Source organism: Rhea pennata, chromosome 11 (assembly GCF_028389875.1).
Source record: "Rhea pennata isolate bPtePen1 chromosome 11, bPtePen1.pri, whole genome shotgun sequence".
In the NCBI taxonomy this organism is placed as follows: Eukaryota; Metazoa; Chordata; class Aves; order Rheiformes; family Rheidae; genus Rhea; species Rhea pennata.
In genome coordinates, this window is record NC_084673.1 from 5322797 (window position 1) to 5895332 (window position 572536).

At 45.2% G+C, this 572536-nt stretch overlaps 8 protein-coding genes, 1 long non-coding RNA gene, 2 other non-coding genes and 1 pseudogene across 27 annotated transcripts; 5 read left to right on the forward strand and 7 right to left on the reverse strand.

The window, feature by feature from the left end:
- Positions 1-86358: 86358 nt before the first annotated feature.
- GPC4 (glypican 4) lies at positions 86359-159408 on the reverse strand. The gene is made up of 9 exons (XM_062584581.1): positions 159223-159408; positions 129636-129794; positions 112410-112801; positions 99167-99332; positions 92562-92692; positions 92207-92353; positions 91529-91665; positions 89373-89548; positions 86359-88969 (listed from the first exon to the last, which is right to left on the reverse strand). The coding sequence occupies exons 1-9, from the start codon at positions 159389-159391 to the stop codon at positions 88761-88763; spliced, it is 1686 nt and encodes a 561-aa protein (XP_062440565.1). The 5' UTR covers positions 159392-159408; the 3' UTR covers positions 86359-88760.
- Positions 159409-173240: 13832 nt separating this feature from the next.
- On the reverse strand, positions 173241-290869 carry GPC3 (glypican 3). Its single transcript, XM_062584711.1, has 8 exons — positions 290704-290869; positions 284399-284560; positions 237594-238288; positions 227658-227791; positions 226003-226128; positions 215923-216043; positions 197139-197304; positions 173241-173535 (listed from the first exon to the last, which is right to left on the reverse strand). The coding sequence occupies exons 1-8, from the start codon at positions 290867-290869 to the stop codon at positions 173360-173362; spliced, it is 1746 nt and encodes a 581-aa protein (XP_062440695.1). The 3' UTR covers positions 173241-173359.
- A 38198-nt stretch (positions 290870-329067) lies between these two features.
- Positions 329068-330760, forward strand: LOC134145489 (coiled-coil domain-containing protein 160-like; annotated as a pseudogene).
- PHF6 (PHD finger protein 6) lies at positions 330630-366096 on the forward strand. 7 transcript variants are annotated; one of them, XM_062584837.1, is made up of 12 exons: positions 330630-330722; positions 331972-331997; positions 345486-345665; positions 345859-345960; positions 348891-349024; positions 349299-349342; positions 358856-359022; positions 359194-359337; positions 360334-360438; positions 360885-361018; positions 361643-361772; positions 362066-364856. In XM_062584837.1, exons 3-11 carry the CDS (start codon positions 345528-345530, stop codon positions 361770-361772), a joined length of 1098 nt encoding a protein of 365 aa, XP_062440821.1. In that variant the 5' UTR covers positions 330630-330722; positions 331972-331997; positions 345486-345527; the 3' UTR covers positions 362066-364856. The 7 variants fall into 7 exon arrangements, 5 of the variants coding, with proteins under 5 accessions (XP_062440821.1, XP_062440823.1, XP_062440822.1 ...); XR_009959596.1 differs by lacking the exons at positions 330630-330722; positions 331972-331997 and adding exons at positions 340322-340458; positions 364975-366096 and having other exon boundaries at positions 362066-362152; XR_009959597.1 differs by lacking the exons at positions 330630-330722; positions 331972-331997 and adding exons at positions 340322-340458; positions 364980-366096 and having other exon boundaries at positions 362066-362152.
- Positions 366097-377879: 11783 nt separating this feature from the next.
- On the forward strand, positions 377880-398540 carry HPRT1 (hypoxanthine phosphoribosyltransferase 1). 2 transcript variants are annotated; one of them, XM_062584441.1, is made up of 9 exons: positions 377880-377951; positions 379996-380102; positions 381601-381784; positions 387383-387448; positions 388544-388561; positions 390891-390973; positions 393639-393685; positions 395955-396031; positions 396690-398540. In XM_062584441.1, exons 1-9 carry the CDS (start codon positions 377925-377927, stop codon positions 396735-396737), a joined length of 657 nt encoding a protein of 218 aa, XP_062440425.1. In that variant the 5' UTR covers positions 377880-377924; the 3' UTR covers positions 396738-398540. The 2 variants fall into 2 exon arrangements, with proteins under 2 accessions (XP_062440425.1, XP_062440424.1); XM_062584440.1 differs by lacking the exon at positions 377880-377951 and adding an exon at positions 378938-379012.
- Positions 398541-435062: 36522 nt separating this feature from the next.
- On the reverse strand, positions 435063-437568 carry LOC134145534 (uncharacterized). Its single transcript, XR_009959624.1, has 3 exons — positions 437430-437568; positions 436804-436940; positions 435063-435185 (listed from the first exon to the last, which is right to left on the reverse strand). It is a non-coding gene; the product is annotated as an uncharacterized LOC134145534 (long non-coding RNA).
- Positions 437569-445294: 7726 nt separating this feature from the next.
- PABIR2 (PABIR family member 2) lies at positions 445295-455692 on the reverse strand. Its single transcript, XM_062584630.1, has 10 exons — positions 455459-455692; positions 455092-455170; positions 453718-453774; positions 453421-453464; positions 453284-453338; positions 452955-453056; positions 451553-451641; positions 450936-451000; positions 448561-448657; positions 445295-447284 (listed from the first exon to the last, which is right to left on the reverse strand). Exons 1-10 carry the CDS (start codon positions 455572-455574, stop codon positions 447134-447136), a joined length of 855 nt encoding a protein of 284 aa, XP_062440614.1. The 5' UTR covers positions 455575-455692; the 3' UTR covers positions 445295-447133.
- Positions 447370-447508, reverse strand: LOC134145541 (small nucleolar RNA U109). Its single transcript, XR_009959628.1, has one exon. It is a non-coding gene; the product is annotated as a small nucleolar RNA U109 (small nucleolar RNA).
- On the reverse strand, positions 447612-447741 carry LOC134145542 (small nucleolar RNA U109). The gene has a single exon (XR_009959629.1). It is a non-coding gene; the product is annotated as a small nucleolar RNA U109 (small nucleolar RNA).
- A 3790-nt stretch (positions 455693-459482) lies between the features above and the next one.
- On the forward strand, positions 459483-477205 carry LOC134145325 (P2R1A-PPP2R2A-interacting phosphatase regulator 1). 3 transcript variants are annotated; one of them, XM_062584718.1, is made up of 10 exons: positions 459483-459729; positions 463010-463088; positions 468516-468572; positions 470632-470675; positions 470754-470808; positions 471243-471335; positions 471882-471970; positions 472644-472708; positions 473751-473847; positions 475079-477205. In XM_062584718.1, exons 1-10 carry the CDS (start codon positions 459614-459616, stop codon positions 475236-475238), a joined length of 855 nt encoding a protein of 284 aa, XP_062440702.1. In that variant the 5' UTR covers positions 459483-459613; the 3' UTR covers positions 475239-477205. The 3 variants fall into 3 exon arrangements, with proteins under 3 accessions (XP_062440702.1, XP_062440700.1, XP_062440701.1); XM_062584716.1 differs by having other exon boundaries at positions 459531-459729; positions 472647-472708; XM_062584717.1 differs by having other exon boundaries at positions 459531-459729; positions 473751-473882; positions 475079-475167.
- A 6560-nt stretch (positions 477206-483765) lies between these two features.
- Positions 483766-499162, reverse strand: MOSPD1 (motile sperm domain containing 1). 3 transcript variants are annotated; one of them, XM_062584886.1, is made up of 6 exons: positions 499067-499162; positions 493579-493835; positions 493323-493398; positions 489779-490002; positions 487706-487867; positions 483766-485082 (listed from the first exon to the last, which is right to left on the reverse strand). In XM_062584886.1, the coding sequence occupies exons 2-6, from the start codon at positions 493730-493732 to the stop codon at positions 485051-485053; spliced, it is 648 nt and encodes a 215-aa protein (XP_062440870.1). In that variant the 5' UTR covers positions 493733-493835; positions 499067-499162; the 3' UTR covers positions 483766-485050. The 3 variants fall into 3 exon arrangements, with proteins under 3 accessions (XP_062440870.1, XP_062440868.1, XP_062440869.1); XM_062584884.1 differs by having other exon boundaries at positions 489776-490002; XM_062584885.1 differs by lacking the exon at positions 499067-499162 and adding an exon at positions 497857-497993 and having other exon boundaries at positions 489776-490002.
- A 20731-nt stretch (positions 499163-519893) lies between these two features.
- LOC134145229 (integrator complex subunit 6-like) lies at positions 519894-563749 on the forward strand. Of its 6 annotated transcripts, none has more exons than XR_009959565.1 (19): positions 519902-520106; positions 520189-520266; positions 540298-540447; positions 541123-541212; positions 541556-541739; positions 542588-542716; positions 544694-544857; positions 545953-546105; positions 547705-547837; positions 553872-553966; positions 554721-554831; positions 556559-556774; positions 557251-557374; positions 557931-558073; positions 558446-558677; positions 559428-559820; positions 561788-561881; positions 562298-562673; positions 563035-563749. XR_009959565.1 is itself a non-coding variant. In XM_062584546.1 (18 exons), exons 1-18 carry the CDS (start codon positions 519996-519998, stop codon positions 562395-562397), a joined length of 2700 nt encoding a protein of 899 aa, XP_062440530.1. In that variant the 5' UTR covers positions 519902-519995; the 3' UTR covers positions 562398-563749. The 6 variants fall into 6 exon arrangements, 4 of the variants coding, with proteins under 4 accessions (XP_062440533.1, XP_062440534.1, XP_062440530.1 ...); XR_009959566.1 differs by having other exon boundaries at positions 562298-562597; XM_062584546.1 differs by having other exon boundaries at positions 562298-563749.
- The last annotated feature ends 8787 nt before the right edge of the window (positions 563750-572536 follow it).

Genomic DNA, 572536 nt, shown 5'->3' on the forward strand with positions numbered 1-572536 from the left:
AGCTCCGCCCCCACCACCAAGTCCACACCCTACTACCAAGCCCCGCCCCCCGCCACCAAGCTCCGCCCCTCAACCCCAAGCTCCGCCCCATCTAGCCCCGCCCCCATCTAGCCCCGCCCCCCCCCACCCGGACCCGGCGCGCCCGGGGTGTCCCGCGCCGGCCCGCGCGCGCCCCGGGGGCGGCTGCTCGGCGCAGCCCCGCGCAGGCTCCCGGCTCCGGGCTGCGGCCCCAGGCATGTCACGACGTGCCGGGGGCCCGGCTCTGGGCGCCTGGGCGGCCGGCGCCGCGCTGTGCTGTGCTTAGGCCGCGGTCCCGTCCCAGCGCCCGCCACGCGCCGCGCTCCGGGCTGCACGGAGCGTGGGGAACAGCAGGCTGGAGCACCCGCTGAGCCTTCTCGGCATCTCTCCCTGTCCTCCCGGGGCAGAGGAGCGCCACGGTTGTCTTTCAGGAGCCGTGCATGGCCTTCGCCCTTTCTCCCACGCCTGCCCACGCTCTCTTCTTTTCGGGAACTGGGTGCCAGGCCAGCACAGCTGCTCCCCCAGGATGCCCGGAAGCCAGCGGCAGCATTGCCATCCACCCCTGCCTTACACAGCTTCTCTGCCTTGGGCCCCGCCGTGCGTGGAGGACGCCGCTTGTCAGCACCCAGGTTTTGCCAGTGCGAAGTGCAGGGAAGAGCTGGTCGGCTGATTTTCTTTGATGCCCCAAGTGGTTTCCACTGATGCAGGTAGCAAATATAAGCGCTATCTCCGTCAGCGTGTTATGAAACCCCCTGGATAGCTCGAGTGTTCTGTACAGCAAAGAGTAACAACAAGGACCCTGTGGATTTTTCTCTCATTAAAGTCCTTTGCATATTTATACGCAAATGATGCTCAGCCCTCCAGCTCCCAGCACGTTCGCAGCAGGGCCTGGGTGATGGGCAAGCACCAGTTCTCGAAGCAGGCGCGCGGGTGGTGACTGAACGAGCACCGGTCACTGCACCGCGCGCGCCTGGAAAGTGCTCCTTCCCTCCGCCGAGCCAGCCGCTCCCAGCAGCGCTCAACACCACCAGCCTTTTTCTGCCCTTCCCCTCCGTTGACAGTGGAGGGACCGGCCCTCTCCACCGCTCTCCTGTTGCTTGCGATGCCCCTGTTTCTCTGGCCCAGCAACCAGCCAAGAGCTGGATTTTCTAATATGCACAGCAACCAGGAAAAAAAAGCAATGTGAAAACACTCTCTCAGACCTTTATTCATCATTAAGAAGAAGAAAACAAACAAACAAAAAAAAAAGGCCTGCCTCCTCCTCTCTCGCTGCTATGCAATTCGCTCCAAGTTATTTTGCCAGGTACATGTGGCATTCGGAGGGGATGTCTTTATGTTTTTTTTTTTCCTTGAGCAGCCTATCCTCTCATCCTGATTTTTTTTCCATTTGTCTCCAATATTTTGAAAACATTTATACTCACAATAATAGGCAATTTTATCACAAAGAATCTAGGCATGAGAAGTACTGAGTTAATTTGCTTCTGTTTATATCTGTCTCTCCAAAATGAATGGATTGCCCCATTTAATGAAAATGCTGTGTTCCGAAATTCAAGCTTTAAAATTATAAAGATGTTTCTGTGCTTTATATCCATCACTCTCTCACAGTCGTTGATATAAAAAAATGCATTCGCCTCCAGCTTTATTTATTTTACATTATGAAATAACAAAGATGTGTGCTGAGTTAAAACAGATCCTGAATGCTAATACGTAAGAATTAAAAGGAGGGAATAACGACAGCCTAATGTCTACACTAAATTAATATATACTATAAAAGATATGATGCATATGGGGCTGGTGTTCCCAGCAGAGCCATTATTTTGGAATGGGCTAAACAAACAATGATCATCCGTTCGCTGATGAATGATGGGCTCCCGTCTGCCGCCTTCTCGCCCAGCGTACGTAAATGATGCTCCCTAGCTTTGATCCAGGGACACGCAACACTTGCTGAGGCGCTATAGAAATGAAAGTCCCTGGCTGCAGCTGCCGCCTGCCAGCTGCTGAGGACCGATGTGATGAGTCTGGGGCAGCTTTAGCGTGGGGTCGGGTCTACCCTGACGAAGGGGCAGCGGGGAGGCAGCTGCCCATCTGGGCTCACGCACCCGGCGGGGGCAGGCTGGGAGCAGCAGGCCAGAGGATTTGCAAGGATCATTGCAAAAAAAGAAAAAAATAATAATCGCCTAGCAGGTACAGGAGATCCATTTTGGGGGGACATTTTCTGAAAGGTGGTGGTTTGTATGCCAAGGCACTGGGTATTTGCTCAGCAATAGATGGATACAAAGCCTTACATGGACCTTTGCAACTACAGGAAACTATCCTTAGCTCTCCACGTGGGGCAGATGAGCCCACCTCTGTCTCTTCCCTGAAAGCCTTCCTTCCAAAGCGTCTGAATTTCACCTCTGCGTCTGGCTAGCAGATGGGGACAGTTCGACCCAAACAAAAAGAAAATAAACGTCAGCTTCGAGGTGAGCAGGCTGCCGATGCGCAAACCAGGGCTCTTCCATCAGCCACTGACACCTCTGGCTTACAGGAGGGCTCAGGGTTTCATGCCACTAAATGCCCCTTTTCTCAGCCCATGTCCTGGTCTGGATGGTGCCGCTGGGCTGCAGCGGCCGACGGCTGCACAGGTTTGGGCTCTGGCGGGGGCTCGTCTCGCTGCGCAGGCGTTCGCAACCACTCTTCCCACCGCGGGTCCTCGGGGCGGCCGAGGACGTGCTCCAGCCTTCCCTCCGCTGCCCCGAGGGACCTCGCCGAGGGCCCCTTCGGCAAGACTTGTGCAGGCTTCGCGTTCTCGCAGTTTCGCTATCGTCTTCTCCATCGAAGCTGGCTGAATGCTGATAACAGAGTCCAAAGTTATCAGTGGGGGACAAACGGATGGTGCAAACCGCTCCCACCACCCCCGCTCCCCAAGGAAAAGAAAAATAGCGGAAGAGCCCAAGGAGCAACGAGAGGGCCTGCAAGCAGGGCTCTGGCATCGCACAGAAGGATGAGCAAGCTCGAGCAAGGAAACTCCAGAGAAATGTAGCCTGGGTGAGCAGGAGCCCAGGCTTCCCAGGCCCCCCCCCCCCACCCCAAACAAGACCCTTCCCTAGAAAAAGAGTATGCAGATGAGCAAAGGCCTGGAGCAGCAGAGTGAGGAGCAAAAGTAATTAGAAAATGAGGCTTGATTATTCACGGCCTTGACATATCAGAGAGCAGCTAATCAAAGGAATAACACCAGTTTGCATATGCTTTGTAACATGGGCATCGAACCCGTAAGGCCCGGCTTGTCGTCACTGCAGCATCGCCACTCCTCCCTCCTGAAACTGGGAGCACGTGACGTGAGTGCGACCTCTCGCTCCGGATCGGGCGGTGGGTCCAGCAGTCTCTGGGGTATCCCAAAACATCTCTTTTTTCCAGCTATTCAACCGACACAGTGATTACTGTGCCTATAGATCTTGCCTCACTGAGTACAAAGATCGGTCAAAGCCCTTTGGGCATGTGGGAGAATGAGCAGCCTCTAAAGACTTGAGCCAAAGACCTGCAAACTCAAAGGACACCCCTGAGACTGCAAGGTAATCTCTTACGATTGGATTTCGCAGCTGCCTGCCCATTAAATAAACTTTACAGGAATCACATGCTGGGAAGATGGGCTTGGCAGGAAGCATTTGCACAATATTTGCGGGGTGCGGGAACCTTTCAGCAGCGCCTGCTTCCCAGCACATGGCGTCAGCACCCATCCATCGCCAGGCTGTTCATCGCAATGAACCTTGGCTTCTCATGGGCGGCTGGAGCCAGACAAAAGGCAGGATAGCTTTTAGTTATGTAGTATGAGCAATATCTCTATTCCACACACAGATGTCTGTCCAACGAAAGGCTTTGTACGACGTCCTGATGAGGGCCTGGCATCAAGGTATGTACCAAGCTTCTGGGCACCAGTCACCGAGTAAATAAATGACACAGTCTCGTCACCACCAATTCTTATTCCAGCATGAAATTGGCTGAGAAACAGCTGAAACATCAAATTCCCTTTTGGTGAGGACAACCTGGAACAAGCCTAGGGAACAGGATCCATGGGGAGGAAGGGAATCTTTCGAGCATGCCTCTGAGTCAGCAGGACAAGCGGGACAGTCTCACTGCTCCTGTCGCTGTTGTCTGAATAATTACAGTGATGGGTATATTAATACCATCTGGCGTTAGAGCCAACGAGCAATGGGGCATTGTAAGAGATTATTGGTGAGGGGCAGCAGGACCTCTTTGGAGGTGCTTATGGGTAGCCAAACAGGGATTAGGTAGTGTGTGAGCCAGCAAAACATAGGGTGCAGACCGTATGGTTCAAGCGATGTTTCTGTGCCCAGCGCGAAGGAGACCAGCCGGCCGGTACGCAGAAGCAGGCGCTGGGCCTCTGGCCCTCCCAAATCCCCACTTCAGCCCTTGGTCCTCAGCGCGCTGCTGCGTTGCCGGCGCCGGGCTGCAGGGGACGAACGGGGCGCTGCGCTCACCGGCCTCGACGATCCCGTCGTCCCTTGTATAACGCACACCTGGGGAACCTGACCTACTTTTAAACAAAACTGCAGCATTCGCTAAGCTACAGTAGATAAGTGCCTGCCTCATATAGCATAAAATGCTCGTCAGAAGTAGCTTCACATTGGAGAGAAAAGATGAAAAGCTCTCATAAAAATGTGTTGCATCTTTCTAAGACTAAGGAGGAAATAATTTCACGTGGCCTTGAAAGGAACAGTGGGAATACAACACAAGACTCTACTGCAGTCTATTTCCATAGATACTCCTGTGTCCTGTGGGAAGCAAATAAAGCGGGTTTTGGTCCAAAGGCATTCCAGAACTTGCATGAAGTCTGCCTTCCACAGCGAAACTACACCAGTTTAATTATTCTGGTTTCTAAAGTGGTTTAGTGAACTGGTACCACCCTTTGGTGTGGACACCCTTCAATCGAGAGTTCTTAATATGGATTTAACTTAATTTGGTATCGTTCTGCAGACATACTGCACCTGCAATGCCATATAAATATTTGCTTATTGAAGCAGGTGCTGAATTTGGACAACGCAGTCTCGTGGGATTAATCCACGTGAAAGGGAATCGCATGCACAAGTGAGGATTGCAGCAAGAGTTCACGTTATTGCTCAACCTGAGTAAGAAGAAGCGAATGCGAAGCAAGAAGAACCCCAGGCCTCACTGAATAAACCAAAGGGAGCTCGGAGGTCGGCTCGTGCCCGAGCCTCGCGGGCAGCCACACAGACGGATCTTCGCGGAGTGATCTCGTAGCCCGGTGAAACAAAGAAATGCTTTTGTTTCACAGTGAGATTTTGCAAAAGCTGATTTACCAGGGACAGCAGATAAATAATTCACGGTTCCTGAAGATGCGAAGATAAATTTTCTTTCCTTTCATTATTTCCGATGCAATCCTGCAAGTTGCAAAAATGTCTACACCAAGCATCCACCTACAAAATAAAAACAAGGAACAAAACATGACTTTCACATTCCAGTTACGTGTAAAAGCATTCCTAGAAAAGAGAAGGCTCACCTTTCTGTATAAAATCCTCCACCGCAGTCACAGGGAAACAGAATATTCATGCCATGTTACGCTGAAATTTCTGGAATAAAAAACCAGAATCAACAGTTAACATTTAGGCGTGACCCCAGCAGAATGCAGCAGACAAAGGCCGGCTGGGCTGTGTGTAAATAAGGCAAAGAATATTGAGCACAGCAATTTCTCGTTCGGAGAACACTTAAGGTTTGTGGTGTTACAACACTGTGCAATAGCTAGAGGAAAAGCAGGGAGGGATAATTTTGTGTCTTCTGATTCTGAATTCCAGCAGCTTATTGGGTCAGATAGCTGGGGGCAGCGTTTTACCGGGGCTGATCCGCTGGCCGCAGCCCCGCGTTTGCGTTCCCGAAAAGCCGGCTGTTCTCCGCGCCCGCCGCACTGGCTGCCAGTCCTGCGCGCCCGGGAGCTGCCGCTCCTCGGGATTGAAAGAGCAGCAGCTATTTCAATCCGCTACCGGAGCACAGCTGAAGAAATTCCCCTCGCCATCCCTTCCTTCTGCCAGCAGCCGACAGGAGCCGCCGGGCGGGCTGCGTCCGTCCGCCCCGGGGCGGGTTTGGGGGAGATGCTGGAGGACGGGGCCAGCCCCTGGGGAGGGATGGGGCCACCGCGGCGCCCGTCTGGCTCATGCCACCGGACGCAGCAGCCTCTTCTTTCCCGCTCCCGTTTGACTCCAACAGGAGCTCCTGCTCCTCAAGGCTGAGCGAAATGGGGTCTGTTCCGCTGTGTTTTTCTTTTCTGGGGGGACCTGCTGGCCGGCGTTCAGCAGGGAGGCTAACCCGGCGTTATTTCCGTTTGGCCAGGGATTAGCGAGCAAGCCTGTTCCTGCCTGCTTTAGATTTACACCAACTCGTGAACACCCTGAGGTTTGTCCCCGTGCTGTTCCCTCCAACCACGCTTTTGGCTATTGGGCAGCGAGGGCACTCAGTCAAAGTCTGCGGCAGGATTTAACCCCGAAGCTTTCTCAGGGAAACTCCGTGTTCTTCCAGGAAGACATGCCCGGCTCTCGAGTGGGCTGGCGAGTCGAGCGTTCGCCACGTGGCTTGTAGAACCTATTCCAGCGAGGCTTAAGTAAGAAGAGCCAACAACTGACCTCTTCTTTATCTTAAACCTCACTGCTAACTGATCGAATCACAAAATGAGAGGGCAGAAGAGAGGGATAAACCTTCTGTTCCTGCTCGGTCGTGGATGGCTGAGTCCACTGATGTTGAGTATACACAATGCCTGTGTGTAATACAGAAAAAAACAAAAATTATCTGTGTGAGGAGATAGTAAAGACAGCCATTATTTTATTGGATAGGACTCTAATCCATTCCTTTTCCTGGCTTATTAAAGATAAGCAACCAATGAAGTGTGATTCTACACAGTGAGGTGTATGAAAGCATTTCTCAGCATCAAAATTCAATGGATGTCCTGCAAGGAAATGCATTCTCCAGCTTCACAGAACTTTTACTGACCTGTCTAGGTCCCAGGCTGTATTATTATATAGTAGCGGTAAATTTTTGCAGTTGTTTTTATCTGAAAATACCCAGGAACAAATTGCTCTGTTTCTATAAACTCTTCCAACCAACCTGATTGATTCCTACTCGTATTTCTGGAGGGCTGGTCCTGGGCAGCTTTCTCTCAGACTTGAGGGGCCAGTATGAGACAGAGCTCTGAAAGTTCACTGCAGTCCAGCCCAGCCCACATGGAAAACTGGGACACTGAGCCCTGGCGTTGCGGAGTCCACTGAGGGAACCACAGGGTTAGCACAGGAGACACAGGGATCGCCTGTTCCAGCCATGGGCTGGAGCTTGCCATCATCTCCCAGCTGTTCTGGAGTACCACAAGGCCAGCAAAACAGGTTCCTGCTGACGTTGTCCAATGAGGACTGGCTCCTGATAACGCTGGCCAGCAAGAACAGGTTCATGTTAATGTTGGCCAACAAGGACAAGTTGCTGTTAAAGTTGGCCAACAAGGACAGGTTCCTGTACTCACCCTGCTGCTGGGGACTCTCACTGAAATGCACTCCCCCAAAAGATTTGTGCCTTTGCATGTTTTTGGGAGCAACCCACCACCACCCTCCATTAAGTAAATGTACTACCAAAGCACTCACTGGGTCATAACCTCTGTCCTGTCTTCACTTGCTGTCCCCGTCGAAGAAAATTTCCCATAGCTTCTGCCCACTAGCTGTTGGATGGACTCCATGGGTTTGCGTGAGCTGAGAATTGCTACGACGCTCTCAGACTGAATTTCTGAGAGCTGATGATTTGACCCTGGATAAATTAATCTGCCAAAGACCTGGGACTGTAAGTGGGAGACTGTAGCACTATGCAGAACACTGTAACAAAGAGAAGAAAAATAACTTAACAAAAATATTACTTTCTTTCATGCAAAGAATCAAACTTTAAATGATCCCATCTGTCACTTTCATCTGCATCCTGTTCCATTGGCTGGATTTTGCTCATTAAGATAAATTTCAAGCTAGCAGATCATTTTTACCTTCAGGGCTCTGATGAAATGTGGTGTTTGGGACTTCCTCCTCCCACCCCCTCTGTTTTTGATGGCCGCGACAGAGGAATAACTATTTCTCTTATGCTGCTTTGCAATTGTATGGAATGGCTTTGACCTTCCAAAAGGGAAAACACTACATTCAGATTCCTCCTCCTTCCCCCGTGGGACCAGGAGCTTGCCAAGCCTCTCTAATAAAACTTTCCCGTTCGATCTTGCCTCGTAAAACCTCTTCTCTTTATTACTCCCTCTCCTCAGAGCTTCCCCAGCAGACATCTAGCTCTTTAAAGGTTTGTGCTGGAGAGCCTCTATGTTGTGCAAATAGTTCAAATGTCTTTGTGTCTTCCTTGAAAAGACATAAAAGAGATTTGTTGGATTCCTTACCTCATAACCAAACACGACTACGCACTGTGCACTTTGCATGTTACGGCTCCCCGTGCTTTCAGCCTGAATGAGTTATTTTACTGTAAGTGTAATTAACCACTGGAACGGTTTCTTGAGGGATGTGATAAATCATCTGCCACTTAAAGTCTTTAAATCAAGACTGGGGATTTTCAGTGGGGTCCTGCTCCGTGTCTGGAGCAAGTAGATGCTCTTGCAGTGCATTTAAGTAACTGCATACGGCAGCGTGGTCGCAGGCAGGCAGGGTGCAGAGGAATAACAGCATGGGCGGGATGGCCTTGGTCAGGCAGGATGGGAGATTAGTTGGCCTTAATGGGCTGTTTTGGCCTTTAAATCTTTGAATAGAGGAAGGGAAAGAGAAAAACAAAACAGAACAAAAGGCCCCATTATGGCCAGGGTGTTTCTCCCTTCTGAAAGCAGGGCCAGAGAGACTGCAGGCAGCTGGAGTCCGAGGTGAACGCTGCAGGCGCCCAAAGCAGGGACCATACCCAGAAGCCACCATACCCGTCCCCCTTCGCTGATGGCTCTCAGAAAACAGGGGGCACGGGGACATGCACAAGGCCCTACTGATTTTTACTTTTTTCTTTGTTTTGGAGGTCATTTTAGGTATTCAAGATTTCTATCTTTAATGTTTTTTTCTTTTGGGATGAAGGAATCACTTAGTATTTCTAAATTAAGCTAATTAAAATTTTAGTCTGGCAGACATTATCTTATTGTGTAATTAGAAGGACTTATATTGCAATGGTTTGGTTGGGACCATCCTTTTTACTTTAATTGGAGTTTCATTAATTGAACAGAGCTTAGACAGGTGCTCATAAGGTAATAAGCTAACTAGCTGTTCTTAAGAAAATACTCCATTTTCCCTAGCAACTGTGCCTTTTCTGACCTGAGAGGCATAATATTATAACCATTTTACTCTAGTGAAGCTTAGGCAATTACACCTGTGATCAGCGTGGGCATCTCGGGACTGAGCTGCACCTCGCAGGTACCGGCACGGACCACATCCACCTAGGAGAGACCAAGGGAGCAAACACAATGGATTTTTCTCTAGAAAATGAGAAATTCAGATTCTACCCACCAATTGGCTGAACACATCTTCTTAACCATGAGTATTGCATAATTAATTACTCCCAGAGCTTCATTAAGTCCTGAAGAATTTCTGGACAAGACTAATACTTTTCTGCCCTACGTTTTAGAGATTATCGTTAATTAATTTAACTTGCCTGCGTGCCTAAAACTCAGCTAAACCCTGTATTGTGCCATCTGCTGTCATTCCAGCCGTGTAGGACTTTCAGACTCCCATATAAATAGAAACAGATTAGGACTATCTACTCAGAAATAAAATCATTAAGAAATAAGATGCTTTGCCACTTCTCCCCCACTGCAGGGTAGGGAGCAGGCGAGAAGCCTGCAGGGAGCTGGCTCAGCCCTTCGTATGGGTTATCGTCCCGCGGGAGCTCACATCCCTCCCGGGCTATCGACCCCGTGCTTCCCAAAGGCACTAAATCCGCAGAAAGCGTAAATAAAACATTAAACCACAATTTATCTACTCCCGTGGCTAAGGTGCCTGAACCGGTGAACGTAAATCGCTCAGAGCATTTATGATCTACTGACAGATTTCCCTCCTAAAGCAGGAGCTTGGCGCCCAGAAACGACATGTAAATCCTCCGAACCGCTCCTGCCGGCCGGCGGCACGGCCCGGGCGAAGGGCTGCTCTTGCAGCGCTTCCTCCGGCTCCTTTCCAGCGCCGCACGTCGCTGCCGCCCGGGCACGGCCGCCAAACCCGCCTGGGAACCTGCGCAACGCCTCGCACCGATAGCCACGCACTGACGGCTCCTGCTGCTACCGAAAACCAGCCAGGGAATAATTATGCAAATAACGAGTCAGACCTTCCAGTTGGCCCAGTTGCACTGGATGGAGTAGCTTTCTTTTTTCTCTTCTTTTTTTTTTTTGTCAGTAAACAATTTCGAGAAAAAAAATGCAGCCTTTTGTCAAAAACAAACAGTTCCCTTGAATAAACATTTGCCATTTTTCATAAGAAAAAAAACAGAAAAATAGAAACCAATTCAAGCATAAAAATTCTTGCTTTTCTACAAAACACACAAAGAAACTGTCACCGGAGTTTGTGAAAGTGCTATTTGTTCATACCTTAGGTAGCGGCTGCTTCTGAAAACATGAAAATTTTTAATAGGAAACTGCAACTAAGGTTGAGAGCAATTTCCAGTGAGCTGTGTTGTCCGCTCCCCTTGGCCTGCGGCTTGTCACATGATTTAGCAATTGCCAAAAGCCAGGGAAGACCCCAGGAGCAGGTTTGTGACGGACCTGAGCTCGGGCACTTATCCGCTCTTTCCAGCCTTGGTTGGGAAGTGGCACAAACCCACTGCGCAGCTCCAAACAGATGGCACTTAGGGAGACTCCATTTCCTAACGGATAATTCAATAGTCGATAGATATACTTTTGCTACTAGTTTTTACAAGGTAATCCATGGCTATGCGCAGGGTGAGTCTCGGCAGTCCTCCTCCCGGTTAGCCTGTGCCCCAGTTCCCGCGCAGCCACCTTCTCCCCAGCACAGCCATCTCCCAGGTGGCAACCCGAGGAGTGCCTTGGCAGACACTCACGCAGACAGCAAGCTAAATACAGTTTGCATTACATTTGCTCCAAGAAAGGCTGGGTGGAGAGCGGTGGCTTGCACCTAGGGAAGGTGTTGGCGCCAGTACATCACTCAGATATCAGAAGTTTGTTTGTGCTTTCTAGCAGAGGCTCTTTGCTTGCAATGGGTGTACCATCACGCTCGTGGCAGGCAACAGCCTCTGCTGATACCAGAGCCTGCACCTTCCTACCAGTGTGGCTTGTGTAGGTGTAGCTCTGCATTTCTCCATAAGTGACAGATCAATCTCTGTGCTTTCCAGACAGTCAAGAAAAAAAGGTAAATTTGCTACAAAGGAAAGGGTTCACAACCCATCATTCCAAGCTATCATCAACCCAGGCTCAGCCCTTTAATGGGTTCTCATCTCACAGGAGCAATGCCATCACGAACACTAAATGAGCTTGACCACAGCTTTGTCCAGCCAAAGCCTGAAAACCTCCCAAGCTGTGGATTCCACAGTCCCTGCAGGCAACCAGGGCTGCACCTCTCCCACAGAGAAGAATGGTTTCCCGACACCCACTTTAATCCTCCCACCCCACTCTTACCCCTTGTTGTCTCATCTGCCATTACCAAAAAGAGTTTGGCTCCGTCACATCTGCATCTTCCCTTCCAGGCGCCTCTTCACCAGGTGAAACCAGTCCAGCTCCATCAGTGTCCCAAGGCCCTGGACATCTTGGCAGCCCTCCTCTGGACCCTCCCCAGTCTCTTCAGTTGATGGGATCCAACAGCTCCAGTACGACAGGACCACATGTTTTCCTGTACTCAACAAGGAGCCTCAAAGTCCCTTGGAGCCAGTCAAGCAAGGATGGTCTCAGGCCACCACAACGGGTGGCCTAGGGAACCTCCCATGCTCACATTGGAAATCCTGCTCCCACACATCTTCCCTGACAGTGGTGCTGAGACATCTGCATTAAGTAGCAGGAAAAAAAAGGGAGAGAGAGAGAGAGAGAGAGAGAGAGAGAGAGAGAGAGAGACCATTCAGCTATGATTTGTCCCATTCACTGCCTTGTCCAAAATCTCCCCCATGCACAGGCATTAAAGCAGCCACGGTGCCTGTGGCTCAGCAGTGCTCCATAGTTGGTGGCATCCAGCTATGCTCTAAAACATTTGCATCCTCTGGTTGGAGCAAGGTCCTCTCTCTCCCCTTGCTGCTTAGTTTATGCAGCAAAACAGCCCTCCCAAATATTCTCACAGCACACTACACTTGCTACTTGCTGCTGGATCTCAAATTTCATTGTGATTTGTAATCAGTGCATCAGCCATCAGAAGCAGGTTATTAAAATATCTGTCGTGATGAACAATGTAAAATAAATGCAGACAAATTGTATTACTTTAGGTCATCTAGTTTAAAGTGCAGCAGCCTCAGTATTTTTTGCCACTTAAGTGCCATGCAGCATGAAACAGCACAAATAAATACAGACGTAGAGAACATTAGATACACTTTGTAAGAGCAAATTATGCACATTCACATTTCATTCTAGTTAGATCAAAATTAGATGGTTTTCCTCCATTATATCAGTGGATACACTAAAAGCCAGTGATTTATGAAAGAAACTGGTGTGAATGCCATTATAATTGATTAACCTAAGAGACTGGTGGCCTACTTATAGGTATACAAATATGATTATAATTGTGTAGTAAGTAATTGAATGTTCTGCAGGACTTCTTCATAATGTAACTGTAATGCATAAAAACAAGAGAGAGACAAAAGGTTTCGACCCCGTGCAGTGTGTTGGGATCCTAGGAGAGGCGCCGAGTGCTTTCAGCTCCCGTTGAGGTGAAGAGGCGTTGAGACCTTGCAGATCCAATCCCCTCCTGAGCAGCAGCGTTTCCCACAAGTTGGCTGTTGCTTGGACCAAAGGCTCCAGTGCACTTTATGGCTGGGATAACACTTTCCTTCCAGTGAAGTTTCGTAACAACCTGGTGCTGTGCATCCAGCCAGATCACGTGCCAGCATCACCCCATCTCCTGCTGCCTCCTGGCTCTCTGAGGGTTAGTATCTGTGCCACAGATTTCTCCCTATCTTTTGCTGCCAGTCACTTCCTCCTGCTTAATCTGTCCAAACTCCTCTTTGTGGACATCGGCTGCAGAGCTAACCTCTGGCAGTTACACGCACTAACTCTCAGCAGAACAAAATTGCAAATTCGCAATTTGAATGAATAAATATACCGAAGCCCAGTGATGAATTATTTAAATCCTATACAAATTCTGATGCTGCACACAGAGTTACAGACTCGAGTGCACTCCTGCAGTCACGAATCCCTCTGCCTCTAGCTCCATCATGGAAAAGCATCCAGTTAAATGCACTGGGATAAATGCTCTCTGTTACAGTTCTACGGACTGGAAACCCTGGAGAGGCTCTGGGAGCCAGGGTTTGCCGGGATGGGATTGAGGCAATTAGCACACTGTGTCTGATGAGAGCTGTAAGAGTGCAAAGGAACAAGTAGAATAAGAGCACTCTGAAATGGCTCCAGCAGCTTGACAGGAGCTTGCTACAAGCTGCAGCAAGGTCAGGACTGCACCCATGGGTGGAAGGCACCAGGTCCGTCATGCACTGCTCACGCTGGAGGAGCTGGCAGGGAGGAGGCTGCTGCAGACGGTGATGCCCCTAAGACTGGAAGCACTTGGCTTCCATGGATAACACTCCACTCATCTCCTGGATCGACCCAAGGCTTCCCACTGATGGCCAGGGGCTCCAGACAGGCCCACTGGCTTCCTGTCATCATGCACTGACAATGTCCCCTTTCCACCCACCCTCTGCAGGAGGGCAGCACACCTGGTTGACTGCACAGCCCCAACCATCTCTAACATGTCCTGGTGAAGAGCTTGCATCTCCCTCACCAAGAAATTTCCTCTAAGCTGAGCACACGAGTGACTAGGTGAAGATGGCTGCGATGACTTCCACATCTGTCCCTTCAGATGTTGACAGTTGCCATGGGATGACTGATTGGTTCTGTTTTTTTGGTGTGTTTTGCATTATTTTCCATATTAAGTAAGTTGTCTGAAAAAGGAATACATTGGCCACAGTAATATGCTGACTCTGAAAGAGGTAGTTTTTCTTTTTTTTTTTTTTTTTTTTTTTTTAAGTGAATAGTTCAGGGTATTTTCATATTCATCATAAAAATACCAACATCGCTTATATAAAATGCTCTGTTATTGTGCCCGAGGCCAGCAAAGAACATGGAAGTAAAACGAAAGCCACAAGTTAAACCTGTACTTTGCAGCAATCAGACTCTTCCTTTTGTTTTTTAAGCTTTTAAAATTTTAAATTCAGCAAAATGAATTAGAAAAGGATAAACAGAGCTGCCAGGTTGCTGTATTTTGAAGCAGAGAGACGACTCTTAGCTTAGACAACTGCTTTGACTACCAAATATAATATGCATTGAAATGACAAAGGCTAACAGTGCAAAAGACCACACGCTACCTTCAGTCCCCGTGCAGTCGTATCTGACTCCGCCAGCAGGAACCGGAGCTGTGCCCAGCAGTCGTATCTGGTTTTGAGCATCACTCGCCTACCGAAAAAACCTGAGAGAACTGCTAGGGACAAATCGTGTCTGTTAGCCGAGCTAGTGAAGTGATATCTGCAATTTTGCTTAAACAAGAGGAGCATAAATAAACCAGCTGCTGGGCTTCCCGCTCGCGGGCGCCCGGCGCTCTGCGCAGCTGGGGTGGCAGCGGGGCGCTGGCACCGCCTTGCTCTCGGGTGGCTTTCGCTTGGTTACTGGAGGTCACCAGCCTTGTGAGCTGTTGGGCGGATGGCATCATGTCCCAGACAGGTTCAAGACCCAGCGCCTCCATCCATGCACAAATTACTGTCGGGGTTGGTGGTTCACACAGGTCCCGTAGGAGATTCCTTGCTCCAGTCCCATGCGCACCTCTTCCTACATCTCTTTTTCCTCACTCCTATCAGCAAAAGCTGGATCAGATTTTAAGGCTCAAACTTAGTTTCTAGATGCCATCGCCATTTTGGAGCTCCCTTCCCTTTGGTTGCAGCTCTAAAAATGCAATTACAGGCACAAGCCTGCTCAGATGAGCTGTGGGGCTGAACACATCTCTACGAGCAGCATCTGGGCTTCCCTCACTCCCTCCACATGCAACAGTCACCCATCCTTCCTACACACTGCTTGGAGTGAAGACAGGCCTGCAGTAAAATAAGCCCAATTCCAAGCCTGTTGCAGAAATAAAAAATGACTTGCTTCTCATTGGATGCAAGGCTTACTAATTACCCACCAGCATTTGGGTGGCAAGTTTGCCACATGAATTATTGTGTGTTCACAAAAGTGCTCCACTGGTAGGGTTATTAGCAGGAAAACAGGAATTCAGTTGGAAAGCATTAATAAGCTTTGAAGACAATAGCTATTAGGGTGATTGATCCACTATTCGCGTGTACGCAACTCTTGCGAGACAAAGGAACAGAGGGTGTTGCGAAGGAAGGGTATTCAGCAAGCTCGGAAGGAAGGCAGGGTTGTTGCAGAGGTCAGGAATAAAAATGGGTACTGTCAGATTCAAAAGCATTTAAAAAAAACCAAACACTTCTTTTCCAAAGCTGGCTCAAAATTAGATCATTTTAGCTGTCTGGAGCATTTGCTACTTAGACAGTTGGTTGCTTCCTTTTATTTCGTATGGGCAGTGGGAGCAGAAGAGGCTCCTGCACGCCCAAGGGCAAGTTTGCTGTCTGATTCTCCAGGACTGGTGGACACTGCAACATGGAGATCACAGATGTCCCAAGGAATAGACCCAAACCACACCGGGCACCCCCGCTTCCACCAGAGAGGGGTAGTAAAGTCACCAGAGGGTTTGGACAGTTGAAAGAAGGATCAAGAGCTTACTTACGCATGGGTAAGACAGGGGAACATGCGGCCCACCAGGTCTCCTGTTCCCCCCTGCGAAGGGCTGGTCGTGGCCATGCTCCCCCTCTCCAGGCCTGCTGCTGGGGCTGGCTACAGCCTGTGATCCACCCCAAACCGTCAAGATCGCAGTGCTGCAGCCCTTGCCAAGCTGCACTGTCAGGTAGCGTTTTCCCTACTGAAAGGGAACAAAAAACAAACTCTTGCGGGTTTATTATTCCAACTAGTTATATGAACCAATAGTATTTCATCCACACCATTTTAGGAAAATAACTGGAGAATGTTTGCAAAACCCAAGCAACTATTTTTCTCTTGCCAGCATGGCAGATGCAAACATAAAGAGTAACGTGTCCATACATCTCCAATCTCAATTTCTTATGAAACAAAATAAAAGCAATCTGGTTGTGAACTGATCCAAAGCAAATACAATATTTCAGAACGCTCCACATTTTGTTGGTGGGACTGATTTATATAAGGCAATCTAAAGACCAGTGTGCGAATGTGGAGGGGGGGAGTATTGCCCCTGCACAGTTTCTTACCTTGTGGACATTTATTTTCTTCCTGCGTGCTGGTGAGGAGTCCTTGGCCTACGCAGCAGCAGCCTTTGAAGGATGAGCACTTGACGGGTTTCTATGGCACTTCTGAAAAAGGTTGTTTTTACAAGCCAGAGGTTCCCTTTGTCATATTATAACACTTTGCCATTTACTGCGCGATCCGTGAGATAATCACGAAGCGAACACCCCGTGCAGTAGCCTGGCATTCATCACCGCACCGTCTCCGAGCAAAGAGCTCGTTTGTGCTTGAGGTTTCCACCACATCTCTTCTGAGAAAGTGTTGCTACGGCTAATGTCTCCGTTCTGTTATTAGACTTCATGGCCAGTTCCCAAGATTTAGTGACTTTTTGGTAGGCAGAAGAACACCTCGGGTTCGTGACGCTGCACTCTCACTTAGAGATAATTGCTAAAGTAAATCAGAAACAAGGGAGGACCTAATAAATCGACTGCTTTAAGAGTGAAATAAAAAATAAAAATAAAAAGAAGAAAGAAGTATCCAAAGGATAATTGTCATCTTCAGTAAAGATGCCATTGAAGGATTTCTGAAACATATCCTTCCCGAGGCTGGGTTTGCTATGCTAAACCTGGCTTCATCATTTCCCAAGCCCCAGCTCCCCAAGGCCACACAGACCTTCTGGACGAAATCCTGCCAGTGCTTTTGCCTGGGCTGCAACTGGAGGGGTGCTCAGCGCCTCCCCCAGGCTCATGGCCGAGATCCCAGGAGCGACGTCCCGGGAGAGCTCACGTGAGCAGCTGGCTGTGTGGCAGACTACGGTCCCTGTGCAAGCAGAAGCAACAGCTCTGTGGCCTCCTGTGCTCTCTGCCACACTCCTGCGCTGGCAGGCAGGAGGCCACCTTCCTGCCTGACTTGGCTGAGGAGCTTTCTGACCTCCCATGACAAAGTCTCTAAATCTGTTAGGGATTTTTCAGCAGAAGAGATGCCCCCGTTGCACCTCTGTGCCTGCACCCGCCGATGACCCACCCGGGTGCAGCCCTGTGCCGCACGCTGAGCAGCTCCTCAAGCTCAAAGCGAACATGGGTGACGTGCTGACCCTGGAACTGTCCCCCGACATAGGAAAGCAGCTCTGCTCCTCATTCCCTGCAGCTAGAAGTCAGAGATGTACCAACGTCCTCGGTCCTATGCTATGGAGCTTGGATACACCGTTTTCCACCAAAATGGAATCAGGTATCACACTTGGAGGGTGATTTGGAGCTGACTTGAATTTGCAGAGGCACACAGCTGCTGGTGGAATTTCTTTTATCAGTGCAAAAAAGCCCCTTCTCCTTCCTGACAAAGGAAGAGGCCTGTTCTGCTCCAGGTGAAAGTGGGAATGTTTCCATAATTACACATCAACCCACATTGAAGAAGCCTGTTCCAATGCTATTTTAGCTCTGCGGCCCATCTGCCCCACGTTACCTGGGGAAACCCAAGCTGCATTTTGCTCCAAGGCCACCCATGCAGAATCGGGACATTATACCCAGCCTCTCTCAACGTTTTGGCTCACAGACAAGTACAAGATACCAGCAGGCTGAGGCTGCTCTAATTTACACCAGGAACGAAGGAGGTCAACAACAAAAACAAACACATACTTGTACTTTTTTTCTCTGCCGTTTTCATCTCATTCCCGACAGTTGCAACTGGCTGCATCTGCCCAACAGCAGCATGAGGGGCCCTTCAGCAAGGGCTGCAACCCAGGACCTGGAGGATTCATACATGGATTTTGTGAGCAAGGCAAAACAACCACTTTGTGAATTAATGGAAAAATCTTATGGCAATGGCAATAAACAGAGATACTGATTAATACCCACTTATAGTTTAATTTATTAATGACATAAATCTCTAGCCAAAGCTCTTCTTCCCCCACATCTGGATACTGCAAACCTTCAAGCAAGGCTGGATATTTCCCTCAGCTCTGTAAAGAGTCTGGATGCTCCCTGGGCCACGAGCTATAATGTAAACTGATTTACTGCACCTCTGCTCGTGGGTGGGCCAAGATTCCCGCAGTGCTTAAGGCCTTTTCTGCAATGAAATATGCTTCACATGGAGGTCAAGTAAATGGCACTGTTCCATACCTAAGCATTTTTCAATTAGCACTAAGGACCATCTCAAGTCTCGAAGTTCAGATATTGAAAGTCAGATGTTGTTTGAGGTTGAGCATGGGTTCAGCTGGGGCCTAGATTTCCATTTATTTTCTGAAGCTGACTTTTCTGCCATCTTTATTCATCATAATTAATGCTCCCTTAATTTAGATTCTCCCTGGACTTGTGCTGGGATTTACCGTGTTCCTTCGTCCTTTGCTAAGGAGCTTGGATGTGCCATTTCCCACGAAAACACAGCCAGGCATCGTGCTTGGGGGGTGATTTGGAGCTAAATTCGCAGAGGTACATGGCTGCTGGTGGAATTTCTTTTATCAGTGCAAAAACGCCCTTTCTCTTTCCTGACAAAGAAAGAGGCCTGTTCTGCTCCAGATGAAAAATGGGAATGTTTCCATAATTACACGTTGACCCGTGTTGAACAAGCCTGTTCCAAAGATAGTTAAGCTCTGCGTGGCCGGACTATCAGATTTGTTCTGTCTAGAGGAAGTCACATCGCAAATAAGGAACTTCAGTGGTACATTGTAGTGTTTTAAAAGCATACTATTTGGCAAGTAGCCCCCCCCCCATGTTCTCCTCCTTATTCATTCAGTTTATAGAGCCGTTAACGAATGCACCCTGAGCTAGAAGCGTAGCCTTTGAAATGATTAGACAACCTCACTGCTCTTCCACTTCATGAAGTTTTATTTTGAGTCTCTTCCTCCTCTTGCCCTCTGGAAACTTAATGTGCTGCTATATTTTCAGTGTCTCTCTGCCAGACCTTGAGGGTCACCAGGAGATGAGCTCCTTGCTGGCACGGCTGCTTCCCCGGCCCCAGAAAGGTGGGGGGACGTTTTCTTTGGTGTCATCCTTGAAGGACAACTGCTCCCTGCGTATAATGAAGGCTGTGCTGGTCTCCTCGTGCCTCAAGGACGCACCACCTCAGGGCTGCTCCTTGCAGGAGCGTTCCTCACTCGGTCCCTGCTCTCCGAAGTGCTCCCCAGGGCACTTTCCCATTTTCTTTCCCCAGTGACATCAGCGGTTCAGCTCACAGGCTCTCCCTGCAAGGTTGCTTCTTTTATCGCACGTGGTCTCTTCTTGACGCAAGTATGACAAATGCCAGAACTCTTCAGCCATTTTCCTCTAGGAGAATTAAAGTTTTAATGATTAACATTTATAAATTACAGCAGAAATGCTCTAAATAATAAATAGTTTCTGGCCAGGTCTAGCCCTCTGAGCTATTATTCTCTAGCATGATATGCTGAGCCCCCATCTGCATTTATTTTCCATACAGTATTCAAGTCCTCTTATGTCATTGAGATAAGCAGTCAGGAGATATGTGTTTTCCAAAATGATGTCCTCATTCATCATTTCTTCCTCACTGCTCAGCCTGATTACATTTAATTCGAGAAGAAAGAAGCCTCGCCTGGGCCCACTGAGCATATAAGGTTAAAAAAGCAATGCAAATGAAGCAACGGCTTCCTGGAGGAACGGCTACAGAACACAAAATAACAGCATCCCTTATCAGCACCAGGGCTGTGTACTCTGCTCCTCATTTCCAGAGGAAACTCAGAGCACGAGTGACCCATTCATCAAGATCAGCAGGTACAACTCTGCTTTAAACACACATGCACCACAGCAGCCACCCGTTCGATTAGTAGAGCATTAATTTCATCTGATATTAATGCAAAGCTTAATTACAAATAGAGATAGAGGAGTGAAAGCTTATTGCAGCCTGAGCCCTTTCCAGTGATGCTTGGGTTAGAGAGAAACATCATTTGTTTTTAACTTTTCCCTGTTGCAGACAGAGAATATTTGACCGCTCCAGGACACTGCAGGGGGAAATAACGCCAAAGCGGGGCTTTGCACAACCTGCCACCGAGCAGCAGCTTTGCAAACCCAAGGAAGGATTCCCCCCAACTTTGCTCGCTCGCTCCCACCGTGGCTGCATGGGAGCCGGCGTCCATCCACGCGGCTCTGCTGGGCCAGCAGCGACGAATGCCAACGGGCTCGCGCTGTCCCGCTCCCCAGAAAAACGAGAATTGCCTCCCCTTGCCGGGCTGGCACCCTGCAGGTTTGCAGAAGGGTTTTTCCGCTCAGCAAGGCGATTTGCAGATTTGCTATAATCAGGCTTCAAAGAAACTTGAAGGGAGCCAGGGAAAGGCAACACATCCTGAGCCAGCCAAATGGGCAAATAAACACAGGCAAAAAAGCCAGAGCCTCTGACCAAATGAACTGAGAGAAAAACATTGGATTAAGGAAAAAAAAAAAAAAAAAGAAAAAGAAAAAGCCCATGCATCACAGGCTTTACACTAAAAGTGGGTTTTCTTTGTTTTGAAGAAAATAACTGCATTTCCCAGAAAACACCCATTTTAGGATTAAAAAAAAAAAAAAAAAGCAAGAGGTATCAACAGGACAAGAGGGGACCAGACAGCTCTTGACTATAGACCACAAGTGCTGTCCTGGGGAAGGGCAGCCCAGGTGGCCGGGGTGCCCATCTCCAGGCGGCTTGCGTGGCCCCGATGACGCCTGGTGGCAGCTTGCCCCCACCCGAGCGCACCGCAGGTGACGCTCCAGCCCGTCCTGGAGTGCAGGCTGCCCATCCGGCCCCCCTCATGGAAACACTGAGCCCCTCAGCTACCTCTTTCCCCACTCCTTACCCAAAATGTCTCAGTTTTAATTTTTTTTCTTTTCTGAGAGACTGATGTTTTCTATAGAAAACGAATTGTTTTTGGTAGCCCTGCTGAAAAAAGCCCCTCCTGCTGTGCACATTTTGATCAGCACTGATTTGGGGAGTCCAATATAACCCAGCTTACATTCAGTACGAGTGTTCAGAGGTGGTTCTTAGCACTGGTACTGCTTTGCCACGTGTATATCCAAGAACACCTAGCTGAGATGTCCTGGGTTTGCTAAAGCTGCCACCCAATGCTACGGCACAGGCAGCAAACAGGGCATCAGCTGCACTGCCCTGCTTTCGTGACACCATGCTAACGAACATGTATGAAATCCACGCTCAGAGGGACTGAGACGCCTCATTCCCAGGGAGGCAGCTTAGAAGAACAATTCAGCCCAGTTTGTTTCCTCTCACTCTGCATGGTTCAGTCTCAGGCTAAGTTCTTTACAGGTTTAGGGTTTGGCTCAACAGCTATTGCACTCCATGGAAGTCCTTCCGTTGACTTCACTGGGTGCTGCATCCTGGCCCATAGTTTGCATTTAAAAGTACACCCCACTGCCCTCTGCGGACCTAAAGCAATCAGCTCCCTAAAAAGGTTTCTGTGACTAGACAGACACCATCTAGGTCCAGGTGCAAGAGGCAAACGTGAAAAAGGTTGGGAAAGATGAATTCTCCTCCACCTGGAGCAGGTGGGCATGCTATTTGGGTTGATTGCACAGCTGTAAAAGCTCAAAATGTAATAAAAATAAACTAAGTGCTATAGCAGGAAGGCACCTGTTATTCAATCCTGTATAATAGAAGTAGTAATGGGCTGGATGGAAAACCATGATTGTGCATCAGAAGTTTTTTATAGCAGAGAGCAAGAAACCACAGTGAGAAACAAGCAGATCACCCAAGGGGTCTATTTGCAGCCAGCAGCAGCGTCACTGGGTCTGCAGCTAACGCACGGCCCAGGTGTTTCTGGCATGGAGATAGCAGGCATGTACTTTCTAGGCCCCTGGAAAAGCAAACCAAAGTGGAAGAAAAGCTGCCCATGACCTGTTACTTCCAGGGCCCACCCGGACTAAGCAAGCCCTGGGTCATCCTGCCCTCCCAAAGCAGCCAGCAACACCCACGCGCCCTGGCCGGGAAGGGGGGTGCGGGGGGGAAGGCACTGATGACTTCCCTGGTACAACGGTCCAGGACAGGAAGGGAGAAAAGTTGTATTATCCATTTGAAACTACAAAAGCAGACGAAAGTGTAATTATAGTCACCCAAACTGGAGTTCTGCCAGGACATCAGGGCTAACAGTCTCGCTCTTGCAAGAAGTGCCATGGGATTTTTCTAATGATTGCAAGTGGTCAGGACCTCAGTTTTACATCTCATTTGGAAGATAATGAAGAAGTCTCCCATTTATTTTTGGCCCTAAGGGAGATAAGGACAAATTGATTATGTCAAAGGGTGAAAGGACTTAGAAATGTGGATTCTTTTGCTAGAGATGTGACTGGGAGCTGTGACAGCCGGGAGGTTTGGGGTGGGGAGAAGAGAAAACAAGAAACAAGAAGGAAATGGCTGTGATTTCGTGAGATGCCTATTAGTGTTTCAGCTTTTTCTGAGTCTGCTGCGACTCCAGTGACATTGCTGAAAGGAAGGTGAACCTTTTTTTCATATGAGTTATTCCTGCTGTAAAATATATTTGGAGGGAATGAGTTTATAAAGCTATCTCTGAGATAATTGGCAAGGATACTCCACTCTCCCGTGAAGGTTATGGGTGGGTTACAGGAGGGTCTTCACTTTAAACTTGGAGCAGTGAGAAATTAATAGATCTTGCGGTGTCAGTCCCAAGGCAGATGATCATGATAAACTGGAAACAGGCAGAGAAGCCCCCGCTAAGTTACGGAGGGGAGAACAGAGACGCGTTTGACCCCTAGGAGTTACACAAATCCAAATTGAACGCCTCTGCTGACACAAGAGTGGACTTTGCCATTAAAATGTCAGTGCAATTGGAGGGACAACAGATATTACCTACTCTTCAAGGAGAAGCAAGTGCGGCATCTCTGGAGACCCTGCTTTTTGCTGCCTGGGCTGGAACAGGGAGCCCCGCTCTGGGAAGTGGCACCAAAGCCAGCACTGGCAAACGTTGATAGCCACTGCGCATGCCAGAGATGGTTACGCTCTTCATAGCGATGATTATTTCTGTATCTAAACCCTTCGCAAGGTCTATATGGTTCCTCTTGTCTGCCAGGAGCATAGGAAAAAGTTCTCACAACCTGGAAAACTCTAGAAAAGCATTTGGACAAAAGAAAGAATTGGCAAGGGCTGTACTGGAAGGTCATTAAGTGCATATTGGCTGTTGTACAGATGGAGCTGCTGGAGTGGATAAAGAAATGGCTGAAGATATTGATGAGAAAGAGTAGTTAAATGAAAGCAGTTCAGGTTGCAAAGTATAGACTGCCGTTGAGATCAATATTGGAATCAGTTTAATTAATTCATATGATCGACAGCCTGAAAGGATGAAGGCACAGACCAGCAATGCAATTTGTTCATGGTACCAAGCAATCGCAGAGCAGCTGTCAGCACGTGAGGTGATGCTTTCTGGCCCGGCCTGGGAGAAGTAAGGTGTATGCAAAAAAGCACATGCAATTCAGATGGGAAATGATGACAGGACAGCACTAAAGACAGGGTTCGTCTCAAGGGTCTTGCACAACAAAACAGAGAGGCTATCAGGGAGCAGGACTCAGCCCTCCAGTGCCATGCTTGATCATGGGGCACCAGAGAGGCTCATCCTTAAAGGCACCTGCTTGGAGGTGGGAAAGGACACTGGTTTCAGCAGGAAAATCCCGCAGCATCGGTGGCTTTGACTTCCCTGCATAGGGAAGAGCAGAAAGGACACAGCAAAGGTGAGGAGAGCTCACAGGTTTGGCTGCGTTTCCGCAGAGTGGAGACGAGGCAGAGAGGAGTAGCTGCCCTGGGGACCGGTGTGGACAGCCGGGAGAGTGCCCGGTGAGGACCCGGGTTCCTGGCAGAGGGAAGGACAACATGCAGCTCCGCGAGCAGAATGAGGCTTTTCGCGTCCCCTTTGGATCCAAGAACATCCTATGCTTCAGCCTCGCCGGGAGCTGCAGCGTGCCAGAGGCAGTCCGCTCCGAGCCGCACAGCCAGGACGCCCGGCTCGGGGCGAGAAGGCCCTCAGCAAACCCTCCTCCCCTCGCTAGCGATGCCGAGAGCGGGAGCACCGCCGCGGCTCCCGCTCCCGGAGCGGAGGGAAGGCAGAGAGCGAGACAAGGGCGCAGGTGTCCATCCTTGGGGAGGCAGGCGGGGCATCCCCCCGTTTTGTGAGCTGCAAACCCCATCAGAGGCTCCGGAGTCTCGCAGAGCGGAGCGAAGGAGCAGACAGATGCAGAGATTATTACTATCCTGGCAGAGAACTTATTCTTGTATCCAGAAGGAGAGTTACGGCCTCACAGCTGTCTCCAGGATAGAGTGAAAGCATTTTTTCATGGTACATTGCAATGGCAATTAATTTTCTTGATAAGCTTAAACTAACCTTTATTTTAAAGAAGAGCATAACTTGTTGTAAGAAGCTTCTTCAGACCTGGCATTTACCAAGGACAATGGCATGATCGTTTGGAAAACAGTCAAAGGTACCTTTAAATTTTTTTTCCTTGTGCCTTTCTAAGGCGTTGCAGAGCCTACAGCCCCTCTTGCTCAGGAGGGCTCAGTGCTTCTCCGTCCCTGGCACTTTCTAAATGCTCAGGGCTTCTCAAAGCCCAGTCTTTAGGACCAAACCTAGGAATGGCCTCTCCGAGACAGGAGACATTTTCTCCTGGAGATTCTGTCATCAGGCTGGAGCCTTTTCCTGCTTAAGAAGCCTGTGGAAGAGGCCAGGTTCTTCTCTACTAAACTGATCTAGTTGCAATGCCTTTTCGAAGGGCTCCAGCCTTTCAGCAGAAGATGATGAAACATTAAATTCTGAGAGCTGTCCCCATGACCCCAGTGTTTTCTTCCAGTTTTATAGAAGACTATTTTTTCCCCTAGATTAACATTGCTAAAGTGCTTTGAAAAGGAAGAACACCATATAAGTGCTCAATACCATTCTATTATACTAAATAATCCCTTTATCTTAATGGAAACAATATTTGGACCATTTTAAATAATGCATTCTACCTTCTTAATCAAGAAAACCTTTATCATAGTACACGTGTAATTACTGCCAAGAACACAACAATATCTCATTCTAAATTACAGGAGAGGAGGCAGCGACGAGCCAAAAGGTACAGTCATGGAAAAACTATCAGCTTGGTATTGTTGGTGCTTTTCTCGTGACGCATTTTGGTCCGTGAGCATACAAGCACAACTAGCTCCAAAATAAAAGACAACATCCATGCTATGGCACTGAGGTGGAGCCCTGTGAGACCAACACCACGCGAGTAGCAATTAAGATGCTACAGGGAAGCTCTTCCCAGAACTACCTTGCTGAAAAGGACCTTAGCCAGGAGCTTAGCTTATCTTTATCATTATTCTGATAAAAAGACAGAAATGCAACATTTTATTTTCAGCACAATGAGTACAGGGAGTGCTAGAGAGGAGAGAACCAGCCCAACAAGGCTCGGGTGGAGAAAATACCGAAGGAAAATAAGGAGACAACAAGGCAAATTCCATCAAGAAGGTAATTTGTTGAGTTTTTGCAGCTCCAGATGCCAGCTGCACTTGGTCCAAATTCTGCTGTCACTAAAAGGATTTTCCCCCCAAATTTGCCATAGCTGAAAGCAGACAGATAAAGTTTGAGAGCCATGACCTCAGCTACTGCAAGGCAGCACACCTCCAGGGGGTGGGCAGGGAGTCAGACAGGGCACCCAGCTGCAATCACCAGTGCTGAAAGCACTGCTCATTTTAAAGTTTTCCTACCCCTGTGTCTTTGACATGTAGCACACAGCAGCATGATAAAATACCTCCAGTCCCAGCTAATTGTTTTGTGGAATGACCTGTCAGAATATAATTAGATCACTCCATGCATTGCTCTTACAGGGTGGCTTTGTGATCCTTGAATGTCACGCTGTCAAGGAGATAACCTAACCTTTGGAATAACAGTATGTTAAAACCAGGGATTATGTCTTCCTGGTGATGCTGTTTACATGGCTGTAGTGCAGAGGCACTGCAAGGCGACAGCAAACCAAGGCTCCAAGATGCAATAATGACAATAAAAATAAACAAACAGGCAGTGAAATTGGATCTGATAATAGACCCTCTGCAGAAGTCAGCAGTACTGCAGAGAGCTTCACGAGCCCTCGCAGAGCACAGCACCTCGCCCTGACCCATCTCCTTTCGTGTCTGGTCTCCTGAACTGGTTTCAGCTGCTCCAGCCTATTATCTGGGGACTTCAGATCTCAAAAGGAAAAAAAAAAAAAAAAAAAGAAAAAAAGAAAAAAAAAAGAAAAAGAAAAAGAAAAACTATACTGCTGTGTTTTAAATAAATACAGAAAGTCTAGATAAGGCTGTTTACCAGAGGGAATTAGGTTACAATATCACATTAGGCAGAGACCCCCATGGGAAAAGGAAGTAGTTTTTATTTATAACTCCTGCAAATATGGAAGGGGGGCTCGGATGAGCTGATAAGAGAAAACAAATTGCACGCAAACAGACGTTATAACAGAGAAAAACACCCAGCAGTCAAATCAGCTGATGAAACTACCAGAGAGGCATCAAACATACCCCAAGATGGAAAGCAGGACCAGCTCACAGCTGGCCATCGCACACCGAACACCGTTCCAGCGCTTCTGCCTCGCTTCCCCGACAGAGCTCAGCCTGCCCAGTATGAGACACCAGCTGGGACCAGAAAACTGGCAGAAGGCAGCATCACATTTGTCTCACTTGGTCTCCTTAGGACCTTCCAGGCCACACTGAACCGTCTGTGGTTGAATCATGCATCTCCGAGAAAAAAGATCTTGGTTGTTAAGATCTGCAGTGGTGGAGAACCTGCAGCCACTGCAATGGGTCTTTGCCCTGGCTGCTAACAATTTGCCACCTATTTCCCATCCTGTTGCCTCGCTTGGAGAAGGAAAAGCTCCGCACAACGGGGCTGCCTTTCCCCCAGCTGGCTAGACCACGATTCGAGCATTCCTTAACCTTCTGTGTGATAAATGAAATGCAGCAGTTCTCACCTATAGGGCAGTTTCTCAATGCTTTGATCATTCCTGTGCCTCTCATCTGACACTTTCGTATTTTTCTTCACGCTTTCTGAAACGTGGACACCAGAAATGAGCACAGCATCCAGCAGCTGTGCTCCAATGCCAAAGCCGGAGGTAATACAAGCTCCCTACTCCTACTCCCTACTATACTTAGCCATACTCCTAAGAATCTTACTGGTCTTTTAGCTGCTGCCACAAGTGGGAAATCACATGCGTTTATTTTTCCACTATGCTTTTACTGAGTTATTGCCTCCTAAGATAGTCTCCTCCTCCACAAGCCTGACCTACATTCTTTGTTTCTAAACACATGACCTTGCATTTGCATGTGTTGAAATGCATATTTGTTTGCTTGCACTTGGCTTAGTTAGCTTTCCAGGTTGTATATCAGACCCTACCTGTTCCCTCTTTACCATATTTCCAGTCCTCAAGTCACAAGGAAACCTTATCAATACTTTCAAAATATTTTCTTCCGTACCACTGACAAAAATATAACAGAGAGCATAGAAACAAAAACTGATCCTTACAAACAAGAAATAAGTCTTCATTTGCATAGACATTTTTGACATAAGTTGGCAGCTTTTTAAACCCTTTAGTGTGTGCCCTAATGATTAAATATCATTCTTGATTGACAATAAAACCTTGCAGAATCATAAACACTTACAGCTACATACCTTGGCTGAATACTATTGCTTTTATTAACCTCACATGTAATCTAATGTGGAAACAACATCATGTTAATGTGACAAGATCCAGTTTACCTAGCCCTATGTTGACGGACACAAATTATCTCACCTTCCTTCAGCTCTTCCTCACTAGAATTTGCCCTTCCATTGCTTTGCCCAGGTCACCACCCAGCCATTTCATTTACCTTCTCCAAACACCAAGCAGACAAGGGCTTTTCTCCAGGCTCTTCAAATTGTCCCTCATTTCTGAGATTAATGATTTCTGTCCAGCCTAATGAGTCAGGTCACACCTTGAGCAAATTGGTTAACTACATGCAGGTTTCTGTGTTGTAAAATTTAGCTGCTTTTAGGTCCTGGGTGCTGTCAGAGTGGAAGTAGTGATAGTTATTTGCTAGGAAAATTCATTTAGTAGTATCTGGATTAATATCAGATATAAAATTGTTGAAATGATTCTGATAATTGAGAGTGAATTTGTGACAAAGCTGTATTTCCCCTCCGACCACATGATCTCCCAGAATTTTCCCAAAACGAGGATGGCAGGTTATTATCACGCATCCTCAAGCCTTCCCTTTTTATGAAGATAAGCATCATTTTTAACCAGGAAGGTGATTGCCCACCAGCTCAAAGACTTTGCTGAATTCTCAAGCAGTTGGAGTTTCTACTTTAGGAAAATGTCCTTGGCCAAGCGCTAGAGATAGATATGGCTTAATGCAAGACTTCATGGAGGGAGTGTCCTCGCCCTGTGATAACAGTCAGAACAGCCCCATCTCTATACAAAGCCCAGGCATCTCTCAACCTTACCCAGATACTGAAGAGGGCTTCCAGCCAGTTCACATCAAGTTATGCTGTCCTCACATTTCTTATATATTACATTTCTTATAAAAGTATAATGCCACAGGGTCAGAGGTTTCTTTTCCTCGTTATGACACTTGTTGCTATGTACAAAACTGCCCTGGAACAGCTTCCTCCCCACACATTTGCCCATAAGGTTCATCATGTCCATCAGGCTGGCACCAGCATCACCCCAGCTGCATCTTCACCGGCACACAGTGATGTTGTCTGTCACACCGACCCTCGGCCACTCCTGCGTGGGAAGAAAGACATAGGTGGCTTCCAGCCAAAATTCAGCTGAAATGATCAACAGCTGGTGTTTCTCTTGCTCTTCATATATGTAACCACAAGCCTACGGGTTTCTGCCGTGTTTTTTCAACTAGGAGGTTTCTGATATTTATAGCATTGATAATGCAGATCATTTGTACATGAAAAAAAAAAAGACAGGAAGTCAATTAGCATCAGCGCATGTCTCCAACTGTTAACATGCTCATACAAACACAAATGACCTTCCCTCTCAACACTCCGGAGCACTCAGGAGGCGAACAGGCCCTGACCTCATCATGATCCTCCAAAGGGCCTTGGAAAACAGAAGGAAATACAAATGGGAACTTCTGGAAGAAAACAGCTATTGTTTTGCTTTGCACGCAGCAAGGACTGCGAAGGCCTCGCTGAGCACTAGGTGGAACTAACAAAGAGCTGTCGGAATAACAGCGGAGTAAAAACATCATAACAGAGCCCTAAGGAGGTGTTGCCAGTGCGCGTGTCTAGTGCAGCGGTCCTCCCACCCTTTTTCTGCTCCATTCGCGGTATGTACAGCAGGCAGGATACAACGCTCTGGCTAGCTCTCCTAAACCCTCTGCAAACCGATGGCTGGAAACCAACGTCCTGCTCTGGGCCTCGTGCTCTAGCCCAGGGAAGGCCAAATTTCCTGCTCTGGAAACACAAGGCAAAGCTCTCATATGACAGGAGGCCACAAAACACATCTCTCATCCCTTGTCAAAGGAAGGACTGAGAAGGTGGTAGGATCTCTACCACAAAGGCAGTGGGAGATGCTAGAGCTGGTTAAATGTCCCTTGCCAGCGCACCGCACATCTTACAGGTAACACATGCGTGGTTATCTCTGCTCTCATACCATGGCAGTGCTTGGTGCCCAGCAGGCTTTTTGAAATAGAAAATATTTCAGTCTGGGGGAGCAGCAGATCCTCTTTTTGCAAAGAAGTCTGAGCCTTCTCTGCAGTGAAGTTCGGGGTGCTGCAAAAAAGCAAACAAACAACCAAGGAGATGCGCGGTAGGGTGTGACACTAGCTCTTTTTCAATGCCATCTAAGAGCAAGAGCATTCCCGCTGGAACTACTCAGGGACAAAGGAGCCAGTCCCTAAGGGAGGGAGAAGCACAACATAGCCCGGAGCAAGCCACGTCCCATACCGTGACATCCACCTGATCCCTCTCATTAGCTGAGGCACTATGAGAAAGCACATGCTAGCATCCAGCTGAAATCCCTGTCTATCTGGCAGCCAGGTATTGCTCAGCAGCGTCTGGCCCTCCGCAGGGCTCAGGCAGCTGCTGTCATCCTGCGGGCTGCAGGGATCCCCCCAAGGGACAAACACATCCCACGGAGACTGAGTCACAACCGGAGGCACTTTCACGTCTGCTGAATCCAGCCTCGGCTCTGGCTCTCCAAAGCTAAAACGAGGATTTGCTGAGATCCTGGGCTCACTTGACTCCCCCCTCATTGCAGATAGTGGGGCAGAGCGAATGCGTTCGGTGGGAGTCAGAGCAGAAAGGGGACAGACTCAACGCAGGAATAAATCCGTGCAGCGGTGAGCAGCACCCAGGGAGTTGCTCAGGGAAGAATGAGCTCCCACCCTTGGCTGAGTGAAGCTTCACCTGGTGCTTCTTCAGCCCCAACTAGTGCAGGCGTCCCTGCCAAGGGCCAGGGTCTGTGCCCAGCCTGCTCCCCTCCCACTTTGCCCATGCCCCTCGGAGAAGCAGCTCCCAGCAGCAGCAGTGCTGGGGGAAAATCCTCCAAAACCACCATTCACTGTGTCTCGAGCTGTCTGTCCCCAAACTGAAAGGCTGCTTATAAAAATAACAGCTTGCTGCCAAGCTCTGAAGGATGCTGTGGTCCAGGACCAAGGCGGTCTGGGTGGGAGCCTCGCGGCTCCCTTCCCACGCTGAATTCCTCCGGGAACGCCGGCCGCTGGGGAGACGGCTGAGCATTGCAGCGCGGGCAGCCTGAGGCGCTCGTTCAAACCGAGCGTCTCACCAGCCCGCGCACTTGGTGATTCACCAGCCTAAACACACACTAGGCAATTCTGCATACGTCTGCTGTTCTTGTCAGTCTGTCTCTCTGTGTACAGACAGAGAGAGAGAGAGAGAGCAGAGTTCTCTGACAGCGGGCAGATTAATAATACATTTATTTTCCCCATGCATCGCGAGGAAGAGGAAGAGCCGTAATTCAAGAGCCTCCCTGAGAGTTTTGCAAATTCCTCATGATAGGAGACAAGAGCTGGAAAGCAGCTTTTCTGCTTCTGTGCTTTAAAGCTGGTGCCACTCTGTATTTTAATGTAACATTTACAAGGTGCACAAAGAACCATGTGTACCGTAAATATAAAGGATAGATATTAAACCATTCTCATTTTTCACAAGCTCTCTGGATTAGGAGATAGTCACTCTGGGATGGTCTCCGTGGCATTGACTGCTCCTCAATATCTTTAAAGAAGCCCTTTCTGGGCACCCATACGGGGTCCAAACTGCACCTCCCCCTAGTTTTCCATGGGGAACCAAGCAGGGCACTGCAGGGACGTCAGCAGGACCAGGAGCTGGTAGGACTCCTGGGCTGCTCTCTCCTCCTGCCCTAGTTCTCATTTTTTTCAGCTGACCGGAGACTAAACGCGCAGCTCCTCTGGGGCCTGTTTCAAAGCCAATGCCCTTTCATCAGGTATTCAATATTCAAGGAGAAACGCCGGGCCCAGGTAGCCAAGGCAGAAATCCTGTTCGACTGCCTCCGCTGCAAAGCGTCCAGGCTCCTGCCTTGCACGCGCGGTGCCCTCTGCCTCCGCGCGAGGGGCTCCCGGCCTCCCCGCCGCCTCCCCACGCTCCCTCCCCAGGCGGGTTCCCATTCCCAGCCTCTCCTTCCCTAAAGTTTCCCCAAAGCCTGGGTGAAAAGGAAGAGAGCACGCGCGCACGTGCTGCATTTCTTGTCCACTTAAACGTTTGCGTTTCAGCGTAGGGAAGGAAATTGTCATTTAAAAAGCCAAGGCTCTTTCGCGCAGTCTTTCTCCTCCAAGCTCGTTTGCACATTCACCTCGTTTCAAACAAAGGGAAGCAGGAGATGAGATTTTCTGATATCAGCGTTGCTTTACATATCTGACGGGTAAGTACAAAACAGGGTGATAATGAAGGCATGCTGGCGTGTATTAATCAGAAAGGCACACAGAAAGGCTCAGGCTAAGACTAGTAATTTATATGTCTCCCTTTCTTCATAGTTTTTTTGAAACCTTAAGAGGAGGAAAATGTAGAGAAATAAGAATAAAAATTACCGTTACTTGTCTGCATTTCAGAGAGCTGATCTGAGCAGGTCTCCCTGAGTGCACCAGCCCTACGAGGTCACGGTTTCCTTAGAGCTGAGCAAACTAGAGCAAAAACCCCAAATAAGCTATGCGGAGCAGGATTAGCTGGGCAGAGCTGAGCTTCTGGCTTGGCCGAAAGGCCCGTAAGCTAACCCAGCCAAGAAACCATCCTTCAAACGCACAATTTGCCCAAGAGATTCAGGGTAGAGCGCAGTAAGGAGAACACTATCTTTTCTTCTCTAATAATCAGCTGCTGATTTGAGGCCACAGATGCCGTCAGTATAGGTACAAAAATCACTCTTAACTTGCTTTCTTAAAAATAGTAACTCCAATGACAGCGCAAAAACATGCTATTTTACAAACAGGCAATATAATTCATGCCAATAACCTGCCAAAGACAACTCCTGCAGCGTATGCAGCTTTGTGGGGTAACCTGAGCCCTTGTGGGGTCATATGGGAACCAGGTGTCATTAGAGTGGGGGAAAAACAGTTTGAGAGGAGCTGAATTTAGCAACCCACAGTTTTCAATCTGCTTACATTATTGGTAACTCTTATGATCATGACATAGCATTATGTGACCTCATATATGCGTATGTTAGATAGAGGTAGGTCATCATTGCAGTCAGTAGAGCTGCTGTTCCACCAGCGTTTCAATTACAAAATGCCTTTGCAGAGATTAATAACATAGCTTATGCTTTAAGCCAAGAAGCAATTTTTCCCCCTTCAAAATTTCATTAAAGTCTGCTGATAGAGCAAAAACCACAGTGACTTTTGCGTAGTTTCAGATGTTACTTCCACACTCTCTCACTATAGAAAAACTACGCTCCAGGCAATTAGTTCTTAGCTGGGACTAGTCATCCCTGACCTCTAATATTTCAAAGGAAAACACATATTCTCCATAGCCCAAATACCACTGCGAGAAATCTGCACAGTAACATTCATTCCCCTCCTATACCAGTGGCTATAGTCTCTACAGCAAGACTATTTTGCTCTCAGCAGGTTGACCATGCCTCTTTTTGGATGCAGCCAGTTCCCAGTGAAATAACACATTATGCCTTGATTCTGCGCTCAGTGATTGAAACCAGGCCACAGAGTCACTTCCCGATCTTTCTCCACGCTGCAACTGCTTCCCAAAGCCGGGGGCTGCCGCGACCCGTGCCGCGGGGCTGAGCGCACTGAGCAAGGGCCAAACCAGGAGCATCTACCACCTTTCCAGCACCAGGACAACCCCTCGCTCTCCAAGGGCTCTTGCCGTTGTGAGATGCCCGATGCCAAACCTCAGCTGGGCTGCTGAGGGAGTTGTCTTTACCCAAAGTGAAACTGAAGCGTTTTAACACTGCAGGTTTTTCCATCTGTAAGCATTCAATTCTCAATTTCGGCGTATTTTGTCTCACTTTGCCTTAATGGTCAAGAGAAAGATTCCCTAAGACCTCTAACTTGTTAACATAATCGTAGAAGGACATCTTTGAGCATGGGTGGCAAAGGCACCGAGGGGATTCTCTCCCGTCCCAGGTGCCTTTGCATTTGAGCCCTTAGCGCTGCTGGCAAAGGTCTCGTTCTGAAGTGCAATCCCATAAGCCAGGTCCAGAGCCACCTGTAGATGAGAAATTCACATTATTGGGTGAAAAGGTGGCTGAATGCAAAAAAAAAATAATAATATAATAATAAAATAAAGTTGTTTCAGTTACTAACAAAAACCTGCAGAACGCAGCATGGAGATGGTCACCGCTCTTGCTGCTGGTGGGAAGCAGTGCTGGCCCCCGGGTGGGCTCTGCTCCCCGGCTGGCACAAGCTATCCCAGCTTTATCACAGCCAAAAATATGGCTGCTCCCCTGTTATTAAATCACAACCTGAGTGTACTTTCCAAAGTACAGTAGCTTGGCTAATTAAACTATTAAATTATGCTAAAAAATAAACATTGGGAAGTTTCGGGCAAGACAAAGCCATGAATACTAAGAACTCCCCAACTTAGCATGATTGATTACGTACACAAACTCGGTCTGTATTGAAGAAGCGTTATGAAAAAACGTTGCTTCCATTAGGTTTCCAGTGAACAATTGTGGAGCACTGGGGGGGGGATTAATTAATTGCACCCTGAAACATTTTAGTGATTGAATCCATGACCCCAGCACTTGTAAGGTCAACAAATGATAGATTAGTGCTGCACAGAGTATCACAAATGGCATTTGTGCTAGGAAGCTCATTATATGAGATGTCAGGTCATGTAAATCACAGGAAACAAATACAAACATCCATCAGAAAAATGCAGATCCTCATTACAGGCAGCAGAGAGGAGTTGAATTATTATGCAAAATTTATTTTGACTATTAAAATACAAAGAGGTGACACAAAACTGTCCTTTAAACAAACATAAACTACAAGCACGCCGACAGGAGGTTTTTGTTCAGAAATGTTTCATCTCTTTGGTATACCATGGCTGCAAACATTACTTGAAAAACAAAGGTTGGGAGGGGAAGAAAAAAAAATAACAGTGATCCAGTATTTGGGTCTTCAGATCTTTTTCTTTTATTCAAGATAGAACTATTCTTCTCACATCTGAATAATCGATGCAGGATAAGAAGTAAAGTGTAATTACCACGTGTGAGTCATTTGTTACGGCTCCTGTATGCTCGGCGAGAACAGAAGTTAGTACTGCTTCTTGACAAGCAATTTTTTTTAATGAGATGCATCAAGCAGTTTGGTAGAAATATAAGGGTGCTCGGGAAGGGTAAACCTGGAGCCTGGAGATACTGGAGCAGGAGGGCTGTTACCAGCCTCCAAACGTTTGGACACAAATCCACCCGCCTGTTCCCGGCACCAGGAATGCCGCCAAGGGGTGATGGCTCCCGTTAGCTCCTCGCGCATTGAAATCCTCAGGTGTCCTCCCTATTTCTTCTTCATTTGCTCTCCGAAGCCCAGTTCACACCTGTTAACAGAAGAGATGAGCGTGGCTTCGGTTTTTCCGCCAGGGATGCAATTTTTTTGTTAGAGTCCAGATACAGCAGCTAAACGCTTGAACTGTAACTAATACTGATAACTTTGAAACACCAAAAATTACAACAGAAGCATAATTTCCCCATGCTACATGCCAATAGAAGTATCTCATTCCCTTTCTAAAAGCACAGAGCTACAACGTTTAAAGGACACTATTTAGAGAAATAGGAAGAGGACCAGAGGCTCAGAAAAGAGTCTTGGGAGTCCTTCCTCTGAACTTCTTTGTTGGTCTCACAAAAGATATAAACAGTGATGGTAGGCCATATTTTTGGATGAATACAGACACTTTGGTGATGAAGCCCCTCGCAGGTATGTCTGAATCCCCTAGCCCGCCCTGGAAAATCCCAGCACATCCTCCTGAAGGAAGCAGCCTCAGTTTATTCCAGCAGCCACAAGATAATGTCTAATGAGTCACATCTCCTCGTGGTCTTGTTCCATCTTTCACTCTTGCAAATCGCTCTAATCTCATTTTACGAACACCACATAAAAAGGCAGGCACAGAAGATTACAAATAATAGGTCGAACCGTGATTTGTGAATAGTGAATGCAATATCCCTTCCATTACCTGGAAGTGGTTTGTATGATTGAAAGGAGGAACTGGACCTTACAATGGAAGAGAATAAAGCAGATTTATTGAATCTTTTACCATTTGAAAAAATGTTTACAGTGTTACTAATGTAAGGCTGATTGATACCAATTGTATGTTTCTTCCCTTGCTGCCGCATGGTGGGATAAATTAGCACGTGCTGAACTTTCCCTGGGTAACCAGCCGCGAGTGCCCAACCACTGCCGCTCTGGGTACATTCATCGCCGCCAATATAAATTGCCTGGTCCCTTTGCAACCAGATAAATGGAGCACAATTCCAGTAAAATAAACACAATTCCAGCACTGAAAGAAATTGCATCTGCTGGTGATCCCTTTTCTACCAACGCGCAAAAGCGGGTTGTGACAAGGCGCTAAATACAGTTGTTGGAGATGCAGCGAGCGGCTCTCGAGTTCGCCCAGAGAGAGAGAGAAGAGAAATACTGCGGGCTCCGGCTGCAGCTCCTCCGGGCCGCGGCTCGGGGAGCGTTGCGAACACGGCGTTCGCGGGGAACGCGCCGCGCGCTTGGCCATAAACTGCTCCCGTATCTTTTTGAGCGGGGGAGGCTTATGAGGAACGGCTCACGCAGCGGCTGCCCTAAAATCCTGATTTTAAGCCGCCCTCGGGGGCTCCCCGCGGCAGGCGCTTGGCCCGCCAAGCCGGGGGGCTCTCTGCCTTCAACGACCGCCAGCCGCAGGCTCCCGCGGCTTTGCAGCCTTCCCAGCCGCGGCTGATGGAGGGTGCTTAGCCTCACGGTATAATCCTTACTGGTGTACGGGGTTCCCTTTCTTCTCTGTTAAATGCCGTTTGCTGAATAATTCCAAGCTGCCAGTAGGTTTGCAGAGAAGAAAACCGGAATGAATCTCTCCTTGCTTTTATTTACTCCTATCCGAGTACTGTGCTTCTGCATCCATTTTGGAGATTTACTGCGGTATTAAGTTTGCTTCCCTCATCCTCATTTTATAGATTTCTGCTGCAATCACTCTGAAAGCCAGAGAGCTGACAGGAAAATTAGGAAATTAGATAGCGTGCTCCCATTCCCTCCCGTGTCCTGGCGAAGAGGGGCAAGGAGCCGGAAAGCGAAGGTACGGCGAGCACGGCGTTTTAACTGCTAACGGCGGCCTGCGGCGCGCCCAGGTCACCACGGCCGCCTTTTCGGGATCGTTGGAAATAATCGCCCCAGAAAGGCAACACGCCGCGGCAGGCGAGGGGCGGCCGCCGGATCCGGGGCTGGCGATGCCGTTAATTTACTCCGGGACCACCAGCTCACCTGGGAAACAACCTGCTGCGGCTCCAAGTCATTCACGCGAGCGTACGGCCCAAATTTAAACCTTCCTGATTAAAACAGCCCTAACGAGAATTTGGGAGGAGCTGGCGACCCACTGCCGGCAGCACCCTCGCGCGAGCAGGATCCGTCCGGGCACGGCTTTCCGCTCTGCTCGTTTTACCCCAAGGATGGATGATTTTCCACCTGCCTATAAAATCCGACTCATGCATTTTGTGTGATAAGTGTTAGCCTTGATTTGGGTTAAGAACAGGTACTTCCACTTAAACAGCGAGAACATCCAGTCCATTCAGCATGCTCTTTATGGATACATCTGTGCAATGAAACCGCCAAACAAAACACTGAAATGTTAAAATTGCCCATGGAGTGATATTTTGAAATTGCGTCCTACAGAAACTGATACGCCATTTCCATTTAACCTGGTAAGCTTGAAAGAAATGCGACTATAAATTTCCTTTTTAGCTTCAACCTTTATGCAACATAAAATACAGCTTTATATTAATATATGACATCATATACTAATAAAAACAAACCAGCTTCTCACTGCACATATTCTTTTACATCTGTATATTTTTATGCTTTAAAATGCAGGTTTAAAACCTCATTTAAATGATAATATAAATTATTCTTATTGCATCACTTGTACTATGATTTGGCACCTGATGTTCTAACAGGCAACTGGAGGTTTTATAGTGCTGTAAATATGTTGGATATAAAATATGAAGATTAAAATAAAGGGAAAATGCAATATAAATAGAACAACAAAAACAAAGTAAAGAAAAATCAAAGTGCCTGCTCGGCGCCGAGCGGCAGCCCAGCTGCCCAGGGAGCCGGCCAGCTGGGCAGCAGGCCGGGCAGCCAGGCAGATGTCTGGCTGCTGCGGACGGCTTTGATGGCTTTGACATGTTCCCACAGAGCATCCTGATTCCATCAAATCAGCATTTTCCAACAGAAAGTGGTTCAGAAAACTATTCTGCTGGAAAATTGTTGACCCGCTCTATTGGCAGCTGATCATTGAGCAATACAGCTGAGCACCACACTTCAAAAAAACCCCAAAACAAACAAAAAACATGTCTCATTCCTGACCTGGAAGATGGGCATCTTCTACCTCTTGCATTCAATCATCACTATCCGCCTCAGCCATCCCTATCCACCTTCACACTACCCAGCATAGCCCAGACCTCCACCCTGATCCCACTCAGGTCTTTTCCAAGCAAGAGTTTAAATGTATTCACCTTCCACAGACCAGTCTGTAGGTCTAATGACCTTTGTCATCTTCTCTGTATTGTCCTCTTGTTCTCTCTGATGATTTGGGCTGAACAGTGGAGCAGCGATGCCTCTCTATCTCAGAGAGGCATCCATCTCTTCCTTCCTACCTGTGCAGCTGAGGCTGGTGCCAGCATTAGAAAAGGAGCAGACCCAAAGATGCCAACACATCTTTCCTACTTAATGGGAAGGGTTAATTTAGAGCCCCTTGTTCTGCATGTATAGGTAGGTCTGTTTTGACAAGGGCATTAATTTGCAGTTATCGCCACTGAGTTTCACCTACCTGCTTGCATCAGCCCATCACTTATTTCCAGGAGATCCTCCTGCAGACCTCTGCAGCTGGTTGCAGATCTGTCTGACAAATCCGTCACCTGTGAGCTTTGCCATCTCACCTCTTCCTCCAGATCATTTCTGAATATGCTGGACAGATTGCGGCACAGATACCTGTAGGATTTCTAGCACAGTTTCCATCCATTGTAAGAACACATTGTTTGTTCCCAGGCTTTGTTTCCTACCTCTTAGCAGTCCATAAGATGATTAATCTTGGCAGAGCTTTGTCCCTTTAAGTCTCTTTGGTGAGTCTCTTTTTCAGAGGCTTTTTGTACATTTAAAGGTCCTGATATCCATCATCCTTTAGTTCTAATATCCATCATCCACTGTCATTTAAACCTGCTGCGTTGCTTTCCGGTGCATTAGCAAACCTGGTGAGCGTCATCTGGGCCATCTCTGCCCATTTGGCATAGTGCTGGTAAGCAGCAGCGAGGCGATTGCCTTGATAACGACAGTCGCTATTAGGGAGCAACTCTTAGGTAATTATGTCTCGAATGAGGGCCTGTGGGCTGCTCGGGAGTAAGTTAAGAGTTGCTTTTCCTCACCCAGGCTCACTAATTGTTTCAAAAAAATGTCACTTAACGGTGTTTCAAAACCTGCTCTGTGCATCACGGCCTGACATGATCAACTCGTTACGTGGAAAACCAGCGTCTCCCATTACTGCTGGGCTTGCTGCCTTCCTCGCGCCGACTCGGAAAGTTTTGAGGTTGTGCAGCAAAACATGGTATCGGTATTTCAGCCTACACCGCCTCATAGTGTTTTTAAGTTATTCAGAGAAGTCTTAGCACGACGAAGCCAGGCAGAGTATTTCGGAGCTGCCATCTGGACGTCTCAGGCTTGGCAAGCGGGAAGCCGCCAGCGCGCCGGGGAGGGCGGCAGGACCGCGGGGCGGCGAGCGGGCCGCGCTCGTCTCCTCCCGCCGCGTCCGCCGCTGCGGCGTTAGCCCTGAGCTCCGCGGGGGCACGCTCTGAACCCCCCCGGATCGCTCTTCAATAAAGCCGGAGCTTTCTCCCCGAGGTGCTCCGTTGCGTCCAGAATTACGGCTGGTGGGAGCGACGGGGAAGGGGCTGCCGGCACCGGCAGGCGGGCGCTGGAAGACTGTACAAATCCTTCCTAGTAAATCAGATTTAATACTTTTATGTTATTACAAGCTCCATTGAAAACAGTGCAAAAACTCTTAGTAAATCTGTCCCCTAGGTGCCTTATGTCTGTATTTATTCAGTCTTTTGAAATTCATTCATTTACCCAGTTCCGTTTTTGCTTCTGGGTGTTAGTTTTTATCCAAGATGATTTAATTTCATATTCGGGATTGGGTTTAAAGCTTGCGCCATGATATCTAAATAAGTTCATTAAATGCTGTAAGTTTCTCTGGTTACAAGTATAAATTCATCAGCATGGAAATAATGACATCTTAAACCTATTAAGTTTAAAATATCTCTGTGCTCAACCCCGGAGCTCAGACATGCCAGCCAATGATAATCAAATGCCACCCGAACGCTCAAAAATTCCAGGGACGAGAAAACGAGCTGGTTTGAGTATGCCTGTGAGGCAAATCAGGCTGTCAAAATCCTATCATTCTTGGGAGAAAATTTACATAGCTCGTATTAAACACACCGGAGGGGCCGGGAAGCTGGAGTGATTAGCTGCCGCGGGGAGGGCGCTCCGGGAGGGAGGGATGGCCCGGAGGGAGCGGAGCCGGGCTGCGGCGCTCGCGGGCCGAGCCGGGCGGCCGGCGAGCCGGGGCGCCGCGGGCGGGCAGGGATTCGCACGCTCACCCGTGGGTTGCAATAAATCAGCCCAGAAGCAGCTGCCCCTCTCCTGTCCCCCGCCCCGGAGCACCACGGCATTGCAGGGGTTTGTCTACTGTTGTTATTATTTTTGAAAAAGCAATCGCTTTTGTTTAACATCGGTTTACAGCAGTCTCTGACCCCGCTAATGTACAGGGCGCGAGGGACCTTAATCCTCCTCTTATTGACATGACGTATCGTAATGGCTTCTTTGGTTACCTATCAAGTTACTGTGTACATAGAAAGCTTTAATCTGTAGATTATTTACTCTGTAGACTGTAACAGCTTCACATAATAGCCGCAGCGGCTTCAAGCCCTTACGGCCTGTTGTGTTGCAGGGAGTTTGTGTTGATTTTCCCCCCTCCAATCTGACACAAAGCATCCAAGAAAGCGGCCAGCTGCCCGCGGGGCTGCCCGCAGCGTGCCCCTCCCCCCCCACCACCACCAAAAGCGGGCAGAAAGCTCAAAATTACTGGAGACAGAGCGTAAGGTCCCAATATCCCTCCACTTTTCAGCAACGTTGTTAGCAACACATGAACGAACCTGCTTGCCCAACCTTCTTATTTACCTGTTAGCGTGAACGACGACAGGTGAAGCTCTTGGTGCACCGTGAGGACGAGTTGTAACAAAAAGGGAAAACTGTAGATTTGAAACGGTGTAAGCCAAGTTTGTGGGGGTTTCTGGGCATTGCACGCCCAGAAGATTTCATGCAAGTGCTGGTTGCACATAGACTAAAGACTAATTTAGACATATCATTATAGTAGCAATTACAATGATGCCAGATAATCGGATACTGCCTGTTCTCTGTGCAAGCGGGAAAAGGGAAGGGAACTATGTGGATGCAATTTCCGAAAGACATTTTTAATTCTCTTTGTCTTTAAGATGTTCAGAATTTGAAGGACATTTCCCACCAGGTGAAAACAACTTTAATTTTGAGCCTAACTGCTCCAAATTGATTTGATTTCATTTAAAGCCCAGCTAATTAATTAAAACCACTTGACAATGCCCCTTTAATGTTTAACCAAGGAGCACACTGTACTCCAGCTGAGCAGCTAAATGTTTACTTCTTATTAGCAGGCTTCCCAAAGCCTGGAGTAAAGGATTTCCATTCAAGTTCACACCTCATCTTTTAAGTACACCTAAGCAACTCAGCTCATTAGAATGCCAGTACAACTTTTGTCCATGAGAGCATCCTGAAAGATGCATTTTGGCAGGTACCGGCAATGCCTGCGTGCACAGACATGTAATCACACATCCCTTTCCATGTTTAAGTGGCGATTTTCCAGCTGAAGACCTCAGAAAGCCATCCTGCTCCATTTCTGGTGAGCACAAACACTTTTTGAGATGAATTGCAAATAGAAAACAAATCACACTGTTAAAATGCAGGTTAAAGGCAAATTACAATTTTGCAATATGTAAAACTGCCCCCAATAATCAATACGCTCGAGAAACTTGCAAGTAGCTGGGGCTGTGGGAGGTGTTGGGAGAGGGTGAGAAGCTCTTTCGTGGGAAGGGGGGGCGTTTCACCATACGCTTCTCCCCGTTTCCCCCATCTTTGCCCTAGCGTCGTGCAGGTTCCACTCCGGCATCCCCTGGCTGCAATCGCAGCCTCCCTCGGTGCAGAGCCCCCAGGGCCGGACAGAGACGGGAGCCCCGGGGAGGAGATGTCCTATTCTGGGGCTCCCTGGGGGAAACGCTGCAGGGACGAGGCGCAAGCACCGCTCCGCCAGACAAGGGTGGGCACGGACTGCGAGCGCCCTTGGGTGTATTTTTCTGCAGTAACAGATTCCTCTCGACTTGCAGCTGGTTAGTCACAGAGCAGAAATAACACCGAATCTGGTCCTCGGGCACCATCAGATTGGGCCTCCATTCGTAACTCAATCTATGGCCCTAGACATTAATTTGCTTGTGCTGAAAGAGTAATTTTTGAAAACAAAAACAGCATCTTGCCATGCATTGTCTTTTTTCTGTTTGCTGGGTTTAATTGCACTTCCAAAAAAAAAAAAAAAGAAAAAGAAAAAGAAAGAAAGAAAGAAAGAGGGGGAAAAAAAAGCCCTGTGCAACATCCTGATGGAGGATTCTGGAAGAAAATATTGGCTGAGCTCATGGAATCATTAATGTGAACTCAGGAGTCCTAATTGCCCCAAATGAGTTACACGCTAAAATAGGCTGGCCCAGTTATTAACAGGCAGCATCCCCAGAAGAGCTTGGCGTCGCAGCCCGGAGAGCAGGCAGCACGTGAGATGCCGTTCTCAGCCCTTTCCTTTTCCCCTTTGCCTTTCCCCATTGCTTTTCCAAACAACTCCGTTAGGATTTATGCTGTGATGTGGGATTATTCCCTATACTTTTATTTCTTGTTCAAACGTATAGAAATTAATTTTCTGGTCATAATTTCAGTACCTCTGGGACATTAGCAGGATGGAAGTAAAAATAGAACATCATTACAGTGTCAGGTAATGCGGATGAGTGTGACTAATAACCTGAGTGTCATTGATTTAATAATCTAATAACGTCTCTGCACACTCAGCGCCCAGGCTCGCCGATTGCGGATAAAGATTTAAACCCGGCTGCAGCTGCAGATTAGCATCGGCACCTCAGCTTTGGGGATCGGAGCTGATGATAAGCAACCCGTGGCTGGTAGCCAGAAATTAAAGCGAGGGAAGGAGCCGGCTGGCATCTGCAGCTTGCGCCGCGGAGGCGGATGGGAAACCGGTGCCGGCGTGGCAGGGCGCAGCTCTCCAGCCCAGCAGTTGCTCAAGCTTCAGCAGAAATGTTCACCACGCAGCGAGGGTCCGGGAGCACACAAACTGCTGCCGGCCCGCCGGCTGGAACGCAAGGGAAAAGTGCACTGAGGTCAGAAAGTGTTTGGGCCTTGGCCCAGCTGCAGAAAATTCCCCTCTTCAGCCTTCTCTCGTTAAACCAGACCACTGGAGCGCCTGCGGCGAGGTGCGTTTCGGGAGGGACGGGGCTCTGCCTCGCCGCGCGCAGCAACGCCTGCTAGTGGGACGTGACACCGGGTTTATTATAATTTGGTCCAAACTGGGACTACTGATCTTCTCAAACTGCGTGTGAAGACCCCATGCCCCGGCTAGGCGTCTCCAGGCTCGGCCAGCCCGAGTGCCGCGCGTTAATGTATCAGCAGTGCAGCAGCATTTGCCCCTACCTGGGACGGCTCTCGCGCCGCGGCTGGCGGTGCCGGCAAACGCCGTGTGTGTCCACGGGCAAAGCGTTTGACCGCAGAGGCTTCAAAACCCAACCAGGGGAGCTGCTGCAAAGAATTCATCTCTTTTTCTTGTGAAACAATGCTCTGAAGTCAACCTTCTCCACCACTGCTTCGTCTCAAACGTATTTAGTTGTTTCCAGTTAACTTCCCCCAGATAACAGGAATATTCCCCGGGGAGTTGCCATAGAAACCCCTGATAGAGACAGGATGAGATTAGGGCAGCAGAGCCCAAAGACACTGTTAAGATTAAGAGCAATTTAGCTGCACCTCTATAAGCATCACTCCACTGGAAGAGGATCAAAAAAAAGGACTTAAAATAGAAAGTGCCCTGCACAGTTAGTAACGGAGCCACTGCCGATGGTGCCCCAATTGTGCCCTTTTGGCATGCTGGGATTTTCCCTCATACCAACCTTCAGAAAGGGTCTCTGAAGGCTTCCCAGCCCACAGAGCCCAGCTCTGCCTGAGCTGGGTGCCTCCTGCGGGCTCTCCTGGCGGCTTGCTTACTCCCGTCCTTGGCTTCATCTCTGAATCTTAATACTAAGTGCAATTCCCTGCTGCAAAACGCACATGGATCTTTCCCCAGTGCCTGGCTACATGGATAATCCTTCAAGCAAAGCAGTGTCCTTCTGTATAACGGGCTGAGAAGGGTAGGATTAAACGCAAGAGAGGAATCAAACAAGAAGTCAAGGAGCTACCTACCATTAGCAGCTACTTGAGCGTCTGGCAGTCTCGTTTCAGGCAATTTACCATCACTTTTGTCCAACGCACTCATTCAACAAAATGCTATTATGAAAACAGATGTTGTTAGAAGCACTTATGAATATAGAAAATATTCTTTTCTTGCTATTTGACAGTGTGACTCAGTCCTGTTTCTCTATTAACTCCTGTTAAATTTTCCTAGATTTTGAGCAGAAAGACTCAACAATAAGAAATAGGTTTCATGGTCTTCTGCAAAGCCAGCTTCTTGAACAGTTACTGTGCTTCTTCCTATTTGATGCTCAGACACACAAAAAATGAGGGTCATTAGAAATGGGTGATCTTTAAGGGTGAGATAAAAGGGGATTCATCAGCAGTGTCAATTTTTCTTTTGCATGTGGGTGGCTCCTTTGGTAGGAGACCATGACCGCACAGGCAGACGCTGGACAGGAGGGAAGAGGCCACCATGCATCCCCTCCTTGCCCAAGGCAGACTTGTCCATAGCTATGTTGCTCCTGGCCAAGGTTTGCTTGGCCTATTCTTGATGATCCCCAAGGACAGGGATGCTGTGGCCTTTCCAGCCAATCTTCCTGTCAAATAGTAAGAAAATAATCTTTTCTATATTAATAAGTGTTTCTAGCTCCCAAGCCAAGAAAAAGCCAAGTGGTTTAAACCAAAACAAGCACCCCAAAAAAATTTGGGGGAAAAAATAGGTGGTAACTTTATAGAAAGGGTGCATACTATAGCCAAAAATATCTGTCTCTCGTTGTAACTGTGAACTGGGAGGTTGGTAGGGCTGGGTTCAACTCCAACAAGACGCCTGCAAGAACATTTATCTTAACTGCATTTATGTCATTGTGGGGTTATTCGATTTATCTTGAGAGAACTGGTCCCTGATTTTTGTGTGTGCTTCTGAAAGCTGTGAAGGATGCCCAGAGCATCTACAAAATTGTGAAAAATGTTGTTAATGCCATAACAAAGTAAGGAATTAAGTCTCAAAAAGGAACTGACAAACTCTGCGTGTAACTACTTATCATGTAAACTCAGAGACAGAGTAGAAGATACTCACTTCTGTGGTTTATGAGTACCAAAAAGGCACTTCATGAAAGGAAGAATAACATAATTAAAATTAATGTAAAATACCATAGGAAGCATAACTTCTAACTTCTATTTTTCCATTACTGGGATTTCTTCAGCTAGTTAGAATAAAATAATCTCCAAGCATATTGCTTTCCACCGTGCCGACAGACACCGAAATTAATGCGCCTAGAAACTAACATTTTCCTGAACAACAAAATTATAATTGATCACTAACCAGCTTCATCATCTGAGCAAACACTTAGCTGAATCATTCAGCTGCTCCAGGTTCATTACTTGGCGTGCTAACGTCCTACGCAATAAACACAGCAAATGAAATATGGAATTACGCTAACCACAAAATCGTTACTAATTGGCAATACTCAGGATAATAAGATTGAGGAAAGAAATACCACTTTGAATAGTTTCCTACAAAGTTACCGCCAGATCACTGAGTCCCCCCTGCCACGAACGCGAGCGAGCTCTGCAGCGCCTGGGCAAGCTCGTTTCCTCCTAGGAGCAGTCGGCTCGAGGAGGCTGCCGGGAGTACCACGGGCTGCTCGTCCGACTCGTCTCCTGAGATCCTCCTCGAGTTTTACGGTTCCACGTTACATTCCTCCGTTCACGCTTTGGGGACTTCCTTTCACAATTTTAACTTGAAAAATAGTAATTAATGAAACGAACAAGTTTTATTAATCCAAGAGCATTTAAATCTAAACATGAGATTTCAGCTGTGGCATAACCACATCTCCAAATTTTGACGTAGCCTGTTTGAGACTGGGGCTTCCTGCTCTCTCTTACATCTTTCCTCATGAACAGGAGTTGATTTTTTTTCCTGTGTTAGACATGCTCGAATGCTAATGAAGGTAAAGCCCAATGGAAATACATGCAGAAGGACAAAAATATTCTTCCACATACCAGTTATAAAAACACAGCTTATATAGAACAATGTTCCAATGAATTCAAATTACAGGTACGGTTAATCTTGGTGTAAAGTGTCTTAATGTTAACAATATAAAAAGACAAATTAGCCGCACATGTATGTCAGACAGAATATTTGAGTCTAGCTCTGTAGGGCACTATATAATTCTCTCATTCTCACTGAAATGTAAAAACCCTCATGCTGGAGCTCAGCTGTCCTTCTTGCTCACCATATTCCTCACACAGGAAAAGAAAATGTTACAGCTGAAACTTGTCTCAGCAGCGTACGAGGTTGGGGTGAGCGGTCAAAGGGTGCTGGTCCCGCAGGACCCCGTAAGTCCTGCGGAGCAGCCTTTGGGTGAGGCACCCACCAGGCGCACGGGGCTCGGGGCTTGATCTCCTGTGTAGACCACCCCGGTGAACATCTAACCCCCAGAGTCAGGGTTCAGGTTTTGCATGCACCTGACTTTCTGACTGAGCAGCAGTCAGCCCTAAACACAGGCATGGGATTTGATATTCCACTGATTTCAACTATAGTGCGGTTCAAGTTTTCTGGGGGGGACACCAGAATCCCAAGATGTTTATCCTCATAAACCCTCTGGATTTAGTAGTGACAACTTCTGCTGGGCAAATTATACAAGTCAATTTTATAGCGAAGGCAAGTCAAATATGCTATAATTAATTCAAATTAATACACCCACAGGCTCCTGAAGCCTATCATTAGTAAGGTGTCATTCAAGGAATGCCTGCAGAAACATCCAAATACAAGTCACTTCTCAAGATTCCTAAAACTAAATATTTTACAGGAAACCAGAAGTGATCTGCACAAAAGCAGCCTGGATTATAGACCAGATGTTATCTTCCTGCAGACCTTTGTTATTAACAATGGTCAGCAAAGCAAGACACTCTCCTGTAAATCTGATTCTCTAATATTATGTTTAACTGTTCAATATTAAGCCATTATGGAAAATTATTGGAGTGTATCCCATGCTATATACAGTCTATGATAGAAAAAAATACCTCCAAAACTCTGAGTAGCCACAATGCCATTCTGGAAATTAGAAAGGGTTTTGCTTTGCAGTTACAACGATCACATGCTGCTCGCTAAATTTTTTTTCCTTTAGAAAATCACAGTGTCCAGCATGGACATTTAATTGGTCAGGTGTTAGTGAGAGAAAATACCAAAATATGAGCTCTGAGGCCAAAAAATCTTATTCTGAGACAACAAAATTATTATCTAGACAGAGAAAAAAAAATCAATTTTGATTTTAAATGAGAATATGGGTTCATCACTTCAGCATTTTGTCGCATACCCTGGACAAGGCTGCCGGAAATAGAGGCAAGGGAGTGATTTCAGAGCATTAGGTTGTGGAACTGTCTTGTAGACCATCACTTCAGCACAATCAAGCTTTTCTGACCTGTCAAATGTTAAATAGTTAATTGTATGGAGAGGGACAGTAGCCAGAGAAACGCTGCTAAGTGCAAAGGACGTTATTGTTGGTGCACTGACAGCCTAAATACGGTGTGCACTGCCCTGATGTTATCTTGGACAACCTGCAGTAGTTCTTGTCTTCAGAACGGAGTGGATGCTTGGCATTGAGAAATTTCTGGAAGAAAACTGCTTTAGGTTGGATGCTTATGGCGTAAATTCACCTCTAAGAGAACAAAAATGGCCACATTTGCTAGTATTCATCCAAAAATCTTTTGGCCCCGTTTGGTCACGAAATCCTGCCAGAAGTCCAGAGAGGTAGTAAAACAGAGATAAAATTGGATGCTGAACTTCTCAATATCCCAGGGTTAAATAACACCCAGTGGCTTGCGAGAAGCAAGAAAACTTTGCTTCCAGAAAGTTGCAGCAGCTACACAAGAGTGTTACCAGCCTTACCAGTCCGCCAAAATGGACAGAGGACATGTGGGCAGAGATTCAGATGAGAAAAAGAAAAAATGCTGGTGCATTTAGATCAGCTCTGCCCAGCACCAGCCCTATCTCAGCCATCCCCGATCCGCCCCATCACTGGAGTGGAATCAGCAAAAGCAGCAGGATGCGCCAGCTAAACAGTGCTCAAGTCTCTAGTACTGGTAGCAGAAGTGTGTGACAGAGGAAAAAGGCTGAGTGAAAAGGAGCAGATTTTCTACAGGCTCTGTTTAGACACAAACAGTGCTCCTCTAAGTGATGCTAAATGACACCACCCTCCCTTCACCCCGCGCTCCCAGTTGCCTACTTACATTAGCATTTGCCAGCTGTCAAGCTCTTGCTCAGTTCCAGTGAAATCTCCTGGATTTTCTCCATTTTCAGTGATTATGTTGAACTTCTGGGATCAGCTCCTGCTAACACCAGAATTGCCAAATCACCTTCTCCTTTTTTTATTTATTTTTTTTCCTCCTTATTAATTTGAACCAGTTCAAAACCCAGCGCAGTCATGATACTCTTTAGCAAGACACACAGATGACTGCCAGCCTCCCCTGGGCTGTCTCATGAAGATGAATCAAGGTTCCTTATAACAGAAACAGCTCCCAAAGACAGTACACAAGAGAGCCCACATCACTTGTGGAAGAGATCCTAAAGACTTAATATCTTCGAGCGCTGTCTAAAACAAAGATAAAAACAAGTCATCTCCTTTCACCATGTTGGCTCAGACCAAAAGTGTCTCTAGCCCACTACCCTGTTTCTGACACTATATAGCTGTGAACATCTACGGAAGAGAATAAGAATAGGGCAAACACACAACGATCATTCCCTGGGGTGCTTTCACTCCCTCCGGTGATCTGGGCTTAGAGTCTTTCTGAGCAAGAGGGGAGTCCCTTCATGCATAATAGACCTCGCTGCATTGCTCTTCCATGAATCTGCCTGTTTTTTGCAGCATTTAAGCTTTTGGCAACCACAGACTCCTGTGGCAATGAGTGCTGCAGTTGAACAACATGTTGCGAGAAGCTATAGCTGTGTTGTTCTTTCTGAACCTGCTGCCGGACAAGGTTCTAAGCTTGGTTTTCCACCCTGGATGTTCACGCTCTCTTCTGCAAAAGCCTCATGTGGTCCACATGCGCCTCTTGTTTTCTAGCCCTCAGGTCTCCGGGTTGCAAAGAAACTCCTCTCTCTTGCTCTCATCTGTACCTACCAGCTCCAGCACCACTCCCTGGTCGACAAAAATAGTCATGAGAGAGCAGAATGTGAGCTGGGCCCCAACACAACTAGTAATAAATTTGAATGAGTAAAAATTAGACTTGGTTGGTGTTTCACTTTCTCATGGACCCAAAACCTCAGCAACTGCATTTAAATAAGCCTTTAAACATCTGGCTAACCTGAATATCTCTGAGCCACTCTGGGCTTTAAACCAGAAATTTTTGCCAAAAACCAGGTGTATATATGTAATATCTCTCTATTCCACTCATGGTTTTTTATAACGTTTTCTCCTAAAGCCCAGTATAGAAATTGCAGACTTGGTGAGTCTATACAAATTCTTAAATTCAGAGAAGTATTGAGCTGAACTGTGATTTGAAGTGAAGGTTTCCTTGCTATTCCTCCTGCCATCTGAACAACACGCAGGGGTACACCAGTAGAGCCAGCCACAAATAGTTATGAGACTTCAGAAGTATCAAAATCGAATCCTAATGAACTGGGGATTGAGAAAGAGCAAAACTCAGGCCAGCTTGGATCTCAGAAGTCTGAGTGCTCACCTGGAGCTTTAAAAAACAAGGCTCAGACAACCTAGTCTCCAGGAGGCAGAATAGGGTCTTGAACCTCTTTCCCTTTCATCAGTGGGGAATGCCATAACCTTTGTGTTTTGCTGGAGCTAGCATTTTCTGCAGAAAGTTTGGGGCTGCATAAACTAATGATTCCTAATGAGCTTTTTTTTGTTGTTGTTGTTAAGAGTTCCTAACTAGCTCTCTGTACCATGCAACACCCAGATGCAGGATCACAGCCTTTGCCAGATGACACATTTCTGTGTTATGATACTTAGCAGCTTTGCCTCCAGCCTAGCACAGACTGGGCTACAAACATTAATTTACTGTAAGTTGCTGATAGTGTCACTGATAGTTTATCATTTCTGGGCTAGTATGTCTTTAGCCATCCGGATTTAAACTGGTAACAGCTTGGATTTCATTTTTAATTGTAGTTTGAGAGTAGCTGTGTGGTTATTTGAATAGGCAAAAACATTGGCACACCAATCAGGCCATAAGCCGTCACTCGGCCAGATCAAACAGAGGAACAGCTCAAATGCCACGCATGTTAATGTCACAAGCATCATTCCTAATAATCATGCACTCAACGAAACATAATTTTTTGCAAGTCGTGTTCAAAAAACAGATTGCATTTCTGATAAACCCTGCCAACAAGGTATTTAACAGGGCTGTGCTGGCTATAATGTCCCCCTTTTGTATCCTTTTGGAGACAAGAATAGATACATCACCATCATGACATTAGCAAACGTGGAGGCTGCAGACACTTCATGAAATAAATTGGGAATGGCAGGCTAAGTACTTGAACTGACGATGCAGGAACCACCGGGCCTGTCGTTCGGCTGACACTATTGCTGGGGGAATAGGCAATGAACCTGGCTGTCTTCAGCTGTAACGACTGCAGCTTTGTCACCTGCACGAGCTGGGAGCACAGCTGCAACATCACCGCCACGCAGCCCAGGTGAGGCAAAACTAAGAGGCTACAATTGTGCCTTGGCGGGTAATCTTATAGACCCACTGCCATCCTGCTGCTCAACCCACTGCGTACTTTGCCTGTTACTTTAAACACTTCTTTTTTTTCTATAACTGCTTCAGACACACTGTCGTGCCATTAGAGCACCTTTATGAAGAAGGTGGCCCACCAGCCTTAAAGCTTTTGACCTGATCTTGCACTTGATGAAAGGACAGTGGGAGGGGAAAAACTAAAACAACAAAAAAAAAATAGAAGGTAAAACTCACTGTTGAGACTTAATTTAAGCAAGGAACTGAATGAATAGGAAGTCTATTAATGTATTTGTCAGGAGGCAGCGTATGAGTAGCATTTCCAATATTTCATCTAAGCTGTTAAACATGGTGAAGTAGGAGGAAGCATGACCTTGACACTGGGCAGAAAGATACTCTAGATCTAGAGCACAGTCTCCCATGAGTGACTGCCATGTGGTCTAACTGCTCTTATGACAAGCTAGTGCAATGCACACAGTTTCTGCTGCTAAAGGTGCTGGTACTGCAGTTAACCAAGGAGCAATAGCTCGGTGGGAATCCTTGGCGGGCCATGGCCAAGCCCCATGGGAGGGCAGGAGGCACCTAGAAAAGTACAGACCAGCCAGCCAAACTGTCACCTGCAAAGAGCCCAGGAAAAACAAATAACACTCACTGCTTGTTAATTTAGACAATAATAAGGTGGGAAATGATCAACAGATTTCACAAGCAAATCACAGCAAACCAATCTAGCTTCCTCCTCTGACAGGATAATTAGCATGGAGGCAAAGGGGAGCAGTAGATGTGCTATATCTTGGTTCAGGAAAGCTCTTAACATCATCCCATTTAACTTTCATTTAAGCAAATTAAGGAAATAGAAGCTAAATGAAAACATACAACAAATCTACGCTTTCAAAACTATTATCGGCATGTGACCATCAGACACAGCCCTGTCCTATGGCCAGTCTTTCTGCTGGCAGGATGCATATCTCACTTACAAAACTGCAAACACACAGCTGTGCAGCAGCATGAGCACTCTGGGCAACAACGTCACTGTTCCAGATGACCTCATCAAATGGGAGAAACGGCCCAAAATCAGCATAGTGAAATTCAGTAAGACCTTCTGTTGAACGTAACAGCCCAATAACTAGACCAGAGGTTGGCTGGGGCTTCAAGACTCTCTAGAGCCTTCCCCTTTCTTGTTCAAGGAGAGATACAACCACTTGCCTTGTGAAATCTTCTGCTGAGTCTGCCTTTTGGGCTTTTCCTTACACTTAAAATTGAGAGAACATTTCCGGCAACATCTGTGTTGTGTCAGCCTCACTTCAGACCAACTGCAGCATGCCTAGGTCCTGTCTCGGTGCTGCTGATAGGGACCTAGGAGCTTCTTTTCCTCTCCAAGTTCAAACCACAGATGCTCAAGTGACTTTCGCAAGTGAGATCGAGTCCTAAATAATTTAAGTTCTCTAAATTTTAACCCTACTCCAAAGCTTTTCCATTTTCAGTGTGTATGTTCTTCCTCTTTAGCATGATCTTGCCCTTAAAATGCTACGAACTGCATTTCAATAGATTAAATTATTTAAAGAAAAGAAAATAGAAGCTTAATCAGAGTACCTAGATGTTCAGCCATCCGGCTGAGTATGCTAGATTGGGGAGAGCTGAGGGCTACACACAGACCTGATTGTCCATTAAAGAGACACACATTTCACAACACTTCAATCAAGGTTCTCCAGAGAATTAAGCATCGTGCCCACATGTAATATGTCAGTTATTTGCCAGCAGGGGAAACACTGCAAGAAGTGAGCGAGTTTTACTCTGTTCAGTGACATTACTAATGACTCATGCAGGATTATGGGTAACAAACCTTTGAAATGAGAGGTTGAGCTGTACACTACATTATACATCTGAATTTCATGGTATATTAGTGACAGTGATTGGTAATACAATATGATGGGAAATTGCTAACATCAGAGAGAAGTTAATACGATGCTCTGCAATTTCTCAAAAGGTTCCATACTTTTTCGAGCGCCACCCATAATCTGCTCATTACTGTTTGGCAAAGAGCAATTCTTCTAGGGGAAGTGAGGGGCACCAGCACTCTGACAGCTGGTCATAAATTTGAATAGAAGATATGCAATCTGAAATGTTCATGTTTCCATGGATCGTTACCCAATTGTATCTCCTCTAAGAAGCAGGTAATTTTTTAATATCCAGCGACAGTTTGTTTCTGCCGATATTTTCTCTTTCTAGATAAATCTGATGCCAGCTAGTGTCTTGTAGCATTTCTTCTCATTCTTGTTCTATTAAAATGGTTGATACAGTCTATACACACATTAACTAAACACTGCTTAATGGAGTGTAACTAAGAAGAATGAATATATTTACAAAAAAAAGTATTTCTAGGCCATTAAAATAAGTGTAAAATGTCTCACATAATGCATTTAATTTACAAATGTGATTGCAGATCTGCTTTTACAGAGTCTAGCAAACCCCATGGCCACATGTACCCCCTCTGTCGCTCCTGTTCCAAACATCTAGCATAAGCAAATGCTTCAACTCTTTACTCGATATTAACCTGGGATATTTTGGGCTGCTTTGCAAGGCTAGCAAAAATCCTTCTGGCTTTCTCCATCTCTAGATGATTTGGTGTTTTCTGAGGGATAAGCCCATGAATAGAGGAGCATCATGGAGCAATGACTCACATTTCCATGTAGGAGAACACTGCTTTCCCAAAGGACTTGAAATGGTGAGTCAAAGAGGGAAGACCAGTCTCCATACCTTGTCTGTACAAAGCACAGTAAGATGTTGAGGTCAGTGGGTCTGAGGCTGAAGCAAAGCTGACAGCGCGCAGTCACCCACTCTTCCACACATCTGCTCCTCTTCTACCACTGGTCTGTTACGTGTGTTTACACCACTAAGTCCTCAGCTGAGCAAATGTCTCCCACAGCTGTTTGTGTAAAACATCCAATACAGAAAAGACTTCACTTCTGCTAGAGATTCCTGATGCTACCTTGAGACGGATAAAAGATGGAAGAATTACACATCCTGCCACTGATCCAATCCAGCGTTCCTGCCAAAGCAATGGGTTTAAGGACTGTATTATTTGCTTTAATCCTGCTTTTGCTAGAGAAGCTCCTGGAGGGAATCCCAAAACACTTTGTGTAGCAAATCCATTGAAAGACTTAGCCGAGATCCCATCGGTGGGTAGGACTGGAACTGGATGGTAGTTATGACATGTGAATGGAAGACACTATCTCCCTCCAGCATTAAATTCAAGCCCTGACCTTTTCCAACATAATGACTAACTCAACCTTTACATAATAATGTGTGTGATATTTGGAGAGTATAACATATGTGTCATTTTAATTAATTGAGCAGAAATAGATTTAGAGAAGAAAAATGAATTAACCAATCAGCAATCACCTTTCTATCTATTTGATGTCAGAATAATTAGTTTATTCTCCTAATCTCTTGACTCCTCTAAAAATCATAACCTTGCTGACCTCCATGAGAATAGGAGCTTATTTGAATAGAGCCATAATTGTGCTCTGTGTGCATTATCATCCAGTTTCATTTTTATTAAGGTAATCTTATTCCTTCTTATTATGTCTCTCTCTGAAGGGCTGACCCAAAGCCCAGAAAAGACTGTAGGAATTTGCTCAATAACATCAGTATATTTTGGATCAAGACCGCAGTCAGCAGAATCTTTCCTCCTAGAAGATGGGTTTGTTCTGTCATCTGGGGGATCAGCAATATTTTTCCTGCTGTTCAGCCTGTCTGTGAACAGCAATATTCAGACATGTGTCCTGACATTAGCAGTTGCAGATTGTTACCAACTAGTAAATGCTTAAACAAGATCACAATTTGTTCCAGAATGATAAAATGACCCTACGAAGTGAATTACACTCTGAAAAATAAATGTAAAATACTGTGTAGATGCGCAAATGATTATTTCATTATCTGGCCAATGTATGAACGACAGATACAAATTGTTCCAATCATAGAGTGATGAAAGAGTAATGAACAATGGGTTCTTGAATGAGCACAGGAAGAAAATAATGAATTGCAGTTTAAATGAAATCAGGAGTCAATGGACTGGATCACAGACTGTCCTTCAGACACAGGAATTCTGCATTAGTTAAACACTGTCATTTGGAGAGACGTCCTTTAAAAGCAAGGAACCTAAGTGGGTCAGACAGAGAGACAAATATGACAAGCCCAGTCACTGGCTTGTTTTTAGCATGCTGGATTGGAGCACTGTTATTCCTGCTGGTTTGCTATTCCACACAGCGATCTACTGCAGATTCACAGCTTCCACTCTGCCAAGTCAACAGACTATTTGTATTTATATCTTTCCCCTATTTTAATCTTCTTCTTCCTCTATTACTCAATTACTTTTTAGGTGACATCTGAGAACATCTCTTGCTCATCACTTCGGTGTAGAATGGAGACCAAGACACCAAAATCTTCTGGTAAGGATGGGGTGAGCGGTACAGAAATGATATATGGGGCAAAAGCTCACTTGCTTATTTTTGTTGAAAATATTTCTGCAGTATCTGAATTCTTCTTGTTCTATTTTATTTCACGTTGATAAACCAAGACTTAAAATTTCTAACACTATTTCCAAAGGAATGTGTCACTTTTCTTGTATCATATCTATCTATCACCATGCATAGCATCAGGTTAGATCCGTACCGAGGCGCACACTTCACTTGTGAGCAGAGGGCATCTCACCATTTTAGCTTTCTGCGAAGAATTTCTTTAAGTTCTAATAAGACATTTTCCTTTAAAAATAGCCAATGGAAACTAGCTTGTTTCACAGGCCACACTCAAAGACTGGCCATAAACTAGCTCACTCCTTTGCAGGTCTGATCCTGCCCTGTCCCAGGCCCCGCAGTGCCTGCCCTCCTGCTCCTCCATGCCCGGGTAAAGCGTAGAAGTGAGAGCCAGTGCTTGGAGAGTTACCTGCCACAGGGAAGCACAAGGTGTGCGAGGCTGGACCTCCCAGCGGGCAAGGTCATCCTGCAGGACCAGGTGCTCAATAACCTTCAGACGTTCAAAAACAAGATGGTTCCAAATACAGCAATCCTGAGCCTGGTCAAAAGCCAGGGGCTGGGGACAGCAAAGCGAAAAACAGGGGAAAATGGATTTTTCCTTGCCTTGCAGATAGCAATAATTGCTTGTTGGAGAAAAAAACTAAGAGAGAAAAGTGGCATCTTTGCTGCATAAGTCACTGAAAGACCGCCTGCTCCCGCCTAATTTGATGACATTTTCTGCTAAGGGTATCTTTCCTTCAAGCTCAGGGTAAATTTTATGTATCTGCCACATGCGTGCAAGACACCTTCCTTCGAACCCGATACATCCTGAGAGCTAGCCTGTCAGAGGAGATGCAGGCAGCAGCCAGCCATACTGCTTACAGCATTTTGAGACCCTAGGTTAAAAAACAGATCGTAACTGTAAAACTACTGCATAAGAGAGTAAGAGAGGCTGGGAAAAAAAAAAAAAAAAAGAAAGAAAAAAGAACTCTCCCTCTTCCTCTGGTTGGATTTGCTTTCCAGTAGCCCCTGATGCTAAAAGCATGAGCCATTTAGTGAACTTCCCTGCAACACTGTGATAGTGCACGGGGATGCCGAAACACAGGCTGAGCCAGCCTATCCCACCGTGGTCAGCCTATGGAGTTATAGGTCACCATTAATGCATAGGCAGCAGAGGTAAAATCCCTGCCTGGGGATAGCGCTGATCTCCAGGAAAAAAAACTTTTCTCATTTACTCAAAACAGGCAAAATTCTCCACATATGAAAGATGAGTTAAAAAAAAAAAAATAAGGCAATAAGAACTGCAAACGACAGGATATTTCAGTTTCTCCCCCAAAGGCCGGAACAGGAATAAAACAACATACCACTTCTGTCGAGTAGGTGGAAGCGTCTGAAGATAGGATCTCCTCTCGCGTTCTGCTTGCCTTGAGAGAGGTGGGTTAAGGCAGAGCCGCCTCCACCGTCTCAGAGCCCAGGCACCTTTCCCATGACTTACAGCCCGGCCCGTGACGAGGGGCTCGGAACATCCTCGCTTAGCTCAGTAATTACCCCCATGACGAGCCCTTCACTGAAAGCTCCCTGGCACTAGACTCCAAATCAAACTGGTCCAATGCATTAAGTTTTCACTGGGTTACCATCATACCTCCTAGCTTCTTTCAGGTCTCAGATTATCTGTGGCGTAGGACTGCATGATGAATCCAAAACAACTCGGAGTCAGTTCATTTGGTTAAATGAAATGGAAGTTCAAACCTCTGGCACTGAAGAGTCACCCATCTACCACCTCAGATCTGAAACCGACTTAAAAATACTTCCAAGCGGATGGAGAATGGGGAATTCTGACTGCTCCTTTCCAACAGTCAGATTCCTGGGATGTGGAAATACATGGCACGGTGCCTAGGATATTGGAGAGGACTAGGACTGACACTGAGATCTGGCAGGTGCCCCCCATTCCCACCACCTTGGGCTCTAGTCCCTTCCGTTCAGCTTGATAATAATCAATACCACTTTGCTCTCTAAGATGCCTGGGCTTCAAAAGACTTCAGTCAGCCCAAATGCTTCTTCAGGGTGAAAAAGAGCGAGCAACAGTGACAGCACAGGTTGTAGATGGAAAAAAAATGCATTAGATAATTTGGGGTAGCCAGCCTAAAGATGTGATTTTGCACAGGGTCGAAGACAGCCTAGCAGCGAGATACCTGGGCACATGGTGCTATCGTTCAGAGCCTGAGACAAGGCAAGGCTCCAGCTCCCTCGCACGCAGCTTATCTGCTGCCTCCTTTATCGGCGTCTGCAGGGAGCTTCTGCACTGCAGTGCAGAGGAGACGGATTTGCCTCGCCGGCATTCCCGAACAGCAATGATCTTATCCCGCGACGCACACCGCGGCGCTGCAGGGCCTCTGCACAAACAAGCAAAGCGCAGATCGCGGAAAAGACACGCTCCAGGCTGAAACCGGGGCGCTCCAGCCCGAGCTCTCCCAGTCGGGCGGCTGAGTCCCGTCTCCCCAGCAGAGTAACTGCGTCGCCAGAGGATGTCAGCACAAACTAGTTAGCATCCATAACAGCAGCAGCGCAGGCTTAACACGAGCTAGCAGCTAGCATCCAGCTCATCCTCTACTCACATCAGGGCCTACGGTATTTTGGTTTCATCACTTCTGTTATCTCAGTACTTAAAATGACACCAGTCAGCAAGGCCACCCCCCTGCCATGCTGGACCCTCTACTGATGCCACATGCAGACTTGTCGGAGACGGGAGACGGGCCAGAGCATCCCCGTGAGCTTATTTCCACCAAGGCACTGCAGCTCACACCGCAGGCGCGGCAGCCACCAGATGTTCAAATGCAACATCTGCACCCGGTGCTGAGCAGGAGCCATCCCGGGAAGCCTGGGGAGGTTTGCACCCCCTGCCCTGCAGCTCGCTTCTCCTGCTGCTCGCACCCAGGAGGCTGAAAGGAAGCTGTTAAAGGCTGCTGCTTGCAGCCAGCAGCTCGATCTCTGTCACCAGCCCACCTGGCCGACCAAATTCCCCCGTGTGTGGAGCCTTCCAGCTTGCGAACCGCTTTGGCAGGCAGGACCCCACTTTTCAGAGCTGCTCCTCCTCGCCCCCGGCACTGCTGGTTCAGAGGCAGCTACAAGCCTTGCTCCGCCAGCGGTAAGCGCCGGCTGCAGCGCCGGGCTGCTGAGAGCAGCAAGGCAGCACGGGCTGCGAGCCGACACGGGGAGGGAGGGGGGTGCGCCAGGAGCCAGCCTCTCCTTTAAGGAGCAATGCACAGCAGGAAAATACTTGGTAAACAGCGCTCTGCACACCGCCCAGAGAAAGGCAGAAAAGCCAGTGCCCTCGGCGGAGAGCAGAGCGCTGCTTCTGCCAAGCGGTCCGGGCAGCGGTCACGATGGGGGAGGCTTGCAGGCGGCGTGAACGTGCCTGGTGCTTTATTCACCTTCCGTGCGCGAGCATGCGTCGCTGCAGGGCGCCCTGTGCGCGCGCGCGTTTGCTCGGGTGGTTTTACTCCGTCCTCGTCTCTGCGTGCGTAGCTGCACAAGTAACGAATGCGCCTATTAAAATCCAGCCAGAACGTCTGTCCCTGTAGCCGACAGAGAGGAGTCCACGCACTGGTGATATGCTGCATTTCTTTTTATTTACTCTGCATGCGCCACACGCTTCGTTCATTGTTTTTCAACTCTGAGGCAGATGCGCTGGATTGATTTTTAATATAACTCTCCTAATTATACGTGTCTGGTAACGGTGTCAGTGCAAACACCCGAAGCAGGCTTGGCGGCGCTGACTTTACCACATTCGGTCACGGCGTCCCGTGTGCTTTGAATGGTTCCAGAGCGCGATACTCCATTCTGGATTAATATTTTATAAACAGAAGCTTCAGTTACCCAATCATGCATCAAAGGACGTATGCAGTGGTAGTAAGCAGGCAGAGCTTCATCGAAGTCATCGCCTGCAATTGCTTTGTTTTTAGTGCTACATTTGTTTAATTAATTCAAACTCGGCTTGTTATGCAAAACTTGCACAAGATTTCAAGTCTAATCAAAAGAAAAGAAAGATGCTCATTGCTCACAGGGCTCAGTGAGGAATCCGTTATCGTTTGGACGGCTGTTAATGCGGAAGCTAGCAAAGTTCAGAACAGCCTCTCAACGCGAAGCATTTCCCGACTCCTGAACCTTTGCCTTTCCTTCCTTATCATTACATTAACACTTTTCGTTATGGAATATTTATGATACACATCACATGCTTAATGGATTTCCTCCTTTATTTGCAGCTAACCTGCATTAATAAAATACTCACAGTATTCAATTTGAAATCCATCAAGGGCCTGTGGTTCACGGGTTTGATATCGTCACCATTTTTAATGAGAAAGGAAATCTGTAAATCGAACCAGCAAAAGTGAAAACAAAGGCAGTATGGGAGCAGCACAAGCAGTGCAGCAGCATCCCTCACGCTAAAAGCACCAGAAGTGCACCTCTGCTACCTGAGCCAATTCTGAAGCTATGAATTGCAAACTAACTCTCTGCCCCAAAGCATGAGGCATAGGTCCCCAAAATAGATGCCGTCACACTGTCATGCACTCCTTTCCCTCCTTGCCTAGCCTGCAACACGAGGATACGTGAGCAGGCTACCAGGTAAAGTGAATTAAGGTTGGCCTTGGCATGCCAGTGGTATCACAAACCACTCATATTTATACACCCTTGTCGAGCAAGAAATCAGCTGAAGACCAGGCATGCATTCTGGTATATTTGTTTAGATCTCATTTGCTAGGCATGAGCTGCTTGGCCTTGTGCTATCGGCACAATTAGACGCAGATGAATACCCCCCATTCCTCAATCCTGTCATGTCTTATTGCAACAGTAAACTTTCCCTGAGTGGGCACATGGTGTAAGTGATTGTATTGCCAGAGGCAATATAGAACATCTGCAACAAGGAAATACATCATCCGATATGAGTGACTGGATATTGCTTGCCAATTGATGCGATTTCCCAGAATTCTCTGGTATTTTGGTGATAGAAGCCGTTCTTCCCTATCAATATTTTCCCATCACTATTTTCTACACAAATGTTTGCCAAACTTAAGTCTGAGGATTAAGAGAAGCGACAAATCTTGCTCCTAATGAGACCAGCACAACTCCCTTACGAATCAATCAAATTGCATGAAGTAACAGCACAACATTTTATGCCATTTATCTGCTAGATGTGCATAGGAAATGAATACAAACATCCAAAGATAAGCTGATGCTTCACAGGTTCAAAAAAGAAAACAAAAGAAAACCTGTGGGTGGTACTTTCACGAAAGGGCTTTAGAAGTATTGTCTAGACTCCAGAAGTGTTTAAGACCAAACCTCCTTGGGTATATGCTAGAGCAGACCCACCAACGTCAACAGAACACCTCAGTTTTTTCCAGCTGAGGATCTGACCATGATCATTTAAGCTCTGTTAATGGTAAGTATCATCGAGGTGGCATCTGGAAAGGAATATCGGGGCCAATCTGTAGGTGCACTCACATCATCAGCTGCCTGAACATACTCCCAGCACAAGTAATGGCAAGTTTGAACTGCCCTGATTTCTTCTGCTCTTGGGCTCCATTTCAAGAGACCTCAGAACACGCCTAACTTCCCGGTTCAACTCTCTCTTTGAAAATAATGGCACTAATCACACATTTAAAACAGGGTGTGTTTCCCTCTATTGGTAAATGACATTCTTAATACTTCCAGATTGAAAGGAAGGTCTTGTGATGTTTCTATTCACCATCATGCAAAGGGCAGAAGTTATGGACTTAAGCCATTTCCCCTTCTGTGCTCAGCGGCAAGGAGTAGAGCTGGAGATTTCAACCAGACAAGCCATTTTACTACTTCACTGACAAGTTTAAACAGTTAGAAACATATTGTGCCATACTTGTAATAGAGCTTTTTTTGCTCACACGTATCTAATTTCTACTGAGACGTTGACTGAGAAAAAAGCGTTTGATACTTGAGTTTGTAACTGGTGGCAGAGTCACCAGATGGGAAGCAGAAAAGATTTAAACAAGGGCTAATTTGCTATTTGCCAAGCAGTTGATTTCTAACTAAACAAACACTTCTAACAAATCAGAGCAAACCTGGTGACGCAGGAGCAGCATCGGGGCGCTGGGGGGATGGCACGTGTCTCCCCAGATGCGTCCAGCAGAGAAATGCGAAGTGCAGGGAGGTCGCAGGCTGGAGGCAGCTCACCTCAACCCTTCAAAATCCTGGCTGCACAGCTAGTTGGAAACGGAGCTCCAAAAGCACATCGCAGACGATGTTTGTTCTGCAGCATTTCAGACCGCCTGTCTATGCCGAACCATGGTTTCGCCACGGTGCTTCCGTGGTGTCTAGGCAGGGGTAACACCGTTGGATGCCCATCGCTGCTTTGCAGGCTCGCATGCAGACAGTGAACCGGGCCCAGCCCCGGACTGAATCCAGATGAGAAGGCTGAGATATAAACTACAAATAATCCCTGACGTCTAAATTAGTGCATGAAAAAAGAAGCAATCAGCAACAAACGGGTTAGTCTGCGATACAACGTTTCTGCTCCAAAATGGGAAAGGCTGCCGTGAAGGTGGGCACATCGCAAGGGAAACCCCGCTAGGGGAGCAGGAGGGCTGGAGACCACCACCTACAACAAGCCCCGCAGCTCCGGCAATGAAACGCGCGTCACCTTTGGACGAAGAGCAGCTGCACCAGAAGGTATCTCAGCAGGACGAGCTCAGGCCAGCGCTCCCCGAGCAGCAGAGCGCACGCCCCGACGGAGGAGGCCACGAGCCCCGCGCACGCGACCTGGCCTCGGCGCTCGGCCCGAAAAGTCCCCAGCGTGGCTGGAAGAGGCATGAATACGCACGGGAAACATTTGCCTTCTGGAGAAAACCCTGCCTGAAACCGTGCAGCTTTCTACCAACCTTTGAGGAGAGCCCAGGGCACACCTCCCACATCTGGATGCATCTGGCACATTCTGCTGAGCTTTCCGGTTGCATTATTTAATATCTCCAGCAACATAGCATCTTGAAGTGAGGTTATTTTTTTTCTACCCTTCCAAAGATTAAACAACGGTTGTGGTGGAAATGAATGAGCTCAACGCTGAAAACATGATCACTTGGCATAACCTTTAAGGAAAAAAAGACATTATAAGATATAGCAGCCTGGGTACAGTTTTAAAGGCCTGTCCTCCTTTTTTTTGGTTGCTTGTAGTAATTATTTCATGCAGGAAAAGTGCCCTTGCAGAGGGTGTAATGTACAGAAGCAAAACACGATGCAGCATTGAGGACAGGACAGAGGGAATATCGATGCCACCAACAGTGGCTAAGCCCAGCCAGCAAGCGTGGGGCCAGTGGTCGCCTCTCGCCAGCGGCTCCCGGGAGTAAGCATGTGGCACACGTGCCCGGGGATGACGAAGCGCAGTCCACCTACACCCCGAGGTGGCAGCATGCCTGAGAGCAAGCGCCTTCCCCGAAGGGGCAGGAAGAGGAGCAACAAGACCTGCGCAGGCACCTCCGGTGACCAAGGCACGGACCACCCCAAAACCCTCCCAGAGGCGAGACCACAACTCGCCCTGCACCTGCCAGTTTAAGTGCCAGTCGATAAAACTCTACATGCAAAGAGCAATTGCAGCACTGAATTGTGGCTGATCTTTGCTCCAGTTCAGCATGCCCACACCATTGGATTTTAGCAGTTGCCGCAGACAGACCCGCTAGCATTTTTATATGACTTTGTGATAGTTATCTCCACTTTCTACTATTTGCCTTATGCTTAAAAAAAAAACATCATCTCAGGAGCCCTTCAAACATTAAAATTTATGCCATGAGCACTGCTTTCTTCAAATATTTTAAAATATTCTAAACGTAAGGACCTTGGCACAGTGCCCAGGATCCTGTCTTTTTGGATAAAAGTTGCAGATAACTGACACTTCCAATTACCATTTTTCCCTGAAGAGGTCATCTCCAATTCGGCTCCACAACAGAGCAGGGTGGGTACCTGAGGTCCCTGGATTTCACAAAAGGTTAGAAAATCTGCGCTGTTGCTAATTAAAGACAACACAGTGTGTGTCTGACCCAGTTCTGCCTTGCTTGCAGGAGCTTTACCTGGGCATCTTCAAACCACTTAAAAATTAAAATGGTTAATAATGCATCACACCCAAACGTTACCCTGGGGCTGGCCGCACAGGGAGCCTCAGCTTTGCTTGCAGACAGCATATTCCTCCTCGTTACTGCGGGGAGTAAACGTTAGCTAATTCCCTGCCTTTATTTCAACCCTACACGTGCTCACTTCATTGGATTGATGCCCCAAACACCTTTTAGCTGATTTTTAAAGTGCAAAATAGCACGCTGGCCAACCAGAGCTGAAATCTGGAGGCAGAAGCATTGGCTGAACTGTTGATCTAGTCCCCAACACTCCCGATGGCCACACTCAGCTTCCCCCCGGCGGAAAGAAAAACCTCTGGGGATTGCTTGGAAGTCCCTGTCCTTGCTAACTTTTCTCTAGGTTTAATTTCCAGGGGCAAACAGCAGGGCATCGCAGAGCTCAAAAACTAGAGCTTAGAAATCCTGTCTTTGCTTCTGCACCTTGTGTTGACACGAGATGAAATATTCATTCAGGAGAGTTTCATTTTGCTATATTTTTTACTCGGCTGCCACTTAGTGGCAATTTTAAGTAATAGCTTGGGGAGTTTACTGGCAGCCCACGACCATCCAAATCAAGCCCCTCTGGTGACTCTTCTCACTGGTGCATTGCTGAAGTACCCTGATTTCCAGTACATCCCATTTATTTCTTCATGCTTATTTCTTCAATACAACATGAAGCCAAGAGAAAGCACCAAAAACATCAAAGCTGTTATGAACTTCCATCTCCACCGTGCTTTTAGTTTCATGGACAGGCCGGCAAGAAGCAACCTCAGGGGCAGCGGTAGGAGCACTAACGTTTCCAGCAGAGCCCCTTGGCCAGGGGAGATGCCAGAGCACAAGTTGGTCTCTGCTGCTTGTTTCACCCTAGGAGAAGCATCTGTCTCCTGGGGAGCAAAAAAGTGCGTGTATATATATGTATATATCCACATATATATACATATATATGTATGTATGTATACATACACGTGTGTGTGTATGTACATACTGCTTGCTAAAAATTCAAATTTCAGGAAACTGAGGCATGCCATTTTTGGTAGCCAGACGCTGTATCGCGTGGGATACTTCCCAGCAAGGGAAGAGCATATCTAAGCTTCCATTTGCCTGCAATGCTGCAACTGCTGCTGAAGCAAAACAGCTTGGCTCTCAAGTTTTTTGCCAAAATGCCACCATTTTGCATGGAAACACGGTGAAATAAAACATTCTGTCGTGACTTTGCAGGGGGCAATAACAGCAATGCAGTAATTATCACAACAGGACAGACTTTAAAAAAAAAAAAATCAAGTGAGATTTTTCCAGGGAGGAAGATTTCAGCCCTTCCATGGGAGTCCTGTGCTCAGGAAGCCTTGCATCCCTACGATGCAGCAAATTTCATTTCCATAAGTTTCATTCCTATCTCCATAATTGCATAGAGATGTCAAAAAAGAACGTTTCTTTCTTGGTATTTGACGTGGAGGTGGAAGAGAAGGAGCTGAAATTACATTTCACCAGAAGCTACAGATTTCAAATACTTTAAGTTTCTCTTCCTCTCTCTGCTTCTTTTAAATCTGCATTGATTAGCATCAAGACAAATTTCTCAGTGCGACGTAGAGGTGAGAGCCCCTGAAAACGCCCTCGCCCTGCGCCTCTCGCGCTCCCAGCGCCAACCTCGAGGGGCCGCGGAGGTGGGAGCGGGTAACCCCTCGCCAGCACCCCTGAGCGATGGGTTCGCCTTTCCTGTGAGATAATATTTTAGGGGAAGTGCGATAACTCCATTAAAAAAAAAAAAAAAAAAAAAAAAAACAGCATTAAAATCTGGCAGGCCTTGCCCGGGGCAAGTAATTTTTTTGGCAGCTGGATAAAATATCATTAGTTTCTCCACTGTCATCAATCATCAAAGTGAAGGCTGGGCGAGTAACCTCCCCAGACAGTCCTTGAGGCTGCATTAGCCCCTGGGTTTCTAAAGAAGCGCCGAGGGGCCGAGCCCGGAGGCCTCCCGTAGATGGAAACGCGCGGAAGGCAGACAGCTAAAACCTCTGCCCGGCTCTGGCTTTTCCCCCCCGAAGCGTTAGAAGCTGACACCGGCATAGAAATGTAGATTTGATGTTGTCACCCCGTCCCGGCCGGGCTGTTTGTGCCCAGGTACCCCAAGCGCGCGCGGGCAGGCAGCGCCTGGGCGGATTGTATTGCGGCATTAAGGGGAGAGAATGACAAATCCGAAGGCTTTGTCCGAAGGTCACACACTTGAGGCTTCTTTCACGTTTGTGTGAGTTAATTTACTTTTTTTTTTTAAAAAAAAAAAATCTTCACAACAAAGAAAAATGAACAGAAATCTGTCCCCGAGACCGCCGTGGCCGTGAACTTCCAAAGCTATTGTGATTTCTATAGAAGAGCGGGAGACACTGCCCTCGAAAACGCCATTGATATTGTAACAGATCATTGCCTAAATAGACCATAACAGCCCCCATTTCAATGGTTACCGAGAAACCCCTTAACCCCCTCGCTCCCGCGCGCCGGCACAATCTCCGCGTGACACATCAAAGCAGACGCACCAGATAGCAGGAATTTCACACCCTCTTTCTGCCCCTGTCAGCCCTTCTGAGCTCCCCCGTCCCTTTCCTTTTCCACACCGGATCAGAGCTACCCGCAAGCGCAAATCCTTTTAAACGCGGGCAGAAAACCTGCGGTTTGGCCATTGTCTCGGGCGCTCCGCAAACCACCCAGGAGGAGGCTAAACCTTCCTGCGAGCGTCTCCGGCCCCGCGGCGGTTAAACTGCCAACACTTTAGAGAAAGCATATATTTATTTTTTGCATATATACACACATATCTGTCTTTAGTTATCAGCAGCCCAAGCCCCTCAGACCTTTCCAACTCTGGAAGGACTCCTAGGGAAAAAAAAATAAAACAAACAAACAAACCAAAAAAAAAAAAGGCCAAAACCTTCTTTCCAAACAGAGCTTTTCTCCTCCAGGTCCAGGGGGAGCTGCTGGCTGGACCACAACTCGTATCCAAGATCTGGGCCCAGAGGTGCCACTGGAAATAAAGTCTCCCCCAAACCCAGAGCACATACTACATACATACACACGCTGTCCCTAAACACTTGGCCGCGTGCCACTGCACCGTGCCTCCATAGGAGCCCCTGAAATATCGGGCTAAACCTTCCGAAATCCTGATACGTTGCACATCCCTATCACCTTGATTTACAGAACCTGGGGAGGCAAGGAATGAAGGCAGGTTTGTTTGAAAAAAGAAAGACTATTTCTATAGTGCTCCACGTTAATTGCATTTCAATCCCTTAATTCTTTACTAATTGAATCTAGGACGACGTTTGCTATTATTCAGCCTAGGACAAATGCCAGCCTAACCAGCGCTGGTTACGCTGCGCCTCCTCCCTTTCCTTTTCAAGTGCTGATGCAAAACCCAGATCCTTCCCACCATCTCACAGAGATTTCCTTAGCCAGCTCCTTTAGGACTCCCAGGCACAAGTTAATTAGGCTTTGCTAGTTTTAAGATATTTTTTCCCTGGTGAATACCATTGACGTAGTTCTCCACCCAGCACCACGCTCCAAAAACACCTCTCTGAGTTTCTGACATGCTTTCATTCCTTGACATACACGCACATATACGCGTTACCCATATCTGTGTGTGAATCAATAGGAATATAAACCAAGTGCGCAAAAAACCCACTAATTTGCCTTAAGAAAGCCACCAGAAGTACCCCAGCTTTGCAGGCAGCGAGCGGCCCCAAGTCCTTGCTCGGCAGTTTGCTGCATCACTTGCTTTTCTGCCACTTCGGGGAGGAGAGGGGTATATCTTCATTTTCATCCCATTATTTGTGAACCTTAATTACTATTGCTTTTCTGGAGGATTTGGAGGCAGCTACACACAGCTCTGCCCTCTGCAAACAAAAAGAGGCAACTGACTCTCACGGTTGCTGCAAAACAACTTCCCTAACTCGCTGTCCCATCTCACGGAGGCCTCTGGGAGACCCCAGTACAGTGAGAAATAAAGCTGCACTTCGCAGGGCTTCAGTGGCAATTTCCTCCCCATATGTTTCTCAAGACACTCTCTTAATTTAGTTTGCCTATAATGAATTCTGCCATTATTCCAAACATCCATTCTCATGACCTAGTCTTATAGCATATCACCACCAAGTATCTTTTTTTGGCTATACAATCTCCCTCGGGAACGGAAAATTGCCTCCGTCTGCAGCACAGCTATGCTGGGGAGCAGCCTGGAAAACAGATCCAAGATTATTCCTTTCTGTGTCAGTCATTTAAGCCTCTTTGTGTTGGAGTTGACATTTGTCTCAATAGGCCCCGCTGGCTGGGTTTCATTCAGCGCAGAGGGCTGGGGGAGCGCTCGCCCCTCGTTTTGCTTTCGGGGCTGGGCCACCGCGAACGGGGAGGCGGGAGAGGTTCGCCCCCTCCGCTCGCGGGCGTCCAGCTGCTCGGATCCCGCTAAAAGCTGGGAGAGGCCAAAAGCAGCCACCCGGCGCGGGGAGGCGCGTTCCCATGCGGGGACACCTACGAAGAGGGATGGGGAACAACAGCGTGTTGTTTGGTGGCATCAGGCTTTAGCTTTTCTGCAACTGTATGAGCAGAAGAGCAGTATTACGTGCACGACTCTCAGACGACTTCAGATGGAAAATGGTCTCACCCAAAAGCTCCTACAATGCAAGATTAGAGAAGAAACCAAAGAATTTAAAACACTCTGCTGAAAACTAACTTGCTTCAAAACTTTCACAGCCAGTCCCAGATCGCAAAACAACAGCAATGCCCAAAAAGCTTTGCAGCATGGAAACACGCCTGTTCCCCTTGGCACGTCCAGAGTCCACACGCACCCCTTAAGCATGTTGATCTGCAATCCCTTACCATGCCCAGCGTTTCCGTTCCGGCTTATGCAGGTCTTTGGGGCAACCTGGGCTTTCCACTCAATGCTGCTTCGGGACCTGCTGTGCACGGCAAACCCTCGGGGCTCTCTGTTGTGCTCTTCCTTCATTCCCGGCACTTCTGTCTCATCTTTTTAGAGTCTCAGCTCTCTGGGGTAAGAAATACCTTTGACGGTGCTTGTAAAGCACCCTGAATTCTGGTGCTCCTTCCACGATTGTGGTGTTCAAACACTATCGTATTAGTAAGCAAAGCACAGCACAAGCAATCCCAACTGGTCAGCGCATAGTATAATAACGATGGGCTTTGAAATGTTTGTAGTAGAAATAGCAATTCCTCTTCTCGAGGCCCAGTTTGGACCGATGCATGAAAGAAAATGTTTCCCAGCCAATGTTAGCTGGCAGAGCTGTCTCGTAATCAGCCAGGACAGATGGGAGCGCACAATGCCTTGAACTCAATCAAGAAAACATCCTAGGAATGCCTGTTAATGAGAACCTTCGGAGGGGTAAAACGGTCATTCAAATCAGAGCGGGATGATTGATTCCAACTGAAGAGAAAAGCACAAATCACAAATCAAACTGATTCCTGTCCAGGGGAGGAAAAAAAAAAAAAAAGGTTTCATCCAAAGCAAGTCTTGACAGCAGATGAATTCAAAATTTTCGGCTTCTGAGATAAAGGCATGCAATGGAAATCTGGACGCATTGGCATTGTGAAGAGCTGTAGCATGAAGTCCTATCTGTAATACACTGCAAAACCGAATGAAGGGTGATGCTCAGACTAGCCTGGGCCTGCAGGCATTGCTTTCCTCCCAGGAAGCAGCATTTTCTTTTTACCTGGTTTACCTGTAAATCACGTTTACAGCCACACTGCACCGTGGTGGCAACAAGCAATCGCTCTGTCTTTGGAAGGGTTTGCTCAGCAGCTCAGGTTCACGCGTGAGGTCACCTTCCCTTCTTGAGATTTCCCTCTATGCAGAATTATAATCTCATGTGTCAGTAACCATTTTGGTTTATAAAGTAGGCATGCAATACATTTAAAAGAAAAATTGCACCTGTCAAATGCCCTACTCTATGAAATAAACCTGTGCAATTTCACTTTTCACCTAGTAAATACCCAACCGTTTTCCAGAATGGCCCCTTCCCAGTATTCAAATCTGTTTCCATTAATATTAGAAGTTAGGAAGGTTTGGGAGAAAAGGAAGGAATTGATTAAAAGCAGATGGTATTCATTATCTTGCTAATCACAATCCTGCAGGGTTTTTACAAAGAAAAAAGAGAAAGAAACTGCAACATCAAGAAAAGGTCATACTAGGACTTTTCAAATAAAACATTAGAAAAATAACACTTCCAAGGATTTACTTCCCTCTCATGAGAAAATCAACTTGTTTCATATCACAGCTCAACCATGCTGGGAAAATGCCTTCTTGATACAGACATCATTCTCACGTTTTGCGCTGGGACCGCGAACCTTTGTAGAAAGCCTGAGAAAGAAATCGCGCAGCGGGCCGCTGCCGTCCGCACGCAGAGGGTACCGCCGTGCCCCTGGCCATTTTTTCTAGAGGGAAGTCACAAATAAGCAAATAAAGCAAACCAAAAAAATAATAATATAAATAAAGCAAATCAGCAGTTTATTAGCCAGAGCCAACGTTGTGGGAAAGTGCAAGGACGGATTACGTTCAAGCTGACTGGCTGGAGTTCACTCAGAACAATTTCCCCGGGAGGATTTTCACTGTTGGTGTCTGATCTTGCTCCTACTAAAAATCAGTGAAAATGTTTTTAGCCCTCCATAGCACAAGGACAGAGATAGATGCTCATAAAAAATGCCTTGGTGCTTTCTCACGTTACAGTGTACAGTCTCCCAGATTCAAAAAGCTCCTATTCAGCTTTGCTTCGAGGCAGCATAGCGGGACGTCGTTCAAGAGGAGGTGGCTTACAGAAGAAAATCCCGGTGGTGTTTTCCAACCGCAGGAGCTCAAGGCTTTTGCTTGTTCACTACCTCCCCCCATCCCAGGCTCTCCTCTGCCTCCACGACACGTGCCAGTCCTTCCCAAGAGCTGTCCAGAAAGGCCCTCGCATGCTACAGCGGATCCACGGGTGCTGGCACTCGCCGCCCTGCCGCCCTCCCCGGCCACCGATGTCCCCAGGGAGCGATGCTGCAGGGAAGGATCAGCAGCCAGGGCCACACCAGTGAGAATGGTTGAAGACATGATGCAAAAACCAGTGAGAATATGCTCAGCTGCTTGGAACGAGAGACACCAGGAAACCACCAGCAGTTGTCCCTGACAATAGACTTTATTCTTTTTCTATGATTTGATCAGTAGGAAGCGGTTTTAAGACACAGAGCCAAAATTTTCCACAAGTAGACATAGTGCTACGCAAGCTGAAAAAGCTATGCGCTAGTGAGATTTTGTGGTCTTTGGGCTCAGATTCCTAAGCAGCTATTTATATGATAATTTATTTTTTTAAACCACAGACTGCCCTGAATGGCAGAAGATTCATTGTTAACAGGATTTTGGTGCCACCTCACAAGGTGCTTAGCAGCTCAGAGGACAGGCAGTCCCCAGGATGCCTTAATGCGACTCCTGCTCCCATCTGGCAGACCTGACCCTTTAGCTTGGCATGGGTATGTAGAGCACATCCACATTGATATTTAAGTTTGACCTAAGGTTTTCCTTCAGCTATCTCCAGATTCTCATTCTGCCATTTTTTGTCTTCGAGGTCAGCCCTTTTACTAGACTACAGCCTGCCAATTCTCTACAGAATAAGTTTGCAAAGATGACTTCTTAAGTACTTCATTTTCAAGATGGGGTGAGAAAGTGTGACGTGAAAGCAGAGAAAGACAGATTTAAGTCTTATTTGCAGGCACAAATAATGGAAGAGCAAGCAGACTTCAGAACAGTGAAACTGAAGAAACATAGTTTTCTGTAGCTTTTGCAGGCAAGTCTTTTTCCACACTGAAACTCATAGTACAACCTTCTCCCTTAAGGGTCTAACTTGTCCCCTTCCATCCCATTTGCACACAGAGCCATGTACAGATGGGGGAGTGAGAATGGGGACTGCAGGGACCTGCCAATGCCACCACGAAGGGCTGCGGCCGTGGAGCACCAGACAGGACTTCGGCCCCAGTCGACAGTAGGAAGCAGCTGCCCAGCTTCTGAGCACTGAGTCACCACTACGACCACATGCTCATCCAGTACCACTTTTAGCACCCATCTTTTCAGGGCAAAGCTATGGTGACTGTTGTCACAGGATGGAAATAAAACTAGAGCAAAGCTTGAAGGGAAGAGTCCTGAGTGAGCACTCACGTGCATCAGTTTAACCACCCAGAACCAAAGCTAAAATGCCACCAGCATTCACCTGACTCTGGGACAATATCTCCTCCTCGAGCTCACTAGGATTCACCTGACCCTGAGACAACATCTGTAGGAGCTCAACAACATTAAGAGCTCTCATCCCATGCAAGAGCCTCCCCTCTGCAGCACGGAGAGGTGAACATCAGCCCATGCCCACCCCAGAGCAGTGCGGGTGAGGGCCACCATTAACCACAGTGTGGGTTTGTTCCTTACCTTCACTACGATTCCAAGTCTCTGCAGTATTTGCAAGAGGAAAAACAGAAAGCATAATTATTGGTCAGCACTTATTAAATTAAATAAAAAGGTCTTAGATAAAAGTAAAGAAGACTGTGTACTAAAGCTGACACTACAGAAAGAGAAACGATGATCCAGGGTCAGCTGGGGCTCTATCGAGTTACATAAAGAGGCCTCACCCTGCACGCCAGCAACCAAGCGGCGGTTTCATGGCAGGCGTCATGGGGCAGCCCGGGGGGAGCTCAGCTGGACACCTGGGCAGAAGAGAACACCACACCTAAGAGGAACAAAACCCTCCAGGAAATATGATTCTCCTCCATTAGTTTTTGTTTCAAATGATTTTGTTTTCCTTCCATTTAACTTCCTTGACCTGCAAGCAACACTGCTGGGTCAGTCTTCTGCTTGTCCAAAGACACTAGCCAAAAGCTCCTCCTTCCCAATACGTATTTAAAAAAACAAAAAACAAGACATTTTTCATTTTAACTTCACAGTCAGCATCATGCGCAGCTATCATGGAGAAGCACAAGGAAATACATCATTCCTCCTACCTTTGCCACAAGCAAACAGCACTGCAGCACATCCTAGGTGAACACCATGGGCTGCCAAGGCCGACACACAGTGTGCCACGTCCCCGTGGCAGAGCCGAATACCCGGAGAGAGCGAGACGAAAAGTAAAAGATGCTGGTAATGCACTGGTGATGCTGGTGGCACGGCCAGGCCATCGGGCAGCGTGGGCTCCCACCTCGCTGCCCCGTCAGCGGGAGACGAGTGCCTGAGCTCAGCAGCTCCTCCACACCGCCGACGGCGAACGTTTCCACAGGAGACCACTGTTAGCTTTCCCCCCTCGCTGAAATCATTGGGCTGGATTCTTACTAGAGCTTTAAAAAAATAATCTTTTGGGCAGGGACCAAACATGGCAAAACTTCAGCCAAAAAGGCCAACTTTTCAAAGGCAAGCCTGCAAGGGATAGGTGTGGAGGGAGGAGGGATGTTTATCCAGTGCCTGAAGCTAGGCCATCAAAACTTAACCAGAGGTGGCTTCCTCAGCTGGAAAGACAAGACTTGCCAAAATAAATGATAAACATATTCCTTGCAGTATCTTTTTTTTTTTTCTTTTTTAACCTTACAACTTGTTGGGGCTTTTTTGCTAGCTGACTTCCTTGGGAGTTTCGCCATGGGACCCCATCAGCATTACTCCATACAGGCCCACCACAAGTGGCCCAAGACAACCATGTCACCCATGCCCAGGGATGGTGCCCCTGAGCACCCGGTGTGCAGCAGCTCCCCAGGCAGGAGGTGAGCGGCTTCACAGAGAAGGGCTCCAGCTTGGTACACGATATATTTTCCCCAGGAAAAAATGCCTTTCTGCTTTTTCCCCTCTTCACTGACCTGATGGGAAACTGTTCACAAACCTAGAAATATCCTCTGCGGAAAAGACTGAAAGAATTCAGAAAGAGTTAAACGGCTGCATTCTTTAGAAGTTACTCAAGTGGAAGTTGACGGAAGGTAAGATCTTCTCTATAGTGTTTTTTAATGCCTTTAAGAATTCAGTGGCAGAGATCTAATTTTCTGTTAAGTTCCCCAAGAAGTCACCAACAAAATCCATTGAGATAAAACTCACTGTTAGCTCTGCATGTTTGGGTTTTTTTTCCTTTTTTCTTTCTTCCCAGATATTCAAACCTTCACCCAGATACTGAACTGTGGAAGTTTAGCTGTAATTTCAAGATAGAGCTCACACACTGAAAGACAGATCATGTCTCGAGCATTTTCTGAAGCATATTTTTAGGTATTAATTCTATTATGAAAGTACTCGATCAGCTCCCAGGTTCAGGCGGAGATGGCTCCGTACTAAAGCAGAGCGGATCACGCAGACGCACGTGGAAACCGCCCCGCATCCTCGGCAGATACCCAGCAAGCGGCCAAATTCCTGCCCTCACACGGGGCCTGTGGCCAGCTCGCCCTCCGAGACGTTATCCGGCTGGCATCGCTATCCCACCCGCAGCCGCCTCGGGTGCCTCCCGCAGCTAATCCCGTGGCAGCAAGGCGGGCTGAGTCCAGGCCTGGCTGTTTTGCAAGCAGGACTTGGGCAGGTAGCTTTAGAGCTATTACCTTATTTTGAAGAGCACCTTCAGAAATGGATAGTCTGTTGTCAGGCTACTTTTTGTCTGCATTAATTCCAGTACCAGAAGAGCACAGACCTGGTTCAGCTCACATACAGCTAATAAAAAAAAATACATATATCAGAAAATGATGCTATGCATAAGCAGATCTAGAAGAAAGGCTGGGAGAGTTTGGGGAGGAGGGTGAAGATGTTGTTTAGCAGTGAACGGACACCATCCCTTCCCCACAAAAGCGTTCTTCGTAAGAGAGACGATGATGCATCTTTTACGAATTGAGAATCTCTCACAGTTTTATGCCCTTTCAGAACAGCTCGTCTCCCTTACCACGGGAGCGGATGCATGGAAAGCAGGATGCATGCAAGCAGATGATGCAAAACAGGAACCTGCCACATCACTAACCAGCCCAACCCACTGGGTCGCTATTCCAGAACGGAGGTGCCGGGGGCACAATAAGAATCCTGCAACTTTCCAGGACTCTGTATTTAAATTCCTTTTAATTCCTATAACTACCTATGCTTGTAAACATGCCCTGCGATCTTCCCACACGGACTGAGCACCAGCCTAAGGTAGTTTAGAGCCGGGAGAGGAAAAGTGCAGCGCTGAGTCTGGACGGATTCAGTCCGGAGCAGCCTCGCTGGAGGCTTTGCTCGCCTCTGCGCGCTCGCCTCCGAGCGGCTCAGCCCGCGGCCTCGGGAGCTGCTCCGCTCCCAGAGCCCAGCGCGGCTGCAGGAGGCGCTCCGGCTTCTCCAGGCTTCTGCGGAGCGCGAGCGATTTAATTTGTAAACAGAGGTACCCCGCTGTTGTTTACCCAACAGATGAACACCGCTCGGAGTGCCTGGTGCAATCATAATATTTGGACCCTAGCACTCCAGGATCATGCATATGGATAACTGGCTCCCTTTAACAACACTGAAGACTTCTGACATAGTCTTTTATCCTCCTTCTACATTCGCTTATGCTTGCTGCACTCTGTAGCATTATGTCCATACACAAGCTCCCTAATTCATCCCATCAAGAAGGGCATCACAGATGATACTATTTTATTTTCATTGCCTTAAAGATATTTGCTGCAGTGCTTGAGGCCTGTTCTTTGCGCAGAGATTATAATTGGTTCGTGATCACATGAATCTAATGAGATTTCTATCCTGAGTGTGCAGTAAAACTGCACATTTCCTGTCCACATCACAGACCTAGATACAGATGTTCTGGTTCTCTGAACACATCAAATTACCCAGGTCCACAGGAATACTAAGGAGTGAATTGCATTTTAAGTTAGCTTTGAAATCCCATTTAAACAAACAGTCAAGCAGCAGGGGGGAAAGGTAAATTTATATGCTTTATGACAGCAGATTTTTTGGTTCCTAAGACAATGGATATATTCTCTTAAATTACAAGGGGAAAAAGCCATAAAATTACAATGCAGCTCAGCAGTAAAATAAGAACCACCATGTTTCTGGAGGTTTGCTTAGCAAGCTGAGCATCAGATTGGGCACATCCAACTAGCTCCCTCGGTAAATAGGAAAATTGCCATATTCCATCAGAAATGGCGAAACGTTGCAACGGTGGTGCTCTTGGCTTAGTGCAGAAAGGGCAGAAAGCAGGGGGGTGAACTTTGCAATAGCTCTTTTAGGTCATAGCTCTCTTAATTCATTGCTGCAGATAAGATTTTACATCTGTTTCTCCAAGAGCACAATAGAGACAGAGAAGTTAAGCGTCTTGCCAAAGATCATACAAAATATGTTTCATGTAAAACAAGGCATTAAACCAAGAATCCCTGATTGACAGCACTGGAACAGCCCAAGCAACACACTCAGGCCAAGTCCTTCTTCCGGGAAGTTCAGCTAAGCACAAACGCTTCATTTTCCAAGAGCAGCTCTGCTCAAAGCCTTCCATCTCACTGGGAGGGAAGTCAGCCAGCTCCCTCTCCATGGAAACCTGGGCAACCAAACTGGCCTGGGCAGATCTCCCCAGGACCAAACACTTACTCACAAGTAGAGAGAAGGGTTTTTTGCAAGTCTTCTGCACAGCACTGCATTATGTCCTATTACTAATTCTTAGGGCTTTCCATGGCATTTTGGAAATACGTAGCCTACCGGAGACTGCTCTCCAGGGGTGCAGTGGAGCACTTCCACAGAGATAGCCTCCTCTACCTGATCCAAGCACATGCAGAAGACAGAAAACACACACGTGTGTCCCCTCGTCGACGAGGGGTCCCTGCACGTGGCCAGCATGGTTGTGCAGAAGGCTTGCACTGTTACACCAAACCTGAGCAGGCCTGTTGAGCCCCAAATGCTGGCTCAGCCTGCACAGCTGCCTGTGCAGGCACAGGTCCAGCCTAGAAGTCTGGGTGAAAACCAGCGCTGTGCACAAGCACCAGCAGACAGACCTTGACCATTTGCCCCATGCTTCCTTGCCGGGAGACGAAGGTGCGATGGGAGGTCGGTCTTGTAGCTGAGCAGCCTGGGAAGTCTGAAGACAAAGATAGGTTAAGATGTTAATACAATACATAATACTTCTGTTGATCATTAGATCTATTGGCAACAGTGTGCTATTGCTCTGTACAGACACCTTGAGGCAAAAAAAAGGAGTGTTAAATGAAAAGCAAAGCAGTGCTCAGCACCATATGAGTGCTCCAGCGCCAGGACTCTGCGCCCCAGGAAGAACAAGCAGACGTTTCTCAGGGACCACACCACTCACCGACCACCACTGAAGGAAGCAGAGAATCATTTTTTAACGAGTTGCTCAGGATTTTGTTTTTAAGAGAAACCACAAACGATGCTAGAAGCAATAGCACGTTCGTTGCAGCAAAGCCTTTGGGTTTGCACAAACACTGCGGGGAAGGAGGTGCTCGCCCCGCTCTCGCGGTGGTGTCCACTGCAGGGCTGGGACATCTTGGAGCATAAATACACAAGCGGGACTGGGCACCCTGGTGCTGCCAGACCAGGAAAGGACTGCGCATTCCCACATTGCTCAGCATCCTGGGACGCACTTCATGCTTGTGGGTGTACCGCTTGCACTGCACCTTTCCCTCCCAGATTTTACCATCTTGGTTTGCTCTCAGCAAATGGGCATGGGGACAGAGGAACACGGAAGCTGCCAACAAGATACTTTCAACTCTTACAAGAGGTAAGGGAATCCGAGAAGCAAGTGACAGTTTAAGAAGATGCAGAGGTTCCCAATTCCTCTATTTTTAGGGTATGTTTTAGTGCCAACTGCTGTATCCAAGGAACTAGGTAACAACCACTTGGATGCATCCTCATCCCACACCTTCCCTAGTTATGCTCAGTGCCTGGTTACTGATCCCAGCCCAGCATGCACTGCTATATCTGCACTAAAAGAGAGAGGATGGATTAGTGCGATGCCCTGATCAGAGGCTCAAACAGAAACAGCCTGAACTGGGAAGGCGGAGACGCTGCTAACTCCCAAGGTATTCGGATTCCTCGAAACTTAGCGCACCAGGGACCTGTCCTCTCTTGTATCTGTCCAACTTCTCTGTGCAGGTTGGAAGCAGCAGCAAGGAGCCCCCTTGCCGTGGGCTCAGCCAGGGCCCTGGGCCAGACCAGAACTGCTGCAGTTCAGCACGACGCACAACGTTGTGCCAGCTGTGCCCGGCCGCTGCAGCGCTCCCCCGCACCAGGGCACGGCGCCCGCTTGCGCCACGCTCGTCCTCCCCAGCGAATAAAAACTCCAAAGAAAAAAAAAGAAAAATAATAACCAGGATTGGTTCACTCAATCAACGCGGCCGAAGCGCCAAGAGCGCCTGCCCGTGGCTGAGCTGCCGATGCCACCTAGCGCGGAGAGACAGCAACGGCGCAGCGCCCGCGGGCCCGCGCCAGCTGTGCCCCCGCGCCAGCTGTGCGCCCCCTGCGCCAGCTGTGCCCCCCCCGCGCCAGCTGCGCGCCCCCCACAGCAGCCATGGCACCGCGACAACAAGAAACATTTTTTTCCAGGCGAGAACGAGGGGCTGAGGTTTCTGCAGACAAAAGAACCAAAGGTTTCATTTTACTGAAAGTTTCTGACGCAGGCTGAAGCCTTTTGCATTTTCCTTCTTTTCTTTTTTTTTCGGTGCCTACTTTATCCAAAAACATATCTGTGCTGATTATAATTTTCTTCTTGTGCAACTTTCTGTAATTTTAACAGTGATTTAAATCAATTGCTTTGAAATGGAAATTGTTTGGCTTCTTAATGTGTTTTTAGCAAAAAAAATACAGCTTTTACTAAGAATGTGTGACCTCCACAAGCCAAATATTTCAAACAGCTATTGAAAACAGATATTTTGCTTAAAAATAACAAAAAGTTATGAACTTTTTGTTTTGCCAAAATCTGGGTCCACTTCTAGTTCTACAAAATGTTAGGCACTCTCAAGTGTTTTCCTAAGTTGTTCTTCAACCTGCTTTAAAGAAGACTCAGCTTTGCTTTTTTTTAAAAAAAAAAAAAAAAAAAAAAGAGGCATGCAGCTCTCAGATTTTGTCAAACCTTTGACACAAAACCATCACGCAGACTCTGCACTGATCCTCCTAACAAATTTTTCACATTAAAAGCACTTGATGCATTTAAATTGCCCTTTTATTTAATTTAAAGGGCACAAAAAGTCAGTGGAGAAAAATCGTTCTACCTAGGCTTGATTTGCATGAGCAGAATGATTGAGTAAAGCTAAGCAGGTATTTTCTTTTGGCTGTTGGTGTGCTCAAAGGGTTAAATCAAGCTGGGACATGCCAGGACCAGGGTAAAGCCCCTCCGCGAGCGAAGCCCCTCGGCAGAGCAGGTTCAATCCAACTGTTGCCGGAGCCGGAGGGAGCCGTTCCGCAGACTTGGAGCTAAATCAGGGCTTAAGTAGCAACTGGGAGGATAAAAGCTTGTGGGATCAGGCCTTAAACCAACAGCTCCCTACTCAGTACAGCCTCGGAGAATGTTTTAAATAACCACTATCGTTATAAGCCTGCATGTTAAAATAAATGAAAATCAATAATGTTAATAGCCATTAATTCATGCTAATAGAACCACCGCTCCACCAGCACAGTTAATAAGCCCAGCTAGACCACCACCACCATCTATGTATTAAAAAGATCCAAAACATTGAAATATCAACCACATTCCTTTGAAATTAATAGTATTTCCTTTGGATTACGCATTGATCTCGGCAGAGCTGTGCTTGACATCTGGAGCAGTTAAACAGCAACCTGACCAGCCACAGTCTGCCACTAATTTTGAAAGGAGAAAACCAATTTAGACTTATACACCCTCATTAAAAACACTCCACTGTCTCGTTGCCGGGCCCAGGAGAGGAGAGCCGTGAAACTCCTGCCTGGAACAAACCTTCTCCTGCCCTGGGGCTGGCCACACGCGTCCGCGCTGGCTCTCGCTGCTGCAGTGGAGTGGGCTGGAGGGGACATTTCCCCCCAGTAAAGCATGCTGCTTTACTGCTAACCCTAACCCTCTCACTCCTTTTTTAAAAGGGAGCAGTCCGCATTTTCCTGGTATCTTCCCATTCGGAGGGCTGCAGGTCGTTCAAAGCAGAGGAGATGCTGCCTACACACGGGGTCAGTGGCGAAGCCGCCGGGGCTGCGGGTGGAAGCCAGGACTGATGCTGAGGAAAGCCGCAAAAAATCACCAATTTCCAGTAAAAGCTCCCTCCACGGCAGCCACACACGTGTCCAGGTAGCCCTGGAGCACCAACATGTGGCTCCAAGCAGGGTTGTGCAGGCAGCTGCTCTGAAGCCAGCACACAGACAAAAGATTAACCCCTGAGTATCAATTTTATATACGTTATCCCTTTCGCTAGAAAGCCAAATGTCAGAATTGTTTAGCATGAAACGCACAGGGAATATAACACACCTAATTTATTTGGTTAATTATTTTCAGACAACGAGACTCCGGAAGCCCCCATCAAAGACAACGCTTTCTTTGTAACGCTCGCTCCGCTGGCCCCGGGCGAGCGGGCAGCCCTCGGTCGGCCACAGAAGCACCGTTCACCAGTTGTCCCATCACGGGCAAGCCCTGCTCAGAACTGAGCATCTCGTCATTATTTTTGTGGGGACAAGTTACTTAATACTCACGTTTTGTATTTTTGAAGGTTGCACAAACATCCAAAGAACTTCATGGAGAATAAACAGTGGTTATGTATGTTAAAACTTTTCCAAACTTGGACTTTTTTCTTTTTCAGAGGGAATGGCAGAAGTAACCAGCCAAATCTCACGCTTGCCCCAAGACAGGGAGGTGCTAGAGCTCCTCGGAGGAAACCCGAGGCCAATGTCTAGTCTCACTCGCTGATGCGTTTTACCTGAAACATCCTCAAGAAAGCAGCATGAATTATGCCGGAGTGGAAATTTCAGCGCAAATGACCGCAGATGTCGAGGGCTGTCTGAACGGGAGCAGGTTCTGCTTTCACTGCACGTCCCGGGGCACACGGCTCCTCCTGGCAAGTGCGGCAGGGCAACAGCTCTGCCCACATCCGAAGGGGTCTCTGAGGACCAGACGCACTGAAACCACTCCTGGAGCACAGCAGCACAGGCATGGATTGATTTAGGACCGGCCCCACCAGCTCTAATACCCCACATCGCATGGATCTGTAGGAAGACAGAGTTTAAAAAAATACGGAGGCTCTCCCCTTGGTTACGCCAAAATAGCTTTTCTACCCCAACCCAGTTGATACGTATGTGACCTTGCCTGGATGGGAGACCCCTGGAAAAGCCGGAGGGCAGATGCACTTCCTGCAGGCCTAAGAGTCCCCCGATCTGCTTGCACAAGACAGCTAGTGCGTGTGCGGTGTTGGCACGGGGGAAATGGCTGCGCATGTACAACAATTAGCTTTATAAACGTAACATCTCAGCTATTGTTTTAGTTGCCGGTCCCTGGGGAGCCTCAGCATTACTGTATTATTGATGATGTTAAATGGGGTTTTCAGCAAAGCTGTTTTCGAGGCCCGCGAATGCCAAAACAGCATTTCAACCCATTAAACTTAACAGACGGAACAGTTTCTTCTAAAAATAATCAGCTCTTCCCACCAGAAAAAATAAAAGCCTGGCCAATTCCTAATGTGCCAAGTTTCAGGCAGGCCTGAATTTTATGACTGGGTTTATACAGCTCTGAAAAAAAAAAAAAAAAAAAAAAAAAAAAAAAAAAAAAGGAAAGAAAAGAAAGGAAAGGAAAAAAAGGAGGTTTATGGTGGAAACACTGACAGACCGGAGCTGTAGGTGAAGATCAGCCACATCGCACAACAGGGCTGTGGGCAACTGCCAGCAAACCCATGGCACCTTGTTAATCCCGAATTTTCCTGTTGGGAGGAAAAGATGAGATGTCTTAACTCTTGCTAACATCCTCACTATTATGCTGATGCAAATCCCCTCACCAGGCAGCCACCAGCCCCGCCAAGCGCCAGCCATTGTGGCGCTGACAATAGCCCGTCAAGCCGTTTAGGGGAGAAACAAATACCCTCCACCTCCTCCAAGATTTTAAGTCTCATTAGTACAAACCAGGCCCTCGATTAATGAGGGTTTTAGCATATCGATTTGCATCAGATTACTTAAATTAATGACAGGCGTAGCAGGAGACAAGGCGACGGGAGGCTCTGGAGAGATGAACAGGGAACCGCGTTGTCACGACGCATTAGACGGCCACGGGCAGCCCCGACCTAGCCCCGTGGAGGAAGTCATTCCTGCTCAGCTCTTACACAGCCACCGGAGAGACGGAGAGGTTTCCAGGCAGTGATTCAGAGTCCAGATTTAGGTGCTGCTCTGCCATCTGGAACTCGAAGAAACCCCCTTTCTGTGGGCCGTGAATTTACACCAGTTGCTGCTCTTCCTGCCCACACGTGTTTACGACGTTGGCAGCTCTGCAGGAAGAGGGCGAGTTTAATCCTCTCCAGGCGCCAGCACGTCACCTTCTCTGGCTGGGGGGTTTCCTCCTCCTGCGTGCCATCAGGTGTGCTCTCCCTCCTAGAGAAAGCTGGGGGACAAATCCCAATAATCGCAATGCAAGAACAGTACAGCTGGCCCATGGGTTCACCTATCAGCTTGCTTATCTTCAGCTGGAGAGGTGAGATTGCCACCAAGACATCACCCAAGATCTCTCCAGCTTCTCCCTCAGCAGTGCCTGAGGGTACACAGCAGCTCAGCGGGGGCTGGTGGCCTGCATCACCAGGTGTGAAACCACAGCAGGGAGCACCTTTCTCAAGGTTTTTCTGATGGCCCATGGTGCTGCATTCGTTCATCCTGCAGCCAATGCCAGCATACCCAGGAATAAACAGGAACAGAGAGCTCTTGCTCTCCATGCAGAGCAGGAATGGGTGTGCAGCTCTTGGTGCTTCAGCAAACCCTTACACACACAGTTTTGCTAAATCTGGGGCATGCAGCCCATGCAAGGTATTGAAGGTCTCAAGCCTATTTGCTCCCCCTTCTCAAACAAAGGTTGGCCCATTCCAAGCTTCACAGAGAAGCTGGCTGTGTAAATGGATAACAAGATTAGGTGGATTGGCCAATGTAAACTTTAAGAACTGCTTTGGAAAGAAAACCTGCTTTTTAACAGTTGCAGCAATCTCTGATTGGGGGAGTTAAAAGAGGATGGCTTCTAGAAGAGGCTAGGGAGGTACATGGTAGGAGAGACAACCCTGCTCTGCTCCTGCTGAGGTTCAGGGCACACATAAGCCCTGTGAGGACCCACCAAGAGGATCCAGCACAAAGAGCCAGGAGAGATGATGGAAAAACCCAGCCAAGGTAGCAAGGAAACAGAGAAGCAAAGACACTGAGAGGCTGCCAAAGGGAGCCCAAAGGGGCACAGGCTAGCAAGACAAAGTGGGTTCAGGGAGCAAAAGCAGCCCCACAACTCCCCACCAGCACCCAGCCCAGCCACACCTAGAAGGGAAGCCTGGAGGTGGAAAACAGAAGGCTACCAGCATCCTCTAAATGGGATCATGCCCATGGACGGAGTCATCATCCTGTAACTAGTAAACCTGCTAGGCTGGAGTTTGATCCCTGCCACCCAGTGCACAGCCAGCCCCTTCCTGCCGCAGGTGCAAGTTGCCGGGAGACACAAAGCTCCTGGTGTTTCCAAAGCCTCTTCCCCATGGCCTCCAACCCTGGCTTGCCTGGCACTGCCACCACCACTCCTCGCCAGCCTGCCTTCCCCGAGGGACTGCTGAAAATAGGCTTTCCTCCCTTCAGAGGAGAGGGACAAGGCAAAGAGGCCCTTGTCCACCACGCCTTCCCCTTCCTCCCAAGGCGGGCAGCCTCTCTTTGCTTCCTAGTTATAAAAGGACTCTCAATCCAAGTAATCCATTAGATGCAAGTTACAGCAATTTAAGCCCACCTGACCCAGAATTTAAGCAAGCCCACAAGGAACTGCATCTTCCCAATTTACGCTGCTATGCACTCTTAATCAAGCCACAGCAAAGAAATGAAAACCATCACTGGGACTGGTTTATATTCAGACAGTCCTAAAAAGGCTGGTATTGCACAATCTCTTACCAATGTGTATCTTACAGATTACCTTTCTCCACCAAAACACAGCAACTTGAAAGATACCACAGAGAAATGCAGAGCAACACCACAAAGCATTTTGGGACAGGAAGACCCCAATGTTAAGCCCAAGCAAACCAGGCAGGAATGACAGCCCAGCAGAGAGCTAACATGGAAACGTGGAGCACACAAGATGACTCCTGGAGCTCTCTGAAAAATGCAGGGTGGCCACACCACCAAGCCCTGAGGACTACAGGCCCTGTGTCTTCTCAGTCTTCAGTGATTGTCTGCAACCTTGAGGAAGATAAGGAGTGTGTATGTGTGGGTCTGAGTTTTATTTTTTTTTTTTTTTTTTAATATTAGTATTCTTAGTATCCAAAGGAAGAGAAGAACCAGCAGGAAAAGCTTTCTCATCCCTTCATTCCTGTAGACACTGCAATACACAGCTAAAGAGCTAATGCAGGCAGGTGGCCATCAGCCACCATATCTGACAGACAGACTTCAGGTAGCCCTCGCAACAACACTCTGCAGCCATCCTAAGTTCGCAGGCTCCTTTATATGGAAAAATAAAACCACCAACACTTAAAAAAAAAATGGTACAAGTTATTTTCTTCTGACAATCTGAGGTATACTTACCCACATAAAGGTTTTCTCAACAACCATGCCCACCAGCTTCCAAACGAGCAGTTTACACAACAAGAACCTACATAAGCTGCAAGTGGAGAATAGGCTTCACTAAGGCAACAGCCTGCTGTTCCCATCCTGCAGGAAGGGACAGAACCTCAGCGATCCCCGATCCTCAAGGTCCCCGAGATCCTCGAGGGCTGCCTGGGTTGGCAGGACCTAGATGCCTGTCACTCCTGGCCATGGAGATGTGTCAAAAGTACAGGCTGCCCCTCCAGCAACAGGAAACAGATTTTGCCAGTGCTTGAAAGAGAAGAGCACCAGCAGTGCCCATAGTATCAAGTTCACTAATGTGATTTCCCAGTGTTGTCAAGAGTGTCGGCAGCACCCAACACGTGACCGCATGGATGGCAGGGGCTGTATGGAGAAGGCAGGAAGGAAGAGAGCCTCTTTGGTGGAGGAAGAAGAGGATGACAAACAAGGCCATGAGTTATATAGAGGGACATACTATAAACAAAAGCATCCAAATATCTGGAAGGGATTTTTATGTACCTTGCTCTGGAAGGTCTAATACCAGCCACTATCATGAGAAAGGAGGTAAGAGCAAGTCAGCAAGTCTTACCTGGAACAGCACATTAAATCCAGTTAAAACAATAAAGAATAAGGACAGGAAGTTCAGCATGATAAGGTTTAAGAAATAACCAAAGCACTGAGAGGTTGCACCATTCAGAATTACTATTCCAAGCCATCTGCAAGGACAAACACCAGCTTAGCTCAGACTTCACTTGAAGCTCATCCATGCTCCTCACAGCTCGGGAAGATTCAAAGACGGTAACGGCGAACGCGGGCAGCTGCAGGCCGGAGCACAGCAGGAAGCGGCGGCAGAGCTGGGGCACCCCGGGCGAGGAGAGAGGACCCATCTTGCTGCTTTGCTATTTGTCCCTGCTTAGGACCACACCATCCACGGCAGTACAAAACCACAGACTGCTTGATTACAACAGTCTCATTATTTGCTCCTTTTCTCCCTTCATTACTACCAGAAGGGTAAATACAGAGGCTGGTCTGCTGAAGAAACCAACAGCAATTTGTATGTACCTGTCAACGGAAAGCTATGTGCTTTTGACCCAGAACAACAAGAGATTCATAGCTCTGTTAAAGCAGATCCTTTCAAGAACTGTATTTTTTATTCCAAGTCTTTGGGAAAACAGAGCAGCTCACATGCCGCCAAGAACACCATCTCTCTGGTTCATTTTACATTTGAAGCTCAATATTACTTCCATTAATCACTAATTCTATGGATGGATTTTTTAAAAAAAAAAAAAAAAAAAAAAAAAAAAAAAAAAAAAAAAACAAGGACATAATGGCAATGGTTATATGGAAAAACAAAAAAACCTGAAGAACAGAGAACATGCATTCCCGCTAGCAAGCAGCCAGCAACATGCCTCAGTCTGCATCCTTACAGTTTAGTTTACAAACTCATGTCAGAAAGCTGGGTTCACACACAAACGCAAAACTAAAGCAGGAACACGACTTTTGATCATCCTACACTGACGTTTACTCTCGTTTTCTGTAGCCCCAGGTGAGAACTCCGTCCTTTGTAGAGTGGAGGGTTATTATGTTATTAACCAAGTCAACTAGACAAGTCTAAAACCCACGTCTGGTCTTTGCATTGTTCACTTTCCCCAAACTAACGAATAATAACTAGTAAGCAATTAGTTGTAAAACGATAAATTCAGAAATGTTTTTCTTTAAGTACATGTTGGGCAGAACGCTCCAAAGCAGGAGAATTTACAAGTAACTTTCTTACATACGAACACTTATGCCAAAAACTGAGCTCTTGGAAAAGTCAGCCGCTCTGAACACAAGGGCTTTTGTTCCATCATTCTCTGAGCTCTGAAGAAGTTTAATTTTTTTTTTCTTCATTTAACTTTGCCGGCCTGCCAGCTGGGTATAAGCCAGAAGGGTTATCCAGTCAGACCTCACTGTGATATATTTACAATGGTAGAGCATCTAAGGTTTGTTTATTCCAGGATTAAAATTCAAATGGCTAGAACCATTTAAATAATTAAAGGGCAATCAGAAAAGGCCAAGAAACCAAACAAATCAGTAAAAGTCATGGAAACCATCAGCAATATTTAATTCAGAAATTCTCTTTGTTAGGGAACTTAGCTGAAAGAAAACAGCTGGATGTGGTTCAACCCTCTAAATTAAAAACAATCTAACAAGGTCTATAGGGATAACTCTTTCAGCTACATATTGGAGACCAGATTCACTTCTACCAAGTAAATGTAATAGCACTCAAAGCTAGAAAGGAAATTCCTCAGAACTGAGGTAGTTTCTAAGTATCAGCACATTTTCCAATTCCTCACAAGGCAACTTAGCTATTTACAATCCATTTTTTCCCACACATAAATTTATAACTTTTTCAATTTTATGCTTCCATGATTTATTTTCTAAAGAAAAATAATCTAGCCAGAATATCCCTACTCTACTAACATCATGTTTTAATAAATAACTGGCTACTTCTGGTAAAATTAAGCCTCCAGGATTGTTGATACCAGCCAAGAGCACTCCATCTTCATAGCTTTGCAGAAATTTGGTGTGAAAATAAAGTTGAATAAAGCATTGACCCTGAGCTAGCAAGTAAATTAATGCTTCAATATAAAAATAGAAAATTACCCCTACAATACAAGGCTGGAATAGGACAAACCTTCTCTCTGTGGACTGCTCTCCTAGCTGGATTCCAGCGTCCAGCCAGGCCTAAAGGCTACCTAAAGCAGGAGGAGATGTGCAGAATAATTTTGAGTCTTTCTGAAGACTTTTTCTTCTAAGCTTTTTTTTTTAAAAGTTATTTCATACCTTTTCTTAAAAATATACACTACCTTTATTCATGAGTTGTCATTCATCACAACACTGTTTCAACTGCAAAAGCACCAGTAAAGAGAGAAGGGCATCCTGGATAGCACCGAAAAGCTACGGCGGCTTGATGCCCCGGCCCCAGGAGCTCCCAGGGGACCAAATACACCCAAAAGGGGCATCTTCAGCCCTGTCGGCTCGTGCCTGCCCTTACTCCGATCCGCCTGCAGCAGCGCAGTGGGACCTGTCCGGCTGCACCTTCCCTTTTCGCCTCCCGACCAGAGAGGAAACAAAACCCTCGTAAAAACAAAATCAACACCCTCCACCCCTCGCCCAGGTATTACTAAGGGGAAAAAATAGTAATAATAATCCAGCGTTCATCTAACAAATTTGCAGACAAGACACGTGTTGGCATTTGGATCTGTGACACAACAAGTTGCTTCCAACCGAACAAGTTTAATGCCTTATTCCCCCTGGGGACGCACGCTGGGGATGGACCTACAGGAGTTACAGCTAATTGCAAGGATCCAGGGGAACAAATGACAACTCTTCTTAGCTTCTGTGAAACTGGAATTCTCTGTAGTCTCTTCCAATTTAACCAAACATCCTGTGAAAAAAGTAAAACCTGCTCCTGGTATTAACGCTTTATGCAAATAGGGCATATGGCATATAGACCAATTACGCCTTCACATTTTGTTTTACCGCATAATAAAGACAAATTACCTCCACTTCTTTCCAGATAAGGCAACTAACATAATGTGGATAAATGGGAAGTTAACTATGTGAAACACGTTTTCTGCTTGTTGGGCAATTATTTTTCCCCATAAGATAACATGATAAATAAAACTTGCTTCTGTACAGATATTTCTCATTTCAGAAACACATACTTGTTACATGCCACAAAAGGACCCTGGGGAGTTTTTTTTTTGTTGTTGTTTTTGTAAGAAATATGGTAAAATAAAAAATAAAAAAGGAAAAAAGAAAAGTGATAGACACACAAATGCAGAGCTAACTACAGGCTTGTATATACATTTCTGTTATCCACCTCTAACATGGATTCTTGGTGAATGGGACAGACTGGTAGCCCCCATTCCTGTTATTCCCAGAATAGCAAGGGAAAAAAAAATCAATACCTTAAAACCAGTGGCAACATAGTAAAAACTGTACACTGTTGTCCATTAACTTAAAAAGCAAAGTCACTAGATGGTATAAAAGTGAAAGCAGGTGCCTTCTAACTTTGATAATAAAAGTCTTTTTCTTTCCCCTAAGCTGCACAATTATCTCCATTGTCTTTGCATGGCCAGGAACAAGATGCTAAAGAACAAGGCTGCTCGTGATAAACCGCTACTGGTAGCGCCAGAAGTGTTCACATTTTTATCACTCTTGTTGGAGTTTCCAGTAACTTCAGTCGCGTTGAATTCAAACTCTGGGGAACACTGCTGAAGTTCACAGCCACTTCCACTCTCTTCTCCACTGCTTTCTTCACCTACAGAAAACAAACACATTTTGTATTCCTTTACGGTCTGCAGCAGAACATTTCACTTAGCAGAGGCGGCAGAAAAAAACCCGAAAGAGCACAGATGCCTTCCTGACGTTCTCGACATAAGGAGCTTGCTGATGTTTTGCAGCCCTCAGCATTTCATCATTCTTGAGATTTAAGCATGAGACTCCAGTCAACGAGACTTACGCACATGGCTATCTTAAACCCCTCTGAATATAGCGCTGTTGGGAATGACCCTGCACACACAGCCTGTCAGAGATGCCATTTACCCCCCTCTTTACTAACACGCTTACAAATATCTGAAGCTTAACCAGATACCCATGTAAGCATGAAATCCAATTAAAAGGGGTGGGTGGGTGGAAGCAAAGACAAATGGCAGCAAACATACTTATGTCAATGAAGTCAACATCATTCCCGCTGTAAGCGTTCTTCAGTTTATTGGTCATCACCCGGAGAGCCATGATTTGCCGGCGAATCACCATGTCTGGCTTGGTAATATCAACTTCCACCTCTGGGTTATTCACTTGACTTGCTAAGCCATTTCCAGTCACTGCAAAGTCATACCTAAAAAGAAAAAAAATCCTGCTGTTAACAGAGCAGCAGCTCAGCAAGGTGAGCCCCTGTAGCCCAAGCTCCTCCCTGCCACCAGTTAGGTGGCACTTCTGGGAAAATCATCTTTGGGGTCACAGTAACACCAGAGAAACCTATGGTAACTGTTAGAGGCCAGGGAGTCATTCTGGCTGTGCATAATGAACCTTAAACTCAAGCCGAGATATTACATACGCACTTCTCACCGTGCAGACACGTGATGCGATTCCCCTAACAACCCCAGCAGGAAAGACATTTGTGACTTTGGAAATGAGATAACATGGCCAAACTGATCTAAGTACAGAACATCCAACCTGCTCAGCCTGAGGAAGTGTGCACACACACCCTCATCTGCAAGACCACACAGGCGAACACAGCCCACTCTACTGGTTTAAAGAAAGACTGGGGAACAAAAACTAACAGGATTTGTGTCTCCTAAAACAGGTACTTGGACTTAAGAGTCTTATACAGCAGAGATGTGACTTTTTTTTTTAATTTCTGCTAAATCCAATTAACCAAATTGCAAGAAATATCACCATTTCATAGGAGAAAACATTATTTTTGCCTAGTTATGATGCCAGCAATGAGAAGTCTTTAGCATAATCTACTAATCCCGGAAATCAGGCACTAAGATGTAAGCACATGTCTGAACAGCACGTTCAAACTCTGTCGTAAATCTGGGAGGGATTTTTTTATTATTAGTTATCAATATTACAAATTGTGAAGAGATTTCAAAGGGAAAGCCAACTGTGGAAGGTCTTTTAACTTCTTGGAGCAACAGAAAAGAATAACAGTGAAGCAAAACATCTTGCACAGTCCACACAGGAGCAGTAAATGAGGTACTGAGTGCCCCAGGTCCTCTTCTTTTCTCCCTACTTAGGGTTGCAAAGGCTCCAGATTGTTTAGCGTCCACCTCACCTTTTTTCTGAAGATGACCTGCCCAAGATCCCTCACCCAGGTGGGAAACCTGCCACGAAAAGCTTTGTACAAGCTATTGCTAAACAAGACCTTGGGACAGTAGAGCCATTACTCGCGACAGAGACCTAAACCATCGCCTTGGCAGGGGCAAAGTAGTTTCAGGCACCAACGAAACAGTATAAAATTTTTACAAAAAAGGCTCAATCTCTGCACCTCAAAAATATCAAGAGCAAAAACTGTTACTACTTACAAAATCTGCTGTAAAACTTTAGATTTTCTTTCTTAATGGAACCTCTTGTTTTTTGCTTATTTTATCGGTAAGCAAACAGAAACAAAAAACAATCTTTTATTTCCAAAATAAAAGCTAAATGGTTACATAAACCATACGACAGAAATCCTTTGGCTGATTCATGTGTTGGCAATTTCTTACTTAAAAAAAGTTTTATAGCTCTTTCTCCATAAAAGGCACACATGAAAACCATCGGCCTCCTCCTGCCACTGCCCTCAGCAGCGGAGGAGCAGACCTTTCACGAGCCTCTTCATCTTTCTCACACTTGCTCAACAAGACCCAGCAACAGCTCCTGAGAAGCATCACGTGAGAAACACAAGTGGGGAGCACCAAGGCAACACACGGCTGGACAACACAAGCACTCTGGCTCTGTTTGCCAGAAACACCTCCTGCTCCTGCGACAAGCTACAGGATTTTGTACAAAGCAACTCCCAAGACCTGTGGGCAACAGGTAGGTGGGTTTTGGTCAGCGGAGAGGTGTGATAATGGAAGGGTTATGTCACATATGGACAACTGGACTCAATTCCCTTCTTTAAAACAAACCATCGTGCAGAGCTTGGACAACCATTTAACTTTACAAGCTCTCCCAGCCGCAAGAAGAAGTTCCTGCAGCAGCCTGCCCCGAGGGAAGTGGGTTACCCCCGCAGCACGGGGCGGCGAGGCCGGGGAGAGCGGGCCAGCCGCCGCGAAAGGCCCGGCACAGGGGTGGAGAGGGAGGGAGTTCACACCGCTCAGCAGCATCTCCAAACCTGCTCTTGGCGCTCCCGTTCCAGCACTCGTTCTCATTGACGGTGCCTACGGACATCTTTTCATCATTGCAAATGTTGCCAGGGAGAGATGACCAAAATTTTTTGGCTTGCTTCAGCTTTTCTTTCACATCAGTAACCTATTTAAACAAAAAAGAAAAAAAAAGAAAGAATAGAAAACAGGACACAATCCAGAATACCGAGCACTCATTAAAAGTGAAGCTGGAAACGTACTTTTATCACAACAGACACGTCTAGGCCAGATCTTTACGTTGCATGTAGAGTTGCATAGTCTTGATGGTTGATTTACTTTTTTAATACAAAATCAAACGCTACTCTTCAAACACATATTACTCATAACTGGAGCCTTTAAAACAGGCACTTTCTGACATACGAGCATTGAGGTAATTCATGTTTAGAGCCATGGGCAGATTACACCCTTCAGAGAGTTTAAGACAGCCAAGGAATATTAAAAAAAAAAATCCTATAAGTAACAAATGGAAAAAACACACTGTGCTATACAGATCTGGGGGCGCAGACATTCCCACGCCCTCCCAAATTCACGCAAAACCTTCACCAGGACAACCCGTCGGCACTAGCCACGGGCACGACGGAGCACCTCATGCTGGCTACGGGCAGCGCCTGGGCCGCTTCGGCAGGAACGGGGCAGCACGCACTCACCAGTCTATCTAAACTCGTGCCAGCAGCTGTCGTTGGCCGCTCTTCTGGGTTGTAGGGTCTAAAGCGAGCACTGAAACCGCTTTCAGAGACGGAGCGAGCGGTTCGGCCCTGCGCAAGAGTTTTTGGCTGGCCGCATCCCTGGAAAACCTACGCAAGTGAAGGAAATGGTTTTTACAAAATGGGACTTCACAAGAGCCCTTCTCATCAGAGTCCAGCTCAAACCAGTAATCCAAAACCCCCATCACCCACAAAATACTACAAGGGCATTATATATACTTGAAAGGACATTTAAGAAAAACTATTATTGACTAAAACAGGGAAAGGAAAAGCCAGACTCTTGCCTTGCCCCATTTACCTTTTGAGACACTTGCATGCTGTTCTCCTGCATGTTCATGATTGCATCTGAAATCTTCACATCAATGGGGTCCATGACTGATTCAATGTTAAAAGGACCCTCCAGCCTCTCTGCTACCAGCAACATAGAGTCTAACACAAAGAGAGAGAGAGAGAAACACAGGGTTTTAATGGAGAAACTTCAAGTCTAACACACACCAAGTGTGCAGAAGAGCAGAGGCCCTCAGCACACTTGGTGGAAAACGTACTACAAAGAGGAATGACTCCCCCATCAGTCAAAGCGGAAAGTCAGTGTTGGCTTTTGCAACTCCACATGATCCAACTTGAACAAGTGAGTGCTTTGCTGTGAATCAAGAAACGTTTTACAAGCAGGCCTCATGTGCGAGATTGCCAGCTGCTATCGGGATGAGAGATGCCGCAATTAGGAAGAAGCCCAGTGTGGTGCCTGGAGAAGGACCTAGTGGAGGTGCTACACAAACACAGAGAAGTTAACCTCCAGAATATCACTTCTGACCAGCACACATCTCCAGGAAACATTTTTTCCATTCCTGGTGCCTACAGCTTACTGGGCTGTAGGTCTTACAGCACTGCATGTCCACCAGCACCAAACCATTGGCTCACATACATCAAAAGCTGCATTGAGCGTGGGAGAGTTATCGCAATTTTCCAAAAGGCAGTCTGTAATCAGCTAGTTCCCATTAGAATAAGCATTACCTAAAACTCTCCTTTCTACTTACTTACTAAAGATTTGCCTTGAGTCATTTGTTTTTAAAGATTGCTTTCAAAGCTGAGACAGAGAAAACCATTAGCTTCCTTGTGCTGCTCCAGAATGCAAGAAACCAAGGAAAAAAGACAAAGAGTACCACCACCACCACCAGGATCCTTCTCTGATGCAAAGCTAAGGACCTTGCTGAGCCTGGAGAAATCAAAGGATTCTGCATTCTGACACTACATGGACTATTTGCAACATGGAAACTGCCTGACACTAGGGTTAATGCTGGGCACTAATGATGCATTGGCCACATCTCTATGAAAGGGGAGATGGAAAAGTCCCTCAGTCAACACGGGGTCAGTCCTCCTGCTGCTAACACAAACATACTGATGTGCCAGCTACCAAATTTCCACTGCTTCCTCTAGGAAACTATTATTGGCATTAAAGTTTTGGCCCTGTGTTGCGTTTAAGTTTTCGCTTTGATTCTCCCCAAAAGGTACACCCAGGCATGCCCCTTGTGCTAAAGTCATCTCTTTTCATCCATCGCAACCTGTATTTAATGTTGATTTTCACTACAGCCCCTCAGTTCCTCAGGCATTTTGTTTTCTGTCCTCCCCTCCTGCGCCACTTTGGGCAGCTAAAGTCACAAATTTATAGTGTTCCAGTTGTGTTTGATTCTTAAATTTTTCCTGGCCTGCGTGATGCAGAAGGCCAGGCTGTAAGATCTCCTGAGGAGTTCCTCCCACTTCCAAGGATACGCCTGCCCCCTTCCATTAGGGAGAAATGGGCGTTCCTCGCTCAGTCCATTAATTTCTCTTGAAAGGTGCTTCTCATGACATTCATTCTCCTCCTAAGTGCAGGAGGTACTTTCAAAAAGCAAAACCTGTGGGTTTACATCACCAGTTAAAGCCCTATAAAGATATGCCATATATTAAACAATATTAATATTATTATTAATAGCTTTGCCTGAATGCCCAAGTCGTTTTAAATCGCACTAAAAAAAAAAAAAAAAAAAGATAAAATTGCAATTATGTTGCTTGTATACAAAAAAGAAAAAAAGAAATCACGTGAATTGCTGGAGTATTCCCAGCACGCAAACCCACTTCTTGAAGGCAAGTCAATACTTTCAAGATTTTCCGAGAGTCACGAGCTGATTAGCTGAGCAACGCATCTTAAAAGCGACCTCCGTGGGGACAGCGGGGCCGGCAGCGTCTGCCCGGGGCATCAGCGCCGTCCAGGGCGGACGTCGCCCTCGCTCAGCCCAGCCCACGTTTAAGGATGAAAATGTGCAAGGAGGTACTGCGGACGCGCACGCACAGCGTTAGCGCGCGGGGCACGGCTGGAATTCAGCCGTCAGCGACCACAAACAGGTCTGAGCTAAATGCATTAAAAAAAAGGGAGGGGAAGAAAAAAAAAAAAAGGTAATAACAAATGAAACAAAGAGTCTTAGACTGTATTGTGGTGGGCTCCAATAAAGTGATGCTTCAAATCTCTGAGTAATGACCGCTAGCATGAATCTACCATTGTGCCAGAGGGGAGAAAAATGCTTTTGATGTGCTACCAAATGGAGACTTTTTGTAAACAAGTGGAGCACAACTTAAATGTGTTCATCATTGTCAAAGCTTTGGGGGGGGGGGGGTTCACGTGTGTAAAGGACGCCGTTTGGAGGAAGCCGCGCATCCCCAATAAAAATATTATGAATCGATAGATAATAAAACACAAAATGTATATCTGTTAAAAGAAAAATAAAAGGGGGGGGGGGGAGGAAAATCATTCCATTTTGTAACTATTTAATTCCGCGAGTGGCCAGGAAAGGCCGCAGATCAATAAAGTGTTTGTGAAAGACTGAAAGGAAACATAAACCCCAATTCTTCTGGCTGTTTGGCGTCTTTGTAAACTTTGAGCCGGGCAGGCCATACACAAGACCATGGGAATGTAGAGCGAATTGGGTCCTTTGTTGCTCGTGGTGCCATGGCGTTACATGTATCACAGCTAAGGAATGCAGCCGCGGCTTTGACTGCTGATATAGAAAATGCATTCGGCCTCCAGCAGAGCTGCCAAAGCTGGCTATAAAAGATAAGGAAAGTAATAATTGGCCTTGGAGAATATATTCAACTGTAGCTCTTCAGGAGCCGTGATAGATACCGACAAGAAGCACTAAATGAAATAAGCTTTCATGAAAAGGAAAAAAAAAAAGGGGGGGGTGGAGGAAATTGGGAGGAAACCTCTACCTCGTGCATGGTTTTGATTTGGGGGATATCCTACAAATTTTTACCTCCCACCAGGCGCTGGCTGGTGTCCCCACCAGCAGTCATAGCTAGCAGCACATTCCCTCTAGCAGCAACGTTTGGCGCTAAATAAGGCTGGCGAGGGCTCAAGGTAACGTTGGTGCTGCCGTGCTGTAAGAGGGGAGGCAAGCTGCATTAAAATCACAAATTAAGCAGGTGCAACTTGTCTCCCCAAAAGATTTTTCCTCTGCTCTCCCCTTCCCCAGCCCTGGTTCAAATACATTAACGTTTACAAGCCGCTGCAAGAGAGGTCGATCTCCTTCGCAAAAACGCCTGGCGAAGTGAAATAACGCACCCGCAGCACGGCAAAGACTCTTCTCCTCCCTGTGCTGGGGCGAGGGAAGTGGGTCTGGGGAGGGAGGAAATAAATAAATAAATAAAAACACCGCTCCACGTCTAGCCCCATCCCTTAAAGACCCTTTTCCTCCTGCACACATTTGTCCTTGCGGCTGGCATTGAGACAGACCTTGGCGACAAAGCACCTCGCTCCTGCTCAGGAAAACGGCTCTTCTGCATTGTGCCACCAATAATCAGAAACCCACATCTTCAGCCTCACTGTCTGACTCCAAGAACAAAAGGCAGTTTTCAGCCTTAACCCCAAGATCTGATTTAAAAGAGGAGGGAAGGAGGGGGAAGACCTTGACCATTCATTAACAACCTTCTTTTTTTTAAAAAAAAGGGGGGGGGGGATTCTTTGCACACAATGTAGTACTCCAGATATGTATATGGAGCCTGAATTCTACATCTTTGAGCAGAGTAAACCTCTGTCGGAAAAAAAAAAAATCATGAAAAGGCACTGGAGATTAACACTGTGCATTCAGGAAGCCCCCCCACCCCACCCACCGCAAGAGCTCATTTGAAACAAAGTATAGCCCTGTCTAATTGGTGTACAATTGCGGCAAGAATAGATGGCGAAATAATTTAAAGGTAGTTAAATGGGAGAAAAGATTGCAATTCAGTCATTATTTCATATGCTGCAACTTTAAATGACACTTTGCAGAAGTAGGCAAGCATAAAGTCTTTGCTTTAAAAAGAAAAAAAAAAAGCCTAAAAACTCAAGGTCCCAGTTTAGAAAAGCAACAAGCAACTTGTGTATAAGCTTATGGAAGTCTCACTAACTTTATGGAAGCTACTCATATAAAATTTGTCAGTCTGGGCAAAACCAGGCAATGAATACGGAGATAAAGGTTATTGAAAAGAAAGGAGGGGCAAAGATAAAAAACTTTTGCCATTTCACAGTGAGAAATTATTTTATAAATTCTGATGTTTTAAAACAGAAACATGTTTATATACATGTTTGCATATATGCTCACATGCACCTGAGTTAATTTATACTTGAACTATTTATTGCAAGTTGCCCACTTAACTAAGTTATTTCACTATTCTCAAAATCTATTTTTGACACATAATAAATCATCATTGTAAGTCAGTACTGAAACCTGCAATGCAAACTTGCATTAAGCATGAGAGCATGCAGGCGGCTTTAAGAAACTTAAAAAAAACTTTCATTTTTTGTTTTTAAAAAATACATAAACGGAGGTCATTTGTTGCACACGCCTCCTCTGCAAACACCAGGTCTAGTTAATTTACTTTGCCTCAAGTGGCAAATTAAGATTAAAACCAGAATTCGCAACATAACTAGCACCCATTCTGTTATTAAACTAAAGACTACATCTTGAATCCGTGGCAAGAATCAGCCCAGAGTGTGAGAAACCAGCAAGCACAGGCAGTAAATGCAACAAAGTATAAGACTATACTGAAGTAAAGAGCAAGCAAGAAGCCTCTGCGCAAGGAAGCACTGCTAGAAGAAAGCTTTGCTTCCACCCTGGAATCACATTTATTTATTTTGCGTTGTTTAATAATCTTAACTATTGTACGCGGTCCCTGATCAGCCTCGCTGGGCACGCTGGCTTCCCCAAGTTTCGCTTTTAGTTGCATACCACCTACAGCAATTAGCTGCTTGTGCTTTTGTCTGTTTTCTGGCATTATGCCCTTCCCTTTCATGGGATTCCTCTTTTCTACTTGGACTAGATGTTTGCAAGTCTCCTGGCTTTGAGCTATTTCAGCAACAATTGTAGCTGAAATACTTAATATTCTCATGAGAAAGACGGCTGGGAGGAATGAGGGGGGGGGATGTCAGTCTCCCAAAGAATGACTTGGAAACCCAATTTAGTGACACATTTAACTCCCTATATGAAATGCACAGGCAAAAAAAGCCTTCTGAAAATAATATCATGCACACATCCAGTTGGCACAGGCAGTTAAGTGAAAAGCCAGAGGACAAAGCATGGGAAAACAAGTTCTAGGATTTAAATCTAGTCTGAAATGCCAAACATCAGCAATTTCCTTTTTTTTTTTTTTAATCTGTTTAATGAATGAGAAATCTTTAATTTCCTAATAGCCTAATTTTTTCCAAGAGTAGTGCTGGAAGAGTACCACAGCCTTGTCAGGAGCTGCAGAAATTTTACACGTGCACTCATCACACAGTAACTGCAGTGAAGAGACTGTTTCCAAAGAATGATCTTCCACAGATTAATCAAGGCTTCTTTAGAAACAGTCTGCACAAATAAAAACATTCAGCTTTATCTATTGCTTGCACCCCCAAAACCTGAGGCATCACAAACCCTGCAGAGTCTTGGCCCAACATAGAATTTAACATTTTAGCCTAAATTTCATACACCAAATAATACAAATTCATACGCATAGAAGAGAATGGGGAAGCAGGAGGAAGACAATAGCAAGACAATGGCAAAAACATTAACACAGCTTCATGCAAGGCCTATCAACATTTCAAAAGGATGGTGGCTGAGCTCCAAATGAGCTCTTCAAAACTGGACTTCGGAAAGCCAGCGGTATGGTGACTACAACATATAAGGAGTAGCATAGAAAAAATAGTTTGCACATACATTAGGAAAAAAAAACAGTCAGAGGTTCTCAAGGTTGGACACATTTGAGGCTGCATGATGGGAGCCCTTGAAAGCAGAGGCAAAAGGCCAGAGACAAAGTTAGAGTCAGAGGAGAGGCTGCAGCAGCAGATCCAAGTGCAGTATCAGCCAACAGTGCACGGCTTAAGAGGTAGCAAGTCCCCCTCACCAGCCTGGGGCTCTTTGTTTGCCTGCTTCTAATAGGTATTTGGCCTTTATCTAATTCAGCCTTCACGTTCTTGAATACCGTGCTGAATTCAGGCTTCCTGCCTATAAATGCAAACCGGCACAAGCACAGTCGTGACGGGCTGCAGCAAGACAGATGAGGTCTGTCAAAGCTGGACTGGCTCCAACAAGTAGAGACACTGCAAGTTCGCAAGCGCATGGCAGCTTCGTCTTCCTAGAGCTTGCTGCAACAGAGGTCATTGGCACAATGAAAATCTCATTTATTTAGAAAATAACATGAACTGCAAAAGCTTTGCCATTTATGGAGATGTAGAAGTGAAAGATGCATACTAAAGCTACCTAAAAAACCTACTGCAGCTCAGCACGTAGCCACTCGCAAATGTCATTCCAATAAGCAACATTCAGTATCAATATGTACTTAACGTGCATGATTTTAACTCATGTTGCTTTATCCACATCACACTCGCATGCATAGTTTTAACCTGTATTGCCTTACCCATAAAGATATTCCATTCCGCGTCCAAATCCCCTTGATTGGCCAAGCAGCCTCTCATGACATTAAAACAGTAATTGTAACATGGCTTCACTGATACTAGACCTCGGCAGTGCGGGCAGTACATCATTTTCAGCAGTGCTCGCGTACCCTGTGGTGTTGGGTTCACCTTTAAAAGAGAAAAAGGGGAAAAGAGAAGAAAATTAGCAAAAATCCCCATGTGTTTACAGTGGGACAGGTGGGAACAGAGCTGTGCAAAGGAGATGCAATCGAGAGAGCCAGTGCTTTCTGGTCAGGGCTCTGCTGTTCGTGGTCCCAGGGAGCAGATGAGGCGGTTCGGTCCTCCTTCTTGGGGTACCTGCTGCCCAAGGGGTCCAGGCCGGCCATCTCTCTGCAGAACATAACCTACACTGCAATAGTACACGTGGAAAAGCTGCTTGATGTCGCGGGAGCACCCTTTGGGCTGCAAGGAGAGGCACCCGAAGGCAGACACGCGGATTGCCAGGTGCCCCTTGCACTGCATGAGGCGGGGGTCAGGGGAAGGAAGCAAAAGGCAAATCACTCCAAAAGGGCAGAGCACAAGGCCACATTATCATCTCAGTCCTCCTGCAAACACTGAAGACAACGCCAGGATTTTTTCTTTCTTCCTTTCTTTTTTTTCTTTCTTTTAAGAAAGCGTCAGAAATCTGATGCTGCCAATATCCCCTTAACAAACCCGCGAGGAACAGCCCGGGGAGGCAGCTGCCCTCCTCCTCCTCGGAGCTGCTCCAACTCGGCTCTTCCCTGACAATCGCTCAGCAGGGCTCTCTCGCAGAGAGACCCGCTCCTTTATCTTACATTCAAATCCTGGAACACACCATTTACATGACAGATAGCCAGGTTCATTTATACTCAGTACCCATCACGCTACATAACATGATTCCTTTCCCCCCGGAGGTAGCTACAATCGAAGGAAGTGGCAGCTACAGCCTTTCAGGACAAAGCCCTGAAGACAAGCTGGGATGAACCTCGAAGCCAACGTGCCTGCAATTTTGCACTCTTGCCCATGCAAGTGGAGCTATCTACAGCAGACGAGTTACCCTCTGAACCCTCGACGAGGCTATTTTCAAAAGTGACTCACGGTCACTCACATTTGATTCACTCTCTGGCCAAGCTTCAAAACACTCAGTGAAGCAATTTCCACACAGTCACTCTGAAAAGCATTAACGCCAGTGCAGTGTATTAATGCCGATCACATGGTAGGTCCAACTTAAGCACTAAATAGAGCATCTCTCTCAAGAGCAAATTTAAGTGTTAACTAACTATATACAAAAGTGGAAAATTAAGATGGAATCAGAGATACACTGATGAAATAGGAACTGTCTCTAGTGTTTTAAGCAGTGTACTGCAGACTTCTCATAACGCTTTTGCAGGAAACGGTCTCAGTAGGTTATGATCCAAGATGGTTCTGAAGGAAGGAAACGCGTATCACACCAGAGGAGAGGAGTCATTTGATAAAAGCAGAGTATCTCATCTGTTGAAGGTCTGGGAATGGACTTCACGGCAGACAGGATGAAAAACTAAATGGAGAGGAATTTCTGGGTGTAAGCCCTGGCACCACCCTTAAGGCCTGAAGCCAAGGGCCCTGCTTTTGCAAAGTCCATCGCACCAGCAGAAAATGAGCACGAACAACTGTTCATCATCTCTTTTGCTGAAGAAAAAGTAGGAGGCAGCAGATTCAAAACCAACACACCACACACACAACTAGTTTTTACACAGCTCAGTATTAGAGCAGTGCAGCTCCTTGCCACGGGAGATCAATGCTAAATGTTTTCACGGACTCCACAGAGAAGCAGACAAGGTTCATGGAAGCAGAGCTCTTACTAAGAACCACAGCCTGCCCAGGATTACACAAATTCACCCAAGAAAGATTCACCCTGGACTATCACATTCAGAGGTATCACCTCTATCTCAGCCAGCTTCTGAACAGTCATTTTCGCAGTGGGGAGATTGTCCTGGGGAAGTCTCTCCACTGCTTGTCCTGTTCTTACATTCCACGTATCACTTCTGGCCCATATCACCTGGGCTGGACAGATCTTAGTCCTGGCCCAGTAGGGATGTCCTTGCACCTTGTATCACGCCAAGCTTCTCAGAGATGCTCCAGCCCCGAGCACTCATCCAGCACGGCTGTCGCTGTGGTGCGGTGCAGGGGTTGGAGGGAGCACAGACAAGCTCCTTCTCTACAGACAAGCGCACCGAAGGCCTGCAGATGCCACCAAGCAAGCACACAAGCACTGCTCCGGGAAAATTGACTTCCACCTCCCACCTCGCTAGAGGAGACAAGCGGGCTTAACCAACCAGAAGCAGCAGATATTTTACATCCTCTTTGCTTATGAAAAGAGAAGACAAAGAAGAGAAGATTAAAAGCTGTTCTTTCCAACAACTCAAAAAAGACCACGATTTCCTTTTGATGGGCAAGGAAACCAGGTAGAAAGACAAAAGGACAGTTTTCTGTGGTTGATAGAGTTTGGAGCTCGATTTTACCTGCGAGGAATGCTGATTACAACTCCAGGGTACAGCTACAACAGCTCAGACACCCAGAGCTGGTTGATCCCGTTGCCATCAACAAAAGCCACTTTAGTTTTTAGGAAGTAAACAAGACTCCTTCGCACACACCCCAAATGGAGGGTCTGTGATAGCTCTTTAGAAAGAAGCTAAGACCCCATGAAATAGCACTGTGCAACTGGGGCAGACGGAGCAAAAGCCATCAGAAACTGCTGCATGCCTGGCCAAGACGAACCCCTCTGCCATTCTGCTGCACTGAGAAAGGAAGGCAAAGGAAAAACTTCTCCTCTGACCTGCCGGGCTGAGCCAAGTCTCGCAGAGATGTAAGAAAATTGAGAATTCATGGCACCAGGGCAGGAGCACACGTGCTCTCCAGAGCCCTCATCTGTATACATTTGCAAACAAAAAGCCTTCACTGCCTTAGCAGTACGAAACTCCTGCTTACAAGAGGAGCCATTTACAAAACTATGAGGCAAATCAAACAGAGCCTTTACCGAACCAAACAAACAAACATTATTTTCTGCTCAGCCTTCGCATAGAAAAGCAAGCGAGACTGAGCCCATTTGGCTGAGCAAGAGAGGGAGTGCTCAGCGCGGAGAACTGTTTGTTGCGATGGGGGAACCTGGTTTGGATGCTTCAGAGCATACATATTTGGAAGGCGCAGCACGAGCAGGCGCCCCAGCAGAAAGCTCACTATTGGAAGAGCACTGCTTTAGAGCAGAACCAGTTCAAACACTGAGAAGAGCTCAAGCAATAGAAAACAGCTCAATCAGATGATTTATAGTAGGAAAACTCAAAACAGACAAGTATAAAGGTATCATCTGCCATCCAGATGGTCCAGACCCTGCATAATAAAAATGCTGGGAAGGGGGAAAGAAGGAACTAAACAACATTGTGCAACCAGAGAAGGATCCCCCGATTTAGTCATCTCTCTGACAAAAATCCCTTCCCATGCAACTTGGTGGTAGGCGTCAAGACCTCCATGCTCTTGCTGAGGCTTGTCAGCAGATCGCGCTCGTCCTCCCATGGCAGCCCTACCACGTCCCCTCCTAGGAGCGTTCAGTCTCGGAGTGAGAGAGCGCATGGCCGGGGAAGAGCTGTCGCCATGCCTGGTGCTCCCAGGGCGATGGAGCAGAGTGCCTTCCTCTCCAGGGAAGCCCAGAGCAACAGGGCTGCTCGAGCCAAGAGGCAACAAGTTTGATACCCGCCACGCCATTCAACAGAAGACACCAGTAACCGGCCATGAGGAAAAACTAGGAAAAAGTTCATAGCACCAACCACAGTCCAGGGGAATTTTAAATAGGATGGGAGGCAGCAGGCTTCACTGCCCGTAACGTGGAACGCTGCGGTCCTATGAAAGGGATTGCGTGACATAGTGTTGAGAAAAATCCCAAGCACAGCAGTGACCCAGGAGGCGCCTTCCCATCTTAGGTTCCCAGTTCACCCCGCAAGTGCTGAGTGGCTGCAATATCACAGCATCTGCCCCACGCCCCGCTTTGATATTTCATCGGATTGATCTTTATGAATTCTAGCAGATGTACTGAAAACCGAAGCCGCTTTCGACGTTCCTCTGCAGACAAGCCCAACCACTGAAGACATTGACTGGTCCCTTGGAATAACTGCGGCATGCATTCTTTGAACAAAGGTCCAGGATGATTTTAAAAGCAATTGCAGTTTTGCTTCCTCGCCTGTGTAGGTTGGCAGTTTTGAGCCCTACACAGGGCAGGAGAGGACCACGTTGAACAGGGCCACTGACCTGCTGAAAATAGACCCTGGCTCCTGCAAACCTCAGCCTGCAGTGATGGTCTGACTGAGCCACAACTAGCGAGGAACACATGGAGCAGGCAGCAAGGTGTTACTTTGTGAGATGCAGTTGCAGGGGGAGAGGAAGACACATAAGAAATTCATCAGTTCAAACCTGGCATTTTATGGTTTCTGAAAGCAAGAGGAAAGCATGAGTAGAGATCACCTGTAAATGTTTCAGGGAAGATGATGAGCAATTACCCCTTGTTACAACAGTGATAAATGCTTAACTGCTGCATGTCCCTGCAATGAGAACCTTAACCCCTGGCAACAGGCCAGTACCCAGTCCAGACCAACTCTGGATCTGTCAGTGGGCTGTGCCATATGTTGCACTGGCAATTCTTCACAAGCTTTTAATGCTCACTCTGCAATGCCAGGTGCAAGCTCTTAAAACACCATTGCATGTAACAGTAAACCCAGATATGCTTTGTTCTGGGGTTGTGTTTATCTTGGAAAGCAACTCAAGTTCATTCAAACCCTACTCTAGAATGACCCTCAAAACCAAATAATCTCCTTTCTAATAAAGTGGAGTCCCAAAGAAAGCTTTATTTGCTGAAGAGGATTTACTCTAGTAGATTTGAGCCCAGGTAGTACATTGTAGTGCATACACTCTATAAAAGCTTGTAATAGAAGTAAATGCACTCCAACCCCCCTCCTTTTATCTTGAGAAATTTATTTCCTTTCCGTGGTGTTCCATGCCACTGCAGCAATCCATCACCCCATGGTTTCATCACGTAAATTACAATTTGTCCGCATCTATATTCTTTGTCAAATGTGAAGATTAAAAACTGCTACCAGATGTGTTTTGGCACCGATCTTCACATTCATATCAAACTTGCTTCTTAAAAATACAGATTTTCACACAATCCACAAAATTAAGTGAGAAGCAAACAGTTCTTTGCTTAACTCAGGTGTTTCACTCCACACTAGTGGAGGAATCCCCCAACACCTACATTTACTAGTGAAGATTTAATTATGTTCTTGTTTATTACTGCAAGAGCTCATCATTTTTACATACATTTCTGAAGGGAAATGCTTTACCCTACATCCTTAATCTCCTTCCTACTCATTACCAGTTTTAGAGGGCTGCATCCTTTTCTAGCAGAAACTTCGCCATTAAAGAACTCACCTATCAAGTGAAATGCCCTGTTAACAGCCCAGCATGAAGCCACCAAAACTCAAGAAAATTGATATGTGCAGTAAGATATGGGTCAGAGAACCATCCAGTTTATTCTTCCTCCTCCTCCTTCATAAACAACTAATTGCTGAGGAAGGATGACAAAAGCCCGGTCATGCACGGTCCCATACGGAGCTCCAGCCAGGTTGGCACTCCCACCAGCTACCAGACAGCCAAAGCAACATGTTATTCTCTCACTCTACCCTAAAGATATCATTAAGACGGCTAATAACAACATTTAAAATCACATCAGTTTTAATAACTATTTATAATAATGCTGATAACTCAAGCTTTCTTATTTTCCATGCCTGCACAACAGCTGTGTTGCCATGCCAGCAGCACAGACATCAGAAAACATAAAATCCATCAATTTGAAAATAAACGTAGTGAAATTGCTTTTGATTTATGTTTTGTTTTCTTTCTAAAAAATGAATTAGGGCAATACTGGACAAAGAAGACTGAAAGAACTTTTCAGTGACAAAGAAAGAGGATTTAACGACCTAAAAAATAACTCCAAAACTGACTGAAGTAAGGATTTTGGGATTCTTCAGGTGAGAAGCCAGTGCAAGGGGAGGGAATGGCCTCCATTTTTTGGAGGAGCACAGCCTTACTTGTGTAATTTTTTCCTTCACTCAGTCTTTCGCAAGAACATCTTCTTGGCACCCAGAGGTCCTGAAGTTCAGCTCACTGTGAAACAGAAGATCACCCAGGCGGCTTTTGGTTTGCCTTCTCCACCCCAAATATTCCAATGAAAGTGTTCTGGAATTAAGTATGCATTTCAACATTTAACCAGTTCAGCTGGCCCTGTGTTAGCACATGAATAATTTAGAAGGCATCTGATTCAACCACAGATTTGGGCCTCCGAGGTCTTGCACAACAGAGCACATCCAGGAGCGGTATTTCGGCACGGCATAGCTTTGTGCCTCTTCAGTATTCGTTGCCCGTGGTGATGTTTTCTGAAGCTTTATCTTTCTGGTTATTGTCACCTCCATGCGAGGAAAAGTTCAAGGGTGCATTTACGCTCGATTCCCTACTTATAGTTTTCTATTTTTTTATTCATGCAGATGTCAAACTGCCAGAGAGACAAAGCAGAACTCCTGAGAATCAAAACACTATTCACTTGACCTGCCCGGTTTAATATTAATCTGTCAAAAGGAGAGTCGTGCGCTGTCTTGGGAGATACTGCAAATAATTTGTAACCTTTAGCTGTTGCTCTTCATCGACCGCATGATTATACCATCTTGCATGCTGTCCTGCCTCCTGCGTTATCTGTTCCACTTCTCTCACGCACTCTGAAGCCAACCTGAAGTATTTCTGAGGGCAAGTCACGTGGCGCGGGCAAGTGCACAGGACTATCTGATACAGTGCCTCCTTCGGTTCCTGGCAAGCCTTGCTGGCACCCAGGAGCCCACGCGAGAGCGGATCGGATCTCAGAGCGCCGAGCAGATGCTCCTTGTAGCAACTGTTTATGCAGCAGCTAGAAAAGGGAGGCTGCCCTGAAGAGGCAAAGTTGTTCCAAGTAAGGCTTTTACCACCGCCCAGGAAAAGCCAACGAGAGCCACATCAATGTAAAATGACTATTTTCCATTTTCTTTAGTAATAAGGAAACAATCTTTCCTGAAGACACCTCCTCTAATACTCCAGGGCAGGCAATTCCTCCCCTCCTGTCCTCAGGAGCAACGTATCTTCCAAATAAAGTTTGCTCTCTGAAGCCCTATCCATCAATACCTCTCCCCCAACCCGCAGACATAGCAGACAACTATGAACATTTTGTTTGCTTTCATGAGCAAAACAACGAGAGCTTTTACCTTGGCAGTTAAACCAAAAAATTGCCTTAGTTATCCCTAATATTGTTTTCAAATATAACAGCAGAAGCTCAGTTCCAAGCAAGGCAAGGCAAAGGGAAAAAAAAAGAAAAAGAAAGAAAGTCAGTGGACTGACACCCTCCTGCACGATACCATCAGCTCCAAAGCTACAGCCACATCCATGCGCACTCTCAGCCCATTAAATCCGCGATGACTGCTTCTCTAGCATACTTCGAAGGTTAGGCCTACTGCAGTCCCTCAGATGGCTGGTGCTGAGGCAGATGCAGCCACATTCTTGGCAGGTCTTCTCAGGGTCATCTTTGATGTGAAGAACTGCTTAGTATTGTTTTCTGCATTGACATTTGCCCTTGGCACGTGGAATACAGTGTCCTTGTGCATGGCAGCCCTCACGTTTCTTCCACGGCTTGCTACTCACTGCCTGGACAGCGCTGCTTCTTCATACAGCCCTTTGTGACACTAAAAGAGCTTCTTAGTTCTTCTGGCAGGTTTTCAGTTGCCCATGAAGAAGCATCACCTGTCACATCTCCTCTCAATGCACTCAAGCAACAATCCCATTTCTATTTGTCAATTCACTGGAAGGTTTTGCTCTTGTCCAAAAGGTGTCCTGCATTGTTGGATACAGGAACATCAAGTTTCTTCTGAAAAAGAATTAAGGACACTCTCCCCTTCAGTCAAATCAAGCACCAAACCGGGCTGCACAAAAAAAAGAGGTGTATGATCTTTGCCCACTAACTTCTCTTTTAGATCCAGATCCTCAGATGGTAATCACAAGGGACATAGTATTTAATAAAATAAGAGTTCAGTTCCTAAATATTTTTGATGATTCTGGCCTTAATTCTTATTTATTCATTACATTACTATTTTCACCACCATTTCACCTAAGGTCCATGTTCAACATCCCTGATAGAAGGGGAAAGTGCTATATTTCAGGAGATGTGTCTGGAGCTAAGGGAGTTCACACAGGCCGAAGGAGTAGATGGGTTGGTTTATGCACATACAGTGCTTCACCTCACATTCACTGGATGCTTCATTAGAGAGGATGCAGTTGATTGCAAAGGGGGTTTAAAATCACCTGACTATAGCTCCAGCTTTCAGACATCTGTAGGAAGGCAGATTTCCTGCCCTTTCACAATCACCTTCCATAAGCAGTTTCAAGAAAATTCCCTCCAACACCATTGCTGCTATCATCACACTTCATTAGGGAAAAAATACTAATACCAAAGATGCTCAGTCTCCTCCATCCACTGTAAAACATCTCCAGCAGCTTCCTCTCAGTTTCAAGTGTGACTCCAGAACAGCAGATGACAGAAGGTGGGGTATATTCCCGACATGAAGCGATGCATCTGTTCTATACGGTTCATACGTGCTTTCAAATCAAACACCGTTTCTTATGCGTGACTTGGAAGCTGCTACCTTTCTCTGACAAAACAAACAGCATTTCCTAAGGATGAACAGAAAGCCCCTTTCCAGCAGCCCTGCCACCTTGCAGCCAACTTCCATCTTGTGGGGCTTTCAGCACACAAATGCTTGCAGGGGGGAGTGATTTGAGAGCTTCAGGTTCACAGCAGTTCCTCAAAAGATCAGAAACAAGGACTGGAGGAAAAAGTGGCCGAAATAATAAATAAATAATACAAACTTATTGACATAAGTCACCTAGGGGCTGCTGTAAAAAATCTACAGTGTCACTGTAGCTGTGCAGCAACATCACATCAGCACCTTCCCACCTGAAGCTCTGCAAAGAGATGGGTGACACAAACACGCCAATCTGAGTGTCACATGGCTGCACATTGGATTCTTCAATGTGTTTGTTTCCGACTGTCTAGCTCTACAACTAGACCACCTCTCTCACCTCTTGGGTCAAGCATGTTCCTTCTGACACCACTTAACGCTGTCAGTGGGCACTGACCACAGCCCGCAGCCCATGCTGCAATTTTCTTAAACAAAGCATGCTATAAGCAGAGAAACTACATAAATTAGCTTGTGTTGACATCTGCTCCCCAAAACATGTCCTGCCCAAGAAGCACAGCTCCATCCACCATGTCCTTTATACCCTGACCACCCACCTCTCATCTCTTCCATGAGCCCCTCAGGTGCCAGCAGTTCTTTTTACAGCCATGGACAACTTGGTGAGCAGGAATACTCGACCGGCACAGGGTGAGCAAGGTGTACCTCATGCCCCCATGCTCAGAGATTGGCCCAAAGGATGTCCAAAGGATGTAGGTAGCTGCAGAGGTCCTGCTGAAGGGATAGCCCCAGCACGAATCTCCATCTCATCTTGTCCACTGATCTGCGCACAGGAAGCCCTCTGGGCACTTTGCCCTCAAAGGTGTCTATCCTGGACAGGGATGTGGGTCTAACCACATGTAACACATTAAAGGAACATTTCTGCAGCTTGAGAATTGCAGAACTGCAGGTTCTCACCCCTTTTTAGTCATTTGGGGCTCTGAGTTTATTTTCTCCTTTCTCTCCAAGAAAAGAACACTCATGGCTAGGGCAGGAAATGTCAACCCTGGCAGCAATTTAACCCTGCTGATTTTAGTGCTTGTCAAGGGCTAAGTAATAAGCGTGTGATTACAGGATGGCCAGATTTCCGTCCCCAAAGGGGGGGGGGGGGGGGAAGAAAGGAGCAGGAAGGTCAGAGGGAAAGTACCAGTCTTCAAGAGATGATAAAGAAAAGCACTAGAGGCCTACAACTTTTAGCAGCCAAAAATCAGATGCAGTTAGCATTTCAAGCAGGCAAGAAAATGAAAACTTGGGCTTTTCCTCAGATTTGCTCTTCAGCCCAGATCTGGAGAACTCTTCTTTTGGGTCCAAATGAAGGAATTCTAAGGGGGTGAAAACTGAGCAGAAAATACAAATGTATTTTATAGATATAATCTCAAAACAGTCTACGCTTTCTCTCAAAACCCAACAGCTTTCTCATAGTTGTACATTTGGGCAACAGCACACAGCTTTTGATTCATTCAACGACAAGTTAAAGTTATTTTCCAGCTCTGAAATTAAGTATACTTGCAGCTTTTCAATATTATCTCTTCCTTTTCCCCCCTTCACTCTCAAACTCATGCAAGGACAATACCTTTCTAAATGCATGTCTCCTCTCTAGCAAAGGTGTGAAAATATATAGTATCATTAAAAAGCCATCAAGGCCATTCTACTATAAAGTGTTCTTTTCTCTCACGATAGCATCATGTGAAAGAAAAAACAGCTGCATTTTGCAGCAGTTTGTATTTCTCCCCCAGAGAATTTTCAGTTAAGCACATGTAACTCGCTTGCTACAAAAAGCATTAAAAGTAAAACTAATTTGCATTACTTTGGACATTTTTTAATAAAGAAGAATAGAAGATTTATCCCTCACATAAAAAGTTAATCCATGCTATAAGCAGACATCCCAACACAACTCATCAGTAAAAATAATAAGGAAGTATAAGTCAATAGAGCCATTATATAGAGCTCAGCAAAGCTGGACTAATCACATGTAACATGGGTAGCCCCAAAACACAACTGCAAAGCAGCAGGCATAAAAACATCATCTTTCAGACTCACGTACAGATTTTTCCATTGTGTCTTGCAGAAACATGATGTTAAATTTCCACTGAATAAGATTAAAATACTATAGAAGAGATTATTCCTTCCACTATTGCAACTAAAACTACAACTTCACTCAACATTTGAAAGGTATTCAGCAGCACAGACTCTTGCTACCGCTTCGAAGAGCGAACCGTTACACAGCCTACAATGGAACTTCTGAAACTAAAGTGGAAAGTCTGGTAACTGTAATTCTCCATGGAGCATGAACTACCTGTGCAGCTGAATGCCTCTCTGGATAACCTCCTAAACTCAAGCAATTAATTCTAGAATTCAAGGTGACTCTTCACTTGAGGATCTTCAAAAGGAAGAAAGAAATCATGATGCCACCTCAAGTTCACAACTTTGATTCGTAACAGATGTGGGGACTGTAGCCCTTGTGGGGCTGTGTCAAGCCTGCAGAGGTTTTGATGAATTCTGAACAGATGGAACATAAACAGGATCTCTCGCTTGCACGTGTTTACAGACTATCAAGTGATTGCACATTCCCCCCAAAATTATACCTGTATGAACAGACCTCCATCCTGAATACTTTATCTTCACTATCCAGCAGAGAAATTCCCATTCCCTTTTTTCCTTCCTTTCTGAGAATATCTGCAACAACTTCAGGCAGCTGGAAACAAAAGCCACCCAATTTGAAGCCTCAGCCAAGAGGTCAGCGAGACAAGGACCTTTCCATCTGCTTAGTCGGCTACCTTATGGCTGACCTTACATGGATAGAGACACTTAGTCTCATCCAGTAGCCAACTGTCCCTCAAACATCTCCTTCCCTCCACAGGACAGTGTCCATGAGACTAGAGGCTTTTACAGCCTCATAAGAGGAACCCTACATGTCCCACAAGGACCTCTATCACACTCATCCTCAACAAGACGGAGGCAGGCAGCACATGGACACATATCATCCTAATGTCATCACTCCTAGAGGGACATAGTCAAGGTGTCCAAGTATCTAAAACTTTTGGCCACTGACTTACAAATCGCTCCTGGAGCCTGGAAACATCAGTAAGGAAAGTGCTGCCTTAGTAATACTCTTTGCCCTATCATATATATGCAGGTTTATCACAGCTTGCTTTTGTCATTTCTGCTCAAGAAAAATTAACATGGAAGTAATTTTTACGGCTGCAGTATTTTAGTATTACCTCTGTAAGTCAAAGCAATTTGAATGCTTCTCACTTAATGACGCTACTTGTACTGCCTCCACGAGAGTATTCTGCTTCTAAGAGTGCCTGAACAGCTTTTGCTCTTTATTCTTTGCTTGCCTACCTTTCTTTTTCTTTCTTTCTTTTTTTTTTTTTTTTTTTTTTCCTGTCACTTCAGGCGGGTGATTCAAACTCTGCTACCTGCTTTTTCAGCCTGGTTTTTATTACTTGGTAACCAGGTAGATGGAAAGAAAAGCTCTCTGCTTGATTAAATCATTAAACTAAATTTGCTAGTCCACAGGAAATGAACTGAGCTTGTTAAAAGGAAATGAACTGAGTTTGTTAAAAGGAAATCACTAATATTCGTTATCTCACACAATCACTTTAAGGAAATTATCCAATACACCTGTCCCATACACAGTACAACTCAGATTAAATTACAGACAAATCTCACGGCAAAAAGAAAAAAAGTCACCCTGCTCCATTCACTCCAAAGTAGCTTATAAGTAGAGGGAGGTGCACATTTAAATGACCAATACATTTCACACACATTTGACTCCCCAAAAGTGGCGTTAGTGTGGACATGAGGTCTAACTTACGCTCTTTGTGGGGCACCAGCTACAACAGGCTCCTGCCCTGAGCACGTGGCTCATACTCCGTGTTATCATGAAAGTATTGTTTGCTCATGTCAACAGCCTCTCCCTGTGCCTGGGAGTCCAGAACAAATTATCAGCAGTTCCATAATAGATGCCCATAATGCCCATGACTCGCTCTAATTTGAGGGCAATATTGAGAAGATACAGCCATTACACAAGCAAACATCATAATTCCTACTGCAGAAGCCAATTAATTTCCTGCTTGTTGGTATTTCATAGACAAGGGGACAGCCTCAACTTGGAAAACACCTCTGCTGCAATACTGGACGATGACAGCCAACGGCCACTTGCATTCCCTAGAACGTGACCCTACCATGCAATCACACGGCCGGGCTCTTCTCACAGAAGAGATGGGATTTGGTCCCGTCTGCGTTCAAGTATCAGCAATGCATCTAGGTACCTACTGTAAGAGTTCAATGCATCTAAAGTGTCCTAGATCTGTAGAACAACAGGGAACAAGGTTACACCCCATCCATGGGCTATGAGAAATGGGAATAAGCATGAGATTGAGCTCACCGCAGACACTTTGCTAACGACATCCCTTGCAGCAGCGAGGCCTTGTGCAAAAGTGCGGGCAGCCACAAACGCTCGCGTCACTTGTAGCTTGAGCTTCCGTGGCACGTCTCCGAAGGGCTTCAGTTGCTCCGTGTACTTGCTCACACACTCGAGGTACTCATCTGTGAAGTGGTACTGTGGGTTCACTAACCGGAACATGCGCTCCAGGAGGCGCGCCCAGAACTCATTGAGCATCTCTTCCAGGTTGACATTGCCACCCACATAGTACTTCTTCAGCTCCACGAAGAGGTCCTTGAACAGCTCCGAGTTCTGCATGTACAAACGGCCGTACGTCCGCACAAACATGTCATTCAGTGACTTCTCAGCATTTTCAAGAAGTTCTTTGAAGAACTCTAGGAAAGAGCAACAGAAGCCATGGTAAAGGACCTCAGGTTAGGTTGATCATTCTCATATATTTACAACCACTGCTATTACTTAACTTGAAGATTCAGTGCAATGAGACCATCACCAAATGAAATAGAAAGCTAAAAGTCATCCTAAAATGGTAGCTAAGAGCGACAGTTCTCAAAGAATTTTCTGCATTTCAAAGTTCTTGTTCACTTTTCATAACCAAAAGCCCCCACAACTTCCCAGATGTTAAGATATGGATGGGTGAATTTTCTTTTGATACATAACTGAATACCACAACAAAAGTCAGCAAACTGAATAAAAAAAAGCAGTTTCTTATATTAACATTCATCCATCTTAGAAGAAGTTGTTTTGGAGCACAAGACTATTGGAAAGCAAAACCAAAAAAAATGTTAAATCAGTTGTTTTGAACAAATGGTTCTCTTTTCAGTACTGTCAATTCAATTTCTGAAATATAGCAAATTTTAATGCATTGTAAAAACAAAATATCTACATGTGGGTTCCTTCTCCCATCTCTCAAGTTTGTCAGATCTCTAGGGCAGAGCCTGTCTGTAATTACGTAATTGTTTGTGATTACAGGCGGGGCCTTTAGATGTCTCTAGCAGTACAAAGAAAGTCCAATTAAGCTAGAATTTGCTCAAAATTCAGAGACCAAACACTTGACCCTTAGAAGGCCGACATGCGATTTTTCAGACGACGGAAGACAGAAGGGAGGCCCTCTGGCTTCATCGCTTCCAAAAGCGAATCCCCGCTTCAGTTCAACGTCCAACAATACCAGACAGCCCGGTGCCAGAGAACAGCGTGCTGAAACACCATCGCCCAATCTTGGCAGTGCCATGCACGTCTCCAACGCCGATAACGCGCTGACCCGATGACACCTGGCACATCAGATGCATCCGTCAGGTCAGCTTAAAGAACATCCACCACCGATTCAACGACACCAAAGCCCCAACGCACAGGGAAAAGGCTTGGCGCAGGGAAAAGCCCGGGACTGCATGCCCTGCCGCAGGCAATTTGTACGCGGGGAATAAGCTGACCTACCCCACTGCAAAGGCATTGTGGCCAAACAAAAGAAAGGCTGCTCCCAACTAGGTGGCAACGGTTCAAAGAAGGGGAAAAACCCAGCATTTAGTTAGATGTGATCTAGGACTGGCGTACTAAAAAGTCTTTGCCTCGAAGACTTGGCGCAGACAGGTTAAAAAACAAACAAGAACGAGGGAAGGGTCGTTCTTGAGGCTTCCGAAAACCTGCTCTAACAGCAGCAACGGCGAAAGGCTGCAACGAGAGCTACTCGGCGTGGGATGGCGTGCCTCCTCGGAGGCTGCGGCGCGCTTGCATGCCGGCACTGCCGTGCCCGGCCGCCCCTTACAACGCCAGTCTGGAAAAGATGAGGAGTCGTATTATTTTATGCATGCCACTAGCGACTGAGGATTCTGACCTCTGCTTTTCTGTGACTCATATTCAATAAATATTTTTCAATAAAACATGCCTCTGTGTTTTCTTAATCCTCAAAGGAGTCATGTTTAGAGCCAGAAGTTGTTAGAAGGAGGGAGGGGGGAAAGATATTTTGGCCCAGTGTGAATTTAAACCTTGTTAAAACGTATTAAAGTATGCTGAAGTTCAGATTTTTAGTCTTCAAAGTGCTCCAGTACAAACAAAGACTAACAGAGAAAACATTTTCTGGAAAAACTGAAACATTCTTCGAGTTCCTGACGAACAAAGTCATGGGGTTTGGTGGTTGACATAGCTGTATATAATGTAGCCTCTTAGGAGCCCAAGAGAAATGATCCAGGGAAGAAGAGATTGATTTCAAACACCCGCCACGTCCTCTGTCCAATATCAGCAGGAACCTCTACTTTCGTTCCCATGACTGGCATTTCCTCTGCAGGAAGATTTTTTTTAGTTGAGTTTATACTATAGAGATTAGCTTGGTGTATATTAATTTCTAATTCACTTAATCATTTTGAAAGCTCACTTCCTTCCTTTGCTCAGGCCTTCTAATATCACCAAATAAGTTGTTTATTTAAACACTTTTGTACCAGGCACAAGAGCTAGCAGATGCATCAGCAAACTCTTCAGAAAGGATTAGATTCCAAAATGACAGTGACGTAAAAAAAACATTAAATATTTCCAACCATCAGTCTGAAGAGGCTCAGAGCATTGTTCAAAGCCAGAAAAGTTATCTCAATCCATATTGCCCTAACAAATTTATTATCCCGCTCAAACTCATTTTGCTGGTCTCACTCCAAATTGAAATGTGAATAAATGACATCCAGGCTTTAGAGCAGCTTGTCTCCTTGCAATTTTTAATACGGGCTAGAACACGCAGCAACAAGGTGAAAAAAACCTGAACTTAATTAGCAGCACGTATCTGTGCACTCGCAATCTTCCGGCCCAAAAGCAAGGAAGAAGAAAGGCAAATAAAACCTTCCCGTCGAAAGCAGCCCCTGTGGCAAGGCCAGCAGGGCAGCAGCGAGGGGAGCGCCGCGGCCGGGCACCTTCCCCAGCGCCGTTTCTCGGCGCGGACCGCCGGCGGTGGACAGCAGACGGCACGTGCACGTGCCGTGTTGGCACTCTGATTTGGTCAGCCGCGATTAAATGAAAGATATCTGTTTTACTGTAGCTGTTGGCACCTCACTTTGCCATCCCTCTCCCCGCAAAGGAACCAGTTTGGGGCAGAGTAGGGAAAATCAAGCTTTTTTCTGTGTCAGGCAGAGCCTTCTGATGCAAAGAGAAGGAAACAAAATATTCCTTTTTGTAACGTAAATGCTGGTCTGACTAGTAACGTACCACATGCAATTAGATATTAACTCTCCCCTCCGCAGAAACGAGCTGATTAGCAAACTGCAGCATAGCCTGGAATTAACCTTGCCACTGCAAGAAGAAAAATGGCAGGTTCCTCTCTTAAGTCCTGATTGTTTGCAAGGTAAAATAAATGACCACCTTTCATTTGTATTAGCAGTTGACTTCTTCTCAAACAAAGCAAACACACAAAGGACTTGGTTGCTTATTTTACAGGACTGTAAAAGCAGGTTTTACAGCTGTGTTGCAAGCAATCTGTACTCATTAAATTATCACTTTGACAGACTTCCTGTGAAAAGCTGTCAAACGCAAACATTTTTCACAGACGACAAATCATACTTTGCTGGTGCTCTCCAGAACTCTGCTATTCAGAGATGCTATTCCGGCTCTTTTGCCTACCAGTTATCTTGTTTAAATTGGCAAAAATGAGGGACACACAAAATCAGCATGGGTTTCAAAAAACAAACCACAGGAGCAGTGCATGCAACATGGCTTAGAGGAGCCATCCCGCGTCCCATCTCCCAGTCTCCTAGCTAAGAGCAGAGCATGGAGAGTTGTCTGCCTTGCAAGGAGAACATCACTGCTTCTCTAAATTTCATCTTCACCGATGGCACGCCACCCCTCTGCATGCCCCGAGGACGGCTCGGCGCAGCGTGGGTCTGCAGCTACACCAGGAGAAGCGGCTGAGGAGACGCTACCGAAGATGGGCAGCGGCACTGGGCTGATGTGAACCACAGTCAGCATGGGGCCAGCCTGAAACGGGAGGCAGCTGCTTCAGCCAAGGCTCAAGCTGTGCTCGCTTAAGGGTCGGTACCCACGCAGCTTGCACCAACAGGTAACCCTCACGGAAACAGAGGCTGCTTCACTTAAACAGAGAAGTCCTCTGCAACCAGCGTTCCTGCAAATGCACCAAGTACGAGCCACCTCTACCGATCACAGTATGTCTAATATCAGCGCTGCTCGTGGCGTTACTGAACGCTGGGATTCGTAAGGAGGTGCATAATGAGCCGCCAGCTCCCTACGAATCTCAGCGCCGCCTTTCCAACAGCTTCAATACTCCTTGCAAACTTATTTCTGCTTGCACAATTTATGACTTAAGGCATCTCAGCTAATGCAATGCTAATGCAATGTCATTTTTTAAGTCACAAGAACGCACAGGAAAAGAGCAGGGCTCAGGCCCTCAATCATGCCGTCCCTTTTCGGAGGGGAGAAGGGACCGGCACTGCTGTCCACACAGCGCAGGCGGGTGACACTGCTGGGGAAGAGGCAGAAAAGCTCTCCTAGTGCCAAGATGTGCCTTTAAAATTTTTCTGTATTGCAGATAAATTCTGTGGATTTTATAGTCTCTGATGCTTAAAGGAATGTGATATTTCTAACACAATTAACTTTTAGAGGTACAGAAAGAAGTAATCCATAGTCAGGCAGTTTACAGCTCTGGCCTCAGATTATTTTTTTTCACGTGTTTAAATTCAGTGAAACGTTTCAATGTCCAGCACTTGGGGAAAGCATAGAGACATCGTGAAACAGTAAAGGAGATCAGACCTGATGTATCCGATATTTCTACAGTAAGAGTCCTGGAGGAAAAGAAATCTCTGTGTTTAAACAAACCCTTCCATAAAAGGGCACAGCGGGAAAACTTAACCACAGATATTCGACAACTTCCCTTCTTCAGGTAATAGGCACTACTGCAGCAGATACACTGACCTGACTGCAACTTGAGGGCAGGCCTGACCTGCCAGTAAGCAAGCGCAGAAGAACACCTCACCTTCTGAAGCTGCTTCCACATTAAATCAGTTTCCACAGCCAGAACAACTCAAAACAACCTTTCTTCCAAATTAGAGCTGCATTAGCTACTTGGAAAAACACAATTACTCCACCTACGGCAATGCACAGGGCAAATTCCACCTACACACAATAAATCCAGTTCTTTGGATTTTTGTATCCAATTTGTTTATCTTGGATTCATAGGTCTCAACTGAAAACATCATTTCCTCAAAATAAGAAGCAATATTCTCCTGTATTTGGGCTACAATTGCAGATGTATTATAGTGGGATTTGCACAGCAGAGGGCTTTTGAGGAGGCAAGCCGGCTGCTGTAGAGGACAGTCTTGCCTAAATCAAAGGCAGTTCCTGCAAATTAGGTGAGTACATCAAAAGAGCACGTTCAACTTCCCCCAAAGTCAGGTTTGACAGTTCCCTACAGGTTTGGTGACAAAGGAAGAAACAAGCCTGCATGGATTCAGCCGCATCCCATCACCAACCGCCACAAACTTCGGAGCCGAAGCAGTTGGACCAGCCTAGACTGCCTTTCGGATGAGCCACAACCTCTCCTGCAAGAAATGGGTCTCAGCTGAGAAGGAGAGAATACTGCACCCACACAAGACACTGCTAAGTTTAATGTAGCTAATAGTGAAGAAAAGGTAATTTAAGGGCACCTACCCTCTCTCCGCAATGAAACCTGTATTTGCCACCTGTGCTCACACTTGCCTTCCAGCCTGGCACATGACTCGCTTCCCCTTGTGTTGTAGTACCACCAAAGGGAGAGCCCCATCACGCTTTGAGAGCCTTCAGAGAGCTACCAGCAAGCAAAGGAAATACCAACAAGAAAACCCTTCCCTGGAGCCATCTGCCCATTTCTAGCTTCCACAGTTGCTCATGAATGCCTTTCCCCTCCAGCAGGCTCTCTAAGGCTGCCTGTTGCAGCCAACACACAGGTGGCAAACTTGGCTAAGGTGGCTTACCAGCGCCACGTCAACAACCCTGGGGAGATACAGCACTTGCCAAGCGGGCCCAAGGGAAGCAGGCCACCAAGGCAGGTTATGCCTGAAAGTCCCACCCATAGCCTCTTACCCTAGAAGTGCAAAGCTTTGCCTTGAGTTCCCTGTTCTTCAGGGATGAAAGGAACATTTCACCAAAAGCCTCTTCTCCTTACATCCAGAAGCATGACGCTATGTGGCACCCAGCAACATACTGCTGGGAACACCTTCTCTTCCAGCAATTGCAAAGATCTAGACCATAAGTAAATCAGGGCTCAGTGTGAGAAAGCCCCACATTTTATAGCATGGAGGAAACCCTAACTGCAGTATCAAAGAGTCCTGGTAAGGACTTCAAAGAGGTTGTTACAACAGTATCTTCTCTACAAATGCACATTTGCTGGCTGTGTACCGGTACATTTGTGTCATTCCAAACAAAGTAAAGCTACACTGCACATTTACATTCCCAAAAAGATACGTTAAATTTTACATGCACCAAGTCTGCTTATTTTAGAGCTGTATTTTCAACTGGCCTTAGGAGTACTCTGCTTAAGGCTTCCAAATTAAGTATGTGAACAGATACTCAGTAGACATACAATTAATCAACACACCTTAAAAAACAGAATCAAGGGAATTCAGAGGGAATATGCTGAATTTTTATGGGCACAATTTTGCCACCCAGCTTTTCAGGTACACTCTTAATATGTTGTCCAAGGTACAATGAATTAAGCACTGTCTTACTAAAACCTTTAATTTGCTTGTCTGTGTAGACAATTATACTTTCTAGTGTATACAGAAGAATACTGCCACAAAGAGATTAATTATGTTTACTCATAAAATAGTTTACTTGTAAAATACGCACAATGGCAAGATGGAGCCTCAAAAAAAAATAAATAAAAAATAAAAAAAAATTCCTGCCTGAACTCTGTCCCCACCAAAGGCCGTTCCTCAAGTCGGGTTGCACCAAGGAGGGATGGGAGCCAGCACACTGGCCCAGGCCCCTCAGAGATACATCTGCGGGTGCAAACTCCACCCTGCAGCTGGGTCTGCCGTACGAAGCAGAACTCAATCCAGATAGATAAAAGGAATTTGGAGGCAAAGATGAATGTTTCACAGTTCTTTTCACCTCTACAGTCAAGCCATCCATAGCTATGCCACCTACTCCAAAGGAAAAAAAAAATATTTAAATGTGCCTCATTACTTTTAATATGCCTTCACTTCCTTTATTGCATATACCACATTTGTAATTTCCACCAGGGAAACACAAACCATAGCTTAACAACCTTTTTCCAGAAGTGTTGAGAAACTGATGAATACATAGTGTTAACACATTTATTGAATATGAACTCAGGAAGGGCAGGGCAATTCCAAAAGCTGTTTCTCTGTCCTGTTTTAAAACATGTGTTTGCACTTACTGACATGGGAAGAACCGTTCCACATAGTTTGAAGAAATACAAGCTTAAATCATGCCAGTGTCACAGCAACAGCCCTCATGACATGCAAACCTCAGAGAGCCAGAAGACACAACAAAATCTCCCAACTTTGCTTAGTTATTGAAAGGTTTCAGGACAATAACAACTGGGCTACAACCTCCTGGGGGGAAGGAAGAAGGAAAAAAATAATCACAAGATTCCTAATTCCTAGAACATCTTGTTTTTGGTGGGCTCAAGAACATCATCTTCCTCCATACTCTCACACTGGCAGAAACCCAGAAGAGCAGAGAAGAAGCTAGCACCTAGCATGGTATGACTGTCAGCAAACAGGGACCAACCTCATTAAAGGCATAGGGAGCAAAGAAGGGGAGTGTAGGGGCAAGTGCCAAGACTGTAGTCTCTGAGTCAAGAAGGAAATAACGGCGCAAACTGCTACTCGTAACAGCGGTCTAAGAATTAGAAAAGCAGGGATAGCAAAAATGCTCTCAATACTAGGGCATCACGTGTCTTACCTACATACACGGCATCTTACCCTACATTCTCCTCTTGTTCCATGCTACTCTGCTACATCCCACCCATCAGGACAAACCCAGATTGTACAGCCTCCTTGTCCCTGTTTCTAGGGACCTCCTCCCAAATCTTGGGGCTGAGGAAGGCTCAGGGCAGGAGGAGAGCCCTTTCCACCCAAGCCCTCCTGCTGAGCAGAGCAACGACTCCAGGGTTTCTCCAGCCCACCACTACCCTCTATGTTTGCACAACCACCTCTCCACAGCCCCTCCATGGTTCCCAGATATCTGGCTCCTCCTTGCAGCTCCCTGTACTAGCTCCTGACCCTCTCCAAGACCTCATTCCTTTTTCTCGACACTGCATCAACACTGTACCTCGTTCTCATGTTTCCCGTTCTAGGTCAGCTATAGCAGGCTTCTTCCACTGCTCCCATTCCTCCCACGCTGCCTTCTCTTTGAGCAGCACCACATCCTTCAGTCCAAGCTTTTTCTCCTCCTCACTATCTCAGCTCAACAGCCATCTCTCCCCCATGCAGCTCCCTAGTTTCCCCCCTCCCAATGACTTTGACTTCTGCACTAATCAAACCCTTAAAAGTTTGCATGTGCCTTTACTGCAGCATGACTCTTGACCCACCTCTTCCCTGCCCCATTTGATTGATCTTCACTCCACTGCCCTCCAACTTCATAGCTAAATTTCATCACATCCATTCTCCAGTCTCACTTGGCTTTTCAGATGCATCAATTATTTCTCAACTGATTTTAGCTTGTAGCCCCAGGTCCATGCAGCACAGAAACACCAGCTTCCCACTCCAAAACAGCAAACTTCAGCTGCAAAATTTTCAAGCAAGTTCCTTCAAGTTGCCTCCTGCATGCCCCATTTCTGGAACTCTCAGAAAGATATTTCACATATATATTTCCTTCCAAGCCTGCTTTCTCACTGTAAAAAAAACTTGAGGAAGGCTTGTGTTGCTGAACAGTGTTGACTGCTTTCTCGTTCCCATTACCTCAAGTCACCTCATCTCGCTTACTGAGTGTGCTTTCAGCTAAGGCCACCTCTTCTACTTGTTTGTACAGTATGCAAATAGCTGGACGTTAAGACATTTCAGTACATTTCACACTAATGAAATAACAATGCAAACCACATCTGCCTCAGTGGAACATCATAATCTCAAACCCACCTCAAGAGCCCTAAATGCCATCACCTTAACATTCAGGGGAGCAGTTCCCAAGAATGCATAAGCAATTAAAAGGCATACATATGCTAGATGGTTTCTTTTTGCAAAAAGGAGGAAGAGAGAGTTAATTTTAAACAGACAAACAATAGCTCATTGACTAGCTGATAGCAATTAGTAACTAGAAAACACTAGACACGTTTCCTGTAGCTGAGGATAAAGTGTGCCACCCACATCTCTTAAAAAAAAAAAAAAAAAAGAAAAGAAAAAAGGTTTACCTGTCATCTCAGCAGCAGAACTGCTTGGATGTGAGAGGGCAGAAGACCATTCGATCCCATCAAGCCCAAACAGAAAGCGGCTTTGCCCATTGCTGAACTCCTCTCTCGGTTGCAAAGCCTCGGCTTTGTTTCCCACCTATGTGGCAGGAGACTCTCTGCCTTTGGGATCTCATCCCTTTGAGACGGCTTGGCCTCAGGATCTTTCTGAGCCGCCCAAAACAAGGGACAGGTACAGAAAAGACACTGACGCTTCTCAATGAACACGACTGAAAATCAGCGGTTTCTTCTGTTCCTTTTTTAAAGGCCTCCAGATGCAGAGGAGCCAGTTAAAAGGACACAAAACATAAACAAACTTTCACAGCTGCAGACAGCAGAGACAGCAGACAATTTACTTCATTATTGTTGCAGCAGGAAGACACAACTGAAAGAGCACAAGTGGGATTTTCAAGAGGAAGTAAGTGGTGGTTGTTCCCTCTTGCTTCTCCTAAAGTATTCCATTCCTACCCTGGACAAGCACAGGTCCAAAACCAACTCTAAAGGACAATCTCGGCAGAAGGCAGCTGCTTCTCCTATGTATATAAGGGATCTTCCCTGATCAGTATGATGTTAGGTGCCATCCCCTTCTGGAGAGGCAAGGTAGAGCCTCTGTCTTCATCTAAAAGTGGGTAGCAGCAGATAGACAAAACCATAGTATTATGTGTACGCTAATGACACATTCCTTATTAGTGCAATTGCCAAAATAGGAGCTGCAATGGGACAGCTCTCTCCAAACAAATGGAAAAACTGCCTTAAAAACACAAAAGACACCCTGCTCTTGCATAGCAAGCATTCAGGCTCCACCACATCCCTAGTTTCTCTCTGCAACACTCTCTAGACCCCAGCACGCTTCCACACCACAGGCTCAGCCTTGGCCTCCGCCATGCTGGCTGGGTTGTTAAACTACCCCTGCCTCCTTCACCACCCCAACGCTGCACAGGCACTGCCACCCAGCTCCCGTCACCCCCGCTCCCAGCAGCCACCTTCTGCTAAGTGCACCAGGCAGGCTGCAGAGCTGGGACTAGCCCCCCAGGTCCTACCACATCATCCTTGGTGCACCAGGCATGACAGGGCCCTGGCACGCGAGCACAGACTTGCAGAATTAGGTCCTGGGTCTCTGCTGTTGCAGGCAGTTTCCAATAAAAGAGTTAATGCAATATTAAGGTCCCAAAAGGGCAGTTATTTTGGTAAGGGAGAGCGCCCTGATGATCTGCCAAATTCTAACTATAGGAACCATGGTCTGGACACCTGTGGGGCTCATCTTTCACTATTTTCCTCCACACTGTCTGAAGCAGTGGAAAAGACCACCAAGACAGAGGACGGCAAGGGAAGGCCACTGCAGAGGGAAAGTTTCCCCTCATCCCTCATGCTCCAGGACAGGACAACAGCATTCCTTCGGCACACAGCCCGCACATCTTGTTGTGATAAACATTCCTGGTTATTAATACTTCCCAGCATGTGTCCTGCTGCCCCGACGCATCTAATTACAGTAAGAGAAGCCTGCATTTGCACACCTATTCTGCGCTCATGTAGCCCGTTCCTCACGCACACAGTACAGCCCCTCTGCACGCTACAACGCAACGGGCTGTACACAGGTTATCTGTTATGTTCAAGGAGGTTCCCAGGCCAGGAGGAATTACACTGGGCTCTTTTTGGCTCACCCTACACTCCTGTTCTCTGTTTCGGGAAGCGACTGTTGCAGGCTAGCAGGGCTGGCACGCAGCCGACGTTCCCTCCTTACCACGTGAGGGCCAGGTAGAAACACCTGCTAATTCAACATGCTCTATGAATCCTCCAGGTGACTTACTAAGTCAAGACATTGAGGATGAATTCAGTAAAACTACTAGAGGTCCCTCCAAGTCTCCCTGCTATCTCACACTGGCTGCTAAGTTGACGGCTATCTGAACAACATAAGGAAATCTAAATGAGGAAATGAGAATACAGGATTTTTGCCCGGTTTCAGCAGAGTTTGGAAGGTATCTGGCCAATGCTCCACCTGATTAGTTGTTGCCTTTGCCACAATCCAATTAGCAGAAGTACACAAGCATTTGTCTCCCACTGTACACCCAATAGGGGACTCGTGCTAGAAGATCAAGGCCACCATGGGATGCTTAGAAGACACATGGCATGACCATACATTCTACCTGTGGCTACTCTGCCCAACACAGATCTCAACCTAGTGCCAGAAACTACTTTTGGGGAGCTGTGGCCATCTCCCAACTGTTCATACTCTCACGAAACCTAAGAGCAACAACCTTTAACAAGCCTTTAAGAAATAACTACCAATCAGTCCTCCTAGCTACGAAGCTAAATCCCAGGGCCATGGCAAGCTTGCTGCATTAGAGGAGACCCCTCTCCCAGACGCTCGAGCCATCCCCGCTCGATCCTCGCACGGCAGAGGGTGGGTGCACCTGACAGCTCTCCGCCGAGCCCCACGCTTTCCGCTCGCGGTTCACAATTACAGCGTCTCAGTGACCAATGGCCAGATCCTTCTCCTTGGATTTGATTTCTTTCCGCTCCACTGTCCCAAAGGGGTTTCATTTTACACTTTCATATTTGTTTTATCTTACATGCTAATGGAAAAGTCAGGCGGAGTGGGAAGGAGAGGGTCAGAAACGAGATTTGCAACATTTAACAGCTTCCCAGCTATTATGTTGGCTTGAGGTTGTGCAAACCCTTTTGTCACTTGGTCGTTGCGTGCACAAAACCTCCTGCCAGCCCACCACGGGGACTGAGCACTTCATACTCACCTCGCCGTACATCTTGCTCACAGACAACACGGCGAGATCAGCGGCCCAGAGGCTTGCTAGTCTTCTCCAAATCCGGAGCGCACAGGGGAAAGGGCCAAGACTCGGTTCAAGCGCGATAATAAAAGTGCTTGTTAAACGCAGCAGAAAGGAAACAACTAGCTGTTCCCGGGATTCGGCCCACCGCTGTGGTTCAGCCTGGTCTGCTGCACCTTGGGCATGGGTCAGCACCGGCCAATTCAGTCTCTGCTCGGAGCAGCTTACACCAGGCTATAGGGACACCTCGTGCCCTTATTGTATTTATTGCTTACATTTTGGGCAATGCCCCATCATTTAGCTGTCACTCCACTCGGAGAGAGTTTGGGAACTGCCTTCCTTGAATTATGCTGTTCAATAAACTTACAAAATCATTTCTTCCTAAGACAGGTCTGGCACAACAGTTATGACTTTTGAGAGATTCAGGAGATTTCTTTAACAAAAAACAGTATCTTATCTCAGAAGCAATATAATAACAGAGGCACTGAAAGAAGTTATCTGCTATTTCCTGCCTCTATTCCAATTCCTCAAAAGAGCAGAGAAATTTCTGTTTTGGCATTAACATCCTCTTCCCCAAACTATTCATTTTCTAGCACGTATGAGAGCATGGAAAGCTTCAGCTGAAAGAGGAAAATAAATGAAAGTGCAGGTCTAAAACCAGCACTGAACATTTATGCACTCTTAATGTCACCATTAATCCTGTTAATGCCAGTAATCCTAGGGAAAGGGGGGAATAACTGGGAGAGATGAGACAAGGCAAAGGGGATTTTGAACCGCTTCCCTCCTGCCCTTTTTCTTTTTAAGCCCTGCCTGTTGTGGTCACTTCTGTGGCACGAGATGTGGCCACGGCCCCATGGCTTCGTGGCTTCCCTCCCAGGCAGCCCAGGACAGCCACCACATCTGGGCAGATCCTGTACAGCTGATCCAGATCGGCTGTAACCCTCTAGGCAAGGAGGGGCATATATGGCTGGAGAATCTCACCCACTGGTTTCTGAATGAAGTCTGTAAGCATGCACCTGAGCCCAGCTGTTTCTGAAAAATAAAAATTTTTCATCTTAAAAATGCTGAGCAATGGAGATTCCAACAACAGAAGTTATTTTTTCTTTAAAAAGTATTATCCTTACTGTTGAAAATATATACCTTACTGCTAAAGTGGGATGGAGCAAGTGATTTTAATTACAACAGAAGAGACCCACAGGAGCACATATAGCTGTCCTGTAAGCAAATATTTAGACAGGAGATATGAGACTAAAAGCTTCTGTCTTCTCCCAGCATCTGCAAACTGAACATGAGCAAAGGGATCCAACATTACAAAATTACGTCTTAGGAGCTGAAATTCCTTCTGATCATCCATTTGGAGATGGATAATCAGCAGCTTGTTCTGTGCTCCCGATTAAGAGGAGATAATCCACTTCTGAAGCATACAGCTTTGGTATCAGTTCAGAGCAATTCTAGCAATCGTTCCGACAGCACGTAGCATTCGAGCAACAGCTGATGCAAACACGCCTAAAGCCACGAGGCATTATAGCCCCCATCCAAAGGACATGCCGTGGCTTCTACTGTCATTTTACAGTGGCAACTGCTGCAAAGGTCAAGCACATAACAGAGACTTGCTTTGGTTTGCCTCTCTGCTCAGGCCTGAATATCAAGGCTAACAGATTAGCAGCAAGAAAACTGGCAACAAGTATTTCCAAAGGGCTGGAGGACATGGTTTGCTTCTTGCAGTAAGAGCTGCTTTCTGTGCTGTCATTCCCAAAGCACAAAGATAGTTACTCTGCAAGAAGAGTGTTTGTTCCACTTGCTGGGAGATCAGTTTAGTTAAGCGAATTCAGGCATCTATAGTCACTCATCTTGCCTACTCAGTCCATCTACACAGCTTGTAGCCTAGACAATTTCTTGTTAAACAGAGGAAGACGCTGTTAAACAGAAGAAGATGCATAGTTCATTTTCTGTCAGCTTTATTTTCATTTAAACAGACTTAGCTACTAGCAACTAGTAATGAGGCGGCCTTAAAGAGCTCCAAATGTTAGAATGAGGGCAAGGGCCCGTGTAAAGGAAGAGCTCTGGAGGGAAAGCATGCTTTTCAAGTCTCATCCCTAGTGGTCAGAACAAATATGTGGGCCTTGACCGTCTCCCTCCCGAGGCTGTCAAGGCACTTTCAACCACGTTCATGGTCCAGCCAACTTTCTTTTTCCGGTTGCTTCAACTTATTTAGACTGAAATAATGTTTTGAGTGCACAAAGATGCAAAAGTTATACCTCAAATATAATCACTAGAGGGTATCAAACTGGGAGGACATCTCAAATTGGTGTCTCAAGTTGGTCTCACCTGCACTCCGTTCCACCCAAGAGTAGTATTAATGACTTGGATGAAGGAATAGAAGGGACATTTTTAAGGCCTGCAGAGCACAGGGGAGACCAGCACATACCAGGGGCAGAAATCTGGGGTGAGAGGGGAAGAAAGGAAAGGAAAGAAAAAGACAAGCAGAAAGAATTATATCTGACAAAGAGAAATTAAACATGCAAGACAGAACATTAGCGGCCAGACAACCAAGCATCAGGACTGCGGAACAGAAACACACCACAAACTGGCCATCAGTCAATAGCAGGCTCTTAAAAACAAACAAAACTAGTAGTCTAGGACACAGCACTCTGAGCTGTTTGCCAGAAGTTTTGAAGCGTCTAGAGCGAAAAGGCTGACAACGAGGAATGGGAGGGACCTCGGGAGGCAGCCCAGTCCGCTCCAACAGCTCACGGCAGAGCCTGCTCGTACCGAAATCCCTTCGATGAGCACAGGAAGGTTTACAAACCTCACAGAGGAGACTCCTCAGCCAGCCTCAGCCACTAACTACAGCGTTCGTTGCCACAGAAAATTGGGTGTCTTTGGAGGTGACCGGACCAGACAAAAAGAGGCTGGCATGGTTAAAAGTCTTCCACCAAGTAAGCGATGGAGGATAGTAATGAGTGAATTGGGCTTCTACTCAGATGAGATTAAAAAAATCCCTAAATCAGCTTTGTCTGCAGCAACAAAGATTTAGATCTGATATTAGGAAATGCTCAACGATGGAGCCATTAGCCTTTGGGACAAGCAGAGGAGGTTGCTAATTCTCCTCCTTTAGCTTTATAAAGGGCAGAGAAACATCCTTCAGGGAGAGGCTGGGCACAGCAAATTAATTTCCAGGAATAGGCTCACACAATCCCTTTCCAGATTTACCATTCATTCAAGGACTCCCAAACCTTAAGATCAGAAAAGCTGAAGTGTTGAGACTGACGCAGGGCACGCTGAGAGGGGCTGATGGAAGGACGCGCACAGCAGAAATGAAAGAGCTGTTAAAAGGCTCCCTATCAAAGGTTATCCATGATAAATGCTTGTGCTTTGAGAGGTATCCAACTTCGCTTAATATCCCCCTGCCGTCATGCAGCCCTGCAGCCATCTCTCATGGCAATAATAAGCAGACACACCTAAAAATACGTCAGGGATGGTAATATGGTAAACCGTGTCTGCTCTTTGTTTTCAGTGCAATATTTTTAAAAGCCTTGTCATTCATTTAAGGTGAAGCAGATGCTGTTCCTCTGGTCTCTTTGAAAGGGCTTATCTGTGGGCTGGGTTTCATTAAGTGTCTTGCACAGCATTTATTAAGCTTGCAAGTCTAGACACTTTGGTTCTCTCTCTATCACCCCTTTGGTGTACTAGCAGGTAGGGACAACAGAGGTTAAGAAGGAAATATTTAGCTGGTAGATTTAGATGTTATCAAGATGATTGGGTAATTTCACTTTGACTCACTGTAATCTCATACTTAGGGACTTTTTCCACTCACCCAAGCGCTGATCTCTTCTGAAAGAAAGGGGCTGCTACCTGTTGCAGCAGTATAGAGCAGCTGCCTGGGAGATTCAAGGCACAAGCTTTTGGGCTTTGGTAGAATACCATGTTTGGTCATTGCTCCAACAAGAGAGAAAGGAAAGTCCAGAGGACTGTGAATTGAAATCAACCTCTACTACCAAACAGTGACGATGACATACAAGCAGAACAAAAGTCTCAACGATCAGGGTCCATCTACCTCATCAGGTATTTTGATAGCAGCTAGGTGCCACCTCACCCTTCAAGCCAACAAAAACAACGCAGGCAAAAACCTGACATGCTGTTCCTCCCTCCCCGTTACAGGGCTATCGGACACACAGCGACTGTGGGATGCACATGAGCAGGGACAGAAGTGATGGAGAGCAACCAGCAGTGATACATGGGAATGCTTGAGGAGCCTGCAGAGCTCCGCTAGAGCTGCCTGGACTGAGAATTAATCTGTCAAAATGAGAGCTCTCAGGAAAGGAAGGCACATGGCTGCAAGATGGACAGCGATGGCACCGGTGTGTGTCATCTACCTCTAGAAGGTGTTTCTTTCATCCGAGAGGGTAAGGTGGGACCATGGCCTTTCCTTCACCTCCCATGAGCTGGGTCTGCTCTACAGGGATCAGCCTGGTGGGACACCACTGCAGATTTCATGAGGTGCTGATCAGTCACTAGTTAGCATCACTCAAGTGATAGGAACTATGTTGAGACTTCTGTTAATTTTGCTTCTGACCCTGCACCACACTTGAGCCCTGGTCCTTCACACACAAGAGCTCTGTATTTATTTACTGCTCTACTTAGCTCTACAGGCTAAGTGAGATGGATACAAATCCAGTTAGTTCATAACACACTGGGAAAGATCAGCATTTTTGTGGATCAGGGCTGCAAGATGTGCACGTTACAATTACACACGCTGCAGGGATACACAAACAAAACCAACTGCAACCTACATTAACAGCAAAATGGATTTTCATAAGATTAACCAGAAAGAAAAAATCTGTCTCTGTGGGAAACAGCCATAATCAGCAAATATTTCTCTCACACTAGATTGCAAAACTAGCCGCGTTCTACCCTTACCACCACAAGCCACGAGTCATGAACCTCCCCAGCAAAGGGGGGAAGGCAGAGCAAAACAACTGTGTACAAAGCAGCAACATGGCAGTTATTTACATTTTATCTACAGGAGAGCAAGTTCAAGGTCTCTGCACTTACCATCAAACTTTTTGTATCGGGAACTAAACATTGTTTGTAAGTGATTACTAAGCTCTACGACGGCATTTCTGAAGTCGTGTTTACTCTGTTGACTGTATTTCTCTTCCATTTCTTGAGAACAGCATGTGTAGCCTTGCGAGCAGACTTTCAAGTGGTCACCTGAAAAGCAAAGAAGAAAATATCTCAAGTCAAAAGAATCCTCTTTACAACAGCAGAGAGGTCAGATTGCGAGCTGCAGGGATTCAAGGACACAGCAGCACCATCTCGACCCACTCAGATTTTCTCTTACTGTGGGCACTGGATTAGCCTCTTGCATATCCAGACTTAATTCTGTAGAGGATCACTATAGTACACCTAAAAATGCCATTACTTGATTTATCTGCAAGAACATTAAAACGTGTCCTCCTATTTATTCAGTTAATAAATTGAATAAATAGATATTAATCTTGCACAGTATAATCTGAAGAGCCAGTAGTCACCTGTATATATTACAGAATCTTCCACAAAGATTTTGGTAAGTACTTTAGTTGCTTTCAATTTGTTAACACATTATACAACATCAGTCAAAACAGGGGGGTTTTGCACAGATAAATCCTTCTTCTCCACCCTCTATTCCAATCACCACAAGAAAAGTATTCTTGCAGAATCACAGTTATCACTGGTATTAAAGTTTTACGCAGTTGCTCATGAAAGGCTTTACATTTCTCAGCTCCTTATTCTGCATTTTTTTTTTATCATTATCCTGGGTGGAACAGGGTGTTTGCTTTGAAGAATTCAGACAGACTTTTTTTTCTTCACCCTGAAAGATAACTGTCTCATAGAAGTCATATGGCTAACGTGTGCTTGCTCAGAGGAATCAAAGTGCTTCAGTATGTACTTCATTTTAAAATTTCAGAGATTCTTGTGTTTGTTGAGAAGCAATTCAGTCATAAAGTGCAATCAGGATCTGCCTGGCAATACAGCTTGTAAAGCATGGTGCAACCCTTCAGCAGCTCATGTGCCTTCGGAGGGAAAACCGGCCAGCAACATTTTAAAATCACAGGCATAGAATATTTTTAATACCTAGAATATTATTATTTCTAGCAGGGAAGCAGTTTAAGAGGTCTGCTGAACTTCAGGGACAAACCAGGCCAGATGTTCTCCCAAGTGACCAGCAAGTTCAGTGCTTTGAACATCAGCTGCTGCCCAAACTCTGTTCTCAATTACACTCCAGGCAAGCTGCTCCAGATTTTCCAGAGAATCCAGGCACAGAATCTAGCCCTATATAATTTGCTTTTAAACATCCTGTTGCTGCAAAAGGATGAAGTTGTCTTATTTTAGTGTCTTCAGTGAAATGCTCCTCTCGGGTTTTGTGGGCGTAGTGATCCTCAACTCATTTATCTGACAGATCACATAATGCAGCGACATCAGATGCAGATGGACTGATGCTAACGTGGGTCCAAACTCAGGTAAGTTGTGCAAACCTTTGTCAACACTGAAGACACGATCAAAACAACCAGTTATGATGGGAAACTCAAACTTCCATGTCAGATGGCATTTTAAATGACACAGCCTACATGTAAGTCGCCACGTTCTCTCCCATTTCACAAATCCCATTGACAAACCTTAATCTTCAGCAGGAGGAAACAGATGGAGAAGAGAAGGCTCCTTCCTACCTACATACACCCTGGAAGTCAGCAATAACCTCCAAATACCACGAAGGTTCATAAAGACTCACCATGAGAACTGCAAAGGACTGAGCAGCCCACTACGCAGAAAATAACCTCTTCAGGACAGGCTGTGACTCATACCTTGAAGAGCCATCCCACCTGCTAAAGCATCAAACGTGCTTAGAGAAACAGAAGTAAACTCTGCACTGTGCAAATCAAAACCTGCCTAACTAACAGGTGACTAACAGGAGCAGTTCTCTGCTCCACTGGCCCTGTGCAAGTATCTGATTCCCCCGACTATAATCTGCCCCAGCTATCAAACCTGCGTGTCACTTTGCATGACTTTCTAGCCTAAACATCTTAGTATCTCTTTCAGATGCTTAATGACCTTTAAATATATATGTATCATATATATTTAAAAAAACCCCTATATATATATATACACACACACATATATATCATCCTTGAGAACCTCTGCTCTAAATCAATTTTCCTTTTGTGCTACAGGGTTTGTTTTCTTTGGCATTATAGAGAGACCTCGACCAACAGATAATTCTGCCACGACTAATTCATTGCACAAGACCGTCTGCCACTCTTGAATTATGGAAAGCTCCGAGTCTGTTACAGGAAGCAACACTGCTTCGAGACAGCTTTCAGCAAAGGAAGAAAGCCTCGCTTTCTCTTTAGCTATTTTCCTCCTAAGGGAAGAGGCAGTCACAACGCTGAGCTAAGCCAGAAGTCGGGCGCACGGCCAAGCAGCCCTCCTGCTCCTCCTTCCCCGCCGCGCGACAGCCCCGACCCCCAGGCGCAGCAGTGCTTAGTCCGATCGGTCACGGAAAGCTGGGGAAAGAGGCGCACACAGGATCTCTGGATCCTGCGCCCCGAACGCCCCGCGTGGTTTACACGCGCGCTTTGCAAACACGGCATAGCATCGCCCGCAGCGCAGTGCTTCACGATTTCACAGCGGGGCCAAGCTAAGCGCACAAACATCAGCTCGAGCAAATATTGCACCGCTCCCTCCCACTCCAGCTAATAACTCAGCGACAGCACGGAAAATAATTAGGAGGCCAGCACAGTCACAGTATTACAGAGCAATGGAGATACAACCCGGAGCAGCAGGCCTGGGCATTCCTAAATAAACCTACCTTACTAGCAAGCAAAGAGCAAATAATGCTAGTGCTTAGCAGAAAGTTCCCAGGAGAAGCTGCTTGACTTCACTTTGAATCTCCTTCCTCTGATGCTAATGCAGGACTAAGGCTCTTTGACACAATGGAAAACAAATAAACAGCAGCAAAGTGATAATTGCAGCTGGAGCAACAGCTAGTTTTGAGGTGTCAAAACCATTTAATTTCAAAACACTTGAAGTAGTTCTTTCTAAATGTCTTTATTTTTTGGGGGGGAGGAATATGTTGGAAATATTTTATTTGAAATGCACTTCATGATTTCAGTACTCATTTTTATTACACATTTCTTCCTTTGATAGTTATAATTTACATATCTTTAATTCTTTTGTGTTGAAGGGGTCTACCCTACTTGGCAAATTCAGACCTACTGATAATGGGATTTCTTTTCCTTGTCGTATTTTGCAGACACTTCTGAAAATGTGCCTCCAGATACCTTGAGATCTCTAAAAGAGTGGCTTCTAACAAGTGCTCCAGTTTACTTATCGAAAAAGGAAAATTAGCAGTGGGTCAGGAGCTGATGTTACAAAGCAAAGAATGTTTTTCTTTGACCCCTTTAGTCTCAGACTTGCACGGTGCTTCACCTGTACACACGTGCAAAGCCACACAAGGCAAACCCTATTGACAGGATCTGCACAAGCTTGATTTATTATTTGGTCAATCATTAAGAAATTGTGCTCCAAAATGCAACTCAGACGTTCAGAAACGAATGACCAAGCAATCTAATTATGGAAGATATTCCTCAGTCATGTCAGCACTATGTGGTCTTGGCTCCTGATCAAGAATGAGCTCTGTCTGGAGCCTACAAGCTCCTGCTACCGAGTGCTAACCCCGGGCAGGATGCACTGTATTACCCCGTGTTAAGGAACGGACACTTTAGGACCATGGGCTGTTTTTTGAGCCATTTTCTGCTGCTGCAGAGAAAGTACCAACAGAGAACACTTAAATCATAGATCAAATCATAGAATGGTAAGGTTGGAAGGGACCTCTGGAGATCATCTAGTCCAACCCTCAGCATAACCCTGTACAGGGATTCAACCCACAACATCAGCATTAGCAGCATCACGCTCTAACCAACTGAGCTAAACCTGCCCCCAAAGACACTCTCTTTGCCCCGCTGGGAGGGCTGTCCTCAGCACGCCTCTGAGAAAACCTCCCTGCCTGAGCAAAGCAGCAGGCACTGGTACAATGGGCAAGAATCTTGTTTCTAGCTTTTATTTCAAATTAGCTGCTAGAGCTCCCTGGTTTCTTTATTTTTTCAGCATCCATCCACAGGGCCCAGTCCAACACACAGATCTGCAGGGAGAGGAATAACATTGTCCCGTGGCATCGCTAGCCCAGGTTACAGATTCATCGCACACTCCTGCAGCAAATAGCTACGGTCTTGTTAACTAGGCAAGTCTCCATGGGTGGACACTAAAGGACAGCGTTGCCAGCCACAAGGTTCAGAACACAACCATACTTAAACTGTGGCACATAGTGTAACGGAAATGATGAACGTGGAAAGCAAATCCCAGTGGTCCACATGAGCACAGACTGGTCATTGACACAGAAAAAGCTAAGCTAGAGATAAGACCAAAGATTGCAATCTTAGTTTTTTCCTACTGGCAGTGAATTCTTGCAAGAAAAAGGAGCACACCAGTACTTAGGCCCACTTAAACAGGTATCTAATATCTACGTGTCTTATATAAGGAACAATCATCGTGCATGCTCGTTGTCAAGAACATGTTCAGCAATAATTATTTCCCAAGTTAAAACTCATCAAACAATGCCCATACAAGGCAACTCTTCATCCACTGTTAAAGACTGCAGCTTTTGTAATTTATCACCATACGAGCACAGCAAAAAATAACTCTGCCACAGCTTCCTTTCAAGTCACGCTTTTTATTGAATTGTTTGGCGGGGTCTGCAATCATCGCTTCGGGAACTGCACGGCAAAAAGAACTTAAGTAGCAGACAACTACTTGAAGTAGCAGACAACTACTTGAAGTATCTACTGCTTATGCACACCATAGCTGCAACTTGTCATGGACTTGCAGCAGATCTTTCCCATGTGCTGTCACAGCAATACTTCCTATTTTATATTCCCTTTAAGTATATAGAAAGAAAATGACAGAACAAAATTACAAAGGAAGCTTATTCCTTGGCTAGTTAACAGTACCCCTGTTTGAAACAGGCGTGGGGATTTAAACATGGGAACGCGATAGTACACGATGTTACCATTTGTATATTTAATGAAGCGTGCTCAAAAAGGTAACCTTGCAAACTTATGATTTAAACCATTACAGAAGTCCCACATTTAGCAGACTCCGGGCACACACAGTTCAGTTTCTTCCAAATCAAGTACCTGTTTTGCAATGTGTTGGAAAACATGTTTCATCGAATGAGTAAGAGTGCAGAGCAAATTCTGAGGCTTCATTATCTTAAAAAGCAATTCCCTTCACCAAACAACTTCCAAGACCTTTTCAAAATGTTGTTCCTGGACTTTTAGTCTCGCATGCCACCCCAGACTGCTTCTTATTGACTTGACCAAGTTCATACTTTAAGTATATCAGGCTGCAAGACCAGCTAAGCTCTCAAGAAGAGGTTAACTGGGGGATAGCCGGGTTGCTACTTCTTTGCAACACTTTACAGGGTCTAGTCCTTCACTGCAACTCAGAGAACAGCCCAAAAGCAGTTTACAGTCTGAAATGCTACTGTTGGGCTTTTTTTCCCCAATGTGAGAAAGCAGACCATAGCAAGTAGGGCTGTTCAAGTGCTTGGAGGCAAATATAGTTCCAGGACTGGCACACAGTGCCCATCATTTCAGACTCAAACGCGCTTTCCTCTAACCCACATCAGCTTGTGTCATCTTTATGAGAGTTTTATGACTTCCTCCAAATCAACTAGAAAAGGAACCCCAGCCTGTAATGCAGGACTCTAATCCAATTTCACACTAGACTTACGTTCTAATTATCACAGAATATTAGGCTTCCACCCATCATATATAATTGACGTGCTACTGAGGCTTTACCAAACCCCCAACAAAGACGGCACGAAACACTGGCGTCTGCCCTGAGCGCCACTCCGCGGCTCCTGCCCCACTTCAGCAAGGGACCAGGAGCATAAAGAAAAGCGTGAGCTTGTGATTGAGAGAGACACCACTATCAAACTGTCCACCCAGCCTGGCCACCTCTAATTGCACCCAAAATACCGCAGAGCTTCCAGTTTTCTTGGCTACAAAATGAGCCGAGGAAGCACGGGCAGCAGTTCCAGCCTGAACCACAGCTTCTAAAGTGGTCCACGTATTTCCACGTACAAGTACTTCTTTGCACGGCTTCCTCCCTCCATTTTTCATAAATGGGACAAAACGGCACAGCGCACTGCCAAAATGGATCGTTTTCCATCTTACAGACCACGGCCGCACAACCGGACGCAACTTCCCTCTTTTACTCCCCCGTTTCCCCCAAACGCTCACGACGCTCATCAGGATTCGGAGCCGGGCAGGCGGCATTGAGCCTTCTCCCAGCAGCAGAGGGCACGGCCCCGACGCGACCATCGCGGGCCCTCATCCGCATCTCACCGGCTTCCCGCCTGCAGCCCCCTCTTTCCTCCTGTCCCAGCAGGTTTAACGCTGAACACATTCCCCCACATGGCAGGCGCTGAGTCCTTCCCAACAGGGCTACAAAAGTACTGCAACTTGGCAGCGCGTGGCAGCGTGCAGGGTATTTAACATCCCACTCAATTAGCGACCCTTCTATATAAATGGTTTATTTGCCTTATTAATATTAAAGCCACTTGCTTCCCCCGTGCTTCCACTCTAGGTTATTAATCAACGTGCGTTTCAGTTTTTTGTTGATTACTCTAATGGCACAGAAAAATTCCCCAGACTCGCAGAGAAGGTTTCTAATATTGAAATGATTTTTTGCAAACCTGTCAAGCAGTCAAAACACACTCTTTGATACCCCAACCAAAGCCCTTTCACCTATGCTTAACAACAGTGAACTATTTTCCGTCAAGCTTTACTGCATCTGTTAACTCAGCTGCTAATCCATCTTGCAGGCCTGGGAAACTACAGAGTGCACAATACCTCAGTGACATACCTCCCTTCAATACAACAAAAAATCCTAATTATTTCCATAGCGCGTACCTACAGTTACTTAAAATATCGTACACAACCAAAGTCTGTCTGGCTTTTATTTTTCCATTTTACTTTGTTGACAGCTTCAGGTTCATGAATTTACTGCCAAGAGGGCCAGGGACCGAAGAGAACAAGAGAGATTTATATCCATGTGTGTACATTAAGCCAAAAGTACATTTGAAGCCTTAATGTTTTTCTGGAAAGAGCAGCTTAGGACACAAAGAAGGCCTTGCCTTCTACTCATTCAAGTCCTACAAAAACCACAAAGCCTGTCTTCAAGCCTGACGTCACAGACCCACCAAGAGACACATCCAGAAATGACCAAGTCCGGGCAAACGCTACCACTGAGGTCTGCGCGAGTGGTTTGGGGACAGCCCTGGAGGTGGGGAAGACCATCTGAACCTCATTACATGTTCCCAGCTCAGCTCTCCAGTCCAAAACAACAGACAAAAGCCTGTTGCAGCTTCACCCCCAGAGAAGCATCACCAGCTAATCAAGGCACCTTTCCACTGTGGTCTACCCCAGCCTTGCAACCTCACCCACCAGCTACAAACTGGAAAGGACCTGGTCTGAAAGCTGGAAGGAAAGCCTGCAACTCAGTGACACTCTGTGGCTTGGAGCAAGAGAGGGTTCAGGTGCAACATCCAAACCACAGTACTAGGCACCATGGGAAGTGACCGAGAACCACACAAACCAGAGGAGCCACGCTCCCCCTGTTAACCCCCGGGGCCTGCAGGAATCACTTTCTGTGTAGGAAAATCCTCCTTTGCCCTCCTCAGGGCTGGCAACGATCGTCTCTCCCACCCTGGCCTATCAGACACCTTGCAAGCTGACTTCCAAGCGGAGCTCCGAGTGCATTTCCCGCTCGCCATCTCGCTCTCCAGGGAGAGAGGGGTAGCAATTCACATTAAAGAAAGGGAGGGATGCCAAACTGAAGGCTCTGTCGGGGATTGCATGTCCTGCCTCTCCCAACGCTGTGGGATAAAAAGCAACCGCCAAACGCCCTTTCCACCAAAAAGCCAGGAAGATCCCAGAACCAAGTGACAACCTCCTCTGCCTTCCCAGCAGCAGGACTTCACCCCCCCCAACCAAGCAAAAACTCCTGGAGAGTCCTCATGCCATGGGAGGCTGTCCTCCAACCCCGTGGAGGAGGAGGAGGAGGAGGAAGAGCACAAGGAAGGAAGGGTACAGTAAATCTGGCAGAGGCACCTTATTTGGCAGGTCCTCGCATCTCAAAGCAGAGCTCCCCGGCGCTAGGAACGCGCATGGAGCCCCCGGCACAACCCCGGCCAGGATGCCCACGTTTCGCACTGCTTCCAGCAGGCATCGAGGCGCAGAGGATAAAAAAAGATCTCGTGGGATTTGGCGGGATTTTGAAAGTTCATTCAAAGTTAAGACTTGTTTACCTGAGGAGACAAACCACTAATGTTTCACGTCCACAGGACAACCAACAACTACTTCTCCAACGAGGTGGCCCAAATACTGCGAGGTTTTACACTCTGGGAAAAATACACTCTGATAGAGCGCTCTTTCATTTCAACAAACCGGATCTTGGCCCAATTACCAAGCGTAAACCAGCCAGATGACGATAATACATTTGCACAAACATCAAAAGAGAGTGAAACCACACAAAGACCTGAACATACAAATAAGGCGAGGAAAAAGGAACACTATGTAATTAAACTTATTATCTGTGCAAGCCCAGATAGCAAAATAGCTCCCTGGCTAAAGGATTCTCCCTGGCGCTGGCTGGCTGAGGAACCTTCAATGAAAACCAAGCTCCCCCCCGTACTACAAAACAAAAATAAGAGAACTCTGCTACGCATCGAGTGAGAACTTGGAAACATGAGTTTTCCTAATCGCCTCCGAACTCTTCAGGCATGCAAGAGCTTTTGCAATGCGTCTCTGCACACCTGCCCCACGTCAGCTGTGGTGCACAGCGGACAATGTATGCTGAAAATTATCTTTGGGTTTTTTTCTACTTCTGCTGTGAGCAGAAGGCCTACACCGAGCACTCGAGACATAGAGCCCCAGGGTGACCGAGGGAGGCAGAGGGCCCCATGCTGTCCTCCGCCAGCCACCAAAACAGTTCGAAAGCCAAACACTTTGAGTCAATAATTCTGAGAACATGGAGAGACAAAAATAAAATTGTCAAGATAGAAATCCATTAAAAAGTACTTACAGTCAGTGATTGTACTTCATAATGCAAAGGAAACAGCATTTGTCTAGGAGATTTTATAAAAGTAACCCCAAAAAACACTGGGTATAATCTCATGTAATTAAAGAAAAAAAATCCACTGGGAACAGCAAATACACAGAATTACTAAAGCCTCGGGCAGAAGGAATAGCAAAGAGAGCAGATCTGGCTGAGACACAGCTACTTTTTGTGGGGCTTCTCATTTTTTTCTTCAAATTCCCCATTAAAAAAAAAATAAAGCCAAAAAACAGATTTGTTTTTTCCATAAAGCTTTGAGATATTTGCCAAAAAACAGCTTTAACCAAAATGGATTTTGCTACAAACATGGTCATTTGAACTAGAATATTTTTCACTCTTAACAGTATTCGCCTGTTACTCTTTCAGCCACTTTCCTTCTGCGCTTCCCCAGAACCACCTACATGCTCCCCCTGGGACAGTCATCTGCTCAGAAAGGCACTACACGTGCCTAGGCAAGAAAAACAGGAATACACCACTGGCAACGGCTTTTCCTTTTTTTTCTTTTTTGTTTTCCTTTAAAAAAAAAAAAAAAAGAAAACACAGCTGATGCCAGTGTCAATGCATAAAAACGGGTTTCAGAATTGCACAGCAGTTTCTTGTGAAACGTACCCAACCTCTCCTATCCGTGCCAGAGGACTAATCCCGATGCAACCCTGTCTAACAGGGTCTAGGTGACCCTGCTGAGCAGGAAGGTTGGACTAGATGATCTCAAGATGTCCCTTCCAACCGTACTGATTCTATGATTCAGTGATTCTCTACTGGCAATCACAAATTTGGCAACAGAGGACCCCTGATAGCTTCAGCCATGCTTCGTGGTCATGCAGAGGGCTGCCTGGTGATCATGCTTCACTAAATAAATAAATAAATGAATGAAAACCTTCGTATACCCAGTGATCATGACATTATGGAGGCAGTCTTTCTGATAAAAATCGCCCTCGTTAAGAGCCACACAACCATAGAAATCTGATGCCTGTGAGATAAACCCCTCCAAATACGCTCTTCTGCCTACCTTTCGGACGTGGCCAGCTACCTATGGGCCTCACAGCAGTGAAGTTTCTCCATCTGCAAAACCAAAGTAGGCACATGCCATCTCACGAAACGGAGCTAACATCTCCATGTGTTAAAACGCACCAAAAGAATAAAATAACAGCATTTAAACTGGCAGCTGTGACCCAAGCAAAAATTAAAAAGAAAAAAAAAACAAGCCCAAAGATATTTTTAATTCCTTAAATAAGAAACAAAGCTCATGAAATTCAGCCACGATTTCCTGTTTTCAAGTTAAAATAAAATTAAAGAAACTGCAGAGCGCGAAGAATTATATTGCAGGATAAGATACAAATACGCAAATATCTAGAAAGTAGCAGGGTGACATTTCTCATCCATAGCAACGTACTTCTTCCCCCGCCTTCGGCAGGGGGTCGTCTCCACCAGCGAGGAAGAGGAAGGGCTTGCTGCACGCCCGGCTCTGCTGGCAGCTTAGCTGCGAGCAGCCTGGGAGCACGGGGCCCTCTTTTCATCCCAGGTGACACAGGGAGGGGGAGACCTCGTCTTGCTCCCCCGGTTTTGCAAACAAAACCCATGCAAGCCCCTTGCTCCACGTGACTTCCCTTGCAACGCCGGGGCTCGCCTCCCCACCCTGCAAAGCCAGCACAGCCGGCGGCTCCCGCCGTGCAGCCGGGCCGAGCGGACTTTGGACAGGTACGCCTTTCCGCTATCTGCTTCCTCCTCCCGACGTGCCTTCCTACCTCAGCACTTGGGGGGCACCTGCGCCGCAGCCCCGGATTCAATCCTTTCCCTGCTCAGGGAGAAGCAAAAAGGAAGCAAAACTCTGTGATGGGGGGTGGGGGGGAATTCCACCCCCTCAATTTGCAGGAGTATCGTTTGCTTGCTCCCTTGCAGCTGTTTTCGAGCAGGAGTTGCAACTTCTTATTGAATGTAGACACAAAAAGATGCAAAAGCTTTAAGGCTTCAAGTGTAGCAAAGTCCAGCTGTACCCTAACAGTCAACTGGTGCCAGGAAATCACGCGCCCTCCCTTGCCTCGGCACCCTCCCGTCATCCACAAAGACGCTTCAAGAAGACAGAAAATTGCTTCTGGGAAGAAGAAGCAGTTAAAATCCAGGGGCCAAGAAAGGATGAATTCACTCAGGCATGTTGCCCATCTACACCTGCAAATAGCCACAAGTGAGTATCATCTTATAATGCAGTGTATCAAAGGCAGCTGACAGACCTGACAGCCAGCATGAATTACCCTCCCTGACCACTGAGCGAAATAACGAGGGGTTTCTGTAATGAATCCACGTCTGGAGCCAGACTGACAAGTGTCAAGGAGAGCCAAGGCAATCAGAGACCATCTAACCACAACCCCTGTAATAGCCTCCCCCCAGCACAGCAAAGATTAAAAACCGGCCGCTAATTGGGCTGTCAGTGTGGAACGAGGACTTCTGGCGGGAAGGCAGCGCTGAAGCCTGTCCCCCGTCGCCAGCCAAGGAGAGGACGGTCCTTGTGCACCCAGCATCCCGCAAACACCTCCAAGGGCTGGACCACAGCTCAGCCTAGGGAAACGTTTCCCTGCCCCATCAGGGCACCGCTGCACTTTCTGAGAGGTGGGCAGCTGGGCCAAGTATTGGCTAATGCCAGCATTTAATTGAGAACAACTGGGTGCAATTTTCTTTCCAGTCCTGATTTAAAAGAGATCAGTTTTCACCCTGCATTAAAACCTAATCCTTCAGAGCCATGTCCTGTGCCCCATCTCCCCCTTGCCTGGACTTTATCAGCCAGGAGGACAATCCTGCTGGCCTCCTCCATCTCTTAATGCACCAAAGCAGGTGTCCCTGTGTCCTTCCATCTGGCCCACACTGAACTTTGCTCTCTTCCAGGCAGGAGCAAGCCTTCCAAGGAGCACAGAAATAAAAAACAACTGACACTCTTGATCTGATAGCCCATCTCCCTCAGGTCACACTTGCTGCACATTTAGCTCTAACCAGGGTTTCATGACATTTCAGCTCTGTTCCTCTGTTCCTGAAATCTCCCCTTATTCAAGCCAAGAGAAACCTGCAACATTTCCGCAAGAAACCAGCCTGAGCTTCAAGAGAAGGCAAGGTTCCTACAACACTTCTGACAGTATCGCCACAGTTTCTCAAAACAAAACCACAGGCATGCAAAGTCCTTCTATAAAAGGCCTCCTATCAGTATTAACTAAGCCTACATGATGAACGCTTGCCAGCAAATGGGATGACATTTCACTGCACAAAGTGACAGTTTTGCAATGCCAGCAAAAACAGAACATAGACATGGCAAGAATCATTATTTTACAGTAAGTTTCCCACCAAATGCAGAAATATTTGCTTCAACAGGCTTGAAGCCTTTAAGGAAGAAAAACTCAAAAATAACCTTCCCCTCCCCCCCAATACACTATTTCCCATTTTTCATATGGAGAGTAAATCAGCCAAACCTGCACAGTCCTGCACGAAGAGAACATAAATACTGGATTTTACTTCTTGCAAAATGGGACCATTTCCCTCATGGCCACATCCTACCATTCCTAGCAGAATCAGGGCAAACAATTAGCCTTAATCCTTGTTAGTTCTGTATGTTTCCTTTAAATCCTGTTACCACATTCCTTCATGCAATCAAGTGCCTGTTAAAGCCCAGTACGGTTAAGCCTGCCTCCTACAAGAAGGGTTGTGACCCCACGGTGCCTCCAGGCTCCTGACCTTTAGTTCCTGCTCGAGCTGCACCAGTCCGAGGGGCTGCAACGCTCACAGACTAATCTATCCGCGCTGATTATTTCTTAATCAGAAAGTCAGACGGGAACTAAGAGTGCAAGCCTGATGCAGATGAAAAGAGAAAGGAAGGGGGGGGATTAAGATTCACTTGAAGGAAATGTTACTCATTGCTGCTTTAGGAGACAATTATGAAAACTTTGTCCAAAAGACAGTGTTTGAAGTCTAGCTGCTTCCATATTTATAATGTTTGAGTTACTCCAGAAAACCTCCTCCAAAGGAAATTGAGTTGAACTAATGGCATTAATTTATTTTGGAAGTTTATCCAAGCCTTTGCTTAAAGGCAAACAACGTGCCTAGACGCGAGAGAACATTAGACCTGGGCCGCTGGAGCGGCGGGGGGCTTCACCCACCTTCCATAGCATTGCCTGACGAGATGCCATCGGCACGACCTCGAGCCTACTGCTCATTCCCAAACAGGAAAGGCAAGAACGGTGAGAGATTACTGCTTTTCCTGGAGAGACATTCTTGAAATGCAAATATTACACAAATGATTCAGCTTAGAAATTTCAAGCACAATCAACGCATTTAAACATAACTGACTTCTTAATGGCCAACAGTTAACAGGCTGAAACTAATTCCTCTGTCTGGGAGTATGCCAGTGTTTCACCTAAATCTGAAGTACTACAGCAACTCCATTGACTCATTACTGGAAGGCAAGGAGCATCTTCCAGTCCATAACATCCTTAAAACCAAGCGTAAGAAGAACTTATGAAAACTCTCTTCAGGTCTCCACTCATCCTTAGAACTAGTAAGTGCATTATTATTCTTAAACTCACTTCCAGTAAAGGCATGGAAAAGAGTTAACAGTAACAAGTCTTAGCAGTTACAAGAAACATTCAATACTCTTTAACCCACCCAAGGAAAATGCTCCATGGAACAGAAGTTTTACGGAGGGCAATTCTTGCAAGGACAGCACCTGCATGTCAAGGCTGCGAACTACTCTTTGCAGTCTGCCATACTCCTTTCAGTTTAAAGTTTAAGGCATCAAACCATCCCCCCACCTCCAAATAATCTTTTCTTATTACAAAATTATCTGAAAACACATGGTTAACATATTGCCAGGTTTGAGAGACACCCCAAAAGAGTGATGATGCTAACTTTTGGTACTTTGAATAAACAAATTTGAACTAATCAGCCTGGGAAGATCTGTTTTCTATTTGTGGGTTTGGGTTTGCTGCTTTATGTTTCTTTTTTCATCTTTGCTGTTTGTTTGCTTTCAATTATCCAGCCCCTCCTTATTCTAACCTCTAAAGCTCAACATGCCATGCTCACAGGGAGGCAAGAGGCACTACGCGGCACTCGAGCCGTTTGCAAATTTAATGTCGAGGACGAGCAGCGTCTAATGCGAGGAAAACGCCATTCAGGCCAGCCAGCCGTTTCACTTGGATAAACGCTCCGATCCTTCTTCAAAAGCAGTTGTATCGCTCTTAAACGTACGTGTTCGTACCTACCCTGAGCACGGCGGCCAGGAGGGCACCGCTCGCTCTCCGCAGAGCCGCGGGAGGCTGAAGGCTTGGCATCCTCACCGCTCCGGAGCGGGAAGCGTTTGCCTGTTTCACAGGTCATCAGGAGGCAGCCAGCAAAGTTTACCAGATGTGGTTTTTATCACTTTGAGTGGAACTACTATTTTCTTTATGGGCACCCTCTTTTTTTAAAAAAAAAAAAAAAATCAGATCACTGTGATTACAAAAGCTTAGCTTACATGCTCAAAAGCTCCTATAAAACCTCTAGTTCAAGGTTTATTTGACCTAGGTGTTTTTCAACTTGGAGAAATGACTTGCAGACACAAGTAATTTGTCCTGTAGCTTTGACTGACCACTTGTTCAGCAAGCTCAAACTGCGTCTGCCTTCTGAGCAAAATTCCATAAACCCACTGACCAAAAGATGTTCTTTTAAGAAGTTCTTTAAAGGAAAAGAGAGAGAGAGAGAGAGCACGAGAGAGAGAGAAGGGGGGGGGGGCTTGCAGCAAAAAGGAAGTTTCAATTACTTTGTGAAATCAAGCAGAAAAATTAAGATCCAAGCAAACTTTATTAGCTCTGACAAGCAAATGCTGATGCCTTTGTTTCCCATATGCACAAAACTTTTACTAGGTTGTGTGTGTTTGGGTCTGGAGTTTTTTCTTTTTAAGCCAAAGAAATATGTATCCATTTTTACAACGTGCTTTGTTACAACCGGGATTTGTAAAGACATTCAAACTAAAGAACCGACACAGAACTATTACAAAGCAGTTGATTTTTTCTGTGCCGTTTGTTGCAAGCATCCACAAACATTTCCATGTGTCAACACTACTTCACAACCATCTTTTCTACGAAAAAAAGCATTAATAACCCCTTCCACTGCCTACAGAGCTTCACATGCAGTTACAGTGCAAGTGATAACTTCAGAATTTAGAGCAAGTTAAAAGACTCCAGAGAAAGATGCACACAAAAGGCCAGATCTTCAAACTTATTTTGCATCCACACTTTTCAAGACAGTTCAGCTGCTGTGAAGCATTCAATATCCAGTTTGTGGACTGCAGATCTCTGGCAGTCTGGGGTGCTCTCAGGCAGAGGGTCTGTGCAAGCGCACACATAGGCAGCAGCCTTAGTTTGCCATGCAAGGGGCTGTCCCTCCTCTGGATTTTGGTTTTTTTTTTTCCCCAGGGTCCACAAGCTTAAAAAAAAAAAGTTAAGAACAGCTAAACTAGATGAAACTGAATTATCCACCACAACGTTCAGCCCTATGCAGGTCGTGTTGAACAAACTGTCTCCTCTACCAGGATCCTCTGCCAGCTGACAGCTGCAAGCCTGTGGAGCAGTTGTTCCCCTTGCCCCCAGAGAACCAAAAGGTCCTTTCTGCTTAAAAACAAAATTCAGGTCCTAGACTAGAGATAAATGAGACTTCAGTTATAAGTGGAAAGTTTTCGTTTTCATAGCAATAGAGACACACTTTTGGTAGCCAAGGAACTGCAGAGCTTTCCATCCGATCTGTACTTGCAGTTCCCCAGTTGTTTCCCTCAGTTTAACTTAGTGCAACACGAGCTTCTAGCCTGGACACAGGTAAAGCCCCTTCCAGGGAAAGCAAGTCCTAGAGCTCATCCAAGTTTCAGGTCCCGTATTTTGGCCAGGAACTTCCCATTGCAGCACATGGAGAAGGGCTTTCCAGAACACGCATCCATGCACGTGGGTGCAAACTGCCCTGAGACCAACACCAGCAACCAAAGCAGGAGGCAGTGAAGCCGTGGAGGCAGCCCACGGTGGTGCACGAGCCTCGCTGCACTTCCCGGGTCCTCGCCGGTGTGGACAGGGCTGCAGGACCACCGCAAGGAGCCCCTCTGCAAGCCTAGCCCGTAAGGGCCAGCTGCCGGCTCCTCCACGCATGGCCAGAGCGGCACTGAAACGGAGCAGAAACTGCAGCCACCGACCCAGAGAGGCTTCCCCAGGTTATCACAGGCTCAGCTAAATTTGAGGTGAGCTGCAGGAATCCAAGTGTTCACGCACCGCCACGAAAGCGGCAAGCCGGCAGCATGCCTCCTTCTCAGCCCTGCCCACCGGGCGCGCGGGGGCTTTCCTTGCTCTACTGGCAGCACCGCCAGGATCTCGCTGCGTGGCGAGTGCCATCACTCTTGACGTTTCTCCCCGCCTCACGTCTTCCCTCCTCTTGTGACTTTGGAGCCAGCTTCCCAAATGCAGCCAGACCAGAAAGAGGCACCAATTAAGGGGGCTTCAGAAATAATTAGCTGACATAAATCTGATGAAAACCTGGTTTGGGGAAACCAGCCCAAAGGAGGGACTCTGGGAGGGATGGTAAGCAGAGCTTGGTCTTTACACCTCCTCTTCCACTGCCACCGCAGGGCCGAGGCAGGCACATGTCCTTCCTGAGGTCAGATTTAGTGGTGGCAGTGGAGACCCCACACAGTGCCTCCTGTGGGACCTGAAAACCACAGAGTCCGTCCCGATGACGCACCCAGCTGGAGACCGCGTGGTTGGCCTGAGGAGGATGACTTGGACACTCGCTGCGTCACTTCTGCTTGGGCAGAAACTGCACCAAGACCAGTAACACCAGCAACATCCAAGTCAGCTTGACGTTACCCAAGGACGCGGCCTTTCCACGCGCTGGTGACACCCTCACACTAAACCAATCCAGCGGCGCAGGCACACGGCAACTTCCGACCTTGCTCCGTTCACCCTCGGTAACCTCAGGAGGCCACAGACGGCCATGAACAACGTCCCTTCCCAGTCAGCACATGAGGACGGGATATAAAAGCCAGAGACCTTTCTGCTCCCGGGCCCTTGGGAAGGGAAGCCCCCGACCAAAGCAGCCAGGGCCTCCCCGTCTCCACTACCTCAACGTCTGCCCCGAGCCACCAACGCGGCCGCCGGCAGCCTGCAGAAGAGAGGGCGTGAGGGGAGTCAACGAGCAGCTCGCACGTCCAATATTTGGGGGGCAGGAGGGGATAAATTAAAAAAAAAAACGCTGCTGCCTCCAGCAGGACCCCACAATTCGACCTGCCTTTCCGATTTTAAAAGGTTAAAAACTCAGTGCGGCCACTGCAGCAAAACCCAGGAAAGACGGCGCTGGAACGAGGAGGTGGGTCAGGCTGAAATCTAAACAGGTCCACCCACACATCCATCCCACGGCCGCTGTTTATAAGCAAAGAAAGGCAACTTTATACACAAAGATTGCGCATCGGGGGTTCCTGGCTGCTTCCTGGAAGAAAAGCTGCTTTTCAGCTGACCTTTCTGAAAACTGTTAGTGTAAATATGACAAACCTCCAAAAAGGCGCCGGGCTGTGCCCGAAGTGTCACCCGGGGAAGGGCAATTCAGCGGTGCAACGGGAGAGGGAGGAGCCGAGCACCCCAACGCCCAAGCCGCGACGCTCCCGAGAGCCCCAAAATGCCCCAAAACAGGGCCGGTGTGCGCAGCCAAGAGCCGGGTAAGCGTGACCCCCCAGGCGCAGCACCTCCAGCCAAACACGCGGTTACGCCCTGGGGACACCCATCTTTCTGTGTGTGGTTTTTTTTTTTTTTTTGGTTTTGTTTTGTTTTTTTGGCGGAGGGGGAGGTAGATGCTTATTTGGAGAGGCAGCCCTGGGACGCGCGGGCAGCTCTGCCTGCCCCCGCGGACAGGGCACCTCGGAGGCGGCGCCGCTTCCATTTCATTCCTCAGGGAACGTTTTATCTTGCTGAAAAAAATAATAATAATAATAATAAACTGCCTCAGAGCTAAGACCATAGCTGAACTTGTAAATAATTTTTTTTAACCAGGAAAAAAAAGAAAAAAAAAAAAAAAAGGAAGAAACAAGCTCCTTTAAGCCCCTGCCTGCTACTCCCACCAAGCATTGCCTCTTTCACCGCCCGGGCATCCGCTACGCAAGCAATGCGGCTTCCACACAAGCCGCTCACTGTGCTCAGCCAGCACAATGTAACCTATGTCGGAAAAGCCAACCTTCGCCTGGGACAGACCTGTAATACATTCCCCCGGTCCGAGCCCAGAGGGCTGCCAGCGTTTGTGGAAAAGGCAAAGCGGAGCAGTTTAACCTACTGCGGAAGAGGCGAGAACGGATCACGATGAGGTTATCACAGAATTAGGAATTCCTCCGGCTCGTCCCGCTTCCCCCCACCGCGGCGAGGCTGCTCTGCTCGGCTCTGGAAGCCGGCGCCGTGTCTCTGGAGGGTCTCCTGAGCGCTCCTCCTCTCCTTGGTGTAGCTAGGTCTCCAAACCTTCTCAATTTGCAAGGCAGCTTCTGCACCACCAAGTTTGCCTGAGCAAAGTCCTTCCAGAGTAGACCACAGAGCTCCAGGCAAAAGGCACCGGCCGCGCGGGGCCGACCATCCCCGAGGAGGCCACCGCAGCACGTGGTGGCTTTCGTCTTCCCTCCACCCAGCGCTGCCTCGGTGGACACAGGTCTCATCGCAAAGCCACAGTTTTGTGGAAAAAATCCAAAACAAGGCCAGCGGAAAGCACCCTGTCCTAACAGGAGACAGCTGCACCACAGCTTTCACTGGACCCAATGGTCCAAATGGACCAAATTTTGTCTTTCTAAGCTTGCTCCTGACAAGTGAGTTGGGCTGCGGAGGGGGCTGAAGTTCAAGCAGGGCTTCGTCACCCCTCTCCCAGGCAGCCCTGACTCCGCTCGCCAGCCACGGACTCGGAGCCAACCCCTGCGCTGGTCTCATGCTATTTTCAAACAATGAATTTTTTCCAAAACAACAGTGTTTTGCAATCATTTTCCTTTTCTTTGAAAAGGAAAATCTCTTCATTCCTCCTTCGGTCAAGAAGTGCAACCGCAGAAATAACCACTAGCTCCAAATATACCGACCCGCCGTTAAAACGGGAAGGCAGACCGGACCCGCTCGGGACGCTCCTGCGCCGGGCTGGCACGAGGCAGCTCTCGCTGCAGCACAAGTTGCCGACTGAAGATCTCCAAAATTCTCCGAGGTTAAATTTTAACTTGAAACTCTAACTAAAACAGCTTGACCTGGCTCCCTTTATTGCAGCATTTTGTTTAATCTAACTTTCAAGTGTGGTTCTTGCATTACACCTTGCTTTCCCAAAACGAAATGGCTCAGTGGATCAAAATACTGGAATTAAAAAGCCAGGGTGTTGAAGATGACCTGTTCTTCATAGCAAGGTACATATTTCCAGGTCCTAACAAAGGCAGAGTACAGAGTCCTACCTCAAAATGTAACTGAGGCCATTAAAACGATTTGCTCCGAAAGAAATTAATACTAACCAAATCCCAAGAAAGCAGATTTCACGGCACAATCCTCCTATGTTAACTACCCGGGAGTCTTTCAAACTGCCAGTCCAAAGGCACCATACAGGAAAATTTACATTTTGTGGTCGTTCACTCACACATCTGGTGCAAAGGCCTGTGCTTGAAAATAAAAACTCATTGAAAACATTTCTGGAAGAGAGTCACCGTTACAAAAAAAGAAAAAAAAGAGAGAAAAAAGCGGAAACAGAGCAATTTAATCACAGAAAATCCACACACAGCTCCACCGCACGCTCCTGGATTCATCGGGCAGCACACAAAGAGTTAAAACTTGCTGGGGGCTCATAGAGCAGGAGTATGAAGGGCCTATTTTAAAAGGAGCATCTGAAATAAGGAATTTTGCCAGTTTTTACCCCTGATAAATCCACATTCCAGTCTGTCAGCTATCTTGTTATCCCTAGAGCTGCTGAAGTGTCTTTGGCTGCAACTATGCATGACTCCGGCTTTGAGTAATGGAAATAAAGTATGTGCACTGAAACTCCAGCGTTCCTTTCTCAAACCCAGAAGAAAAATGCAGAGCGGGGAGAGATCCTAGAGCAGCTCAGGGATTTTATATATTAAGTGGGAAAACTGCACTCGCCCTGCTTCAGCTGTCTGCCCAAGCAAACCTGCATGGGAAAGGATACCCAGAAGTTTTAAACAAGATGCCAAGTTTCAGCCTAATACATCAGCTTATACTGTCTGCAGTAACAAACAAATAAATACCCTTCCAGATCCACAGGTCCAGTTTAGCTGGCAATTCGTAACCAGCAAACATTTGGAAGCAGTATTGTAAAATTAAACAAAGCTATCATTTACAGGAAACCCTGCCTCGAGTACAAATTATAGAGTTGTTAAGTTTATCTGGCAATGCCTTGCCCCTGAGTGCTATATAATTATTCCTAAATCTTTCAGGAAAGAATGCAAATATTTTGAAGCCATAATTCATTGACAAGGCGGAAGTGCCGTTTAACCTTTTGCGCGTATTTTGGTACCTAGAAATTAACCCTCGCTCGCCAGGGCGATTTTGCCGTTTCCTGCAGAGTTTGCGTGCCGTTTGCATCCCCGGGGCTGCGGCAGCGCTTCGGGCCGCTGGCCCCAGCCGTTCCCGGGCACGCTGCGCTTGAAAAGCGGATGGAGCACTGGTTTGGAGCAGCGCCGGGCCAGGAATATTCCCAGGAACGGCTGCGAGGCTGCCGGCACCAAAAAGGCTGGCTGCTCTCACACCAGCTACCATGCTAAAAAGAAAAAGAGAGGAGTCAGGAAAAAAAAAAAAAAAAAAAGAAATATCACTCAAGTTAACGTATTTTCCTTCAAGTGACATTATTTATTTAAGATGCACGCTGGGCTCTGCCCTCTGGCACTGCTGTTCCCGCGCACGCTGGCTCCAGGCAGCGGGCACCGCACCGGCCGCACCGACGCTAACTCCACTGTTCAAAACGGTTCCGGCACGGAAAGCGGTCTCATTACGAGCGCTAATGACACCTAACCACAATTATTATGTAAACAGCACTGAATTATTAGCAGACACTATCAAAGCGATTTTTTCCCCTACGGAAAAGCAAAGCGTATGGGCCGGCAGCCCTCTCGGCTTCACGTCAGAACAGAGCCAAAAAATAGATAAATAAATAAAATCAGGAGGCAGCTTGATCGCTTTGCTGCGGCCCAAACGGAACCGGTGGCGCAGCGCTGCCCCGCTGCCCGTGCACCGGGCTTCGGCGTTGCTGCCCGCACCGCCTCCGGCTCTGTCTAACAGCACCCGCCGGAGCTAGGGAAGTCTGCTTGCTCTTTAATCTTCCACAAAGCAAAGTTACCTTTTTTTAAAAAAAAAAAAAAAAAAGAAAAAGAAAAAAAAAGCTTTCTAATAAAAAGAATACTTCTAGTCAATTGGCTATAAAGACATTCCAACAAGATCCTTGTGTTTTTCGGGGAAGCAAAAACTGCATGTCAGCCCAGTAAAATCCTGGCTCGGCCTTTATATTCCAAGAACGCTGAATCAAAACAGCCCCAGCTCTTTAAAAAGGCAGCCCGTAAAAGACGGCATAAAGAAGCGAAAAAAAGTTTGTATTAAAACCCATGTAATCTTTTTTAAAACACCATTATCAGAACCTGTAGCACCAGCCAGCAGTGATTTATCACCGCCTGTCGCCGGCAGCACAGATCTTTTTATACCAAATTGTCAGTGCTACCAAGCTAACGCTCCAACTCCTAATTTCTTAGAGCTGCCCTTTTTTGCCAGGAAATCCCCCGAACCCCGAGGGATCGGCATCGCTGCCCTTCCCGAGCTGCCGCGAACCACGACCGATGCTGTACGAAGCAGCAGGTTGCCCTGTGGGGTTTGTTTCTGACGCCTTTTTTTTTTTTTCAAATTCATATTGGTGATGTCCACCATGCCAGTCTTCTTCTCCCTGGCCAAGCGCCGTGCACGGCCCAGCACCGCTCACAGTGGGTACGGTCGTCCCAAAGAGCCTGCCTGCTCCAACATGAACGCTCCTGATGCCTACACATGCTCCAGCCTAAAACGAGGCCCCAGGTCCGGTGGGACGAGGGGGCCGTGGTGGGGACACCACTTGGCCAGCGGAGCTGTGCGGCCAACAGCAGGCTCCTGCATCGCTCTCAGTATTGAAACAGCATCTCTGGCTGCTGCTGCTCCTGCGCCCTGGAGTGACCATCTCCCCTTCTGCCCCCCGGAGCAACCACCTCCCCCTCCACCATCTCCCCTGGAGGCATCAGCCTTCCCGCTGCCGCCAGAGCAAGCGACCATCTCCTCTGCCACCCCTGGAGCAACCATCTCCTCTGGAGGAACCATCTCCCCCTCCACCTTGGAGCACGCAGCCATCTCGCCCAGCACCCCTTCAGGACAGCCCAGCTCCAGCATCCCCGAGCCGCAGGCTGCAGAGCGGTGTCACCACTGCAGCGTGGATGGAGCTTCCCCAAAAACAGGCACTGGGGAGGCGGGGGGGTTCCCATGGAGCCACGACGTGGACCCCCCACCTGAGTTACCAGCAACTTCTAGAAGAGCCCGACAAACCACAAGAGGTTAAATCTACTGCACATGACTTTAACTAACCTACCCGTGACCTCCGGGGAGGAACGGCTATTGGATATTGTGGTTCTGTAGAAACTCAATTACCAAAGCCAATTTCCTATGAGCATTAAGGGAAAAAAAAAAAAAGAAAGAAAGAAAAAGAAAGAAAGAAAAAAAACAAACCCAGCAATGCTGCGGACAACGCGCAGAGGCCCCGTGTTTTGGCCTCCCGAAAGCTGCGGCCAAACCGGTGCGAGAACAGTTCCTACCGCCACAAAAATGTTGAAACATATTTTAAACATTTCATCGTTGTTTGCTCCCATCTGAATTTGCTTAAAAATAACCCGAACGATTCTCCTCCTCTAGGTGGGAACCGTGACGAGAAGCGCGGCTCCCGAGGGCGCCCGCGGAGGAAGCGAGCCGTCCCCGCCACCCCCTCGCGCCCCGTTATTTAAGCACCGTCTCCACTATTCTCTTTTAATTAAAAGACGCTCGGCAATTAGAAGAACGACGACGCAAGACCAAGCGGCTGCCTCTGGGGTGCACGAGTCGCAGCAAACGGTGAAAACCGCCTCCGCCGGGCCGCGGCGGGGAGACCCGGCAGAGCACGCAGGAGGGAGCAGGAGGGGCGAAACCCAAGAGTTTTCCTGAGCCATCGCATTGCTAGGCGAGGGGGAGAAGGAAGTTATCTTCATAATCTCGAAAGAAAGAGAAAGCACAAAGAATGCGAGGAATGCGAGGAGGTTATTACCCCGGAGAGCAGCTCTAGCAACGCTGCCGCCTTCCCGCGGGAGCCGGGAGGAGGGGTGCTCCTAACCTCTTCGACAGCGAGGATTTTCTCGTCTCCCCCTTCCAAAAAAAATAAATAAAAGCAGAGCAAAAGCAGGGAATCGGTCCTGGAGAGCGCAGGACTTTTGACGCCGGCTGCCGGAGAACCGGGCCGTAAGCGCCTCGGACCCCTCCGAACCTCCTGCCCGTCCCATCCTTCCAGGGCAAGCCCGACCCACACCTCCACGAAGGACAAGGCTCGGCCGGGACCCGCTCCCACCGCCACCGCTCGCATGCGGCGGCAACATTTTGGTCTGAACTTCTCCTCTTCATCACGCAGAAAAAGGATAAATAAAGAAGCAGGCCCCAAGCGGAGGCAGGGACGGGGCCCGGCTGCTCCCGCGGCGCTCGCCTCGCTCCGGGGCGGTTTCAGCAGGACCAAAAAGTCTGTTGACATACGAAAGCCACAGAAAATCTCCCTGAAATTACAAAAACAGTACTAAAAACATTGTGTAGCCCAGGCCTCCTGCACAGTGTACACACTCCTATTCAGTCTTTTAAAAAACAGCTACATGTCTAAGGAAACATCTGATAATTAAGGCAATTTTAACAATAGATAATAATTTGACTATGAATTGTATGGAATGTAATGACTGCTTATTCTGGCAGAAAAAACAGTACTTTCTATGAAGTGTCTGCCAAGGAAAATGATACTCCCACTCAGCCTGGACCACTGCGAGCAGTTGCTGCAAACCACATGCTTAAAGCTGCAGCCTGCGAGGACATAAAGCGCCGCTGTAGTCGAACAAAACGCTGCACTGAAGACTTAGACAGCAGCAGCCCACACGAGCACCAGCCGGGGCAGTGAGTCACTCGGAGGCCGCGCGGGGCCCCCGGCGCGGCGAGCGCTCCGCGGGGCGCCCGCCGGCGGCCCGGGGACAGCGGGCTCGTCGCGCCGTGCCAGCTCCCCCCGTCGCTGTTCCCAGTTGCTAAATGACATTAGAAGCAGCTAAAAATACTTCAAGCGATTTTCTCATTTACTTTTCCATGCGAGGACTCGCGCTTGCCGCAAGGACGTTCTCCGGCGGTCGCCTCCCCACCCGCGGGCAGCCAATCGCTCTATTAATACACCCTGGGCAAGAGTTGGGGAACCCACCCTAGATTTAAGGGCTATCACCTTCAGCGGACTGCAAAAGTCCTCGCAACCAGAGCGTGAGGTACACGCTGCGGCCAGCGGCCAGGCGGTTCTGCTCCTCCAAAAGGGCGAGAAATAACTCGGAGGCGAAGGGGACGAGGCACTATCTTGTGCTTCTCGCACTAGAACGAGCCCAGGAGCCGTTCCCCTGTGAGCAGACTTCAACAAGACCAGCAGTGCCAGATGACACAATTCTGGGCAAGATCCAGAAATCGTTTCTCTGTTGGAAGAGGCCGCATGGAAAAGAAGCACATGAACCACTGAAAACACATTTGTTGAAGTTTATATATATAAAAAAAGCAATGCTAAAAGAGCAACTTTCCCCATCAACCAAGAGGGTTGCACCAGTAGCAGCACCCAGGTGATAACTATTATCCAGAGGGCAGGAGCAAGCAGCAGATATTTGGACTCCCCTGCAGAAGTTACTCAGGGCAAAATCCCACAAGTCCAAAATCACAGGCCAAGCGATTTCCTCTCTCGCAATGAACAAGCCGCTTTCAATCATTCCCAATGAATAAATGCAGCTGTTTCATTAATTTGGCTTAAATAGAAAGACAAAGACTACACACAGCATCTTTAATAAAGTTTGAACATGGACTATTACTGGCTTTTAGCTCCCTGCAAGGGCAGAGTTGCTCTGCGCTTTCCAGCGCTGTGTTTTCCATTTGAGTCTGCCTCCAAGCCATCGTGAAATCCACATAAGAAGAAAACAGAACAGCAGTGCTATAGCTGGAATGCACTGCATTTCTGCAGGAAATTCACAGGTTAACTGATAGGCCTTTCACCGATGTGCAAGAATATTTTTTCTTTTTTTTAAATCAGCAAAGAAGCATTTATTTCCTACAATCAGCAAGAAAGAGGAAGAAATTTTCATCTATTTCACACCTGAGGGCAAGAAGGCGCCTCAGTTCTAAGAAGTATTGGATTTTTTTTTGTTTTCAATCACAGACCTCTACTGGGGTTTCACGAATGCCACCAGCTCACTTTACACTTTATTCTGCAGCCACACCAGACTAACTGGTTTAAACAACCACTGCAGATAGTCACTCCCAGGGAGCTTGCTCTGTCACCACCATAGGCGAGAAAAGACATGGGGATGCAATAAAGAGTATCACTTTCTGGGTAGCATTTAAACTAAGTGAGCAGCAACAGGCTATAGAATAAGATCTTCATGAAATATGTCCTTCACTCAGGAAACTTCAAAAATAAACTCAAAAAAACCCCATGTGCACTTCTATAAAAAGGGATTGAGACTTCCACCAAGCTCCTTCCAAGGTGTACACAGTTAACAAGCCATCCCTGCCAGGGCTTGGGGAACGATCTGTATCAGAAGCAGAGAAACCTCCTTTCCTGATCCACAGCCACAGCACGGAGATGGGACGGGGACTCCCACAGCTCCCTCGAAGGGATGCACAGTGCAAGACCTGCTGCCACATCCCCACCTGTAGGTCTACTCCTTCCCATGTCAGCAACAGCAGCCAGCTCCTGCAGAGCAAATCCAAACCTAAATCCTCCCAGCTCTCCCACCAAGCATATGTCCCTGCAGCCTTCCCTCATCTCGTGCTGCACACCCAACACGACACAGCCACCTTCATTCCTACTTCCACAAGGAATTCCTGAGGTTGCAGCCTCTGCTATTACAATGCAGTGAAGAGACGGTGCTTTGGAGGAGAAAGGACAGTTTAGGGGGCTGGTCTTGTTTTATAAGAGATATGCATGGGAAACACCTGTGCTTTGGGTGAATCTCCTCCCTGAGTTCCCGCACCCAGTTCTCCTGCCCTCAAAGGATGCTCCTGTGGTTTGCCTTGCCAGCAACGCCACGTGAGTGAATTACAGGCTGGCGTGCTCCCCAGGCCACCTATTCATTTTTCTATACGATCTCAAGAGTCAGAGAACCAGTTCCAAAAAGTGACCCCCATCATGAGACAGACAGCTCTGCACAAGTATTGACCTCTCAAGCCATAGCAGCAAGATTGTATCTCGCCACCACGATTAGCTGGGAGACACACACATCACAGGGGAAGAGGTGCACAAGCCATTAAAGACCATTCAGATACAATGCAGTGCAGCAGAGCCCTAACTTTGGAAACGCTTCCACGCAGAGTTCCAGCAGTAATATCTTTTTACACCACTAACACCTAGCTAACATAAAAAGAAACAATTTCTATATATTCCACACTACAAAGAACACTTCATACAACTCTTATCAAGCAAACAATGAGTTGATCAGCTGTGCAATTTTTCCTTAAAGTGGTATTTGTCAGCTTGCTAGAAGGAAAATGACTACTTATATCAGCTAGATACAACCTCTCATTTATGGCTATTCTAACTGGCTTTGAAACCTGGTCTAAACCAATTCTAGATCAAACTCCTGGGTAATTATGGATAAGTAGTAGCCATTCAGCATTAAAAGGATAATGATGATACTGATAAAAGGATTGCTGGAATGTACGTTTTGTTTCAAAAAAAAATTGCACACACCTACTTCTTATGAAGAACATAAATATGGCAGAAAAGCCCACATGAGAAGCTACTACATCATGGAACAACTCCTGTGCACATGTGGTAAGGATGTTTCCCATGCTGTCATGCAGCTCAGCATGGGGGCATGTCCATCCACACTGCCTGGGTGCTTTGCTTTGACAATTCAAGGCCAACAGTTTTGCAATATCAGTACTCCGTCCTCTGACAGTAAAGAAATGCCTAGAGGAAGAGTAATTAGCCACAACTTTTAGGTTACCTTTTTGGAAAGGCGTTAGGAAGTTTCGACGCAAGCACTGTGATCTAAAGCAATTTTTGAAGAAAAGGGGAAGATAAAGCAAAAAGGTCTGTGAAGCCTGTACAAGAACTGAAAGAAAAACTAGATGGACTTTGGACTTGAGTTCATGACAATAACAGCCGTGTTTGTGTACGTTAACTCATCAGCATTACAGCCCCAGGTTTCTGCCTGCTGTACGCTCTCTGACCTGTTCTTCGCCAACAGGTTTTAGAGAGCGGAGCAGTGCTACTAAGCAGTTTCCACAACCACGACTGTGTGAAACAAGCCAAAGCACCCACCTCTTCCCCCCGCAACACGCTTACCTGGTTCTCACTGATCAGCCAAGATCATTTTCAAATCACTTTTTTGCGAACGAAAGCACAGCACTATCACCTCAAACGCAAACTGAAATCCAGCGTTTGTCTACTAAAAACCTTTTGCCTTTGCCTCAGACTTGGCCTCAGCCTCTCACGCTATCAAAGGCCAAATTTCCCACCAAGTTAGTGGGATAACCCTTTGCCATCTCCCTGTAAGCAACGATCACTGGGCCCTCAGTTAGGTTCTCAATCTATATGGGGTCCTGGCAAAAGCGATAATAGATGAAGCCTGGTATGCTCAGAAAGTTCAAAATCAGAGCAGGATCAGCTGTTAACAGCCCTGTGGCATGCAATAGCTGAGCAGCGAGAAGGGAGACCGTGAGCCTTTAAGCAAGAAACATCGCAAAACTACAGCTATTCCCAGGAACTACAAAAACGCAGCGGGGGAAGCACTCTACTTACGGTTTAATTTTAAATGCAATCGCAGTTGAGGGTCACTACATTCAAAGTTTTACACAACATAACTTCTGAGATCCTCTCTGAAATAGCCTTCAGAGTAGGATGACATTTGAAACGTAACTTTGCAAGACCTGTTGCTTCCCAAGCGAGGCCAGACACAGAAACTTCCCTTATCCTTGGAACAGCAGCATAACCTAACTGATATTTTCACCGAGCATGTCATTCCAGAAAGCCTCTCTTTCATTAAATAATCTTACCTTGCTCATCACATTTCTCTGACCCCTTATTTCAAAAGCACAGGGTCAAACTGACAACAGCTTTAGAGCCTCAAATATAAGTCCTGTCAGCATGATCTATTCCCGACATCCGCCAAAGCACACCAAGACATCTTAAATAACAATATATAAAATAAAGACTAGGTCAGACCTTCCAGTTACCAGGTGTACAAGGAAGCCTGCACATATCCTGATACTACACTGATGAAGGCTGGACTCAAATCAAATACAAGCATATTTATTAGAGACCATTTTAGGAAGCAGGGAGGGTGAAGGGGAAAGAGTATTTTAACTGCAAGCAGTCAGACGTTTCTCATTAAAATATTTCTTGGGAGAAGTAAATGGATCCTCAATTTTATTCAAACAGATGTAGGCTAAACGCATATCATTAGTCTGACAATCTAAAAGTGCAACCGACTGAAATCATTTTAGTTTTGCCAGTGAAAGGGATAATGTATGCATATCTGGAGGGCACACCAATGCTAAAGATTACCCCCGCTCCTGTATTAGCAGTCTAAAGGTATTTACTTGGGGTCTGTCTGTGTTGTGACAGTGTCCTAGACTGAAATGAATGCCTCTAACACTCCACATTTTTGAGCCATTCAGTCATGCATTTTTGTTATTGTTGAAAGTAGTGCGAAATTGCAGTGCATGAGCTGGAGTCCTTGGTGGTCTCCGAGGATTCCAGCTAAAAAGGCACTTCCTTTGTTCCGCGGAGAATGCGGTCCAGTAGGTCATTCAGAAGGGGAAATAAAAGCAGCAGCCCTGGGAGGGAGATGAAGGATGAAACAAAAAGAATAAAATGTTTTGGGTGTGAGCACATTAGCTACCATTTCCTACCGCTGCCGACTGCGAGCACTCCTGTCCCCGGGATGCGCAAGTATCTCGGGACGAACGCGAAGAAGGCGGCAAAAGCACTAACAATTCAATTCCCTGCCACTTCGCCCGCGGGCGGCCCCGCGGAGCGGAGGCGGCCGCAGGGCGGGCAGCGCCCGGCAGCGGCAGCGGCGCCGGGGAGCGGCGCGGGGCCGCGCTGCGGGGCGGCGGCGGCCGCGCTGCCCCCGCGGAGCCGCGCACAAAGGCGGCGAGCCGCGACTCACCGCTGATCTCGTGGCTGGGCGCCTCGCTCTGGCTGAAGCCCTTGGCCGCGTAGAGCCTCCTCACTTCGGAGCAACTTTTGGCGCGGGGCTCGGCGGCGAGCAGCAGCGGCAGGCTGAGGGCGGCTAACGTGCAGGCGAGGGGCGGCAGGCAGCCGCGCCGCCGCGGCATGGTGCGGGCGGCCGGGCGGGGGCCGCGGCCGGGGCCGGGCCGGGCCGGGGCCGGGCGAGCGCGCCCCGAGGCCGGAGCCGGCGCTGCGCCGCGCCGCGCCGTGCAGGAGCTGCGCCCGGTGCCGTGCGCCCCGCTCCGCTCCGCTCCGCTGCGGCTCCGCTCCGCTGGCCCGGCGTGCGGCGGCGCTCTGCAAACTTGGCCCGGCAGGAAGCACATGGGGTGGTGGAGGAGGAGGAGGAGGAGGAGGAGGGAGGCGGGGAGGGCGGCAGCCAAGCAGGATCGCGCAGGGCCGGGACAAGCCTCTGCAGCCCCCGGGAAAATCAGGAGCCGGGATCCGCCCGCCCGGCGAGGCGGAGCGGAGCCCGCGGCTGCCGCCCCCCGGCGAGGCCGCCCCCTCGGCGGGGCGCGCCGCGCTCGGCGCCCGCCGCCGCGGGGAGCCCGGCCCGGGGCCGCGCTCTGGCCCGCTGCAAGCTCCGTGCGGCCGCGCTGCTCCGGAGCCCCGTCTGGGCCGGGGACTGGCTTGTCCCCAGCCTCCCAGCAGGGCTGCTCGCCCCCAGGAGCCGGCGTCGGCACGTCCGTGGGCCTCGGGGAGCTCCCGCCCGGGGTCCACGCTCGTGTCCATCGCTGGCTCCAAAATGCCCCAAAACAGAAAGCGAAATTTCTTGCTATGGACCAGAAACAGCAGGGTTAGCTATTCTTTTTTAAGTCGAGCTGTGAGTGTTTCAGCTCTGCGCCAGGTTTGATAGATTCAGTAAGCTGATACATTTTGACATCTCTGTGACAGGTCTGAACTATGTGCATGAAAGACTTGTAAAAACTGCTTTTCTCACTGATCCTTCTATTTCCAAGCGTTTGGGAGGACAGGGGCCTTGTGAGCACGGACTCTGAAGTGCTCTGAAGGCTCGTCCTCCCTCATGCTCCAGCCCTGCAAGCAGACGCAGGCGTCGACGCAAACAAGGGAGCGCATCTGGCGGCCCGTGTGCCAGCAGGCTGGGTGCAGGGGCAGCCCCTGGACAGGCACCAGCAGTTTACGTCCATGCCATGACTGCTGGCTTCTGTTTCCCGGAAAACATGAAAATAGTGTGTACTACTGTGAGACAGGGGCTATCATAATTTCATTGTGCTCTAACATCACGTAAAGGGCGGTATGATCTGCTTAAGCACAGCCTAAAATGTTCTCTGCTTGGGTCTGCTCTCCCTGCTCTGGGGGCAGAGCTGGCTGCGGAGCAGGCGCTGCCCCAGCAAGGCTCAATCGCTCATCCCTGCACCCTGAGCGTCTCCAAAACCCAGCCCTAAAACGCCTCCCTCCCCGCACCACTTTCCTCTCTGCAGCAGCATTTCACAGCCAGGAGCCTACAGGGCAGTGGCTGTGCATGAACTCAAGGAAAGGCCACAGCAAGACCTCCAAAAACCCCCGGGAGTCAAAACAAATTGTCCCAGCCCCAGGCGTGCAAGTGCAGGAAGGACTGGAAATAAAGCGGCCTTCAGGGGTTGGCCTAGCTTTTGGTGGGCTGTGAGTGAAAAGCAGGGAGAGGGGACCACAGCACGAGCAGGAGCTTGGATTTTCTATTATTTGTGCCAAAAAGGTGGAGTGGCCTTTGCACCTGAAAAGGTTGGTGAGCACCAGACTCTGTGTCCTCTGCATGCTGGCTCTTGCTTGCTTGCTGCACAGCGTCTGGCATGATGAAGTCTTGGTCTCAGCTGAAATGTGGCAGTGCCACCTCAGTGCTAATAATACACAGGCCGGTCTGTCCGTCCGTCTGGCTGCAGCGCCCGGTCTGGTCTGTCTTTGCTCAGTACTGTGGCTGGGAACGGCCCCATTGCAGGGTAATGACCTGATGATAGCATCATTTAAAAAAGAAATGTGTGGCGGTTTGCATGTAAATATGCTCGTTTATTTTACTTATTTCTCTCTTTGCAACATGAGGAAAAGATACAGACTGAAACAACAGCAAAGGAAGTGGCCAGCTTCACCCCCCTCTCTTGCTTTTAAGCTTTTGTTAGTGAAATGCAATGCCTGTGAAAGGTTGTGGGACAGAGGAAAAGGCCCTCTATTCATTCCCCTGGCTAGAGCCACTCAGACGGCGAAAGCATGGTCACACTGCCCTGCCGGTGACTTCTGGTGGGAACAAGATGCTCCTTCAGCTCTGAGCTTTTCAGGAGCGAAGCCTGCAGCTCCCCGGAGCGACGCGTGGCCCTTGGGGCAGCACAGGCTACTGTAATCAAGGAATTACACCGAAAACAGCGCAAAGCCGCGTCGCCGCAGCCGGCCTTTGGCAGGACAGCAGTGGGGAGGCTGCGGCTGCGGCGGGGGCCGTCTCCTCTCCTCGGCAGCGGTGAGGCACGCGGCGCCTCCGTGTCCCCCGGCTGGCGCTGAGCCATCCCCAAAGGCAAAGCAGGACTGTGCCTTATCGCCGCTTAAAATCCTCCAGGGGCGAATCCACGAGGTGGGCTGAGGGAATCCCACGGCGGGAGCAGGGACCGACTTCGCCTTCGGCCAAGACCCTGGTTTGGGCGCGCAGGCGCGGGGACGCTCGCCCCGGCTCTCGCTTGCCTAACGAGACGAACCAGGCCCTAAGTTCTCATGAAGTTATAAAGTGTCCTAAGAGAGAATAATCCTTTAGGATCTGGCCCTGCAATGTATGACTGAGTTCTGGTTTTCAAAGCACTACCTCACCCTCCCAGCCTTTATTTGAAGAGACAATGTGAATTTTAAAGAGAACTCAGCAGGGAGCACTGCATTTTTTATTCCAAAGCAAGAGAGAAAACGAGAGTGAGAAAGTCTGTGGGGTTAGAGACAGCTTGCCATTTGTTGTTTCTCATAATCCCATACCTCGGCAGGATTTAAGAAACCTCCTGAAAAACACGGAGGGTTTTGTCGAACGCTTGATCAAGTAGTTAAATCAAAGGCTGCAGCAAAACAATGGGACTGCCTGAAATTTTTCATGAAAAACCTCTTTTATTTTGTTAAGGAATGGAAAAGTAGCCTCTCTCAAAAAGGAAGTTTTTCACTGAAATTTTCCACCTCCCCAGTGTGTTCTCACTTCTGGCGAGACCTCCCCAACCCCCTCTCCCCAGCCTTCTCAAATGATTCCCCTTCCCCGCTTCACTGTGTTTCCCAGGAGAAAGGAAAGAGGGAGAAAAGCAGAAGGGAAAGTTGCATTTCAGTTTTAAATGCTGAGGTTTTTTTTTTTTTTTCAGGGTGAAAAATCCTGACTTGCACCTCTTTCTCCTCTCCCAAAACTCTCTCCCCAACCCCATCCATTATTATTTTTGCAACCAGACTAGGTGTTTCTTTTCCAGCCTAGAAAATATTTTGTGGCCTGCCACAATGGAAGCCGAGGGGCCTGAGCAGCTGCTCTCGGTGATAGCCTCCATGGCACAGGCGCCCCGATGCTCCCTGGGGCCAGGGCTACCAGCCCCTAGGAGAGACAGACACTCAGAGGTGCTGAGCCCATGCTGTCTGCAGGGTTTTTTGGGGTAGTTTTGGTTCTGCCTGCCCCAAAAGCTGGCTGTGAGTCTCCTCTGTTCCCTGGCAGGGCTGAACCTCTCCGCTGCCAACGGTCCAGGCACACCGAGGCTTGGGGAAAGTCTGGCTCCAGCGTGAGAGCTGCTGGCTGAGCCCCCAGCGCCGCCAGGAACCGAAGGCAAGGTGACATCATCCGCATTGCATCTGCAAGGAGCCTCTTCCAGCGTGTGCCACAGGCCTTCACACCTTGGCATTTTGAATTTCCATCATATCATTTAGTGGAAAAACGGCAGCCCTGCCAGCTTTGCAGAGAGAAAGAAGCATAGGGAAGGAGAAACTAGAGAAGACCTGGGTGCTCCTCAGCTTCTGCTTGCCTTCCTCCAGTTTGTCATGTCTTCTCTCAAACCTTGCGTTGAAGGTCCAACTCGCTTCTCCTGGCCAGGAGCCACTGATGGGTGCTACACAGAGACTTCAGCCGCTCCACAAATTGGTGTCAGGTTAGTTAAAAGCACTTTGACTTTGCTCCAGTGGAATTAGTACAAACCCTTCATGGAGGTGCAGTTAAATCAGGGTAAATCTTATCAGTATCATCTAAGTTCACATCAGGAATACACCAACGGAAGGTAAAAACCAATGCGAATGATTCCCATGCATGCAGGATTTACGGGGTTGGTTTTAAGCTCAGGTCGGTTGGAGGGACACAGTATACTGGCGTTGACAACCCTTGGCAGCCGAGGAGGACCCCATTCCCACCTAAAGGCACTAGTTAGGTCTAAATCCCCACGTGGGTCCTATCAGGACTTAAGCCGCCTGTTCAGCACAGTTCAGATCTGGGCCAGCAGCCCGCTCCAGTCGCTTGTCCGGGAATTTAACGGGGGTTGTGCTCAGATAAAGATTTCAGATGGAGCCCTGCAGGAAAACCTGGCCAAACGCAGTCCCGGGACTGGCTATCGTTAAGGGGCGATTAAATCTTATGCTCTGGCAGGCAACCCCAGGCCCCAAGGAGGTTAGGAAGTGTTGAAAGGGAGCCGGACAGGCACGTCTGCCCAGCCACAGCTCATCAGCCGCAGACAGCTTGCTCTGAACCTGAACCCGAACCTAAACCCACCACGGAGGAGCCGGGCCGGAACGCGACGGGCTCCGGCGGAAAGAGTCTCCTTTGGTAAAACCCCCGATAGCACCGATGCAGAGGCTGCTCGATCCAGGGCACAAGACTGGGGCTGGGGGGGTGGGGGGGGACGACAAGCCTGGGGACGCAGGGAACTGCGGCGCGAAGGGCTGCAGGCACCCGATGCCCCGGCTGCACGGCCCCGGCTCCTCGCAAAGCGGCGGCGCGGCGCGGGGAATAACCCCACGCGCTGCCTGGAGGGCACGTCGCTAGGATCCGCACGCAGTTAGGATCTGCGCGTCCTAGGGCGGGCCGATCCGGGGTAACCCCGGGCCCCCTCGTCCCCCGCCGCGGGTTAACGTCTCCAAATGAAAAAAACACGCGAGCTGCGGCTTGCGGGCAGCACGCCGGGGCTCGCCAGGCACGCGGGCAGGGATGCTGCTCCGAGCGCCAGCGATGATGGGGTTTGGGGGGTTTTTTGGTGTTTTATCCTTTCCAGATGAAGGGAAAAGACCACGTTCTTTGCTCAGCGCGGCGCTCCCGATCTGCAGGGCTGAAACCCGAGAGCAGCGTGTCACCAGGCCGTCCGGGGGGCCGCGGCGGGGGCTGCCGCCCTTTGCGCTCGGCGGTGCTGGCGAGGCCGGTCCGCTCGCTCGGCTGCTGAAAAAAAAAGGGCCCTGTGCTCAGTGGCTAAAGCGGTGTCATCAGGTGTCACCGGCTAAAGGCCCTATCCTCATTTCTGCTGCCAGCAGAACAGCCCCAGGCAGCCGGCTTTGATGTGCTTGGTTGTTTGCCTCTTTTTGCAGATGATATTTTTTTCACCCGGTGCTTTGGTTGTGGCATAGATCGGGGAGCAAAGGGAGGGAAAAAAATGAAAGTCTCACTGCAATAGTTGATTGGGAGGGAGGAAAAAAAGAAAAAAGAAACAACCCCAAAACGGCCATTTGTTACGCTGCGGATCGACGTTTCCTGCTGTAAATCACGGGCTGCCAGCCGGAGGGAGAGCCAGCGTGCGCGCAGGGGCTGCGCGCGAGCTGGAGGGCAGCGGGTGAGAAAGCAAGGGGGGAAAAAACCACCAGCAGCCGTCAGGCTTAACAGCCGGGCCAAAGTTCCCGATGGAAAAATTTCACCCTGACTCGCAGGCATGGAGCTCCCGATTAATCGCCTGGAAGCGATGCCCGCGGGCGCAGATGCAAGGCAAGGGCGTTTCTGACCCCTCTCCCCCGCTGAGTCTGACTGATGCTGTGTGAAATAGGCAGTAAAACCTCCCCCACGGACCGGCCAGTCCTTGGGGGAATGCACCTATCTGGCCATCAGCGGGCAGAGGCATGCGAGGCCCTTGAATGACTTGCTTAGAAACTGGATTAGTAGATCAAAATCAGGATAACCAGGCGCTGGTGTAAACGAGTTGTCAGAGGTGGTTTCTGGCAGCCCATCACGCAGTAGCATCAATCAGTCTCCTAAATAATAATAATAACAATAAAGCACATCCTGGGGAAAAAAAAAAAAAAAAAAAAAAGATCAGGCTTTAAACGCTGGGGGACGAGCAGGGCGCCGCTGCGGTGACTGCCGCCCCGCCAGCACGGGCACGCGCCTCCCTCGTGCCCGCTCCACGCTCGCCCGAAGGCAGGAAGCCCGGCGACGCGGCCACGGCATGCGCCGAAACGGAAGGCTCCTGTTTCTATGCCCCTTTCTTTCTCTTTTTTTTTTTTTTCTTTTTTGCGGTTGCACATTTGCTGTCTGCAAAGCAGTTCCTGTGAACGCGACACAGCTGATATAATACCAAATAAAGCAGCATGCAAATCCCGTAGCCATGCTCACAGCCCGCAGACGTGTCGTGTTGGAGAGGTGCAAGACCCGTGTCTGTATTTACTCTTCTGCCAGCAGACAGCAACTGCCGCACGGTCTGCCTGCGAGCTGCGGCGCAGCGCTGCCCGGTGCTGCTCCCCTCGTTTCCCGTCCCGTCCTTCTGCCCCCGCACCGCTCGCGTGGGAGCCAGCTGGTTTTTCCCCGCTTGGCCCAATCCTAGAAATATTCCCGCGCTGACGACCTGCATCACGCTGCGGGCGTTTCTGCCAAGGGAGAGGCCGTGCAGGGCATCGGTGATCTCCCCCGGCACGCGGGACCGCTCGCCCTCTCCGGCCCTCGCCCAGGAGGCGACGGAGGTGAGGCTTGCGGCGTCCTTGCGGTGCTGATAGGAAAAATTCTGCCCAGGTGCAACCTGAGCCAAAGGAAACAAACAAACAAACAAAAAAGGAGAGATTGAAAAGGGAAGATTTCTGTTTTTCTAGAATTTTTTTCTGCTTTTCTAGGGTCCACCTTGCACAAGCACAGTGCAATTTCCAGAAAGGCCCAGGTAATCCTGCCCACCCTCAGCACCGCTCCGCGCACCACGCTGCCCGGCCTCCCGCTGCCAAGGCGGCACCGGAGCAAAACGCACCTTCAGCAATGATCTTTGGGGGCGTCTGCACCCTGACACCTCGCTGCAAGCCCTGCCTCTCAGCCCGGTGCCGCGAGGACCCCAGAGACGAGGGACCGGCACCACCGTGTACCCAGGCCCTCAGCAGCTAAACGCGCGGGCTCGGAGCTGCGCGCCCGCTGGTCCGGCTTATTAGCTCACCTGAAACAACACAGCCAACACCAGCCTCCGAGACCGGCGTGAGATGAGCACGGGGCAAGAAGGGAAGCAGACGCATGAAACCTTGCGTCCAAGGACCGGCTCTGGGGCTGCCCTGCGGGCGAAATAACCGTGACAACGTTTCGAGCGACGAGAGAGACGAAACGCAGGAGCCTTCCCCCGAGCGGCGGGGCACAGAGAGAGGACTGCGTTTACCAGGGCCCCGCGCGGCTGCTCCGGCACGGCTTCCCCCACGCACGGAGAAGCCAGCGTCAGCCGGCCCGACCCCTCGGCAATTACCCAGGCCGATTAGCGCCTTTGCGCCTCCATCAGAGAGCGTCTGCCTGGTCCGTGCTGGCCCTCGGGGCAAGGAACCTCTGCTGGGAACACCTTCGTGGGAACCTCTGCTGGGAACACCTTCGTGGGAACCTCTGCTGGGAACACCTTCAAGGGCTTCGCGGGCCACGTGGTTTCGGCGCGCAGCCTGGTCTTTCCCTGCGATACAGCAGGGCGGGCGCAATGAGAAACCAGGTTGCAGGTGATGCCACCAGGTTGCACCAATCGCGGCCTCAATTTAACAGCCTCGTGCTGCGCTAGCCGCCCGGTGGTTATTTGCCTGTTTGCTAACACGGTGGATGGTCGTATAACGTGACACTGAAGCGGTGCAGCCAGCTGCAGAGCCGGGAGCAATTTTCCTTCATTTTTCCTCTTTTTTTTTTTTTTTTTTTCGGTGATTGGCCCGCAGAGAGCTGAACCCGCAGGGCGGCTCTGCCCCCGCTCCCGCCGCCGCAGCCCTCGGGGGCCGTCCGTGTCCGCCGAGCCGCCTGAGAGCATCGGCACTGGCCCCGCAGCCCTGGGCGGTCTCCTCCCGCCGCCTTTGCCCACTGCCGGGGCGCGCCGCGGCCGCCCGCTCGCTAACGGAGCACCGAAGGCTGTGGGAACGGGCGCTTTGCAGCCCGGAAAGCACCGACGCGTACTCCAGATCCTAGCACGTGCGCCGCAAAACAACACCAAGATGTTTATTTTCACAAGGATACAATGTTTGACAAAATAAACCATATTTGATTAATTCCGACTGCTTCTCTGTTTTCTGAACGCAGTAAATTCACTGATCGTATAAACATGCCAGGACGGCTTCATCTGCCTGTATCAAAATTTCAGTTACCTCATCGCCAGGGAATGTCCTTCAGTAACATTTTGACAAGCTTATTTAGGTTTCTTTTTGTTTGTTTGTTTTTTTGCTCTTACTTCTTAGTCGGGTCTCCCCTGGACAAGGAGCAAGCTGCAGTCCGCTCCCTGCTCCGCTCAAACCCCACCGCCCCTCTTTGCGCAGAGCCTCGCACCCTCCCTCTATTCCTTATCCTTTCGGGGAAGTCTCCCAAGGGCAGAGAGAGGTTATGTCTCCCTGAGCGGCACCGCAGCCGCCCCTCCGGGCCTCGGCACATGCCCTGGGATTGCGGGCTAAAACGACAAATAAAGCGCAAGTAGGATTTTTAATTCTGGTGACACCAGGCAGAGTCACCCACAGCAAAGGAGCTCTCGCTGCTGGTGCTAAAAAGCACTGGGTTTCTGGGAACCGATACCCGATTCTGGGGCTGATGGCTCATAACCTGGTAAAACTTTAGCAGTGTTTGTCAATCATTAAGCTGAGGCCAGGAAAACCGCTGTCAATGAAGCAAAGTGTTTGGGAACCAAACCTGATGTTCCTGATATGATTTTGCTTTAGAACTTGTCCTTAGACCATGCAACCATCCATGCCACAGCAGGTCCCACCATGGAGGGGACAGCTGGTAACAACCCCTCGGATAACCCAATCCCCTAGGTGCGTCAGGGCCTACCGCCCGGGTCCATCACCGCTGCAAGGGGCAGACGGCACGAACCTGGCACTGGGACATGGTGGAATGGAAACACCGAGAGAGGAGCACATCTGAACCAAGGTGGCTGTGGCCACCGGGCAGGAGTAGCCTTTTTTTCCAGGTTCCCTCAGTCTATGTGAGCAACAAGAAGAGCTGGACATTCTCACTGCTGAGATGAAATCTGATATAACTGAGGTTACCGAGACCTGGCGGGATGATTCACACGAAGGAAATGTTGACATTTCCAGTTATGAAGGACCTCAGGAAGAACTGCGTTTGCAAATAAGACATGAGGCTGATTGATAGTAATCAACATTAGAGGCCCAGCTCTTGCTTTGACACCGACTGGTAGCGGGGGGCTCAAGACCGTGGTTGCAGAGGGATCTCTCCTCTAGTCAGACAGCCTAGAGAGGCTCAGGGTGTGCAGCTGAATCAAACTGGAGGAGAGAAGCGAATGACACCTTCAACAACTGCCTGTAAGGCAGAAAGGCCAGCCGCATTGTGCAGGACTTGGCATGGCAGACGTGTAGCCACCAGGGTACGAGCGAGAGGTTACGACTGTCTAACACAGAGGAAATTGCACCCAACGCACGCTTAAGCTCGTTACTAATTTAGGACTGACTGGCAGCCAGTGACCCGAAGCGGTTCCTGGGAGAGCTGATGCTACCGCGACCTGCACCTGGGATCGCCCCGCCGTGTCCCCGGGGCGACCGCTCGCGCTGGCCTCCTCCCCCTGCCGAGGAAGTTCCCCAACCTCGATGGCAATGAATGAGCAATTCTGAAAAACTCTCCTGAAAAACAAAACCGAGACGCTCTAGATTTCACTTCTCAAAAAAGGCAGAGCCACAAGCACCAGCTGTTTCCAGCAGCTGCTGAGTGCGTTAGATTGTAACATTCCAGGGACTGAACGATTAGTCAATTGATTAATGAACTGGGATTTCTCATCCAACAAAAATATTTTGCTTTTGAATTATAATTTGATGCATGATTAGTGCATAAATACATTACACATGCATAGCACATGCCTGAATCTCCTAACCACCCTTGGGCGCGAGGAAAAGGTGCCGGGTTCACCACCTTTTCGAGGTGGAAAAGCTGCCCGGAGCCGTGCTGCCGGTGCCCGCGGCGCGGCGCGGCGCTGTGCGACCCTGCACATCGGCAGAGGCTACGGGATCGGACCCTCGAGGCTGCAGCCCGTCCCCAAGGCCGCTGCTGCTTTGGCCAAGTGCCCAAAACACCGAGGCCAGCAGAAACCCGGACAGGCATTTCCCCTGGCCGCGCGCCCGCCCCCGCGCTGTCCCGGCCCCGCGAGCCCGGCCGAGCCGGGCGGCCGCAGCACGTGGGTCCCCGCGATGTGGGTCTCTGCGCCAGGGCGCTGAGCGAGCTCCTGCACCGGGAGCTCCGGCACCCGCTGCCGCTCTCAGGGATCATCCAGTGCACATGCCCAGCACTGGAGGAGACACCAACTCTGCTCCAACTCTGAAATGTCCACAGAGCCTCCAAAAACAGCCACTTTCTGTTTAGAAAACCCAGGTGCTTCCTTCTCGAATGGGATTTTGCAGAAGCTGCTGGTAAGCGTAGCTCTTGGGAGCTGGCAAAGACATGATCTTATTTTGGGGAAAGAAAAGTTAAAACAATCCTGGTTGTGTGTTAGTGGTTAAACATACAAGCTCTGGAGCAAGGAGCAGAGCTCTAGGCACACGCGGTGGTGACGGTCCCAGCTCCTGGCAGAGGTCTCTCATCCCTCTGCAGTACAAGTCACAGAACGCAGGGGTGGTGCAGAGAAATGGACAGGGAACAATTATTCCGTATTTCATCCAACACGAGAACGAAACGATGTCCAACTGCCTGACTGAACCCCTGCTCTACTTCACCCTGGTCCTAGAGCCGCCAAAGGAAATCTTGCACAAAGCTAACAAACAATTGCAAAATGCAATCAAAATGCACACGCACCAATCCACTGCATGGTATAATTCAACAGCTCTTCTCAAGTCATAGTGTGTTATTTTAGAAACTTGGCAGATAGGGGAGTCAAGGACTGGTTTTTGTGACCTCCTACCATAGCAAAGTCTCAAACGATGTAGCTTTGCTAACCAGCAAGTCCAGGCAAGAGGAGACCAGGCTCAGCACGCTGCGGAGGGGTTTGCTGTTGACAAGCATTAACATCACATGGAGGCAGAGTGGGGAGACCAGGCAGGCTTTATAAAATGTACAGCAAGGTGCCGGCTGCTTTGTCTTCCTGAGAGAGAAACCACAGCGGATGCTCACTGCTGAAAAGCTGCTGCCACGCACCACACTGTCCTTGCTGCTTACCTAAAGGAAAACCAGTCTCCCGAATATTTGTGACAAGGTAGTAACAGCCAGAACATCTGTCACGCTGGTACCAGAGTTAGGTGATGGCACAGGCTCACTCTCCGAACAGACCAAGTGCCCCGCTTCCACCTCTAGAAGGACGAAAGGAAACGATCAGACCAGAGGAACTGACTGGAATTCAAGTGACTCTAATGAAATATTCCCTTTGGTGGAGCCGAGGCTCAGGGGCAGAGGCAGCCGCAGCACCAGGAGCAGAAACGATGGGCTAATCCATGCCAACAGCAAGAGGCAAAAAGCAAGAGGGTCAAGAAACACCTCTGCCAGCAACAGCTATCCCATCACTCCAGCCAGAAGAGGACCCCGCCAACTCGAGGACTCCCTAGCGAGCTGCGATCCTGGGAGATGGAGTTGACTGTAATTTGACTCACTAACACATGAAATAGCCCTCTTGACAGAAGGTCAAAACAAAGCAAATGTTGCTCAGTGCTGAAGGACAGAATGGAAAAAGCGGATTAAATGGAAAGGATAATAAGCTGTCACGTCTTGTGCAGGACCATGTGCCGGCAGAGCGTGTCTCGCTTGCACGGATATGGAAAATTGGCTGCTCAGATCAGCAAATTTTGTGCTGCCATCAAGTGAATATTGGGGTGGCACCAGCACTGCTCAAACCTCCTGAGATGTTCACCCCAAAACAGACTGAGCATGAGAGGTCTAACCCCCAAAGGAAATCTCTCCTACTGCTAATCAGTAGGTAACACCAGAACTTAGCCTGGATCAGCTCCTTTCCATCCCCAGCAGTTAACTGGGAGTTAACTTCCCTGTATGCAGACAAGCCGGATGAATAGCCTGTTCTCTTCTCTCTTCAGCATGGCTTGTGAATCATTTCACTGCAGACAGTCACATCGCTTCAAATCAGCAGCAGCGAGATCAGACCCATCACTTCAAAGCAAGAACTGGGCAAGTTTCTACTCTCCAAACTGTCTGGTTGTGTGGTTCAGATTTAGGTATTTTCTCCCAATTACAAAGTAGTTTTTTAAAGGTTCTTAGTCACAAAAACATTTAAAGCATGCACGTGCATACGCATGAGTGTGTGTGTGCAAGCATACACACACACACACACTGCAGCTTAAGATACTGCAGATACAATCACTCAAGTAAAGGCAGCATCTTGAACTGAAATATGTAACCCTTTTGGCCAGGAAACAAAGCAAACACTCCATGGCACCAGCCCACGTATTTAATCAGACTCTACCCCAAGCCCTTCTGCTGTGCCCCAGCGCCCAGGCATGGGTGGCCTTGCCCAGGGTGCCCACTCCAGAACGGCGCAGACCACAGGTGACTTCCAGGGCATCCTTCACAGAGCAACAGACCTTTATTAGTTTAAGCAAAGTAACATGCAAAAAACACTTGAACAAGAGTCTCATCTGCCTATGTAACAGGATGCTGTGCAAGCCACCAGGTCTCCAGCACTGCTGCTGCAGAAGCTGGAGGGGAACCTGGCTGTCCACGACTGATGGGCTTTGCAGGACCCAGCTGGGTAGCAAAGGGTGATACTGCCTGCAAACTACGCTGTTGCAGGTGTGCATCGCTGCAGTGGGAGCGCAGCTGGCTCCAGGTGACCACTGCTGCCAGTACAGCTCTTCAGAGTCATGTCGATCTTGCCTTGGAGATGATGCAGGTCCCAAAACAGTCTGCTCCAGCAGCAGCAGTAATGTCGACTGGTGCATCCTTTATCCTGCTGCAGTCATTTTGGCTCCTAGGCTGAGCCTAGAGTGAGGAGAGATGTCCAAGCTCCAACAGCAGTGAGCTCGAGAGACATCTCATCCTCTGCCCTGGCTCTAGTGCTGGGTCTTCCCATCTCCTGCCTACCCAGGCACTGGAGCACGCTGGTGTTGGCCATGAGCTCAGGATGGCAGGAGGGTGAACCCAGTGCCCGCAGGATCTAGGAGGTGGTTAGTGTTTGCTGCTGCGGGGCCACACCAGCACCCACGAGTACCTGACACCTGGCAAGACCCACCAATGGCACGTCCTCTTCCGCAGCATCTCGTCTCACGCCATACATTCAACCTTATCTCTCCTATCTTCACGCACCTTCCACATTATATGCCTGGCCAGATTCTTAGGGGTGAGTCTCAAATTTGGAGTAAGTACAAAAAACACTTGAACTACAGACAGAATCTGAATTAAGTCAACTAGAAACAGGGGCCTGATATTTGCTGAGAACATTTAATAAATTGTAGGTGTTCTTTACCCCATGCACGTTCAAACAGCTCAAGATGAAATATGTACTTCAACTTAATAGTGATGGAGACCTCAGTCTTCAAAAATCTGCTAGGAAGACAAGTTAATATCAACCTTCTTATATTAAACAGGATTATCTTTAAAAAGCACTGTTACGTATTTACTGGTTTACCATGAATAAATGCTTTTTTTTTTTTTTTTTTTTTTTTTGTGAAGATACCATATTATTTTATAAAAACAACCCAAGTCATTTGCCTTGTCTTTGGAAATGTGCATATATTTCAAGAGCGGTTCAGGACATTTTCCTCATTAAAAAAAAAAAAGGCATGAAAAGATGCTGATCAATGAGCACATTTGCTGCTGGTCACAGCCCATGGCTCAGCATCTGCAGCATGGCCAGGACAACGGCAGTAGCAGGGCTTGGGCACAGGGCCGGGCTGCCGGAGTCGCTGCTGGGAACCATGGCACTGTCTTTGCTTTGCTGATTCAGAAGCTGCTGGTTTGTGGAGGCGTCGTCGATATCCAGGTCATACGCCAGTTCTGAAAGCAGAAGGAGAAAAATGGCTAGAAAAACACCATAGAAAAAGAACACCATAGAAAACAAAGATGCTCCCATGTACGAGACCCATCTCTGAGGAAACCACCAGCACAGACCCACATGAGGTCCAGACCCCTGGCACAGAGGTGGATTTCACCCCCACGAAACCTACATAGCAGGCATTAGGACTGGAAGAGGCCTACTTGGTTCCTGGGTGCAGGTCCCTGTAGCTGATAGCAGTCATGGCATAGATGAATAAGCCAAAAGAGCCTAGAAAACACTTTGTCAACCTTCTGCCCAGCCCTGGTCTCAGAGCACCTCCCAGTATTCACCAACAAGCCCTGTGCTTGGAAAGACCAAAAAATCACAACTATAAGGTGCCTTAAGAGAAAACAGAGAGAGATAAGGGGAAGCAAGCGACTTACTGAAGAGCTACTACCAACAAAAACCAGCTAAGCTAACATGTCTGTTCCCCACACACGATAAGGACATGTGCAGGAGTGAAGAAATGCCTGGATCCCCCTGAATCCAGAGCCAGCACAAGGCTCTTGCTCACCAAATATCTTCTGCTCTGAGGAACTGAAGATCTCTGTATTACTGCAGCACTACATAAATAAGTGCAAACTATGTTCATTATTGCACTTTCAACACTCTCATCCCATTCCCCGTCCAAATCATCAAAGTGCTGGAGAGCAAGGAATGTGAAAGGACTGTGCACCCCTGGAGTACTGCTGTTGCAATACAGGGAGTTACAGACAAAGCACACAGGAGCTCCAATCCAAGAAAATGTCCAGTATAAAAGTTGTGATCTACCAGAGTTAACACTTCAGTAGACCATGATATTAACAGGGGAAAATCCTGCAACAACCCAATCAGTGGCTGCAAAGAACCTGCTGACCAGTAAGTCAGAGACACCCTGGCCTCCCCAGGACAGGGAGAAATATCAGCCAAGCCCAGATGGACAATGTGGAAGGGCAAAACCAGCAAATCTCAGGACTGAGCAAAGGATGTTTTAAGGTGCTACTGACTGCTCTGTCATTAGATGGATCCACCTGGGATGTTTCTACCAGTAGAACATCTGGACCTAGGTAGTGCATTTATGCTTGATTCAAGGCAAAGGGGGACTTACTCCCCTTCTCATGTTGCTGCTGTCTCCTCCTAGGGTCCAGGGTCCTGGAGGGGAACCTGTTAAGCCAGTCCTCTCATCACCAGAGCCTGGCCTTTGGGAGTCAAAGGAGCTGGTTTCTAGCAGAAAAGACCCTGGCTCTAGCCTTTCACAAGCCCTTGTGCATCTCCAGCATACTCATGAGCTTGGATCATCCTACCCCACCCTTGAGAAAGAATCCAAGAGACTGAATAAACACTCTAGTTAAAAAATGCCACATCAATCCAGTGAACATCACTGCCAAGGCAAACACTCAGGCAGTATTTCTTCATCAAAATACCCACAAAACAAAAGCATAAAGATGTTAGCACGACAAGTGAGTCAGCCCAGGCCATCAGAGAGTCACAGATGACTGAAAGGGAGCACACATCCATATACACAAACGGCCAGTTGCAAGCCAAATCCACCTGGGAAGCACTCTCCAACTTATCCTGACCCCCATAGGTGCTTCCAATTCCTCCCTCCACAGCTCTCCCTTTTCCTCTTAATACAGTAATTAATATAACATACACATACTAACTGGTATTTGGTACAAATATGCCATTGCCCTCCAGAGCTGCTCACATCACTAGTTAGAGCAGTCACCATCCTTGAAGGGATTCAGAGCCAAAAGCTATTCTCACCCCACAGAGGAAGGGGTCTCGTTTCTCGAGGACCTGTCCCAGTGAGGCAGGGGAAGAGGACAGCGGTTTTGGAGCTATCAGCCTGCACCATCTTATTTTCCCAAGATCATTTCTGCAGAACGAGCGAGTGATTTAATAAAACTACAGAAGATTATTTCAGTCTTTTTATAAACTGATCACAAGACTCCAGATCTGGTACAACATCCTATCCGGATAACAAAATCCCCAGGAAAGGACATACTCTGCCTGCCATTCTGGGTTTTGCGAGGTGTGTCCATATACTCCAAAGACTCCTAAAACATGAAAGCCTCATGCTCACTCGCCAACCCACACCAGCTCCTCCCAGGACAGAAGCAGCAAGGTGGCAAAGCTTCTGGGGAATATTTTGCTGTTAGAACATGTCACTTTGAAAAAAAAAACAAAAAATATTCACAGGCATCAAGCAAGTACAATTGCATTCAGTTTAGAAAAGATGTGAAACGAGAGCGCTTCCAACAAAGTCCTTACGAGCACAAAGGGCTTTGATGCTTCCACTCAATATTTCATTCTGAAACTTCACGATTTATGAGATCAGGGCTTCCACACAGTTTGAAATGCAACATTTGAATTATGCAGGAAATGTTCACCCAAAGTGTACCAAAATGATAATTTCAAACTTTTTTTTTTAACATGGGAAATTTTCAAATTCTTAGATTTCACTTGAATCTGAGAAAAGGCAAATTCTGAAATCATGGAATTTCACCCAAGTGGAAACTCTGTTTTTCCCATTCTCTTTGATCAAACTTCAAAGAAGGAAAGAGAAACCCTGTTGCTATCAGAGATTTGCGAGACATTTTCCTAGCTTTGTTTAACAGCTTTAGGCTTGGGTTTGAGAGTGGCATTTGTTTTAAATGCTCTTTGCATTATTTCCTTCTCTGCATTTATTTGTGTCCAGTTATAGTTTGAGGCTGATGGATTTAGCCATATGTCTTTATTTTGCATTAATAATGGGTCTGTATCTGTAGAAAATCCATTCCACTTAACTTCTTTTAACCTTTTGTATGTGTGTTTACATATATAAATATAAAATATATATATATAAATATGTTTAAGCTCCCTAATCAGTACAGATGCTCACCACCACATCACGGCAGAGTGAAATATTTCAAGCCCCCAGACCTGCTGGGGAGAGAAGAAGCTGCCACGTCCACTGTCCCACTCACCCTTGCAGCTCAGCTTTCCAGCCATCTTTTGCTTTAAAGGCCTCAACTGCCCCAGCCCTGATTACACACTCAGATTTGGAACAGTTTTCTGCTACGAAGTGGCCCTTTGGCCTGCAAAGGCATTTCAGGGGAAAACTCGAAAAATCTGTTTCTGTTTATAATCGGTTAAGAGTCCAGAGGGCATTACCAACAATCTGCACTAATTACGTAGTCAATCTTCACTCGTTTTGGCCCTCTGTGTCCTCTGGGCCGTGGATTAGATAATCCCCTTAAAATAATAGTCAATCATGAGCTGCGCTGGCTCTGTGCGTGCAAGCAGGGTGTGCTGTGCCGTTTCCTAGAATCCTTTCGCAGCTGGTGAGAAGTCTCCAGCTGAACCCAGACCGTCCCCTCGAAGCGTCTTGTGTAACACAAGTCCCGGGAACACAGCGCCGCTGCACTTTCTGTTCCTCGAAAATGGGCCTTCTTGCTTCAGCTTGCACGACACTCGCAGACCGCTGCAAACTCTTAAAAGGCGCTTTCTGCCGTGGTGACATTCTCCCCTGGGTTCCTACTAGAATTAGATGTGCCGTCTCTGTGCAAGCTTATCATGCACAAATCATTAAAATGCTCTTCTTCCAGAATTGCACTGGGTCTGGACACATCTACAAAAGACAGCTAAGGCAGGAGGAGATCGTTTTCGAGTTGGCATAATAACTTCCATTGCAGCTGGCACAGAAAAAAGCCAGGAGGATAAGTACTGGCATGCCGGGAGCGTTACAGCAGGCACGCACATTCCTGCACAAAACACACTGGCGCCTAGTGAAACACCCCTTTTTACCCCTAAAAGGGCAACAGCGTCTGAAGCAACTAACTGGTAGCAAATGCCTCTGTGGCAAATGGCATCCAAGAGGACAGTGCGTGGCTACAGCAGGCTAGCTCGGGTGCATGGGCAGACCTGCTAGCGCAGCCGGGAACGGAGAGCTGCTGCCGGGCACCCGGAGCCAGGGAATGTCACCTCGCAGCCAGGCATCTGGGCCGCCTGGTTGCCATGCTTGCCCCAACAGATGGCTTCAGCAATCGACCTAATATAGTAACATGCCCATAATTGATGCCCACGCTCAAAAACTGCTTCCCGAAGTTACTCGATAGCTCCGCTGGTGCCCCGCACAGTGGTGATGGTTGCAAAGGGGATCCCTCACCAGGCAAATCTGTCCTGCCTACAGCAGCGTGGTCACGAAAGAGGCTGCCGAGTGGGCCGAAGCACTTGCGGGGACACAGTGGTGGCTCTCGTTTGCAGACGATGGACACTCTGTGGTGCAAAGGGACTAGCGAATGGATCACGATCATATGTTTTCAATAAGCACAAAACACATTGAGTAGAGATAGCAGAGACAAGCAGGACAGTTTTTTCAAGCTCCTTCGGCTCCCATGGTCAGTTGTGAACATCTGCCTTGTCCATGTCCTTCAGGACTGGTCTAGGAGAGCACATGCTGCTATTATAGATGAGAATTATAATCTCTAGGGCACGTTGCTTTATTTTTTTAAACAGTGAGCCTAACCAGTCTGTGAAACAAACTGCAGAGGGATGTAGCAGACTCTGGACTTCTCCAAAGCGAGAATGGATTCCTCAAAGGGAGAGATTTGGAGAAGCCCAAGTTATTGAGCTCATTATAAGGTGAGATGCAAGACCCTGAGATATTGCAGATCAGACTGCCTGACCCCGGCTTCCCGTCTCCCTGTTTCTATGGCACCAAGCAATTCAATAGCACAAATGTTGTCACCTGAAATCTAGAAAAATGCTACAGTTTCATTACACACTATTCCTGTTTGAACATCCAAAGCTTTGCTCAGGTCAACCTCCAATTACATGGCTTTCTAATGCAAAGAGCTCTTAATACTAACATAAGTCTGTGTCTGAAAAGCAAATGTCTGAACACACCCGCAGCATCACACAGCACACACAGTCACAACTGTGCAGAGAGCCAGGATTCTCAGCCCCCTGCGTCTCCAAAACACGTTGGACTCTTCCAAACATCTAACCAAGTATGGTTTTATTTTACCAGGGAGGCTTTGCCCTGCGGGTTTATTACTGCTAGCACTCTGGAGCACCAACAGGTTCACCAGTTGTCTCCTTGCGTAAAGAGCTGTAACACCCCAGCAGTAGGTGTGGATGCGACGGCGCGTAATTAAAGTGTGATTAAAGCCAGGGCTGGCTGCAGTGCTTGGGTTGGCACAGTGGCTGAGATAACCTAGCTGGATGCACAGCATGTGCGTGGTCTTGTGCCTATGCTCTTCTACCTCCTCCACAGCAATTTAGGAGGTGTGGCTCTTGGCAATTTAGTTTTGGAAAAAAATGAAAAATCTGGCTCAACATTATGCCTCTTTCATTGGCAACATGGCCAAGGGAGCCTGACTTGGCTCAGCAACAAGCAGTAAAACCAACTTCCTGGGAAGAAACCCAAGAGATTTGGTTTTGGAATCACTGATTTCCAAACTTGGACCTACCCTGGCTCGACACATCCAGGAGCAAGTACGCTGCAGCCCGCTGCTTGCCAGCACGTGCCCTTACAAGCAACCTGAGGAACGCAGACACCACTGCAAAACCAGCACTGATTCGGATCAAGTTCCCCCAGGACAGCAGGTAGATTTTAGAACGGCACCAACCAGGGTAATTTTTGTGGTTCCAGCTCATGGGGGAAGGAAGCTTTGGAGCTGAGTCAGGGAGAGCAAAAGTCATCTGGCGTAGAGAGGCGTGGGAGCTCCCACTGTGCCTTGACCAAGGAGAGCGATCCTTGTCTGCTAAGGGTAAGCAGAGCCATCAGTGACAAGCTCTGCAAGGAGCCCCGGGTGTATGGCACAGGTAAGCAGTTCCAGGTCTCCACCACTGTGACTGTCACAGGAGCCTTGGCCAGGGATGTCCTCAAGCCTTTGATGGAGGAAAGGGACAAAACACCCCCAAAAGCCCAACACCTCCCATGGCATAAGCAGAGGAGCTGGGCCATAGCCCCATTCCAGGTGATTACATCTCCACCCCACCTTGCCCGGATGCTGGGGGAGAAGGGCTATTGTTTGTGACCAATGATTACTTTTAAAAAAACTGCTCAAATCCTCTTTACTCCTCATTGTTCTCTAGACTTACACCAGAGAGAATCTGGCATCTGCAGTTGCATTAATCATTTTTCCCTCTACAACAAGTGAAAAGGTTTCTGAACTCTGCTTGCAGAGCAGAGCCACAAAAACACATTTAGTAAAAGGTGTTTGTGTAATCTATGAAAAATTAACAAGTCTCATTTTAGCGTTATTAACTGGAAGCGCCCGAGTCCTTGTATTTTGATGACAGAGCAGCATGCCCTGATCTGATATGCAGCTGTATGGTCCAGAAAAAGAGCTGTTACCTAAACAAACTAGGAGAGAAGAATTGAAAAAAGGTGAGCTAAAAATGGAAAGCCAAAAGCATCTGCAAAAACAGGAGTCAAGAAGGATGACAAGAAAGGAAAGGCTGGAAACAGAAGAGAATGAATAGAAGGGAAATGATTTCTGAAGCAGGAATATAGCTCAAGCAATTTCCTTCCAGATCCCCCACTGCCAGGAGCTGGACTTCACTTCAGAAGAAGGAGCCAGCATGCCTGCATTGGCCCTCTGATCTCTATGCAGACCTTCATGGTCTGAGCCCATGGAGTAGTCCATCCTGATCTCTCTGTATCACCTCAGGGGAGCGTTGATTTTGGAAGGTAACAGTCCAATAAGAGCAGAACAAAATAAGATGCTTTAAATTTCCTATAATGACACCAAAACCAGCATGATCACACCAAGTTAAAGTTTTCTCCTTCATTTTTGTTCCCCTAAGAATCTACTGGCACAGAAATGAATGGTCTAACCAGACTGAAGGTAGAGAGCCCTTTCCTCTTCTACCATGGGATTCATGTGGTCCTCAAACAGGCAATCAGAGCCTTTCCATCCTTTTCGCTTTCCTACAGTGCATTTGGAAAGTACAACACATTGATTTTTCAACTGCTACTGTTATAAGTTGCAAAGGCTTTTTGCTGCAGCATGGCCAGGACAGGCAGCGCTTGCTGTCTACCTGCTGGCATTAGCCTCTCCAAGCTCTGAATGTCACATTTAGGACATTCATTCCCTAGGAAGACCTGCCAAGACACAATCCTTCAAGGAATGTGAATGGCCCCTGGATTCCAGATGCCATCCACTAAAAGCAGCCCTCAAGGCAGAAGGATATTTCTCAACACTTGATCAGAAAACTCACGGCGGTGTTACGGACCCGGGAACATCTGACAATTTTCTTTGTGACTCATTACGAGCGGAAACCAGACTTGAGCCAGGCCCAGGCCATGGAGATTTGGGTTCTGGGCATTAGCACTCCAGGTAGGCAGCCAGCAGCATGCCTCTTCAATCAGGAAGGAGCCGGGATTTTGTGTACGTTCAATCAAAACATCCCTGGACATCCATCATTCCCTTACGTTCGTAAAGAAAAGGAAAATCAAAGTCAGCTGGCATTTTGCAGCTAAGCTGTTTGAACACACGTGTAAACAAAGCGTCCAAGCAACGCTCCTAACCCGGGGGATCTGCCAAACTGACAGCGACTCCACGAGCCTGGAATTCACGACGCCAGGGAAGATACTCGGAGTAAGATTTCAGGTCACAACCCAAATTCTCGGGTCCCACAGGTACAGTCAGCAGGCAGTGATACACAAACATCAGCTCAGCTGTTCGGCCTGCCTCTGCTCCCAAGACATTCCAGGTTTTGTGCTCTTGAACTGCCGAGCGGACGGAAGGACGCTGCCTTCTGTCCGCGCCCGGGGAGCCCGGTGGGCCCGGGGATGGCTGCAGGGCACTGACTGGAGCGGGAGCGGTGCCGAACCACAAAGCTACAGCGCTGTCCAGCTTTTTAATTGCATTAAGCTGCTTAAAAAAACACAATAAAAAACTGGCCCTATATTAAAGAAACACTAAATTGACATCAGGCTATAAAAATGGGTAATGCAGGAGGCACTGGGAAACATCACCATACCCGACTTTCCAATTTTATGCAGAAAAGAATTGAGCAACTTTTCATGGGCTCCAGGTCCTGTCCCCCTCCCAGGCGTGCCAGAAGAGGAACACGCACCGAGCTTCAAAGCCAGCACCTTGCTTTGCGCTGCCTTTTGCCAGGCTGCCGTGAAAGACAGACCCAAATTAAAGCCAGCTGCGTGCTGGATGTGGGCGACATCTGACGCAAAACCAGTGCTCATTCTTGCTCTCTGCCTCCTGAAAGGATGGAGCTCTGACCCAGGTCCCGAAGCACGACAGAGCCGAAAGCCAGAGCCAAGCGGCAGCGGCAGCTCTGCTCGGAAACCCGGAGCCATCCCACCCGCGCGCCAGGACGCCGCAGTGGAATACGATGCTCGCGCCAGATCCAGCTCGTTACACGCTCTTTCCAGGGAGCAGAGAGGGCTCCACCTGATGCCGGCAGTCAGGGCCACCGCAGAGCTCAAAGACACCAACCCGGATGTCCTCAAGCACCTCCTCAAGGAGAAAGGAGCTTCAGCGCCCAAGTGAGGCCGTGGTGGGTCTGGCAGGATGAGGCGCGCGGCTCCAGCGGCAGCGCTCGGCGAGCACAGCGGATGCATCACCCTGCACAGTGTGAGGTGCACGCTCGGCTCGGCGGTGACACTGGGAGGAGACAACACCGGTGGAGCCTGAGGTCTGCGTCGAGGAACACCTCCTCCTCCGTGCTATTTTTAGCCCTCGTGGCTCAGGCTCGGGAATGTCACAATCGCAGTGGAAAATCAAAATAAAAAGTCTACGTAATCCAGTTTGCAAATCCCTTTTAAAATACAAAATCCTTTATAAAACGGATTACGGAGATTAAAGTTTCCTTGAAATCAAGAAGCACGTTTCAGCTTTCCTCCTCTCCCATCCTCCCAAAAGAGGAGGAGGAGCCGGGCTCGTGCGACGCCGAGCCCCCCGCCGTCCCGCTCGCCGCACGTGGGGGCCGTGGGAACCACGGCGGCTCCCCATGGCCTTGGGAAAGAGCGCAGGTTTAACCTCCACGTCGCTCCCCCATGATCCCAATGGTCCGCAGGCTCACGAGGAGCCCGTCACAAGGGCCACCTCATCCCGACTCCCTCTCAGACCCCAGCGGACTGGGCAGAATGGGCTGTTTCTACCCAATTCTGCCCAAATCACTATTTCGGGGCGTTACCTGCTGCATTTCCAGGAGCATTCAAGGGTGGAACATCTGGATTTTTTGGCAACCTCTCCACATCAGGGAGCGGAGGAGATGGAGATGCCTGCCAGACTCCTGCACACTTTTTCTCTTTCCCAGGCAGAAATGGGCTTCGAGGCAACGTGCCGGTGCTGTTTCACGTTTGGGAGCTGGAGGAGCCACCACGGGACTTTCACCCCGCTAGCGTTCCCAGCCCTGCGGGTGCCCAGGAGAAAAATGTCCTATTAAATCAGGGTGGTCTCATAAAAATTGAGTTGTGCCACAGGGCTATGCCAGTGACAACAACATTGCCGACTGGAGAAAGCCCAAAAGAGTTTGTGCCAGCATTTATTTGGGTATTTGGTAATACCAAAACACTTAGTGCCAACGCTATTATAATTTTGATCCATTAAAATTGGCATTTCCTTTAATATTCTGATCCAACCGTCCGTAGTCAATGGCTGCAGTTTCCCAGTTGCCTTCTGGGAATTTCTATTTCATGAGAGGTTTTGTATTTTCATTCTCCCTTGGAACCAAAAAAGGTTGTAATATTAGCATTCCCCACAGAAGATAGATCCAGTTCCCGACTTGTTCAAGGACTTCTGCAGCTGTAGACGCCTGTTTTGAGCCTGCTTTAGGTCACTTTGAGCGATGCTCATAGAATAAGGATCAAAACACTTCCAGCTTGATCAAAAGGACATTTTATGAACATTGCAGCCAGAGTTAAGTGCTACCGGGAATACTTACACTCACCCTTACATCAGCGCAGCTCAGTTCTAATAAAATTAACACCCTTTTAAATAATGCACTCCATTTGTATTTGTTTCATGTTTTTGCCCCTTATGGGTTTGAAAACATATCCTCCAGACCTTCCCGTCACACCAGGAACGTCTAGCTGCGTTACTACCTGGAAATCACCTTCTTCACCAGAGGAGTAAGGGGGGCCGCCGCTGCGTGCTGTCACCCCACCGCCTCTAACCTGAACTTATCCACCAAAGATTCCCCCCACCCCGCAAAAGAAGCTAAAACAGACTCCTCCTTTCCCCAGCAGAAATTATTATCCCAAAGCAAACAATTAAAAACTGAAGTACAAGCACCAGCAGGGCTCCTCTGAAAAACAGACACAACAGAGGAAATGAGGCAGTGAAAAAATAGTCTCTCTTCTGCTCTCCTACTTACACGTTAGAGGGAAAAAATGGACTTAGCAGCCCAGGACGGAGAACGCCTTACTGGCGCAGTACAGCCATTTAACTGTTCTTTAGAGATATTCATCTCAAAAGTCAGAACAGAAAGAGCATTTTCCTCCCTTTTATTTATTTTATTTTTTTTTTGGGGGGGGGGGTGCCAACTCACCTTAGCTGAAAACCACATTGAGATTGTAATTATGGGAAGGCCTCATCTGGTAGATTTGTAAACTCAGCCATCAGCTTGAATTACTGAAATTAGCAAGGCTAATTTAATGTCACTGTTCAAAATAGCTCAGATTTGGAATTTCTTAATGGCCTTAGGAGAAGGAGCCTTTATGCATACTGCAATCTAGGCTTCATTCTTAGACTAAATTCCTTCTCATAGATTTTGTGAATGCCCTGTTTTGTAGCCAACACAAACTCTGTCCAGTAAAATAATGTAAGGACTCAGAATGAAAAGAGATTAGCTGTTCCCTGCTCCTGTTATTTTAAAGCAGAAATAACTTTGGCTTCTACTGATTCATAGACAAAGCTTGAAATGCAAAGCATGCTCAACTCCAGATTCAGCATGAAAAGGACCTTAAAATATTCCCGAGTGCAAGTAATGGACTTATTAGAGGGATGAAAAGAGGCACTTTTCACAGAATCCCAAGCTCTTTAGTCCTGTCGTATCAATAATCTTGCTTAAGAATTTCATTCTATTTACGTTTCCTTCCCCTCAAAATATCCTGCCTGACTTACACAGAATAAAACATTTACACTTGCAAAACATTAATTTACTCGTGTTGATGCTGGGCGGTGAGCAGCCCGCGGCACGTCGGCACGGGGCGCGACGGCGCGATCCTGCGCAACGTTGAGTTTTGCACCTGACAGCTGATGAACGAGGAAGTGATTTTCAAGACGGGTTAAAAGCCCCGTCGTTAAATAACGACGGTGGATCATGCGGGAACGTGACGTACCTGCGATCTGGGCTCTCCTTCCTGCTTAGCTCCCACAGGAACGACGGAGACGAGGAGAAAAAGCGTACAGGTATCGGGAAAAAGCACATCTGGCCGTTCTTAAGCTACGGGAATATACACAATTTTACCCAGTTTCAATTTTGCAGGACAATTCAAAGCTGCTAAACAGCCAGCAGCAGTTTTGCAAGGGTTTTCACCCAGGTCTCCCAGCTCCCGAACCCTCCCTCCGGCTCGGCTTCCCGCGGGAACCCACCGGAGCCGGCGCTGGGGCCGCGGCGGCAGGTTGCCCCAGGTCTCCTCTTCCCGAAATGCTTTTAATTCCTCGGACCCGTCCCAGCGAGCCCCCTGCAAAGGGCGGGTGCCTGCGGCTTTGCTCCGGACCCTTGCAGCCGCCGGGGCCGCGGGCACAGGGCCCCGGCCGGGGCAAAGCCGCGGGCGCCGCGCGGGGCTGCGGCGGCCTCGCGGGGAAGAGCCCGCGGCGCTGAGCTCCTCGGCGTGCAACAGGCGACACGTGTCCTAGGAGCCGCTGGCCCGTCCCGCGCAGTGGTCCTGGCTGCCCTGCATCCTCGTACATAACATGAGCTGGTTAATTATTTTTAGAGAGACATCTGGGCTCTTCGGCGTACACAAATGTTTGGGGTTTGTCATCATTCTCAGACTGCTACCCGCACACCGGGTTCATTCAACATGTCGAAATACCTCGTCGCTATGTGCTTATTTTTGGACTTTGCTCTTTTGCTGGTACACAGAACTATTTTTCTTTTCGCCACATCTCCTAATGAGTTCTGGCAGTGGGAAGTTGTTTGTAAATCACACAAGCATTTGTTTTACTGGAAACATCTGCTTTAACACATTTGTCTTGAAAAAACATTTTTTTTTCAACAAAGGTATTAAGCTGCAATGTAAATTGGGCACATCTGTTTATGAGTCACTGCAACAGCACTGCCTCCGATGCATCAGATCACACAGATCTCCAGGGGTCTGATCCAGCAGAAATCGGAAACTTGCAGCTTGCTCTGCTCCCTTTTCCAGCATGACTTTTCATGGAATATCACTGACTGAGTTAATAAATTAAGGCCACTAAGTAAGAAAGACTTATTTAGCATCTGCTAACAGCATTAAGTGTCCAGCTCAACTCAGCCGGGTCCTTACACCTACACCCAACTTTACCCATGCAAGGAGTGATTTTGGTGGAAAGATTCGTGGTTAGAATTGGAAAATCCGGTCCGTCGGGGAGAGCCCACGCAGGCAGGCGGAGCAGGCGCGTGCTGCGGGAAGGGTGAAGCCGCTGCGGGTGCCGAGGCCACAGCGCGGTGCTGGGCACACCCGCAGCATCCTTCAGTCTTTGCGAAGGCAGGAATGAAGCTACAAGGGCCAGGAACGGAAATCAAAGCCGACAGCACGTCAGCTGCTCTCTGACAACAGGCACCGAGGCACACAGTGGCGAGTCCGCCCTTCGCGGGAAGGCGAACGCGTTTCTGGTATAAATGCGTTCTTTCACATTCTCTGCACTTGCCTTAACGTACGATTTATGCGGACAAGGGAAGAGGAAGAAATATTGCAGGCTGTGCGCTGCTATGACTTTGGGGAGCACACAATTTTTTTCATTTACTTTTTACTGGAATTAGCTACGCCAAACCAGAACAGGATGAGCAAACGTATCCAAGCTGCAGAGCAGCCGGTGGAGAGTTATCAGGGAGGCGAAGGATATTACTCAGACTCTGGTAATAACCGCTAGCTCCCACCTGCCAACTGCAGTCTGCGTAACACATACACAAAAAAAAGAGCCCCAAAACAAGCTGCAGCAGATGTCTGCCTTCCCATGCAGGAAGCATCTCCAGCATCCACGAGACCCAGGCAACTCCAAAATAGCTTCAAGTCCAACTATTTTACAGAGACTCAAGACACTAAATACGCTTGGATTAAAACAGGAAGGGAGAGAAAAAAAGAAGAAGAAGAAAAGGGATGTGTATCGCATTGCAGTTGCAAGTCACACTTTCGAGATCCTGCCGGGACTCCCTCGCTGGCCCTGGGACCATGCCACGTGCCCTTCCAGCCTGGCCACCTGCCGAACGGCCGCGGCTCAGAGCAAACGAGCTCCCGGAGCAGCACGGAGAAGCTGCCGCTGCAGTACAGACACCTCGGCCAGCGGCACGCCACCCAGCGAGGGAGCGGCTGGCTGTGGGACCACCACCATCCCTGGGGAGCAGCCCCCTCGCCGGGTCCCACCACGGCAAGGCAACGGCAGAGCATTGCCACGGTCGGGCGACAAATTGGCCTGGGTGCTGCAGGGACTGGAAAGCAAGCAGCAACAGACTGCAAGATATTTTTTGAGCGCCCTAAATACCATTGAAGACATTTTCTGAAACAATAGAAGCTGGTCAAAACGCCAAATTTCCATTCCCACAGCAAACGCGGAATGTGCTACTACTCCAAGCTAGAACAAAAGTAAAATATATCCAAATTTTCTATTGTTAATAAAAAAAAGAAAAAAGAAACAAAGAAAAACAAAAATAAGTTGACTTTGGGAGGTCAAAATATACCATTCCAACAAAGTCCAATCAACTCATTTGGATTTCATCTTTTCTGTGGTATAATTAAAAATGTAATCTCAAGTACACTTTTCGACAGAAAGCCGCTTTGGAAGGAAAGCTCTCAATGATGCATTCCAATATGGGCAAACAGGCTGTGTCTGCATTTCCCTACCGCAGGAGGAGAGAAAGATGTTTCAATTTATTTTCTAAGAAAGAAAGAAAGAAAGAAAGCAAGAAACTGTGCAAAAGTCAGCACACACTCATTGCATCTCCTTTCTAGCAGAGAGGCATTTTCCAACACAAAATCTTCCCATCAGAAACTTTCCAGTGGGCCGTAAAAGCAACCTAGGGGAGGTTACATTTCAGGGTCAAAGCCTTTTTGCCCCAGGTGATGCACCATCCACCCCCAAGAGCTGGCAAGGTCAACAAACTTGGCTGTTATGATTCAGAAGCATTTGGCTCCACGCAATTTGCTGATAAGGAATCAAACCCATCTATGCTCTCCTTAGAGCAGTGGTTAGGGAGAAGGATGGCGAAGGCAGGGTTTCGCCGGCTTGCAGACACCGCGTGGGAAGAACATCTTTCCTCCAGTTCACAGCTCATTTATCTCACCCTTGCGAGGGGTCGAGAATCTGGGAGAGATTCATATGGGAATTACTGGAGCCAGCATTCGGGCACACCTGGTTCAGTTCATGTTACTACTGGTGTTAGCTTCAGCGAGGACGACAGATGTTCATGCAGCAGGTCACAGCTAATTCAGAACAGTCGAAGAGAGCTTCTTCCTGATGAATGATGAATTCCCCCGTTTCTGAAGCACACTGAAAGCAAACAGGCCAGTGTTGACTCAGTAACCGATCATGTCCACGTAATACACGAACTGACGAGTGATTTGCAGGCCAGGCCTGAGCACACACTATTTTACTCGCAATTATAGCAAAGTGAGGGGTGGGGAGAAGACAAAAAGAAGCATGGATTAAAAATGCCAAGTCCTGAGAGATTTCTCTGGAGGAGTATCCCTCTCCCTCATGCTGGTATCTTTTTGACATGGCCTAAAAAGACAGGCTGATCTCTGGACAGGTCTGGATTTCCTTCGGTTGGAGACCATCGATCACTAGTGCCCAGGCTCCAGGATCAGACACGTGGTAATTCAGCATGGATCTTCACGAGTTTTATTTTGGGAACCTCGTCTCAGGGAACAGCTTTACTTGCAGCCTGGAAACCTGCTTCCTAAAATCTGTGATTGTGTTGTTCAGAAAAAAAACAAGCCTGGTGGGCTTCCCAAAGTGGTCTAACCGCAGCAGCGTATGGCTGCAGCCTCGTCCTCAAGCACAGCCCTGCTCCAAGACCGCTCCAGACAGGTTTGGACTCTTCTGCTGATGCTAGCTTTCAGCTCTTCCAGACATTTAACTCTCAGCTTCATTTAATCCAGCCTGATTAGCTTACTTAGACAGCGTACTTAGACATTTATGGAAAGATGTAAAAGCTAATTTTCAAGAGCGCGATGCTCCCTGTCTGCAGCAAGTGAGGACATGTTGGATCTCAGGTAAGGAGACCTACTAACACATAGGCTCTTGCTCGACCACATCTAAGAAAGCACCAGCTCCGCAGAGCCTTCACTTGCTGCCATAATGCAATGCCGTAACCCACACTAAGTCATTGCCACGATAGCTCAGGTAACAACACACACGTTTGTTAAAATTCAAACAGGTGAACCAAGAAGCAAAGGTCAGGAGTTTTAAGGCAGTCTGAAGAACTTCAGGATTTCCCATTTTCTTCCCTTTAGAGTTCAAGAGTGCTCTGAAAATTGCACCCCCAAATCTTCCATAAAGTGGCGACATCCATGGTCCACCTGAAGCAACCTCTGCCCACTTGGATGGCATTTATCTCAGGCCAAAGCAATTGATGGCAATGCAGTAGCCACCGTTGAGAGCCCAAGGCCTTCTGCTAGACCCTTTAAACAAGACAGTGACATCCGGTCCTATGTTAATTGTATTTGCAGCTTTTCACACAGTTGTGTTTCCTCAGGTCGCTTTCTGGGCATACACAGGTTGAGCTCTTCCTGAGCCAAGCTGTGTTTAATAGTCCTTATAGATCTTAGCTCCACAAATTTGTCTGCTGGTGTTTTTGACTCCATATAACTTTTGGGTCTCCCTGCTGTGCGAAGTTCCTCCCGTTCAATCCTTCTCACTACCTGTGCCGCCAAATCCCCACCACGATGGCTGTGTGCTTCAGCAGATCCCGCTCTCGTAACCTCGTGTTTAGCCGGCGTCTGAGCGCCGCGGTGTCGCGGGACTGCAGCAGGAGCTCAGCGCAGGACCCCGCCATAGCACCGTCTCATGTCTGCGCCCCTACAGTAGTGCTCAGGTGGTCAAAAAAGTGATTTCTGGCCACTGAAGTACAACCCGAGGTGACATTTATTGCATCGCTGTAACCACTCTTATCGGTTTACCTGCAGTAAGGCTTTAGGCAAAGCTGAGCCGCTCACGAAAGGGACACCCTTTCCTGCACGAAGAGTCAACCAACACGCTGTACCGTTACCAGGCTCACGCACAAAGCGCGCTTCGTGCGGCAAACTGCGCAGATGCGATGCCCTGACTACCTGCGTAAGGCTATCTTGTCAGCCCATTAGCAAGTACCACCTGGCCTGCTTCTGAAAGACGCCTTTATTGTTGTCCCTTCAAAAGAAATCCATTTAAACTGTTTTGTCTTTCCCGGAAGAAAAAAAAAAGCACAAAAAGAAAAGCAAGTTTCTCTCGGAGGCAGGAAGCCTGTCTCCCAGCCTTAGAAGAACTCACACATTTTCAGCTAGAGAAAAACAGATTCATCATCCTTTAAAGATAAATATGACTATCACTATTGCAACTCGGCAGATTTTTGCATACTTGAAATTGTTTTGATGTGTTCAGTCATGTAAAATGCTGCTCTCAGTAACGATTTACAGATGCATCAGCTCCCAAATTACACTGCTGAAAAGTGTCTCCTTAGACACTGGCATCATACAAGCCAGCACCGCAACTCGCAGCCTGTGTTCAAGCCCAAACAGGGGTAAATGGTTTGCCAGCACAGTGCCATTACAAACACTAAGACATACGGGCGTGATAAGCACTCAGAGAGCGCCTCATTCACAAAACTTTTGTAAATTTGTACAGTGTAAAAGCAGAAGCAGCAGATCATCTCATCTGACCTTCCAGTGTGTCTCAACCTGCCAGACTTCTCCCACTCACCATATACTGAGCTCTACAACCAGCCTAGCCTCTTTCGATTTGAGATTCCAAAATAATGACTTAAACCATCTTCAGCTCACATTGTAACTGTGGTGCAGGTGATTTATAGCTATGTGACTACCTAGGATTTAAATGGCTTCGATTGATCCAGCTTTCAAAAACTGGTATATAATTCACCGCTTTGTGTCAAAATGGACCAAAGCAGTGGAAGCCAGTTCCTAAAAATATAAGACACAAACTGCTCAGATGGATTTAGATCTACAGCCTGAACAACAACATCAAAAAAGTTTAAAAACAAGCAAACAAAAGAAACTGCACACGCAGAAAAATAAGAGCATGGGATTAATATATCCGGTGGCTATGCTTGCTGATTTCAGGTGCTTTTGCATAAATGTGGCTTTTCTCAAAGTGCAAATTTATTCTAACAGACAAACTCTCTAGTTCTTCAGTTGGGGATTTATTGTTTCCTTGGAGGAACTCACAGCATAAAATCTACAAGAACCTTTTAAAAGATACACATAAAATATATTGCGAGGCCCAGAAGGGTCACAGCACTAAAAACAGCCAACTGAAGGCTGCTATACGCAGACCCATCTCTTAAAGCCACCAATAATTTTCCCAGTCTGTCAGTAAACAAATTCATTTTTGCTGACTTCAAAAGTGAATTAATGAGCTTGCCACTCAGTTACAGCTTCAGCCAACTGTTACATGCGACTCCCTGTCTTCTAGCTGTACTTTGCATAGCGACAAAGAATTCTTGACTTCCAAACAAAGCTTCGTTAAAAGAAGAAATTTCAACAAACACAAGCCCTCAAAATAGAAAAGCAATAATCAAGCTATTGCACTGTTTTAGTTGGTATGATTCCAGTTCTGCCATCAGAGTGATCTAGCTGACATTTGGCCTCGTCATTTTTTGCTTCGGGACAGGATGAGTGTCTTGTAAAACAGCTTGTTTCTGCTATTCTTACTTCGGTCAAGTATTCAACAGCATCCTCTTTGGAAAAAAAAAAACAACAGAAACAATTAAAGTTGCTGCTACAAAAATTGCGGTTAAAAGTCCCAAAGCATTTAGCAGAATAGAAAAAAATAAATATAGAAGCCCACAGAGGATGGATACCACTTAAAACAGCTCAGCTCACCTGGCACAAGGACAGAGCATCTTTGCTGAAGGCTGAGCAGAGCCAGGCATGACGAACAGGTCCCGCCTGATACTTTCCGGTGCAGCAGTAAGTCTGCAGGTCACACTGGGAAAGCGCAGTGGCCATAGGTCGTGTGCTGCCAGCAAGCATCCAGGTGGACAGAGACATCTTCCACCCACCCAAGGAGCATTTTAAGGCAAATTAGGTATTTGAAAATCTCTTTCTCACCATACAAATAAGCATCCAGGTGGACTGGCTCTCAGGACTCAACCGAGCAGAGTGGCATCAGCAGACACCAGTAGCTCAGATAGGGGCACAGGGAGAAATTCACGGAGAAGCAGTCACTGTTTTAACTGATCTGATGAAATGACTTTGTAAATGTTTCAAATAACGTTGGTCTGTCTTCCAACACAAGCACGGACTCTGCTGAACTCTGACAGCGGTCTAAGTGCCCACAGGTTTGCAGCCCAGCGCAAGCGAAATCAGGGACGTGTTGCCTCAGCACATCCTCTAGGTTGTTTCTCCTACGAGCAGCTACAACAGCATGCAACGGAGGTGAAGGGCAATCTTCCACTCCTGCACAAGTACCCCCTTCTAAGGAAAAATCTCCCTTGGGAATAGGCTGCAGAAACCATGTGGACTGTAACCAAACCACCTCTGCCTGGCCTCCAGCGCTGCCACCACAACCACCACCTCCGTGGGAGCCCTGCGTGGTGCCCATTTCCCCCCTCAACAGCCTTTCGCATGCAGAGAAAAAGAAATTCAGACACAGCCGTGACAGCACCCAGGATGAAGGAGCTTGGGTTTACGGCACCTCCAGAGACAAACCTGGGAGAAAAATGGCTAATGAGAGGAAGGTCCCCAAAGGCAAATCCGCTGAATTCCAGGAATAACATCTCGACACTGAGACCTTTGAGGCACAGTCCACCACTGAGTGGGAGGACCACGACTTCCCCCTGGAAAGCTCTCTGTCACAGACGTGATGCACTCTCTGATTTTACCCGTTTTCCTTTGGAAGCAACAAACAAACTTGCAATATTTACGGAGCTGCCAATCGAACGGCCCTCCTACCCGCGAAGCGGCCGCCTCAGCAAGCACGCAGGGCGGCGTTCGAGCCCACCATTTGACAAGAGCTTTGGAAACCACCCTGCCAAGAGGGCAAGCCAGTGGCAAAGCAAGTCCGAAGCTATTAAAGAGTTACAGATCTCAGCAAAGGAAGGGACACGCAGTGCTGATCTCGCCTTGCACCCAGAGCCATGTACAGCAGCAGGAGCTCTCCGTGCACGGGAAAACTCGGCCAAGCCAGCAGAGGAGCTACTGCTGGCCCCCACCTACAAACTCTCTCTCCCCTTACAAATAATCAAGGGAGATCAGAAAGGCACAACTAACTGCAGGTTATGCATGAGAACAGCCAGGCAGCGGGGCTGCTTTATACACACGCAAACTGCATAGCCATCTTCATATATCTTTATTGCATACATCTATCCTTATATATCTCATGGGATGAGGCCAACTTCCCTTCCCAGGACAAACTATTTCTACTTAATTCTGCCAAATCCATCTGTTCCCAAGACAACTGTTGTTACTGCCTAACGCAGATATTCTGGAAGGGTAAATCTTCCCCCTCATCCCTAGACACCGCGCGCTGGATCGCTCAGAACGTTCCCAGGTGATGCTCTGGCCCCTAAAAGGGGTTTATTCCTCCCAGCAAACCCTCCGACGGTCTGAGGTGGCCAGATGCCTGCCAGTTCTCCCCCCGCACCTCGAAAAGCCGTCTCCTCTGCCCCAGCACCTAATGCCGCTCGGGTCAGCAGCACTTCCCACACCTCGGGTTATTTTCAGGCTCCCTGGCCGAAGGCTCAGTTATTAGTAGCATCTTGAGTGATGCATCTGTTTGCTTCGGGAACAAGACACACAAGGATTGATTTCAGCCGCGTGCGAGTACACGTTTGTAGCGTAGATTCTGGCATGACATTTGCACTGACTCACAATTTGGGGGAAAATACCGTAATTCTATTCACAGACATGATTTGCCGCTGGGGTGGCATAAATACATGTGTGCGTACGTACATGTCTCTATTTTTAGAGCGACACGGACGTGGTGCAGATTCCACGGCTATCCCGTTTAAAAACAGGAAGTGCTCTTCACCGATCTGGAAAGTTTTCAATCCTGCTCTTATTGTAAACATTATCTGCCTTCAAAATCCTTAATGTGTTGCAGATGTGACAAACAATAAAGGATCTATCGTAAAAAAAGCCTGCCATCTCAGTGCTTCCCACTGGGGCAACGTAATAATGAATTTATTAGCAAATAGTGCTCACCAACATATGTTTATAGTCACTCACAAACTTTTGACTTGACAGTTTACAAGTATGTTTAAATCATTAAAGTCTAAGTTGACTGTCCAGTTATTACAGGGCCATTATAAATAGGAAACAAAGGTTATACTTTATACAACAGGCGATAAATCAAAACTAGTCAGCAACAAAAACTGACTTTATTTTTAAACTGTGCTCATTTTTAGTCTCCAGTTTTTCAAGATCTTCCAAGGGGACATCGTGGTGAGGCCAGTCCTGAGCAGCACATGTTTCCCATTAACCAGGAGGGCCAGCGGTACCCATGCAGGAGAAGTTCGGACTGCCAGGAGAGCCATCGTCCCAACGACTGGTGCGTTGGGTGGGATGGGACTGAGCCTCCTCATACAAAGACCTCGGAGGAGGCAAATATCTGACAACATTGTCACCCCGCTTCTGGCCGAACTCAGCACCTGTATCCTGTCACCCACCTCTCCTCCTGTCCAAGGCACTGCTCATCTGCCATCGGATCCACATCCTCCTACACTTCAGTTTGCTACAGACTTGGTCACAATACTGAATGCTTATGGATCTTGTTAAAAGTCTTTAATTTACATATTGATCCCACCACATGCGATTTTAGGGTATGCCCAAGAACCTGATGCATGTGGCCCAGATGCAGCCCACGACCTCACAGGGTCATGTGAATTTTTTCTGTGTTACTCTTGGATAGCGCAAGGACACATGTTACAGAGCAGCCTGCCAAGTGTGTCCATAAGACAGATTCAGTCCTTCTCTGCTCCTATCGTGGGGCCAAGGAAGCTCTCCCAAGATGAACAAAGTCCCTATGAAAAGGAAAACGATGTGCCCGAGCGATGCACCCTGACGGCAGCCCCGAGGCTCAGCAGAGGCGCTCGGATCTGCTTGAGGTGGGCTCCCGTGTTCGAGTGCTACGCCACGACGCACGACCCATCAGCTGTCCTGCCGCTCTCCTGTTCTGCCTTGACAGTGCAGAGCATCCCGTACCCGACAAACGGGCACCGTCAGTAACGCAGAGCCGGCTGCCCCAGCCCCTCGCGTCTCTGCTACGGGGAAACCACCTTGGGAAGGAGGGAGATAAGGCCACGCTAACCGCAGAAGTTCATTTCACAAAGTATTTCCAGATTTCAACGCCTGGCATCGTGTCACAGCAGAACACTAACCTAAAATTTAGCATTTGCGAAACAGCAGGGAAACGTGGAGTGGTTTCTGGTCCCTTTTATTTTCCGTTATGTATATACGATATGATACGATGGAAAAAATTTAATTGAAAAATGCCCTCTCAAAGTTAAAAGAAATATCATTCTGAAAAAGTTGAAAGTATTTCCACACCATCAGCAATTTTTCCTGGGCTTGTTTCCAAAACAAGACTTGAACAGAGGGTCATGATTTATATCCAGTACCAACCAATTATGATTCTGTCACTGTCTGACCAACTTTGCCTTTATGCTCTAAAGCAAAACACAAAACAGAGTATCATGGCATGCAGAATGAAGAAGCAGAGCAGAGCTGGCCACCACGACGGCACAGCTTGCCTCCTCCAAGTTGAGCTGGACAAACCTACAGCTCTCAGAAAGCTGAAAGATTTATCCTGCCAGGAACACAAAGCCACAAACCACTTCAGTCTTTTTGCTATTTAAAGTTAATATTTTACCATTCTGTAGCAAAGGTGGCAGCAAATACCCTCCAGCAGAGTAGTACATGGAGAATAACTCCTCTTTTCTTATAATGTGTTCATCCACTGCAATGACAAGAGAGCTCTAAATTGCTAGACAGGCAGGTTATCTGGGAGATCAATATAGTGATTAAATTAGCCGAGAGAGATAGGAAAAGGCAGAAAGGGTTATACACACGGCTTCAGAGATCAGTGATGACATTATGGGAAAAGGTATAAGAGGAAATTAGAAACATGTTAAAATAGCGGAAAGGCGTGACACAAAGATCATGGAAAATGAAACACGTATCTCTGCCCGCAACTCAGGACAACGTGGATCACCTGCATTTCCTTAGGTACACTGTGATACTTAATTCTTGGATGAAAGAAAGTATATTTTATCCTTCTCTGAATTATATTTCTCTTTCAGAGCTGGACCAGAGGACTTAAAAAGCCTTTTCTTTCCCTTAACTGATATTTGAATATATGTATGTTATATATTTTACATAATGTGTCAATAATCTTTGATATGAAACCAGCATTTAATATTTCAGGTCTCACTTCATTAAGGATATTTTAATTATCTCAGACCAATGGAAGGGAATTTACAAACATCTGTGCTTCGTTTCAGAGCCCAAATTTGCCTCTTAAACTTCAAAGCCGTAAAGCTGATTTTATCCAGGTTCAGTTGTCTGGTCTTTCGAAGAGTAACACGCAGCCCTGGAACTGGAGTTAATGGGTCAAGCTGGGAGCCGCCGTAGGCTGCCGCAGCGACGCTCGCGCCCAGCGGACAACGCGCAGCGCCCACGCGCGTGCCCTGACCAACCCACCCGGTCTCGCTTCCTCCTCGCTCACGGGCAACGGCGGGTTTGTCACTTACAAGGCGGCCTCGAAGCAGTAGGAACGCCCGACGGCCGTTTGCAAAACAAGGAAATGCATCGTGCTTTAGGCTCCTAAGTACCGAAATCGCTTTTGGAAAATGAAGCTGAGATATTTTCTAAAAAAATTACCGTGCGCCTCTAAATTCCAGATTCCAAATAACCAAGAGGGTTTGCTGCAATCAAACCATCTTTGCTTTCTTTCTGACGCCTTCCAACAGGCAGAAAGCTCATTTTGAACCTGAGGCTTCCCGTGAGTGTCAGCAGAAGCGGGAAAGAGAGAAGAGGCTGATTCTGGTACCTACCAGGAGGTTAAAAAAAAAAAAAAAAAAAAAAAGTTTGCAATCTCTCGCACCTCCCATCCTACAAGCTGCCCTGAGCAAACCAACCTGGAGAAGCATCAGCGACCCCCCTGCGGGCGCAGTGCCGGCGGGCTCCTGCAGCGAGCTGAGCTGCAGCCCGGCACTGCCGCCGGCAGCCCCCGCGGGCCCCTGCGGAAAGGCGAAGGTGCTGTCCCGTCACCTGCTAAGAACCGCAGCTGGTTCCTGACTCGCAGCTCTCCTCCTCCGGAGCCCCCGCCACAGTCGTCTTCATCGTCACAGTCGCCGCTCGCCTCCTCCTCTTCCTCCTCCTCCTCCGCGGTTTTGCCCGGAGCTTTTCGGCGTGGCAAAGCCATCCCTTTCAGCAGCTGAAAGACAGGACGTGCCGCAGGGTCATCTAGCAGCACCCCTTCACCCCGCGCTCGCGAGGGGAACGGGCCTCAGCGCCTCTCCTGAACAAGTCCCCATCCCTGGCCGGAGCCAGGAGCAACAGGAGAGGACCCAGCAAGCAGCCCAGATAATTCTCCCTCAAGCAAAACATCTTCCTGTGGAAGAGCTTTGGTTCATTCATGGACAAAGCTGCATACAAACCACAACAGAAGAGACAAAAGGAGAGGAATGAAGCGTGTTAAGCAACTCTGCCCTTCGGCGTCCCCCATGGCAAGCCTTGCACCACAGGCTGGAGCGTGTCTGTAAGCCCAGAGCAACACCATGCCACCCAGGTCTCCAGGTCAGCGACCAAGGAGGTCTCCAGGAAGTCTCACTGCTTACCCTTGAAGTGCAAAGGATGCTGGATCTAAGTTTTGGAGGTCCGCAAGGGAACAGCAGCTCAGAAAACCAGGCTCAACCATAGCAGTACTATTATTGCTTTCCTGAGGGAAAAAAGGCTTACAGTGATTGTCTGAGAGCAGGTAAGATTTGGAGGTGGGGAAATAAAATAAAATAAAATAATTTTTTTAAAAAAACAGACTGAATGAACAATCCCAAGGTAGGACTCAACACACCCGGGAAAAAGCCAGAATCCAGCTTGCCGTAACGAGGCCACGTTGCTCTGCCGCTGCGGCCGCGGTGAGCTGGCCCCATCCAGAGAAGACATGGAGAACTGCCAGGGCTGGCAGACAACTCCTGCAGTCCTTCAGCAGAGTCCCGAGCGGGCAGGAGAAACCAAAACAAAGTGAATCTCGGGCAGTAAATACTGGTCCATTAACAACCCCAGCGTTTCTGTGGGCACCAGCCCCACTCTGGGCAACCCGGATAGTTTGGAACATCCCAAATCCTACTGCGTACACTGGGAGAGCCTTTGTCCTGGTGCAGCCTTCCCGAGGGACGGCAGCGCGACTGCAACGGGGCCGCTCGCAAACATCCTACTCAGAGCCGCGCGCTTGGGTTGGACCCCTCGTATCTCCTGATGTGGTTTTGGAGATGTCCATAGAAACAAGCACTCAAACAGCAACGGATTCAGGAATGACTTAACCTTGGCAGGCGAAGCAAAGCAATGAATAATCTGTAATCTGCGCAAAGCAACTCCAGTATTTGCAAGCAGAAAAACAATTAAAAATGCTTTAAAATAAAGTCCAAACTAGTCACGACAGGTTCCAAATCACTGAGATGGGGATTCAAGCATCTCCAGCGAACACAAAGCCAGGACTGCTTTCAAAGCGCGGGTGGGAGCTCTCCACACTTCCCTTTCGCAGTGCCCGGAAGGAGCGGACACGCTGTAAGATACTGGCATCTCCTTCACGCTGATTTTTCTGATTTTCTATTGCTAAAATAGCCCAACTATTTCATCATAAACCCAGATTCATTTTGAAAAAGCGTGAGTCAGCTGGTCAGTATACACTGAAAAATTCTATCACTACTGCTGTACTGTTAAAAACCTTCTTTAATTCAATCTCAGCATTAAAAATAAATAACAAAAAAGGATAAGTAACAGAAGATATTGCAAAATGGAAGCTTTCTGCATACTTCAGGGGTTTAGTTAGCTCCATCTATTGCAGCAATATGCATGCCTTTCAAGGCATTTTTTAATATCTGGAATCTAGGTTATATTTTTAAACTATTGAGCTATCCTTAGAAAACAGTTCCTAAAATATTTAGCTGCTGAAGTTTATACAGCCTTGGAGGAATGCTTTCAGCATCTGGCTCTCCCTGTCCACGGCAAGGTCCACATACCTTATTGCTTATATTAGAGTAGCGTAACGTAATGAAAAACAAATGGCTGGACGCGAGACCGCCGCGGGTTTTCCCGGCCACGCCGCTCCCACGGCCTTCGGAGAGGAGCAGCGCAGCAAACCTGCCCCCCTCGCGTGCAAAAGTCTGTCCCACGTGACAGGCACACGTTGAGCTACAGAGGTAAAAAAAAAAAAAAAAAAAAAAAAAAAAAAAAAAAAAAAGTAATAATAATAATAATAATCATCATCGAAGAGAGGTAGGGGTGTTTCTCCTGCTGCTTCCCCCTGCCGAGGGTGATGCACGGCCCCGCAGCGGGGGCTAAGCCACGTCGCCCCCGGCTCAACACAGGGAGAGACTGGACCAAGGACACCCCGGCACCGACACGAGCACATTGGCAACAGCGGCTTTGACCCACGGTTCCTTTCCAGAGCCCAAGGAGGATCAGCTGCGGCAGCACAGCCCAAAACGCCCACAACCTGCTGCCACATTAAGGAAAATGGAGCTCCTCTCCCCAAAACGTGCACGGAGCCTGATCCAAAAATCCGGGGCTTCAGCAAGCTTTCGCTCAGCCTCTTCATGTTCACTCTTCAGGAACTTTATTTTATTTTATTCAGACAGGCCTTTCCCAGAAAACTGCATGACCACAAAAATAAACAAAAAAAAAAAGCGCAATTGCCACGCTGGGCGCGGCACGGGCAAGACCTCACACAGCAACCGAGAGCCAGGACCGGCCGGCCCTCCGCACCCTCGCTTAGGACATCCGGGGTCCTTGATCCCCGGGGCGTGAAGGGAACCCGCAGGGCTCCCCGTGCCTCTCGGAGGCAGAGCTTGCATTACTCGCCCCAAACAGCAGAGGCCTGAGTAACTTGCTGGAAAGGAGGTTTGCTATTGCTCGTGGGTCACCTCCAAGCCCGCTGCTCCAGGCACCTGAATTTGGTGTGACTACTCCTACATGCTCCTCGCTCTCCATAGGGCTCAGCGACGGGCTGCTGGCCACTCCTCTGGACCTAACTGCCACGATGACAAGCTGCCACTGTCGCACAGGCAGCGTGGACACAACCCTCAACTCCTAGTCTTCCAGGACAAGAGCTCCATCCACATCAGCCTCAGCCACGCATCCCAGATACAGAATCATAGAATCATAGACATTAATATCCAGGAGCAGGTTCAGCAAATCAAGCTGTGCAGCTGAAGAGTTGGGAAACCCACAGACTAAGGGTCACTGGAATAGCATGAAGCAATGAGGAAGCCCTACTAGACTAGCAGGCACAGATGGTGAAGTCCAACAGCTCCACCACAGAGCAGGACCCTGCTGTGCCTGGTCGATGACACTGGCAGAGGGCAAAGCCCCCCATTGACACAGCTAGGACCAGAAGGATGCCTATGTCAGCTTCAAAAGCTACCAACACCTTTAGGAGACGTAGTACACGGTGCAGATCCAACCCCTACAGAGCCAGGTCCTGTTTGTTCAGGGGACATGGTGGGATGCCTTAGTTCTCGCAAGAGCAATGCCACAGTCACGCCGATCTACCATTACGCAACCTCCACAACAGTCCGGGTGCTTTATGAAATTACATTTGGTGGCCCGAACATAACTTCTCCATCCTTAAATAGCAACCAAAGCTAACTACTACCCTAACATTACAGTTTATTCATGTCCTGTGGTTTAAAGCCTATGGTAAGAGGCAGGAAAATACATAGCCTGGTGATCGCTAAAGTAGTATGTAACAACGAGATAGCCTTAACTTAATCACAATTCATCCAGCTCTAAGAGTTTACAGTCATATCTCTTCTTCTCCACAAAACCATAAAAATACACTAACATAAAAATACACTGATGTACCCGATGTAAACCAGAGAACAATTGTGGGAGTCTGTGAGCAGGCAAGTGTCTCCCCCAAAGGTGTCTGCAGGGCACGTTATCTCCGTCTCCAGTAACTAATGCACAGTAATTACGGAAAGAAACATATAACCTTTGCTTTTGACCACAAGCACAGCCCCGCCGGCCACGGCACGCATCAGCTGAGCACGCAGCCCACATCTTGCTTCCAACGCAGCCACTTCTAAACCGCGACCCATGAAGAGCGGCAGCGCCATCCCCACCGCCCCGCCAGCCAGAAGGGACACGGGCGCCAGGGGCATCGGGCAGCCACGTAAAGAGCTGCGACTCGACCGGTTCTGTGGGCTCGCTGAAGCTTAGAAAACAAGACCAGGACGGTGCACCGAGGACTTCTGCAAGGGCAGGACTGCAGGGCATTCCAGTGCGGGTTGTACAGATCATTCATAACCATGCAGCAACCCAGGCAGACCAGAGGCACCAACGCGGGGCACTGACTCAGCTGGAATTGGACAGGCAACCGCGCGTTGAAATCTTCGTAATGCCTCATTCTTAACAACCACTTTACCCAGAGCTAACCACCCTGCCAACCCACCGAGCCACCTGGCCTTGTTTTTCCTATTTTAACATAAACAGTGGCAGCTGCAATACGCTTTTTATCATTAATCTCCAATCCTTGAAAAGAAGTCAACATTGTGTTCCTTGGACTAGAGCTTAATAGCTGTTTTCTCATTTTGGAAACTATGCTCCTGGTATTGCAAATATCAATTTGGGCAATACTAAAATTGTGCCCGCAAAATTCAGATAAAATATGGACAGCGAGATACAAGTACTGTGCTCCTTTAGGGCAGAAATCATCCCTTTCAACATACTTCAAAAATATGTAAAGTAAGGGGAACAGTCAAACAGATTATTAAGGGGAATAGAAGACTTTTAGAAAAATATTTAATTCCTTCATGAGTTTAGGGGAGAAGTCTGATTGATATTTGTAATCTTTTGGTGGACAGAGCTGTCATTTAATTTAGCTTGCATGACTGAAAGAATTTAATAAAAGTGTTCCACAGAGTTTTGCTGAAATTCTTAGCATGTTTTTAGTAAGCCCCTGGAATACGATCAAACCTAAAAAGCTGGAGAGAACGAAGACTGAACTTGCAGCTAAAATAATATTCCGAATTGTAATACACATTTAATAAAGTTTTCACATTCAGCAAAAAGTGCCTTCTTGCAGAAGCTCTTCCGGATCACCAGCCAGGTGTCCATCAGTGCTGCTGCACATCAAGAGGAGCAGCTTGGGAACCGAACACAGCAGTGAAAGGCAGCCTCCAGCTCTGCTATCAGCCTTTCCAAAACTCTGCTAAACCCACCAGCTCAGGACTGTCCACTGAACTTTGGATGCCTTCCATCAGGTGTCTCAACAAGAAGGTCTTGGAGGAGCAAAGCTAGTCTTCTCCTTGCCTTGTACGAACTACCTTCTCCACCCAACACAACACAAGCGGCCATCCTACTTTCTACAAAACTCCTGAAATTCCCAGGAAGTCAGGTTTTTCTATTTTAGATTCCAGCCTGCTGAAAACATTGTTTTGAGAGAGAAATACATATATATATATCTGATGGCCAATCCTTACCTTTAAATCTGCAACACTGAACAATTTATGGGTGGCTTTTAAATCAGGACTGCATCATGGGAAATGTGCAGATTTTCACACGATACTGTTCCCTGTTAACAGCTCATTACAACGTACAGAAGTATATTCCCATTATGAAATACAGCTGGCGTTGTTTTGCCTACAAAGGTCATTATCTGAGCCCAAACAAGAATCGAGGGAAGGAACACATTTTAAAAGGGTGAAGCTGTGAACTTTCTGAAAACTCATGTGTTTTGAATTTTGTGGCATGATCGCATACAAGCATGCAACAGGGAGAATCGATTCTCTCCACTTCCTCTGCTTATTAGCCCAAGAAATAGCATGGAAAAAATTATCTTTTATTAGCAAATACTTTCTTTATTATTTAACCAAGCCTCATATTAGGATTCACTGATAGCCTTCATTCCACTCTCCTATTTCCCAGCTCCTATTCGTAAGCATAGGGGCCCTCAGCAGCCTAAGACGGCATCTGCAAGCAGAACCTCAATGCAGCATCAACAGCATCATTTTTCACTTGCTTCTTTACAAGCTCTAGAGAGATTTCTCTGTCTTGGGCAGCAGTAAAGGCAACACATATTACAGTAAAATTCAACATCCCCTGGCACCGAGCGCCAAATTCCATAAAAAAAAAAAAAAAAAAAAAAAAAAAAAGCAAGGATTTAAAACAATAAAAATATCCGTAAATATTGGGATCCGTATCTCTCTTTGGCAAGGGTGTGTGCATAACACAGGCAAGCACCCCTGCACTTTGACAACACCGTCACCCCACAGGCTAGAGAGCCCGTTTCAGCAGGAGGACGCCCGAACTGGGCTTTCACTGCGGTCCTTCCCGTTGGTACACCTTGGCAGTGCAGACGTGGCACAGAAGAAACCTGTTCCTGACTGTGCTCCTATTTCAAGCTCAGCCCAACAAGGAGTAATTGCTAATCAAATGTTAATAAAGTGGAAGCAGGCTTTGGACCTGGAAAAGTCATTTTCAGTGCTTAGAAAAACAAAGAGTTGGGAACGTCAGCTGTTTTATCAGCTGCTCCAAAAGCAAATTCTTCACTTCCCCACGCTGCCGGCTTTGAGCAATCTCAGATTTTGAGCTGCAGGCAGACAGCTGACGCCGCACCCAGCAGACCGAGGCCCTTCCTGCGTGCCCTCCCAGGCACCGCTGGTGAGTTATTTGCACGTTGGGGCTCCACAGCAGCCTGCAGCAACGAGTGGCAAAAAGGGGCGATGTGTAGCTCAGAGTTAACACTGTGCTCTTCAGCCACAATTATGCCTTGCTCTTAACTGCTATCATTCCTCCCACTCACCCCCAAAATAGTATCTCCTAAAATAGGAGAAAAACCCTACTGTCCTCACCTCGGATCTACCAGCACAGCAGGACCCCTTCATTGCGTTCGCAGACTCCAGGGGAGACAGTCTCAGCTGCCAATAAATCAGTTTTTCTAGTCCCTCTCCTGACAGCATGAAGAGGCTGGTGACAGTAGTGAATTATTGGCCAAGGAGTAGCCCTATTTTTATGGATCATCAGCTTAATTCCAGATTAGCTATCAAAACTGACAACATCCCTATGGGTGAAGGAAGACAGAAAAGGACCCTAAATGCTGGCTGTAATTAAAATGAATCCATTCTAGAGAGTAAATCTCTCCTAGCAGCTGAGGGAGCTGACAAGCCGTTATGAATTCCTCCAGTCGGGTCACCAGTGCACGGGATGGGATGCTGAGGAGCACTCTGGTAAGGCAAGGTTCACACACCTGCGTGGGCTCCGCGACGGGCAGCAGCGTTGAGTCCTGGCCTTTCTCGCTCAGATAGGGAAAAGGTTTTGCTTCCCCAGTCTGAACAAATGCTCATCCATCATAGGGCACATGCAAGAAAACCAGATGACTTGGGCTTTATGATCAGCTCATTCACCTTATAGGCAGTTCCTTCCCCTTCTACCCCCACAGCTATTTATGGCTTGTTTTCGTGTTGCGATAGGAAGGAATAGCGTGGGTATGGAAAGAGTCCACAGGGCCCAGCCCAGCCTGCTACAAAACAAGGAAGTATAGGTCTATTCACAGCTCGCTCCTGAACCCCAGGTTGATGGTGACACCCTAGAGCTGCTGCTTTTCTCTTCGTGAGCTTCTACAGTGTTCTTTCTCCTCTATATTTCTAAGAGCAAGCCATTTCTGGTACTTTGCTATCCCTTCTTACACACTGCCCATTAAACATGTTAAACTCCAAAAATCCATCATTAACTTCACAGTTGGATCAGGCAGCATATGATGTCTTTAGCAGCTTACTAGAGTCTGAACCTTTTCCCCTCAGGATCAGATGGACTCCTATGATCTACCACTCTTCTGTCTATAACTAACGTAGAAATGCAGCTATTTACTGCAAACACCTCTTTCAAGCTCTTTTTCACTTGGCCTGGGCTGACCTGCATCATTTCCACAGTCTCAGCCTCTGCTACAGTGCCCACAACTTCTCCAGATTTGATGCTATTCATGCCAGAGCAACTCCTGTTTCCTGAAGACATCTAATTTACAATTCAGGAGAACATTTGCACTTACATCTGTATCTTGATTAATGGGAAAACACCACAGTTATCCTGTGGGGTGGACTTTTAGATCTGCAGAGGGAAAAGAGTTGGTATTTCAAGACCAACGCAACATTCTTTCAGACTGCCTAAAAGAATGAAACAAGGAAAGAGAGCCACCAAGAGAGCTGTCTTCACCAGGTAGGTACCCACTTAGTCCTGACAAGGGATTGCTCACCTGTCAGAGGAGGCAGGTGGCAGGCAGGACTGGCCAAGGGCAGTGGTGGATGATAACATGGACTGAGTTGACACAGACATAGATGGCAACATAGAGTTCTCTGGAGCATGTGAGGAGGAAGGACACCTTGCTACTGACAATAGCTGTCTGCCTGGACTCCTTCCCACACCATTTGTATCTCTCTCTCTTCATTCCTCTTGCTCCCTACAAAGTCTCTCAGTCTCCTCTCCAGCAACCCCAGCTTCCTTGCACTCTCCACTCACTCTGCATCACTCCATGAAGTGGAACCTGGACCAATTTCTCCATATGCCAAGCAGCCACCCCTCAGGGAGTTGGCAACTCACATAAGGAGGGGGCGTGAGAGCTTACGTGGGCCAGGACCTATTGCTACTATTAGCCATATTTTCCATATTTTGTTTAGTTATGTTGGAGCAGAAGCTGACTGTGCTGTCCAAATACAGCACAGAAAGGCCCAGAGAGCATGTCATCAGACTACAAAACATGAGACAACAAGCAGCAACAAAGTAGGTGCACACAGAAGACGACAGTTCTGGTAGGAAGTGGAGCAATCAACTGCCAATCATCTGGTAAAGAGGCCCCACTTTTCTATAGAAGGGTAAGCAGCATGTCAAAGACAGCAGGTCCTCGCTGCCTTTACACAGCTGGTTCACCCTGAGCCCAAATTGGAGCAGCTGAGAGATTTCCTGTTAGCTCAGGTTCCTTGGCACTAGGTAGGAAGTATCAAGCAAAAAGCTGCTCTGAAAGGATGTTTCCCCCCTTCTCCTTCTGCCAATGAGAGGTAAACCTCTGTCCCCACAGCTTCCCTTTTCCCCTAAAGCTCCCAGCAGAGAGGGAGTTCTTAAATAGTGCATTTTTGCACACAACTTGGTCTTGTTTCAAGGATTTTGCCAGAAAACCTGCCCTTTTCCCTCCAGCTGCCACCTCAAAGATGATTCAGATCAGGCAGGAAGGGTAGGACTCAATGCCAAACAAACCTCAAACTTGTTATAACAGCTAAGGAGATCACTGCCTACCTGCCCTCCCCAAGGACCTGCTGGCCATTCACACCAGGGACAGGTTTTGCTGAGCTGAGCCCTACGCATGCTCCTCTGCTGAGCAGTCCATCGCTCTCTTGAGGACTGCAACCACACTGGCACACGTATACGATCAAGAAGCCAAGATGTCACCTGGGCTGATGGTCAGGCCTTGGACTTTCATGTTGAACTCTGCAGCACAACCACCCATCTCACAGAAAGCTAGGGTATCCTCACTCTGGACACATACACCAGGGACCCACCTAAGACAAACCTCCCCAGGGGCCAAGGCTCAGGAAGGTGCCCCAGTGTGATTGACAGACATCTCACTCCTCTCACTCCCTAAAGGAGCTGGCAGCCCTTTAAATACTTGGAAAAAAAAATCTTTCGACTCTCCTACCACTCCCAGAGAGGTCTGACCAGAGAGGGGAGCACCCAGAAGTAATGGTAAGAGCCTACCACTCACAGCTCTGCTGCCACGAGCATTTATGCACTTCACGTTACACAGATATTCATCTGAGGCAAGCCAGACCAGAAGCAACCCCACAAACAGGGTCTCTCCAGCCTCCAGGGCTGGTTCCTGGGCTGGGTCACAGCTCTCCTCTGCCTTCAGAAAATGGCTGCTGCCTGCCAAAACCCAACACAAACATCTAACATCATGGATGAAGCTTCTCAGGTGTCAACCTTGGCACCTGGCTCCTGGAATGGGCCCACAAGTGAGAAGAAGAAAAATTCAAGCTCCAGCATTAGCAGTGCTGATAAACCAGGGTGTAATTCATCACCAATACTGAACACATCCACTAAAAGGGAGACGCTTGAGGACACAGCCCTCCAGAGGGGAGCTACCAGCAAGGAGCGGAAGGAACCCTGTGTGGGATGATTCTCCCATGCAGATGCATAGGCACCAGCTGAGCAGCTGAAGTAGCTCTGTGTTTAAATTAGGCTCAAAGCTAGTGACTTCATAGACTCCTCAGTGAGACCCAACACTCGTGGAGGAAGCCCTGAAAGGCACTTACACAAGGCTCACCCCCAGAACTCAGGAGCTTACATGCTGCAGGAAAGGGTCAGTAAACTCCTTCCCCACTCGTAGGTGGAAGGTATTTGAAGGGCCTTGCCAAGAACAAAAAAATTAAAAAATGAATTCCTGCCCATCACGATGTATCGTGGTTACTTGGACAGGCATCCCAGCCAGCTGTCTCCTAGTTCCTCCCACAGTGTTTCACAGGACAGCTTCTTCTTGCACATGTCTTCAGAAAGACCAGCCAAATACACTTCTTTTCCTTTTAAATGTTGTCCGTTAACAAAATAGTCAAGCATGGCCACACGCAGTAAGTATTATTGAGATTTAAATGTTTGGTCTCAACATTTTATGTGATGCAAAAGCCATCTGTTGTGGCACATACTACAATAACAAGAGCACTACTCTACAACGTGGCCTTCGCAGTTAGTTACATGTCAAAGCCAAGCTAAGGCGTTTAACAAGCAATGACACTAACTGGCAAAGTCCTCCCATGCTGCAATGGTTATTTACACATGCACCAGCACTCACAGGTTCAAGCAGCCTTATTGACTGGGGAAACCATCTGCCATCTCAAAGACCTGCCTAATTATAAACATCTGCTTCATCAGCAGGTGTAACAAAAGGAACAAGATTACAAATTATTCATTACCTAAAATGTACAAAACTTCATTTGCTCTCTGACAGCAGCACAGCTTGGATGAAAGCTTCTGCGTCTGCAGCGCTTTATGCCGGCTGCCACCAAACCAGAGGTGGGCAAGCACATTTGAAGAGGGTCCCAGCAGCAGCCTCGGCTTCTCAACAAGCTGAGACAAGGCTTTCAAAAAGGGATCGTCCTCTTTTGAAGAGGATATCTGCATGGGGTATAGAGGTGACACCTTTTCCACTTTGGACCAGCAAAAGCGTTCATGACATTTGTTGCAAGAAAGGCACATTACAGTGCCCTGGCGACGACCAGCAGCCTGTATGTCAAAGGGACACCAAATCAGTGAGTGCCGATTCCTCCAGCACCATAATAACACACAAATAATTCCTCCAACACCAATGATACGTAAATCCATGGCAGCCTGTCTGAGTTGACAGGATCCAAAAAGACTCATCTCTTGGACATCCCTGGCTGGTGCCTAGGGAGGCTGCACAGCCGCCTGCCAGAAAGGTGCATACTGGCTTCTCTGGGGAGAGTCACCAATGCACCTTGTTCCACTCCTCACTGAAGAGAGAATTAGCTGGTGAAACAGAAGAGCTGCACTGGCAAAATTTCCCACTCACTCATCCTCAATGCCCAGGTATAGATGGGACGGGGTGGGCTCCTCTTAAGTGACACAACTTACAGTATTTGCACAGGCCACAAAAGCCTGCACATAGGGCTGGTGGCACAGAAGAACACTCCTTACTTTTGACTATCCCACCCTGTTGATTCAGAAATACTCTGCTGATAAGCTGTTCCTCTGAGAAAAAACACACAAAGCAAAACACAGTGGGAAGGAGAACCGACGGGATTAGCCCAACCTGCCCAGAGCGGATCTGACATCATTGCTTTTTCCTCCTTTCCCCTGAGGACATCATTGCTAATGGTTGCATGCCGTCAAGTTGGACTCAAAAGTACCTTTATTGTTACTGATTCCTCTTCCAAAGAACATAAGCAATCAGATTTGTTCTCCAGCCAACAAGACCATAGGTTACCTTCGAGGCCTGCTCTGGAAGATGGAGATTAGGTCCCAGAATCTCAGTCCCATCTCATTCTGCACTGTATTTTAAGAACTTTAACAATAAGTCAAAATTTGGAGAAAAATATATAAATGAGAAACCTCCCAATCACTCCGTGAACTCTGGAGATGGCTACACGCTTTGTTATTGGAATTAAGTTTCAAATAAAACAAATTGGGGAAAGTTTTTCACAACTTCAGGCTGAGATTTTTCCCCTGGACTTCTCTCAGCAAATACAAACTGCAACCGACAGTGAAAGCAAAGGGAAAAGTGCAGTCACTTCTACTGAAATAGAGCAAAACCAGTCTTCAGTGAGCCCTGGGGCAGTACCAAAACCAGCTGCTTCCTTGCACTGCATTCACAAGACACCTGAGGATCATCACGGAGGACAGCTATCGCCTACATTTTCTACTGATTAAATTACTGGGCTGAGTCAGAGCACAAGGTGATACTTGATACAATTAACGAGGCCCAGAATAACCATAATTAACTCTCAATTTGGTGTCAGCGGATCCACTTGCAAATGTGTTTTGCTGCAAAAGGATCCCAGGTTTGCTTCCTCCACAACAGGATAAACTCTAGTTCTGGTACAGGATATCTGGTATTTGTTTTCAAGTGCTGCTGTGTATCAGCTGCATGTCTTGGACACAAAAGAAAAAATTAATCCTTTTTAAAGGGATTTTTTTCCAGATGGGCATTGTTTAGAGCCCGCTCCCCGCAGGACACACCTGACCACACCTGCCTCCGCACTCGCAGGGACCAGCACTGGGGCCAAAGCCATGGGGCAAAGGCGAACCCCCTTTCTGCCCCCTCTTCCACCACTGCTCCTCACTCCCAGAGGGCTGGAAAATTTCAGGGAAAGAGCAATAAAACGCTATTTATGTTACCTGAATGCCATCACACACTGGCGTGGAAAATGCCCAAAACCCCAAGTAGCCCACGCTGGACCACCTCGGCTTCCTGCTTTTGCTGGGGAGATTGAGCAGCAAGATCCACTGCCCTGGAAAAGCTTTATAGCTCCCGGAGCTAAACTGAGCTGAATGTCTATTTGGATGCTAGATGAGAGGTAAAATGTCACCAATGAGTTGTATAATCTTTGGAAAAGAAATCAATTAGCAAAAAGAGGAAATATAGGTGAGACTTTCCTTTTTCCTGTGGATAATTGAGATATACAACTGCACCTGGGAGTGCTCCTTTCCCAGCCTTCTCCTATGCGTTCCTGAAACTCACTGCTAGAAGACAGATGAAAGTGTGCAAGGAAAGTAACAGCTCTACATTTTAATGGTCCATTAAGAAAAAAAAAAAGAGAGAGAAAACCTGTGTAGTGCAACCTACAGATGCAGCGTTCCCACAATAAACCCGGGAAAGCCAGGGCGTCGGTAGATGCAGCCTTCACGTATGATAGCTGGCGCATGCAACCTTCAGCTCTTGCTGCAAACGAGAACATGGCGGAGGACACTTTTGGATTAAAAAAAAATAATAATTATGTTCTGACTACCGAGCATCATGCGTTCCCCGGTTTAACTGGCCTGGCAGAATCTCCTGGTTCCTGCTTCCACGCGGAGTCGGAGGCTGCAGGGGCGCGTTCGCAGCGGGGACCACGGCACAGCTTCGGAGGCATGAAAAGATGACGCAGCCGGCCTTCAAATACCAGCCTCAGACTCGCTGGAGCTACGGATTATTTTGTGCAGTAAAAAGAGGAATTAGCTGATGCATTCCAAAACGCATTTATCATTACAATAAAAATCTTCTGTCATCTTATTAAATAGCCTTAGCAAGAAATAATTGCAACGTCTGGCTGCGTTTGACGACATGTGGTTTTAATATTTTAATTGTTACAAACTGTTTAATAATGTCGAACAAAAGGCGCGTCCAAGTAATTTTTCTGTTTATTAATAATTCCTTTTGAGGACCCGATAAATTATATTACGCGTACACCGCACTTCAGTTACTGTAGCGTTAACATATTACGTTTAAAAGTGAAAAATTAGCCAGGAGCGACTCCCGGCCCCAGGCCGCCGGGGCAGCGTCCCGCGAGGGGTTTCCGCCGGCCGGCCCCGCGCAGAGCGCGGTACGTTGAGCCCGGCGCTGGAAGACCCTTGGGCACGAGGGCACCCGACGGCTCCCAGGCCCGCTCTGTTTATGTTCACTTCGCTCAAGCCGTGGCCTCTTGGCCCCTTTCCGAATTAACTCCTGCGCGACCTCCGCCGCAGAGGAGCAGGCCATTAAACCTGCAAACAAAATATCCTATAATCCTCCAAGCAAATATCGGATGTGCGGGCTGATCCGACCAGCCCCAAGCAGCGCCGCTGCCACTCGCTGTGCACGAGTTTTTACAAACTCCAACTATATTCCATCTTCATTCCTTCACCCCTCTTTGCCTATTTTTTTCCATAACTATCCACAACATCTTCCCTCCTCCTAACCTTCAAAATTTAGTTCTGGATCTTCCTGCGAATGCCGTGAAGAGCAGTGTCAGGCTCTTTCGCACGGCCCTTGCTGCAGGATCGAGTCTTTACGCTGAAAACAGAGAGGCGGTGAGCTCCTGCTCTGCGCAACAGCCATAATACTCCAAGAAATTGTATGTTCCCCGTATTTCCAAGAAAATAAATCAAAGTTAGTTTCTCAGGGCTTGTGAAAGCAGATTGCCTGGATTCCGATCCCCAAGGGTTTTCTTTCAAGAGCTTATATGGTAGTTAGATTTCTGGCTAGAGAATATGCAATATGATAAAAACACAGTCCCTATACAGAGTAATAAATTACAGATTGTTTGATGTGGAAACCAAAGAACTGTCAAGCTCTAGTATATCTGAAATATTCTAAATGAGCCCTGAACTCCAGTGTCTGGAAATTTACAGAACGTTTCCAGGTCTTTCAATCTTGTGAAGACATCTCCCCCGCTTCATTTTCTTTGATGGATTTTATTCTTACAGATTCTTTTCTTCATTCCCAGAACTGTGTTCTTCTTCCTAGAGATAATCCTATGATAAACAGCAGGTTTTCTCTATGTATAAAAAGGGACGTGAACTGGGCGCTTGCTTAAACTTTGGGAGACCTTTCTGTGCCACAGATTTTCTACGTGGGCAAGTCACTTCTGCACTTCGCCTGTGCATCTACAGAACAGGGACAGCAAGTGCCCTGTCTCTTCAGGCGGTTTTGCAAATAAACACAAGGCGCTAGGCTCCATGCATGTGTGCTAAAACTGGAACCTCATCCCCATCTGTCAGCCATCTAAATGTCCTCGCAACAGAGGGAAAGCTGACTCACTGGAGGAAAAAAATTCACCTTGCACTTTGCTTTTTGACTAGGGAAGCCACCAAGTCACCAGGAACTTGGAGAGGCCTCATGCTGACTTTGAGCAACCTTTCAATTGCATCATAGTTTCATCTACAGGATGAGTGGAAACTCTCCAAGCTATAAACACACCCTGTCCACCCTGGGAAATACAAGTTACGGACCAATTCAAGCTCATTTTCCTGAAGGTGACCCTTGGCCTCCCAGCTGAGATAACAACACTAATACTTATGGACGGGCCATTCGTGCCTCTGGGCACAGAGCAAAAATAATTCAAATTCAACTTGGTAGACATCTAACAGAACCGAAAAGAAAAAAAGAAACCTCAGTTCCAATACGGCAATAACAAACCAGCTCGCCCACTGACGCACAGGAAATAGCACCACACACAGTCATACTTTCATTTGCAACAAAAACGGCCCAGAGTTTTGATGTGATAAGTAGGCACCACCGCGCGTGACTCATTCAGAAAGGACTGACCTGAGACAACACATTCCGCAGATAGCCGTGGTTTATTCATTTATTTTAGCTCGATAAAAGATGCTTACACAGAAATTAATAAAATCTAGCAATTTGTTTTTCACTTCCCCTTTTCTCTGGTTCAAGCTTCCTCTACCCCTTCGAGTCTCTGCAGATTGCATTCTAACGCACAAACGTCATTCTCGTTTCACACTGCAAAAGGCAGAAGAAAATTTCTCACATACATGTACGCTTCTCCATATTCAGTTTGAGAAGACATGAACTAATCAGTGAGCATGACTGCCTCATACAACATGTTCACCAAGCTCAAGCAAGCTCCAACAGTTGAAGTTGAAAGAACACACATTTTTCAGCAGTATGAGCAGCCTGAAATAAATGGAAGCCAAGTCATCAGCCAATTAGAAACATTAACAAAAGCCACAAGAAAAATGGTGTGGAGCTCTAATAAAAATTGCACCAAATAGAAAGGTTCACGAGTCTACCCACATCCATGAAATCTTAGCTACAACTCCTCCAACACAACAACAAACTAGGAAGAATTCATTATACACTGCTAGATCCATAATATACTACTCACCATGTGGGGAATCCAGTTCAGAGCTGTGAGCGCTAAAAACACTCAAAAAGCTTCTCTTTTCTCCAAAAGATGCTGGACATTTGAAAACCCTTAAAAGATGCTGTTCAGTTGAGCTTGGCAGATAAGCTGTTTTTCACCCCTGCCCAGCATGGGAGTCCACACCATTTCCCAGATCTGCAGCCAACACCTGAAAAACACAACTGTAACTCATCCGGAGTTGCTCCTTCCGCATCTCCTACTCTTCAGCATTCAAGATGCATTCCAGATGTCACGGAGATCACCAAGCTTCAGCAGGCCAAGTAACTAATGCAATGATGAGCTCCGACATCGGAAATCACAAACGTAATTATTCTCTGCAGTTATTTTACCAGGACACGAGCCACTTACCTTAGACTATCAATCCTCAGCATTAATAGCTAGGTCCATACCTAATTCTCAAAAGTCACTTTCCAGTTCCTCCTGAAAGTCCCACCTTTCTCAAAATCAGTTTTCTAAGAGGGTTTGTTTTTTTTCAAATTCTTGCATTTATGCCATTAAATGCAAAACAACTCATCTGTCCTCTGCTTTCCAGTCAGATATTGCAAAAGAACACGAGAAAGCGCTGTAGGGGATTACGGCAGCTCGCAATATTCACCCACTTACCCTACTTTTCTCCAAGCAGCGCCTGACGAAGGTGGTGGGCTGCTCTCAGCAGCTGGGTTCAGCCGAGCTGTGTTTACTCAGGCTCTCCCGTTCCGCGACTCTCAGCTCCTCGGCAGCCTGAACGGTTCAGCAAAGACCTAACTTGACCCACTCTGGCAGCCGGCATTTCACAACCGCTTTGTGTCAGCAGTTTCAAGTACACTAATAACCACGTTTTGTTCCGCGCGACTTTCTCGCTGTGAACGGCAAAATATCATTATCACCTGCAGGTTGAAGCCTGCCCTCAACCCCACTTAATAGGGAGCTGATTATGCTCTTTTTTTTTTTCCTCCCTTTTTAATAACGACGGGCTGTTGGCAGATGGCATCGCTCTGCGACGGAAGGTAGCGTGACGGCCAGGCGGCCCGAGCGCGGGCTCCCGCGCAGCCCGGCGCTCGCCGGGGACCCGGCGGCCCGCGGCGCAGGCTCCCGGACGGCAGCTAACGAGGCATGCCCGCGTCCCAGGGCGCGCGGGTTAAACCGGGGACGGCTATGAAAACAGGCCCAGGAGCAGGAAAGCAGAGGTTAGCAGAAAAGTCGCTAAGCCAGCAGCTTCAGGCAGAGCGGCCCCAGCAGCCCACCGAGCCGGGAAGGGTCGCTCTGCTTTAACCTCAGCAACCCACCGCTGCCAAAAACCTCCCCGCAGAGCATTTCTGAACGAGCTCCCGGGCAGTAAAAGCTCCCTCGGGAGAGACCGGGCGGCTCAGCTGTATTTGAAGACCGCCTTGCTGCTGGAGTATTCATCCCCCCGAGGTCACAACACTGCGTTCCCAGAAAGCGCAGAGGTCCAAGCTGTCAAGCTACTGGAAAAAAAACCCTTCTTGGAGTTACTTAGTGACACAGGCACGAAAGCCGAGCCCAGAGCCAGACCCGAGCCGGCTGGCTGGGCAAAGGCAGGGGCTGATGTCAGGCAATAGATCCGGGAAGTTCAGCGCTTGCCTGAGACATCCCCAAGCCGGACCTCACCCTGCTCCATGCCCCACAACCTCAGTCTCCTAAAATGCCCACGGCACATGGAGCAAACCGAGCAGTGCGAGAAACGCTTCTGCCTGGTCCCCGCAGGGCTCGGCTAATGCTCCCGAGTTAGCCATTTGCTATTACTATTCTGATTGCTACCCCAACATCAAGGTTTTGTTGCTCACCCGGGCACATGGTCCTTCCCCAAATCCAGCTGCAGGACCTCGCGGCTGGGGCCCTACCGCAGCTGCTCCACGCAAAAGGCACTTTCTCTCACCAGTCTCGCATCCATCGCGAGCTGAACGCCGTCAAAGGTGCCACCTAATCCCCTGGCAGCTCTGGTGCTTGCTCACAGACCTAACCTGGCCTCACGGGTAGAGACGAGATTGAGCTTGTACCTGCATGGATGGGAAGGGGGCTTTCTCCCTCGAGAAGAGGGTCTCACTCAGCTCTGCCACTTCCCCGTTCAACACCAACTTGTCCCTGCAGCAACCGGGCAATGCCAAAGGGAATCCTTTGCCCAGAGCTGACATCAGGCACGTGCCACATCCATCCGTGCCCAAGGCCCGGCGCTCCGGGCACTGCTGCCCATACCGGTCCTGCCGTGCAGCAGAGCTCCCTGCCCTTGCGCCGCAGGGATACGCGGCCATGCTTGCGTGGAGCTCGCGTGCGGTGAGCTAGGACACGCCGCATGTGCCCGGGAAGTCTGACGGCACGGCTGAGGACGGAGCTGCCTGGGGTTGTCTGGCTGAGCCCTAGGAAAGCGCGGGGCAAGCCAGATGGATGTGGAAACCACCCCCTCAGGAGCCGTTCCCGCTGGCACGCCGGCAGCGAACCTGGTTGATGTGTTTCAGCTTGTCAATAATCTGGCTGACGACTGGCTCAGGACCTTTCATCTTCACCTCGTGGGTGCCAGGCTGAGCTTTCGGGCCGTTCCTCGTGATCTGGGGACCGTACCTGCAGGGTGAGAGCAGAGGAGATCATGATGGGATGGAGTGATGTGGAGGAGATCTTTTAAGTTCAGCGGAACAAAAGAAATCCCAAGATAAGCAGCAACCCCTTCCAAAATGGAGAGAGTAAAACAGTTAATAACAATACAGAAAAGGCAGAAGAGTCCCATAAATACTCTGCTTTTGCAAAGAAGATGTATTTGTATCACATGAGGACAATGAAGTCCTTTCCAGTCCATTAGTAACCAAGGAAGACATTCAACAATATACAACAGGGATAAATATTTTCACATAACTTGCACCTAAGAGTCCTAAAAAAGCTGGCTGAGCAATTCTGGCTCACTCATGTTTGTTTAAAATAAATCTTGGCAGACCAAGAGGCTCCAGTACGAGAGTGGTAGTGTTGTACCCACAGCCAAAAAAAAAAAAATGAGTGGGATGACCCAGTTAACTACAAGCTGATTAGCATAACATCAGCCCCTTGCAAAATAATGACTATCATTGATGTGCAATTTCAATAATAAAGAATTAAAGCATGAGAATATAATTAATGCTGTCAACATCGCTAATGGAAAATAGGTGTTGTCAAACAAACCTGATTTCAGTCTTTGATGAGATGCAGCTTTGGGGATCAAAGCAACGGCTTAGGCAGAACGCCCGTCGCCTTTGGTGCGGCGCTGGGCTCAGCACCGCGCCTTATCCTGACTTACACGTGTACCGTGCGAGTCAGGAAAGCACATGTTAAGCAGATTAGGAGCTGGCTGAGAGATCTAGATCCGGTTCCCTACGGGGCACTCTTATGAGCAGCCAGTTTGCAGTGCGGCTCCGAAGAGGAGGGCAGCCAAACCTGCTCTCCCTTTTTTCATCAGCAATTAGGAAAGATATATAAATTCGCTGCTGCAAAAACGTATGGGACGGCAAAGTTTACGGGAGCAATAAACCCGAGGCGAAGAGGGGCCGTCGGAAGGAAGGGGGATGCCTCCCTCGCGGCGCTCAGCGCCGGCGCAGCGGCTTGTGGCGTTCAGGACGGGAGACGACCGTGTCCGGCACCAACCTCAACCTCGCTCCAGCTTCAGGAGCGGCCCAAGCGGCTATCATCGCCTCTTGCTCGTGGCCACGGCAGCGGCACAGAGCATCCTGGTGCCTTCTGGAGACGGGGATGGTTTCGGTCCGCCGCAGCACTGCACCACCCTAGTTACAAGGGCTGAAGGCGGCCTGAGTCCACGAGGACGCCCGAAGCACGGGTTTCCACGGGAGGGAGGGGAAGAGCAGCCACGACAGCCGCAGGGGCACACTGAGGGTTTGGGGGACACACACAGATCCAGCCCAAGTTAAACTCTAAATTAGCAACGTGACTTTCAGATTCAGATGCCTGGGGATACAAGATAACTCCAGATTTACACCAGTGCAATAGGAATCTGCCCCCTATCTGAAGTATTCAGCTCGCTTAAAATACAGCAGTGAGCTTGATTTCTATTCGGTGGCTCTTTTTCAGAGCCGGACTTGGAGGGAGACCGGTGCTTTGAGTCCCCGGGGAGCCGGGTCCCGCCACGCTGGGCGCTCCCCAGACACAAGTCAGCAGAGGCCTGAGCAGCCTGCAAGATGCATCGCTGGAGCGGACAGGACGGACAGGAAAGGACGGGAGAAGGGAGGCGTGAGCGCTTCTGCGGGAAGCGGCAGCAGAGAGAGGAGGCTAACGCGCCAGGGAACGATTTGCATTTCATTCAGAAAAATCACACGGTCGCTGCTGATCTGCTAACAGGGACACACGTACCCGTGTACCTTCTCGTGTCCGGACTTCAACCGCTCGCCCAGGTCCAGGAGACATGAACTTGCATTTTCCAGGCCCCACCGGTTCCTAAACAACGGGGCCAGCCGCCTGCACGGCCGCTCCACCGCGCAACGCTTTCCCCGCAGCACGACACGGCGCAGCGACCCAAGGCCCCGCGCCCCTCCAAAGCCACGCTGGGGTTCCACATTTCTCAAAACACACACGGTTGCCCCTCCCCCCCCCCTTTTTTTTTTCTTAAACAGTTGCATCATCCTGGAAAGTACAAAATATAGATATGCACAAGATGCAATAGCTCCCAGTTCAGGAAAGCACTTCAACACGCAGTCAGAAGCTTGCTCTGTACTTAAAATCAAGTGATTTACAGAACTGGGGCCAGAGCGAGCCAAGCGTGGGTAGGCCACTGAAGTAAGGGGTGCCCGGGCGCAGGAGCGCGCCGCGGGGCTGCCCGTGCTCGGAGCACCACCTCGCGGGAGCGCGGCGCCGCCGCAAGCGCGAACCGCCGAGTCCCGCGGCGTCTTTGTCGCATCTGCACTTCATTGCACCGCGCCAGCGTGCCACACTAATCTGGCGACCGAATGCAAACATCCGTACAAGGCATGACCTTTTAGATGCCAGCAAAATTACAATTTTTTGGTGCCGCTCTGTGAGTTTAATTTAAAACACCGACGGAACTTAAAAGCATGTTGCTAAAAAGTCTCCTGTGGTTTAAAGGATTTAACCAGCAGGATAAATCTCCCACAGGTGTTAGCAAGAGCAGAACTGAGCCCGTTTGGCGCACACCTAAATTAAATTAATACAGTATCTCTCCTAGAACAGTTTCATACAAAGAAACTCAATAAGCTGGTTTTCAGCAGGCAAAAATCCTTCTGAAATCCATGCAAGAGAGGTTTCCCATAGGCTACCCAGTGTTGCAAAGGAGGGAGCAACACAGCTACAGCAGGTCAAGGTAACAACATGTCCAAAGACCAAGGCTCACTGAAGTCATGCTGGGAAAAGCAGATATCCTGACGTGACCTAGGTGACCCTGCTGGAGCCATAGGTGGGGAAGTCAATGACAAGCTCACCCCCTTCCCATGCAAAAAGTCTACAAAAGAAAGAAGTAAACCTAAAAGTGTTTGCAGAGGGAACTCACCCTAAAGCTGTCATGCAGGGCAAGGAAAGCAGAGTGCCACCACCTGCTTTTCATCTGGCCAAGGACAAGGGCACAAAACAGGCCCAAAATGAACCATTTATATAACTATACAAGACCAGTCATTTGATCTGGGAAGCCAGTGGGCTCTGCAAGCTGTACATCTTGGAACAGGCTAGAGCCACAGCTTACAAACAGAGAAACATCTTGAGTTGCTTCCAACGTACACCAACAAACAGCCCCTCTTCGAGGCACTCATGCCATTCCACGAGATCCACCATGTCTCCCTCCACTACAGCAGCACCAGCACTGAACAGCCAACACAGACAGAGGGCAGCAGTTAAAGTCCATCCCACAGGTCCGGGGAGCTCCCTGCACCAGTGTCGCTACATGGGCATGACCTGGCTTCCATTTCATAAGCATCTTCCAAAATACTTCCCTCTTTGATGTGTCTCACTGTATGAAGATGTCAGACAGCTACATCTCCTTGCCTTGACTCCCTGGGTGTGAGCTCTTGCTGGGGACATGATATTCTCCATGGATAAATATCATATTGTAATATGCACTGATAAGCAGTCCTCATTAAAGCCAACTTTAAAAACAACCATCTGACGAAAACACTGATGGTCTAAGGTCTTCTGCACAACTACAGACCCTTCATGCTTCCTTCTCATCCACCAGCCATAAATGCCAAAGCACAAATTCAACCTAAAGGGTTTTTCCCCTCTTCCTTCCCACCGTCAACAGATGTCTCCTGTGAATGTTTGGGCATTCAAACCCAAGTGCAGTGCCTTCCAGGTTTTCATTTCAGAGCAAGGAAGACAAGATGACAAAGGCAATTTAAAATATATGCCAATAAATGCAGAATGTGTTCTCATCTTACTTGGCCATGCTAAGCTTAGAAATGAGTTACTGCAATGCTTGACACATGATTTAGAGAAAGCAATCCTGCAAGTCAAACATAAATTGGTTTACACCTTTTAGAAAAGGGAAAGTAACTTATTCATTCAAATACTGATTAATTTATGCCTGCTTTCCAGTTGCTAAGTGTTTACCCAAATGCGGCTGCACAATTTAAACAGCATACAGTTGTCTGAGGGAGAGAAGAGGGACAAATGCAACACAGGCTGCTACTAAGCAGGACTACAGAATGAGGGAAGAGGCTTCATTTCACAGGGCTTAATAACCAAGCTCAGGAGAGCAGTATCTCCAGCATCTCCCCAAAGCTGCTCTGCATTTCCAGACATGGCACATTGCTCTGGGTTTTGAGGGGATGAGGCCAGCACCCCATAAGTGTACCCCTCTAACCATTTAAAGATAGTTTGGAGTCTTGAATATAGAGTCATTGATCTGCTTAGTCCTGGGCGGGTATACATACCATTCTTTCACCAGAGGTAAAAAAGAAAAATAAGAAAAAAAGGAGGAGAAATTCATCAAAAGTTTTGAAGTGTAAAGCATTAAGGCTTTTGCTTGAACAATATCATTTTTTCACTCTTCCTCTTTGGCTGCAGAGGCGTCTTCTATACAGGACAGCCCAGCTTCTCTTTGACAGTCATTCAGACAGCATCAAAAACAGCAACAACCTTCCTTTGGAGGGAAAAAAGAAAGACTTTTAACTGAAAACTTAAGTTTTGACTGGCCAAATCCCACCTCTTTTGAGGCCAAAACACTGTGAAAGGGTGAAAAAACAGGAGCAAGCAGAAGAGGCAGATGCTCTCTAAATCCAGCAAACCCTCAGCATCCCTGCGGTCGCAGTGGCTGCTCCAAACCTGCACTAAGCCAGAGCTGCTTTTGCAGCGCCACTGTCAGCTGCCCTCCGACCACAAACCAGGCCATTTGGGCTGGTGACACATGATCCCTGTCACATATGGAGCAAGAGAGGGGAAAGAGGGAAGACAGGAAAGGAAAATGTGCCACCCATCCCATGCAGGAGCCCAAGCCTCATCTCCACATGGTTTTCAAGGGCTAGTAAAGGTGGGTGCAGTGGTAATGTCATCGCTTTACTCTCTCTGGCCCAGCCACCATCTGGGTTCAATATGACAACGTCAGTGTCACATCAGTGGTGTAAGAGGCAGGAGAAAGGAGGCTGGAGGGTCCAGCTCCAGCCCACTCATCCCACACTCCACTCCAGTTCATAAGTCTCCGAGAAGAGGTGACCATTTCCTGCCCTGCTAGTTTCCCCTCAAAAGAGAGGCCACCCAGCTGCCACTTTCCAAAGGCACCCGGTCAATCCTAGCAATTTCTCCAGCCCAGAGATAGGCAGGGAGGGGGGTGCAGGCTGGGCAAGTGCAGGTCCACCACGGTTGCCAGCTCTCCTCAGGGGTACTAATCCCACGACCAACATGCAGGCCCATGCTATAAGCAGTTGAACGTCTAGGTAGGTGGCAAGAAGGGAGGTGGGACATATGGCTCTCCAGTGCCTTCATAGCTTGCAAGGTGCCCTTGGCTGCTAGCATGCATTGGCTGCTTACAGTCACTGCACAGATCACAGCTCAACAGTCAGTTTATACCTCCAGCAAATTTCTTCCAGAACAACCAGGAGGATAAAAAGTTCTCTGTGGGAGGAGATCTAAACAGAAAGGACCCATTTTCTGCTGGATTTCCAAATATCAACCACCCTGCAGCCCGGCTCACTACCGTGAGAGCCCTCCGAGCTCGCCGCCAAGGGAAGCGCGCTGCCTCCTCCCAACCACACTACGCAATGCGCTGCAGCTGGTAAACAGGCTGCAGACACCAGTTTGCTCGTTTTTATTACATCTGAAGTCTCAGGTAATAACCTGGCTCTGGGAAATGGGATTTTAAGAAAAAACAGCAAATACAGTAAAACTTGTTACAAAATAACGGGAGCTTGCAGTGTAGAAGGACAGCCTGAACCCTCCCTCCATTCCTACTTCAGTTCAGTAAAGTTCAAGACAGATTATGGAAAATTTGGCCAAATCTGAGCCCAAGCAAGCAGACATAATATAGGAAGATTCATGATCTTCATTTTTGAAATACTCTGGAAACAATTATGGCCTCTCAATAACCCACTGCATTTGCCTACTATCCTTTCATTAAAGCTTACATTTGCTACAAAGCTGTGTTTTATGTGTTTGAAAAGTTATACAGCCTCTCTTTGGGGACTCCATTGTATCAGACATTGTGTTGCACTGCCAGAAATAACCAAAGCCTTCATGAGCTGAAGGGTTATTGCTGGCACGGAATTTCCTTTGTTCCAATTACAGAATCTCATTTTTCTCTCTTGCTTCCAATTGTGCTTTCTTTGTTTATGATTCGTATGATTAAAATAAACCACAGCATTTTGGCAAAAACAGGGACATCTGAAACTTCTCTCTCGAAGAAGAGAATTTGGCAAGGTGCTAAAAATATACTAATTTGGAATTGGTATAAAGAGAGCAAGAGTTCCGCGGATGATTTAGATTAACATACAAGTTTGTCTCGAGCAGTTTGGAAACGGCAGTATCTAACAGCAATACTTAACGTACTTGCAGGTTTTGCAGCGGGCAAATGTTGCTGGCGTTCTGTTCAGAAGAGCTTTACAGGAATATACTAAAGTAAGCAGATTATTAAACTCGGAGAATCTACATTTTAATAGGCTTTTAGCATTAAATGTTGCAAAACCCTGATGCTATATATAAGCTTATGTATGTAAAAAGGCTCACATCATCTTTGAGATTCAGATGCCTAACTCCCACAGAAAACAAGACGAGGCTGATACTTAAGCACCCAGATAACTCAAGCTAAAATCTTCAAATGAGCTAATTATTCAGTCAGCAATACAGCGACAGCGCCCTGGGACATCTCAGGGAACTGCCTATGAATTTACTGATCCCAGACGAGCTCCGAGGAGCGTGCAGGAGCACGCACGAGAAGAGGAAGGCTCACCAGGTCCGGCCACCCCAGCCACCACTAACGCCCAAGCCCCGTGACCCCTTCGTAAGTGGTTTCAAGCACGGCTTTTGCTCGGAACCTTTGTGGCTTCCGTAAAAGCACAATATATGTTCACATATGTTGCAAAGCAGCAGTTTGTTGCTTTTTCCCTATTTTGGCCTACGTTTTTCCACCATACGGTAATAGCACAGCAAAGGACGCAGGCACCTCTCCGCACCTGACCAGAAACCCGATCTCCCCGTACAACTGCCACCGCTTGCCAGATGTTGTGTCCAACAGGTCAAGGCACCACATCCTAAACCTGCCTAAGAGAAGGTTATCGAGCTACCAATTCAGAGATCAAACCTCAGCGAGGAGGACAAACTCCTATCATTAGATGGCCCAGCCTGGAGAGGCGAACGAGGTGGACGCCGGCAGGAACAAGGCAGCAGACCTTGCTCGACACCACCGCCGGCACAGGAGAGCCCGTGGCAGGGCTGCACCGAAACCGTTCATCGCATCGGGGAAAGAGCACGGGGAAAACGGAGGTTAAAACCTGCCCCGGCTGCAGCGCCCGAGCGCGCCCGCTCCGTCGGGTTAGAGGGAGTTAAGGGGAAGGAGGAAACGGGGAACGGCTCCCGGCTCAGAAGGGGAAAGCAGAGCCGGCGCGGCGGCACTGAGCACGTCCGGGCGGCGGGGACGTCGCTCCGCTCGTTGCAAAGCCCTCGGATAAACAGGACAGAGCAAACGGTGATTCAGAAAAACCCAAGGGGAGGCGCAGAGGGGGCCGGCGGCAGCGTTTGCGTCAAGCAGCAGGATATACGTGGCGGGTGTTATCTAGCTACCTGAATGTGCTGGCACGGGGCTGCAAGTTGCTATTCCAGGCTTGATTTAGCATATTAGGGGAAAAGGGCTTAGAATAACCCGTAATTTTTGCTGTGACAGAGAGGGCAGGAAATGGATAAACCAGCAGGGTTTCTCTCTAACTTACTTACACTCGGGTAGCACGTTACAGACGTGACAGGTAAACGGCCACAAGCCCCATGGAAAGGGCACCAAAGCACAGCCAGGCCCACGCAGACCTCGCTCCTCCCTAGGGGTCAGCGACCAAACACTTGAATCAAGTGATGAGAGTCGTCTCCAGCAGCGGTATAGCTGCAGCCCTGTTCCTGCTGGTAGAGGCTGCCTGGAGCAGATTAAGTGTCCTCCTGTCCACCCTGCTGAACTTCCAGGAGGACCTGAGCAAGGAAAGACTGCATCCGATTTGCAAAAGCCAGTAGCTGACAACGCAACAGGGAAACTTTAAGATCTAAAGTATATTTTACATGCACATAACCATTTCCTCTGACAGTAATTACATGCATGGGACAGCTATCAGGTCAGATCCACAGATCCAAAAATCAGCAAATTTCTTGTTAGAAGTGTGAAGCTGGAGCCGGAATGATGACTGACAAGCGCATCGTTCCCGCACTAGGACAGTTGTAGCCAGGCCAGAAATACAAACGTATGAGCTGCAGGTCCTCACAGCAGCTCGCAGAAGAGCTCCCGTGCCTGAACGGCTGCTTGTCTCCCTCTTGGGGGAAAAAAATGAATAAACTGCCGACCTGGGGTACTCGAGCACCGTTACCTCAAATGCACCTGATTTGCAGCAATTTTCCAGCTCTCTGAGAGGGATCCTACATTGGGAAGTCCAAGCACCTGAAGCAGCCAAACGATCGCTAGTCCCCTTCGACCATTCTGGTTCTGCACCAAGCAACGCCATCAGCTTTAGAGCTGGTTTATGCTACACATTTGTTTCATTTCAAAGCACATTCTGCAAGCGAGCCCAGGGACAGCAGAACCACAGACTGTTTTCTCCATTCAGCTGCGTTTAGATGAGTTTCCCCTGTAGTTTCAGGGGCAGAAACAGCGCTGTGTATGGCTCTCTCTCGGAGAGACCTCCCCAGTCTGCACCCGCCCGGGGCTGACACCTGGCTCACAGCACAAAAATTTCAACATTTGCAACAGCAAAACTTCAGCAGCTCCTGCAAGGGAGCTGATACAGATATTTCACGTTACCTGGCAGAGGTGGTGATGGCTGCATGACAGGTCAGAGGGTGGGAAGGAGGACATGGATGGACAGACGCGTTCTCTTCAAGCACAGCAGAGGATTTCATCATTAATTTAATAGCTAGGCAGCCAGCAGGATGAAAACGTGGTGTCCTCTTCATGTACCGACACTTGGCCCTCTCCTTCGCCTGCCCTCTCTGCGCGCTGCGGCACCCACCAGCTCCTACGCAGCCCGCAAACCCCGTCCCCGCTGCACAGAGCGGGTCTGCAGCCGGACCAGCCCGGTGCAATCTCCATCAACGGTCTTGGCCCCATCACCCAATATATAATTGCTACTGCTATTTTGCAGCCCGCAAATACAAGCCACTGGGAAAATTTGAAGCCACAACCTTTCCTTCCCTGGCTCTTCCCTCAGCAGCGGTTTCGCTGGGGCTGGTTAAGGCAGTCACCTCGCCGGTCGTGGTCCCGGCGAGCTGTGGTAGGCAGAGACCTCACCCCAGACGCTCCTCTGCAAAGCTGCAGTGTTGGCGGCACGATTTTAAATGTTTTATAATTAACAAGCAGTGAGGAGATATTGGAATAATCTTTTCTTTTCAATTGTACTTCTCACTAGGCATGGAAACACAAGATTTTCCAGAAATGATACAGAAAGAAGACACATTTTTCCTCAGGCAAAGTAAGTACATTTTCTTAAGTGTGTGATCTTAGACGCTTGAGTAATTTTTTAAAATACAGCTTAATGCTATTTTCTGGTGTCTTTGGTGTTTCAGGTCAGTATCGCAAGTGCAGGTTAATTATCACCTGAGGCTACTGATCAAAACGTCGTAATTAATATCTCAACTTTTCATCACTTCTTGATTTTATTTCTATCCCTTCTCTTATGGAAACTATTTAATAGCAAAGGATGCTTTGCAAAGCAAGTTTATTAGATAAGACTCAGGCATAACTACAAGAACCTTCCGAGCTGTCTCCTCGCAGTGCTCCGAGACCGGTTCTGCTAAAAGGTTTCTTCAGGATGAGAGAGGCTCGCGGGGAAACGAGCAGCACGCCGGCCACGGACTGCTCCCGGGTTCCCCAAGCACGACGCCACTGGGAGAGGGAGAGGAAGAGGAGGGCTCCGACTCACCTCTCCACGATTTCTTGCCCGTTCCAGCACAGGGTTTCGTTCTGCACCGCAGAGCTGTGGCTGCAGACGTACTCCGGCAAGCTGCTGTAGAAGCTGCCGTGAGACTTCAGCTTCGTCATGAGTTCCCTGGAAGAAAGGGCAAAAACCGGTGCTCGGTTAGAAGAGGAAAAGGCGACGGCGCGTTTAACCAGGCGGCTGGCCCCTCCGAGCACGGGCAGCCTGCCAGCTCGTCTGCCGGACCCCGGCCACCCCGTGTCCCCCGTCCCCGCCCGGGGCAGCGGCACAGCGGAGCAAACGCGCTCGCAGTTTTGCACACGCGACCGGGAGGCGCGCACACCGGGCCGGCCGCGGGATCGTAGCTGGCACTCAAAGGAGCGGATTTCGCTCGGGCAGCAGGTTTCTCCTTGGCCTCCTTTCTCGCCGGGACGGGGGACGAGGGACCGTCGCCTCCAACAGGGAGCGGCGACCCTCGGCTCTGCGGGGAGACCCGGGATTGCCGGGCTGCCAAACCGATCGGGTTCGAAAAGCAGCGCGGAGCTGCCCCGGAGCCGGTCGCTGCGGGCTGCGGAGCGGGCGCCGGCCCTCCCCTCTCCTCCCTCTTCCCAGGCGCTTGGGATCGCTCTCCCCTTTGGCCGGGCGGACGGCGCAGGGCCGGGCGTGGGGAGCATCCCCCGGGCGTGGGGAGCATCCCCCGGGCGATCGGGGCCCAGAGGCTCCCGACACGCGCCGGCAGCTCCGCGCCCGGAGCCCAGCTCCGAACTGCCAGCTGGGGGCAGACGACGCAAAGAGAAGCCGTCGGACGCCGGCAAAGCAGCCCGAGCCGTTGGGCTCCGGGTTTTTCCCCTCGATAAGCGGCGTTTCGGCCTCGTGGCCTTCCAGGAGGCTGCAAGCACCTCCCGACCTCGTGTAGCTACCGGCACCGCCGAGCACGGCTTTGGCTGTGCCAAAAGCCCCCCCAAGGGGTGCCAGGGCAGCCCGGCACCTCCCCGCGCGGCGTCGGGGCGCTCGGCCCCTTCCCCTCCCGGCCCGCCTGCGCTCCCTTCTCTGCGGAGCACCGCGGAGCAAGGCACAGAGGAGAAACCTCCCCCGCGCCGCTCACGGGAGCCGTGTCAGGAACGCAGCCCGGTTACTCTCAAAGAGGAAACTCATCCAAGCTAGTCCAGCCCCGGTTCTCGAAAGAGCTGAAGCGGCCTGTTTCTCTTCTGCAGTGATTTTCTCGTGCGCTTCAGGCAGCAGCAGCGGCACGGCCCGCTCCTGCGGGCGCTCTCGGAGCCGCGCTTCTCCCAGCACGAGCGCAGCCTTGCCGGAAGGCAGCACCGGGTGCAGCGCCACGAGCACAGGCACCCGCTTTGCCTTGAAAATCCTCACTAAAAGGCTGCTGAACTACCCTAAAACGCTGCACAAAAATAAAGGGAAATAATCCCCAGTCCACCTGCACGAGAAGCATCACGGGCCGGTCTGGAGCTACTGTTTGCACCTGCAACGCTACCCGGGAGGGTATTTGGCACTGCTGCGCTGCCTGGAAAATCAGCGCTTGGGGCGGGAACGCAGCGCTCGGTGCTGAGCAAAAGCAAAACCGCGAGGAAAAGCAGCGGGCAGCTTTAGAGGTTACAAGAAGGGTGCGTGAGCGAGGACGCCCGGAGCCGGGCTCTCACCTCCTCCGGCCGGAGAGGGTTTCTTCTTGTTCCGCACGAGTCGCCTTCGGGACCTTCTCGCCGCCGCGGGGCTCGCCGGGGCGATGGGCTGACCGGCGCCGCCTCTGCCGAGCGCGGCCGCACAGGCGGCTGAGCTGCAAAACACGAACGCCGTGGCGCGGGGGGAGCGTTAGCGGGACGAGCGGCCGCTCGGGGAGCTCGGCACCGGCGCGGGAGAACGGCCCCGGCCCACGAGCCCCGGGCAGGACGCGCCCCGGGGACAACCGTCATTGCAAAGGGGTTAGAGGAGAGCAAACGTCAAGGCAAGGAGACTAGAGGCGGGAGCGGGCAGGGGACGCGAGACGGTCCCCGGCGCTCCTCTGCTGAAGGACGCGGCCCCGCGGGGAGCCGCGCTGCACCTCCGGGCGCTGCCCGGCAGCCGGGACGCAGAGCCGCGGGCCAGACGGCCGTCGTCTTTCCTTAAACGAAGGCGAAGCTAAGGTCTCCGTGTTCGAGTGCTCCTTTACAGGCTTTGCACGTGGCTTCGTGGAGGAGGAGGACTTCACAGCGGACAACACCTCCGGTCCCCGTCCTTCCCCTCGTCCCCGCTGCAAGCCCAGCGGGGCGAGCTCCCCCTTCTCCCAGTCTCCTTCCCATCACCGGCGCTATTTTGAAGCAAGCTCCAAGGTTTTAAGGAGTCCGGGAACACGGCACGGGGGGTTCCCTGCACGCCCCGGGAGAGGGCAACGCGTGCCCCGCCACGTGGAACGCCGCGCCGTAGGGTCATTTTTAGGCAAAAGGAGGTCTTTGGGGGGTTACTTTTTCAGAGAATCTGCAACGCCACCAAGAAATGCCATTAAGGCACCCAACGCAAAAACAAAAACAAAACAAAACAAAAAACAGCACTCTACCAAATGTGGAGATCCCTGGGGAGCTCCGGGATAGCTGGTGCTGAGCGCCGCCGGCAAGGGGAAGCAGCTGGCTCGCAGCGCCCAGGGGAGCAGGAAAGGCTCCGGTTCAGAGGCAGCATCGATCCGAGAGCACCGCAGGGAATAACCCCAGGGAGCAGCACTGTCAGCCCGTTTTAGCGCTTCCCCATTAATTGAGGGTAAGAGGTGCCGGAGGACCGCGGGGAGCCCGGCTGCGGCTGCACGGGAGCAAACGCGACCCCGGAGCTGCCTGACCCCACGGCTGCAGGACGATATTTCTAGAAACCTAAAAAAAAAAAATTAAAAAGAAGGAAAGAACAACCTAAAAACCTACTTTTCCTGGGAAAGGAAGAGTGAAAGAGCGCCCCACCGGACGCACTAGATTATTCGCACCATGAGCTCCGCTTTGCTCTAGCGGCTAGCGTGCTTCATTCGACCTTTGCTTAAACTTTACAGGGAGTTTCCATTTGTCTTCCCTGGGAACGCCTTTGCTTACGGATTCTTTCTCCAGGAAGATATGTTTTGGGGTATTTTTTTCCCCCCTCAAGGAAATTTTACTTTTTTTTTTTTTTTTTTTTTTTTTTTTTGCAGCAATGTAGTATAGAACATAAACTTTTTAATAGTAGTTTACCGTCTTCACAGGTGCAATAAAAATGCTAATACACGTTAGTGCTTAGTCTGTGGTTAATGTTTTGTCCTGTTGACTTCCCCGGGGGCTTATTACCTACATCGCAAGCGTTGCGCTGAGCCCGGGTGCTCGAGCAGAAGGAACAAACCGAGTAGGGTAACGCAGACGTCTTCCACCCGCGTTTCGCTACAACCTCTCGTTCCTGGAGTATTAAACGCTGCCCATCGCCTCTACAGCGTTGCCATTTCCGTGATCGCGACATCACCTAAGAGACGACATCGCAAACGATTCCCGCCCCGGCGCCGGACACGACCCTCTCCCCACGCCGCCGAGAGCAGTGCTTAATAATGCAGCACCCTTAAATAATGCAAGGCGAAAACATGTAAAACGCGCCCAAACGCGGCTGCTTAGAATAACAGAGCGCGGGGGGCTCCTGCCGCCGCGGCCCTGGGGGCCGGGAGGTGCTCAGCCGAGGGGAAGGCTGCCGTGCACCTCGTTTTCCTTTACTTTTTTTCCTTTTTCCTGCGGCGGAGGCTGCCCCTTCGTTCAAAGGCACCGTGACCTCGATTTGCGTCAGGCCCTTTCAAGCGTGCACGCGTTAGTGCAAAGACGACGTTTCCTCTTTCGGGCGGCCTCAGCAGCGCTTAATTCACCCGAGAAAGCTGCTTTGCATTTAAGCGAGCGGCTGTTTGCCGACGGGGCAGGAGGAAGCCGGACCGAACCGTCGCCATCCCCTGCGCCTCCTTCGCAACCCGGCGCACGGGGAAGGCACAACCTCGGAGGCGGCTGCCTCTCTCCTACGCTTTGCTAATTCCACGTTTAACGCGGGATCCGCTCTTTGGCTCCGTGGGGCTGGAGCTCCGGGGCGGCTGCTCCAGCCGGAGCTCAGGCTCGGCACCCGCCCGCGCGCTCAAGCGCCTGCTTAAATTTCCAGCGCGCGCACGTGCGGCTTTCCCGAGCGGAGGCGTTTCCCGGGCCGGGGCTCCGCGGCACGCTAACGCGCCCGCTGCTTTTACGGTAACTCCGTGCAGATCAGCACTAACGAAGGTTTTTACCCGGCCCCGCAGCCCCCGCGGGGCGTGAGGCAGGCGACGCTAATTGGCTTCCGCTGCAGATTTCCGGGGATTTTAATATCGCGCCGGGTTTTCGCCTACGGCGCTACACAACGAAGCAACCAGAGAGAAATAAGTTCCTCACAGCTTAATTTAAAGAGGAAAACCAGATACCTGCCATCGGTCTGTAACGGGAGCCAGAAAAAGGGGCTGGAGCAGGTTATTCAACAGCAGCGGTGCCAGCTGGGTTGCAAACGTGACCCAGCCTCCAGCCCAGACTCGATTACTTTTTGAGAAATACACTGTTAAATAATTAAAAAAGTTACAGCATGGCTTTTCTTTACATTTCTTTTAAACCAGACTGATTGAATTTTGGAAGTATAAAGCCATTATAATGGGTCAGCTAGCAATTAGCTACTGTACACTGTTTATTCTGGAATATGATCTTTGGGTAGCAGGGCAATACTCTTGGAAACGCAGCATTAACTTGTTCCTCAACGACTTTAATAGGGCTCTTTTCAAATTGCTGCTCATAAAACCTCAGGAAAGAAAAAAAAACCTACTGATGATATCCTATCTTCTAAATTAGCTCTCTCTCCCTATCAGCCGTTCGGGAGCAAGGGTAATATCCACATAAAACAGCGCGCGCAAGGCTCAGCGCCAGCATTTCGAAGCGAGCAGGTACGAAGCAAAGCCCGTTCCCCAGCACGTGCGGGTCCACGCTCACGGGCAAACGTGGCTTTCGAGATCTGCACTTCAATAAACTCTTGTAGCGAAGCCACTTCAAGGGTTTTTAGGCCCGCGGCGGCATTTCCCGCTGCAGAACGCCTCCCTCCCTTGCTCGCTCCCCGCGCTGGCTGCCGCCTCCCCGACCAACCTTCCCTGCGGTCGCACGGATAAATAACGCCCCGGCGGCCACCGCTCGCGCTCGGCCCCGATCCCAGCTAGGGCCGCGCGCGCCCCAGCCCGCCGGCCCGTTCCAGCGCTTCCTGGGCTAACACCCCTACCAGAGTAACTGCGACAGTTCGGGGGGCAGCGCCTGCCTCCTCCGGCCCCGTGCAAGGCCGATTCACCCCAAACACGGCGAACGAGGCAAGAACGCTTCCACCAGGTATCTGCCTGAGACAAAAGAATTGCACTCTTCCCAAAGATAAATCTGGCTTATTGAAAATGTAAATCATTCTCTTCTAAAGATGTTTATAGCTTCAGGGCTTTTCTGACACTGTGTTGTAACACTTTGTTTTTTTTTTTTTTTCCCTGTGCTGTGGTTAGTAAGAACAAATTATGGAATGACTTACGGCATTAGATTAGGTTCCACCTGATTGAAAATATCTTTATAGTGGAAATTGGTGTGCACGTTCAACTTTGTTATAATACTATATTATATGTCTGATGAATACATTAAGTGATTTGTTCAATGCTTGGCTGTTTGCAGACAAATTAAATGAATTTGACTTTATTTTCAATGCCTTTATTAATGTTGTCAAACTGAGAGCTCAATTTTGATTATCAGCAGTGGATTCCAGTAATCAGTATCCACCGATCCCAAAATGAGGCGGGGGAAGCATCAGATTGGGAAAAATAAATAAATAAAAAAAGACTAGAGGTTTTCAATGTCTTCGTGCACATCTTTACCTCTATTTCATTTTCCAAGCTGTGGGCAGAGCACTTTCACATCTGTAAATGACCAGGAAAGATGTGCACATATTGCCTTCTGCCCCAGTAATTTTGGTAAACTACTGTACAGAGAGGAACCTGCAAGACTGCATGGAGATGACTGATGGACCAACTAATTGAGAAAGATTAATAAAGAAAATATCTTGCACCAAAATCTTCAGGGAGAAAGCACTGTTGAAGTGCTCGGTGGCCCCCAACCAGCAAAACCACCCAAGGTGCAACGGGAAAGGAGCCAAGCGTGTGCGAGAGCCCGCGTGGGACCTCTCGGGGCTCTGCCATGCAAAACCAGCCCGGCTCTCGGCTCCCTGCCACCACGAGGCGCAAAGCGGCGAGGGCTGGGAGCGCCGGCCGGGCTGCCGCCGCGGACCGGGGATGCTCTGCACCGAGCCTCTCCACCCCGCATCCGCGCGTGGGAGCCCTCAGCACGGACCTCAGGCTAAATCCTGCCAGGAGGCAAAATCCCACCTCCCAGGAGGGAACATCAGGTCCTGTCCAGAAGTGTCCTCAGCCTTCTGCTTTTTGGGTTCTTCCTGAAGATGGATGATTTAAATACCAACCCAGGCAGTTTTAGTATCTACAGCAATACCTGCTCCCTGGTGCTCTGGAGAGCACAGAGTTTATTTGTACAGTGGCACAGATCAATGCATGCAATCCAAGAGTTAATAAGCTTTGGAAAGAAGTAACTCCGAGCACGTAAGTCACCCGTGAATTATCCCCACTAACCGCTAGGCTTGGTGCTCCAACGTTGCTCGCTCCCTCTCCAGGTCAGTGCTCAAGAGCATCATTTCCGCCTCAGCAGATAGTGCAGGAGGGAATTAGGTGTGAAAACTGATTAGCTTAGAAAGATATACCTGCATAAAGAATTGCTAAATTCACTAACTGCTGGTCTGTGGGTCTCTTTTTTTTTTAATGGAAATAGCTCTGCCACAGTAGCTGAAGGCTATCGACACAGCTTTCTGCAGTCAGCCTGCTCTCACTCCAGTGAGCCTTTCAAAGAACAATGTAGTTAGCAGCAAACTTCATCCTCTCGTATACACCCGAGAGCAGGCTCCATGCCCTCAGGGGTTCGGTAGGGTGAGAAGAGGTGGGGGAAACACAACAGGTAGAAACCAAAAAAGGCCACCAGTTCATTTCGCAGTAATTAGGAGAGGCCAAGTCCACAAGGATTGCTCTGGGGCTCTGCTGGCAACAAGAGGTGTATTTGCTGCTGAAGTCTGCCTCGACCGTTTGGGTTTTCTTTTGCAATTTATTTCAGTTAAATGTATTTGTAAGATGACATCTTTCCTGCACAGGACCTCAAAACTTCTTCACAACGACAATTCAGTGCTCCAAGCACCAGTGCAGGATTCAAACTGTAGCAAAATATTCGCTGAATCGCAGCACCTCACTTCCTGCAGATGAAAGCAAAAAGCTGCTGCTCTGCCCGGGCAGCTCTGGGCACTCTCTCTGCCTTGCACAGGGCAGCTTTCAAGAGCCTGTTTTGTTCCTGGCACATGCAGCAGCATTGCTAATGGGCGAGCTAGCTATGGTTTTAAGACAGCACCACTCTTGGGGGTTCCTGTCACTGGAAGTAAACTTGGAGCAGTTAACGTGAAGGATGCCCCGCACGTGACCTCAGACGCGGCTCCTGCTGGAAACTGCAGGCATGGATAACGAGGCCAAAGAAGAGTTTAATGCAAAAAGCATAAATAGATGGATATCTGCTAGCACGAGCCTGGCGCTCCAAAGCTGCAGGTCTCTGCACGGATAAAATCTTCAGGAAAGGGAGAGGGCCGGAATATATTGTGCAAATAAGGAACTTGTTAACAGAGGTGGTGGGAGTCTGCAGCTACCTGGGTGAAAAACAAGGCAGTGGTGTGCACGGGGGTGATTCATGGGTATTTTATCTCTCCGCTTAAAATAAAGATACCGGGTTGGGTTTGAAACAGGATCTCAGGAAAGACAAAGCTCCTTGATTCCCCCAGTAAATGTACAGGGTGCTGGAGGGAAGGGCTGGACGGAGCTAAAGGAAAAGAAAGGCGGCTTATGCGATAAAACTAACTTCTCTTGGGGCCCGTCTAAAGTCAGCCAGGTCCATCCTGGCCGGGACAGGGCTCGAGCGCTGCCCCAGCACCGGGATGCGGAGGACATGGCAGGAAAGGGTGCGGGGATCAACGCTCACTCTCTGGCAGGAAGGTCTCCCACCCCTTCCCGCTAACATTAGGAGACAAATCTGTGTTTTTCTGATGCTGCAGTCCTTGGTGCAGCCTGAAACTCAGCTTTCCTCTCAAATCCAATCCACTCTTGAGCCCTCGCATTACGTCCTTGACCACTACAACTCACCGTAAAATGAGGCAGCTGGAAATTTTAAAGCCTTAAGCCCAATGCACACGGTACAGGGAGACACTCGCAACATGCCAGAGGCTGGGACACATTCAGCTAAAGTGATGGAAGGAGAACAAAGAAGGCAGAAACACCATAAAAGTTTATAAATAAAAGAAAAACAGAAATGTATTTTAAATTAAACCTGCCTTACATGCATTGCCATCCCCTCTGGTTTCACCCCGGCAGGTCTGAGCGTTGCTGGTGGCATCCACTGCTCCCGCCTCGGCTCTGCGCTTGCTTCAGCCGGGCCTGATCCACCGGCAAACGACGGTCTCACCAGCGTCACCACCGGGACGAGCAGCCCAGACGAGCGGTAAAACTTCAGCAGGCTGAGAACAACCTCGGAGCCCCGCTCCCACGGAGGGGCGAGCGGCGGCCGCGGGCACCCGTGCCGCAGCCGCTTCGCCCAGCGGGATGCAAACCCGTAAATCCCGAGGGCGCGTCTGGGCACCAACCCAGCGATTTAAGAGCAGAAGCGGCGCGCCAAAGCCACCGCATCCAAGTCGTCGATGCCGCGTTGCAGAGCTGCAGGCACAAATGGTTTTTCCAGCTTTATTCTCTTCGCTCCAGCCGAGCCGCCGGCAGCGCGGGGATTTATAGACCGAAGTCACTGCCGTACAGCTCAGCGCTCCGCCAGACGCCTCCGCGGCTTCTGGCGAAGGGCAGCAGGACGTCCTGCTGTCCCCAGCCGAAGGACACGCGTCCTCAACGGGTGCGTCGCATGCGAGCAGCCAGCGGAGCCAAAACCCGAATCTTTCCCCCCAGAGACTCACCCCGGCAGCGCATCATCCTCCCCGCACGCGCGGGCGGCCAGACCCTCGTCCCAAGCCAGGCTCCTTCCCTTCGGGGCTGGGTACCCTACGACTTGCCTGTTTTCCACTCTACTGGGATTAGTTCAAAACCCTACAGGGAGCGGGGAGGGAAAAAAAAGCATTAAGAAAAAATACTTATGTAGCCAAATATCTGTGTCGAATCAACAGGTCGTCTCTCCCCTCAATTCTGCAAGCTTTCAAAATAAATTTACAGTGCAAGCTGAAGGTAAGGAACCCCAAGGGAAATCCACTATTAGCTACATAAGAACACCCAGCCCCATTTTCTCTTTTGTGCTTTCAGCAGCAGAGAGAGCATTAACTTCGAGCCGCGGTGGGGCTGCATATTTGATGAGGTTTATTGGTCCTGCATCTCCGATCGTCTCCGTTTGCGGCAGAGAGCGCAAACGGACCGACCCTAATCGCCCTTCCCTATGCTCACGATTAAAACACCTCCAGGAAGTGGAAGTACTAGGCACATTTTCAACCCGGGGAAAAGTAGCAGACAGGAAAATTTAACGTGTGTAGATATAGCCATTGAGGTTTTTGCAAGCCCAGTGGGAATGAGCCTCCTTGATAAGGCATTTTAAGGCCGTATTTTAGGGGTGTAGTAGTATAATAAATATCAAATAACAACTAAATAAATAATAAATACATATAATAGCAATAAAATAATAAATACTGTAATGCTGACTACGGGCACAGCAGCACAGAGAACCCCAAGGGCTGCAGAAGGGCCGCCGAAGCCGCGAGAAAACACAGCGGCGAACTGAACTTCGCCTACAGAAAGGCCGGTGGCCAAGGTCAGGAATAAAAAGGACCGGTAGGAAAAGCCGGCAGGGAGCAGCGCCCCGGACCCCGGGCAGCAGAGCCGGGCTCCCATCGCAGCCCGGCTCCCGCGCCGAACAGCTCATACCTTCGCTTGCGAGGAGCCGCTCCGGGCTCCGGCTTGACATGAAAGTCTTAGCTGAGCAACCGCAGCATTTTTAAGAATAAACCTTAAACAACCCAGCGGCCGCTCTCTTTCGGTGACGATTGCCAGACAATTGGTTTGCTCGGCTTGGATTTTTTCCTCCACGCTCCTGTAACTCAAAAAACGTCTCTAGAGCAAATGCAAGAATCACTCAAGGATTAAATAATTGAGACGGGTTACATTTAAATAAGCGCCTAACTACACATGGCACTAATGAATTCAAACAGCTCTATCAAGCAGGAAAGCACCAAACGGTTTTGCGATGCTCGAGGACTTTTTAATTTAAAGGACATCAACTTACGTTCCGGTTTGGCAAAGGATGAGCAAATTATGGCTCTGCTGCAGCAGCTTGTGTTGACTTTTGCGGCGCTCCATCCACTCGCCCTCCCGCAAACATGTTCTTAGGGGCCGAATCAAGGCCTTAAGGCTTCGTAATATTAAAGAGAGCTACATTCCTTTACTGCATACGTGGGCACCTTCAAGAAAAGCCACTTTTTTAGTGCTGTGCCGGTGGAAGAAGGCTTGTCCTCTTGCACGGCAACGCAGCTAGCGCTGCGGCAGATTTTAATCGCCGCTGGCTTCAGGCGGCCGCCGCCGTTCCCCTCTTCCCCCCTCCAACCTCTACCCTGCCACGCTGAGCGGCTCGATCATGCCCCGGAAAAAATCCCTTCCTCAAAGCAAGCGTTACGTGACCGCACACCATTTGCCCCCGGCGTTCGGAAAAAAGCAACGGTATCCTTCTCAACATGAAAGCCTCCATTTCTTGGGAGGAGTAGAAATTCACACAACGTAATTTAAAAGTCAAGTTGCTCCTAATAAATAAGAAGTAGCCTCACCCCTGGGATTAAGTGCAACGCAAAATTGGAATTACACAACAGGGAAAAGCAGACACCTCCTGGAGTAAACTAGAAAGCGGGGGATGCCGGACAGCGTACACCTCCTCTTGCACCTATTTATTTCGAGGTGCATTTTGCTGATGCTAAAGAAGGAAGAAATAGTCCTCTCCTCCACCCCAGTCTGTGATCTTTGGACCAGACTGGTCTCCTAAGGACCTCCGTCCATCTCCAACAATGCTCAGCGTGGCACAGCTGGTAGCAACCACCTGGGCCATGCGTGTCCAGCCCCACACTGCTGTAAATGCCCGTGGAAAATTTATTACCACACCAAACATCAGAGCTAGCAAACATTTTTCTGTCCATCAGTGTCATTCCTGGAGCACCAAGGCAGCACGGGAACACCTGGAGAGCAGGACTGTCCTTTCAGAGCTGTCCAAAGCAGGAGCTGCACCCTAGGACCACCAGATAGCTCGGACACGTTGGCTTCCTGTCACACACCCCCAACTACAAGACCCGTCCCCCCAAACACCATTTTGACATGCTACCAGAAGCTTTAGAAGTAGGAAAATTGGGGGTAGGGAGCTGGAAACTGGAGAACTTGGGGTTTGTTGGACCCGCTGCCGGGTAGCGGAGGAGCACAGCCGAGCCCCGTCGCAGCAAGGAGCGCGGGAACCCGCGCAGCCACTCACGGTTGTCGAGAGCTTTCCTTCGTTCTTCTGCACGTGCACCACCGCGTCCCGCACCAGGGAGAAGAGGTTGAGGAGGACGTGCTCCATGTCGTAGATGCCGCGCATGCCTTTGGCCAGCCCCTCCAGGGAGCGGATGTATTCCCGCCAGTGGCTGTCGATCTCCACGACGCCTGCCAGGCAGCCGTGCATCACGGCGCCGCAGTAGCCGGCGCACGGCTTGGCCAGGAGCAGCCCCTGGCAGTGCGAACAGTACCACATTTTCAGCAGCGCTCGTCCGCAGTCCTTGCTGAACTTCAAGTGATCGGTGGTGTTGATCACTTCGATCCCGAGGTTGAGCGCCTGCAGGAAGACCCGCGTGGCCTGCAGCGACTTGGACACCTGCGTCATCATCATCTTAGGGTAGTTACCAAAGACCCTGAGGTCTCTCCTGGCTGCCCGCAGGCATTCAGTCATTTCTACGGAGGGATCAGGGGAGCCGGGATTGATCAAGTGAGAGTAGACCAAGGGGAATAAACTGTCAAAAAATTCATTTATCATGTCATTAACGCTGATGTCCGAGCCCAATATGTACAGCGAGACATCAGTAAAAAGTTCTCCAACAAACTTAAGAGCTCTGGGCCCCAGGCTCTGGAAGTGGTTCCTAAACATGGCGTTGGTGAAGTTTCTTGCATGCCGTACTACAATTTCAAAGGCTTCTGCAAAACAGAACAACGAAAAAAGAAGTTATTAAAGAGACAACGAGCTCAGAAACCGGGAAGATAAAACATCATACTGCATTACTGTCGCAAAGGCTGCTCCCATCCTGCCCACGGCGGGTCAAACGCCTGCCGGCAGCTGCATTTGCTGCAGAACAGATCGGAGCAGGGAATTTGCAGGGGAGCGCAGAGATTCTTCAAACACGGGCTACTTTTCGAAAACTATGATCTAGTTAACATTTCAGCTTTTAAAGAAAATATTGATTCAAGAAAAGGGCTAGACTGCCCGCCTAGAATTTTTCCTTCCTTCCCTCATATTGATTCAAATTTAACAGGAATTCTATTCGAGACTTCAGTTAAGACTAATGTCTGACACCAAACTGTACAGTGTTTAAAATCAGGAAACTGTAAATGCTGCCATTCTGTTGTGAAAAGGAAAATATTTGTAGGAGCTTAATCACAGAGGATTTTTGAACTCAATCCTCAGCACCCACTATTCACTAAGCACCTTTAAAGACGTTCAAAATCACTCCGAAGCTCTGTAGCTTTCCCGAATGCACCAGTTTCGCATCACCTGCAGATCCAACGTCTTCTCCACCCCGGACACAAGCTGCTCCATGGGATAAAGCAACGGTGGCGTCCACCTGCAGCTGCTCTGCCGGGATCACTAATACAAATTCAGCAGTGCCAAACCACCCAGTGAAGCTCAGCAGCAAAATTTGCACCGAAACCACCAATTTGCCAAGAATAGGTAGGTGGCATTTTCCCCCCTTCTCCTCTCTCAAAGGACGTCCTGCACATGCCACCGTCACGGCAAGCACCAGAGCCTTGGGCAACAGGCCAGCTCCAGTTATTCTCTTAATTACAGCCCTTCCAGTGAGGTGGCATCCAGAACATCCATGCTCACATATATACATGCACACCTACACCCTCCCTCCTCCGGCCCCAGCATGCAAGTTGAGGCATTAGAAGGAGAGGTTGCCCGTGCAAACGGGTACTAGGGTTTTCCTCTTCAGCCAAGCGTCTCTACCAGTCTGCGTCTCGTCCTCCAGGGTCCTAGTCGTAAAAATGCTAAAAATAATTAACAACCTCTCAGTTCCCAGGTCACTGACACCCTGCAATGTAACGGCTCTCAACTGTGTCGCTCTGGAAGCACAAATCCAGGCTCGATTTGCATGAAAATTATTCACGTTCAATAATTAAAAGGAACGTTTAATTTTTAAAGCCGTGTTATTTTTTTCCCATTTGTTAAGCGTGGCATGCAGCTGAGCACGGCCTGCCGCCTCTCCGCGGGGGCTCACGCCATCACACGCGACGCCAGGCCTCGCTGCTCTCCCCGCGCAGCCTCCCGCGGTGCCCCCAGGGCCCCGAACCGCCTCTCCCTGGGTGCACGTCGTGCAGGCGCACCCGACGGGCCGTGCACACCTGACACCTCTGCACCTGCTGTGGAATAGGAGCAAATGCTGGTTGCATCACTGTAAAAAGTTTTAAAGAATATTTTTTTTAAAAGTTTCTTTAAATAGGGCACAGGGATTACGAAACTTCTTCTCCTCTGTCCTCAGGAGCACTAGAATAGCTTTTGCCTCCACAAAGAGCACAAAGCCCCTTTTGGGCGAGCGTCTTTGACAGCAACTGCAGACGGTGCCAGGATTTTCATGCTGTGCCTCACCACTCGCCTTTAACCTCTTCTCTGTTAGTTCCCTCAGAAAAAGTCATCCCTCTTCCCTCTTCTCGCTCCTCGGTGCTTTGCAAGTTACCATCAGAGGTGCGAGACTCTTCACTGATTAGAAAATATTCCAGGCTCCTATGCAGACCTCCTACAGCGAGGACCGCTTCAGAAAGCGATCGGGAACTGTGGCGTATCAGAAGAGCACGCGCGCACAGTCCCACTGCTTTAAAGGTCACGACACGCGCATAATTTTTATCGTAACAACTGGCAAAGAGCACCTATTTTGTGCTCCTTCAAGCCTTTGCATATATCTAATAGAGAGTGCAACATGGACTCAAAAAGCATACGGAGCCTCCAGCTGCCACAGTAATAGATGCAATAAACAATAATAAAACTTGGTTAGGAAGAAAAAAAAAAAAAAAGGTCTCCCAGATCCAAAATATCTTAGGCTCAACTCCCCTAGTACTTGCTCATTCTGAAATATTCCCCACACGGGACTGTCGGCCAAAATATTACCGCCCAGCAAGGCGCCCGTGGCCAGCTCCCGAGCACTTCGAAGAGGAGGAATCTCTCGCGGGTCAGTCCCCGTGCTGCCGCCGGCAGAAAGGCAGTCCTGCCCGGAGAGCTCCCGAGCACGTTTCATCTGCAAGCGCCGAGACACACAAATTGTACTCCAAAGGCATTTCCACCGGCACGGCGGCAAACCTGGGGACAACTCAACGGCACGCAGCACCACGAAGCTCCACGTGCGCAGGACAAACAGGAGGAGCATCGCCGTGTCCAGGAGAAGTAAGGGATGTAAAGGGATATAATAATTCACGCGGGGTAGAGCAGTGCCTGCTGCAGAGCATCGTGCTCGGCACGCTGGACCTGCACGTCCTCACTGTGTCCATCAAGGGCAGTTTATCGGGGCTCATTAAGGACACGTAAGTGTCCAGTAAGTGCCGGTTTTGCAGCAGGGCTCTCCGTGCAGCATCTGAAGAGGAACTGCTGCACGGTTCTCCTGGTGAGGAAGGAAGGAATAAGTCACTTTCCAAGCGCAAAAGCCTCCCTGAACGCAGTACCCTAACCCTAACCGATGCTGGGGCCAGCGGGGCTCGGGATGAACCTGCCGGAGCCTGCAGTCTGGGGCGGCCAGCAAAGCCCAGCACTCGACAGCTTTATTTAAGAGATTACGTCCCGCGGTAACCTGGCTCGCGAGGAGCCAGCGCGAGCGATCCCAGCCTGCCGTTCCCGCACGGCGTTCCCACGGGCCGCACGGCGGCGAGAGCCCGGATCCGCTGACGCAGCCCCGGGGTCCCAGCTCGGCGGGCGCAGCGCGCTCACGGGCAACGCCAGGCGTTTGCGGAGGGGGCTGCTGCCCGGACCTGGGCTGCCTGTTACCTCCCCGCGCGCGCAGGCTGCCCGCACGGACAGCCGCCCTGCCCCGCGCGCAGCCCGCCGCAAGCCCGCGGAAGTCCCTCTGCCGAAGCCGCGGGTGCTGCACGGCAAAACCTGCTGCGCTAGCAGCCCGCCCGCACCGCGCGGGGAAACAAACCGCTGCGAGAGCACGGGATCGGGCGACCGGGCACCCCCCAGCACACGGCTATCACAGAGTTAAAACAGCGTTTATGGCTCTGATTTTACCGCGGCGCATTCACGCCTGGATGCATGAACCGGGAAAGCATGAGGGCGTCTCCAAGCCGCAGCGGAGCAGCGCGGGCACCGCCGGAGCCGGCTCCCAGCTCCCGTCCGCTCCTCTGCAGACACGTACTGCCGTCCTGAAAACTGCACAGCTGTCTCCCTGCATTTAAAGCCTTATCTTCACCACAGGAAGATAAGCCTTTACAGTGGAGGAACCACAGCATCTTTGTTATCCCACTGCAAGAGCTAGGAAAGACACGGCCCAGTTTTATATTTTGGGAGACAGCCAGGCAAGTAATCACAGCCAAGGCTGCAGCGTCGCCCTCGTATCGCCACCACACCGTAACAGCATCAGTGCCACCTCCCGCAGGGCCTGCTGGCAGACGGCGAGGTCTCACCCCCTATCCCAACTGCACAGCAAACTAGAAACCGACTTCTGTGCAGCAAAAACCGCCCTGGGGGTCGGCACGGATCCCTGAAACACGGGCACTGTGTGATCTGCAGAGAGGGGAGTTCGGCTCGATGCCAGCATCTTTCCCGGGACGCTGCTGCTTGGAAGCGCCCTGGCTGCAGGCTGCAATGCTGCACGCAGCCCGGCACGTGGGACCGTTTCTGCATCTCCTCATCATCTCTGAATACAGAAATACACGTTGAACCTTTTAGGTGCGAATACACCTCGTCACCTCGCCCATAAACCACGGGTTTAAGCCTCACCCGGGGACGCGGCAGCCTCGAGGCGGCGAGGGAAGCGGCTTTCCGGGCTGCAGCTCCTCCTGCAGGCTCCGGGGCTGCGGGCGACGGCTCCCCGGCGCACCCCCGGGCTCGCTCCCAAGACCCCTTCCCAAGGGCTCCCTCTCCACACAATGCAAAACCCTCTCCCTTGACTCCTCGAGGGACAAGTCACGTCTGGAGGGAGCCAGGCACCAAATCCCCCAAGCCCGTGGGAATCGCTCCCATCTGCAGGCAAAACCACAGGCTGCCCGGCACGGTGGTGGGAAACTCCTCGGTGAATTAACCTCCAGTCGCTGCCTCCCCTCCAGGCCCGGGGTCGCTGAACCCTTGCAAAGCCACATGCACCTAAATAAATGCTCAGCCGCAAAAGCACAACACTCAACGATGGGAATTCAAATATTCCTCAAGGAAATGCCAAAAGTTTTGCTTTCACCAGTTGGCCAAAATATTTCCTGACACGGGAATTGCCGTGGTACTGCTGGAGAGAGCAGCCGCAGACATCCACGCGGGAGCGAGGTCTGCAGAAGGAAATTCTCCTTTAATATCGCCAAAGAATCAGACAACTTGAGGCTCGCTGCGGAAGACACTATTCCCGAAAGACACTCGGAAGAGCTCGCTGGGAGAGGAACACCTGCCTGCAACGACGGCCTGGCTGCCGCAGGCTCTGGCGGCGGGGTGAGCTGCAAGTCATTTTTCAAACAGCAGGTAATATTTATTTACAAACTTGGAAAAGGGTTGTAATATATTGAGCAGAGAGGGAACAAAAATCCAAGAGCGTTTCCCCCGGCGGTAATAAGAGCAGACACCAGATTTGCTCCTGTACAATTTACACTACACAGCAAGATTTTAAAAAGATTATCTGGAGACGAAAGCAAAACGATGCCTCTTCTAGGCGGCATAATTACTCGTGTCTGCGGCAGTACAAAACCCATCAGATGGGGCCACTGCTGCTCTTGCAAGATTCGTTTCTCTGAGCGCGTTTGGGTTTGGAGCTCCAGAAACACCTTACTGTCACTATAAGAATTACGGACTCGAGCTCCCAAGCTTATGAGATGAGCTTTAAAGCAGGAGCAATGAAAACAACCGTTCAGCTGTTCTGCCTCCCCGCTTTCGAGCTATCCGAGTTCACGTTTTCCACGTTTGCTCGACAGCTAAGAGAAGACCTCTTGACTCAGAGGGGCTCCTTCCATCCCTCCCCTCTCGCACGGGCGCAGCCAGCACCGGGGCAAAAGGTTTCCGACGCCGGCGCCGCGCCACTAACCGAAGCGGATCATCACGTCGCAGCGCGTCTCCTCCTAATTATCCGTGCCCATCACCGCGGCGCGCTCCGGAGCCGTTCATTTTTAACCGCTCCGCTCCTCCAGCGCCCTGGCATTTCGAAACACGCTCCCCACAGTTTCTAATAAAAATACTGTACGCCGACATCTCGCTACACCCCCTCGCAACGCCTCGAAAGCGCGTTCCTATTATATCACAGGTACCCGTCTGCCTGCGAGGCGATTAGTCACGCTGCCGTTCCCCGGTTACTCTTTATAGCCCCCACGCGCGCGCACGAACTTGGCTAAATTTGACTCGCGCCCGTTCCCTAGGGAGTCCGTGGGGCGAAGCAGAAAATCGCCTTCCAAGATCTGCAGGAGGCCAGTAGCAACACGCACTCCCATCCCTCCGTTTCCTCACCGGAACGTCGAGCAAAACTTCTCAAACTTTCCAACAAAAAAGGAAAAAAAAAGAAAGAAAGAAAGGGAAAAAGGGGAAAAGGCTGGGAGGAAAGCCCCCCCAGGAACGGCTCGCTTCGCAGCAGGTCTTTCCAGGGGCTCCACGCTCGAACACGGGGCTGCGGTGCTTTGGGCTGTCTAAATACGGGTTACGCAGCGAGGGTCTAATTTGTTTTTTTGCAAGCATCAAGCAACGCTCTGCCCTGCACGAGGACAGATGCGCGAACGCTTAAGAGGCGCTGGAAAATTTAAGAAGGATAAAGCTAAAAGTGCAAGGAGCGAGGCCAGCGCGAGCGGCGGACGGACCTGGGGGCCGACCGGCTCCTCCCCAGCGCCGGCAGCGCGGGAAGGGCAGGAGGAGCCGGGGGCGGCGGGCAACGGCGGCCCCCCGGCCCGGGCAGCCGCGCAGCTACCACGCGCTTTCTCGCTGCATTTTTACGAACACAAGGAGACGTTTCCAAAAAGGAGGAGAGCGCCATGGAAACCAGCGGGCATCAACCCCCCCCCCCCCGGCAGCATCGTGCTAATTGCAGGCTCCGACGCGCGCGGGTTACGAAGACATCACGGAAGCAGCGTCGCTTCTCAGAGCCGACCGACGAACCAGGCTTCGAGCAGAGGGCAGGCGGCTTCACGAGCTGCCTCGCAGCCGCGGTGCCGAGGGGGAAACGGTGCACCACCGTCCCCCCGCTGCCGCGGGGCGCGACCGCGGCGGGAGCTGCTCCTCGCTGCTGAGGAGCAACGCGGACAGCACCAATCGATGCGTTTACCTAAAGTTATACGGCAGCTAGTTTTCTCTGTAATAGAGCAACCGCTGCTCAGACGGGGTTTAATGCCTACTCTCCAGATCAATATAGCCTTTGATATATAAATAATGCTAACAAAAGGAGCAAGGACAAAAAAAAAAAAAAAAAAAAAAAAAAAAAAAAAAAGCTTGGAAAAAGCAAAGGCTTTCTCCCGGGATACTTTCAGCATCCTCCTGCCAAAATCAAGGCCGCATATCTCAAAACCCGCGCGTGCCAACCAGCACGGACTATGCTGCTGGACGGAGGCGGCGACACGCTCAGCGTCCAGCAGCACCCGCCGCCACGAGCCGCGGCCGGCGGGGAGACGGGTGCCGTCCCGCGCCCCGGCCCCCTCCGTGTTGTCTGCTCCCCGTGAGTTTCCCCACAACGACTGAACCATTTTCCTGACGGAAAGTTACCATTCGGAGGCATCTTCATCCTCCTGAGCGCTTTCGCAGCGTGTGTTTCCTTATTGAAAATGTTATGTTTATTATTGGAGCTTTTGTAGGCATGAAAAACCACAGGTCAGAGAGGACAGTAAATCACCTGACAATTTTTCTTTAAATTACTGTGTATGTTAAAATGATGCTACCACAAATAGGTTTTTCAGCGTATCTCTTGCAACCTATTAACTTACCGCAAATCTATTTGAGTTGGAAATTCACGCCTTGCAGAATTTTACCATTAGTCCTGGGAATTAGTTTATTGCTGGACAGGGAGGGCACGAGCTCACGAGGGTCACTTCAAAGACATACGCCACCACGGCCTGTCTGAAAAGGCCCCAGCTCAGGCAAGCAGATATTTAACAGCATTGAACTTGAATGCTGTCCTGGAGAGATGCTGTGTTAAACTAAAAAGAAAGCAACATCTTTTTCTAAACCTTTGCATTGCTTCTCTTCCCTTCCAAATCCTTCCAGGGTCTCCATTTCCCGTGGAGGCATCTACATATTTGGGAGGCTTCCACAGTGTACGCACCGTTCATTTGCTTTAGGCAGCAACACTTGATTTTTACATCCTTAGAGTTGACGAAAATTAGGGAGGAAGGAGCTCATGTTCAAATTATGAGGAAGAAGCCAGAGTCTATATGGCCGTGACCGCCGTTGAGAAACCGCGCGGTTCTCACCACGCGCGTGGAGAGCGTCCTCCTTGCAGGTGGCCTGGCCAGATCCGTCCTTTAGGGACGGGGCGGCCGCAGGCTGCAGCCTTAGGCAGCCAGGTCACCCCACGCACGGCTCAAACCGAAGCCGTAGAGCAGCTCCGAGGCAGGCAACTGCACAGAAAGAGCGAGCCCAACGGATACAGCACTAGCCTGGGATTTAGAAGACCTTCAGGTTCAGCTCCTTCCTCTGCCGCAGACCCGACGAGCCTTCGCAAGGGACGCGGCCTCTTCGCCTCTGCTTCCCAGAGCATCCAGGGAAGCGCTGCGGCGCCCGGCTGATCGCTCCTCCGCGTCACCGCCGTGCAGAGCGGCACTTCACTTTCACCCCAGCCACCGACTTTGAACGGCTTCCTATCGGCAAAGCAGGGAAAGAAGCCTGCGCACCAGGCAAAACGCCCTCTTCCCCCACCCGGAGCAGCCGCCCCGGCGCTGAGGGCAAACGCCGTTTCCCGTTTTTATATCAAGATTTGTCTTCCTATTTGAAGACAAGAGCATCTCTCTACATGAGTCCTCGCCTTTCTTGAAAGTTTTCCGCTTTTCATGCAAAAATCCCAAGGACCTCCCCAACCGCCCCCCAGAGCCTTCTCCCGAGCCGGGGCAACACTGGGGAAATGGGTGTTGGAAAAAGCAGGTCAACCCAGACATGGATCTTCGCTTTCCTTGAGGAAAGCGACAACGCCAGGACACAAAGCATTTTTTTTCCCCTTTTCTCTTTTCTTTTGCTTTTTTTCCTTGCATTCCCCAGCCTATTTTGCTGCTGTTCAGCCAGGGTTTGTGCTGCTGAACTCCCTCCCTTTTCTGTTGCCAATTCAATGGTATTTTATATGCCCCAAAATTCTAAACTGCAATAAAACCACACTGAAAGAAAACAGAAATGGCTACGGAAAAAGCAGTTCCTGCCGGAGTGGCTATGGGGTGAGTTTGTTAAAAGCAGTCTGGAGCAAGAGTCATTAAAGTCTGCAAACAGGCAGCTCTGCGCTAACTCCTCCGGACACCAAACCCCGGCCCAGACAGAGAGCCCCGGGACGCCAGGGCTGCGGAGCCTCCCCATAAACACTCTCATTTTAAGCCAGTTTAACTGGAAAAGGTCAAGACCAGTAAGAGCACAACATATGTTATCAGTTAAACAAAGTTCGCAGCTATCAGTTAAACAAAGATTACTTAGACACAAACCAAATCAAAGATCCTCTGTGCTGCAGGCACCCAGATGAATCCCTCTAATACCCTACTAAGCCTCTGCATTTTATAAGTAGTCTCCATGAAGTCTGCACTGGTTTTTTAATTGCACGTGAATAAATTAAACAAGTAGGTAAAGAGAGTGCCACTGAAAAGAAATAAATAAGTGTAATAAAATAAAAAGCTAGAACTGCCGTCTACATTTCTGCTGCCCAGAGTGACTGCTGTTTCCGATTTCCCATCCTAAACTACCATCTAATTATTGTCTGATTTGTACATACAGCAAATAAACTACATTTTTTTGCTGTAGAAATGCAAATAGAGATATATATTAAAGGGGGTTTATATATATAAGAATGTTTTCGTACCACATCATTTAATTTTGTAAATACGGCCAGCGTTCAAGCCAGGGTATTCCCACTCCAGCAAGTGATGCTTGTAGAAAAGTTTCACCTTTGACAGAAGTCTCATCTATTGCCAACCGCTGGAATTACTCTCTCGGGTCTTGCAGAATCTGTTATTTTCCTTAAGTCCCAGCTTTGGGCAGAGGATTACATAAAGACCTCAGTTTACAATTAAAAATCAAAACAATTTAGCCCTCAACGCTGTGGGAAAAAGCTTGAAAATGTGACCTGTAGTGCTGCAGGACAAGAAAGCAAATTAAGTAAAACCTCACGATGTATCATTTTCCAAACTTGCCGATTTTAATGCCGGTCTTATTGTTCTTAGGGCTTTAATCATGATTTTTGTAATGCCCGGAGGTTATGGGAGCTGAAAACCACATGCTTCCACTCAAGTGAGACAGCAAAACATTTTGCAAATTCATGTTTCATTTGAAGACGCTCAGGTTTCACCCTAACCTCTACCTCCCCACTGAAGAAAAACTTCACAACGGCTCGCGAGCTCAAGCGGACGAGGAAGGGCCACAAAAGCCTCAGCGCTTTTTCCAGGGCGTCAGGACAGCTCTAGTCCAGTTTGGGGGAGTCCTCGCCTTTGCCCTTTAGCTTGCTGAACCGACCAGTTTGGAAACGCAGGGGTTCTGCTCCTGCCCGTTTCCCAGGCCGACGCGCAAGCCGTGCCGCGGAGCTAACAAGCGGCGTGCAAGCGCGAGAGGCAGCTGCAAACAGTCCAAAGCCACGAATGATTCCTACCAGATGCGGCACTTTTTACTGGGGTAACTGGAAGCTTGAAAATTCGAGCACGGTTTCAACAAGTGCCGAGCAAAGCAAGTAGTGAGAACACTCGTCTGCCCCCTTCTCCGAGCCCCTCTCTCCGCCGCGAAAGTGGACTATTTGGTAGCAAAACGGGTAAACGGGTGCTCCATACATCTCCCTCCAGCCCAGCGCACACCTGAAGTGCTACATCCTCATCTGCAGGGAGAATTAGGCTGGACTGAGCACAAGCACCTCCTCTGGACTCTTGTACAGCAATCTGAGAACATCTCATGGATTTAGGATTTAGCTAAACTGCTGCAACACAATAAGGAGATTAAGAGCATGGTCAGTCACAAGCGAGCTTAGAAAGCCACCAGCAAGGACCAAGAGCAACAGCTCAGGAGGAAAGAAGGGGAGCAGAAACCAAAGTTAAGGGTTGTGGTGACACCTTGCATACAGAGAAGCGACTCCGTGTGCCTGATTGCCCACCAGCAGCATGATGCACCAGGAGCTGGGAAAAAACTCAAGCACATGGGGAGTATTTTCCCTCTGCTGCTTCAGCTCAACCAAACTGCCCTGGCAGAGGGAAGACATTTCAGAGGAGCTGCACCATGTAGCTGGCATTGCAGGCACACACAGCTGTCCTCAGCCTCCTGCTGGCCTGTGCTCAGCCCCTCTCAACTTTCCTGCCCACTTGATGCATCTCACAGTTGACTAAAAGCTCTCAAGAGCTTTGCAAAGAGATGGTATTTTCAGGGCACATAGCACCAGGATTTGTCCAACACAGCTAAGCAGTGTTCTGCAGGAAGCCTTTGGCACCACAAAACATTTTTCCAGGGTTGTCTGTACAGCAAAGACAGCTCCCATTCTGCTGCTGGCAATATTTAATTATTTTGGAAAATATATTCAAAGAGAGGATGAAGAAATCTAAAATAACTCCTTGTGGGAGCTGCAGGATGCAGACTCTTTCCCACAGGCAACCCATGCACCTAAATACCTTCAGGATCAAGCCAAGACATTGCAGGATCATCTCAAAGCCTCACTTGACCTCATCGTTTCACAAAACAGTCAGAACAAAAACACTGCACGTGACCGAGCCCAGGAGCTCCAGACACCTCACCGGTGGGTAACTCTAAAGCTCAGGCACACACATTTCCCGGCGTTCGCAGCGCACTTCCCAGCCTCTCTTCCCTGCCGGCTCGCTGCCGACGGGTCACACCGGAGAGGAGCACTCGCCAGCCTCACTTGCCTGCCTGATCCTCCCTCCAGCGGGGCAGAGACGGGGCTCCAGCAAGCTCTTCGGCAGCAGAGAGCCACACAGCCCAGGCGAGCCACAGCAGCAAAGCCCATCCGCCGGTGATGAGCAGCTCAGCACCACCCTCCCTCCACCAGCTGCAGCATTTTTCAGCCTAATTTCCAAGAACAGGTCCACACCCCTACTTGTCATAAGCTGATCCTTTTTTGCAGTCCAGGAAAACACTTGTACCAGGTTCTGATTTGATGTTCAGAGAGGCTCCATATGAGACTAGGACCAGCCTCTTCTTACACTTCAGTCTTTTAAATCACTCTCGTTCCTGCACCATTTGTTTCTGCGCAAACAGAAACACTGATAACCTTTCTCCTTGTGCACTGAAACTGCAAATCTTTAGTTCAAACAAGTTTATATAATTTCTATTAGTCATTACCAATATATAAACTATGCTTATTTCAGAAGAAAGCCATCTATGTGTCACAGTCTCGGAATAATTATTTTTCAAACAAGCTGTAAAGGCAGCCCTTCCTCCCATATACAGATAGCTCCAGTTCCAAGTAAGAACACAAGTATCCAAATATTTTGGTTGTCAAAATTATGTAGTAATAGCCTAGCTTATTGGTTCATTTTGTATCAAGCTTAGTGAGGCTTCCAGGCATTTACACTGCCTGCTCTCCTTCCCTTACTGTAAAATCTTTTTTATTGACAATTCAATCATGTCAGGTTTGGAACAGCAGAAGCACTGATTTGATCAGCTATCATTGGATTTACAATATATAAATGACAGCACCGTATCTGGCTTGCGTCTCAAGCAGCTGCTTTTTATCGATTTATATTCTACTAGCAAGGAAGAAAAATTGCAGCACGATGTAGTGGTATAGTCTAAGATCAATACCAATTTTTTTCTTAATGACACGAAGGCCAAGATAAGGACAGCATAAGTCAAAGCCAGACAGATCAAATTTGCCCGATATCCCTTTCAATTACTGAGGAACATACACAGGGATATGTAACATTAAAGCCGACGGGAACATTATCACACGGGTTTAAGATTACAAGAGGCTTACAAGGTTGCCTCGTGTCCTGCTTTGTACTTCTCCTAGCTTTTGATCCAGGTGCCCATCTCAGCACCATCCGAGCACGACCAAGGAGGACCGTGCAAGACCAGCCCTTCTCCCCATCTTCTCACTGCCCCATCTTTAGGATGACCCCCAACTCCCTGCTGGCCCCACGGCACCCACGGACCCACACGTGCTGCCCGGCAGCCAGAGGAACCCCACCAGTTGGGTGCTCGTCTCTCCCAAGGCACGCACCCGCGGCCGGTGGCCGGCGGCCTCAGCCCATCGGCCGCGCGGAGGTGACGGCTCTCCCTAACGTCCGGCTCGTTAACAACAGAAACTCCTAATTATTCTGGCAGCGCCAACATCTCACAAATTCAGTGGATGCTTGACGAGAAGTTATGAGAGGGCTTTTCCTCATTAACACCCCTATGATACATGGTAAGAGAAACTTCCCAGGCTAAACCGACCGCGTTTCGACGGCTGAAATTCCCGTCCTTCACTGGCTGCTGCAAAGCAGCGCCGTCTGGATTTATACCTCTCCTGTGCTCCAAGTTTTGATAATTACAAGTTCTGCGTGGCCCCTGATTAATCTATTTGCACCACACGAATTACAAATCCAAACACATTTGGAAATGAAAATTCACATGGTGGCTCGAGGACGGGCAACGTGACAGTGAAATGGATGAGAAAGTACAAACTGGCTGCAAACTGCAGCAGAAACAACAGTCCCTGAAGTCATCTCTGAAATCAAGTGCAGGAGATTAAGTTGCTCCTTTTTGTCTCTCTCTTCCTCTCTTTTTCTTTTCTTTCTTTCTTTCTTTTTCCTTTAGTTTTCCCCCTCCTCCCTTCTCTTCTGGAAGCAGAAAAGGGCAAAGCACTCAGATAATTATTAATTTATAAGACCTTGATGCGTATGTTCTCCCCATGCCTTTTGAAAATGCATTTACGGCAGCTGATGTAAAAGCACCGTTTAACCCAGGTGCATAGGCACATGCACACGTTTAACAAGAAAATACATTTGCAAAAGGGAAGTGGGAAGGAGGTCAAACAACTCTGGTTGATTATTCCTGTAAAACTAAATTGCCCCTCTCTAACTGATGCGAAGTCCTTTAAGCGCTCTGAGCGTTCGCGCAGCACTGGCCGGTGGTGGAGCAGAGGACGAGCCTCTGGCCGCGGGTCCACACCAGCGCTGGGCAAGGCCAGATGGGCTTTGGCTGCTTCTAACCTTCCCGGTCACTTCAGGCTCGTTACGGTCCATCCTCCGCTGAAGGATGCTACTTGCACTCAGAAACAAACAGGGATTTTTTTTTTTAATTGCCTAAAAGCACGAGCGAATTTCTATTTCTGTCGAGACATTTTTTCTTTAGTATAAATATTTATTAACACCTACCTCACCACTATTTAGCCTTTTCTTTTTTTTTACCGTGCACTTTTTAAATGGGTTTGCATTTTTTATGATGGAGAAAAGTAAGTTATATTTCTCATTCATGAGGATTTCATTTTTTAATCTGTCATCTCAGACAGGTTTGATCTGCATGTTTAGTGAGGGCTGGCACGAGAAAAATAAAACTTAGCTTTTAAAAGAAAGATTTTTTAAAAAAATAAATGAACTCAAATCTCCCCTCTGCGTTTGCCTCAGAGAATCCTGGAAGTCCTTGGAGCAGCAGATGCAAGGCGATGCTCGTAGAGTCCTTGAATCTCTTTTTTTCCCAGAGCATGTTAAACTGACATTTAGAAATACTGTTTTTGAAAGTCATTCTAACATTAAAAAGTTCCTGATCACTTCTCATCTGCACGGCAACAACAGAAATGAAGGAGATGATGAAATTTTCCCCCTCACAAAAAACAAGAAGTTGATCTTCAGTATAAGTTTTCCCAGGAAAATGGCAAAACGTATCCTGCGAGCACAGCAATGGAGATGTCCCATATGTGCCAAGGACACAGGGACCCGCCAGCCACGGACGGAGCCACCTGAAGCATCCCAGATCCTGAGCACCAGCGAGCAACATCCTAGCACAAAAAGGCATCGCAGCCCGGCACGTTTAGGAGCTGCAGCCTGGATCTGTCTGGACACGGAGGTCCCAAAGCCACGCACAAGTTCCTAGTGACATGCTAGAGGCCTTTATTTTAACAGATTTGTCCAGAATTTGCCCATCTTCAGAGAAAAGGAGGTAACAGCACATTTATAACATGCAAAACGGTGGTCAAACATGCATTTTGCCAGCTGAGGGCAAAACGCTGCCGCCCAAAAAAGCAGCCAGCTTGGTACCGGGACACGAATCCCGCAGCCCTGCGCGGAAAACTCCGAATTGTTGCCCAAAGCGGATCCAAACCACTACCACTTTGCGGGCGGTGGGGTCACAAACCCACAACTGCGACGCGAGCCGGAGAGGGGTGAGCAAGGGGAAGCAGGGAGCCTCATGCGCCGCCCATGGAGCGTGCACTCACGTGAGCATGCGCTCACAGAGCCCGCGGGGCAGCTAATTCCCTAGGGACGTGAAGCGCAAGAGGGGTTGACACTTTACGAAAAGCTTTGATACGATTTCTGGATTCTTCCTTTTTTCCCCAAGCACTCCAAAGCCAAAGCGTTACAGATAAAACGACTTATTAACTAATAAAACAGCACCGAAACAATTCAGTGTGTTTTGCAAGGATCCTGACTGCCTGATAACGACCAAAAAAAAAAAAAAAAAAAACAAAGTGTAGAAGGCTGCAAAACGATGCCACAAAGTGCAAACCGGCAGCGAAGAGCCCGCGGGGGGCAGAGCCGGGTCTCAGACGCATCCTCACTCCCCTCCCCAGCAGAGCTGAGCTCCCTGCCCGGCAGCCACGCCAGTGGCAGGGCATCCGCGGCCGCCGCGTTCGTGCCACGGACGGTCCTCTGCTGTCTCTGCATTTCTCCTCCAAGGCCTCAGTTCGAAAGCAAAGCAGAAGGCTCTACCGTGGCAGGGGAAAGGGCTAGGGATTTCCCTTGCTCTGGCAAAAAAAGAGAGGGGAAAAAGGTCCCGCTCCCGTGCGGCCACAGTCTGAGGAACAGTTCGTTCCGTTTGCTTCGACCGCGTCGCTGCAGGAATTTCTGAACGGGCTCGTGAGCGGAACACTCCAGGATGGCAGCTGCAGCGCTAATGCATCTAAAAATAAGCGTTTTGCAGCCTTGCAAGAGGGAACACCAGGGCAGGAGCCTTCCTCAGTCTGAGGGCTGACATTATCCCTGGCTGGGGATGTGTCCTGGCCAAAGTTTTAAAGCAGAAGAGGGAAGAAACTTTGCAAAGCTAGTCCAAGGCTTCTGTCTGTACCTGGGCAAGCTTATCGCTTACACACCGAAAAATGCCCAGGGCTGGTAGGCTGCTAAAACAACGGCTGGGGACTCTCCTTGGCAGGAATGTCTTCTGCTCCCCGTGGTGGCCCAGCAGTCCAGCACACAGATGTCTTTAATACGCTCTTGGCTGCAAAGGGGAGCTCAGAGCACACCAGCAGCACGGCCCCGCCGCGGGGACGTGGCGCCCGTCCCCGCCGGACTCCGTCCTACAGCTCTGCTCCGTCCCGGCAGCCTCTAGGAGGACAAGAGCGGCCGGGCGCCACGGGGGAGCAGCCCCAAGGCCGCCCAAGAGCACAGGCGGGCCGAGCGGAGCTGGGGGCAAGCAGCGAGCCAGGCACCGTTACACAGCTACTGCTCTCACTGGCGGCTTTCTTCTATTTTTCTTTAATAATTTTTGCAATTGATAACCGTTTCCTGCTCTTCAAGCAGGAACGATGCCAGAGCTTTTAAGTAAAGTTTATTCATTTCTAGTTTGTAATCCCAGCTGACCCAAAATGCTCAGCAAATTAACAAGCACGTGCCCCGCAGCGAGCGAGCCCACGCACCTCCGCCTCCGGAGAGGGGACTGATCTCCTCTGCGTCTCCTGCTTGCAGGAGGAGGCATAAACAGCCTTTTCTGCCATCCTGTATCACACACCATTCGGCTTACACGCCGACAGTTATTTTAATAGCATAATTCTTAATGCAGGCACAGGCATGAAAAGTGAAGCAGATACTGTGGAGAAAAGTGGTATCTACTTATGAAGACCATTTTTGCAACTGATGGACTAAAACCGTCCCCACTGTGTGCTCTAAAGCTATACTACAGACAGAGCAAGCAGTCTCCCTGCTTTTCCTTTATTTCCTCTAAATCCCAAACAGATGGGTTTGCGGGACGATTATCTACCCAAGTCTACTGCATTAAAGCCACAGAAAGCACGATCCAGGCCAAAAATCCACCTTGTCCTTTAGAAGGCTTCTTCCAGCAAGTCCCCAGAATCCACATCTGATCGCCGGTGCCCCCTCACCCGCTCTCCGCGCTACACAACCCCCCCCCCCCCCCCCCGGCCCGCTTTCGGGGGACGACGCTAACATCCGTCATTGGGCCGAGAAGAAAGCGGATCTAAAACGTTGCGAAGAACGACCCTGGTCCCGCGGAGCGGGGCCGACGCCGACGCCCGACAAGCAGCCGGCTGCCGAAACGCGTGGAGGCTCGCGAGATGGACGGGGTAGCGGCACGCGCGCAATGCCGCCATACTTTCAGTAAGCTGTAAGCAACAACTTTCAGACAAAAATTCTATCTTGGAGTCACCATTAGCGGGCCAAGCGCTTCCTTCTCAATAGTACTCATTCAAACAAGCCCAACGTGGACGACTCTCCGATGCCCGAACATAAAGGGAGGAAGAGGAGGATACTGTCTGATTCAGCTGACATTTGACTGGTGGCCCAGGGTGCAGAAGCTGCCTTGCACCAGGAATAGCTGCAGCAGGATCCCAAATTACAGGCTACACTCTGCTCTTTGCACCAGCTGCTCAAATGTCAGTGTAAGTGGATTTTGGGCAGAAATCAAGGCCAAGCTTGATCCAAGTTCCCCATGAATTATTCCATCATAAAGTGACTTTACCCTTTTGCACTTTCTATCCTGTACAACTTCAGTGCTCCAGAGAGATCCAATTCCATTACTTAACGCCAGTCAAAAAATTGCAAACGTAGACTCAGGCAAAACTGCTGTAATTAAGCAGCTTTCTCTGGAAGCATGACCGCGAGCAGAAGCAGCAAAGCGAGAGCCCGCAGTCCCTGCTGAAACGAGTAACGGCTACCCAAAGAGAAAAGGCACCAGGACTGCCGCTTCCCTCCCCACTGGCACCAGCCCTGGCAGGCCGTGCTGCTGCGTTTTTTTATATTTCACTGCAGTTGTACGATAGTTCACCCAAAAAGTAACCAGAGCAAGTCCCTCCAGTGCACGACGCGCAGCATCTGTCAAAGCGACAGCAAGAGCAGCACAAGCCCCGTCGGTCTGCATGAGCACAGGTAACCCGCTGCGCCTCCCGTCACCGTGGGCTGCAGAGCTGGAGCTTCCCGTGAAGCGGTTGGGACACGAGGGCAAAGCATCTACATGCCACGCTCAATAATCTCCCTTTAAACTCGTCCTTAAAAGCACAGCAGCCCACAGGGACTCCCAGCTTCTCTCGGCAGAAGCTCCTGCGTGTAGCACGTGGGTCACGAAAGCACCGGCACGGTGGGACACGCCTGCCACCACCCCACATCCCCGTGCCGTCGCGTCCACGGCACGGGGCAGAGGCTGATGCTTGCGTTAAGTCTCAGCAAGGGTTGCACTGGGATCCTCCTCCTCCTCCTCCTCCTCCCCAGGCCAAGCCTGCCCAGCCTTGCAGAGCCCCCGCGCCAGCAGCACGACAGACGCTCCGGGGCAGGCGACGGTACAAGCAAGGCAGGGCGAGACCCAGCTCAGTGGCGACAAGATCGATGCAAAGAGAAAGCTCAGAGGAGAGCTGAATTTAGGACGAGGCAGGAAGCCAGCAGGCACGCTGTTCTGCACCGGAGGGTTTATGATTACCCAAGCCTGCAGTCACGGCCTGCCCACCCAAAGCAATAAAAAAAGTCATTAGTCTAAAAATCAAGACCGTTTAATAAAAACAAGGCAGACGCATTTTATTTGTCTCCTGACATCTTAGACTGTAAGGAGAGATTGGGTTGGGTTTTCACGCCTCTCCCTGCAGTGACGCGGGCTAAACTTTCCTGCTCAGGAAAAAAACTGTCTTCATTAATTGCATGACACTGGGAGCAAGGGCTTGCTTTCAACAGCATACCAAGTGCTGTAAGAAAGCTGCCAATGCTGTTTACCAATAAGCTTTAAAGTGTCCGAATGGAATTAAATCATCTTTTTAATGGCCAAATTCACAACAGCACCTGATTTTATGAACAGTTCGCTAGTACCAGGAGAAACATTCAAACTTCTGTGCCAGCGTAGGCTGGAAAAAGCTGGAGCACTGTTAGGAGGCCACCTGAGACGCCGTTCACAATCTGTACTTTAAGCCACAGGAATGACGAGCTTTGCTAAACCCTGACTTTGACAGCAGTTCTGTGTTCACAAGGGATTTAATCTCAATGTCGTCTAATACTCCGTAATGATCACAGCGTTCGGCAGCACCCACCTAGTTGCTGTGTGTTTGCTGCAGCCCACAGTAGTTCTTTATTGGGGAACGTCAACTTATTTTTTTAAACCTTGAGGGTGGATAAAAACAACCACACCTCCATGTACCTGCAGAGCACGATTAAAAAGAATATAAAAAGAAAAAAGAAAAGGAGACAGGAATATGAGAAACCAAGCACTCAGACCAGCAAAAAAGAGGTGTTAACACTATAAATAGTTTCTCTTTCTTATGCTTGTCTATATTCCTCAGCTTAAAGGCTTTTAACTGCAGAAAACTATAATGAAAACTCACAGTTTTGTGTAGCTGACTTACTGTAGCATGTCACACTGCAAACACAGCTCCCAGGTCTCTACATAATGATGATTAACACTATCTTCTCATGCCTCCCTGTAGTCCTCCACAGCTGCCTCCTGCCCCCAACACACACCGGGCAGGGACACCCTTGCAGCTGCAAGAGCAGGGCAAGGAGACACACTGAACAACAGCGAGCACGACAGATTTTCAGGCGCTTGGAGCCTTGCCTTTGGCACTGCCCCTATCCAGCATCAAGCAACTGCTTCACGTAATTAGGTTTAAGTGATATTTACGGATGGGTGTTTTGGGAGCCACCTCCTCAAGACGGCAGTAAACTAGCAGGAGCACTACAAGCAATGCTGCAGGATTATGTCCTTGCTTGCTGGTATTTGCTATGGTCCATGCAGGGTTTCATCCTAGGACAGGTACAGGATGTCCCCGCCTGGCCAAGGGGGAGTGATGGAATAGACATGCCTTACAGCCACCCTATTTCTTTCTTTTCCCTACCAAATACATACACATATTTTTAACCTCTTCCTGGCAAAACAACTGAACAACACAAATTGAGCTGCTGTTGGCTTGTTTGCTGCTTTTCCCAAGCAAGCGTGGCATAAGATTCATTGAGCAGAATCAATGTTCATTGAATGGCTCAGTGCTGTGCCAAGAGGCGACCACAAATCCAGGTTTCTTTCCTGGCGGTGGAGCCTTTCCCATGGAGAGCCAAGACAGAGCCATGCAGACCTACAACCACCAACCCTCCCACCGCCACGTCCTCAAGGGTTTTGAGGACCAATAAGTGAGATGCAGGCAAGTCTTTCCAATGCTACACACTTGTCTCAATCTCTGAAAGTCTTCTTTTTTTTTTTTAAGTTACTGTTATGCATGAGAAGTGAGACAAATACAAACATTAATATATTTTGATCATAAATTAAACACGAGGAGAAAAAGAAGTGTGCTCTTCAGAAGGGAGTGCTGCAGGAAAGTAAATAATGAGTCACGTAGCCAGAAACAGAGACTTAGATCAAGAAGAGCTTTAGAGACAAACCAGACAGTTCAGTGCAGATAAGTGTACGGTAACGATGACTTTGATGAGTCTTTACCACACATGCCTCCGTGTCAGAGACTGAGGAATAACAAACACGCACAGGGGAAAGCTCCACTGACATCTGTGCACATCATTAATGAAGAATGAGAAGCTGAAAACACAAACACATCCCAGTGCTCAAAAACGAGCATGAGGAGGCTGCGTTCGAGGAAACCCTGGGCAGCCCCCAGGTAGGAAACGCATTGCACAGAACTGAGATGCATTCAAAACGTTCAGATTTCACCCCAAATCTTGAACACTTTTCCCTTAGTGTCCTGCATGTGCCTGACTGCTCACTGCAGTCAGAGGCAATTTTATCACGTTTAATGATATCAGGATGAAGCTTAATATTTCACAGTTATGTGCAAGAGGACATTATATTACCCTACGCGCACTGTGTCCTAAATCACCTTTGTTAACTCATGCATTTTGCACGCAGCGTCTGGTAATCATTTCAGGCCGGTTCTATTGGTTTAACTTGTGCCCCCTGTAAACTTACTGACCCAAGTTAATTCAATAAGTGGAAGAGAAAAATCTATGCATGTGAATGGCACCCATTAAATCAATCGTGAACCACCTCTTTATCCAAACCCTGCAACTTCGCATGTGAATCAGAACATAGGGAGAGGACTTCTGGCTCAGTTTGCTGTAGTTTTCGAAGAAAGAAGCTACATTATGAGAGAGAGAGAGAGAGAGAGAGAGAGAGAGAGAGAGAGAGAGAGAGAGAACCCACGATAGGAGAGAGGGACCCAAATGGAGACACACACTGCCTGAGGCCGAGATCAGTAAGACTGGAGAGGCCAGCGGCCGGGCTTACAGAGGTGCGCTGGGGCATCACCCTGAGCAATGCAGGGAACATTGAAGTTGCAGCCCCTGCCCTGAGCAGGGGGCTGGATCTGATGATCTCCAGACATCCTTTCCAGCTTGAATTACTCAACAAGTAACTAGACTCCAGAGGTCATACTTGGACAGGAGGCTCCTATGGTGCAGGAACTTTCTGCCACACCTCTGTTATGGCCCACAAGGGCCAGAGGATCTGGTAACTCCATGTTCTTCCAGAACACACCACACTGAGCGCCTCACACTGTCTTCCACATTTTTTTGTATATGCACTGTGTGAATATTTTACAGTGTCTCCCACCCCTGAATCTCAAAACCCAGTTGAGATTAAGCTGTTTTTATTCTTCTATGCAAATATGGAAAACAGATCTGTTGAGGCAAAATGACTTATTAAGCCTGAGCAGAGAGCCAAGAACAGCTCTCCTGCTCCTCCTCTATGCCAGGTACAACCCTCCCTATTACCCCACTGCTTTCTGACATCTTTCATTTCATACAATTCAAAAACTCCCAGAAGATGACCCGGGTGCCTGGACAGCAGATCCACGCCGAGTGACGATCAGGTGGTGCGTCTTAGCTTCTCAGATCACTTGCAAGCAATCCAAGGACCCAGCAGGGGATCTACAGACTAAAAACCACGTCTCCGGACGGAACAACCCAGAGATACTTTGGCAGTCTGAACTCTATTTCTAAGTGAACTGAGGAACGCAGGAAGCTTCAGAAAACAGCAAGGAGGTTTATATATTCCCATGTAATGGAGAGAGGGAGCAATCTGGCCACTTGGACCCTCAGAAGTTTAAAAGGAAGCCACGCATCAAGCAGGTCAGTATTTCTTGCAGAGAAAACCTTGCACTTAACGCAGGGCAGGGCTGCAGATGGGGTGCTGGCACACTGGGGTGCTGCAGGCGAAGGGCGCGCGGCTCGCGGGCGCCGGGGTGTGCACGGCACCCAAGAGCCCGGCGAGCCCGGCGGGCTGGGGCCGAGGACGGCACAAAACCTGCCAGCCGCTATCCTGCGCAATAAAACTGCCATCGCTGGCTAGAAGCATTGAAAGGAGGAAGGAAAGCAGCCTCGGCATAACACAGGATTAGCTGATTTTTGCAAGTCTTTTTCTACTCTGGTCTTATTGTTTAATGAATAACAGGCACTAAAAATCCCAAGGAGGGAGGTCGCAGCAGGCAGTGCCTTGGGCCGGGGAACGCCGGCGCTGCGGCACCGGAGGAGCGCGGACGCAGCACAGCACCTCGAGCGTGTCCCACGGCCACTCCTGCTTAACGCTTCTTCTGCCGAGAGCTCTCGCCGGGCCTGAACGCCGCCGCGCTGGGAAAAAGAGTCTCACGCTTCTGGAAGAGCAGATCAGGATTCAAAACCGTCTTGACAGATTGGAGGGATGATTCAATTAGCTCAGCAAAGAGCCCGCTGAGGTGCTCCCCCGGGAGAGGAGGCACCACGCCGACGGACGAACACCAGCATCGGCAGGGACGCAGCGGGAAACGCATCCCGAGGTGGCTCACGGGTACCGACCGTGCGGGCACAAGCAATCGCCATGGGCCCTCCTAAGGAGGGTGAAAATTATTCTGCTCTGCATGGTCAAATGGGGGAAATCTGAACTGAAATACTGAATCCGATCTGTTTTGCTACACATTTAGGAAGATGCAGAAGAATGACAAGAAATCCAGAACAGAGCTACAAGAACAGCAGGTGGTTTAAGAAACAGTCTCTAGAAACCATACTAGATTCCAGTCTGGTTAAAATCAGGCTGGTTTAACGTCTCTGTTGACTATGTTCTCCCCAGCGCCACCTTCCATAGAGGTGCAATTTTAAACTAGGCCAAACAGATGCCTCTTGGCCCCAAATCAGCAGCACACGCTTGTTCCTTTTCTGAACAGCTCACTAACAGCATCATTTCCATTGGAAAAAGACATCCACACACCGGTGGTCTCACTCCTTGAGCCAAACGCTACGTGACAGGCAGCAGCTCCAAGGCAGAGGAATCACCTCTGGGATCAGACTGCTCCCCCCGTTAAAAAATTCAAATCCCTATTCACAGAGCAGCCATCATCTGTGGGTAAATCCTGCAAGACACGGCTCGTGCATCAACCCGGGGACGGCATCGCTCAGCACGAGGAAGCCGCTAGAGCATCCCGGCCGAGCCCCCGGACGTCGCTCCTCCTCGAGGACGAGGCAGAAATGGCAGGAGGTAAAAATCCTACATGGGATACAGCCCAGCACCTGGGGTCTTGGAAAGAAAAGCTTCTTATCCAAAAGCTGCCGCGTGAGCAACAGACAAATGTCTGCGTTTCCTTTAGCCAGTGGAGGGTTCTTCCTGAGATTCTTTTTCCTGTAAAACAGGAAACAGCCTTACACGAGAAAAGGGGGGAAAAAAACTAACAAACAAAAAAAAAATCCCCAAAGACCCACGAGAGAGGAACCCACAGAAATTCATCAGCAAGCAAATAAGATGAGAGCCAAAAAGCGCATCTGAAAGCCCAGCAAGACCAGTTGCAGTGTAAATCCTCATAATGAGTAATATCCTGCAACTTATTGCACCGAACCCCCCCCAGCCCCGAGGAGGCGGCCAGGCGTGCTCTGCCTCATTGGTTTTACTGTCTTTCTGGTGGAAACCGTTGTTACGTGAATGTCTGTGGGAGTGTAATTTAAGCAGTTGTCTAAAGTAATTGTTACTTGTCATGGAAATTTTATCTAAACAGCAGCAGACTAGCATTTAACTCGGACACATACACACCACAAGAGCGGCGCAAACACGGCGAGCGCGCGGTGCGGTACGCTGGTACTGGTTATCTGAGCTGCCACGCGCCCTTGCTTGCAAACGTTAACGTCCTGGTTACAGCTCGTTTGTCTTCCTCGCTGCCCAGCTATAATGGGCAAATAAAAAAAGCGACCTCTTGTTATGCTAATTTAATCAGTGTTTCACATAAGGCAGATTCAAGTTCAGACGGTCTGCCCGTATGCAAATCTGAAATATAAAGCAAAGTTCCCTTAAGCACACAGTCTGGCATTAGCAGGCCATTTTATATAACGGGAATTTTTTAGTAAATGGCACATTTAGCTTCCACATTAAGGGAAGTGGTTCCCTGTAGTTCTTCCAACAGTCACCTACTGTTGTTAATGACCACAAGCAATGGAGTGACCCTTATAACATCTGATTTCACAGCGAATATTTAATTTCTCAAGGTGAAAAGTGAGGCATACTCTCCTGTAACACTTATCTTTATGACTCTCTTAATTCTTTAAAATTTATCGCCTCCACTAAAAGCAGACCAAATGTAATTGAAATAGATTTTCCAAGATATATCTAGATTATTTAAACCTACCTTTCCTTGTTAACCATTCAAATTACATTATGCTAACATATGAAGTAATATTTTCACACTAAGTTCTACTGGCCTCTTTTTAGTTTCCAAAGAATTTTTCATGAAGGTTTTTTTTTTCTTTTAACTTCGGCTTTGGCAGCAAAGATTTTATGAAAGCAGGACCTGAGACTGACTTAAGAGCTACAACATTTTCCAATTTCTTCCAAACAGGTCAGTCTGTCTAATAAGAGGCATTAACACTTCCTTCAAATCACACCTCTCCAAACAAAACATGCAGCTCTAGAGAGTCAGGCTCTAGGGAGTCTCCAACCCATGGAGAGGAACAACATTGGTTTGAGTCAGCTTTTAGGGAGTTCCAAGGTTATTGCTGGCAGAGCTAAGCATCACTGGCCCTTCCGTTGTCACACCAGCCCGGGGAGTCCCAATATTTGGGCCCACGGGTCACTATGTGTTTGCGCCTTAAGGGTCAGCACTAAACACATCTAAGAGATGTGAAACCTCTGAGCAAGAGCAAACCATGGTGGAGGGGCTACAGGGCGTCAGAAAGAGCCACCCACCCTTAAGCTGTCACTGCTCCCCAACTGCAAGTGGGGTGCAACACAAACCTGCAGGCACCACACTACTAGCTCGCCAGCGAGACTCAAGGCATCCCTTTCACTTCCACAAACCAGCACCAGCCCAGAAGTCTAGTAAAGCAACGCCACTAAAAGTGTACTATCCCTTGCGGTTTACAAGAAAAGCCAGCAAGTTTGAGGAGGAAACAGCATTCTCCATCAGTCTTTTCTGCTCAGAAGAGATTGCCTCACTTCCAAGTTTGAGTGCCCAAGAAGAAACAACGGAGGCAAATTCAAGCTTGCCGTTGGCAGAAGAGGGAGCAGAAAATCCCTCCAGATCCCCTCCACCCTGCTACTGAGGCTCTTTTAGTTGGGCTGAAATAGCATTGTAAAGACTGGCTTTTCAGCCCATTAGCCTTCTCAAACCAACTGGTTTGTTAGAAAACAAATCAAGAGACACAAAGAATAGTCTGAAGAATTAATGTTTTTTTCCAGCGTTATCGCTGCAGCAATAGGCACATATGGGAACTCAATGAGAGCTCCGCTCAGATTTATGCTTGATATTTCATTTAATTGAATTTTGCAAGAAAATTGTTTTCATTATTGAGAGATGGACCTCCTATCATGCAAAGGGGGAAAATCAGATGCTTAAACTCTGCCTCATTTAGCACTGACACTTCTGGAATGAACAATAGCTTCATACATAAATTTGCTTGTTTGGCTGCCATGGATATGAGTTGTCAGGGCATTTTAGAACAAAAGAAATGACATGTCAAAGCAAATCTATAGTTTAGCTAATCAAAACACCATGTTTTAAATATTCAGGTTGTTTTACACCAAAAGAAGGCATCTATCATGACGCATACACATTGACAGTAAATCTAAGAAGCAAGCAGAATGCAGAAGAAATAAGGATTTTCAAGTAAATACAGCAAATTTGTTTTCCTGAGCACTTTATCAGTCACAAAAAAAAGAAAAGAAAAAAGGACAAGAGAAAAAGAAAAAAGAAAACAGCCACAAGAAAAAGCCTCTGCCTCTTGTAAGCAATGAAACCGTTAAGGCCACCTAAAGCGTTTTAGCTGACAGTGCTGGCTCAGCATCCTGCACCGCTCGTAAGAGCACGGTGGTCACAGCTCGCGGTAAAGAGGCCTTGCTAGAGTAGATGGGCTTCTTCCCTGGCATTCTGCTAAGTTTTATCCGGATACTGGTTGGCCACGTCGAGAGCTCACGGTGATACCACCGTCAGGGAACAGAAACGTAGGGTACGTCTGCAGATTTTAACTTACATTATCCCACAAGCAGTAAAGGTTCTGTATGAACCAAAACGCAATCGAGATATAGATGCCTTTAAGCATATTGCAGTAGAAATTTGTTTTAGCTATGGAAAAATAGAGGAGGTGGGCAGAAAAAGTGCTTCTGAGTTCATTCACGCCTGCAAAGCAGCACAGTAGCATCGGCCAGATGCACAGAGAGGACATCCTCGCGCCCAAGACACCTCCGGCAAAGCTCCCACGTTTCACCCTCTCCCCTCTCCCGGGGGCCGGTTCCTCAGCCTCCTCCCGGCCCCGGGCGGCTGCCGCGCGGGCACAACATCGGCACCACGCGCCACTCGCTCGCTGCCTCTCCCCGTGGGATTTCTGCACCTGCAGCCCCTTCTGCTCCCTACCACCACCTGATCCCGATCCCCCTTCGGCTCCCTCCTTCCCTGCCAGCCTGTGCTGCAGCGTGCCAGGAGGATGGGAAAACTTGTCCGGATGAAAACCGTATTATGCAGGCATGACAGCTCCCTTTGCTTAACTTCTCACTGCACAATGCTCGTTTGCAGAAGCTTAACACTATCTCTTAGAAGTTAAGCCCCAGTTGTTTATCATCAGTTGCCAGAGCAGTGAGCAGGGCGGAAGGAAAGCCCTCTGACAGGGGCTCGTACAGCACGCAGGTCAGCCCCTGCTTTTCCCTTTACTCACTGCTTGGCGGCTCCGGTCATTTCCAGTGTTCGCTCCTTCCAAAATAAACATGTTTTGGAGTGTCTAAAAATCCCACCGCAGAAGCTCCCAGTCCAGTTCTGCATCTTACCACTGCCTATTTTGCAGTTCACGAATCCTCAGATAAGCTTCCTGGAAAAATATCAGTTCTCTTCTACTCTAAAAGGACATGGAAAGCAGTTACATCCTAGAGGTAGAAAGAAAGAAAAAGCCACAAAAAGGTCGTGCCCAAACGTCTGAAGAGCTCATGGAGCACTGGAGGACCTGGCTTCAAAGCAGCCCGTTAACGACATGGGAACCGAACACATGCCGGAGTTCAGAACAGTGCAGCTTGAGCCCATCTCCATGGAGAAAGAAACAGTTAATAGCCACAATACGGCCTGTCAAAAAAAAATAGCATACCACAGCTTGTTTTTACAACTGTTAATACCGTTGTTGTGATGTTCTGCAGCTGACACTTTCAGCCCATCTTTCTACAACTCCTCTGACCTGAAGGTAAAGACCCACCATGCCCACAGTCTTCCCCCTCCCAAGCTCCCAACCACTCCTTCTCTGCCCCATAAAAGACAGGAATACGGAAAGAATTCAAAACCCCAGAGTCACTGCAAAAGGCAGGTGTTTGCACAGCTGGGATTTCTACTCCGCAGCAGGAACAGAGCCAGTGCTGGTACCTGGGGATTTCCATGGGCCACAGTCCCGGGACGGGTGGCCGTGCTCGTGCACAAGAGAGGCGAGGCCGCAGCGTGGAGGAGTCCCAGAAGAGAGCAGCTGCCTGCGGAGGAGACCCTTTCTGTAGGACTTCTTCAGGATCGCTGTGCGTTCTTCAGCAGCTGACAGCAACCTACGGTAGTCTCAGCTCTCAGAGAGCAAGGTGGCTTCTCCACGAGAAGCATCTTGCTGCCTCTGCAAGGAGAGCTCCTGCTGCAGGATCAACCTGCCCACCACCGTGCCAGTACCAAGCACCACAAGTTGCTCCTCAAAACTCCTGCTGCATTTCTAGCAAGTGGCTGAACTCTTAAACGTTTAAGCTAGTTTAGACTTCAACAACAGCTAAAAGAACCTAGGCGTTGCTATATTTAGTGCTGCTAGGCTATTGTGTCAACTGGATTTGAAAATAAATCGTGCTAGCAGCTATGCGTCTGAGCACCTTTTCACGGAGCAACTTTGAACCTCCGCAAACCGCAAAACTCAGCGGTTCCAAACGATTTCTGATCCCTCCATGCACAGCTATGGAACGGCATCCAAAACTCCAGGGCTTTACTTTGGGCACTGCTAAAGAAAATGCTCCTGAGATCTTTAACTGGAGTTCTTAATCTGCCGCGTAAAATGAATAACTATGATAAAGTTTTCTATTACGGGGAACTATGTCATATCTTGAATTTTGAAGTTGTCTGTCACAGAAGTAATGAAGACATGGGTGTACGGCTATGATACAGTCGCAGGTCCTAGTTTGGATTGGGGTTTGGATGAAAAACTGCTGTCCCCTAGAAAAATGCAGCAATGCTACAAACACCGCTGGGCTATTTAGTTCTTTATTAGTAGAGCCACCAAGATTTATGGCCTGCAGAAAAGGTTGTTCAATCAACGAGGAACAAGCGAAGTGAAGAAGTACTATCGTTACCCTGAGGCAATTACTGTAACAGGAGCACAGTTCCTATGCATCTTTAATTTTTGCCAACACAACAGATTCTCTATTACACGGATCCCTGTTTCATTAAGATAATATGATCTGTAATAACACTACGAGGCGGGTGAAACGTAATCCAGTCTCTCCACCCTTGAGCATTGCTTCCCCTCAAGGCGTATCAGCGTGCAAAATGGGGTTTCCGGCAAAGGGCTCGTAATCTTAGAAGCCAGAGCACCTATTAAACACTTAGGAGGGCTCCAGCAGTAAGACAATATCAGAGACAACAGTCTCAAGTGAGATAAAAATCTTAGCCTCGCTCCTGGGACCGGAACGCTGTTTTAGTTCCATTTAACCTCTTCTCTCCCCGGAAACCCAAAGCGGCAGGAGAGCATCGCCACGCTGACGCATCCCCCTCCACGCGCGCCCGCCTGGGCGGGCAGCGTTATCTCCGCTCCTCTCCTAATCATCGTCCAAGGGCCAGGGACGAGCTGGCCGCAGGCCCCAGTCCTACCGCAGCACCAGGATTTTGACAAGCTTCCGAACTCATCGGATTCTTCACGCCGTGAAGTCGGAAAAGGGACGCGGTCCAGGCAGGAGGGGACAAGAGTGGCTCCGAGGAGAGAGGGATGCTTCTGCTGTGTGGCATCAGAGCAGTACTGCAACGGGCAAGCCACGGTAAGCCTGACTTTCAGAGCAATATAAAGGAGACGGGAAAAAAAGCTGCTACTCCACATGCTCGGGGCTGATCTCCGGATGAAGATGCTCACGGTGGGGTGGAGAGGGGGCGCAGAGGGAAACAGTCTCAGCGCACAGTTTCCTCTTTGCTCTTAGGGCTTTATATATAGTGGAACGAGCGCATTCGCCTTCCCCAGGCCATGCAGGAGCTCAGGGCGGCAGCAAACCCAGCATCACCCCGAGAGGACTCACCCCCACCACTGCTTGCAGGAGGAATTAACCTTACCTCTGCTGCATTTATGGAAACACCGGTTGGAAGAGCTTCTCTGCACTCCTACAGCTCTTAGGAGAGCTCCTGGGCAAGGCTCAGAGGGCTCTGCACCAGCTCCCTCCACCAACACCAGCCTGAGGAGGTGACCTCCATGTGGGCATCGAGCACGTGAGATGAAGATGTCCTCCTCCAACCAGCACACACAATGCAGAAGCTCAGCCACACGGATGCAAACGCAATTATTCTCAATTCAAGTCCTCTAAGCCACCAAAGAGTTAAGAAATGCACAGACCTTTTGCATCACAGCCATCCCGGGCTGGGAAAGAGCCCTATGGATCTCTTCGGTCACATTAGGTACAGGGGCTGGAAGAAGAAACCTTGGTTTTATGAGAAACAGGGGCTGTGACTCACAAAGCACAAACTATGCTGAGCAACTCATTGCAAAAGAGAAAGTTTCCATCAGTAGGATAAAGACTGGACCAAACGCTGCTGGTCTTGTCCAAAGCCACATGCTACCCTTAAAAATCATACCACCATCCTGGCGCAGGCTTTGCCTCTCAAAGGGAATCGGGCTAGAGAACAAGGAGAAGGAGGGAAACCGAGGCTCCACGGAAAACCCAGCTCTCTCTATGAAACGGGGACACATCCCAGGCAGGGGCAGCCCTCCTCGCTCACGCCAGGCACCGGCTGGAAGACAACAGCTGGGTTTTATGCAAAACGCAGGCTGTGACTTTTGCTTTGGGGCCAAAACATCTGTTTTCACCTAACAGGCACTTTTCTGTCCAGCTCTACAGCACTCCTGGAAATTAATTTCTTCCTGGATTCTTTACACAGTGCCGTTGCTGCTGTGTTATACACCAGAAAAAGATATAGAAGCGTGAAAATTAACCTTGGGTGGGACTTTGGCAGGGGCAAAAAGCATTTTTACCCCTTAGATGTCGGGGGAGAGGGCTGCCCCAGCTCACTGTAATCAGAGAAACACAGCGACAGGAAGACCAGCTCTGGAGTCAAGTCTGATGTATGGCAGCTACAGTAAGGGCCATAAAAACACCAATAAGAAGTAAGTTGCCATAAGGGAAATGGCCAGCTCATCGCCCCTCCAGCAAGGTAAGCGTAATACACTCACTCTTAACACGGACCTTGGTACGTTCTTTCAGGTGCAACCTAAGTACTAAGCAGGGAGAGAGGCGGGACAGGCAGCATCCCAATTAAATTCCACCCGCTACATAAATAATTTTGCTTGTTGATGGAATCAGTTGCACAATTTAGATCAACATAAGCCGACCTTAAGCAAGGGAATTAGCAGCCTTCCCGGGAGGCTGCCGCAGTTTCCCTGCAAACTTCCCCTCTTGCAGGAGCAGTTCATCCTGAGCCCCTCTTGGCACCTGCCAGGGACCAGGTTTATTCTATCGCGCACCAGTGTAAAGAGCCTCTAAATAATCTTGAATTAAAACGATCACAAAGCATGAAAGCGCTTAGAAGGCATTTCCACATTCTCCTGGTCTGGCAAGCGACTGGCGGATTTACAAGCCAGCTGTCACTACTGAGCAATTGCTTGGCTTATTTTACAGGAAAGAAAAAAAAAACACTAAAAAAAATTGCAAACACACTATGAGCAGCGAAGCGCCACAGAGTCAGGCACTTAGGTGTGCAAAACGCTATGCACAAACTGCTTTTTTCAACACGCCGAGCAGGAGTTTGGGTTCATCGTTGACCCATCTCGGAGCGATGCCTGGTTGGCTTTCAGGTCTGCTCCGGAAAGCTGGGAGCCGCTAAGCCAACAGCCGAGGCGGCTCGGCGCCCTCCGCGCACGCGGGTCCCTCCTCCGCAGAGCGGCGCCGGCTCTGCTCCGAGCACCCGCAACCGCGCGCCGAGCTCCGGCACGGAGCGGGACCCCACCGCCCCCGGCTCCCAAAGGAAAGACCCCGTCTCTCCGGGCCGGCTCTCGCGGGAGCCGCGTTCCTCTCTTCGGAAGCGTTAATGCTCGCGGCAGGGCGACGGCAAACGCTTCGCTCCGCTTGGACGCGACCCTTCCTAAAACGGAAACCGAATACCGAAACGCTGTCCCGCACGCCCAAGGACGTCGCTGCCGCTCTCCTGGAGGATGCGACCAAAGTAAAAGCGGGAGAGAGCAACCGCCCCCTCCCCGCGGGAACGCCGCGCCGGGGCCGGCTCTGCCCGTGCCCCTCGGCCCCAGCCCGCCCCGCTTCCAGCTCCCCCCGCCGCCGCCGCCCCCGGCTAGCGCTTCCTGGCTCCTATTTACTGATCCGCTCTCTCAAGCCAATTAAATTCTCCATCGATGCTGCACTTCCGACACCCCTCAATCTACTACATCGCGCCGCTTGTTAAACCGCCGTTAAGTGATTGAAACGAGGCCGCCGCCTGTTCCCCGGGCTCTACGTCAAAGACACGTTAAATTGCCTTTTTTTTTTTCCTTTTTTTTTTTTAATTTTAATTATTTAGCTCTTGCAATCATATTAAACAGCGCCTAATCATTCATTACCCTTTGGGGGGTCCCACGGCACTGCACAGGACAGGGCCACAGCGTACAAGAAATACAATTATGTAGCAAGAACAAGGCAACTGCACAGGCAGAACTTCCCCCTCCTCTCCCCCCCCCCTTTTTTTTTTTTTGGAACAACTACAATTTCACCGAAAATGTCGTCATTAATCAGAAAATAAAACACTACAAAAGAACACTTTTCATTTTGTGCCATTAAGCATTTCAAGGCGTCTGGGTGACACGCCACTGTACTAAGAAATGGACCACTCACTTTCTCACGCAATTTTAATGGGCAGCTGAAAACATTAGAAAGATAAGAAGGGAATTTATATGCTGATCATCTACTTTTTATCTATATTAATAATCAAAAGTGTCACAGGCAGTAAAAGAATTGTTGTCAGATATAATTTTAATGACATGCATCCTTTTAAGTGTATCTAGTATCCTCCGTATCATTAGAGGCCGGGGAAAGTTAATTGAATACTAATGGCCAAGCACGTTCCAAGTTACCGTAGCAGCTCTTCTCCCCCAGTTCATGTATTCTAGCCCTCACGCGCCCCCAGACCAGCTTTTCCCCCTCCATCTGTCCCCACCGAGGCTCCCCCGGAGCACCCCGCAAGGAGCTTTGCTACGCGGGGCGCGTCCGGGCGCAGCGAGGAGCGCGGCTGAAGAGCAAAGTCGTACTCCGTTCGCTGTAATTAGAGGAAAGACTGATTTATAATGCAGATAAAGGTGGGTATATAAATTAGCTCTATATAGTAGGTGCACAGAAGGAAACGCTGCCTGAAGGGTTTACATCGGTCGGCACCACCCCGATAATCAACGCTTAATTAGGTCTTTTTACCTTAATGCAGCTTTTCTCTCTTTAATGTTTCTGTTGCCCGTTTACCATCCCATCCTCCCTCCCCGACGGTAGCGGCTTTGTCCTCGCACAACAGCCCATCCCAAGGGGGAACCACCAAGATAATTAATTTTTCAGTCAAACCAAGTTGCTGTTTTCTCCGGAACATCTTAACGCTTCAGAAAACGCCAGGACGCATCAGCAGGAAGGAAAACCGGAGCCGCGCGTCCCCCCGAGCGCCGCAGGAGCCCGCAGGCGCCCGTCGCCTTCGTCCCCGAGGAGCCCGGGGAGAAGTTGAGCTGCGACCCCCGTGCAGGAGCCGCCTGGACGCCCCCTCCCACGGGCACGGCCGGCAGCTCCGCGCATTACAGCCGTCTCGATTTTTAGACTCTGTTCCTACTTACCTATAACTTTGCCAAGCTCTAACCATCTGGGCTTCAACTTTGCATGTCTTTTGTCTGCCTCGGGCAAATTTTAATTTCAGCCAGGAGGCTTCAGCTGCTTCTGAGAACAAGGCAGAAGAGAAAAATAGTTCTTTTTTTTTCTTTTTTTTTTCTCTCTCTCTGCTCCCCACAGTAAAAAATTCTGGTGACCTTTTCTTTAATTAGCTCAAGCCTTTCCCGGGCTTTGAAACAGAACTTGAAGTTTCATGGGATTTTGTGAAAGGCTATATAAACATGAACTATTTTGTCACAGACTGGGGATGCAGTTGGGTTGGTTTTTGCCATATCTGCAAAATGTACCCACATCCAACTCCCTTGGGCTTTGAGGGCAAGAGAAAGGAATCCAAGACGAGGGTTTTTTTTGTTTTAACTTTGTAATCTCCTGCTTTTCAAAATAGGGCCCAGGATTCTGTACATTACTGCTCCTTTTTGTTAATTTAAGGAAAAAGCAAAGTTCAAGTACTTAGAAGTACTTAGAAGTTGGATGCGGCTCTTCTAGATCCTTGCATTGCCAGAACTCAGCAGACATGGACCGCACAGAGCAGGCACCAGGCAAGGAGGCTGTATCCAGCCCCAAGACCTACACCTGAAATACACATCGCTGAATAAATAAAGTCTTAAGCAGGCCGTATTTCTAAGCTTTAGTTTTGCTGTTTGTGGAACAAACATGCCACTCAGTGTCGAGTATCAGCATGAAAATAAAGTCATCATTGGTAAAATACTCACATACAATTGAAATTTTGGGGAAGAATCCTGTCCTTAGGTGCCGTTTGAAGGAGTCAAGAACCAGGCTTCAAACAAACGAGGAGAAAGAGAAAGGGTCAGTAAGGGACAGTACTTATTCAGCGCCCTTACACAAGGGGAGAAGCTCGTGGAAAAATACACATGATCATGTAATTACAGGCTCTATTCTAATGCATGGGATCCAAGAAACCAAATTGAGGTTGCACGAATTGCCCGGTTTGTCACAACCTTCATAAACTTTTCAACCTCAATAATGTTCTTCTAATGTAGCTTTCTGAATGCAATTTTGTGATTTAGCAGTTGGTATGAGGCAAATCCAAGAGAATCACTGTATGTCTTTCTCCTGGCTCTGTACCTTCAAGATGCATTTCAGGATCAAATATTTACTTACAAGTGCCTCTGATTACTGGTATTAAATGAAAGCCAACGCTTCACATCAACATCTTTGAACTGGTGAGAGGCTGAAAACCACTCATCTCTCTACCTTGTGATGCTTAATGGTGACATAAGCATGAAAAGCAATGCAGAGCACTTTACAGTGCATCTTCAAGGTGTAAAATAAATAAATAAATAAATAAAAATAAATCTGTGCAACCTATGCAAAGCAGTGGTATACTGCCCATCAGTTCAAGCATTGCATCCTGAGCTGCATCCCTTAGAAAATGAACCATTTCCCCAAAATGTCAAATTCACTGCTTACTCTTTGCTGGTGGCAGAACATAACGTTCAGAGTTAGCAATATCATTCCAGGCCGTTATCTAAACGAATAGTCTATCAACATGGCAAAGATGGAAAAACCAGCTTATTGCCTCTGGCACCAAAGCTGCTACAAACACCAACATGCAAGTGGCATTTCTCAGCACACACCTAGGTCTCCCTGCTAAAAAAACAGCCTGTCTGAAAAGCAGATGAGAAGAGCTACCTCATACGGAAATATATCTTTAATCTTTTTGCAGCTATCACAAAGGTCCTTCTCAAGGACAACAGAGGCTACATCAGCTTGCGTGCTCTACAAGGCATCGCTTTTCCTAGCCTTACTTAAATCTAGCTCACTGTCTGAACCTGGGATCTGCAGGGATCCGTCTCCCACATATCGCTCGTGTTGAACCCGCAGCACCCACGGAGAGGGCTGCTCCTGCGAGGAACGCCGCACAGCGCCTCGAGGTCAGGCGTCATCCTCCTCAACCCAGCAAGTGCCACCTTCTCCAAAGAGAGAAGACCACCACTCATTGCGACTTTTCATATTCCCCGCAGGAGAGGCTCAGCAGAAGGCCACCACCAGTGCTGGGCTCTTGCTTTTGTCTTCACATTTCTCACTGGTGCACTAATAGTGGGGACCCAACTATTTTTTTTCCACTTCCATTTAAAAATTACTTTTCTTTTTAAAGCCTACAAGGGCTTAACTTAATTGCAGAACCATTTGCAAATCATGCACCCCAGCTCCTCTTCCACTCGGCTGAGAGATGCAAAGATTTGCAGCATGCATGGAAAATCCTTCTCGGGCTACGTTAAAGACCTCCATCTAGTTCTCTCCGAGTACATACCAATTCCCATAGGTTTCATAAGGATCATGGCTCTGTGGCCAGACATCAGAGCCTGAGCACTGCCTTGACAAACAGCATAAATAATCTTAAAAGCCTTGTCCAGGGGGAACTTCAGCACCTAAACTAGCTGATGAAGATTTCCACAGTAGGAACAGTAATTCTCACCCGGCCGTGATCCGGGCCGGCACACGCAGTTAAAGGATCAAGGCTACTATCGTCTCCCATTTAAGAATTCTTTAGAATTTATGAACCAGTATTTAAGAACAGCTGATAAATTGTTTTAAGATCACTTATACAGGGGCATTGAAAGAGATTGAACTAATTTTGTAATTAAAAAGCAATAAAAGTCTGTGTGTCATTTCATTATAATTCCTCTAAAATTTGGTAGCAATTTGATTTTATTTTTTCTAAATGAGAAAGATTGAAGGGAACATGTTGCTCCAATTAGCCTTCACATTCTTTCCTTTGCTTTCAATGCAAGCCAGTCTCCTTGCATGGGTTACTAGGCATATTTAACTTGCTTTCTCTAAGAAGAGAACATCGTTTTTCATTGCAATTATAATAAGAATTTCACCATACAAATATGCTGCATTACTATAACCCGTTAGTCACCAATTTCACTTAAAAGAATAGTGAATTCCAAAGCGATGAGCTGTAATCCTAGATGCAGCTTTACTGTTCTCTACTGCTTTTAAAATTGCTTCTTTATGACACTCAGTCATAGATTTTTCTGACATGAAGATGACAAATTTGGGAAGAGCTAATCAGCTGCAGACTCGTCTACAATTGATCCAAACTGCTGTTTGATTTGCCTGTCTCAGAGGGTTGGGTTTTTTAATCTTTCCTTTCTGACCAACAGGCTTATGTATTTTTTTAAATAAACATTCAGATTATTTTTTTTCCAAATTAATTTTTTTTAATGTTTGTAATGAAGTATGTGGTTCTGCCCACATTTCAGCTGTCGTAAAAGATGCACTCTATTCGTAGGTGCATTACTTTGTGGAAATGCATTTAATTTCACTTGCTAGGGTCTTCACCCACCCTTGTGCAGCATCTACCACCACACCAGCCCTGCTGTCCAGCCCACAGCCCGATGCTGACCCACCACCGCTGGTGCTGAGCATATCGGCCCAATCCTGCATGCAAAGAAAGCCACTCTGTGTGCATATCACAGCATCAAGGGATTCGATGTAACTACCAAGATTTGCACATGCCAAGATACCACCATCCTGCCAACATCACTTCCAAGCAGTACAACAGAGGAAAGGAGAAGAGGGAGGAAGAAAGAGGGAAGGGAGGAAAAAAAAGATGTCGTTTCATCCTGCTGGTCACCAATCTCTGTTTTGTGGTAGTCCCGAACAGATCTACAATGTGAGACAGAGCTAAAAACTTTCATGGGCATGCTGCAGCCAGCTCCTTAACTCACTCTGGGCTGCCTAAAATTGATTTTTATTGCCAGTCCTCCAAGCACACACCACCGCAAGCTGACGGGTTGCCCAGAAGCAGCAATCAGCTACAGCATCACTGAGACTTCAGGACTATTATGAGCAAAATTTTTTCCCCTTTGTAAGGAACCTCATGAAACTGTAGTAGGCCTACATTTACCAGAAAGTCAGAAGGGTTTAATCTTGTTCTTGGCTTTAAACAAAGCAAAAACAGAAAACAAGCCCACCACAAAGAATGCAGGAGAACCAGGCAGTAACTATCACCCTTGCTATTTTTAGCTGGTGAGAATACTGCCAGCCTTGAGCTCTCGTGAGACAGAGACCAACCCTTCCCAAACATTAATAAAAGTTGGGGCTCTTCTCAACTGCCTGGTGAGATCTGTCTATGAGATGCACTCAGGTCACGTTCCTCTGCAGCCAAAGGGCAAGAGCCTCCCAGGTTCCCAGAAACTTGTGTAATACCATTTCCAAAACCAGGCCCTGCAGTGCGTTTTCAGCAACCTAAAAATGAAGCATTTCTTCCCCATTAGGCAGCCTTCTCCCACACGCTTGCCTCCAGGAATTCCCTGCGCTAGAGTTTCCACTGCTGCTGATGAACGGTAAATTATCTTCTGGTGCGAGGCAGGTTTCCTCCACCCCTCAAGTCACAGCTGACTTGGGTGGCAATCTGTGTCACAGCCCCACCAAACACACCGGACACCAAAAACAGGCTGCAGACTCCTGTAGCAACTCTAGAAGCTCAGCAGCTTGGACGAGGGGACGTGGACCCTCTCCCATTGCACTGGATCTCTTGGTGCACAGAAGGACACGGCCACCCTCCAACATCTGCAGAGCTCCCAAGCTCAGGTTTGGTTTTAAAAGGATGAAGACACGGCTCAGCTTGCCATTCCTGCCAAGCAGCTGGTCTGCTCAGGCTTGACAAATTAAATTCAAACATTTAACAAAACACTGGGAAGATCCCACGTCCATCAGCATCTCTGGCATTCACGCTGAACAGATCTGCTTTACTTTTCCAATGAGCGGCACATACTACGAATCCGCCAGACTGGCTCGTCTGCTGCTCCGTGATGTTGGAAGGGGTACAGAAAGGTGTGCCTCTTCCGTGCCCAAAGAATAAAGCTAATTTCACACTATTAAATTTGAGTAGTGAAAGATATTAGACTAAAACACTCCTATGATTTTACAAGTTTTTAAGAATAAAACTCATCAAAGCTTGAAAACTGTTAATCTTGGTACCTCTAGTGTGTCCAAAAATTACACAAGCTGCCACAAAGCGGAAAATCCAAGAAACACTACTAGACACGCTAGCACAAAAAGGTCTCATCTGCCCTCACTGTTTGAGCAGCATTTCTCACAGATTAATATACTTCCATAATAAAATGAAAAGATTATAAATTGCTAGAATTGATTTCACATCAGTGATGAAGTCACACAGTGAGTAACACACCTGAGATGACCCAGTTTGCCGGAGGGCGCGCGAAGCCACTGACAGTTTAATTGGCTCGGCAACAGTTCATATCCCTCGCGTGAAACGCACCGTTGGCCGTTTTATCGCTGTATCTTATTGCTGCTTTAAAAGTAAAGCAGATGACAATCTAGCAGAACGTTTTCTTTGCAGAACCAGGCTCCTGCCACGGGCTTTATTGGTGGGTGTAGGCTTCCTCCCCCTTCCTCCCCAGCAGCGTTTGCAACCCGGACCCTCCACGCGTCTCAAACACTTTGTACAGTGGAAGTGTCTCTCTCATCCTCTTGGGCTAAGAGATGGAAAATTCTGGCACGCCCATTTCTGTATGGGAACTACCAGGAAAAAAAAAAATCTTATAACCGTTTGAGGGTGACGTGACATTTATAGCATGCTACTGCAAACCAGAAAAATGTAATTTGACTACTTTACAGTAGCAGGAGGCATTTTAGGCACGTTAGTACTTTAACTATCAAAGAGAGTAACTCCCAACTCAAAATGTAACTACAGAGAACAACCCATTTCTAGAAGCAGAAGACCGAGAGGAACGTACGGGTCCTCTCACTCTGGTTATCGTGCATCCTCCCCTTCCCAGCTAGGGGGGAAAAACCCTCCCTTCCTCGGCATGCCCCGGGCCTGAATCAGGGACCCTCAAGCCCGACACTTAAGCGCAGCGCTTAAAAACGCTGAAGCAGCACGTGAGCAATTACAGAAAGCCCCCTATTCACCTCCGAGGCCCCTTTCCCCGACGAAGGGACGGCCGCCGGCAGGATTCGGCGGCGGGGGAACGGGACGCCCGCCCAGCGCGCCCGCTCCGGCGGCGGGGGGGAAGCGGCAGCAGGGCGGGCGTCCCGCGAAGCCCGCCTCGGCCCGGCACCTCCGAAGCCGTGCTTTCTGCACCTCGGGAGGGCAGTTTCATGCCCTAAACTCCCGCATGATGGATTTTACAGTTTGTTGAAGAAACTCATCAATCCTCAGCAGTCATTTCCAATGCCCAGAGCTTCCACCAACTTCTGCGTTTTGCTGATCCCCCAATTTCAAATCACCCGAAACCGCTGCTCCTGTCACAGCTCTGCTCCTAAAGCTGAGCGCCGCAGCACGCTCCAGACGGGCAGCTCCGCGCGCCGGTGCGGCAAGCAGATTAACTCTGATTTATGAACAGTAAGTTCTGCTTATTTGAAGGGAAACGCATTACCTCCATAGAGCAGCTGCGACAAGCGGCGATCCCTCACTGCGCAGACGGCTCTTTCCAGCTACTTGCAATCATCAGTTTGGAGCACGGTTATTAACCTGGGAAACATATCGCCGCAGTCCTCCACAAACTTCGTGCACCCAAAGCATCTGGCAGGAAGCACTGCCAACAGCAGAACAGGGCCTGAACCGACCCACTGAGACAACTCCCATTTTAAACACACACTAATAAAAACAATAAAACGAGAAGCTTTCAGAGACGAGACCCTCCACTGAGGATGTGCATCAGAGGGATGCACCAAGGCTTTAGTCAGCGAAGGCCTGAAGAGCAGCAGGAGGATCAGAGATCAATCTGTAACGCTTATTTAGTTGTAGAAGTCTAATGAGTTTTAATATTCTCTGCTCAAAATGAATTCATTCCTAAAATGTCAGCTTAGTATTTAACTAAGAGTTAGCAGATGCGCCAGAGCCTCCGCCTCAGACGGCGCCGCAGGGGCTCCGGGACCGCCGGCGTCTTCACGCGCGCCGTTCCTCCCCCGGAGCCCCACGCCAGCCGCTGCCCTCGCGCCAGGTCTGGCTGTAACCAAGCACGTTTCTTTTTGCATTTATTCAGTTAGCAGCCGTTTCCCTCGCGCTGGAGAAGCGCTGTGCGTGCCCTTTTTCACGAGCGCGAGGCAGGGACGAACGAGCCTCGCCGGTGGAGAGGAGCCAACCCTTCTCCCTCCCAGAACCTCGCCACGTAACCAAAGCCATAACGCCCCCAAACCCTAACACGCGGCGTCAACGCTGAACCGCGAGCGGCGTAGGTCACCTCTGGTTTCACTAAACACAGCGATCTCACAGAAACCGGCCTAAAAGCAAGCTGCAGGCTAGCGGACAAGCAAACGCAGTTTGCAATGCAACACGGGGTTAAAAACTCAACTGCAAATCTTCATGAGGCCAAACACAACAGATGATGGAAAGTTTTCTGTCGGTGCAGTTTAGGAGTGGGGGAAAGAAAGAAAACCGAAGACCCAAGCTCCCATTCTTACCTAGCTCTGAAAAATTACGGGGCATCAGATGTGAAATACTATTTAGCACCTGCAGATACTTTGTTTCATCAAGAACTGAAACATAAAATGTCTTTACTGTCATACCAAGTCAGAGAGAATGGAGATAACGGATGTCATCAAATAGTTAAAAAAAAAAGGAAGGAAGGACGGAAGGACGGAAAAAGAAAATAAAGTTATTTCCAGGAACCCATGGCTCCACAAGCCCCAAGAACACTTTTTATGGCGGACATCAACCATCCTCGTGACGCAGTTTCGGGGAGCACCTCGAGGACGAGGCACGGCTAACGAGCGCGCTTGCGTTAATCGCGTAGCGCTCGTTGCGTTAATCGTGTCCGCTGACCGCCGTTACGGCTGGAAGCAGGAGCTCGTCCCGGGAAACCGCTCTCGCTCAGCTGGCTTCCCGAGCGCGGGAAATCCCTTCGGAGGGCTCAGCCGGAGCACGGCTTCCTGTCCCAGCCTGGACTGCAACCGAAGAAACCCGCTCTGAGGTGCCTGGGACCCCCCCAGCAGCAGCCCCGGGAGGAGCAGGCGTTTTCCGCCCGCTGAGCCCGGGACCCGTCGGCGCGCTGGTGGTTCAGCTCGGGCTCCGCAGCTCTCCGCCCTGCTCGGCCCCGCCGCTTTCCACGCACGGGTTCCCGCGTTTCCAGGCTGGACACCAGTCTCTCCTCACCTAACGGATGCTGCAGGCATCTTAGGTTTTACCCAGAGAAGGCAAAATCAGTAAAGATAAAAGTTTTCATAGAGCTAAACCTCTGCAATAGGGAAGAAAAAAAAAAAATCACAACTCCCTCACCTTGACTCTAAAGTAGTAACAGCAGCTCGTGAAAAATGAAAAGCCTTGAAGGATTCGGAATAAGACTCTTGGAGAGACAATCACTGATCTTTTATCTTCCAGACTTCAAGCAGAATCAAGTTCTTCAAAGAAAACCCAATAAACCCCAGACGTTTTCATCATAACAAAATAAATAATTCAGTCGTATTTTAGAGGACTCCAATATTAGGATTGGCTATTTGATATATTTGTGGCTTAGGTGCCTCTAAACTGATTAAAGATAACCTGATAGAAGCCTGCAATGTCAAAACTGTCTTCATCCCTGACAGATATGAATGGATAGCGTAAATAACTATAAATAACCAAAATGGCTGCATTTATGCCTAATGGAGGATTTACAGCCTTCAGAGCTGCCTGGCAGGACTAAGAGTTACGGCTCGGCCTTTCTCCTCCTGCAGCACAGAGGAAGAGATGAACCCAAGTCTTCCTCACACCCGCTGCTTTGCCAGGACCACCGAGAGCTCAGAGGAGAGAAAAAGCAGGAATCGCCCGTGGAAAGGAGAATACGGAACACCCAGAGGCAGGTTTGTCTGCCCAGGTGCGATCACTGCCTCCTCGACCCTGCTCTGAAGCAGACCTCCCCGAAGCCCCCGAGATCTCCGCAGCCTCCCCCAGGCACCCGAGGGCTCTCCGCTTGCCGCCAGTTCCCGTTTGCAGAGGGCTAAACACCGTTGCCTTTGATAGGAAAAGGATCAAGCCTTAATTTAAGGCTGGAAGATGTCACCAAGGGAAGTTTAACTGGCCACGGTCCAGTCCGGGTATCGGCATTCCTGCCTCCCCTGTGTTTCAGGGGAACTTCATCCTTCCTCTCCTTAAGGCTAGGATGGAAACTAGCTCTGCCGAGGAGCCGGGGCATCCAGCCGCTCCTGTCCCTGGCTGCCCAGTGCCAAACCGCCGGGCCCTGCACAGGCTGCTCTGCAAAAAAAGAAGGGCAGGGGAGGCCAGCCCTGGGGTCAGCAGCACGCGTACGGCGCACCTCCCCATCTGCGGCGTATCTCCCGCCTGCACGGACCGCCGAGCGGCCGCCGGCCCGGCGCTCGCACCGTGCCCAGGCAGGCCACGCCGGCAGCGGCTGCAGAAGGGCGCTGCGAGATCCTGCTGATAACTTATTTAAGCAATCGTTAAAATAATGCAATTAACTTTCTCCAGGAGCACACCACGCTACTCCCGCCGAAGCGGCCCCTAGCAGTCAGCCGCGCCGTTCCCGACTGTGCTCCAGGCTCGCTCCAAGGGGAAGATCACCGGCAATTCCTGCACGGAGCAAGGGGTGCCGATGCTCCTCTTCCCTTCGACAGCCCTTCGGTGCTGTCCCGTTAGCCCTCCCTTCTTAAAACCTACATTTCCCCCCAGCAAAGAACAAGGGGGCACATATCACTATAGGGTGATTTATAATTGAGCAGCCAATACAACTTTAATTTTCTGCTATCCACCCTGCAACCTGTCAGCACGCGAGAGGAAATTTTACGCCACCACTCACAAGAAGAATCCTGAGCTTCGGAAGTAAAGGAAATATCAGACATGACGAATATGCACAAAACCCACTCCCTCCCCAAGCCCCCGCACCAGACAGGAACAGGGAACACTTTGAGTGGAAGGAGAAAATAAAATAAAATAAAATAAAAAACTGCCCACAAAAAAATCCTAGAGTAAGATTTAAGTGCAGTGGAGGCAGCTACAATCAATTGTAACAGTGTCAAACTCAGCAAGTTTCCAAGAGATGAAATCACTACTTAAATCATCTCCATAATTTTAAGAAATGCCTGTAAGATAAGACCAGGCTCCAACCGTAACATTTAAATTTAGCGAGGGAGGGATTTCGGGGAGGATTGTTTTTCCCCTTAGCTACAATAAAAAAAAAGAACCCAAGGGTCTAAAACTAATAATCTAATAAACTTTGCTAAGTGAACATTGTAACAGATAGGCCTGGATACGAATTTTTGTAAATGCCAGACAATTTCCCTTGATCTCTATCAGCGGAGATGTAGCCCCAGCTTCAGCAGGAAGAAATTAGATTTGGTGCAAAATAATAACATCTGGCAAGATTTTGTTTGTCAGACTAGCGGTCCCTTTAGATGCGGGACTGGAGATATTAAAACGAACGCTGACGGGCTTCGCTGCTGTGCTTTCAGCAGGCGGCACGCTCCTCGGCGGAGGGTCCCCAGCGGGCGCGGGGGCAGCCGCAGCGCGAGCGCCGCGGGCCGTTTTCCAGCCCGCAACCAGCGGTCCTTGGCACAGCCCCCGGGAAAACCGGAGACAGCAAACGGGCGCGATGCCCCACACCGACCCGCCGCGGGTGCCTGCCCCCCCAGCCTGCGGCGTGCTGGGTCCGGATGCAGTTTCTGGAGCTGAAACAGCCCTGGGTTCTGCAGCCGTCAAAAATACACAAACAGCAATCAAAAGATCCACCTAAAAAATATAAAGGCGTTAATCTGTAAATGTTGAGCATCTAGATTTAAAGATAACAAAAGCACCCAAATTTGGAAAACTAATGAGGTTTTCTTCTGAGTCTAAAACACTTCATATAAGCTAATTAAAGTGAACTGCTCTATAGCTCCAGTTAGAAATTCCTCTTCTACAACAGTATTACAAAAAAGTGTCTAAAATCAGCAGTGAGCTTCGGCAGCAGCGTGGTCAGGAACGTTTCAATGAAATGCTTTTCCGCCCCCGAGAAGAATAGCATGAGCAATTCTCTGATTCTGTATAATAGCAATTTACGGAAAAGCAAGGCTTTTCAGAATAACATTAGCTTCAAAACCCTCGCGTGCAGAAAGGGTCCTCATGGCCAGGATGGTACCTGTGGTCAGAAATCAGAGCAAGGGATGCGGCTCTCTCCGGAGGAGGCAGAAGGTTCATAGCAACAGGACCTGCCTCCACTGCGCCAGACAACTTTGGATTTCATTCCTTACACACCAAGAACTCCAAAACTGCAATGTGTTGGTCAAGTGGTAGCAGAGGAGGCAGAGACTTTGTATTCCAGCCAGCTTATTCACCATTTCTGAAGCTAGTCCACATTTTCTGTGCCTATCGAACCTGGATCTCATCAGTTTTACCCCATTTGGTCTAGCAAATTGGAACTGAATGGTCATTGCATTAAGAGCTATAAAAAAACAAGAAAAAATACTGTTACCTCCTCAGCATTTTATTTCATTTTACTTTCAGAGAAACACAACACATCTGAGACATGGCCCAGAACAGAGCTTTGCCACGATCCCATGGGCTTGGGTCTCACTGTTAGTGAGGCATGAACAAAAATAAATCAGATTATTCCGCAAAAATATCAGCATGAAGGAAAAAAAACATGCTTGATTGCTCATGCTTTCTTTTGTAAATATAGGCAAAAATGCTATTAATACAGAATGATAGATTCCCAATATGAGAGCACTCAACAAACAAGCGATCTTTTCACTGCACATTAACCATCAAGGGGAATAAGTTTTGCTGGCGCAAAGGCTCTGAAAAAACAGTTGTAGATTTAAGTGACAACACGAACTGGCACATATTTGCAATAGAAAATGTTTGTCAAAGGTCAGTTTTTGCTAAAATAAAAAAAAAAATCACATTACAGCTAGGAAAAGAACAGAGCTTCAGCACAGCTTCAGGTTACCAAGCAGTCCCGCACCCGCGGCAAGCAGGACGGCCAGCGCTCGCGGCCGCCGCGGCTCCACCACCTCCACTGCGAGCAGCCAGCTTTGGTCGCGCTACCAGCAAACAAATTTCCACGAGATGCTTACCAAGCGTTACACTGGGGTAACAGCCAGACCGTATTGCTGCAAGCTGCTTTTTGGAGCTGGAGGAGGCAGAAAAGATGGTACTCCCACAGATGGGTCGATTCTTGGAGAAGGAGGGGGTTTCATTTATTTTTAAATTTGCACATAAATAGGCTTGGTCTTCAAATTGACACGTGCTGCTTCAGCGGCAGGGGTAGGCAGCCCGGCCGGCCCCGGGGAGCCGCCCTGCAGGAGCGTGGGAGGAGACCCCAGCCCGGCTCTACAGACCCTTCCTCTCGCTGGGCATCGGGGTCTCAACCGCGCCGAAAGCTCACCGCCCAGGAGGCGCAGAAGGCTGCCACGGCCAGCCTGCTCCTGCCACGCTTGCGCGGGGGCGGCCCTCGTAACACGGGTCCCACTAAACGAGCAAAGTCTAACGAAGGGCAACGGCTGAAGCTTCAGCTCTGGACTGGCAGCCAACCCAGGACCTGGGGGTCTCCAGCATCCAAGTGGAGGCGGGTACAGGCGAGAACGGACACCGGAACAAACGGCACCAGTTTGGCCCAGTATAGCCAGCACATGAATCTCTTTCCTTTTAAGCCACGAGACATAAACCACCCCTGAAGCTCAGCGCACAGCACTCAATCTCCTCCCTTACCATCGAAGCGGGGCCGAGGAGCGTCGACGCTCCGCGGCGGCAGACGCTGCTTTAACGCAGCAGAAGCACGCGAAGCGCGGGGAAGGGGCGAACCCTAACGGACCTAAAGCCCCCAGCCGCCCGCGCGTCTCGACGCCGCGTGCTGAGGAAGAAGAGCAGAACTGCTTCCGCCGACTTCTGCGCGCGCGCCCGGAGCGCCCGCGGGCTCCCCCCCGCGCCGCCCGCGGGCTCCCACCTTGGAAGAGGGCGGCGTTCTGAATGACGAGGAACTTCAGCTCCGCGCTGGCCGACTGCAGGAGCTGCTCCATGTTCTGACGGGCCGCGGCCTGGTACTTCTCCTCCATCTTCCTCGAGCAGCACGTAGAGCCTCTCGAGATGCATACTTGCAGGTCTGACCCTGGAGAGACACACAGGAGGGCAGAGACCTTGCGTTAGGACGTGGAGCAGAGAAGAAACCGCTTGCTTCAGCATCTCAAGCTGCAACTGGTTGCCGTGCTAAACTTTGGCGTGTGGACGCTTTCCCAAAGCCCTCGCTCCTGGGGGAGGAGCTGAGGTTAGCTTTCCTTTCAGAAGACGCGTTGCTAGCTGGAAGGTCACAAAGAGGATCAGGAAAAGGCATTCGTCTGCTAGGGTCACACAACAGGGGAAGACAGAACGTTTGCACTTTTTGGCCTAAAACTTAATAGTTTTGGTTTAATACGTTATGAAGAAATTTTGTGACCCAGAAGAGCTAAAAATGCCAATACAAAAAAAAAAAAAAAAAAAAAAAAAGTCACACACACAAAAAAAATATCCCTCATTCTCACTTTCTCACTTAACAAGGTTTCAGTAGCAAACTGTGGTCCTGCAGACACATGCAAAGTAACATGCCCACATCAAAGTGAGCAGCTCAGGCAGAAAGCAGTAACTCTGTAAAGACATCGCTGAGACTTGGCTGTGCAGGGCCAGCTGCCACGAGAGCCTCCCCTGTCTCACCATCCCTCCTTCAGCGCGGCAGCCGCCAGTTCTGTCCGTGCGGGAACTGCCCGGGAACAGGAGGAGACGCAGTGACAACAGAAACTTTCCTCTCTCCAACGCCCGTCCCTTCCCACAACGCAGAAGAAGCCGAGCTGAAACGTCTCACCTGTAACCTGCATTTCGGGCGCGTGAAGGAGCTTCACCCCGCACAGGCGCTGCGGGTTCTGCAAAACCTCCCGCGCCCAAGGCTGGACACCAGCCGGGTGTCGGACCACCCGCCCGCGTCCAGGGGGGCGACCCAGCGGCTCCCATCCTCTACCCACCGCCTCAGTTTCCCCCTCTGCACGGCACCAGCTTCCTCATCGCGCCCTCCGACAAAAACCCAGGATGAGCAGCATCTGGAAGGCAAGTCTCACGGGCACGCGAGCAACGCTGTGTCAGAGGAGCTCACCGACTGGCATTTCACGCGCTGAAAAAAATAACGGAGCCCATAGAAAGCACATCGAGAGCTAACAGCAAGACACTGCATTAACAAAAGAAGTGGTTACATAACAGCAAGTTAAAGAGGCATTTTAAAACCAAATCCAAGTCAATTTACAGCCAAGAAGGCTTGGCATGGTCATTTTAACACTACAATACAGCCATAAATATTTTTTAATACAAAGCTTATTTCCTCCTACATCTATTATATTAGGACATATTTCCTTTTTTTTTTAAGAGCCTTCAGCGATTAATGGAAATACCAATATAGAAAAATCTCCAAGAGTTGGCAATTAAGAGATCCGCATAAGTGAGAGCCAGGGACTGGAAGCAGCGAGGTCATCTACTCACCTCCCATCCCTCTTTTTGGCAATTAAGCCAATTTCTCCCTTCAAATGGGTTTTTATTTTTGTGAAGTAAGGGAAAAGGCAGACATCACCCTGTTGCGGAGCAATCAAAGGGGCAGGAAAGACCCTGGGAATCAACTCTTGACAGCTTAAGATGTTTTACTGAGATAGCCAACTAGCGCTGATGACCAAGAACGTCATCGCACATGCTGCGGGTCAGTGCGAGCAGGACGGGCTCTCACCAGCTGCAAGGGACAAGGTGCTTTGGGGGGCAGAGCATCGTGGTGGGAAGTCCAGGAGGCATGGCTTGGGTGACGCCCCACCTCCATCCGCCGCCTGTGTTATCGCTACTTGCCGTACATTGCTTTCCCCAGTGGAAAGCAGACCCCAAACGGTCCTGTTCAGACGTCCCACTAGCAGGAAGGGAGTTTTGACACCCGCAGCCAGAGGGACCCCAGGACCCGCAACATCCTCCAGCCCGGGCAAAGCCACCCATGAAGCAGGGGCAGCGCATTTTGGCTGCACGCGGGCCGCGCTCCCGCCGGGGCGAGACGAACAGCCGCACGCGCCTGGCTCCGTGAAGGCGGCAGAGGAGATGTTATGAGCCATCAAGCGCGCCCTGCCTCCCAAAGCACCCCCTCCAGCATCTCACCTCGCTCCAACGCCTCCAGCGACGGCTCCCCACCAGGGAGCCCGCTCTACTGCTTAGTGTCAAGACTGCTTCATCTCCCAGCCGGCGTCCCCCCACACACTTTTTCTTTAAAGTTTCAAGCCATTACGCCACGTAACGCCAGTCTCAGCCCATGCAAACGACCTCCTCTCGCTACAGATCATCACGGTTTCCCTTCCGCGAGGGAAGGGTCCCACGAGGTACTCCAGCAGGCTCAGCAAATTGCATTTAGATGCTCACGTACCGAGCTCTGAAGATTAGCAATACCACTACGACACGGAGTAGATGAGCCTGGTTCCCCCCAAAACACAACTCTGGGGGGCAAGCAGGAGCAGGACGCGGGCCGTTACGCGGCCTTGGGGAACGGCAGGGTAAACGCTCCAGTAATTCTGCGTGTGCTCAGAGCAGACCAAACTAGTCTCTGTACAGCTGCAGGAGTTTCTTTAGTGCCTCGGTATCCTGCTTCTTCCTCTTTACGCTCACATAGGGATTTTTTTTTTGATTGAAAAACAGCCACTAGTGAATTTAAAGCATTAAGTTTTACTTTGATGGACAATTATTCCCACAGAGAGGTGGCATAAAAGAAGTGAAGATAATTTTGGTGGATTAAATGTAAAAAAAAATTTGTTTTTTAAAAAAAGGTCACCTGCAGGCAGTTGCTGTGAACGCCTTCACAAGGCTCCAGTTCGGGTCTCGGTTACATCCCAGTACGGCTCCACCAGGTACCGGCAGGCGGGCGCGAGTCTCGTGCGAGCCTGCCCACCCGGACCCAGCGGCAGCTTAAACCACATCAGCATGATCTACGTGTGATGATGATCATGTCCCCCCCGATTTACCCCCAGCATTGCCGAAACAAGTCCCTGCCTCACGTCGGGTTCCCGCAGCTGCCGGCCCCACTTGGCTCGCCCGCTGCCTCCCGCGCCTGTTCCCTTTCTCTTAATTTTTTAAGCACGCTGTATTTTGTGCAACAGATGAAAGCAGGGATTTAAACTTTAAACACAGCAGATTCCCCCCCCCCCGGCTACATCACTACTGTTTTTTATTAAAAATTTTTATTTAAATTACGTGACTGAGAGGTCAAGCGTCCGTCGCCAGCTTTTAACGCTCAGCATCGCAGGGAAAAGGAAACGCAGCTGCTCAGAATGCAGGTTAAGTGCTGATCTTTTTAAAACCTAATTAAAGAGATATAAATTATAAACCAGCCTCGCTCAATAGGTGATTAAAGTTAGAATAGTGTGGGTATTACATGGGATATTTATTACTGCTTAATTATCCTGTATTTTCTGCTTTGCCTTTGCTCTCACAAGGCCATCGGATTCCTGCCTCTTCTTCCCCAGATCTTGCAAGATTAGCCACGTTACTGCCATGCAAATACAGCCACGCTGTAGCACCACACCTTTCAAAAGAAAAGGTTACAACAAAAATGCAGAGATTTAGTGAAATCAAATGCCAGGTGAGAGTTTCCTCCCAAGAGGGCTACAAATATATCAGCAATATTATCATCAGAACTATGGAGTTAATGCATGGATACCAGCTCGACGTGCACGTTAACTGCACCGGCGTGCAGGCACCACCCTACAGTCACGCCAATGACTCACTGACACTACTCAAGATGCTGCTAAAATTAACCTCTGGGAAAAAAAATAAATTAATTAATGATCCTGCTATAAAACGCCTGCCGGAGGAGGCTACTAAATTTTAGGGTTCTGCTTCTGCTCTCCTAACTGCCAAGAGAGCAACTTGCAGGCCTGAAATAATTAAGAACAGAAAACTCAATCATCTGGTAAACGCCGGTCTCAGACTCACATGCCAGGCTGAGCTGCGGGAAGGCTGCGCGGGGGGAGCGGGGCAAAAGCCGGGCGCACGCAGGGAGCCAAGAGCAAGAGGAGAGTGTTTTTTCTCCCCCAAAAGACCGCTCGTGGTCTGCACGGGGAGTCATCCTCCTCGCAGCACCTACGGCGGCGACCCAGGCGCGCCAGCCCCGTTATCCAGAGCATCAACGCTTCCGAAAGCGAAGAAGAGAGGAGGAAAAACAAACAAAAAAAAGAAGGAAAAAAACAGAAATTCAAGTTACTACTTAATACATGAGAAATTATGCAGAGAAAAGACAAAAGGAAGAAGAAAATCAAGACAGGCAGCATAAGAAAAAGAGGATTTATTTATTAATGAGTGCGAACAGCAGAGGAAATTATCCCAGCACAGACCCCATTCTAGCTCACGAGCTGGCATCAAGCCTTGACTTCAGAAAAAAAGCCTGTAAAAAGTGCTTTCCCATCACCCATCTCCACTCGCAAAAGGGCACAATGCTTCCATGGCTTTTATTATTATTATTATTATTTTAATTGAAAGTTTCAGCCTGGGGCGGCCGGGCTCCTCCACGGAGCGCGCCGCACCGCCGTGCCCCCAGCCCACGCGCCGTGGGAGCCCACGGGAAGGGGCCGCAGGACGCTGCTCGCACGGGCGCCGCAACACTGGGACGCTTCCTCCGCTCGCTGCCTTCAGCGGCGACTGCTCGTAATGCCAAATGCAGCTTTCTGTTCACGTCAAAAAAAAAAAAAAGTTTTAAACAAGTTGTGCAAACTTTCGGTTGCTCCGGGCTTGTATGATATATAGACGCAGGTTGTGAGAACTGATTTCATGTTGATTTGCGGCTGGAAACTCCACAACTTTTTTAATTGACAGATGTATGAAAGGTAAAAAGCAATAAACAGAAGCCTGAAAAACAGTCCTTGAGTGATGCTCCCCTATTACAGAGATTTATGCAGCTGCTACGAGGAGAAGCGAGCGCTCTGAAGTGTAATTACTACCCAGAGCTATCCGAGATGGGCCAGATCCAAGGTAAAAGCAAGCCGTCATTGCTTTAATTATGATCAAGTTTATGTACTTAGGCAAATGTAAAATCCACTTTCTATTTGAGATGTGGAGACTTTATCATCATAACAAGCCTGGAGCATTCATTCGAAACGCCAGCCCTGTCCAGAGATATCGATCCCGCGAGTCATGGGCTTGGCGGAGGCACAGAGGGGCTCCTGGCTGCTCCTGAAAGCCAGGGGTGGAGCAGGGTCCTCTCCTCTGCCTGAGGAAGCCTCAGGAAACCTCTGGACATCGACCTGCTCTGCAACAACCTGCCCTATGCAAGTGCCCGCTGCAACCGCAGCCTGGCACTGCTTTCCGGGGAGAGGACGAGCCAGGCTGCTGGGGACCAAACAAGCATTTCACCAACTTTCATGGAAGCATTTCTCTAATTACAGACAACAGAACTTGGCATTTTAACAGTGAGGAGAGCAGCTCCCTCCCTTCCCTGCAACTCTCCATGCAAACACATCTCCAGGGTCTCCCAGCTCCACCTCCCTCCCGACGGGACACCCCAGCCCCACAGGCCCTCAGGACGGAGCAGAGGCGCTGCTCCTGCGGCCACTCCGAAGGAAGCGCTAGGAGCCCAAAGGCGCTGGAAGGGGGGAAGCAAGGAGAGGGAGGGATGGGGGCAGTCCTCTCCCACCAGGACTTATGTCTAAACACTCCCTGCAGCTCTCGAACAGCTGTTGCTGAGAGAAGACCCTTGCAGCCTGCAGGATTCAGGGTCTGGCACCTCACAGTCCACCCAGGCGCACCCACACACACCCCGCTTCTCCCCCTCCTCTCCCACCACGTTGCATGCCTGCAGGATGCTCGACTCGGGAAACATTACCCGCCACTCCGTTACGAGGAGCGGCGGCTGCTGGCGACGATCTGGGGACGCCTCGGCCGCCCATCTCCTCGGCCGCTGCTCCCTTCCTTCCTGCACTTCGCCCGGGGCTTCCCGGGGCAGGCGCTCGGCTGTGCGCTTCACCCAACGCGGCAAAGGCCGCCAAGGGCGGTCAGAAGGTGGGAAATTCCCTCGTTCCGCGTATTTCACGGCGGGAGCAGGGCGCACACGCTGCAGCTGGCCACCTGCAGCACGCACCCCGCCGCGTCTGCCCCCTCCCCCGCGCCGCAGTCCCCTTGCTCCGCTTCCGCGCACCGCCCGGCTCCGTGTCCCCGGCGGCGGCGGACGCACCGACGGGCGGAGCAGCGCGCTGCCCCGCGGCCCCCGGCGGCGGCGCTCACCTGGCACGGGGCTCTCGGGCACCCACTTGGCTCCGGGCTGCAGCACCTGGAAGGCGGCGCGGACCGGGCGGCAGGCGGCCTCGCCCGCCGGCTGCGCGCCCGCGGGGGCGCCGAGCAGCGCGGCCAGCAGCAGCAGCAGCAGCAGCGCGCCGCCGCTCCGCGACATCCTCCCGGGGCGCCGCTCTACATCGCCGCACCACGACCGGGACGCTCCCGCTCCCGCTCCCGCTCCCGCTCCTGCACCGGGCGCGCCGGCGCGCCAAGATCGGCCCCGCGCGCGCGCGCGCGCGCGCCCCGCTCGCCGCCACCGCCACCGCCACCGCCCATTGGCCCCCGCCTAGCGGACCCCCTCACTCATTGGCCCCCGCGCCCATTGGCCCCCGCCCCCGCACCGGCAAACTCGCCCCGCGCGCGGCACCGCCCCGACGCCCATTGGCCCGGCGGTGGGTGGGGCTGCCCCCCCCGCGCGCCACGCCCCCTCCGCCCCCCTCCCCGGGGCAGTCCCGGCCCCTGCGGCGGCCGGAGCCGCCGCCCCGGGGGAGCCGCCCGGCTGCAGCGCGGCGGGGGCAGCGCGCCCCTGGGTGGGCGCTGAACACGGGCCGCTGCAGCGAGCAGAAGCGGAGGAGCCGGCGAAAAATAGTTGTGTGAAACGTCCCAGCTGCAGGGTCGGATTGTCACTAGGGACTTGCTACCAGCTTTTTCTTTCTTTTCTTTCTTCTCCGAAATTTTGAAGAGGAGTGAAAAATGCAAGTCCAACCTGTGCACTTGATCTAATAAAATGCCTGCTGGGGAGAGGTTGTTAAAATATATTATGGATATGAGACTAATAAGCTGGAATGTGCTACATGTCTCCTCGCTTAATGGATTGTCTGAGCCTGTTGCTGTCTGCAGACTGCACTATTTATTACACATTTATTGTGTCTAGTAAGCATGCCCGACAAAACTCCCATTAGGCAGGCAGCGAAACGGCCCGCTTTGCAGGAGCCGGGAAAGTTCATTTCAGTCAGAGGAGCAGGTGCTCGACGGTGCAAACGGTACCCACCTTCAGCGGAGCGACCAGCGTGCACACGCCTAAGGACACGGATGAGAATTTCGCCTTCACATGTTTCCATTTCTGCAGGCTGCTTAGATAAAACGGAGCGGGCTGTGAGAGCTGTGTTGCTCTGGATAGCTAACCTGGCTTTCCTGCGTCTCTTCCATTGATTCGGTGATGGATTTCTTATGCTTATGCAACAGCTTGGTTTTCACATCTAGGATTGCTCTGGGTTGGGAATCAATTAGGCTGAATTGCAAAATACAAAGAGTGGTATTTGGAGTGCTCCTTTAAATGCAACACTGCAATCTATATTAGGTTTACAGGCTGAATTACAGTTGTCTCAGAGGCATTGGAGCATATCCTGGATTCATCTTCAAGCCTGCTGGGCGTATTTCATTTAAGCGCAGCAGGCTTTTATTGTCCCAGGTAAGTACACAGATACTGTCAAGCCTGCCATCATAGCGAAGAGTTATATACAGGGCAGGATAAGCAGCATTTAGGTGTCTCTGCAAAAACTATGGAGTGCCTGAAGATTTCAAACCAAATTAGGAAATATTACTGCTCATTACTGGATCTGGTTTTGCAGTGGGATCTGTTGTTACCTTGACAATAACTAGCTGCAAAAGTAAAGTTTGTTTACAAAAGTTATGTCAGAAGTAAATTAAAATTGGTGGAAATGCATCAAGACCATGTGATGGCCCTGATGGCCCTGTCTTTCAGCCACAATTTTGAGTGGCCCAAAGTTTACTGGTAAAAAAAAAAAAAAAAAAAAAAAAAAAAAAGAAGAAGAAGAAGAAGAAGCTCACATTTTTAACTAAACTCTTTCTCAAATAGAGGCCTCTTCTGGGTGCCAAGTCCGGGTTTCCTCAGGACCATCACAGCCCCGACCGAGCCCCAAGCTGCGTTTCCACACGCTGCATGGCCACACAACTTATCCCTCTCTTAATTTGTGTGGCTTTGCCCCAGAGGAGACAGCAGGCAATTTGCTGCAAGCTCAGAGGCAAAGTCACCGGGTCCGCTGGCTGCCGGCCGGTGTAGGCAGAGCCTCCCGGGCCCAAACGGCCCTTTCTGTCCCATTCTTCGTCCTGCAGAAACCGCCGGTCCGGGCTTTCGTGGTCGTTTGTGGAGGAGGAAGAGGAGGAAGAGGAGGGAGAGGAGCTTCACCACACGGCAGTCCTCCACACACGCCGTCTGATGGAAAACTGCATTTGCCATGGAGAAATGACAGATGGCCAGGTGACAAACAGCCCCTGCGTCCTCGGCAGGGGATCGTAGTCCACGTGCCGCACAGATCCGTAAAGCATTAGCCTTTCCCTCAGCCCAAAAAGCAGTGCCTGATACATCAGCAGCTCGCTGGAGTTTGCTGCGGGCAGATCGCACCGCGGTAGCAGCAAAGCCTTCAGGTTTGCACATCGTGCGAGGACATGCAAATGCCCATGGAGCTCTGTGTCAGGAGCACCCAGACAACTCATTTTACCTGTTCAAAAATGAGACCGGGTGCAAGGAAACTCCTGTCCAAAATGTCTCCTGGAGCCATGGAAAATCTCTGCACTTCAGTCCTGGCACCAGCCCTCCTGCAGAAGGTCTTCCCTTCCACTACAGGACAGAAAACTTTCTGCAATTGCAGAATATTTCATGATACAAAGATCCCAGCCAGACCCAAACCTTTCGGACCAGCTTTTCATAGACAGTCATTTATAAACCCACGACGTGGTGGGAACACGGGCTGCGCCGGGTCACGGGACACCGAGGGAAAAGCAGAGGGAGCCTCGAAGCACACACTTCCCTCACCCGGGCGGCAGGTCACATCTTCCCTAGACCGTCTGCAGTGACGGGCGCTGAGCGTAAAGAAACCGTTCGAGCCGCAGAGCTACGGAGAGGAGACGCGGAGAAAACCATTTGCCGTGCGCTGCTGCCTCTGCTGGGAAGGCCGGGCAGACCTCGCTCCAGCTGATGTTTCCGTTCAGCATCTCCCAGCCGCCAGCCCTCGAAGCAGCGCGGCAGCAAACAGCCCAGCGCGTCCCCGTGCAAGGCCAAGCGGTGCTGACAGGTCCCGAGCTGGGGCTGTCGCTCCGCGGCATCTCCAGGATGCAAAACCGCGGGGCCGCCGCCTCTGAACTAGCCCCTGCGTGCGCAGGGAGAGCAGACCAGCAGCCCCCGTGCAGGCACGGGAGACCCCCTGGACTGAACTCCGGACTGGTCCTGCACACCTGATTCCCCACGCAGGCACGGGCTTGGTAACACCTGGAGAGCTCTGCAAGCAGCTAAGCAACAGGCGGTGTGGCACAAGCACACCGTAAACGCAACGCGAGAGCCGATCCTTGCAGACCGAGGCCAGAAAGCCTTCAGGTTCCCCTCCAGCAGTCCTTTCCTCCTGCACACAGGCACCCCCGTAAAACCTGATTTATACCTTATTCAGTGATTTTAATGCTTAACGTTATATGCAAAAACTCCACAAAGAGATACCCGAGAGGGGCCGCGCACGCCTCCTCACTTCCACCCGCGAGGACGTTTCTAGACCTCAGAGGGCTTTGCTGTTAAGTTTGCACGCTCGGCAAAACAACCTTGTAAGGGGACCGGCGAGATGCAGCGCCTGCGCGTTCGCGAGCGTTTTCCAAGCGCCGGCTAAGCGCCCGGCCGGCCGCTCCGCAGAGGAGGAGGACAGGCCATCAGCGGGGGGGGGTCTTTAAAACCGAGTTGCGCTGGGCGTTCACGTTGGTCTTGTTTCCAATCAGCAAGAATAATGAACCAGCTCACAGGGAGAGATATATTGTGTTTTTAAATGTTAAATCTTCCCAGCACACAATACATGAGCTTCAGGCCTATCAAACCGTTCTCTGGGGGTTGGTTTGTAGATATATATATATATATATATATATATATATATGTTGTTATTCAACATTAAGCAGAAATTGAGAAGCAGGTAAGCGCGAAGCAGAAATCACTTCTCCCAACTCCCCCAGAAAAGAAGAATCAGAGCGAGAAGGAAGGTCTGGGGGAGAAGAGGACTTTGGCTGCACCAATTGCCAGCAGCTCCGCTCAGACGGCGGCTGAAACGCCAGAAATCTCCCCCCGAAAACCCAAGGACGCAGCCTCTATCTCCACTTGCATTTCCGCTTTTATTAAATATTCCTGATCGGAATATACAGCCACAGGAACACAGATCCAATTAGCTCGCCTAATAGCCTTGCGCGATGAGATTGGCCCGACTGCCCGAGCGCAGGGTTTTGCGCAAATGAAAGAGCATTCCCACAAAATTGAAAATGTAATTTAGCAATTTGGGGGGGGAGGGGAATCAATCTTTTGACAAAACTAATAGCTTTTTACCGTTCAATATAAACCTCACCTATCTAGTGAGGAAAAAAACATATAAAGCATTAAACAGACATCCCTAACACTAAAGGTAATAATAATAAAACCTCCTCAAATTATTTTATTATTAACATCTTGGTTCATTTTCAGACTCTCCCGGGAGAGGCTGCCTTTGCCGCCGACGGAGCGGCTCGACAGCTCCTCGGCTCTCTGCGAGCTCCCACCGAAACGGGGCGTTTTCCGCGTTACCATCAAAAAAGGATACCCCAGAAGCTGATCGCACGACGTGCGTCCTCACGCGTTTCAGAGGGCCGCTGCCCCCCCAGCCGCCCTGCGGGCAGAGGTTGCGACGCCCGGACGGGGAGCTCACTACCCCGGGCAGCTCTCCGGCACGCGACCGGGCTCCCCGAGCCCCTTACAAATCCGCTCGGCGACGCCGGCTGGGAAACGCAGCTGCAGGTGGAATCCGTGAAATTATAAATGCTGGTTTTGAACGGGAATAACTTGACATTTAATTCTGGGACAACAGCAAAATGTCAACATCTGTTGCGGGCGCGCGGGATGATGATTAACGGCCGAGGCCGCCGCTCGCGAGCGCGCCGGGGCATAACGAGGCGGCGGGCGGATCGGCACCGAGCGGCCCGGCCCGCGGCGCACGTCACGAGCTGCGCCGTGCTCAGCCCCCGCTTGGCAAGCGGCCCGTACCCAAACCGTAGGCGGCCTCGGCAAGCAGGGCACAGCTGGGCCGCGGCAGTTCCCATCTCCGGCCGCGGTCCTTCTCCGCGTATCTGCCTGGCACCTCAGTTTTACGGTGGTTGCCGCGACGCTTCCGGCATTTTTAAGACGAATAACATCTGGCAGGCTTTTCCCGCTATTTTGCTATGCTGACAAATCCATATTGCTTTTTATAAAACCTTAGATTCGCACCAGGCATTTGCTGTTACTTCAAGCTATTTTTCCGTTGAAAAAAAAATATTTTAAGCAGAGGAATAAACTCAAGCGAGATGAAGACAACTCCTAGAGCAGCACGCTCCTCTGCAGCATTAGCATCTGTCGCACAAGGTCCGCTTACCTCTCCTCTCTTTAACATCAGTGGAAAATGCGCTTGTTCTAGGGCACAGCTGGGCTCCAAAGGTGCAAAAAATAAAATGATGGTAAGGAAGGTAAGGATGCCTGCTTTGGCAAGCTTCAGGGCAGAGGGTGGGCGAGGGGGGCTCCCGAGGCCCAGCGCCCGCCGGGACCCCGCGGGAGCCCCCGGCTCCAGCTCCCGCGCCGGCGGGGATCCCGCGCCGCGCGTTGCTCGGAAGCAGCCTGCCCTCCCGTGGCGAAAGGGAAACCGGGAGCCCGAGAGCCCGCGCGCGGCACGGCTCTTCGCCCGGGCGCTCGGCCGCGGCCCGTCGCCTCCCGCCAAGGCGCCGGCTGCCAGCGGCCCATCCGGGCACGGGGGGCAACACGATAAGAGGAAAAAAAAAATTAACATTTTTGCAAGAAATGGATGTTCAGCAAAAGCCTGCAACAAGAATTCACTCAACATTTTGTTATTATTCCTATATATAGCATTAAAAAAAAATCTACATATAGAAGCCCTTCTCTTTCAGCTCGTCGGCCAAATTCTGCAAAAGGCGGGAAGGAAGCTTCTCGGCGGGAGCCGCTGGGTTTCGCGCGACCTGCTCCGCCGCGCCGAGCACCCGAAGCCCAGACCTCGGCGCGGGGAGGCTCTCAGGGCCAGGCCGTCGCCAGCGCTCAGCCCTTCGCAGCGGGGACGAGGCTCGGGCGCTCCCGCGGCCTCTCTGGAGCAAGAGCTCTGCTTTATACACATCTATGAGCCTTATCTGCTTATTTCCTCATGTTTTGCTTTACAAGTTTATTCAGGACACGCAGGCGAGCGCTTGTCAGCGGCTCCTCCAGGAAGGACGGCAGTCCTGCTGCAGCCCTAACGCCATTAGCTTTAAAATAGCTTTTTTCAAAGCTGGCTCAGGCTTTTACAAAAGATAAAGCACTTGCCAAGAATTTTACTTCCGAAACGAAGATTGAAAATTGCTTTCTCGGTTGACCAAAACCAAACAACGACTGTCTGTTGGCAGCGGGGTGCGGACACGCTTCCAGGGGAGCAGCGGCAGCAAAAACCCCCTTTTCATTCTGAGAAAACAAAGTCTCCCCAAAACAGCGGGCGAATTGGCATCTTGCGCTTTTCTGTTACTGTATCACGTTAAAGAGAATTAAAACACTTTTAATTAACCAATTAAGCTCCTTGTTACTCTTGGATTGAAGGATACGGTTCAGACACAGCATTCTTCAAACCATACGGCTCATTTACACGGTTTCTATCACAAACATTTTGTTTTGACACAGATTGTCCCCCCCCCCTTTTTTTTTTTTTTTTTTTTTTTTTTTTTTTTTTTTTTGAGTAAAACAAGGATTTGGAGGGTTGTGTAAATCCAAGCACAGGGCAAACACTAGGTTCTTTTCCCATCCTTCGGTATCTCTTTCATCCCATACCAACGCAAACCCAGATTTTTAATCAGTCATAAATCACCGATTCCTCCTTACATCCCAACTGGAGAACTGGAAACCCAGTTAAAACTGGCGTCAGTTTGCAGCCAAAAGAATAACACGACTGGTGTCTCAGCAGTGAGCAATTTTCTCTGCACCTCTGTGCTACTTTATTAAATTGTACCGGTTAGCAAAGGGCGAACGAGCGCCCACGCGGCTGCTCAGGGCTGGACGCAGCAAACGCCTCCGAGCCGCGTTGCAGGTGCCGTCGGGTCCGGCCAGCGAACAAAACCTCGTCGTCCAGCACAACAGCTCCGGAGGAGGGAAGGGATCTGCGCTTTCAGAGCAGGAAGGTCTTAATTTTACCTTCATTGCCACGATGAAGCAGCAAAGAGGCACCTTTGAAGTCCCGAGAAATCTGTTGCTTCTTTTTATTTCAATTTTTAAGTCTGCCCTTTTAGCCATTTGCTCCAGGGTACCTGCTTGGAAAGACAGCGCAAGAATGGCACTTGGCACCAAAGGGCTCCATTAAAAAAGGCAAATCATTTCAGTCCAACTGTACATCACCAGAACCACGTAATAACCACCTCTTCTGTAAGTTTTTAAAATTCATATATATATACACACACACACATATGGGGATTGGTGATTCCCCCTTTTCTTTGGTTCTATTCTGTGATTCTCTATGTTTTATAAAATCCAGTGGCAAGTAAAACGTAACCTTTACGATCGACACTTCCAATGGGAGAGACGATTTGCCAAATCGCTGGTGACTTCTGATCCGTCTACAACAGCCGGGACACTCGGCTGCAGAAGTGCCGCCGCTTAAATCAATAGGCAAATGTAAAATTTAGAGAGAAGCACATCATTCTGGTGCATCATCATGGGTGGTTTGATACCAGGAAAAAGCGCAGCGGGGGAAGAGGTAGAGGACAGATGGATGGACGTAATAGCAATTGCTTTCTCAGGCAACAGATCCAGGTGCAGATCTGGTTCTGCTCTGGACAACGCCAGCTTCAGCGACCAAGACAACACGAACAAATTAGAAATACTTCAGCCTCTATGTCAAGTGTGATTTTAACCTAATATCAGCTGGGAACGAAGCCCAAGTTTTATTGACACATGCTGTAATTACTCTGGACAAAGCAACTCGGGAGCGACCAGAGATGAACAACCAAGCAGCATCTCATGGAGGACGGTCCCGTCACTCAAGCTCACCTGGGCTTATCGCACCGATTTAGACAGGAATGTGCTAGAAAACACAACCCTGAAGACCCTCAACGGCAGACGGTAATTTAAAAACAAACGGTGGTTTGGAAAGATTAATTTTAACCAGTTTTCTTCGAGAGAAGGAGAAGTTCCCACTGGACGCTCTGGCCAGGCAAATGCCCACCGGAGCAGGGAGTAACTGCAAGCGTATTGAGTAACGACGTGTTGGGTGGCAGCACGGGGCCTGAAAATAAAAACGTTAAACAGTCCCACTCGGTAAAAACTGCCCAGGCACTCAGATGCTCAAAGCCATCTGAAGTTTCCAGAGCGAGACTTGCGCCTTTCCACGAGCAGCCCTCGCATCTGCGTGCGCTCGCACCTATTTATAACCTTCCAGTGCAGAAGCTACTGGTGTTGACTCCTTTCTGATGCCCCGCTCCCAGAAATAGCCGCTGACGTGCCCCGGAGCGGCCTCGGCCCTTCGGCACGCCGATGCCTAACGGCCACCACGCTCCTCGTGAAAAAGGCAAAAATAAAATAAAACCCATTTAAAGATCAACGCAGCGACCCCTGCGCCAGCGCAACAGTAGCAGCAGTGCAAGCGCAGCCCAGGGAGGTTTCACAACTTCTCTTCGTTTGCTTCGGCACAGCGTTAATGCTCTGCCTGAGCACCCGTTCCCACGGCCCAGGCACCCCTGGCCACAGCTTTTCCAAAGGAGACCCGGGAGGCTGCAAATACCCTGCCACTCTCCGGACACTGCTCCCAAATTGCTCTCCCTGGTCAGGGCACATTAGAAGAGACCCAGTTCCCTCCAATTCCCCCGTTTGCAGGGAGCCAGCAAAAAACCTCCCAGCTCCCTCCTGCAGCCCAGCTCCTTAGACACACAGACCTCACAGTTGGTCTCAACCTCTGCCATCAGAGCAGTATCCACCTTAGAAAATCATCTACGCCAGTAAAACCTGGTGGATGGAAGCACTTTGAGCAGAAAAGGTGGCCTGGAGGCAGCAGCTGCAGTGGGACCCCCACAGCTCCCTCTTCTTCCCACCACAAGCCTCCCTCCCACCCCAACATTTTATTAAATAGGACATCCAAAATCTCAGAAAACAAGGGCTTCCCCTGAAAAGGTTCAAGTGACATCCTAGGCTTAAGATGATGCACTCTGTACCATGCCGTTAGTGTAGACCAGACTAGTCAGATGTTACTTCAAAAGTCAGCTTCAGTATTTTTAAACTGCGGAAGATGTAAAGCATCTCCACACAGGAATCTGAGCAGGGCAAGACAGACCACAGGTCTGAAAGGGCTGCAAGCAAACCCGGATGGGCCAAGAGCGGCCTGCTCGTGGCGGGAGCTTCTGCAATCTGTGCACACCGGTAAGTTTAGTCTCAAGCGCAAGCAAGAGAAGAAAAGGACCAAAGAGCTCAGCCAGGAGACGGACGCCCCAGCCGGAGACATGCAGTGAACGTGAGTTTAGAGTACACGCACGGTGCCGTAGCACAAAACCGCTGCAGCCTCTGATCACAACGTCAACGTATCTTTCTTGCCGACCAAGAAAGAAAGAAAGAAAGAAAGAAAGGTGCTGAGGTGAGGTGATAAAAGCAGCACGTGTCTGACTTCCAAACCCTGCAGCACTGACACTCTGCAAGTCAAGAGCTTCACTGCCATTTCAATGGCACCCTGGAGAAAAGCAGCATACAAGTCAAAGAAATGTGCTACCGCCCTACTGTGCTCAAATACCAGAGCCCAACGACAACAACTTACTACATTAAGTGTGTAGGAAGCACACGCAGGGCACCAGTCTGCAGCAGCTTCTTACAACAAAGCCAAAGGACTCTGCTTTTTCCCAATGCCAGTGCAAGTTCACCGCTGCAGAAACATTCTGCTCACATCTTACAGACTTCAGCGATTTGAGCAAAGTCAGTAAACTCCATGCAAACCACCCAAACTGCAAACAGCAGATTTGTCACTTGGAACAGATTGTGTAGATACTCATCGAAAAAGCAAACACCTACGCTGTTAATAGATAGCTTTCACTCACGGGATCAAACAACAACAATCCATCTCATCCAGATAACTCAACTTCCAACGCTCACCCAAGCTGCTGTGGATACTCACGATAATCCCATCTTTTTGCCAGTATCCATTTTGCAGTTTGGTGCTGTAATTGAGTTTGGAAGAGCTCACCAGCAAGGTCTCCCACATGATCCCTGCTCTTACCTGGAACAACCATCGTGCATCAAACACAGGTTGCACCAAGCGCATCTGATGGAAGCACCGAAAGCGGTTCACCCGCGGGGGATCGCGTGTGAGCTGGGTCACCATCTCGCAGGGCAGCAGAGCCAGGTGGAGAGCCAACACCGGCAGCAGAAAACCGGACTTGGAGTTTCTACTCAAGTGCACTAACACAGTAGCAAGCTTTGGCTTTGTTCCTAGTGAGGACGCAGCCCAATGCCGTTCGCTTCATTGGGGATACACCGCACTACAGTAAATCACAATTAGCAAAGTCCTCAAGCCCATTTTTCCTTGCTGTCAACAAGTACTGTGGCCAGAAGGGGTCTACAGCAAAGAAACTTTTTTTTTTCCTTTTGCCAGTGCAGGGATTTTAAACCCAGATTACAGCTCTCCTAAACACAAGGAAGATTACAACACAGCCTCAGATTAGATTCTGGTGCATAAAACTACCCAGAGACACCAGCTGCGTGGAAACCACAGGAGCTCTGCAGGGCACTTCAAGCAAGTCAAGTCTAAAAGCCTTTTCCTCCCCAGGCTGACTTGCCTGAGGCTCTGGACCTCACCTCCACAGCTGCTCACCACCCTCAGCTGGGGATTCAGCAGCCACCAGACTTCAGAGGCTCCCAGACACCTGGGGGCACTTGCCCAGGAAGCCATCAGTCCCTTTGGGGACGTGGATGGTGCTAAGGGACATCAGAGCCCCTACTTCTCCCCTCCACCCCACAGCAGGGGTCTGACAGCACTGGCCACCACAAGCCAGACCAGTGACACGACCCTCTCACATCACAAGGACATTTAAGCTGGGGGAAGGGAGGGTGCAATGCAGCAACACAGTCCTCCCCCTCCCCAAATATATCACCATGACTTAAGCACCCACAGCACAGGAGAGCAGGTTCAGCTTCCTCCTTGCCTGACAGTATCCAGGTCTCACTCCTGGCTTTATCAGAGCAGGCTTTGCAGGCAGGAGCACCCAGCAGAGGAGCCCAAGCGTTCGGGCTGCCACATCCAGCCTGCGCAGCAGAGCCCAGGCTCCGGCCCCAGCTCCCACAGTGGAGCACTTCACATCGCTTTGCCAGCCTCTGAAACTAGGACAAGCCAAGGTCTCCCAGGAGCAGCAGCTGGAACAGGCATCAGCTACACTCCCAACTTCAAGGCTCACCAAGTCAAAGAGCAAAAAAAAGGGAGCACAACTGTTGCTTAAGGGCTTTGAGTTAACTACTACTCACTTAAGAACTTTCTTCTCCTGACCTGGGGGAAAACATCCGCCTCCTCAGCAAAAAACCTCCTTGAAGAGGCAGCAGCAGGTTTGTAACACATCCACCTTCTTTAAAATCAAGAGGGAGGAGATAGCTGGAGCTCCTGAGGTGGCAGGACACAGAACAAGGCTGCAACCAGCAAGCCAGGCAAAAAGGGTCTCCCTTATTTTTGTTACTGGTCTACTGCAACTGCATTTTAATGAGACACATAATTAAACACAATTATTTGAAAATCACTTTATTAAGTCCACCACAGCCATTTACATATTACCACAGAAATATTCCCAGAAGGCCCTTCCCTGGACCACCTTCCCTTCCCCTCCCCCCCCCCCCCTTTTTTTTTTTTTTTGCTTTTAAATTAGAAGAACATGAGTTACCTGGAGAAGTTTTGTTTCTCCCCATCCCTTTAAGTTTTGGGGTCAACAGCAAGCCATTATACACAACTACTACGGACTCTGCTGTGAGAATTGCTTACTGACAAAAGCTATGTTGTCAGCGATGAAGGTCTTGCGGTTTACAGATGGATACCGTGCAATTTTTCTCCTACTAAACTAATCAAAATTGCATCGTGATCCACCCGACAACAGCAAAACAAAGCTTACCACACTGGCAAATTTTGAGAAGCGCAGCCTGAAGACAAGTCCTCCTTTCCTCCACAGGCCGGGACAAGTGCAATACTCTACGTACAGCTACAAGTAATGCAACAAATCCCCACCCATGGAGAAACCAGTGCAAGTAGGCATCTTCAGATCTTCATGGAGAAAGGAAAAACAAAAAAGTGCCTCCAAACCAATTACTCACAACAGATTCACCACCACCACAGTCAGTTTTGCATGGATTTGCACAGCAATTTTAGTAAGCTGGGATGCAAACCTGCAAAACTGACTGTAATCAGCACCATCTTCTCAAGAAACTGCCACTAGCTAAGACGCACTTTATCTAGCAGTACTGTAAGTGCCCACATTACAGTAGGTTCAATTCAAAGCTACCTGCACTATGAGCACTTTGATACTGCTAGGACAAAACTACTTCCAGTGAAAGAAAACGTTTTAACTAAAACAGTTAATTGCTGAGCTAAAGCCAGATGGATGTGTGTTTTGGATGCAGGGGCAGCAGCTTGTGCCAGAAGGAGCATTTAGGGCAGTAGATTCTACGCTACTTCACTAACTGCACTAGATGCACCTTAACACAAGGACCATTTGTAACGTAGCTCTAACACCGCACAACAACAATTCTGGTTACGTCCGTGCCCTGCCACAGTCACTGAATTGCCACAGTAATGCTAGAAGTGCTTATACTGCAGTAGATCCCAAACTCTACCTGCACTGTAAGCACTTTTGCACAACTCAAGGCCCATCACCAGATAGAAATTCTTCCATTTAAAAGGTCTTCTCATCTCAGCGCAGCTAAAACATCAAGTAGTGTCTTGATTGAAGCACAGGAGCCAATACTACCTGTCAAGAAAGAAGGCAAACATTAATGTTATGTGACATGCATATATTAGGATTTAAGAAAATAACTTGGCTTCTCGCTCCATCTCGTGCGGATTTCCCTGTTCAAGCACTGATGCAGGGGTTGGTTCAGCTTGGAGGAGGTAGTTTTAACCAAGGGTGCACCAGATTAAAAAGGAAGAGTTCGCAGCTAATTTTTGCTTAAGTTGAGATGAAAATGGCTTCCTCTACAGCTCTTAATGGCAGTTAAAAAGCACTATAATGAGTATCAAAACATCCTGATTTCTTCCTCCCGTGCATTTGGTACGTTACTAGAGCGTGCAAGGCATTCTCACTTGACCTTTCTCCCGGAGCTTTACTAACCATCTTGCATCACCCAACCACCAAACATTCCTCCCCAGCAAGGCAAGAAAAGTTCTGACACACGCTCCTGCGCCCTCGCCGCCAGACCACGGAGTGTCTGTACTCCAGATGATGCTGCCGAGCAGCACAAAGCAACGCGCCCTTCTCACAAGGGAGGAAGGAGAGGGAAATAGTAACGAAACAGAATTAGTGTCCCTGCGGAGGCAGGCTGTCAGCACCAGCCAGGCTCCGCGGAGCGCGGCCGGGCCCCTCGTCTTACAAACCTGCGGAGACGGGAAGAGCTTGGCCGGGGAGGGGGCGGCAGGCGGCTGCAGCGTTACCTGCTCCGCGGCGCCGCGCGGCACCGGCCGCCGCCACGTGCGCGGGTTGCCGGGGGGCGGAGGGGGGGTGCGCGGCCGCGCTGCCCCGGCGGGGCGGCCCGGGGTGCGCTGAGCCCCGACACGCTCCTCGCGCGGCCGCGGCACCCCCGCGGTGCGGCGCGGCGCGGCCGCCACGTGCCGCCCGCCCCGTCCGGGGGGCCGCGCGGCGGCGGTTAAAGAGCGGGCGCGGAGCACTGTGGGAAATGCAGTCCTCCATTCAAAGCCCCGAAAACGCGCCAAGCCGCCCGCCCGCCCCCCCCCAGCCGCCGCCGCCGCCGCCCGGGCCGCCGCCCCCCACACACACCCCGCGCGCCCCGCCGCCCCCTCGGGCCCGGCCGCGAGCCCCGCGCTAAGCTGCGCCGAGGGCGGCTCCGCGCGGCCCCTTTGTCCCGGCCCGACGGGGCGGCCCGGCCGCCTCCCGCCCGGCGACGCCTCCCCCCCCCCCCCCCCGCCCCGCTTTCCCCTTACACACACAGCCCCGCCGCGGCGCCCCCCACCCACCCCCCGCTCCCGACCTGGCTGCAGCGCGGCGCCCCGACGGCGGCTCCGCCGAGCGCGTGGTCCGTCCGCCCGCCCGCCCGCCGCGCTCCGGCTCCCGCGCGCGCGCGCGCGCCCCCGCCCGCGCGCCGCCTCCCCGCCCGCGCGCCGCGCCGCGCACTACAAGCCCCAGCGCGCCCCGCGCGCCGCGCATGCGCCCCGCCGCCGCCCGCCGCCGCCATGTGCTCGCCGCGCGCGCGCCCCCCCTCCCCCCACGCAACGGCCACGCGGGGGCGGCGCGCGCCCCCCCCCCCCCCGCTACACCCCCCCCCCTTACTATCAACGGGCGCGCGGGGAGGGCGCGGGGCGGGGGCGAGGAGGAGGAAGGTGGAGGAGGTGGGGTGGGGGGGAGAGGAAGGGGCAGCCCGCGGCCGCCCCCGCGCCCGGTGCCCCCGGCGGCCCGGACAAAAGGAGCCCCCGCGCCGGCCTCCCGCCGAGCCACGGCCATTGTTGGCGCCGCGGAGCCGCCGCGGGCGCGGGGCGACGGCGCGGAGGGGGCGCGGGCCGGGCGAGCCCCGCGCGCTCCTACAGGTGGGCCGGGGCGCCCCGCACGCACACGCACACCCCCACCCACCCCCCTTCCACCCCCGCACACACACACACCCCCTTCCCCGCGGGAACGGGGCTCGGCGCGGCGCGGGGCCCCCGGCGCAGAGCGCGGCGCGCACGCAAAAATTACCCCCACTCCAAAAATTTTTTTTTTTTAAATAAAAAAAAAATAAAAACAAACCGTGCAAGCGCGGGGAGCACCCTCGGATCCGCGCTGGATTTCTGGGGGGGAAGCGGGAAAGAAAAGGGAAAGGAGGGAAAAGCAAACAGAAAGATAAACACGTTACCTTTTAGCCCGAGCAAAGCCCTGGAATAAAAAGGGTTTTACGAAAGTGGCGCGAAGACAATATCATGTGATCCCAGCCCAGGGCGTCTCCTTCCCCTTTACCAACCAGCCAAAAAAAAGAGAGAGGAATAAAGGGGGGAAAAAAGTACATCCGCTCCCCGCACAATTAGCATAATTAATTGTGTCCTGCAGCTGCAGCCCGGGCGGCGCGGCCAATGGGAGCGCGCGGAGCCCCATCCTCCTCTTCCTCCTCGCCTTAGAATAATAATAATAAAAAGAGCCACGACTTTGATTTGGGAACGCGCGAGCGTTCCGTGCCCCCGACCCAGCGCCGCGCTCCCGGCGCTGCCCTTCGCCGCCCGGGGCCGGCGAGGCGGCTGCCGCGGGGGAGCGGTGTCGCCTCCCGCGTGGGGAGGGCTCGCGGGTTTCCTTGTTTCCCTCCGATTCAACTTTTTTTTTTTTTTTTTTTTTTTTTTTTTTTTTAACGTGTCGCCGCGCAGGGCCGAGGGGGCTGCGCGGCGGCGGCCTGGCGGAGCCGCTCCCGCGGCCCGGCCGTGGCGGGTAGGGGGAAGGGGCGTGGGGGGCCACGCGGGCCGCCCCCGCCGCCTCCGCTGCCGAGCCGGGCGGCTGCGGGGCGCGGGGCCCCGACGTGCGGCGCGGCCGCGGAGCCGCGCTCGCCCCGGGGGCCCGCGGCGTGGGGCGCCGGGCCTGGCCGGGCGGGCCCCGCTCCGCGCGTGTCCGCGCGCCGGGCCGGGCCCCCACGGCCCCGCGGGGGTCCCGCCGGCCCGGCCCCGCGCGGGGCGGCCTTCGCAGGAATGCTAAAAATGTGCGAATTGTGTCTCGCCAGCAGCAGCCGCTCCTCAGGCGTCGGAGGTAATCGTCTTTAAAAACACGTGCAAATACGTTAAAAAATACGTACGTGTATATTGATAATTAACGATTTCGCCCCTACTCCCCTAGACGTTCCATTGGGTTCGGAAAATACATATCTTAGGTGCCTCATTTAGACCTGATCATTGATATCCGAAGTTAGAACAAAAAGGTCCCCATGGAAACCGGGCAGTAATCTATCAGCATTACGTTCGTTGCACAACTAGAAAAGGGCTTTTGTCCCGCTCGTATTTACTGCTGTTTAATTTCTCTTTTAAATTCGGGGCAGCCAAGCTCTTCCACGTTTGGACGGGGAGTTTTGCAGCGCGCCCCTGCTTTTCTCCCTGTGCGTGTGCGCGCGCGTGTGCGCGCGTGTGTGCGCGTGTGTGCGCGCACACGGGCGCGTGAGGCCTAAAACAAAGCGACCATATCAAAGCACTCCCTGCCCAAGATGGGAGGGCTCCCTGCAGGCCTGCGTATTTCGGAGGCTGTTTTATTCTGTGTTCCAGAAACAGCAATTTGTTCCTTCGTTATCAGGGAAAACGCTCTGCCGGATCGTCCTTTGCGCGCTTTATTGTGATTTCTCAAGCAAATAGCAAATTTACTAACTTGTGATTCGGAAGCTGCAAAGAGTTTTGTGTAATGGAGTAGCAAGTTATAGGCAGAATTTAAATTTTCTCAAAACCAGCCAAAGTACCGTTCTGAAGTCCCAAGACAAGAATAGTAAAAAAGAACAAAATGCCTAACGTTAAAGTCTATCATTTAGCATGCATATGTTAATTTATTATCAGTGCCTCGACAGAAATAGTGAATTGACACAGTAATGCAAATGCAAAAATGTTCCAGTAACTCACGTATGTGCAACATATCATGGAAAATATTCACAAATAAAGGATCATTTATGTCTAACTATGTAAAACATAACTTTTTAAAACTTGTAGCAAATAAGTATTAAACGTGCCATGCTGCAATAAAAAATGTTTCTTCTTTATGTAAGTGTGGAAGTGTATGCTTTGTTTCAATATTTTTGGTTATTTAATATGGAAAGTTGTATCATAAGTATTATTTTCCCCAGTGTTATATAAAGAATAAAAGTGTGTGTGTGCAGCAGCTTTTACTCTACACATGCTGAAAAATTATTCTCTCTTCTCTATCAGTTCAGAAATAAATTAGTCTTTCAACAAATAGAGACCGAAGATGGTGAAATAAGTCTACATGAAGTGTTACAAAGATAAGATTAAATGGTATTTTTACATCCTCCTGCTGACCTTTGACTTGTATTTTTGTGTATCTTGGAATGGAGTCTTTGGGTCTGCAAATACACTGGTTACTTAAAAAAATATATAGTCAAAGGAAAAGTACTGCAACATTTCTTAGTATTTTAAAGGGTATTGTCTGGCCAGCGCATTCATCTGCCATGTCAGCTAAGCAGAAAGTTTAGCATTTTGTTGATGGCCCTTTCAAATGCACGTGATTTATAGATTATAAGGTGGTGCTTGTAAAACACACTGTACTGGAAAGGTTTTTGTGCCAGGTTAAAAGGACAATTATGAAGAGAGAGTGAGGTATAACTTGTATACAGAGGCACAGTGAAAAAAGTATTTGCTTGAAAATCGCTTTCAGAATTTCTTGTGAAATTATGTATTTCACTCTTTTCTTATAGCAAGTATGCAAGGTTTTTTTTCTATAAGCAAATCATGTGCATGCATGCAGGCTGAGAAGATACTTCTGTTTTCTTCGTTGCATTTCTCAGTGTTGCAGATAATTTTTTGCTGCTCTGTGTCATCTTGGTTATTCATTCATTCATACTCTTAGCAATCTCTCTTAGCAAGAGATTGCCTTGGACTGTCTCCTCCACTTTTTCTTCCTTCAAGAATTAGAACTATTGTGTGACCTTTTTCATGCCAGGAAAAGCTCAGTGAAATGTGCTGAACTATCTGGATGCATAAAAGAAAATAAGTGAAAATTAGAAACAAATAAAAGAGATGCATCTTTGTGGGAAGAAGAAATAATTTTTCAAAGCAACTATCCAAAGATGCTATCAGTTACTGGATGGAGAGACAATACTTTTGTCAGGGTAATGGAATCTAATTTATTTCGCAAAACTCTTAAGAATATCTAAAAGTTATTAGAAGAACTTCTACTCAAGTTGCAGAACAACAGCATGAAATCAGTGCCAAAAAATTATTTCATAGCCAAGTCTGGAGTCTTTCAGACATAATACTTTATACTTCTGGATGAGAATGTTCACACAGATCAGCTCATCTTAAAAAGGAACAAATAAATGCAAAGCAATATATCAGAGAAACCACTGTAATTGTTAGCCACAGAGTTATTCTTCTGATCCTACAGCGACTGCTAACTTTTCCTGTGAATGCTCACGCATTCTCAAGTTTGATAAATCTTTGCAGGACCAGAGTTCCTTAAAGATTTGTCTTCATTGTCTTCCACACACTCTGGATTTTTCATATGGATTATGTGTCATTTACTGCTGAACTGGCTTTGATTTCAAGCATTCAGCTGAAAAATATGTAGAATGAAAACTATTTTCCTCCTGTGAGGACAGAATAAAAATAAATATTTTGAGATCAAGATTCAAATTTTTCTTCAATGTCAATTAAAAATTTAACATTTAGTTTTCTGAATAATCTTTATGTATTTATACTTCTCTATGAAAAATGACTGAAATACACTTTTTATAACAAAAAGTTTCACAATTCTTCATTATATTACTAAAATAAGTTTGAAATTGTCATTCTCCTTTTAATTTCTATTTATTTGTAAAACTATTTTAAGACTATTTATACAAAAACAAGATACAGCTAACCTATGTTACCCTGCAGTAATGAGACCAATCTACATATAAATTGAGCAACTTTGCATTGAGAAACAAATGTGTAATAATGACATGGACCTGATGTCTAATGTTAAATCATTTTTTTACAATATTGAGTGCTTTGATAAATGTAACATTTGCTGTATATCTGATATGCTTTAAAGGATTGATGCATATTAATGTTTCAGACTTACTTATTTAAGAGGCCGCTGGCAATTTATTATAAAGATTTTTATTAAAGCAAAATATAAATAATGAAAGTCCATCTTGTGTTTTTTTTATAGTTTGGTAGATATCTAAATACGCTAAATGTTGTGCTTAGCTTTCCTTTTATTTTGTTTTGTTTTGTATTTATATTCTTAGGTCCTTATTACTTAGGCTGATTTCTGCACAGCTTTTACGTACTTTCTATAGGTTTTAATTCTCTGAGTTGTTTCCACTTTCTTTAACATCAAGGGAAGTTAAATGAACACAGCCTTTCACAGTACACAGTTGTTCATATAGATATATTTGTTTTCACATGGATTAAATCCTGAAATCTGGAAGTTGTCGAATTGAAGAGATAGCTACTCACATGAGTAAATGACCCGTGTTGTGGTCACAGGATAGGGCCCTGTGTAATGTTGAACTGCTATATTGGAAATGCTTCCCATATTAACTTAGTAACAGATTTTGATTTTTCTTCATGTCAAAATCAGTTCTTTGAAGATGAAGTTTTGAATGCATATGCAATCTGGCTATATATTTCTCTTTTAGATTCTCAAGAGACAGGCTTAATCTTGTTAAACACATCTTCAGACACATACACATCCTTCTGCCATTTTACTTCCCAAATTACTTTATTAAAGTCACTGTGGTTTGAGATTTACCTTTCTCATTAAAAGATTTTTGTTGCATTACAACTTCTCTGCTTCAGTTCTATCCAAATATACATATTGCTCCCACAGGCAGGTTCCCAATTTTGCCAAATATTACTGGCATTTTGATGAGTTATCTATGTATGTGACATGGCATTTTATTTCATGCATATTGCCCCAACATTTTAATTTTGAAGTATAGTTTTTGATTTTGTAACAGCGAACAGTTGCCTCTTTGGTAAAAACTGATGCTTAACAGATTCTATTTTTTCACGAATGGCAATCAGAGTATGTTGTGAGCTGCCTAGATTTTGTGTAAATCTTAAGCTTTGTAAGAATCCATATTGGCATTAGAGGCAGAAAGTACTACACATGATGAGCCGCATTTCTAAATACATGCTTTAGGCCTTTAAAACTGTGTAAATAGCTTAAATGGGGGCTACATAAATTTGCAATCCATGAAGACTCTGTCTTGAGGAGTAATAATAACTTTCCATCAAAACAAATTCCTATATAAAGGCAGGGAATACAGTGAACCTGATCTTAGAGAAACTTTGTGCATGTTACAGACCCGAGCAGCCCCACTGATCATTCAGCCTAGTCCATGTGCGCGAGGTCCGAGAAGACTTTGGTTCCAATTCTGCACAGGATTTTATGTACATGCTTAACTTCTTCTGGTCAGTGGAACAAAATGGTACTTGTCTGAACTTCTTCACAGTGTATAAACCTAAGAATATGCTCAAGTCATTTCTAGATGAGACAGCTACCTACAAATTATACTTCCTTTACAGCATGTGACATTTGAGAAATTAATCAATAAATTGCCGTGAGACTACAGGTTACACTATTTTTTTTTTTTTTTGGCGAGTCTCCATTACTCTGTTTAGGTGTAGGAGACAGAATATATTGCCTTCATTCTTCACTACAATCTATGTATATTATCAATACTTAATATAAGGATCTAATGAGAAGACGCTGAGACCCAAAGCTTGTCCTCTTGTTTCCATTGTATCACATAGTCTCATGAAAAATACTGCTTTCTATCCAAGCTTTCCTTCTCAGGTAGAAGGAATGCATTTGCTTTTCCCCTCTTGATCAACTTGTGTACACACCGGGAGGCTGAGCCAGTATCAGACTCTGAGAATTGTTTCTGACAGATAGCCTCTACAAAGAGATACAGGTATTTGCACATATGCAAAATCTGGCAGTGTACACACACACGGTATAATCATACCCAGACAAAAAACAGTTGGTATTTTTTCTCTTGCATTGAATTGCCTCTAGTTGCATGCAATTTGAAATGCTAGGTTGGTTGGTTGGTTGGTTTGCAGAAGAAACATCAGCACATTGCAGAATGCAACACAGAAGCTCTCAGGTTGCCTGTTAAATGTGCAAAGCTTCCCAACTTGCAGGGCACTGTTATAACCCATCTGAAATTGGCTGGATGCCCCTACTTCAGCGGGCAGCATCACACCCTGAGCATCCTGGAGGTCCCGTTCTGCTGCCCAGCATCAGAGCCAGTTCTTCAGGAGCACTGACGACCTCCTCCACAGCTGTCCAGGAGATCTGCAAAGGTTGCCAAATAATCATCAGCATATGCAGCCATTAAATTAAAATGCTCTCAGTCTTGATGGGAGCCTCCAAACAGGAAAGCCTGAAGTACTTCTTACAGCCATTTGGGAGAGGCGTTTCATTATGCAGATTTTGTAGTTGTTAATCAAATAGTTTCCTTTGAGTGATTTCCCTACCAAACTTTTGTGTAGGAGCTGGGCATTGGAAGGTGGATCTCAGTGAGGCTGTTGCACAGGACTCTGTAAATTCAGGGAAGAGCTCAGCTTATGGAGTGGTCACAACTTACTGGGACTCTACATGAAGTAACATTAGAGTCTTCTCCAGCCTGCAGAGCAGTTCAGGATTAGAAGAGCATAGAACAGCTTAAATCTGTTCTGTGTTCCCTGTGCTATAGCCAGAGGCATAACAAAAAATCTCACCTCTCATCCTGAGGCACTGTTTTGTTTGTTTGTTTGTTTGTTTGTTTTTAATGAATGTGCTGTGCATGCTCTAGTTCCTTACTAAGAAGATAAAATGTATTAGCAGTAGTTTAACACATTTTTTTGGATGTGCATACGTAAAGGATGATCGTATTTCCCCAAGCCTGAAATATTCTGCTAGAAAATAAAACATCTTAGGAGGTAAACAAACTTTAGCACAAGGAATGTGCAATTCAGCTGAGCATAGTGAAAAAAATGCACTTTCTTTGAGTAAATCCACGGATTCAGCCCAGCCTGGAAGTAAGACTAAGGATGGTCAGAGACAGGAGCTCACATTCCAAGATTCAAGGTGATCTTTTTTTTTGGCAAAAAAATCCCCTAGCCCTTCTAGGAGAGAAGCTCTTTTCTTTATCAGAATAGAGTAACACAGACACTAAATTAGGAAAGGAAGATGAAGCTACCGTTCTAGCGCCTGTCTCAGCTGCTCAAAACTCAGAAGGAAGCTTTGCGCTGCTGCCAGCACCAGCTAGCTTGGCTCTGCCCCCAAGCTGCAAACAGGTTGAAGTACATCACTACAAAAGAAATGAAAAGTGCCCCCACCACTGAGTAGCACCCACCCACGTTAAATAACGGAGCGAAGCTGGGGCGAAGACGGGGCTGAAACGACTCCGCAGCCTGGAGCGCGGGGGTGCCGGCGCCGGAGGGGCTCCTGCCTCGGCTCGCCGGCCGGCTGCGGCGAGGCCGTGCAGCATCTCCGCAGCCGCCGTGGCAGTCCGGGAGCCGGCACCGCCGCGCAACAGCAGCTCTGCGGAACTGACACGGGGCTTCCAGACGCTGCGACACCCGGGCGGGTGCAGCGCCCCGTGCCCTGCCAGCGCTGCGACGCCCGGGCGGGTGCAGAGCCCCGTGCCCTGCCAGCGCTGCGACGCCCGGGCGGGTGCAGAGCCCCGTGCCCTGCCAGCGCTGCGACGCCCGGGCGGGTGCAGAGCCCCGTGCCCTGCCAGCGCTGCGACACCCGGGCGGGTGCAGCGCCCCGTGCCCTGCCAGCGCTGCGACACCCGGGCGGGTGCAGCGCCCCGTGCCCTGCCAGCGCTGCGACGCCCGGGCGGGTGCAGCGCCCCGTGCCCTGCCAGCGCTGCGACGCCCGGGCGGGTGCAGCGCCCCGTGCCCTGCCAGCGCTGCGACGCCCGGGCGGGTGCAGAGCCCCGTGCCCTGCCAGCGCTGCGACGCCCGGGCGGGTGCAGAGCCCCGTGCCCTGCCAGCGCTGCGACGCCCGGGCGGGTGCAGCGCCCCGTGCCCTGCCAGCGCTGCGACGCCCGGGCGGGTGCAGCGCCCCGTGCCCTGCCAGCGCTGCGACGCCCGGGCGGGTGCAGCGCCCCGTGCCCTGCCAGCGCTGCGACGCCCGGGCGGGTGCAGCGCCCCGTGCCCTGCCAGCGCTGCGACGCCCGGGCGGGTGCAGCGCCCCGTGCCCTGCCAGCGCTGGCGCCCCTTTCCCCTCGCGTGAGAGGCGCACGGGACCCACTCCTGCCTCGTCGGATGGGTAAAAATCATCCCTCCAGGGACAGCCCCTTTACAGAACTTAAAGCTGAGGCGCCAGCCTTGGAAAGACACTCCCCTCTCCATGTTTGCAAGAAGTTAATCCTACTGTATAAATGAACCTGTTAACTTTATTTTGAAAGCAGTGCCTCTGCAGCCGAACTTCATTAATCCAAATAGGACAGAGAATACAGAATTTATCGGGGTAAAGGGCATTGCTGATATAAACAATGTCTCTCAGGACACAAGTTCTGTTCACGTTTGAAAATGGTTTACTGCGCAGCTCATTACATTAAATTATGTTCTGTTTAATCACGAGCCATATATAACTAGTTGAGGCAAACTTAGAGTTTCACCTCAGAGTTGTCAGCTTTGCAAAAGTGAAAACATTCAGACTATTGTGATTCAGCCATTGATACTCATTGCATCGTGATTTAATCAGATACAAAAATAGCTTAAAATAATACTGCCCACTAATGTTTCTAAGGGCAAAAGTTAACATTACAGCCAATATGTAGAAATTTTTAGAGGCACGCTAAAGAGTTCATACTAAACTGAGTTAATAATTAATTAATCCAGTTCCCATGTCTTCCTATTACATATGCCATTCTGTTAATTCCTAAAGACAAATGAGACATTTTCTTCCTTAGATTCTCATAGAAATTTTAGGCCAATTGTGCAAACATTTAAACATGCAAGTGGCATTTCTGTGAGTATAGTTACTCATGCTTGCAAATATTTGCAGGATGAATCTTTAAAAGTATGCATCAACTAAAAATATTGTTATGTGTAACTTTCTCTGATCAATTAATTGTTGGAAGTATTACTATCAAAAATGGCATTCTGGGACAAAAATGTCTTCATGCCATATAAAATAGAGAAAGATTTGTTGACTTCTGCCTCCTACAGGATTGAGACAGAAAAAGTTTAGGTTACTACTACAAGCATGACTCAATCAAAAACCAGACATTCTGCAAACTACTTAATCTTGTAGCCAGACTTAATTTTCCTAAAATATTACATTCTAGTATTTCAATCTATCTCAAATATTTGTTCTCCCAATCATTACAAGAAACTAAAGAGAATAAAGACAGAAAGGAAAATGAAAAATAAAGGGTTTGTATTAACTATAGAAAAAATGCATTTACTATTGATTTTTTTAAAAGCTTTGAAATGGCTTAATCTGAAAAACTTGGGGAAAAAATGAAAAGGCACAAGATTTAAGGGCAACCAGCAAGAAAGCATCTACTAAGAGAGGGTTCTTTTCAGATCAACATGTGTCCTGATGTAAATGTAAATGCTTGAAAACAGTTACAGCAATAATTATTAACAGTGGCATCATACTTATGAGTAAGAAAATATTTGTAGCCAATTACTCAGTTTTACGAGTTCTGCACAGGAGTGAAACTCTAAGGAAAATATATATTATGCCAAACAAACTCCATGCAGTTTCAGTGAAGAAATGCTTTTGAGGTACCTTGTGACAAGGCATTGGGTCGTGACCTAGGTCTTGAGAAGCCTGAGTTAGTAGATGTTAGTTTTCATTGGGTCTTTGTTTACCATGGACTTAGACATTTTGTATTATTAAGAATCTGTGGCTTATGAGGACATTCTATTTATCTTACCAGTCCTTTTTGATGGAAATGCCTGAATTTTCTTGGAAACAGGGATTTTATTGTGGATTCTTGGTGCCCCTTGGAGAGGCTTATTTTTCGGGACAATAGTTTTCCTTAGTGTCACTACCCTTTTCATTTCCCAATGGTCACAGGCTCTCAAGGTCGTGCAAAGTGCATCCTTTTGTTATAATGGACCCAGAATTTTGTTTAAAAAGGCAGCAAAAAGATCTCTGCCTAGTGATTTAAAGTATATTTTTTGCCAAGTACCTCTATATTGGATTTTGGCTGGTCTGTTTAAAAATCTGAATAATTTGAAGAATAAAAAGTTTAAAGGCAAATTTCAGGAGTATTCTCAGTATACATTTTTTTTAATTTACCACATGTTCCCATCTAACACTGAAATGTAGATTCTGAAGCAGAATTTTCTATATAAACCTCTGCATAATTTAAATATTTGATGTATCTGTGATATTGTATGTTAAACATATTGTAATATAAAGCATGAAAATAATAAATCTTTTTTGTTTATTCTGATTTAGGTTAACTTTTCCTCTCCCAAATTGCTCATATAGGTAGTTCCTATTCTTTTATATTCCTCCTGATGAGTGCTGCAGTGAAAAATGTTGACCACTGCAATGGCTTATTGGCTCATTGCATTTTTTGATGTTGTTGGGCTTGCTTAGAAAGTAAACAGTTCCCCTCAGTTTTAATCAGAGAGCACAAAACTCCATATAGGCTGAATATTCAGTAAAAATGCTATGAATTCTACCTTGAAAATTTCCCCTAAGATTCGTCTGTTTGCAATTTTCTTTGACCTCAGTAACATCAAATCTTGATTAAAAGTGAAAAAAATACATAAACCCTTAAGAGTATTTTGATTCTTTACTTTGCTCTTTGTCACCAGATTACACTGAATTTTACATAAACTTACTCTCTGCTTTGTAAGAAATATATTAAATCACTTTCCAAACTGTTTGAAAACATGACTAGGAACAAACACAGTTTGTCCTCAGAATGTTGTAGTCTGCGTGACGTGCCTCAGGGCTCAAGAGGTCACTTGTAGGTTTGGGCTTTTTACTAAGTTTTTAGAATGCCTGTTAGATTGCAGTCTTTTATTGTGCTGCTTGTTCCCGTTTTTGCATAATCAGTTTTAGAAGCATTGTAGGTTGTCTTCTCACTATCAAATCTACAAGCAAAAGTAATAATTAAAAAGATCACACGCATTAGCAACTCAAAACTTACTGTTTTCAGGACTATTTACTTTTTTATTATTTGCGTGTGTGTTTCTGCACAGATGATCAATAGCTGCAAAATAAAATTTATCAGTACTTTTAGTATAGTTTCCCAGAAATAAATTATCATAATCATGTTTTCAATTGTTAAATTATAAAATTGAAAATAGTGTATTTTTAAAAAATACTATATTTTTAATAGTAGACTATTAAAACTACAGCCTTTTGAACCATATATTTTCTCCAAATATGCCTTTGCTTACTTTTTGTTTGCAAGTCTCTAAGAAGGAAAAATCAGTTTTCACTTTTGCTTACAAGCAGTATCCAAGCATTTCCATTGTCTGAAGTTGTTCCACTAACACAACACTTTAAATTTGCTCTGCAAATCCCTGAATAATATTTATATACAAACAAAATTGTCCTAACTGCATATTTTATCTATACATTTTTATTAACAGATTTTATGAAAATAAATTTTAGTTATAATATTTTGCATAAATTGCTAGGCAATGTCCTGATACAAAGCTTATTAAAGTCAGTGGAAAATATTTCAAGTAGAATTAGAAAGTCTTTGAGGAAAACTTTACCAAAAGTTAGAAACATTTTTTTCCATTTTAAATAACAATATATCACACTATGAATTATTTTGTGAAACTATCACAAGGCTTTCACATAATTTTATTTATCTGTATTTTTTATTTGTAAGCTATAGCTATCTTTCCACGTTTTGCAGTCCTCAATAGAAAGAAAAAAAAAAAAGCTTCAATAACAGCTTTTCTTAATTAAGAATTTAGGAGCAGTCCTCTTTCTTTTTTCTTCCTCTTTTTTTCTTTTTTCTTGAAATGTTTTCAGGTCAAAGCAGAGCCGATTCTCTAATTAAGCTCTTAAATGCTGCTACGTTCTAGTAATGATAGAGTTAGAAGGCAGCAAATTCACTAAATCCTCGTCTTGACGAATCAGTTTATTTTCCCATCTGCTCCTATTTGCTAGATTCACTTTTTAAATCTACCCTTGTGATTTCCACAGAGCAGGCTAAAAGATTTTATTTACTTTGGAGTTACATATTTAATTTGTGAAGAGATGCTGAATTCTTAAAACATCCTATTTCACAAAGTTGTTTTTAGGGGAATATGGAATTTTCTTAGCAACCAAGTTTCCTTTTTAGTTTAGATCTTTTATTGAGCTTTTGGGTGATGCAAGACATAGGCATAAACAGCTACACAAAGGAAACTGGGATTTTATTGTGCATTCCTGGTGCCCCCTTGAAGAGCTTATTTTTGTGGACAATAGTTTTCCTTCGTGTCACCACCCTTTTGATTTCCCAGTGGTCACAGGGTTCCAGGGTCGTGAAAAGTGCATCCTTTTGTTCCTCCTAGCCTAAAATTCTGTATAAAAAGGCAGTTAAAAGACCCTAAACTTGGTTAAGACTTGGAGGATATTTTGTGGAGCAGAACTTAAGTTGCATGCTTTATTAAATTACAGTTAAGATTACAATTCAAGAAAGAAGATACCACTAAACACAAGAATTACCAATTATCTGTTTCTAAAGTCACAAACCTAGTCCTGAAATATCTCTTAGCATTAAGATAATTAATAATGGCCACTGAACAACAAAAATCCCAATTACTTTAATATCTAAGTGTAATTAGAAAATGTTAAATTTAATTTTGTAGTATCCTTTTAAAAGAGCTTTACTAAATATTTGAAATGTTATTGAGATGCACTGCACTAATAAATCCTTATTTATTCTTTAAATTAAATATTAAGGACCCTTTAGTCTTTCAAAAAGATTAATGAAAACTGATTTTCTGACAGGAATTTTAATAGCTCATCACAGAAACTTTTCAATAAAGAAATAAAAAGATGCATTTTTAATTGCATTCCTTATTCATATGTACTTCAATCTTAAATAAAATTATGTACACTAAATAAACATTCTTACGTGTAATAGTATCACTCTGACATTCCTGCAGCATACTGTATCAAAGTTTATACGTTCCTCATACAAGATGACTCTTTAAGGGAAAGTACATGCCAGCATCTAATTGATGGAATTTGCAGCACGACAGTATCATGTGCTGGATAAAGTCAACACTGTCTAAAGAGAAAGATGGCACTAACTCTCAGGCTCCCCTCTATATGCACCCCTACAAGGTCTGAAGTAGCTTTCAAGGTCTTAGCAAGAGCTGGGTTGGAGAACAACAAATGATGGGAAGCTGGAGAAGTCCTAGAGTGGGACAGCAAGGAGTGGAGAAGTGATGGACACAACCTGTGCCTCGGAGAGATGGTCTGGAAGAGAACAGAGTCATTCAGCAGCGTCAGAGGCTGGGTCGGGCTCCTGCTTCATTTATTGTTGCTAAGCGCCAGAGCCACGTCAGACACCCCTGTGCTTAGTAGTAAGACCAATCATATTTTTTAAAGAAAGAAAATCAGGTATTTCCCAAGTTGAAATGTTCCATGGAAAGTGCATTATCTCTGTGCAAGTGTGGGAGTTCTATTTGTTTTCCTAATGAAAAAGAAGTAAATGTGTGAAACCTGCAATAATCTGATCTGGAAAAGCTTCATGACACTTGTCAGTGGATTGCCTCATATACTCATTTTCCTTTTTAGCCAAAGTCCCATGAGGCAGACAGAGGCTTCTGTGATACATTCCCTTTTTTTCCTCAAGGATCTGTGGTGTATCAGGATAAAGCCATTTTGCTTACAGAAGATAACAAAAGCAGGAAGCATTCCCCAACATAAGGATTTAATTTCTTAAATGAATGTTTTTGTCCTGAAATGTATACCAAAGCCCCTCAAATCTCCCTGGAAAACAAGAGAAGTAGGTATTTTAAAGATATTTTATGGATGCTCTATACGCCCTCCCCTTTCACAGAATTCAACCCTGTATTCTCAAGGTGCTTGCTTATTTTTCTAACGACCGGAAGGAGGGCACCTGGAAATAGAAAGGTGAAGGCTATATAGACCTTGTGATGTAGACTATATCCAAAAGATATTTTTGTTCTTATTGTTCAGATTTCTTGTTACCTTGGAAATGGAAAGGGCTTCTAATTTAGCAGAATTAAATTAAACCAATCTCTCTACCAGCAACTGGAATGTTGAAATATTGGCTATATCTAACACTAGAGTGGTAGGTCGCTACTAGATTGGTATACCAGATTCATTGATATTTAACAGTAGATGTATTTTCTCTGGTTCAATGTCCTGATCACATTTTTTTATGCTCTGACAAGATAATTTTCTTTGCAGTTAGTAGCCATGACATTTAGTGAGTGAAGTGAGGATTTAAATTCCGACTAAGTGTCAACTAATGGCTGCTATCTAACTTCCTGCCAGTCTCCCTCAATCTTACTGTTTTCCTAAACATGACTTGCCATGTCCATATGCTCATCTCAGTGCAGAATCTCCAGCAGTCTGAAGAGCAGTTAAAGTAGGATCACGTAAAATAAACAGAAGCTAATATCAAAACAAAAAATGGATTTTGGGGCTAAGTAAAGTTAATCCCTCCTTTGTTCAGTGCTGCTGTTTTTCACAATAAAACATGACAGAATTGGGAGAGAAGGCTTGTTCAATAAATGTTCGTAGGTTTGGCCCCTGCTCAGCACAAAACAGTCACTCACTACTTGATGCAAAGTGGTGGTGCTCTATTCTGTCAGGGTGCTAGTTACATCCTTGGCTATGTAAATATTGAGGCTGAAACAAAAAATACTATCATATGTCACACATTTCCGTGACATATGGACATACAGATGGACACGATAAAACAACAACATATACAAGAAATGCACATACAAAATTCACTTGAACCCATATAATTACATTTTAAATATTATTTCTATAATTGCATATCTAAAGTTTTGTGTTATGCAAAGTAACATCATTTATTATATATCTTAGAGATACATTTTAGGTTAGCTGGTCTGATGAAAAGTTGAAAGACAGTTAAGCCACTAGTATAAAGAACTATAATTGCTCTCCTATGCAGGGCATACAGTTGTGAAAAGGCAACAGTGTGTCTCCTCCCCCAAACTTGGCAAAAGCTCATCCTGGGCTGTTCTTCCTCTCATCCATGAGGATGGAGCACAACTATCTTCAGTGCTCACTTGGACATGTCTGCCAGATAAGCTGTACAACCCACTGAAATCACAGCTGGCATGTACCAAAGCATGGAGACATCTCCAAAGACTTTGGGTTGTTCTAGTAGGGTATGCACCTTCCCACAGAAGGCTAAATCTTTAGAAAGAGAGGTCAAAAGAAATTCTTCTTGGCATACAGTGCTTAACCTCCCTGGGAAAACTAGGACCTTACAGAATAGTACAGCTCTTTGCATATCTGATTTGAGGTCAAATGAGGAGTGCTTTCCAACAACAAAACCACTTCTCCAACCCATTTACAGTAAAAATAAATGAGTGACTTTGTGGACAAAAAATGCATCCGAATTTTAAAGTAACTTCTTGTAGGACTCGAAAGGACTACACTAAACCCAGAAAAAAGAGAAAAACCTTATAGCTAATGAAACATTGATTAGCAGTGAGAATTTTCACAGTGAATAACTGTTTTTCATAAAGGGACTGAATCATGTTTTGGGAACAGTATACAGTGGGAAAGGCTGTTGCTTGAATACATTTGGAAGAGGATGGGAGATTAACTGTATTTAGCTTATGCAGATACTAGGAGAGGGTGTGAGAGTAAGGTATGCCCTTATGCCAGGCTGGGCTCTGGGAGCTCTTAGGCCACAAAGACCCCTTTCTAGGGTCCCCCCATCTTCCCCAGCAGCCCTAGAGGGGAAGCAACAACAGGCAGTGCTAGCCCAGAGTCTCCGAGTGGTGTCCAGCAGTCGTGCTCAGCCTCGGAGCTGGACCACACTGCCCACCTGGGCTTCCTACTCAGTGTATGCCTTTTGGATGTGCAGGCACCATCCCCAACCCTGCCTCTGCACTACACAAAGCCACTCGTTTTGGGCCTCTTCCACTCCTGGGAACTGTGCAGGGGACCACCAACCACCTCCTATGCTGCCACAAGCCTCCGTCTGCCCCTAGGTCCCCAAACGTACTGCTATGCCCTTCTTCCCTCCCCCCAAATCAGGACCTGTTTGGACCCTTAGAGGCTTCTGTGCTGTGGGGGACAACTGATGCCTTAGCAAAAGCAAACACTGGTCACAGCAGATCACAAGCCTGGGGACAAATCCTACTCTGACCTGCTGACTAGGAGAGTGTGGGCACGCTCCCTGCAGTTATGGGGGCATCTCTGCCGATCAGCCTCCTGGTCCTCCCTCAACAGAGGTCTAAGAGCAAACTGACTAACAAATCCCACTGATTTTTGGTTTTGAGTATACAGGGGCCAAGCTGCCAGGATGGCGCAGCACAGTGGAGAGCCTGGGTTAACTTCCTAGCTGTTGGAGAAATGCATGCAAGAAAAACATCCACCTTGGAAAATATCTTCCAGCTCTAGCAAATACGCTTGTCCTGTAGCCTCCTTCATAGTCCATGTGTGGTTTTCAAAACTGTTTGCACAATATACTTCTCCAAGCAGTTCTCTCTGCAGAGATGCAACTGGTGCACCTACACAGTGAGCCTGAGTTCCTGTGTAGTAGGACAAGACCTAAAGATAAATAGCATCCACACATGCAGCCCCCAGGTGTTTGTAGTTTTTGTCCAAATATCTCCAGCAATCAGATTAAGAACAGCAAGAGTGTCCAGTCAAATGGTATCTTTATTTTCTGCATCTTATCTTCCTAACCATTTGCTTTCCTAAATACTTTTTCAGATGAAATTAAGATATCCTAGTTCAAGTAAGTGCAGCTTTGATTCCCATAGGTAGTCATGGTAATATGATTTCAACATGCAAATTATAATAAAAAGTGTTTGAGATGTTTTTGAATTGCATTTGACTCTTTTGCAAATTTTCCAAAACATGTTTTTTTCCTCTGGTGTCTAATATCTACAGTGAAATTCATCATAATCTGCATTCTTTAATATCTGAATATATTTAGTCCCGTATGAAATTTCAAAAGAAGTAGTTACATTGTAATGTTCAAAAAAGCTTCCTAACTATGTTTTGAAAGGCTGTGACTTGATAATTCAGAATCTCTTGCATTTTATATGGGATGAACTTGTGCCACACACTACCTAAAGCTGCAGAAAAAAATGTTTCTGATTTAGGCAATTTTTATTAGTTATAGCAAAAATTTTAAGGTTCCCTTATCTTGGCAATAATTCTCAATTTATAATTTTTCAGACCAAAAACATTAGAATATTCTTGCTGAATTTTCAGAATTGATGAAAAACTATGGAGTCACTCAATAGAATTAGTGAGTGGGGCTAATTTCTCTCTAGGACATCTCTCAGGAAATTTAGCAGCAGATGATCTTCTGTTCTGCATAGGCATTCATGCCATCTTCATAATTTGTAACGTCCAAACACCTTCCACTAGAATATTAAGCAAAATGGCTAGCATATTTCACATGTGGTTCATGGTGCAAACAGAAACAGTGCATTAGGAAAGAGTTCCTAAAGGGAAAATGAAAACATTTGGAGACTTCTCTGTCTCTTCATGCAGTGCCATCCTGTTCCTCATCCCCCTGCTGTATGATTTTTTTCTTCCATGGTTTTGGGTTTTTGTTGGTGTAAGTGCATAAAACAAAGTCTCACACATTATGAAATCCAGAAACTGAAAAGACAGACATGTTTCTTCTGATATTTTACTGCCAATTTCTTGTAAATATTTTCTATCTGATAGATTTCTGTGTCTTTGGAAAGAAGTACTACCTCTGTGGCAGCACTCAAAGCTTCTCTTACTGCTAATAACTAGTTTTGGAAGAACTTTGGGTACAAAAGAAGACAAAATAGCCTTTCTTAATGATGATTCAGTTTTGGCTTTTCCCTGTAAATATTCCAGTAGTTCTGTGTGTCAGTGATGCAGTATTTTCTGTCCTCTGTGTTTCTACAGAATCCTCCAGCTTCGTGCTCCAGAGGTTTGTTGGGCCAGTGAGTCCAGGAGCAGTTTGGATACTATTTTTAAGAGAATAGAATCAACACTAGTCTTGATTGCAAGGCTAATTACAGAGTAATTTGTTCAGTGTGCACATGCTTCTCCAGAAGAACAAGTTGCAGATCTCTCTGCATTTTCCTTCGTAAGACCTTCAATCTGGGTAGTGATAGATACAGGAAGTTGGGTAACACAGGGAAACAATAATTATCAGTGTGACAGGTGGAAGTATCAGCAGGCAAACTGTTGTCAAATTTCAGAAGTTTCCACCGAAGTTTTTAGGAGGTGGCAAATGAGCTAGTTCTGTAGATATCCACAGTAGTTCCTCCATAGTAGGAGGCACAGTATGTGGAAAAGCATGGAAGTTGATTTTGGGGGGCCAGTGCGGGGCCAACTGCAACATGGTAGAGCAAAATGAGAAAAGTAGGTCACCAAGTCACCTGTTCTTTCGGTAGAGTATAGGAGATGTTGATCCATTAGTATACTGGATTTATTTTTATTATTATTTTAGCTTTGCTTATCTCAAATGGATTTTGGCTGGTCCATGTTTCCAAAGGAGAGCACTTCTGAGGGAGAAAGATGACTGCCCTAGAAAAGGAACAAAAAAATGTCTCTTTCTTTTTCTCCAGTCTTTTGTTTTTACAGCTTGAAAACAGGGTTATCAGTGATGAAAACAGTTGATTAAAAATAATATAAAAAAGATGTTTATATTCATGCTACAACACTGTTTGTGGTTTGACTGGTTGTTTCGCTCAGTTCAGTGCTGTCAATCCAGAATAACTCTGATCATAGCAATAATCCCTTAAACTTGCTTTAGCTAACATGGATTCAGCAGATGCATTTTTGCTGTTTTATATAGTCCTGCTAGAGAGTTTGTACATGGCTGTCACTGCTCTTGCAGGACCTCTTTCCTGTGAGCACGCAATGGCAGTGAGGAGAAGCATCCCATGCATTGTTGGCTATCATTCTGCATGCTGCCCTGCAGTGAGCTTTGGCCTTGTATTGTGGACTGCCCTGGATCTGCTCATGAGAAACTGTGAATTATTTTCATTTTTCTGAGTATTTTCTTCACACTATCAGTTACTAGCTTGTAACTATTTTTTATTGTTGGAATCTTTGTTCTGTTGCTAGAAAAAAATGTCAAATGGAAGAAATTGTTTGAAACAGTTTGGAATGTATTTCTATTGCTTGAAGTAGGCTCTAATTCTTGCTTTTTTTTTTTTGTTTTGCCAGAGCACGCTCCTAAAATACAACAGCTACTTCAAAATGCAAACTCTTTGTTCCTGCCTGGAGACATTTGGCAAATACTGTTTCTAGGAAAGAAGGAAATATGGAGGGGAAGGCATGTAGATGGAGAAAGCATGTGAGGGAAGGGGTGAGGGAAATGAAGAAAATTAAGAAAAAAGATAAATAAACCTACCAGAGTCTTCCTGTATCATTAGGGGTATAGGTCTGATTTACCTCAGTCACAAATAGTTCTTGGATGTCTGAGAGGTCCAGATCCCCTGTATTCTTTTCTGCAACGTGCTTGTCATTAGACTGAAAAAAGGAGACTCCAGAAATACAGGGACTGATTGTAGATAAACCACGCTTTTGCAGTGGCAATGTCCATCATGATGGCACACACACAGATGACACTACATACTAATGGCAGATCTGTTGACTTCTGATTTTCTGGTAGGGCTGGTGTTGTTCTTTCCTGCCTTGTTCAGCACTGCTCTTTGCTCAGTCATACCCAGCTTTTCACTTATCTAAATAAGTATCTTTCTGGAAGCAACTATGCAGCTGGCTTGTAGTGTTCCTCTGCCCCAAGCTGCAGGAAATAATGACTTCCTCTGAGATCAGGCTGCAGCAGGAAACTTGATGAATTTCTCCTTCCCTCTTCTCTTGCCCTCCTTAGTTACCATTTTAGCTCAGAGCTAATACAATATAATGTAAGAAAAAACATTTTAGGGCAAGCCAAAGAGGACAGGCTGCCAATCCCAGGCGTTAAGTCTGCAATCTAAGTAGCTGCAGTTGCAGAATCAGGGGCATCAGCATGTTGTTGCTGGAGAACAGGCAAGATTACCAGAGTAATGGCCAGGCAAGTCCTGCACCACCTGTACAGGACCTGTACCACTTGAAGAGCCAGTTTAACTAACTGGCAAAAACTTAAGGGTTTGATGGTAGGACTCAAAATTGAGGTTAAACACATGCAAAATCTGTACTTGAGACCAGGCCTGTGAAAAGAGGAAAAGAGATGATCCTAGATCTAGACAGAGACCTGATTTCATTTACCTTTGTGTTACAGATCCCAGATAAATGGCTAAAGCCAGGAAATCACACAGGTATCTGAGTTCAGAGGAGACAGCCTTGCTGCCCATGCTTCTCCCCACTCCACTTTCTTACTCACAGCCACATAGTTCCTCAGCTGAGTGTGGGGAGGTTAAAACCACTAAAGGCAGCATTATGCTCAGATATAAATACATGAGTGCCTAAGGAATTCTAGAAACTTCAATATTAGGCAATGAAAAGTGGCCTTGAAATTTATCTGTGTTGTTTTCAAGCCCTTCTTTCTTACTTCTACTAATCCTGACGGTGGATAGTTTGAGGATTTGCTAATGTAAAACCGAGGGCACCAGTGTAATATTCCCCCAGTCTAAATAGAGGCCATTCCAAAGGGAGTTATAAACCGCGCCAGTTGCTTGTAACTGGTAGAATTTACTTCTGTAGTAGATGAGGACTGAGCTACACATAGTACCTGTACCCTACTGGGGATATTGTTGCTATAGCTCTCACTGTTATGATTCTCACTTATAATCAATTTATCAGGCAATTTTATTGGTACAAAATGTTTTTGTAGATTGTGCGATACCTGATGACAGTCTCACAAATGTGTGAGAGTGGCTTATCGGACAAACATCCAGAGTTTTGAGATTAACAGTTACTTTCTATGTTTCCTGTTGAGGTCATTGGGGCATACCAGGTTTACAGATTGGTGCTTACGGTAGTTTCCTTTATGCCTAGTTCAGTGTAAAAGTAGGATGCCAATACAAAGGGTTGTCCTGCTGCTCTCCTGCAGCTGCTTATTCCTGCCCCTAGTGCTCATGCAAGTAGAAGGGGAGTTGGTCCATCTTGCTGACTTGTTAGAAAACAACAAACTCCCCAAATATAATTTTCCATGGATCAGTGAGCTGAACTGGATGACTATGGCATCAAGCAATTGCTAGAGTCTGAGCAAGAAAAGATACAGAAAAGTACAGCCAAGATGCAGGGGAGGAAATTATAAGTATTCCTTTTCCTTACATGATACTACATCCTCAGTGCATTTGAAAATTGCATCCTTCAGTGTTAATTAAATGTAAATCTTTTGTTTGTTTTTAGTTTGTTTATTTGCTGCAGTGGAAGTCAGTATACTTTTATTATGAAACAAATGTGTCATGACTATTTGTATTCATTGGTAATGTGGTCAGAAATCCTAAGTTTCGAAAGTCTGGAGCTGATTTTTAGAATACACAGTTGGAATGATTCAAAGCTTAGCATTATAATGCATAACTAACAGCTTTTAAATTTTATGTAATTATTTTTAATACAACTGCATTTTTGTTTCTAACTTGTTAAGTGAATGTATTGCCCTGAATTTCTTTTCTAATAGCCCTAAAGACGAGCAACCCTTCACTGCAGAACAGGCTGTAAGTTTGTTAGGTACACTGTTAGTGTATGTCACTCTTGTTCTGAAAGGACAACTTTAGGTGAGGCTGCCATTCTCTTATGATTAGCAAGATCTTGACCAGTATGATTCCACATTTAGACTGTCTTTCTGGATAAATTTAATCACTAGCATAGCAATGAACTCTGTAATGGAGATATCTGTTCATTAGAAACAGGACTGAAGCAACTGCAGTACTTTTTTACTGTTAGATCAGGAAGATGAAAATCATTCAGAGGAGGAAGACAGATTCCTCAGTCAACCAGAACAGAAATTTAGGACTTTAAACTTCCTTCAAATTACCCTGATATGCCTGTAATATCAGTGAGAAGTCTGTGTGGAAGTCAAGCTGGAACACATCCTTCCTGGAGTAGCTGCATATCAATTTATTTTTACTCAGATCAAATGCCAATCATCCTTGGCATATAATAAAGCATCTCTGAACTCATTACTGTCCAGTTGTTTGATTTCGGCTAAGTGAAATATTACTGCTTTTATTATCATTTAGTAATTACCTTTCTTCACCCGTAAGTATAACCCCTGTATCAAGATCCTGTTCATATCCAGTTTATATTTCTACTCATAAAATTTTAAATGATACTTACTTAGGCTATCCAATCCTAATAGCCAAACTTTTACCATAAGCCTCAATACATTTCACCTCATGCTGTTGTTCTTATTGGATTTTAATGCAAATCCAGATATAATTTTAACTTTCATAACAGCAAAGTAAACCGAGCTTTATCTTTTCAGTTCAGTAAGTATGGTGCAATGAAACATATCTGAACAAATAATTCTGAGTAAATAGCATATTTTTCACCTCTACAGATTTCTACAGATTTTGATTCATAATCTGATTTAGTTTTTAGTAATATATATTTGGAGATGCCACTAAATTCCTATTGAAGTTTGCTTCTCTAGCAAAACTTAAATGATTTTGCGTAATTGTTTCTGCCCAGTTTGTATGCATAGAATGGACTATGACTGGAGTATCAGGAATCTGGTAGGTCATGATTAAAGGGCAATTGTCAGGGTTACCAGAGGCAGCATATATATCGCCTGTCTCTACTATGTATAGCTTTCCAGTAGTTCACCGTAATAAGGTCTGACATCTTCACAGTTCTTAACTAACACCTAGCATCTAAAGCACAGCACTGTTGCATATATTCAGACCCCAGTGTGAATGTTAAAACAAAGTAAGTACCTTTGAAGAGCTTGAGCGGTGATGCGATTAAACAAAGAAGTCAGGTTACAATAAATATGGTCTGTAGTCCTCATTCCATAAACGTATGTTCAATAATATTCTCCTATAAAACCTACTTAATTTAAAAAATAAGATTTGCCTCATACATGAGCTATACACATTTGTTTGGTTTTAAAAAATATAGATCTAAAATGTTTCTTCCAACAAACTAGTTTAATATTATATCATCAGCTAAAATACAAATGAGTTCCTGTGTAGGGTATTTAGCTGTAACTTTGCTAAAACCCTTACTTATACTGTATATAAACTCACTATTGTGTGAGTCACCTTACATAAGAACTGGTAACCTGAAGAAACGTATTAAAAGCTTTAAGTCTTTTTAGAACAAAAGTATCAGCATTTGCATCAAAGTTTATTGACTCAACAATTGGTTTTTTTCTCCTTTGATAGGAAACAAATCTAAGGAATGGAGAGAAAGCACTGAGAGGAGGAGTTATTTTTTCCTAATTTCAGTGCACATAACTTTTTTGGTCAGGCCAATCAATCTGAATCACTGATGTCTGAAAAACTGGCTTTAGAAAGAGCAAAGAGAGTGTAAAAAAAAAACCCTACAATATGGCAATTACAAAATTGTAAGAAGAAAAAAAGGATCGAGAGAATATTTTCCCAAATTAATTGTTCAAGAATATGAATCTAAGTTGGTAGGGGCAAAGATAAACATTTCAAAGGAGGAAACAAGGGGATTCTGCCTGCTGTGGGGCTGGTAATTTAGATGTTGGAACTGAAGAAAGCTTAAAGGAAACAGAGAGTCATTGTGCCTGGAATGCAAAGGAATTAGCAGCTTTGCAACAAGAAATGCACAAGGACCATTTGGAATGAGTTTCTCTGAAACTTCATCTGTCCTTCTTGAGTGCACAGTTAGTGGAACTCAAAACTAAATATAAAAAATTACGAGTGGACTTTGAAAACACCGAACAAGAACTCTTTAAATTCTAAGAATGAAGTTCGCTGCAAAACTATCCAGTTAAAACAGAGTCAAAGGGCAAACTTTAAAAAAGGTCTTGAGCTTCAAGGTTTGAAAGACGACTTATGTGAAAAATCAGCAAACTTAAGAAGATGAAATGAAGACTTGCCCCAGGCAAGAAAAGAAACTCTTAATTTAAATCCAAAGAACAAAGATTTACAACAGGACTTTAAGAAGTTAAAACAGCAACATAAGCTTAGAAATAGGACTACCATAGAAAAGGTGAGTATGTGTTACTCACAGGAAAATAAAAGTGTAAATTAGCATTAAAAGTGAGCTAAATGATGAAAAGGTTTGGCATGTCAGGAATATTAAAGCTTTAGAAATACTTAGGAAACATTTTTGGCACAAACACCAAGTAATGCATTCGGTTACTTTAGGTACATGTTTTCTAAAAATAAAAAATTCAAATAGTTCTTCTCAATTGCAGTAAAAAAAGTTTGCCATTTGATTTGGGTTTGTACCTTTAAACCCTTTTTTGATTTAATGAAATGTCAAACTTTTTGATTTTTTACAGAAACCTAACAGTGAAACAGCATCTTGTTAAAAGCTTTGCGCTGTGGGTAACTGCTTTACCCCGGGGCAGAGCATCCTGCGGGACTCTCGTGCCATGGACTTTGCACACTCCCTCCGGAGAGCGAGTCTCTGGAAACAGGGCGCTGGTTTACACTCACTCACATAAGCCGCCGCTGTGAAACTCGGCCTGAGGGCAGAGGCGTCTCCTCCTCACCCCCTGAGGCGCTCACAGCCAAATGCTGAATAAAGCCATTTTGGCACACGCAACAGTTGGGTGTAAGCAACTGACATTACATATTCTTATTAAAATCACTGCGATAACAGAAAACGTGCAACCGCCCAGAGCAGAGGTGCTGACACCTCCTCTCCCACCGCCCAGCCCACCAGGCCCGGCGGCCATTACAGCGCCAACGGCCAGCGCCGCCCCGCGGGCGCCCAGCAGGGGGTGCTGCGCCGCCGCCGCCGCCGCAAAATGGAGGCGGGCGCCCGAAATGGGGGAGGCGGTGGCGGCAGCAGTGGCGCAGCGGCAGGAGGCGGCTGGGCTCCTCCACGAGGTCGGCGCCAGCGGCGGGAACGGCTTGGTAAATGTTCAGTCTTGGTGAAGCACGTCGTTTATTAGGGGGCTGAGGGGATCGGGCTGGCCGGCTTCGCTTCGTTTGATGACGGGTGTCTCTCCATCTTTTGACTATGGGTGATAAAGCTTAGGTTTTGTGGAAATGGTTTAAAAAGGAAAGAAAACTTGGCTAAAAAGTACCTTGTGTCAAGTGTATTCGATTTTAAGATTGAGTTAATTGAAGCATTCAAACTGCAATTTTTAATAAAGCTTTAATTATTATTAAAATACTTTTAATAAAGTATTATAATACTTACAATAAAGCTGACAGCAACAAAAGCACCCTGTGCTGCAGTATGAGGCTTATCCTTGTTTAGGGTAAGAGCTTAGCTTTGCATACGCCCAGTGAAATTAAATGCCACGTGTGGTAGATTGTACATCACCAATTTTTAATACATCATTTAAAAAACAAGGTTTGGGGTGATTTTGTTTTTTCCTTTGGTTTTATTTTCTGACTGAGACAGCACTTTTCTGTGTAGCACCTTCCTGAATGCATGTGGTGAGATGGGCGCCTTGTGATACGCGTGGTTTTTTATTCTTTGAGAAGGCTGCTCAATTTAATTACCTGTAATGGGAAGAACTGGCAAACAGATAGCTTTGGGGCTAAATTCTGTAAGCAACCTAAGTTTAGTTATTAAAAACATTTAACACAGTGTTAAAATCCACCAGGGCACTCTGAGCCCCAGCAATTCATATTTACTGGGGGGGGGGGGCAAAAAGGGGTGGGATACATCTAAAAATTACTCAGTTCAAAGGTATTGGCTAGTCTTTGCTTGTCTGTCAGATCTAAGAGAAGTGAGTGGATTTTCATGGAGGATTTTCATGGAAATTAAATCTCTACTGGAGTGGTCCATTCAATTCCTAAAGCTTCAGCCCAGTTTTGTATCCTGGATGAATGCCCTGCTGAATAGCTTGGTGGGGATGCAAAAAGCCACCTTAAGCTAGTTTTTTTTTCCTGCTAAATTGACTTCAAAGTAGTAATTAAACAATGGCTAGCGTAAAAAAAAAAAAATCAAGTTATAAGAAGCTGTAGGACCAAACTACCCCATAAAGAGATGGTATCTGGGGGAGGTGGAGGAGGAAAGGGGGGGGGGTCCAAACTTGCAAAACAACTAGGAAGAGTCAGATTGAGAGAACTGACAACTGGTTCAAGAAAGTTAATGTTACTTCACAGCACAGATTCAAACTTCTTTTTTTCTTTTTGTTTTTAATTGCAGCTGTACTACAGTCAAGTCTGAGCTGGGTAAGTGGTTGCAGGAGGGGAGACTGCAGAATGGCTTGGCATATTTTAAGCAGAAGTGTCCCATTCAGAGGCTGAAGCAGCTTTCCTTTTGGCCTTTGTCCTGTCCTGTGAGGCTTGTCTTCTGCATGCTGCTGTGCGGAGATCTGAGCTCTGCACAACTGGGTATTCATCTCTTTTGTAAAGCAAAACTGTGTTTGTTCCTGGCTGGGAGCATCTTTGCTGCCTGTCTTTTCCCTTTGCCTCCCAAAAACGCAGTCAGACCTGTGTTCATGTCTCTGTCGGTGATTTAGAAGCCTGTTTGACTTAAAGCTAAAACAAATGAAAACTAATCTCCTCCCTGACTCCTCTGCTACAAACACCGCCTCCTCCCCCCCCCCCCCCCCCCCCCGCCTCTCCCCACAGTAAAGCTATCTAACTTGCCTCCCTAGTTTGGCCATTTGCTGTTTTCGGTCCTTGGGGTCCTTGTTACCACACGCAGAATTTTTCCAGTGTATACGTTCTTTCATCATGCCTGTTGTGGAAGGAGAAACCTGCAACAAGTTTATAACCTAACTTCATTTAAAACCTGTTTGAAGTGATTGATTTGGGGAAGGAGGGAGCGGAGGGGGGAAGGGGTTGCTTGGTTGTGTAAACGCTTCAGTGGCTTTATTTCCAGCTGTTTGTTGTGTAGAGGATGTCATCAAATTAGCCTACATAAATAAGGTGAGATAAACACGTTTGACACTATTACAGTCTGTTGTATTTTTAATGTGTTTGAGGTAAAGCTTACTCTTTTGAAGTGAAATGTCCAACATTGTACTTAATCTGATAAACAGAGATTCTTCATACTTCCAGGGACTTTATGAGAATTCATATTCGGGTTCAGTTTGTGGAAGTATTGCAGTATACATTAGTAGAGAATCTCATCTGTGGGTCTTTAAAATAGTGTCCCATCTTTGATTTGTGGCAAGTGAAACAGTGTTAAATGGTACTCAAGATGATGACTTTATACTCTTATTAAAGCTTACTGTAGCCCTTAGGCTAGACTATCAAGTTTGAATATTCTCAATGTCCCAGATGTCATATTGTTAGTGTGATAGTTACTGCTAGAAGAAAGATCATAAAATATAATTTGTAAATGATACATTGCTTTTCAAATATATTTCACAGCTTATTTGCATTGAGAATTGCTTTTCATTTTTTAGACTTGAATTTAATAGGTTGCTGAGAACTCCAGTGTAGTGTTCATATGAAGTGATGAGCTAAAAAACATTTGGTAAGAACTGTTTGATACCAACTGTAAAATTCTGAGAAGTTTTAGGCCACACACACGTACTGTTACAGGCTTCTGCTTTACCTCTGTGAGAGGGCTGGGTTCCTGCCAGGCAGTAGTTCATGTGATAACTAAATTTTATCAACTCTAAGATAGATAGAAGAATACAAAGGCAACACACATTATTGGTTTTGACAATTATTCTTAAGTATCACTGAAAATGGGAAAGCACTTTGGACGATATTGAGATACTTCTGTGCTGTTGACCATGTATTTAACAGTAAACCATAAAGACTACATAGTAGTGCTGATGTAACTTGCTGGAAAGTCCACAATTTTCTTTCAGAAAACCATAGATGCTGCAATAAAACGTGGTGGCAGTGTTTATGTTTTGTTTAGAGCTTTTCTGTCTAGCTGGTATGAAGCATTCAAATGACATTGTTGCCGAAGTGTAAAGTAATTGAGAGCTATGCAGGTTGTTTTTTATCAGCTAAGCTGGAGGCCAACAGCATCTGTGACAAGATATGGCAGGAAGTCAGTCATATCCCATTGTTGTGTGATAGATGCCAGTTTGCTGATCACTGGTACTTTTGGAATAATCAGGCATCTCACCTTTAATCAAAGGGAGAGCTTGAGGCTCTCAGAAAGCTATGTGGGATGGCCAGGTGGGTTTCCAGGCAACAGACTGACCTCGACTGTTAACCAAAGAGAGTCCTATCATAGTTTAAAAAATAGCCTAAAAAATGTCTTTCACACAGCTGGCTTAAATCCATCTAGGACTGTGCTGCCACTGAGATAGTCGCCTCCCTAGCAATGTGTTTCTGTCTTTCCCCAGCTTTGGCACTAGTGCTGTTCTGAAGTGTGTCAGATCATGTTGCTGATCTGGTTGAAAACTGTGAAACAGTTGATCATTCAACTGCACTTTGTTTGTGAGTTAGACGGATAAGAATGTAAATTCTTTGTGTTAAAAGACATTAGCTGAGGATATGCAAAATTCCAAGTCCCAAATATTACAGATAGAACATCTATTTTGAGGAATTTTGACAAGAATGTTGTGTTCACTAATTTTTCAATGTCTAACTCTGAATGTCATTCTAATAATCAGGTTTTACATATATTTGGGTGTTTCATTGGCCTAATGCAGGTATTCTTGGAGGATGGTCTTCAAGGCCGTTACAGATACTCACAAGCCAGTGTTTTCAGTTACCAGTTTGATAGCAATCCCTAACATAGTAAGAGACAAACTGTATTTATTAATTCAGAAAGTTTGGGAGCTGCTGGTCTAAAGTAGCTTTATGGTCTCTCTGTAAAGAACATACTTTGGACAGTTCTGGCACTTGAGAAACACCAGGGTGTATTAAATTCATAGCAGTGAAATACTCTTCTAGGTTAAAAGTGAGGTCTGCAGTCTAAGATTTGTTTGTTTATTTTTAAGGAAGCGCTGAGGGTCTTCACAGTATATTGAATGTAAAATGAGGGGATGATTTCCCTTAAGCCACAGATGGCTTGAAACAATAGCTCTGGCAGTAGCTTTAAGAACCATCCAATGAATTTAGCTAGTTTAATTCAGAAACCTAAAGATGGTGATTTAAATGACAATATCATTAACTATTTCTGTAATAGTATAACATGGAAAGTGTTAGTTAAAATACTAGAACTCAAATGTTTCTAAAATGTAGCTGTCCTTCACTAATCTTTAAATTTATCTTACCTCTGGTCTCAACAGCTTGTATGTTCTAGTTAGTGATTGTAACCACAAACATCTGTTGTGTATCTAAAACAAGAGTGGAGTGTAAATTAGCTACCTCATAAATCAAAATAAGTATGACTTGTATTAATCCTCTTCATATTTACTTTGTTTAAAAATGTTCTTTAAATTTCAGAATTAAAATTCTATGAAATCCAGTGTTTTTGATATTAGTACTGAGAGCCTTCATTTTAATGCAGTTCTCTGCATCTCAAAAAGAAGAATCTGAACAATTATTTTTTATTTCACATCTCATAAATGATGTAAGACTCTTTATTTCTTGCTCGCATCCTGTCTTTTTATTATAACATAACTAGTTTGTAATGTTCATCTCCTTTATAAAAATCAGTTTGTGAATTCTATGGTAGCAAAACCAATTTAGTAGATATAACGCTTAACTCCACAAGACACCATAATGAAGGTAAGAAATCTAAAAAATGAATCTGACATCCTTAAATGAGGAATGAGGTGAATTATTTTTTACAACCATAATTGATATGTAAATTTCTGTCCATACATCTGAAAATGTTAACTCTTAAATACTTGTCTAGCAGTAGTGCTAGAGGCCCTAGGAGATGTCAGAACACTTCTATGCTATGCACTGTATAAATGCGTAGAAAGAAGCAACTCCTGCTCATAAGCCTTTGCCATCTGTATGGACAAGATAGAAGCGAATAAAGTGACATTCATCTTGCAGAGATGTTTGGCCATGATTTGTAGCATGAGATCCTAATTATGGGTACAGCACAAATCATGTGAAAGCTCAAAATATAAATTGTCTTTTTGGTTTGTTTAATCCTTACAGAAAGACAAAAATGGACATAGATCAGTGGAAAGCACCTGCTTCTATACTAACAGAATACTTGAATTGTTTTGTCCCAAAATAACAGAACAGTATTAGTGTCATGTAGCAAATACATACATTAAGGTGAGTGAACACTAAAATAATGTCCTTATAAATACACACATTAATGCACACTGTAATATCTCTTAGAACTAACATGCTGCTGTACCAGAGCATTGTCTGCAGAAGTGTGCTTTTAACTCAATTAATGTGAATTGAGTAAGGAACATCTGTTTTGTAGTTCTTGAAGATGAAAGGAACTAGTTCAGGACTCTGAATGCAGTACCTTGTATGTATCTTTATGCTAAAATAATCAGTGGTAAAATAAATAAGGTTTCCGTCACTATTGGCAACATTTGTTCTTTTTCAAGGAGATTTATAGGAACTTTTTTGTTTCAGTTTAGGTTTAAAGACTGGAACTTTCATATTTGTTTGAGAATAAAAGAGTGTAAGTTAACAATCTTGTACAAAAACAAGCAAATGCAATTAAGTATATATGCATATTGCTGGAGAATTATTCTAAAGCTTTAAATTGAGGTGCTGTTTTATATTAAAAGCACAGAAAACAGTAAAGACTTGCTTGCCTGTGGTGTTTTGTGGTAGATCCTAAGGCTTGGTGGACACACTTCCCTTAGCACAAGCCTTTGATGTCCATATTTGCATACAAACTAGGTTGTATGTTCAACACTACTTATTATCATTTTAAAATTACATTTGAATGTCCTTTAATAAAATCATAGGAACCTTTTTATTTTCTGCTGAGCTAGAAGTGGGGCTATCTGCAAGAAAGCTAAGTATTTCACGAGGCTCTTTTATCAGACCGTCTTCCATTCGTCATCATTTATCTTGATTTCTCTCCTGAATTCTCATGATCAGCTTTTTGTGTATATCCTGAAAACCAATCTGGCAGTGTTCGTCTTGAAATCTCACCCTGTAAACACATTGCCTTTATTAATAAGGTTCAAAGCGTTGTCCAAATACTAAGAACGTGAGGGTTGTTTAAGCAAGTAGCTGGGGTTTTGGTTGAGCTGTTTGGCTGTGCTCTTGGAAGCTGCCAGCCTTGAAGAGATGATACGGATCTCATCTTGTTTAATGTCAATTACATCCTGTATGTAAAACTATACTGTAGGAAGGTGTAAGATTTGTCTTACTGCATTTGTTTGGACTGTAGTTAAAACATGTAGAGGAAATGCAGGAGCTCAAAAGTTTTTTTTTTTAGGATTCAACCTGCTTCTAAAATCTTAAATAGCCTCTCTGATACGTTCTTACAGAGCTTATACAATGCTTGTATTTTGTTTTAGTCAGGCACAGCTCTGTGGGAAATAAATGAGGTTTTATTTCCCATAATTTTAACTAAAAAAATTAGCTGCACACACTGAAGTCACTGTAAAATGTATTCCACTACAGCTGGGCTATAGAAAATCGAAAAAACTGATCGTCTTTGGTGAAAGATGAATGGTTTCTATGTAAGCCTGAGCTTCATAAAGCAAATGGATTAATGCTATATCTGTGAACAAATGACAAGCTCTATTTTCTAATTTCAGTCTTTTTAGATTCTTGATTATGACATTTCTTGTTTTCTTGAAATGGAGGAAAGTAAATAATTGAGTTTGTGGGTGATGAGCTTGCCAAACAGAAGGCACTAAGAAGTCCTGTTTGCTCCTGTAGTTGCTAATGCCTGCTGGGCTCCTTGCCAACACAGTAAAATATCTTAACATAAAGTTAGAATCTCCTTGTGTTGTCATTTGGCCACTGCAGTCAATTGGCTGGCTAAAACCAGTCATTAGTAACTAGGAACAAAACTGTAATGCTGCTGCATGTGACCACTACTCATGGAATCTCTGGCTGTAAAAATTTACAGTGATAAATTGTAAATTAAAGCAGCTGGAGATGCTGTTTCCAAAACTCATTAATTTGTTTTCTTTGCTGAGCCTCTCCGTAAAAACTAAGTATGTCAGAATTCAGTATTCATGTGAGGTACAGCATCCCTAGAGTGCTCTTAAATGCTGTGCTGTAAGAGAATGAAGTAACTGGCTATGTTAATTTTAAGTTCCTTTAGAAAGAAAGGAAAATATGTTAGTGCTTGGAAAATCAGAAATAACATAAGACTAAATATCAGTATCTTATAATGCATACAAAATGTTGGCCCCGGCCCCCGCTCCATCATGCATTCCACACCTTTGATTCTCAGCCCTTTATTGGAGCATGAAATCAGTAGGGTCCTCCACGGAAGCCTTTTTCTGCTTGGCTCTGGAGGTGCCTGGGCTATACAGCAACATGCTGCATAGCATGTATTCACACAGGAGCCAAATAAAATTATAATCACAATTATCCTTATTGGGTATTTTTTTAAATTTTACCTTTTAAAATTCATTATGCAAAAGGAGGATAAAAATAAATGCCAGAGGGACAAATATTATTGGTTTGGGAAGGAAGCATGATCACCAAAAAGAATGTCTTTTCAGCCAAAAAAACTATTGTCTTTGTGGCTTTTTTTTTCCCCATTAGCTGATACTCAGTGAACATCCACTAACAAAGTTAAAAAATCAAAGAATACCAAAGAGAAAGGAAAGGCTGTTCTCAAGACATGCAGCGTAAATCGTTTCTGGAAACAAATGAAAACTTTTTATTCATGAAGTATAAAATAAGCTTGCAGAATAATTTCTGTAGTAATAGGAGTGTTAATCTTCTATGTATAACGAGGTAAAATGGCAGCAGATTAAATATATAAATGTGTCAGTATGTGAGTCTCTCACCATGGCGTAACGCAGGTTGACTGAACACATAAAATATGATGACCACTTCATGAAAAAAATACTATTTTTGTTTCTTACTGTTTGGGAAGGATATGCAATCTCCTTGTCTCATATTTTTCTATTTAGTTATTGCAGCAACTGCATATAATAGGCTTTTTTCAAATCAAAATAATTAAAAAAGTTAGCCACAGTAAAAGTGCTTAATCAGTTTGATTTATTCTTATACAAGGAAGATATTCCTAATGCAGGTGCTCTTATCAATGAGCACAATATCAGTATTTTAAAATCACCGCTACTGTGCAAAGAAAACACATCAAAGAAAGCACTTTTGCTGACATAATGTCTACAACAGTTTGTCTCAATACAGAACAGTTGTACAGTGTGTGCACACGTGTATATAATGTGTATCTGCTAAGTAGTAGTATACGCCTACAGCTCAGAGTGATCTGAATAAGAAATGTTTTTTACTCTGTATCAGTTCAGCATGACAGCCCATTTTCTATAAGCATTTTGAATCATTTTGCTGCTATGGCTATCAAAAGAGAAAAGTCTTTAGAATTCTCTAGGCTGACAGTGAAGAAATAGATGTGGCCACAAAATATTTCCTCACCACACCTTTCCTAAGGATCCTCTGAGCAAGATACAGGTGGGCGGGAAACCAGCTGGGAACTAGGATCAAGGTGATGGTTTGCTCTCCCTGCTATGTAGTATTGGTAGAAGGTAAAAGAAAAGCATATGATCAAAGCTGTTGTGGAAATGGGCAGTGCAGTAATGACTTCTTATTTAAGACTGTTTTTAATGTGCAGTATCACACAGGGATTTGTTCGGATCACTGCTGTACCTCAGCTTTTTTTCCACACTTGCTTTTCTTACCACCTGTTGTCCTGCTCAGTTAATTTCTCTCATTTCTTAAAAGAGCTCTAACTTAGGTAACACCTCCCACCATTTCCCAAACACAAATACTGGCCAGATACCGGCTTATACCCTTTTCTGCCTCGTCTTATCTGTAAGCCCTGGAGCCGAAGCCTTGCTCTGCTGCCTCGGTACAACGTTTAGCCCAGAGAGGCCCTTCTTTGGTGGCCCGTAGCGCTACCCATAGCAGCTGTGGCCAAAAACCTGTGGCTAGAGCCCTGGTTTCCTTTCCCCTCCCACTGCAAGTCCGAGGCGGGTGTGGGCTCGCAGCTTGGGGCCGGGGGAACCGTGCCTCGTCTCGCTGCCTTCCCAGCAGCTGGCGCACGACCGCCCGCTGAGGCAGCGCCGGCCGCCCTCGAGCCCGTCACCCAATGGCGGCCTCTCAGCGCCGGAGAGCCGTGCGCATGCGCAAGGCCTCCGCGCGCCGCTCCCCTTCCCCGCCCGCCTTGAGGCTCTGCGCAGGCGCTTCGCTGCGCGCCTGGGGCTAACTGCGCCTGCGCGGCCTCGGCGCCTCCGGCATCTCCAACGGCCGCAGGAGAGAGCTGCGCACGCGCAGACTCGCTCCGCCCCCGCCGCCTTCCGTTTCGTCGCTCCCCTCGCCCCACGGCCTCGCGGAAAAAAGCGGGGAGGGCAGCGGCGCGCTCAGGCGCGCGTGCGCAGAAGGCCGCAGGGTCCGGCGTGCTCCCGCCGCGCCGCCTCGCGCGCCAATCGGGCGCCGCCCCGCAGCGTCGCGGCGTCGCGGCCCGAGCGCGCCGTGCGTGCCGTGCGTGCGTGCCGTGCGTGCGTGCGTGCGTGCTTGCGCTCGGCGGCGGCGGCGGCGGCGCAGCGTCCCCTGCCCCGAATGAAAGGGAAGGTCCCGGCGAGCGAGCGGCCGTGAGCGACCGGCGGTGACGGGGGGTAGGGGTGTCCCCGAGCTGCTCCTCTCCCCGGCGCCGCGCCCGCCCGCACGGGTGAGTGACTGAGGGACCGGCCGAGTGCCCAGCCGCCTCTTTACCGCCCGTCCGGGGCAGGCACGGCTCCCCCGGCCCTGCCGCCCCCCGACGCCCCCCGGCCGGGCCGCGCGCCCTGCTCTCTCCTCCCGTTGCCGGGCCACCGGCGGCCGCCCCTCCCCGGGCCGGGGCGAGCCGCCCGTCCGCCCTCGGGAGGGTCCCGGCGCCCCGCGCCCCCTCTTCAGGGGGCCCCTGCCCCCCGCTGCCGTTACCCGCCTCCTCGCGAGCGGCGGGCAGCGGCTCGCTCCGCCCGCCTCGGCCCACTCCCTCCTTCCCGGAGGATCCGCCCCCCCTTGTCTGCGAGTCCCGTTTCCCTCAAAATGTGGCGGGGAAGGGGGGCATCGCCCTCCCCGGGGAGGCCCGGGTCCCGCCGAGCCCCCCTGAGTAGGCCTTCCGTGGGGGGAGGGGGTCAGGCCCCGCCTGTCGCTGCGGCGGGCCCCTGCCCGGCCTCCTCTCCCCAAAGCGGTGCCCTGCCTCACCGATCCCCCCTGGAGAGGTGAGCGTCGGAGATGCCTTTATCGGATCATCTTCTGCTCCCCGTGGGAGTATGTAAACTTTCCTGAAGATCGGTCTGTGCTGCCTGCCAGATCTTCCTTACCTCAGGCTCTTTTTGTGCAATTTTGAGTTACCCATTCTATTGTTTAGGGTTTCCAGGGCTGTTCCCCCACATACACCACCTTTGGTTCTCTTTTTCTAGGGAAGTTGCATGGAAAAGCCCCCATCCCGCTTTTATAGTGACTGTGATATACAGAACTAAGATTTCTGTGGGACTCATCACTTTGGGTTCTCAGCTACGTTCATACACAGGATCTTGGTTCCTTTTCCCTAACATTATCCCCTCGCTACTGCTACCACCAAATGATGTCCCCCAAAATAGGTGATTGACTCTGGGGAGAATAAATTACTTGAAAGTTCCTTGAACACAGAATCTGGAATCTCTAGTCATCTTGAAAAATATCTATGTAAATATTTTCTATAGATTTTCCTGTCCTTGTCCAAACCACTTTAACACATTTAAGGTTTTTTTTAGGTTCGTATATTTCTTTTGAGAGGTTTATTTGGATGTCTGAGATCTTCACATAAATTTTAAGTCCTAGATAATTTTTTAATATAATTCAGTAAGCATATAGGCTACATCAAAACAGGCTTTATGTCAGAAAGTACAGCATTTAGATTACTGTCCTTTGCTGGAAGTACAGACTTGGGCTTAACTTCTTTAAACAAACTGTAACTCTTGAAATGTATTCAAATGATAAACAGAAATTAGAATCCAGGTTACTTTCCCTTCCTGGATGCTGAGCAATATCTCTTAATACTAAGAAGCATTCTAATTTGCCTGAGAGTCCTTGAGCTTGCATTTTTTCTTTGCATTTCCTAAGTTTGCTGTCTAGCACTCAGTAAAATCAGTATACAATAAAACAAATTTAAATACAATAAAACATACTTTTAAAAGATAAAATAAAGATGTATTAGGAAAAGCACTATGTTGAATACTTCAGTGGACCTTAAGAAATATAAATGCAAATGAATCAAAGATTTTGGGTGAAAAGTCACTGAATGAGTATCATCTGTTATTTTAAGGTAGGCATCACCTCCCATTTTTAGGCCAAGCACATGGAACATGTATTTATATGTAATAAAATACCTATTTTGTAGTACACATGTTCCACTTTGGTAGAAATAATGCCTAATCTTTCTAGTCAGTGATTCCATAGTACATCCCTTTCAGTGAATCAGTCTATAAAACTTTTTTCTCACAAAGCTCATATGCCAGGTTTCTGTCAAGAATGTATTTAAACACAATTTTAAAAATCCCATTTGTTGTTTAGCTTTTTAAACGTAGAAAACAGAAATACTGAGATGTTTTTAAGTTGCACTGCTTTTCTTGTTCCTGTGAAATGTAGCTTGATACTTAGCAAAGTGGATTAATTGCTCTTAGATTTTACTGTAGCAATGAGAAAAAAGATTTTGAGTGTTTACCTTCAGAATTCTGGGTCTGTGATACAGCTGCATATCTTGTTTCATCTTTCTCAGAAAAAAAGATATTTTAAAGCGACGGAGTGAGACATGGATTTCAGCACAAAGAAATGCGATCCCAATAATGTCAGAATAATGTTTTCTGACATTTATGAGAAATCAAACATAATTTAGAGATAAGTCTCTGAAAAAAATGCTTCTGAAATGTTTTCTGATACTCATTTTTTTCTACAGTCTTTAGGAATATATAAATAATGGTAATACTTAATGATACAGGAAAGACAAATGCAAAGAATGCAGTACTGGAAAGAAAACTTTTACATATATCTTAAAAATGTTTTCAGAGTAAACATTTTAGTATGTATTTCCTTTCTGGCCAACTCTGCTGTTTTTTGGTTTGTTTGTAGTTTGAATATTTTTCAAGTGTTAAATTATTTATAATTGAACAATTATTTCAAAACAATTTTTGCTAATTTATTTTTTTCATTACAACATGAACATGCATACATCAAGTAAATATTAGTATTGTTTTTAACCTTAATGTGAGCCTTAAAATCTAATTATGCAAAAGTATTTCACAAAGTGAGGTTATGTCAGATGTACATGCTATGATGATGTACTTTCTCATGTGTCTGTTCAAGTGTACTATCAAGCATGAGGCTGAGGGCAGTTAACTGCAGTCAGCTATGATAAGATTCTTGATAATCTTGTTTCTTCCAAATTTACTGTTCTTATAAGTTAAAGATGAAATGAGGAACTTAAATTTTTGTGTGTTTTATAAATCATTTGCATTTTCTAAAATACGAATTTGCTAGTGATAGTAGCTCTAGCTACTATAAGTAGCCACAAAATTCTGTAACAGTCATATCCAGTATTTCTTATTATGAGAAAAGATTCCTGCTAAGTCAGTAGAAGCTGTGCATGTATGTTCAAGGAAATCCCTGATCTTCCTGTTAAGAGCTATTATCATTGCTGTCAAAATAGTTAGTGATAATATAATCTGAATATAAAAAAATAGTTTACAGAAGGAATGCGCTGTTAATACAGGTAGACCCAAATGAGTGTGTGTGTGTATGTATCAAATTATCTTTATTACGGAATATTTCTAACCCATCACTTTGTGATTTATATTCTTGTGATTTATGCTATTGAATGTCTGAAAACAAGAAATCTTTTTGTAATATTTTTTCCTACTGTTCTTTTGTAGGTCTTTTTCCTGCTTCCAAGTCTTACTTAAGTTTTTAAAATTTGAAGAATATTTGAAAGTCTTTGTTTCCTTCTTTCTAAAACCAAAATTTTTTTTCTTACTCAAAAAGGGATTACAGGATTGTCTTGATTTTGTGGGTTTTTTTTTTTTTTTTTTTTTTTTTTTTGAAGACTACAGTAGAGTAATTCTTTTGTGTTTAATACTTAAGGAGACTCTATCGCCACTGCAAAAGGGTGTGACTAGTTTATCCAGATTGGCACATTTTTTGTGCAAATCAGCAAGATCTGAAATCTATGCATTCTTCTTACGAGTATGCGTCATCAGCTGGTAAACTGCTTTGAGCTGATAAAAGAAAGTGAATGAAGCTCTTGATAAAGCAAAAGCAATAGATACAGGATAGACATTTTTTGATGTATGAATTTTGTAGTTAACAAGACGAGCACTTAAAAATTCAGTCTGTTAAAATTGTGAAAATAGGAAAGTGAGAATTTAAAAGGATTGTTGTTAACGAAAGTATGTGTCAGCAGAAACTTAACATTGCTCTACTTTCTATTATAAAAATAGTTATATTAGTATTATGAGAGTCTGACTGCACTTAGAAGCAAGCAGATTTGACTTTACAAATTTCAAAAGTCATGCATTTTCATGCAAATAGCCATTGTAATGCAATCCAGATGTATTGCACATCTGCTTTTCAAGAGAAATATCAGACTGTATGGTGGCTTTTCTAATTTAGATGGGAGTCTATTGTGGGCAAAGGTGGAGGAGGCTATTTTTATTGCATTGTGGTCTATTCTGTGCAACAGTAAGGCTCATTTCTAAAGTAAAAAGCTGTAAGCAATCTGTTTGAAGAAGTCAGTGTTCGTTAATATAGACTAGGTTATGTTTGTATGGTATTTTTTGAGAGCTATAGGAGCAAATGAACACAGACTGCTGCTTCAAGAAGCATATGTACTTGTTAGGTATTTTCATTTCTGAACTTGCAATGTGTCTCTTTTTACTGGGTTGGAGACCTCTTGCATTTTAAAATGTTTTGCTGATAATACATTAAAAGTATGTGATTCGTATTGAGTTTAATCTTAATTTACTCTAGATGAGAATAGCAACTGTCAGGTGCTTACTACTAGTATGATACTGCTAAGTCAGCTGTAAGTCTTGAAAACATTTCCGTTGCAGCATGTTAGTCATAGATCCTTCTAAAATTTTGTTCTTAATGCTGCTTGACTAGCCACAGCGTACCTATATAATAGCTAAAATGATAACATTTTATCTTTTCATCTCATAGAGGTAGTTACTCATCTGCAGTATTACTTTGAGTTTTTAAATTCAAAACCTGTTCTAGATGCTAAGCTGGACACCTGGGGTTTTGGGGGTTTTGTTTTTGAAGCAGTTCAGTAGCTTCGATTTTATTACATGCAGAGGTAGTGCACTTTTTACACATAGCTTTGCTGTTATAAGTAATTACTAGAAATAGGATGAAAGCAATGCAGTATTTTTTTCCAACAGAGTCCTAATGATTGCTGTAGCTGTTACATTTTCCATTTATTTCTTGCTGTTCCTCTCTCTAAGTTTTATATTAGTCTTCAAACTTTTTGCTTAAAAGGCTAATACTGCTTGTTGATACAGTTTCATTAAGATTTGGGAGAATACTGTCTCTGCTGGGTGCATGTTTATTTGGGTGTATTATACTAGTGTAAACAGGCAAAGAGGGAGAGATCATTTTTAGTAAAATATATTACATTTATAGAACTGTAAACTAAATTGCCTTTTGTTAACATTTTGATTGCAACTTTTGTTTCTGTAGCATTGAGAGGATTCAGGTGGCATTCTAAGGTCACTTAAAATCATGACAAGCTCAGTTGGACAGAAAAAAGTCTCTTCAAGACAAAGGAAGTGTGGTTTTTGTAGATCTAATAAAGATAATGAATGTGGACAATTATTGATGTCAGAAAACCAGAAGGTGGCAGCACATCACAAGTGTATGGTAAGTAACTCATAGGAAAAAGGAGATGAATGTAGTGAACTACTAGAAGACTACAAACAAATGAAAAATTCAGTCAGCTGTGGCATTGCACAAGTGAATAACCACTCTTATTTGAAATGTTTCTGGTTTTCAAATATGTAAATATTCTATATTACTTATACCTGTAAAATAAGTTTTGTTTTTACGATTTTAGCTGTTTTCATCTGCACTGGTATCTTCACATACTGATAATGAGAGTCTTGGTGGATTCTCTATTGAAGATATTCAGAAAGAAATAAAAAGAGGCACTAAACTGGTAAGTCTCCTTTTTTGGCCTTGGAAAATGGAAGACAATATTTTCTTCTAAGAAGTTTACCATGGAATTGTTCAGTGTATAATCATATTTTTTTTAAAAAAGTATTGCATTTGCTCTAAGCCAATGGAGAACTTACAGATGTTAAAGTAAAATTGGTTTAGAACTGAACTGTTGTTCCTTTAAATGGAAATACTGGATTTTTTTAAATATGGATTTTATGGATTTTTTTTATAGCCCTAAATGTTTCTAACCTGGTAGTTACTATTTACTATTTTCTGCTAAATTTCAGAATGAACCCCACATTCTAGGACCTAGTGAAGGTAATATTGGGCCTTTAGCAATATTTGACTTTGCTGCCAAACTCTGGTTTTAACTGCCAAAAACACTTTTATTGCTTCCTTTTATACTGAATTAAGAGAGGGCTCTGTGAATGCAGACATCTTTAGTCTTACAATGCTAGTTACAGCTCCAACAAATTTGTGAGAATTGAGCAGCAATGACTGTTTTAAGTGTTTACTGGTTCTTGGACTAAGAGTAGCCCTAAATATAATTATATAGCTACAGTTATATGATGATAGTTCAGTATTTCATACAGTATTTTGTTTGAATCTTTTTCCATACATGTAACTTGATTGGCTCTACTTACCTAAAGCATAAAGAAAAAAACTGTTTGCACATCATGCACTTTGTGATTAGGAACTTAAACATGGTAGCAAATGGAACTACTCAAACTTTTTGATGCTTGTCTCTCTCAAATGGTTTTTAAAAGTTACTTATTTTTATGTTGTTGGTGGTTTCTTTCTTTGTGATTCTGAATCCTTTTTTGTGTTCTTCCACTGATGCCACAGACAGTTATGTTCTTGGAGCCTACTAGCTGTAGGTGTTAGCTTTAACTGGGTCCAGGTTTTGTGCAAAAACTTAACAATTTAATAGATTTGGAGTCCTGAGATGTTTCCCGTTTAGAGGGAATTTACAGGACAATTTTAAGTCTTAATTTAGGTTTGTTGTTTTATCTGGGAACACACTGAGCAAAAAGCTTTGTGTGGTGTATCAGCTTAAGTAGGTATAGTGATAGGTTGTACTAAATTTGTCTGCTGACAGATTTTTACATAGCTTCCCTCCTTTAGTAAGTGTACTGAAAGTTGAAGCTTGTTCCATAAATTGGCTGATGGGTAGAACGTTTTTGATGTTAGTAAGTTTATGATTGAGAAAATTTGGTGTATTTGAACCTTAATAGGCCAGTAATAACAACTCATTAAATCTAAACATTTGTGAATACAGTGCATTTAAATCATTATTATTTCTGTTAGCTGTACGTTTTTTAAGAGCTTTTCTATTTTGCAGCTTGTCAGACTTCACATGTACCTGATATACCTTGAAAATTAATCTGTTGATGGTGACTATTTGGAGAGTGAGACTTGTCCCACTGTGATAAATGTTTTCTTACTACTGGGAAGCACAGACCACAAAATTAGTATAAAAATTCTTGTGGTCTGTTTTGTTCACACGGATGCATCTTGGTGTTCCTGAAGATAGTTTCCTACTTTTAGTCAATTCTCTGCTTAAAAATAAGGAATTACTAACTAAAATTGAATGGATTGATATAATTTTAACCCTAGTCTTTTATAAGTAGCTTTAATCAGCCATTATTATATATTAAATCATAATGTGTAACAAAATTGTGGGATGAAATAGTCATCCAAATTAGATAAGAACTAGGAAACTATGTGACTATGCCATTTCTGAGTTTGCAGAGGAGTAAACGTAGATGATCGAAGGCTTCGACATTTTTACTGTTTAGTTAACTTCATTAAAATTGAAGAACTGAATAAATGCTGTATTACAGAACTTTAACGCTGCATTTATTTGAGATATTTGAGACTAACGAGAAGAACTTACCTAAGCTAGGGAGTCAAGTAATGTGGCGGGCAGAAAGCTTATTCCACAGAGAGAGATGTAGGGAATATCTTGCATTGCACATTTATGCTTAAGGGTTTGGAATTAACTGTAATCTTTCAAGGGTGAGAAGGGAAGAGGGGGAGATACAGATGCAAAGCTTTGGTTGTCTTTGGAGGGAAAGTGTTGAGATTTGGGAGTAATATATCTGTAGAGAAAAATATTGCGATAATGTCAGTATTTAATTTTCTAATACAGTGTGAGAAGAGCAGTGAGCAATTTAGAAGCATGATAGATGGTAAATACTAAACAAGAAGGTGAGTCTAGTATGAGAAGGATACATTCTTAGAAGAGTAGAGCAACAGGTTCACATTTAACCTTTTCTGCCATATAAGTTTAAAAGTGAAATTGAATATAATTGAAAGAAATTTATTATATCTAACCAATGTTTCACTGAAGTGAGTCCCTTGGAAATGATTTAAAGAAATAGCTGCATGGAAAAAGGAGGGAAAGTTCACCGCTGAATCTAAAATAAATTTGCAAATTGTCAGTATTTCTAACTCTGCAAGATTCATTGCCAGCAGGAGGTCCTTTTTTTTTCCTTATACTTTCATAATGTAATTCAGAATTAATGAGGTACAGTTTGTGATTTCAACTTTTCTGAAATGGCTGGCATAAACATACTGTCCTTGGGGGCAGGGTGTTTAGGTGAACAGTTATGTCACTTCCGTCAAACATACCATATTCCACAAAAGTAAATTACTTATTTTCTTCACTGAATGATAATTAAGGTATGATGATTATTGTACTGTTGCATAATTGCAGCAAATATGCCCTTGCTTTTAAAATTTATGAAGAAAAACACTGGAAAGCAGGAAGAGTGGAAGAAAGACAGTATGATACTCAATATGAGTAACAGTACTCCTTTCCATAGCTCCATTTGTTTTGATACCAGGAGTGGTTACTATGTTATTTTTAAATACAGAAATATTAAAGCAACAGTAACAGGAATTGTGGTTTCTCTTTCTTCACAGATGTGCTCCCTGTGCCATTGTCCCGGAGCAACCATTGGCTGTGATGTGAAAACATGTCACAAGACATATCACTACTACTGTGCTTTGCATGATAAAGCTCAGATAAGAGAGAAACCTTCACAAGGCATTTACATGTAACTATTATTTATTTGCTGTATTTTTTATTTCTATTTCACATTCTTTGTAAAAACACCTTTGGAATCTTAAAAACTGTTGCAAAACAATTCTAATGATGATCGTGTCGTTCAATATAGTGATGTGCTAGAAAAGCGCGTTTTCACTGCAAAATTTGTGTATCAGTGAGTCTTACAAGTGGGAGAAAAATGTACTGGCATTTAAATTTAAAAGATGAGTAAATAACCTGTGAATCGTGACTGACTTGACAGTTTTCAACTACTTTGTTTATAGGATTTTATGTCGAAAACACAAGAAAACTACGCATAACTCTGAAGGTAAAATTATTCAATATAAACTTTTCCCATTATAGAAAGATACTTTGGTTAAATTTAGTGTTTTTTTTTCTAGAAAATATGAATGTTTTCAGTAAAAATTAGAGGTACTTTTCAGAAATAATGAGTTTGAAAGCCCATCTCATTTCTGTATTTTCTCTAAAAAAAAATTATTGATAGAGGTGGAAAAAACCTCAGAACCTAAATTTTAGGATATTCTAAAGATTTGGTGTTCTGTCAAAACAGACTGTGTAGAAGTAATGCGTTCCCTTTTGGGAAGAAGCAGGCTTATATTTGCAGTTAAATATTCACGTCTAAGATGCATTAATTTTATCAGGTAGAAGCTTTTTTTTTTTTTTGCCATTTCTAACATTACTACACATTCACTACTTTTTTTGGACTGTTACATACAGTTTTAGCTCTCCAATTAAGAAGGATCCAATATTAAATAAAAAGGTTTATGATCAGATCACTAATTTTTGATAAGCAAAAAGAGCTGTATGCATACATTAATGGAAGCTGTTTCTCTCTGCAGAGGAGAGTAGTGAAATATGCAAGAAGTGATATGCACAAAAGCAGATAAATTGTGTGGTCTGTTAAAATTCCAAACTAGTTGCACAATTGTGTGTGTATGTGTGGTTTTTTAATCCTTTTTCCTACTATATCTGAGTTTGGATAAATGAACAGTTGTTTAACTTTGCCAACTTCCAACTGAAATTTCATCATAAATTGAAGTGGTGAGGAGTACATTACTCTTTCTTTTAGTGAAGATTAAATTTCCAAAGTTATTTCTCTATTTTTCTATCAAATATATGCTTGAGGCAATATATTACTTATTTATGCTATTGATAGATATATAGATGTTAAGATTTGGATTTTACTTCAGTATTCAAAAAGATGCAAAGGAAGTAGAAAATTGTGTGTATGGTGTTTTTTAATCTATTACAATCTTTTAATCTATTATAATCTATTAGTTACACTTAAATACTATGGTATGCTTTGTGTAAAACATTCTCTGTTCTGACTTTGCTGTCACTAGGTTTAAACAAGCAAAGCAGTACAGATGTTAAAATAGGGCCATATTATCTTGTAGTTTAGGGCTTTGTTTGTTCGTTTTTGGTTTTGTTTTGTTTGTAAACAGAAACAGAATATGGAAGGACACTTGAGTCCAGAGAAAGACATGTAAACTTTAACTGTCACTTAGAAATAATGTGGTATTCACAAGTGGCTTGCAGTGTTTTAATGTCTGCTGAAAATATGCTGCTAATTCTGTGTGGAGCTCAATGCCAATATAGACTTCTGTTTCTGCAGACGCTTCTTTGCAGGATCTGAGCTTGGGCTTTTTCTTTATGAGTTTTCAGCAACCATTACTACCAATTCTACAACATCATCCTCTAATAACAGAGGCTTTTAAATTTTATGTGACATCTGTCTGAAAGGACATGGAAAAAATAGCTACAAAAGTATAGTGACCTTTTTTTTCCTAAAATTCACTGATGACAGTTTTTTAAACACTGAACCAGAGTCATTCAAAGAGACTCTCAGACTGAAGAGAAGAAGAAATAACATCAACCCCCCAAAAAGAAAGAAAAAGCAACAAAAGTCAAAGAACTCAATAGTATCTTGTTTAATTTTGCACTCAAATTTAATTAAAATACCTTGTTCTGTGACACTTTTACATTTTTATAAATCTATGCAGTTATACTTCAAATTTCAGTTTTCTGAGTTTGTTTAATATTTGCTTGAGATTTTAACCCAATTCTTTCACAAATAATATGTTCTCTTTTTTTAGTCCATACAGTTTAGGGAACTTACTATAGCTATCATTACTTAGTCGTGGATTTGATAATGACAGAGGCTGACACTCTTGTGTTAGACCTCCATTCTATTAAAAAGGAAAAAAAAAAACATTGTATCTCTCTTCTGGAAATGACTTAATAACGTTGTATAGCAATGATATTTGGCTACATTGAAAATTAATTACCTTTGGAAGATAAAGTTATGTCTATAAAGGAAAAGATACAGGATGGTTTTCATAGTTTAAGAAGGGACTTCGGAGGATTTGTTCCGTAATGTTTAAACGCTAAAGTTTGTTTAGTGAAGTGGTAACTGGAAGATGTGAGATAATAAGATAGGTCAGAAAAGTTTTGTGTATGCGTTTTACTGGCTTGCTTCTTGTGGAAGATGCGAATATCAAAGAGGAATGTAAACATGTACGGTGTACAGGTGGTGTATCAAACCAGAAAAGACTTGTAGAAAAGAGTGAACAGACTAGCCAAGGGTACTAGACACTAACATAGCAGCTTTTGTTCTCTTTTGTTTTTGGATGTTCATGAATCTTTGCTCTCAGAAGTGATTTTGTGCCGAAATACTTAAAGCTAATCCGTGATATCTCACTCTGTGTAGATCACAGAGGCACTAGAATTGTCAGTCTTTTTTTGAAGAAAACTTACTGCTTCTGCTCTGGAATACTGTTTTTTTTTCTCAGTCTGTTTGGAACATCTGTATTTTTATCTTTTGTTCTCTGTATCTGAATTTAATTGTTGCAGTGCAAATCTTTTTTTATTACATCACTTTTGTTAGTGGATGGTAGAAGAATTTTTAAGTGTTTGTGGTTTGGTGCAGTCAAGAACAGTTTGTTTTCTGTTAACAATACAGCCACATTATTGGAAATTTTTCCTTCCCTTCCTTAGAAAACAGGTGCTTTTTTGCATCCTTGTTCAAATCTGAGATCTGGCTAGTGTACCTTTTGTTAGAAGTTCTAGTTAACAAAAAAAAAAAAAACAGTTTATAAGTGAGTATAATTCCATGAAACTGTGCAGAGAATCCAGAAGAAGGACCTATGTTGAAATTAGTTACCTATTTTAAACCTAATAAAAAGGACCTCTTAAATGTTGTTGCTCTCATGAAGTTCAAGTGGAGAAAATGCATCAGGCTAAGTATCTCCCTACTCATCAAGACAAAATTAATGAGTGATAAGGGTTCGTGTCCTTTTAGTTGACGGGAATTGCTGAAGTGTCTTCTGTTTTCTTTGAATATAAAAACATTACATTTGGTGGCTTGGTAGTCAGCTTTTGCACTCATTCTCTATTTCAGCCAGTAGTCATTTTTTTCTAATTTATCTGTATGGCCTAGCTTTCAGGTGACATAGACTATCAAAGCGAATTTAATTTCTCCTGTTTGTTCCATTTTGTGTGTGTGTGTATAAAATTCAGACTAATTCTAATATGCTGCGTTCTCACTGACTAGAAAAAGAACAGTAAAAGTGAGGTACTCTAATGCTTTGTACTAGACTTTGGCTATTAACAAATTTGAAGATACCTGTTCAGAGGAGCAGACTGAGTTGTTGAAAGTTTGATGTCTAGATTTTTTGTCTTGCTGCTTACAAAGCTTACTCAAAATAATCTGACCTGAACTTCAAGTAATAGTTTAATTCATAGTCTAAGTAAGCCCTCTAAATTTTCATACCTAACAGGTTTTAGGAATTGGTGCTAGTACATTGAGACTACCATAGCTTTCTGTTAGTTTAATTACTATTCATTTTGGCACAATCACGTGTATTCTTTTTGAAGAGTAGAATATTGTTGAACTCAGATTTTGGAACTATTTATTGGAATTTATTCCAATGTATTGGAAATAATTGTTGAGAAAATTTAAATTTTGGTATCCTTCAGTTCCTTGCAGGTGAGGCTGCCCTGCCCTTTCTATAATTACAGTTAATTGAGCTGATCAGAAATAGTTTAATATAAGCTAAGAAAAGAATATGGCATCTTACTGTTCTGTTACATCTGTTACATACTAATATAATGAAGAATAATGAAGACAGCCATATGACTGTATCTGTTGTTAATGTTTAAAACAGATGCTTGGGAACTGTGGGGTCAGGAAAAAAAGGGTCCATAATTGTGGTTGTAGTTGTACTCAAAGCCCTAGGGAACTATTTTTCTGTAATGGAAATAAGAATGTTCCCCCTCTCAGCATTCTTTTTATCTCATTCTTCAGAGCAAATGTGAAATTTGTTCCTCTCATATTGCTCAGTAGTTTGAGTCAGGATAATATTTCTCCAGAAGACCTATTTAGAGATGCTGCAATCTCTGTCAAACCACTTACTTTTTCAAAGCTCTGTTTAAGCCAGAGATTGGCAGGAAAAACATCGAAAACACATCGGCATTGTGATTAGGCAACATCCTGATTCATCTTAGGATGCTTTAATCGGTGTTTCTTCATAGTTGTATTTTCTTTAACACTGTTCTAATCGTAGGTATGCGTAGCATTGTGTACACTAATGCAGTAAGGTGTAGAAGTTTCCGTAACATCACCATTCTGTCATTTGACTTCTGCTGGTGGATGGCTGCAAATTCTTTCTAGGCTCCAATAACTCAGATCCTTCTTGTTGTCCGTCTTCTGGAGAATGCTGCTATGAATATGGCATCCAATACAATGTTAGCACAAAAACAGTTGCTCCAGTCAGTAAGTTAGTAACCTTGTATCCAGTCCATTATAGACTAAATAGGTATTTTGAGAAAGCATCACAATGGTGTTTTCTTAAGGAAAAACACAGCTAAAGGAAAAGAAAGAAATCTAAAAGTAGTGTGGTCAGTGTTTTATACTATCTGAGGAGCTACCCTGTGGTGTTTAAATTATAATTCTGCTTCCTATCTAGGCAAGACATTATCCAAATAGTAACTTGGTCAGCTAACTGAAAAGATTTATCAGACCACTAGTCATAAGTTCTCTGATTATGTAGATAAACTAAATGTTTTGATTCTCTTTGATCTTTGCAAACAATTATTTGCTTTAAAAAGCATTTAGATTGTATGATTATGCAGGATCATTTTATTCATTTTCTATGTTGTGCACTTAACTAAAGAAATAATTCCAAGTACTTTATACTATAGGTACTATCCAGTCAAAAATAGCTTTTGTACAGGTGTCATTAGTTTGCTGAGATGTCTAGTACTTTTGAAAGCGAATTAGTAACTGGACCTAGGAGGCGATTTATTTTTTCTCTCCACTCTTACTTTTTCTATTTTAGATATATTTCATGCAACTTAGTCTTCTTTCATTTTCAAAAAGAAAAGGAAAGTCTAAAAATTACATTCAGAATTTTGATCTTTAATTTCACGTAGCTTTCTGATATAAGCTACTGTTTCATGATCTGTTTACCTGATTCTATATTTGTTTGCAACTGTTTTTATGCAAATCTGATTCTTATTATTGCTTATAAATGGATTCACATTTTCATTATTGACTACCAGAGCAGTAAGGCTTTTAGATTTTATGCCATTTCTTTTCAATTTAAAATAATTTTGTTGACACATGTAGTTTATTATTTTTCAGTCATATTTTAAGGACATCTTACTTTAACATGTTGAAGTGCTTTCTTTTTTCTTTCTTTCTCTGTTAAATTCTATTTCTAGTTTAAATTCTAGTAAGGTTGATTTTGTTGTTTTCTTTTATCTCAAATGCACTGTAAAAACTTTTAAAAATGTGTGTCTGAATGTATCTAAATATATATAGATAGATAGATTTAGATTTAGATTTATGTAATAATATGTCTAAGCTGCTTCCACATTCTACATTTTGGCTTCTTTTTGTGTATAGTCTTACTTGCAAATGTATTTTGCCAATCAGTTTTGGTTATTATCTTCCTCATACAGACTTAAGCTTCTTTGTTTCTGATTCACTTAGTCCATTGTTTAAGGTAATGCAGGAGGTAGATACAGCAAGCAATATAAGCTTTTATTTTACACATCTTCTTTTTATTTGTTGTTTCAGCACCTTTAAATCACTTCTTTGTATTATTTTGCTTTAACTTAGCTTTTGGGAAAAGGTGATTCCATATATATTTGAAGCTGATACAATAAAAAATAGGTTGTTGATGTCTAAACCTTTTCTCTGCCAAGAGTTATTTTTAAACAGCAAAAGATCTTGAGATCCTTTTCCTTGTAGTCATGATCGAAGGAGAATTTTTAGATTTCTGTCTGAACCTGGTGTTTCCCTGTTACCAGTTTATATAATATAAAATTTTGCTCATCATCTTTTTGTGGTACTTTGTACTGCTTATAGGTTTCTAAAATGCAGATGTGAGGCTTGTTGTTGTTCGTCTTTCTGCTCATCTGAATTTATTGCATCATGTTCCTAGGTGCTTTCAGAAATGTAGAATGTCTCCTCTTGATTTGCTACTCACACTTTACAAAAGTGTATTGCATATTAAGCTTGATTTTTTAGAGACAGCATTTAGGCACTTTTGAAGAAAGCTCATAAGATACCTCCTTTGAAGAGTTTAGATAAAGGTATATTGAGAATATTGTGGTGATTAAAAAAAAATGTAGTAAATGGGATATGGGATGGGACAGGTGAAGAATATTTAGGTAATGTTAGGGGATTCAGAGTATGGGTGGTATCCATGATAAATCTTCATCTGGTCAGGGAGGAGTTGAACAACTTTTTGTGTTTTCCTTAGTTCAAGCTGACATGAGAAGTTGGAAACACTCAACCATCAGATGCCAGGGAAACAGGGTAAGCTTGGCAGTGGGTTTGAGGGGAGGGATAGGGCACAAACCATAATGTATATTAAATAGTAAAGACCGCTCAAGGCAGGTGTGTTTAAAACCTGGTTACAATCTCTTTCTTCTAGTTCACAATTCTGTTAAAAAAGAGGTATTGATCTTGCAGATAGGTGTGGTAGTACAGATCCTCACATCTCAGTGGTGTTAATCTGTAGGTCCGTGTCACTAGAAGTATGAAGATCTAAATCTGCAAGGAGTTCTATTTCCTTTAATGAAAGGGTGATGTAGCATCTGGATTTCAATGAACTCTGAACTTTAATGGACGTACTGGTTTTGAGGACAGAAAAGGGGTCCTTTGAGGAAAGCTGTGTAATCTTGATGCTTTTTTTATCTTGCACTGAAACAATCTTTAAAAAATGTGGTCTATTTCCTTTTTATATCTTAAATATTCTAACAATGATAGAATTGCAATAGTACTTAAGAACTTATTCTATAAGGAGGCTGTGACATTTCTTAGGAAAAATTGGCTTTCCTGACATGTTGATTTTTTGCAATTATGATTTATTTTCAACCTTGGAAGTGTGGTTGCAGAAGGTTCAGAATTTGCCTTAGTGTTATTTAGAAAATAAGGATGGACTAAGGTGGAAAGCATTATGGTTGATGGAATTAGTGAGGAACTTTAGGGGGGGAATAAAAAAAAAAGTAAGGAACATAGGTGAATGGACCACAGTATGCTTCATTAAATATAGTAGGCAAATGCATGAAATGATTTGTGAAGGAATATTTTTTACTTCTCGCATAATGATGTTATTTAAACATTATATACCTTAATTTTATAATCGCTTTTTTTAAACTACATGAGCTGTCTATTATTCCTGTAAATGTAAAAGTAGAGACAAAGACTGGAAGATTTTTTTTTAATACATTAGTGAAAAGTTCACTTATATGATGAGAGACAGGATGAAATAGAATTACTTTATTTGAAAGACCTCAGGTTATGGTAAAATTTTTTTATGTGATCTGAGAGGTATGATAATTAAGTTAAATAATCTTGTTTGGGAAATTTAGCAAGTTTTGTTAAATAATTAGTTTAGATAGTAAACTATGAGAAGAAATTGTAAAATGTGTTGTTTCACTGGATAATCCATGTCGTCATATATTTTATTTTTTCAGAGTAAGGTAAATGATGATGCTTTTGTCATCTGATTAGGAAACAACAGTGTATATATATTGAAGCATAGTAGTGTTATGGCAGATAGACTTCTGTATTTTAGTAGAGTGTTGAGAAAATGTGTCTATGGCTGATGAGCTTGGCAGTTTAACCCAAAATAATTTGCAGATTTGTATGAATTCCTTAGCTTCTCAAATTTTTGCCTCTTTCTAACCATATGACTGGTGATGCTTTGGGGGAATTGTATTTCAGTATAACCTGTCACGATGCATTTGGATTAGTTTTTTCTTCTTCAATAATAAATATGCAAGAAGCTGTAGTTCTTTCAGGGATTACCAACAGATATGATAGACTAAGCTTAATAGGACACACTTGTATGCCAGATCCTCCAGCCTGTGGTTCAGTTATCTTCTACTAAATGTTGATAGCAGTGGAATATAGTCAAGGCTGTGATTTCACTTTTCTGCAGTTGATTCATTGTTGATCCTGAGGTTAGAATAAATGTGATTTGATTTTTATGTGATACTATAGATAATGAAAAGACAGTATATCTCAGTGAAGCAGCTTTATTCTCGAAACAAGATGCCTTGCCTGGATGTTGAGACCAAGATATCATGGTGATAAGTGCCCTACCAAGGCTGTAATAATAGAATTGTTAAATGTTTTATTGATTTATGAAGTAGATGGTCCAGACCTTCAGATTAGTATATTCATTCATTTTGGGGCTCATGTTGATGTTTATGGTTTGGATTTTGAGAAGTAATTTCTTTGGCAGTGTGCGTGCATGTTTCCTTGAACAGGTCCACTGAATTTATGGCTTTTCTTTCTTTCTTTTTTCTTAATATATCAAAAGAAGAAAAAGACTATTCGTGTGAGCAGGTGATGATAAGGAAAGTTGTTAGCAAATGAATACAGCAGAGCTGGTTGTTCAGTATTGAATATAAATTCATTGGATCATAGTGGAAACAACCTTGAGAAGTTTGCAGAGTTGGTCTGTATTAATTGCGTAGTTTTGAGTAATCGAAAGGACAGACTAGAATACTGGACTCTAGCATTATGTAGCAATTCAGCAATTGGACTGGCATTTTCAAAGGTGCTTGTCAGACCTATTTGATATATCTGTGTTAAAACTATACATGTCTATAGTCATAATGGGCTATAAATACTTTAAGCCTTTTATCTGTGATGGTGTCAATGTCAAAAAAGCATGATTTTTCATGATCTGACAGATACCTTTAGCAGTAGATGTGAAAATACACTGTCACTAAAGTGTATTCACTTTGCCTTCAAAAAGGCAAAAAGTATTTCAGTTTTAAAACTTGATGTTAATGTTATAGCCAAAATGAGTGATTTTTTTTATAAGTCAAAAGACTTTGGTAAATAAAATGAGGAGAGAGGACACGTTAAGAAACACCAGCATAACGTCAAGTGCAATTTACAGTGAGGGACTGCCCCTTAATAATAAATAAATAGAAGCTCATTTCATTTGTAGAAGACATTTTTGTTGTTGTTGCTGTTTCAGTGTAGTTTAAATGAGACTTATTTCCAGTGGAGATGAATACATGTATCTGAGGACACATTTTGGCACTGTAAGAAGTTGTAAGAAATGTTAAACCTATTGTGTTTGATTATATTGTTAAGATGCAGAATTGTGTGATATGTAAATAAAAGAAAATAATGTTTTCAGGATCTGCAGTTGCATATTTATAATAGATGGAAAAAATTACTTTTTATTTCTGAGCAAAATACAGAATTTTTTTTCTTGTCTGTTTTTTGCTTTTTTTGTGTAATTTTTTGAGAATGTTATTTGATGATGTTTTCTAACTTCTAAAGCAGATTTAGAAGAAAGTATCAATGAACATGAGTTGGAGCCTTCACCTCCCAAAGGAAAAAGGAGGGGTCGTAAGGGAAAGCCAAGAAAAACAAATTTGAAAGGGCAAACAGAAGACACTAGATCCACGTCTTCACATGGCACAGACGAAATAGAAAGCAGTTCCTATGTAAGCAGTAAATATGCTAAACTTCTTAGAAGAAAGAATTGCATATATCTTCTCTGCAATTTTATTAAAATTTACATTTGTCTGAGCCTCCAGCTGGTGGCCACAGGCTTTTAAAATTACAGCCTTATTTGTAACCCAGCAGTATATTTTAGTAAAATGTTTTTCTTTCAGAGAGACAGGTCTCCCCACAGAAGCAGCCCCAGTGATACAAAACCTAAATGTGGATTCTGTCATGCAGGTGAAGAAGAAAATGAAGCTAGAGGAAAGCTTCATATATTTAATGCCAAAAAGGCTGCAGCACACTATAAGTGCATGGTGAGTAACAGTATTTTGTTAATCAATCTATTAAGTGAATTTTCTCTGAATTGCTTTTTTTAGATTTTATTATAGTACTCTCACATGTAATTATGCGTTAATATAGTCTGTGTGCGGACGAGCTCTTTTAGTGCTGAAGTGTTGTGAAGTGAGCAACTCATTTATTTTCACTGCAGGCAACATGGATAAAAGTTGACGATGTGCTAAGAGATGGAATTAGTTCAGAGACTGTTTAGCTTATTAAAAATGCACCTTAGCATCTAAATGCATAGACAGTATTTAAAAAGGAAAGCACAAACTGAAAGAATCCACTCCAAAAATGAAATACTAATATCTTTACTCCACAGGCATTCAGACAAAATCCGTGAGGAATCAATGAACTTCATCAGTTTTCTGACCACTGGATTCAGGCCATGGCAGTCAAGTGTAGAGTAGGAAATGGAAGTTCTGAAAACACTTTGACTTTAGATGGTCACATTTAGAGAATTATTAGCTTGAAAAAATCTGCGGATTTTAATGAACTTGAGTAGATAGCACTCTTCCACATAATTAATTCTGTGGATGAAGCAGGGCTTTAAAGAACAAACTTAGTGGTTTCTGTTGTACCTCAAAATGAGTAAGTAGTCCTGGCAATCTGTGGAATATTAATATAAATGTCTTTTGATAGCGAGCCTCATTAAACAGAGCTGGTGCATACCAGCAACCTGGGAGCCTTAGAGTGTTCGTAGCCATTTTGTGTACCTGAGCTTCAGTTTTAGGACGGATATACAAGGATGCTGATGGTAGTGATAATCCTTAGTGCTCCATGATCATCTCTATGCGCTCTTTAGGGATGTTGATTTGGGCTGTGACATGAAGCTTGAATTATGCTAAAGGACGTCCTGTCTGAGATAACTGAGTACTGCACATCCCCTTCTGTTACTTCTGCACATAAAGCTTCTTGTAATCGCATGTTTGTGACCTTCTGAAACTATTTTGGACTTGCTTGTTTTACAGTTGTTCTCTTCTGGCACTGTCCAGCTAACAACGACGTCAAGGGCAGAGTTTGGTGATTTTGATATTAAAACTGTACTTCAAGAAATCAAGAGAGGAAAAAGAATGGTATGTATCGGCAGTGTGTGATTTGTTACTGGTTCTGCTAAGATAGCTATAGTTCTGCCTCCTTTCTTTTGTGAATCAAGCCTTTTCATTTGTTTCCTAACACAAAATTTAAATGTATTGTTAATTTTGGAACAGGTAGCTAGATAGGAATCATCTTAAACTTCAGGAGCAATAAAATATTTTTTTGAAATGTGACGATATGTGCAATGATGTAGCTATTTTTAATGTGATAGGCATGTAAATTCTAGTTTTTGTTCTTTAATAGATTAGTATTATATGGTGTCTGTTTTACAATACCTTTGGTTAACTTTTTATTGCAGAGATGATCTGTCAGATAAATTATTGTTCCAAAAGGGTAATCATAAACCTGGTGAACATTAAACTGACTGTTAACAGACAAAAGATTGAAAGGCTGAACAGTGCGATTCTTCTCTTTCCTCTAACAGAAATGCACACTTTGCAGCCAGCCTGGTGCTACTATTGGGTGTGAAATTAAAGCCTGCATCAAAACATACCATTACCACTGTGGAGTAGAAGACAAAGCTAAATACATTGAGAACATGTCACGAGGAATTTATAAGTAAGGACCTATGTAATTCTTGAGTCTACTCTGACGTTTTTCTGCCCAACTTGACTAGTCAAGTGTATTATATAAAAAAAATTAATACTATTCCGGTTAGAATGATGTTTTAAAATACCTGTTGACTCTGCAGAATTTGTTAACTACAAATTTCTGTAGTAGTCACAAAGTAATGTGAGAATTAAGATAAAAAATGAATCGAAGGATATTTCCCCCCTTGATTAAACCGTAATTTACACTGCTGAGACCGCACGTAATCAACATTGATTCCTCCATATGGATTAATTTTGTAGCTCATTTTTGTTCTTTTGGACATCAGAACTCTCCATTACTGCTGTCCTCTGTTAGTGACCTGGCTGCAGCTGAAGTTACTAGTGGTGGTGTGCCCACAAGAGGGCATTCTCTGAGCAATGTAGTAGCAGTTCTTGAAAACTGGAATTACCACTTTGATGTTCTGTTGTCTTTATTTTAACCTTATTTTCTTTCTCATTTTAACTGATGTTTGACTAAAACCCGCGAATAAGTTAAGAGTTACCTGTAGAACATCATAAAACTAATTGAGAAGAGAGTTTGTTTTGAAGATATTTTCAGTAAAAAGACTCACTTTTTCTTCTATTGTCTTAGACTCTATTGTAAAAACCATAGTGGAAATGATGAAAGAGATGAAGAGGATGAAGAAAGAGAAAGCAAAAGCCGTGGAAAATCAGGCTCTGACCATAATGACATTCCTCAGCAGCAGCTCAATGGAAACTAGGTATGGAAGTTTCTCCTGACAGATCTGTTACTGAGACTGAAACGCAATACACATTTAATGTAGTTTATTACAGTAAAGTATTTAAATCTAGTGTATGCAGATAAGTACTTTTTATTGGCATACTGTAGAAAAATGGGGAGGATTTATTGTTTTTTAAATCCAGCTGACTTTGTAATAGTGTAAGAAGGGAGGCCCTCATTTCTTGTTGCTAAATATAGATGTAATGTCAGAGCTGCTAAATGCTTTTCTGTATGATTTTAAATTTACTGTTGTTTTCATCATTTTTTAAACAGGTTCAAGGGACAGAGTTATAGAACTGGGAATGGCTAAGACATCATAACTACTAATTCTTTTAAATTGTTTTCTAAAATCAGAAAAGGGTTAGTAACTTTTTACTACCCAACTCTGTTAGAAATTTCATTGAACTGCCTGAAACGTTCATGTGTGTGAGCCTTCAGTAAGTGGCAGAGTTTTACATGTCAATATTATGTAGTTTGTAGTCTGCAGTGTCTGGAAAAAAAGAAACACTATATAAATGATATGTAATATGTACAGTGTCAAAAGTTAAGGCAGACATTGAAATGAAGTAAGATCTATATTTCTGGACTGAATAAAAACCTTAAGATTTGGAATGTGTAAGTTGTTTAGTGGATTCATGCAATGAGGGAAGGTCTTAGCTAGTTTAATTAACAACGTGGACAAGTTCATGGTGGCAACAAGCTGGTACTTTGTGAATTTTATATTTTCTTCATATACAAATTATGGAGGCTATACATGGGAAAACCGCTCTCTGTTTTTGCTTGCAAAGCACACAGTAGAAAAAGACTTGGTGTGCACCGAAGCACGCTTGAACATTTCAGGTTGTTCCTGTTGTGATTGCTCATTCCGCCCAGCATTGTTTGCGGGAGATTTACTTGAGCAGCTGTTGGTTCTGAGCTGTGAGCTGTAGAACTTATGCCAAAGGGCTGTAGTTCATTCTTTCCCCGATAACTCACCTTTCTGTGTCCATGATTTACCAAGAACACTTCACTAAGTGTGATAAAAAGCTTAAAAGAGAAATGTTTGGACCCTGCAATCCAATCTCTTACTTCAGAGTTACCGTGCTAACTCACTATGGAATTTAGCCACCATATCTGACATCCATACCTCAAGTGTTCTGTGTTGTGTGGAACACTTCATGTTTGTCCAGAATGCATAGAGGTCCCATATTCTGTAAGAAGAACGAGGAAACAGCCTTTGTTCTTAGATTGGTATTTATTTTTTAATTTTATGACCACTATATGAAAAACTTTGCTTATCATTTTTATTACTTGAGTGATTTTTTTTCTATCAAGTCAGCAATCATGTCATGGAATTCTACTTGCTAGAGTTTGATTATTCCCTAGCGGAACATCAATCTAGTTTATACCAAACCTAACAGATCAGTGCTCTGACTGCTTTCAAAACACCTTGGCGTTTCTAATGGCTATTAGCGCCTCAGTTGGTCTGTTAAAGCATGTTCTCAGACTTTTCTTAAATAAAACCAAAAAATAAAAAAGAGCCTAGCCCACAAGCTTGTCTGTTGCTATCGCATCACATTGTTTATTTAGGGGTTTTGACTTGTTTAACTCTGAACTCCCAACAAAACTTCTGGATTTGAAGAAAGGAAATGAGCAAAATAGTGATTTAACTATAATCTGCTACAGTTCTTCTGTGATGGGTATTGCAAAAACAGTTCATTTGTAATTTGAGTTTCTGTAGCGTTTTTTACTTGTATTTTTTTAAATTTAACGTGTGTCATTGTCTTCTTATGCATTCCCTTAATGTCTTGAGGGACTCAATTACTGTATATTAGAGTTTCTAACATTTTACTTGTTAGAATTCAATCTGTTTGCTTTCCTGGGGAATAATGCAGTTTTGGAAAGAAATATTGCTGTGTACAGATACATTCAGTTACTTCTCTAAACATGATGCCATTGATCATTTTTATTTTGTATTTGTAACTTTCAAAATTAAAAGTGTGACTTGAATTGCAAAGACAGATCGATTATTGAAATTGTCTATCAAGGTGTTTATTTCTTCTAGAATATGAACATTTTTCAGCCACTCAGAACAGTTTTAGAATGCAAAATAACATCTTTCAATGTTGAAATTGCTTATAGGTTTTGTGCCTCAGACATGGCTCTCCCATGGAATAAAGGCACTTTGCAGCTACTGTATTTTTAACTAAGATTGGATGACAAATACATGGGGTAGAACTGCCAGCATACTAATTGTATTTGAGACTGAGTGCTAAATCATATTGTCAGTTGCTTAATCTGTTATTCAGTCTGATTCATCTGATGTAAAATAATGTATGCCATTCCATGCCACTGAGAACCAGAACAGTACTTTACCTTTGGGTAGCGGAAGACTAAATGGCTGGTTTACCTGTTACCTCTTTGTGCTGATACAGCCTGACTAAACTGTCATTAATTACTGGGAACTGAAAGTCAAAAGCAAAAGTCTTTGTTTTGAGCCTCAAATTTGTCATAACTGACTTCAACCTGTCATGTATGCTGGGTAAAAGTGCCTTAAAATGTAAAAAATGTATTTATATGTTCCCAAGTAGCATCACCTGCTGGGGAGTAATTCTGTTGTGGTGTTAATATTTAGAAGAAATGTACCTCAGCAGTGTATTTACTGTACATCTCTTATGTCCTTAATTGTAGTTTTAAAAAGCATGACAATGTATGATAGGTATACAATATCTACATCTTTTTTTTAAAGACAAAATACTGCCATTGCTGTCTTTTTATGCATATTTTAGCTTGGATTTTCAGATTGTCTGGGTGTTTTGGGGGGTTTATTTGTTTTATTTTTCTTTTTTTAAAGCAATGTAATTTTTGCAAGAATATATTGAAGGTTATTCTGGAGCATCCACTGCCTTCCCAGAAATGTTAGAAGTAATGAAAGTGCTCTATAGGTGATATAGGAATGTTTAAATTAGCTAGTTAAATTAATAAAGTCTATTTGTTCCTGGGATTTTTTTTTTAATAGACACCTTCTGCTTTCATCTCACAATCAGAAAACTTTCTTGATTTTAAGAGAACTTGTCATATGAAACTGACTTTTTTTTTCTTTTTTTCTTTTTTTTCTTTTTTTTTTTTTCTTTTCTTTTTTTTCTCTCTTTTTTTTTTTTTGGCCTACGGGCTTTTTTTTCCCCCCTCTCCTCTCTCACAAGAGTAGTATGTCCTGTTTAAAGATTCCTGGAACCCTCTGATAATGGAGGTCTCTCCCCAACTCACTGTTCACTATATTACCAAGAAACGACTGTACCAAGGAAGGACAGGCATCAGAATGGTATTGTTCAAATTACATGAGGGTCCAACTGGTGTCATGCCAGATTTCAAAGTGTGATCAAACACGTAAGCAGTAAGCTGTGCTATCACTCTGTTTTGCTGAAGAGTAAAAGGTGCAGTTCAGTACCACCATCTGTGCTGCTAGCTAGATGGATGAAATAAATCAGGTGTCCAAAAGGTCTACTCATTCAGCAGGTGTTGATCCACAGGAGCTTCTGTAATAAGGTTTTGATAGGAGTTACACCAGCTTAACTCCTGGAGGGCAGCAATAAGTCCATCACTTACACTCCACAAAGTCTGATCTTCAGATACAAAGAGACATGCTGATACAGGAAAGTATGATTATACTGAATCTGGCCCTGAATTTCTGCTATTAGTAGACAAGAAATCTAATATAGAGAAATAGAGCTTGCTGCTTATTGCTGCCTGTATGAAGAATAACTTCATGTTAAACCAGATGGAGTGACATCTCTTTGAAATATCAAACTTATCTGGCAGGTGATAATCAGTGCATTCCAAAAAATATTATGCTGAATCAGATTGACAATAAAATTAATCCTCATTAGATAAAACTAATCTTGAAAAAGAGTTGAAAGTACATCATAGCAAACAGTAATTCTTCTTCCATGTCACCAGAAACAGAACTGTATTAGTGATGGAGGTTAAAAAAATGAACACAGCTCTTAATTTATATATACTTGTTGAAGCAGTTTATATATATGCATATGTATGCACATTCATTAGTCAGCAGTGACATCTCAACCCTTAAAGGATCCTGGAGAACTGTAGCTTGTCAAAAAGCACTCAGGCTAACATCTGCAGCTTTTGCTCTAGCATACATTTACATTAGATGTAAAGACAAGGAATGTATAAAACAGGGTAAATGCATTCCTATCTACAATGTTATGTATATTTTGTTCCTGTTATATTGGCTTTACTTCCAAAGTTGTAGTTTGCAGTATTAGTTTCTTTTTATTGGTATCCTTGCATATATATATATTCAATAAATGAGTTATGAATTTCATATTTGCATATCTGTTCTTTTTCTGAAAGTATAACTTTAAAGCTGACATTTTAATGTGTAAATGTAGATTATGCTATTGAGTTAACAGGTCCATGAAAACTTTGCCAGGAGAGAAGTGAAGATGCATATTTACAGTATGCCAGTTACTTGGTGGTAACTGTGTATTTGTGTATGCTCCTCTGCTCTGTTTAAGGGGTAAGCTGCTCTGCATTTACCACTAGTTAATAATACGAGGTGGCCAAACCTGAAAAGTCATATTCTCACCTTTCAAGGATTTGTTAAAGCCCTCTACCATATGAATTAATTTAGATTAAGATGACCAAGGGGCATGCGGAGTGTAATGTAGTTACAGTGCAGAAGAGCAGATAGACCTAGGCTGCACATTAGAACCACATAATGTAGTATAAGAGATTAACAAAACAGAAGGTCACTTGTAAAATGGTGGGATTTGTCTAAGCATATAACTATCTAGAGTGGCAGAGAGGTATCTCTCAGTGTTTTTTAAGAGTCAAGAAATGTGATGGTCAAAGTCCATAGGAGGAGGGGAGCTATCAATGTTATTGATGAAGATTTCTTTTGAAAATAACTATATGCTGTTAATGTCACAACCTTAAACAAGGAATCAGTTTAATGAGGGTAGTAAGTATTGACAGTGACCTGCAAAGTCATACTCCCAGTCAGCGTAGACTGACTTGTTAGGAAAAATTATCATGCATCATCCTCAAATAAGAGGTGCCAAATAATTAGCTCCTTTTCATGAAGTGTGATTATTGATACTATGATTCTACATCCACCTTTGCAAAAGTTCACTGATGAGATTAGTTTAGGTCTTTTATTTTCAAAGTCAATGTTGGGAGCAGTTCTACCACATGGTCTTTGGTGCCATGGAAGTATTTACTGGATACATGTTTAATTCATTTGCTGTATACTTTTTTTTTTTAATGTAGTCAACTGGGATCTCTGAAGGAAGTACGGGATATTGTTGAGGAGCCTTCTCTGTTTGGGGGATATAATAGCAAGTCACTGAAATCTTGAAAGAATGGAGGAAGCTCTCATAGGAGGAAAGGACTTTCTTTTTCCTTGTATCGTGGGATATTAATGTAGAGTAGCAAGTACTTCCAGGATACTTATGTCCCCACTTACATGAGCTCTACTTATTCTACTGTATGTAAGAGATTCATAGTGTAGTCAAAACAGTTATCTTCATGCCTAGATTAGATACCCCATATGATAAATTACCTGCAGGCATTAAAGACAAAGGGATGGGGATGTGGTAAACTCTGCAAAGGCCCAGTGCTCAGCTTTCCACTCTTCTGTTCAGAACTCTGCGCCAATAAGTTGAACTGGAAAAATAGTGGGACAGAAAAACTATCTGAGAGACTTTGGAAGAAGGGAGGAAAAAAATCGTGTCAAACCATGTCGATCCTTCTATGAGATAGCAAGCTTTTTGAGCAGTAGATTTGACTAGGTGACTGACTATCCATAAGAAGGTATAGGAATGTGGTCTAGCTGACATCAATTTAAAGGTAAGTGTGAAAACTGGTTTAGAAAACCCCATTTTGAATAATTACAGATTATTCATAGACTGGAAGGATGTATTCAATGGGATTCTCTAGGGATCTGCTGTAGTCTGATGCTGTTTGGTATTTTCATTAACAACTTTGAACAGGATATGCTGGTTAAATTGTAAGGAGCACCAGACTTGAGATAACGCAGAGTAGAGAATAGAATAACAATTCAAAATGATCTCAATAAGTTCAGAAAAACTCTAGAATGTGATTCAATAAATCCAACAGAATTTGATAAATGCAGATTTGTGCACTTCAACAGAAGCAATCATCAGCTGAACAAATACAGGACAGGCTGTTAAGGTAGTGGTGGTACAGAGAAGTACTCTTGGGATTATAGCCAATCACCAGGTGATCAGGTAAACAGCATCATGTTATTGGAAAAAAAAATTGTGGAAGAGGAATATGGTCTACAAGATACATGGCATGATCCATTTCCTCATGTGATAGAAGAAAGCCTTTCTTGGAACATGCTATCCAGCTGCAGGCACTGTTCTTCATGGCAATTGTGCAGCACCTGGACTGGAGATAGTCCAGAGAAAATCAACAAGAAGGGTGAAAGGGTGAAGGAATGGGCTTGTTTCAAGGAGGCAGGAAAGATGTTTTTAAAGCTGTAAGAGGTAGCTGCAGGGATGAATGAAATAGTTTTCCTCACCACCTGTGACAGGACAAGAAAAATAGATTTTAATCACACTAGGAGAAATTTAGCGTGGACATCAGAATGGAGTGTTTGGCCTTGGCAGTAGGAAGAGTTGAGCTCTAGAGTATGTTGCCTGGGGAGGTTGTGGGAGATTTTAAAGGAAAAGTTAGCTGGCATTTGTTTGGGCTGTTGTGGATACAGGCTGGAGGTGCGGGGAGTAGCGCTAACTGAAATGTCTCCAAGCTCTTTTGTATTTTCTGGTACAAAACACTGCACTGGCAGAGCTCCTGAGCTTGACCTCAGGGCTCACAGCCATGTGTTTCCTTTTTCAGCTTTTTACTCAAAATAGCACTTGCGACAGTGATGACATCTACAGGAGATTGACGTGCTCTTGTGGAGTGGCGCACATCTGCATGGTTATTACAAACTTACTGTTTGTAAGTGCTATCCAGTGCGGCACTCTCTGCTCTTCTCTTTCAAATGTTTTAGGAGTATTTCAGCACTCAGGTTCTTGAGTGACTTTATACCATACCTTGAAAGTATATTTCTATTGTATATAATTACATGGAGTGCAACAGTACTTCATACAATTATATGTAGACATGCAATTCATATGCATAATTCCTTACTGTGTGTTAACTGAGTACATGCATGCAGTGGGGTGAGCAGGGTTTGGAGTGACTGATCATTTAATCTTTATAGAATTATCGTGGCAGCAATCTTAAACCTTTATCTGACTTTTTGCCAGAGATGGTCTCTGACTTAGTTTAAACCAAGTTCTTTATTTACTTCTATTTTGCCTGAAACATCATTCCAACTGAGAAGAGGCCAACCAGAGCCAGTGCTGTCCTGCTTCTTCTACTCTGGGTGGACGTGCAGGATGCTTGCACATCTGCAATACCCGTTTTCACACTGGTGGTTAAAAAAAAAAAAAAAAAAAAAAAGCATATTCCTGTGCAAAGGCTCCATCCAGCCCCGGGAGCTTGCCAGTGGAGGGCATTGCAGAGGCCTGGGGCAGGGGAAGGAAGAAAGTCTTTCCTTAGCCATATGCTAAAAATAGGCTGATACTGCGCAAACAGCTTTTCTGTGAACTTCCTTCTGGCGTGCTGCCATGCAGCTGCCTTATAGCTTTAAGCCCAGATACCTCTCCAAAACAAGTCACTTAAGTTAAACACAGGCAGCAATGCTTTTAATCTTACTACTGCCTGCTGTGTTGTAGCAGTTTTGGCTTCCTCCAGAGTGCAGGTAGCTTACTCAAGATTTAAGTTCAATTTTTTTGACTTAAAGCATAGTAAAGACTGGCTCGGGGAGTCTCTTAAATTTGCAGAGTTCAAAGCGGGGAGAAGGCCTTTAATCTAAAGCAGAAACACCCGTGTGACATGTCCAAAAAGTGCTTTCCTACTGAGCAAAGACTGCAGTTGCTGGGTTGCAAAAAGGAATTTTAAATTCTCCAAATTACTGTTAACTAAACATCCTTAAATCCTGATGTGACAATATGAAATTGGAAAGTCAGCACCTGAAAGCGACTAGCTTAAAGAGGATACACCTTGCCACACGAGGCTTGGTGGGTGGACTGAGTGGTGGAAGGGGTTCATTCAGGTTTTGAAGCCTGTAAGTGAGTTGGTTTTGCCCTATTTTCTGGTGATTTTTATCTACTTAATAGTACCAACATTTTGCTGTAAAATAAATAACATCAGATTCTTCATTGTATTTTGATTCAAAGGACCGATGTTTCAGTTTAAATATCAAGCTTCCTTATTCTTTGTTTCAAAAGTTGGTTAATTTAGACATAAAAGCTTCATGTTTTTCCTTTATCCCCATTTCTCATTTGTAGTAAGAATATTCTCCAAGATAGTAATTAAATCTCCAGGTCATTTTCAGCTACATCACAGGAAACACTGAAAACATAATAACTTTGCATAGATGGGTTTTTGCTTGCAATCTTTAATTGTCTAATATTCAGCTTTTATTTGAAACCTTTGTATCCAATTACCTGATCTATGTGGCAATTAAACAGAAGATCAATGTAATTATTCTTTACATTCTTTTTAAACTTTCATCAATAACAGGACTGTACTGCTAGCCTGGAAGTTTGTAATTTAAGATAACTTGGCAGTGGTTCAGAGCCAGGAGCTCTAGTCTGTCTCACTTCCCCTTGGCAAAGCTGTTCTGATACTGCGGGACAATATTTACACTAGAAGGGGACTGAGTTTTAGAAAACTTCTTCTGACTCTGAGCAAACCAAGCAACTTGAGACTTAGATAAACCTTGGTGAATTTAAAAACTGTTGCTGGTATCACTCTGCAAAACTTGTACTAGCCCATCAGATACCACAGATTTACAATTCGAGGTGTGGATGTCAGTTAATGGATAAAACTAAGAGCAGATTTGGCAAAAATGTTAAGCAAAATTCTGCTACTGTCAGCTCTGTTGGGTACTTTATGGTATCTTATGTTTTGGCAGTTGCAAGTGCTCCATTCTGCAAATTAATGGAATATACTGTTTGCTGTCTGGAGCCAGATAGAAGCATGCTCTTTGAGGTTTTTCTTTGGAAGAAAGTTCAGATGAGGTCCTGTTTCTCTGTCCCAGAAGAAAGTTCATTTCTCCCTTTGCTGTAGGCCTGACAGTTCCTCTATAGAGCAGTTCTCCCCCTTTCCATCCCTGTCTTACGGATTTGAGAAGACTGATTTCTGTCAGGTCTGGTGGGGTTCTGGGTGGCTGATAGTGCATAGGAATCCTAGCCCCCAGTCTGAACTTGTTTGTCTTGGGATCCTATAAACTCACGTATTTCCACACCTAAGTGCAAACGGAGTTCTGCAAGCGCTCTTCCACAGAAGTATCCGACTCTGTCCTCACCAGGTTTCTCATTCACAGCCTTGTACCATTAACTGAAGTCCAGATTCAGGATCTGGTGTTATTCCTAGAACAGCGTCTTAATATTTGAGGAGCGGAACTACTATTTTGCCAGCTCATGCCGTACAACTCAGAGGTCTTGCCAAGGGGAGGGAAGTCCTGAAGTGCCATTCTCTCCTGGCCTGGAGCATGCTTCCCAGCTCAGCTTCCCTTGTAATCTGCCTGGAGAAGATTTCTGAGATGCTTGAACAGTTGCCACGATCCACATGGGAGGCAGGGGCCTTGGCATGTGAGCTCTGCCACCTGATGCCTAGTCCGTACTGAGACACTGCCAGCTGGATCTGCAAGCTTCAGCAAATACGGCCTCCTATCAGCAACTTATCTGATGGGAGCGCTGCCCTGTGGTCTCTCACGGGTTGTCTTCCTCATTTTGCCTTCCCTGCTGCTGAAGCAGCCTTGCCACCTCCTCTCTGTCTTCCCTCTGGTTCCAGTTCTTACACTTCAACCAGTCTAAACAGCCCCCATGTCTGGCTCACCTGTAGCTGTTTGGATGCCTCTTCTGAGACGTACGACCTCTACAGCCATTTAGAAATGCTTCCCGGGTTTTGCAGGCAGGTGCTGTGCTCAGGTGCCTGGTGAAAGCAGATTAACTTGTTCATTCCTCAGAAAGCAACTCCGAGCATGGGAGGGACACGGCATCTCGCCCGCACTCCCCCTCCGCAGCCAGCAAGAGCTCCTGACAGTGCCAGCTGCCTGTGTTTGGAGCCGTCCATCCTTGCCCTCTGACTTCACCTGAAGGTACAGTACAAAAAAGGCTCTAGTGTTGATACTCTGGGCTGAAGTATTACTAAACCAGAGAGCAAGGCCCTTGGATGGGACTAGAGAGGAGTTCCATGCTGCTGTCAGCTTTGCACTGCAGGGCAGCTTCCTTTGCCACTTAATTCCCAGGTGATTTTAAGATGCACAAGCAGAAACCTGGGATGAAGTGCTGCTGCAGGGTTCCCTTGGTTTCTTGCCAGTTCACTTTCATCTAAACATTGGCTGAAAAAATAGGGAATGCAGTTAACCAAACTGGTGGCTAAAATAAGCTTGGCTTTAGAGCACTCGCTGCGCACAGTCTGTCTCCCCGTCATGCCTGCGCAGCTGTAGCAGGTCGCTGCAGATGCATGATGCACTGTGGACCGTGGTCCTCCGCTGCGCTCTCAAAGGCTACTGCTGCACTGTTGAACTTAGAACAGAGATAAGCCCCCAGAGTAACGTGGTTCCATCAGTCACATTAATTTTGGTGGGATTTGCAGTGAAACGTGTTACACAGAGAAACATCTGTGTCCCCCAGGTTTCTGGAAGGGGCTCCATCAATACAAATGTTGCTGAATGACCAAGAAGAAGAGTTTGGCCTGTTACCACTTTGCTTTTGCAAGGGATTGCGGGGGACAGCAGGCTCTCTGTGCTTTGGTGTGAAATAAGCTGGGTGCAGTAAAAGGAGATGGGTGGGAGGAGTGCAAGGAGCTGTCTGTATGTGCAGGGTTGTGCGTGCCACGCGGCAGCATCTCTGGTAAGTGCTGGTGGTTCCTCTCACGTGGCAGCAGGGACCCTGCACAGCCCGTAGTGAACCATTAGCACCCTGCCAGCTCCGAAGGCTCAGCGGCAGCAGGCACAGAGCTAATTTCATGTTAAAACAAACTTCTGTTTTTTCACCTTTTGCTGTGAGAAGTCAGTGCTCCAGCAGGGCACATCATTCCGTGACTCACACCGACCTCAAAACCTAGCTATTTAGAATAAAATTATGTCTGCAAGTTACATTGCTCAGGCATCAACCTTTGTGTCAGGGCAGGCTCAGGCAAAAGCTGTATCCGTTGGGCAAGCCTCTAGATTAGAGGTGTGCCTTTCTCCCTGTCCGTGCTGCTTCTCGCACCCTTTGCTGCCTGGAAAGCTCCCGAAGAGCAGGAGGAAAAAGAGCCGGGAGTGCAGTGGCCGGGAGGACGTGCACACCACGCGTGCTCAGCCACAGCAGCGGGGCTTGGGCTCTGCTGGTTTGGGGCTCCGTGACGTGGGGAATCAGGATGGGGTTGTGCCCTTGCCCTGATGGTGCTGAGCCCGTGCCAACCACTCTGCAAACACCACGCCGCTTCAGGGAAGGAATCTGCCCCTGCTTGTTTTCTGCCTTTTAAAGATGATCTCTGTTTAGACTTCTGCAGGCCCCTAGGCTAGCTGGACCTGGGCAGCATGCTAGCACTGAGTAAATCCCAGCCAGCAGGACCTTCCCGCATCCTTTAGGGGTGCGTGGTGCCTAGCGCCAGCCCCTGCACTGCGCAGCAGTGGACACAGCCGCGTGTCCGCTCCCGCGTGTCCTCAGCACGGAGCTGGGCCCACGAGGGGGTTCTCAACGGAGGAATATGTTCGTAAAGGAAAGCTGGTAAATGCTCTAAATACCAAACTGAAGTCTGGTGTTCTCTGTGGCAATCCAGACTGGGGATTGATTGAATGAGGATGATCCAAGTCTGTGATAAACCAACACCGAGTATGTGGTAGTAATTTTGTAATTATGGTGTCAGTGACAATTCTTGCGCTACTGAATAAGGAACAAAATCTCTAATTCCTCTGAAAGCTTCTCCTAGGTTTGAAAGCATTTTTTCTGAGAAATTTTGCAGAGCCAAAGATGTAGATGAAAAAGGAAGGTATCTACAGCTCCAGAGAAAGAGTGAATAGGGTCAGAATTTTTGCTTATTTTTATTTTGATAAGTAAATTGTAGTTTATTAGCTGAGCAGGGAGAATAATCTTGGCAGACTGAGCCAGGAAGTCTTAGACTTAAAATAAGTAGGTAGATACCTGCCACTTTCCAAAATCCATGAAAACTGCAACCACTGAGAGAGACTTTGATGACTAACTTCTGCAAAAGTCAACAAGACTGAGTACAGGAATAATATTATTTAAAAGTTATTATGCAACAAACAACATATAGTCCCTGTTTCTTAGGAAGGGTGTATCTCTTTTAAATGTTGTTTTGGTACAGCTAGTTTCCTCTCCCATTTGAAGCATTAGGCTAGAAAAATAATTTTGAACCATTTAAATTACAAGTCAAACTGGAGAGATTTTGTCTGTAGCCACGATGAAGACAGAACACATGCACACTAAATTCATATTTTGGTGAGCACTCTATACATCATTTAATGAGCTTTTCCCTTCTCATTTTCTTCTTGATTAAAAGTGGTGGTCCATATCTCAGGATGGGTTTAATATGCCTCAAAATCTCTATTTTTCATCATTCTCTCCTGCACAAACTAATTTCTGGTCAAAAGTCCTGCCGGTCTCAGTCATTAATCCACAAAAAAATCATCGTGTACTTTGCTTCTTTAGAAGACTTGTATTCTGAGAAACAATTTCTGCTAACTCCCTGTAAGTCACCCAGTAGCAATGGCAAAGCTTGGAGGAAAAAAGGGGGGAAGGAAGGGGATGCCGATGGATAGGCCTGAGTGACCTGAGATCTGACCCAGAGTACACTATTTCAAGTGCAAGTGCTTCCAAACAACAAAGACTCAGATACCATCTCCAGGTACCCCATCACTGGGGGAACATGGTTACCAAGCAAGGTTTTTTAAAGTCGGTTAATAAAGTTACATACAGCCGGCACTCACACACACCATGGTTTGCTGATGAGATATTCCTGACAGCAACAGAGGATAAAATAATTATGCAATTAAGACTGCCCAGAGACAAAACATATTTATTAAATTTGCTTGCCTTCAAAAGCTGCACGTCCCAGGGAAATCAGATGTTGGCTCTCTAACCTTACACCTCACCTAGCCAGACAATTCACAGCCTTCAGGTACTCCCGGATAACCTGCCTTCACCCTGTGCTGGAAACCGCAGCGGCTCCCATACCAACAAGAACAAAACTGATCATCTAGTAAATCTGTTGATGAAACCAGCTAACCAACTTCCTGTAATATCAGCAAATATTTCTGCTTTTGTAAATCTGTTCTTCCCTCTGTAATGGGGTGCCAGCAGGACCAGGAATGCTTTGGATCTAGAAACGCGCTGGTTGGCAGGAAGAACAAAGAAATTGCTCATCCAGAAGGGCAAGAGAGGACTAATGCTTTTGTTCACTCAGGAGAAATCACACAGCACTCCTGCCAACAACTTTTGCATGCAATCAGGAAGATGCCTTGGATGTTACTTTTCATGGCAGATGTTAATATCGGCTTCTAATGAGAAACGTCTTCAGTGACTAAAATAAAAGCAAATCCTGAGACACTTGTGTGGTTGATGAATAGTCACTTTACAGATTCTGCCCACTGTCCAATAATGTCAGGCCCTCCATGAACTTGACAGGACAGCTGCTGTTTTTCCGAACCTTTTGGAAATATGCCAGCCATGACATGTCTCTGATATTAGTTAGCTGCAGGGTGTATTTTATTCTGCTGCTCTAGGCAATTTGATAAAGGCTCGATCCTTCCTCTCCAGAGCTACCTACCCAAACTGTAGCTGAACACCTAGCTGCATTTGCTAGGGCTCAAGCCTATTTGCTAGTTAAGGTTTGCTTAAATTGGTTGTTTCATACAAAGGAACAATTAGATTGAGTTCATCATGTTTTCTGAGCTGATAATAGTAATGTTAGATGTGTAATGAGAGTGCTTGGCACGAAGAAACATTGCCACAGCTCTTTATGAATAAAATCATTTTTAAGAATTATTTTCCTTTTCTTAACATGAGGTATTTATGCAGCAAATAGAAAACTTGGTGTCCACCTTTCAGAGAAACAAGGGGAGAAGTCTTCAACCTGATATTTTTTTTTAAACAGAAGAAAACATGATTTTGCATTTGCACTGTCCTTAATTCCAGACCTAATGAAGAAGCTGGCACTGGATTTTTCCATTTGAGCTATACAGGCATTTCCATACTTTCTTATTACTTCACTTGAAAACCAAATTTTCTATTCAGACAAGATGTAGCCAGCATCTAGAGGCACAGTTCAGTCTCATCATCAAATGGAGATGCACTTAAGAAAACTTGTCTCTCCACTCCATGTTGGGGGTGCAGGGATCCCTTTTCACTTTGCCGAGCAAAGTGTAGGGTACGCTGTCAGTAATAAACACTGGGGTGTTGCCTTCCTCACTGCTACACTCTTCTGTAGGACAGTGGGCTGCTGCTGAGCTTTCCCACGGCAAAGCCGGTGGTAAAATGCCACGGTGGTGGGCACAGACCAGAAAAGCAGAGGAAGGAGCAGGGCCTGGGCTGCCTCAAAAGGAAGTGCCACCCATCTCACTGCTTAGTGGAAAGACACAATCATTATGGATTAATGTGTATGTTTTAAGCATATCAATTCCCTGCTCTGTCACATGCGGGGAGGAGGTGCACAGGTCCCTTGCACTGCTTCAGAGCGATAGTTGGTGTATCCCTCCTGTATCCTGCTGCTGCCTGTGACCACACTAATGCTGCAAAGGAAAGTGGAGGAGAAACATTCCACAATATATCCAGCCAATTGTGCACCTGGAGACCTGACCCTGAAGACGACCCAATGAAGCCCTAAAGCATGAGATTTGATACTCATAATTGTCCTAGCACAAAGCTGCGAGTGTTGTTAGTATGCTGAGGTCAAGGCAGGCAACCCTGCCCTCCCTGAGGCTTTTGAAGGTTTCCACAGCTGGAGGGCCACTGAGCCCAGGCTGGCTCCACCACCAGCTGCGTGAGCCCATACACCAGTATCAGCCTCTGGTTTCCCCGTCCCTGTGTGTATGCAGAGCGGGCGTGAAGCCTCCCTCCATCACCAGCCCCTAAGACCAGCGGGGAGCTGTGGGACGTTACCTACCAGCCGTAGGGTACGTGCACCCTGGGCGCTGCCATCCAGCGCTGGCTTTCTCACTGCCGGTGCTCCCAGAGGGGAGATGTGCACCCCCATCGCAGCCGCCTGCGCGTCCCGAACCCGAGTGCCCAGCTGCGTTAGCGTGATGAGAAAACCCTGTGATAAAATCACAGGGCAAAGCCAGTGATGAAATGTTGTTAGTGCGATGAGAGAAAGCCAAAACAGACGCAGGAAGAGCATCTCCCAGCCCCGCCGTGCGGAGGGAAGCAGTCGCACGCTCTGATCCCCCTGGGGACAGGAGTGACGTTCCCCGAGCGCGCGGGGGACGGACGGAGCTCCCCAGGGAAGACACGGAGCTCCCCAGGGAAGACACGGAGCTCCCCAGGGAAGACACGGCACCAGTGTGCTGGGGAGCTGGGGACGGGGACGCGCGCATCCGTCAGCGCTGAAGACCGGGGGCACACGCACGGGATGGGGGGCAGCCCGGGGGACACCCACACGCGCGCTGGGACCCGCACCGCCCCGGTGACGACACGGGATGCGGGACGGGGACGAGGATGGCTTGAAGGAGGAGAAGGGACCCACGCCGCGCCGCGGGCGGCCCCGGCGAGGGGAAGGGACCCGCTAGGCCGGGGGGACCTGTCCCGCCGGGGCTGAGGGCGGCTCCCCTCCGGCGCAGCCAGCCCTCGCCCCCCGGGGAGGCGTGTGTCGGCGGGGCCGCCCGTCCCCGTCCCCATCCTCGCCCCGAGGCCGGGCCGGGCCGGGCGCCGCGCAGGCCGCGCGCTGCCGGCGGCGCGGCCATGTTGAGGGCGGGGAGCGCGGAGGGCGCGGAGGCGGCGCCGGGGCCGCTGCGGGGCGCGGCGCCTCCCTGCTGCCCGCCGCCGCCGCCGCCGCTCCTCGCCGCCCGCAGCCGCCGGCGGCCCGCGCCGCGCCGCGCCGCGCCATGGCGACCGCCAGCCCCTGCATCGTGGTGAGTCCCGCCGCCGCGCCGGCGGTGCGCGCTGGGCCGCGGCGCGGCCGGCGGCCCCCGCCCCGCTCCCGGCGGGACCCGCGCCCCGAGCGCCTCCGTTCGCCGCCGCGGGCGGCAGCGCGGGGCCCGCGGCGCCCTCCCCGTGTCACCTTGAGGGGGGCCCGGCCTGCGCCGCCGCCGCGCCCGCCGCGCCGCGGCTTCTCTTCCCAGCTATTCTAATTTATTTCTTTTTTTTTTTTTTACCTCGCGACTTGTCCTGAGCGTGCCGAGGGAAGTGCCCCCCCCCCCCCGGGCGGGTAACGTGAGGCGGCGTTTTCCCCAATTAGGGGAAATTATTTCTCGAGCGGATCTGAAGCAAAAACACGGTTAGGAGAGCCGGGGCTGCTCCTTCAGAAATTAACGCGGAATAACTTCCCATCAGGAATCAAAGCAACGCGATATAACTTCCTATTCCCCTCCGCGCGTGGCGTGCGGGAACGTGCTATTTTGTGCAGTAAAACCCGGGAGTGCTGTGTAAGAAGCTTAGGGTGTATTTCTGGAGGAAGAACATTCTGGGGCTATTTATTTTTCCTCATAAATGCACTCTGCTGAGGATGTTACCTGTTCATTTTTATTAATTAAGCCCATGCCTGGGGTTCACAAGCCGCCGCAGCAGTTTGAAATGCCTGTTGGTGCCTTCTGCTTTAGAGCTGCGCCGGCCGTACGGTTGCCACTGTAGATGTGTGCAGCCCCCTTTCCAAGAAAGAAATAATAATAATTATTATTATGTGCAAAGCGCGTAGGAAAGGCCCATTCCTTACCAAGCGCAGCGAGCAAGGTTTATTAGTACCTTAATTACGGGGCCGGATCATAGGAAAATTCCATACCTTTGGGAAGGACCTGCCTGCCTGTGTGAAATCATAGCTTGCCCTGGATTGCAGGGACCCAGCTCTGGGGCTGGTGCACAGGCAGGTCACACGGCATCAGTTTTGGATGAGGGGTGTTTCTGGCTTCCCTGTGAAATGCTCATTGCAGGTTACACAGCAAAAAAGCATCTAAACAGTTGGCTGGTTGCAGGCCAGGTAAGTGCTTTCTTGGGTGCTGAAATGAGACTGTTCAGCAAGGGCAGTGATAGCCAAAATGGGTCCTTAAAATTTCTACCCTAGTGAGTTGTAGCTTCAATTTTCCCCCTGCAATTCTTGACTTCTCTTAATACATACAAGTGTTCAGCTACATAACCAAAAAATGAAATGAGTAAAAACTAATTGCAGTTTTCAAATTGCAGCTAGGTTAAGGTTCAGGGAAACCTATTCTTAATGCTGTTTTGACAATATACCCTAAACCTCAGCAGTATTTGCTATAATTATATACATATGCTGATCTTTTGTCCAAATTAATATACACTTGCTAATATTGCAAGCTGTTTCATACAGGGAATTTGCCCATGCAGAACAGGTTGCTGAAGCAGGGCTTCAATTTCTGATTCTGAAAGATTTTGAACTTCCATGGTTTCCAGATTGTGGTCTGAGAAGCCTTGGTTCATGAGAGCATAACTTGTCATGTTAATATAGCTGTCTTGTCTTGGGTTGAAAACTGGCACCTGTGTTCTGTTGTGATTTCGTGTTGTGAAGATCTGGAAGATGTGCATGTTAAAAGGACTGTTTGCTTAGCTGCAGAGGCAGGTTTTGCATTACACTTACAGGAATCAAAGCTGTTTAAAAGCTCCTTGATTTTTCAGGAAGTAGAGATTCATCAAGGTGTAGTAGTTTCATTTTTTGCTCTCTAGTGGAGGAAGATGTTGTTAGAACCTCAAATAATTTCCTCTCCATCCTGTAGTGGACAACAGCCCATGTAGTATTTGAAACAACTCTTGTGAAACATAGGATTTTGTTAGTATAAACACTGTGTTCAGTGTCACTGATGCTTTTATAAAGAGGAAGGTAAGGTGATCTATACAAGTGTAATGTATTTGATAGCTTATTGAACAAAGTAAGGACTTGAACAGCTTTTCTCATCGCAGACTTGTATAGAACTTTGTAGAAATCTCACTTTATTTCCTTTTCAGATCAGCGATGATGAACAAGGTTACGACCTGGACTTGTTTTGCATACCTAAACATTATGCAGATGATTTGGAAAAAGTCTATATTCCTCATGGGCTCATCATGGACAGGTTTGTTTGACTTCAGACATGTCGTACACTGCTCCAGCTGATTCCATGACACTGGAAAAAAATAATCTTCCAGGAACAGTTTTGCTGCCTAGTGACCACCTAAATAGATTGATTACTTATAATTAGAGACTAAGATGTGGAAGTGCTAATTAACTCTTTCTTGTATGGCTTCTAAGAGTTTGTACATTTGCTGTCCTACTATTGTTCGAAATTTGTCATAGTTCTCGAGTGTTTGTGGTACATAGCAATATATGACTTTCTTTACAATGTTTCTTTGATGTTTTACCATCTTTAAATCTAATTAGAGCACATTGAATTAGTTTAGTCTGAAAATAGTTATAGTCTTGAATTTCCTTAGGATAGCAATAAAAGTAAATTATTAAGCTTGCCTTCTTTGACTTTTTCGTGTTAGTATAGTTGACAAGTAATATCCAACATTCTCCTACTTTCTAGGAAACACGTTAGTCTTTGCAAATACCAGTCTGTCACTACTTTGGTCACTGAAATCTGTTATTTGCTCTCAGAGTTTCATCTCATACCATTAGAAGTAGGTACAAAAGCCTATAAGGCATTTTTTGGTTTACTTTTTGTTTGATAGTTACCCTAATTCCTCTTAACAGAAGGAAAACAAATTCAGTAGAGGAGTTTTGGAGACACAGGACAATTAAAAAGTGGTTCTGAGTGGATCTTTCAGGAGATCTTGCAAATGGGAAGGCATCTAGATTTTGCATGGTGCTGCTTGATTAGAATAAAAAACAGTTTATAGGAATGTTTATTATAAGTATTGTAAAACCTTTGTCCATGTATAGAAAAAATGGACAAAGTGTGGTTACTAAGTAATGTGATGCAAAGTTATAATTTGCTGTGAGAAACTTATTGTTGGCTGATATACAGTAAGCATATACCATGTTTTCTAAAATAAATTGCAAGATAAATTTAGAAACAATGATTGCAGAAAAACAGTGCAGTGTTTTCTTGCTTTGTTTTACAGGTATCATATTTTGGAGTTAAGTTTCTGGCATTGTAGCATTTGCCAACATTCTAGCTTGGCAAAAACATAGAGCTCTAGTTTTAAATTTGAAAAATGTCTTGCTTCTTCTCAGTTAGTTAAGGGCTACTATCCTTTTGGTTGTATTAGTTTGCATTGCATTGTGCCTGGAAACCAAATCTATCTTTTGGAGGGAAAAAAAACACCTTTAAGCGTTCCATATCTGAGAGTAAAACAGCTTCAGTGTGTTAGATTTGCTTTGGCTGAATGTGACATATGAAAACAAGGGAGTTTGGCAGTGTTACTGTTAGATTAACCTTGAAAAGCAAAACTTTGTTGACCAGTAACAAGTAAAATTAACTGAAGTGGTAGGCAAATATTTCAGAGGAAGATGTGTTTCCAGGCTTGGTGCCTATGTTTACTGCTGTCATGCACAATACAAAATATGACTGCTCCTAGTAAGCAAATTAAATGTGTTACAGCAGCTGACTTTTTCTTGTTTTTGTACAGGACGGAAAGACTGGCACGAGAGATTATGAAGGGCATGGGAGGACATCACATTGTAGCTCTCTGTGTACTCAAGGGTGGCTATAAGTTTTTTGCTGATTTATTAGACTACATCAAAGCACTGAACAGAAACAGTGACAAATCAATCCCCATGACTGTAGACTTCATTAGGTTGAAGAGTTACTGTGTAAGTATATCTGCAATGCTGTGCAATTTTTATATAAAATTAACTAACTTAAAGTTATTGAGAGAGATGGCATAATATTGTTACTGCCTCAATGTGCTAATATTATACAAATAATTAAGTGAATTAAGAGGATGGGGGAAGGATAATTATGAAAAGTAGTCACAAGTTAATTTGTTGTTTGTCTGTCTGTTTTCTTTCAGACCTTGTTCTCCTTCTCAGCCCAGTAAAACCCTTTTCTAGAGCAAAGAGATCCTTTCCATGGCCTTTACTTACTTAGCAATTTACTCGCTGGCCACTACCCAAAGTCTGAAACTGTTGTTCTAGAATAATACAGAAGGTTCTCCTGCAGATTTTTTCTAGGAGATTTTATATGGCTTAGACATCATTTATTGGATAGGAAGACTTGCAAACTGCAGAAACAGATATACCTGAGTTCCCTGCCTTATCTTTTGTTTGGCTAAACCAAATACTGAATAATATGACAGATGGTTTTGGCCTTGAAGAAATACTAAACCAATAAAACCAGATTTATGATTAGTGGCCATGGAATACAGTGCTGACTTTTAGAGACTAGACGTAGGTTGCTTTGGCTTTATGTTTTTGGAAAATAATTAATTTTCATTCTAAACAGAATGATTTAACTTTACAGGGAAATGGGGCATTCAGTAACACAAGGAAATGTATAATTTTCTGTAAAGGAAGCATGAGGCTATGTTGGGCAGGCTGAAAGAAGAGGTAGATGTATTTAAGTACTATATACTTCCTGACTTAGTCAAAGCCTGGTTGTGTGTTTTCGAAACAGTCAGGAGATATTTTGGATTTATTCCATAAAACTATCTGTAGTGTGGAAATAATTACTTTTTGTTTGTTTGTTTGTTTCACTTTATAGTGTTGAAATGAACTGTTTCACAAAATTGTGCTGTTAAATCTGTGTCTCAGCAACTTTGTATTCCAATTAGCAGTTTAAATTATTTGTCTCAGTTGTGGAGGAGTGCCTAGTCCAGTGGAAAAAAATGGAGATTACTAAATTGGAAGTTCAACTTCATCATTCATTTCATCAAACCATGAAACCAAAGATAAAGTTATTTGCAAGAGTTAGTTTTGACTATAGAGAGACTTTATAAATTCAGATATTGCTGCTGAGTGATGTGTTAAAATTTTCCTTTAAAGCATGGCTCAAAATTGGGTAGGATTTGCTCTAGTCTGTTTGTACAGAGAGCAGTCCTGATCCCGCAAAGTACATACTCAGCTGACCATTCAGGAGTTACCTGGAAACCATGTTCACATTTGCTGAACATGAGGCGGCAGCTGGTTTAGCTACACTCTCTAAAGGGAAGGCAAGGTTGGGCAGAAAGGGGCACACCACGCTTTTGTTGCAACTCATAAGGCACTCTCCGTACACGTGCACCCTGTTTAAAAATAATGGGCAAGAGCTGCTTGACATTCTTGCTTTCTGCTCCGCCCCAAAGGATTCTGGCTCCTTCTGCTAGTCCATTTAATGACTAAGCCATCACATATACACATATACTTGTGTATATATTCTGCCTGTAAAAGCCACAAATAGAAACCTGAATGTCTGTCTTACAGAATAAAATGTTAAAGAGTAGGAAATAGTGACTCCCACCACTTTTGGTCAGGAAACTTTTTATCTTCTGCTTTCTTGCAGGAACATTTTCAATTAACTTATTTGGCTTATTTAAATAACAACATAAAGCTATACCTTCTCACCACCATTGCTCTTTCCACCTCCCAGCTAACTTGGAAAAAAAAACACTTGGAAAATCTTGAAAAATTGCTTTGTTAAAAAGCAAGGCTGCCTTACATAGTGTGTTTTCTGTATTCATCTTTCTATGGATGTGCTTACATTTATTTCTTTACTGCTGCTTTTCATGTTTATTACTCCCCAGAACTGTGGTGTCTTGGTATTAACAGAAGAGTAAGCAGGAAAGTAAGTCTTATGGAAATTAAAGGCCTGTTTTCCTGACACTTTTGTAGTAATAAGGAATAAGTAATAAATGGAGAGAAATACAGAGAAATTTAGACAGTAAGCTGTATAAGCAGAATATTTTCCTTGAGGTGTTGGCTTCAGGGTTTTTGGTTTTGTCAGCCAATTATACAAAAGAATGTTTTCTTGTTCTAGATGAGTGAGGCACTCGTGTTACCTGATGCCTCCACTAGTACAATATTTACGAACATTTCATTTCTGTTCACTCTTTAGTGGTTATTAATATCCAGACTTAATGTTTGTTAGATTATGTAATGTGATGGACTGGATAAGATAGTTCTAACATGAACGTGTGTGTAACTGAATGGGTTTCCCATTATTAATGGTATTGGCACTCAAAATCCTCTCTAGCTTTCAGCTGAGATTCTCAGCATCCTTTTAAATGAAGGAATCCACATTATAATGATGGGAAAACTCACAAAACGTAATGAATTTTGAAAGTAGAGCTACCTCTTTTGTCATTGTCTTTGAATACAAGTACTAGATCATGTTGACTGCCTTTAGAAACTGGGTAAAAAATAGGTTAAAAATACCATGGTCACATTAAAAAAAAAAGCAGCTGAACTTTTGCAATGATTCTAAAATTGATGTTCTGTTCTTACTTCAAATTATCATTTAATATTTACAAGTATATGGGTTTTGCGTGTTGGAATGCAACGTTCATACTGTGACTGCACCCAAAAATGATCCTCTAAGATAACTGAGATGATCAAGCTGTGAGTAAACTTTGCTTATACCTCTTGCTTCTGGAGTCCCTACCCATGAATTTTAATGATCATCTGTTAGGAAATGAAAAGAGAGCAATTGTGAACAAAACTGGAGCTCTGTATTCTTGACAGGCAGTTTATTTTGTACGTGCTGGAAGAATTGTATATCACCAGTCTGCTGCGTTTAAGTTTGGAAATGAGCAAAAGTTGCTTGTGTAGTCAGGAAGGGCAGCCAAAAGACGATGGGTGTGTTGCACTGTCATTCAGGGAAACGGGGCTTTTTGGTGGAGTACTGCTGCTTGGAGGTAAAATCTAGCTATGCTGGTCAATACAGTATTCTGAAAGATCTCATGATAGCCATGCCTTACTGCAAATACTGTAAGGAATTTAAAATATCTTTTTAAAAAGTGATTTCAGAGCTACTTGTCAGGGGTCACCATCTTGTAAAGCATTATCGTTTTTCAGCAATGACAACAGGGAGGCCGTGAAAAGAGATCTAAACAACAAATCTCTTATGTGTTAAAACATGAAGCATTAAGGTCTTAACAGTACCGAAATCAAACAATGCTCCTTAAGATAATTAAAGCATTGCTTAATTATTAAACAGAGTTCTTTCCAGTGGAATCTAGTTACAGCCAGCGTTGGAAATTCTTGTAACTGTTTTTTATCCTTTAATTGTTCAGGAATTTAGTACATATGCAGGAATGCCCGCCAGTGAAGATCTATGCTTTGTATTAATATGTGCAGTAATTTTTACCGTTGTTGGTAGGAAGGAGCAGGATAGCTTTTGTAGGTTGGATTGTTCTCTGTTGATCATCATACTTTAATATGCATAAGCCAAAGGTTTACAGTAATCTACAATTTGTGGTATTCATGTTTGAGTAGTGTGTTGCTCTGTATCCAAACAGATCATTAGCACCCTGATCTTACGTATGTACTGAGTGCCAGCCTGCCATTTATGCGCATAAGTTTAAAGCAAAAATATCTGTAACATCTTTCTTGATCATTCTTTTGTAAAGAATGTTGCTTTTTACATCCTTTCATGCAGAGGATGAAATCCATGTTGGTATAGAAATAGATAAAAGAGAAACCTGTAATATAAATGAGTGTAAGTTTAAAGAAGAAGCTGTCATTTAAGATAATTTTAAGATAGGGTGAACACAGGAAATGCACTTTAGCATTATGAATGCAGTGCTTAACTGAATCACATTTTTGTGGTTAATCTAACCAGTATCTCAAGTGTTCAGTAGCAGCCTGCATGTCTACTGGGTCAAGCAGTGACAAGTCATTTTGGACATCCGTTTTTTGGATTGTTTCAACAGAGTGATGTTGTCACTGTTCAGTTGGTTGCTGTTTGCAAGGTTACAGAAGCATTGAAAAGGTGAATGTTCCTAAAAAATGAATGTTGCTTGTAGTAATGGAATATAGCATTTCAGTGCAGCTTTGCAGTGGTATAACTAAAACTACTGTTTTATTTTAAAATACATGGGGTAAAACTGAAAGGATATAATAATAACATTTTGTTGTTGTTGTGTCATAGAAATCTTAAATGGGAAATACCCGTTAGACTTCTCACCTGCTTTTATATACCTAGAGCTGTCACTGCTTTTTTATGGAGAACATCCAAGAATGTTCACATCACTCTCAAAAGGGTTTTAATACATTTTCTCTTTAGTATCATCCCAGGACGCCTTGTTGTATACTCAGTGTGTGTCTAAATAATTTGTTTTCCCTTTTTTGTGATAACATTTTTAGTTCTTGCCTACAGTTCGTATAGCGTGGATATCTGTCTTCATGCGGCTGTAAAAACAGGAAGTTGCATGTGCCTGTCTCTCTGTTCCCTTGTGGTCTCCTCTCTATTTTATCTACCATTTCTGGTTTTGGGAAGGAACTGCTGTTTAGCTCTGTGTCTGTAGAATTAGGCAATGTGAGCTTGGGCTTTAAGGTGCATCAACCAGGTAAATAATGCAGGTTTTCTGAAAGGAAGGTATGTGGCAAGAGAATAAGGTTTTATATGTGATATTAACTTTTGCCTAGAATGATTAAGTTGTAGGATTGTGCCATCTCATCTCTAAGTAGCATAATAATTAATCTAATGCATCTAATATGAACTATGAGATCCCTTCGAGGTTTAAAATCAGTTGAATGCTTTTAAATTAACTGTACGGATTTAGCTATGAGGCACTCCCAGCAGTTCTTTAAATTTTCTTACATAATAATTCATTGACGTTTGTATCAAAGTTTTATTTTACTGAAGCAAAATGATGTTGTAGTGATAGGATTGCATACCTAGGTTGTAGTTTAGTTACTGTAGTAACTAGTGTGATCATTATTAATATTTGTTTTAAAGCAGGCAAACCTTGACCTTTCTGGCCATTTTGTAGCTTATATTTCTGATTATTAATGGATGCCTTGACTGCTGGCTATTTTTGTTACTGTTATGATTGCCTATTTTTATTCAAAGAGTAAGGCTTTGTAAAGCATTGATGTGCAAGTTGCCTGCTATATAGTAGCTTGGAAACCGAAGCACTTCTTTCCTTATTTCCCTGTCTTTAGTGAACATGTAGCAGGTCATAATATCTTTTTATATATGTGTGTGTGTGTGTGAGTGTGTGTGTGTATCTGCAGTGGTCACAGATGAAAGTGCCTGTGTTTATGCAGATCTCTTGACAAACAATCTTTCATCCAAAATAACATCTTTAAACTTGATTACTTGTAATTTTTTAATGAATAGAGAGATTCTCACTACTGCTGTGTTTCTGAAGGCATGAAGTTCTTTCTCCCTGATGTTCACTGATTATATACTTTGCAGTTTTGATCATCAGTGAAAAAAAAGTTATTTTAATTACAGTAATGCTAATGCTCCTCCTCCTCTTTTCTTATTAGAATGATCAGTCAACTGGAGATATAAAAGTCATTGGTGGGGATGACCTTTCAACCTTGACCGGAAAGGTATGGCTCTTTGTATGTTTTTTTTAAAAAAAACAAAAATAGCCAAAAAAAAACTAAAGAACACAAATAACTTTATGGTTTTAAGGCTGCTCTTTTACCATGTGGAGATTATATGGAGTTTAAAAAAATGAAAACTGAAGAATTTTGCTATCAGGCAATTATTTAAAAGAAAGGTCTAACTTAGGAATGTCCACTTTATACTCAGTGGGTGGATAAGCCTCATCAGAGCCATCAGTTTAGTTTGAATTTGCAAAATAACTATTCACTGTCTTAAATATCAGCAAGTTTTAGGAGATCTGTTTTTCTACAGTGCTTCAAAAGAGTAAATTTGTGTGGATTGTTGTCTACAAATTTTACCTGTAAAAGTGAGTGGCTTTATTTATTTATTTGTATTGATGCTCCACTAGAGTAGTGAAGGGAATTCGTGCTGCCTAGACAGGTAACTTGCTGGCCTTAGTTAGGAACTGAGGTTCCTCTTAAAAGGCAATGAAGAGAGAAGGAAAGTAAGAGAATGTAAATTGGGAATCTGCTTTTCTCCATTGAATGCACAGAGAGTATTGAGCTAGACATCTACTATTAGAACAAGAAAGCCTCTTGTTCTGACATAACATAATACTTTTCCCCTAATTACACATAAGCAATCTTTGAGGCATATGTATCATATTTCAATCTTACATATTGAAGATATATTGCATGGCAATACATGGCAGAACTGTACATGTCTTTGTAGTGTGACACTGCAATAACAGGCTCTACCTTACAAGGATATGAATTGTGTAGACTCCGTTGTGGTGTGTTTTTGCATAGATCTATAATTCTTCAAGTCTGAATGGTTTAAAGACCAGTTTGTAGTTAGCCTGAGATACAGAGGAGAATGTCATTGCCAACTAATTGTTACTAGAACACCGGAAATACTAACCAAGTAGAATGTGCTGTTACATGTGTGAACATATGTAAATGATGGTAAATGATGAGTGTTTACCTGCATTGGAAATTTAATTAAGTAATAAGTTACAGAAAATAACATATCTAAGAAATGGCATATTCTCTAAACACTAATGGATTTTTCTTATCTTTTTTTTTTCTTCCCACCAGAATGTTCTGATTGTAGAAGTAAGTATTATGTTTCGCTTTGTGGTTTTAATGTGTGACTTATGAAATAGTTCGAATAGATGTTATTCTTAAACCAGAAAACCTCTTCTTTCTGGAGGCCTTGAAATCTGATTCCAGGTGTGAGCATTGGAAGTGGTTTCTGAATTTGAAATGATCTGTGTTCCTACATTTAGTAAAACCCAAAACTGAATTCTTTAATTGCGTTCAACTGTACCAAATGTAACAAGGTTTATCAATTTAAAATGGTTTACTATTTGCATTTGCTTTCAGTTTTCTGTGATTATGTCAATTCTAGTATGTTGTGAATTTTTTTAAATAATTTGAGCAAAGTAAAATCAAGCATATTAAGTTCTGGATTTATAAAGGCAGGCTGGGAAATTCAACTGCAGGGGTAGAAAAGCTTCCTATTAGGAATATCTTTAAATACGTGAAACACAGAGCTAAGCCCGGTGTCCCTGCATATAATTTGCTTACACAGAGAATGCTAATTCCTAATTAGCATTATGCTATTGCTAAATTCCTATTCCTCTAGCTTGTCATGGTTCTTTGGACGTTATCAGGTACAGTGCACTTCTGTTTGATTTTTCTAGTAGACATTTTTGCTTGATTTGTGCTTTAATACCTCTTTCTTGATGGACAGTGTTGCTTATGTTTAGTAAGTATTACTTTTTCAAAGCATGTTCTGGAGTAAGATTTCTGGTCTCAGGATAGGGAAGCAGAGGCAGGAAACCGGAAAAAAAAAGGACTTGCAATTTAATAATGTCCTAAGGCTTCAAATAATGGAAATAAATTTGTTCTTAAGCTGAGAAACGATTATGGTAGCTGATTCTGCAAGCAAAAGGGAGTCATGCTTCCTTTTGTCATCGAGTGTGTTTTTATGCATGTCTTTTTTTAATTTGAGAAGGTTATCTTATTCCCCAGGAAACACATTCAGTTCTAAAACTCCTACCAAAGCATATGTGTACAGCAGTCAGCTGTGTGACCAGTGGTGTCCTTTGAGGTGTATTTTGCTTCAGACAGACAGATGCATTTAATTAAGTATCTACTCCATTTCAGATGAATGTATGTCCTTAAAGTCACAGAGAGCTAAATAGGTTAGTTTTTCATCTGTCCAGTGAATCATCTACTCAGTGACACATCTTACACATTGTCTAATATGAACCCTTTTACAAACCACCATTTTAACTGTCAAACAATAAAAATGCATGTTTACTGTAGCTTTAATATCTTGTGCACCAGGGTGCTGGGATTTTCCATACGGCATCCCTTTGAAAAATCTCTAGCGAATGGGGATTCACCCCAATAAACAGAAAATCAAACAGTACCAAGACCACTAGTACAGGTTTTGTTTTGGTTTTATGTAAATCAAATTTAATGTAACTATTTGTTATTTATACTAAATTTATTTTTTTGTGTCTGTCTGTCTTTATCTTTGCTTGAGTTTATAGCCATGACTAGAAGCATTAACTGTTAAAGATGATATAGCTGACAGGTGTTTTGTTGAATTATTTTATTTTATTTTAATTGTGAATCATGGGAAGATAACCTGAAGCAAGGGCATTACTGCTTCGGAGTTATCCACTTCATCGCTTTCCATATTGAAGGCCATGATTTCAGGCCAGGGAGGCCTGTCCCTCTAAACATCCTGTGATTATTTCAGTTCAGATGAGGAGACTCAGTAATTCTGATGCTTCAGTCTTAATCTGTATATTATTTTTTCCTGCTTCTATGTGCAGTGGATGAGACTAAGATGGTGTGTCAAGCTTCATTTTACTATATTTGAACATAGACTTCAGAACTGCACCAAGCTATTGCCAGTGCAGTTTCTTTGGCCACTTTTTGGGTCCGTGGATCTGTAATGTAAATTGCATTGCTTTTTCTTTAATTGTATTAATGGATTAATTCTAATTATTTTCTCTTTTCTTACTTTCCTTTTCTTTCTGTCATATACATCTGTCTGTGTAACTGGACTCAATTGCAAGACTAATGTTATTTGTATAATATTACAATTAAACTTTTTTCATCTAATATCTGCCACCAGCACAAGCCATAAAATCTCCACAAGGAGCTGAGAAGGCCATAGTTCAGTAACTGTTTTCAAAACCGTTGTTACCTACAGCAATTAAATTGTTGTTAAAATGTTTGATCACTTTGGTGGGCATAGACACATCAGCGTGATATGGTCTTTTTATCTCATGTATATTTGATTATGAACAGTATTTTAGCATATTCTCATGTTATTACCATTGAAAAATGTCTTTGATAAGAACCTGAAAATGTTACTCTGACAGGTTTAACATCGTTTCTTACATGAGATTTTTATTTTCAGGATATAATTGATACTGGTAAAACAATGAAAACATTGCTGTCTCTACTTAAGCAGTACAATCCAAAGATGGTGAAAGTAGCCAGGTAACCTTTTAATTATGAGTATTTCACCTTAAGAATGACATAGTGTGGAAAAAATAGTATGGAATATATTTCCATACAGCAGAAGCGGGAGGGAATATTTCTGTAGGAGTCATATATGACATGATCTGTTGGAGTTCAATATTTTGCTTAAACTCCAAGAGCACTTTTGCTTGTTATGAAAATACGTGTTCATTTTGGCTGGCAGAAACAATATTCTGTTCTTTCCAGTCCTATTGCTGGAAGGATTTTTATGTTCAGAAAGGATAGTTTGTGCATATTTGGTACATCTCTTGCCATGTCATATTATGGTAAGGTTTGTGGGGTTTCTCTTATGTGTCTCTCTCTTTTTTTTTTCCTTTTTTCTTTCTTTCTTTTATTTATTTATTTTGCATGTTAACATGGTAATACAAAGTTCCTTCTCGGCTATAAACTTAAATTTATCATTGAAGTCCAGCTTAGGTTTAGAAGTATAAAGAAGAATTTAAATCTTTTGGGGGAAAAAAATATGACTTCATGTTGGTGAAGGCATTTTCAAATTTCTTCAAATTACTTCATAAAGTCTTTCTTCCTAGCAACTGGGGTAAGAAAAATATCAGTGACTGTCTTTTTTATGTAGCATCTATCTGAACATTTTTATTTGTCAGTTCTGTATACAGCAGTTGTGTACCTGTGCAAAGGAGATCTTTATTGGTCTGCCTTGCTGGATTTAATCATAGAATTAAACTAATATGTACTCTCACGTTACTGTTTGTGTAACGTACGTAGTGTAGCTGGGCTTTAGAGGTCATGCTATGAGAGTCACCAGCCATATGGTCTTCCAGGCTTTTCTACTTAGTTATATCTTCTAATCAAATACTTTCAAAACACTTTTTTAATTAAAAAATTTAGAACTAATAAGAAACATAGAAGATAATTTTATACAATTAACCAATATCAACATTCCTCCTACTTTCTAAGTTTCACGGTGCTATGCTGTAGTTGTGTATTTTGCAATAAAAGCATAATGATTGCTGGGGATTAGAGATAAACCAGAGTGGGGTATAATATCTAATCAGTTGTGTTGCCATAACAATACCAAAACAGTTGTTAGAGGTACTAGAACAGCTCTTCTTGCTGATAATCTGGTGCTGACCTGCTGAAGGTGAAATAGTTTAGGATTTCTCCCTGGCCTCATAAATGTGCCAAATTTTAAATGTTTGTCATTGAAAAGTGCACTATTGTAGCAGTGTACCTCCTGAGCAGAATATAGTATGAACAAAGTCCAGTTTCCTATTTTTTAAACCTGTTGCACTAATTTAGGTCTGTCAAAGACCTGAACAAAGTAAGTGTGATCATTGTAGACAGTCTTAAATATAAAGATGTTCTTAGTTACTTCACTTGCCTTGCTTTTTTTTCCATTTTCTTTCTCTGACAAATGATGCAATTGTAGCAGGGTGATGCCAATTAATGCTGACATGATTTGTGGTTTGTTATATCAAAGCCTACATATTCGAAGTTTGATCAAAGCCTGATATTGAAAAATTAAATCTTCCTGATAAAAGTTTCTGAATGTCTAAAACTGAAACTGTGAACTTGACAAATGCCCCCCCGACCCTGAGTGATGATCTGGCAGGGAAGGAGGTCTGTGCTTATGCAGAGTTGTGCTAGCACAGCTACTCATGGCTAGTTCTGAACGCATTAATATCGTTTTCTAGATGAAGAGACTCTGTTATCAGGAGAACATCTGCATTGACAGTACCAGATTCTCCTCCCTGCCCCCATTAAAAAGACAGGCTAATCTTAGTAGTTTACAGGGGGAAAACACTAATGGAAGTACCTTAATCAGGGTACATCCTGTCAGTCTCTGAAATTTAAGCAATAGAGACCTCTTCCCTTAAACAGATGGCTATCTGTGAATACGGAGCAGCTCAAGCTGTCTTTACATTTAGCCGTCAACCACCACCTCTTTCCTCCCCAAATCTCCCTGCCTCAAAGACAAATGTCAGGCATGAATATAGAAATGCTCAGTTGAATGAGTAAGTCAAAGTAAACTGGTGAGGCATTTCTTCTTAGTAAAGTTTCCCCAACTGTACATCTCCATGTTTTCTACTTCTCTGTTAATTCTGGGAAAGTGGAACTGGTGTAATGCTTTTATCACTTTATCCTCAAAACTACTTACATTTTATTTGTGGGGGTAATGAATACTGCCAGTGAAAAAACAGTTGAGGACATACTGCCCAAGTGCAGCTGAGGATGCTTTAACCAGCTGAACTTCTGTTTCATAATACTCATGTTTTTGAAAGAACTTTGTTGGCCTGGACAGGTCCCAAGTTGTCACCTAGAAACTAAAGTGGTTGTACCTTACGTTTCTAAACACACACAGAACCTCATTAAGTCACTTTTCACGATGGAAGTCCATCCAGAGCAGTATTTCTTAGTCTCTTTCTCACAGACCTGTTAGTTATTCTTAGACTGTAAACTGTTTGTGATTTAAGGACGTCTTGATTCTATCATTATAACCAGCTGCAGCTGCAAATAAAATAGTATGTTTAAGATGTGCATAATCAAGCTTTCAATTGTACATGTTCAATCTCACTGAAGGCCAAATTCAGCATGTCTTTAAAGTCTTAAATCTTTGTCCTGCTGCTTTTCTGTGTTTCAATTTTACATTGGTTTTATTTGACAGTTTGTTGGTAAAAAGAACTCCTCGAAGTGTGGGATATCGACCAGACTGTAAGTGACTTTTTGTCAATCGTCATCATTAATTTTTAAAAGTATCTCAGTGCAGTGTCTGTTGTTTGATCAAAGTCCAAGAATGTTCCAAATGAGTTTTCACTAATGATTCTTGATTGATTTTTTTTTTCTGTTATTTAGAGGATTTATATATTTTGAATATATTTTGACAGAGTTAATATAGATTTGGTCTTTTTTTTTTTTTTTGGTAATATAGTTTACAATATAAAAAGGAAACTTTGATATTCTGGACCAGGTTAATCCCTTTTTCTGGTGGAAATTCTCCCAATGTGCAGATAGTCAAATACTTTTGGTGAGCGGAATTTGCTGAATTCACCTTTTAATACTTTTGGGAGTGATTCAGAGGCCTAAACATAGCTGCCTAATGTCATTGGGATGCCTCCAGGTATCTAAGATGGACAGAACAAGCAGCAGGGTTAACACAGGTTTTTTTTGTGTGTGTGTGGAAGGGTGTCTAAAAATGACATTGAAACAGTTATTATTAAGTATCTGAATTACTCCCTTCTTGTCTTCTCCTGTCTGTCCCAAGGCTTTAAAGAAAGGGATAGCATCCAGAGCAGACAGTTCTACGAGTGACAGCTGCTCTTGGCTTGGCAAGAGCTGTGTGATTTGTCCCTGTCCCAGAGACCTGAATTCCTATTAACCTCAACTGTGAACTTTCAGTGATGAAGTGGAGTGAATTTAGCAGCAGAATCACATCTTCTTTCTGCTCTTTTTTTGAGGTTGTACAATTCTTAAACTCAAAATTCCAGATGCCTTAAAAGCTTAATTCAGGTGCTCCCCTCAGTTAAGGATGCCCCTCTTTCTTGAGATCTTTTTATCGGCTTAGCAGCATTAATGGATCTGCCTTCTGAGCCCCTCCAGGCAGATGGTTTGTTATGCCGTCTGCCCACAACAACAACCTGTTTAGGACAGAACATGTGATCTCCAAAAGCGAGAGATGGTGAAGCATTTATGGCAGAGCCTATCTTTTGTCCCCTAACCCAGGAAGGCAAAGTAGCCTCTAAACATCACTTTTTTTTTTCCAAGAGAGGATACAGCCTTTCATTTGAATTATATGATTGAGAATTAAATGGATTTATTATGTGGATATGTCTTTTCTTTTGTGAGCCTCATTGTAGCCGAGAAGAACATCCCAGCTTTTATGTGGTTGGAAGTCTTTAATTTTAGCTTGAGGCAAAAAAAAAAAAAAAAAAAAAAAAAAAAAAAAAAAAAAAAAAAAAAAAAAAAAGGAAATTTCCCTTGGTTGTTTTGTAGTGTTTGTGGACAGGTTAGACTGATGTTGCCTGACCATCTTCAAACTGCCCTTCTAGGATCATACCCATTTAGACAATCTGTGGACTGGCTAATGTATTCCTTTTAGGCAGCTTCTCTGAAATAAAACCGTATCTGTTCGTGAAACCTGCAAGTGACTCTGCAGAGAGGCCCCTTGGTGCTTTGCTGCTCTCTGTATCAAGAGAGCAGCATCCAAGACATGCCCTAGCAGAGCTGTCTTGCAGCCATAGCATGTTCTTACATTTCCAGTCCCTGCCTATGAGTTACAAGAGCAGAGTCCAGCTGGATGGTTACTCAGTGAAGAGGGATGATTTTCCCGGCTTTAACAGTGGTTCTTCCCAGTGTTTGCATTATTCCATTCTCCCTCTCTTGGCTCTTCACCAGAGGACCTACTGGGCTCGTGTTTGTAATTGGAAGGAACTGATGGCTAAAACATGCCTTCCTGTTATGCCCTTGGGCAGAGAGAGCTGTAAGGCTGCCCAAGGTATAGGTCTACCCCCCCTAAAGTGCTGCCTGTTGAATGACAGTGCAAGGGTGACTCGTGCTGTGCACGCCAGTTCCACTGCTTGTGCACAGGCATTTCAAAGATCCAGGAAGTATTGGGAAATACTGACTCTCTTTTAAAAATTTTATGCAAATTTGTAAATATATAAAAATTTCACAATCTGATGAGAAGAGCCCATCTACAGATTAAATGTTTCCATTAATTTCTTGCAGACTGCATGCCAGCACCATGCTGCTGCTTGGGAGTCAGCGAATAAAGCTACTTAACGTTATTTTTAGTTGATGAATGAAATCAAGGAGGTAAATTACTATTTTAAATAGCTTGAATATTAATCTTAGAATACTTGGGTAGAGCAAAAAATGAATTAGGATATTTACTACTTTATCAAATTCCAATTTATATCTCTAAGAAGGTTTAATGAAGTTTAGGAAGTTTTCTAACATACTGGTGACGTATGGTCTTTTTCAGTTGTTGGATTTGAAGTACCAGACAAATTTGTTGTGGGATACGCCCTAGATTACAATGAATACTTTAGAGATTTGAACGTAAGTAATGTTTTTGTCCATTTAAAACTAGGGAGGAGGAAGGAAGAGAAATCTCTTCACACCGCATTCCTTCCTCAGTGCAAATCATGTCTCATGTGCAAATTGTTCTGCTAGTGATGCAACGATGAGAGCAAACCCTAGAGCACCAGAACAGCATTTTGGAGCTCTTGCAAAACTAACATTTATTCTGTTTTCGGCTTCATAGAGAATAGAGGTTATGCATCTCCTGTCAACTGTCTTTGAAATAATGTGACAGTTTGTGTAAAGTTTCTTATCTTACCTGCTATCTCCAACAAATAAATGCATTTGCTTAGTTACATGTGAGTTAGAGGAGAGAGGCCATGTAAGTTCAAGATGGATCCACTTTTTATTCTAAGTCATTAGTTTCTTTATCAGAGTCTCTCAAGGCCTGTAGCAGACATTGGATAAAATAATTAAAGGGGAGGAGAAAAAAAGGCAACATTAAGATTTTTGACCAATGAAAGACTTAAATTGTTTTGTATGAATAATACCACAAGCTCATTATATTTAGTACTGAAATATTTAAGCATGCTTTCATTCTTTTTTTCAAAAGTGTGTTATTCAATAAGTATGTAAAATATCAGTCTCTTATTCATAGACATTACTTTTCTAACAGGAGCTTTTTATTTTGTTTCAGCATATCTGCGTGATCAGTGAGACGGGGAAACAGAAATACAAAGCATGAAAGCTTCAAGTGCTGCGGCAACAGAGCTTTGAATTGTTTTGTTTACTGAGTCCTATCTTTCACAGGCTTCAACTCTGGTACACCAGCTAAAATTGTAGAATGCCCCAGCCCCATTGTCATATACTTGCTATAACTTATTGCATGTGTAATATAAGAATCTTGTCTTGTTCGTTTATATTTTGGAAATGTAAACTAGTGCAATTCTGCACTCCTTATTTTGATTTGCACTATGACTCTACCGACTATTGCTGCCCCTGGTTGGGTTGTGCTGTTTGTTAGCTCCAGAGTCTAACTCTTGCAGTGGTAAATTGCTTAAACCTCATCAACCCAGAACTGAGATAGTTCAAGTACTGTAAATGTAAAACATTTTATGATAGGGAAGTCTATTAGTAATATTTTTAAAATCTGTAATTTAAGTTTTATATTTTAATGCACAAGTGTGATTGTGATTATTGGATAGTTGCACCTTTGGGTGTTACAAAGCATGAGGAGCAGCCAGTTACAGTATCTGTAATCTCTGAGGAGCTCATCCAAATCTCCTGGAGTTGCCTTATTGCTGGAAAGGAAGGCTGGGTGAAAAATGTCATTTTTTGAGCTATAAGGAGATGGAATTACAAAACAGAATGTTTAAAATGTAGTTTTAATTGAGTTGCCCATTTCTGTTAGATTTTTTTTTTCTTTACAAATATTCATCAGACAGTGGAATTGCCTTTTAAATCTAAACAATTTTAATATATTTGTGGAAAACATATTGTAATGTTTATAAGATCTGCAAAACAAAGTTCTTTAAATAAAGGCTGACTCTTTAAAATAGCCCCATACAGCTATGCCACTCATTCCATATATTAAAGTGCTCTTTGAATTTTATTCTCACTAGTATTTTTCATAAGTTTTTCTATCAGTGGAGGCAGACTCTCTGAATTTATCCCTATAGGCCTTTTGGTTAACATTATGCTATCTATAGGAGAAATGATAAAGTGCTGAGAGAAAAAATACCAAAATACTTACGTTCGATAACCCAGAAGGATTTCAGAGAAAATGCTGTTTAAGCACCATTGTTTGTTCTGTTTTGGAAAAATAAAAATAAAAAGAAGAAGAACAAAGATAATGTGTTCATTAAATATGTATATATTGAGATGAAAAAAAATTGTAAGTGATCGTTTGGTTTTGTTTCACTAACAAACATCACTGTTCACATCAAGTTTAATTCTAAACACGACAGCCCATCTCACATCCACCCTGCACTTAGCTTACCCATTTTTTTTATTTTTCCACATGTATTCTTCCATTATACGCTAGGATTTGATGCTGTTCGATGCTTAATATGTAATTAAGTTTCTGCCAGCCTGTTTTGAATAGTGTTTCTGTTTTTGAAGTTCCGGTCGTGTTTCCCTGTTTTTCTGATTACTGCGCATGGTTGTTCATCCACGAGGTGTTCAGTTGCAACTGTAGTAGTCAGTGGAAGACCTGAAATAGGAATAATTTACATAACACTATTTATATCAGATAACCACAATCTGAGCTACTTGGTCATAATTAAACTATAGTTAATATCGTATAGTTAACGTTCCAAAGAACTTCTTTAAATGCACTATAAAAACTGAGTATGTTTCTGCCTGTCCTGAGTATGTTTCTGCTGTTCGTGTATGTGCCTTCTCAAGAACATGCGCTATCCCTGGGACCTTGTTTTGGAAGATGTATGGTGCACCTCCCCAAAGAGGAGGAGCAAAATCAACACAGAAAAACATAAATGAACTTCAAAATTATTACAGCCATTAAAGCTTTCATTAGTTCTTGTTGAAATTAAGACTTGATCTCCAGAAACACCATTTCCCTGACCTGAATAGTTCCTACTTCACAGAAGTGTTTTTAAAAGAAGTCTGTGGTTGGTGGCTAGAGATTACACTGTCAGAGATGGCATAAAAACAACTACCTAACACATGAAAAAAGTGAGAGTTGATCTGTTCAGTATCTTTTAGGACTAAACCTTTAAAGCAGTTTGTCCTGAAATGCTTTCCTGTCTTAGTCAAAGAGGTTATTCAAATGCTGCGGTTTGGGAAATGGGGGAGAGGTTGAGATCTTCATAACGATTAATTTATCCTCCAAAACCTACCTCGAGCAGGGAAATTACTGGCATTCTGGGGGTAGGAATGTATGGAATCGCACGTGGTATAGTCAGGGAAGAGGCTGGGCAAGGTTCAGATCAAGAGCTCTTGAGTTACGCTGCCCGCAGGAGTGATGCTGCAGGAGCCGAGGCTGCGTTGTAGCAGACCTCAGCTGTGTCTCGTAGATAAGTTTCATACAGTTGAGAGGAATTGATTAAAAAAATGTATGTGTATATCTATATATATATATATATATATATATATCTTACCAAGTGTTCCCATATCTGAAATAATTGGGAAATGGGAGTTGAAAATAAACTCTTCAGTTTAGTTTCAGTAATTTGGGTTAAAAAGACTGGGTTATTATTGCACCATCTTAAGTTAAATGCAAACTATGCAGCCCAGCCATATAGTGTTAAAACATTATGAAAGCACAAAGAAAATCTGGTATTTAAACACTTATGTGGCATTTGAAATTCATTATAGTTCCACATTTTATGAATCTCAAATGCGCGTTGAAAAAAAATGATTTTGAATATTTATAGGCTTTAATATACTCGCTTACCATACAACATCTGGAATTTTGATAATTCCAGCCTGCCACAGGCCATTTGCGCTAACTGAGCTGGTACCACAAACGTGTATCCCTGGTCTGGACTATTTATTCGTCTTGCTTTGAGGTCACACTGATCAGATGCTAAAGCATTCTAGGCAGAGCTTGGAGACTTGATAAAAGTCTCTGGGCTGCCAATTCACTTTTGCTTTAAAAAACAAAATTAAAGAGAAATTTTCTGGTTTTGAAATTTTAGATTAATGAGGACCTTTCAGTTGCCTTGTAACTGTATATCTTGACTGATTATACATTGGGTTTTGTATCACGGTATATTATGCTCTGAAAATCCTGTTACATATGCGTTAAATCGGCAGTGAAGGTCTGACTACTTCCAGGGACCTCGTTACACATTCTTCATTAAAGGACTCTTTCTGCTGTGTCCGGCCGCTTTTAATTCCCAGTCAAGGTTGCACCTTGCACGATCAGAGCTCAGCTGTAACTACTTTTATTAAGAAGTGAGAAGTCGCAGCGCTCTTCGGTTAATTTATGTTTTCTTTTTGCAGTCCTCGAGGACTTGAAATTTATTGCATTTCACAATTAGTTTTTGGTAACTGTTTGGATGGGGCAGTAGTTTCCTAACTCCATCGGCATTGCAGGAGCCGGGAGGTCACGGCTGTTGCGGACCCGAAGGTGGAGAGAGCGGAGCTGAGGCGGCGTCTGCAGGGAGCCCGAGCGCGCCGTCGCCGGGGATCCGCACCGCGGGGAAGGGTCCGCGCTAGGCACTGCGCGGCCAGCGGGGGCGGCAGGGGGGCGGCGAGCCGCTGCGGGTGACGGGTCTGTAAATACCTTTTCTTCCAGGTTCCTCTACAGCCTCAAACCACCGGTGAACCGAAATTCCTCTGCCCGCGCACGTCGGTGCAGAAGCCGGTAGGAGAGGCACGCCGCTGCCACGAGCAAATCGCGAGGAGGGGAAAGAGCCGGGGTCGGCGGCGGCTTCTCCCCGCTGCCACCGCGAAGGGAGCCCGGTGGGGCCCCACGCCTCGCGGCCCCACGCTGCGCGGCCCCGGGCATCGGCGCAGCGTGTTCTCCTCCCCGACGGTCTGCGCCCTCCTGCAGCTGCTGGGGTTTTTTTGTGTGTTTTTCTTCCCCGTTCACAAACGTAGGCAGGAATACAACTAACCAGCTAATGATTTGGTGTGGGAATAGCTGGGAACCTCTCCGGCTCTTGCGAGGTTTCTCGCAGCGGTGCGGCCAGCCCGCACCCGCCGCGCAGCCCCGCGCCGCCGGCGGGAAGGCGTTTGGGGGAGACTCGGGCAAAACTCACCTCTCCGGTGCGGGGACCTGCGCGGCGGCGGAAGCCTGCGCCGCCCCTCCGCGGCCGCCCCGGCAGCGCGGGTTTTCCGCAAGCGCTGGGTGTTGCCTCGACTTCCCCCTCCGTCCACAGAGATGCTTTCAAGAGTGCGTTACCGTGTATTCGCTCTTTTCTCCTTAAATTCCTTCCTTGACGATTTTCTCTCTTCCACTCACAAAATGCAAAGTGCCCAACAGGAATCTGAGAAGACCAAACGCCCCGCAGCCGCGGTCTTTACCGTGTAACCCCCGCAGGCTTGGGATTAGAAAACCGCCTCGCGCTTTCCAGTAAAGAATAAGGGGGAAGAGGGGGTGAAATCCCCAAACCACCCTCTTGTTCTCGCTGCGTCTTCCATAACGCCCCGTCTCCTCCTTCCCGTCGAATCGTTCTCACCAGTTCTGCACACTCAGATCAGAAGTGTGTCGCTCCGAGGAGGCGGCTGAGTCCTCTCGCCGCGTGTACGGCATGAGAAGCGCCCTCGGACGTCTGCTCTTCTCGCACCGGGCTTCCCGCAGTCTTCCGCGCTCTGTTATTTGAACAGAGCGCAAGAATGGTTTTACGGGAGAAATTCCCGACAGCAGCGCATTATACTTTGCTCCAGAACTGGAAAGATTCGAAATTGTTTTTTTTTCCCCTTTCACTCAATGAGTTTGTCGCCAAGCTCCTCTGAGTCATTAGGGCGCCAGATCCACCGCTTGCTCCCTTCGTTACGCTGCGCTTTAGCCCGCGCTTACTACTACGCGGGGCGCGCCGGTGTCTGCCTTACCGGGCGCCTTTTTGGGCACCTTCACGTGCTTAATTTAAATCAAGGCAATTTTGTCCTTCATGCAGCTTTGCATCGCGGATACTAGATGCTTCCCGCTAAAGCCAAGCGCTCAACATAGACTCCTGGGTTCGAGTCACATTATTTAGCCAGAAGAATTATTCCGGATAAGAGAGGCATAGAAAGCAATTGCCTCCCTGGTAGTGCTAGGAGCAAGACCTGAAGTTTTAGTAGCATCGAGCACGGGGAGTTCCCGTTGTGCAAAGCACCGCACAAACATGTATAAAACCCGTCCTGGCTCAGTGCACGCTGGATGCGAGACGAAGAAAAGCAGATGCGGTGGGTGGGCAAGAAGTGCAAGAAAAGCAAGATAATGCTGGCTACCACAACGAGCTGCTAATCACTGCCAAAATTCCCTTTGCATCAAAGGAGGTGAGCAGGAAAAGGCTGCAGGTAGATAGGGTGGCTTTGGGGGTTGCTTTTTCTAGCGTTTACAGGAATCCACGACACCTCATTTGACTCCCAAAGCACTCGCTCGCTAACGGAGGTACCTGGTACTGTGAGTAACGTACCCTTAGTGTGGGGGAGGGATTTGGTCTGGGGAAATTAATAAGAGGATTGGTGTAAAGCCGCGTGATTAATAATTTTGTTTAGTTTCTACCCTTTAAGCCCAGTATTTTACTTACCGCAAGGAACTGCAGCCTTTCAGCTTCTTGATAGAAACCACACCAAAACCGTGGAGGAACCTCGACGGCTCTTCCCCCGCAGCGGTCCCAGGCGGCAGAGCCGGCGGGTACCGACCCCCTCGGCTTTCGGGCGCAACGCCCCGCGGAGCTCCGCGCGCTGCCCGGCGGGCGCCGCTGCCCGTGCGCGCTCCGCCCCGCCGCAGCGCGCCTCCCGCGGAGCGCCGCTCTTCTCCGGGGGCTTTGGCCGGGGGGCTTTTTTTCTTTTTTTTTTTTTTTTTCCTCTTTTTAAATCTTTTTTAAGGCAGTGTGTGCCTGAAAGACAACCTGCAAACACTTCGGAGGCAGAACTTCTGCACCGAAGGGAGATTCACAGGAGCTTCCCCAGCTTCTCGGCAGCACAAACCCGCAGCCGGCCAGCCGCCCCCTTGGCTTTTTTCTCCCCCCCCCCCCTTTTTTTTTTTTTTTTTGCACGCTGTTATTTTGCATTTTGCGCTGGCAACATCCCGCAGCGGCCGGGGCACCGCGGCCCCGCCGCCGGCTGCGGTTCGCCCACGGCCGGGGCGTCTCGGTACCGACCGCGGGGTCGTTTCCACCCCGGGCTCGATTTCACCTCTCAAGCCTCCGCTTGCCCGCGGGTCCCGAAGCGGCGCGGGCGGCTTCACCCCCGTTACCGCCACAGCGTTTTCATCCTGGCTGGAGGCTACAGTCTCGAGCGGGAGAAAGCAGGAGTCTTCTAACTGCAAATGAGGTGGAAATCTCTTTTTGCAGCTGAATAGAATCAAGCTGATCGCAACAGAGAAGTCTTATTTAAAAAAAATAAATAAAAAAATAAAAGCCATAAAGCTGATTTTTTGTTAAGCTCTCGCACTCCGTATATAATTGCTACCAATGTAAAGCTTACCTGCCACATTTTAAAAATTTCTAATGTAAGATTAAAGTATAGAAATATGGAATTAATCGCTTTCCTGACCATTTTAGCTGTAAAGCAAGTCTTGCTTCTTTAAGTCACTATTCATGATTCCTGTGGGAAAGCAGTATTTTTTAATGGTGATTACGGGCTTGACCTGTAGAAAGTGGTAACGTACCATTTTACAGATGCAAGTGAAAGAATACAGATGCCTTGATTTGAAATACGTTAATTGGGTGTCCAAACACTGTGATTTAAAACGGTTTGTGGGAGCACGTGGTCCTAGCGAATAGGACAGACCCGCTTTTTAAAAGCTGGTTCTAACCACACACGCTCCTTTTGCGCCGCCAGCGTGCTTTAAGCAGTATTTACGTGCCTGCAGGTTATTTATGTTGATCTCTTGGTGGTACCTGTGCTTATCTTGCAGACCAGGGGCAGTGATTACACTATAAATCTGCAAGATAGCATTCCTCCCTCCCCCATAACTATCAAACTTAATTAATCCATTAAAAAATAGTTGGGGGAAAAAAAGCATTTTAAGATATATGCCCCCCACCCTCCACTAAGCAGGAGACTGCAGCATTGCAGCAGGTCATGGCACACTGCTCCCCACAGCACCAGGACTTCGCTCCAGCTTCCAAGCATCAGTGCCCAGGCAGGGGCTGAGCCCCCTGCCCACCCAGCACCCCCGATGCAGAGCAGCCCTGCGCAGGGCTGCCCAGCCCTCACTGCTGCTCAGGCCGAGCCTCCTGCCTCTCGAGCCTGGAGGAGAAAGCTGGGACGCCCACCACCAGCTTCCTCATCAAGAGTGCTTCCCTTCCATACCTCTCCCGGACAAGTCTTGCACACCTCCAGCCCTCTCACCAACCCCCAAACCCGTCTGGTGAGGAACAGGAGCTGCCTGGCCACGAGGGCAGCTCCCAGCACCCCTGGGAGCACAGGGCAGGGGGGCCCACCCCTCCTCCTGCGCCATCCAGGCTTCATCCCAGCGCTGCCAGCAGCCCTTGCGTTCCCTCCCATGCTTGGTCCTCCCCCACTTGCTGCTGGCAGAGCCCTCACCCCACGGGGTGGACCCCAGCCCCATATTGCACTGCGCCCCTGGGATCCTTAGGGAAGAGTTCGGCTGCCGCAGCAGTGCCCCCAGCCTGGCAGTGCCAGGGCGCAGCCCCTCCCTCGCTGTGTCCCCATGAACGACACCGAGCCCTTTTTGCTTGCTGCCTCCGCAGTGGTTTATTTGTGCAGGGAGAGAGGAACCCCAGGCCCGACCACCAGCAGGGAAGGTCCCAGGTGCTGCGCAGAGGAGAGTGCGCGGCCCCCAGGTGCCTCCCGAACCACAGCCCTCGCTCTTGTGGCAGAGACTAATTTCCAGCCTCACTAAAGCAGCAATGCAATACTGGAGAGCAACAGGCAATCCCAAACTCCAGTATTTACGTGCTGCTAGAGCACTGCTGACAACTTTCCATCCTAGCGCTTCTCCACAGCCTCCAGACCCCCCTGCACATGGCGTAACACAGTCCCTGGCAAACCCTCTGCCAGGGAAAGGACAGACTGGCAGGAGCATTACCTTGAACAATATGTGAGAGGTAAAAAGCCAGCCGAAGGCATTGTGCTACAGCCAAGATCAAGCCATGCCCACATTGGAAAACAACAAAAAGGAGCCGAAAGTCCTTCCTGCCTGCGGGCCCAGCCCCGTTCAGACACACACAAGCACAAATTCATACAGTATATATTTGCAGCTGCAAAGGAAGTGCACAGATAGAAGCACCGAGAAGACTTATCTACACATACCTGTTCAACTGAACTAAAGAGATACAGGGGAATGTGTTAGCTTCCACATCTATGATAACCAGAAGCTCACTTTCTTGTCTTATCCTTGAGGTAATGAGGCAGCCCAGAATGGTCTGTATCTCCTTGTCCCTACAAACCATGATGTGCTGCTACATCTCCTCAAAGCCCACTGAATGTTGACATTCCAAATGGTATTTTGATTTTTTTTTAAACCATGATATAAGGTACTGAAGAACACTCTACAATGAAGACATTTAATGTGCATGCTTTACCATCATTGGACTTTTTTTTTCTTCATGGGTGCTATCAGAAAGTCTGTAACTATAAAAGAACAAGCAGTTACACAGAGTAAACAAGCCAGTTTCAGAAACAAAATCAGAAATAAGCCATTCTCCCCAGCCCCCAACATACTTGACATTTGGGCCTTAACAAACCTACGCTTTCAGATCCAGCAGATGTGCTGATCTACTGTAAAGATCTCGCAGACCTTTCTAGCCCTCCCAAATGGTCTCTTGGGAAACGCTACCTTGAACTTCCTTCTTCTGGGCTGCTGAGCACCAGGGATTTTCCAACAGCAGCCCTGTTAGTATTTAAATCCAAATTCCCACAGTGCAAAATGTTTTATGCTTTCTTAAACTTATTTTAATTTGGATCATTTTGACTTTTCAGACATCTTAAAAAAACAAAAAACAAACAAACAAAAAAAGGTTTTTTGGAAGATTAGATCATGCTCTTTCCCTATTTGAATGACAAAACTCAAGTTACCAGAAATGGAAAACACCCTGGTACTTCACTGCCTCCCTTGTCCATACCAGAAGGGAAGAAAATAACTGCAGGGCAGAAAAGAGCACAAACAAGGCTGTAACTTTCAAGTGCAGAGCCGCCAGAGGCAGTTACACGTCAGCATGTGAGTACCAGTACAGAAGCAGATAGCCTGACATTTTTGTATTTCCTTTTGACTTTTTTTTTCGGTTATGTGACAACTTCCTTCAATTCATTTTCTTAAAAAGCAGCATCACAAAAAACTGAACAATGTCAGAAGCAGTGCTATTCGTTCAAATGCTTGTGCTGTCTCTGAACACTGCTTATCCAAGATCCAGTTTGTCCACCTCCTAGTCTCTGCCTTTTTAGCAAACTTAAAAATAGGAATTTCAAAAGCTCTTATGACCTGTGCCAAATTATTGCAAGTTTTTAAATTAAATATTTGCCAACAAAAAAGCACTATTTTTTCTCCACTTCAGCGTCCTCAATTCTGATAGCACTAGTTCCAGCTCTCTAAAGAGCAATTGCTACTTACTGCAAAGAAACAAACAAGTACAAAGAGAAAGTTAAACCTTTATAAGCTAAAACAAAACAAGTCTCCACATAATTTTACTCTTCATTTTGTTTCTGTAACAATGTTTTACTTGACAGCACCTGTGTGGTCTTATTTATTTCTTCAAGTGACTTAAAAAATACAAAAAAGCAAACAAGCTTAGTTCTAGAATCCATTTTCATCATGTTTGAGGTTCATGTTTTAATAAATGTTTATATATAATCAGCCTTTAGCCTAGTTAAACAAGTGGGGCAAAGAGCTCTCTCCTAACCAAGAGTGACTTTCCAAAGTGAGGGTTCAATACACGTCCACCAACCTTTTTTTCTGAGACAGAAAAGGCCAGCACTCACATGGAATATTGAGCAATGGCAATTCCACATAGGCAATAAAATACAGATCTGCAAAAACAGGTGAACGTATGCTATGAGAGCATAACTATTTTAAGCAAAACAAAGTTATGTGTGAAGCATCCCGATTCACACTTCAGTTTCTTTCAGGATTTTTCAAACTTTGTGTTTTGGATCCTAGGTGTTAAATCAGAGAGATGGTAACTGAAAAGGATGATCTGAGTTTATCTCTGCCTTCTCTAGGTGTTAACCACAGTGTCCAAAGAGAATACAGCAATTCAGAAAGCTCTGCATTTATCCAGAGTGCCAGGGACAGGGATGCTACAAGCAGTTCAAAGCGGGCAGGCACACAAACTCACCTTTCCCATTTTACCTTTGACTGAAGACAAAGATGCATCAGCTCCTCCCTGCAAGTGCTTCTTGCTTGACATAGGGCAATTTCTGTTTCAATAGGAACTAAAAAACAACACAAAGAAGAATTTAAAAAGCACATCAACAGGCACCGTGCTGCAGAGGGGTGAAATGTGCTGTAGGACAGCCTGGTTGCATGCAAAGGACAGAGGTAATATACATAGGCTCTGATGGGCACAAACTTTTTGAATGGGGTGGATAAAGTCAAATTTTCACCCCCTAGATAGGCCAGATCACAAACTACTTAAGTAGTGATTGCATCCTGCTCCCTATTCTCCCCGTTACTTCAGCCAGGGCCAGCGGTACCATCGGAGTGAGCCAGCTGCCAGCAGCACACTCCTCGTGAATGGTGCTGGGAGCCCCAGCGGTCTGCAATGCCAGGGAGCGAGGGGAGTTGACATGGTGCCCACCAGGCCCCCGTGCAGAAGCAGCACCAAAAGCAGCAGTGGCGCAGCGTGTGGGAAGAGCTGCTGCACAACAGCTCGGTGAGCAGCAAACCCCCCTCCAGAGGGAAAGGAAATGTATTATTCGTGTTGCTTTGGAAGCTAAACCACCCCTCAGGCAGACAGGTAAAGTACCTGTAGCACCTCCAGCAGTGGCCACTGCCCAGAAACTGCCCTGCTTGTGCTCCAGGCAGCCTCCAGAACTCTATTTCAGTGCAAAGGCACTGAAAATATTCTCCAAAACCTGAGCTTCCCAAACACACCGCTCACTTCCACCTTACAGACAAGAAGTGAGCGTCAGAGGTGAGTCACATGCATATTCCTTCTTCTGCCATAAGCAAATGAAGGCTTCATGGTTGTTGTCTACACCCCAGTTATTTCTAGAAGTCAAGACTTCTACCTCTTACATACACAACTCAGACATCTACAGAAGTTTTAATTAAATCTTCCAACTGGGGAATTTGAACACGCAGAAATCCATTGCACAAAACAACATGACTTCTGCTTGCCAAAGTATATTGAGCAGTTAAGCAGAAAACAACCCCCCTCAAACACATGCATGCACAAATTCACCCTGAAATACAGGGTTCCCTTAAAATGCAACTCAGTTCCTCTTTACTGATATTATAACAGCAAAAAAAAAAAAAAAAAAAAAAAAAAGTGAGAAAGAGCGCCATGGGAAAGGAAAGGAAATAAATATACAAGCCCATGACAGGACAGATTTGCATACAGAGCCTTCACTGACTTGCATACTCTCCACTTCAGTGCTAGGTAAGGTCAAAGACAAGTCAATATTAAGCATTTCCTACATATTTAGGCACAGGAAAAAAAAATGCTATCAAATTGTTTTTCAAGAGAAAGGCACAACAAATACTGAAGGTATTGTTCTCCTTTGAAAGGATAATTTTAAAAAAAGCATTTACTTTACAAAAAGACTAAAATAAATCATCTCACTACAGTTGAAGGTCCCAGATATTAGTGAGATGTTTACAATTATGGTAATGAAACAAAAGCAAAGGGGTGAGTTGCACCCACTGAAACATTTCATATGCTACTGGGTCTGTCTAAAAAAAAAAAAAAGCCACTTTCATTTCTGCCTTCGTTTGAATGTTTAAACAATAAAATTTAAACAAAGTCATGTATTAATATTTACAGATGTGGCTAATAGCTGGAATCAAACCCGATGTTTGATCGACAACCACCAAATGTTTCCAGCCATTACATTTCTGATATGACTTGACTCAGAAGTCTGTCGAAGTTGAGCTTAGGCAGTGTAAAGAGAAGTGACTATTAAGCAGCACTAACAGTCAGATGTGGGAACTGCACACAGCAAAGTTACTTTCATTTGCACAGGAATCTACAGCGCATCTCCTTGGTGTGCAAATTACACATAAAAACTGCTACTACACATTTTACACGGCTAAAGCATCTTCCAAAGTAGTAGAAAATAAATGCATAAAATGTATTTTAATGCACACTCGTACTTTAGAGCTATATGAGTGTGGATAATTTCTCATATATTTCATTTAAAATATTCTTTCCTCACTAGCCTATTTAGTAAAAGATTAGAGGAGTAGTATGCCTTTTAGACAAATAAAAGCACATTAGAGCTACATTTAAATTTTAGCACAGCATACTTTCTGCATATTAAATCATGCAACTTTAACATGCCTTTACATGGAACAGAACATCCGAAACTAAACCGATACTACAAAAGACAAATTCAAATAATGTACAAAATTAATTCATTAATTTTACTTAACTTTGATTTTGACCCGAATATTCTTACCAGTTTAACTGTATCAAGACAAGTCTATTAACATGACACTGAGCTATTTCTACTCGCAAAGGCCTGCGGGGTAAGACTTTGACTTACAGTACTCCAGAAAACCAGTAAAATCCACAGTAAAATTCCAGGATCCACAGTTTTTTCTCAACACTGCTGAACAGAAGAAAAGTATGATGCTTCTTGTTACTTCCATTTTTTGCATTGTCATCTCATCCAGTTTTAAACAAGGGACAGATCTGGAAGCCCGAATCCTAAAAAGTTTATTTGTTGAGAATAGGAAAAAAAAAATTTGGGGGGGGGGTCAGATGAATGTTAATTCAAAGCTTAACGAGCACACGCTATTTTTTTATATATATATATACATATAGATGGGTCAGTTTGCCTGAAGCATTAACTTGAAGCTTCCCTCTTGTATTTCATAAATGTTTATTGCATTAGCAGTTCAGTTTTACTGTACTTCCCACCAAAGTGGATTAACTAAATACAGACTTTCACAGTCAATGGCAACTTCAATTTCTTCGGAGTAGATGATGATGAAACTCGGCAGATATTTGCTCACCTACATACGTACCCGCAGAACAGAAAAGTGCATTTTTTTTTACTCCCAAACATCTGTGTTTTAGTTTGGGAAACTGATTTTCTTAAACCATGAAAAAAAAAAATTGTTTATGTACCTGATGTACATGCGGTAAAAATGATGGATTTGGAATTTAGAAAAGAAAAAAGAAAAGGAAAAAAGAAAAGAAAGAACCCCCCCACACACACATCTCATCACAGCAAACCAGCAACCAGGACTCAATTCAACGAAAGAAAACTTCGCTTGGAAGTTTGCGTTTGCCAGGATATTCAAATTTCCTGTGCAAACCAAGTAATGAGAAAAAAGGCCCCGAACAAACAAACAAAAAAAAAAAAAAAAAACCGAAAATTCGGGCGCCAAATTTTATTATTTTAAATTAGTCCATTAAATTACTTTGCACTTATTTAAAATATATTTTTATATGTATAAAAAATACCTTCTCATGCGCGATTTTTTTTGCACCGTGGCCCGTGAAATCAGCTAAATTCGGTGTTTGCTACCGGGGTGTGCAGGCTGGACAGGAAAAACCAGATCAGGGCCGGCAAAAACGTTAATTAAAAATTGTATTAAAAAAAAAAAAAAAGATAACGATAAAAATAACGATAAAGACCAAAACGAAAAAAGCCCCAAGGAAACACACCTGCAGGCGGCAGGAACGGCCCCGCGAGGGGGGCGGCGAGGCGCCGGGTTGCGCCGCGGCGGGGAAGGCGAGCCGTTTTCCGCGGAGAAAAAAAAAAAAAAAAAAAAAAAAAAAAACAATAAAATCAAATAACGACAAAACAAACAACAGCGGAGAAAGAGCGAAGCCGCGGTGCGGCCGGGGGCCGCGGCCGCCGCCTGTCAGGGCGCGGCGGGCGCGCGCGCGCGCGTGGGGGCCGAGCGCCGCCGCGCGCGCCGAGGCCTCGCGCCGCTCCCGCCCTAACGGTCCGGCCGCGGGGGGCCCCCGCCCCGCCCCGCCCCCCGCTGTCACTTCCCAGCTGCGTCACGGCGCCGCGCAGCACCCGCTGCCCCGCGCGGCGGCACCGCGGCCGCGGGCACCGGCGTCGCCGGGATCCCCCCCCCCCGCCCGCCTTTGTGGTGCCCGGGACGGTGCAGCGAGCAGCGGCTCGTTACCACCGCGGCTTTCTCCCCCTCCACTAAAAAGTTTTTTTTTTCCAGCAGTTCCCCCCCCCCCTTTTTTTTTTTTTTTTTTTTTGAAATTTTGCCACTTTTTTCCTTTTTTTTTTTTCCGCTCGCCGCAGCCCCGCCCCCGGCGGCGCGGGGAAGGCGGGCGCCGAGCGGGCGGGGGCCGCTCCGTGCCACCCCCCCGCCGCACGGGCAGCGGGCAGCGCGCCCCGACCCCGCCGCCGCCGCCGCCGGCTCCCCCCGCGCCGCGGCCCGCCCGCGGCGGGGGGTGGGGGACGGCGGGCGCCGGCGGAGGGGGGGGGCGGCCCCCCGCGGCGCCGCGGCCCCGCCGCCCTGCCCGCCCTCCCTCCTCACCTCCGAGTCCACTCGAAAATGGCGCCGAAACCGAAAAAACTTCGCAAATTTCATTGTAGGCGGCTGCAAGGGCTGCTGGGAGCGGGGGCGGCGGGCAGGCGCCGCCCGCCGGGGCGGGGCGGGGCGGGGCGGCCGTGCGGCGCGGCCCGGGCCCGCGGCGCTGTGGTAACGCCGAGCCGCGCCGCGCCGAGCCGCGCCGGGGCCGCGGGGTCGGGAACCGGGCGGGCCGTCCCGCTGCCCCGGGGCTCGGCCCGGCTGCGGCGGGGGCACACGGGGGCCGGGGCGGGTCAGAGCAGGGACGGGACGGCTGCGGTGGGATCGGGAAGCCAGGGCAGAGGCGCCGCGGTGGGATGAGGAGGGCCGGGGCCGGGGCGGAGACCCGCGGCAGGGCAGCAGCTCCGTGGCGCAGTTTGGCCCGTGCCGTGACCCTCCTGCCGGCGCTGTCTGCGGGCCCGGGGGGCTCCTGGCCGTTCCGGGCGGACCCCGCTCGCGCTGCTGCAGTCAGGCCCTGGTTTCTTTCCTCCCCAGGAGAAGCCTCGTCAGTGGTGGGCTGGATTTTATTTTTTCCCTCTGATATTTCTGTAGGGAGTGAACATAATAAATATGATCCTTAAGCAGAACCGAAGCAGAGTCTTTTGAATACAAAGCAGAGTGCAGGTAAACAGGTAAAAGCGAAGTGGGGCCACATAAGAGACGTTGTCCCCAGGCCTGAAGAACTCCTGTGCTGCGGGGGGAGTGAGCGCAGAGCTGCCCGCAGTTTGGGGTCTGCGGGGAGACGCTGAGTGGGACCACTGGTGGCATCACGGGTGGCCTCAGCTATGGATGGCCGGCAGTTCTTGTCCTGTGCTCCCAGCTTAAGATTTCTGTGTTGTGTGCCAAGAGGACTGGTGGGATTTCATGGGATTTCAGTCCAGAAAGGGTAGGAAGATCCAGAAGTTGAGGTGCCAGCAGCTCTGTGGAACCAGGACTGGAGGAACCTGGGGAAGAGGAGTCACCTGCTTGGCTCCAGTGTGATGGAGATGCCATTTCTGGCATGGAAGTGCAATGACCTGGCATTTCTGCACTTTGCAATCAGCTAAAAGTTGCTTTCAGAAGAAAAATCTCAATGGAAAAAATGTCAAAAGCCACATGATACTGAGTGGGTAGCCTTTGCCCAAATAGGTTTGTTCTCCTGCCACTTCCCTCGATGGTTTATGGCCTCACTTGGGGCAGGGAGTGGTTGATGCTTTTTCAGTTGGGTTGAAAGTTACTTTCTTGCTATTCAGTGTGTGGTTGCATGCATCAGTTACTGGGCTGTCCAAAACACAGCACAGGATATCAGAGTGGGGCTTGCAATTTTTTAAATTATTCCATTACTCCGATACTTGAGTTCTCCACTAACACTGATTTGCGGCCTTCCTTTCCCAGTCCCGCCAGCTCAGGAAATGTTCTCCCTGTTTCTGTGTGCAGGCGGTACGGCTTCAGTGACTTACCCAAAGTTGCACAAGAATCAAACCCAGCTCCTGCTGTCTAACGCCTTACCCGCAGCAGGTTTATTTTGGGAACCACATTGCATGTGTGCTGGGTGTGGGCTGGTGCTGCAACACGCTGCTGTCCAGGAGGCCTGGTGAAGTGATGGGGATGGGAATCGGAGCGGGAGAGCCCAGGAAGGTCGCCTGCACCCTCCGGGGGACACCCTGGGGGAGGACAGGGTGTGGGAAGGTGGGCTGTTTGGAAAAGTGTTTTTTAGGATTCAGTGTGAAGAGCCAGAGCTTGGGAGGAAGGGCAGTGTGTACAGGTGGGAAGCCCAGTGAGCTGAGAGCCCAGGGAAAAGTGTTACTGCTAAGGCAGTTCTCCTCTCCCAAAGAAAAAAAAAATGCAGATCTGGAGGATGGAAATTTTCAATTTTGTGACAGGCATCCTTTGGAGTGGGCACGACACCGACATCTCCGCTCACTTAGGCTGAATCCAGAGGATTCATGATCTTGCTCTTGCAGTTTTTATTCCCACCAACCCTTCCCCTCTCTCTCTCTCTCTCTCAAAAAAAAAAAAAAAAGCTCTGTTCTCACAGGTGAGCAGTGAAACAATTAATTATGCTGTGTGAAGTGCTTCTGATCCTCTGATGGAAACATGTAGGGGCAAAACACTATTATTTTGCAACTTGCAAAGCCAGATAACAGCAGTGAAAACGGAAAAAATCTTACCACTGAAGGGTATTACAGCACTGTGCTTTTTCCACTGAAGATCTTAGAAACTCGCTGATGACTGCTGCTTTTCATTTAGCAGCGTTTTCCCCCCCCCCCTTTTGAAAGAAATGCAATCACTACCAAGTAGTCTGGTGGGACTTCATCTTTAAACAAATAATGTTTTTCTTGTTGGGTGTGCACTATTATTTTCTTAATTATTCCTGGATTTCTGCCTGTTCCACCAAGAGTTTTCTCAGATGGCAGAAACAATTGGTTCTTTTTTATTATGCTAATAGCAAAAAGTATCCCTAATAAAAAAACTCTGTACATCCCATAAACCAAACAGGACACATTTTGCCAACAATCACACCTCTTCATTGAGGCATCTTATATACTTTTTTTTTTTTTGCATTACTACTATTGTTTACTATCACTACTTACCCTGGCTGCCTGACGGCACTTTGGTGTCAAAACAAAATGAATCAGTCATTTTTTTTTAGCACTGAAGCCCTCCCACTCACCTTTAGCACGTAGGAAGAGCTCTCGACAGATGTGGCAGGGAATGAACGGGCAAAAAGATTCGCCTACCTCTCACACCTATTTGTGGGTGGCCTGAAATTCATTTGGCTTCGAGGCTCAGCCGCGAGGTAGATGGGTAGGAAGTCTGGCCAGGAGTCATCTGTTGGAATCATACCTCGTCTATGGAAAATGTCGTTGTGTAGCTTCGTCTGACCCGCACCCTTGCAAGAACTAATTAAAAAAAAAATACCCCACACTTATTGGAATGTCAAATATAAATGTCAGCGTTTCAAATGAAATGGTATCTTGGGAGGCTCCTGCACATTTAATCAGCCGGTTGCGCCATCTATATCATGGACTAAAAAGCAGCAGCGAGAACCACGAAAGGCACTGGCTTAACATCAGCAAAAGTGTTTGCCAAGCTTGGATTATGTCACTGCTTTATGATCTTGCTTTGTAAAGGGAGAATACTCTTGGGGAGCAAGGACTCGGCGTGCCGGATCTGCAGCGAGAGCAAAGAATGAAGGCTGCTAGCAGAGCCCGGGGGGAGGGAGCGGGAATGCCGCGGCACTCGTGCAGATGGATGCTTTACGTCCGCCTGCGCCGAGCCCCGATGCGCCCTGCGGATCGCTCGGGTTGAAAGCAAAAAGCCCCAGACGCCCGGCGAAGCTGCCGGCCGCTTTCCCCCCGCGCTGCCCTCCCACGTGCGCACCTGCGCCGGCCCCGGGGAGAGCCCCGCGCCCCGCCGCGCGCGCCGGCTTGCTGGCGCCCGGCCGCGATGCCTTCCCCCCTCGTAGCTGTGCCAAGCGGCGCCACCGTTCCCGCGCGACGGGCTGGCCGGCGAGTCCCGGGGGTGCCCGGAGCAGCTGCAGAAGGCAAAATGCTGGTGAAACAGCGACCGTAAGAAACTTTTCCTTTGAAGAGAGCAAGTTTGTTTCTGCAGTGATTTTTTTTTTTTTTTTTTTTTTGCTGCCAGCCTATGTAACGGACTCACCTTGGCTAACTGCAAATGGAAAGAGAATAAAGCGGAAAGCCGGGGAGCTGCCTGCCCTCTGAAGGGCGGCAGGACAGGCGGCACCGGGGGCCGCAAAGGGCCGGAGAGACTCGTCTCTAAGGAGCTGCCGGCTGCGTTTGTAGGAGCCATTCTGCGAGCGCTGCCCTCGGCGTCCCATTTTGGCGAGAGCCCCACGCGGACCCCGTACCCTGGAGCGCCCTGCCCGGGCCTGGGACGTCTCCCCTGCCCCTGCGCCACGAAGCCGCGTCTGCTTCTGGGCGCTGGGTGAGTATCAGGCCGGCCCCCGGCGTTTTGCCTTGCACCAGCCTCGGCGCTTCGCAGCTCCCCGGCTTTGCGCGCCGCACGGCAGCCCCGAGCTCGGCGAAAACGGGTGCGGTGGCCGCGCCGACGGGGTCTTGGCAGCACCGCTCGCCTCCTCTTGGCTTCGGAGCGCCCGGAGCGCAGCGCTGTCTGGACAGGGATTTCGTTACCCGCCGCGCAGCCTGCCAGCGCAACCTTGTCATTGCAATTTGTCACACATATTTGCTATGTGTTTAGCATCTCGCTGCAGGCTCGTTTGCCAGGCGATTCATCTCATCGCTGCTTGTCCGGGGTGGAAAGCAGCTCCGTGATCACCGGGCCAAAGCCGGGTTTCTGCTGCACCACGCCGCCTTGGCGGGGGCCGGCACGGGGGCCGTGCTGTGTGCTGCCCCTCCGGAGCACAGGTGTGAAGGAGGGCTTTTTTGTTTGTTTTTTGGGACCAGCCACCGGAAAACTTGTGCAAAGGTCCCAGCCCCCCTCCCCTCCCCTCCTTGCCATTTCCATTATTTGCTCTATTTTGTATTTACTGCAAAACTTGCTGCATCGCCTGATGTTTTTTGGTTATCAAAATATTTTGATTATGTGTCAGGGAAGGGACGGTCTGATAGCGCAGCAGACGTTTCGATAGAAATCCGCTTCTGTGGCTGTAAAATATTCTTGCTCGGGCCAAGGTTGGTGGGCAGTGAGGTATTGCAGCCTGCCCTCGCCAACCGGCTTCGCTCCGTGCGCGGGAGCTCGCGGGAACCGCGGCCCGGCCTCCGCGCGCCGGCCCCGGGCTCCGTGGGCATCGAGGTGGCCCCCGAGATGGCCGGAGCGCTTTGCTGCTCCGTTTCCTCCTGCGGTAAAAATTCAAAGCGCACCCGCGGGCGCCAGTACGGGGATGTGCCGCTGGCTGCGTTTCTCCTACCCCTCCCACTGGTTTCCTTTCAGCAGCCGAAAACGATTTCTGACCAATGATAGTGAAATGCCAACAGGAAAAACACCTTGGAAACTTGTGATCTCTCTTCAGGAGTCTCCGGACACAAAAATAAAGTCTACCAAGAAGAGCTGGCGAGTGCTGTTGGCAGAGGATGGGCGAACACTGGGAATCAGGAGCCGTTTGCATCCTAAAAACAAGGCGCCGCTCACACCTTTGAAATTGCCTTGAGGCACTATCCAGCGGATCGGCTCCTCGGCTTGACTGCAAAGCAGTGAACGGTTTTGAAGATGAGTATTTATTCAAGCTGCACATGATACCTTTGCCTGCTCTTGCAATTTTTCCATGTCTAAACAGTCTCGTGTTACTTCCCTAAAACCTGCAGGTTTGGAACTTTTTCTGACTTGTGTTACCAAACTTGCAATTTGTCATTAATACGGTATCCTGTCAGAAATACACTACTCCAGGCATGTGTGTATAAATATTGTACTCTCCTGGCAAAGCAAAACGTCATGATAACATGATGTGTTATTTAATACAGAGCTGTTGATTAGACAGGGGCATCTGCAATACAAATCAGTCCTGACATCAGGCATTTGCAAAAGTCCTCGTTTTGCTGATGCAGTAGGAAAACTAATATTTTCATCGGATTTTTTTTTTTTTGCATTGTGCTCCTTTACCATCCCAGGGACATCTGCCACATGCCATGTAGTATTTAATTATACTGTCCAAGAGTTATTTTGCATGATTTGGGGCAGTAATGCAGGAGGCACCTCTCAGACATGCGAGGAGTTCTGAGAAATAGTAAGTTAATGCTTGTCTTCAGATGCCTTGGCCCTCCTCTTTGGAAAGAGGGTCTGCCTAGTGGCTTTTTACCTGGGGGAGATATTAATTCCTAAAAGCAAAGTCATGTAGGATAGGTGAAAAGAAAAACCAAGCAGTGAAGCTGTGCATTGCTTGCAGCCGACATCCACCAAGCTAAATCCCGGCCTGTCACGGGCAGCTTCTCCTGGCTTTCCCAGGCAGCACCGTGCTCTTTCCTGCCCGCTCTCCCCATCCTGTTTTTCATTGGCAAAATCCAGTTTCAAACAGTTGTCGCCCTTCGTCCAGCTGTTTGCGACAGAAGACTGGGCCCTTACCTGCTGCATCCGGCCTACCTCCAGCGAAATCCAGCGACGGCTCCGTGCTTTCCACCTAAACTGGACACTGTAGCGCTGTTCACAGGCAAGGAGGCAGAAGGTCGTTTCACGCCGTCGCTGGACGGCTCTCGAAAGCTGCACTCGAGGCCCCCACCGCCCCTGTGCCCACGTGCCACCCGTGGGCACGGCTGCCCGCCGGGGCTGGCATGGGACGCGGCCCGGGCGGCGGGGCCGTGCCGTCCCCCGGCGGCGGGGGCTGTCGGTGCGAGCGCCCCGAGCGAGGAGGAGAGAGCGAGACGGGAGAAACCGCGGGAAGGAGGGAAGCGGCAGCGAAACCAGTCCAACCCCGAAGGCAGCGTGCCAAAGCGAGACCACCCAGAACACGCTTAATTAGCGCTTTTGCTCAGTCGGCGCCTCTCCCCGCTCGCCCGCACCCTCGCGAGACGTCAGCCCCGAGGGTGCAACGGCACGCTGCTCCGGCTGCCAGCGGGAGAAGCGGGCGCCCGCGGGCCGGGAGGAGGCCGCGGCGGCAGAGCAAGCAGCGAGCGAGGCCGACGGCGGGCGCGCAGCGCGCCTGCGCCGGGCTTCGCACGGCCTCAGCCGCCGCGGCGCAGCACCCCACGCGCAGCCCGCTCGGACGTTCGCCCCTCCCGGACAACGTCCTCCCCGCTGCAAATCCCGCTCTGCTTCGCCCCGTCCCAGGAGCACCTTTGCGCCATCCCGGCTCATCCCTAATTTGGGAGAGGTGGCAACGGGCCGGTCTACTGGGAGGGCCACGTTTTATTTTTATTCGTCGGCGAGAGCATGCTGATTGCCTCTAATGAAATATTTTAATAATAATAATAAAAAAATGATTCCTGAACCTTGCTTCTGGGAACAGGACCTTAATTTCTGTACCTCTTACAGGAAAGAAATCCAATTCTGTGTTAAACAGAGATTTTAGCCTCTCGGGGAAAATACCTAACTGTAAAGAGACAGAAGAAAAAGCCCAAATTAGTTGTGTGATGTCAGTAAATGATACCATGAGTTGAGAAATCCAGCACGAGTTTCGCTGAAACCGCTCACGGTTTCCACCCCCTCCCCATCTGCCGAGAAACCCCGTGCGCGAGCCGGGGGGCAGAGGGAGCGCCGTATTTCCACATCTGGTTTTAGGAAGATTTGGAAAAAATCCTTTCGCTGAAGGATTAGCACCGGTAACGAAGTTTATTTGTTTCTCTCGATATACGGTAACATATCGGGACTCGAGAATAGCCGTAACCCGGCTGCCCGGGAGCCGCGTTGCTCGCGGGGCGCGCGTGTGCCGGGGAGAGCCGGGCGGCCCGGCCAGCTCGCCTGCCTCTGCCTCTGCTTCCTGCCGCCCCAAAAGATAACGGGGCTGTTCCCAACCGGGGAAAAACTTCCCCCGTTTCATTTTATGCATCTTTAAGTGGGAAAGTTTTACTATCAGAGCCCTGGTTCTTTCACACTTGCACTTATTTCAGCTCTGTGGTTTCTTGCACTGAAGGGAAAACAACTGTTGATGATGCTGAGGCAAGTTAAACAGGAGACACCTACGTGTTTTTAACCATTTCTTTGCATCTACAAAAATGGTTGCAGAAAGCAGGAAGCTCCACTTGGAAACACAAGGAGTTTGTCTGGGGAGAGTGTTCTGTTTAATGAGTCGTGCAAAGCGCAGTCTGCAAGAGGCTGGTTTCGGTTTGCCAGGGATGCTCTCGGACGGCGCGGCGAGCGCCACCGCCGCCGGGGCGAAGCCGCGCGTTGGGGAGGGATTCGGGACAGGAGCAGCCCAGCGACGCGCGGGAACCAGCTGCTATTTCCCGTGTCCTCCGGTCCCGCCGGCGCCACCAAGCACCTCTTCCCGGCCTCGCGGGTTTTTAACCTCTCCTCACTGAAACTCCCGGGCAGGTTTTGTTTTTCCCAGCGCTCGCCGGCTGCAGTCTTGAGCCAGCGACTGGCCTCCTGCACGCTCCCCGGGGACGGCGGCGGGCAGGGAGCCACCGGCGCTCAGGAAGAGCCGCTTTGTTGTGCAGCGGAGCCATTGAATTCAGCCGCTTCCAGGGAACCCCACGCTTGCTTTAGAGATTTATTCTTTGCTGCGGAAAGCGGCTCTGCAATGCCGTGCCGACGGAGCCCGGCGCACCCGCGTGCCGCTGCGGCGGAGCAGCTTCCCTCGGCGGTGCCTGTCCCGCCGGCGGCTGGGCAACGCGGTCCGGAGCGGGCAGAGCGACGTGGCACCGAGCGGGGCAGCCGGAGGCTGCGGAGAGGCCGGCTCCCCGAGCACGGAGATGCCCGTGGGGCAGCCTCCGCCGGCGGGTCGCCACTCCCACGACGCTGCTTGGCTGCAGCGAGGCAGCTTGAGCCATAAAAGTGCTTTTTATAGGTCATTTGAGAAGGTATCCCGGCAGCTGCCACTTACCCCGTGCGGAGCGCAGCTCCCCCGCCCCGCTGCTCCAGAGCAGCCTTAAACCAACGCGCCGTTTGCTAGCGGAGCCGGCAAGGGTTGCAAACACCGAAAACGCGGGCGGGCCGCGCACGAGCTTCGCACCGGCCCTTGCGCCGCACCGCATCCCGGCCGGAGCCGGGCGCCAGCCCGCGCCCCGCGCCGACGGCCTCGTCCTCCGCTGGCGGCCGGCGGCGCCTGGCCGAGGCGGGAGCCGGGCGCACGTCGGGGTGCTGGTGCAAAAGGCTGCGCAGGGCGATTTTAAAGGGGGGAGAGGGGTGACAAGCAGGGCGCCCCGGGGTGCACCCGAAGGTGCCGCGCGGGCGGGCGGCGGAGGCTCGGCGGTGCCGGCCGGGCCGGGCCGAGGACCAGCAGAGGGAGCGCAAGAGTGCAGGAAGCCCCCCGGGGAGCCGGGGGGAGCGCGGGAGGCCGGCGGCGGCGGGCCCCCCGGCGCCTCCCGCCCCGAGCCGCCGGCTCCACGGACCCCGCTGGCTTTTGGAGTTTGCTCTGCGGGAAAAACACCGCGGCCGAGTCCGGGAGATACTTTGCGGGACAAGCCGCGTTTGAATAAAAACAGACCGGCCGTCCGATTGCAGGCGAAGGCGGGGGGCACGTCTGCGCCGGGGCCCGGAGCCGTCCTTCCCGCCCGGGGCGGCCGGCCCCGCCACGCCGAGTGGAAGTCCGGGGCTGCATCTGCCTCTGCGACTGCAGCCACCGGGCTGGGAGCGTCCCCCGTTCTGCAGGGGGTCCAGACGCGCCGTCGCAAGGGCTCAAACGAGCCAAACGACGGGCGACTTCCAGCGCGCGGCTGCTGGCGGAGCGGTACCCGGGGCCTGGCTGGGCTTGTTGGCTCGGGAAGAGCGGTGCCGGGGCTTTGCCCCTCCAGCCCCAGGGGAATTCACTCCTAGCCTGCGCTGGCGTTAAAAAGGTGCTGGGTGGTTTAATTTTAGGCGCAGTTATCTTTCCTGCTGCAGGGTCTAGCACAATTGCGTGGCAGGATGTCTGCAGAGGTCAGGCGGGAATGACGGAGGTGTTAGTCACTCCCGAAAAGGAATTAAATCGCGCCGGGGAGTTTGCACGGTCACTTCTGGTGCCGCTGCAGGGAGAATCGCTGGGGCTCGTCTCACGGAGCCGCTCTATTTACACGGCAAAGCATAGCTGGCATTTTTCACATTTTCTGGTGTCTTTTGCAGCAAGCCTGCGTCACAGCTGCCGGGAGAGACTATCCCGGACGGCAACGGGCTGCCCGGCCGGGTGCTGGGGGAAGCGGCGGGACGTCCCACGGCGCGATGGGAAACCGGAGCGCGGGGATGCTTGGAGCAGCGCTCCAGCCGGTGCATTGGCCCTGGCCCCGGGGGCAGCTGCACACCCCAGAGCGACTGCAGCTTTCTCGCTCTTGGGCAATGAACAGGGCCTGAATATTGTCAGGGATTTCGGTAGAAACTGCTTTCAGATTGCAGTAACCTTAATTGCAGCTGGTGGTATATTTTGCTGTGAACAAGGAGGTTCTTTGCAAAGTTTGACATTCTGGTTTTCATTGCATAATAGTTAGTGATTATATTTTTCCAGTATTAGCCTGTGCTAATCTCAATGTGGGCCTGAAACGCCAGTAGCATGATGGCATGAGCCAGCTGCCACGCAAACCAAGGCGTTACTTGCTTTCTGCAGGCCAGGAACACCAAGTGACTCCTGACTGCTTCTCTCTGCCATAAACACATCTCATTGACGGCCAGTTGGCTGCTTTCAATTTTACTAAAGGCTCTGCAAGTTCCTCTTGAGGTACAGATGCTACCAGGGACATGCATTTGTCACACTGGTGCACACTGCAAACAAAAACTTTCTGCAAACGTGAATTCCCATTTTTAAACCCATCTATTCCCACAGTATTTCTTCCCATCATTATGGACTCACAATTTTCCTAATGAGGATAGAGGTGAATTGTCCTTAGTATTTCCACCGACCACCTACATAACCAGAACTTCTTCCCTTCCATGCAAAATCCCAGCAAAAGGAGGCGTCAACAAAATTATTTAATAAAGTAATAACAAAAATCAGCAGCTCATCATAAGAATGTAGTTTAGGCTTAGGGCATGTTTTTCCACAGAAATATGACTTTAAGGACACATTTAGAGTTCCACTGGTGAAACTAAAGACACAATATTTAAAGCGGAACAAAAAACAACATGGGCACTGCAGTGTCTTAACCTAAACTGGAGTACGGCCCCGGCGCTGGGGCGCATCGCAGCGCCTGCTGCTGTGCGTGCACAGGCAAATCCGGACGGGAGGGATGGCACGGCTCTGCTTACCCCGGTGGCATGTAAAAGCAAACACCCCGGGTGAGCTGATCATTAACTCACCGTGCTTTGCTTTCGTGCCTTCGTATAGGAATAGAAACATCTCCCCTCGCCTGCCTCGCACCGTCTGTTTTTGTTTGCTCTGTCCCCACCAGGGCTGATTTAATAGCCCTCCTCCAGCTCCGAGCAGGCTATCATTTGCTCGCAGATCAAAACAAGGCTGGCTGCCTTACATCTGCAAAAAAAACCCCTAAATTCTGCTTTACAATGGAGATAAAAATCCTCCTCTCGGTTTCAGAAAACAAAAAAGCAGCAAAACCTCTGTGTGGTTCAGGACAGTCCCGTGAAAACGCAGACTTGACTGCGCACTTGGTAGCAAGCCAATTTGATGCATTAATCTAAAGAAGTAAATCACAGAAATAAGAGATAAGCACATGTTTCCCCCAAGCAAGCAGAGGCCACTTGGCTGTGAAAGGCAAGTCCTTCTCGAGTAATGAGTGGGAGACTTCAATTTCATGCTTGCAATTGGTGTTTCTTTAGGGGCTTGCAGGCTGCGAGTAGAGGAGTAGCTGCACGCTATCAGCCATCTATTGAAAGCCTATACGTCTTGCACGGTTCCCAGAGCTAGCAGAAAAGTCAGAGCAGACTATTTTCCCACCCACACACTTTCACAAGGAGTGAGCGGCGCCACTGCTGCACAGGTCTGGTAAAGGGTCAAGGATTTATTTTTCTTGAGCGAGCAACAAACTTTTTTTTTTTTCCCTCCTCCCTCCCCTCCATCAGCAGAAATGTTTTGTGGTGGCGAGGCACCATCCTTAGCAAGCAGTAGTCCCTGCTCCCAAGGTGCCGCCGCGGCTGCAGCACAGCAGCGCGCGGAAACCCCTTCTTGCACTGAGGCAAGGTTTGAAGACAGGGGCCAGAGAGGTAGGAAACACCTGAGCTGCTGCTTGTGAACTCTTAATCCGCCTCCCTGATGTTTAATGACGCGTGCCTGTGTAATTAGTGCTTGGGCAACGAGTGCTGGTTTTCCTGGTGGCTCTGGGGCCTCGTTTAGGCAGGAAGAGCCCCACGATGGGTCTGCCTGGCACCAGCACCAGCAGCGCGGAGGCAGCCGGGCACCTGTGCAGATTGGAGCTGCCGAAATGGAAAATTAGGCAAAAAATCGATGTTGTTTTGTATCCGTCTTGGGTTGTTTTTCCCTCCTTTGATGAGCTAAAATCCAGGGGTTTCTACAGGGAGTAGGCGCGCTGGCGAGGTCTGGCGCAGAGCTCAGCGCTGCGCCCAAGCGCTGTCGCTCGGCCTGGCCAACAGCACCTCGGGGAGCCGGTTCGGGCGCAGGGAACGGGCTCCGCGGTGACCGCTCGTGACGCTGATGGGAAGGGCGGAGAGAAAAGTACATCCCAAGCAATACCTGGTCTCCTTCAGCCATTTACACCACTTATAAATCTGAAACAAACCGCATTTGCAAACGGCTTCGTAACCATCCCCAGGTCCCCTGGCTCCCAAAGCGTGAGCCGGTGATGCGGGGCCTGCCGGGCTTCGGGGGAAATGCGTGGTCCCGCGGACACCGAGCGCCGCCGGCCCGGCAGCAGCGACGCTCTTGCTGCCGGGCGAAGAGCATTGCTGCTTTACAGGGCTGCAGGTGAGCCTTGGCCCTGCGTTCGCCTTGCTGGTGTCTAAGCTAACACTTTGTGCTGGTTGCTGTCGCTTTAGGTATCCGCTCTGCTCGGCTTCAGCTCATCCAGCAAACTTTTTGGTCAAGCGTCAGCTGCACTAAATTTGTGCAAAGCAATTCCCATGCTGTCCAGATGCCACCATTGCTAAAAATAGTCCAGTCTAGTCCGTTTTCCCAGCTTCTTGCCTTTTATCAGTGCTACTTTTAATAGTCTTTGCAATATTTTAAGAAGAAGCGCTGATGAAGCGTTTGCACTCTGGGTCCTCTGCGAGCTGGCGGGGAAAACGGCATGGCAAGAGGATTATTCCCACAGTTTTTCCCCCCAAAAAACCCAACAACAAAAAAAAAACATCCAAAGCCTTGCCGTGGTGCATTTGTGGAGTGGGGCTGCATACAAATCACCCATAACTAAGCACAGGGTTGCAGAGCAGGCGGAGCGGAGCAGGGCAGGTGGTGGCGGCCCTTCCCTGGGGAGCCGGGGCCGCCCCGGCGCGGCGAGGGCCGCGGCCGCGCGCAGAGGCCGGGAGCTGCCGCTTCGCTTAGGCGGTTTGACAGCTTTCCCGTGTTAAACGAGTGCACGCTGCTGCCTGCTGCTACGGGAATCTCGGGAGAGTCGCGAACGGATCCATTGAGGCTGGAGCGCGGCGACGCCGGAGATGTAATTAATAAACTGGGCAAGAGGAGGTGTGTGTGGGGGGGGGGAAACAAATTTGCTGGGGTTTTACCCGGTGACCAGGCGCGTTGGGTCAGGGCGAACGAGCAATGCGGACGGACGCAGACGCCAGCGCTGCCCCGCGTGCTGCCCGCCGCTGGGAGCGGGCCGGAGCGCGGCGCCGAGGAGCTGGGCCCCGAACGGGGCTGACGAAGGGACCGGCAGCATCGCCGAGGATGGGACGAGCTTTGGGCCACGGGTGGGACAGCAGACAACAACAGAAACGTGACTCCTCTGCTTTTCTGTCCTGTTTTTTACGTCGTCTTTGCAAAACACCCGCCAGTGGCCCAAAAGAAATGAGAGTTTGCAAAAATAGCTGGGGATGCATGCCTGGTACGGACCGGGCAAACTGGGGCTCCCCAAATCTGCTTTAAACATCCGCTTTCGGCACTGCTAGCTGTAGCCAGCGTCGTCAGGACGGGGAGCCCGTCTGGCTTTAAATCGGGTCCCTCTAAACCACAAAGGGACTTGCGGGACGCTGTGCTGATTCACAACACGCTCCTGCACGCACTGCAAATAAATTAAACTTAATTTGCCGCTCGGCTTCTGCTCAGTGGGCACGTGCCAGCTTCGAGCGGTTTTCAGAGGGATCCCTCCAGGCTGGCTTAGAAACGCGGCTTTGGCTGGGCCAAGGCAGCGGGTTCCCGCAGTGCCTCCGGCCCCGGCAGGCGCTCCGGAGCCTTTTGCACGGCTGCGGCATCACGGGGAGGAAGCGGCTTCGCCCGGGAGCGGCACGGCTGCACGTGCAGCCCTGCGCTCGGCACCGCTCTCATACGGATGAGGGAACCATTTCCGAGCCCTGTCTGTGTGTCCGGGAAGATATTCCCCCCTTGAAACTTGTAACTCCTGCGCCAGCTGCTTTTCCCCAAAGCACCCAGATTCCCTCTCCCTGCAAAAAAAAAAAAAAAAAAAAAGAAAAAAAGAAAGAAAGAAAGAAAGAAAAGAGAGAGAGAGAAAAAGAAGAAAAAAAAAGTTGCAAGCGGTGCAGAGATCTTTATCTGGAGCCGGAGGGGAGGGCGGGACGCGGCGGCGTGCGCGGAGTGGAGTGGAGCCGCACGGCCGGGCTGCCGTGCACGGCGCCGCGCTCGCCAGCACTCGCAGGGAACCAGATTGCAAGGGAAGGTTTTATTGCGCAGCCGTCTAGCCCGTATCAGCCAGCTATTTGGCTGAAGGAGACGCGTCCGCTCAAAGCAGTTTACAGCGCAGGCTTTATTTTTATTTTAAAAGCATCTGGAAATTAAAAGTCCCCTTTGGCGCTCGTCCACTTTGGAGGGAAAGGCAGGCCTGCCGTGGGGCCAAGCGGCCCTGCTCGGGCGGAGGTGGGGGGATCTAGGGCTGGGATGCTCCTCCAGCTCCTCGAGCAGCCGCGGGCTGCTGCCGTGCCCCGGCGTCCCGACCAACCTCCCACGCCACGCGCCAGCCCCTCTCATGTTTTGGAAAGAGGAAAGAAAAAAAAACTGAAAGAAGTAAAAACCTGGTTGTATGTAGTGATAGGTGTGCAGACGTGTTTGCATCCTGCAGGAAACGTGCGGGTGCTGGAAGCCTCTGGTAAAGACAACCTCTCGGCTCCGCGCAGCAGGGAAATAAGGAGGCACCAGCCCAACAGCATGGGATTTCCACTGCAGAGCTTCAAAGCTGCTGGTGCTGCAGCTGCGATGGAGGAGGGCATCTTCTAGCCAAAAAAAGTGGGTGACATGAGCAAACTTATGCTTAGCTGGAGGAAGAATTTAGGTTCTCCAGATACAGCTTCTACTGCTGAGTGCAGGGCCCTTGCTGTCGTCCTCCAGTAGCAGCTGCACCTGGCGGAGAGCAGAAAGATTCAACCCACAACATTTTAGCTTTTTTTGGAGCAGAGTATTGTTAAGGGATGCACGACTTCAGCACAAACAACCCCAGGCCTGGGGGACCCACACGGCTCCTTCCTCCCCTTCCTCTGTAGTTGGCATTGGAAAATGCATCTTGTAGGAGAGAGCTGGCGGTTGGGGCGGCAGAGGAATTATTTTCTCGTCCTACAGAAGCGTTCTTCGTTTGAGAACATCTCTGCCGCTCAGGTGTAGGAACTGAAAGAAATTCCCCCGCCAGGCGTCCAGGCTCTGCGGGGCATCTCCAACACGCCGGTGCGCGGCCCACAGCGCTCAGTGCGTGGCAAGGGCAGTACCGGCAGGTTTGGTTCCCTCTCTCGGTCACATCGGGACGCCGGTCCTCAGTCCCTGGCAATAACTGAAGCTTCTCTGCAGGCAGGATTAGGATTTCCCTCCTAGGCATTTCCACGGTGCCCAGATGCTCCCCGGCTCCCTCCTCCTGCGAGGGGCTCGCAGGCCAGTTTCACCCCACGTGCAGGCCAGCGAGGGCCAGGCACTGGCAGACTTGAGCAGAGCCTCTCCTCTAATCTCAGCTAAGCTCTTGCAAAGCTCTACTGCACATATACAAACTAGGCTTTCTCAAAGGCTCATAAAACTGAAACAACCGTGGTCAGATCCTTATGGCAATGGCAACGCGCCCGTCCTTAACACAAAGCCTATCTTCCCCCATTGGATTTCAAGTCCTCGCTTCAAAGTATGGAAGCATTAGATCTTTCCAAAGAAAGGATTTCCTGAATTATTCTAGCACTGAAAAAACAATGTATACTTCTCAATCCTGGCTCTTGCCGGCAGTTGAACTACTTGGCTGAAATTTTCTGAAAAAAAAGAAAAAGCCAGAGTCCTGACAAAAGAACAGGATCTTGCAGTTAGAAGGGTCAAGCAACCTTCGTGGCTGGCTGTGCTACCAACTCTGCCTGTAACAATATCTGCCAACTTTGTGAGCTTATACATTGTTTAAAGAACCTAATCAAGTTATGTATTCCTTTTGAAGTCAGACAACTTTGATTTAACAACGGTTTCAGAGCTTTGAAAATCCCCATCTTGTCTAGTTTGTCTTCCATGATGGTTCCTTACCTGCCTCCCATCATTGAATAAATCATTACAAACATAAACCAGATGCTGATGCTAACAATAACTGCAGAGGGCCCTGCTTCCCCTAAACTATATGGGCAATGACTAACACACTTTTAGCCTCCAGACTTAATTTAAAGCATTCTCAAACAGCGCACCAGTGAGATGAAGTCTGCCTGAGACAATAACTTTTACATTAAAAATAATCTCCCTCTGCAGCAGCAACAAAGTGAAGATTGTCCTGACACATGCCTTCCTTCAGCCCTGGTGCCTGGGCCTGCCCTGTGTGCTCTGCAGGCCACGGGTTTTGCTCTCGTGAATCATTCCTGAAGATGCTGGAAAGGAAGACCTTGCACTACCTTAAATAAAATAAGATGCCTGTGTTTAAATGCATAGGAGCAGTGGTTTATGCAGCCTGTGCTGAGCATGCAGCAGCCAAGCATAGCTCCTCACAGCAGTCTGCCTTATTTTCAGCTAAAATGTGTGCCTGGCGTGACAACGAGCAGCTCCGAGTCTCCAGCCTGGCACGATGGCTAGCTCTGGCAGGAGCAGTAAGCTGTTGAGTTGACCTCAGCCTCCATGCTGCAAACAGGCGTTGAACCAAAGCACTTTGAAAACTGGAATTTACCTTGCCAGAAGACAGATTACCCACGCATGGAGCTGGTTAGGGAGATAGGATGGTGGAAGATACAGCGCTTCTGACCCAGAGACCTCAGACTGTGGAAAGCCTGTAGCTAACAGCTGCTCAAGAGCTGGCCTGTAGGGAATATATCGCTTAACAGAGGAACGCACTTAACTGCATTACTAGTACAGCTAAATTAGCATCTGGAGTTCGAGCTCTAGCAAAGAAACAAAGTTTTGAAAGCTTAGTTCAATATTCTTTCACTTTCCTGTGCCTGCACAGGCGACAGCTCAGTTAATCTTGCCGCTTTATTTGCATATTTTGTCATCCCTTATTTACAAGGTTTACCATCTTACTCATTTGAAGCTATTACCAAAAAGCAGTGAGGAGAGGAGGAAAATTCAGGGCCTGCTAAAACTAGGAAAATTTGTATTAGTGGGAATTCATTCATATAGATGTGCTTTGCCTTTGCAATGTACCAGCACGGTGCAGCACAGTGGGGAACTTGGTGCAAAACCTCCCAGTGCAGAATGGACCGAAAGGGGTGTCACTAAAGACACACCAACAGGGAGATGGTGGGGAGCTCAAGGAGGGGTATTGGTCCTGACAGTGTTCTACAAAAAGCTCACATAAGATCTTTGCATGATGACCTCCCAAGTGACTTGGACACAGTCAGCCTCAGCGTCATGTTGGAAGCCTTGACAAAGATATCAGGTGAATATTTGCAGAGCCCTGCAAAATCCATCTGCCTTTTCATTAATGCAACAGAAAAACAGGCAATAAACCAATTATCAAGTTTTCTCAGAAAACCGTCTTCCTACTAGGTTTACACAGAAGCATAAAAAATGTAACAATTCTCCCCCTCTGATACTAGAAGCTGAAGTATTGTGCCCAGTTTGGGAGAAGCACAGTAATGCAATTCCAACATTGGAAAGCCAGTACAAGCTGTGAGTGAATGGTGCTCAGCAGTGGTTTTGGTAAATCCATCATTTTAGCGGAGCATTTCACATCTCGTTGCACGTGTTTGCAGTCAAATGCAGCACTGGGGCCAGCATTCCTGGAGAAGAGGCGGGATGGCCAAACTGTGCCAGCTTGGCCACGCGGGATGACCTGCACTCAGCTGGAAGGGGAGTGTGGCTCTGCCCTCATCGCATCTCCCTCCTGGTCCTTTGCTGCTGCTTTACCTTCATGCCATGAATAGATTCATTTCATCCAAGTGGTGATCAAGGAGGGTGAAGAGCCATTGCTACCAGGAGATGCTGAAGTGGTTCATTCCTGATTGACCTTAAGAAAAAGACCCCAAGCCCTTCTTTGCATGAAACCTGGCCAAAGCAATAATATACTCCAGAAATTATTCATCCTGCAGGTTTTTGGGTTGCTTCAGTGCCAGGTGCCGTCATGTGAGGCTTGCATGACCTTGCATCGCACCTTGGATCCCTGCCTGCTTTCTAGCTTCCTGCCCAGATTTTTGCCTTTCTCCTTGGCTCTCCTTGCAGCCTTATTCAGGAGCTCCTCCGTGTCCATGGTGGGGTCTGTCCTTGGCTTGCCTTCACCAAAGGCTGCTCCTCTGACCATGGATGTCTCAAGTTTTAGCCCTATACTTCCTTCATTCTGATTTTCAAATGAAGATTCATCAGATTTCCCTGATACGGGGAACAAGGCAAAGCAAAAAGTAGCTTGAGGAGTATAAAGACTGTACTCAACCTCTCCCCGGAAACCTTTGCCACCTGCTTCACCTCCTTGCTCTTATATGACAACGGGAGCTCTCCTTGCCAAAACAGACCCCACAGGTATGCAGCTACACTTACAGCTGCATCAAATCCATCTCCTGGGGAACTTACTAGAGCATTAAAGTATAAAAGACCATAACTTCTGCATTCTTAAGCCATATTTTTGATTAAATTATGTAGGATGGTGAACAAACCTGAAAAGTATCTTTTATAGAGAACGATAATTCTCTATGATGTTTTTTTCCTTATAAAGAATGATTTACCTGTCTCTTGTGTCTTTGTACAACACAGCATGTGTCTGTTCTGGGTCCCTACAGCTGAGACACATACCCCAGGCAAAGAGCTGTCCTGCGGTGTTGCGGGTGGCTCATGACAAATGGGAAGCCTTTACAGGCAGCTTGCATCTTTTTCATCTGAAAGTCTCAATATATCAGTAGCTGCCAGAGCCTAACAGACTTTCATATCTGTTATGCCATCACCTCTGCAAATGCTTTCAAATTAACAGCCAGCCAGATTTCCTTTCCCAACCAGGCAGGAAAACAAAGAGAAAAGAAGACTGAACAGAAATTATTGCATTACAGACTACCTTCTCCCTGGTCCCACTTAGCAGTGGCTTTGTAAAGTGATACGAAAGGTTGTTCATGTTGGGATGCATCTAAGGGGGTGAAAAGGAGCATATGCTCCAACATGGATCATGGCCGTTTCCTCTCTTACCTTTGCCTTTTGCTGGTGCTGGGATTGGGATCCAGCGCAATCACCCCGCACAAGCAAGCCAGGGCTGCTCTCTGCTGTAGGAATAGCTTTCGTGAGAATTAAGCATTAATTCATTAGCAATTTCATTTCCATTTTAGCCTATTACTTTTTTTCTCCTGTTTGTGTCTGGAGAGGGATTACTTTTAGTCTCTGCACATAGCTGGAAGCAGCCATACAGAGGACAGGCCTTTCTGTAGAAGCAGATCCACTGCTCTGCTGGCAGAAACACTCTAGGAAGAATGGGATAGAAAACAGGACAACATTGCGATAGGAACGTGTTATAGGAATGTATTGCACAGCTATCCCATCATGGCCAACACAGCCTTCCAAACAAGTAGATGTGAAGGCATGTGCAGCGAAAACCTGGAACCACGGCCCAACACCTCGTCAGAAGAAGATGCCACGATCTCGGGCCCCAATTCTGTGCATCTAGGAAAAAGATAGTATGTCTAAAAATAATGAGAGGAGCGATATTCGAAAACCAAGAAACCTCGCTTTCATGTATCTTCTCCCAATTCTGAATTCTTCTTGTAAACCACTTCATCTAGACCCCTGGTCCTGATCAACGGCCTTCTCTGCTTGGCAATGGGAAGCGGAGGCAGTGGCTTTGCTGATGACTTGCTGCGCAAGGCTAGTGCTCTCCATCAAGCAAGAAGGTGCTCTGAGACCTCTGATGGCTGCTGAGGGGAGATCTCGTTAAGGCAATCCCAGAGATCCCCTTTGGCTTCCAGTGTTGCAATAAAATCTACACGGGGGCCTTCATATCCTCAAAAATTGCTATGGTGAGTAATCTTCTGAGATTTGAAGTTATCCTTGTAAACATAAGCTTGACAAATACTGTTTTGTTTTTCAATATCAAAGAATTACATTTGCTTTTAATGCAATATTTAGAAATCAATAGTCATAATATTCTGTTCCTACACGTCAGTTGGTTTGGGGAAAGGTGGTATTCATTTCAGGATAAATGATGCATGATCTGTTCTGCTAAACGATACGCTTTGAAAATTGTGTATGTAACAGATGCTAGTACACAGTTCATTTCTAAGATACGTGACTAATAATAGAGTATCTTGTATCATGGGAAACTCACGTTTTATTTCTACCTTCACTGAGAAGAGTTGCATTCTTGTACTTTTTACAGCTCCTCCTAGGCCCAATTATAGCCAGCAGCAAAACTCGCACCAGCTTCGCGGGGTCTGGCCCGCGTGGCTGGTCCCATCTCCCAGGAGCTGCTCTCAGGTGAGGCAGTGCAGTCTCAGGCAGAAACGAACGCTTCGGCGGTTCAGTGTCTCGTGAAGCCGCTCCTAATTTAGCAGCTTTTTCACAGGTATAGAAGTCGCAGAGCCCTGTTGCCGGCTCACCCAGATGCACTTTTGCTGCTCTCCTGGCCACCCACCGGCGCTGGCAAAGGTGACAGAGCCATGCAAGGAAAGCCTGTAATTAAACAAAGGTGTTTTCTTTGCTCAGAGATGCTTCTTCATCAATACGAAGTTGGGCTGGCTTTAAGACGAGAGGCGGAACCCCAAGCGAGGGGTATCGCCAGCATTTCAGCAAGACCCCTGCCTTTTCGTTTTCGTTCGCTCTGACCTGGGTCCGTCCGTGGGTCCTGTTGCTGGTGGCTGGATGGAGCTTTGAGCTGGTAAACCAAGCACAGTCCCTTGCGCCGCCCCGCACAGCGGACTCTCTGTAAGCGACTGCATGAGTCAACTTCTGAATCAAAAGCAGGACTGAAAACGCTCCTCGCGCTCAGGGTGGCAAAGCAAAGCTGCTAAAGGGACCCAGGAGCTCCCCGCTCAGGAGATGGATGGCATGGAGCTTCTGGTTTAAGCAGAGCTGCTGGCGTTAGAGTTGCTGTTGGAAGTATTTGGCCGTTGCCCGTGCTCGCAGCAGCTCTCTGCAGGGTGTTCCTCTGCCCCGGCAGCAGCTGCCGCGTTGCCCGTATGGGCAGCCCCAGCACGCCGGGGATGGCCGCAGCACTGGAGCTTGTCTCAAGGGCACTCCAGGGGCTGCTCCCCTCTCCTGTATGCAGCAGCTTTGGCAAATGGGGACTGCCAAGGAATAGGCTCAGCCTAGATTTATGTGGGTAAATGGTGGGGCAAAAATCAGAAGCATAGCCAATTTTATTATCCCTGCACTTCTGGGGCAGGCAGAGAACACCTTCAACCTCTTTGGACACCTGGAGACAGACCTGGCAGGGCTGTTCCTTCTTGCTGCTGTTGCACATGTAGCTTTTAGTGTTGCACAGAAGGAGATCACAGCAGAGAGAACACAAGATGCAAACTCTCTCTACTTAGCCTCTTGGCTACACCCCAAATACTTTAAAAATTTCTGCTAGGGCTTGATTCCCCAGCGAGTCTCCTAGCTCTCATCTCCAACTGCCACAAACCAAAGACATTTTGTATTAAACCAGTTCATGCCCATAGCGCTTTACACTTCACGGCGTGTGCACATATCGTATAGCTATAAAAATAGGAAAACCATCGGCGCAAGCCCTCTAGCGGTCCCGGCTGGGGAGGTGGGGGCTGCTAACGCACCGGCGTGTGCAGCAAGGAGACCGCTGGGAGGACTGGGGAGAGCTTCCCTGCAGCCGGCACACTGAAGACTTGGAAAGAGTTGAGCTAGCAGAACAGCTGCAAGAAGCAACGTGCACTGTCTATCGCTAAACTCAACGGGCCGCCAGACTTGGGTGATGTGATAGATATGCAAAAGGAGACTGTCTAGCTATAAAGTATACTCAGCACATTTTGTAAATTTGCAGAAGTATCCTCTGGGTACGAGAAGCAGAAGAGCTAAATTTTGTGTTGTGTCCTGTTGCAGTGCAATCTTATTTACAGTGCTATGATTGATTTCTTTATGAGGGAAAGGAAGAAAAAAACAAAAAAAAAAAAAACATGATGCAAGTCATACAAGTGGTTAAATGGAAAGATGTGTTGATCTTGCAAGACAACTGGTAAATAATTTAACAAAGATCTTTAGAAAGAGACTTGTTAAAGGAAAAAAAATAGGTCCACTTCTCCTGCTTTTCCAATTTGGATGTCTAAATCCGTACTGCAGCCCTTTAAAACAGCCAGACTCTGTAGGAATTGCCATAGAGAATCAGGCACAGAGTTATGGCTGCCAAATATACAAGAGAAAAATGTGAGAAACTCCATAACAGGCAAACATAGAGTAACCTCCCTTCCCCCAGAAGAGCTCACCCCAGCCCTGGAGACTGGCTAAAACATTAAAGCAAGAGGTTTTGTCCTATACAATCTAGAGTTCGTAGGAATTCTCCAGCAATGGCTCTTATCCATAGGAAGATTCTGTAAAGCATTTGATAATTTTATAGAAACACCTCATTGCATATTTTAAGTATTCCCTTTACTGTCCTCCTCCCAGAAGCATATTAATGTCTCTAATAAAATGCAATTACAGATATAACATCTTGTGGTCACTGTGGGTACCTGAACATATGGAGAAACCTTCATTAGCATGACTATTTCAAAGCCACCGGAGAGGCTCGTGCGAGGAACATGGATTCCTCCCCAGAAGACACCTGATTCTCAGGGAAGGGAGTGCAGGGCAATTAGTCATTGTAAAACAGTCTAATGTGGCTAAAAAATTAGGAATTGCCTAGGCCCCAATAAAACCCAGTGCTTTATATGATTCAAGATGCAGTTAGAGGAATCTGGCTAATCTTTTGCTCTCCTAGTAAATCATTCATTGAGGCCATCTGTGAAATATGAGAAGAGCAGCTTCGACCCAAGATTCCCACTTAGCAAAGCTCTTGCTAGCTTGGCCGGAAAGAAGCTTTCCTGATAAAGCCGATAGCTAGTCCAAACCCTCATGATTTCCAGCAGCAATAATCCTTCTGGGGAGATTAGAGAAGCAGCCCTTGAAGGTCCTGAAGTATGGGTGTGCATTGCAAAAAAAGGTCGTGAAAAAAAACCCAGCAGCACTTGCCAGGGGAGGGCCTGGCCCAGCAGCGCACCTCTTGCCACTTTCTGATCCAGAGCCTCTGCAGACAGGTCCCACATGCAGTCCACGAACGAGGCTGATCACATCACCCTCGGGCACCGCAGGAGCCCCCACGGGTCTCAGAGAGAGCAGCGAGGGAGGAACCTGGTATCTTGACAGCCTGGATTGCACCTTGATTTTGTTCAAGGAGGAGCATGGACACCCCTCTGGAAACTGCTCTTCAGCTCTCGCAGCTCAATCAGGAACCCAAACTTCCCCATTTCTGGGAAGTTCACACCTGGGTTGAAAGAGTGTAGAGTGGGACTACTCTTTGAGGAGGAATAACTCTTCCAAAACAGCCCCTCTGATTCTCAGCAGCAGGCTGCTGGGTGTGTATCTGCTGCCTCTACCCAGATTTGAGTCTTTTTTTAAGAAGCAATTAGTCTCTCTCCACAGGTGTTACTGCTAACCTGGGACTAGAAGAAAGTCCTTAGGCAAATACTTCATAGGACAAAACAAATAAAATTTTAGCTTACTGGAGAAATGGGCTGACCACTTAATCACAGCATTCAAAAACATGAGTTACAATCTGTCTCCTCTGTGAATTAAGACAATACTATTTTTGACTTTTTTTTTTATTTAAAAAAAATCTTCCAGTTTCCAAACTTTTAGGAGCTGCAATTCTCAGATGGCTGAACAGCTAGAAGGAACAGAGAGTTTCAAAGTGAAGGATGAGATGTCCCAGTTCCTGGAGCCAAATACTTAAAGGGAAGTGAAGTGAAATCCTAAATAGAAAGTAAAATAAGATCATGAATAACAGTCAAAGCCTGCAGTCTTACCTGGTGCTGGGCTCCCAGGGAGGGCATGGCTTGCAACCTCTCCTTATGACTTTATCTTATTCCAATGCACAGAGTGTGAGTGCCAGCCTCCCTGGCTGAAACACAGCCCTCTTCTCTGCTCCTCACTGACAGCCCTGGCTTGGGACAGAGATGCCATCAGCCACTCGCATCTACCTGCCCTGCTGAGGCTCACGACACAGTGCCCTGTGGTCCCTGTAGCACTGATACATGGCACAGAGAAGGTTGGGAGGTCCTACCTTTGAAGACCATCAGGCCTTATGCATGGTGCAAAACCCTAGGTATTTACACTGTGGTTAAGCACCTTGCAGACAAACAGACCAAGAAGCGCAAATACACCCTCTCCTTCCCTGATACATATGCTTAAGCTAGGGCATAACTTTCTTGATTTAGCATTGAAGGCTTTGGAAAGCCTGAGCCCAAAGGACAGAGCTCCTGATGACTAAGTCAACTTTGGGAAGTGATTATGTCTTGGACCAGCACATGCCAGACAAACAGTAGGAGTGTAAGTTCCTGGGAAGCCAGTGATCCTTTTTGCTATTTGAACTTCAACCAAAGTGTGGTGTGATAATCCCTCCGTGCTGTGGTTTATAAGGTTTAAGTACTCCTACTGTTTTCCTTGGCTATTTGGTGTTTGCTGCACTGGGCCTTGAGGTCAGTAAATGTGTGGAATGCATCAACTGTTCTGCCTTCTCCCTAAAACCTTCTCAGATCTAAGCAAAGCAGCATCCCACAACCATTACACCAACCAGGTTATTAATGGTGCATTTTTTGTCGTGGAGAGAAATAAGGCTAGCAAAATTGGGAATTGCTCTATTTTGTTTTTAAAAGCCCAGAGTTCTTCCTCCCACCTTACTAAGGATATAACTGTTGAAGAAGACATTTTTTCCCCTGTGTTTTGGCTGAGGATGTTATGGAAATGATTCTTCCATTTCCAATCATCTGCAAAATATACTATAAAGGAGAAATGATAGGGAGATGAGCCAGCATCCTGTGTCGGAAGCAAAGGGGAGGGGAAAGGAGATGATATCCAGAAGGTAAGGGAGAGGTGCTCAGCTTCAGCCAGTCCATGGCAGGACCGGGGATGCAGTACTGATGGCTGCCCTGAGCAGAGCTGCAGTGAAGATATGCACAGGATCCACCCCAGCATGGCGGAGGTGACACAAGAATCCCCTCTCATGTTTATGGGTTTTCTGGGCTCAGGGGCAGAGGGATTTTCCATTAGCCAGGCAGGACTCGTGTTGTTCAGCAGAAAACTACTCTGACCTCCCTAGCACGGTAGACTCGTTGCATCCTCCACCCTCCAGATCACACCCAGTGAAGACTGCAGCATCTGTTACAAAACCTCCTCCCTGCACAACAGCAGGAAGCACAACTTTCCTAAGACTATCTTAAACACAGAAAATCATCTAAAACCTTCCCTTTGCAAGCAGGGCATCCCTCCTGGAGCCCTTTGTGATCTAAGTTGCTTAGGAAATAAATGAAACTGAGTAAGCCAGAGAGACATTAGTGGCTATTTCTCCAAGAAAGCAGAGCTTAATTTTACCAGGGGGATCTTGCGTCTGCCACGACCCCTCCAATGGCGCACAGGAACCCAGGAAGAATTAACCAGCAGTAAAGACTGGTTCATTCTTGCAGATCTGTGGAGTTTTTGTCTTTGTTCTTAAAAAATTATCTCCCTTCCTGGAAAAAAAAACAAAAAACAAAAAAACAAAACAAACAAACAAAAAAAACCCCAATATCTTCAGGAACTAACATGCAGCTTCTCTGTAGCCTGTAGCACTTTTCTGTTTCTCTCTAAGCAGACTAGACCTTGAGCTTGTAAACTCTTTGGAGACCTTCTCAGGCTGCAGGTAAGACGGTCAGTATGTTAAAAGTAGGCAATGTTTTGTGAGCGGTGACCTGTGAAGAGCAGGCTCCAGAAAAGGAGAGTGGAAGGGGTGACTGGGAGGAGGACTGCTGAGCTCACAACCGCCTTTTTTTTTTCCTCACGGTTAATATCTGTTTAGCTAACTGGCAATCGAGATCAACAGCTAGTATTTTTCCATCCAATCTAAGTGAGCTAGCAGTTGGGTTTCATTCAAGTAATTGTTCTAATGGATAATAATGTGTTATTATGACTAGAGGGCTTATTACTAGAATATTGTACTAAATTGAATAACCCGAACTCACCATATATTGTCCCTCTTGTGGGAGGTTCAGTTGTCTGAGAAGGAGCCTCAGAGAGTTGCGTGATCATCTCTAAAACCTTCTCCCCTAAGTTCCAACTCTGGAGAACAAGTTGTTCATCATATACTGAATTCAGCCTTGGAGTACCTCCAGTGAAAACAAAAGGAGTAACAACAGGAATGGATTAGGCCCAATTGCTTTCACATTTCTCCAACTTTAATTTCCAATTCCAATACTAAAGGAGGAATAAAAGAAAACGTATGGCACAATGACAATATACACACTCCAAAACGTAGGCCTGCCTATGCTGTGAGTTCATGCCTTTGGAAAGAACACCAAGGTGAGCTTCCATAGGCTTATCCATAAACAAAATCCTGCTGTCATCTAGCAAAAATAATGCATATTCCCTCTTCTGCCACTGTATTGTAATGATTTTTGAACAAAACAGTCAAATTCATTCCACAGTTCTAGGCTGCTACGCTTGAGACTTACACGACTGAAGAAAACTAGCATCTGCCAAGCTGAGGTATAAAATCACAAGGATTTCATTTAACAAAAACATACTGAGCAAAAGCAAAGAGTATGTGTTCTATACGAATGCCATTTTCTAGGGAGACTTATGCACAGATCAGGAGAGGGCATAATCTCACCCACAAATCCTTGATAGATCATTTCCTTGGCATCTGCAGCAAAATAGGTATGAACCAACAGAAAGCAAGCGGAAAGGACTGAGATCCCCAAAAAACACTCTCCTTTGTTGACTATCAAGCCATCTTTCTCTCGAGGTGTGCTGCACCACTCACTTCCTAGCTTTTAAGCAAGTTACTTCTGGCTTTGACCTACTCCTTCCTGCCTGGGCTGACGAGCCACAAGTGTGGAGTAGCTTCCTTTGGGCCAGGTCTTCAGTGTGCTCTTTCAAGGGCTGCCACATGAAGTTAACTTGAGAAAAAGTGTTGCTCTTTTGTTTTTGCTGGAGTTATTCCAGGGCTGGATTCAGTGTTTTACAAAGGGTGTAACAGTTATCCAGTGATCACAGAACCAAACTGCAAGTCAGAAATCCTGGGTTCAATCCCCAGCTCTTATTAAGTCAACACTGACCATTTACTCTCTCTGTGCTCTCGCATACGCGTTCAAGAGTTTTAATAATAACAATATTCATTTTAAATTATTCCCCAACAAATAAGAAATATAAGAAATATCATAGAAGCAAAAGGATTACATCTAAGACCAGGTTCAACCCAGGAGCTTTGCAGAGTAAACGCACAGCTCTGTTCAGCTGACATGCTGGAAATGGAGGCGTTCAGCTCGGTTGCTATCTAGTTCAGAAATCACTGCACATTGTTTGCAAACTTATCAGGAGTGACTTGAATTGTGAATTAGCTTCAGCGAGGCAGCTGGCAGGCTGCTGAAGCACACAATGCCTGCTGAATCTGCACTTCCTGCTGGAGACGTGCGAAGGAGAAGGCAAACTATGAAAGAGCAGAGAAGCCGCTCCCAACTCGAGTCAAAACTACGTGCAGCGCAGTCACAACCGGGCCCGTCGCTGATCCGGGCTCCAAACCAGAACTCCAAACAGCAGCAGCACTGATAATGCTCAACCCACCTACAGCACTTGCCACGGAGAGATCTCAAAGCACTTTATGAGGATCAGGCTCATCTACCTTCCCCCACCTCCGTGCTGGCTGGCTGGGACCACAGGACAAAAAGCAGCAGCAGACCCCAAGACACGTGCTAGGCAGCCTCACCCAAGCACTCATGTGGACGTGGCGTCAGATTATGGCTACGGGGTCGGACACTGGCTCTGCACGGGCTGACGTTCCCCTGGTGCTGGGGAGTACAAAGCTGAGTCTGCTCTAAGTTCTCCAAGATCGAGGTCTGCGTGCGCCCCTGCAGAGAAAGAGCAGGAAGACAATCTTCCTGCCTGTGGTTTGATGGGAACACTGCAGCCTCAGCTGTTCAGGAAAAGACTAAAACTAACTTAAATATGCCACAGCGTGCTTCTAAAAGACTTCATGGGCTTGAGAAAACAACCAATATGCACTATGATCTTTCAAAAGCTCTCCTTCTGTGACTAGGGCCTTGCATTCATTTCAGGATGTCAGTGGATTTGATCAAAGTCTCCCTAGCACAGGATTGTATCATTCTTGTGTTCAAATAGCTTCCACCTGTTTTGTTTTGATCAGTTTTAGCATTATCAGTATAATGAAGTCCAAGCCTGATTCTGTAAAGTCATCATTGACTCTGGGAGGAGGAGCGAAAAGAAAGAAAACATTAGAAATTTTTAGCAATAGAAGTTGTAGGATGGTCACAATTTAGATGAACTTCAGCTGATATTACTACTGCTCATTAAATACCGTTCTGTGCTTTGCAAGCCACAATACGCCATCCTGTGGTCATACAGACAACCATTAACTTCTAATTTCTTTTGCTCCAAGGCACTGAACACAGACTGATTATATGCAGTGTGTGCTGACGCTTCTGCGGTAAATGCTATATGCAGCAAACTCCTTGAAACTAATATGAACAAAGGCTAGAAAATGTAGATATTCTGAAAAACACCTGATAAACCCTGATAAGCCCTAGTTGTATGATGTGGCTGTTGCATGGCTGGTTCGCTGTCTGCAGAACCATATTGCAACTCCTCCTCCTCAGCATCCCCCCCGGCAACAAGCTAACCGTGATATTTAACAGGAAAATCATCATTTCCTCCACACCAAGCAGCATCCCAGCCTCCCACCCGACTGTGCCATCTCCATCTACTTCCCCTTTCTACTCCAGCATAGTAATCTCTGCACAGTCCCTCGTCCCACCCAGCAGGTCCGTTGCTCACCCACCATGGCATGGTCTTTGGACATCTGTCTCACTCCCACATCCTCGACATGCTCGGTTCCTCTCTCATCAGCCCTCTCCCCCATGAAAAGCTTTGTCCACCAGTGCCTAGGGCACGCGTTGACATTTGAAGGAAGCTGGCAATCATGCTCCTGGAGACAGCAAGTTGAGCATCCAGCCTTGCTTTAGCTGGCCAACAAACATGACTTTCCTCTTCAAGGCAGATGCAATCCCAGCCTGAGGGCGAAGGGGGCTGTGCAAGCAGACACACAAATACAGCTAGCCCTCCATACGCCTCCGTGTCCCCCATCTCTCTTTAAAACAGGCATTTGATCCTGCTTCAAGAGCTGTAACCTGGCCTACCCCACCCATGCTGCTGGGTTTTAACACAAGAGGGGGAAAAAGAAAAAAAGTGACCAGCAGCAATAACAGTCCTCAAAAGGCAAATGTTTCCTATTACAGTACTAGCTCTTTGATGTTGCTTCTCCCGCACAAACAAAGCCATTTCTTTCACAGCCTGTTCTTGCACACGAACACGATGTTACACGTACTGTACGTAGCACATCCTCAACCCTTATTTAAAGCACATTTGTCCCAACTCACTATACTTTGTTCTTTGTGTCATTTTTCAAACCACTACTCATACATCACAGGCACAGAGACATTTTTATTCTGGTTTTCCCTTTAACATTTATTTTTCTTCCAAATTCTTAATGGTTCTGACCTTAAGCAGAAGCATCAATGCTGAATAAGAGTTGAGATTAAGCTGTGGAGCTCACGGCTGTAGCTGAATTTTTCCCAAATGTTAGGAGCTCGTAGAGCAAAGGGTTTGATGGGCCAGAGGTCAGATACAAAATTTAGATTTGGATTCCAGACTAGTTGATTTTGGTTACATTCTCGGTTCTACTTTGGCCCCCACTTTGTGATACCACTCCTTCCTTCCTGTGTATTTGTGCTTAACTTTAATGTTAACCTCCCAAAGCACTGATAAACCATTATAGTCCTTGTGACAAATTTAAATTGCAAATTATTTAGGGCATGGAAAATCTTTTAGTTCTAGCACAAGAGGGTTTTCGTGATCTCAGCTGTAAACTACCCCAATATAAATAATAGCTTGACACTTCTGTCAACTCATTTAACTTTGGGGAAAGTTAACAAGTGATGCAGGCTGTGGCTGACTGCAGTGCATTTGCTCAGGCAACGCAAGAGTTAACGCAGGCAGCTGCTGAAAAAACGAGCACATGTCAATGTCTCCAAGATACATTTGATTCCTGTTGTTAAATATGAGTTACTTTCATAGAGTTATGTATAAACTATATCCAAATGCCTTGCAGAATTAAAACACAGTGGATAATTCTTCCAGAAGAATGACATGGTATTATCTAAAAAATAATCAAAAGCTCCAAACTCTGTTATACCTCAAAATAAGAGGTATGTGGTAGAACTCCTGTTGGACTCTTACACTTCTTACTTAGACAGTCAACTTACAGTTATTACCATCAAGTAATTATTTCCATTTCTATAAAGATGAAATCTCATGCCCCTCAGAAATAACCTAAGGGAGAATAAAGGTGTTGTTATAGTCTAAAATGATGCTTTTTGGATAGAAAGGAACTGCCAGGCAGCTTGTGTCATTAATGGTTGAACCATGGGGGTTGTTACTGCAAACAGTTATTCAGAGACCTAAACCAGGTCATGCCCTCTATGTTAGAAATGAGCAAAACTTGTGGTGATTCTGTAATAAACTCTTATTTTACAGTAAAGAAAAGGGTGTGTGGGGGGAGAAGGGAAAGTATTAGGTTTTATTGCTATGTTACTAAGGATATAGTCAAAAGACTATTTCCTACATTAAAAAAAGTCTATGAAATCAGCTAAATCAGTAGGCTAAAAATAGGTGTTTGCTTTTTTCAGCATCTTTTTAAACTTCACAGTCTTTAAATATCACTAGAACTAGCACGTATTCTTTGCTGAATACAAGAACATACCTACTTTGCACTTCCAAACTTCTAGAATTTAAGAGCAAAACAAGTTGTTCCAGGTTTAAAAAGAGAATATTGGTCCAGGCATGCTGATCAGAGTCAAGACTCAAAACTAAGGCCCAATAGGCACCATATCAAAAGGCTTCAAGATCTAAAAGCAAGTAATAAAAAGCAGCTTTAATGTGAAATGGTTTGGATTGAAACAAGAGACTTCCGTTAAGTGCCCAGTGCACTAATAAAAGGATAGCCTTGAGGTATATGTACGAGTTAAAAGTGGAAGTTGTGTGCAGTTGCATTTATGGGAATGGTAGTGACAAGCCAGCAGCCCCTGTCATTATAACCAATTTACACGAAGACTCTTCACTTGTAGCAGGAAGTAAATCCAGGCTGTTATGCTTAAACCAGCACTGCAGCCAATTCACTCCTTAAGGAAACAGACCTGTCCTAAAACAACATCCACTTTTGACTTTAGCCTGAAGACAAAAGGTCCTTGCAGGGAATTAGGCAACTGGAATCCTTCAGGAAATCCAGCCACCAACTCCTTGCCCTCTCAAGACAGCTATGAAACTTGGGCAACTGTGACTCCAATTTCCAATTGGCAAACATGGCTTTTTCTTTTGAGGATGGATTGCACAAGCAGCCCTAGACTTGCCAACAAGTTTTTTCCTGCACATCTGAATAGGCCATACCCTCCTGAGGATCCCTCAGCTGACGAAAATGCATTTCTGAGTTGAAAGTTAGTTGGAAAAGTGAAGTCTACATTCAAGGTTTAAATTCCAACTTGTATTCAAAGGAGGTAGTTACTGTCTTTCAGCTGCTCAGTCATGAGGTACCTTCAATGAGGCACCTTATATCAATCGCCAAATTTACTAAGGATTATTTAAGTAATTTGGAGACAGACTAAAACATTGAATGGTAGTCAAGTCTCTCTGTACTTACTATGGACTGTTGCCATTTATATAACAGTCTTGGAATACAAGAGGCAGTTTGTATAGCTGCAGAAATATTTCTTGGCCTTTACTCCAAAAAAGCAAATGAAACAGTCCTATGACTTCATGAAATATTTGAAACAATATTAATGCAAAGCTTTTTTATTATGAAGTTACCAAGAAGATTATATGTGGATGAAATTGCTCCAGGAAAAACAAATTCACATCTTTGTCGTCACACAATGTATTAGTAGGGTCTACAGATAAGAATGTGGGCAATTAGGAAAAAAGTTCAAGACTAGTCAATTCTGGCACACAAACACAGCAAGAGTCCCAAATCCACCTAAGTTCAAATTAATTTCTGCATACAGCCTGCAACATAGTTCTGTCCAGATAAATCTGCCAGATTGAAGCCTTACATTTAAAATTCTAGCATTTAAAAATGCTGAGTGCTTTTATCATGACTTCAAAAAATTCCACTTTATTGTTTCTATACACATTATATTTTTCCTTGTGCATTTCAAGACAGAGCTTCCCAATAAAATCTGCAGGACTCAGATTTACCTCCTTATCCTCTGACAGTTTAATTACTTTCTTTGTAGGAGAACATATTTAATCACATACAGTCAGAAAAACAGCCTCTTAAATATAGGCTTTTGGGCCCACGATCTCCAATTTGAAATTCAATGAATTAGAATGAAACATGCACACCGCGATCCATTTCCTGATTCAGAACACTTGATATTATCAAAACAAAGAATTCCACAGCTGACATGCACTTTTTTTTGGTTTTCTAAACTACTGATAAAATCCTGCCAGCATTTTAAGCTTGCTAAATGAGGATTTGGTATACTTACGGTATGATCAAAAGGCAGTGCTAGTCAATGAGCCAAGCAAAGACTGACGAGATAATACTGTACTAATTAGCATACTAAAAATAGTCTATGTAAAACGCTGCTTGAATTACACTGGTTATTTGCAAGTACTTTTTCTTCTCAATAGTTACGGTACTAAAGGTAAGCCATCTCTAGGGTTTCTCAGCAATTTTCAGCAAAAATGCACTGAATAGCCCCCAACTTCTAAAATAAAAAAAAAAAAAAAAAAAAAAAAAAAAAAAGGAGGAGAGAAATTCTCAGACACCCATCATGGCAATTCAGTACAAATAAGTCTGGTGAAGTTAAAAACAAACAGAAAGCCCCAGAGACTGCATTCAAAGTGTCTGCGGTTATCTATTAAGAGTTGACTAGCAGCACCAGCTGGTGTTCTTACCCAAACTGATAGCTAATTCACTACAGCCAAGACAGTTAATAAATCCAGAAGTTGTAACTGTTAGTCAGTTTTAGTCAGAGTATGCTGTGCTAACCTTTACACTGCAATAAAGATTGATTCTGTAAACAGCAACAACTCACATGCAGTTAAGTGCAAGCACCAGCTGTTAGAATATTAGAAAACTATGTATGTCCAGCTTTAAAATGAACAAGTGGTGTTACAGCTGTGTGAAAGATTTCGGTCTTAAAATGATCTATTACAATTACACAATGACATTCATTCTGAAACAACAGATACAGTATGTGTGTATATAGATATATTTTATAAAAGAGTAATGTCTTCTGAAGTGTGAAGACTAGTCAGAACATTAAAAAAGTGCTGTAACAAGAGTGATAGTTGTGCGTTTGCTTTATGAAGCTTACATTCTAAAGTTTACAAAGGCCAGCACTTATATAAGACTCTCCACCGACAAATAAATCTAGAATTCATCAATTGTACAGATAAGTCAGCCAAAAATAAGCAATAACTATGCTCTTCTCAGTTTTAAGAATGCATGCAACAGGTTTGCCCCTTCTGCCACCCCTGGTTCAGATTTCTAACTCACAGTACCAATAGATGCATGGTATAATAAAACTTGGGCAGAAATAACATGTTGAATTTTATCACAGACTATTTATCAGCACTTTGCAAATGTAAAAGTAGCTTTCTTTCAGCATCAAGGCGGCAGAGAAAATACAAGCATGAATAAAAAAATTAAGCTATTTAAGACATCAAAAATTCAAGAAATAGCACTGTGCATATACAAATAAAATTAACATTCAATACTGTAGAGCTCATTTAAAAATGGCACCAATGGACAATATTTTTACAATATGCACATTTATTTGAGGTGGGGAACTAATGCTCCACAGAAGAAAATGATAATACAAATGAAAGTGCCATTGTTGGCCCATTATGGTACTACTTACAATGTAATGGAAACACTTTAAAAAATAATATGGTATGTACATGTCTTCTGGAAACTAAACAGCTTTTTCAGAACAGAAAAACAAACTATGGTTCACTCCCTCCCCTTTTTAGCCAGACAGTATTGCCAGAGACTGTGCTCACTTTTAAAGCACATAATCTTACTTTAAATTCAGTGCTATTTTCTTTCAAAAAAGATCAGAAGTTGTACTTTTAGATAACAAAAGCATTTATGTTACTTACAAACATTCAAGAATGGAAGCTTATGATTCTGGCAGACAACGCTGCGTATTAAATACAAACCAGCCAGCAATTACTGAACATAAAAAACTTATTCAATCATAAAAAAATACTATAATTCATCACCACAGACTTTTTACATAGTTATAAATAATAAATAGCATAACACAGTAGATTACAAATGGATTTATTTTGCCCCGTTAAGTCTTTTTAAAAAGTAAAATATCTATTGTCTTACCTTAGATTGACCAAGGTACTGTATCAAGACTACCCATAGTTTGAATGTAACTCCTTACCCAGACAATTTGCAGAGCTAGTATGCAATCCAAACTTCCAAGTCTTTCCTTAGAAATCAAATGTTCATTTAGTTGCTTGCCCTGCTCATGACAAAGGCATAAACGCTGTACACAGCAGCTTCAAAAGGTATTACATAGGCTGCCACCTCACAGCATGGTTGGGACTGCCACAGCACCTTGCAACGGAGCATATGTGTTGGAGAGAAACACTAAGGAAAGTAGCACTGATGACAGATTCTGGTAAGCTCTCTATAAACAAGCTGTACACAAAGGATTTTTCCCACCCACCCCTCAGGTTTACATTCCATAATTTTTGTAACAATGTCCCCTAAGGCACAAGAATACCTGTGACCTCAATGCCACAGGAGACATTGATGGTGCCATACACGTTCTCCTACACAGTAGTTTCAATAACTTAGTTATTTGCACTGCATGTCTTAGATCGAGGCATGGATTAATTTTTCTTGGCCAAATGCTTCTGAAAATTGACCATATTCCATATAATCTGTAGGATGAAGGGTCTGGAGAGAAAACTATGCAGCTTTTTAATCATTTTCATAGAGTATTGTTAATTCTTCAACTAATGGCAGAAGTACCAGTCACTTTTTTTTTCCTTTTTTTAAATGCAGTAGAGTGAGATTTCCAGACCAATAGTGGTCTTCTCTATTAAAAGAAATGACTGGTGCAATAGGGATAATAATAATAATAATTTCCCCCCCACTTCTGCAAGAGAATCTGAGGCTAGTTTTTGGAGAAAAAAAATAAAAAAGGTATTTTTACTTAATAGAAGTGCCAGAGAATAAGTTAATATTTTCAAATCCTTCTGAACCACATTATTTCCCTAGACATAGTGACCACAATAGTGATAGAAGTTTTTTTCTAAAAATTGCAACACTAATAGGTAGACACCTATCTTGGAATCAAAAGTGTATGCAAGTTCTCGAAAGCAAAAAAGTTAGTATAATCTGAGCAGACACCTTGCTTATAAAATAAATTCTCAAAAAATCAGACATTAATATGGTCTAACATGTCCATTAAATGGATAAATCAAAATCACTGGAAAGTTGCCAAGGATTACAATAATTTTTCCATTTAATATTAATCCTCGTGTTAATGGTTCAAGGATCAGAGTTCGTTTCTCTGTACGAGTGTACAGTAAGGAAACAGCACAGCCAAACACTGACTCAGAACTGATTAAGTCACTTAGGTGAGAGATCATCCATCAAGATGAATGAAGAGCATGAGTTTGAGCATGTTACTGGAGACTCTGTGGTTATGCTGCCTTTAGTCAGTGAATCAGAGGAAGAGCCAACACTGCTGCTACTCCCATCAAGAATATCTGAAGACAGGCTGGGGAAGAAGAAAAATGGTTATTAAATAACTTGGGCACTATGACTTTGTATACCAAATTAATGAAGTTTCTCCATTGTAAAAGAGATGTAGGAGACATATACTACCACTCAGTCTTTACTGCAAGACTGGCAGCCCTGAAGACTCCTTGTTTTCTGTAGCATGTTATATATATATTCATGCTCCTTAAGGGAATGAGGAGCAGAATGACTTTTAACATGCAGACTAAATTAAGACTCTGACTTCAATCAGTTATAGAAAAGAGGTGATAACTAAAGAGAACAAACTTTTGTATACAAAGTTAATGAAATTTGTCCACTGTAGAAGAGATGTAGGAGACATATACTACCACTCAGTCTTTACTGCAAGACTGGCAGCCCTGAAGACTCCTTGTTTTCTGTACCATGTTATATATATATGTACATATATATATATGTATGTATATATGTATATGTATTCACACTCCTTAATGGAATGAGGAGCAGAATGATCTTTTTTAAAACATGCAGAATGAACTAAGACTAACTTTAATCAGTTATAGAAAAGAGGTAATAACGAACGAGAGCAGAACTGTAAAAGATTATAGGAAAGAAACAACAAGTCTATTCAGCAACGCAGCAGAGATGTCATTAATTAGCAGGCTTGTTCTTTAATATTACACTATTCAGAGTAAAATACTGAAATGTGTTTTTCCTTTGTATACAAAGAATTAATCTGTTTGCATTCTGAAGTCTTGATATATATAATTCCAGAGGACATGTAAATTGATACTTCAAAATTTAGCCAGAAGCAACATGGAAAAAACACTTCTAGGAGGTGTGTAGGTTAGCTGAAATTACGGTATACAATGTTGGTATTTTAGAATACTTTCACTTCTTTTAACACAAAGAAGTAGTCAGCTTATGATTACAAAAAGGAGACTGCGTAACACTAAACATCTTAAATGTATCAAGAACTATGCAACTGAGTCAAGAGATACTATATGACCACTGCCTACACCACACTGAACTGATGAGGCATCTTTTATGCAAAGTAACTTTGCTTATGAACCAATTATTCATTATATAAGTTCTGAAACAAAATCTAGGCTCAATCTGCTCAGGAGGAATTGATTGAACAAGCAGGAATATTGTTACACTACATTATCAAAAACAGTAGTTCCTAGTAAAATGTACACGCAAGCTATACACAAAAAAATATTTCTGGAAAAACAAGAAAGCTTGTGACAGATCTATATTCTCTGTTTTGGCATTTCAGGGCATATAAAATATTTTACCATGAACTGAGATCTGTCAGATGTGTAACATCTGGAGAAAGCATGTTGGTTGTTCCTTGAAAAAGTCTCTTTGGCTGACTTTCAGTTTCCATTTCACCTAAGGAAAATAGCGCAAATAGACAAATATCAAATGGATGTTCTAGAGACCCAAGTGAATTTGACTATTTTGAGATGTTTGTCCATAATAGAGCAAGGCTGCATTTATAACATAAGGTCTCTAGTTCAGCCAACTGAGCACTTGGGTGAGGCATGTTAACTCGATGCTAGCCATTGTTTCATCATCCAGTCCATCCTTAACTTAACTATTGCTTCAGCAGTATCTGAAGGACTAAAATAGTCAAAGAAAACAGGCACTTGCTACTTAGAGTACAATCAGATAATATGAACTAAAGCCAGTTAACTACTGTGACTTAAGCTCAGGCAGCAGCTAAGACAAATGACATAAGACAAAACATGGAATTTAAAATTTAGTGATAATTACAAAAATAGAAACATCAGCTTTGTATATGATTTTACCCTCCTGAACACAGCAAACACTCATGTGCATGTACAAGTTTGCATAAAAGCTGAATGTAAAAATTTAGCCTGTGTATGCATTTTTACCTATTCATCATGATTACAGGTATAAAGTCTGATCCATTTACTGACATTAAAAGATTCAAACATGAGTGGGAGAATTCATCTAATCTGTTTTGTATAACCTGCCCTGAGAATGCTAGCTAGCTTCTTATTAGCTTCTGTACAATACATCATGAACTTGTCAAGAATAAGATTAAAAGAAAATCCTCTCAGCTACAATATATTTTATGTTTTTGTTGTCAGACTAAAAATTAATCAAATAATTTTCCTGGCTTTTTACCCACACTTCGCAGCAGTTGTCGTCAGTTAAAAACTGATGAAGGCTAAGTATTACAGTAAAACAGGATATCTGAACATTTAATGAAAGAATTGTACTACCACTCATTTTATACAAGACTGATGATCTCCCCAAATTTATTTCCCGTAGCATGCAAGGATACATTCCCTTCTTTGAAGGAAAGGAAGGATGGCTTCCACCAGGCATAATAGGGAGGGAAAATACAAAATCACATATATATATATATGAAGTACTTAGTCTTGCAAAAAAAGAGGCAACTCTTCAATTACTTGAAATTTCCCAAAGACAAAGCTGCACTGCTACAATGGACTGCACATTCTACTAGTATTAATTCTCTATAACAGCGAAATGCTCTTAAATACATTGTTTTTTTCCCTTCACATTGATTATTTCAATTTGTCACCATGTCATATTTGTAGAATATGAACCATGAAGTTGCTGCTAAAATCGAGGAAATGACAGGTTGTGTGTTTAGAAAATGAAATTAGGTAAATTTAAATGGATCAGATGTTTTAAGGTCAGGTAACTTTTAAAATTGTTTGGTGTATCAAGTAAAAGGCAAACTCATACCACCACTTTGTAAAAGATGTTCCACAAGAGCACAAGCATAAGGGAAGTCTCAGAGTATGAATATCTGTTCTCTATTGATCATTGAGCTGATACACTTGTCCAGTTTCTAATGCCTCTAAAATTCACAGAATAACAACAGCCAAGAGAGAAGTGACATCTCCAAAAAGCCATCTTTCTTCCTATCAATCCATTGTTAAGTAACAGTGTTCAATGCACAAAACAAGCAGTCAGACTTAAGAAAAATACAAAATGCCCAGCAGCTTTTCTCAAAGGCTAAACCATAAACATACATCTCATAAAATAAAAAAACCATGCTTTTGGTCCATTCTAGAATGCTTGAGTCGGGGTAGGTGGGGAGTATCGAGAGAGGCATGTTTTCAGATATTTTACAGTTCTATTATGAAGACTTGTTCTAGGATGTATTTTGAATATTCTTAACACTGAGTACTTCCACGAACTAACATACTTTCCCCCCTCCAAAACAAAACAAAAAATCCACAACACTGATCTATTCCATTTCTCTAATTCTCCCACACTCACCTTCTGAACTTTCAGAATTAAAAACAAACATTTGCTACTAAGTTTAGAAGGTACTGCATGATAAGCAGCATTCCTAGAATGATCTGAAGGGTGTGCACTCTACAGTGGTACTCTTCAGAATGTCACAGCTTACAAATATTCATAAATATTTAGTTTTAAAGGGATTACAGTGTGCCTCTTAAGCAGTAGCTGCCTTAAAAGTTTTTCATTCTTATAATATAAAGCAGCTAATTTAAAATATATCTAGAAGTTAGGATCAGCAAGTTTCAGCTCACAATGCACTCACACATACGATATTTATGAGACAATACAAAAACAAAGAAAGAGAAAACATTTAGCTTCAGAACTACGTCCACGTTAAAAGATCTGATAACATGAATACACATACCTTTTCTTTTAATGGGGCCAAGAACACTGGGCCTGATACAGTTGATCGGACTTTGACTCCTCCTGCTAAAGAGACAGTACTGATAGTAAGGTCTATAAAATTTCCAAATTTGAACATCATACCTGATATCAAATCAACATAACCTATCACAGGAAATGCTCTTTAAAATTATTCCAGTACACCTGGAATGTTTGGATATCTGAATATTCTGATAAACAAGGAAGTGTTGCCTATGAGAGCAAACTGCCTGCTGTACAAATCTGTAGTAGACTTCCCAGAGTTTTCTGCATAGCACATCACATTCTCACTTAAATCCACTTCTAAATTGTGTAATATGTATATAATTTTGATACAAACTTCATGAAATTTGTCAGCCTGCTATCTGAAACACCCAAATATTCCCCAAAGTCTATTTTAAAGTTGACACAGACTATTAAAACACATCCACAGGAAGTTACCATTGGTAAAATTTGAACTTTCAGAGTATTTTCATGGGGCAATATCTCTCTTGATAAAGTGAAATATCTTTTAATGTCTAAATATCAACTCTAACTAATCTTTGTGCTAGCCTTGGAATTCAAGCCAATGAATTCCTGTTACTCTGAGAAGTAACTTACCTGGAGAATCGCCTTGTTGGACTGGGAATAGGACTTGGAGGTAACCCATTACTACTCACAAACATTTGCAGTGATGGTGAAAAACATTGCTGCAGAAAGAATCACATTAAGATGCTTCAGAATTTCCTTTTAAATACTCTAGGGTTCCCTCCCCACCCCTTCAGAACACCCCCAATTAAAGAAAACCTAGTAACAAAATAAGGCAAAGATGATCAAACACTATCTTAGAGGCATTAAAATTGAACTTACAAAAATATATTGGCTAAAGCAATACTGCTCACATTAACCTTAAATTCACAAACCCATGAAAACAGAAGTTGAAATAGATACCGTTTTCTAAATACAACAGCTGTTTCAGTTCTTCCTATTACATTTAGAGAGTAGTGGTACTGTACTCGGGACTTATCTTTTTACAGTACATCTGTTAAAAAAAGTAAAAGTTTACTCAGAATATATCTGATCCGAAAGTTTAACACAATCTACCAGAGTAGAATAGAATATTCCACTCTGTGCTCCTGAAACCAATTTGAGCTTAGTCCATGAATGCTCATAGCTAAGTAGAAAACCTGATACAAACATTTTCGTACTACTGCTTTACAGCTGCAATTCTAGAAGTACAGGGCCAGCTCCCAGCAGTACAGCATAATACTAAGATTGGATTTACACAGCACTAGCACGTGGCTGCTCTATGCATCAACCAAAATACTGGTAGAGCCATGCGATACCGTAGCACTACAAAAGCAAAACTGCAAAAGAGCATGAAATAAGGTCAAGAAGACTGTTCTCAAACACAGTTGTCAGTTTCTCTGTGTTACATTTCAGTTCTTCAGTTGTAACCGAAAAAAAGCAGATCTTTATCTGAAGTCCACCTCTTTCAGTTTTCCAGCTCCACCAATCTTCAGTGCAAATTTACCACGCTCAAATTTGAAGTCTTCTTTTACAACAACTTTATGCCCCTTTTTCATATCCAGTGGACACATTTCCACCATCATCATACAGGTATGCAGCATCTTGTCTTTACCTATTCTCTTCTCTCCACGTTTGGTACATTAAGATCTTGATGCTTCTTCCACAGCACCACCTCAACTTATGCAACTCACATCCTCATCCGAGTACTACAGTGACCTTAGAACCAGAACTCGAACCCTCCAAAATAACGCACAAAATCCAGCAAACCCTGAACATGGCAGAAGAACTAGCACAGTGCTTAAATCTTGCAGGCTCTAAGGCAACAACTAACGTTAAAAGCCAAGAAAATGTGAACTTTAGTTGTTAAGCTTTTTTTTTTTTTTTTTTTTTTAATATAATGTCAAACAATTTGTCAAGTTTCATCTGCCCTCACAGTTTACATTAATCTACAATTCTAAAACATGTTCTCCTTTTGGCATTTCATTTATCCTACCTTTCCTATTCCTCTTGTGGGTGAGGGTGCAGGCGAAACGGGAATGAAGTCTATTCTCTTTGGAGAGGAAGATTTCTCAGACTTGTCCAAGTCATTGTCGCTCTGTAAATACAAAAATTTCAGATTTAACAGTGACACAGGATGTGTCACTTAGAATTCAAGCCACAACTTTATGATGGAAAGTTACTAGGTCAAATGCACAAAAGAGCTAAATCAGATGACCTTAAGACTTTCTTAAACTATTTCCACAGTTACCACCTCTCTTTTCCTTAAATTCATCAGTTGAGGTAGAAGTGGAATTACAAATGAAACATCTATAAGGAGATTACCAGGCTCAAGCTTTCCTCCCATGACTGGCTTATCTGCATTGCTGTTTGCACTTCCCTAGAATAAAAGAAAAATCTCATCAGTAGCCACAAAAAGGGTACCTCTGGCTACTTTATCATCTTGTTTCAATAATACTCACCTTTCATGTGCTGTTTCCCTGTTCATTAAATCCACTCCTTCCTCCTGCAAGATAGAGATGTTTTAAGTTTCTCCAAGACATATGGCCCAGAAGTGCTTAGAATAACACCTCTAGTTCAATAATTTGCCTTTAGAATTTAAATTTGAATAGTAGGAGCACTCCAGAAGGACACTGATACAAGCCCACTCACCATTTCCCTTTAATAAAAATGAATACTTTCACATTACCGAAGCACTTATATAAATATTGAAGCACTTATTGTTGTTACTAAAATATACAGTTAAAAACTATACTTACCCTTCTGATCTGATGAAGTCGGCTACTAGGAATACGAATAGGAGATGATGACAGCAGCTGAAAAAAATGTCAGCTGCCATGTTTAAATCACAAAAAAAATCAATGGCTTGCACACATCCTATTTATTATCAGCCTTAGTTCATCAACTGTACAACTACATGTGGATGACTCAATGTTGCAACAAGAAAACACTGATCTGCACAAGAAAAGACTAGTCCTACTACTTACAAATTCATGCTACCAGTCAGCAAGTGTCACAGATCTCAGACTTTTAAGCAGACACTGCTTAGTTCCTCAAACGCAAGAATACCTATGTATGTTATTATGAAAAGTGAGATACTATGAATGAAACTAAGAACATTATGTAATTTAATCCTCTAATACCAAGAATAAGACAGACTCCAGTATTAGTTTTTTCAAACAGCTAGTTTATAGAAAAGAAGAAAAATCTCAGCGTCTCAGCTTCATCTTGAACATCATTCCCCAGAACTTTATTTTGCAATAGCATAGTATTTTATGCATCTAATCCCTCTAAAACTTTGGCTACTGCCATATATGAATGGGCTAATGCTCCCCACTCAAAATATAATGCGTCCACTGTGACATCTACTGTTTCAAGCTCTAAAATTTCAGGTACAATATTTCTTAAAAAATAAGTTAACAAACACTTGGAGCTAAAATTCCATCCCACTATCTCTGAATAAAACAGAATGCATGTTGCTTCTCTGTCTTCCACAGCTTTATGTTCTACAGGTTTTGAGAAGTAAAGCTTAATCTTCACTACCTTTAGTGGGAAAGAGCAGAGAGGTCCCTGAGTTGACAATAAGTAAAGAAAGAAAAGAAGTGGAACATCTCCAAAAAGTTAATTAACTGCAGTACTCTACCCTGACAGTCTTACAGAATAAGGGCAAGAGTATCACGCAGCATATAAATTACTCTTCTTCATGTGATGCTCGGATGTCTCGCATTCAGCATTTTGCAAAAAGAGAGTGTCTGTCAAAAAAAATCTTCAAAGAAAATTTGTGACTCAATTTTTTACATTTTTGCTAAAGATTAAACCAGCAATTCACAACTTTCAATTGTGTTTTCACTTCCAACCCATGCTCAGATTGCATATTATGTTTAAGACTGCACTTAATACTAGGATTCTAAAGTAGCTTCATTCATATTTTCCTTCTTGGTTGATAATACATTTAATGCGTAAGTTTATTTTATATGCAAAATGTGGTTACAGGTAGAAAAAAATACATGACATTCTGTAGTCTGGAAGCTTGCTAGGATGTTTAGTGCAAATAGAAATCAAGCTTAACTTCGTTTTTCTAAATCAATTACTACTACTTAGGTGTAAACAAAGACATGCTCACGAGTCCTTACCATGCTGTGACGGCTCATAACTGTTGTACTGTTCCGGCGTGTTCGCAACACATAAGGCTGAAAAACCTGTGAGTTGTCACTGGAAAAAAAACCAAAAGTTTTCTCTAAGAGTGTGTGTTTAAGGAGTGCTGTAGTTAAGTATGTACAGCATCGTGCTACACTGCCAATCGCCACGGCTCGGAAGACACCCGTTTTATCGCGGTAAGAAACCGCTTTGGCTGCGGAGCCCCGCAAGCGCCTTCCCGCGCCGCCCCGCTCGGCGGGGGCCGCCGGCTCCCCCCGCGCTCCGAGCGCCGCGTTTCGGCGGCCTGCGCCACGCAGCAGCCCGCGGCCTGCGCCCGGCGGCGGGGCCCGCGGCGGCGCTCACCTGAGCCCGTGGATGAGGGGGGCGCTGTTGGACCGCCGCAGCCCGCCCCCGTCGCTCGGCGCCGCCGCGCTCCCCGGCGGCAGCTCCAGGTCCAGCTCCATTTTCTCCTGAGCCATCGCGGCAGCCCCGGCCCCGGCCCCGGCTCCTCCCGCTCCGCCGCGACGCCCATTCACTGCCCGCGCCCGCAGCGGCTCCTCATGCCGCCGCTTCCCCGGCGCGGCGCGGCGCGGCGCGGCGCGGCCGCCTCTACAGGCCCCGCGGGCGGCGCCGCAGGCAGCGTCCGGGGGCGCGGCGGGCCCGGCGAGGGGGGCGGCCCCAGCAGCGCCCCATGCCGCGGGCGGCCCGCGGGCGGCCCCTTCCCCCAGCCGCTGCCGCCGCCCGCCGAGCTCCCGCGCGCGCCGAGCTCCCGCGCGCCGCCGCCGCCTGAGGGGAGCGACGCCTCGGGCCGGGCACCCACAGCACCCCGCGCGCCCGCCGCCGCCGCCCAGCGCGCACGCGCGGCGAGTAGGGCGGGGGCAAAGCTTGCCGCCTCCCACTGCGCATGCGTTCTGAAACCGCATCCTGCTACTGCGCATGCTCGCGGCAGCCGCATCATGCCCGAACCCCAGCTTCGGCTTCGTAAGGAGTCCCGAGAGCCTCCAGAGGCGGGGGGCGCGCTGATTGGCCGGGGGGGCAGGGCGTGCTTTTGAAACGGGACAATGAGCGGTGAGGCGCGGGGCGTGGCCTGCGCGGGGCCGCGGGTTCGAGTCCAGAGGCAGCAGCGTCGCGCCCGCGGGCCCGCTGGCGGCCAAAGGCTTTGCAACCCAAGTGGGGTTTAGAGGCTGTCTTCAAACTCGAATTGTACAGTCCGCTCTAGTGTTTTTCCCAGTCTGTCCCAAATTTCGTTTTGCTGCTAAAGCATGTACCATGTTTTTAATGAGTTATCATAATACAGGGCTCTGCACTGTTAATAGAAATCTGGCATAAAGTTTATTGAGACGTGTGATTCTAGCTCTCAGTTGTGTTTTTGGACTGACTTTTAGAATTCTATTTCATTTCATTTGATCAAAGTATGTAAGTTTGTGCTTACTGATTTTTAACAGTTCAGTGCTTTTCTGCAATAACAGTTACAATATACACATTGGTCTTTTTCATCCAGGGGTCTTTGGGATCTTTACCAGTGTCAAATTTCCAAAGTTTTATATTTTCTTCTAGGAAAAAGCAAAAGATGTCCCAGAGTGCTAGCTACAGAAACAGGATGGAAAAGTTAACGTTTTCACCATTTCAGTGTAAGAACGTTGCTGAACAAACTATTCTCTTGCTTTAAAATGATCAGATACAAATGACAGCTGAACAAATTGCTGCCTATATAACTTTGCTGTTTATTATGGCACATTTGCACTGTTTTTGTTAATCAAAGCTAACGTGAGTGTATTCCTTTGTTTCCACATTCACATTTTTCCACTTTTTCCATGTTCCATTTTCTACATTTCTCATCATCTGTTTTTGTTTATGCTTACATTTCTGGTACTATACTGGACAGTACTAGTGAGGAACTTGTGCTTATTATGTTTCTGAGACCACTTAACAGGTCTGCAGAGATTAAATTTTTAAAATTTTCAGACTTCTTCTCAGAATAAATTTTGCATTCATATCAAAAACCTAGAGACAAAATGCAGTTTTGTATTGTTGCAGAAAGAAAACCTTTTATAGTCCTGTTTCATTGTTTACACAATCATCTATTGTAGCCAGTAATGACATATTCCTGTGGAATGATACAGAATTCCCATCCTCTTCAAAGACAAATAAGGTAAATAATATAAAACTTGGTATTCAGTAATTATGATAAGCTTGATTTGTGGGAAAAATTAGGATCGGGTACTGCAAGAGGAAAAATCTGTTAAATCACCTTTTACTATGCACTAAAAATCCATGCTCTAAAAGCAGCAGCATACTTGCAGTCTGAGTTTTATTATAGAACGTGCACCATTCTCTTTGTTAAGTATTTCAGCACAAGCATTTCATATGGCAGCTGGACACTGCCCAAGAGACAATTCAATTGACAATATCTAGCAAAACAGCTAGCCCTGAAGGGAATAGATGTTGGCTTTGTTGATGCAAAAGCCACCTGCAAAATGTGACTACATCACCAACCTATTATGTGGATTTTGGTATTTATTATTGCAGAGCTATTGTATTATGTCTTTGTTGCCACAGACAGCAAAATCTTCAAATGCTATGTTCCAGGATACCACTCGGAAAGAAGCCAACACTACTGAAATGTGGCTGAGAGCTCAAAAAAATCTGCTCCATGGACACAAACTTTGCAGTGCCAGACACCATCACACTAGCTTGCTACCTCACAAGGGGTTTACTAGAACCAAGTGAGTTTTAATGGGAATGTGTAAATATAAGAAAAAGCAGGGAATGTCCGGATGACTGTCAAAGGACCTAGGGGTCATTCTAGGGGTCAGTGCTAAGAGGAGGAAGGCTAATGAGGCAGAGAAAAGGGGAAGTGGCTGAGGGAGAGAGCTGTGCTTGGAAGCAGAACGAGGTGAAAGATGAAAATGAGGAAATCAAAATCAAAAAGCTGGGTGTGGGGAACTGGGCAAAGGGCCATGGGAACAGGGATTAAGAAAGTAGGGAATACGATAAACAGAGCCCTGGGAGGATATGGGTGAAGGAGGGAGATTCAGAGGAGAAATAGAGTGGGGAGAAAGGGATAGATGAGTTAAAATGATGCAGAGGTATTCATGGGCATGAAGAGCCATGGCCTGGAAGAAAAAACAGGGAATATTTGATAAAATCAGGGAAATATCTCAATGGATTGAATATACATTGCCAAACAAAGTTACAAAACACTGTTTCTCCCCAGCCTTAAATAAATTACTAAGTGTAGAACCTTTTTTTTTTTTTTAAAAAAAAGCTTTTTCCACTATCTATAATCTACCTTTCTTCTCCAGTTATTTTTGTTCTGAAAGACTGCCTGAAATATTCACCTGGACTGTAAGCAATGCAGAGATGCCTGAGCTTGCAGAGAATCACCAACTGTATTAGTGACAATGGCTTTATTCATCTTGGCAAAATATTAACTCAGATGCTTAGTTATACATATTTAAGTATCAGCATTTTGGTGCTTAGCAAGAGAGTACTTATGAACATATTTTTAGACACCTGCAATATTTACATCTGAATTTCATGATTAATATAAGCAGGGCTTAGTCTGAAATGTAGTTTGGAAAACTCATTCCTGCCTTTCTCCGCGTTGCTCTCTATACAAATCGAGGCACACACAAACATCCAAGTGCTGTAATTCAGAAACATGAGTAAAGTTACGGATAAAATAACTTATTTTTCTCACTCAGGGCCAGGTACCCCTGGTGTAGCCATGTGTGCTCGTTTTAAGTTTTCCAGGCCGAAGGCCACTGCTTTGAGTTGTAGCTGTACCTGTCGCAGCATAAAGGAGCTGCGCTCCAGGTGCGCGTCCTCGCGAGCCGCGGCGGGACCTGCAGAGCCAGGCCGCAGTCTGGTCACCTCAGCGGTGCAGCACTGCATCTTCACACCTGTTTAGCGTCTCCCTCTCTTTTTATTTATTTTTTTTAATGTTTCTGTCCTCGGCCGGGAGGCTCCTTGTGAATAGCAGCACCTATTCCTGCACCCAACCCTTACACCAGCCTGGTCACCAGCCCACAGCAGAGAGGGCCCGGCGACGCCACGGCCGCCTCAGCGGCGAGGCCGCCGGGGCGCTCTGCGCATGCGCCGTGCCGGCGGGGCCCGCGGCCGGGGCCCCCCGCGGTGCATGCGCGCTGGGCGGCGGCGGCGGGCGCGCGGGGTGCTGTGGGTGCCCGGCCCGAGGCGTCGCTCCCCTCAGGCGGCGGCGGCGGCGCGCGGGAGCTCGGCGCGCGCGGGAGCTCGGCGGGCGGCGGCAGCGGCTGGGGGAAGGGGCCGCCCGCGGGCCGCCCGCGGCATGGGGCGCTGCTGGGGCCGCCCCCCTCGCCGGGCCCGCCGCGCCCCCGGACGCTGCCTGCGGCGCCGCCCGCGGGGCCTGTAGAGGCGGCCGCGCCGCGCCGCGCCGCGCCGGGGAAGCGGCGGCATGAGGAGCCGCTGCGGGCGCGGGCAGTGAATGGGCGTCGCGGCGGAGCGGGAGGAGCCGGGGCCGGGGCCGGGGCTGCCGCGATGGCTCAGGAGAAAATGGAGCTGGACCTGGAGCTGCCGCCGGGGAGCGCGGCGGCGCCGAGCGACGGGGGCGGGCTGCGGCGGTCCAACAGCGCCCCCCTCATCCACGGGCTCAGGTGAGCGCCGCCGCGGGCCCCGCCGCGGGGCTCCCACCCGCGGCCCGTGCCCCGCTGTCAAAGCGGGCTCCCCCCCAGCGCCCCGACCCACGAGGGGCCTCGGTGAGGGGTCCTGGCCCGTGCGGAGCGGCTGGAGGAAGCCTGGGCGCCTCTCGCTCGTTCGCACCCTGCGTCCCCCTCCATCCTGCGCAGCCGAGACCGGCGCTCTGACGGTTGTAGCCTCTGAGCTGTGGCTGCGCTTACCGGTGAATAGCATCGATCTGTGATTCCCGTTATGGCTTCAGTTTGCCAAGGAACGTTCACTTACTAACGTAGTAATCCTGCGGTGAATAGTTTCAAAAGAACTAGGCAGGTTCAGTGAGGAGCATCGCTGGATGCGACCCAGCCGGACGCCCGAGCGGCGCTTCTGGGTTGCGCGTAGGGCAGTGGGTCGGTTGTTCTGTGACTTGTTCAGGACGGCGCTGGTTTTGCTAGCGCGGCACAGACAATGCTAGGAGGAACGCAAGGGTTTTGCCTGGGTATCACCTTCAGCGTGACGGCGGCTGGTGTTTGCTGGATGTTCACGTGGCGGTCCAGGCCCAGCTCCCCTCCCCTGGCAGGACAGAGATGGTAGCAGTCCCAGGCAAGGGCTAGGAGGACAGCTCGCAGATATGCGTGGTCTGTGTATGGTTTTGTGTTTGGGTAAGTTCAGAAGTCCTATTTCTTGCCTCTTCTGGGTTGTCATAAAGTTGAGAGGTGCCTCCACATCCACCACCATCCATGGTGTGGCTAACATCTGACTTCAGGGTGGTCTACCTGCTGATGCTGGTGGTATGCCTACGGCAGTTTGGGAGAGAACAAGGATATGAAAGTTTGTAGAAGATATATATAATGCATGATAAGTATTTTTTTTCCTTATTAAATGTTGCATTTCTGTAAGGAGCTAGAAATGAAGTGATGAATAAATGGCATAATTCCTGTGTTCCAAAATGGCTAATATTTCATCACAGTTCAGAGAAAATATGATTTCTTGCATCTTATGTCAATAAACATGTTTGCAATTTTTTTGTATATTTCCATGGAGTACAGAAATATTATATATAGTAGTTGTTCAGCAGGGAGATTTCCAAGTAAGTAAATTTAATAACAGAGCTGAGACACAAACATTTTTCATCACTTTCACAGCTCTATAACTTTTTTTTTTATGAACTGTGAGATCCTTGACTTTTTTTTTTTTTTTTTAAGCATCCTATAACCATGCGTAGAGAAATTTTATTCAGGGTCTGTACAGGGAGGAGAAAGGTAGGCCTCAGCTCTTACCTTGAAACTGTTCGTATAACAGGTGTTGTTTACACAAGCTAAACAGGAATCACATTAAACTAATTTCGGGTGTTTGCAGTGGTTTGCTTGTTATGTAGGAATTTTCCAGCTGTTTCTGAAAGATTGCAGCTCTTGGCAAGAAATTTCAGATTTTCCCTGAATAACTTTGTAGGGTAAACGGAAACAAAAGTTTCTATTCTTGGACAGCTTGCTTTTTCTACTGCCCGCTCTCTTTGCTTCTTCATTAACAGATTTATTAAGAAGCTTTGAGAAGGGGTTACTTGGAACCAGAGAACATTTTAGGTGAAATATTTTATATCATGGAATTTACCTTTCACAGAAGTTTCAATTTCTGTTTTCATACCAAATAAAAATGATTTTTTTCTGTGAAAAGTGAGTTTGAGATCTGACCAGCTCTGGTGTTTTTGCATGGGAATTTGAAGGTAAGGATGCTTGTAGAGTTTTTTCCTCTCTCTCTTTTCTTCTCCAGTTAGCGCTAAATATTAGACTTGGCCTATGTGATAAAGGATTTAGGGAGTCTTTCAAACCTGTTTTCTCCATTCAAAACCTGCATTTCAGAATGTACTGTTTAAGCCACATGTTTGTGTACAAGTACATATGTACTAAGCTGTAACTGTTGGCTTCAGCCAGTAAATCTCATCTCTCAACTTAAGGCCGTGTCTCCTGTTCTAGCTCCTATCAAATCACAAATGTTTTCTCTTGTAGATACAACCTGAATGAAACTTTTTTGAAGTTGTGAGTGATGTCTGTTAATTTGTACTTGATGCTTAAGAAAAAGGGATCAATGCATTCATCATGGTGGAAAAAAAAACATGCTTGTAATAGTGGCTAGAGCTATTTTGGATTAATTTTACTGGCTTTTTATTTCTAAGGAAAGCTTTTTTGTTACCTTTTATCTAGCAGTAAGTTTTAAAAAAAATCTAAAACATGCATGCCTAACTGGTGCATTTTAAATTGGAGGATTCTGTTTATGATGTGTCTTTAAAATACACCTTTTTTTTGAATTTAATTTGATTATTAGCCTTTAGAAAAAAAGCTAATACTATTGGTCAGAATAGTTTTAAGAGATAATATTTTGTGTAGTGCTTTTGTTCATCTGAGCTAGCAGTTGAGAGAAAGATACAACTCAGTGGCTTTTTGCAATTTGGATCTAATTATGATTTTATATGTGTGCCTGTGCGGGTCCTCAATGATTTTTAAGCATAGAGATTTTTGGCTCTGAATTCTAATGACCATAAAAATTTATTTGATTTCTGCAGTCTTGTTCATTAAGCACAGATCAATGGCTGTTGATAATACCAGTGATGACAGGATGATGACTTACTTTAGGAATCAATAGAACTCAATGTTTCCTTGAAAGGAGGAGACCATGTTATACCAAATAAATAATGATGTTTTAAATGGATGTCTTCCTTCCTGATTGAAGATGTGACTGTGGTCAAAAGTCTTAGGGCTTTCAGAACTGGATTTGCAGTATGTATAGTTTAACCTCTGCTTAAAAAAAAAAAAACATAACTTATTAAATGGTCTTGACAATCACATTTTTTGAAGTACTGTATTTTTGATTCTACTGGCTTTGAGGCTGCTTTCAGTTACTGATTATATGCTATTTATAAATTTGTTCTATTGAATGACTTGTTTGAAGCAATAGGCAGTCTCTAGCCATTCTAGACTTAATAAATTCCCACAGAAATGATTGATCTTAACAATTGCACAGTTACTCTGATGACTCAGTATGATTAATCAGCATCATTAAGTGAAGTTAGCTAGGACTTGCGGTGAGAGTGATTTGTTTTCAGCTCTTGACCAGCACACTGAAAGAATGCTTTCATACCTATTTCTTGAATGCTTTGCCTTGAAATGCTAGCTGTCTTAGAATTTGAAACTGTTATTATATTAAAAAGTACTTTATGATAGGGAGGAAATGGCTCTTGCATTTGACAAGTGTTTCTTTTCACAGTGATAATTCACAGGTGTTCCAGGCTAACGTTCTGCGAACCCGCAGGAACAGTACAACAGTTATGAATCGTCATAGTCTGGTAAGAAAACAATTAAACCGACCTCACTAGGCCCAAAGAAGAAGTGTGCAAACAGGATTAAAGAAAAAAATGAGGTTGTAAGCTATGAAACTAATACTGTGCGTTTTCAGAAGCAAGACTCTAGACTGTGATGTTAATACGCTGTAGCTATAGTTAGATGTTATTTACAGCCATTTGGCCTTGGAGAGCACTTATATTTCATTGTGATCATAACTTTGTAAAATGCAAGCGGATGTTCTAACCTGGAATAAATAAGATATTTTGCAAAGAAAACTAATTATATAAGATGTAGTGTTGTTCAGTAACTGAAGGGCTAATAATCTCTGATGTTTAAAGAGAAAAAAAGTGATCTAGTTTTAGCTTGTCTTGTCTTAGTGCTGGAAGAGATTGTTTTAATCACCTAGGTGACTAGTATACCATAGGTCTTGAGACTTCCAGGATGAATGATTCCATATCTCTAAGAAACATTCATGTGTGATTTCAACTTCTGTTGCAATTGAATTATTATTATAGCTTCCACAATCTGATTTTTTAAAAATATTAATCTAAAAATACAGTGCTTCAACACAGAGAAAATGTTGCTTTTCTTGTATTATAGCATCTTATGAGTAGTGGTGAAAAGGTGTGACTTTAACTGATTTGGAACATCTGCGCAAGATGGCATGGGAGTAGTTTGCTAGCCCTTGTAGAAAGGGACAAGGTGCTTGGATAGTTACTTCCTCTAACCAAAAGGAATTTTTGAGCCAACTTTGATGTATAACCAGAAACTTAACTTTTCCCATAAGATAGCCTTATGAAACAGATACAGGCTGGGTAAGAAGCCAGCTGCATACAGTTTCACTTTTAGTTTTAGAAAAATTTAGATGTGTCGGGGAGAGGAGTAGTGATAATTTTCTTTTAAGTATGGGAAACAAAATAATGCTACAGTATTGGTTTTCAGTGCATTTTGATTTATAGATACTTGTAATTTTTGCAGAGCTGGACTCACCTGCAGTGCTAACAGTAATTATCCTTTTCTTTTTTTTTTTTAGCTCCCTTTTGAAGATGTGTTAGAAATAATCCATTAGCTCTGGGTTAATGTTTGAAGACAACTATTCTACTGTTTTCTTGACTGATGCCCCTTAGCTAAAATTCTTTTTTTAAAATTAGGACATTCAACTACTTCAGCAAAACCTTGCATCTGTAATAGAATTGAGATGCTTATGTAAAAGTTTGGAAAGATTATTGAAAAAAACTTTCTTTAGCATTTCTCCTGCTAGAAAAATTAAGCGTAAAGGAAAAAACTATGGTAAAGAAATCTTAAACAACGGTCTTTTTATTCATACTTTTTCAGGTTGCAATATAGAGTGCTTATATTTATGCTTATGGTCAGACTAAAGGAGAAACAAAGACAAAAGCTCAGTTTACTGGATTTCCTTCTTAAAGATCTTCAATTAATTGTTGAGGGAGGGGACGATCTAGTTTAGGAGGCATTGCCTCATTAAGGCCCAGGGTTTTGTTTTTGTTAATGTGTTGGGAACCAGGGGACAGTTAGTGGTGGGCTGGCTCTTAAACCTGTCCTGATCCCAGAGAGAGAGATGTTGTTTTTTGGATTTTGTGACTTTATTCTGAAAGTCGTCAACAGAAAATTGGAACTTTTTTGACTCGGTGGCAAAGGACACTTTGCAGCTTACATTTAGCTTACATTTTTGGGTTGAGTTTTTGTATCTGAAGTGAAGCTTTTCAGGGATGGGAGTGCGGATGTCCAAAGCTAGAAGATTGTAGCTCAAGATCAAGAGGTTGGAAGTAGGGTATGTGTCTTCTCCTCTCTTTCCTCTCCCTCCTCTGTTCTCCTGCATGAAGAGCTCTTTCTTCATGCTCATCTTACATCTGGAGCGACCTGGGATTCCTTTCTTTCTGCCCTTTCCCTTTAGCCTCCAGGGGAGCACAGGTCAAAGACTCAAAGGAAGCACCAGCAGCTTCACTCATGTGGCCTTGCAGAGATACAGTGCTTAGGCTTGTAATTCACAAAGGCTCAGAAAAATGGCCTAAAATGTGTGCGAAATCTGTTTGAGAGAACATGCTTGTGTGTACTGTGCCAGTATAATGTCACATGGGATTTTCTGAAAGATCCAGTGAGCTCTGAAACTTTCTAGTACAGTGACTGCTGGCTGTTAATATTTTGTAGTTTAATTAGTTAATCATAAAGGAACATCTCTGAACCAATGTTAACTTCTTCATGGGAAGATGTCCTCAAGCCTTCATCTCACTTTATTAAGTTTATTATTATTTAAGTTTATTAAAAAGCATCTTGAAAGTTACCTCTCTTCTTTCCCTTGTTGACCAGAGGCTGATAAAATACAGCTTCAGTTTTACTGATGCTAAAAAGGAATGTGGAACCCTACATCAGCACTTTGTCCACTTTGATAGAGCTTGGCAGATTCTTAGTGACTTTTAATTATGGTCTGGTTTATGGTCATCTTAGGAAGGACAAGGAGGATGGAATTGGAAAGGAACTTAGAGATCATCTCATCCTTCTGCTACTTTGAGCCAGGATCAGCTATAGCTAAACCATTTTTGGAAGATGATTAACCTCTTCAGCATTAAGGACTCTTAACTGCACCTGGTATTCTTGCTATATAGTTTTATGATGTTTGAGAAACTATTTGGGGTGCTAGATGACATGAACTTTGGTTAGTTTGATTTTACAACAGATAAATGTTGAAGTGTACTTCAAAAACCACTGTTTTTTGTAATTGGAAAAACAAATCCAAGTTTTATTGCAGTGTAAAATGTATAAGGAGAGAGAAAAGGATTAAGTGACTGAAACTTTGTTAACTTAGTATTATAAATACAGCTAATGGTTTTTCATAGTTTAACATAGCACAAAACACTTAGTAACACTTCATAAAAACTGATCAATAATTCTGTGTTTCTGATCTGTTGTGTTAACTCAAGGGAATAATGGGAGTTGATAAAATGCTTTGATAAATGAAGGTTTTATTCTAGCTCCATCTTCAGGGCTATTGTAGTAGCTGTCCCAGCTAAATTCTAAAGTATTCTTGTATTTTTTGAATAGCTTCTCAGAGTCTCAGGCTCCAACTCTTTTGTAATGATGATCGTAGGGGCAGCTCTGCCATTCTGACTATGTCTAAATCTGCAGTTTTTTGTTTTTGAGTTATGAAATGTAACTGCCAAGGAAGGCTCAACTATGTTCAGGTATTCGGTGTTCATTTAAACTCAGAAGTTACCAGTGGCATCTAGTGAGTAAATGGTTTCCTTAAAGCAGAACATTTTAGGTTGTAGTTAGATGTTCAGGTACTGTTTCAAAAGTGGTTTGTTTGTTTGTTTTTTAAAAGTTGAACAAGTTCACTGTTATGGTCTACTGTATGGCCCCAGAAATGCTTGTGTTGGCAGAAGACAGGGGGCAGTGCAGGGAGGGAAATAGAAGGGCTTAGGTGCAAGGGGCAGGTGACTGCGTAGTTTGGCTCTGCAGCCAAACTGATGTTTGTGAAACTTGACTCTCAGAAAGTTATTGCATCTATCTGACATACTGGAAGAGGGAGAAAGGGGAAGGTGCCTCTCTTCCACATGATATTCTAATAGTTTCTTATATTTTCTATTAAGCTTTTGCTTTCTTAAAACATCTGGGATTTAAGTAGCATAATTTTAACAAATTAGTTTAATCTGCTTTAGCAGATATCCTTTAAAAGCCGCTGAGGCTTCTGATAATTTCTTTTCACAAGAATTAAATTAAAGGACTATTAGCAGGGAAAAGCAGTTTTTGAGCATTGACAAAACAAGGATCGTGATTTGTTGGAGATCAGCTGTAGGTTCCTTGGAATTAATGGATTTAGTCAAATCTATATTAGATCCTGTAGAGGAATACTTAACTGCCATTTTCTACTTTTTACTTTGATTGGTCCCCACTAGTTTGGTATATATTTTATTAACATTAAACTTAAGAGTAAGTGGATCATAGTTTTAAAATACAAAGAATGGAACAAATGCATTTTCACTGTGCAGTGATGGAGTAAATGGACAGGAATGTACTACTGTCCAGAGCCTTTTTTTGTGTGTGTGTGCGAATCAAGGTTAGCTTAAAGGTGTATACTGACTGTTACAGTTTGGAGGAAATTTTACTAGGTGTGCAGGATTTTTGAAAGTTCAGTATAATAGTAAAGCTGATGTAAAATGGACTTAAATAGCTAAAGAAAATGTTATAACTGCTAGATTGTAGTATATAGTATGATGACTAAGTTCTGTCAGAAGTATTAGACATTCTGTTTGTAAGTGTGGTAGCCTAATATTTTTTGAAAGAAGAAAGGCTTTATATAAGTGTGTATGTATGTGTGTATTTTTGTATAAAATATATAAAAATATATATTTAGAGGGAGGATTCTGAATATATGACATGTTAATGAGCTGTGATAACTTACCATGACTTTTTGTATAAGACAGCAAGATCTTTGCATTATCCATGGCACTGATCAGAAGATGATGCAGTAAATAGATAAGTGAATGAATGTTAATTCTCTGATTTCAGCATAATGAAGAACTCTAGTAATGTTTTGTTTGAAGCTGTTGAAGCCTCACATTGCATAAAGTATAATAGACAGTAATGATATGACTCTTTCTTACTGAGCACATGTCCATTTTACAAAGACTTGTTATTTGGAGGGGTTATGAGTCTTACAGAGGGGAAGAGGTTAGGTAAAGCTCTGACTAAAGCTTTGAATTTGTGACCCAGAATGGATTATGACAAATGTCAGTTGATAGTTTTGAGAGACAGGAAATATATAAAATTAAGTAATTAAAATAATTTCATTTGTTTTTGAGTGTACGATTTTAGATCATAATATTCCAATGAGAGGATCTTCATGCAAAGCTGACAAAATTAATAGAAAAGCACTTTTAGTGATATCATGAATGATTTCATTTTCTTTCATTTGAATTTGTGAAGCTGTTGAGAAGCTTAAGGAGGGTATTTAACTCTTTGCTAGCCCTCTAATAGCTGATTTTTTTCATCTGTCAAAGTACTCATTTGTAGGCAGACAACAATCCAGAAATAGTTCTGCACAGTGTGCGGTTTTGGCTTTGTATTTTTATGCAGACATATTATGGGTGGCAGTGTGCTAGTTAAAAGTCAGTTCATTCTATAAAGAAGGGTCTGAGTTCTAGTAACCTGAAACTGAAGTGAAAAGCAGATTGATATCCATTAGCATCTCTGACCATGCAAAATGGTATGATATGGAAATACACAATATAATGTTCTTGCAAGTACTTAATATAGTTTGTATGCTCTGCAGATGTTATAAGAATTGATTTTCATTTGGGAGTTTTTTTTGAGATAGCATTTTAGAGTGGGTACTAACATCCTAACACCTTTCGCTCCCTCCTCCTGTGGTTTTTAAGAACATTTCAGTTGTATGTGGTTTTGTTTTTCAGTTTGTGCCATCATCTCCTGTTCATATTCCTAGCAGCCGTCTTCATCAAATCAAACAGGTAAGCACATATTCTAATTTTTTGGAAATAGTAGGTTGCTTAGAAGTGTGTTTTTTCTTTTACCCTTGATCTGCACCGTTCTTCAAATGACTATTGATTTTTTGGTTTGAAATAGTAGTACAGGTTCTGCAGCAGTCTATTACTTCAAAGTGCTTTTAAAAGTAAAGGTTATATCTGTTTTCAGAATTCCAAATTTTATAAAAAGTAGAATGCATCTTAGAGAGAGAAGATGATTTGAGAAGAAAGAAAAGACAAATTTTGAATCGGACATTTTAGTAAGGAAGTTTTTAATGCAAACTCTTGGGTAAGGTTTTACGGTTTTTGGCTGCAGTGTCAGCATAAATATTCAGGGCCAATGACAGCGTATTCCTTGTGCTGGCACAAGAATTTGCGCAGGCAGAAAATGAACTGGATAAGGAAGAGATCTAGCTAAAAAATAGTTGAGACTTCCAGCTGGACTATTTTTCATCTGTATAATTTTATTATCCAGGTCACTGTACTTGTGCTATTACAGCATGAGTGGAGGGGAAGGGCACAAGGGCAAATACCTAGGAAGGGAGAGAGGGGTGTGGCAAATATCTGAGTTGGCTTAAATAGCATTACCACCAAACAGATCAGAGTCTACAGACTCAAGTTTCAAAAACAGCAAGCACACTTTTGTGGCTCTTTCATTGTGTATCTTGACTTTTTGACAGTAGAATGCGTATAAAACTGACTTGAAGACTGGCTTGAAGATGCTTTATTTTTTAGACTAGCTAGTTTTCAAATAGGTAGGCTTTTCACTCTGTAAAAAAGTCAATTTATGCTTCAGGCAGCATTTTCAGGGTATGATATCTGAAGTGGGTTGTATGTGCTCTTGCTTCCCACCTCAGATATTAAATGTGCATAGTAATCCTGTAGAAAATGAATACTTGTTTTTACTATGTAAATAATTTACTGGCTTAAAGAGACTTTGAAGCAGTGAAGTCAATTGGAGAGCTATTTTTTAAAATTAATATAAGAAAGTTAGGATTAATATATAAATCTGATGAGAGCAAGGTGATGAACTCAGTGCTATGCTTCTGTTGCTATGTTTATTGCATGAAGTATGTTTCATTTTTCAAGTTTTTAAAGAATGTTTTATATCATAATTATTCCAAACCACACATTTCTTAAATGCCATTGTTCACTTTAATAACTTATATTTGATCATTAAATTCACAAACTGAAATTCTCTCTCCTGTATACTTATAGGCACAGATGGGAACCATATATTGTACTTCTGATTTTTTTTTCAACTCTTAGCAAATAATCTTACAGTTGACTAACGCAGGAAGACTCTTCCTATGTGTGATGCAGAGAGTGAAACCAGTTATTTAAACTTTTTTTCTTTAACTAGACTGGATTATTCCTTTACTGAACACACTGGATAGTATTAATTTAGTTTTAAGAAATGGTTCATGCCTTAAGAGGGGATTGAATCAAATTTGTTTATACTTGTGATTAATATTTAGTGTGTTTCATTTTATACCTTTGTTTCATTTTATTAATATTTTATAGATGTTTTAGAAAAATAGCACTAAATCCCTAATTTATTGCATATATATAATACATTGTATACAAACGAGAGGCTGACAATCTAGTTAGTTTCTAATATATAGAATAAGGTGAGAATCCAGGCATGCTTTTAAGGCTTACCTATGCTAGTTTCTGTCCTCTTGAAGTGAGGAGTAATTTCTACCTTATGAAATGATTTTATGCAAGATTATATAAAGATACTGTAGCATATATAAAAGCTTTGGTCACATTATTGCTCAGTTTTATAACTGTCTCTTGAATGGTGATGAAAATGAAAAAGCTGCCTGAGAAGCAACCAACTCCCATAAGCAATGCTTTTTATGCGATGATTTCTCTCTCTGAATTTCTTCTCCTTTCTGCCCTGTCCACCTTCATGTAATACGGACTTAAGGCTGTTGTTACTTAAGGTTTTTGAATTATATTAACTCTATACCTGAGTGAGCTGAAAATAAAGTTTTTCTGATTTGCAAGTCTTTATTTTTCATCTGCTAATCTCTTTTAGGAAGAAGGAATGAATTTGATGAACAGAGAAACAGTACATGAAAGGTAAGGCCAAGTATACCTAGTATACATAAAGAAATCTTTTATGGACCAGGGACAACACATTTCTCTTCTTCTTTATAGAGATGTGCAAGTAGCAATGCAGATGATCCAGTCATGCGAGGAGAGCTTGAGCCTGGTAATGCGTTCATGACTTACTTTTTTTATCAGTATTAGGACATTAGAGACTTCCATGTCAACATTCTCCTGTATAATTTGATCTAAAAAGAGTGTTGTTAATATATTGCTGCTTCTGATCCACAATGTTTCATACTAAAAAGGCATAAAGTTATCAGTTGTTCAAGGATACATGTGGGTTTCTTGGGATGATATTTAAAAATAGAATTGCATGGTTATCTACCTGTCCAAATTTTCTTCCATTTTCTGATAGTCAGTAAATAATGTTTAAGGCTTTTTTTTGTTATACGTATGTCCTCATATCTACATTAAAAAATGATGAGTATGAATGAGGATAACTTTGGAATCTTACTCAATTCCAAACAGTCCTTTTTTTTTAATATATATATTAAAATACCTGCTTATACGACTATTATTTATACGTACCATCTACAGAGTGACAATGATTATGAAAAATCGTCATCACCAAAGCAAGTGGACTTTATCCCAGTTTCTCCGGTTCCTTCACCTACCAGAGGAATAGGGAAGGTAAGCAAAGTGTAGTAATAAATGTTCTATCTTGAATTGTGCTAATAAACCAAATTAATAACAAAAGATGAAGCTGCCTTTTCCTTTCTACCTCATCTGCAAGCAAGAAACTAGAGAGTGAAACAAAAGAACTAAAATCCAGAAACAGAAAATGACAGCTAGCAGTTGCACATCTTGTGGATGTGAATTTCTGAAGTGTTTGACTGTTAACCTGTTGTTAATATTCTTTATTTGCCTTTCCCTTAGAGTAAGAGGAGGGGGCATATATTCTTATTTTTATGAACTAGTCTGAATAATCAGACTATGGCAAAATAAATGCTTGTCAAACTTGCTTGTGTTCTGCATGAAAGTAAAATCTGTCCAAGTTTTTCTAGACTTTTTTTTTTCTCCTTATCCAAAGTGATATCTCAGTATATCCAGCCAAATTGGCTGCTTGCTTTAAATTGGCAGTGGGTTGTTTATTTCCTTGTAATTAGGCCCAGTTGTTACTATATGGGTATAATACAGTGTTTATACATAAATAAACTGTTACTGTTTTGCTCTCAGCAATGTTTCTCACCATCTTTGCAAAGTTTGGTGAGTAGTAGTGGATTACCTCCAAGTCCTAGCCCAAGTCCAACAAGGCGATTTTCAAGGTAAGTACCAGCCTCTGTTAATAACAGGAAGTTGGCATAGTTTATTCACACTGGGCTTTTGAAATCTCAAAATTTGTTATATACATAATTAAAATTGATTTCTGATCACAAATATCACTTTATATTCATCTAAACTTTAGATTTTACAACGCCCCAAGTATTTGTTAAAATCTTTGTGAGAACATCAGGAAGCCGGGCTGTGTTTCAGGCTCTGATTTTGCAGTGTGGTCTATTGCTCTTAATCACACATTAAATAAGTGAATTATAAGGGAAAAAATGGATTTAGGGGCTTGTAAGGCATTCTGGTTTCAGTTGTATTGGATATTGTTTTGAGTGATGTGGGCACACAATTGAATTGGATCAAGCCATAGCAGTTCAGCAAAGTTCAGCCTGTCAACTGAGATATAGCCAATACCTACACATCAGCTTTTGAACTGTCCTGGTTGTGAAACAATGTGACTTAACTTATTCTTTTAAGGTTTATACTGCTTTGTCTGTCTGTCCTAAAATATATATATATATATATATTTTGAATAGGCTGTTCTAATACCTCTTATTTTTAACTTAAACTACTGAAAGGAAAATGCTTTCTGAACATCTTTTCATTCTTTACTTGTTTTGGGGCTTCCTATGTTAATGATGATACTTCAGTATAGCATCTGCCTTCTTTTAGCAGGAGAAGCCAGAGTCCTATTAATTGCATTCGACCAAGTGTTCTTGGGTCAATAAAAAGAAAAGGTACAGTGTTTATTTCTGACTACCATAATAGGCCAGGTTGTTAATTTAATAGTAATTCATCTAGCTTTCTTCCTCATTCTGTTCATTTGGCTGATATGATAAAGAATGACTAGAAATAGAGGGTTTTACCAATCACCAAGTATATGAAATTGTTGGTAGTGATAAAATAGAAATTGATGAACTAGTATTTACTGCTTGGTAAAACTCTAATAATTGTTCTGTCCTAATGCCTCTTCATTGCTGTAATACTATGCCTGTGATAAGAAACTAATGTAACCTGTTTAATCAAACAAGAAATACAACTATTGGTATACTTAATTTCACAAACAGAAATTTTTGAAAGTCCTGGCTAACTGAAGTGCACAAATACGGTGGATTTAAAATCACAATCCTACAACACAGGCTGGTTGAGAACGTGATAGACACATAATAACTTTATTTGGAATTTTTTTCTCTTTCCCTGCATTTTTCTTCAAGTTTCACTTACTTTGCTGCATCTGTTTTTAAATGCATCTGCATACTTCACCGTTGTAGCAGAACACTTCTTGCTCTGAAATGGTTTTTAAAATACTTTTAGATAAATTATGCCATAGCCTATTTAAGTATATGTCTGTCCTTTTCTAGTATATGGAATTCACAGTCAATATATGTTGAGTGATAATCCTGGACATTGTTTTAATTGACTACACGATGAAAACAAGCTTTCCTTGTTCTTTTATTCTCTACTTTGACAGAGCTAGTCAGTGAACTAATTAGCTGAATAAATGAAACAAAAAAAAATTTCTGTAGTACTGAATAGGCATCTGATATGTAATTCCTCAGTATCTAATACCTCAGTTTGCAACTTTAAACTCTCGCAGTGCTTGAACTAAAAGGTTTCCACGAAATACTCTTAAAATTTCAGCAACATCTATGTTTTAAAATAACGCTTGATACATTGTAGCAAGTTTGAACCTCTATTTAGTTTGCTCTGTAGAAATACACTGAAAATAGATTTAAATAAAAATTAGTTATTTTTTATCACCTCTTACCTGTTATTAAGGTGTAACAGAGATGGAAGATCATCCAAAAAGATTATTCCAAGGATCCACCAGCATGCTTATCCCTGAAGTTTCACATCAGACAGACCTTGCGGGATGGTAAATACTGTGCTATTGTGCGAAATTCATCAAGGGTACTAGAAAAATATATATATATGTATTTCATATAGCAATAAGCATGTTTGAAACTGTAATTTTTTGCTATTAATACAAACATCTTGTATTTTTGAAGCACTGAAAGTATTACAGTTAATAAACAATAACATTTACTATTCTAGGAATTGAAGAATTTCCAGGGCTAAAAATCTTCTGTTAATGTGCTTTCTGTTTGTGGGAGTTAAGGATGCTTAGGAAAAGATAACTCATGACTGGCTATTTTGGGGGAGTCTAGTTTTAAGCTGCAGTCAAACGAGTGTTAATGCTATGTGTTAGAGTTTTTTATGCTTCTTGCTGCTAGTCACATGGGAAAATGAGTCTGTGTCTGATCCTCCCTCCTGGGAGGAGATAAAAAGTACTACATACAAAACTGTAATGACTTAAAATAGTGAGGGATTTTGCTTTAGTGTTTTAGTCAAGAGGGTTATTACCCTCTTGACACATAGGGTGTGCACACACAAAATTATCAAGCCAGAGTTGTTTACAGTATGTCTGCCCTTTCTGCCTCTCAGCTAAGGCACGTAGCCATCTGTAAGCTTTTAGCTCATTGCAGTGGTGATAGTAAAATGGATGTGTTAAAGGAGCTTTAAAAGCATACTCCCCCTCCCCCCCCCCATCTTAATCACAGTAGACATAGCAGCACAGGTTCAGTTGCTGCATCTTGGCTTAGAAGATAATTTTTAGTGACACTTGAATGCTATCACTAAGTGATAAACACCTACAGTTAAGTTTTTGTGTCCTGTGAAATAAGCAGCAAGTGGTCCAAGCAGCTTATATAATTTATCTTTGATTCTCCTCGGAAAAGAGGCACCTGGATATGCAGACCCATAGAAGATAAGATTTTTTTTTGAAGCACTGGAAGTATTACAGTAAATAGGCAATAACATTCACTATGATTTTAGAATTTCCAGGGTCCACATGATGTATCCAGTCTGCAGACTATTTCTGAGTGAACTGAGGGGGAAAAAATAGCAGAATGTTATCTGTCTGTTCGGAAGTGTCTGTAAAGCATATTATTACAGATTTATTTCAAATTATAGGGCTTACTGTTTCCTCAAATATGTACACTTAGTTTTAAATGGTTTTATAGTGAATGGAAGGTAGTATTTGACATGTTTCAGGAAAAAAAACTAAATACCTCGTTTCTCATATGTTGATACCACTTTATTTTCAGTCTGTCATCACATGGTCTTGATGACAATAGAAGCAATGCAGGCTCTTCATGTGACTCACCAGCTGAGATTGGCACCAGCACAGACTCTCCAGTCTCTCTCTCTGACTCCAGATCTCCATTTTTACCAGTAGATCTTACAGCTAAGTTACCTATTAATTAAGAAACATAAGTTTGTTTAATAGACACCAAGAAACATGTGGAAATTGATGAGACTTTCTGTTGTGTGTAACTGCATTATTTGCGATTGTTCCTCATAGGAACTTCCAGAAATGTCAATATTTCTAGAAAGCTTCCAGAATAGTTCCTTGAGGAAGAATTCATATTTCTAGTAATTTGTATGGCATTTATATATATTCAAATACAGTAAGCATTTGAATTACGAATATATTTGATGCTAACATCAGTATACAAGCTGATTTTTACCATGGATATTGTCTCACTGGTATAAGTTACATAGTATTATATGTAAATTCTGCTTGTAGAAGACTTGGCTTTCCAACAGCCAACAGGCTGTATCCTCACTAATATTAAGTGATGCTGATATAGTGATAGATGACTTCTATGTTCGTCCTCAATCTGAAACCAATGAAACATCTTTCTAATTTACATTTTTATTCTCCTAAATGTTAGAGATTTTTTTGTTCTTGAAACGAAAGTGAGAATATTGGGGAAAATTTGATTTTTGTGTTCTCTGGTTGGCTATTAATCAGTTCTGTATTTTAATTAGTTATGAAAAGAACAAGGTGATGAATTGTCATCTTATTATTATGTTGGATTTTCTTCATGATCATGACTGTGGCTAAATCCAAATTTAGTGTGGAACATTCTTTGGAGGTTTGGGGGCCTTTTTGGTTTCTTTTCCCCATTAGATGATGTATTAGTGGTAGATGCTCTGTTAAAGCTCTTTTACTAGAGGAAAAAATAGTAGCAATGTTTGGAACAATACACTAAATGCTGAGATTTTAGTATTCAGTGCTTCGGAAGTGCATTACTTTAACAGTATTTCGTCTTCATATATGACTTCTTTTGGAGAAGAACAGTGAGGGGCCTTGAATGCTTTTATACAGGCTGAAGCGATCAAATACGAACATTTAACTGCAGATTCTTGCAGTGTTTAATCTCTTGACGCCACTTTCTCTTAATAGCATCAAGTTTTTTCTGCTGATGTAAACTTCAAATGGTGATTAGAAGCCTAGAATTTAGTAATCTGATATGGATTCTTGTATTATATTTGAAAAATCAGTGGGTTGTGGCATCCTGATCTCAACGCTGAAATTCCTAAGACAGGAGGAAAAAAATCTGCAAACCACCGTAGACAGCTATTTCAAATTTTCCAGTGGCAACTTCATTTTGGTTGTTGGCTCCTGTTATGCAATTGGACTTCCCTCCAGTTGGACATCATTTCTGTGTGTGTACATATTTGTACTATGTGGTCTCTCCCATTCTTCCAATGAAGCAAAATGTTTATTTTTAAACACACTAAAACTTTGTAATGTTTAATAGAGTGAGTAGAAGATAAAAGCTTCCTGAAGTGGAATAGAAGCCTATTCTGAACTCTGCTGTGAAAAACTTGCGTGGATAAAGCTTTGATTGACAGCAGCTATCAAGGTAGAAATGGAAGATGTAGAATATGAAGACTTGGTGACCTGAGGACCAATGACCAGTTCAGCATATCCTTATTACAGAAATAAAATAGAATCTATTTAATAGTTTTATTCAATTCAAGTAAGATATGACATGGCTTCCTTCTTCTTTTATTCCTCTTAAATTATTGTAACAGTCAACTTCCATGTTGTAGGGTTTTTGTTTTTCGTTTTTTAATTTCAAACTGCCCATCATTCCTGTGGCAGATGGACAAGCTTGTATTTAATGTCTATTTGCTTTCTATTATGACATAGTTCAGTTTTGCAATGTCAGATACGTGCCAAAGACCTACTGTGTGTTCGCTCTTTCGTAGTGAGGGCAATTTTTTTTGATCTTTCGTATTTGTTAAGAACGAACCTCCTCGTATCTGTTCTGGTCTTTAAAAAAGATGCATCGATAGTGTGTGGGTCAACTTGTATCTTCTGTTGAATATTTATACTATTTTTCAAATAAGTGCCAATAAATGGAAAAAAATAAATGTGATCTGCTATTTCTGCATTTTGTTATAGTGGTAACCACATTCTTGCTTTCACCTGTGATTAAATGTTTTTGTTCTTCTTGAATGAAAGTATCTATGGTAACCCACTTCACCCATTTAAGATGACCCTAAAATCTACAGCCCATTTTTCTGATTTCTTAGTGCAATGCTATCTTGAAGTTCTGTGACAACTCTAGGAAAACCCAAGAACAAAAATTTTTCAAAAGACACTGTTAGACTTTTATGTTAGCTATTTCTTCAATAGCTAAATATGTCCCTACTGTATGCCCAGAGGAAGTTATGATGAAATAGTTTGGAAGCTAGAAGGTATGGTTTGCTAGTGGTCTCTCGCCTTTCAGGGAGAAGTAGGGAAGTCTCTGTGGTTTGCATTAACAGAGCATTAAATGCTGTTGGAGCAGAGAGAGAAATAGCTGTGTCTTCAGTCACTCTTTTCCCTGATTTTGCAAAACAGAAATCGCTTTAAGTATGTCTGGACTTGGGGAATTAGAATGTTGTACAATATATATAATCAACCCTGAACACGCACATTAACTCATGTGCTATTAGTATTACTTGCATTTTGCTATTTCCTCATTTACTCATGAACAATGAATATTGGATCTCAGCTTCAGTGGTGTGGTAGGACACAATGTTCCCTAACTGATCTAGGCGTGTCTCACAGGTGTCTGTGCCTTTGATCCGATTCTGTGAAGAAATGTGCAGCTTTCTTGTCTCCATCCATTTTGGAGTTATATATATAACTTTTTATTTTACGACTCTTTAGGGATATACATCTGTTTCTCTCCAGGATTTTTTAGCCATGGAGTTAGGGTGGATGTGAAGAAGTAAAATTACTGTTCTCTTGAATGTCATGTTTCTGAATGTGTGTTTCTGAACAGCTTTCGATTGGTCTGTTTGAAAACACTGCTGTAGGTTTTGTTGGCAGCTAAGTCAGATCTTGGGACACTGTGTCTTTCTTGAAAACTGGTAGGTGTTTTTCTTCCTTCCACATTCTCCAGAATGACATAGTTGTCTAGAGGACATTGATTACAATGCCAGTGCTCAGGGGACTGTATTTTTAGAATGAACACTTTAGTGGTTACTGCATTTAGCATAGAAATAAGTACTTCAAGTTAGATGTGTGATACAAATGCTAGGAAAAATGAACCTGTGCATCAGCCAGATTAACTTGCTACGTTCTCTGTGTTGTCAGCAAGCCAGATGACCTGAATTCTCTACTCAACAGCTGTACACTGTCCTCCTGAAGATTAATATGAGAACTTACTCTAAAGTTCTTCCTTTTCTTGCACCTTTCTTCAGAAAACCTAAGTGTAAATGATCACCAGCCTATACAAACAGAAGAACAATCTCCATTATATCTTTTGTATATTTGCAAATCCAAGGTTTTAATTTATAAAATGTTTATTTTGATGCTAATATTAGTGCTGTATTTGAGAGTCCTTTCTTGTTGCAAGATTATGTGCAAGTGATGTAAGTTAAGATAGGAGTAAGCTCTGTGGAGCTCTGTAAACTAGCTTCAAGCTTAATAAAAGCTTGCATATTTCTTAGCAGTTGTCACCTCAGAAATGCTGTTCACTTCATGCTATTGCATTCTTGCATATGTTGGAGTCGTAACATTTACTTAGAATCCTATTTTGAGGGGGTTTAGGAGTCATAATTAGACTATGTGAGCTCTTCATATCCTGTTTTAAGCACCCTTTCTCTCATGGTCAGCTGGCAGATGGAGTTCAGGTTGATGCCTTTTTGCCTGTAAGCACCAACTTAAAATATCTGAAAATATAATTGAATGTTTACAGCTATAGTAGAACAACTAAAAGCTTACCAATCCAAAGAGGAGTACTTGGGTTGCAAGAATTGTCACCTTGCACTTTTAATTTGGGGCCTATTTCCTAAGGGTGTATCTTTCTTGACTTTTTTTAATCCTTAACTCAGTATTTTCTTTCCCTAGCATCCAATTTTTCTATATTTGGTATGTGGTTTGTGAAACTGAGCATCTTTGTTTGATCTCAGCATTCATATGATGAACGTGGGCACAACTGACAGCAAAGCTAGTTCTTCGGACTCCAGGCCGAAAGCTACGCTGCTTCTAGAGGACCTGAACCCCACACAAATGCTAGGAGGGAGAGACTGTGTTTTCTTTTGCAGTTTTCTGGTAGAAGCATCGGAGAGGAGAAAAACAAAAAACTGAAGGAGAGTAACTTTGCTTGACTTTTGGTAGCTGGCTAGGTAACACAGAAATGTTTGGGGGCAGGAGTTGAGTGCATTAAGCCAAAACCAAGCACACTCCGTTTGTTTCTCCATGCTGGTTACTCCATGTTTCTCAAGAAACTTGTGAGACTTTCCTGTTCCCATGAATATTCCTCAGACAAGTTGGGCATTTGTCAAATTTATAACTCTTCTGCTAGTTTCATTTCTTCCTTTGTTAGCTGAGTCATAAGAGCTTTGTAAAAAAATTCATTATTTAGTATTTCCTTCCAAGATTAATAATGATATGAATGTTTATTATTTTGCTGGATGTGAACCTAAGAAAAGTACTGTGCTCGAACAGAGGCAGTTTTTGCTAAAGGTATTGATTTTTAGAAATTCAATTCTTATGATTATTTTGCCCCTTGTGCAGAGGGAAATCCAAACCTTATTAAACATATCATGCATTGTTTTCTATGGCACAAAACCAGTGCATTGTTTTGACCTCCAGACTTTCAAACCAGCTTAAATTGCCTCATTTGGCCCATTGCTGTTTGGCACTGAAACTGTTGCAAATTCCTGCTTAAAAAAAATAAAGATAGATCCTTTCATTATAAGCACCTTCACTTCAGCACCAGGTTTTGTTTTTGAAGTTTCATGGTAGATTCCTGGGGGAAGGTGCTAATGGATTTGGCTGATAGAACAGAGCATTATTGCAGAGTTTTGTTTCTCTCTTGATGACGGTTTCTCATTTGTCAAATGATAGGATCATCTAATGCCTTAATGTTTTTACCTCAGGCCACTTAGAGTATCTGCAGTTTCCTAAGGGAAGAACACTCATTTTATTACTGTAAATTGCATTGTTAATTCTTCTTTTTTTTAAAAAAAATTGGACATGTGGCTTTAGAGTCTGTTATAGACTTAATTTTTTTAATTCCACTTCTTTGCTGTCCATTTTATCAGTAATGTTTATTTCTTCTTTAGTATCTCTTGATTTTGTTAGGATCAGGATAACTTCAGTTACATGTGTCTGAATCTATTTGCCCCACTGTATGGCTATTACAGGGGACCTGATACTAAGGTAGGCCTTCTTAGTAGCCTTTTCCTTCATAGTGAGGAAGTCATCCATGTCTTTGTGCTTCTATAATCATGATTGTGCTTTTGCTTGGATTATTCCTCTGCATATTCTCTGCTATTTCAAAGACCAGTGTGCATTACTTTGCATGTAATTCCACTTTTTATTATCAGCGTGGTTATACAGCTTTGCAAATTTTCAAGAGCCGATATGTCAGCTACAGTTTATTATCTTAAACAAATACCAGAGAGCTATGAGTTTACAGCAGAGTTTGTGCAGATTTTGTTCTATGGAAGACAAAAATACTCATGTATCCCCCTTGCTTGGCTTTAGTTGTCACATTGTGAGTGTTGCCTGCCTGTGCTCGTATGTGTTCATACCTTCATTATTTATTTATTGAAGTTACATGGGTTCTCCGTGTAACTCCATTCATATGTTCTTTCAAAATGGCTCTTGTTAGACTTTATAGGAATGGTTTCACAATCTTCACTGGCTTATGTGGAGCAATACAGAGCAAGTGCTAGGCTGCTGGTAACTGCATACTTTGCTCTCCATAATTTCAGCGTTTCTTTTAATTTTCTCAGGCAGTGAGCTTCATCTACTAAGAAGATAGACTGCATCATCAACACCATTAACCTCAGATGTTTCTCCTCCAGGAGCTGGTGCCTTCTGTAGCATGACTGTAAGAAGGCTAGCACCCTATTTCACAGGGACATTGGAAAGAATCTATTTTTCTACACTCGCTAATCCCTGAATCTGCTGGCAGCTAAACTGCAGTATCATGCCAGGGTTACTCGACCCTGGATGCTCCACACTGCAGTCTATTCCCTTACCACTTCTAGCATTTCTTGCCCCGGAGGGCCTCATACAAGGTCAGAGGACAAAGCACCTGAGTTGCTCTGACCAAGAATTCAACCTCCTTCCTGGTAGAGAGAATGATTTAAAGGGTGGGAGATTTTTTTGTTTTTGTTTTTTTAAGAGCTCCTATACAGCTCAGCCCCTGAATTCTCAGGTTGCACTGAATTACCACAGAACCTCCAAAGCATATCACTCTGTGACTTGAGTTTTTCTTCCTGTAAACAAAGTATTCTTGGGTCTAGCTTACTGCCTCTGGCAATTTCCTTTCTGTAGTGTCTCTGCGAGTGGAATGGATTGGCAATGCACATAAGAGGGAGAAAGTGCTAAGTGATAAACATGAGATCATGATCCTGACAAAGGAAAGGGGGTGATCGAACTTGACATTTACAAGGCAGAACCCAGGTATCTTACATAAACATTGAAAAACAGACTAAACTATGGTGATTCATTGCTGGGCCTATCTGGCAGCCTCTCTTTAGTTTAGGCTTGTTGGTTATCAGATGATACTTGCCACTTTTAGACTATAAATTGAAATAACACATAGTTGACTTAAAAACTCTTACCTAGTTGATTCCAGAAAGAATCTCCATTCTGTTATTGGAGGCACAGTGCTGTGCATGACTTTCTCTTTAAACTATTTAACTAGGAGCAGAAACTGCCCCACCTGACAACGTTTGGTTGTCTTCCTTGGGCCTGTTTGGAGAAAGGTCAGCAGCAGCTGAGGATCTCCCTTTGCAGGGACTGAGTCTGTTTTCATGTAACTTCCATATAAGACTGCCTGACCCACCCTGCAGTCTCCTGGGGCTTCCTGTGGTCCTTGATGGGAAGAGCCGATTACCTGAAGGGCCCTATCTGTCCCCAGAGTTCTGAGAGTTATACTAGATCTTAAGCATTCAGTGATCTGCTTCATTAGAGATAATGGGGAATTCCAAGCATTTTCTGATCTAGACAAGTGCAAACGCCTACCGGAGATCATGTACCAAGCCTATAGCTACTAGGAGTGACACTAATGAAAAGCTCTTAATAGTCATTTCGTTTCCTGCCTGCCAGCACTTCCTGTTTGAAGTATGGGTGCCATGGAAAGCGCTGGGTAAACAAGATGATTGTTTCTGCTGGAAGATCTTAAAGCACTCCTAACTGTCTGCTCAAAATACTTTTCCATTTCAAGGAAATGACTGTTCTGTTTGTGTTAAGAGTCAGGAATAGGAAATGACGTGAACACTTAACTGTTTTCCCTGGTGTTTTTAAGAGGAGGCATATTTGCTGTCTTGGGTCTCGTTTCCAAAGGCATTCAATGTTCTCCACAGTCTTACTAAAGGAGCCTGTAGGTACTACATGTATGTGTGTGTGTGTTTACTGTATTTAAGAAAAAAAAATGCATTATAAACCTTGTATACACCTGGTAAAAATTTACTAGTCTCTCCCTGCAATCATACTTCAAAATAAGTTGATACCTTTCCTCTCACAGTGCTAATTAAGTGCTAATGTCCTCAGGTCTTGTGTTTCCAAAAGTGGAATGTATTTGTGATTATACAGTGCTCTGTAATCTCCCTGAAATAGAAGGAAGTCAAAATTCACATTTTTCATGTTTGTTTTGTCTAAGTAGAAGTTTTATCTGCATCTGCTGAGATATACCATCTATTTTTTATCTGTGCATTATTCCTTGTTTGACCTTGAAATGAAATGTTCCAATTTTTTTAGTCTTTTTTTTTCTGTTGCTCTTAACTTTTTTGTAACTGATTTTTTTTCCTTTCCTAAACCAATTGCTTTTCTTTAACTTCCTTAAAAAAGAACACTGGAAGTATGTCTGTCATATATTCTCACTTTTTAATCTGGTACATGTTAATGCACTGTCATTCAGGACTAAGACCACTGGTGTCCAGACTGGGTTATAGTGATTGTGAGTTCCCTGATACGGGATTTAACTCCCCCTTTTGTACTTCTGCGTTTGGCAAAACAGGACCCTGGTCCGTGATTAGAACGCCAAGAATATGGAATTTTTGTTGTTGTTGTTAATATGAGTACTTAATCATTTAGCTTAGATGCTTAAGACAAGAGAGTTCTGCTATTGCCCACATAAAAATGTAGGTACATTAATATATAACATAGGCAATGATGTACCACGTGACAGTTTTTCTCCCTAACTTCTGTTCGACTCTTTTACCATTCCTCAAGAAGAGGTTTTCACCTCATGAAAATCAGATTCAGCAGCGTAGGTACTTGAGAATAACAATGGAGCTACAAGAATGCAACTCCATGATGGCAGAACAGTTGGAGCTAAACAGGATCTTACGAGTTTGTAACTGGAAAGAAAGTACTGAATATGCAGTACAGGATTTGGAACACCAACTGCTCAAACTGGTTAGTAACTTTTTTTTTAAGACTGTTAAATGTTTCACTGTCTGATAGATGACACAATCTCAGTCCTTACGAGAATCAAATTAAAGTAACATTTTATTGTCCTTTAAAGACTTAGTGTATTTATATATAAAGAAAAACATACAGCGATTATTAACTTAAATTCAACCTCACTTTTTTAAGACCACCACCACTCATGTCTGCATGGCTTCTTTATACCTCCGTGCATGAACAGAAAAGTGACTCATAATATGTAGGGGGAAAGAAGGTTTAATTTCCAAAACAATTTTTATACAGATCCAAGCATTTTATAGAAGCCTCCTATAAATAAACAAGGGATTTGTGTGCATGAACCAAATGCAGGAATACTGGGCCCTCAGTAGAAATAAGATTTTTAAACTAAGTATCTCTACAATGAGATATCAAATGAAGGGAAATACTTGTTAAATGAAACAAGATAAATTGTAAACACTCACCTAGAACATATATAAAAAAAATTTTTTTGAGCAGGAGTTTCTCATACGAAAGAAATCCACTATCATAGCTATATGAGGGGGAAAAGTGTAGGGGAATGCCTTTGTTGCTATACTTAGTTTAGTCTCTACCAAGGGAAAAGTGTTGATTTATCTTCTGTATTATTTGTAGCATGAGTTCCACTTGTATTAATGCCATTCCATTTGTATATTGCATGCATCCCTAAAAAAATGAAAGGATCCAATTACACAATTAATTCTATATTATTGTCTATAATCGTGATAAAAAATGGCTGTTGCAGAAATTATTTCCCCAGGTAAGAAAAGCACTCAGTGGTATACTTGTAATAGTGAAGTAAGGAATTTGAGAACTACTACTTCACCTAAATTTAATGGTTTATTTCATAGTATCACTGATGGAATTTTTAATTTTCTTCAATGATTAGGCATGACTTTAACCCTTCTGGTATGTATACAGAAGTGTTACGCACCAATCTCAGTATGTACAACCACAAACCAAATGAATGTTTTACATAAGACAGTTTGCTTTTATAGTGATCACACACTGATGTGAACATAGACTAAAAATAACAAATGTTGCTTTAATAAGGATTTTGTACAGTAGGTGTAGATATAAAAGTTTTTCAAATTATTTTCACAGGTATCACTGAACATTTCATAGCTGTCTGTTACAGAAGCACCTAAAAGTGCTTGAGTCTTTCATTTATTATACATAGTTAAAATATATTACACTTCTGAAGGTATCTTAAATCACTGAACAGTTTTGCTAGCATTTTAATGAGCCAAGTGGGAGTAAAAGGCAGTCCACATTCATGATGTGAATATACAGTAAGGTGTTTGACATCCTATTAAATCATTGCTCATGTTCTCAAAATAACCATGGTGATGAGACCTGAAAGATAAGAATTAAGAATTAAACATTTTAACTTCAGTGAATAAAACATTCAAAATAGAAAAGTCAGTTATCCTGCCACAGGCCAGAAAATAAGGTGAGAGCAAAAATGCATACAGAATTAATTTATATATATATATATATATATATACACACACACACACACACATATATATACACATACACACACACATTATATGTGTGTGTGTGTGTGTGTGTTTGTGTGTGTGTATTACTTAATCACTTATCACTTAAATACTAAAAGTATTGCTCCAGAACTTGATGTAGTCAAAATCTGTGTAGGAAATTACATTAAGTACAGTAAATCTACTAACAGAACTTTAAAGAATATGTAAATGCTCCAAACAATTGTAGATCTCATTGCTAGAAAATACCACTGAGATTTTAACGTAGGTAAGCACAACACTAGCACACAAGATGGCAAATTTGACTGGAGGTAGTTATGGCAATGTAATTCAAATGCTGAATCATCACTAAGGCAGATTAATGGAAAACTACAAGACGAACTACAAGACTTTTTTCTGCTCTGTGCAGAATAGCATCTTTGTCTAAAACTAGTCTTTGATCAGTTAAGCTTCCTTGTCGGTCTGTACAGGGAACTTTCTACAGATTCTTTGTTGTGACCTTTAAAAGGGGGGAGGAAAGGAACTGCTCTGATAATTAAAGGTAAAAAGCAATTAAAAAGAGGTGTTCAACAGATGAAAGCAGAAGATCTGGGGCTAAAAAACATACTCACAACACTGAAAAATTCACTTTAATGATGTGCTGACACAGGAAAAAAGTACAAATCTGCAAGTTCTTAGCCATGGGGTTATACTGTGCAAGGCAATGAGGTATATGAAAAGACATTAGGTCTCCTTGAATCCCAATCTTATGTAACAAGGTAATAGCACTTTTCTTCAGTTAGAATTCTGAGTTTTGGGGCAATCTTGCTTTCTTCCAGTCTCAGGAAATATTAATAGCCCTTTACTACACAGAGTTCACCTAACATTGTGTTCTCACCATGGACAAAGAAATTACTGATATTATTTTACTATCCTGCCACTACATACTAATTTAAATTATTTACTTTATAAAGATTTCAAAGATAGAAGCATGACAGAACAACGTTGCAACACTGCCTTCCATTAGATAAGCATTTTCTTTGTTAAACAGGAAATATAGATCAGCTATTTGTTAAGTTGTGCACTAGCTCAGAAAATCAGTACTACAAAAACTGGAATAGACCTTAGCTCAGGTTATCTAGATCTTTACAGAGTAGTAACAGAGGTTACAGAAAGGTCCTACAGAGAGCCTATACCACTTATATAGTTACATATCAGATAATAAGCGGTTTATTTTGTAAAGCATTTCTGTAAAGTAAATACTTCACATGTCACAGAGCCAAGCTGGCGTGGTATAAACCTCCATTTTAGGAGAATTAGCCTTTAAAGGCTAAGCCTTCCATTTTGTACTTAGCTGTGGAAGAAAGTGTTTTTGTCTGCTCAAGGGCAATCAACCTGTATTCTTTAGGAATAAGAACTGCATACAGAATGATACAGAATACAGTGCTATTCATGTGCCTAAGAGCACTGCTACCAAAGGAATCAAAACAGGTAAGAACTCATTTTACTTTATATTGCATCTAGAAACAGGTAAATTGTTGCAAATGTATGAAGTCATACAGGTGAATACTGTAATTGGCAACAGCTCGAATTGGAGTAATTTTCAAGACTAGAGGTAAAAATAAAGCAAGGGCTCCTGCAAGGTCCTGATCCAAAAATACATCACCATCAGCTCAGACAAAGCTGTGGGCTTTTTGTTAGTGACAGGTGAGTTTAAACACCATTTCATCACTACAGACTGACTTAAATGAGCCAGTCATTAACATAAGTGTATGCGTTAACCACTGAGAACCTGCATCTTTTTCAATCACTACCTCACCTCTATCTATCAGTTTGAGGCTGCCTAGCTCCTTTCCTTTAACTCCTGATTTCTGCCAGGTAGTAGGACACGAGAATGAGTTTAGTATGACTGTTCTTCAAATCTGAAAGAGTTACAGAAAAATAGTCTTATCAAATGAAATGTGCAACTTTTCTATGCTTGCTAATTCAGGAGCAAATTAAAAGTCAAGATAGTAATTGTCTGTCAGCAAGTACTTGCAACAACTTATTAAGAAGCTTATTTCAACTCCTTATTAAGAAGCTAGTGGATGGAGGTTTTCAAACCAGTTCCTCTAGGTTGGAGATAGAATTTAAAACAACAGGAGAGATCTAGGTTCTCCAATATAACAACTCTGTATCGCAGTGTAAGAATAAGAAACACCACCACATTCCATTCAGCTTTGTTGGCAGATTAGAGGCATTGGCAATTTCACCTTCATTTGGTGACTGGTCAAATTAGCAGGTAGGGGCCTGTTTATTACAAATATCAACTAAAATTTGGCCCAGAATACTTATGTTAATTGATTTCCCTTTATATCCCTGGGGCATGTAAGTGGAGATGCAAAAGAAAATGCACTGTCATGCTTTGTCTCCACTAAGTTTCCTGAAGCAAACATGGGAGAAATTTCCTTGAATCAAAGAAGTTGCAGGAAAACATTTACAAAATCCAAAATACTTACCTAAAACATAAGCAGCTACTAACTTTTGATTCACACTTAAATGGAGGTAGAGAGGCACCAGGGATTCCACTTCCCCCAAAGTAGGTAGCATTAGTGCTGCAATGCACACTATACCCAGGAAGACTGTTAGTAAACTAGGTCCCGATGAGGCAGTTCTGTTTTCTGAAAAATAAAATTATACCCGTTGTAAGGAATATCTAAGCAATATAAATGTTAAAAAATATTTTTTAAAACATCTGCAGTATATCAGAGCTGCACTAATCTGAGATTTTCCTTTGAAGTTTGGGGGGGGGGGGAAAGGAGGAAGAGACAAGACAAAAATTTAAATCCATCTTCCTAAATCATTTTCATTTTGCTCCCTGTTGAGCCTGATGCTGAAACTTGTTTTCACATGACTTACCAAACACCTCCCTTCTGCAGAAACACAGTCTGACAGGCCCAGTGGCTATATATACACACTCAAGACAGCTGGATGGTTTCAGCAATGCTTGAGCTTTCACCACACATCCTAACTCCATGCTTTGATTGATGTTCATTCAGTAATTAGTAATCAATTAGGAAAGAATACCTAAAGGAGCAGCACAGGCAGCAGAATCTGTTTACTTCTCCAGACCTCCCCATGCCCCCAAAAGAAAAAGACTACAAGAGCAGAAATTCTTGGGCTGGGTAAGTTCCTGTTCTTTCCTTACAGGAATCAAGGGTTGCACCTGCCAGAAGCAGTTTATACCACAAAGTAGTAGCATTTGAAAGTTACTTCAAAAACTGTGAGTGTGAAGCACTCTGACAGTGCAGTATCACTATGGAAATGCACACTACAGATGAAATTCTGTCCTTCAGAGTCTTTATTCTGCTGCTGTTTAATAGCTGGAACCTACTCAAGGCACAGTGCGTAGCCTTTAAAAAGAGCTGATAATATGTTAGTTGAGTATCTCTAACCAAGTTCTTAAGACCCATTAGAAATTAGCCAACGTTTCTATCAAGTTTTTGTATCCTCAAAGAAGCTAGCAATATGGGTCCTATTTTAATTCTGTCGATCGATTATTTCTAGACTGCAAGTTATGTACAAAACATTATAGTTGCTCTGTTTATTGTCGCCATATAATGTAACAAGCAAATTTCTTTTTAAGCAGAGGAATAGCCATTTGAATTACGGCCAGTATCAGGTTCTTCAGATGGTTCAAACATTTTGTTCAATGATTCCAGAGCTCTTAACGGTTTGCTTTCTTTAACTGTGGATCTTCCTATTATCTATCTTGAGGTTTTTTTCAGTAAAAGGTATTTCATCAGCCAATAAAACATATATAAATAGTTTAACAACTTGGTTTTATCAGCAGGAACTTTCTCAAGCAAGTTAATCTATTTTCTGGAATTGATTTCTGTTCTCATCTTGAAAAATAAATAGCGGCAAGAATATTTACAGTATAAATCAGTGAAACTAACAAGAAGGTAGTCAAGTCAAGAATAAGAATCAGTTCAGACTACAGTAAAAACTCAATACATTTCATATCTTCCCCTCCCATTACAATTTAATTGGTCAGTCCAGACTTTGCCCAAGGCTGTTGATTCAGCTCCTCATACGTAACTTGCAGAGAGCTTCCAGCTAGCAACTGTACTTTTCTGTCCTTTTCAAACCAACAAAGGAGATGGCATAGAACAACGAGCATTTTAGAAGTTGTTTTGGCAATATTTCCTGCTCATCAGGAAATAGAGGATTAAGGCTTTGGAACAAACTCAGAATGGGCATATGTTCTGAAAGAAAGAGCCCAGGGGGAAAAATAACTCCTATCCTTTTGCAGATGAGTTCCTATTGATTATAATAGAAATTCTGCACTAGAGGAATGCAGTATGTACTCTTCAAGGCATAATATGCGAGTTTTGAACAGCAAAGGATCTTTATCACAAGCAAAACAGCCAGATTAAGGTTCCTGATCACTACCATCCTTCAGTGATAAAGATGGCAGTCTTATAGGTAATTAAAAGAATTATTTTTAAATTTATCTTAGTCTATTTTTTTTCTAGTCACTTGAGCTATTCAAAACTGCTTCAGAGGAGTCAAAGAAAGATTTCAACTACCTGGTTGACACAAAGTCTGCTCAAAAAAGACACTTTCAGTCAGATGTTCTTTTATTCGTTTTTCCTCTTCTTCCTTTTGTTGTTGTTCCTTTGCAGATGGAAGCAGAGTAGCAATAATCTCCTTTCTCCCCAGTGCTTTCCTCTGGCTCTGCTCAGACACTTGCAGGCGGAATTTATCTATCACACCATAGTGAGAAGCCCGAACATCTCTGTGACGGATCACACTGCACAGGAAAATAACATTTCTGAACAGCGGAACTAATAAAGGCAAGTCTCCTGTGGAAATACATCCTACAGCCCCACGTTTCCCCTCTTTCCCCCATATATAGATTCAATGCAATAGTCCAGATCCTTGTTCCCTGCTCCTCTACTCAACATTCTTGGAGATCTGCTGTCGTTCTCTCTCTCCCCTCCCCATGCTGGCTGCACATGAGAGGTTCTCTGGTTCCCAAACACACCTGATCCAATTGGCTGGCCAAAAAGAATATTTAATTCTTTATCTCAGAACGCAGCCTTTGTCTCAATCTAAAACCTAGCTGCCACTTTTCATGAATTATCAATTATTTGATAGATGCCTAATGTTTTATCAAAGTGGTTTGACATTGGCCAATGAGTTCAAAAGGTATGGGGAGGCAGGGGTGGACAGGGAAGGAAAGAAGAGCAGGACTGCCAAACATGTGGACAGACAAGGTAATGGCAAAAGCCTAGCTTTTTGAGGAAAACATGCTCAAAGTTTGACAGTGTTTTCTCAGAAGCAAAACTCATTCCCCCATAGCAAAAATTGAGAAAAAGGCATTTTCAAAGTCACTAGCCCACCATTCAGGGCATGTTTACAGTGCAGTCAAAATTATAGCTGTGTATTTGTATAAACATGTCTTGGCTGTCTTTCAGTGAGCAAATCTGGATATCAGTAATAGGGCTCTGTTCTGTCAGAGCTTTGTTCATCTAACCTTGAGTGTATTTTGCAGCCTGCATTGAAATGCATGAAGTTGCAACTACTCCACTAGCCAGCAAGAGCTAGGTCAGGTACATCTACACAAGATGTAGTCGCAACTCGGACTGCAGTGTAAACATACTCCTTGAGTCCTAACGAGAGATTCGGTTGTTTTCAAATTAAGCTTTCTTGCTGCTCAGCTACTACCCTGAGCTCTACTCTCTTGAACAGGTTGACTAAGATGGCTTCAACTGTAAAACAGAGGGATGGTTGTTATATTCCTCCCAGTCTTACGCATATCATAGGAAAAAAAAAAAAAAAAAAAAAAGCATGTAGGAGTCACAAAAAGCAATTTTTAAATAACACTGGTCAAAGGCCACAGAGACCTTTCTGTGAATGTGCTTTGCTCAGCTATCTCCTCTCTGCAAATATACTATGAAAACACTCACATACCTAGCTTTAAAAAAACCAATACCATTTAGGTTTTGAGGCTATATCAATTCTTAGGGTTAATATGGATTGTAATTATTTTTTCCAAGGTAGATTTTTTTTCTTGAAAGGCTACTCTACATTTCTAAGAAAATAACAGCTAATCTGATTTTTTTTAAAAAAAGTAAGTGGCTTCAAGAAAGTTGACAGCTTCTGGAGAATGGGAGGAAAGTCTTTTTATCTTTAGTGATACTGGATAGTATTCTTAAAATTGTTTCAAAAAAAAACTTATCCTTGTGGCAACATACAAAGTTGCAAAAAGATTTTTATGTTTTAGACTGCATTTAAAGGAACTATATGACATCACAACATCTACAAAGTCAGTAATTAACACATAACTAGTTCTTGTAATTGGTATCTGGTTTGAATAGACTATTCAACAAGGAAACAGAGCAAGTCATCATCTAAGCTAGAAGCTTGCAGCAATATAGGTAGTTCTACATTGCTTTAGGAGCAAAAGAGTGTGCTTATGACAGGCTTTCAGAAAGTAATTTGATTAATAGCTGGGCAACTGCCTTCACTAAAACAAAAGGCTTTTTTCCAACAATCTTATTTCATACAATTGAACACATCAGGATATCAGGTGCAATTCTTTTCTTCCTTTAACATTTCTTTTTAAATTTTGTTTCTACTCTTAGTGCCATGGTACCAAGTATCAACCTAAACAGAACCTTTACGTAACACTGTGCTATGAGAATATGCATCTGCTGCCAAGCAAAGAGATGTTTCTCTGCAGCCCCTTATAAACAGATACATTCTCCTGTTTCTTTTTAGAGATCATTGCATAATTACAAGCTCTGTAGAATATCTGTTTATCTGGCAAATGGCCATACTTAACGTAGTACTGCTCATACCCTAGCAGTAAACACTGCCTTTAGACAACAACCGTTGGAAAGGGTGGGGTTTTTGCTACAGAAAGAAATCCTGTGCAACAAGTATGTATCTTATTTTCATTTAGTTGTTAAAAGACATTTGTCAAAATGACCTAAATGTAATCAACATTGCGCAAATGTCTGCTAAAGACTAGAACAGCTCACTAATATGCTTGTATCTTCTGATCAATTTTGTGCTGTTTTTAGGATTATTCACCAAATAATGCGCAAACTTATTAGTCCAAACAGTGTTTTAAACATCCTCTCTATTTGGTGAGTCCCCAGAATTTTCTAAATTATACCTAATGAAACTGACATAATGAAAAGACCAGCTCCCTAAGCACAGTACCATTTATCTGGCAAAACCCAGATCATTTAGTGGGTTTTTTTGTTGTTTTTGTTTTGTTTTGTTTTGTTTTTAATACAGCTATTCATCTGCCAGAGATTCCAGAGTCTTACAGTTGGCAAATTTCTAGTCAGAAAGCTCGGTATGCTCTTTTAGGTACTTCATACTGTCTTTAGCCATACCTGACTATCCAGAACTCACACGCACCAGCACAGAAATACTGTGGCAAATGGAAGATTGAAAAAGATCAAGCCATTTTAGTTTAAATAGCTATTGCTTTTGCTACTTTGAATCATAGCAGCCAACAGGCCCTATACATCATTGTGATAACTTAACCAATCTTCATCATTTCTCTGATATTGGGTTGGGACCTGAAAGGAGAAGCAAGGAAAGGAGAGAGGAAGAACAAGAGTGGTAGTCAGGGGGAAAGGTAGGCAAAAGTACCTTTATTAAACATGTCCCAGGAAAGTGTGCTCAGTAGAACTTCATACATTTTCATTTTGCCAGTCTGCAAACAGATATTTCTCACAAAGAAATCCCAGCCCTGGGGGTCTTGCTTTTCTTCTTAGAAATAAGAAAGTACTTAGAGGAGGCTCGTATTACTCTCTCTGCTGATTTACAAACTATACTACAGGATCCATTTACTAGCATTTTACTTATGCTTAAAGACAAAATTAAAAAAGAAAATATATCCAATATTCTAGTACCTCTGTCCTAAAGCAAAAGGACAGCAAAGACTGGGCAACCAGAAGAATATAAGAGATTAGAAAAATCCTATATATTTATCTAATTTAATTTATACTATATATACTGGCATTTACTGCCTCTTGAGTAATAAAGGAAATGAAGGAACTCTCAGATGTCCTATAATAAGGAAGAAATAAATAACCAACTTTTACTTACATATCAACACAGCACTGAGGCTTCACTGCACCAGCAGCATCAACCACCGCATATTTATTGGGAGTTGTACAAAGAACTGCAATTGAAAAGGACAGTAGCAGTAATAAAACATGAATACCTCAAAAATTGTATAAACATATCTATGTATAGACACAAGTTTAGTTTTGCCACCAATATGATTTGTTACATGGTTTATAAGTAGGCTCTTCAAGATTACCAACTAACCCTTTAATAGAACTTAACCTAGGAAACCCACCTTTGAATTTTAAGGCAAACTCATAGGGGTTATAAAGAGTCAACACCTGCTTGTGTGTTGACTGGTCATCTGCATAAAATATAAGTTCTGTAGGAAAAACAAAAACAGGAAGATTTCCTTCCACTAACTCTGGTTGTCTTTTTTGTTGCTGCATTGGCACTGAATCCTCCTTGCTGCTTCTTGTGTTCTTATGATTTTGAATCCTCAGAGACTTCAGTTTTTGAATCGTTTAAGAATTCCAAAGCATTTTGGCAATTCTAAAGGAAAAAAGGAGAAAAGGGGAAGAAGATTATTTCCATAAATCTATAGCAAACTAATGCAGACAACAAAAATGTTAAAAATACAGCACCTGATGCCTGGTTATAAATCTATATTTAAGTTCCTTCAAAAACATGGAAATAAAAATATATATTTGTATCAGGTTTCCCTCTAGTTAAAAAAAAAAAAAAAAAAAAAACCACTATTAAATAAATGGAAAAGCACTCCTTCAGTGCATCACTAAAGCACTTTGGGTCCCCGTCCATGACAAGGGTTGCTCATGCTGCTTCTTTGCAAACACAAACCAAACAACAAAATTCCATCCCTGCCTCGTGAAACTAACACTTGAGAAAAGACAGAGCAGAGATGAGGAAGCACAAGACATAAGGCAGCAGCAGTCATCACTTAAACAAGAATCCTGCTGCAGCAGTGACCTACTCAAAACATTCCAGGATGAAGTGTAATAACTTACGCATCTGCTCACATATGCACTGAGGTATGTCAAATCACAGACTCGGAACAAAAGAATGGAGAACATCTTCATGCCTTGCTTAAACTATATTGTTGTTACAATTGGATGGTAGTTAAAGGCAATGAATTTAAAAATAACTAGGATGAATAATACCAAATAGATTTTGGATTTGTTACTTGATTAAAAAATAAGGTATTCTACCACCACTGTCTCTAATCAAAGTACAGCTATCATAATTCTCCCTTCCACTACCTCCAATTTTGTTCTGAGTGTCACTCCACAACTAAAACCAGAACCCATGACCTGATCAAGTAACAATCTTAAATCTAGTTCACAAAACAAAATTAAGGCCAGATTCCTGAATGTACTTACCATTGACTTTACATACTACAGACAGACAAAAATAAAACAGCTATATACATCTTTTCCAAGAACGTCATATTTTACTGTATCTCCATAGGTTACTAATCAAACTCAAGGTCTCCTTCGCAGGTTAATGTTATTCTAAAGTAGAAAAATACTAAAAGAAGAACACAACTAACTTCCTACTGACTTATTAGCTGTAAGTTCTACTTTCAATGAAGCTTTATAAAACAATGGCCATTTGAGGTGCTCACTGGACATGTAAACTAGTCTGGTAGCACCTGAAGAAACTTAGTTTCTAAAATTTCCAGCACAGAATAGCCCCAGTAGTATGAACAATCAAAAATAAGTGCTTGTTTTTATGTTCTGAACATCATAATGTTCACATTTCCAAACATCAGATAAGTGTTTCATATTTGAAAAAAAAAAAAAAAACACAAGTTTAGATGTTCACTAGAACATGCAGAGACAGTATTTGTAGTCCTTTTCATACCTTCAGATTTGCAGGATCTGATTCTTATTCACAATCTAAGCTTTTCAGCCTCTTTTAAAAAAAAGAGGGAAAAAAAAAAAAAAAGAAAATCATCCTTGTAGAATTTGAAAGTATGGTTCTTGTTGGAATCTCTTTTCCCAAGATCCAGTTTCTTTTCAGAGCACAGATTTATTTCTAGTTCACTGAAATGCTACTAATAATATTCTGAAAACAAATCTCCAGTGATAGAGTTCCAAGTTGATGTTCCACTACCTTACTAAGATAGGTCTGGGGTGGGGTGGGGGGGAACAGAAAACAAAAAGAACACAAGAAAACCAACCTTGGTGCCACCCCCACCCCATCAGATCTGTAAACGGGGATTTGGTTCTAAGTGCTTTCTAGGTTTTTGGTAAATCCCTTTTGTTCCAGAAGAATTAATAAATTCTGGAATCACTTTGTATAGCAAGTCTAAGTATTATTTCTTGAACAACTTAATATACTATTGCTGAGTAACAGCCATTGTTCCATTCAAATATATAAAGATTATATGAGAATCTAATGTGAAAAAAATATGCCAGCTCACAGGAATACAAAACATTTTGTTCTGAAACTTCTTACAGCCAGAACATAAAAAAAAAAATCCCGTGAAAAGTTAATTCAAAGCAATATACAATAAGCATGTATGAGAACCAAAGGTTCTCATACCTATATATACTGCAAACGTTATACATATGTACATATATACAGGCAATCTTCTGAAATGAAGAAGTTATTTTTTTCTAATAAATGTTTTAAACCATATTTTAATATGTTCTTCAGACTACCATACCAAAGCAAACTACTGCTAGGTATTTCAGAGTGACTCTATTTACTATAATTCAAAAAGACTATTTCAAACCATTAGCATGATGTTGATGCTTTACTGTTTATTTAAACACTGTACAGGTTTCATTCCAAATCCTGAAGTCATACTACAACTCCAGCTACTGATGATCTTCAGCTCAGCCAAAGGTTTAGGTGTCTAAAACCTCACAAAATCACAACGTCAATCATGGTATGGATCACTAAGCCTAATAACTGACTTTCTTTTCTAATACACCCACCAAAAACACAGTGCATAACCCCCACCCCAGGATTCCACAAACTTGCAGGATGAAAGCTACTAATCTTAAAAAAGTATATCCTACTATTGCTTCATTTTCTTATTTACCTTGGCTGGATAAGAAATTACTACTCAAACTGGCAGAAGTAAAACCTGGCAAACCCTGGTCTACAGCACATGTTTGCTGACACAGCAGTGTCACTCGGGATATAAATTTGTGTGACATTTCTATGAAAGCAACAAGCATGCATTTTGAGACAATTATTCTGTCTTAAAAGTCACCTAGCTGGGAAAAGTACTTTCACTGATGTTACTTGGTGAGATATTCCAAAGACTACATTATAAACTACACATATGCTGAGGAGATTTGCTGATATAATATTAACAATAGCCTACCTTTCACACAACACTCATCAACCTGAAATTTTAAGGATCTTAAAATACAGACTTTCTTGTAAAGAACTTTTGTGCAGACTAAACCTCAATCTTATAAGTGTTCAGAATAAAGCTACAAAACAGACTGCCTTTGGTATCCTAGCTTGTTCATTTAAAACAAGCTTCAATATCACTATTACATATACCAGTATCACAGCTACACTGTGTGCAACACAGGCATAGTCACCATGATTACTTGCACAACATGAAGTTAAGCACAAACAAATCTTTGCAAAACATAGATCTGCAAATCTTTGCAAAACATAGATCTGTGGCCTTAATTCTGCAGCCTTAAACGTGCAGATAGACTCCTAGTACAACCAATGAAACTCTTCACAGGTGCAGGAATCTGTCAAAAATAATGCTCGTTACAGGACATGGGCCAAAACATAACACCTTAACAATGTCAGCCAGTTTTTCAGCACCCTTTTAAGTCCAGACAAACGTCACTGATAATTTTTTTAGCTCATTAAAGATCTCCCCTCCCTGAAGTTACTAAATATAATACTGCTTGTGTCACAATAGCACAGATCTGCCAGCATTTCCTTTGAAATCCCTCTCTTCATAGATTTAACTTGACAGAAAAATAAACATGAAAAGTAACTTTCCTCTAGGATTAGAAATAAAAACAAATCACAGTCAGTAATATTTAACAATACTCACTGAAAAATTAAATCAAATTAAATCTTCTGTTCCATTTTAACTTCTAACAGCCTCATCACTGTGACTTCTGAATGTTTGTGTGTTATTTTTTCCCCTAACAATTGCAAGTAACTCTACAGAATATCACCCGCTAAACATTTTATTCAGAACATAGCCTCCTTAGAGTCCTAACCTCCACATTTCTGTTTTAAAAACTGTAAATTAAAAATTACAGTGTAATCTATTTTTGTTATAATGCAATAATATCTCACAATCTACCCCCTAAATTTACACAATAAGATTTTCTATAGTATATACTCAAGTAAACTAATGAATGATGTATGTATGCCTTCTGAGCATGTGTTTACAAAATAAGCCACAAACTCTTCTTCAGAAGTCTAATAAGCAATTACTTTAACGTTCAGCTACATGCAAACACAACGTAACATCTGGAACAGGTCTATTAACATTTTGTTTCTCCAAAAGTTTTTGGAGGCCTGAATGTGCACTTACACAATCTAATGTTTAAACTACCTGCAATTATTTGGGAGAGTCATCCAATGACTAGAGCACAGGACCAGGAGTTGGGATTGCTGGACTCCATTAGTGCTAACTCTGTCACTGACACTCTGCGACCTTGAGCAAGCTGGTTAACCTCGCTTCAATTTGCTAATGCATAAAGGCACATATTCTGCAAAATATGTAAGTGGGCAGATAGTCACATTTAAATAGGCAGAACCACTCTGAGATTTTGCAAAGCCTAGGTCAAAATATACTGTTGTTTACCTCTTTACAAGATGATATGAAATGTAATTAATAACTGTCTCCAGGATGCTCCAGACATTAAACAATCCTGGAGCGTTACCTATTAGAGTGGATGACTACAACAGGCATAAATTGTGCTGCTACAAACACCAAGATTTATTAGGTCCACATTAATTTCTTTCCTTCTATTTTTCAGACACTGAAGAGGGGACAGTAACATAGACTTTACTCAAGTACAAATGAGATATATGCAGAAGCAGGGGAACATGAAATACCACCTGTGCACTGTTTCTGCTCCACACTATTACCTGCCTCAGGAGGCCCGACCCTAGGGCTGACTTTCAAGGCCATACCTGCTTTAGCCTACATTTCCTCACTTTCAGGTTGTGCTCAGCGTCCCAAACTGACCGTTTCTCAACCACGACCTGCGTTCATTAGCGCTACGTGGCTCCCCCCCCCCAGCCCAGGCCAGGTAAACAGTCAGCTCAACCGCCAAGACACCACAGACTGTCTGAAGAAAACACCGTTTCCTAAGAGGGCGAAGGGAGCAAACGCGTCCTAACTCGACTCTGAACCTGCGTCTGCTGGAGGGAAAGAAAATGACATAATTGCCCACGCCAAGGTTCCCTCTTCGCCACTCCACAACCAGAGCAGCGACGAAGGCGCTAACGGCCCTTCCCGCGGCGCGGCCCGCACCGCCGCGGCCCCGCTGCAGCAGCGCAGCCCCGCGCACCCGCGGCCGGGCCCGGCAGGCCCCGGCGGGGCCTCGCAGCGCGGCGGAGGCGCCGCGCTCCCCCCTCCTCCTCCTCCTGCCGCCGCTGAGGGCCGGAGGGGGAGGCCCGGCCTGTCAGGGCGGCTCGGGGCCGGCGGCTGCCGGGCAACGCCGCGGGGGGGGGGGGGGGGGGGCGCCCCCTCCCCTCCCGCCCTTCGCCGCCCCCCGCCCCTGCCGCCGCCCCCCCGGCCGCCGCCCCGCACTCACCCCTCCGGGGCCGCTGGGTGCGGGCTCGCGCGGCGCCCCCTTTGTCCGCCCCCCCTCCCCCGCCGGCGGCGGCGCCCGTCACCGCAGGTAGCGTCGTCGCTATGGCTGCCGGGATCGCGGCGGACTCGCCTGCCCTCCCCTCCCCTCTCCCGCCGCCGCCGGCCGACGTCACGTAGCGCCGCCCCCTGCCGCGCGCGTCCGCCCCGCCAGCCGCCATGTCAGCTGTGGCGAGGAGGAGGAGGGCGAGGGCTAACCATGGCCGCCCCCGAGGCCTCCGCCCGGGCGGCGCGGCGCGGCCCGCAGCGCCTGGGGAGGCGGCGGCGGCCCCTGGGACGGCCCCGCGGCTGCGCTTACGGCCGAGCTCGGAAGTGCCGGGCTCCGCTGCACGCAGGGCCCGCGGCGCCCGTCGGGTTCCCCTCAGACACGGCCCTGGGGAGAGGGGCCGGCGGGGTCCCGGTGGCAGCTGCTCCGCGGGAGCGGTCGGCGCGTCTCACCTGGCCCGAGCGCGCGGCGAGGCCCGTGGCGGCGGGCGGCCGATGGCGCAGCAGCGCCGTCCGGGTGATGCACGCAACCTCGGCAGCTCCGCTTCGGCGCTGTAACCTTTGTTCTGCTGTATTCATCTGACAGCTTCTACAAGCTGCGTTTTATCTTTATGAAATTAAACATTTTTTTTGTGGACTGTAACTCGTTCAGTATCTGTTACCATCTTTCCTTGTTTTTATTCTAATTCGGGCTTTCAAGCCCTGTATAATACAAAAATGCCACAGCATAATTACCACATAAGGTCATTCCCAGCTGTATGATTATGAACATTGCAATATATTTTTGTTGCTAGTCAGATGAATAATTAAGGTTTATATTAAGCCTTTCAACAAGCAGGATTGCAAAATATTTTACCCATTACTTGACTTTACCCAGCAGTGAAATGAGTGCGCTTATACGGTGAAATAAATGCAGCAGCCATTGGTATTTCACAGTAACATCATGTAACAATCCAGGACAGGAACTAACATATTTTGTCCATTTGAAATCATGGAAGATACTAAATAAAAAAAAAAAAAACTTTTTCCTGTTGTAACTTAGGCAAGATATGTATGTGTTAGTGCTCATCTTTTCCAAATGCTTTTTTCCCCAATTCTGCATTTCTTCATCATTGCTAGTAGTTCCATTAGCAGTTTCAGTCTTCCAGCCACAAATTACATAATTTTATGGTTAAAAATTCTTTATATATAGAAATCATAATCTTGTCAGAATTTTTGAAAATGTTTGCAGTGAAAACTGATGAAATAATTGTTTCTTGATAGGTTTCAATCAGTTAATAGAGTTCAACATGCTTAAAAATAGAATTCTTGTTTTTAAAAATTAATGCTAGCAGGTTTTAGTCTTCAGGATACGTTCAAAAAATTATGATTTTTTACTGTGTTTTAAATATGTTTCTCATTTTGGAAACCTCTCTAAGCAGAAGCTCCTAGAGCAGTAGACATAAACATACTTCAGAGATGTTCAAAGTAATAATAAGCAGAATGATCAAATTAGAAAAAAACCATAATTTAAAATGGCTAGGCTTAGAAACACATTAATTAGGCAAACTGATATTTTCCAGTTCGTCTCTAAGGACAGATTTTAGATCTCCCTTTGTAAGTTTCCCAGGATTCAAATTTAGTTGCTTGCTTTTTCTATCACACACTTAACATTTGCATCCACTGACCACCTCTTGAAAATCAGAAATTATGCTGATCTCCTTCCTTTTCCACCCATCTCTCACTGCTACTTGTTTCTAGCTTTTGTTATTTTAAAAGCTCTGCGTTGACTCCAGTGAAATGCGAAAACTATTGTATACGCCAGAGCAGGAGTCAGCGTTCTTGTCTCTGTTGCTGGTGCCTGATGCTTGGGAGAGCACAGAGCCCCACATAACTGACAATTGTGCAATAATGTGCCCTTGAGGGAGATTACGCCTGATACCAGGCACTATTAAAGGTATGTAGGTGCCATCACTGTTTAGCCAGCACTGACATCTGCAAAAATACTACAGAGCTGCTTGCTAATCTCGCTGGTGCCTCGCTTTTTGGGCGCGCACAAAGCTCGCCTAGCTGGATTGGCACAATCCTACTGCTCCTCGCTGTACCTTGCCAGCAGGGCTCAGTTCTTTAGGTGAATGGAAAAGTCCTTGAGAGGACGCGTGTGCGCGTGCCCGCATGCTGCGTGCTGCGGTTAGACTGCTCGTCTGAGATGCGGGAGATTGAGACTTGTGCCATGTTTTGTGGCAGGAGCAGGAATTTCTATTGCGCAAGGCTCTGGGAGATGCCCTCTTACCACTAGGTTACTGTTTCTTTCACTTTCTTCTGCTCAGTTTACTTTATTTTGCCTGAATAATTAATATTTATATGGGACTAGAGACAGACTGATGTTCCAGTCCTTACTCTGGTTCTGGTAGGGCAGGGAAAAGGTGAGGGGAAAATGCAGATGAGGAAAAGAAGTTCAGAACTGTATAGTGATCCAAAGAAGTAGAGACATGACAAGTAGAGACTCTGTGATAAGTGTGTCAGGTCACAAAACCTATTGTCTGAGGAGTAAAATAATTGTATTCCTCTGGCCAGTATTGGGTCCTCTTGATTTTATACTGATGTTAGAAATCCCCGTGAGTTACCTAAAAACACTGGCTAGTCTTTGCTTACATAAAATATTGCCTGCCTGCATTAAGAAACCTGAGACTGTACTCTGCAGATAGGGAATGCTCCTGAATGACTTCTGTCGTGGAAGTGGTTTTGGTTGCTGGGGTGATTATCCATCTATTTAAATACTTTGTACTGCGAGATTTCTCTACTCATCATGGAGGAGATTTCCTGAAGCTGTCAGAAACACTGCGCTGTGCTCAGTTCCTGGAGCCTTCCCACTCGCATCGCAAAGACTCTACTCTTCCTGTCATGGCAAAAGGATGTGTGTAGTACTTAGATACAGAGCGTGTGGCTCTGGGCTTCACCACTAGCCCAGTATCCTTCCAGTACTGGCAAATATTCTTACAGTGGTGCAGTCAGAGCCTTTAGTGAATCCTCAGTCCAGAGCTGTTACGTAAAATTTTACAAAGTCTGATAATAAAATAAAGAACTAGTGTGCAGACAGCAGGAGAGAGCTAAACATTTTATATAGCTGAGTTTTACCTATAGCTCTTAATGCATTTAATTCTTAATAGGGAGTAGCTAAAAAAAAAACCCAAACCACTAGGTCATGCTTCCTCCAAGCAAATCTAATAGTCATCTATCCTGTGGGTCTTTTTTTTTTTTTTTTAACTGTTACCTTCTCCACAGCACAACATGGTAGATCCACTTTGCCTTTCAAGTAACTCAGGAGGTGAAGGAACATTGTATCTGCGTTATTTCCATCCACACCCATTTTCTGTTCCTTTCATCTTGGCTGTCTGTAGAAAATGATTTGAGTTTTCTTTCTAATTAATACCAATTTATACAAAAGTATAATGGATAATTTTTTATTTCAGAGGACAATTGAATGAAGCAAAATACTGCATTCAAACTACCGCCTTAAAGCAGTGTACGTGTTCTGACTTATAATAGAAGTGATAATTGCTCAACCTAGAAGAACTGTCCAAGCTGTTCTCGTACCTTTAATTCACCTATTAAAAAGTTGTTTTCTGACTTTTCTGTGTGGCAGCTTTTCAGATTTCCACCCCCCAGTGGCAGCGTGCTGTATTCCTATTTCTTGTCACGGGGGACTTAAACACACCAGCATGTATTTTTTGTGTCAGAGGTGAGACTGTTTGTTTTTATGACTAATAATGTGGACCTTGGTAGCCACGTATCTAAGTACCATTGAGGAAATATCTAGGCCTCTGTTAAAGTGTAATCCCATTCGGGGCATGTCGATACAGGAGAGCAAAGACAGCTCTGAGCTCACGCTGCCTGTGCTCTGGCCTCCAGCCAGCTCAGTTCAGAAGTCCTGTAGCTCCCACAGCAAAATGTTGTGCCCATGGACATGGTGAGCGCAGCGCATCGAACAGCTGTGTTTGCTGCAGAACATATAAAACGATTTTGGGAAAGCGCAGCCTAACGCATAGCTCTCTTTAAAATACTGAATGTAAACCACGGGAGCTTTCAGAGCTGCTCATTCTTGAACTTAAGGCCAGCATAAGATCTAAGCAATCTTTCAAGTCCCTTCTAGGTCCTGTACTGAATGAATTTTGCCTCAAGTATAGTTGTATTGTGCTTTAGACAGGTAGCAGGGTTCACTTCCTTGTACTTAAGTGTCGGGGATTGTGGTTGCTCTTCCTGCAGGAGTTCTTGCCACATGCTTTGCTCTAAGAAGCTGTATGAAAGAAGCCATAACTGGGTCTTAGATACCATGGTATTTATAATCATTTAGAAACCTCAGAGAGAGCAACCATTTAGAGTTTTATAGAGGGCCATCATCTTCATAAAGTGTAGGATCCATTTCTGTGTTGTCTGTAGGACCCTGCTGAGACTCTCCGTTGTCCTGCGCATCGGAAAGCTGCTAACTCAGCATGGGCTCCGCTTCGTTCAGCGCTGTGTACATACATCTCTTATAAATAAACAGTTATGGTTGTTTCATTAAACCCTTAATAACATCTGTATTTCATTTTCCTTCCAAACATGTTTACATCAGCTTTGACACATAATGTCATCTCAAAAGTTAGAGGATATTCTGTCAGTTTTACAGCTATTATAAAATATGATGCTATCTGCATACAAATGGATGGTAGCAGTCTTACAGACATTTCTCTTCTTATTACCACGTAAGGAAGCAATAAAAATTTAGCATTTACCATTGGGAAACACCTGCAGAGATTAAATTAAAACTAGATTATATGCTTATCAGTCAAATGTTACAAAAGCAAACTCTTTAGAGATTAACATAAAAATCATTGTTATCAAAATCTTATTAAAGGCTTCACTTAATGCAAGCTATTTGTACCTCCGCTGTTCAAGCCCTCCACGTGCGCAACGTATTGAAGTCTTTGTCTGTGCAACTGTGCAGGGAGTTGCAGGGAGGCAGGGTAGCCTTGCTGAGGGCTTTGCTGTTGTGTTAACAAATTCAGAGAGCTTCTGGATGTGGGCTTTGCTGGCACCAAAAACTGAGAAGCTCACAGTGTGTGTGCACTGATTTGAAGAGGATGCCATCCACATGGCCAGGTCCGTACTGATTTGGGCACACACCATTAGGGTTTATTTCTCTATCTAATATTATAATGATACCTTTGACCCTAAGACATTAGGAGCAACCTGCCTTTGGCATTTTCTGAACTTTATATGGGAGGGTGTAACGCAGTGATATCCATGGCCTGAATTACTCAAATGAGACAGGAAAAGCTTTGATTGTAGAGATCTTACAGAGTTTGGTGAATTGGAGAGTGTGACACTAACAAGGGATTGAGATCATTAATGAAATGACTGTAAAATAACTCGAGTCATGTAGCTCATCAAGGGCCAAATTCAGAGAGTCTCAGGCCACGGTTCCACAAACATTTCTCCTGGAGACAGATGTGACTTTAGGGGCTCCTGGCCATTTTCTCCCCCCCCTATGGCATCTCCTCCGTCGTGTCAGCACAGCAGACTGTAATGTTTAGTTAAGTGAATCAGGGCAGCGTGGTGGTGCAACTTTAAAACAAACCTTGGGTTTATAAAGATACACAAAATGACCCCGAGTTAGCTCTAGTAGCCCAGCAGAGGTTGGAAAGCAGAGCCAAAGCTTAAGGGAGTGGAAACAGCTGGAGCTAGCTTTGCAGGGGAGAAGAAAAAGCCTGGGGAACCACGGGCTTAATAGCTTGAGTAATGAGAGTTTTCTGTCCCAGCTGACTTTGACTGAAATAGGTTGGGGAGTGTTCAAACAAGTATGTCCAGATCAGAGGGGTGGCAACGTATTGCAGAGCAAGAGTCACCGGCCCGGGGCGGGCAGGGGGAAGACGCCTCCGCCAGCGCAGCCGGGTTTGGCAGGAGCGGGCTCCCGGCACCGTCACGGCACGAACCGGTCCGGCCTTCTGCCTCCCTCTCAAGGGCAAGGTGTCTTCCAGCGTGCAGCCTGCCTTCCCGCGTGCCCCAAAGGGTGAACTGTGCACCAGTGTTTTCACAAGGAGCTTTCTGCGGAGGGCAGGCAATGGGCGCATCTGGTCATAGGCGCATCCGAACCCTGCGTGCGAGTCTGTGTTCTGTAATTGTATTTGGGTTGAATTACTGTATTTGACTCGGAGAGGCCTATGCGTGTCTCTTGCCTGATTTTTGGCCTCTCAGCAGTGTGAATTACTGACACGGGGCTTTAAGTTTTTATTTTTCAGAAAAATGACGTATGTTTTTTGTACATATCTACGTACAGCCAGGATATCGAAACTACTTAACAGTAGTGTGAATTTTCCCTAGTCATTATACTAAGTAATTCACTTCTCCTGCCACTAGAGGTATGACATTCACTTGAGCAAATACCAGAGGAAACATTCAGTTGGCAGCTTTGCCCATATGAATATTTCATTTTTTGAATGATGTTTTAGATCTGAGTTTTTGGAGGCCTCATCCTACTTTGCTGATTCCTGTGGAGCAGTCTTTCTTGAACTGAACTAAAGCTGACTACTTGCAAGATGAAATGTCATTTGGTGATTAGAGGGTACCGAGCTGAGTCCTCATTTAAACTGCATAAAAAGCTCAGTTCCAGTATCAGTCATATCAGTCATCTGCAACTGGTTCCTTTGTAAGCAACTGTTCCTGTCTAAGTCTCATTTCACATTGGCTGCGATTCTGGTGCAAATTTATGAATGGAGATATTTATTCTGAAACACAACCATAACAAAGTCCAGTTTAAAATTAATCCCAGCTTTTGGTGGGATGACCAACTCTCACTCAGATATAACCTCCCTTTTGAAAGCAGGGACAGGAATAACAATAAAAAGCTCCCACGGGCTCCTTGGGACTGCTGCGAGAATTGCTGCGTAACCTGAGGTTTAATTGCAGTCTGGCAGCGTCTGCCCAGTTTGGGTAAAGGATGGCTCTGTTCTGTGCCACAGGAGTTTTCTTGAGGGGTTGTTTTGATTTATTTATTTTTATTTTAAGCTGGATTAACACTAGCTGCAAGCCTCTTGGAGCATAATCTGTCTGTTTGATGTCTGTAACCTTTATTGCAAAGTTTGTGCCGTGCTTGGGAAAAGCCTACCAGCTCGGTGCTGCCTGGGTGCCGGAGCCCGTGGGGCGCGATGGGAAGCGCTTCGGTGCTGCTGCAGAGCGGAGGCTGTCGGCTGCTCTCCGGCTGCAAGCGTTACAGCCCGTTTCCACTTCCTACCGCGTTTCCACATGCTGGTTTTTGCCTGCTCTGCCCGAGAAGCACGCTGGCTGAAGCCGAGAACGGCAGCAGCGTGCCAGCTCGGGAGTAAGCGCGGCAAAAGGCAACTTGAGCTCTAGCCCAAATGCAAATCTCTTCACTCAGAGCAAGTCCAAAAAAATAGTCTTTCTGCTATGTTCTTCCTGCAGGACTGTGCCCACCTAACTCAAAGAGAAATGCCATGATGAATGCTGGAGGGAGAGATCTCTCTCGCAGCATTTGTGAAATTTCATTTGTTATTGGGAGAAGATTGTAAAATTCTGAAAATAAATGCATTATGGATAGATTGTAATTTCTGGTTTGATTTAGAACCTATTGTATTGCAATATTTACATGCGGTGTGCCACATATCACAGTACTGAAAAATTATTTTGGAGGAAAATATTGAAACTAAGCACCAGATGCTCTCAGAACCATAGCTTTTTCCTCTAAAATGAAATTTCAACAAAATTACTCAATTACAGTAAAAGCGGACTTTCTAAAGGGAAAGGTGTTTGCAGCATAACTGAAGCACGGAGCCGCATAGAGCTTCTCTGGCCTAGCGCAGCCTTTGGGTTCCTCCAAATCTAGTGCACACCAGCAGCACTGTCTGATGCAGATAACATAGATGTAACACTTGGCTTATTCTTGGTGTGCCCTACATTTTTTATTTTCATGCTTTTTGTAGTAATACTGATAAATTCACTGGAGTCTTCGAGGCAGTTTTTGACTAGGCGAAACTAAGTCTGTAAATTGGATATCTTGGGTTATATTAGGATAAAAGTATATTAAATAAGATCCCTGAATTTATAGCAATGTGAGATAAAAATCTGATCCATCAAATTTATTGAAAACACAACAGCACCACTATCTGACCTTACGTCTGCCCCACACACTGTCCTCAGCAAGACTGTGCCAGTTTATTTACGGCTTTGCCATATTGCGCGCAGAATCTCAGGCAGTAAATTTGATTGCCGAGGTATTTTGAGTGCAGTTTTCTGGATCAGTTGTGTTTAAAATAATGTTAGCAACATGCTGTCTCCCCGCAAAAATCCAGAGAATGAGTGGCAATGCTTTATGCTTTGTCCATAATTTTGATAACACTTCCAAATGATAGAGTTTAGTGTCGAGCTGACCTTTATGGTTTTCACAGCTAAGGGAACAGTTACATAAAAAGGATGAATGAGCAACAACAAAAGAGGAAGGCTGGGATCATATAATCAGAAAACTGGAACTGCTTGCATTTATGCTTTACTATTTCAGCTAGGGAGGTAGCACTAAAGAGTAGTTAAAGCTCATGATTGTAGAGGTTCTGGTCTCATTTCTGCCCCATCCTCATTACATGGCCCTGTATAAGTCATTTAAGACCAGGCTGCAACTGTCACCTAATTTAAATTACAAGTGCAGAAAGTGTAAAACTTTTGAAAACAGAACAAATGATCAAAATTATTCCTTCTTTACTGGTGAAGAAAATGGGCACACAGCTGTCAACTGCGACTTTCAGAGATAAAAGAGCCTTTGGCTCCTACTGATTGCCTTTGATTTCTCCCTCAGTGGAATGCGAATAAACCACTTAAACATTTTGAGCATCTTGGATGAAAGTTAATTTATATGACTGCTAATAGTTGCAATTAATATTTGTTACCAAACCAAAATACTGGCAAATATACAAGCAATATGAAAGGGTCACTGATTCTCAGTCTTGCTGATCATTTACGCTCCCCTGTTTTGTTCTTGCCAAGATCCAGAAGGCTTGCTTTTGCACAAAATAATAGTTTCACTGTCACTAAAGTTGTGTGAAATGCCCATAGCTATAGCTGGGCTGAAGGATTTCATTTTATTATGAGCCCAGACTGGATCTGGGCTCATCCACAGAGCTTCTTCCAGCCTTGTGATGTTTTGATTTAACTGGACCCTGCGAAACCCAGTCCAGGAGCTGGTCCTCTTTCCTTGCTCCATGGGAGTCTGGGTAGACATCCGGTACAGCTCCAGCACCGCTGCTGGATAAAGCTCCGTCCCCTCGAGGGAGTAACAGATAGTCCCCACACTTCAAAGATAGAAATTCATATGCTTTTTTTTCCCCTGAGTTCTCTGAAAATTGACATATTTGTTCCCCCCCCTCCAAATTCAGAGCAAAAGGGAATCTGGTGGTGAAGTAGCAGCAGAATTAGCCTCAACGCCACTCAAGCCCACTTAGGTTTTCACAGCTGCTGTATTTGAGGGCTGCTAGTTGTGATTTTGATTGTTCTTCAGATATTTTCAGGACTAACAATGCATAATATCTGCATATGTAAGTTCATGGAAATTGCTAAAGCAGTTTGCTTGTAGTTTCATTGACCTTGGCAGTAAGAAACAATAGTGTTTTTGGAGGGAGGACTGAACTTCTCTGTATGTCTGTCACATTAATTCTTAGTTCAGGATTTTTTCCACTATTGTCTGTTAAAATTTGTTTTATGGCCTAGGAGACACAGTGACTGATGGTGAAATCCTCTGATGTTTTTCAGAAGTGCAACAGAAGCAGTTTCCAGTCCACATTGCAGGAAACCCATATATTCCAATGAAAAAAATAACATTAAAGCAGAGTAAGTCTGTGGAAAGACCTGACTGTAACAAAATCATTTCCACCTGCGTTCTTGCCTGGAGAGCAATCACAAAGTGAGGACCTGTACCAAGCTTGTTTAGTTCTTCATATAAGTAGATTTGGTCAGGAGTCAGGATATGGCCACTCTGTCTTTGATTTTGTGATGGCTGCAAGGCACAAAACAGAGCATAATATCAATTGAATGACTGGCTCAAACCCATCCAGCTGCCTGTTGAGTATGTGTATGTTCTGTATCTCTTTATAATAAACTATTAAGATGTGATGAAAAAAGAAATCCCAGTAGGAAAGAACAGTGGCCAAAAACCCTACAGCTCGTAAGTCATTCACTGTCCTCAAAACGTCTCATTTCTTAAATAAGCTTTCTTTCATTTTAATGAATTTAGTGAAAAATTCCATTCTGAGAGGCAGAAGCCGTAGTGTAGACCTGGCCTACGAAATCGGAGAGTGCTCTTAGCTATCTGCTGGGAAAGGAACAGCTGAGTATACTGCTTGTATACAGACAGCACTATGCACTGTTTTAAGAAAAACTTTGAAAAGACAGGATATTCTTTGCTGCTTTCATTTTGAAAATAATAAATGAGCCAGAAAAACATTATGGCTTTATCTGGTACATAGCAAGGCTTTCCTTAGCTTCCAAGCTCTCCCGCTATCCCTCATTTGACCGGGGCTGTCAGACGCGGCCACGGGAGGGTTACAGCAGAACAGCCCCGGGACTGTGCTGCACTGGCGAGGGATGCAGTCACTTCAGCAGCACGTTACAGATGAATTCCCAGGCATCAAAACCTTGGTGCATTTTACCTTTTTTTTTTTTTTTTTTATGTCCCTGGTTGACCAGTTCAGGACAAGTGTCAGCTGCTGATCTGATTGAGTTCATCTGGAGTCTGAAGTGATTGAGATTGCTGAGAATTAAGCTTAAAGTGCGCCAGGATGGACTGCCTAGAGCCCATTAATTGAAATGTCTGTATTTCACTGAAATTATCTTTGGAAAGTTGAGGGTAATTTTCACTTTGCTACCACTAGTCTGAAGTGTTCTGCTGTGCTGCTGTGATGTAATGTACTACTGCGCAATATATGGAAAAAAAAAAAAGTAGCCTGATGTCTAGTGAATCTATTTGGTACCAATTATTACATTAAAGAGTTAAATTCTATCTTTGTTCTCATGTTACTTTTATTTTGTGACTGTGGTTCCCTTGGATATGATTCAGATAAGCTCCTGCTATTTGTATTGATGGGTAATTCATGTTTTCTGTTGAGTAATTTATTTATTTCATGTAATTTTGGCCCTTCCTAAAGAACAACAGGAATCTTGTTAGAACTATGCCTCTCTCTGCTTGTTTTCCTTTTGAATCACACTTTTCAAGGCTGCCTTTCAGAATGTTTTTTCTCCTTTTTGCTTCCATACGTCCATCCTCCTGCAATCATCATTTCTCTCCTGTCTCTGTTTCTTAATATGTGCAGGGAAATAGAAGAGCTGAGGATCCGGAGAGCTGCAAAGGGGCTGTGAAGTCCTAGCAGGAGACTTCTAAGCATTGGCATGGAGATGCTAACCCTCCCGGTGTCAGCGTCTCTGTGATGCTGCGACTCCCTTCCCGGTTAGCAGGGGCCCTGAGCAAGTGAGGGTCCTCCACCCTGATGCTTCTTGTTCAGCCTGCTCCAAAGCTGAGGATGCAGCACTGCGGAAACCTTGAGGCTTTGAAGGATCATTACAAACTCCCGCCGTCCGAGACCATCACTCAGGCTTTTGTGCTTTTCCCCGTGAAGTTTCAATCCTGTTTCCTTTCTTATATATGTACGTATATAGTCTGTGCCTAGCACTGATCACTCACCATGTCTGTTCCCTCCTTTCTTTGCTACCTTCTCTTCAATTCGCTTTCCATCTTGCTGCTGGATGGTGAAATGAGGGAGCAGGAGGTGTATGTGCTGGGGGGAAAAGGCAGGCTGGAAGCAGCAGGGAGTAGGGCTGCCGCGGGGCCAGGGCAGGCACCCGCCCTTGGCACGGTGGTGCTGGAGCGTGTGCGTTGTTCCAAGCTGGAGGAGTGTTGGGGTGACGAACAAGCATGTTTTGACATGGGAAATGGCTGGCACAAGCTCCCAGTTCAGTTGGATTTTCCTTGTGAACACAATGGATTTAGCTGAACGGGGAAGAATTGAAGTTTGAAAATGTTTCTGACTGTGCTCTGAAATTGTCTGGAGGAGAACTGGCATTATTATAGCTTAAAAAAAAGTCTGGGACAAAACCATAATTGTAAATTCTTGTCTTTTATAAATGTCGCATATGAAATCTTTTATTAAAGTTGCTCATTTTTTTGGTTATGAAATTCAGTGGCTTTGGGTTTTTGTTTCCTGATTTGTTTATTTGTTTGTTTTTCCTTGCTTTTGTGCTGTCTGAGGTAAATTGTTACTCTCACTTGATTATGCAAAGCTGCTGTTTGGTGGCCCTATTTGTCTTTACTTTTTTTTTTTTTTTGTAGATAGTATCAATTTATTATTGGGGATGGGGGAGTTCTTTCAGCAAGAATGTAGGACAACTGCGTTTCTCCCCCTTTGAAGAATTAACGTGAAATACAAAAAATTATCAGGTAAAAATGTGAGACTAAAGGGCTGAGCAGCAGGTCGCGGAGACCTGTTCGCTGCTGCTCAGGGATGCACAGCTCTTGGCATTGTAATGCAGCTCTGGGCATAGCAAGGGCTGCACTATTTCCAGCAACCACCACTAGCAAACGCTTAGAGAAGAAGACGGGTATGTCCTGAAGGATCTCAACTTCATGCGTCCTCCTGGCTTTGGGAAATCAGCAGGGCAACGCTTTGGAAATCCCAAAATTTCACCTAAACTACTGTGTGTATTTGCCATTGATCATGCTGTCCCCCAGGAATTTGTTTAATGACTTTCAAAATCCATTTTCAGGCTCCACAACCTCTTGAGGCAATGACTGCCATAATGCTATTATGGACTCCATGAAAGAGCCCTTCCTTCTGGGTGTGTTTGTTTTAAACCAGCTGCTTAATGACTTTTTTGGATGCCCCTCAGCTTTTATACAGTAAGAGAAAGCAAACAATTATTCTGTATTTACCTTCTCCATTCAGGATTTTAGACCGCTATCATTTCCCCTCTGCAGTCATCTTTTTTTCCCAATGTGAAGAGCTCTTGTCTATTTAATTGCTTCTTGTATGGAAGTTGTTCTATAACTCAAAAAGATAATTGCGGGATTTCTATTACTCCTCTTTTTCCTCTCAGACAAAAATGTCAGGGAAACCTTATGCAGGAATGCCTTAGTTAAAAGATTCTTGGTATCTCATTGTTCCAAAATTATCTTTCAGCTCTTAGAAATTGCGAAAAGCAAAGTGACGATTTTGTTCTTGTAAACATCTCCAGCCTGAGGATTCGTATCCAAAACCAAGTAAGAGCATGCAGCTAGTAAACAGAGGAAGTGTCTGGGTTTGAAGTTCTCCTTTATTGCCAACCTTCAAACTTAATACACAGGAACTGAGCGAGTGCAAGGAAGTGACAAAATTGAGACCTGAGAGATCAGGAAGTTCAGTAATTCAGTCCGTACTGAGCAAGGTCAGCAGAAAGACAGGAACAAAGACAGCAGCTCCGGAGAGATTGGAATATTTTTTCACTTAGTGCAGAATACGTACAGCATCTTCTCTCATGGGTAAACCTTAAGAGACAGGGGAGAAGGAACATATCAAAATGAAAATACTGTATTCCTTCTATGTTGCAATCTGGCATAAATACCCTTTTGAAGAGGAGAATGCAAATCTCTTCAGCCCTAGGACGTCCCCTGAGGATACCTTGGAGGCCTTTGCCTTCTCTCACCACGGTGCCCTTCTTTCCCTACCCCATCACCTTCAAGCTGGCTCTTCAAGACTCTGCATGCCTAGTGCTTGTTTGCTGCTATCTTATTTCTTTGAATTTTCCATCTGGTCTCTCCTGCTGGCAATGCCAGCTTCACGGCACTGTCTGCTCCTGCCATCTCCTTTTTTGGTGTTACACCATGCAGAGAGCTGGCCTCAAAGGATGAGGTGTCGTCCCTGCTGAGCACTTCCTGGAAACCCACTTCTTCCCAACACTGAGCAGGCACTTCAGAAGATGAGACTTTGCTTCCTCTTCCTCTTCGTTTATGTAAAAAACATTATTAAAGAATGAAAGAATCTTTATTGTATTCTCCTGCACACTTGCTTTTCACTGAGTTTCTTAATAATCTTAGTGATGTTGCCTAGGCCTTTCTCTCCCATCCCACCTCGCTGTCTTGTTACCACCCACTCATTAGGTCATATCTGAAATTAGCTTGCAAGAGCTACAGGGCAGGGCTGATTTCTCATCTCTGTAGTGAGGGCTCGGCATGGTTTTGAGTGGTATTAAAAAGTAATAACAATAAAATAAGCCCTTGTGCAGCTGGGGAACCTGAGGCAGGATGGCCTGGTACCTACTGAGGATCATGAAGAAGGTCTGTAGCAAAGCCAGGAGGGAGCTCAGGGCCTGGCAGCTCAGCTCATGCTCCTACTTAGATAATTCTGTCTGCTTTGCAGTTGTCATTAGGGTAAAATACCGAATTCTTTCAGGAAAAAAAAATGCTGTGAAAAATGCTTATGATAAAATGCAACGCTATTTTAATGCACAATGTTTTCTGTGGTAGCTCTGGGGATTTTTGGCAAGCAAATGATGATGAGATAAATCTAATGATGCTGTGAAGGAGTTCAGTTTCTGTAAGGTGATGATGATGAGCTGTTAAGATGATGCTGGAAATGTTCATAATACATTGGACTTCTGATCCAGGACCAGTAACTCTTGACATTAGGTGCTCTCAGAGCACTGAGTTGAAGTCCCATGCAGTAGCATTCCTCTGTATTTTGGGGACTGTCCCTAATTTTTGGCGGAAACTACCCTCTTGCCACAGCATGCCCTGCCACTGGGGAACAGTGGCTGCTTTCGGGTGGCTGGAACAATGCTGAGGGCTGAAAAAAAACACGCCCAGAGCCCAAATCTGAGACTTGTCGGCCCCTGCGAGGGCCGAGGCTCCCTGAGACTTGCTGCTGGCTCCAGTCCGCTTTGGATCAGGCACAAGCAGGATGTGGAGCGCGCGGTCGGCTTAGGTAAACTTTCTCTGTGGGAGACACTTTGAACTCTGTAAGGGACGATTTCTGTTGCAGGCAAGCTTGGTACATAGTAAAAAAAAACATAATTGTGTCTAGAAATGATACAGTCAAGTGTGGCTTTTCTTTTATAATGAATCCTATTAGGTCAGAGTAGGTCCTAGCATAGGGGAGTACTCCTGGTAAAAGAATAAATACTGACTAGGAACAGATAGGGCAATGTTCATCTCTCGCTCTGTGGCACAAATTGTGTACCCTAGCCTAGGAAAATGACTTTCCTGATCAGTCTTTGTTGTCTCTATTTAAAAATCATTGCATGTTTTAAGGTATCAGGTCCAGTAATGATACACTGTGTTTATGACTCTTCTCAGAAACTCAGATAGAAGGGTGTACTCTTCATGAGAAGAGGAATTTTTTGAGCCTCTCTTTATATTTTACATTGTAGAATGTAATAAAAAAAATCTTGCTACTTTGCACAATCATTTGATTCATATTGTTGCTTTCCACATGGGTAACATTCTGGATTTTTTTTTTTATAATGCCTTTCATCCAAAGATCTCAAGCTGATTTGGCCTGATTCCCAGGTATGGCTTAGCAACACTTAGCAAAAGACCAGTAAAAGGAAGTTAAAGGGAATTTCGCTTCAGTTCTTGGCTGGCTGTCAATTCAAACACACCTATAGGTTAGAGCATCCTCAAGGCTCATCCAGCACCAGCCTGAGAGCCCCGATTCCTGCAGTGTTACCTGTGCTGCACGTACGTCTCCCAGCCCCATGGAGAGCTAGAGAAGAGAAAGTGCAAGAGCTGCCACCATGCCTCAGCCAGAAACCCCTCTTCTTCCCTCTCTTCCCCCAGAATAAACTCCAGCGTCAGCAACATTTATGATAGAGAGACCAGTCTTTACATGGGGAAAGCACAGTGAGGCATATGGGGTCTTGGGGCCGAGGAAGTGGAGCCAATACCACTAATCTGCCAGTATTTGCAGTTTGATCACAAGGATGCACTAAACCGGAACACATACTTTCGGTTTTGTGTTTCTCTAAGTATGCATAGGTATGTGCAATATTTTCATTTCTTTTTCTCCTTTTCACATGTACAGTAACTCATGCCTCCCATCTGCTGAATTTACTAAAAGGCTTTCCGTTTCATTTTTAGTAGTCAGAAAGTTATTCAAACCTTTTTTTCTTAATGTTTTTTCTTCTCTGGAGAGACTTTTGGACCTTGAGACCAGCTGTCATATGAAAAGCCTTCCCTGTCTGGAAATTTGTTGCAGCTTGTTTTGCTGCTCAGAGTGCTGCTTCATGAATTCATTGTATGTCTCCTCGGAGACGTTTTGTCTGATTTTTGCTTATCTACCATTATTGCAAAATGACCCACCATCTTAGGCAACCAATCACTTCCTCATCCCCTTTTTATTGGTCTTTAAAGCAAAATGGAAATTAAAGTGTGCCTGTTGTGCAGGCTGCTATGATCTGGCTTTCACCTTTGGACCAGGGGCAGTATTGTCTGTGCTCATGGAAAGAGCAGAGGTCTGCAGGAGGCCACCGTGCTGTGATGCTCTTTGGTAGAAGCGGCTGGCACCGCAGTCTGAGGGTCCTGGGTTCCTTCCTGACTTTGAAAGCACCAAGAAACAGCTGGTTCCCGTCTCTGTTTTGTGGTGTTGTGTTTGTGCGTTGTTGCCTTTGCATTGCACCTGGCTGGCGGTGGCTTTCCAGGAACGGCTGGGCGGCGAGGAACCCAGCCGGTGCTCTGCACCTCTCCCCTTAGAGCAGTACCAGCGGGAGCGACAGATGCGTCGCGCTCACCCCACCTCCCCGCACCCTGCACTGTGCCCCCCAAAGGGCTGGTCTGCCCCTTGGGGAGAAAACAGTGCTGGCTGCACTCTGCCCCTTCACTATTAGGCCTCTTTTTCTGAAGTGCATGGGGGAGTTAGCATGACTTAATGAAAATCTTAGACTTCCCTTGAGTTATTTTCCTGAGCATATAGGTTTTTTTTCTGTGGTAAATTATGACAGTTATGGTGCGGTATTTATGCACAGTCAATAAATCAGCACAAAATGTGCTGCAGTCAGGACATGTATCTCTTATCTAATCCTTATACTTTAGCTGAAAATGGAACTGTTGAATTCATTGGAGCTTGTCAAAAGAGATGCAGGTGCACATCTCCATGGGAGATTTACACACATAAACTCTAAAGGCCCACAGTAATGTGGCATTTACACCTAAGCTGCAGTTACTGTCCTCCAATCTGCAAAACCAAACTCCTGAAAGGCAGAGGAGAATCTGCTGCTACTACACTGAGCTTTGGATCAGACTCCCAAGCTCTTACTTGTCTTCAGTGGAATGATTGCAGAAAGGAGATGGATGAGGTAAGTGAAAGGGGCAGAAATTTTTAAGGAATGACTTGCAGTTTTGTGGAAGTTGGTAATGTAAGTACAAAATCAGGGAAAAAAAAGCGCTGCTGAGCAACATCTAGCAAAATAGTGGCCTGATTTTTTTCAGAATGGCCTATGTGACACATTGACAGAAGCAGCCTGTCCTTTTCCAGTGCCTGGCTGAAGAGTGGCTATCTGCTCTCGGGAGAGACTATCTCACCCTGACACAGCACGCAATATGAAGAGACTTACATTTGCTCGGCTTTTCCCATCTTGAATGCCCTGTATTCTTACTCTGCCATATATTTACTGTGGAACCAGAAGTTACCGCTCAGTGATGGGGACAGTATAGTTTTATGGCTAGGCTAGGAGCTAAAACTTCTGAATTCTCACGGTGGTACTGAACTTAGGTCTGGTGTGGTACTGAGCAAGTCCCATCGCCCTGGTGGCAGCTTTTCTGTACGATAGCAGCTTACCTCCCAAGTCACTGGATGGAGTAATCAGTATTTTTATAACGATTTAACAGTTACCATGTCTTCTCTGGCTTGAAGCCTTTGAAATCAAGTAGAAAAGTGGCCAGGGTGGCGGTATTACAAGAACGAGCTAGGGAGACACAGAAGGTGGTGGCGATGGGAGGTTTGAAGGATTTAGTTGTCGATCCAGATTTTAAGTAGATATTTCTGACTAAGGTATCAAGTGTATTCCAAATTCAGACAGCTAATCAGTGTCAAAGCTGGCCTTTTTCATGGCCAGAGGAGCAGGGCTAGTGTCTCACAGACACATTACTTGTTCAGGTCAGAAAGCAGCTAAGTGAGAAAAAGTAGGAGATGACGCAATATAAAGTGTTAAAAAGTAAGAAAGACTGTTGGAGCTAAAATCCTGTTAGAGGCAACAGCTTAGATCTTAAGCTGTGTGAGGACAGAGAACAGAAAAATAACTTATCAGCTCAACACGGAAAAATAAGACTGATTCGTTTGGTCAGAAATTGACTGAAACCATTCTTCCAGAATAATGTTCCTTTTTACACTGGGATAAAATACCTACACAGGAGCTATTTCAAAATATTAATTATAGGAGAGCTTAATCTGCAGTAGCTGTTCTGATTAATTTCCCCACAGAGACAATTCCTTTAAGTATTGCAGTTGAAGAAATTTAGATGAGAGTAATTTCAACTGAAAATCAAGAGAAGTTTAAACTTCATAGATGTAGCAAATGTCTGTCACCATAGCTGCCAGGTAGTCAGTAATGCAAACACAAAGTGCATAGAGTTGCGTACAACAGGCAGCAGTAAAACACGAGTCACTTTAACTGCCTTTATGCACATTAGCAACCACAGTGTCCATTATTTTCCGGAGTAAAAAAGTCTCATTAAACTAAATAAATGTCTCGCATTGTGCCATAAAATTGCTAGACCTCAGCTCTTGCAGAGTCCAGCAGGAGCAAGCTCCAAAAGCCAAAATCCTCAAGACAAGAGAGGGAGAGTGTGTGAACCTTGCCTGCTGCTGCCCTTGGAAAGGTCAGCCTCTGAAACGGGAAACAAGAGAGGTCTGTCTTGACCTTTAAATATTATGTTTGGATGTGGAAGAAGCGGCTTTCAGGTTTTTGGCAGTCTGGAATAAAAATATTTGGTGAGAGAATGAACTTAAAATTATTGTTTAGCATTTCATTTAGTCTGCCTTGAGGACACTGTAGGACGCAGGACCTCTAGATTGCCAGTTTGAATTGGCTGAGGTCAGCTGGAATCAAAAGTTAGTCTCTGATCTCATCTGGTTGATGTGACAGAAATGCATAGGTGGCCTCAGCAAGTTGTTGGTGCAGGGACCTAGTGCTATTAGCTGTCATCTCCTACCAGAAGTTTAGCTTCCGTTCAATCCTTAACACATCTATTCCGTATCTAGGAGTCGTCTTTCCAGACTAACATACAGGAGGACAAAAATATAGGAAAACTGGCACTGTTGGTACCTGCATTTTGTCTTATCTGTAGAGATTCAAATTCTCAAGGTCTGGCTCCATTTGCGTGTATGACATTTCTGTAAAAATGTTTATTCCTTCTGGCATTTTTTCCATGATTGTTAACTTTCACAAAACCTTAATCATAGTTGCACTCACATATATGTAACCTGGGTAGTGGCATGGGGAGATTCCAGGTTTGACAGTATTTGTTTTCAGTACAAACCACTTTTTGACTATTTATTTTTCCACTTATGGTCTAGTAGCACATAATTTTCTAATATTATATGAAAACTATTTGCAGAAAATAAGATTTTAAAAATACAAACTTCTTTCTGAAGCAAAGGTAGAGACTGACCAGCATCATGTATTCAGACTCTTTTCTGTGATGAAGCAAGGGAGACGAATACATCCGCGAATTAAACGGAATTACGTCCGTGATTATTTGGATCAAGATGAGTAATAGCCTCTTTATGAATGTTCATATTTTGTCATGCAAATAGCTTTACAGTGGGGATTTTACAGTTCACCCATGCCACTGTGAAACAAGTTTTGTCCAAGCGCTTCAGGAAAACGGTGTGAAAACTGAAACTGACCCTTTTCCTATTCAGACGAGGAGCGAACGAAAAAAAAAATCCGTGGAAAGGGCTTCTGAATGTTAAAGTGTTATTAGTTACTTAGGTATTACTTTTAACTACGGCTCACACCGGCAGCGCGGCTTGGCGGCCGGGTCCGGGAGGCCCAGGGACCTGCGGGCCGGGCGGCCGCCGCCACACGGCCCTGTGGCGGCCACGAGCGCCTCGCGCCCTTCGCCGTCCCCACCGGACTCCTGTTGCTTCGGCCTGCGCGGCAGGGAGCGACCCCGCGCTACGCGTGTTTTCAGTTTTGCCGCAGTTCGTTATTTTTTTTTTTTTTTTATCACCGCTGCCCCCCCGGAGGTGTTGCGAGGTGCTCGGTGAGTGGTAAGGGCAGACACGCGGCCCGCGCAGCCGTTTGGAAGCGCCCGCGGCAGGGCGAGGGGTTTAGCGCGCCTCAGCCGACCCCCCGGACGCCGGGAGCGCCGCGATTATGTCACGGGCTGGGGAAGGGGCGGTGAGCCGAGCTGCTCCGCTCGTTGTGCCGGGCCGCTGACAGCGCCCGCCCCGCTCCCGCGGCTCCCAGGCGGGGCGCCGGGGCCGCCCCTGCGGCGAGGCGCGGGGAGCCCCGCGGGGCGCGGAGCGCGCGCGCGGAGGGGGGGGGTGGTGACAGGTGCGGCGGCGCCGCGTGCGCGCGCGCGCAGGGAGCCCGCCGCGCCGCGTCCCTTGTCACCCCCGCCACCTCCCCCCTCCCTCATGAATATGCAAATGTGGGTATAATTGGCAGCCAATGGCGTGCGCGCTGGTCACATGGTGCTGGTGGAGGCTCAGGGAAGAGAAGTTGAGTCTCGGTGAACACAGGCAGCTCAGTAACGAGCCGCAGCGGCGGGAGCCGGAGCGGAGCCGGGGCCGGAGCGGGCGGGCGGGCGCACGGGCGGGCGGCCGGCCGGGGGGGGGTGAGCCGCTCCCCCCTCCCTCCTCCCCGCGGGGTGCCCGGCGGGCCGGGGCTCTGCCTGGACCATGCCGATCCTCCTCTTCCTCATAGACACGTCCGCCTCCATGAACCAGCGGGCGTATCTGGGCACCAGCTACCTGGACATCGCCAAGGGCGCCGTGGAGATCTTCATGAAGGTGAGTGCGGGGCCGGGGGGGGCCGCCCCGCCGCCCCCGCCCGCCCGCCCGCTCACGCCGCCTCTCTCCGCTCTCTCCGCAGCTGCGGGCCCGGGACCCGGCCAGCCGCGGCGACAGGTACATGCTGGTTACCTTCGACGAGCCGCCCTGCTGCATCAAGGTAATAAACGCCCCCCCCCGCCCCGGCCCCGCCGCCCCGGCCCCCGCGCCGCCGCCCCGGCCGCCGCGGGGCCGCCCGCCCGGAGCGCGGCGCAGCCCCGGCGGCAGCAGGCTGTGAAGATGGCGGACATTTTGCTTTTGTATGGAGGAGAGAGGCTGAGGGCGCTGCTGAGATGGAGGAGGTGGGGGGAGGAGACCGACGGGAGCGTGATTCACCGCCCCGCCGCGCCGAGGGCGGGCGGGCGGGCGGCCGCGCTCCGCCCCCCGGGCCGTTGCCCGCCCGCCTCCCGCGAGGCGGTGGCCGCGCAGCGCCTCTCGCCGCCGCCGCCTCGGCCGCCGCCCCGCGGGGCTTGTGGCCCGGGCGGCCCCGCTGCCCGCCTGCGGCGCCCCGGCGGGAGGCAGCCGCCGCCTCTGCTCGGGCTCCCCGGCGCGGCCCTTCGCCACCCCCCGGCCGCCGCCGCCGTTCGTGGGGACGGAGGCGGCGGAGGGTTGTCTTCCGGCTCCGCAGTGCGAGAGCCCAAGCAAAAGATGCAGCGATATATTTTTTTTCGCCCCCTTTCTTTATTTTTTTTCCCCCCATTTTGCCCTTCCCTCTTGCTGTGTCTTGAGGCCAGCACCTCAGGGCACTGATACCTGCGGCCCAGGTCGACATCCTCGTTCACGACTGTGCTGGCTTCTTGTCCCCGTTTTCTTCCTTGTTCCTCAGGATTGAGGCAAATAGGGTCGTGACATTTATCATGCTGGCTGCAGCACGAGGTTGGGGCAGGAGATGAAGATCAGTGCTCCTTATTTTCCTTAAGCTGTAGCCTTCAAACTGCTGAGAAACTGGTGTTTAACTTCATTTCAGATGTTCTATTAAAACATGCTACAGAAATCACCCTTGCTTTGGGAGACTTAGAGCCCTCCCCAAATCATTCTCTTGATTAGCTAAATACATACATTCCCATTTCATTTGCTGACCTGCTCTGCAACCATATTGGCTGTGACCATTATATTTATCATCTGATAGTCACTGGGCCTTCGACTAATATGAGGAAGGCTCTAGAGTTGTATGTAAAAACGCTGTCCCAGAGAAGAAAAGATACCACTTTCTAGATCCCTCGCTAAAGCTTGATGAAGAGAAACTATAAAAATAATTGCACTGATGCTGTGTAATGCACATCTTTAATAATAAGGAAACTTAATTATCTAGAGCTAGGAATCTTGGTTCCTTTCATTAGCTTTCTGAATCATTTGCTTTCTGAACTGACAAAAGTGATTTTGTGAGTCAGAATTTACTGTTTGTTACTGTGCTTTCCCTTTTGTTTCTTCAGAAGAGGGTGCAGGGTCATCATATTGCTATGAATTGAAAGTATCCCTATTTTGGCTTAAAGTTATGGAGACCTAGTATCTTTAGGAGGAAAAAAATACCCCACGTGTCTGGCTTATATCGGAGAATTCTCTTAAACATAATTTTTCCCCATCACTTTTTGTGGCTGAACATAAAAATCAAGTCATTGTCGTGCCAGCGTTAGTTCTTCAGACAGGAAGCTCATAGTTTCTATTTCCTAGCTTCATGTCAAGTATTTTACAAGTGAATCTTCAAGTTTGAGAGAGAAACCTTTTTACTGCAGCAGTGGTGAGCATAATGGTGATTCAGTAAAAATAGCTCTCTTGCTTAGAGTTCTGTGTGTTAATGCTACAGTTTATTAACACATGCTGTACTAAAACTAAAGAAAATCCGTGTGCTTTAAATAACATACTAATCAGCATTTGACTGAGTTCCCAATTTTAGTAAATAGTAATTGAAATAAATGGGACTCTGTGATATCCATTGTAATTTTGAATCATATTTGTCATATTCTATCTAGTCAAGAAAAATAATGTATTGTGGTACTTAAAACATACTAGTGTCTCTTTAGAAAAAGTTATTTTTCTTCCTTTAGCATACCTCTTTTTTTCTTTTTTCTTGTAAATCACTCCTTAAACAATCTTAAAATATTTTTTTGAAACTTAGTAACTTGTGTAGGAACAGACTACAGATCCTGTAGCTATACATTTAATAATTATGGTCACAATTTCAGTTGAAGTATTGCATAACCAGTTTTTGGCACCGCAGACATTGGTATGGTTATAGTGGCGTACTGACTCTTACTTGAGCAGAAGGAGCCTTACACCAACATCGTGATTCTTCTCCCCAGTTGAAGATGTGTTCTCAAGACCTTTTACTGGTATTTGTGATACCCCTCTGTAGTGTTTCTAACCACCGTAGTTATGCCAGGAAAACTTTGTAGTGCAGGCCAGATCATATGTGTCTGACAAAACATGGAAATAAGAATTAGTTTTTATTCTAATATTGTTGTAGTTAGGTATCTTACTACCTCTTTTGATTTAGAGGTGAAAACAAAACTTGTCCAGGGAACATGTTTTGAAAGTTTGCTTTCCAAATATGTGCAGTAGTGACTGTTTGTTGGTTGGTGGCTGCTTTCTCCTTTTTATTTATTAAAATGCTTTGCACCAATACATGGGCTATCTTGCTTCAGTGTTGCTGACATGCCACTAGATTGACACAAACTTATTTGATAGCCTCTAGTTACAATTTCAATCTGGAAGATGCAAGTAAAGTATCTCAATTATGGTATAAGGATCAAGTTACGCATTCTTACTTATGTTTCACAGTGTGAATCATAATATTTCACTGGTAACTTTAAGAAATATCTTTGAGATTATTTCCATCAGTTTCTGCAGTGTTGAGACCACCCAGGAGGTAGAGATATTACGGGAACTTCAACTTAGTGCAAGGTTAACTGAGACTTTTTTTCTTTAGTTTTGTAGTTCATTTCCCTGTAGCCTTACAATACTATAAATCAACAGTGCTGTTCTACGAATGCCTCAGGAACCATGTTTCATTTCTGTTACATAATACATGGATGGTGAATTGTGATTAAAAATTGATGCAGCCATTTACAAGTATTAATTAGACTTCCAAAATATTCTCTCCAATAAAACACAAATAGCTAATATTTAAAAAAGATGAGACGTACAAACATTTGTCCTATATGTCAGTGGAAATATACCTGTAAGTTATTTTGAACACTGGATCAGACTCCATTTTATGGAGTAGAAGGGAAAGATAAGTTAATTCATGAAGTAAGAATGTTCAACTGGACTCATACTATAAACAAGATGCTTTTCTTGCACTTTCCAGATCAAAATTTAACAGGGTGCTGTCAAATGAGTTTGCCTCGGTTTAGTGGCACATCAGCAACAATGAAGCAAGCCAATCCATTCTGATTTTTGGTACTTAGTGCACTCACTAAACTACTGTTTACTACAGTAAAACTCCTTTTTGTCCACAAATGTGTGGTGAGTGTCTGTTGCAATTAGAACACTAGTGCTTAATTTTAGGTGTTGAAGGAATTTGATCTCTCACATGCTTCTAGCTCTCTAGGTGAGTAAAATCAGTTTAAGCCTTACTGGATAGGCCAAAGGTCTGTCTGGCCCAGCAGTCTGCATTTTTGGCCTTTTAGCTAAGATAAAGTGCATTATCAGTCCCTTTGAATTAAATATCTACTATGTCCTTGTTTTGAAGTCTTTGTATTAATGGATTTTTAGGAGTAGGAGTCTGTTCCATCTCCTCTATCCTTTGACCTGTTATTTTAATGCCTTCAAAATATTGTGCCAGCCCCACCCTTCTCATATTTTCCGTAAGAAGCGGCTAATACTGAATGTGTAGGGAAGAGAATTAAAAACAGGCCAAGCGTATTACTGATAATTCTGAAAAATAGTTTTCTGAGCTCCCACAGTTTGTAGCTCAGGGACCATGCTGAGGGTTATGTCTGTAATGATCTTCTGTAGCTTTTTTTCTTACATGTGTTTGCCCAATTGCTTTTTTGAAATCGTACAAAGTTTTGGCATCCTCAGCTGCTCTATTTTACTCTCAAATGTATATTTTCCTTTATACTTAAGCACAAGCCATGGTTTAAACAGATAGGATCTTAATCTACTTCATCTTGTTTTCCTGTACTAGTGGTACTGAAGTAGGGGCACTGGAATAGAAGTATGGGGAAAGGGATGACACTTACTTTCTTCCTAGCAATTTTTGCTGATTTCTAGTGATGCAGAAAAGAGGGAAGGAGGGAAGTTTTAGCAAGAGTTGTCTATAAACAGAGCTTATATGGGATGCTGATATCAAAATCTCTGCCTAAAAAGCTCTTTGAAAAGCAGAGCAAGGTTTAGCTCTTTGTTCTTCCATTCGTGTTTTTGTCACACCTGCAGTTTGCAGGTATGGAACAGCCTCAGACTGCTTGTGGATTTTTGCTACAGATGGCTACTTCAGTCCCAGAATAAGGCAGTGGTGATCTTATGTGAAGTTACTGAATAACTGAACTGCCCTGTTCCCTTGTGACTGATTGTGGCAATGACACAGCTTTTCTTCAGTGCATGAGGGATATTGTTCATGACAGGGTCATAAAAATGTCTTTTTTTTTTTTTTGTCCCTTAGGGTGGGGGGAAATTTCTGTGGGACTCTTGTAGTATGAACTTCAAAAATGACTTGGTCACAAGTCAGTATTGGAAAACCTTAAACTACATATATACACACACACACTACTGCATTTGAAACTGTGCATCTTCAGTATTTTTATTGTATATTATGCTGAATAAAGGAGCCAGTTGTAGCTGCATTGGAAGTGGGTTTCCTGAATTTGAATGCAGAAGGATGCATGTAGCTGTATGAGACTTGCTCAAAATTCTTTATATATGGCTGCTCATTGAAACACTTACTGTTTGAGAAATGTCTGCAGCTAGTAGTTTTAGAGCAATCTTTGCTGTAATTTGGATGAAATGGTAGGATACTTTTTGGAGTAAGAAAAATTACTGCAAGCCTTGTTGTAGTGGGGTGTATGTGTGTGTGTGTGTGTGTATATATATATATATATATATATATATATATATTTTAATAGATATTGGTAAGTGATGGGGAGAACAAATACTTAGAAATTCTTGGGTTACCACTGCTTGTGGCTAGAGATGCTGAGATGATGCTTTTGGAATCAAGGTCTATACCCTGTGGGAAGACAGAAATACAGTGGTAGCCTTAACCTGAAAGTATGTGCCATGCAGATAGGGGAAAAAAGTGAAAGAGGACTGGATGAGATACCAACTGAAACTGGTAGAATGCCTTCAACTTCTGTTTCTTTTCCCTGCTAGTCTGACCATATATTGCTTCAGTGCTAAAGGGCTCGTAGACTCTCCGAGTCGGTGACTGGGCAGCCTCCTCCATTTCCTTGAATTTTTTGTAAGAGGAGTTGATCTTGATTACTTTAGATCTCAGTGTCAAGTTAGGGTGCATTAGAGGCTAGAATAGGAATCTGTAGAAGGCTGTTCTAAGGTCCGTCAATGAGTAATTACCACATATAAATAACTGGCTATTTTACCATACTGAAGTAAGGCTTCAGAACTGAGAGTTCATAAGGTCAGACTCAGGGAAAGTATTTATTTATTTTTTTTTAATTAATCAGCACAAAAGCTTTTTGCCTGCAGTTTTTTTGGTTTTGTCTGGGTTTGGTTTGAGTTGAAGATGTGCTGGTGTGGAATGTAACCAGTTACAAACCCTGTGAAGGGGATGAGTGAATAGTCTGTGCTGCAAAACAGAGATTTGGGATCTACTTACATGTTTCTAGAATAAATTAAATCAAGAGTTCTTGACCCTGAGCTGCAGGGGGACTCAGAAACCCCACTGTGAAACCTGTTAGGTTTGAGGCAGAGATCTTCAGGAAATCTGGTTAAAATTATAATGATAGGAAATGCGTTTCTGTGTTTTAAAAATCTTGTCAAGGAAGAAAACCGTAAGGATATCTAGTAAGGTAGTCAATAGTAAATCCACAGAATATTCTTAAATTGATAAATTTTTAAAGGAACCTTGGGACACTAAAAATCATCAGTTTTGTATAAAAGGTCCGTCCTCTGGCAAATACAGATACTTACTGGTCTTAACTGGGCTGTAGAAAAGGAAGAATGAACAGCTGGAAACATGGTTGGAGGTTTACAAGTTGATAGTGATGATGCAGGCAGGCAGAATTGTTTGTTGCAAGGCAGATTAGCAGCTGCAAGAACAGGAGGGAAGGTGATAGTGGAGGCAAAAGGGAAAGAAGGCTGAGGTAAATGGGAGAGGCCTATCTTTCTTTCAGTGTATGCTGTAAATAATGTACAAACTTAGTGAACTTACTAGCCAAGGACTGTTTGAAGGAGGAAGAAAATAATCCACGTGGAATACAATACTGAACTCGTTGAAATGTATGAAATGTAGATAGTATATACAATATTCTTGATAACTAATTTAAGAGACTGCACTCTCCACAAATACAGAATGATGGGCATCCATATTCTCCCTATATTAAAGATGCCTCCATACATGTTCCGAATGTTTCAAGTCATTCATAGCAATATTTGATCTGCTTTTTTTGTGTCTAAGCACTACCGTTTCCCTTTACCTCTAAAGTACTAAGCAGACCTCTCTTGCAGTCTTGCAATAGTGATGTGTTTTCTTTCTTTCTCCTTTTTTAATCATGGAATTTGTCTGTCTTTGCAGGGCTGACTTTCAGCATGAACAAATGGCAGCTTAATACCAAGAATTGCACTTACTCTGTTTGTTTCTCTTCTCGGATTCGTTTTGTTTAACAGAAGTTGCTCAGCTTCTTAAGGAGCATTGGGGCAAATCCCTAATATCTATTTCTTTTTGCGTACAAACCAAAATCCACTTCTGTACTGTTTGAGAATCTCCCACTGAACAGTTCTTACGCTCTCTTCTGTTTTATTTAACTGTCTTACCACTTAAATGCAGGATATGTGTACTGTGTATATGCGTGGAAAACCGCCCTTTTAATTAGCCATCTATCTTGGAATTGAGCAAGTAAGGCCAAAAGCAGTTCAAAGGTTCTTTTGGATGAAAATGATAGATGTGTATGTTAGACTACAGCATGTGTCTCAGTCTACAATTTAGTACTCCTTTAGTTAAAACTTGAGAATTAACAAATGGCATTCCTGCAGCAGACAGACAATAAAATATTCTAGTACTATTCAGCTTTCAAAAATACTAAATGGATTCCTGTCAAGAGCGTACCTTAAAAAGTGATTCCCTTGTTGAGGAACAACAGCGTATTGGGTAGATGGAAGGTCATGCCTAAACATAAGCATGCTATTCTGTCTTCCAGTATCCTATCCCAATCAAATGCTTCTTGCTGTCTGCATTTTTCAACTTTCATTTGTGACTTCTAGTCAAAACTCTTCTGCAGGACCTGATGTAGAGAGGAGGAGAAAGGACTGTGCTAAAGGATTTTGTGCTGAGTAATGTACCTTTTTTTTTTCTTTTTCCTGTCCTCTTTCTCCTCTCCTTGTAACATTCAAGGTGATTGATTCTTGTAAAGGGGAGAAGTAGTTCAGTGTTTCAATTCTGAAATTGAGGTGCCTTGTAAAATTCAAGTTGAAACCCAAAGGTGATGAGTTCTTTTTGAGGCATTGAATTTATGTGGAAAAGCAGTTCAAAAGTGAACTCTTTGATAGATGTGATGAACTCTTTTGGCTGTCGCTTTTGTCATTAGTTCTGGAAGTTTTTTTTATTCATTACTTTTAGATACTTGAACTTCTGCTTTCACCTATATTCACTGAAAGGGAGTCTGTGTTGCTAGGTTGATTCTTAATGAAAATATCTGAACCAAGTCTGTTTCTACAGGAGATTGCAAACTTAACCTTGCTTTTTCATCTTAAATGGATTGCTGCTTCATGCCATTGGTGAGATGCCAAAGACTTTGGATGGAAAGTAACATCTGTTGTTCATAGCCACAGTAGCAATTTATTTTTTTCATCTTTTTATTTGGTTCTTTATTTGATCTTGGACACGCTCAAAGATGTAAGCCCTTAAGACTACAGGATAAACTAGACAAAAGTGGATATGTTTGCTCTAAGAGGCTTAACTCATCCTCAGTGTGAAGGTTGCTTTTATTTTAAAAATAGAAGCTTAAAATGTTTAAGCAAACAGTTAAGTGGTATCTCCCTAGTTGCCTCTTTTTGCAGTGAAATACTCTGTCTGCAAGAGAGAAGATACTTTGAAATTGGTGGTTCCTGCTAGGTATAATCTTTACTGTCTGCCTCCTCCCTCTTTATGCTGTTTGTATCCTGTTTTCGTAAGTGGGTTTTTTAAGATTTTTTGGTGATAGTTGCACAATAATAATTTGTGACCTAAGCGTTGTAACCTGGCTTTGCAGTCTAGCTGAATATGTACAAAATGCTTGCCTGAAGTCTTGAGTATAGACATTTCTTTTTAACGCTTACAAAGAACCAGTACTGCGTTAAATGTTGATTCTCACATATCATAACAGTGGAAAAAGGTAATTAAGGCTGCAGGCGTTCTTCCTCTTGCTTATAATGGTCATTCTTGCATATTTTTCAAAAACGCTTGCCAAAAAGAACTGTGATTTACAGCAGTGGTACAAGAATGATTTGAGCCTATTATGAACAGACAACACAAAACCACAAAATTTTATGCTGTCTCCTACAATATTTTCATACTTTAGGCAGTTCTAATTAAATGGTGAGAAAGTTATTTCTCTGAGACTTTGAAAAGCAGCTTGTTATCTTCTGGCAGATCAGTGCTCAGGATGAGGGAGAAGTGCTAGTCTATAGGCCTCTGAGAAGGTTGTGGATGTCTCCGTGCTTAGTGATTCTAGTCTTCATTCCCCTCGTTTTGAATGACTGTATCCATGACTTTAATAATGCGGGCTACAAAAAGGTAGGGGAAAGGGCAGTTGTTGCTGTTCTTAATATTAAGTGCAGATTGTTACTTAAGTAATTCACTGTGGACTTTCAGGATTGATTTTTTTTTTTTTTTTCATTCCTTCGTATTTCAATGATGTACTACTAAATATGTAACTTTTGTGCTATTAAAAAAAAGTAGCAAAATTTTCGTCTTCTAGGGTTAAAGTTTTAATGAAATACCAAGGAAAAAATACATTCTTGTAATGGGAGTAGGTTATTGTGCAATGCAGAATTTGTGATTGCCTGTAGCCTATATATTCACTCTGCAGAGAATTTGAAAGACAATTTTTTCTTTTTTTTTTTTGGTGTTAGTATGTATCTCTGAAACTCAAACTACTTCTGAGATAGGTAACCTAGGACCTTATTTTCTTTTAAATAACATATATCTTATTTTCATGCTTTTGAATTGACAACAGCTCAGAATCAGTAGTTCGAAGGGTATTTTCTAGCTAAAGGGCAGATCTCTCCTTTTTTTAAATACGGTTACTGTGTTTCTTTGCTTGGACTCTGTGAGCTCTCCAGGAGAAGTTGCATTAGAAATGCTAAATGTTACTCTAGGATAGAAAGTCAGTGTTTCAGAACTCTCCACTTCTGCTTTTTAAAGATGATGATTGTTGTTTTGGCTGTATTTTCAGACATACTTTTAAACTCTAGAAGTCTAAAATAGTGTTTTAAAAATGCAAGTCTTCATAAGATGGCTGTTATCTGAAGACTTAATTTAACTGAAAACAAAGATTTATGGTGTAGTTAAGCTGATGTTTCTGTGCTCTGTTTATAAGTGAGAATAATGCATTAGTATTGGTGTTTGTAGTGTGTTTTAAAAACTATGAGCTCTATTCTCCCCTTCCATTCCCCCCCCCCAAATTAAATTTTGCTTTATGGGAATATCTGCATCTGTTGAGCCAGAATGCTTGGTTTCTTTAGCTTCTGCTAGACATCGTAGGCTATGATGGAGACTTGCTGGGCATCCTAGGCTGGGAACAGGGCCTGGCTTCCCGCTCTGAGGCAGGCCGCCTGGGAGCCCTGATAATGTGCAAGCGCCTCTGTCCAGGCTAGCCAGTTACCCGGTGTGACAACATGTGGAAAAACACAGAGCACCTCAAGGGAGAGCGAGACAGTGCATTGCCCCCATTTAAACAAAAGAATTGGAGTTGAGATGGTTGCTTTTGAGTAGGGTGATTTTTAGAGCAAAATTGTAAATTTACCCTGCCCTAAAATACAAAACTTTGGCCGTAACAGCGCTACCTGATTTTTTTTTCTTTCTTTCTGTATCAGACTTGAAGATGTTGACATTTTTGCTAGCCTATTTTGCTAGCCTATTTCAAATACATGAATTTAGTTGTGGTCTAAAGTCTTACCTTGTGCGTTGCAGTAGTGCCTTGGGTAGGATTTCTGGTGTAAATTGGGAAACCTTGATTAGGTGATCCTTATAAGTTGCCCCCTCAGATTGCAGTCTTTTTAGACTTTCAAGATTTTTTTTCTTTCTGATGATTAAAAATGAGCTTTCAATACATATACAATTTTAGTGTACTACAGCTAGTTCTGTGATGTATTTTGGAAGGGGAGAAGAGGAATGTAAAGGTTTTCAAAATGAATGTGGATTGGTGCTGCAGCCTTTCAGTTTTTTGCTGTAAAGCTAGAGACTCATGAATATCTCTTCTACTCTAGCCCCAGAAGTGGGACACAAGAAATCCCTCATGCTGATAGCACGTATGCTGATAGCACGTATGCTGATAGCAATACCCTCTGTAACCTCTTAGCTATTAGCTTTGTTCCTTGTGACTTTTCAAGTGCTACTGAAGGTGGAAAGGGGCCAGGCGAAGGACAGAGTTGGAGGCTGAGTGGCACTGGAAGTGTATTTGATGGTCAGGAAGAGCAACAGGCACTATGAGTTAATCAGAATTTTTAATTGAAACACATGATTCAGCTGTCCTGTGCTCTACAGTGTGGGTTTTTTTTTTTTTTTTCCTGTATTTTGCTTAGGTGTACCTATAATAGTGTTTCTAAAATGTATGCTATGCTACTCAACAGAAGCATGTAACCTCTTCTTTTGCTTGCTGTATCAGAGCTGCAAATTATGTAATTGAATCTGTAATCCATCTTCATTAAGCTGTTGTATAAAATATAGCTTGTACTAGTTTAATACTGTACTAAAATATCCTAGTTTGTCACTCGTTTCTCCAAAACACTTTTTTTAATTTGTTTTTTAACTGGAGAGTGTTCTCTTACTAAAGTAAGAATACTTTTTGAATGGGTTGATACATGACGTCTTTGGGTTTTATACTTTGCTTTTTTCCTGTGTAGTCCTTTCATCCTTCTGCAGCCAAAAAAATACAGTGAATGTAGCAGTCAGAATACGTGAAACATTGTTGGCTTTAAAAAAAAAATAAATAAATCCAGAGGTGGATTTAAGCAGAAGCAGCAGATAATGAGCAAGCAAAGTGTTTTGTTTTGTTTTGTTTTTTTTTTTTTTTTTTTTTTGACTTGGAGTTGGTTATTACCACTTGATTCCGAACACGTTTTTCATCTTTGGGTGATCATAGCATCTCCATTCCACTTTTCTAACTGGAGAAGATACTGCTGCAGTTTGAATGCCTGTAGTTAGTAGAAGGCTGCAGTACTCTTGTTGTGTAGCTTGAACTTAAGAGCCTCTCTACTAGTGTTTTTCATAGATACTATACTTAAAGATTAATGAGTCATTTTTAGATAAACATCTTGATTTCTTCTTGATGGGGAAGTTTTTGACATCTTGGTTAATGTTGAATTCTTCTGAAAAGGATGGTGGACCACATGATGTAGTTCGGATGAGCTTATTTTCGGAGGTCTGTGACTTTTGAAATACGGAGAAATATTTTTTTTTCCCACTTCTTTCTATATAACTGACCGACTGTCAGTAACAATAACTAGAATATATATATTGTACTGAAGTGTAGTTTTGATCTTGTTCATTTCACCAGCATCATGTGTTTTTAAAAAGCAAGCCGCTCCTGGCCCTTTTCTATAAATGAATTAATCTTCAATGAGTGCACTTAACATGAGAGTTCGGATTAGGAATGTGCAATTGAAATGGATCTCCTGGGTGCACCTTTGTTCATCCTGCAGACTTGGTTTGGAATGCAAGAACTGGATTGCTTTTGGATGAAATAAAATTGGAAAATGCTTTCCAACCGCTAATGAGTGATGAATCCATAGGACCATACTAGGGCTGTTCTGAAGGAAAACCCATGAAGTGCAGTGATGTGCATTGGTACACCTTAGCACCAATGATACTATGCTGCACTGCTTGCTAACTCAAACACGGACAGTGAATAATATGTTGTTTCTTGCACTGAAGTTGTCCCCTGTTGTGAAGAAAAAAAAAAAAAAAAATATGGTGAGGGAAGAAGGAGAACTGACTGTATAAGCTTGCATTACTTTTTCTGTCCAGAGCTGGAAAAAAATGGGAATAATCTTGGTGCCTTGGAATGGAGGGAGATGGTGTACAAGCGACAGCTATCTGATAAGTCTGTGGTGTCAAACAAAACATCTCAAACTGTGGGATTAAAAGAATCATCTGCTCTTCTCGAGTGTTGTCTTTCTAAAGATATATTTAAGCGGATTACGCTTCTCTGCTCTCTTGGAGAAGTTCTTTGTCTTTATATATTATTTGACTGGGACTGAATCAAGTGTTTATTAAAATTTGTTAAAACAGTCTTACCTGGATTTAAAGAAGCATTTGACCACTCACTCTGAGCGTCTCACAAAAGCAGCAGAAATAACTGACAGAAAGAAACAATGTGCTTACTCTTCACAGTACTTTAGCTTTAAGTTTCTAACCTGCCTGTCCTTATCTCTAATGCGAGGAGGAGCAAGTGCCTGTCTCAGTCTCTTCATACTCAGTATAAGTATATGAGTATTCTGTGGGCTTACTGAGGGAAGCTTTAATGGATAATAAATCCACAAATTTAAATATTCCTTAAATGAAAAATATAGGCAGTGTTCTGAAAAGATGTTTTTTCTGGAGTAGAGTCGAGTCGAATCTTTACACTGAAACTCCGCTCCTTGTTCTGCTTTGTAAAACCAAACTTCTGTGTAAAAACCTAAATACAGGCTCCACTAACCAAGGTGTATTTGTCTGTCTTACAGTTTGTTACAGAGAAGGATTGGAGGAACAGCTCTATCTTTCAAACTTATCTAAGGCAATGAGAGGCAAGAAAAGCGGGGAATAAAACTAATAAATGATCTAGTATGTGCTGGAGAGCATAACACAGAGATAGCAATTGCACACAGCTGGCTTGATCCCATCAACTCGTTCTCATCTCCCCCCAAGCTTTGCATCAGACCATTAAGATGCACCTCCACTAGCACTCACTGGTGTTCCAGATCAGGACTGTACGGCTTGGATCTAAGCTGGCTCACAGTGTACAGCACTGTCACTGATAATAGGTTGAATTCAGACCTCTGGGACAATACCATTACTTTCTGGCGGTATTCTAATCTCACATCAAGGAGATGGGTGTCCTGATGCCATCCTGTGCCAAGAAAGAAGAAGAATTGCTCTTGCAAGTTTCTTTTGATCCTGTGCACCAACATGACTGCTATATTGTATAAAAGTAGTGAGAACACACAAGTACTGACACTGGAGAAGAGGTTTTCTGCAGCCAGGGTACAGACAGAACCTGAGAGCTCTGTTGACTCAAAAATGGCATTCATAGCTGTTTGGAGGGCAGTCAGTCTCTTAAGTGTCTCTTGGAGCTGTTCCTTCCCTCATCTCCATTTGCACAGTTCAGACAAATGTTTGTGAAAATCAAGAAGTCTGGTGATTATGTTGACTCATTTTAGGATTTTTAAATGTTTTAAAAAAATTGTACAAGATATTTCATAGCATAATCAGTACTGTTCTAAAGGTGAGCTAATTCTGGCTAGTAAATCTCCCTGAGCATAAAAAAAAAAATAATAATAATATGGGCATCGACTGCTCCTTATCCACCAGCAGTGTTCTTTTCCTCATGGGGAAGGGAGGAAAAAGTTATTGAAGCTGGGGCAGGGAAGCTCTAGCTCATGTAGGAGGATATACCCTGCTGCAGAACTTTCTGAGCAACAGTGGGACTGAGTTATGGAGGTTACAGACAGGTGATGTTTTGGTGTTCAAAGAACAATCTCCAGTATTGAAGAGAATCGAAAGGAGTAATTCAGTTGCCTAGAAAGGAGATGTCTACTTGATTTTTACCCAGATGTGAACAGCTTTGAGTGGTGTTCATGCTTACAGTTAGCAGTGAACAGAGTGATAACTTGAAAGTTTATCATTTTGATGACCTGAAAGGCAAAATATTGTGTTGTCTTCACTTTCTTAACAAGGAGTGGTTTCAGAGTTCAACAGTCGGATTTTTCTTACCTTATTTTACATTATTTTTCCAAAGGGGTGTTATTGACAACCCAGTATGCCACAGACATGTTATCCCGAATTAGCCTCTGTTTTCCTAATATGGATGCATTGAATAATAGCTTGAACTACTGAGAAACTTTTATATATAAAATATATATATATAAATATAAAATATAAAAATATAAAATATGTTATAATATCTAAAATCACATTCTTACTGTTGGGGAAAAGTTTAGCAAAGCCTTAAAATCTGTATGTTTAAGAAAATATTGCATGCTTCTGTAAGACTGTTGTGATTAGCATGCCAGATTCCAAATTGTCTTCTAATTTGGAGGATTATTTTTTTGGTAGTGTTATACTTCTTTGAATCAGATCTGGAAGCAATCCAGTGAATGTTAAACTAGTGTGCTATAATCCAGTGTCTTTTGGCGTCCTCTGTAAAAGCACTAAAGAATTAAGGCTTGAAGCCTGGAAAGCTCCAGCCCGGTGATTGCAGGGAGCTGCTGAAGTCGGGAGAAGGTATTCTGGACCTGGAGTTGTTGTGCTCTGACTGCTCTGGGTCTGCCCACACAGGCTGACCAAAGCATGTTACGGAATAGTTAGCGTCAATCATGCTGCCTTAAAAACTTTCCCACCTCTCACAACTGAAATCTTTGTTTTTTTCTATATCTTGAAGCTCTTTTTAATCTACCGATTCAGAGTGAGACTGTCATTTACTGTTCAACTCTGCTTCTTTTAGTTAGTCCTGGGACTTACTGGGGTAAAACTCCTCACTAGATTCTTCCTCTTGGCTTTAGTCTGAGAGCTAGATGATCTAGGCCTCTCTACTGCTGAAAGAAGCCATTTGACTGTACCTGCATTTTGAAGCAGCTGAAATTACTCTATAGTTGCATGGTGAAATAGAGCAGGGCACAGATTCAGCTGAAAACTAGGCCGGCAGAAAATAATTTTACTTTCAGCTAGATTTAGTTTTCCTAATATTATTTGCTTGTGAAGGCAAAAGCCAGCAGCTGGAGAGTGATATGCTGCTGCTTTTTGGGATTTGCAAATCTCAGGTTTTCACACGGTGGTATCCAAAACTTGTAGTTATCAAGGCAGAAGCCTAAATGACATTGCATTTTTGCCTGTTCCTGGCATAAGTAAGAAGGGAAGTTATAGCAAAAGCTATAACTTTTGCTTATAATACTGGCTTCTTTCCAACTGTCTTCAAAAATCTTTTGGTATGCATATACTGTCTAAAATTATTTGTTCTTACAAATTATCAAAGGATAGCATAGTAACATTGCAGCAAGATAGAGGCCCCCCCCCCTTAAACTTACTGCTAATAAATTCTGGATGCAAAAGTGACTAAGTAGGAATGTAATATTGAAGGTGAAATATTCAACTCAATATTAGAGTAGGTTCATAGACAACTAAATTAGTGTTCAGTTCTGACTATTATTATTATTTTGTTCCTTAACATTTCTACTGGCAGATGAAACTAGCATGTTATATAGAGGCAGTGATTTTCCTAAGTAGCATCAGTAGCTGTATTTTGAATTTAGGAAGGATTATTATTTAATCACTTTAAAGTGCTTTTTTTGAACTTGCTGTCTGTATGCTCTATTACATGCTTGACTATACTGTGTATATGGAGAGGAAAGAAAACTTCTCAGGCTTGAGTTTCTGTCCTGGAAATACACATTAATTATTCTCTATTTCTTCATTGATTAGAATTTTTCTAGGAAAAACATTTACAAAAGTAGACCTTCTTTTCACTAACTTGGTGGTATTTTTGATACAGAAAGCTTGGTTTGAGGATAATTTGAAGAATGTAGTGTGTTAATTAATCAGAGCTTTGTTTGAAACTGGGTATAGAATTAAGCAAATCCTGCATCTTCTGCCCTTGTTCAATAATGAAGTTTTCTGGTACGATTGTTTATTCAAGAGAAATATGTATAGATCTCTGTTCTGTCTTTCAAGATCCTGTGAGAGGCAGTAGGATGTAATGGAAAAGTAGTTTTCTTAGAAGTCAAACTAATGGTAATAGCTACTTTTTTGTGCCTTCAGTGTACTTTGTTATGCACTGGAAAGTACAGTATGTTTTGCACACAGTCAACCACACTGCTGCTAAATCAAACACAGTTGGCATGGGAAGCCAGGCAAATGTTTTCAGAACCGTAAAATAGCAAAATCTCCAAATTTGACCCTCTAAATATCAGTGAAAACTTTTACTACCTATTTTAAGAAGAAATACTCCTAAATTCATCAGTCAGAGTTGTAGGCTACAAATAATGCTGCCTTTGTACATACTTCACTCTTGATCAATGTGCTTTTGCAGTAAAGAAACTCGAACAGTGCTCTTCACGGAAAAACGCTTTTTGAAGTAGGACCTGGTTATTCCCAGGAAACTTGACTCATTTGATAAGTGCTTTTGCCAGACAAAGTGTTGCAGTTTCACTTGTATCTAAGAGTTCATAGAAATCAGGAGTTCTGTGTAGCAGTTTGGTTAACTCAAAAGGATACGTTCTGGGTTTTGGGTGGGGAGACCCTACCTGTTTGTACAAAGAGCTCGTTCGGCATGACGAAGGGATTTGGAGAGTGGGAGCTCTTAATCAAGGCAGTAGGTGTATTCTGAAGTGTTGTGCACGTTTCTAGTATGAAACTTGTAGACACAATACTTAAGTGTGCAACAGCTCTCCTTTTGTGCCAAGAGCGGTATTTTATGTATGATCTGCACTGTTTTGATATGCTTCAGCATTTTTGGTAGGTGTCTCTCAAAATGCTTCCTTAAGGAAAGGTCTGAAGGAGTTTACAATTCTCTGTGCTCTTTGAACTGAGATACTCGAAGCAGATGTGTTCGGATGCTTATCCATTAGAGATCTTGGAATAGAGAAAGCAGCAAGTGAATAGTCCTAGAATAGTGGCATCTCTGGAGATTTTCCAGAGAGACTAGCTAAGTTGCAGTGGTTCACTGGTTATATTTTTTTATTTATTTTATTTTTTTTTTTAGAAAAATGCAGATGTTCTTGTTGGGATTTGGTGCTCTTTTATTCTTTAAAAAAAAGATAATTAACACATTGGTCTTGCACTCCAAAATAATGAGCTCCTGTAAGTGTCTGTGCCCCGATGCTGGGGCGAGGTGGCTGCTGGCTGAGTTGGGGAACGGAACGAGGGGATTCATAACCTGTGGTTTCCAGGTGCAAACATGTCGCTTACCCTTCCAATGACAGCGTCTTGCAAAGTCATCACCTTACGCTTGCCTTGGGCTGAGAGTATGTATGGCGGGAGTTACCATGGCTCAGCTGATGAGATGCCGTATTTTGTTAAACTCTTATTGTGAGGGAGAGGGTGCACTGATCTTATTTTATTGAGATTTATTTGGCTGATTGAACACAGCAGACATGGTTCCTTTGAACTTAGTGTAGTTTGGTGATAAAGATAGACCAGTTTAATGATGAGCTGCTGCTGAAAGCTGTCTCTTTGCCCCATTGCAGAATTTTCCTCTTTTCTCTCTCCTGTGTACTAATTAAATCACGAAGAACTGGTTCAGGGAGCTATATCTGACCAAAACCTTTTTTTTTTTTGATGATGATTTTCCTTATGGTGCTTCATTGCTCTAAAGAGAAAAGAAATCCTCCTAGCTTAGGCCTGAGAACTCAGCAGAGACATTGATCATCTCGTGTTCAGGACTGAAAAACTCTTCCTTCATTTCTGCTCCATTTTATATTGGTTTTTGGCTCCAAACTTCCTATCTACCCCATTACTATCTTCCCAGCCCACAGAGTATACTTAAAACAGCCAGTGGGATGTAACTGTTTAAAAAGTACAGGAAAATCTTGTCCTCCTAGATTCTTGCACAACGTGGAATAGTCGGCAGGTGGTTACTCATGAGACCAGTGCCAGGGAGGGAGACAACTGCTTCCCATGGATGATTTGTTGTTCAGAGGTTGTCCCAGCAAAAGTAATACTGTCTGAAATTCTCTCCATGTCTGCCTAACTAGGATTCTGTGTGAAGCAAGGAATTGTCTCCAGTGCTGTCAGGTAATAGTGAGCCTGGGTGAATAACTGCTTGCTTACTGTAAGAAAGGTTCAGACAGATGTGGTAGCAAGGCTGAGAATAGTGTGAATATCTAGAGTGGCTAGTTTTGGTTGGGTTAGCTTAAATAGTGACCCATTTCCCTGTGAGCTGGTGTTTTCTACAACAGCCTCCCATCTTGGAAGCATACCATGTTTTAGGAGGAAGGAATGTGAATCACAACTGGTGCTAATGCGTATGATAGCCTGGCTTGCCATGGGATCCACGATGCTTGGGAGGACTGATCTGTCCTCATCACTTTCTGCTATTCCTTTGAGTTGTCTGCAAGCCTTATCATCAATAACTTTTGTGTGTGTGTGTACGATATCCAATTTTTGAGCTATGAGATACTGCAACACTGTAAACTGTAGTTTAGTTCTTTCATATGTGTTTTTTTAATAGTTTAAAAGCAAAGACCCAAGACAAACTCATGACCTCTCAGGGTCTTGTTGTAGTACTTGTTACCCAGAACTTCTGGGTATTACAGCTCTATTCAAATGAGGTATATTACCTTCTACCAACTGCTGGTTTCTGCCCAGCACCTGCCAGTCTGTGGGATGCGAGAGAAGCCTGTGGCCTTCTATACATTTGTCCTGTTTCCTCCTCTGTAAAAAAGCAAATTTTATTAAAACCTGAAATTGGGAGCCAGCAGCTGGTCTACAATTATATGCGTTTTAAAGGGCACACTAAGGTGCAGAGCAATCCAGGCATATCTGTGAAGGTCTGAAGCTGTTACGCAGGTTTCCAAAAAGAATTAAACAGTAAGTTTCAGAAGCTCTGGATAGGTTTAGGTGGCAGCAATGAAATAGAAGTATTTAGTGAGAAGGATTTCAAATTGAATTTATGAAGAAAGTGTCATATGCCTGCATGCATATTTTCTTGAAGCTGAAGACCAGAAAGAATGTCTTCCCTGCTTTTTAGGCCAAACTTCAGGTGTTTGTGCTCTACTACTCAGCTTACAGTGGGAAGTAGGGGCAAAAGAATGTAGTTAGCACAGGGCTGGAGGATGAAACATCAAGGTGTAGGAGAAAAGGGGTTTTTGATACAGAAGTGATGGAAGATGCTTGATAATACATAAAGGCATGAAATGAACCCAGGAAAAGGAGAAGGAAAAGTTAAACAAGTGATAGTCATGGAATATACCAAAAATGGCGGCTGATAATTTTTAAAATATCCCATCTATTAATTCATATGCTAATAATACTTCCTACTTGGGAAAATTGTGGGGGGAGAGAGAAGGTGACAAGGCAGCAAAGATGGCGATCAACATTATTACTGGTTTTCCCCCACCTCCCTTTTTTTTTTTTCTTTTTTTAATTTTAACTCTTGTATTACTGCATGTTGCATTTGCATTCTTTTCTTCGGGTCTGGATTTATGGAGGGAAGAGTGAAAGAGGGTATATGATAGAAGAAGCAGGTACATTGTGTTGCTTTTATCTTTGCTTTTATTTCTTTGGCAACTACAGTTCTGACCTATAGATTTGATTTATTTTAGAGTTCCTTCTAAGAACAAATTCACATGCTGAATTCCAATAATTTTGTTAGTTGCATCGCCTGTACAGTAGTTTTCATGGTGAGAGCTGAGTAGTTGTAGGTTATTTCAAGCACTTAATAATGTGTGTATTTTGTCAGTGTCCCACTGTATACTTTGTTTTATGTTAAGTTCTGCAGTAAGCATGGATTAGGTGTACGTAGCAAGGAAACAACACGATGTCTTTGCTAATGAGGAATATAATCTACTTTTTATGCAAAGGGGGATTGATGACAGCTCACACTTACTAAAATAGCTAATAAGCTTTTTTTGTTTCATGTTTCAGGCTGGATGGAAGGAAAATCATGCAACATTTATGAATGAACTGAAAAATCTGCAGGCTTCAGGACTAACAACCCTTGGTCAGGCACTCAGATCGTCATTTGACTTGTTAAATCTCAATAGATTAGTGTCTGGAATAGACAACTATGGACAGGTAACAAATCCATTGTAGTCTTCATCTTTTTTTTTGGTATGCTTTTTGTGAAGGGATTTTGATGTTTCAAGTTTTATTTTTGCTTTTTACAGCTTTTAATATATTGTTCTGTTGCATAGCTATGTATAAAAAACTTGAAAGCAGTTTTTTCCTGCTGTCACATGCGGACAACTGTCCTGAGCATATAATAGTGCTTTTTTCCTTGTTGAACTACAAAGAAAGCAGTAATACAAACGACCCAGACTATAGATGCACAGTTGTTGTATGGGAGTATGTATACTGGATGGCAGAAAATCTGCAGTTCAGTTAATGTTCGGTCTTCACTCCCTTGCTCTAAATGGAGCAGTTAACTGTTCTGTTTGTGCCTCACTCATGGAATTCTGAGTTCTCTGTGCTGTTACTAACCTATGTACTGCTTCTGTGTGGTACAGGTGGTTGATGCTGTTACTAGAGAAGAGAGTAATAATTTTAAAAATGCGTTTAGGCAAATAATTGGGGGTGTGTAAGCGCACAGTGTAGCACTACTTAGGTAGTTCTGTATAGCCCCACACTTGTTTAAAGAAAATTATAGGATTGTTTTGAAAGACTGCTTATCTTACTACTTCTTTTATAATGACAAAAATACAAGTCTGCAGTTGAACATTGCTCTTAGTATTCCTGTGCTTTCATCCCTAGGGAAGGAATCCATTCTTTTTGGAGCCATCTATTTTAATTACCATCACAGATGGAAACAAACTGACAAATACGGCTGGAGTTCAAGAGGAGGTAAACTTGTATTAGATTCAATCAAATTATGATCTTGTAAGTTGGTACTATGCTGAGATGAATCTCAATTGCATTTTTTTTTTTATTATGAACAGTACTTCCATTTCATTCATCAACCTATTTTATAGAGAAAAGAAACCGACTGTGTTGTCATTGTGCAGCTGCCAAATTTATAGTCCATATGGGTTTCCAGACTATAACTTCAGATAAACTAGTGGATAGGATAGAAAAAAATATTTTTTAGCTTACTCAAGTTTTCTAATTATTTTGTATTATGTTTTTAGATGACTTGTCAAATACTTAAAAAATATATATATATATTATTCAAATCTTACTTTATTAGCTTCATCTTCCTTTGAACTCTCCTTTGCCTGGAAGTGAACTAACCAAAGAACCATTTCGTTGGGATCAAAGGCTGTTTGCTCTAGTGCTGCGTTTGCCAGGAGCTGCATCTGCTGAACCAGAGCAGCTTGGGAGTGTGCCTACTGATGAATCTGCCATCACACAGATGTGTGAAGTCACAGGAGGTAACTGAACGTTACTTGCTCTCATTTACATTTGGTATCTCACTTAAAATAGTCTTTTCCTTTGATTCAATTCTATCTCTTACTTTTCTCCATTTAAACACTATATACAGACTGGTCAGGTTCTATGAGAATCTGTATCTTACTCTTTGAGGTTGGTTTCCAGTAGTGCTGAAAAAATAAATCAGGTTCCTATTTCAGATATTCTAGATTTCAGAGGATCTCCTTGATGCAGTAGTAGGAAGGACTGGAGAATTAGATTGTCCTTGCAGAGGTTGGCTTTGCTCAGCAATGAGATTTGTTATTTAAATGTTGAATGAGTGGGACAGATATCATTGAGAGGTTAATTCAGTTGCACAGCTAATAAGCTAGATGCAATTTTAAAGAGTTAATTCTGGAGGTTTTTTGTTCCTGTATGTCTTCGTCAGAATTCTTGCCAAATTGTTGTTTGGAGAAGGGGAAAAAAAAAAGTTATTTGGCGGGGGGATGTTAGGGATTATATTAGAGTTGATTAGGTCTAGAGAGTCTAAAACAGATGAATTATGAAGTCCTGGTGAAATCAGAGGTTCTTAAGGACCTTTATAAGCCCAGGCTGGACTAGCCTGACATAGCCTTCAAGGCATGTTTTACTAATGAGATTTCATGAGATTCAAACATCAGTTTGATTTTCCTTGGTTGTGTTTGCATTTGTGAAGTACTTTGCATTTCACATCAGCTTCTGCTAAGTTTGCCGTTATTTTAGGTAAAGTGGAAAGCTTTGACAATGTGAGTTGTTTAACAAAACATCTTCCTTAATTAAGATTGCCCAAAGCTTGCTTTCAAATTTTCCCTGTGCAATTTCTCCTGTATAGGTCGTTCCTACTGTGTTCGGACACAGAGAATGTTGAATCAGTGTTTAGAATCTCTAGTTCAAAAAGTTCAAAGTGGAGTTGTTATTAATTTTGAAAAGTCAGGACCAGATCCAGCTCCTATTGGAGAAGGTATAGTAACTGTTTTTTTTTTCTTTTCCTTTAGTACTCAAAAACAGATCTTTTGTATGCATGCAGCTATCCTTAAGTGTCTTAAATTTACTTTCTACCTTCTTTCCATTGTAACGTACAGGATACACCAAAGGTTTAATATATTCTAAAAAGGTAATTAAGAATATCAATCTTGCATGCTTCAGTGATAAAGGTCTAGTATCTCTTTAAATACCCCAAATCATCATGGATGTTCTGAGTTGCATGCATGTTTGCTTAATCTTGTCATTGCTGAACTTCTACCAGTGTTAGTTTAATCCTCAATAAGTTGAGTGATGCCATATGTTTGTATGGACGATCTTTCACCTGATTGCTAGCTTTCCAGTCACTTTTTTTCTCACCTCTGAAGGAAGTAATAAGGGGGAGTGAGTATTTGCAGGAAATGGTAGAGTTTGCATTCCAGTCCTGTCAGAATTTGTTTTCTAATTAATTAAATTCAGGACTAGCATATTTAAGTCCTTAAACATCTGATACAATTTTTTAGTTTCTGGGCATGTTCATTCTACTCACTGGTTACAAAATAATAGTTTAATTTAAATGTTCTTACCTGCAAGTAAAAAAAATGTGTGTAAAGAACAAGGAATTATTTTTGCTAGCTGCAAGTAAAATGCATAATAAGAAAAACTGTTCCACATTAAGAGTACATATTTCTTTTCATATTTGCAGAATTTTATGACTGAAGTGGAGGGGAGAGGGAGAGAGAGAACCGACCTGTTCATGTTTAGAAAATGAGGATGTTACTGTAATGTCAGAAATGTAATAGCTTTTATGCTCTTCTGAGCATCTTAGCGTAGTCAGTTTTATCCCTGCTTTCATTTTTAATCACTTTTTTGGCTTATATATTTTTCTTCCTCCTTTCGTTTATATAAATGTCATTTTCTTGAAAGTATGCTTAATGCATACTCTAATGCAGTGCAGGCTGGCACCTCGGGAAAGTCCCTAGTCCCTTTGGCCCAAATGTTCACCTACATGGCAAAATAGCTGGTGGAATTGTTTACCTCGTCACATTTATGTGATGACACGCTGTGGATAAGAGTATACAAAAATGGTGAGAGTTTCAGTGTTTACAGGAATCAAGGAAATTCTAAACTAAAGATAAATTTGATGGAACTTATCAAAGCTATAAAGATCACTGTGTATATAAGATAGAGAACTATACTGAAAGGCGTTTTGTAAATTAGTATTGAAATTGAAATCAGTAGTGTAAAATCTTTATAAAAGAAAAAAGATTCTTTAAATGGATGATCTCTGCTATGCCATTTGCCTTAAGAACAGTGTTCTGAAGCCAATTCTGAAATTCTAAACCTGCTTTCCCCTCAATATAATGGGGAATATATGCTGGTACATACAGTGAGCTGGTGGAGAACAGTGTTCTCTGCAGTAGACAGTGGAGTTTGTGAACTGTGACATTCTTGCTAATTAATGTGACCAAAGCTGCTCCTGCAAGATGCATCTGGCTCTTCCACAGAACTTTTATCCACTTTGTTTCCACTAGTGGCAGCATCACTGAGTTTTGCATCCCTTGTAGAAAAGCTGTAAATGCAATTGACCAGTCTTATGAGTGCAGCAAAGCTAAAAATCATAGACTTGCTATTATAAATCAGATCCATGTCAAAGTACTGAACTTAAGCAAGTAGCTTTTTCCACAAGAGGCGAGTATGCCTTACTGTGCTTGTTATCTAACTGCAGTGTCACAGAAGCAGGATGGTAGATGGGGGCAAATATTACCATTGTTTCTCAGATGATGCTTTTTTATACTTTGATATTTAGCTTTTTTTTAGCCACTGATGTTAAGATCTGTATGTATGTGTTTGAAAAAATTGTAATGGAACACCTTTTTGGTTACTAATGCAGAAATTTTGCTGGGAGGCGAATACATGCCATGCTGTTATTTATTTTTTCTTTTTTTGTTGTTATCTTGTTTTGTATAAATTTTAGATGGACTTGTTGATTCATCCAGGCCCATCAATTCATTTGCTTCTCAACCGTGGCATAGTTGTCATAAGCTTATTTATGTACGACCTAACCCTAAAACTGGTGTTCCTGTTGGACATTGGCCAATTCCAGAATCTTTTTGGCCTGATCAGAATTCACCAACACTGGTAAGTAAAATAAGAACCGAAAAAAAGAAATCTGTGTCTAATTAAACCAACTGAAAATGAATAGTAAAGTAAACTTTGACTCGCTCTGTTTAGGAATAAAATCTAACTTTGCTTAAAAGGAGTAACTCGAACGATTGTAACATGGAGTGGTGTAATCTAATGTAGATATCATGCTGTGATACTTTCTGGATCTGAGAAGTTTTCTGTCGTGTATCTGGTTAGCTAATTTGGTAAATAGTTTTTACTGTTAAATTTCATAAGCTTTTAAAACGCTTTTTATACTACAAACTACAGTGAGACTTTTAAATTTTAATCAGAAGCTTGAAGTATTTAGATGGAACAAGAAGGACTTACTTTTATTCAGGAGGATAGAAAATGTATTGTGTTTCTCTGTTTAGCAGTACTTTATATATGGACTCTTCTTTCACTAGCAGAAAGAATTAAAAGTGTAAGGGAAGATTTGCATCATTCAGAAGACGAGGAAAGAGCAGCATTCATTTCTCCCTTTCTGAAATCATCATGCTTCTGGCATTTCTTACTAGCCTTTCTAAATATTTCTCTCCTGTTGGGCGTACTTTTTTTTTTGCACTATGCAAGTGCTCGAGGTACTCTTCCCTGCCATCCCACACCATAATCTGAGATGGGAGAACTCAAACTCAGCAGGGAATGTCTTGAAATATTCTTCATGAAGCATGCACAATTTCACATGTATAGTTCTGTGAGCATCAACCTGGGAAGCAAAGCTGAAGTTTTCTTCAAATCATTTGTTGTATTATGGATTGACTGACAAGGAGGCATTTAAATATAAAGATAAATATTAACCCTGTTTTCCTCTTGGTGGGAAGAATGTGCGAGTGTTGTGGTGTTGGTGGTTGGTAAGTCAGAGAAATATTTAGTTAATTAGTCTATATCACATTGTAGTAGCTTATACCCTATTTTTGTTTTTAAAGGAAATTATGCAAACAGAATTTAGGCTTACAGGATTGTAAAATGTATGCTTATGAGTCTGTCTCTTTCCTCTTGTAATAAAGAGGGTTGACTTGTTTACTGTTAGTACCAGATAATCAGTCTGTTATTTTTTCCTCTTCCTTTTAGCCTCCACGCACAGCTCACCCTGTTGTGAGGTTCTCCTGTGTTGATTGTGAACCAATGGTAATAGACAAGCTTCCTTTTGACAAGTATGAGCTTGAGCCTTCACCCTTAACGCAATACATCTTGGAAAGAAAATCTCCCCATACCTGCTGGCAGGTATTTGACCTTTATTTTATTCTAGAAATGTAGTGAGTATCATAAAGTAGCAGTATCTTAGACTTTGTACGCCTCTGGAACAAGGGTCTGATGTCAGACTCTGGCTGTTGAGAAGAAATGTGTCATGGTGTCAGTTGCCTCCTTTCTAATAGAATTATCAGAAGTTAGAATGTGTATTCTCTCTGAAGACTTTAAGTTCTTTTAGTTCTGTTTCTAGGTCTGTCACATTTTGGTAAGAAATGTCCCCTAGGTTCCGTTTTTGTCTAAATTGAAATTCTCTTGCAGGTTTCTGTTTGCTTACTAGCACTAGTTTCCATCATACATATAGATACTGATTAGGTAACAGTTTCCACTAGGTGGTTGAAACTGCTAATGGGAACAGAATGGAACCTGTTATCTTGTTAAATAGACTGGCAACTAGCTTGTCCTTGAAGAAGTCAAAAGTTCTGTTGCTGAAATCCTTCACTGCATGTTCCTTCAGAGATTTTGGACAAGTGACTTGTTTCTGCATCCTCTATAAAACAAAGCTTGTAATTCCCTTCTCTGTGGTGTTCCTATAAAAGATAGCTCAGTATGTACACCAGGAGTTTGGTTAATGTGATCTGGAAAGCCTTTGTGAAGTATGTGTCTCTTTAGTTCCATTCCACCTTCAGTAAATATTAAAACTTAAATGCAAATATAGCAACCATTGTTAGAAGAAAAATTAAAGTTACTTTTAACAAGTTAATTGCAAAAATGGCTTGAATGCATTCATAAATGTTACTTGCCGAAGTCCTCCAAACAGTCTTATTTTTTTTTAATTTCTCTATTGTTTCTCAAAAGTGGCCTTTTCCAGCTATATACTGGACTCTTACAAACTGGAGAAATAGGCTAATTATCATAGACACCATTTAACAAACCCTTATGCCTCAAGTAAAAAAATCCTTAGAAAAAGACAGAGGGAAAAATACTCCTTTTTACTCTGTTTGTTTTGTTGCAAAAATTATTTGTGGTTAAATACAGAGTATTTTATTGTCCCAATAAGAATATATACCATGTTCATTCTGTTGAAATCCTTGTTTGCAAATAGAATGCTTTTTTCAAAGTTAATACTAGTATGCATGCTTTTTTTAAAATTAAAAAAAAATTTAGAATGTGGACACTTGGCATAAGAGAAGTTTCTTGAATGTTTGTGTGTTTTTTTTGTTTAATCTATATTTATCAATTTGGTACATTTTGGTCATACTGTCTTATATATGAACCAGGGGACTAATTTTAAATCAATTGTTTTTTAAAATACCTTCAACAGATGTCCCTTTAACCTGTTTTAAATAGCTAGAGAGCTATTCAGAGCATCACTTAAAAATAGGCTCATTAAAGATCATACTGTGAAGAGCGGTTCCACGCTGGGTTTATGCTAAATGTTGCATGTCTGAGTTGTTGCATGACTGAGGAATACAAGTGCACGCTCGCTTTGGTGTGTGCAGCCTTCAACTTGGCGACTGTTAAAAATCTGTTGTCTTAATGGAGTTGGATTCAGATTGATTTTAATTCTAAATGCTCTGTGCTTAATAGTCTCCTTGTTCTTATGATACAGTGACACCTTTTATTCTTTATCAGGTATTTGTGAGTAGCAGTGGAAAATACAGCGAACTTGGCCATCCGTTCGGGTATTTAAAAGCAAGCACTACTTTAACCTGTGTAAACCTCTTTGTGATGCCTTACAACTATCCTGTTTTACTTCCATTGTTAGGTAGGTAATAAATTTACATTGGTCTGCTGATATAACTACTTCAGAATGAAATAAAAACATAAATAACGGTTAGTGTTCTGCCTTAGTTTCAGACATTATAAAATAATGGAGATCAGAGACTAGAGAATGTTGCAAACTCTTTAATATAATTTGGGAGGAGAGGATTTTCATACCCCCTCTCCCTTTTTTTCTCTCCAGCAGAGGAGGAGAGCTACCTGCTTCCAGTGCATGTTTGATGCTGTTCACCTCCTAGACACGTAGCCTCTTCCTTAACCTGGAGTAAGCTTCAACCTCCATTCTTTTCCCTCATTTAGGGTGTGGTTTATCCAGGTTTTGTAGCTGCTCTTGCAGCAGCTAATTTTTGACTGGAAGATCAGATGCAAGGTTTCTTATGGGTGCTGGGAAAAGGGAAATTCCCTGATGCAGTTCACAGTAGTAAAGAGAAACAGAGCAGTGAAAACAGCCCACGTTTCTTCTCTGCCCAAAGGTCCAATGTTTTTCATTCCCTCAATGAACTTGCTTTCTACAGGAAAGACGGTATAAAAAGGTGCTGTGTGAATAAATGCTATCATAACTGTGGCTGTGAGGGTTCTGGTTCCTATGGCGAAAAGATGACTGCAGAGAGAATAGGTTCCTGGGTGCTACTAAACCTTTTATCTGTAGATGTTGTAGGGCTTTTTTGTGGGTGTGCTTCGTGATACAGGATAACAGTGAAGATAACGTTGAATCTCACCATATCTTACACAAGGCTGTTGTGTTCAGTTCTAGGAAAAACAGTTCAGGAATGCTTTTTCACAATCCTGGACATAACCAAAAAAGAAAATTGATGCTTGTTGGTAACGTGAATTTGTCTTACATAATCATCCACACAGCCTTATAATTGTCCCAAAGAATGCAAGTAGGATACTTTTTAAACTAAGTCACAGTTTCTTTGAGCCTGCTACTGAATTACTGCTGAAAATCTACTAGTTAAGTAGTCATTTTTGATATCAAATGAATTTCTTTATTCATTTTGATGTGCTTTTGATGCTGACATTTGCAGTTCTGCCATGTCTTTTCTGGTAATCCATGTCCTCCCCTGCCCTTTTTTTTTTTTTTTTTTTTTTTTGAAGGGGTGTAAAGGTCTTCCTGCTTCATGGACAAAGGCACCTCTTCAATATTTGTGGTGCTGTTCTGCAGTTCACTCGCATCTGCCTCGTATCCCACATCTTAAATTTCTGAATTATGTTTAAAGGAGAGTATGAAGCTTCCATGTTCTTTGAGTTGTAAACTGAGTATTTTCTCTAGTATACAAATACTATGTATTCCCTATTGTTAACTCAAACAGATATGCAAAGGGTTACATTCAGATCTTTTTTCCTGGACATTTTTATCTTTGGTCTCTAAGGCATAGTGGAATTAAATTCTGTAGAGTATACATGAAATCTAAAAGCAGATCTGGCCCCTTTTCTACTTACCAGTACAGAAAATGGCTAAGATTATAAGCTTGATACCTACCCATAGTGGATACTGATATCTCAATCAAGGACTGATTTGAGTATATAAAACCAATCTTTCAATGCTCTCACTCATATTAAAAAAGGATGCAAGAAGTTCCCAAATGCAAGAGAGGAGAAACCTGCTCTGTCCAGCCACTACCACCCTTACCATTGCATCAGCAAGGTTCTAGTGGCTACTGCCCTAATAGTAGAATATTGTATTTGAAGGCTGGGACTTATCTTGAGATAGTACTTTGGATAATATTTTTCCCTTCCTACTGTTGAAGGAATAAACCAAAAACACTCTACAACTGTATCACTCATACTGTGCAGTTTTTTTTTTGGAAACGTTCTGTGGATGTTAAGCTCTCTTAGCAGGTGACTTACATGTGTTCAAGCATTATAATCAAATAGCAAGATGCTTAAGCAGTTATTTTTTGCATTTCTATATTCCTTCTGCATTCCTGAGTAGGGGGAGTTTTAATTCTATTTTTGGAAAATAATGTAAGAAATAGTCCTAAAATAAAGACAGGATAGACATGCATAAGGAAGCTTTCGGGTAATACTTGAGTGAACTGAAACAAGCTGTAGTGGTCTATGACTGAAGGATATAAATTGTACTGAATCCTGTAGATCCAGTGATCTATTTCTCAGTTTCTACAAGAGTGGATTTGGGAATGCCGTAGTGTGTAACGTAACGGATCTGCTCTTAGAATCTGAAGCACAGTAAAGAGCCACTTAATGTGGCTGTTCGTAAAACAGTGAAGCTGCGCAGTTCTTTGTTAACCTGGCCCGTACACTGTGGGAGAGAGGTTGGCTGGCAAAACTCTGGTCTCTAGCTCTTCTAAAGAGGTAAGACAGACTGAGTGGAATGTGCTTTGCAGCTAAACTGCTCATCTTCTTTCAACTACTAAGGAAATTTAGAGAGCCATCGTGTCTTGTTTGTGGTAGTGTCATGCATGTGATGCTTTGAGAGCTGAGGAGACAGAGATGCAGGGTGTTCTATTTATTTTTTTTAATCAGTGTGAGATGCAATAAACTTCTGGAGATGGAGCTTTTTGCAGATGAATAATGATGTACTTTTATGCTGAGTATGTAGCCTGGGGATTATAGAAGTTTATTTTTGAAGGACTTTTGCCTTTGATATTAGCAACGGCATTTTACTTTAAGGTATCTTTCTGTTTAAAAACAACTGTGCAGCCAGATTCACAAAGTAGAAGTCAAATGAGGGGTTAGGGATAGAGTTTAGCAAAGACGAGTATGCTGCTGAGTGCTACTGCCTTTCCTAAGTTGTTTTTTTGACGTTCCTAGTTGCATTAGTGAAAGGGCAGGCACTGATGGACGGAGGGAGGGCTTATTGCCTGCTATATCAGCAGAAGCAGTGGTGAAACACCAATGATGTGAATACCCTGAGGTGGTTAATATCCTTTCTCCATGGGACTAAATATGCAAAAGGATGAGCTTTTAGAAGGTGTCTGCCCATGAAGGACTGCAACATGGACAGTTTCCTTGATGCTTTTATAGGTTCCTGGAGAGAGCCTGTAAATAATGATTTTTGTATTTTGGAAACCAAGGACCGTCTTTCTGACAAACGTTAACATAATCTGCTATAGCAGTGGGGAAGGGGAGACCAAATACTTTGTACCAGTGGAAGAAGAGAATATTGCATTATCTTTTTGGTAGTTGGATGCTGTTTTACCTTGTAGCTCCTTGTTTTTGGCTAGATTGCCTGCAGGGAAGGCTATTACTTTCCCTGAATATAAAATGAGTCTGTACTGCTTAAAATGAAGAACCTTATCTGTTAGTGTAGAGGCATAGGGAAGCTTGGAGAATTATAGGAATTGGCAGGTAACAGTGTTGTACTTGTTCAGGTGGAATTTGATGTGAGTGGTGATTAAAAAGAAAAAAGGTGGGAGTGTTAAGTTTTAACTTTGGGTTACATGATGCAAACTATTGTTTTGAACTAAACTGTTGTCACATGAGCTACTTTGGTAATCAGGCTCCAACTAAACTCTTAAGGTTGCTTTTTATTTATTTGTTATTATTTCTTACTTACTTTTTTAAACCTGTTCACTAAAATTGAAAGTACATTGAGCCTCCTAAGGTGGTACTGGCTGTTAAAGCTACGTATTAGTATCTTGTTTGTCACAGTTTGAATTATGGGTAGAGACTATTTGTGGTGCACTTAGATTAAATTAACTGATCTGTCTGTAGCTTTACCTATGTTCTCGTGAATTGTTGCAGCTTATGGCTCTTTACTAGTGGCTTCTGATACCATCTTCCAAATTATCCAGTGCTTTTAGCTCCCTTTGAGTTTAGTAGAAGTGAAAAAAAATCTTAAAATGATTTTTGGACTATGCAGACAGTAGCATCTGGAAATCAACAGGTTGGATTAAAGCTACTCTGTGAAAGGATTCTTTCAATACTTTTGAATTTTATTTTCAAAAGTCTTGAATTTAATCTACAAAAGAAATAGTTAACTGAGTTATCAGTTGTTTGCTTACTTAAATGCTCACATGCAGCCCAGAGCACAGGAAAAAGTACATTTCAAGGGTCTGTGTTGCAGTCTGCTGAAAAGTGTATGTCTGTCTTGAACACTTGCAATAGAGGCAGGTAAGATGTTGGTAGTGATGTTTTCCTTAAAACTTGTGGCTACGTTTACCACCGTGACCCTCTTCCTTTTAGAAGGTAGGAGTTCCTGCAGTGAGTTCATGCTGCTGAGAGGCTCTCATTGTAGACAGGATGGATCTTTGCTGAAGTTAGACATACATTTCAGAACTTCTTTTTTTTTGGATAGCAAAGATCAGAGGGGCGCTTTCTGCAGCTGGCTTCTTGCACCGCAGCCATGCTTTGGATCAGGGATTATGGCTAGCTGAACCAATATGTATTGTGAACATCTATGCCTAAGAGTGGCTGCACTGTCAAACTTACAGGGTTGTATCAGTGTAAAAAATCAGACAGTATTGTGTGATGGTGTGATTATATAGTGTCTGAGGTTTAAGCTCTACTCATAACCAATTTTCAGACTTAAAAATATTAGCACATATTGTAACAACATTTTGCAGGGTTTTAATGTTTTTCATTGAATTTGGGGAAAGTTGTATGGTTTAACTTCCATTTTGCTGTAAAAAGCTAAGAGGCTTATAAGACAAGAATGGATATTATTTTGCATTTGCCATATGCCAGAATATTATCCAAAAGAACTTGTGATAATAGCACTAAGCATGTGGTATATTGAGTTACAAAATGGAGTTCTAACTTGTATTCTCAAGCTCCACCCCACTTCCTTCAGGCCAAGAAAGAGAATAATTAGAGCAGCTGTAGAGTAGTTTTTGTATGTGGTATGGAATTCATTTAGATTGGAAAATACCTGTAATTAAGTGTGGTTTGATGATGAGAACTTGGAAAATCCTATCTTAACATCTGTTCTATTTATGCAGAATACTGTGCAAGTCAAATTTTCTTCTCTAAATATATCTTCCTGAAAGCTCAATCTGGAGAAAACAACTTCTTCGCTGCATCTGTCTTTCTCATACCCTCTTCTGTGCATCTCCCTGTTTCCTGCAACTCTCCTCAATTAAATATTGGAGATCCCTTTTTCAGTCCTGTATATACTTCCACTAGTCTCCCTTTGCCAGAATATTACTGGCCTACTAAGAAGAAACTTGATCTCGATTGACCATAGTCTCAAAAGACAAGTTGCAAAATGCCATGTTCCCTTCTGATGTTTGGAGATCACTGTTACAGTTTGTTGTGTACACAGCAAATAGGTATATGCTCCAAGTCAGTGACTCTTGAAAGTGGTATGCACACCTCTAGTGCGAGCAAACTGTTCCCAAAACAGTATCCGAAAGAAATAATGTCTGGTTGCCCTTTTGGTAAATGGCATCAAACGGATTGTGTAGCTAATGACTGTCTCTTGTCTGCATCCGTGGGAGAGTTTGCTGCTCTGGTAAGAGGCAGGCGGTGGGGCTGGAGGCATACCCCTTCTCTGCCAGGGACAGCTGCTGCTGTTGCCAGTGGAGTCCAGCAAAGCTCACCATAAGGATTCCTTGCTCTGAATTTTTTTTTTTCTTTTCCTCTCGTCTGATACCTAATGATGTTTTTATTGGAAGCCAGGATTGAATTCATCATACAGGTTGAACGAAAGAAAGCTGTGTTGAAAATGGAAATTGAACCAAATGAATGTTGTTTGGTTTAATCAGATGCAGAATCCCTGATGATGCAAAAGAGCTGAGGGAGGTAAAACCCTCTAGCAGGCGGATCTGTTGCACCTTCCGTGTTACTAGTAGTTGTGTGCAGTATTTAAGATTCTGGCATACATTGTAAGTTTACTCTAACGAGGAGCCTGGCATACCTTGAAAGTACTGCAGTTAGGACTGAGAATTCAAAATTCTTCAAACCTAAGGTTAAGGACAGTTTTTCTGGGAAAGCCCCATTGGGAGATGGGGGAGTGGGAAGAAAAGGGGGGAAACTTGACACCTTGAATTTTGAATAGTGCTAATGGTCTGGGACTAGATAAATAAAACCTTGTTTTGCTGTTTTCCTTGTTGCAGATGATTTGTTTAAAGTTCACAAACTTAAACCAAATCTGAAGTGGCGACAGGCTTTTGACAACTACTTAAAAACAATGCCTCCTTACTACTTACTGGTATGTTTCTTTTCTCATTTCTTGTTCCTGGGTATAATGATGGCTAGTGCAACCAGAGTCCTGCGCACTATACCTCTTTCTAGTAAATTTTACTTACCTAAAGTTTCATCATTATTATGTAGCAAACATTTTGCTTTGCAGAGGTATGTAGATTAGGTCTAATATGTTTAAGAAATAAGTACCTTTAATTATATTTAGCAATAGTAACTATATTAAGATATGTAACATGTTTTCAGTTCATTAAATATTTAATAAGCTTTGATTTAATATACTTTAGATTTTTTCAGAGAAACCAAATTTGGCATTTTTTGTAGCTTGGTAAGGAAAGCGCAGATTGCTTAGTATTAATGTGGGTGAACTGCTAGAACTTGTGAAGCTGATGCCAAGAGAACTGGCTGGGCCAGATGAAGGGTGGGGGGAAGCACTGTGTCACCTGTTACATGTAGCTTGGACAATGCACCTCAATATGGACTTGCATCATCCCGGCTATTCTGGTACTGAGCCTTTGAGTGGAAATTGCCAGTGGCACCACAGTGCGTGGTGTCTTGGTAATGTGGCATACTGTCCATTGCAAGCTAGTTAGACTACCAAACTCATGTCACATGTTATCTGAATAGACTTGAATTTTAGTTGCCAAAAGTGGAAAAGCTAGAGCACTAATCCATGTGCCTTAGCTTCCTGTAATTGATCTTATAAAATCTTTTTTTTTAAAAGACTTACTCTCTTACTATTGTGTATTTTGTTTTCCTTATAGCCATTAAAGAAAGCCCTAAGGATGATGGGAGCTCCAAATCTGATATCAGATAATTTAGATTGTGGACTTAGTTACAGTGTTATCTCTTACCTTAAAAAACTCAGCCAACAGGTAGTATTGATAAAACCTTTGCAATTAGAAGTGCGTTGATTATTTAGTTTGTGGTAATCTCATTATAAAGCAGTTAATCCCTGTGGGAGTTCATATGGGTGTACAGCATATGTTATAATTGAAGACTGGTGAGCATTTCCACTGCAAATATGGATGAATCCAGATTGGTTCTAGAGCCAGTGATTGTGCCTTCTGTAAGTGGTGGAGGGGAGTAAGGAGGAGACCTCTTCTGCTACATTTTAAACATCTACTAGTCCTTTAAACTTCGAAGATTATCAGTAATTGGATTTGTGGCTGCTCTTGCCAATATTCATCACAGCTTAAGTCAGAGGCTTGTTCTCAGTTCTATGTTTATTTTCATAGGTGACTTGGCAATGTATATGTTCTAAAGTGTGCCTTCTTTTCCAGGGGGAATAAGGACCTGGTTTGAGTTTTATGTCTGAGCTTTTTGCTTCCTTCAGGTCAAATCCATTGTATGTGTTATACTTGACCTGGTGGGAAATAGTCTTGCATATCTTTTCTCTTTGTCAAGAATACTGTTGCAGGTATAACTGTCTGAAAGCCATGCCTCCTTAGCATGAGTGGTTCTTGAACAGTAGTTTAATACCTAGAATTCTAGTCAGTGGGGAAGCAGTGCAGCCTTTAAAAATTACAAAGAAAAAAAAAAATCCTCCGCCTTAAAGAATGCACAAAATACAAATGCTCAAAAAGCCTCTGACGTGACATCTGTTAGACATAAAACAGATGATATTTTGGTAGCTTTATGATATGCAAATTTTCATTACTTATCTGCAATATAGAGACAGAATGGCTTGAGATGGCTACTGTGGTGTTCACAGACATTCTCAGCACATGAAACAGTTTAAATGTGTTGCATACATTATAAGCTCCCATATAGGGGCATGTAATTCCAGAATTCTGGTATCATCCTGTTGTTCTTAACTTTAGTATTTCCCATAGAGGATGAAGCAAACCCTTCAGAGGATGAGATTTTGGGGAAGTGGGTTGCGATCAGTGTGCATTTTGGTTTTTTTGTTGTTGTTGGGTTTTTTCTTTTTCTTTTTTTTTGAAGGTTTTGCAAGTGGGTGGAAATCTTATGTTGAATACACTTAACAGTAAATATAGTCTTACGGCTGGACGCATATACTTGTTAACCAGTAAAATTATCTGTAGCCATAGGAGGTTTGTGCTAATTGGAGAAACAACATGTTTTAGAAACTTAATGATGAAGCAACTTTCATGTAGGTCCTGCTACTTGTTTTTCTTATCCTTTTGGAAAGATAGTGCATCTTAGCTCTTGGGTTGTTTCAAAAATTAAATCTGAACTTACATAATTGTATCTGAATAATACTGTTGCTTTAGATGCTGCTTTTAAAGTAACCTAAGGCATCCCACCTTCAGTTAGTTTTTTTTTTTTCTTTCTCTTTAAAGATGAGTCTTCAGGGGCACAAAAAGAAATTTACAGACTTAGCAGCAAAATCAGCAATATTCAGACCTCCTACTAGCCATATAAAATTATATACAGTAGCTGAATATTTTTTCCATAAGATAGCACATCTGGATTTTTTTCTTTAGAATCTTACACATCCCTGGATAGGTAGTTCTCCCATTTCTTGAGTAGGTAGGAGCCAAATTTATAGTTGTAGCCTGTTAATGTACTGAGTGTGTAATACTTGAGATCTGCAATGCTTGCTGATTCTTTAACTCACGATGTGATTCCATTTTAGACAAAAATAGAATCGGAACGGATTATAGGTTCAGTGGGTAAGAAAGTTCCACAAGAAATTGGAATAAAAGTGAAAAATCACTCCAGTGGCCTCTCCTTGGTGCACAGTAGGGATTTTAAGCAACTCCTGCAAGGGATCACTGGGGAATCTCCACTGAGACTGGCAGAAATGAATGTTAAAGAATTTGCTGGCTTCCACATAGGACTCTTAAACAAGGTAAACACGAGAGTAATCTTGCATGATTAAGCAGTTATGTGATCCATTTATAATGGATAATTTTTATAGACTTAGTATAGAAGAAGGAAATATTTCCTCTAAATTGTGACAAATGAAGAATAGACTTAAATAGAAGATAAAATGCAATTTTTTGCACGTGCTTCTTGGACACTCTTAGAAAATCCCATAGTCGTAAACAAAGATTATTATATTTTAATAGCCTCTATAAGAGGCTGTTAGTGTTGCTAGTCCAGGAATTAACATGTTTGTTTTAATGGAGCTGAAAGTGCTCATAATGAATATGGTCTTGCTGAAAAGACTGTAACAGACATTGTCTACTGTGTCCAGTTATGAAGATCCGAAGTAACTTCAAAATATATATTTTTAAATTAACATTATTACAATATATAGAGGAATTTCTCCGTGCACAAGAATTAGTAGGTTAACTGAAGTTGTTTGTTTTGTTTTAAAACTAGGATTTAAAGCCACAGGCATTCAGAAATGCCTATGATATTCCTCGTCGCAGTCTTCTAGACCAGCTAACTAGAATGAGAACCAATCTTCTGAAAACACACAGGCTTATTTTGGGGCAAGATGAGGGTAAGTAGCCACCGTTCTTCATCAACAGTTCAGAAATGATACAGCTGTTTAGATACTCATTGAAGTAATGCTTTCTCCCCTAGATGTGGGAGAGGAAGTGGACTTCGCATCATTTGTTGGGGTAGTCAGTGTCTTTTTCTTGGTTGTCGAGAGGAAAGAAGGAAATTTTTTGCCTTCTGTCATGGAAAATCTCATGCTTTGAATTTTAAAATAAGCTTCATGAGAGAGCAATCCCTGATGATAGAGTAGGCAGATGTATCTGTAGTGATGGTAGCTTAAGCAGGGAGGCTTACTTCCAGTTTGCCCTTGTTAGGCCTAAGACATGGTTGTTAGGATAGAGATTAAACTTTGCTTATTTTCATTCTTCTTGTGCAAATTAAGCTTAGCTCTTGTCAGCCTTATTTCTGAAATTGTAGTCTTCAGCTCCTTCTCCACCATGGAAAAAATGGACATCTCTGGTTCTTAATGCTAACACCTGTAATTGAAGTGTTTGTGTGAAGTTTGTATTGTCCTAGTTTTAAAGCAGACTAAATAAAGATCTCCTGTTCTGCTGCAGACTGCCTTCATAGTGTCCCTGTTGCTCAAATGGGAAATTACCAGGAATACCTGAAAATGATGCCATCACCGCTTCGGGAGATTGATCCTGATCAACCAAAAAGGCTTCATACATTTGGCAATCCTTTTAAACAGGATAAGAAGGTAGGAGGAGTCATACTATCTACTGTGTATAGTTACTCTTAACATGATTTGACATAATTAATTCACGAATAGAATTTCTTACCTAAGTGCAGTATATTCTTAACAGGTACAGCTCTTCTGTAATATGCAGAAAGGAATGATATCTTTCACGTGGTCCGAGAGTAGTATGTAAAGAATTGTATTGATTTACAGAATGATGCTAGTCAGTCTCTGGTTACAACATACGTTAGATATGTCTGAAACCTGAGAGCTGTAAAGGGTTTTGAAAACATCTGAATTGTAACATGGGAGGGAATTACTCTAGAAGTGAACTGATAAAATGGCTATAAATTCTGTTTTTTTACTGATTTGAAAAAAAAATGTTCTTTCCAGGGTATGATGATAGATGAGGCAGATGAATTTGTCACTGGACCTCAGAATAAGATAAAGCGTCCTGGAGAGCCCAATACTCCTGCATCACTAAAGAGAAGGCGTAGTATGTCACCCCTGTTGAGACGACCACAGTCACCGCCTGTTGTAACGAATCATGTTGGTGGGAAAGGGCCGCCTTCTGCTTCTGGATCCCCATCGTATCTGAACCTCAAAGGCATCCCAGCAAATAAAGGTAGAGTGAATTGTAGTTCAGAGTCTGTGCCATCACAGATGGGAATATGTGTACAAAAAAAGTATCCCTTTGCTCTCTAAGCTAATTCAAAAGAGTATGTCAGCATTTGTATGCTTTAACTGGTGTTAATTAGGACTGAGTTTCTCTTTTGTTGGCCTAGATGAACAGGCTGCTGTTACAGCTGAAGTTTTGAATGAAGAGCAGTTTTAACGGAGGGGGGAAAAAGATTGAAACCTTTCACCAAGATGCTTCGTTGGGTTGCAAAAACTTCAGATCAGGTTTTAGTTCTCATTTGTATGTCTGTAGTTTGAGGGAAAGAAAGGTGGGGTAGGAAAGTTACAGTAAGGTTACATTTTCATTTCCTGCAGAAACTAATTTTCCTACCAACCTGTTCCAGCAAATCAGAAGAAAACTTTTTTTTTTTTTTTTTTTTTTTTTTTTTTAATTAGAGTTGGGGGGGGAGGAAGGAAAGCATTAGTTTAGGTAGAAATTTTAACACTAAAATAGCAATACAGAAAATGATGACTTCATGACAATGATGTGAGGTGGTAACAGTCCAAAGGAAAGTATTTCATGGGTTGCTTCAGAGGTTAAAGTATTGAAGGGTTACTCAGTACTTTTCAGGTCACCATGTAGTACTTTAAACAAGAAGGGGTCTTTGTGGTGGTTTTTTGTTTGGTTTTTTTTTTTGGCTTGTTTGTTTTGATACTACAGTTAAGCACTAGTAAGATGCATCTTTTTAATTTGTAGATACCAATAGCAGCATTGTCCAAGATGGCAATGTAGAGAAGAAAGCAGAAAATTGTCAGTCAATGGAAAAGCAAATTGATGGCTTACCTGTGCAAATGGCTCCTTCAGTTCCAGCTGTTATGGGAGAGGATGAAATGCTACCCAATGACTTAGATTCACTACCTGATGAGTTCAATTGTTTAAGTGAAGATGGGTTGGATCATAAACCTGGAACCAATGCACTTGTTCGAGGACCTCTAAATTACAGTGTTCCTGGAGATGACCAAGAACGGGTTATCGAATCTACTTCTGGATCTGTGCCAAACTCATTGAAAATAACACCTACGATGTTGGAGGGAAACAATGCTGATATCAAGATTAAAGTGATGAAGGAGGTTCGCAAGCCTGGAAGAAGTAAGTTCTTAAACCTTGTCAGTATATTAAACACAGGCTAGAGATACAGAAGACTTTGTTAATATTGTATGGAGCCATTTTTAAAACACATGCAATTTAAATTTTGAATTGTTTGACTGCATGTGTCCCTCCTAACGGAGGGACAGGAAAGGAGGAAAATTCTTAGATGGAGGGCAGGTGAGCTGAAGTTTAGAAACTAGTAATTGGGAGGACAAGTGCCAGGTGACCTTGTTTGCCCTTGAAGGTAGGTTAACTGGTGTAAAAGGTACCCTGTAAAGCAGCTTTACAAAGATAAAACCTTTGAGCTCAAGAAAGGTGTTACTGATGATCTAATGAAAGTATGTATTTCCAGACTGAAAGGCTACTTCAAAGAGCTCAGCAATGCCTCTCTTAGACTTCCTTTATTTTGCACTCTCTTTATATGTGCCTGGTGCACTTTGCTTTGTGTCCTTCAAAGCTTCCTTTGGGTGGGCAAAGGCATGTGTAGCTACAAGGGTGCATGTTAGAATGTACTGGAAAGGGAATCTCACAGGTAATAGTGTTGTGGTATTTTATTATTTTGAAAGGCAGCGTAACTAGCAATGGAATAGTGTTGTAAACTCTTCAAAATGAAAGACTTCTGTTTTTTCCTATAACAGTCAATAACCCTAGTGTCCTAAATATTCCATGGAAAAGTAACTTACCACCTCAGCTTTTGTTACATGTTGTGCCTGTACCTGCATGTAGGAACAAACAAAATACTAACCAGAGACTCCAACTAGTATATATGCTTTAGATGTATGTGATTATGCATATTTGCTTATGCCCATGGGCATAATCTTTCCATTTTTCTTGAACAACAGTAGATACCCCTAAATTGGTCTTGTGTCTGAGTGAGCTATTTCTACAAATTAAACTAATGATTTTTTTTTTCTAATACATTGTCAAGTGCCATAAAAATAGTAATTAGTATAATGGGGTTTTCCTAACTCTTCATTCTTTTTGGTCTCATGTTATTTTCCCAAAACTTAGTGTTTTATTGAGACATATAATCACGGTGGCAGACTGAGCTTGTTGGGAGAGGAAAAAAATTTTATGCTGCATATGTATTTTGTTTTAAAGATAGTGTAAAACTTCCTACTTGATTATGTTAGTTTATGTATGTTTTGCAAAAGTGAGATAGTCTAATCTTGCACCAAATTCGTGTCCAATAAATGATGATTTCGAATAAAATAGTATGTTCAGTATGAGTCATCTGTCTTGCTTTAGAGTTCAGGCAGTCATCAAAGAAGCAAGCTTGTAGCAGTGTGTTAAATGCGTATATATATTCACAGTTCTGACTGTGTATCCTTATTCTATAGCTGCTGCATTCCTGTAAATGGACTCTTAATCACAGCACCATAAAGAGCTTCATATTGAGCTCAAATACAGGAAATATTGAAACTGTTCCCCCCTCCCCCCCCTTTTTTTTTTGATATAATGTATCCATTCTTTTGCAGTGCATATATTTACTTTATACTGGTAAGACATTGATATTAATAGTGCTCAGATTAAGCATTAATAATTTGTCTTTTGAGAAGGTGAGTCCTAACCTTTGCTTCAAGAAATGATAGCTCTAGGTTAAAAAAGGTCTTTGTGGCCCTTTTGCATATATTAACTGTTAATGATGGCACTGTGTTTGTGAAAATAGGAGACTTCTCTACTGAGAAAATTTACCCTGCAATTTCTGAGGGCAGATGCTTGTAGCTGCCACTCTTAAACAGAACCTACTTCTTGAATACCACACTTGAACAGTAGATCTTCAGTATCACTTCAGTTATTGGCATCAACTGCTCTTTGTACATAAAGCTAATGTTGGCTTTTTTCCCTAGTCTTATACCAGATATCTAAGTGTGAAATACTGGATTTCCTTTCTTCTTTTGGCTGTTGAGCTCTGTTGAAAATATATTTGCAAGATCTATTTTTAATATGTGTTCAAATTTTTTTAGATTATGAAAAAATCTTCTCTCTTCTTGAGGATGTGCAAGGACCTATGGAAATTCGGAAGTATTTCATTGAATTTGCTATCAAGGAAGCAGCAAGGTTTGTATAGATATAAAAGATAGTCATTAATGTTAATTTTGATCATGGTAGTAAATCCTAAACTTTCCAGATTGTAGTACTTTTTGTACTTTTCTATTTTAACAGATTTAAATTACTATAGTTTTTTTAGCAGTCAAACTCCCATTATATTTTGTGGAGTAAATAGTTCTTACTTGCAGTTTAAATGTGAAATAGAGAGAATAGTGAATTATTGAAGAAGGATTCCAAATTTAGGGTATGGGTTGGGGGAAGGGCAGCTGTATTAAATTAGAGGTTCTATTATAATACCAGAAATAAAGAAAGCTCTTCCATACTGGAATTGGGGCCTTTGGAAATACGATTTGTCATGGCTGAATAATCTTTTGTTGTTCGTGTATTTTCAGAAGAAAAATAAATTATTCCTCTCTCTTCCTTAGGTTTAAAAAACGAGTCTTAATACAACACTTAGAGAGAATACTAGAGGAACTAGAGTTCAACAGCCTACCCAACAGAGTTAATCATGTCAACAGTAGATAATAGTGTACCGGCCAGACCAGTATGGACCAGGAATGAGTTTGCTGTGCTGCAGAAGAGTGGAAGAGGACGTAGCTGCTGCCCTCACCATCTCGGCAGTCAAGTGATTTTACTGTCAGAGTCTGAGAAGAAGCAGTGGAGCTTTAACTTTAAGAACCTCCATTCAGAAGCTGGGCTATAACCTTAAGGATTTGCCATGAAAGGTGTGGCTTTTTTCCTGTGGAGGGTGCTATTTGCTCAACAGGCTGAAGAAAATAACCATTGCTGCCCCTCCTGCAGGTGATGAGAATTTACTCATTTGAACACTGTCATTAGACATTTTACGTGCTATAGGCAGCAGGTTGCACTAAAATGGGGCACTGTCAAATGCACGCACTGTCTGCATCGTGGAGAGATCCCGTGTGTTCCCAAAAAATCCTCCCAGAAACACCTGCACTGGTAATATTGCATGTTGCCACCACAGAGACAAGGGTCTTGTTCCCAAGAACTACTAGCCATGCCTTTAAACTTGAGATTCAGTGTAGATTGAGAGTAAAGAAACTGCTATTGTGTTATTGAAAGCTAAAGACAGCCCTGTGACTGTTACCACCTGATGGTCACTAAACAATCTACCTCAGACTCTCTTCTGTTTTGTCTACAGACATTATGAAAGTGCACCTGAGGCTTCCCAGGTCCCCGACTTCAGTTCTCTTTCATCCTGTGAGGAGGACGGAGATTCTTCAGGTGGCCTTGGCACACGCTGTGCTTTGGAAGCACTAAAAGGAAACGCTTTTAAAAACGTGTATTTTAATGTTCATACAAAAGAGATTATTTTGAACAGTATTGTTACCAGATCACTAATTTGATATTTTAACTGTATAAATTTTTTGGAACATATGTATATATAAAATAAACCATTTTATTAATTTTTAATAAGTGCTAATCTGAGGAGTCTGTAGTGGGCAGCATTGAGTTCCTCCAATTGTCTGTTACCAACAGACTTCTAATATTTTTGTAAAACAAGAAAGTAGCATAGCTGCACTGTAACTGAATCTGACCCGCCTGGCCTCAAACTCCGCTTGCGGTAATACTTGCAGAACGTGTTGTACTTAACCTTCCACTGGCTTCTACCCTGGAGCACCCGCCCCATCAGTCAGCTCAGACTGCATTAGATTGTGTTAGTAGTGCACAGGGTGCACTTTCTTACTCAGTGTTAAAGGCACCAAGTTCTGATTTACTAAACTCTCGATTACCTGAGTTGGTATGCTCTCCTCCGTTCCTCTTTCTACTTTTCCCAAAGGCAACCTTTTGTGTCACAAAACATATGAACCTAAGAAGACTGAAGGACCTGTGTGTAATTAAATTTTTGTGTTAAACCAGTGACAATAATATGCCGGTAGTAAGTGGCTCTTCTGATAATTGTTTATTTTCAGTTGTTTAATTATGTACAAATATCTTCTGATCCTTTAAGACTTTTGTTTTAAAGACAGGTTGAAGTTGTGATTATGTTAACTAGCTCCTTTCATAGTACTGCACATACGCTAGGGATTCCAGTCGACCAGCCAGCGTGCGAGATTTACTACTAACCGACCTATGGGACATCTTTTCACTCCATTCTAAAGCAGTGGCCTTGTCTCTCAGAAAGATGCAGTCTGACCATTAGAATTACACCAGTAAAATGTGAGACAAATAAAATCCAGCAGCAAGTCTCTTACAATGTTATAGGAACAAAGTAATGGGGAAAAAGTTCTATAAGCTTGTCCTAACTCTTCTTCTAGCACTGATGTTAATCATATGTACATTTTGAACATTAAAAGATGTTCAGATGTTGGATTGATGTGAAGTGGGGTTCGTCCCTTCAGACTCCTTATGTGGAAGCTGCACGTCGTCATCATAGATCTCCCAAGCCTAATGTTGCACTCAAAGAGAGAATGTATTTGCAGTAGGTCAGATGTATTGCAAGTGCCTGGTTTTGAAATGGCTGATAACATGCATCATGTTATTTTTGAAATAGGTGATCAGAGGAGATAGCTTTCTTCTGTTTAAAGAGTGATTATTTTCTGATTTGAGAGATGCTGACTTGATCATAATGTGTCTGAGCAGGGATTACCAAAGAGTGGTTTTAGCTGGTGCCGTTGTTAGGATCTAGACCTGCTCTTTTGCTGTGATACAGCTGGCCACCAAAGTAGCCAGAGGAAGCGGATGACTCGTTACTCATTTGGAATCTCATGCCTCAGAATGTGCACCAAAACTACAGAATAATCCATTCAAGTGCAAACAGCAAGAATTTTCCCATTCTGTACCATTATTCTATCCAAATAGGTTGAATTCAGATCAGAGTATCAGAGGGGAAGAAACTTATGGTGAGCTGGACATGAATCTTCATAAGGAAGAAGCAGGGCATTGCGTTTTCACAGGTTGTGTCAAAGAAGAGAGAAAGAAAAAAGTGAAAGGAATCCAGTTAAGAGTGCACACAGTCTCGAGCGTTTCCCAAACAGAAAACAAAATGAACGTTGCTCGCGTAGGAAACCAGTTAATGCTTTGCAATTGCATTTGTCAAAGAGATTATCAGCAGAGAGAACTCTTCGTAAGATGGACAACTGCGCTGGATGTGGGTGATAAACGCATTGGACAAATAACAACCACGATCTTTGAATAGCACAATTCACGTGGGTGTGCAGCTGGGAGAACCAGGAGGGGTTATGCTAGGGTTAGGGCTTCTTGTTTCTGGGTAGAGAACATAACCCCAGAAGCAACAGCTGCATTACTGGAGTGCGTGTCTACTCCATAGGATAAATGAGCTACATGATCATTCCTGATTAAGGGATCAGGAAGAAGTGTAGGTTAGCAAGTATGTGTGTATGTGTAGATGAAATTTAGAAAGCTCTAAGTGCTTTGCTCAATCTTACGGCATATTTTTGAGCCCATATATAAGGTTGAAATCATATGGCACAGTTAGAAGGTGAAGTGTTGGAGAGGGACGTGGGGAGGAACATAGTTTGCTATGTTTCCCTTGAGTGTAGTTCAACAGTCTGAATTCACAAATTAAGCGCACCCCTTCTGGCTGGCTGTAGAAAGGCTGTGGCGCTCTGGAGCTAAGGTGCCTGGGTGTATCCTGCTTTTTGGATTTCCTGACCGTCTTCTAACTGCGTATCCTCAGTGCGTGCTTATCCTTGTTTTTCTCTTGTAAGCATCAAGGAGTTTTCCCCTTTCCTAAGATAAGCTGCTGGGTGTAACAGCTGCCAGGATCCAGTCACTGGTGGCAGGTGTCTGTCGGGTGCTGCTGTTCCTGATTTGTGTGCGCTATGCATTTATGATTTGCAAGAGTGTATTCTTCCCCAGGCCTAACCAGCATCTGAAGATGATTGTCATCTTCCAAAATAAAGGTCCCAGAGGCTGTTACTGTGCTATGCCTCCCTTTACAAGAAAAAGCATGCAAAAAAGCTGCTTTTATTTATTTATTTATTTATTTATTCCCCCTCCTCCTGGTAATTTTCTCCAGGTTCTGTCTCTAAACTGACTGGCTGAAAAGGCAACATTATAGGGGTATCAGAGGGGTATCAGGTTTATTTTTGTTTCATCTGCTTTTTAACACTTGCTAGGAAACTTGATGAAAAACATGAGTGGAAATACATGTGTTAGAGAAACAATTTTTAAAACTAAACTAGTATTTCAACCAGCCAATGTGGCAACATCACACCTTTGACAACAGGACTCCAGAACTCTTTAAGAACATCCAATCTAGTGAAGCTGAAAACAAGGCCAAAGACACCTTCAAAATCTGGCAGAGACGAGGTTTTGGCAGAGATCTGAAGGAAGTTTATTTAGGCACTATGTTGAAAAGAAGCTTCTAACTTTCACATCTGCATAAAACTTCATGCCTAGCTTAACTGGAAAAAGAAGAAACTGGAGAGGAATACCATGCTGGGATTTAGCAGAAATCTTGTGGCCTGCAGGAACTGTTCTTAAATTGTACTTACAACTCTGAGTCATGTGATCAATTTTATGACTGCCTCATTTCAGGAAGGAAAGAGAACTGAAAAGCCTAGACATATGTCATTTTTTTCAGTAGTTTTAGTTTAGCTGCACCTTGGCGTGGTGGTCTGTCCCTGGAAGCAGGCTGTTGGCTTGTGTTCAGCGTTGGTGCTTTCTTGCCCCAATCTCTGTTGGTGATGTTTTCAGCTGTCTCTAGGTAGTGGCTCTAACACAGTGGCAGTTTGAGAGCCCTGTTGTTGTCCGTCAAGCGGGGAGTGCAAGTAGTTGTTATGGATAGAGTTGCCGGGGAAGGAGCTGCCTCGTAGATGAAGTGAAAGCTGGTTCAGCTTGATTTGCTCCAGTGCTTTGGAGCATTCAGTTAAATAGTGAGTGAGCCAGTTCTCAGGACTAGGAGTGCAAACTTGGTATCTTTATCAGTTGATAATTCTGAGTTCAGGGGGGAAAAAAATGCTCCAGGGTAGGAGTTCAGTTGTTGGTACCATCTTGTAAGCTCACTGGAGAATATTTTCACACGCAGCTGAAAGGAATAGCTGTTTATACCCTCCCTGAGTTGGCAGCCATGGGAGTTTGCCAGGAGTGGCAACTGCTGATGCTATGTAAAGAAAACAAAATCACTCTTGGGCTTGGAAGCCAACAAAGGAACTGTATTTTGTAAGATTTTTGAGCCTGGGGTGAAGGTCTTACGCAAGTTACAGTGAAGTCCAAAAGAACCGTTTGGTCCAGCAGACAGTGGAATGGAAACCTCAGTCGGATTTTGCAGGAGGTAGTGTAGAACGTATCCAAGAGTGGTTCAGTTCCGTGAGAAGGCTGGAGCTGGAAAACTTACCGTCTTCCTTCGTCTTGCAGCTGTGACCCATCTGCTTCTGCAGAGGTGGCTCTTGCAGACAGGAGGGAGCTGGCTGCGCTCAGGTTTTCCGAAGGGAGGGACTCTGCGGAGCTGTCCGACTGCCTCGGAGAGATGTGAGTGCAGGGAGCTGCCTCTTGGAAACTGGAGCTGTATATTTGCTGGATTTGTGGAAGTGCATGTTGTTTTTGGAAGTGGTGGTAGCAGTCGTGAATAGTTTTATTGTCTGCACAATTTGTGAAGCTTAGGATATTGTCAATATATGATTTTGCATTTTGACCGTGAAAAGTTGCTGATTTTTTGATCAATTTACATTACCTTAGTAGCTGCTTGATCTCTTGGTAATGGGTGCCTCAGGATTCAAGAACGCCTTCTCAAGTAGGACAGAAATAAAGAAAAAGCCCTTCTCCCCAAGACTAAAAAGTGATAAAAACATTTTGCTGATTGCAGATGATTATAATGCAGCTGCTTGACAAGTGACATCCCAGCCTTGGAAAAATAACATTGGTTCTTCAAGCTATTTTCCAGTCCGTGCAGCACATTAAAATCCTTCATGCACAGCTGGCACATTTAACTTTGATTATATTGTTTAAGTGACTGCTCTGAGAGCAGCCTGGATCTAGTTGCTTGCAGAATTTGAAAATAAGGTTGTTCCAATTCATGTGCAGTTTGTCTCTCTTCCAAAATAACCAACTATCTCAAGTACTTTTAGGGCTGCTAATTAAAGTCTTGTGGCACTCCTATGAGAGAGTCCTTAGAGATGGATGGAGGGATTTACCCAAGGTCGTATAGTATGTCACTAGAAAAGATGATTATAAAATCCGTGCCCTAATTTGGTCTTGCATGGTTTTCTTTCTCCGGTGCTGAAAACGCCCCACAAAACCACGTGCTGGCTGGGCCGCTTGTGCGTGTTGGTGGGCTCCCTCCCTGCGCTCCGGGACGTGCCAGCCGGGGCCTGGCGCAGCAGGAGCGCGGGGCGGGAAGCGGCAGGCTCGCCGCAGCGGCCCGCGGGGCAGCGCTTCCGCGGGCGGGTGGCCGAAGGCGCGCGTCTGGCTGGAAGCGTGCTCCTAGAGCTGGAATAAAACGGGGGTTCGGAAAGAGGGAGAAGAACTCCCCAGAGCCTGTAGGCACTTGTGGTGTTATTGCCTCTTATTTAAAGTCAGGTTCTGGTTTCTGACCCAGACTGCTCCAGTGCCTTTTCTTTCTCAGCTGTTGCAAAAAGCGTATTTTAATTTCCCCTGGCATCCCTGCATTCAGGACTCTTCTCTGCCAGCAAGAAGTGGGCAGACTGTAGAAGCTGCTATCCAAAATGGTCATTAGTGGAAAAGGAGATGGTGGCAAGTTGACAAGCTTTGCAAAAAGCTGTTTTAAATGTGTCAGATTCAGCAAATCCTTCTGCAGGCGTATTTGTAGAAAACAGGAATGCAAATGTGTGGCGCTTGAAATGCTGCAGCAGCGTTTGACTTGCCTCAGGCCAGACAGAGGCAGGGCGTGTAGGGGCTCGGCGTGCCGCACCAAAGCAGCAGCGAGCCCCGGGCACGCCACGCTGGGGAGAGATGCTCAGGACGATGCTCCTTCACCTGCTGCTGCAAGTATCCCTGCAGCTCGCAACAGGTGAAGTGGGGTGAGGGACTGATTCCTGAGAACTGGCAGCGCGTTTCCTGAAGGAAAGGCAGTTGTTGGTGAGTCGTAGCCTAGGCTGTGATAGCAAACCGTTGCTGGGCAGTAGATTGATGACTGTTTCCAGAAGAGCACAGAACAGGAGCCCAAGGAGGTTCAGACTTCAGGGGCAGCAGAAGAGGCTGCTTTTTGCCTGGGTTCTGAATGGCCAAATCCTGCATTCACGTAGGTGTAACCAGAAAGCAGGTCTCCTATCCAGGCTCTGCCTTGCACCGTGGGACTTGGTGCGCCCACTCTGTTGAGGTGAGGAAAGGCCATGAAAGCAAGGAAAAGAAAGGGACTGTTCTTGTCATGGTAGGAAAGCAGAGCTTGCAAAGGACGATTGCTCTGTTTACCCACTGATACAGATGTGCTGACGAACCAGAGCTCCCCAAGGAGGCAGAAACCTGAGTCACGTCTCTGGGATGGACCTTCTCCTGTTCTCGGCGTGCCTGTGGAGCCAGTGCGCTGTGAGTGGGGTGTCTTGGTGCTGTGCTGATGGACATTTGTGCTCCTCTGCTGCTCTTCTTGGAACCGCAACCGACTAAAATGACTCACTTTTTTTTCCCCCCTCCAGAGCTGCTGCCTTAACTTGCCTGTTACCTGATCCTTGCTAACTGTCCCTGTTGAACCTCGTGCTTCTTCTGAGAACATTGTGGGGAGGGCTGAGCCTTATTTGTAGCCCCTTTAAGCTCTGCAGTTACCTCTTGAGTGTCAGAAGCAAGGGCAGAGTGGAGAAAGCCTTGCAGGCCTCCCTTGACCAGGTACGCAGGAAGAACTGAGCACCGTTCTCACCATGCTGGGTGGGAAGACTTCTCAACCTGTCCCCGTCAGAGGTTGCTGCGTACTGTTAGCCCACGCCAATGCAACGCAGCAGCGTGGCCATACTTGCGGCAGGAGATGAGGGTTTAGTAAGCAGCTCTGTTGCACCCCGTGGGTTATGGATTCCCTCCCACGTTGACCTTGCTCTGCTGGGGCTTTGCCTTTGTGTCGTGTTCAAGGCTGCTGTTCTCAAAGCGGCACAAGCAGGATTTGCCAGCTTGTGCTAGTGGCGTCGAGGACCCCGTGGCAGTTCTCACCACTCAGCGGTGGTCCCAGAGTGGCGGTGGAAAAACTTTGAAATTGTGCCGATCCCACCCAGTCTCTGAGCAGAGATCTTTCCATGAGGGTGGACTGCAAAGCAGGAGCGGCGTGCTGCTCTTGGAGAAGGTGGCTACGGAGGGTTTATTTTGCCCTTTTCCTCCCCTCCCCTCTGTGTACTTCGAGCTGTGCTGGGGAGGTGCCTGTATTGCTGCAGGGTTGTCTTTGGAGTGGGCTGAGCGCAGATCTGCTGGTATGTTTGAGACTAAAGTGATCCGATAACAGTCTCGGGAGCGACAGCTTTGTGCGGAGCAGGGAAGCAAGCAGCCTTCACTGGGGCTTGGGGAGCTGGTCTCTGGAGTCTGAACTGGCTCCTCAGAAACTGCTTTTTGATGCAAGTGTCTGTTTTCTGCACTTCTGCATCCCAGACAAGGGCAGAAATCACTGCTTCGGCATTTACTGTGTGTGCTGGGTGCTCTTCTCCCCTCCGCTGCAGCGGAGACCTCTCAGCGGCCGGAGGATGCCGCCACGGCCGGGGACTGGCTGGGAAAACGTCAACACTCGCCTCGTACGGCTGCCCCAGAAAGTCTGTTCCCTCAAAAATACAGCAGAAATACTTTTTTTTTTTTTCTTTCAATCCTTGCTTTTAAATCTGAAGTCAGAAAGCCTCTTGCACTGCAATGTGCCTCTAGCCAGTCCCTGGGAAACCTGGCAAGCGCTCGGGAGGGGACAGGAGGGAGCAGCCAGCGCAGGGCTCGGTCTGGCAGCAAGGGTTACCCCGGAGTTAGGGATAGGGAGTAAATAGCTGTGAATCTGGCAGGGAGCAGGGGACTTTGGGTTCCCCTGGACCACTGGTGTAGGACAAGCTGCTGGTTTGATATTCCAAATTCACTTTTTTTTTTTTCTTTCTCCCCTGCCTTTTAAAATGGCCTGATAAACTGTGACACTGCAATGCCTGGGCCGCTGCCAAAGAGCCCTGGGGCTCGTGTTCCTGACAGCCGCTGCTGCTCCTGCTGCCAGGCTCCTGGCTGCCGCCGCTTTGTGAACTCCCATTTGCCTTTCTTGGCTGGAAAAAAAGGATTAAGTTAGCAGGACGGGAAAATTAATTAGCTGCCATTTTAAGGATGTAGCTTTTGTTGCAGTCCAAAGCATTTTGAAACGACATTGTATTGCTGAGAACAACGTGGGGCTGATTAAAAGGTTTCTACCTCCTCGAATCCAGGATTTATTTGCACCCTGGTTCTCCCCAAGGTGCTTAAGGCTTCAAGGTCACCGTCAAGGCCAGTCCCGCCAGGGGAGTTTTGCCTTTGCTGCTACTTCTGGCCCTGGAAAGCCGGTACTGAAGTTTTCTGCTTGTTTAACATTCAAAATAGCCTTTCTCTGCCCTACCCCGCTGCCCAGGCTGCCTGCCAGGACTTCACAGGCGCCGGCCGGGGACGGCAGGAAGCTGTAAACTGAGCTGCAGCTTCCCTGCCCCGGCGAGGCCGAGGCCGGAGCGACGCGGCAGCTCCGGGAAGGATTCCCGCGGTGGCTCCGGGGCAGCGCTGCGCAGAGCGAGGGAGCCCCGAGCACGGGCAGCGAGGAGATAAAAAAAAAACCCAAACAAACAAACAAAAAAACCCACCACCACCACCACCAAAAAAATATTTGAGACTGGGAAGCGACTGCCGTTTCGCGCTTTCTGCGGGGCAGAGCCGTGTTCGGTGTTCGTGCCCCGCTCCTCCTGGGCTGGGGGTAAGCAAAAGGCTCCCTTACAACTCCGACTTAGAAACGAATGTGCGCCATCAGCTGTTATTTTGGGACATGGTGCTGCAGTTCAGCCCTCGTCACCCTCTCCCTGGGAACAGGGATTTTTACTGGTTTCAGTCCCAGCTGGGTGACTGTCACAGCTGTCTCTAATTAGCAAGGGGCAGCAGGAATGAAAAATTACTGGTGGAAACTGTGTCCTAGCCCCTCACCCTGGGAAGGCAGGGCTAAAGGACTCCTGGCCTCCTCCTCTTTCATACAAAGAGAATTCCCCACTAAACTAATACTGGAGGTTGAGCTGGGGTGAAGAAAACATCAAAATTATTGCAGCCTAAACTGGCTACTTCTGCAGCAAATGCAAATGAACAGCACATTTTTTTTTTTTGAATTACTTAATGCAGTAGAAACATCATGTCCTTTAGCCAACTTGGTTCAAGGCTTGATAGTGGTGAAAGTACACTGAGTTTGGAAACTTCCTATTTGACCCAATCCATTAAGCTGTTGGCACAGCTTCTGTTTTGCTTTTGAAGAAAAGCAGCTTGTCCGTGAGCAATTGGTGCCTGCACACTGCAAGATAAGCACGGTGCATCTTTGGGAGCTGGCTAAGGTGCTCCCTCTTTAAAAATGCTTTTTTTTTTTTTTTTTTTTTGCTGTTTTTGACACCCTGATATTCAGTGCTGGATAGGCAAAGAGGAATTTAGGCAGCTCAGGAAGTGGATGAAGGGTGAGCCTCCTGCTTTCTTTATGGTGCAATCGTGATTAATGCTGTGGTTGAACAAACTCTTCTAGTTCTTTGCTGCCTTTCCAGACTCTCCCCAGTAAAAAAGCAGAGCCACGA

Bases quoted from the DNA above. Each gene is read 5' to 3' on its own strand.
- HPRT1 (XM_062584440.1), top strand. From the start codon at position 378,953: ATGCTCATTGCAGGTTACACAGCAAAAAAGCATCTAAACAGTTGGCTG. The intron at 379,013-379,995 runs GTAAGTGCTTTC...TTTCCTTTTCAG, and splicing joins GTTGGCTGGTTGCAGGCCAG to ATCAGCGATGATGAACAAGG. The intron at 390,974-393,638 runs GTAACCTTTTAA...TTTATTTGACAG, and splicing joins AAGATGGTGAAAGTAGCCAG to TTTGTTGGTAAAAAGAACTC.
- PHF6 (XM_062584837.1), top strand. From the start codon at position 345,528: ATGACAAGCTCAGTTGGACAGAAAAAAGTCTCTTCAAGACAAAGGAAG. The intron at 345,666-345,858 runs GTAAGTAACTCA...TTACGATTTTAG, and splicing joins CAGCACATCACAAGTGTATG to CTGTTTTCATCTGCACTGGT. The intron at 359,023-359,193 runs GTAAGCAGTAAA...TTTTTCTTTCAG, and splicing joins AAATAGAAAGCAGTTCCTAT to AGAGACAGGTCTCCCCACAG.
- GPC3 (XM_062584711.1), bottom strand. From the start codon at position 290,869: ATGTCGCGGAGCGGCGGCGCGCTGCTGCTGCTGCTGCTGCTGGCCGCG. The intron at 284,561-290,703 runs GTGAGCGCCGCC...GTGTCTCTCCAG, and splicing joins GCCCGAGAGCCCCGTGCCAG to GGTCAGACCTGCAAGTATGC. The intron at 197,305-215,922 runs GTTCGCTGCCGG...CCTGTCTTTCAG, and splicing joins AGCTGAAACACATCAACCAG to CTGCTGAAAGGGATGGCTTT.
- MOSPD1 (XM_062584884.1), bottom strand. From the start codon at position 493,732: ATGCAGCAACAAAAAAGACAACCAGAGTTAGTGGAAGGAAATCTTCCT. The intron at 490,003-493,322 runs GTAAGTAAAAGT...TTTCCTGTGCAG, and splicing joins CCTCAGTGCTGTGTTGATAT to TGTGATCCGTCACAGAGATG. The intron at 487,868-489,775 runs GTTGAAATCTTT...TTTATTTTTCAG, and splicing joins GACTTTGTGTCAACCAGGTA to AAAACAGAACTGCCTCATCG.
- LOC134145229 (XM_062584546.1), top strand. From the start codon at position 519,996: ATGCCGATCCTCCTCTTCCTCATAGACACGTCCGCCTCCATGAACCAG. The intron at 520,107-520,188 runs GTGAGTGCGGGG...CTCTCTCCGCAG, and splicing joins CCGTGGAGATCTTCATGAAG to CTGCGGGCCCGGGACCCGGC. The intron at 553,967-554,720 runs GTATGTTTCTTT...TTTTCCTTATAG, and splicing joins TGCCTCCTTACTACTTACTG to CCATTAAAGAAAGCCCTAAG.
- PABIR2 (XM_062584630.1), bottom strand. From the start codon at position 455,574: ATGGCTCAGGAGAAAATGGAGCTGGACCTGGAGCTGCCGCCGGGGAGC. The intron at 453,465-453,717 runs GTAAGTATAGTT...TCTATCTTGCAG, and splicing joins GACTTCATCAGATCAGAAGG to GAGGAAGGAGTGGATTTAAT. The intron at 448,658-450,935 runs GTATGTGTATTC...TATTTTCCTTAG, and splicing joins TGGCCCCATTAAAAGAAAAG to GTGAAATGGAAACTGAAAGT.
- LOC134145325 (XM_062584718.1), top strand. From the start codon at position 459,614: ATGGCTCAGGAGAAAATGGAGCTGGACCTGGAGCTGCCGCCGGGGAGC. The intron at 471,336-471,881 runs GTAAGCAAAGTG...TTTTGCTCTCAG, and splicing joins CTACCAGAGGAATAGGGAAG to CAATGTTTCTCACCATCTTT. The intron at 473,848-475,078 runs GTAAATACTGTG...CTTTATTTTCAG, and splicing joins CAGACAGACCTTGCGGGATG to TCTGTCATCACATGGTCTTG.
- GPC4 (XM_062584581.1), bottom strand. From the start codon at position 159,391: ATGCCGCGGCGGCGCGGCTGCCTGCCGCCCCTCGCCTGCACGTTAGCC. The intron at 92,354-92,561 runs GTAAATGGGGCA...TCACTTGCGTAG, and splicing joins GCATGCAAGTGTCTCAAAAG to GTTTTCCAGGGATGCGGCCA. The intron at 88,970-89,372 runs GTATGTTTGCTG...TGTTTTCTGTAG, and splicing joins TGTTGACTTCATTGACATAA to GTGAAGAAAGCAGTGGAGAA.